This window comes from Lates calcarifer, linkage group LG20, assembly GCF_001640805.2.
Source record: "Lates calcarifer isolate ASB-BC8 linkage group LG20, TLL_Latcal_v3, whole genome shotgun sequence".
Lineage (NCBI taxonomy): Eukaryota > Metazoa > Chordata > Actinopteri > Centropomidae > Lates > Lates calcarifer.
In genome coordinates this window covers 6,980,276-7,556,991 of record NC_066852.1, presented here as the reverse complement: position 1 = coordinate 7,556,991, position 576,716 = coordinate 6,980,276, and the positions used below count along the sequence as shown (strand labels likewise).

Genomic DNA, 576,716 nt, shown 5'->3' with positions numbered 1-576,716 from the left:
AGCTTGACAAGGGATCTAGGCTGAAAGCCACATGAAGCCGTACTCATAAAAGGGCATGGCTCCCGATAGCAGGTGTCGAACAAGGACGATGCATGTAATGGCTCTTTGCTGATAAACAGACACAGGGCTGCCAGGAGAGAATGAGAAGAAATTGGTTACAACATACAGTACACTCCTAACCATCTATATCTTCTCACATGGGGGCAGTGTTGCACCACCCGTCACATTTCCTTCTTCCACTTCCATCATCTTGCTCTTCCTCTTCCTCCCTCTCCACTTGTTGATGTGATCTTTGTTTGCCTTTACTGCAGAGACATGCAGCAAGCATCCTTCGCTCTGGGCCCCCTCATTTCCTCTTCTCATGTTGCCACTGATAAAAGACAACCACAACTGAAACAACCAGAACCCACAGCTGTCAACACTCAGCATCAAGGGGAAAGTGGCACTGGGCCTTATTCTTTGTACACTGATAACCCACCTTTGAATGTTGATGGTTCTTCAAAACTGACTTCAGATTCATGTGGAACTGCGGTTAGAGCAACAAGCCTTTAAGTTCTTAAAAGACCACGCTCAGGACATATGGTATTTAATTTGACATTTGAACACTTAAATGTATTAACTCTAATGTAGAACTCACTTTGCTGTAATTAAAGTTGCTGTTTGACAGATTTAAGTTAGGTTCCAGTTTTAGTTAAGTTTCATTTTCTTTGCATTTCATTTCCTTTTTGCATGTCCAATGCCAAATTTCCAGGTAATATCCAGTTGTTTATCAGTGATGAAAGTTTGGAAACAGCAGAAAGATTATGGAGCACAATGCTGAACACTAGTAATAACAACACACAAACACACATAAATGACATTTATATCTCAGTCTGATGACCTACTGTGTACATTGAGGCATCAGCCAGTCTAAACATGGTTTTAGCTCTCTACTCATTTTGCCTTTATTTAAGATAACTTCATCCAGGATTAACAAACCATTCCTCAAATTGCATCTAAAGAACCACATTAGCTAGATAATAACGAACAGGATTATTTTGTAGCTTAATAACAACATGTTTTGATGCCTGAATTGGTTATGGCACATTTAAAGAACAGGGCCCTGGTGATATTTATTGACTGAAGCAGCTGATGGTCTTAAAAAAAATCTTTAGATGCCTCTTTTATTTCTAAACAAGTGTCCTCCAAAAATCATAAGTTCAAACTTCTGTTATGTGCAGAGTTTTGTTTTTATTAGGGCAATGAATTTCCAGACAATGCGGTATACTGATTGCTACTGGAATATATTCAAGCTGAGTTTATTTTAAGTACTATTACTAAATGTGGAAAGTACTGAATAACCATTACTCATTTTTTATAAACACCCCATTTTGGCGAGGTATTTCACCAAAGAAAAAGCAAACCACAGGAGAAATGAGCTTTTCTGTACTTCCTTTGACCTGTCTCCCTTTGTACCGTCTCCCCTGTCTTCTCTCCTCCCCTTCATCCTTCATTGTGAAGTTAGTTATGGCTGTGACCGAGGCCAGATTGTCTGTCTGAAATTCTCCCCACTTGAACCAGAAACACCCCATGCAGTCTCCCCTTACACGAGTCTGTTCCCCAGGTGGGAGAGAGTGAGTGCAGTGTGGTTCAGTGGGTGTCACAGCGGGCTACTTTTCTCCCTGGTTCACAATACCCATTGATTTGTGAGCTGGTACTGCGCTGCTCCCTAGGTAGTCTGAGGCATCTCTCCTCTTTCTGTGCTTACTCGCCCCAGCCTAGCAGCAGTCATCTGAGGACAACTGCCGGGTGAAAAGATGGCAACACATTGCCGGTGGGTGGGATGTTGATTGTTTCATTAAGGATGACCCCAGTGCACCATGGAAGAGGCAGCTCATACAGACAGCACATACATTTATTTTGCTAGTGCTGGAGGGAAAGAGACACAAACAAATTGATTTTGAAAAAGCTTTAATAGCTGTGCATCTGGATCCTAATGAGAAATGGGATGTTTGCTAAATGAGCTCAGCAGGAAATATTTCTTATTAAATATCCCTTGTAAGTCCTATCTGGCCTGTGATGAATTTCCTTTGCATCACATAGTCATAATTTACATTTAACTCATGAAACATGTCTACAACAGAACACCAAGTTCCAAGATTTTCTGTGATTCATGACTACTGTATGTCATACTCACATGAGACAGCATGGGTTTGTATATAAATTGGTTTGTGCCAAGCACTAACTTATGTGACCTTTAACTTCTCTCAGAAATATACCTGAAAAGAGTCATTACAGAGCAGGATAATGGAACAGACCACTTCCAGTCGTGTCTAATTACACCTAAATCACATGATATATATTCTCACTTGACAAACTTTTGCTGAGCTGTGTATTTTACACCTGTGAAAGCGTTTTCCCCTCCTTTTATTCATTCTCTCTCTCAGTCTCTCTATCTGTACAGGCCAGCTCTGGCAGTGGGATCTTCAGAATGGAGGGAAGGATTTAAAGAAAAGACCAACTCTAGGAAGGCCAAGATCAGGGAACCGGGGCAAATGCAGGCTTGGTGTAAAGGCTGTATATCTGACAGATTTATATCTGACAGAAAAGAAGTGAGAAGCTGATAAGCATAGCCTCTTGCCTTTTCCTCCTCTCATCTCTGTCTTTCTGCCACCAGTTCTTAATTCTTCTGCTCAGGAACCCCAACATTCCTGTGGTGAAAAGTCACTGCTGGATCCCATTTCCTACCATTCTCTCTTCAGAGCACATAGAGACAAACACACATGGAGATTGTTACCCATTCAAAAGGCCGTGTAATCCAACCAGTTTCCTCTAGGACCTTGCATTTTTTCCTCCCTGACCATAAATATGGTTTATTTCAGTCAAGGTACATTGGTAACTGCTGCAGTGATTTCAGTTAACTAGAATTAGCATAAGTGTATTTAGAGCCAGCTAAGTGACTTCAACCTTTTCCTATCCTGAAAACCCATGACATGTCCAGTATGGAGGCTTCAGTCATTTAAGAACCAGAGTGGAAGCCAGAGAGTTTTCCTTGTAGGATGTACTGGGTGTTAATGAGGGATAGATGTTTGAAGTTTTCCAGCTCAGGATCACATTCCATCAGAGGCCAGAGCACAGCATAGACTGGACAAGAAGGTGAGCTCTTAGCTCTCCACTGGTTTGTAACAAATTTATTTTAGCATTATCAGATGAAATCAAATCAAAATCATGATTTCAAGACGCTGTTGCTTTGTTTAATCCATGGTAGATTTTCTCACAGTGCTATATGTATTTCTTGCTTTTGTGCATAATTCTTTTGTTTATGCACAGATATCTTCAGTTGACTTCAGTGAGTAAGTCCAAACTGGGTTTCATATTGCTTACATGTTCATCAGTTTGTGTACTGTGAAAGAGCAGAGTTATGCTAGTAAACCAGTCCGAACAGTTAGAAGACAATAGTGTTAATAGCTGTTCTGAACTGTCACACTTGAAGGTGTGGTGAAAAGCCAGCTGTCAGAGAGGGGAGAAGATGCAATATCACTGGCTTTTTGTCGGGCAACTATTTTGAGAAATTATCCTAATCCTCAATTAAAACTAATATGGAAGTGCATTACGATGACATTACAATTATTCTTTCATTAATAATATGTTACAGCTTGTAGAAGAATATTTTTTAGTTTCTGGCTCTAGCAACTGAGTTGAAGGGCAGCAAATGAAAACCTGTCCATGCTTCAGTGTGTACACATATGACATGTATAATAATTTCATTACATTCATATGGAGACATATTTTGTGAAGCATGCAATATTATCTGGAACTCCAGTGAAAAACCTGCACATTTAGAGCCTCTGTCTGACTAGCACAACCATTATTACCCTGTTCAGTGTTTGATCACCCGCACGGGTCACTTGCTGCCCACTTAATCCTCTCTAATTAAAGTATTAGAGGGTGGAATGAAAACTAACAGGCCTCTCACTCCTTCGGACAAGAGAAGTCCATCTGTTCCATAAAACTCACCACATATAAAACACAAAAAGTCCTTAGTGCCTCTGCAGCGCCGCAGCTCAGAGCCCATTATTATCCCTCTCTTTTCTCCCTGTAATATAAAACAGCTGTTGTTTTGAAATCTCATATTTGGTGTTGGGTTCTGTAATTAGACAAATAACATTGTCGTATTATACTCAGTTGTGCTTTAATCCACTTAGTCAGCTGGCTGTGCTTGTAGAGTATGCACAGGTGTGAAATGTTGACTGCAGGTGTATGTGCATGTGAAGACTGCATGATATGATGTAGCTGGAGGTTGGGAGACTTCTTTAAGTGTAAACTAGGCAGTTGATTGCACTGCATGTACCTCCAATATAACCACACATAGCACTCTTCTCGTTTTCTGTTAAAAGGCAGGCATCACAAGATGTTTACACTGCCTGAAATAGTCATCTTAACTAGTCATTTATTCTCACATTAGCTCTATTAAATTCATTTTTTTTAAATGAGGGAACCAAAATCTACCAATGGAGTGTGATAATTGCACTTATTCCCACTGTAGTTTAAATTGCTCTTGAATCAAGGCTGTTTTCAGATTAATATCACTTGACCCAAGAACAGTCTTGAAAAGAGTCGATTTGCTTTGGAATGAAGTGGAATTATCTTGCCCTGCTGACAGTGTTTCATGAAAAATAAGATTTTAATACCCGATACTACAGAAAATAAGTTGTTAAGATGGACATTTTCTGCAGTGTAAACACACAGAACTGACTGTTTGTTTGCCTCAATTTCTCTGCCTTCCTCTCAGGATGTTTTTTTTCCCTCGCTTAATGCTTCCTATCTCTCTCTGCCCAGTGTTTTGTCCAGAAAGCCAATTTTCTCAGGATATAGTAGCTTCAGGAGACCAAAGGAAACCTTTCCCAAACCTAATCCCTCACACCTCTGGGGACCCTGAGTTTACATGTTGAAGCACCTCGATCTGATAAACTCCCTGCAGGCTCTTGTTGCATCTCTAAGCCAGCACAACACACTCAAGGCACCCACACATTCACACCTGCATAACCTCCTCTATGCATCATTTCAAAGTGTCAAGGATTGAGTAATATTAACTTTCCTTGTGATGTGAGGAGAGAAGATGATTTGATGATGAAGTTTTTCTGAAAAATAAATGAATACTTTGTAATTGAACTGTGTTCATATATCACTCCCTATGAGGACTTCTGTACAAAAAATCTGAGAGGTAATAAGATAATAAGGGATATGGAGAGTTCCACTTACCAGCATAGTCAGTGTCCTGTGTGGATTTGACATGTGAGGAGTTCATCTGTGTTTTAGTCTTTGCCTCCTCTGTCAGTGAACCACCCCTCGTGAATAAGCTCTTGTAAATGTTTTTGAGATAGCTATCAGTGTTTCAAAGCACACTTTGTCCTTCCCAACAGTTCCCATGGTCCTTTGACTCTAGGGCATTGGTGCCTCATTGCCTCAATGCACCTAAAGGATGCAGGATCCCAAGACAACATCAGAGTTTTGGTGTCATTGTAGAAACCTAACAGAAAAATGCCCGCAGTACAAGATTTAGCCTGAAACAACTGTTTTGTTATTGAGACTCCACAGTATTTGCTATGTCTAGATTATCTAGTGCATGAGGATTTAATAATAATAACACATATGTTGTTAATAAACTGTTAACATAAGGAGAATGTTAGATTTGATTTTGTCAAAGTAAAGCAAAGCTTTGCAGCATAAATTGAGTGTTTTTATTTTTGTTTTTATCTTCTCATTTTCACTGTAGAATCACCACTTTAGACAAATTTAGTGTTGCAAGTTACTTAACAAACCCAATCTGGCAGCACTTCAATTATGGATTTAGAGCTGGCTGAAGTTCAATTTTGCTACCCTAACATCTTGGAGGAATATCCCAGCTTTGCTAGAGCGCACACTTGATGTGTTCTTTTACAGAATATAAACATACAATATACAGACTCTGCAAGATAGATAGAAGATACATTTGATAAAGTGATATTAGGAAGATAACAAGAAGTATGTTATTTTGAAGGCAATACTAGTAAAATAAAGCTTGTCAGTAATTACAGGATCTTTATGTGCTTAGAGAGACTCATATTGGATTGTTAAAATATTTTCTCTGTCTGTAACATGGACTGAACATGTGAACTTATTGATTTTCCCTTTTTAATCCCTCTTCAGTCAGCCTGAGTTTAAGTTTAGGAGGTAGCTTAAAGAAGGATTCTTACTTAAGCCTTGAGCCATGGAAACATGTGAAGGTTAGTGCCCTCAGTTTTAGAGAAGTGGTTTTAATGCAGCAATACTCTAGACACAACATGCATTTTCTTTACAAATATAGTTGGCAGTCAGTGTAGCACAACTGGCCTTCCATTTGAACAGTGGGTAGTAAATTTTCCATGGCAACCATGCTGGGTAATGGTTGTGCTTCAGTTTAATGACATGCCTGTTGAGAGAAAGTGAGAGGGAGAGAAATGATAATAGGAAGTCTTATGAATAATCATTAGATTAATGTCATCCACATCAACTGCATGTCAATATGTGTGAAATTAAACTTGACGTTTCTTTAAGCAGCCATTAACAGTCAATCCAATTAGCCAATTGGACAGGGAAATGTCTGATTCTTTAATTTGTTCAATTCTAAATCAATCTAATTATAAATCAGAGGATGAAAAATGTGTGTATCAGACAATACCTGCTGTTGTGTTGTCATCACAGCAGTAATAATGTGGTATTTATGTCTCTGTGGCCTGAAATATATGAGCCTGGCTGTTATGTGTATGCAGTGGGGACAGCATCCCCAGGTTTAGACTGCAGTCAAATTTGACTGTGCATTCTGATGCAGAGATCTCTTCACATCACAAACCTGTTGCTGTCAAAGTAATGATCTCCCACTCTTCATCAATCTCTCTTTATATCCACTTTTTCTGTCATACACACACTTTTTTTCATCTCTTCTTTCTTGCCTCACCTCTGCTTCACTGACATGTAGCAGAACACCCAGCTCTCAACAAGCCAGTTTGAGGAACGTCATATCTAATTAGTGTCATTGCTCAAATAAATGTCATAAATTAAACTTCCTTACTTCATTACACAGTTATTTGTGAATTCATTACATCTTTGTGTCACAGAATGATTCAGTGTTTACGTGGTGATATATGTGGTGATAGAAAGATTTAGTGAATTATTATTGGTATTACATTATATAAAAGATATGATGCTTTCTGGAATTTTTACTATTCATCTGCTTTCTGTTTATGAACCCTACATATTCAAGTAGTTCTTCAATAGTCATTTGAGTTACACATTTTTGTAAATAGCACCACAAAATTACAGAAAGTTGCCAGACATGGTAGCAACTTGTACGAACTATGTGTACTCTGTAAATTCAAGTGAGATTCATGCACTGAACTTCTGTCTAAATGAATATGAATTTTAGTCTGAGATCAGTTTAGTCTGTTTAATATTTGATGACACTGCTCAGAGTTGTTATGTTTTTGCAGCTTTTACTAAGTGTTGAAAAGTGTTGTGATACACAGCATTTATATGTACTCTCCTAATGTCATCTCACATGTCACAAACTCACACACACCTTGCTGCTGCAAATGACTCTGTATTAAGTTGGCAGTCCGGGTGAAAGCACTGACAGGTGTGGACAGACCATGCTGACGCATGCCTCTCCACATTGTGGCCTTTGTATTTGGCAGTAAATGTATTTTCTTTGGAATCCACTCACATGGAGTGAGTACTTTAAAGACATCATCTTGGGCCTCTGGAAACTATTTTATGATATTCTGCATACCAAACAACTAAGAAATTGATAAAGAAACCAAGCACCAGATTTATCAGTAATGAAGATAAGTTCAATATCAAACAGGATAAAAGTATTTACTATTACCATACACCTCCCCTGAGGTGAAAAACATTATTTTCATCCTCCTCTTCCCTTTGTCTTAGTGCAGTCACCTCACCAGTTTCCTTTTTTGCAGATCGATGATACATAACACATTGATCACCTGAGCCCACAGGCACATGTCCTCTTTATTTTTTATGTACACAAAATACATGTACTGTACTCTTACTGGAAGCAGAATATATTGTGTACATGTTGAGTTTATCATTTATGTCACTCTCTCCGTAAACAGTGACTCTCGTCCACTTCAGTGTATCACAGGGAGCCAGTGACCTTCATTTGCAATCCCTCTATCATTTGCTGAGTGGGGTCAGAGATCAAACAACTTATATTCTAAGTCAACAAGTGCTGCCATCTGCCTGTTCATTAGCACTGACCTTTCGCTAGTTAAGTGGGGTCACCGAGGAGCAGAGTAAGAGCAGTGTCCGTTCACAGTAAATAGACACATAATGGCCTGCCCTCAGTAGTGTGAGCTAGATGAGCTTATAACAAAGACTTACTCACTTAAGTCATAACATTTTATATTTTTATGTGATTAATTCAAATTATTCTGATGGAATACATTTTTGTAGAAAACAAGATAATCCCATTCAAACTGTAAATGAATCAATAAACATTTGTTGACTGTCCATCTAACTATGCATCTCATTCAGACGTTTTTTACTAAATGAAATTTTATGAAATATGCACACAGAAAAACCAGACCTCTCTCAGCAATAGTCCATAGTTGTACCTGCCAAGTGTCAATCCTCTAATACCCACAAGTCAGACCACATACACACACAGTAACAACACCACCACACAGGAAAACTGTAACAAGGGGAAAGATGAGGATTTACTGCTGATACAGAGGAATGAGGGAGGAGGGCAGTTTGAGGAGTCGGCCCAGTGTAATGGCCTTCACCCGACCACCTGGCCTGATTTTACAGAGTCATGTGGAGGTGAAAGAGAAAGCGAGAGAGCAAGAGAAAGAGCAAGTGATATTACCCAGCCTGGTCAGACATGAGTGATAGGAGATGAAGATAGCACTGATAGGGGGTAATGATTGTGATCTCTCTTTCTCTCTGTCTCGCTGAGCCTGTGTCTGGGTTAATGGGAGTCAGGTCAGGGGGGTCTGGGCCTTCAGTGTGATGGTCATCTGGTTATCTGGGCTGACTCATTGTGGAGCGAATGGATGCTGATAGTCTAGTCACCTACATCACTCCCTGAGGTGCAGGTGTCTGGTTAGGTGGATGGTGGAAATGCAGCAAAAACAACGGGGGTAAGGGGAGAGAAGGTGGTTGCTTTAAAATCTATACATTTCACAGTCAGTCGTACATGTCCAATTGATAACTGGCTATGCACAAATAATGTACCTTAAAAAACAGAGATAATGGAAATTAACAGGTAATGTTTCATATGGTCACCATCTTAGTTTAGTGTGTTAGCATGCTAACATTTGCCATTTAGCACTAAATACAAAGTACAGCTGAAGCTTATGAGAATGTCATTAGATTAGTATTGGACAAACTGAAGTTTTAATCTGATGATGGTGCTTGAGGAAATGCCGTGAGATTACCAAAGTTATTACAATGCATCCTCTAGGCACGATTAATATCTATCAATTTTCACAGAACTCCATCCTATAGTTTTCACGATATTTCAGTGAAAATGAAAAATGTCAACTTCATGGTGGCACTAGAGGAAAAGTCAGGGGATCAGCAAAGTAGCATTCAATATCTGTAGATAATTTAACAGCTATTCATCCAGTGATTGTTGAGATATTTCAGTGTGGACCAAAGACTGACTGACAGACTAACAAGGTCAGTTTAAGATAGGAAAACCCTTAAGTAAACACAGTGAACCCTTAGTATTATAGTCTCAAAGAGCACCTAAAAATGGCAGGTATCCTGTCAAATAACCACAGCTTAGAGTGATCTGTTCCTTTTGAGTCTTATGGGTAGTGTCAGATAAGTCTTGCTTCACCCTTTAAAAGATGATATTAACCTATGAGCTAGAGATCAGGTGAAGGATGACATTTGATAGGTGGTCATGTGGGAAATGACTTGATAAGCCTTGGCACCATGAGACTATTGAGATTTGTAGAGAACAATGTTTTAAAAAATGTAATAAATATGGTGAGGAAATGAAGTAATTAACCTGTCATCCACTGTGTATAGATTTAGTAATAGAGCAGATAATATTATAGAGTAACAGAAGTCACACATCTATGGCAGTAAATTGTCATATATTTCCCTGTAATAGTATAGTCAGGAAATAAAATGTCTTTATAGGCTGACGGAGCATAGGTGTAAATGCAGTTAACTCTTGGTTACACTGGTACCCAACCAGAAAATCAGCTCTCATTCTCACTGTACGACACCTAAGCTCAGAGGCCGTTGTACTCCTACATTTTCTCCACGCCAGCATGTTGAGCATTCCTCTTCTGTCTTATGTCATTAAGAAAACAATTACTCTGCCCTCCATGCCTCATCTGGACCCACCAGCAGCAGTCACAGCCACCATATGGTGTCACTGAATACTGTATATCACCAACACATTGATGTTAGCCTGCAGGCCTGTTATTGTCCACATCACACCATTCATATACTCTCATCAGAGAACAAGATTGGCAACTATATATGTATTACAGCTGACTGCAGAGAGTAGACAATGCTTTGTAAGTTTCTTATTACGTGTTGTGCCATTTGAGGGGCTCATACACTGAGCTACATGAAGAATGGCACAGAGAATGGCACAGAGATTAAACAAAAACTGAGGCAGTTGACATGTAAAAGCATTAACACTCAGCATGACAGTTGCCCACTGAGAAAAAAACATCTAATAAAGTAGAGAGAACTGTCCTCAATGTTCTGCTGAAGGCTTACCCACTGACAGTGTTCTAGCCACTTAATTTCCCTTGTTTCAAGCCACAGATAGTGTATGAGAGCTATGAGCACTGTAGTGTTGTCAAAGCACAAAATTTCACTTTCAATATCATAACATAAAGTACTACTGTAATGAATTTATGTTATAACATTTCTTAGCCTATAGGAGTTAATTAATGCCAAGCAGATGTTTTGCTTGATTTCCTGTTGTGCTGCCATTTTCATGCTGCAAAAACTAAACTATATCCCATCCATCAGTTCACACAGTTTCTTTTCATAGTAACAGTTTTGACACATAAGTGACATATAACTAGGAGATCCAAGATTCCTAGTGCTTTTTGTCATTGCCTGTATTAATGCAGTGTGTGCAGTGCTTTGAGAAAACCTAAAACTTGGATACTTTAACTTTTCACAATCTAAAAATTTGGTTCATCCTGTAAGCCCCAGTTCAAAAATTAGTATTCGAGAGTCAGTACAGTAATTACGACTTTATGAACTCTGCAGATGAATAAAAACATCATGGACTGTGCTCTTGCAATTCTATAAATTTGTATGTTTTGTTGATGTTTTAAAATGTTCAGGTCTTGCTTGGCATTTAGCATTACCTTCAAGATTTCAGCACTTGTCCTCCAGGAATGCCAGAACCTTATTCACAAAGGTGTGCAGTACCAAATCTATTCAGAACACCCACAGAGGAGGTGGATAACTCTGCCTACTGCCAGTGGGATCCCCAGAAATGTGTGAGTGTGCAGGTGTCGAAAAGCATCTCGCTGACATTACTAGCATGAAATATCGCCTAAGCCGCCATCTGAGGCAGAGTGAGTCCTGAATCAGTGCCTAGCAAAACTCTGAATGGAGATTCAGACCACTGAAGATTACTGTGATGGTCAGGAAAATCATGCTATTCTCTTTTATAACAGTCATGTATTCAACAGTGCCTTTCCTCCTGTGCTCACTATGGGGGAAGGTCTTCTTTTTAATGGCTGGGAGAAAAGTATGCTGAAAATGTAGTTTTGATTTATACAAGCAAGTATGAATCCATTATTGTGACACACTTGACCTGGAAAAGTGTAGTGTATTGAGAAGTGTGCTAGCCAATCTAATAGGCTGGCTAGTCTTTCTCACCACAGTACCTCCTGGAAGAGGGTCACAAGGTCACTGTCCTTGTTGTCAAGAAGCGCACTAACCTCCTCTTTCAGCTCACATAGTTAAGATCTTTCTTCGTGACACCACTTAACCTCACAGTAAAAATATAGATACCAGTCACCTCATCCTTACTTGAAAAGATCCCCCCTTAATAAAATCCAGTGCTCTCACCGCCTTATTCTCTACTGTTTGCTTGCAGGTGCTCGTGTCTGCAGAATAAGATGTGCCAGTTAGTGCATACAAACAACAAAGTTTATCAAATCGGCATCTGTCCCAGAAAAAGAAGGCCTTCTTTCTTTTTGTTTTCAGATCACAGAATCTCTCTTCACTGTCATTCTGTCAAGCTTTAGAATCCCATTCATTTGTTTTACTTTTTTTTTAGGTGTGTTATGAACAATGTCTTTAGAAAGATGGACTGCATGTGTTTTGCTTGCTGCCTCTTTCCCAAGCCTTTTTAAATTGTAATCAGCTGCTACTCATTGTAGTGAGGCTTCTTTGCCTAGGCAATGCTGCAGGCACACTCAGCAGAATGCCTTCAGGGAGCTCTACTTCCTTTTGAATACAAGGGGAACATGACAGAGTTTTAAACCAGTTGAGTCCAGAGACTATTTGAATGACTGTAATTTTGCACAGAATACACACACTGTGTGTAGCAGTGGCTCATAATATTTTTTCACTTTATGAACATTCAATCTTACACAGGTCAAATTTATTTACTAATGGTCCTTTCCAGCTACATAATATCACAGTAACCACTAGTTGTCTCTTTCAAGATGTGAGTATTCTGTCATGCTTAAGTTAATAATCATCTACTGATATCAGACTTCTTGTAGCTGCTGCTTCGGGTTGGGATTCAAAAGCATGTTATCACATTTGAGTCTAGTATCAAATCCACTTATCTATTCTGAATCTTTTTGAATTCCTACTTGAATCTTATTAAGTTCAAATTTCATCATCATTAAGTAAATAAAGTTGTTGTTGGGCAAGAACCCAGAAATGCTACAGTTTTTTGTGGTAGCTACTAAATTAGTCAGTATTATCTTTAATGAAGCTGGTCTAATTAAGAATAGTAACCTGCAGCTCCAACCTGAAAATGCATCAAGCCAGAAGATATAAATTGTTGATTATTGATTGACATTGATTGTTGTGTCATACTGAACTAATACATAATTACTTTTACACCTGATTTTTCACAAACTACTTCATCCAAGTAATTGATCACGTAAATAACAGAACTATGAGGTTAATGTGTTCAAAACATTGATTGGATGCAAAAAAGTTGAGCTGGGTGGCCTGTATTTAACATGTGATCAACTGATCAGATTTGCCACTCTGTTGAACTATAAAAACACTTGTGTCAGTAGAGTGATAGTATAGAGTGATGTGTCTTCTCACTCACTATCAATCTATGGCAGCAGTGGCTGGGAGGGAGCACATTAACCAACATACTAAGGTTTCAGTGGAGTTGTTACACAGTTATCATCAATTAGCTACGGCTTATATAGTCTACTGCAGGTGACCATTGTTTTAACTAACAAAAGCAACAGTGAGAAGCTGCTTACATCCTCACATCCTTGAGAGATAAAAGATTTGATAAAAGACTTGTTAGCATTGGAGTTGAAGTGAAATATAGGGAGGTGCTTTGTTTGGATGGCTGGTCAGCATACATAGATCTGCATTAGGAACTTAGAGTAGGTTTATGTGGAATGATGAGGCCAGACACCAAATATCCACTGTGTTCATACTCTGTATTCACATAGAAAATCTGCCCCACATTGTTGGCTGACTGAAATCAGGCCTCAGACCACAGCAGGAACAGTTATTTAGGTCACTATGATCTTCACCCCCTACTTCTTCATAAAGAGGGACTATGTAGGCTGTTGGATGACCTCCATATCCTTGAAATCATACCAAAGAGGGTGAAGGTTTTGGCCATCAGATTGATTATCAGATTTGTTTGTGAATCAGTTGTACATCATTCACATTGCACTCTAAGTAGTATGCTACTAATAGCACAATGTAATCTCTTTGAATATGATGTAGATTGTGACTGAAGTAAATGAGAGAAACATTGTTTTTGAATGATACAACACAGTGTGATCCTGCTTAGACATATTTTTAGAGATTATTTGATGTCAGATCTTTTAATTATTTTGAGCTTTTTTCATTTTGGTAATCAGACCAAATCTGTTTGTATTGAATCTTTAAATACCATTAAGAAGTCACAGGAGTGCTTTAATCCTTGTCTTTTTCCTGCATAATTAGTAAGCTTGAAGATATGAATCCAAAATAATGTAGACTCAGCATGAAAAAGAATTATATTAATCACCAAATTAGAGTGTTTTAATTAATACTGTTAGCTCACTACAATAGGCATATACACAGGATTCCCACAGACAGTTAAAAGCGTTTAAGTTTTGAAAAATTCAGTTTGCCCATTGAAGTGCTTCATGTTTGAAAAATCATGTCCTTGAAAATAAGTAATAAGGTTAATAAGTTTTTAATTGGAACTTTTCACTTTGGATGACATCAAGCCACAGGTCTTTATTCAGTGTGACTCTCTGTGTCTGAGGATCAGCAGTTCCTATATTAGCCAAATATTAGATAAACAAATTCAAAGTAAATAATTTTGCCAGGATTTCCTGACATAGACCTAACTGATGTCTCATTTTGACCACTTACAAACCTTACCTCAAATGCTCAAATTCTGTGTCCGGCAAAGAAAATATTCTATTAAAACTTTTTAATGATGGTTTAATATTTTTGTTATGTATCACAAAATGGGTGCAGTTTTAATCAAGGGTGGTAAGGTGGTACAATGGTTAGCACTGTTGCCTCACAGCAAGAAGGTTCCGGGTTCGAACCCTGTTTCACCTGGGGCTTTTCTATGTGGAGCTTGCATGTTCTCCCCGTGCCTGTGTGGGTTCTCTCCAGGTACTCCAACTTCCTCCCACCATCCAGAGACATGCAGGTTAGGTTTCTTGGTGACTTTAAGTGAATATGACTCTGAATGTGAGTGTGAATGGTTGTGTGTGACCCTCAAGGATAAGTAGTATGGATAATGGATGGATGGATAGTTTCAATTAATTGCCATTCCCATCCAACTACTGCCCACAACTTGAATGATAACCTTCACCAGCAACCTACATCTTACTAGAAACATTTGAATATGCACTGTACTACCTTTAGTTTAATTTTACCTGCCAAGTGAGTGACTGCAACTCTGGTGGTAAACTGTAAAAAAAAAAAACACACACACACTCTGCCTCTGACTGCAGATTTGTGTGCTTGCACAATTAAAATAGGGCTCTTTGTCATTTGAGATTCTCAAGCAGACTACTTTCTGTTGTCCCAATGCATTTTATCAATGTGTAGCATTGTATAGATCAACATCTGCTGTCTGTAAAATACAGATGGAGGGACTGATGGAGCTGGAAGAAAATGAGATACTTCTATGGCAGACTGACAAATTTACACATCAGCATTAATTAGATCAGTCCTCCAATATAGCTCTGGAATCAGTTGGTTTTGTTACTGTTATAGTAGTCATGGTAACTGGTCAGAATGTGTTGCTTTCCTTGTTTTATAATGTGTTTATAATAATATGATAACAATATTGTCAAGAGTGTTAAAAATCAAAATGTGTGCTAAAACAATTATTCTTGTTTACTTTCACTATTACTATTACTATTACTATCACTATTACTCACGGTCCATTTTTCGTAGAAATGGGCTTATTGTTGTGTAACAAGCTTAATTAATATACAAGTATAATTATATCATTAAAACTGCAAATAATGTGAATAACATAAATTGATAACCTGCATCATCATACTGTTGATAGGCTCCTTAACGGATAAGCAGTATAGGTAATGAATGAATGAATGAATGAATCTTACTGTGAAGCATCAGTGCAGCTCCAAATTTTCACCACAGAAACAACAAGCTAATGGGATGCTGCTAAACATAGTAAGTTTGATGAGCTAGTTAGTTATAAGCTAGCTGATGCTGTATGTAGCTTTGTGCCATTTGTACTAAAGATTTTTTTTTCATCTGATATTTATGCTGGATGTGGTGTTGTCAGGTCATATGACCTGCCCATAAATGTGGATGTGTGTTCCCAACTTTGAGAAATAGTAGGCAGTGTGAAGTGAATAGTGAAGGAAGAAATTGAGCAAATGAAATAAATGGGTTGGCCATATGAGGTCAATAAAAGCATTCATTCAAACATTTATTCACAACTTAAAACACCCTCTGTTTGTTTCCTCATCCTTATAGGTTTTTGGTTTGGATTTTCTGATTGGGACTCCTTGTGTCAGTCTTCATTTCCTCTCTCTCTGATGCATGACTTCGTCCTTGTGATTGTCACTGAATTCCACCTTTAGTGTTGATCTTCCTTTTATTAATGGCAAAATGGCGTTTATGATGCAGCACTGTAAGACTGGGAGACATCATCACTGAGTTTTCCTCTTTGACAGTAGCCCTCAGGGACCATTGGTAGGGTTCCATCTATTGAGAGCCAAGGGATCAGAGAGCTCCAGTTGGGCTAAGCAGCCCAACAGCTCCCCTGTGACAAGGGGTGTAATAACGGAGCCAGTTAGCTCTCTTTTCTGGCTGGATCCTCTGGTCCCTTCGGGTTTCTTCCAGAGGGAGAGGATGGGAGGGAGAGTGAATGAGAGCAAGGGAATGAGGAATAAGTAGAAGAGTTTTCTGAGTCACTGTAGACCAGACCTCCTCTCATTTTGGGGTCTGGAGAAATGTTTCTGATTAGCAGGGAGTAGATCTTATTCTCTCTGGGTTGCTGTGTGTGTATGCAGGGGAGGTTGTCAGCCCACTGAACTTGTGCTTGCAGATGGCTGGTCCTGAGCTCGCTGTGGTAGTTAATGAGCTGTCCTGCTGCCCCTGGTAATGCTCTGACCCAACAGCAAAGCTGATTCTGAAGTGCTTGCATGCAAAATAGGACTTGATTCATAAATTTGCCTTTTGAAATCTACTCAACATGAAGTTTGTTTACAGAATTGCACAAATTAAGCCTAATGAGTGTTTTCTTGGTTTTGAAACTAACTTTATTTGGGAAATAGGTCTAGATGAGGTGTAGGCATGAGGCAAGTATCATTAGCTGTAATAAAAATGTACCAATCCCACTTAGCTTTTGCTGAGTTCTCAAGAATCCAATTCCCACAGCACAAATGAAATATTCAGTAATGCTTTCAACTCAATTATGGGGAGCGTGCAACTGTATCCCATAAGATTTTGGTAGCGTGATTCCTTACAGACTTTAAGCTCTGCCATCAGTTCCGCTGAAGAGAGCCATCCCAACTTGTTCTTGCTTCATTTTGACAGTAATGCCTGTCAGCGCTAGTGTCTGCCTGTCTGCCTGTCATACAGGGTTGACTCTGACCACCAAGCTGAGAGGATCTCAGCAGCACTGTTGAGAGAGAGCCTCACTCCTATCCTCCAAAGGTGCATCAGATAAGAAGTGGGTAAAGCCACCAGAGAGACTCTCCCCAGAGGAAAGGGATTTCAGTTTCTTTGTACACTTTGTCTTCTGCCTTCTCTCCCTCTCTTTCCCTTTCTCATTTTTGCTCTCTTTTTCCTCTGTTTGTCTTTCGCCAGCCGGCTGAGGGAGAATCCTATCCTCCCAGGGGCCTATGATGGAAGGAAATCTCAGAAGTTCAAAATATAAACAGTCGCTGTTAACATTTGAGACTGCGGTGGTTTGGAGCAGTTCATTGTGTACTTTATGTAAGGGAAATAGTTCGTAGTTAAACACTGTGTTCTCAGTGTCAACTGATCAGGGCTCAGTGATATTAGTGTTATCAAAAAATGTTGCAAAGCACCTCACTGAAGGAGCAGTTTCTGTGCTTCATACTGGTACAGCTAAGACAGTCCCAACTGTGAGGTACTACTTTAGTGCTGAATGCCTTGGGGACCTGCTGAGCATGTGTTAGAGTGTTTGTTGGTGAAGCAGAAATGACAGACTAGCACTGATACATTCTGCATAAGCTTTTATAAAAGTGTTGGCTCCAGCATTTGGAGCTTTGACAGTCCTGTTGATTTCACATCAACACCATGCTAGCATACTATGGTCCATATTTCCAGTGTTTTTATGTTTCCCCACCTTATGCAATAGCTCAAACGTGCCTCAAATTTGTCTGCTGAATTTATTTAATAATTTATTCTTTTTTTTTCAGCAAACATGGTGAAATTAACCTCACTGGGACATCATGAGTTGACAACCAGGCAATATAAAAAGCATATTTGCTACACCCTTGTACACAGATACAAATACACAAGGAGGTAGAAGAGGCCTTCGAGGCTACAACAGGAGTGGTGAAAGATGTCTCACAGTGAGAACATGTTGGACTAGACAACAGCATGGTCATGATAACAAGTGGGGTGAGCACAAGCTAGAAGATAGTGGAGGGAAGAGATATCAAAAAGTAAGTAAGTATCAACTCTAAAAATGCACCTGATAAGAGATGCTTGCCAAGCCAAAGACATTATGGGTTTGCCTGCATTTACTGTGTCTTGATCCACATAATGTTAGGTGTCTTGTATTAAACTGTTTTATAGAGAACAGATATAAAACTAGACAAGAGAAGGTTAATAGCAGTGAAAGAAGAAGACAGTAAATTGTAGAAATTAAAGCAGACATTATCAGCATTTTACTCCTGTCTATTGAGGATAAACATAACAAAAGTTGGACATATCATGTTTATATGGGGATATGCGGGAAAGGTTAGGTAGGACTCAGGGCCGAAGTGTGAAAGGAAGTAAAGCAATAAGGTCAAGTACAGAAGAGGTGATAACACAAAGAGGAGAGTCTTCAGACAGCAGAAAGAGGGAAAGGATTAAAGGTATCTAGAACATCACAAAGAGCTGGAAGGATTATGATTCAGTAATAGAAAAACTGTTAAACTGTTATGTGGAAGCTAGAGGAAAAAGAAATTGCCTCATGTTGCAGACAGGACAATAAACAACTAAAAAGAAGTGAATACTGTAGCTGTCTGGTCTTTCTGTGGCTGCTTAGAATACATAAATATGATTTCACAATCAGATGCACTTTGTCACTCCTCAGAAAAGACATTTTTATTTTTGGGCCATTGCAGTGTTTTGGACATTTTTATTGTTAAACTTTTTTTTTTAAATGTGTCTAGACAGCTAGATTTAATCAACCTTACCCTCTTCCAGAAAAGGCTATTTGACCACAGTTTACACCAATTTTTTTTGGCAGAGTGTAGACATTCTCAGTGATCATTAGTTTTGTTTGAAAGTAATTATTAAGAGATTAAAAAATGTGAAAGTGTTGTGGGTGGGGAAATGCTGCAGGGTGAGCTTCACTTTTTGTCACTTAGGTTGTAAATGGACAAAGTAGTAATTAAAGCATTGAATGAAAACTGCTTAAGCCGACACCATAAAACAACTGCTTTCCAAGGAGAATAAATAAAAAACTGGGATGAAGGCAAAGTTTTGCACTTAAGGAAAATCTATGGAGATTAAAAAAATATATATTCATGATTAAGCAATCTCAGCAGTAACTGAAATGTGTGTGAAAGGTTCAGGGACATGGACACGGCAAACTCAAAGACAAGGTGATCTCTAAACCAAAGTTTAGGACTGTAACCATATCAGTGATTGCAGAAAAAAATTAGAAGATAAGATACTCTAGAAATAGTATAGTATTGTACTGTGAGTAAAGGAAAACAAAATTCCCTGTAATTACAGGTCACAAGAGTCTTGACAGCAGTCGTGCCGTCCTTGTCCACAGAAACGCAAAATGTACATAAAGTTTCATTTTGGAGACCCAAGCTGGAGAGAGTCTAAAGAGATGAGTAGCCAACTAAAGCAGGCTGGGAGACTTGGTGTCAGAGCAACCTGGGAGTCTCTCCTCCATCTGTTCAGATCAGTCTCATTAAGTTGAACAAGCGGCCCACTGCTCCTCCACTCAGTGCACTCTCTTTATCTCTCATAGCCTACTGCTGTCCTGGGGCAATGATTACATGAAGCCTAACCTTGTAGAAAATGACATTAGAGAATGCAAAACTATGGTAATGGCTCAGCCGCACGGTCCACTGGCTGTCAGTTAACCCTGGCCTGTATGAAAGCAAATGCTGACATGTACATTTAATGGTTTATTTTGTCATTGGTTGATTATGCATAAATTGTCAGACTGTATGCATGTGTATCTTTGCCTGGTTCAAAAATAAATGGGCAAACATATAACCTCTTATGTATTGTGTCATACTGCACAGAAGTTGCACATGGTAGCCAGGGTTCATAGGTGGTGCACAAAGAACTGGATCTTGATACCAGAGTTCAGGCTTGGCATCCTCTGTCTATTTATTTATTGTAAGAACTGATATTGTAGGAAGAACAAATGTAATACAGAGCCAGTCAGCATTTTCCAGTTTCTTCTGTATGAACATTGTGAGACTTGACATATATATTAATGGAAATCATATTCTCATCATATTGGAAAAAGTAATTCAGGTACCATTATGTTTTATTTGTTTGTTTTTTTTTTTATTAATAAAATGTATTTTGTCTTTTGGAAAAGAGTATAATATAAACATAATTCCTTGGAGAGAGAGTTGGATGTGGTTGCAGAGCAAAAATAATTTGTGTGAAAGATGGAGTTTTTTACAAACTAGGAAGGCAGGACAACTGAGAGTAGGAACAGATGTTTGATTAAAGACAAAGTCAGGCATCAGATCAGGCTGTCTGTAAGGAGAATGTTTGAAGAGGTCAACGGGTGGCAGTGATGTGGGTGATGTAACTCCTCTGGGAATCCTTTAGTGAACTCTGACTAACAGTCGTGGAGATGTGGAGAACAGGGAATGAGCACACGTGATTTTGTTTTTTGCTTGCCCTCCTCCTCAAGGACATCCCAGCAGGGTGGAAGCTTGCTGTCATACAGGAGAGAATCCTTCTTCTTAACATGTCTCCACCCTGCTGCACTTTTTGGAGAGCTTGGTGTTTGGAGATCATTGAAACTGAATGCAGTGTGTTGCAGGAATGTCAATGAGAAACGCTACCTTTTTTCACAGCAGAGTCAGAGGAACTATTCTGAGCTCAGGTGTCTTCTTTAGTCAGTGTCTCAGTGGGGGTTGAGAGTAAAGGGTGGACTGTTTCAGAATACTCAAACATAAAGAGTAGTCAAAAGTTGGTCACTTATGGATCAAGTATAAGTTTCAAAACAAGCACAGTTGGTGATTTTTATTGCACTTTATTTAGTCTGTTAATATAAAACTGTGTTGGACTTTTATTGTTTTTAATGGGAAAAGTTTTCTTTGTGTCACACCTAATATGTTGCAGAGTACATTTTTGGGCTTTGGTTTCATTGTTAAACCCAGAGAGTGACAGATAACCACCACATGGAATTAACTATTTTTGGATTGATGAGATAAGTGAATGTACAGTTTATGTGTAGAGGTTCTTTCAGTGTCCATACGTCATTTTATCATGCAGACTTTGAATTGAACATTGTCTCTCAACTTTAGAGTCAATCAATCAAGTCAGTGACTCTCTTTATATATGTTTTTTTCCTAACACTGCTCAAAACCTTTAAGTTTACTTTGTGAAGCTTTTAGTTACAGTGAGGGGATTGAGCTGTTGTGGTCACACACTGACATGCACTCAAACGCAGATATGTTTGGCGAGCTGTGTGCAAATCTCTTTGATCAGTGAAGCTTTTGATATCATCCCAACTGTGAGCCTGTGTTTGCACATGAGAATGCACATCTGGAATTTTAAGTCACTGCAAAATGTCATAGTAATGACATGCTATTTTCTCACAGTGTATAAAAATATTATTGAGGCTGCAGTTTTGAAAGTTTGTGAATTTGCAGAGGTTTGTACTGTATGAAGTGCCTCTTATTCACTCTGTGTGCTGTGGAAGAGCCAATGTTGATTTTAGATATGAGATGTTGGCCTTTGTTTATTTATTGTGGAGTGCTAATGCCTTAATTAAGAAGACATGGATCTTTGTATTTTTGGGTGACAGTAGAGTAGTTCAGTGCAGCTGTGTTGGTGTGTTTCTGTGGCCAATGCATATTATGGAAACACCACCTGCACACTCCAGGGCAACTGCAGCCTGCCCTTCTGTCCCCTGCCTGACACTTTCTTCTCATGTCGTGTCTGCGGTAGAGCAATTTTCTAATCAAGGTTTAATTAGAGAAGGAAAGCTTGGCATCTCCCCTCTTAATGATCGACAAAACAGCTAAATTGTCAAGCCTGTGGAGTCTCTAATAGGAAAAGTTAGGGGGGCCTTGGGTGGCAATGCAGCCAGTGAACCGACAGCACTGAAAGAAGGATCATGAATCTTCTCTCTGAAGCAATTACAAAAGCTGCCGAATGGACTTTCACTAACCATTCGTCCTCATAAAAGCAACGCAAGCCACCTAATTGTTATTTAATTTGACTTTGTGTTTCATAGCCGATCAAACCTCATTGAAATGTGAAGTGGCAAATTCAGAGAAGACAGGTTATAGATAGAAGGACAGGACTCAACGATCATTTGCTTTTTGCTTGAGGAGCCACATGAAACAATGTGACAGATGTGGCTGGAGTGGGGCTAATACTCGCTGAATGCCATTGCACTTTGGGTAATGCAAAGTAGCTTGACATTTAAGGAGCAGGGGCTGTGTGTAATTGGAGCTGTGGCCTTTCGGTGGCTCCACTCCTCCCACTCCGTCAAGACAAAGCCTACAGGGCACCTCTCTGTGAAAAATACTGGGCCAACTAAATGAACAACAGAGAGCCAAGTCAGGGTAGATTGGTCAAATCCACTACCTGTTTTTAATGAAAGGAGAAGCATGAGATTCTGTTGCTCAACAGTGGGGAACAATTTACATTGAGAGTTCAATTTTAAATAAGATGCACGATTTAAACATCTTCTTTGAGGTGATGGGGAATCTGTGAAGTCATGGAGGTTTAATGAATTAGAGCCAGGGCAGACATGGAGCAACAGCTCATTCCTGACAGTTAACCCCGCTAAAGACCTCAGTCTTAATACTTGACTTAGCTCTGTCCTGTTTAATTTGTCATCCCAAAAAGACAAAAAAAAAATGTCATTTCAATGGCATCATAAAAGTGCAATAAACTGATATTAAATGGCATATTCACATGTGATCCTGCTCGTAAAATGATGTAGATTAATTGCCCCTCGCTGAGATAAAAGGGCTTGAGGCAAGAGAGGATTTACAGCCTTAATGACCAAAGTGACATAACGCTGTCTGTCTGTAGGCTACCACTACCCATATGTCATCCCTGAAAAATTTGCACACTTGGCAACAGCTAAGTGGGCAAATCAAGGGCAGCGATTACGATGATAGTGAAAGTAATCATTTAACTCTTCCTGCTTATTGTGGAACACTGCTAAGCCATATTCAGAGTGCCTGCATAAGCTTTTTTCTTTAATTTCAGAGGGTATCTGTAGAAAGCACTTTTAATTTGATGATAGGGCAATGTCTAATGTCGACTGACTTTAAGAACATTCTTGTCAACGTGTAGATACCAGCCAGCCTTTATTCCAGCTTATAAAACATACCATGACAAAAAATCCTTTATTTTACTCTGCAAAAGGAGTTTTGGGCAGAAAGTTTGTAAATTTCGTTCAGTATGCTTACTTGACCTCCTAGAATTGAAACCCTCAGATAAAGATTTATATTGTGTGTTTATGTTTTCTGAGCAATGTTGTTTTTATAGCTCAACATCTACAGAGACACAGTAGAAGCCTTGTACCATATAAATAATTTATGTGTAAATCCATGGCCTGCATGCTCTTCATCAGAAAGCCTCAGTTCCCGTGAATGCACAGGAGCAGCTCCGCTCACTGATGCTTTACGAAACCGCTGTGTAAAATACACAGTCATTTCCTCTGACTGTTTAGGCTGAGGGCTGTTAGAGTCCATGACCCTGTAATTCCCCCCTCCTGCTCTTGGAGCAGCCCACCCAATTACACTTTTACAGACTGCTCCAGACTCCCGTTGCTTGGCTCAATTCTTCTCAATTTCCCCTGTCTGTCAATATGAATTGAGATCTTGTGCAGATGGCCCCATTGTGGCAGTCAAAATGATATATTATATTCAACGAGTGTCATATCAAATTACCTGCAAGGAAGCAGCTCATATAGCATGCCAATAAAGCGTAGACTGTGCCCAAAGGCTGTCACTGCAGTGAGTCCAAAGAGAAACTTGTAGGAGGACCGAGGACCATAATAAGATGTTCTTTGTATAGACTGTGGTGATCGCTGCTCTGTGTAGCCTTCACATTGCTACACCTCCTCACTATAAAATCAAATTGCTGCTGGCTAATAAATTAAAACAACAGGGGTTGTAGCCCCCCTCAACCCCATGACCAAATCAATAGTGTCCCCCCTTGGCTGACGGCTTAATCGCCTGTACTGCTTGAACCAACAAAATAAAAGCCCATTGTGCTGGCCTAGCACTTTTTCTCCTTACTCTCCCACTCTGACCTTGCTAAAGCCAATAAACTCCTCTCCTCTTCCTCATTCTCCCTCAGTGGTGTCTCATTCAGAGGATGGACACCTGATAACACATGTAATAAGTGCGTCCATCCTCGCTATCAATGGGAGTGCTGATCCAAAGTAGGTATTAATAAAGAATAGGTGCTTGACTGTGGCAGGACAATGATTTTGCTTGATACAGATATCGATAAGAAATTCAATAGAGGCTGCTGTCAGTGAAATCAAGCCCAGTATTGGTCCATCGTCTGCCTAAGATTCTCTGGTGCACTTTGGCTGATAGCAAGATAGAAGTGACCCCAGTGTAAAATCGATGCAGCCACTGCATTCTGAGAGTGATGCTGTTTTTTCACTTGACTGCCTTTTTGGAAAACACAATCCAAACTGTCTTCTTTGGCTTCACAGTAAGTGTTAAGGAGATTGATCTGATCTTTTGGTTAATGGAGCACAAACCTTAGAGTTAAAGCTAAAATCTATAACTGTAACACTATAACCAAATCTGTACCTTTTTTCATGTTCCAACTACTGTACAAATACAGTAGAGAGTATACAGTATAGTGCTGAATTCTTGTTGTTATTCCTCTTCATTGTTGTTGGTATACCATGAAAAAGACATTGACTGATCAGGTAAAATAAACAGAATATGAAGTTGTGGTGCATGCCACACCACAAAGTGCTTTAACACATTCACACACCGATGATACATCAGGGGAAACGTGGGGTTCAGTATCCTGACCAAGGATACTTCAGCACGGACTGGAGAAGCCAGGGATCAAACCGCTGACCTTCCAATTAGTGGGCGACTCGCTCTACCTCCTGAGCCATGGCTGCCCTCAAACATCTAGTTCCGGACAGCATGCTACAAAACTTCAGCTTATTTAATATTAGATGTCATTTAAAAAAAACATTTCATAACAGGAGAAAATTCTTGCAAAGAGCCTTGCTTTCATTCTTTATTCTTCTCTACCCAAGGCGTTAACACATGCACAGAAAGCCACCATGCTGTGTCCGATTTCAGAGGCCACCTTCTTCAAAGGACAAGGCTGAAGTTAAAGCTCAGGGACCGTGTACTGTACAAAGGATTCAGTGTCACTGCAAGTTTCCTTCTCCAGCTAACAACTTCTTTTGAAATACTGAAGCCGACAAAGGATAGACCTGTCTCTCTTGTTTGGGCAAGAATAGGCTGCATCATTTGTCCACATTTGAAGGAGGTTTTGGATTATGTAGAAGGAGATGTCCCCTGGAAATGAGACCCTGCTACTGGTTCCCATCTTGCTGTATTTGTTTAGACATCAGACGAGGGACTTTGACGTGTGATGGATTAACATGCATTGTGAATGCAGTTGGCCCTCCTGAGTTCACAGATAAAAAAGCAGTCTGATAAAAGATCCTCTCCCACACCTGTCTGCCCGCCTCATATTCTTTTGACTTGTTCCACTCCAATTAATACCCCCCCATTTCTATAAATATAACAACAGCTTTAATTAGGCCTGCTTGTAATCTTAGCTCCGTGAAACAGATTGCCACAGGTAAAGAAACACTCCATAGAAATAACACTACATTCTACCAGGGGAGGGAGTGAAGGTGGGAAATGAAATAGAGCGATAAAATTGAAATGTTATCCCAGTGGAAATTAGCATGCTAAAATGTGTCTGAAAATATTTATGATTCCATTACAGCTGTTTGTTTGCTCATCTTTTTTTTAGCTTTTTAATTACTGCCACTGTCTACAATTCTTCATTCAGAATACTTTGTTTCAGACACACTCACTCAGATTGACAAATACACAGCAGGTTGCACAGTACCTTTTTAGCAGGGGCGTGACTAGGGATTTGCTTTTTATTTACATTTATTATTACATTTAATATTGTTAATCGTTAAAATTTAAGGAGCCGGCATACTGAAGCAATTTATCATCTAGTGTAGTTTACTGTTAAGCATTGAATTAGATTCAGTTTGTTCAAAGCAGCAGACATTTTAACTTGTACATAATAGGAAAAGCCACTGGCTTTTCCTATTATGACAATTCCTATTATGATTCCTATTATTACTCAAGTGCATGATAGTGGGACAGAAGGCACAATACCAGAACTCTTGAAACCAAAAGAGCTAAATGGTATTTAGCCATCATTAATTTTATTATTTACACCCAGGTTCTCCTGAGGCAAAAATGAACAATTTTGACATTCTGTATTTTGCTGTGTATTGAGTGGTATTTATTGTCATTTTGGGTGTGCATGCTTGCAGTTTTGGATGTTGTAGAAATGTTGCCATATTCCCAGATCAGATTAAACATTTACCAGAGAAATGATGGCAAAGACATGTTTACCACATGCAGCTTGTATGGAGTAAATTACTAGCAATATTTGCTGTAATGCATAACAATGTGCACTGGTGCCTGCTGTATCGCACAATGGATCCTAATCTATAAGAAAGCAAATTGTTTCTCTTTGCCTAGAAAAAAACAAAAAAAACCAAACAATAGATATCACTCTCACATTTTGAGTATATCAGTCACAATCATGTATCACAGCCACACAAGACAGTGAGAAAAAAATCACACTTTTAGACTAAATGGTTTCATTCGACAGAACTAATGTAAATGTAATACAGTACATCAGCAAAGAGGAAGGAATTGCCAATTCCCATCAGTCCATCAGTCAGACCAGCCATAGCATTAAATTGTTCTTTACTTTTTGACATCACTAATTTAACATCACTGTTTCAACCAATGATGAAAGAACACGGACTCAACTTTTGCAAAGTTTCAAAAGGTTTATTGCTGACTGTTTAAGTGGGTGGCGATGATGAAGGTGGTTGCAGGCTGAGGCAACAGATGACTGGAAAGACTAGAGTGAAAACTGACTGGTATGTAGAGCGTGGCTGGAGAGGCAGGCAGGCAGGTGAGAAGGGTCAAGCACCAGGAGAGCAGGAGATACAGGATTAAATCAGGAGTGACAGAACGATCTGGTTATGACTAGAATGAGGACCGAGGCTTAAATACTGCAGGGTTGATGATGTAATGAGGAGCAAGTGAGTTGATGAAGCCATCTGGAGAAGTTGCAGTGCACCACACACACATAGTGAGAGAGAGAGAGAGAGAGAGAGAGAGAGAGACAAGACACAAGACACATAAGGGAAAGTAAAACAGAGGCTACTAAAAATTTAGACAAAACATTTTTGTTTGAATCAGGATTTCTAATCCACTAGTATGAGTTTAATTGAACTGGTGAGTCTATGTGTTTTCCATTTTCTGCTTTCCTTTTGAAAATAGTGTGTGAGGGCAAATACAACTTAGTGTAATACATTTATACCATAAAACAAGTGGTGTAAAAATTAACCACCAGTAATTAATCTCAGGGTTCACTCATGTCTTTCCTTGTCTTGTTGACATTAGACAACCTACACATAGTTTTGCCTACCTTTAAAATCAAAGAGAGCAAGGAAATTTATCTCACAAATGCTCATGTATAGCAATTCCTCCATGAGCAGTCTGTAGACTGGACCATTCAGGTCCTGGGTATCAGAATTTAAATGTGCATTTCTGCACATTTACATTCTGACGTCTTTTAAAGCTTAACGATTTTTCATTAATACATTTTTAAGCCCTCTGTGAAGTAGTTTTTTAAAGTCATTTTAGAATTAGCATGGACAGATATAATAAATCTATGCCTAATGTCTCTTGCCACGTTTTTCACAGTGATTTATACAACAGAAAAAGTCTGAGTACATAGTGTCATGGCAGTTGTCTTGTTGGCTACTTAAACATGCATATTCATAACAGAATGTGTTGTTGGAGCCAAGAGTTTAGAGACTTTGGTTCCAGGTTCTCAGCAGAGAGTAGGTGTTGTCCTTTCAGCTGTAGTTATTGCACATGGTCCTTGCAGATGGCCTATAATGAACTATACAGTAAAATTAGTTCATTTTCTCTTAATACTGAAAAATGAAAAGTGATCTGGAATCAAAACAAAAGGCTGAAGCAATAAGAAGTGTGTGATTACAAATTATTTGATTAATGATTTAAAAAAAATTACAAATTACAAGATGACAAGATGAATACAAAAATATATGATTGTAGATGCAGATTGAAAGCCTTGCAGCAAAGCCTTCCTTTAACAGTGCTGTAAAGAGGATATGTGGTCAATGACATGGAACATGCTGGAGGTGGTAAATAAGGTGAGCCGTTAGCCTGGGAGCAACTGTGGCTGGCAAGTTGTTTTTTTTTTTTTTTTTTTTTTAACCATTTCTATTATATTGCGAGATCTAAAATTCCCCCATGACTCTGGCTTCTTGCCTTTCAGAGTCAACTTAATTGACTCCTGTTTCATAACAATTCATCTGTCAGACATACAGAATGGATGCCTCGTAGTCTCTCACAGATTCTCCCATGTGTTGCCGCCCAAAGATCTTCCCATAAACTACACATTGAATATTCATCAGTTAGAATTTGCCTTCATCTCCCAGGAATATTTTCTGAATAAAATGTGCTCTCTCCCTCTCTCCATCCAGCTGGGCTGTTCAGTCCTGCACTGGCTGAAAACACAAGGATTTTCATGAGCATAATGCAGTGCCCCCTGCTCCTTCCATGTTAATTTGCCAAGGTCACAGAGAGTCCGTAGCTTGTGCTATTTTGATCCCACAGTCCTCCAACATGAATGGCCATCCTTATTAGGGAAAGCACAGCTCTGATGATCATGTGGTGATTAATATTCATAAGAAGGGGGGCAAGGAAAAACCTCTGACTGCCTACCGGCTATTTTACCTGATCCTACATGGGTTTTATGTAAATACATCTGCAGCTATGTATACATTATTGAGATCAACTGGGAAAGTTAGAGGACATATGCTCACCCACAGATGTTAGTAAGGCTTAATGGAGATGGTGCTTAAGGTCTTTGCTGTCACATTAGTTTTTCCTGCATGTAACAAGCTCTTTACACCGTGTAGTCCTCGCACAATAATCTTTAAGTGATATTTCACTTAAGGAGAATATTTTTTATAGCATGTGTGCTGCTATTAGGTATTTGTTCCCCACCAGTCCTTTCATCTCTTTGAGTCAGTGCCTCTGTTAGAGCATGTACTAAATGAACAGCAGTGATGCCAAACTATTATTATTATGGCATCACTGCTGTATGACTCAGTCCAAAATAATTTTGGTTATCAGCTTCAAACGTTAGGAAAAGACTATTATATAATATATACTATTATATATTAAGAATATTAATGGTGATGACAAACTGCCAGTGGAGCTGTTGTCAGAGGTGAAACTGTTCACAAAATTGAGGTTTGCTTGTGATAAAAGAAAAAAAAAAAAAGATATCATCTCAAAGTTAGTGGAGGATTACAGTGTGAGTATGTAGTGGAGTATGTATGGGCACAAGTGTATTCAATTATAAACACACCATCTCAATAGCTGTATTAATTGCATGAAATATCTCATGCTGGCTCTAAATAAGATATTCATGTCTGAAATGGATCTCCATAGCCTCAGGGCACAGTGCTAAGAACCTGAACCTGTCAACTTTTCATTTGTACTGAACATCTACATTCTCTTCCATGATTCGTAGCCTTTTTCATCTCTGTAGCTTTTTGAAATGAACGTATATTGCTTTGTAGTTGACATGTGTTTAATGTGTATGTATCTATTTAAGTTTGAACCATATTACTAACTTATGTAACTCTGAAATCATTCACTGTCTGTGCAGTATGTTGACTGTAAACATTCCCCAGATGGTGATCAGAGCCTGAAGCAACACTGCTGTATTTCCAGTCTGTCTCTCTACACACTGACAAAAAGCTAATTGACATAAGCATAGATGTCCTGGTAGTCCAAACTATGCAACACCCATGGATTGAATTCAGTAGGGGACTTTGTTGATGGGGACGTCTGTTGATGGCTTGACATTTGTTGCATGTCATCCCATTCTCCACCCACTCACTGTCTACTGTCTGTTTTACTGACCCCTTTAAAACTGTCTACTGACTGTTTTACTGACGGATGTCTCCTAAAGATTTAGGTGCTAAACAGTCAAATTGTGTTTTTCCTCATTTACTTAAAGATGCACATGCACCATGTATTCCTGTTGAGTGCTGTAAAATATGGGAGGATGGAACTGAATGTCTGCAGCAGATTTATCGGCAAGAACTCACCACTGTGGCAATTTCAGGGAAAAGCAGAAAAAAATCTGCAACAGTTTTATCAGACACGTCAAGGTTGAATGACCAGTGAAGTTGAAAACATACATTACAGGAGTCATTACAAAGTTATTTTGAGGTTTGAGGTTTGACCAGGCACTGTATACAGCACATATTCATGCATCTCTGCTAAGATAAGAGTCACCCAGACCATTTCACCACCTCACCTCTTCTCATTCCCTCCACCATATCCCATTGTCTTACTAAAATGTTGAAAGGGCCACAGGAACATACTTCCACTCGGAACATGCTCTCTGTTGCAGATGCAGGCTTTGAATTCTATATGCACCTCTCTTTTGCCCCATTCCTTTGGGCAATGAGAAATAAAATACAAAGAGATAGTATTTGGTCTCCTCTCTTCATAACAGCCTTTGCTTTTGATGGCAAAGCCTTTTATTTTCTCAGGGATTTGAGTCATTGTTAGTGCATTGTTGTCTTTTGCACACTGGGAATGCCTTTATAGTGATTTGCACTTGCAGAATCATTTTCATGCTGAATTCTGTTTGTGTGAGTGTTGAGGCTCTGGGCAAGAGCTTATTGGTTTTTGAGTTTCTACTGAAAACTCTCTTGTAAGTGGTGGGAAGCATTCCTTTATAGACTGTGTGATCTAGGTTCAGCAGTACACAAAGAGGATTTAACGCTAGTTGGAAACAATTAGGTAGATCCCTAGACTTAGCTTGATTGTCATACATCTTTTCCACTGTATTCCATTGAATTTGCTTCTATAATGTGTTAAGGTGACTTAGATACAGAGTCTGTTCCTGCTGTTCCTGTATGAGAATACTTTACCATTCAAGATGATTTTTCTTACAAATAGTGTTTTTACTCAGCGGGGCGGCCTGTTTGAAAAAGAGATTATATGAATTACAAATGACTGCATTTATCTCTCTCTTTTCTCTCTTCACACATCCATCTTGTGTATTAACTAATCTCCTCAATCATAATAAGGCATCTTTTAAGTCAAATGTCCTGCTGACATTCACATCCGGTAGCAGCAGTGAGAGGCAGCTGGTCAGATGAGCAGTCAGCCTGACATGTTTGGTCCATATCAGGAATTCTCTAGCAAGGCCTTTTCACTGTGCATCAGTGGTGCCAAAGTCACAGCTCATTAGTTTGGATTATGGAGCTCTGCCAGGGAACAAGTCCCTTTCTCTGATATAATATGACTGCAAATACAATACTAGAGAAATGCCAAGGCTAGTTATGGAGACTCCATAGCCAAGATGTCTTTTTTGTCATTCATGTATCCATAGCATGAATTTTTGAATGTGTTTATCCAAAGCAAATCTTCAAGTGAATTATTGTGTATTACATGTATTATTAACATGTACACAGAGTGAATGCGAAAAAACAGAAGAAAGGCCAGAGAAACATTGAAAAAACTTTTTTTTAAAAAGCATATTGGTTACTAATGTTAGAATTGCAATCACTAAATGCTTTATGGGCACTATAAGCAAGATTAAGCAGAACAAATGGCTTTCACAAAAACTGTATATACTGGTTTTTAATTTCAGAGTTGAGTGAACAGTTGTGGAACACAAAGAAAATCTGTATGCCAAGAAAATCACCCTGTGCAGTGATTGTTAAAAGTCTTCACTGTGGTGGTTCAGTCTTAGAGAAAAATGGTGCAGTGATAGAAAAGCATAATGTAGGGCTAACACTGAACGCTTGTACAAAGGTGTAGACTAGGGTCATTGAAAGCTATGGAAGTCAAAAATAAATTGGAAAAACAGGCCCTTCTCCAGTATGTTTATTATGTTTATGAGGAAAACACTGTGTGTTGGATAAGGGTTGTACAGCCTGATTTTTTGTTTTTTTGGTGAGAAAGAAATAAAAAACAAGCTGTTTTTTGTTGTTTAATGTTCCACTGCACCTCTACACTCAAGGTCTCATTAAAATCCTCTAACTTCTTTCTCTGAGCTGCTTTAACATGTTTTGGGTGCTTTCCTTTAATGCTGAGCCCTGGGTTAAAAATAATTATCAGTCTAGTCGTACTCCTCTCTTTATACTCTAACAAAGAATCACACATCCCCCTAGGAAGTACAGTGCATCACCTCATTAAACTTTTGAGTATTATGCTGTTTAAAGTGTTAAAATTTAGCTTATTTTCTGTGGGCCCTGTTTTTTGCAACAAACCGACATGCGGTAAAAACAGCACATAAAGTCTTTATGATGACAGTTATTATGATTGAAGAGCTTTTGGGCAAGCAGTGTGTTTTTATGACCCATCCCCTGACATCAAGTGTGTCAACAGGTGATGGGTGCGAGCACACTGCTGTAAGATGCAGATTGGCGAGGCAGCTGGCGTAGCCCCTTGGGTGCTGCTGCTCCACCTGGAATCTCTTTGGGGCTTCATCTGCTGTTCCCGTGGAGAAAACTGTGTGTTTTCACATATTGGCTCCCAGTCAACTTGGTGTGAAAGATCAAATTGCAGCTACAATCTCAGAGAGGCAGACACTTAATCAGGTTCATTAGTTGTGAGACACCTGAGTCCGACTGACATGGGAGGTTTCTGTTTTTCAGGTCACTGTTTGAATGTAGGCTAAACTTGAGAGAGAGTAGAGTAGAGCAGAGTGAGAAATAAAAAAAAAAAACATTTGTGATGTTTTTTTTAACAGACAGTCTCAGAGAGTCCCATCAACTCGTTCAACGTGAGCAGTTGTTGTGGTTTCAGAGGGGTAAGTTTGTTATTAATGTGATGTATCAAAATGATGGTCTCCAAAATAGACCTCCTGTTTGGCAATGTGTATTGTGTTGGCACTCTGAGAATGGGCTTAAGAAACGCTTTAGCCAGTTTGCTTGTGTTCATTTATTGCCCAAACAGCCACAGCAGTGAATTTCAATATTGTTGCTGAGTGGTTCATTCTGTCACTTGTGCAGGCTGCAAAGCTCTGTGCACAAGATACCTGCAGACAGGCACGGCAAAACCCGAGACAGGGGGAACAAAATTGGTCCAATTCAGATTTTATAGAGCAGCTTTTGTTTTGTATTGTATTCCATTATCGGGGGGCTTGCTCTAGTGGCTCAGTGACCACTGATTTTCTGCCAGAGCCCATCACATTCAATAGGCTCCTGCTCCCCCCTCCTCCCAGATAACGACAGAAAGCATTTCTCAGGGCTTTTAAACACTTCTTGGAGACTTATCTATAGCCCTGATGGCCTGTCCACACTAATCCATTTCAGCTCTGCACCTCCCTTACCTTCTTATTGATAAAGTGGTACTATTTTATTAGACTTGAAGCTGACAGAACAGCTCTTAGGGGAAATATCTTGGATTTTTTTTTTTTATTTGAAATGGGTTTAGAGGGCACCGAAAAGCCATCTGAATTATATGAGCCTTTATTTCATAAACTCAACATCCTCCTCTCTAGTTTCCAAATATCAGTCAAGGCATATAACATTTTAATAGAGCCTAATAAAATTCTTGTTTAAGTTAATGTATCATTAAATTGAAATAGAATGGTTTATACAGTGTAATTTTCTGTGTTGTGGTAAAGGAGGTTGAGCTGCTATCAGATCCTGTGTGTGTGTGTGTGTGTGTGTGTGTGTGTGTGTGTGTGTTGGGTGGGTTTATTGACACTTAGCCAGAGAAGAATAATTGAAGCTCTGAAGTGAAATGAGAGAGAGACAGAGAGATAGATGGTGAAGGCAGGAAAGAGAGGGGGAGATAGAGGGTCTAATCTGTGGGGTGTCAGCCCAATGCCAGATGAAATCCACCACTCCTTTGATGAGGAAAGGCCTTGAGGTGCAGATCTAATAGGAGGGATTGGGAGAGGGATGGCTCCAATCTACAGGTCAATCCTGTTCAGATTTCTCCACCACAGAAAGGACAGAAGGATTATCAGAGCTGGAGGCGCAGGAGAACCTTTTTTGGCTCAGACTATCATGAACACTGCTAGCTGGAAAAAAGGTAAACCACACTTACTGTATCTGAGTGGCTATGAAGGTGATTTTGAAAATTCTTAACACTGAGGCAACATTTCATTAAAAACTTGTCATCTATTTGTCACATGAGTGAGGTCATGGCAAGGGGAAAGATGGAGGATGGATGAGGATGGAGAGCATGTCCAGGGCCAGCAGTTGGCTACGTCTTTAAGAAGCTAATGCTGTTATCTCAAGGAGTGTACCTGTCACTAATCTGATTGTGGTCCTTTCATTCTCTTCATGGCAGATTGATGGTGAATAATGAAAGGCGGTGGTGCCCAGACAAAGCACAAGGCCACAGGGATTAGTTCCCGTCCAGGAGACATTGATTTGGTTTTAATGCCCACAAATATTGATGGACTGCAGAGTGGAGGGGCCCAAATACAAGGCTGGATTTCTCTCACAATCACAGCTCTCCATTTCCCACCCCCCTTGTTGAATCTATGGTGTTGTTCAACCACAAAAGATGAAAACTCACCAGAGCTGTGAATCAAAAAGTGTGTTAATACTGTTCCACTCAGACATACATCTACCAGGTGTCTTGCTGTTTGTAATGCCTCCTGATTGTGGGTGGCCCTGCCTGGCTCCAGAGGAGTTGGTTTGCTGCCATGTTTGCATACTAACTGGCAGCAGACAAGGCACAGAGGAGCCAAAGATCTTTGATGATCAGTTGAGCAAAAACGAGAGAAAGCCCTCTGGAGGAATGGCTTTCATCCCTTCTCTCTATCTCTATCAGTCTCTCTCGTTATGATGATGCGTAGCAACCAGTAACACAGAATAGACTGAATCATAGAAGAGAGCTCTTAACTCAATTGCACACTGTACAAAAGAGGTTTTGTATTCACTGCGTATGAGCAAGCTGCACATCAAAAGTACTCATTCAGATCATTCATTCACACAATCTACCCACAGGCCATGCTTCGTTGTGCTTGTTTATGCGCTACCTGTCTGTGTGGCTGCGTGCGTGAGCATGTGTTTGTGTGTGGTTCTGTATCTCAGCCCCTGTGTAGGAAAAATTGCATGTCTGCCTGGGGAAACTGGTGAGACATCAAATATGGGAGCAATGCCGGTCACTCCCTGGAAAAATGTGAAGCTTCGTGAAGTCAGGCTGTCATGTCCTCGAATCCCAGCATTCTTCTCTCGTCCTCCCACTCATCCCCAGAGTAAGCTCAAACCAGTTATCACACAATACATCCGGGCAAAGCCTGGAAATGACATGCCAAGTAGCAAAAGGCCGTTAAGCCTGGGAGGAAATTGTTCATTACCATGGACTTGCCTTTCCCTTCTCCATGCAGGTATAATGTTATTACACTGCAAGTCTGAGCTTCAGTCGCCTTTTGGTCTGTACTCAGAGCTGGCGTCATCACTCAGCTCCAGTGATGAGCTGATTGAGTTGCAGCTGTAATGGCAGTTGCCTGTCAGTCTCTCTGAGTCTGACGGATGGGGATTAGCTCCTCAGTCGACATGTGAGGAATTGTAATAGTCCCCCTTTTTTATATACCCACAAAACAAAGGGGTCAGAACAGCTGAAAGTGATAGCTGAGAAATAAGTCACTACCTTTCAAAGAAGATTGACACTCAGTGTAACAGAGAAAGGATTCTTCCATTTGCAGTTTTATATCTTCCAGCAGCTGGCACTTTTTTTCCCATTTAATAAAGTGTGGATTGGCACGAGCTGAAGAGAATGGTGTGCAAATAAATTACACTGACTCAGTTTACACAGTTTATATGTGAAATAAGTAGCTTCAAACACTTGGCCTAAAACTCAGGGATATATCATCTAGTTTTTGGATTCTGATTTTGTATGATTGCCTGGTTAGTAATGAATGACTATGGAAATGACAGTATAATGGAGTATAACACTATTTATACTTTACTTTTGCAGTCAAAACAATTAATGTTGGGATGATATCCAGAATCATGGCACAAACTTAGTCTTAATTGCAAAGGTTGATAAGATTGTCATTAATTTTGTTGGTATTCGGCCATGAACCAAAGTAAAATCTCACATATCTCAACTTCAAAGTCAAACTCTCAGTATTTGTGTTTGTGTATTTTGTGTCTGTATCTGGGCATGTCAGAGCTTCAAAACACCAAGTTCAATTTTCACATTTACATTTCACATTCTGTTGTTGTAGTCTATGAAATTATAAATGTGCAACACCACAGTATTGTATCCAAAAATATGTCCTGGAAGTATTAAAGTACTCTTTTTGCTAAGACTGTGTTGACTTTGGGCCACAATGTGCAGCACCAGCAGCAACAGTGCTGCAGTAACACTTTTTATTACCAGAGAGAGCCTCTAAGTGAACCCTGTGGTTCAATGTGACAGTAAACCTTGACTTTAATAGTGGGTGTCTTGTCATCTCTCTGCTGAAGATGCCCTGAAATAATGAAAGCTTTATCTGACATCAAGAAGAAGAAAGGGCTCTAGCTGTACTGAGACCAAATTTGTTTGAAGATAAAGCTTCCCTGAGGACCTCCCAACAGTAGAAACAGAAACATTGTTTCATTCAGGTTCAGAATGCTTTATGTCCCCTATATCTCCCCCTTCTTTGGCACCCTTGTCCATTTTGTTACTAACAGATAAGAGGGCATTCATCTTTTGTCTTTGTAGAGTAATAAAATGATTAAGTCAATTAAAAGCCAGCCAATTTTTTCTGTGTGGAAAAGCTTCTGTGGCATTAAATTATCAAGCCTTGGTGCTCTCTCTGACACACACACACACACACACACACACACATACACACAAACACAGACTTTGTTCATTCAGCTCATTTGTCAAGGTACAAGAAGACACTGTGTCTAACATCGACAGATAAAGTGATATACATGACACAGTTGTACATTAATCAGCAGTCCATTGCAGTCTCTCTATACCTGTTTCATTTAAGACAAAAAAGAAAAATAGATGGATATTATTGATGCAGTTATGACAGCAAACTGGGGAAAAGCAGCATGACTACTTCACTAACACAACACCAGGGAAACAAATTGGTACATACCCAAAAAGAATGCGTCATTTTGCAAAGGTCATCATCAGCCTACAACTGTGTAAAGGTCTGCCATGTTGTTTGTGGGTCGGTCTGTCTGTCAGCTTTGGTTCAATGACAGAGACTAGGCTGGAAGCCATCACTCCAGATGACAACAAAAACCATCTGTCCCACTGCTCATCATTAACCCTGCTGGCTGTGTCCCGGCCGCTGTGCTGACACAGATAGAGGAAAGATATGGATGATGCTGAAATAACTGGCAAAAACCTGACATATCCAGGCACAGACGAGTGATTCCATCATAGCCTGGCACATTTTATTGTAAGCAGCAACAGAATGATTCTTGACATTTGCTTTTTTTCCCCCAAAGTGCTTCAGTGTTGCTGCCTGTAGAGAATGTCTTCAGGCTGGAGCTGATATGGATATTTCTGTCAGGGAGGATGAGGATTTTTCTCTTCTCTAGCATGTGCTGTGATGCCAGCTGTACACAATGAAGTCATTCTAATAGGTTTCAGTACTATGTGCTGTGATTACATGTGTGCACACTCACACATTGCACAGCTGCACAGCTATTTTCTTTCATTATCCATAATCTACTGTAAATCAAAATCTGATCTAAATCCTATTGCTTCCTATTTATTTGTATGTTCACATTAATCTAGCAACTATGAGGCATGATGAAAATAAAAATGAAAATATGATAATTGCAAATTGGACCACTTTAAAGACTAGGATGTTTGATGAACACTACCCAGCCATTGATTTCAGCATTTAAATAACTGTTTTTATCTCATTTTGTGTATTCAGTTCCATGGTGTTCCTGTTTTATAAAACGATACACAGTAAGAAAATGGGACACATCACAAAACCCAAATTCAAACATCAAAAATGTGATGTATTAAAAGGATCATACTTGTCCCATGAGTTGAAAACCCTCCAGTGTGTTTTCAGCTATATTTGGTTAAGGTGCATAGAGCATGTTAATGGTGCTAATGTACAAACAAACAAAAAAGTAAAATGGTTATTTCTTAATAAAACAAAGGAATTTGATGCCTGAGAAGTGCAACGCTAGATGTACAAACTCAAGAAAAGTCATGAAAGAAATTAGATGAGCTGCAGACATGAATTATTTAGGTGTGTATTGATATTTACTCAGCCGACAGAGCAGAACACATTGGCCAGTTTAGAGATGCAACTACACCTCTTTTATCTCCCTGGAAAATGCTGATGTATAAATATTTATAACTTTTTCTTTTATCTGAGGCAGTAATGTGATATTAATGATGAAAATGTTCCGCCAGAAATATGGCTTCATCCATCATCAGAGTATATAGTGCATGAGACTAGTAAAAAGCTTTTAACTGACCATTTCAACTCTCTGAATCTATGCACTGATTATTCCCATTACAAATTCAGCATTAAAAGGGAACCTCAGCACAGAGTTGGTTTTTCCAGTGGGGTCCTTAACAAGTGAGACTTGTGTTTTTGTAACTGGTGTCTCTGTAACACTAACTGATATACACACAACAGTATTTTGCTCATTTACAGTGTGTCAATGTCACATGCAAAATTTCAAATTAAATAACTAACAAACCTCAAAGCTAGTTCTAGTGTATCACACTGTGCACTACATTCAAGTGAACAGTGAGGAGTTAATAGCCCGTTTAGTCAGCTGTAAGAGGAAATGCCCTTGAAAAGAACAGCACATCTTACATGAGAGAGAGTGGTTTCAAACAAATGGTGAAAGTACTTGATAAGAGATATGATCTGCTAGTGACAACATATTTCTCTCAAAAAGCTCTGCTGAAACTGTACAATAAATGTCATGGCAGCATAGCAGCTGTGATTAAAGACATCCAACATGTTGCCACAGCCTCAGATATATGTTCAAACTGTGCCATAGAACCCCATATGAACTGACCCTGGTCTTCATGATACAGAAAACCCTCTGCCAGTGCCTTGCAGCTTGCAATTGTCAACTGAATGAATGGGTCATGATGGATATAGTCAGGGGTTTAAATCTCTCTGTAGCCTGTGAGAAACAGAGTCTGGTGTTTCAGGTCAAGGAAATATTGAATGCACTAATCTACTGACACAGTTTATTTATTAGTAATTTTTTTTCATGAAATTAGCAAAGCCTTTTACACATCCAGCGTAGAGGAAAATATCTGTGTTTCTCATATGTATATTTATACTGCTCATATGTTTCTGCCTTGAACCTCCCTCAATGTTTTTCCACTCTCTCGCCCACACACACATTTCTTTACTGATGTGGCATGCTGAATCTGATCTTTTATTTGAGCTGGTATAGAGAAAAGCAGTAAAAGGATCAACTGGCCCTGCCTGTCATGAGGAGTGGCTTTGATTGGCCATCAGTGTAGTGAACAACCACTGAAGTGTTCTCATCATGTTTGCCTCTTGAACATATTGGCAGTACTTGGCTGAAGGGCATGAGAAATTGACTTGGCAGTAAGTCGAGTGAGGTGAAGTGTGATTGTTTATGTTCGTGAGAAATAGGTTTACGCATAAATTAGACTAAATGTAAAAGTCACAAAAGTTGAATAATTTGTTATTGTAATAAACATTAAAGCATTCTTTCTAAAAGAAAGCCAGAAGCTTGTGTTGGTTAGAGAGCACATTCCTCTGAGACTGTACCAACACATTCTAATTGGCTCAATATAAATAGGAATACAAAATGTCACTTTTAATTAATGCACTGATAATTACCATCTTGTTCAGAAAGAGGTGGGCTCTTGCAGTACAGCAACAAAGTAATCTAGTGTATAATTCCTCCATCTGTTTATCATATTTAAAATATTGTCTTTAATTAGATGTTGTTTATTGCCTGTGCTCCAACAACCTGGCAAAGAAAATAGTAACTGTTTACACCATGAAGATATGTAATAACACCCAAATCTGGTTGCTAATAAATTAAGCTTATAATGGAAGCAGAGTGCATAAGTTACATGTTCTAGTTTCTGTTTTTATTCTGCTCAGCTATTGTTAGCCCAAAATGAATGAACAAATCTTTTCTCCTAGTTTTTTTGCATGTAGGCTTTTACTCAGTTTTACACTGGTACATACTGCCCTCAGGAAAAAGCTGACAAAAGTTTTCACCTTCTCCTGATTTTTTTGGCTTTTACATACTACCTAACAGCCAACCATATAAATGAAATAAATAGTGTTAAACAAAGTTTAGTTTGCTCTGTATGAGGGGTAATTTCAGTGAACACCTAAGCTGCAGTAGCAGTTGCTTAAAGCAGTTAATTGAACTGAGCGTGAAAGTCTTAGAAACAGACCAGATATATTTTGACCAATAGAAGTATTCTCATGGCCCGCTTAGCAGCCCTTTATTTTCTATATATATATTTTATATATCAGTGGAGAGAGAAAGGAAACAGGGAGAGTGAATAGGGGAATGACATGCAGCAAGGATTCGGCTGGATCGGGAGTCGAGTCGGGGTCCGCCTGCTCAGGGCACTAGGGCCTATGGGGTACGCGCCCTAACCATTCGGATATGCACCACAGCCCTTTCTATTTGAAAGCCTTAGAAATAGCTAATTAATAGGCCCTGAGTTACAGTCATGAGTAAGCTGGTGGAAAGAGTTGTATATTGTCCTCTGTGGCAAGGGATGAACTTTTTTTAGTTTAACCCTGATGACATCATCAGGTTATTTTGCATCATGGGAAACATAAGATCCAGTGTTTTGGGAGCTTGAGTCACACTAGAGACTAAAGGTCAGGAGTCTCCTGAAGCACCAAGTAATTGGATGTACAATGCTATTTTAATGTTTGAAATTACTGATTTAAGAGTTGTTATTTATGTATATTGACAACAATCCTCTCTTGATGTTTTTTAAAGCTATTTTTCTGGCCCTGTCACAGTCTTCTAAGCTCTGATTGGCTTTGTCAATCTTACAACAAAGGAAACAGCTGTCAAGGACACAACAATGTATCTATGTGAAATCTGAGATGTGGGCAACAGTTCAGGGGTTTGGAACCAGACTAGTCCCTACCACACAACATTATTTTTACAATGCTTTTTGTAACAGTTTGACTGTGTATTAAATCTGGGTGGGTACCCTTTGATATAAGTCATAAAAGTAGTTCATCCAAAGGAATTCATCTATCATCATACCACCACCATACCATCAGTATACAATCAGTAGTATTGTGTGACATCTCTTAGTGATGAGGAGTTGAATTAATGTCCTGTGAATGAGCAGAAATGAACCCCCATGCACAGCATAGGATGTCAGAGCCATAGAGACAACAACTTAGCCCTTTGCGTGTTTCTCTGTTCGGCTGAGTTGTAATGACCTAGGTGAGAAAGTGGAGCAGAAATCAATATGAAGGCCCCATGTGTTTATAACTTGTGGATGCACTGTCTGACCCCTGCGTTAGGGAAGAAAATATAGAGAGCAAAAACTTGTGTTGTTGACTTTTACGATTGTATCTCTCCTATTCTCAGAACACTTAAATCTCCATGAACAGCTTCAATATCAACATCAAAGAAGTGGTTAAAATTGGATAGAGGTCAGTTATACTACAATAAAAATATCTCTACTGTCTACGCAGACTGAACTCTTGACCAGCTTGTTTCCACAGTGCCTGACATTTTGTGCTGCTCTCTCAATGACAAAACAATAAAGTGAGAGTGGTGGAGTTGAGGCAAGGAGCTCAGCCAGACTTCAACCACAAAGACAAACCATAAGTTGGCAATGGTTCCTCACAAACACAAACAGAGTGAAGAAGTCAGCGGACTTTGGGTAGGAGGGACAATACAGTAACACTGTTTAATTCAGCCTCACAATGCTATTGTATAAAGTGGTCATCTGTCTTCAGCTTCCTGTCCTGGAGAGCTGCTGACTCGTCTGCTGTCTTTGGCCCTTAGCTGCCAGGCAGCCATCAGGTCCTGCCCTCTGGTGGAGGATAAACTATATTGGTATACAGATGGGGAAATACATCTTAAAATGCCATATGTTATTTTTATGACATTGTACAGTTTCAATCAGTGAATTTGACCCAACTCCTGCTTAAGCTGAACAGCAGACGGACAGTAGTGATGATGTCATCGACAGACAAATCCCGCAGCTGCTCCATAGACACTAAATAATGAAAATCTCCCAAGTCACTATGACAGCACCATGGAGAATTCACTGGAATAAGGCCACATCTTCTAATTCACAGCTGTAAGCCTTGCAATAAAATAAGACTCATTTGGATGCAACAGAAACTCCCACAGAGCCCACAGAGTTATTCACCAATATGTTACAAATGGACCCTCTCCACAGTGTCATTAAATGGCATCATTAAATCAAGTCTTGACAAATTTAGAGAGACAGTTGTTTGTGTTTGCAGGTATTGATGTTATTGTCCAAAATCATGAAAATAGAATAATATGAATTATGTTTCATGGTGAACGTTCCCCTTAAACTGCACTGCATGGCAGCTACCGAGAGAGAAGAGTGATTAATGGAAGCAAGAGCTGGAACACCACCATATTACATCCTGGAGTGCTTGGGGAATGTGAAGTGAGTATGTGTGTGTGTGTGAGTGTGTGTGTGTGTGATTTGGTGCTTTGGCTCTCAGAGATTTCATTCTCCATCAGTCCCATCTCAAAGTTCATGTCTACCTTGGTTGGTTCTGTGATCACTCAAGTAGAAATAAAAGCACAGTAAATTCAGTGCAGTGGTTTCAGTATGCTGCTACATGCATGCACTGTCTTATCATACAGTACATTAATAATAATCCATATGATCTTTATTTTCTCATCTGTGCCAACATATGTGGTGTTAGACTGCACTGTTGATCAGTTCAATCAGTTAGATTTTCTACAGGTGAATGTTTATTGTGGTTGTTTTCACCTGGTATTAGTTGTTATCGCTAATTATAACTTTAATGGTGTTTTTTTTTTATATAACTCTACCATCCAAATGAATGATTCCAAGGAAATTTAATAAAGGAATCATTTTGTTTTACACATGTAACAGGGGAACACAGTTAATTATTTTGACTTTTGTAAGTCATTTTGCAGATATTTGCCATATTACGTTACTGATATTTGAAAAAATATTCTCATTCATACTGGAATACTAATTTCAGCCATTTCATCCAGGCCCACTGGAAACACGACACACTTCACATCTGTGCACCAGGGGGATCATCAGGCAGACACTGGATCATTCAAACAGCATACCTAAAGCTTTGATATTAACACAGAGAAAGATAACAAAACTCAGTTTAAATCATGTTCCAGATTCTTAGTTTAATTAGTTGAATTATTAATTTAATTTGTGTCAAAGAAAATTCAAAGAGTAGCCATTTATTGTCTGTAAGCCTGTGTTAACTTTGTAGAACTATAAGGCAGCCTTGTTTTTCGTAAAAGATGCATTTTGATTTGTGTGATAGTGTGTCATTATTGTTGCAGAGACAAACTCCATTCCGCTACTTGTTCCCCTGGTAATGTAATGACTGATGCAAACAATGCCTGTCCTCTGTCTGAACTTTCCCATGTGCTCGCTGGAGAATGTCAATCATCCACAGAGTCTACAAAATATGAAATACTGCAAGTGAGACAGAATAAAAACTCTGACATTTCCCAGAGAAAAAAGACAAAATGCATGACTGGAAAGCCTCCTTAAAAGGATTGCATTATAAACACAGCCGTTTCCCTCAGCAAGAAAAATCTTATACTGAGCCAGAGTTGCATAATAAGGCAAACAGACCGCAGGCTACATATTTACACAAACAGGGGTCATAAAACCAGCCCTCCTGAGTCATTTGTGCTCAGGGCAAAGTGCTCTCAAGGAAAGAGATTTATTTGGCTTCATTATGTTTGCATGGCGAGGCTGGTGCAGCCATCATTTCTATTAGACACTTTTCTGGCCCATTAAACCTCATTACATATTGATCCTGTTCCTCAGGATGATAATGTACCATTTATTTCCATTGGTTCCACTTCCACCTCTTTATGCTTTCATTATTCATAAAATGTCATTGAGTGCCAGTGGAGATACATACACACAGCTGTTTGTTAGATTACGTGACACTTCCTCCTGTCAGGTGTAGTTCTAACTGCACAACAAAAAACACAGTTTGGATCATTTTTGATGTGCAAGTAAACATCTGCAGAGTGTTTATGACGCATTCCAATGTGTGCTTTGTTAACTTTATCTAACTATAAAATTGAATTAATACCTACACAGCGCTTCTGCCCATAAAGTCATGGTAATGATGATGGTGATGCTCACAGTTAGAGTGTGTTAGAGTTTAGAGAAGGCTTGTTTTCTACCTTCTTTCCCTAAGATGGAAGGTGTTTTTCTGACACACTCTGAAGAGGCTATTCAGAGTCTGAGTGTTGCTTGTGTGTTATATTGTCATGTTCTCTTACTCAGGTCTTGAGTGCTTATATAGATCATTTGGTCTAATGCAAGAACACTTCTCTCTGTGAAGTTTGCTTGTACTAGTGTTCCAAGTCAGATTCAGTAAACTCTCTCTCAACTCTTGTTGAATACAGCCTGATGAATGCTACCTGTTCATGAAGAGGTGTGCTTTTGTATGATTTCATCCTTAGCATATCTGATGGCCACAAATATAGATGGTTTAGGTGGTTTAGAGGACGTGACAGTCATAAATATACAGTACAAGACGAAAATGAGAAAATACTAGACTTAATGATGTTACACTGAGCAATACAGCGGAGGATGTTCCTCCTGACAGTGACTTGCATAAAGACCACGAGGCAGCTGTCAGAGTTAGAAACACCTAACACCTAACTGTGGCCTATACGTTACCATGCCAACATATAGGAATGAGGCTCTAAGAGAAAAAGAAACAAACAAAAAAAAAGAAAAATTGTCAGTGGTGATGATGGCACAGTGAACAGAATCTAAATTTTGCATTTAATTTTTCAGTTAGGCCCATTTATTTTTATTTTGCTTGCCACATGCACATATGATGTGTTTGTAGACACACATCTGCTGAACGGTTATAATTACTCTAATTGCACCAGCTTATTTCTGTGTAAACACCTGACCTGTTCATGCAGTGATGTTTCTTATCTTTACCTTCAGTGGACATTTCCTTACTTATCATCACATTTTGATCACATGTATTGGAAATGTAGCTCAGTCTTGATCCACATTTGCATATTTACATTTGCATACCCTGCAGATTGAACAATAAACATTCCTCCACCTGCAAAATTCTCCCTACATGCATAAATGGTTTTATTTATTGTGTTGCTATCTGCATCCCACTCTCTGTCTCTTGCCATCACTATCTATACCCAGTCTTTGATTTATTTGATGTTCTGTTTTCTGCACTTCTGCTGCTGCAACGATGCAATTTCCCTGTGGGGATCATTAAAGTTTCATCTCATCTCTTCTTACATAAACCTGTTTTACTCCCCCCGCCCTTTTTAAATCACCCTCTGGTTGTCCCTCACAAGGCACTGCATCATCAACGTCTTGTGGAAACCTTCCAGAGGTGCAACTTTTTAGGAAATCAGAACACCTGAATGAATTGACACCAGTTTTCTGCTTGGTAACTCCAAGCGAAAAGGGAAGTATGACTGTCAAAACCATGCTAAGTTGTACAATATGTTGAAGAACTATACACTCAATATTCAGCCATTAGTATCTGTGTAGTTTCACCCCTAACTTCCCTGCTATTTTCACAGATTATCTTGAAACCTCTGGTTTGCTAAAATAGAGTTCTACAGTTCAAAGTTTTGACATTAAAAAAGTCTTTAAGACTGTTTTTAGCTTTCTGTTGCCTGTGCTCTGCCCCAGTTGTACCAGCTGACTAGTTTCCTTCTAGGCTGTCAACTCACTTCACCCTCAGCCTCTGTTGTTTGTCTGCTGCCTGATCAGCTGCCTACGAAACAGCATGCACTGATGTTTGTGTGCATGGCAGGGACATGAACACAGTGACAACCCCTCAGTGGTCGTTCTCGCTGTCACAGGGGTGAGGTCTCTGTCTGAGGCCACCTGGCTTCCCTCAGGGGACATAATTTATGATGCTAATGAAATGTGAGAATGCCTAGGCCATTGGAAAGCAAGTGATGAATCTCCTGCGCTGAGCTCGTCATCCATCACAGAGGTCCCCGTTGCCTGTAGAAGCCTACAGGAAGCCCGAGCCTGTTCTTCTCTGATTAATGTTCAGACTGATGCACCTCTAAGATTATCTCTTTTGATTGTGTCATTTCTTTGTTATTGCTGCTGCAGGCTTTCTCCGATTAGATCATGGACTCAGGGCTCTATTTTAATACAAAGTCATTCTGAGAAATATTTGACTTTGCCTAAAGAGGAACTAAATCATCAAGCAGAATAACACATCCACTGCTGCACTGCATGGCTGTTCTGTAGAGTTGACACTGCAGCAGATTTTCCTTTTGCTATTCCCTTATTTAACCTTGCTTATTTTCCAGTAGAGAAAAGTTTAGTTACATGCCAGTTGTGCCAGATAAGTTCTTTTGTTTAAATGCAGATTGGATCCATTTATTTTCACTCAAAGACAGAACATTTGAACAGACAGTGGGGATTTTTGCAATTACATTTATCTGAGAATGTTCATTGCTTTGTACACTGAAAAGTAATTTTGGTCAGCAGAGATTTGCAATCACTGCTACAGCTGCTGAATTTAAACAGTCTTTTAGGCGTGTTTATTAAAGTCCAACAGTGTTTATCTGTGGGAAAGAAGTTTTACCCTCCAGAATGGCTGCCTTAATAAAGGTGCATCAAATATATGCAAATTTATACACTTCCCTCTCTCTCTGTCCTTGTCTATCTGTCTGTGGACAAATTTCATTTTTCATGCAAGAAAGGATGGAAGCAGAGATTTCAGATAGCTGAGAGGGGCAGGGTTGCTTTAATATTTGCATTGCAACCATTTTTAGTGGGGCTGCAATGAAACATAAATTATTATTATTATGTAATCAGAGCCTTATTTTGATAATGTACTGTGTATCTGTATATGATACTGTATATCTTCAAATTGCTTATTTTTAGCCATGCTATAGGCAACAATGCTGTCAGTTAGTTGATCCACTACTGGGGACCAGACTGAATATCTCAACTACTGTTCCATATTGTCATGAAATTTAGTACGAGCATTCATGTCATTGTAGGGTTGCCCTGGCGACCATTGTTCTGTCAATCCAGTACTTTAGTATATGAACAAATACCAGCAAAACTAATGACATTCCAGTCAGCCTCAGCTGTATTTTGCATTTGATGCTAATTCGTAAATGTTAGCATATTGACTAGCAACCACAGTAAACATTATATGTGATAAACATCAGCATGTTAGCATAGTCCTTTTGAGCATGTTGCATATTGACTAGGCTATGTAATGCTGTGTGCAAGTACAGGTTCACATACCATTACCATGCCACTACCATTATTGAGGACTCTCTTGTTTTTGTTTTTTACAGACATACAAACACTGTCAAAAAGAGAGACTGGAACCAGTAATATTTATACTCATGATTGAATAAGCAGAAAATAGTTTTTACAAAACAAAACAAAACATACTTAGGCTAAGGTACAGGATCGCTTCCTATTTCTGATCTTCATGGACAGGATTTCAAGGTACAGTCGGGGAGAGGAGAATGTCTGGTTTTGGAGCCTTAGAATTATTTCTCTTTTTTAGAAGATGATGTGGTTCTGTTGGCTTCATCAGACCATGACCTTCAGCGTGATCTGGGATGGTTTGCAGCCAAGTGTGAAGCAGCTGGGATGAGAGTCAGCACCTCCAAGTCTGAGGCCATGGTTCTCTGCTTGAGAACGATGGATTGCTCCGTTTGGGTTGGGACAGAGTTTCTGTCCTAAGTGAGGGAGTGTAAGTGTCTCGGGCAGAGCTTTTCATTTAACAGTTGATCTATGTTCCAACCCTCACCTATGGTCAAGACTTTTGGGTAGCGACCGAAAGAATGAGATCACAGATACAAGTGGATGAAATGAGTTTCCTCAGCAGGATGTCTGGGCTTAGCCTAAGAGAGGGAGAGGAGCTCTGACATCTGGAGAGAGCTTGGAGTATAGCTGCTGCTCCTTAATGTCTAAAGGAGTCCGTTGAGGTGGTTCAGGTATCTGATTAGGATGGCTCCTAGGTGCCTTCCTTTGGAGGTTGTCTGGGCATGTCCAACTGGTAGGAGAACCTGGGGCAGACCCAGAACATCCTGGAGAGACTGTATATCTCATTTGGCCCGGCAATGGCCTGTGATCCCAAAGGGGGAGCTGGAAAATGTTGCTGGGGAGAAGGACATCTTGGCTGCCTCTTAACCTGCTGCCTCCATGACCTGAACTCAGATAAGAAAATGGTTGGATGGAAGGATGGACTGTGACCTGGCAACAAAAACCCATAACTATCAAAAAAGGCATTTAATTCTTAACTTCAGACTAGTGAGAAAAGCAACACAGTCACTGATACCTTTGTTTCACATTTGCTTTTATAGATGAAAGGCTAATGAACTGATAAAAATAACCACATTGTGACAAGCAGATAGTGTGGCCACAGCATGACTTAATTAACACTGTCAGCCTTTGCATGTGTGTCTGCATCTAGGATGTATTAGGATCAGTGTTTGCATAATTAGACTGGAATGGTGAACTAGTTAAGACTAGTGTTGGAACATCTTTCTCCTCACGTCAGTGGTTACGGTTTTCTGAGCAGTTCTGTTCCAGTTCCCCCAGCACACAGTGGTCTCTGTAGTGAGTCTGCATGAAACAACCCTGCCAAGACGCCCTCTTCCACCCCCTCCCTCCCTGCTGCTGTCATCTCCAATAGCTTTCCACCTTGCCATGATGAAGTGTTGGGTTCTGCCCCCGCTGCCCTCCCCTCATGCATGCAGACTGGTGAGCCAGCAGAGTAGAGAAAACAGGCACAGCTGGTGAGAGACATGAGGCAACACTTTCTGCACCTAGTATGGATGATATGTTACTGGGCTTCACAACATAAAAAAGTAAACCACTTCTAAATTAATTAGCTGCAGTCAGAATGGTAATTAGTTTGAAAGTGCCAGGGATTTAGTTTGTGTGAGATAAATGGGGGTGGGGATGGGGGGATTTCACTCGGTGAAGGAACATAGAGTTAAAAGAGAAAGAGGAATAGCTGACAAGTACCCCTGCTCACCTCTCTCACAGACAGTGATATTATATTTGTCTTAAAAAACTCAGCCTGTCTTGCTGCAACATTTACCCAACTTGCAGCTTTCCTATTTCACAAACCCCTGAATTATTTGTACTGCTTACCTATGCTAATATTGTTTCTGAAGATACAACGACCTTGAAGCTGACACCAATTAAAGAGAGAAGAAAGTTAAACTCTCTCTCCTGTAAACAAATTTTAATGAATTCCTGTGGAAATGAGACGTGAAGGGGAAAAAAACCCTCATCATTAATTACTCTCGGTTCTCTTGTTCTCTGAGTATCTTGTTTGTCGATAATGTGTGTAGCATGTGTAGTATTAAAGAACACCACTGATGCAGAGAAAGAAATAATTGAACATGGGGTGTTTTTCAGTTATGATGCTATTGTTGGAATCAAAGAAAAAAATCTACACAAGAATCAGCTACATTTTATAACTTTTTTGGTTTAAACCCTGGGCTCTGCAGAATGTGTACATCTGAATAACTGAGTTGTTGAGATTTGCTTGACATAAGAACTACATGTACATAATATGTGAACTAACAAGTCATTTTGACTGGTAGATTCTTTTAAGATGTGTTATTTTGCCTCTGTTGTACCAGCTCTGCATTTGTCAGACAGGACTGTTTATTCCCCCACCACTCCCCTGGTGGAGGGGCTCGTGCTGTCTGTCAGGCAAATGCATGTTTCTGCTGCGTGGGTGCTTACATAGAGATTTTACACACAATGACTTGTGGCATAACTCCATTTTACAGCAGTCAACGCCAGTCCATCACCTCATACAGAGGGAAATTGTAAATGTGAAAAGTATGCTCCTTGCTGACACATTCATAACCACTCCAGATTTGAATAGCTGTTCAGAAAAACATGATTTAACAGTTACTATGCAGCTTACACAACCCGTTTTACTCATATTCCCACCATCCCATGTCTGTATTTCTTACAGCGGGCAAGGTTGTACAGTAATTGTTGTACTTATTTCAAATATGTGCACATGTAAGGATTTTTAATAAAAAGAGAAGTATTTGAAAGTCTTTTTTGCAAGTGTGTGTGTGAAAATGCATAGATTCATACCTGTCGGTGTTTTTCTCTGTCCACATGCAGAAATGTGTCAATATTCATTCATGTTTATTCAGTCATGTTTAATTTTATTTGCACCAACAGTAGGGGTGTAAAAAAATATGAATAATTTGGATATACAAGGAATTTTTGCTGTGATATTTCCCTGCTCTCTTCTTCCCAATTGACCATAAATTGGTTCAGGTGGTTGTTGTCTGTACACGTTTTTAAGTTTGATACTCAGACATTCATGGAGGTTCATCCTTTAACTTTTCATCAGTTTCATAGTATAATCTACATATTTGTTTTGTCATACAACTGGGCCACGTATCCCTGCATCAGTCTTGCTATCTTATTGCTGCTTGCTGTGATGGCTTTTTTTTACAAGCTTCTGGCAAAAGGCCCAAGGATAAGTGGGGCAAAAAGTATAGGCAGGCTAGGTTGTACAGTTGATGTTGCTCCACTTGTTCCTGGTGCTTCTGCTAGCAGGTTATTGTTCAGATTTGTTATCATTGTAGAGTAGGACTTTGTCTAAACTACATTTACTCGCAAAATGTTATGTCAGCCTTAAACTATATCTGCAAATAGCATCTATAAACTGTACAATATTAAACCTCCACCTCCCATGTTGCCAGGATGAAACCAGACAGTTGCTATGTGACAGAGGCCAACACAGACCTAACAGTGCTCTGCAAACAAGCCATCACATCAATTGACAACATTATCATAGCACACAGCTAACAAACATGTCATAATATTATTTTTCACAGCTCATTTGCACCATCTGTTTTCCGTCATGATCTGCGTCCTGTGGTATAAAGATTTGATGGGTCGTGGGGTCAGAGGGACTCTGTAATGGAGACAGATCTTTGTTCAGGCTCAACCTACAAGGCTTTGGGGCTGTAATGCCACATTGTAGAGCACCTGTGTCCAGAAATCCACTCAAAGCTAAGCAGCTAGCCCTCATGTGGTCATCGTGATTACACTAATACGATTAGCCCTTGCTTTTTTTATCCTGTCTGGATTAGAATATCGGATAGCTGAGTAGAGAGAAGCATATTTCAGACTTTAGTGATTTAAGAGATTACCAGCTCTAGTCTGACTACACCTTCCTCCACACAAACACTGACATGCATGATTGCAGACTGCATGCAGGCCGGTATAATACACTTAGTCTGTAATCCTGATGGAGAGCATAGGGGCATCATATCATTCATATCGTTCCATCAGTACTTCATGCTGTTTGGTGAAGACGCTTTGGAGCTTCTCTATGCTTGCTTACTTAGAGATAATGTACAGTATGGGTTTTGGCAATGGCTTCAATGATTTCTTAATTTAGTAGTGTTTTGCAATAACAAAGGCACCCTCTGCCGATTGTTTTTATACTACAGATTTTTAAATGTATTTTTAACATGCTGCTGTTGTTTTTCAGTTTTTAACACATCCTGTGCACCTCATAGGTGTTTAAATCAACAAATATTACTGATTAGGGCTGAAACGAATGGTTGTTCTCCCTATTGATCAATCATTTAATCAACATCAAGCTGGAACCATCAAATGTTTGCCATTAAAAATAGTAATAAATTGATTTTCAATTTACATATCTACTATATCTTATTTATTCATTTTAGCTCTGTAAATGATTTCATAAATGGGGTTCAGAATCTCAATTGTACAGTAAAAAACACTTATTTCTATGAAAGAAGAGCTTAGCTTGAGGATTTTTGAGGAACCCTTTTGTGCTCTAGATTATCTCAGTTTGTATGCTGCCTCTGCAATAGTTACCAGACACAGGCTCCACCAATGTGACTTATTCCCTGCTCCTGCTTGGTGGTGGTGTGTTATTCTGCTGCCTTGAACCAGCTGAGTACAAACTTGCTGATTATTGACTTGACTTGTGGTTAAGAGAAAGTGACAGTGCGATGTGTTCTAAACAACATGCAGCATTCTAGGGTAATGCCTATATTTGTTGCCCAGTGGGCCGACCCATAACACTTACCATTTAATAAGCAACAGCCTGCAGGGAGCTCTGGGCTTATTCATCCTCCAGTAGCTTTCTGCTGAACACACAGCACTCTGCTGGAAGCAGGAGCTGACCAGTCAGCTGTGAACCTCTCCTGGCCAGAGACACAGTAACAGCGCTAGACTGGACTGGACTGGCTGGAGTGTCAGTGTTGTAGCTCATAGTGTGTCTGTGTGTGCAGTCACGTGTGCCACATGTGTCTGGATTTGACACCTAAGACTGACTCATGTTTATTTTAGTCATAAATGCACCAGTGAATATATTTACATGTGCACACTGACCTGTCTGTTGAGTTACATTGGTTAAGCTGTTTACATAGATGTCTGACCTCTGACTCCTTGTTTGCATGAATAAACCATTGTGCCTTGCCTTCTGTGCAGTATTGGACTTACCCCAAAACACAATGTTTGGTCTGATGGAGGGAAAGGCTGATGTTGGTCTCATCAGATCATCCAGTCTCCCATGCAAACTATAGCCAAGATGCCTAAAATTCTTTAAAGAACTGCTTGATCTTGCTGCTCTCTTGTAAGACTGCAACTAGTCAAGCACCTGGTCGACCACTGTATGAACTCTTCAGTCTCTGTCTCTGAAGCTTGTAACTCCTCTAGAGTTGTCTCCGGTCTTGTTGTTGAATCATTCACTGGTCTCCTTGCAAGCTTCCTCTTGATAGATTTCTGTAGCATACTCCTTTCTTAACGACTGATTTAGCTGTACTCCTGACTGGTGCTTTTCAGCCATGTTTTTCATTGGCTTACTTGGAGCATTCCTTTGCCTTCTAGGAAATTGACTCACTGACCTTTAAAACCAATTAACTGCACCAGTGTTGACTTGTGTGTCCCATTAAAGCAGGTGAATACTTACTGTATGCAAAAATGTATTTTGTACTTAATCACTGTCTTGTGAAAACCATGTATTAATAACTTCTGATGAGCCAGGAAAAACAGCTTTGTGACAATGCATTTTTTAGGATTCATTTGGTTGACATGGTGTGGTCTATATTTAGCTTAAGAAGTCAGATAATTCTTTCAGCTCATAAAGTAACACTCCCACTGTTTATTTGACAAAATGCCCCCAAATATGGAGATACCAGAGAGATCTTTTTCACTTTGACATTACAGGATCTTTATCTAAACTGTCAAAAAAGACACATTAAATGATTCAGTGTTTTAAAGGCAATAAAACCTGAAAATTCAGAGGGGAAGTGAATACTTTTTATTGGTGTCTTTTCACATCACATCACTTTTTGGCATGCTTTATGTTGATACCAAAATTTTTGTATTTTGAGTCTTTTTTAGTATTTTGCCCATCACAGTTTCACAAAGTCAAGGTGACATCTTTTTGTACAATCAATGGTGCAGAATCCAAAGATATTAACATTGCAATGACATAAACCAAAGAAATCCTCACATTTGAAAATGCTGCAGAAGTCTGAGTTTGCCATTAGAACCAAATGTCAAAGCAATGAGGTGTCTCTGTGGCACAGTAACCTGTTTATTATGTTCACTTAAGTGGCTGTTCTGAATTCCTCCTCTGACATTTACATACTTTGACTCAAACTATGTTAGTCAGGTAACAATTAGGAATGTGCATGAAAACATGATCAGTTTTGTTCCCACTTGTTCTTGCTGAAGAAGTGATGGAATAGTAGGCTATTTCTGGAAACTGTATGGGTTTTTTTTTTTTTCATGAGGACCCCAACATGTTTTGTTGGTTAAGCTGCCAGATGAGGTTCAATTTTTGTATTCATAGCTGAGAGTCACCCTGGGATTCTCTTTTAGTCAACACCCATTTTTGCTGCATTGATGTCTCATCTCTCCTGCTGTCGTTGCTTGATGCTCCCGTCTCTTTCCTTCCATCCTCTGTTCCTTTGCCCCGGGCAACATCTCTCTCCTAAGACAGAGATGTGATGGGTAGTTCTAGTGTGGAGAGGAGTGATGGAGCTTTCGCAACACAGCAGATGTAGAGTAAAAGCAGCTTGTCACACCAGGTACTTTTCCTGTCTTGAACAGATGGCAGATTTGCTATCACAAGCCTTTGTCTTCATATCTGAGAGAGAGGTGCCACTTGTCAAACACCCGGGAAAGGTTACAGGATGCTATTGTCTCTTTTCTCATCGATGATAAGACAAGAAATCAAATTTCACAGCATAATTGTAATCATCTGCTACAGAACTACATGAGTTTTATGGCATGCTGACAGAGCATAGGTTGTCATCCATTTATCCTGTCATTTATCCTCCTCTCTATTTTCTTTATTAAACTACACGGGTAGATAAATGCTTTCTACTTCCATCTAGGCTAAAACTTGTTATATAAAGGCTGTTCTTTTTCACTCTCCCTAGGGCCCATTTCCTCTTCTTTTCTAAGGCTATTAGCAAGGATAAAGCACTAGGAAAAATCCCGCACCACCATGACTTCAGGGCCATAATCCTCCACTTATGCACTGACGAGGCATCCCAAATACACAAAGTGTATTCCTCTCTCTACAAACACAATCTACAAGGATGAAGAAAATGGAACTGAATTTCCTAATGCATTTTATCCTCAGTTCCATATCAAGTTCTTTTTTCACCGACTCTGACTCTGGCATGCCATCCTATTACATTTGTTGCTAGAATTAGATTAACTTCTTATCAGGTGAGGCAAAAGTCTTGGTGAGTCTCCCCCTCCATATAGGTGATGTCAGGGTTGGGGCAACAAATCTCACAGCTGCTAAAACATGCCAGAGAAAGGTTTGACTGGGCCTATCACTGGAGGTGTAGGTCAAGCCAGGGGAGCATTGGCTATCGGCTTTCACTGACCTCTTTTACCTACAAGCCTGGTATTTCTTGATAAGTATGGCTGAGCCCCACACTAAAGGAAACAATGTCATATAAACACTTGAGCCAGGTTAGAGTAACTCAGGCTGAAATTCCATTTTGATGTGCCCTTACTCTGGAGGATAAGAGAGATTTTTGGTTCTTAAAGGTCTCACTGCAGTCTTTTTTCATGTACCCATGGATAACTGCCAAAATCTGCCTGAGCTGAAAGAGAATGGAGCTGAAAAGAGGTATTGTCTGGACAGACCTCTGATGGAGAGATATAGTACATTCAGAGCCACACTGAAAAGACTAGAAAGGTGAAACATGCAGCTCTGATTACCCTGTGTAGCCCCTTTTTGATTTTGATAAATGAATTCTTTTTAAACATCAATGACACTTTCCACTTCACAGTACTATCCTTCTGACACGAGTTACTGCGACTGTCACTACACTTCAAAGGTCTGTGCTGGTGCTGTGCAACAGGGTGAAATCCTATCAGAGTGAGCCTGGATGACATACATAGGAGGCTTTGCTTGGATTAGACAACCACAGAGCATCTCAGCCTTGGTGACATCACAGGGTTTGTTTACACCAACATGCTTTAGTAAACCTCTGTTGCCTTAAGGGTCCTAATCCTGTTGTCAGTATCCAATGGCAACATGATGACCAAGCCAAATAAGATAATTAAAATTGACTATTCATTTATCAATTCAACATATTCACACAAAAAGCACTGAATGAGGGAGATTTTGAGTGATTTATAAGTGAATTTAGTATTCCACTTTCATAAGAGACAGATCAAAGCTCAAGGAACCAGTGGCCAACTTTTGGGCCCAAGTGAGGGCCAAACTCCAAAACAAACAAACAAACAATCAGTTCTACATTTCCCATAATGCATCTTCGGTAATGTCTTTCATTTCATCCTCCACACCCTCTAAGTGCCCACTTTTTTCCAACCCCACCCCTCATTTAAAAGTTTGAAGTCCAAGTCGAAACCAAGATTACCTTGATGACATCGCTACAGTCATGTATTAAAATTTTTAGAAATCTCCTTCAGACCCACAACTGAATACAGGTTGTGTAGTGCTCCATGTGACGATTAAACCAAACTCCATGTGTAAAATTGGTGAAGTCCCCCGTTAAAACTTAGAGACTTATTTTAACACATTCATCACTCATCTTATCAACATTAAAACAAACATTTCCAGAGGACCCTTGGTAATGGTAAATAGATAGAACCATTAACTAATCACTGCAACTGAATGAAGCTATCATTTCCCAATGTTCCATATTAACTTAGATTTCAGGTGTCTTCAGCTACTGCTCAGCACAGAGTCTGTCAGTAGAGACACTTTTTACTTATGAATCAGTCATGAGAACCTATTTATGTGGAAAATAAAAGCCAGCTCCTGCCACCTGCTACTTGTTTAAATGATCTTTTATAGATGAGATGAGACTATACAAGAATAGAAAAGTGTTAGCAGCTGATTTGCATTCATAAATGTTTATAGTATAAGTAACTGGTGGTATCATGCTCTCATATGACTATTTAATACTTGTGTAACATTGATACAACAAATTACAGCCCTATAAAGAGCCTTGTGGTTGCAAGTGTTGCTCATAACAGCGACATTATCAGCACTACACACAGCCTAGACTTACTACTGTACATGTGAATCAATAAGAGCATGCTACATATAGCTAAGGAGGAGCAAGGGGCTTTAAAAAAACAAAGCTAAGCTTCTCTCTGACCCAGTTAGTGTAGTAAAATATTTTTTTGTATTTTTGTTATCCTGAATCTGATGCCTTGAAATGACTTGAACTAGTAATAAGAAAAGAAGCTTGCTGCCTTGTTCTGAGGTGAAATTGGATGGGTTTAAAGACCAGCTAATGACACACACTCCAAGGATATGAATGTCTGGCTCACAAACAATGGAGCAGCAGACGATTGACACCACCTCTGATCACGTCAAGAAGTAATGGAGGCAGGATAGGCAAGTTTGAGGGGAAGCAAAGCAGGTGAATGGTTAGCTGAGATGGAATCTGAATGTCAGCCTGGACTTAAAGTAGCTGTAAGGAATAGAAGTGTGTCTGAAAGGCAGACAGAAACTGAAATATGTACACTTTGAAGCAAAAATGTTGTAGAAATGTGAAACAACAGATCTATCCAGATTTATGCATCATGTTGAAATCACACACCAATATGCAACATCAGGCCTATAACTTCTCATGTTCATTTTCATGTTCTTACTTGATGACTTGCAAATGGAAATCCTAATTAATCTTAGAAAATATTCCCTTTTAGCAGTTTGTAATATGAAATCCATGAAAAGCTGCAGGTGGGCATCACTTCCACCTGTGACTAAGTGATTCTGCAAATGGAAGGAACATGATCTAAGTTTAAAGTTGAAAAGACACAGTGAAATAAAAAACACATTTGATTTGGGGTGACTAACCCTTCACATAAAACTGCACTTGACCTTAACTAGTGAAGCAAGGAGATGTCTCAGTAGGAGGTGTGTGTTTGGATATCAGCTGGCAGAAGCTTTGTTTACATTCCCAAAGAATGTGAGTGAGGTTTAATTAATCTAACCCTTATTCTCCATCTTGTGATGTAACATTGTGGGTGAGGTGTGTGTGCATGCAACAATCGTCTATAGCTCAGTATCTCTATAAATCCATATTGTGCTGCATTAGCACTGCATGCATCACTTTTTAGCAACCTACATCTGTAGGATTTGATTTCAATGACACTTATGAATAAACCCTGTCTCCACACACTGTATTATAGATGATCCATTTCACTGTGACTTAAACTGTATTGCTGCGATAACATTAATAACATTGATAGTGATAACATTAATACATCACTCCAAAACGCAGTTTCCTTGACAACTTACTATGCATGCAAAATGTGTTCTGTCACTAAAGGACAAAGTTTTTTTGTTTTTTTTTCAGCAGTTGGATCATCCACTCTTTACTTCTTATAGTGCTCAAAGGTTAAAGCCCAGCCAAATTCTTCTATTAAGAATAATGACATGCAAAGTAAACTGCAAGGGCCTCTTTAAAACAATATACTACAGAAATAAATTACTGCTATAAAGTAAAAAGCTCCAGGAAATGTATTGCTTCACTTGGCAAATAACTGTGAGAAAAAACAAGAAATACACAAACATTTGGCCTCTCAAGTGGAAAGAAAATGACTGAAATGCAAATGGAGAAAAAACACTGATAAAGCAAGGCTTTGATTTCAAAAGAACTTTGGTTTTGCTCTATGAATGGCATTTGGTGAGTGCAACACTACATTTGTAACTATTGTGGTGTAATAATGTGACTGAAATGATTCTTCAAAAAGATTTTTTTCAGTAGTCAATCAGACAACACATACAGAAAGTAGACATTATAGGCACTGTGCTGTACACATTCACTGGTGCCTTTCTAACAGTCAGTAGTTATAGCATGCAGGCGGAGCTACACACATATGAGCGCATGCATGCAGACACACACAAACACACGTTCGTGCCCTCAGTAGCTGATTAATAAGAGCACAGCCCAAGGCATTTACCACCACTCCATTATTCAGTTTGATTATCTGGAGGAAATGATAGAGTATTAGAGCTTTTAATGACTTTGGCATCCCCTCGTGTATTACTTGCTGATGAGGACGGTTTTAATCATTGTGCTGCGCTAACTCGGTCCAGAATCACAGCAGCATATTAATGCACTGTGCTGCAAACTGTACACAAACACAGGTTAACAGGCCTCATAAGCAGAAAAAGAGCAACATGGGGATGCTAGCAAATTAAAATACATGATTAATATGCCGATTCTTTGGAGCAGCTGGGAATTTGTTCTATTGGACCTCTGACACTGCTGGCTGGGAAAATTATCCTGCCTGCAAAGGTAAATAAGATAACAAATGCTGACAGTGGATGCACACATCATTTCCAATTCCCAAGGTCTGACAATTTATATTTTACACAAGAGTGTAAAAAAACACTGCATTCTGGAAGATGAGTCAGTGGAACAAGCTGAAACTTTGCTTTTCTGTCTTTGCAGTAGATTAGATTAAAAAAACCAAAACAAAAAATGTGTTTTTTTTCTCACAGTGCGTATACAGTATCTCAAAGATCTATCAGTGGTGAAAATTCAATATTCTCTCTCCCTGGTATGATATTAAAGCACCCTGGTGGCTCTGAGTCATATGATGAGACTGGGAAGAAGGCTGTGTGTGAATTCATGGGTGTTAATGTGTTTTTCAATCCTGAGCTGAATAAGTCTCTTTGTCTGAATCAACCGTGAGCTGGAGAGAGTAGATCTCTTCTGCAAGAGCGATTATACTGCGATTATATTGATATATTAGAGTCACATTGACTGCACCACCCAGAATAATGCATTACTTCTTGCTAGAATAAATATCAGCAGTACTGTCAAATGTACAACTTTAGTGATATTGATACATTTATATGTTTTTTTTAAAATGCCAAACAATCTGACTGCATTTGGATAATTTTTTACAATAGTTGGACATTGAAATAACAATAGTTTAATGTTAGTTATTACTTGTAATGGTGTTATAAAAGCTATTATGAGCTCTTGTATTTGCTGGACCAATAAAAAAAGCAGCTTGCTGTAAAATCCTGGTCAGGGGCCAGATCTGTAGAAAAAGACTTGTCGCCAGAAGAATCGCCACTAATGGATTCAGAGTCATAAGGCCAAGTGTAAAATGAGTTGGAGGAGATGTATGCTAAAACTTAAAATCTCCATTTAGCTCACTTACATCCAAAATGTTCATCACCTCTTGTCTTAGTGGGAATCAAATGTTATGCTCTAACTAGTGTGCAAAAGACTCTTAGTGTATGTGTAGTTTACATAAGCACTGACGTGTTCTATACACATATTTTACCCCTAATTTTTAAAAGGTTGTGACACTTAAGAAAACATGCAAAAATAGACAAAACACAAGTAGAGGAAAAATGTGTAACTTTTAGACATATGCGGCATAAAGAACAGAACCAACCAACACAAAGTTAAAATGTATGTCTATTCTATGGCTTTTTCTTAACTGACAGAATTTGTTGCATTGTTTTTACCATACAGCTTTGTAACTGTTTTTAAAAGATGCTATATGTACAAGAACTAGTACTTATAATTATTTGTTTCCTGTCACTTCTTGTGACTCCGGAATAACCAGTTGGCCTCCAACACCTGAGAGTTGATACCCACCAGAGGATACATCTTACTTTGTGTTTTATTTTACTCTAGATACAATTCATAAATGCAATCAAACTTAACTCACTATGTTTTACACACTTGAACATGAAATAACTGCTCACTGGCTCTACCCTTCACTAGGAGGATAGCTTTCTTGTCAGGCTCAAACACATAAAACATACTCACCACTGAGGTGGCGTCACCTCAGGCATGTCTACCATCATCATAAACATACCTGAGCCTTAGCAGAATGATAATGAAGCTTCATACTGTAACGATATACTGCATATCCTCCACTCTGCCTCAGGCTGTAAAGATCAGTGTGATCTCTGACTATAATAATGATGGAGACCTTATGTAATTGACTGAAGGATCATTTGATTGCATGAATGTGACATTCATTTACACAGCCAAAGTGATATAGAAGGTTATTTTCACCGTTCAGTCAGGTGGATGTGCGCACTGATGGCAGAACCAAGCGAGGTTAATCCCAGTGTCACTCACTGGGACAGTGGGGCAGGAATTAATGTGACATGTAAATGACAGTGGTTTCCTAAAAAGGGTTGAGAATCAATTTTCAGTATGCAGCAACCTGCTCTGAATCACACTGGTAGGCACCAGCAACAGCCCCCCCCCCACTCCCAGCAGAGTGTGTTAAATCCAGTCCAAGCGCGGGGCTTGAATAAATCTGCATTCAATTAACGGATTAACCACTGTTTAAACATGGCTTCCTCTTTTTACCACTAATCCGCCAAGTGGGTGTCTGTGAATGACACAACGCAGCATTTCAATATGTTTGTATTTGAAATGGTTGGAAGATGATTTCAGAGAAATATCCCATGTGTCGGGGGGGGGGGGGGTTTACCAGTAACACAATCAGGAAAAAAAGGTGTAATGTTTTAGACATTCTGACAGGGAAGGAAGGAAACCAAAATGTGAAGAATGTAGTATTTTCAGGTAATAAATCATTTTGGACAGCTTGGATGTTGTAACGTGAAAGAGCTGACTGAGACGCAGCAGCAATTAGTGTGAATGTCAGGTCACATACAGGTTATAAATAAGGATGTCAGAGTAATTTTAGATTGTTTTATAGTTGTTCCCTCATTATTTCTTCACACTGACACATTTTCTCCACAGCCTGCTGTATTTCCACTCTCTCTCACATACACTCAAACCATTTTGGGCTGTGCATAAACTGATCCTATTTCAACTTCCTGGTGTGGTGACATTTCCTTTAGGACATTAGTGCACTATCATTATTCCCTGTTCAGAGCTCATCTGTTCAGTCTCCACATACTTACCCCTGGCCTCATCTGGGGGCCTGACAAGGACTACCGCTGCATGAGCTCACCCTCCCTCTGCCCCACATTCATCCATCATCCAATTTTGATTGGATATTACTGTGAGCCATGACATCATTGATCCTGTTTTTCAAGGGAGACATTGCAAAAGACATTGACACATACCTTTTTTTCTCATTCCAAGTAAATGAAGATGATAGGTGATGTTGTTAGTTTGTTATTGGTGTTTGGACCAAGTAAAGTCTAACTTGCCCATCTGACTAAATGTCCACGGTCAGTAGTGGAAGTCTGAGATTCCAGTCAAAAATGGTCTTTTTTAGTTACACTACTGCTGTGAATGACAGTGTTTGTGATAAGTCAGTTCACCACTTTTGTCCTGAGTGAAATATCTTTCAGCATTCATTTCAACCTCTATTTGCAAAATATTTGTAATACATTTTGTGATACCATTTCATCTAGTGCTATCATTAGGTTAAAATTCTCAGTTGTTTGGAGCTTTGTTTTATGATCAAATACCTGCAAAACTAGTGACATTTATTGACATCAGCCTCACCTATACTTTTTTCTCAGTGCTAATTATCTAATGTTAGCATGCTAACATTCTAAACTAAGATGATGAGCGTGGTAAACATACCTGTTAAACATCAGAATGTTAGCATTAGGCTGGTGGCTCATAACGCTTAACCTCAATTTTGATTCTCAGCTTGGGAAGGAAAAATTTCAAAAAAAATGAAAAAAAAAAAAAAAACTTGTTAACATGAGTCCCACTGTAGATTACCTACCTACAACAATGGTTTTGATTTATAGCTCAGCTATACTTTATTTACATTAAGGTCTCCAGCCAGAAATAGAATAGGATCATATCTAAACCACAAGGCCACCACACCACCCCACTACCCAGTTTTTCTTGTGTTTGTTCTTTTATTCTTTGTTGTTCTGTAGCTGCTGTAACAGTGTAATAGTGCATTGTTTCCACTGTGTCAGAGGGTTATCCACAGGAAGAACCTTGCGGTGTTTAGAGGAGTAAATATAAAATCTTTTTTTAACTGGCTACAGATTGTATCCGTGTTGTGTAACATCAGATTGTGATAAGAGGGCAAAGAGCAGCATTTATTTTAATGCAAATGTGATGGTTTTTATAGCTTAGATAAAACAATTGTGATGTGTGAGTGTGTGTAAGGGTGTAATGGGAGAGATTGGAATGTTGGAATCCTTTAATCACCATGCCAATATTAATGGAGCCTGCTGCCTTAGCCCCCCCACTACAACAGCACTTCAGCTTTCCAATAACAGCTAATTAATAGAGCACCTATCTGCATCCCAGGATGGAGTTAAAAGTGTGTCACACTCAATTTATTTCTTCAGCACTACAGTCTATAGTGTGAGAATGGAGCCAGCACACACACATTCACATGTACAAAGCATATTCACACATCCTAACATAGCTACACGCTTGCACAGTGGCACACTCTCATGCGTGCCATTTTGACAGCCTGTTTCAAACAACCAGTGAAACATACAGTACATGGACACATACACACACTCTGCCTGTCCTCATTGAGAAGACAGATCTCTTGAGCTGTAGCTGACATCATGTACTTAGCGTGTCATACAGATGTCACAGCGATGCTGCTCAGACTGCCAGAGAGCGCAGTCAAGTATGAATGGCAGAGCTTGCAATGAATTCCTCCGTCTGCCACAGTCAGTGGACCGTCTCACACTCCCACAACCCCCCAATGAATTACTGAGATAAGTGGTTTTTACAGGCCTTGTATGCCACTTTGTGTGTATGTGTGTGTGTGCGGGGCTCCTTGGCTGCTATAAGGCTATATTGCATGTATGGCAATAAACGATGTTACATCCTCCATTGTATACAAAGATTAAAAACAAGATGAACACTGTGCAACATCCTGTTAGCTAACCTAACCTAACTATATGTACTTAATTTGCTAATGTGTGAGGGAGACAGAATAACAGAGAGACAGAAAATTAGTAAAGTTAAGTAGTGGCTTAAAGATCTCCTGAGCTCTTAAATTCAGCACAGAAATTCATCTGTATTCAGATGAACTTCTTCAACCTATTAACTTATTCATGCTGTAGAGCTGCCATGTGGCTCGCTCTTGTTTTCCTGGTATTTGCAGGCCTCGTTCTTTTAAAAAAAACCTCTAATAAATGATTGCCCTAACAGTACCAGACAAATTACTCTCTTATGACTTAGAAACAGAAACAAAATAATAACACAAATAATCCCTGAAGTCAGTGAAGGAGTAAAAATAATGTTTCTTGGTGTAAGTGGCAGGTTGAAGGCGGGAAAAACACTTCCTTCCCTGCCATAGTTCTTGGCATGCAGACAAGTGGGGTGCAATGACACTGTAATAGGAGCTAATGAACCATTCATCAAGGGAGATGATTTGCTGCCTAGATGTGGTGGTAATATTGATGACAGAGGCGAAAGTAGCCACAACAACGAATCAGACCACCCATCACATCTCCCTGCCCCCAGAGGGAGGAAGCGACCAATTAATTAGTGACTGTTAGTTCAATGGCAATTAGACCGCTTGTAAGCCAGTATCCACTCCACACCACTGGTCTCTACCTCTCTATGCCTCTAACAGAGCCTCCTACAAGGAAAATGATCCAAGCTGGACTTGAATGAACCTCTCGGAAAAAATAATGTAAGCATGAGCTGAAATTCAAGAACAGAAAGCAGGGAGAGAGTGCGAGAGAGAAACTACATGCACTGAGACATATACAATCCCAAAGGAAATGAGACTGGATCCGTATTAAGGTGGAAAAAAGCAAAGAAAGCTTTTTAGTCATTCCTTGGCAGAGTGACAGTGGAAATGATGCCGTGGAAGTTTGCTGTAACATTTAGATTCATCACAGAGAAATGTCTGTGGCATAACATAATTAGATCCTACTGTTGTTGTCTTTTGTTGTGGCTTATAAAATCTATCCTGTGTTTATGTGTGAGATAATAGACTAGTGCAGTATTTGTTTCCAAAAGCAGAGACAAAGAGGCAGCTTTTTGCCCTTTTGTCAGGAACAGGAACCCAGACTTGTCCCACCTTAAGAGTGGTTTCTTTGAGTGTAGTTAGTTTGCTATAGAACAAAAAGATAAAAACATATGACATACTGTTGGATACCAAAATCTGCTGGCCAAGTCCCCATGCTATATCAGAATTGATTTATGTAGTAATATGTAATGTACTAATGAATCCCAGACAGAAAGCTAGGTCATGCAAGTAAAGAGAAGAACAGCAGTGGAGACTATTGCTGATTTTCCATCAGTTAAAAGTTTCAGTTTTGACTCTGTGACCATGCTAGCTGCTCTGTGAGGCTGCACAGTGCTATTTTAACTCAAATGCTCCTGTCATCCTGTCAAGAAAATTGCAATTAAACCATGTTCACCTTCAGCATGCTTACATTTGCTAATTAGTAATAAAAGCAAACTACAGTTGACCATAAAGGGTCTGTGCCAAATTTCATGGCAATTTCAGTGAAATTTCAATTTCAGTGTAGTTCAATGGCACAATCTCAAGGATAAATATTTTGTCATCCACTAATTGGCAACCTTAAACTGGAAATAGATTCTATCATCCCACTTTCATTAAAGATTGGGTTTTCAAATTGTTCCTGTTTCATTAAATCAGTGCAAAGCCAGTGTGTTGGACAGTTCTTGGACAGGTCCAAGTGTCAAAGACCAAGCGAGACATAGGGTTTGAGCAGTGGTCACTGAATATATTTTATCCCTTTATTAGACAGTCAGCGTGACAACTTTCCAGGGTTTTAAAATTTTGAAGTTTTGTACATACTATAAGTTGAAGTAATGTTAAGTGAAATGCGGTCCCCTGCAAACAAATCTATTGATCTTTTGTCTAAATCCAGGCAAGGATGCAGCCCTGTCAGACTAAATACACTTTCTGGACATGCTCAGACAGAAGCCTGGGAGAATAAATATGTTGCACATGTACTAACTGTTTGCCCCTTTATCTAGCTGACATATAAAGGGACAAACAATATTTCTGTCTACCTACTGCACCTGCCTCTTCTCCTGAGAGCAGAGTGGCTACATTGTAAGTTTCATTTGAACATGTTGAAGGTTATGTAGATGCTGTATATTGTCTGGAATATGTACTCTCATCTCTAATATGAATCACGCCTTTGTGTCTGTGCCTGCACCAGTAGCCAGCAGTGCTGAAGATGGCCTGTAATCTGCGGCCGTTGTGTCTGTTGATTGTTGTGACCTGTTTGATTGTTCTCTCCTGTGGATGGAGTTTTCTCTTTGAGGCTTTATTAGCCCAGCCTCTTATCATCTGGTTGAGTCAGAACAAGCAGGGCTTCATTAATCCTCCACAGAGTTCTCCCAGGTGTTGGTTTCAGGTGCTGTTTCAACAGCCAGGTGAAACACAGCCTGTTCCTGGCACAGAGGGGAGATCTGTCACAGGTGTCCAGAGAGCAAAGTGCTGGAAATGCAGAATAATGACTCAGGGGTTAAAGAAGACCTCCTGCTGCAGTACAATAACTTAGATCACAGTGAGAAAAGGTTTTAAATGGTCTCAGATAAGTCACATTGATTATGAATCTTAGCTCAAAATGCCTTAGCTGAAAGGAACATGTCTCTACCTCCTTATAAGAGAAGGAAGAATGCCCTCCAGATACAGTAATACAGACTGCATTTTGTCAGCTTGACTATTAAATAGTAAGAGAACTTTACATAATGCAGCTGACCCTTTTGAAGGTCATCTAAATCCTTTAAAGTGTCTAGCAGCTCGGTGTGTGTGTGTGTGTGTGTTTGTTTGTTTGTTGAGGTGCTGGAAACACAATAGATAATGGACAGGGATCTTTGCTTAGTTAGATATAAATGTGTGTTTTGTGGTGATTTAAAGGAGATTTCTTACATTTGTCAGAGAAGCAGGGGGCATTTCTTTTCCTTGTGGAATTGCTCATTTAACTCATTGTCACTAAAAATCAATTGCAAAAAAGCTCTGTAGTCAGTAAGTGGGTATCACAGTATCTCACTTTAGTTATAGTGACAGATAGACAGATACATTTTAATCTACTTGGAGACTCACTTACAAGGTGTGTGACTGAGAGGAATCTTCAGAGATAAAGTGAAAGCACTGTTTTCATTTGGTCAGCTCAGACCTTCTATTTTACTGCCACCCATTGAATTCTGTGGGAGCATTTTTTAATTAATTCAGAAAGCTTTGATAGTGAAAAGGATGTAGAAAGACTGTTAGAGAAATGGAGAAAAAGATATTGATTGCTTGTATATTATCTCAGCTTGGGTTCTGCAATTTCAAACTGAATACATTTACGAGTGCTCAAAAAGAAAAGTAGCTAAAGAAAATTGATCTCATCTCTACACCACATGTACACTTGGTTTATTAGATCTATAATGATCTGCTTCCAAATTAAAAGCAGTAAGCAGTTTATTGCCATAGAAATGGTCCTATGTATGAATGTGTAATGTATTCATGCTTAGTGTTGTGGCCAAGTTTACATGTAACAACAGCATACACTTTATCCTGCTTCCTATGAAGCTGCTTTTATGTCTCTGTTTGAAACTGTGGGTGTGTGTATGGACAGTATATACCATTGCTGAGCTGAGTGCCATCATGGTGTATCTGGGCTGGCCACCTGTCTGAGCAGCTGACAGGGGCGTTTTCTAATCTGACAGGTAATCTGCCCAGTAGACACAGTGACAAACAACTCCCAGTGACACCCCCCACCCCTCCTCCTCTGCTTTCAGTCCAAGGCTAAATCAGTCACACAGCCAAATCAGCCCTCAGGTACACAAAAACTAATAGACATTTGATGTTGTAACTAGGAAGCACATGTGCACTGTGCAGCCTCTGAAGGCCTGTTTACTGTGTAGATAAATACCCCTCTTGATAATAGCCTTATTAATAGAAGCAGGTAGATCCAATACAATTATATACGTTTTATTTATATTGCTCAGGTCTGTAAAAGAGAGAGAGAAAAGAGAAGGAAGGAAAATATTCTCGTGGGACATTTGATGTAATCTCTAATTGGATATTTACAGGCAATACAGTTGTCATATCAAATGAGCAGCTCAACAGGAGCCTGTTACTCTTGGGAGTTTATCTCAGTGTTCTTTTTTCAGTCCATCTTAATGAGGTCACTTCAGCTAGCTGTATAAGCTTTCATAGTTTATTGAGAAACAATGATCTACCTCAGCTGTGTGACTGATGACCGAGACCTAAGAGAACAAACAACATATCCTTGCAGTGTATGACTGAGCACTTGAGAATAGCCTTAGTGCGACTCCTTGGGGAGAAGGGGAGCTATCTCATGTAAAGCAAATTGAACAAGGAAACAGCCTTTCTAAATTTGCTCTGCAAAGGTAAATTACCCAAGGGGCAAGCACTAGTACAAGTTCATTCTCCCAATTATAAGGTGGCTCACCAACAAACACTTCCTGCAATTTTTAGTTAAAAAGTGCTCGAGGTGGCTTTGGAGTGTCTTAAAGAACCTGCTAAATATCGTGGTTTTCCTGCAACTCCTGGGGTTAAGCCAAGACTTTGATTAATAACTAATATCTGGGATGGCTGTTGGAAGTATTTTCTATAATGTGGACCACTACATTCATATGATGAACAATATATGGACACTATGGAACACTGGTTGTTGTTTTCTAATGCTGCAGCAGCTATGAACAGCTGGAAAATCTTATTGTCACCAGTGTTGTCTGTGATTAGATATTACAAAACAAGGTGTGCATGCTCACGCCAAGTCTCACTGTGTTAAATACTCTACTCAGAAAACATTGTCCAATAAGCATGAGAGGGAAACTGCATGCTGCTGAATTGAGTATTGGATTATGTGATTGCTTCAATGCAAAGCAGAATGTTAAAATAAAATACTATGAAATGGGCATGAACTTGAAGCACAGATTACATATTGTGTACATGATTAATACTGTGGACATTATGTTCCTCTTCCACAAAAGTATAAATAACCCCGGACACACCATTTTCATGGTTTCTGCACACCATTTTAAAAAGTCAGGTACAACAAGTCCTCCAACCTGAACATACAGATTTGTATGTCCCTTACCTCTGATATGACCCATAGGAATGTCTCCTTGCCCCTATTGCAGCAAATGTACCAGGCCCTCAGCAAATACTGGACCTGCGTTGTCACGGAAACAATAATAGACATGATGTTAAGTACAATAACATGTGTCTTGGTCAGTTGGTTGTGTTACAGATACAGTTGTCTTGGTGACTGGTCAGACTGTATGGGCATTTGTGCTTATATTGTGTATATTATGTGTTTATATGCAGTCCATACTGTAAAAAAAAAAAAAATAAGATTACACATTGTTTGCTCTTCAGGCTCTGCACTTCAGCACATTCATAAAATAATGGATGCTATATTCAAGTGCTTCAGGATAAATCAAAGTTGTACGTATAACAGCACTGTTTTGCAGCAGGCAGAATAGCAGTTTACAGTCTCACAGTCACTGTTGTCATGCTTCCATCTCCTGCTGCTGGTATATGTGTCATGTAAAGCAGCTGCCCAGACAGACAGGTTTAATCCATCAAGTCATTTATGAAGAAACCATTACCAAATGTGAGCCTGCTGCAGCGTCTTGGCCTCTTTCTTCCCTCAGAATCTTTAGCTTTGCTCTGTAAAGGCTTTTCATTTGAAGGTGCATTGCTCTGTCATGGCAGAGCAATGCACCTTCGGCATTGGCACAACCAAATTGGAACTGGTGACTATCTGATCTACTGCTACTCCAGCAATGCGGCTGGTCTGAATCAGTGACCATTATTATAACAAATGTTACAAGAGTTTAGGTGGGATCAGCCCAGCCTTCTGAAGAGGAAGCCTTAAATATTCTATCCTCCTCTATTGGCTGTGTAAGATTGGTTATTTTCATTTACATATATGGTGAGAGTATGCACGCAAATGAGGCAGGGAAATTAGAAGAAAGGGGAGCCAAAGTGGTTCCAGGTGGTGCACTGTGATTTTAACAGGGGTGGAATAATTGGATGTATTATGAAATCATAAAAGATTCATTATAGCTGCTATGCAGGAAATGGGATGAGAGGCAGGCTGTTTGTTCTGTGTGGTGTGGATGTGCAAATCAGGTGGCACAGACAGGAGGATGTGTATCTCAGATGGAGGATTGCTAAGTGGTTATGTGACTGTTTGTTTTGTGGGTAGCTGGTAAATAAAGTTTTCATCTGACTTCATCATAACTCATTTGTGTCATTGTTTTATGCTGTTTATTATGTTTATCTAAAGCTTATGTGAGCAGGATTATAGAATTGATTCCATCTTAATGGGGAAAGTAAGTCACCAGCAGTAAGACAAAAGGTTCAGGAGAGCAGGCATGCAAGGTCTTTTTCTGCAAGATGGAAATCTGCACCTGTCATAGCTGTACAAGGCTGCAGTACTTGTCTGTGTGGGGTCAATGCTAGGGTCATCTGTATTGGGCATTTGCCTGATTCACTTGTCAGAATCACTTAGATGGATATACATTGGCTGCCAGGTTCCTGTCATCATTGAAAGATTTTTACAGGAGGTAGAGAATGAAATTGGGAAAACAGAAGTTCCTCCTCAACACAGGCAAGAAGAGACTTTTCTGTTTAAATGTAAAGAGAAAAAACGAATAAAGCAAAAACAAATTCCTACTTCTATGTCCAGAATGATGTGTTTGGCAGCTCTTGCGCTTCGATTTGTTAGATTCACCAAACCTTCCTTTATGTGATAATCACCAGTTGCTGAACACACAGACACTGAACAAGATTAGGCTAATATATAAATACCCAGCATCTGTGGATTGTGAAGAATTTATGAAACCTAATTAAATCTTTTCAGTTTAATAGGCATGGGGTATGTTCATCATTAGGAGACTCATCACATATTAATTTTCGACCTAATTGTGTGTCTTCCTTCCAGCTTAAGTCCAAAAAAAGCTTTTGTATAAAAAAAAAAAACTGCACTGCTTTCGTCCATACTGTGGCTTATAAGATGTCTTTAAGTTGCATATTGAAATGACATTATAATATTGTACTGTGCCTTCAGGCATTGTACATTGAGTTCTGCTTTGTTCCTACTGACTGCAGCACTGGATCCTTGAATGAACGGAGGGATTTAGTTACATACTATCAAGTTAAGTGTCTTCAGCTTTTAATAACACTACAATATGTACTGCATTGTGTGTTTTTATATATATCATAGTACTGATGTCACTGAATGTGAACTATTATTTTAAGCCTTTCATCCAAAGTTGTTTGTTTTTACAGTCATTTAATTTCTAAACCTGTACATTATAACACCTTCTGTACAAACACAATGCAACACTCATCACTGTTATGTTCACACTATTAAAACTGACAACAGGCCAATAGCTGTGCTCTTTCCGTGGGCTGAAACAAACAAATGGTTATGAATAAAACTGCTGGTCCCTGAAGAAGTGGGGGGTTGATGTGGGATATTGCTCATGTGAAACAACCTTTAGTTCTTGCCTCTAAGGCTAGTTAAAGCTATACACATACAGGGCCCCACTCTCCCCTGTGGCTCATTGATTTCCCAAGTTCCCTTGAGCTAGGCCTCATTCAAAGTACCTTTTAAACATGTTGCTGAATTATAAAACTAGAAGCTAAGATAAGAAGCTACATCACTATGTGCTGTCTGCGACTCAGACCTATTTTGTAGTTTTGGTATTCTGGCTGTAAAAAGGGCAATCGTAGAAAGTCAAAATGTTATTTTAGAATGATTACATCTTTTTTTTTCTATAAGAATAAATGTGCTTGTCAAGTACCATTTTTATATTAATATTACACAAGGTACTCAAGGTGCCTAGCCTTGATTTCTGTAAGAAAGATACATTCACTTTTCAGCTAGACCTAACCAGAAATAAGTCTGAACACAGATTGTATGGCTGTCTCACTCAAATCTAAAGCATCTATTCAGAAGAAACTAAATGGCTTTGCTCATTTCAAGAACCAGACCAGTAGGCAAGAGTAGGCAAGGCAAAGACAAGAAAGGAAGTAGATAAGGAAATAAATAGAACAAATAAAGAGGTAAATGAACATGTTGCAAATTGACTTTATTTGCTTCCATATTCCCTATGCCTTTAATGGAATACAGTTGAACAACTGAATAATCTACAGTAATAGAGGATTTGTTTTACTCAAGGTATACTGGCAGCAGTGGGTCCTTCCAAACAGGATCATTCTCCTGGCAAGGAGAGAGCAGAAGACTATCACACTGGGCTGGAGGCCCATACAAATGAGCATCTCCACCCACGCCAGCTGAGGTCATATTGTCGTAATTGACATAATTGTCAGTCTCATGTTTGATCTAGATTTTTGTACTGTGCATGATAATAAGTCAAATAGTGTTTACTGTTGAGTCATAGTACATAGAGCATGTTGAGCCCTCCTTACAGCTTTTATATTACTGATTACCTGCATCATGAATGCACAACATTAGTGTGGCTGAAAAATCTGTGATTACAGTCTGAAGATCTAATTTAATTACTACCCCTATTATCCAGCCGGATTGTGGCTGTCAAGCTTAAGCACCAGGAATTAAGCGGGTGAAGATTTCCACGTATTGCGAGTGCGTCTCTCTCCCACAAAACTTCACCAGATCACTACATATTCATGACACCTTTTAGTATTTACAGATTGCTTACTGCACACAGACAAGCATTTAACATATGAAAGAAACAGCTGTTGTTTTCACAGAGATGTGTACAAATCCTGTTCATTTAGTGGATGTTGATGTTGTCACGCTGCTATGTATCAAAGCATGAGGTTGAATCCCTCCAGCACTGGGACCGTGTAAGTGTACTGTTGTTGTATCTGAATGATATTCACACAACATTTGTTTTCTTCCCCTCCATATGCTATTATTGTATGAGTTGTAGGACAATACATAGACCTTTAGCTTCAGCTGGATGGCATGCTGCATGATTTTATAGCCTAATGTAAACAATAACTTTGATGTGGCGGTGGAAGTATAAATAATGCATTTCATGAATGAATGCGCAGGAGATTGCAAAAGGTCAGGGAGAGTTTACACAGTAATATGAGGCAGATGGAGGGCAAAAACCAAGAGTGAATAATTTAAAAGGGGAACTGACAGTGTAGTGACAGAAGGACAATTCAGAATTAATCCAGTTTACCAACCCTGTCTGCCAACGCATCTCACACGTCAAGGACCCAAGAGCAAAACTCTTTCGATTCGATTTAACCTTCTGTCAAGTTTGTTAAATTCAATGTAGCTCCATATATCAGACACACAGCTGCTGATGTAGTGAATGGTTTGCATAATAGCTGCTTAGCAAGCCACAGAGTGACGAAAGAAAATGCGACATCAATAGCTGAAAATTTAATAATTGAGTCAGGCTGCCATTGATCTGGCAAACAGTTATCAGACACAGAACAATCACCACTTGATTGCAGAATTGTGACACCAAATTCCCTATTGGTTTCCATTGACATACTGTACATGGTGTGGCACTGACAAGAAACAAAGCTGTCTGTTACACCATTAGATCTATAGCAGCTCGTCAATTCTCTTTGCAGCAGAGAGGCTACACAAGAATAGCTGGCTGTGCTTTCTTTCTCCTTTCATATAAAGCAGTTTAACAAAACCTCAGCAATACATTCAATATGCCAATCTGCTAATGTGAGCGCCTAGTGTGCCGTTTCTTCAGGCATGTGCCTTATAACCTGTTGGGAAAGCTTGTTGGTGCGTGTGTTACATGTCAGCATGAGGTTGTACCTGCGTGTGTCCTCGTCTGCTTAAGGCTGTGACTGTGCGCCCATAACTCTGTTGAAGAATTTTGGACACATGTCAAGTCCTTTCATGTTTTATGAGGGTGCTGGCCGAGGGCTTGTTCACAGTGTGAGCTAAAGGCACAACAAGGGCACCTGTCACTTGATAGCACACCTATTGTGCTTTCCTTTCTCCCAGCCATGTTTCAAAGAGAAGCCCTTAAGAGATGGAGGGGGAAAGGAGCAGGAGAGGAGGAGGAGGAGGCTGGGGGATGAGGTAAGGGAAGAAAGGAGGAATAGCCTTTTATCTCTTCCCTCTGCTCACTTCTACTTCAGTAATGGCCAGAGCTAATAATTGACAGTAAAAGCTCAACAAAGTAAATGGTGGTATAATTCAGATCCACAGTGTCTCAGACAGCTGGGAGGAGTTTTGATGTTAAATGTTAAGATCCCCCAATGAATGCCTCCTGGCATGTCATTGTTAAGGTGGATAAAGACATTTGTACTGTAACTGCTCCATTCTTAACAGTAAGCTATGATTTTAAACTACTAAATGTAAAATTGTATTTAAGAACAGCATTCTCTTTGCCCTGAGAAAGGCTCTCTTTTTGTAATATTCATCTAATTCCTGCTGTTGATGCATCTAGGTTTTAGATTTTATTTTCAGCAGTAAATGTTAGTAGAGAAGTGAAAATGTCGGAAATGATCATGTTTTGATATTTTTCCAACATGTGAACGTGTGAACCTCACCTTTAATTTGACAGTGATAATGAGAGAAGCACATTCCCATTCTAACAGACTATAGACATGGAAGAAGGTTTAACAGCCTGCATGCTACAAGCAATTTGTTTCATTTCTGAGGTGTTTACGTATTTTCAGTTCATTTAAAGGGTGAGAATGGTGCAGTGTCGAGTGAGTGCCTATTAACTTCACTCAGATGGAATGACAGGTTACCAACACTAATGAACAAGCAGCATTTAAGCTTGTAAAAGATGCTGTTTTGATGTAAGTGAGCACTGTAGACGCTTACTAAACTGAATCTTCCACTGTGATTCTGGGGAAACAAGACTGAGTCTACAACTATGATGAATGAGGCTGTAAATAAAGCATGACTATGTAACTGTTGTTGAGCCATATCCAGTGTTGCCACAATGGGATAATGGTACAGTACAGTGGCATAAGTGGAGAAGAGTTATTATGTCAGCAAACTGGCTTAGTAACATAGTGTATGGAGCAATATCTAGCCTATGTGTGCTAACATGACCTAACATGTAGATGTACCTGTGTAACAAGATCATACCAGAGCAAGTTATAGCAGCAAAACCTCAGGGTGTGTTGAATTGAGCAGCAGTGCATTTTATTTCTCTCTGTTACAGTATATTAAGTATGTAGCATAACATAGCATATGTTGAGGTATCAGGTATAATGTTTATCATGTTAGCAATTTGTCCAAGGTATTGGACAAATGAAAACTTTGACTTAATGATGGAGCTGGATGAAAATACGTCCTGTAGTTGTTGAGACATCTCACTAAAAACCACAAATAGAGGAAAAGTCAGAGGATCACCATCACTAGGATTGATGGATGAACCAAATGTCATGACACACTATCCAATAGTTATTGAGATATTTCGGTCTGGACTGACAAACTGACATTACCATTCCTTCAGCCATGTCACTACCACAACACACCCCACAAAATAATTTTTACCATAGGAGTCACCAAGGTCATTTAATACCTTTTTCATGTTAGCTTGAGAAAGTCTGTCTGTGTTTCACTCACATAGTACATTCTTTAAATTGTCCCAGTTTTTTAGAGATCATCCTAGAGAGACTCCAAACGTCCAAAGTTAGTATCTAATCAATAACACTGTCACAAAACACTCTGTTTGTTTCATGACAGTACACAAAAACCTGGTATAGGTGGGGCATGGATACACCAACTACAACACCCAGAAGCTCTGAGTCTGACCTGAGAGCAGGGACACAACATGCTGTACATGCTTGCAGTGCCTGTGCAAATGAACTCATCAACTGTTATCCTCCATTTCTGTGGGAGAGTGAAAGCTCCTTAGGCAAAGACTGAACACTTATTAGGAAAAGAAGTAGATGACATTGATAAGACTTTTTAAAAGAAGCACTCTAGGGGACTTTTAAAATCCCTTGACATGTGTTCTTGTTAGTGCATTAAACACTAACAGCTCTGTGTTATCTCATAGCCAGAGAGCGACTGTGATGGTGGAAGCTCATTTGCACCCTTTTCCAACAGTACATTACAGGCCCTGAAATATAATATGCAGGCAACGCAGCCGGCTCTTGTTTCTGCTGTGAATGCAACTCCCTCCCAATTGTAATTTAATCCAGAGTGCTTTAAAGCCTTTATTGCAAATCATCTGCTTAGCTATTAGGCTAGGTTGTAACTGTGGCATTTATGGTTCATAAACAGTGCTTTGCTTTCATACACTAATGATCATTATACACTGTTTAAACAAAGTGTCAGAGCATGTCTTGGCACTGCATAGCTGCAACAATAAATAGTTTTTCAGACTGCTCAGTGTAGAAGTTAAATGAGGGATTTTCCAGGTTGACATAATGAATGGATTTAGTATATTGAAAGTCTACCACTGTGGTCATTTTTCAAAAGTGTTATTTCTTTCTCATGAAAAAAAGAGAAAAAAACTTTCCAGAAACATGCTTTTAATGATAAGCAGCTATTTTTTTTCCCTCTAAGCCTTTGTGGGTGCAGAATGATAACAGCAGCACTTGAGTATGCTCAGTTGTTTTGATCTGTTTGGATGTGTGCTTCAGCTTAGACAGATAATAGATGCCTTCATGTAAAGTTAAAGAAATCAGTTAAACACACTTCACTGTTATAAATACCATCATTCATCTACTTCAAACTGTGAAGTTCAAAACATTCTTGACCCAGATGTCTATCAGTCTGGCAGACCGAGTGTGGTTCTTCTCTAGATCCACGACAACTGTGACAATGACACATGGCTTAATGCCCAACAAAATGGATGAAATATAGCAGGAAGCACTGTGAATGCATTACCGCTCATGACTTTCTACATGACTTTCACCTTTTAGATTTAAGTTAGAGAAGGCAAATGGGCTATTTGCTTTCTCTTTCTACCAGCAAAAAACAATTACTTACATTGACAGCAGCATGTTTCTCTTTCTCTCCATCTTAGTCTCTCAATTTCTCTCAGCTGTTTCTCAGTTTTGATGCACTGTCAGCTCACTGCTGTATTGTGGGGAAAGCCTGGCGGCACTGGGATCTCTGTGAGGCTTCACAGGCATCGACAGAGCGCTCCAAGTGATCTCCTGGAAGAGGATTTAAACTCTGAGCTCTTTAATGTGTTTCTGGGGAGGCAGGCAGGCAGGTGGGTACACAGGCCCCATCATCTCCCTCCGGAGATGGTGTGGATGGTGCCTGAAATGTGAATAAATTAGGAGAGAGGCGCTGTGTTGATGCTCCAGGAGATAACCTGGGAAAGTGGTGAGAGATTCCTCTGCAAATAGTTCCCTAAGGTGGGAGCCATGTGAGCAACAACAAGCAAACTATTCATCTTTGCACGTTTAAGCAAGGCATGGTTGTGGTCTGAGCCTAGGTGATTTATTTTCATCTTCTTTGCGTTGGGTTATTTCTCCCTTGCCTTTTCGCTCTTTTCTACCAAGTAAATTACAGTTCTGTAATGGGAGCCCAAAATGTCCTGTGTCAATTACAGGGGCTATAAAGTTAATAAAATTAAACTAAATTGCCTAGATGCTGAAAGAAAAAAGATTGACACATCATCCATCTACCAGAATAAAAGCCCAAATGTCTCATTAAACGACAACCAAGATGCAAATAACCACGGGGCATGAGACCTTATCAATAATTCATGAATTGTTCCCATAAGCAACACTGAATCAATAATATTCCCCATCCACATTCTGATCGTAGAGAGCTCTGTGTTTCTACAGCATGGTTAAACAACAAACAAACACTTCATTTTGTAGTTAGAATAAGTGAAGGAACATGAATAAACCACCAAATCTTCCTTTTCTAATGAGACCTTAAGAAGATCCCACAAAAATCTTCCAAACAAAGTCCAGAATATGTTATGTTTTGAAGAGATTTGAATTGAAAATTCAGCAAGTTCAGGACACCAACAACATGAACATCCAGATGTATGACTCCCTAAGTCAAATATCTTTCAGACTGTTCATCCTGGACAATTCATCTTCCTCTGCACTGTCACTCTACTGTACTTCCAGGTATCATCGCCCACTGCCGGCGTCCTCTTCTCAAAGTCAGTACCGTTTTGATTGAGATCATTTCGCCCAGCAGTAACACTGCAGCCTGATATTAACAGGGTGATGCTGTCAGACCCATATGCTTCAGATGCCTCACCTAGAGCCGTGCAGATGTTTAGTATGCATGAGCTCACAATGGAAGACTGATAGCCGTCTGCCTCAGGCCTTTTAGCTTTTACTGCCTCCTCCTCTTCTGTGTGTCCCTATCATCCCTAATGATTCACTCAGGACCTGATCTGAAAATCAAATCCCAATGCAAGGTTCGGAATACGCCATTAAACAAGCAACAACACATTATGCCCAGGGTCAGTCAAAGCCATTAGTGGAATTGGATCAGTTTTTAGGTTCATTACCTCTGTGTGAATTGGATGGCCTCATTGGAACATTTTGCTCTCAAAGACTGTTTAGACCAGACAGCACAGGTGCTTTGACCTATTAAATATACGCTACACTACACAAATTATTTACTCAAAGCCAAATAATTAATTGGATATTGGTCTTTATTTCTCCTTAGAGCGAGAAGCCTTCTTACAACTACTGTACATGACTGCTTGGCAATAAAAGCTAATTACACCATAGTATTACAACTCTGTATATCAAGTCAAAAGAACTGAAAAGCCAAAAAGCCAAAAGAAACAGTAATGTCAAAGTGATCTGAGGCTGAAGTTTCTCTGCCTGTATATATATATGCTTTCTTTTCACAATGAATAATAATCAAGTATAATGACAACTAACAGACATGATGAACATGCATTATTATATACACCACCTTTCAGAGATACACTGTATGACTAGGTCATGTAAAATAAAAGTATAAAAATCAATGTACCAGCAGACAGATTGTGTTTTGTAGCCATTTATTCTTCTGCCTTGATGAATCTTGGTGCCTACATTACTCACAATGCAGCTTGACTGCCAACGGTTTGATGATTTGAGCATGTAATGCTAGCATATAATATAGCCGTAAGCTACTGGCCACAAGCCTCAAGCATAGATGAAGAGTGGGCTACAGAGATCTGGTAAGCACTTCTTTTAAACTCTAAATGCACAAATTGTTTTCCTTTTCAAGCTTGTAGTCTTTGGGCCATACCAAAATTTTGAGACAGTTTATCAGATTTTGTGCAGCTACTTGTGGATCCACAAAGGTTTTCTAATACTTTTCCACATATGGAGTAGTACTCTCCAAGACCTGTAAACATGTTGATGTGTAAAATGACTGACTTCCCATTCCGTGTATTGTCCTGACTGAGGGGAAGCTATGAGTGAAAAAAGTCTTGAATCCCAGTTTAATCATCTATCAGATGATTAGCATCAAACCACCTATCAATAAATTACCTTTTGTGTTTTTTTATATTTCCTGAAATTAAACATGGATGGCTACCTACTGTTGAACACGATGGAAGTGACTCTTGCCTTTAAGGAGCAGTTTGGCATCTTGGGGAATATTCACTACCACCAACAGCCAGTAAGCTTAGCTTACTGGCTGTTGGTAGCTTTATATTTACTGTATAGTCTCTTCTAAACCTTGATTATAAACCAATGCTCTTTTTTCCCAAAATGTTAATCTATTACTACCTTTAACTATTTTACCCACTGCCACCTAATCTATTACAGTACGCTCTGTGAATCTCACCAACAAAAGGTTTTAACTGTCAGACGCTGTGATATCAATGGTTTGGAGCTTTCAAGTTGATGAAGGCAATTTGACATTCTTCACATTGGTTCATGAGGTACCTCTGTGACTCACACAGATGAAAACTGAAAATGGTATTGGTCACAGACTAGTAATGTTATGAGAGTCTTGAGTATTTCTTCTTTCATAAAAAGAACAGAAGAATAGACAAGGGATTTATCCTTCCTTTTCTGTCAAGTTATTGTGCAACCATGACATTCACAGCAGTGCTTGCATGTCTGGTTATTCCCCTGGTCCAGACATGGATACATCTTCACTGTCTCAGTTACTAAAATCTCTGCGTATCCCATATAAACTGAAATTTATAGTCCCATAAACAAAACGCATCATACTGAGAATCCCTGCTTAAGTCAGCATACCTTTTCTCATTGTTTCATCCAGTACTCTGCAAAACGCATTTAATGACGATAAGATAAAATGGTTATATGTACCAACAAAGCTATATCCATGTAACTGCAGAAAATATTAAAAAAACACTGACACTGCAAAGCTTATGGGGCCAAATTCATGCACACTTTTGCACCACTAGGTTGCTCAGTCTGCTTGTTTCAGGCACATTGCATCATATATACTATATATCACACAGATAGTGTTTCCTTTGTATATGTTTGCCTGTGCTTTGCACACTTCTGCTAGGAGAGGAAACTAGTGAGAAAGTTGTCAAAGCAGCCAACAGCAAAACAGTACAGTGCTGAGAAAGAACAATTGGTTCCCAACTTGAAAACAAGATTAAGATGTTACTCTGCAGCATTTTGCACTCAACAAAAACTCTGATATGATCCTGTTAGATTGTATCTTGATGCAGGCTCCATTGTATTTTGGAAATCCCAAAGGACCCTTTTTTTGAATCTGACAAGTGAAAGCAATGAGTAGGAGTGGGATAAAAGAGTATGATATGTGAATGCAGGCCCCGCTACACAGGATTACTATCTCATCACAACAAATGTATGCAAAGCTATTCATGCAGTGCTGCTCCACTGATGCACACAGATGCACAGGCACTTACAGACGCATCAGTCTGGAAATACCAAATCGACATGCTTACATCACATGAGATGTGTATTGATTGCGCTTGAGGGTAGGATGATTACTTTCCAAAGTGTTAATACTGTTAGATGCGCCATCAAAAGGATACCAATGCATTCTGGGTTTATTTAGCGCTTTGGGCATGTCCAGGGATTTTTCTGCATTCAAGCAGAAAAAATATTGATTTAGATGTGTGAAAAATGACATAAAAGAAGGTGTCATAGATTGTGAGATTTTCCAGACAGTGGGAGATTTTCCAGACAGATTAGCAACATGTGTACTGTTACGGTTTAGCTCAACATGGATAACAATTGACTCTGAGTCAAATAATGAGATTTGTGTTGTCGTTCTCTGTTCTGTAAAGATTAATTTCTCCTACTCAGGAAACAAATTACATTTGGCACTGCTTTGTTTGATGAATCATTTTAAAGTAGAATAAACATGATGACAATTTTAAACAACAGCGAGTGTGAACTTAATCAGGAGGGAGGTTCCTGATGGGATTATCTTTTTACTTCTATCTGTTCTTCCAATAGTGAAATGATTCTACAATCAGTTCTCTATGAGTTTTTGCTGTGATGTTGGTCACTGCCTTTGTTCCTCTTTGTACACTTGTAATGTAAGTATTCTGAGGGTATAATAGTGTATACTAATAAATATTGTTAGTGGTGGTTTCATTTTTAGCTACCGGTCCAGAGATGAAATTATTTTATGAATTGGCATGGAATTAAGGACAGAATCCCTAGATGATGTTTGTCTTGACTTTTCCTCTAGTTCCACCACAAGGTTGATATTTTGGATGTGAGTGTAATATCAACATTAATTCTCATCACTATGTTATCCTCTGAACTTTTCTCTCAACCAATATCATCACCATCAGCATTTTAGCATGCTAACACACTAAGCTATAGCTTAGTGCAACCCTTTATAAATCCTGTTCAAGGCAGGAAAGTTGTGCTGTTATTCCGCCTTAAAGTTCTGTATAAAAGGTACGATAGAATGGATGGGCATTGTTGTCCGAACTTAAAGCTGACAGTGGAGATAGTCACAGAGCTAAATCAATGTCTGTGTAAAAGGGAAAGCTAGCATGGTGGGATAGATCCCAACCGATACAGACACTATTATGTTTCAAGTCATGCCTGATTCCAGAATTGCGTTGTGCTATTTAAAATCACACACTGGGGTGGCATAATGTTGGTTTTATTTGGTTCAGTGTAAACAAACAAAGGCAACATAATCACTTGTATCCTCAGTGTAAAAGGGGCTTAAGACGATGAGCATGGCAAACATCATACCTACTAAATGTCAACGTTAGCATCGTCATTGTGAGCATGCAAGCATGCAGGTTTTAGCATTTAGCTCAAAGCACCAGGTTGTGCAGCCTCACAGAGTGGCTGTAGACTGTATGTAGATTTTTTCTGTCTTTGTGTAGAGAGTGTCAACCATACATTCACTGTCTTACAATCCATTCTTTTGTCATGAGTGTATAGGAGAAAGTCTTTTTGGGGCCCAGCACACAAAAGCACTTATCGACAAGAGACCAACAAAAGATGTCAACACATTCTCTTCACGCTTCATTAAGTCAGTAATCACTTTGAATAACATTACCAAAATAAATTACTTAAGTTCGTGTAAAATAAATAGCAGCATGAACACTGACACTTTTTGAGTAGAAAGTAAATACAGTGTCAGACTATTAAAATCTCCAGTACGCTGTAGCTATTTAAAATGTGTTAGAACTCCCTAGATGATACAGTTTCTCTGCTGCACTTCCCATGTCCTTTAACCACTCTGTGTTAAAGAGTGCTGTTACAGACTAACATTTTCCTGTGGTTTCCCACTCTGCAGGAAGCTAGATTGAACACTGTGATAAAACAATGTAATGAGTTATTATTGGTGTGTGTGAGTGTTGCTGTATGCTATCTTATCATTAATCTAGCTTACAGCTTCTTTCATCACTGACATTTATCTCCAGTTTGTCTTTCATTCTCGCAGCGCTTGCAGTGTCCAGGGTCAATGCCTTTTTCATTTTTTTTCCTGCGATGACGGGCAAAAAGTGTTGTCAGTTTCACCAAAGCAGTCGGTTTCATCAAAGCAGAGGTCACTATGCAGAATAGACAAGGGCAACAGCTACCTTTTCATTCAGCTCCCAGCAGGTTGTTGACATGAATCAGAACATGAGCCCAGTAAAAAAAAGGACAATATTACTTGACACATGGTTAGCTTGGCAGGGATGTACCCAGTGGTGGTCCTCTTCTATTACTGCTCAAACATGATGTCAGAGGTGTTTATGAAACTTTCTCCAGGCGTCAGTGTTTGAGTGCCAAAACAACATGCTTTGCAACACCGAATTGTCAAATAAACGGTTCCCTGTGAAGTGTCTTAAAGTGATGTTAAAAGAAACAGTTTCTTGTTGTGCGTTGTGTTGAAATTCCTTTATTGTGCTTTGCAGAACAGATTTTTAGAAGCCTTCACTTCCAAAACAAAGCCTTGGTTTTGACAGCTGTAAAGATGCTATTACTCTTCTTCTGTTTCCAAAGTGATGCAGCATCCACCAATAATATACATGAGCTCTGTTACGCTGAGAAACCTGGCCTCCTTCCTGCTGCTTTGTTTCCTCCTCTGTCACTCCTCCCACCTTTTTCTCTCTGCCGCTATCTTTCTCTGACATAGCTCATTACATTAGCAGGGTTGTGTAGTTAACATACACACAGTACACGCATACGCACACAGACCTGGCTCATTGGACTATAGCTGCGGCGCTGTCACGCACGAGGGGGGTGGGCAAAGGTTTGACAGGAGACAGCAGGCTGTTGCTTAACAGACAAGTGGTGAAATGCATGGCAGTGTAATTGCAATGAAGGGATAATTTGACAGCCGCTTGGTTATAATAGCTTGCAATTCTCTCATTCCCCCTGAATCCTTGCACTGACACATGTGCACACACACCCACACACACACACACACACACTGCAAACAAACACGATGCAGAAGCCAAACTCTTGACAGTGTTACCCCTGCTCTTACAGACTTACTTTCTGGTAAAGGCCTGTCATATTTCTCTGTTTGTCCTCTTCTATTAAAAGCCCCTGTGTTTAGATGTACTGTATATAATCAGCATAAAGACATTTCAGCACAGGAGGACTTCATGCTTCTGTGCCATATTGTTTTTCAGAGAAGGGTTTTGCAACTGACAATGCAATTCATCACTTGCAGGTCTATGTGAATGCCTTCTTTAAACAATGCCAGTGCATCATTGCTCAAAGACTAAAAGAATGAGCACTGCATAGCAGCCAAAACTACCTACATTTCATCTTGTCCTCTCTTTCTTGAGCAAAATGAAGCTGTCTTGCTTGTGTTTCTGTCTGCTCATGCCCCTGCTCTGCTCAAGGACATGGATGAAACTGAATAAAACATGAATGACATCTTGTCGTCTCAGAGAAGATGCGCTGAGAATGGGAAGGGAAATAGAAAGTCTCACCTCTGCTTATATGTCAGTATGGATATAAAGGAGGAGAAAAATGTACAGTATATGTGCACACTGTGGAAGTCTGAACCTATATTTCAGCTATGTGAAAGGATTTGGAAGCTACAGTAAGCACTCAGTGTGACAGCAACTGAAAAGTCTTCATTACACTTGTCTGCCAGCTACCACTCTTCTTTTATCACACCAATCAGTGGTTACTTAAGCTTATACATTAAAACTGTAGATCCTTTGATTGCTCAGCCAATTGCCCTGCCTTGTTGGGGCTCTGTTAATGGTAATGCTTGATGTCTTGGTAATCACATGGTAATCTTCTGATCTTAATCCAACACTGATCTTTTCCCTTGTTGATCACTCTCTTCCTTCCATCCCCGACCCTTCTATCACTAATTTCTTCAGGCTCCTTGCTCTTATTTCTCACTCGCTCGATTATTTTATTTTTTTTTTCCAGATACATCAGACAGAAAGGTGTTCATACACTCCATCCCGACAGCCTCCCTCTCATCTGAAGTGGGATGATGTATGGCTTTACACCAGGCCTTGTGGCCCCATCGCCATCACCGCAGTCTCATGGAGCTAAAGTCATAACCTAGGAGGGAGAAATACACTGCCAGCAGGCTGTGTGCACATGTGCCGGGGTAAGTAGATACAAATTGTACACACAGGTAGCTGCATGTCAGACCTATTCAGACTGTTCATTGACACTGACAGTATCATTAAACCTATAATAAAGGACATGCAAGTGACCATTTTGAAACTATCATGATCATGATCAACTATGTCAACTACAGCAACAAGCAGGGCTGTAACATCTGGAATGTGAAATTCACATACACAGAAAGAATTGAACCAGTTTTTCTGCAGCCATTATCTAGTACTCTCTAAATCACTTTGAGAAAGACTTGTTTAAGTCCTCTTTCTACATGTATGAGTATCAAAATAAAAACATGTCTTAGCCAATTTCATAGGGATGGATGTTCCTAATATCTTAATATGAAAGATTATACGATAATTAAATGAAAATCTTGAAAGCTGCTTTAACTTTTCAAGTGATTTCTTTAATCTAAAATGTTGAGTTGGATCAATTACAATACAGTTATTTGAGCTGTTATTTTGACTATCATGATGATAACCTATTACTGATGGCTCAAACTGAAATCCAAAATTGTGTCAACTGCATGTTTGGAATGGCTAAATATAAGTGTGATGTGATGTGCTGACTGCATAGCCTCCTAGGGCTGTGATTCCCACATTGTGCACCAATTATAGATGTGAACACCACCAGATATCCTCAGTTAAAACCCTTACTTACAAATCAAATAATTATTAGAGTCCACATTCTCAGAACATTAAATGTTATTTACCAAGACCACAGCATCAGTTGTCTTCGCCAGTGCTTAGCCAGAATGACATGTGTCTTTGTCCCTCGGTGACAAGGTCTGCAGATTGATTAGGTGTGGGTTGATTGATGGGTTGCCAAAATATCAGACTTTGACACAGGAGACTGCTGATGAGCCATGAGTCAGTGTTGGTTTTCTTTTCAAGCATCACAATAATAGTTCCCCTACCTTCACCAACCATATTGATGGCATCATCAAACAGGCAGCTTCTAAGCAAAACTCACCCTTGTCAGTATTGTTCATTTCACATCAGGATATAGTGGCTGCTGTGCAAACTTCTTCCTCTGCATCGAGCCAGATGTTGTACAAACGTTCGTAGCTCATATTTATTTATTTCTATTTCTGTGACACTTAGTAGCATGTTATTTTTAAATTACATGCATCTTGAAGTAAATGATAAAATTATCCACTTTCCTGACTGCTTGGCTCTGAAATGTGATTTGCTCAAGTCACTTAAACTCTCCCCAGCAGCTGTGCCACTGACCTTACAAGTGAGTTGGAAGGGTCTCTATGACTAGAGCAATTAAAAGGACAGCGGGACATAGATTTCCATAGGCTCCGATAAATGTGGTTGGGAGAATTATAATCTGTGTGACTAATGGTATGCTCACGGTATTTAAGCATGGTTCTCATTAATATGCTAAGCAACCCAGCACTAGCTTTGTCTTCAACCCTCCTCCTGAGATCCATTGTTCAATGCTGAGCGCAAATGATTCGCCCTCCCTTTTGTACGTATGGGTGGACATACCCATTGAGATTTCACACAGTCCAAATGACTTTTACATGGTGTTACAGGATATCTAATGGATACAGAACAGCCTCTCGGGCTGCAGAGTATTATACATTTTCCTGGGTGATATTCACTCCAGTCACAAAGGTAAGAGAGCTGGATTTGGAACTGTGGGCTGTAAGAGATTTGACAGAATCTAATGATCCTCGACATCATTCCTCAAAAAGTATGTAACAGCTATAGTTAATGATAGATGGTTTATTGATAATGTTACATGGGGTTATTCATCCTCATCAGGGCTGCGCTCTGCACTACTTAAAGATCTGAACTGCACCTTGAGTCTGGCAGGCAAAAGACAACCTGCAGTATATCTAGTCTATTTGCCAGATTGGACCACTTTGCTATCCATCTGTCACAAGCAGTCTATCAATTTGTTTTGTAGGCTGCCATTCAGAGCGCTGTGCTGTTTCCAGCACTCCTGTCAAATAGTGTTCTAATGTAAGTGTCAAGATATAGTGGGCCCACAATCAATGCTCTCGCCCTCCTCTGTGTATTCATTATGCTGTACAGGCCCATCAAAGCCTTCAGAAGTATCCCATTACCTCTGGGCCTGTGAGATGCCTGCATGTCATTACAAGCTGTGTGTGATCACTCCCTGCAACCTCAAAGATAAAGAGCAAAAAGACATGCACTGTATATTTTACATAAGATCTGAGGCAGATTGCCATGGCAACCCTTGGTATGTGTTTAAGGAGTCAAAACTGCTTAATAGAGCTTAATTTGCCCTGGCAACATAATATTCAGATTTACCCTGTTCAAATCCAGAAAGCCGGAGCTTCTGCTAAATGGTAATGGAATTCATTAGAATCACTATTACACATGGTTTCGGTGCAGGTTTTCATGTGGAACTCCTTGCTGCGTAGAGTTTGAAGATATTTTAACTATTGCTTAGAGAGAAGCTTCACATAGACACATAGGAGAAAATACCTTCTACCATAATACACCACTTAAATGTTCAGATTTGTACCAAATGTGTACATTTGTTTTGCTTGAGTGGATGTCACTGACCTGCCTTGTTTTGTCAGGCTAAGGCCATTATTATTAGTGAACCACTTACTGTAACAATAAAAAAACAACTCTTGAGCTGGAGAGTGCAGCTGCATCGTCAGCCGTTTTACCTCGGGTGGTGCATTTGAGCAGATGACGTCCACGGTTATGTGAGTAATTTTTCATCTGATTTGAGAATTCCACGCTTGGTTCAGTGCAGATATGCTTTTGAAGCGTTGCAATGTCCACCTAGCCAGCAGAAACAAAACCTGTGAACCGTGTACCAGTTCACTCAGACAGACAGCAAGGTCAAAGAAACCAGACTCCCTTACAGCATAACTCTAAGGTGCCTCACCTTCAGAATAAACAACTCCTTTCTGCCTTGATGGATGAGAACAGGTGTTTCCTTTCCAGTTTTTGCTGTGTGTTCACATGAATTGATTTGATTGATTTGTCATGAATATTACCAGTGAATTACAGCTCTGCTGACACATTTAAAATTTTAAAGTTTGGACAACATGATTGTTAATCAGACTGAAAACCATCTGATGATTAAGACAGGCTCCAGCAATTTATCCCTAATGATTTATATTTGTCACTTCTTGAGCCTGAACTATTCATGACTACTTTTTGCCTTTCTCACACAGCATGCTTTGGATGTAACCATTTTTCTCTGCTCTACTACTGCGCTTCTCGTGAAGGATTTAACAGGATTTAGGTTTCATGATGTCTTTAGCAATTTTTCAGTAATCACTTGCCAATGCATCTGCCTTAAACAGTTTGAACAAATGTTCAGGAAGTTAGGGTGAGAGAGTGGATCTGTGTGTGCGTATGTTTGATTTCTTATAAATATCCTCCATGTACTGTGTATATTGTGTAAGCTATGCAGTCATGCAATCAGTTCTTGTTTTGCCTTCTTCCCATACTATTTTTTCTTTCCGGTGGTGATTAATGATCCTGTATCTTAATAAGATCATGAGCCTACAGTATGTCTGGAGAATGACAGCTTCCAATCAAAACGTACTCTTACCGCTGGCTTGTACCATTTAATTCCATGTGACCTCTATCCTACACAATTCAAATGCAATTTGTGTTGAAAAGAGGTCAGTTGCATTTTAGTGACATTCCAAAATTTAGATTCAAATGAATTTGTTATGCAGATGACCACAAATTCCAAGATCTCCCCCGGTTAACAACCATTGAGATCTTGTAGCATTGGGAGGGAGCTGAAGTTAGAGTAGCTCAGCTAAACTGCAGCACACTGCAAACCAGCTCTGTTGAGACAGAGATTTTTTCAGCAGCTGGCATATGGACAAGATCAGGCTGTGACAGGCTGAGCCAGTATACATAGGGCTTCTTGTTGTTCACCAACAGTACATGCAATCTGCACAGTCTCAGGGGAATCTGAGTGGAGAGGGACAGCTTGGCATGTAATAAAAGTTTCAGTACAACCAAACAAATGTCACCCTCAATAATCCACTTTTAATTGTGGAGGATTTAGTTACAGTGCATAAGTATGATTGTGAAGATTAATTATTTGTCTTTATTTTATTAATATTGATGACTCAGTTTTGACAAAGAGTTGTGAAAACCACCTTCAGTATTTAAACGAATAATGAGAGATGTAGATGTTGTTTGTTGTCCATTTGGATTTGAAATAATCCTGCTCATATAGTCAGGTTGCCATTAAGGACAGAGAGACACAGTAGGAGTATAGTTTCCACTTTAATGTGCTCTGCTTTTGCTCCTGTGAAAGGTATACACTGAGTACACTATACAGCAGTGGTCCCGACCTTATTGGTCACAGTCCGATCAGATATGCTATAATACCCTTCAAGTACAACTCAAACATGCACCTGTGAATTGACTACAAACTGGTTGTTAACACTATTAATTATACAAAGGTGGATATTGTTACTATTTATATATTTTTTATAACCATCATTCCATTCATCCATTATATTGACAATTTCATCCATATTTCCTGTGCCTCTCCTGTGCCTCTCTCATCTCCTCACTCAGGTTGATGGGCATCTCACTGGTTACTGTAAATTTAGTTGAGACTGTTAGTTTTCCTCTTTAAGGGAGAGACAGGAAACGGTTATGTGCTATGGACCATAACCATTTGGCTATCGGGACACCTCTGTTTTCTCCCATGAGACAGATATGCAGACGTATTTTTAAAAATCAAATCAGATTTTGTTTTTTGGTTGAGTTTGTTCAGTTTAGTTAAGTAGCTGAGTCCATCTACTCCCAGAGCAACTGCAGGGACTACAGGACTGAGGAACTCATTGTTATATTATAGAGAACATCATACTCACAGCGTAGTGTTTTTCAGCTCACATTATACATTTATAATTCACTATGTACAGCTATATATGTTGCTCAAGCATCTGTCTGGTTTGATTTCAGTGGTAAGTCTTGGGAAATGCACACACATCCTCAACTTTAGTATTTCAAGACTGTTGAGAAATGTAAGTTTATGGTGTTCCTTGCTCTCGGTTTTTCATGAAGGGAATTGCTAGTTTGTTCTTACTGTGTTCAATAGCATGCTGGACTAGCATCGTTTCATATTTTTTCTATTAACATGATTTGTTGTTTTGACATTCGGTGTCCTTTTCACGATATACTGTATTATTGTGGCACCAAATAAAATAAAATAAAATCCTCCGAAGAAGAGTATAGTGCAAACAGATCATCCGTCTGATCCTCATAATCTGTCCAAATCCTCAGGAACAATGCCTCTCCATTATGGAAAACAGAAAACACGAGCATTACAAGTTTTATCCTCAGGGGCTCCCTGCTAGTTGGCATTATTCGTGGGACTACAGTTGTTGCACAGACTGTTTTCTTTCTTTTTTTTATTAATGTTAACAGTTTCCAAATTTGTATTACATAGTGTGTTTATGGGCACCTAATGAAACACATGTAAAAGCACAGTCACCCCTGAGGTTCCATTCTGATGACGCCTGGCTCCCTTCATAATGGACTGCTCCAGTAGGTGGGCCTGTAAATTAATGACTGTAAAACGACTCATCTCCAATAATGCAAGCTAGCAACTCACTGCCGTGGGAGAGAAATGAGAATCAAATGGAGTCATAGTATATCCACCTCCCTCCTACTCTTTCCTTTTGCCATCACTTTACCACCTCTGCTCATCAATTGCTCCCCACAGGAACCCCCACTACAAAAAACATCTCTCATGTCATTTTGTCTTTTACAATCCACTTCATTTGGAGGCTTACAAATTCTATTAGGGTGATCTTGTGTGCATTGAACGGTTGCTGCAGGGGAGAGAGGGGAGGGCTGCCCAGGAGGGGGGAACAAGCCCCTAATACTAATAAATGAGCTCGACTTTGCCTCCTCTGCCCTGCGAGATGGGAGGGAGAGGGGACAGAGTAATTGGAAAATATCCCTGCTTCCCATTTCAGAAAGACCCCCCACACACACACACACCACTAACACACCACTATCCCCTCTCTTCACAGCTTAACCAACCGCTCTGGTTCCTACACCATGAAATATACCATCCCTGTTTTTCATTTAAAACTTGAAAAAAGAGAAAACAACAAAAGTTGTCTGATTTCCAAATCTGCCTGTGTGTGTGGAGGAAGGGGGAAGGGACTCCAGGGTTAACAAAAGGACAAGAGATATTATGTGAGGCACTCTGTGTCATGTAATCTGCAAAGTGGGTTTGTGAAGAGGGTGGAAAGGTTTAGCGGACTTTGGTTGCAGCCCAGGTCTGTATGCCCAGGGGTAATGCAGCTAATGTTGGCTAATGTCGGTGAGAGCCCAATACAAATCCAAATACATATGGAAATGAAGAAACAAGGGAATTATCACCTTCTTGCTATTGGTGATGTTAATGAAAAAAATGAGCATGTAGTTCATATTTACGGTGCAAGGTCAAGAAATAAGAACAGGCCACAGAACAAGTGATGCATGTCCAAGGAATAATTTACACACTGGGAGGGATGTACCAGAGTGAGACTTTAGCTTTAATTTGAAACCTTCATTATTCATGAATTTGACATTGTAATATCAGAAATACTGCAACACATCCACCAACCTCACAGTCCCTCTGAAGACCCTCCATGACTTCATTATGTTGGAATTGAAACCACATGTTTCTATCAGGCCTCAGTTATACTTAACACGGGTGAAGCAGGCTGAAATCATTCTCTTTTATCTCAAGTGGATGAACTTGATGTCGAACACGACATCTTGTGAATTAGTTAAAGCTGAATGTTTCTGTAATTGAGCTGTGGATGTGCTGTTGAGATGAAGAGATTAGAAGAGTGTTTTGTTTGCAGTGTGTACATACAGTATCTGACAATATTGTTAATTAATGATATGTTGTGATTTTAGTAGGTCAACTGTCATTTTCAATATTCTTTGTTGTCATTCAAGGAACCTATCAGCAGCAATTTATTTTGATTCTGCTATGCTCAAGGTAAACATATCAGCGTGTTGGCTTTGTGTTATTTTCTGTTTCCATCTCCTGTTCATATCTTTTCTATGAGGTTATATTTGGAAATGATTTTGGTTTATTTGCACAGATGACAGGTATGGAAAATTACAGTACTTGTCTGAGCTGGGAAAAAAAAAAACTCCCAACAAAAACAGCTTAAGTGCTTCAAGTCATCTACTGAAATAAAGAATACACGAGTAAATGATCTTCTCTTAGAGCTGAAACATGCAGCAAAAGGTCATCCTTGGCATTTCAAATGAGGGGGAGTTCATAGAGAGACTCTCAGAACAACTGACATCAAACCCTAGCATGTATTTAAAACTGAACAATTCAGCTGTTGGACAGAATGTGTTAAACATTCTTGTGCTCCTTTTCATCCTAAAACTCAAAAGACCTTGATAGAGCTGACTAGGAGATGTTTATTTGTTCACTTCTTCAATAGACCTTTTTCACAGCAGATATTCTGACTTCTCCTGCATGTGACTAATGGCTCTGTTGTATTCATGTGTCCCACTAAGCTCTGACACTGAGGCAGTATGAACAATACCAGGACCCTGAAACTGAAGCAGCTAAATGGAATCCAGTCATCATTCATTTGATTCGTTACACCTGTGCTTTTTTCCCCAGTGGTAAAGGAAATACTCAGATCCATTCTTACAGTTAGAGTTACTTTTAAGTATTGAATATACAGTAAGGTAGTTTGGTTAATTGGTGCCCAGGCTGGGGTTAGGCCCCCTATAGTGGGTCAGAAGATAAATCAATACTTTCAAGGTGTGGTAGGGTGCAATGTGGTGATGACAAATTATACAAATATTGTATTAATAATACAATATTGTATTTTACTTCCTCTGGTCTCAAACAGTTATTCAAATGGAAACATCTGAGAGGTTTAGAGGTGAATTTACTGTTAGTACCACACAGACATCTCAACATAAAAATATGTAACACATTTATTAATTTGTTTGCACAGTAAAACTATATATAATAAAATACTATATATAAAATACTACATATAATAAACTATAATAAAAATATGTGACCTGTACACAAACACAACTACATATAGACAAACACACGTCTACCTACTCAGACATACATAAATCCAAATTAAACAGGAGCCTGTGCAGGAGAGGTGGGAAGCTAAAAGCTTATACAAAGACCTCTCCTAAAAACCCAAAAGCAAAACAAACTGAATTATATCTAATCATCAAACATTATCAGTAAATTTCTTGATGTTAATGTCCTTTCCCCATTTCTCTGATGGTAAATGTGGGTCTTATCCAATGCCCAAGCAGTCAACAGTGATTGATCGTGTGAGCCAGCTGAAGAACCATGAGCTAAGAAGATTTTGACAGGCGCCATATATTAAGACCAGAGAGGCTTTTCAGCCCATGCTGTCATTATTACAGGTACAAGCCTCAGTCATATTGATATATGTATAATCAATCATTCTAATTCACATTTCTGCTCTAAGGACAGTTTCATCTTTCCAGTTAAATGAATTCCCATGTTATTCAGTGGACTGTTTTTACTGCTGTTTTCTTAAACCTGACAATGGAGGCACATTGACAGTATTCATAATTTAGGTCAGCTTTTGAACAGGGGTCATGTGCTGCAATTTAGCAGTGAATATGCCATGCACTTGTCATGTATTAACATACACTTTAAGGGCATTAACCACCTGTTAGGCTTCAGAGAGAAGTCAATGATGATGAATATTAAACCTCCCACATGTGTGTTAGAGCCACTGGAGTACCATATATACCTTTGATGAATAGCGTCAACAAATCATATTTGCCAAGAGAATGTAACAGGAAAGAACAAAGTGGGAAGACTAGATAGCGCTCTATCTTAACTCTGCACAGATACAGAGGGGACTATCCAAGTAAGGACTATTGTTCTGCGCTCACAGTACAAGTAATAAGGGCTATTATAGGGCTTGTAGGCAGACTTGTAGGGGGAGGAAAATGAGCTCATTCTTGTATTGGGAATCTCTTTGTTGCTATAAGTACCCAGCAATTCAGCTTGCCTTACGCTCATAGTGACATTACATCCCACTTGAGTCTCCTTCCTGACAAGTAGAGATAATAATGATGAAGATGAACACAAATAAGATAAATGTTAAAGATAGTAACAGGCAGGTGTTAGATAATATGGGGATGTGTACATTTCTATTATGTGAATCTGATTCTCTAATTACTACCATCTGCTGTGTGAGTTACGCTGAAGAGGAAAAGAGGGAGTGAAGTGTTGTAGTGACATGGCAATTAAAGATAAATAAGTACTGTAACAGGAGACACACATTTTATTTCTTTCCAAAGATGGCCTTTATTTTGTTATCACAGCTGGTTGGAAAAGTTACATTTGGAAGGGACTGGCTTTGCCCCCTTTTGTTGTGTTAAAAGTTGTGGAAGCTGAAAGCCATGACATAGATGACCTGCTTAATGCAAGACTGCTGTTTCCTGAAATATGTGAGTACTCATGTATTTCTGTTGGTGCCAAAAAAAAAACAAAAAAAAAAACACTTACTCCAATTTTCGCAGAAATCCCCAGATCCAGGGTGTTGTGTGACAGTGAATGAGGGTGTAGAGGCAGAGAAAGTTAGGGCGAAGGTGTAATTAAAGCTGATTATGGCGAGGCAGAGGGGAAGATAGTGCAGCACATTTGTCTTCCCCATCTAATGGGTGGAGGCTGGGAGAGCTGAATTAGCTGCCTTGCTGTTGTCTCTCCCCTGCCGTGCCACTTTGTCACAAGGACACATGTCCTGGAAGATGAGACAGGGTCAAGTGCATGTGCATCCCCTGGCATTATTCTTACAGGCCACTGGGGTCCCCGTTCCACTGGGCACTGGGAATTGAGGCACTTTAGCAAGCTTTGAGCCACACCACTCAGCCTCTGCATCATTAAACCAGGCTAAAAATACACAGCCCACCCATGGACCCTTGTTCGCAGAGGACCAGTTCATTGCCACACTGAAACAATCACTGACTCCTATTCATGAGAGATGTGACACCGTCATTAGTCACTTCCTATTTAAATTTGATCAGTGTTGTGAGGCTATGGCGATACAGTAACAGCATGCTCAATGAGCTATTATTAAATGCCCCTCTCCTTCACCTACTAATTTGTTTGATCATTATTGATTTCACTACTACCATACAAATTAACAGTATTGCGTTCACACTGTTATAAATGCTCATCCCATGGGACCAAAGCCTATGTATATACTGTGAACTATGTATTTATGACTGCAAATAATTATTACTTCTATTAATTAATCTCAATTATTTTTTGATTAATTGTTTTGTCTATAAAATATCAGGAAATAGTGGGGAAAAAAACCATCACAATTTCCAGGAGCCCAGTGGGTTATCTTCATTTTTTTGAGCCTACAGCTAACTGTATTGATCAAGTAATTGATTAGTCTGATAACAGCTCATAAATGCAAGTGAGTTGCTCAAGCAAATTATTCACTAAATCTACATTTCATCATTTGTTTTCACATAACAAAACACATGGGACTGACTCTCTCCAGTCATGGTAGTTTGAATCTCTGACTTTCATTTAGCTCCACAGCAAGGTGTGAATTAATTCCTGGCAAATGATGCATTCTATGGATTTGGAATAACTGCACTCTTACATAATCGTGTTTCCCTCTCAAGGGCAGTACAATATCAATACAATAAATCATGCAGCAGTAATGAATCAGATACAGAACCCTTACTTTACAGTTACTGGCAGGCTAAAATGCGAAGCCTTTTCAAATCAATCACTGTATCTAGCCAGAACAGCATGTATTTCCTTGACTTACTCTGTTGTTGCAAAATGAGCACAGCTAAAGCATGGCATGTTAAACCCCGTGGCCCACAGGTGCACGTAATTGTCTGATTATCGGGGACTGAACGGCTAAAAACCCATGACGCAGAAAACTAGCTATCTAAGGTAAATATTTTCTTCAAATGTCAAAAGGATACGCTGAAAATGCTATGGTTATTTAGAGTTGTATTATTCATTGGTACAGTAGTCTAAGGTCAAACTTTTCTGTGAGTGTCTGTTGGATGGGGAGACATTTGGCCCCGGGAGTCCCTGAAGCAAGAGTTACTTTCATGAGCTAGTGATAGTCTGACACCTCAGTTATCACCTGTAACCTATGAGGGAGGAAATGTTCAGTCACACGTACATTGTAGATGATTTGGATAATACCAGGCTATAATTGTGACCTGTAGCACTGAGGTAATATTGTAGGTTACATGAGTAGCATGGTTTTGGCTAAATTATCGCCTTCTGTGAAAAAAAAATCACCAGTTAAAAGCGTAAAATAGTCTGTTCCGAAGCTTCCTGTTATTAGCATACTTTTACCATTAGTTGCAGTACTTCTGTTAATAAATGCATATTGTGTCATAGCGTCTGAACAGTTTTTCTGATACAGCTGACGTTCTTTAAGTAATGACCAGCCACTACTTCAGAGTACACTTACTTAACAGAGATTTTTTGTCCATAAAAAGACCGCGAATAGAAAAGAGGGGTGGATTTTTTTTTCCCGAAGACAAAAGAGTATGTAAACTGGCTTTCGCTTGGCTTGAGATTCAGATCCGTTCGTGGTTAAACTGTCTCCTTGTTGTAACTCGGACCTTACTACATGTCAAGAGACAGCACTATTTGCGCCGAGGAGGAAGCGTGCAGCCTGTAAAGCGGCACTGCGGCATCGCCGTATCACTGCGCCCCGGTCCCCCTTCTCCGGGATCCTGAAGCTCGGATCTGGGGAGAGAGGAGGAGATACCCTATGGTTTTCCTTTGCGGGATTTATTTTGTCAGCTCCAAACCTTCTTGTGCTTTATCTTTTTAACAGTGACCGAAGGCCTGCAACTTGTCCGGACGGTCCCTCCCACTCGCAAGGGTTTGCATTTCTTGGTTTTGCATGACGTGTCTTGGAGCAAAAAAAGACAGAGAGGCTTGCTTTTGTTGTGTGTCTTATAGTGGAAAATGAAGCTTGGAGAGCCGGAGCAGGAGGCAGTGCCAGTTCGCTGCTGCTGTTGTGGGCTGGACTGGATTACAGAGCCTGAGATCTCTACTGACAGCACAGGCAGACAAAAAGGGACTGTGAGCGAAGACAAGGGAAAGAGTCTCTGACTGAGCTAGAGAAGCCAGGGCGAGTGCTAGAACACAGTTTTTTTTTTTTTTTTTTTCAAATAAGCGATATTTTGGGAGCTATTTGTGCAGTGTATGTGTGTCATTAGATGAGTGCTGGCACGGGGCATCAGGTTAAAGGCATAGGTACTGGGAAAAAACCGTTTAGGACCATTACAGTAGAGGTGGATTTGCCTTTTTGGGTTGTTAGAAGGCAGAACATCTGCATGAAGGGAATATTTGTGAATGGTTACTGCATACTTAAATGTTGAAATTCTGGCTTGTTGGATGTCCCTTTGTTATGTATCCTTTTGATTATAATCCATTTTCTTTAGCAAATGTACATGTTTAAGACATTTGTCACTTTGCATGGTGTAGCAGAGCATTTGACTACATATATGCTTCAGAATCCAGATGAGCTACATTACATGACAACCTGTGTCCAAGGAGACAATGCAAAGTTGAAGATGGTGGTTGACTGTGACAGATTGGTTTTGGTTTGTGTGGTGATGCAGAAAAGGTGTGATTCATCAGTGTTTGAAATGTCCACCAGCATTTTAGGTGTGATTACTCAGAGAAAGGCTTTATAAAAGCCTGCAGTTTGTTGATTCAGTTTTCTTCCACATAGAATGCCATTTATGTGATGTAATGGATGAGATTTGATATTCTGGACACATAGAGAAGCCATATGTGTTTTAGACTACAATGCCAGAGTGACTTTCAGTGGCTTTAGGCCTAGACTGTAGGCTGTGCCTTGAGAATGATCCAGAATAAGACTGCAAGCTGTTGAATGTTGCATCCTAATATCATAAAGCAGACACATGCCTTCAGTGTCAGACAGTGAAGGTATGGCCCCCTAAGCGCCATAGTTAAGTGCAGGATATTAATACCAAAGGGTCTTCATGTTTATCTTCATTTCTTAACAGCATGTGTAAAACCTCAAGGACATCTCCCTGTTTAATTAGTCCTGCTTTCATTTTTGAAAGAGAGAGAAATATTATCATTTCGCGTGCATAGAATATGTGAGTGAGATGTTAGGTGCAAGGTGATTTTTATTTTTCATTTTTTGGAAAGAGATGAATGGTGAATTGAGCGAGACTTTCAGGATCAATTTGTTAATTTGGATTGGAATGAATGATTAACAGTGGATGTCTATAAGTCAGTATTGTTTGATTCAACATGAGCTTTGAAATCACTACTCTTATCATTAACAGATGACCTGCTGTCTGTGGGCAGTTTTATAGTGAGGATGAAGATTTTACACAATGTATAATGAGTGAAACTTCTTATCTGTGTTGATTGTGGATGCATATGTCACTGAAATGTCTCTTAATAGAAGTTTGCTGTATAAATTAACATCATTAGCAAACAAATAAGATTAGCCAAAGTGGGAGGATAGATTGTATGACAGCTTACTGTTCTTATTACAACATTTTATTTAGTTATAGCTTTATTTGTACTTGAGAGCAGTCAGTCTAATTATTGTTGTATGACCCGTGTACACACTTTTCACAATGATTCTGACACACTTTTACAAGTCACATATATATATATATATATATGTGTGTGTGTGTGTGTGTGTGTGTGTGTGTGTGTGTGTGTATATATATTCTTTGTGAGTTACTTTTACTTAAAATTAGCAGTGACCATGCCAAAAACAACAGCAAGTTCATGTTGAAGCCCTCAAGACACCAAGTAGCAAAGTTCTGCTGCATAATTAATTAAAGGCATTTAATCATTAAAAACACAGTTTAGGTTACAAGCTTGGCAAAAGCTTCAGAGACACTAGTAAAAGCGCACTTACAACACATAATCATCTCATCTCAAGGCTTAATGGCCTGGCAGTGTAAGAAAACACAGAATACTCAGCAGATGAGACTGTAGCCGCCCTAATAAAACACTCATCTTGCATTATGTAGAATGGCAAGAACCTTCTGTGTAGTTTGCAGCACCTTTTGGAAAATGGCTCGTTGACTAAATGCACAACTGAACTTGCTGAGTGAACATGTTGCAAATGCGTGCTCTCTCTCTCTCTCTCTGTGTCTTTATCTTGCAGGAGGGAGAGTTTGCTGACCTTGGGTAAGAGGAGCAGGTTCCTGGAGAAGAAAGATGTGGCGTCACCTGCTCAACTCACCATGGCGTGACATGTTCACTGAGCAGACATTTGCTTTAACTTGAGAAGCTTTTCCTCTGGCGGAATTGACAGCTTGGTGATAACGTGTTTAATAGATCATTTTACACCTCTGTCATAGGATTTGATGGACTGCCTTTGGGGATCTTTGCTTGGAACCTAACTCGGTTCAGTGACTCCATGCAGTTTTGCATTACCTGTAAAAGGCTTCATCTGTTGGATATTACACAGTTACCCTGGATCTAATACATTGATAACATTCACTTGGATATTGCGGAGATTCTCCTCAAGGGGCTTTTCACACAAGTGGAGGTCGAGCAGTGCAGTGTTTGGCACTTGAAGAATTTGATTCTCTGTAAGAGGAGTGTTTATTTGGAGGTTTCCTATGAAGGACATGGATGGCCCTCGATCTAGTGGCCTACGCAAGAAGAGGAAGTCAAGGTCAGAGAGGGATCGGGAGAGGAGATCAAATGGGATAAGGAACAACCATGTTAAGGGCTCTGTCTTTCGCTTCACCTCCGACTCAGAGCAGGAGGGTGACCGGGAGCCCTCCTCATCCCGCCCTCGACCCCCACGAAGAAAACGAAAGGAGTCTACTTCTGCTGAAGAGGACATCATCGATGGCTTCTCTATCACTGGGTTTGTGACCCTGGAGGCTCTGGAGGTAAGTGCTGATCCAGAGGTGGTAGCCCCTTCAACTTTCTCCAGCCTTGTGTGTGTGTTTGTGTGTGTGTGTGTGTTTGTGTGTTGAGCTTTTGCATGAAAATCCTGTTGAAAATCCCTTAACGCTATGCAAAGATGTGTTTATTATTGTGTGCAGCTCAGTGCCTTTCTGACTGGGCCGGCCCAGTGTTTTGGCTCCTGCCTGCATTTTTGGCTGTTGTGTGAGCTGGAGTTCAACAGATGTAGCTTTAAATGTAGCGCTGCAGCCAGAGATTACTATCTGTGTCACTGAGAGGCTGTTGTTGTTGTGTGTACTGCGCTGGATTTGTTTTCACAAGAGTTTTCCAGCAAAGCCTTACACCAGATGAGGGATGTTCAGCTACGGTTGTAGTGGCTGTTGAGCCTTTTGTACGCTTCGGAGTGAAAAAGCAATTTGATCCATGTTACAAGAGTTTCATTCAGAGTGGGAGTAATTTATTGTGCACTGGCTATCCATTTTCCTTGGAATGCAAACCGGGCACAGGCTGCCTTCCAATGATATAGTTCTGAATTATGACTTAACACAAGCAGGCATTTTTTATATATGGAACAGCTGCTACATTTCTCTATAATGATAACTTACATAGGGAGATGACAAATTAAAGGAAAAGTATCTCAGTAAAGTGGTAGGCCATCATGAGCCTCCAAAACAGCTTCAGTGCTCCTTGGTGTAGATTCTACAAGTTTTTGGAACCATTCTTTCCTCACTGGGTGTTTAACAATGATGCTGGAGAACGCTGTCCAACACACCACTCCAAAATCTCCTATAGGTGTTCATTTGTTGACTACTTAGGGCATAGCATATGATTCACATCATTTGTATACTCATCTGACCATGCAGTAACCCCTGGACCCTGTATGGAATCATTCATTATTTTTGCCACTCATTTGTTCAGGTGTTTCTTCGTCTTCTATTTCTGCTGTCTGTATGTGTCAGTTTTAGCTATTGTTAATTTTGCAGGAAAAATTATTTGTCTGCTATTTTACATAACATCTTCCAGTATAAATATTAGCATATAGCTTGCTCTAATCTTGTTTAAGTGGGATGTGAAAATCGTTTCCCAAGGTCAAATTGTCTGCTCTATTCCCACATATTGCATTATTGAGATATTGTGGTCAAAATTTCTGGGCTCATATACATAAGAAGTTTCAGTAATTATCATGAAAAATGTCCCACATTAACGATGGTATTCTGCATTTGAGTCAGCCCTCATCTGCACAATTACATTATTAGACTATAGTAATAGGTTTACATAGCTGACATGTAGATCCAAAAAAGGAAAAAACAAAAATGAGTGACTGTGAGAAGAGTCAGACATTTACAGGCAACCTGTGCTGACAAGGATGGGAAACACAGTAAATCTTCTCCACCATTTGAAAAGGTACCATCCCGCTGAGTATACAGAATGCCAAAAGTCTATGGTCCCAAACTGCTGCACTAGCAGCCAAGCTTGCAAACAAGCCTCCTGTGGTAGTTAGACAGTCAAACCCCAGCAGCAGTCACTGGTGTCTGCCTGTTTAGTCGTTACCCCATATGATAAGAGCTCAAAAGGAAGCAGGGACACAGCGAGTGCAATTTCATATTTTATAAGGAAAGACACAATGCCATTTAAAATGGTGGAGAAAAACAGGTTTCAACAGGCTTATGAAAGTGGTTGACTCCAGGTATAAAGTCCCTGGACAGAAACATTTTTCAAACACAGTGCTGCCTCAGCTTTATGCAAAATGCAGGGAAACGTAGAAGAGCAGCTTTTACACACTTTGCCACCACTACTGACATGTGGTCTAGCTGCATGGCAAAGCCTTATATGAGCCTAATAAGCATAAATGTGATGTCAGTTGTGGAGAGAATCAACTGAACTGTAACAAACCTTGTGATTTGTTTAGGATTAAATTGTGAATATACCTCGCAAACTTTAAATTAAAAGACATCCTGTGGGGTTTACTCGTAAACAAACAAATTATGTTTACATTCAGTGTTACTGCTTTAGGTCTAACAAACATGTAGAATGTGCTTCCTTAATGGTGTTAAATATAAATTGTGGTAATTTAATCAATCTAAATATTGATCAGTATGGAAAAATTCACAAACATTGAATGAATTTAACAGAAAATGGAAAACTGTAGGTTTATAGAGCCTGATTATAACAGATTTACAGCTTTATGTATATTAGTGGACATTATTTTGACATTTTATCACCCTACATGACATTGTTTCAGCCTTTTACTGCAGTCAACTGAATGAAAAACAGACAAATAAATCAAAATATATTGCAGCATCAAATTAGATTAATATGAAATCACAGTGATTTAGAAGGCAAAACAGTCTTGTCACAGAGTGGTTTACTGAGTAATAAAAATGCACAGAGTTGAAGTAAAGCAAGAAAAAAACAAATTATATTTGTGTTTGTGTGAGAGTGCAAATATGCGCACACTAGCTTTTGTTTTTGTGGGAATGTGCCAGAGCTTATTAATATAGTATCATCTCACAGGGAAGTGATAGGAGATGGAAAAATTGAACTGCAATACATCTTACAGTTGTTGGAGAACTTTAAATAACAAAAATGTTTTTTCACTGTGTCCCACATGTAATGACAGTGTTAATAACACAAGCTGTGTAATTATTAATATTTCTGTGCACACAGTCACTGAGATCTAGACCATGACCAAGTCTCAGATTCACAAGGCTTTTTCCATCATGAGGGGCACTGCTATAGTCCAGTAACCCCCAATCTGTCCTCAGCTTGCTTTTAGGGATGGAATTCCATAGTATTTTATCCAGTCTGAATCCTTTCGAAACCCTTTATCAGTCTTCATAAATAGTATAATAATCATAATAGACATTAATAATTAAAAATTAATAATAGACATCTACTAGCTAAAAAATGTGAATTCTCAACTATTTCACTCAGCACAGGAATAAAACAACTTTATAATTTTAATTGTGATTTGTGACACTGACTCTAAATTAATTGTCAAACCTAAACCATGGCGATTCTGCTGTGCTGTAGGGTTGAAGGGCTTTCACCACATATTTTTCACTGTTCTGACATTCATTAACCTGTCCTCGCTCATTTTTCATTTTGCTGCAAGAGGTAAAACAGTGTTTACTCTTCACTAAGGGGCTGAGCTGCAGCTCTAGAAGCTGTAGAAGCTAAAGTAAAAACAACACAGTGAAAATAATATTATTTAAACGATGAGTCATCCTCCCTCGTCTTGAGTACCTTCCTACAAATATTCCATTTAGCATTTGTTTAGTTAATTTTGCAATGTTTAAGGCTGCGGCATTTGTGTATGTCATCAGTCTATTTTTTTCTTTATTAGTTCCTGTAGTGTCAGAGAGAGAGGCCAAAGAGACTAAACAGAGAAGTTGAATAAGAGCCTGAACTTAGTATCGTAGTGTTGTCAAGTCTCAGGCTCTTGGCTAGAAACATCACCTTCCAGACATTGTCTCATACTGACCAAACAAGCATAGACTGTAGGCTCCTTTTCTTTGACTTACACAGCAGCAGAATCGATACACGTGTCTCCAAATTGAGAGAGAGGCAGTACACAATTTATGCCCGTGGCATAGCAGAGGTAACTTCATTATTTATTTAAATCTTCTGATGTGGATTGTTATCTTAGGGTAGCCTTATTAACCCTAAATGCCCTCCTGCACAATAAACAGGTTAGCTGATACACACAGATTCACAGTTTTTACAGCTTTTTACAAACCGACTATAATCATGATGAGCCCAGCACCATCAAAGCTGTCGGCTATATTTTTTATTTTCAACAAAAGTCCAAATATGATTTCCTCTGGATAATCACACTGTTCCAACTGTAACTCCTTTCCAGGTGCCCATGAAATTTCTATCAATAGACTAATTGACTAATTGACCAATATTTTCAACTCTAAAGAGTACAGCATAGGTCAACTTTTTTATTTTTATTTTCTTTTTTGAGAAAACAAGGTGACAGTGCAGGCAAACCACACTAGACACTGTCATGGACTCTTAAGTGCTGAAGAATCAGGCTTGTGACTGAAAAGATCAGTGCTTCAGATGTCTTGGAAATGTAGACCTGCAGTGAATGAGAGCCTACCTGAGTGACTACCTCTGTAGTGACCCCCACTTACTTTCAAAACTGTTCACAGACAAATGATTATTTAACAGGTCTGTTGTATGACTGTGTTAAGATTATGACTGAGTCTGAATCAGGAAGTCTCTTAAACAGATACAATCTGTAAGATGTGCTGGGTGAAATTAAGGTTAAGGTTAAATTGAAAGATCTTGTTGTTTGTTCCCCTCTAATGGTTCAGAATACTGAAGTTATTGACTAGCATTTTAAACTGATAAATAATGTATCAGAAAGACTTCTCAAAATTACATCCACTCAGTCAGATTTTCTATGATAGCTGGAGAGATGCTTTTCTTCTCTTTAATCTTTAGTTATGAATGGGACTTGTTTAAGTTTTTCTGTCTAATTCACAGTCTCCATACCTTTAAAATTTGCATTTTTGTTTATTCAACACATTTTCATGACTGTTAACATTTCTGTTTCCTAACTCTTCTGTATAATATCTGGGTAATATTCCAATGATCTCTTGCTTCCCTTATTCTAATCTGCTGTGTGTGTTCGATGTGGCGGTCTTTTCCTTTTCAGTTTCACAACCCTGTCTTTGCAGTTCTGAGCTGTTTACATCTTTGTTTCGACCACACCATGTTAAAAGACTTTATGTTATGTATACATGGAACTGTGCACAAGCATATCACAGCACTAGTGGCTCTTTTTCTGTCTGAGCAAAGTTAAATTCTGATGAGGTCAGACCCCTGGAGGTATATGCTAGTGCTCTCCATCTGTCACCACAGTGCTGGAGCAACACCGCTCCCAGGCCTGCTTTTCATGTGCATGCTGATATCTTAGCTTTGCATTTCTCTTTTGCAGTCTCAGGGCTGAAGCATCCATGAAGAGGGTCTTGAGATATTCAAGTTGCTTTTGGTAAATGTTGAGCAACATATTGTTGACTTGATTACTGGGCTGTTTGTTTGGTGTTGCAGTTTGGAGTAGATGTGCTTGTGTTAGTCTATTGTTAAGAGCTACTGAAGAGGAAGTTGCTCCAGGAATAAAACTTAGCCTGCTGATGATTGATGGATGTAGCCAGTGAGAAAACATATAGCTGCTGGTCAGTGTCTCCAGTTTGTTCTTTTGCTGATCTGCATGACCTCAGACAGTCTTCACCTGCAGCCAAGTCTTAATATAACAATGATTTGCTTTCCACTTATGCAGGATACAGGATGTGCTAAAATACACACCGTGCAATGTGATGATTGTATAGTTTCAGAAAGCCTGTCTTTAATTCCCAGGAAAAGCTTTCTACCTTCTGCCTTCTCTACCTTAATGTCTTATTGAGTCAAATACGGCTCTTTAAACATAGATAAAACTGAAGTAAAGAGTGAACATGAAGCAAGGCTTCAGCATAAGTGTTTGGCAGTTAAAAATAGACTAGGCTCTTTAAGAGCATGAGGTTGGTCTTTTTGTGTTGTTAAACATACTGCAGTATCAAGAGCAAGAAGGCGAGGTCTAGCTCTCAGACATTTCAATATTATTTTATTGAGTGGAGAAATACTATAGTTTCATGCCCTTAAGTCTCTTCTGAGTGCATTGTAGTTCAGGGATAGTAGATTTAATGTGTTGATACAGAGCAGATATTCATTAATTATGAAATTATTGGAGTAATAATGTAATACCGAGAAGTATGCTATAGCACCCAATAGATCACTGACCATGTGTTCGCTCTTCCCTTTAATGTTTTCTGTGTTTTAGAATTTGAGCTCAGTGTACTCAATTTCCCAAACCTAAACTCTTTCACTTTAAATTGAGCAAGAAATTACAAAGATGTATTTAGAGTGTTCAGTCATTGCACCAACATCAAAGTACACAGCAGCAGCTGTCCTTTTGAAGTAGTTGGTTTGGAGGTAGATTTTTATCGAGAGAGGCCTGAGAAGCAACCTATTCAGCACTTGAAGAAATTACTAAATTATTGAGTGCCTTTTCCTCTAAAACCCTCACTGTGTTTCACCCATTTCACTTGAAAGGGGTCCCTAACCTCAGCATGCCCCTACTGACCAGAATTGATTTAAAAATGTTGCCTTAGTTAACCTACTGCTCCATTCTTTCCTCATAATTACTAGTCTCTGATGACTATATCTTTGTACCACACATGCACGCATGCACAGATAACATACAGACTTGATCAGGCTCCTGTCCAATCACACCCTTTACTTTCCCAACCTTCCTTTCACTGAGGTTTAACATTACGCCCTAAAGGCTAAACTGACTCCTGTTTTTAACTCCAATAACAACATCTCATCTTCTTGCTCAGCAGGTTAACAGCAGTCTATTACATGATTGACTGCCCGTGATAATACGATGAACAGCACAAAAGCAATACTGTGTAAATTAGTACATTTGCAGTGTCTGCTCTACTCTGTTTTCACATTTAAAGGTCTGGAAAGACTTCTTAATTCACAATGCCCCACAGAGCTCCTGCAGGTTTTGTTGTTCCTCTAAATAATTTCCCTCTCTAACTTAATTTGTTACACACCATAAAAACAGAAGACAACAGAATCACCTAATGCACAGTGTACAGAATGGAACTGGGCACATAATGGCATAACACCACATATGGGTGGTACTGGGAGAGCAGCCTAGTATTGGGATGGACGAGCTGACACAAGCACTTTGGAGACTGCAGTGTAGAATGGTTCCTTTCATTACTCAGTAAAACATGAAAACAAATCAAAGACATTTTTAATAATTAATATCTGCAAATTCTGAAGCGTATTTGTGATAGCAGGGTTGTACATTTCTTGTAGTTTTTCTTGTTGACAAATTACATATTTGCAATACAGTTTGGAAACTACTCTCAGTATTATTTTTCATCAGGTATGATATGATTGCCTTTTGCTCAGTTAGTTGTGAAGCTTAAGGACAGCCATTGTGTGACTTGGTTGTTCAGCTGCTTGTTTACTTGGTTGCCATGTTTCATAACAAATTGCTAGATTATATTGGGTATGGTAATTAATGGTCCCCCAGAGGATGATCCCTAATGATTTTTGGTCGCCCTGGTCTTTAGGATCTGTACCAAGACTGTCAAAAAGACTGTCAGTCCTTTGTGATTGAGTGCTACAATTACTAAGACAGCAGTCAGTTTCTTCTGGAGTACAGTTTCTTGACAGATTCCCTTCTTCTGTAGCTTAGAGCAGCTACTGAAAAGGAGACCAAATATATGTGTTAAAGCAGTTGTTTGGCTTGTGTAATACATATTGCATCAGCTTGTGCACTAGAACTGGATTTGTCATGACATGCCTAACTGCACCAGACAACAGACTACTAGCTGCTGACCACCAGAGAGTGAGGAGATAGTCAATCGATTACAAAGAGATCACACTGACAAAAAGTCCATGAGAGGGCTATGTATAAACCATGTGTTTGCTGGAGGAGAAATGTTTTTCATAAGAGCTGTGGAAATCCTGCCTGTGCTTTTCCTGCCGTTTACATTTCATTTCAGCACCATTGGTGCACCACCAGGACCTTGTTGGTTTCAATTAAGTGCCAGTTTCTATTTATGATTTCTGCTGTACCCATCAGTTATTTAATTTTAGGCACCAGCTTCACACCCATCTGTCACACCCACACTGGCCGTGGAGATGTGACACATTAAAACTGGGGCATGGTAGAGCATCATAGCTCATGGATTAAGCTGAGTCATCAGTGCATGTGGGTGGAAGGTGGAGGTGGTATGGAGCGAGGTTCAACAAAACAATAATAAGTTCATTGATGAGTTGTCAGACCTTTAAATAACATAATAATGGCTAGCTAATTAATGACTATTGACATTTAAAGTAGAGCTTGAGTTAGAGGACAGGTCTCTGACCTTAGCTGACAGGATCAACTGCAGTAATTAAGTCAACAACGTGTGCTCCTCTCATATGGCCAAATGAAGATGATGAATTGCAGTTTAACAGTCTGGCATTTTTCTCTTCTTGTATGCTGTTCGTGGGATGATGCTGTCGGCTTTCCAGCATTTCAAAAACAATTGATTTTCTTTGGCACAGCCCTCAGAAGTCTGCCTGGAGGAGGACTTGTAAGTGCAGGCAGAGAAGAACGCATTGATTGGTCCTTCATTGTAAGAAAGAGGCTAATGTGAAATCAAATGTATTGACAGCTTGTTTCCAAAAGAATGTAAAAAAAGGTATTTCAAACAATTAAGACACATAAGTATCACGCCAGGTTTTCTTATGCTTTGTTCCTGAGAGAATGCAGGCTGATGAACAAGGGCACCTTCAGTGCGCATTTGTTTTGTCATCATGGCTTCCCTTGTGTCAAGCTGCTTTGACAGATATTTCTGTCTGGTGAACAATACCACTTTTTCAGCCTTTTAATTAATTTTCCACCTTCCACACATGTATTTATTCCGGTCTCTTGGCAGTAATGGCAGATTTTCATTTAGCTGCATTTTGAAAGTGTCAGAGAGTGATGTATGTTATGTTTTAATGTGCTGTGACAGCCCAGTCACTGACACATTAATGAAGTAAGCTGTTAACTCTGGATATTAAAAAAAACAAAAAACAAAAAAAAGCACAAAACAAACAAACAAAAAAAAACAGATTAAAGAGATTATCTGTTATTTTGGGATTTCTGGATGATGGATTCTAACAACTCTCACATGTGTGCACTAATGTTTAGATACTCATCAAATTGTGTTATCTTTCCTCTGTGGGTTTGCAGTTATTTTAGCAGATGAGAGGGTCTTTCATTAGGGCATGAGCTGAGCCAGGACCCTGTTTAAAGCCTCATTGATCTCCTATCAGTGGACATTCAGTATCTTGGTTGTCTAATCAAGCACTCAAGTGGCTATCTATTGTGGTGCTCTGTGGCCTACGCTGATGGGAGACATTTTTGCTACAGATGCAGATTAATTTGTTTAACTTACTTTGTCTGCATTGCAGGGCCATGTGACATGCTTTACAACTCAGCTGTTATCTCTCCCTGCAGATTTGTTACTTTCCTTCCTCAGCTGGTACTTAAACAGCCTTTCCATCTGCCACACAACATGCATCCTGGATGATTTCACTGTAACTACATAGAAGATCAGGCCACAAAATCCAGGTAGAAATCCACCCACGATGCATTTAATATCTGATGACCCAAAGCAGGAGGTGTTAACATGTGCAATTAGGCACATATGGTTATAGCAGAAGGATAACAGAAATTAACATTTGCATTAAATGTTTGATCTGACAAAGAAAAGTTAAGGAAGGAAGCAAGTTTGGGGAAGAAGAAGTCTGATTTCATTATGTAGTTAACAGAGGTGTTTTTTTAATTTAACTCAGCTACGTCACATCTAGACACAACTAACATATGAAATGCAAAGTACAAGGGCTGTGATTGTTGTCATGATGCACGATTCAATTCAAAAGCACTTGAGTCACGTGCCCAACGCCGACACCCTCATCTCACTCATTGGGGAAGAAACTGACATTAGCGCATTCATATGAACTCAGGCAAAACAAATAACTCAGCAGCAAGGGAAATGTGCAACAAGCAGCATCAATGTTTGGAGTTGACATACAGGCAGAAGGAATGGGACCGTGGGATGTTGGAGCAAGGTGGGAGGATGATCACTTTTTACACACTCATCCAAACGCTATACAGACATTTTGCAATGATACTCTCAGTTAGTTTATCCACACTTTTGTAGCTACAGTGAGCTGTGCTTGAGCTGTGGGACGTGTGGAGAATCTAGAGAGTGTGTGTTTGTACAATATTGAATTTAAGGATTGTTTGAACTGAGGCTGATGCCAGAAAAGGATGCTATTTTTTTGAATGTTTATAATCTCAAGAATGCTTCACCAATGCTTGACCAGTTCATCTTAAAACATAGTTTCAGTATTTGTGTTGTCCAATGGTTCTTTTTACAACGTGAACAGCTTGAATAAGCAGTTGAAATGGGAATTAGCATATTGTTATGCAACAGACAATTTGTCTGTTCAGAAAGGTCAGAAAGGAGGGATATATTTGTTTACAGGCAGTGTCTGCAAAGACTGAGTTGTTGTTGAGATTTATGAATGACGACCAATACCAATTTACACACAAGACTTCCATCAGCTTATGTCTACATTTAGGGCTAATCTGTGGCTAATGGCACACCGGGAGTGGCTGAAGAACATTGGATTAATGGTTCCACCTCTTTAAAACCTAAGTCTCCCTGACACTTGTTAATGTGGCACACAGCTCTGAGACGACATCACTGTGTATCTTTATCCAAGTATTAGCACAGAGGCAAATCACATCCCCACCCTAATATAATTGACTTGCCTCAGTTGAGAAAAATACATTTCCCTGGTCTGTGTGCCACCAGCTTGCTGAGCCCAGGCCATTTTCTTTTCCATTTCATCTTTGTCTTTATTCTGGCAGGTTCCAGTGACAGATGTGAGGGGGAAAAAAGATAAATGTTTGTGGAGGCTGATTGTAAAATACCATCTCTGAAGTAGAGCCATGGCCGTAGTCGTACTCTGCCTTTTGTGTGTAATGGCCCCCATGATGATGCATTTGGACAGTTTTTTTTTTTTTTTTACTTGAGAGGAGACCCTTTTCATGCTTAACTGCACAGTGCATACTAAAAGGCTGTGGTTAGGAATGCGTTAGCGTGTGTACTGTTGCACCACGGGGCCTGTGGACCTGCGGACAGAACCCTGTTGAGATCTCTACCTGCAGCTTTGAACCTTTGATCCCACCTCTCTTCTCTGATCCTTCTTTCAAATGGAGCCAACCCACCACTGTTTCCATTTCCATCTGCTTCCATTCCTGCACTCTCAGATAAGCTTTGCTCAATAACTGCACTGCTTCAGTTCTTTTTGTTTACGCTAGTCTGAATGCCAAACTATAATCCATAATCACATGCTTTTTGCAAAATTTAGAAAATTGGCATAAATCACAGCAGCTAATACCAAACAATTTGCTTTCCTCACAGCACCTTGGTTATTCCAAGGCTTGGCTCTGAAGCACAGGATGCAGTTACATCTTTTTCAGGTCAAATGATATTGAAATACTAATTAAAGGCTTCATGGCTGTGTCTCAGTATGATGTCACCCCCCTGCCTTTGCCTGTGGAAATAACTAGATGCTCAGTAGGAGGGTTTATGTGGACTAAAATGGCTTTAGATGAGAGTCAGATCCATTAGATGCAGATTTTCAGTTAGCTATGTCATGTACTCATTCAGCATCCACTGTGAAAATGGTTTTAGGCCATCCATTTTGTTTGATCACTTTTGAAGCAGATGGAAACATTGGCTTTTGGAAGTGGCATTTGATAGTTTACTCAGTGGGAGTCTAGGCATATAGTACAACTAGAAACTGATTAATATGGCCTTGCTATTTTAGTTCTCACATCTTCTAAATCAGTGGTTCCCAACCTGTTTGTTGCAGTGTACCCCTACACTACCATGTTCCTTTGAATTGATTTTAAACTGGATTTATTATATAAAGCAACTATTACAATCATACAATTTTTGACAACAACTTGAAGCTGGATACAACCATTTATTCATGACTTTTTGCTTGCTTATCCTTTATTTCTAATGATAACTAGCCCTAATGGTTCAATACCTTGATCTATGTCCATCATTTATCTGATTCATTTAGGTGCTTATTTAAACGATTCATACATTACTTTTAGTTGACTGTTTAGACCTTTCTGTTGGCTTGCTACTGCATTTTTCACTCACTTTCAGTCACAACAAGTAGTGTGTGTGATTGAATAATGGATAATGTAGTTTCTATTTTTTTAGGATCTTCTGACTGATGCATCAAATCGTTGACAATTACGGAGCAGCCCTAAAATTGACCTTATGGTACCTTCACATTTCACTTGGGAGTAAAAGGGAATCTTCAAGTTTGACAGAAGTAATGATTTGATTTGTATCACGATATATCTCTATCAACCAATATGAGAAATCATATCGCATTTTTTCCCATATCGCCCTATGTATTATATTCTGTAAAGAATTGATCTAGGATTTATTTTAGAAATAAAAACATAGAAAGAGAGGAATATTCAGAATATTTAGATGTCTGCTACAGGTCTATAGAGCCCTGTAAGGGGAGTGTTATGTAGGTGATTTGATCAGCAGTGATATTCAATGCATTCATGTAGACATACATGTTCAGCACAAGTCCTACAACAGCTGTGGTTACTGCCTGTTAAAGGCATTTTCTGTGAAAGAGCATGAAAGTGCAGGCTATACCTAGTTTTAAGGTTTACATGGCTGAAATATGAAGCATGAAAATCTGGGCTTAGGAAAGAGAAGTGAGGATGACAGTAATACTGTATTTGAAAGGCATGAATCCTGTGACAAATTCTTTTCCTGGGAATTCCTGACAAGGTTTGGTGGAATAGTGAAGGGAGAGACTACATGTTTGTCTGGAGCTGTGTGTTTATGCTGTGTATGTGAGAGTGTGAAAATTGTTGTAGCTAATGGTTTAGGCCTGTCATTCATCAGCTTGTTATTCTGCATATGGGATTGTTGCTATTTATGTCATCAGTAAGGCTGAATCCATCAATTCTGCCAGAGTGAATAATACATAAACATTTTTGTGTTATTGCCCTGGCTATTCCTTTAATGCCCAGAGAACTTAAAAAAAAGCATTTGTGTGCTTTGTATACATTTGAGAATAGTGAGATTTAACCTCCAGCAGTATTAAAGCAGGGCATTTTTTGCATTTACTTAAGTTTTGAATGGAAAGATTGTTAGCTCATGATAATACATGGCTCCCAATCTCATTAATATAAAGCTGTATGTAAAGCATTTGGACAATGAACTGTGCAAATTTTCCTTCTCCTTTTACACACTTGAATATGTCAGTAGTGGATTAACAGACTAAGTGTAGACTTTTCCCTGTGATCTTTGATCCACCTACCTGACTAGAGTTTGAGTACATCTGTCTGCAGCAGAGTTTGCCAAGGTTTACTTATTAATGCTGAATAGGTGCTGATTCTTAGCACAATCATCAAAATCAAGTACAAACTGGACTTAAGATGTGATAGATTTCACATGGGGATGTCCGTTATCAGTTAATTGACTGAAAACTGTCAAAAACAGGGTGAGGGACATGCAGTGTCTCGGAAGATGTTGGATTCATAGGTGTGTGTGTGTGTGTGTGTGTGTGTGTGTGTGTGTGTGTGTGTGTGTGTGTGTGTATGTATGTGTGTGTGTTTACATGCTGACCACCTGTAATGGCCACACACATAGAAAATGTTAAAAAAAAAAAAAAAAAAGTTCCAGTATCGTCCTGTAGCAACCAACCCTAGCGCATGAAAAGGCTCATGCAAATGTCAAACTACCAGCCTTAGCAGGTCAAGAAAAGTCAGAAACGTTCTAAACATCATTCCTTCTTCTCTGGGCATAGATCCCTTTCACTGGAGGAAATGAAATATTTAAGAATTCCTTTGGCTGGTAAAGTTGACTCATCTGTCTTTGTGAAGCATCTGTTCCACCTGAACAGCTGTTTTCAGCAGCTGGACTAGTTAATGTTACACTAAACAAACAGTGGTCGACTCATGACAATCATGCAGCTAAGGTATGTTTATTATCCTAAATAAAACCAGTAATACTAAAGTCTGTTGTCAAGAGATTGCAACCTCTTTGCTATTAATGGCTAGAGAACTTTATGTGGATACAATATACAATAATTTACTGTATCTATAATGAGGCCTAGAAGTTGTGCTGCATTCATTGCAATTTTTGTCTGGCCAAGAGAGCACTGCAGTTTTAAGTGAAGGCACTTTTTTGGTTAGAATAATTTGAATTATGTTTATTAGAGACAGACCTATATGTTTTTTTCAGGGCCGATACCGATTATTACTAGTCAAGGAGGCCGATAACCGATATTTGGAGCCGATATTCATTTGCAGTAAAAGTGAAAATATTGATGTCAAAATTTTGAATAATACAAACTCTTGAACACTTAACTTTGTTTAAATGCCTTTAAGCATATGTTTATTAAACAGCTTTTCAGATTTGCAACATGTTTTTTTTATCTTAGACAATAGACATTTTTGTTTTAAAATTCTAACAGAAAGTGCAGGGAGCTCTCAGGCTCAGCAGCATGTCTTATAAAGTTAAATTAAAACTTAAACAAATAAATAGCTCCCTAAAGTTTTCTACAGTAAATAAAGTTTTCCAAAAATTTAACATAACTGAAATGTAATTTTATCTTTCACTTATCTTTGTTTTAAGTTCAAACAAAAACAAAAAGTGCAGCAAGTTCCCAGGGTCAGCAGCATCTCTTAGCTCGGAGCTTCTCCACCCGGCAAAACTTTTTCTCCTCTCCGCTGTGTGTGAGAGCACTGTGCATGCACAGCTTTCACTGCTGATTGGCTGTTACCTGTGCCATGGCTCTGCGTGTAACCAATCAGATGGTGCTGTGGGTGGGACAATGCTGGAGACAGAGTAGTGTCTGCAGACAGGGAGGCGCGGCTGCATCAGAGCCAAAATAACCCAGTTTTAAATCGATCTCTTATCGACTGTCGGATTACAATAAAAGGCAGATGCCGATATGCATCAAAATGCCGAATATCGGCACCGATAATCAGCCTGGCCAATAAACGGTCTATCCCTAATGTTTATGTAATTTATTGCTGAAATATCTAATTTACTGGGATTTTGTGGCAGTTCTGGACCATGCCAGTAGCTTAAAAATGTGCACTTTGTCTCTATTTAACATCTAACTGATAACTGACATTTCCAACAATAAATTAAGGGAGTTCCTTGAAGTTTACATCCCTAATTTGACTGGCAAGTTTGGTTTGGTAATAATGGATAACTGAGGTCCGTCTGTCCATGTCTAAAATGTGACCCCAGGCTACATGCCTATGTATGTACAAATGTGTGACTGTGTGAGACTAGGGGGAAAGAGAGACTATGTTAGAAAAATGGAAAATATACATCATTGTGTGTGAGAGCGTGCGTGTGTGTGTGTATGTGTATGTGTGTATGTGTGTAAGTATGAGGAGCAGAGACAGCTACGCCCCAGAAAGCCGGATGGATCTGGAGCTCTCCCCAAATGAAAACATTGGCTTGTTTTGTTTTCAGTTAGTGCTATTCAGCTCATGTGCCTTCTGCTGTGGGGAAAAGAGAAAAGAAAGTCAGATTCCACAACATCACATCCACAAACCGCAAACAGCACATCTTAAGGAGGAAAGCCACCATGGATATGTGGCCCTTCTCAGGATGACTTTGCTTATGATTTTATCATAACAACCACAGACAGTGGCATAATCTCTCACAAAATACATTAACTAATTTGCATTGTGCACATTAGTTATTTTACAAGTTAGCGTTCATTAGATTCTCCTCTCTCAGCTCTGTGCACATCTGTGTTTGTGTGGATAGTACATGGTATTTTCTTATTTTACTGACAGCGTCTTTTAGTGCTCTGTTTATTCCAGGCCTGTTTATATGTCATGTTTGTCCAACAGTGAATTACTATTATTATTGTTCTTATTACTGTTGTTGTTATTATTATCATTAGATCACCAGAGGTTTATTTTTTAGAGTCATCATAATGAGCTTGTTGTGCTGACATCATGACAATTTATCATGATTAGTTTATTTTGTTTTTTTAACATTGGTCCCAAAACAATTTCATAAACTAAAATAACAATGTTTTCTCATGATTGTGGATACATTGCTTTGTGCTCATCAGATATTATACAACATCATGTTTTACTTATTAAAACTGAAAAATCCTGTGATCCAGTTCGAAAACAGAACGACAGAAGAATCAAGGATAAATGATAATTCAGCATTGCTATGAATTAGCATGATTGTTATGAACAATATGCTGCTGGCAAAAATGGAATGCTCAAACAAATAAACTTGGGCTAATTAGTAAAAATGAAAAAGCAGCCAGCAAATTCAGTGATATTTCACCGACCGTGAGAGTATTTGATGAATGCTGATTTTTAGGTGTGTTTAGCAGGGAGCTCCTCTGGTCTCCTCTGGTACTGCTTTGGAAACACTGTTGAGCTCTGTCTGAGCCTCCTGACACTTCTCATTACAGCTGAGGCAGGTCAGGGTAGCAGGGCTATTGATGGACTGTCTGTATGACCCCTCAGGGCTGCGGTGTATCGCTCACCTGAACCAGCACACACTTCCTTCTTTATGGCTTGAATCCCTTGGCAGAGTGTTTTCATTAAATGTGTGCTGGAGTTTTGTAAAAGGGAGGTTTACACTGAAACAAAAGGTGCTCTTATGTAAATGCCAGCATGGTCTTTGTTGGTTTAGCACATCCCATGTGCGTGAAGCGTATACACACACACACATGCTGGCGCACATTAGCAAACACACACACAGGCCCTCTAGCAAGGCAGGGTTTTAGGTTGGATTTAGTTTTGCCAGCTAATAGCAGGGTATCAGCTGTACTGTACAAGCAGTGAGTGGAAGCAGCCCGTAGGCTATCCACACAGGCCTTATCACTCAGCAAGCAGACCCCCATGATAAGGTATTATGTTTTTCACAATAGTCTGCTGTGTTTTCTCCTGTTTGTGTAGTTTCCCTGCAGTGCATGCTGTAATAACCTAAGGCTGCCAATTACACAGACTGAGTGTGTTAGTGCTGCTTAAGCCTCTTTTGTCATATCCATTGGGTTTGAAATGCTGGTGGTGATTCTGTAGTCTGAGTGACAGTGAATGATTTTCAGAAGTCTGGATGTCTAGGCCTACGCTGTTTCATTTACAAGGTTTCCACCCTCTGTGAATTTAAGAGCAGTTATCCTGCACCCTCTCATTTATCTGCTCTGCAGGATCATTTCTGGTTGTGCTCTCTGATCCTCTCTGTGTATCAGGAGGTAAATGTCTTCTCCGTCATATTGATTTCTTTCATCCAGAAGTGTGAGAAAGACTTCCTCGAGAAATTTCTGATGATGGAAAAAATACTATTGTAATGAAATAGTAATGGTAAATAAAATGAATATTGTAATTGCTTTGTCCTGCATTTGCTTGTGCACTGGTACCACTAGATTCCCTTCAATTATTTTTTTAACAGTATTATAAGATGTGTAGACACAGGACAGTCAAAATATTCCAGACTGACTGAAAGTGATTTTTATCCATACCAACCCAAGGACTTGTACACATTTATTTGAAGAACAATTTAACAATAACCAAAACAGGCTTGATTTTCTGTATGTTTTACATTTCAGACCACAGTATTGTCAAAAACACATTTTTGGCTTGTTTCTTGGTCAGTTTGGAGTTGCATAGTGTTACCCTGCTTAGCTTCCATTTCAGCTCTGAGATGAAACAATCAGCTTTCTGTATGGCAGCTACTGCTGCTGAAGATTGGCTTCCAGAAATATGTTGTCACTGATGTTGTGTGAGGCAGCAAAGCAATCAGGAATCGACTTTCACAGATCAGTCTGTTTGTGATGTTGTTTACATACTGTAGCATATTGTCTGTTTGGGTGATGAAAAGATATTCATCTTTTCACAACAGAAAAAACACACAGCATTTGTTTCCTTTAATTGGTCATCATAGATTATTCTTATAGAAAAATGTTGATGCAATAATTCTAAGGGTACATTAATACATAAGTATGGCAACTCACAAACTGATAATTTAAGATAAACTGCTTCTCTTCAGGCATGTAATAGTTACTTGATTGTAAAGTGAAGTAGCCTAATGTGACTGTATTTTACATAGGATGGTAAAGATTGCTTATCAGGCTTAAATGGGGAACCAGAGAACTGAAATCATATTTTAATATATGACAGTTACTGAATATAATGAGACATTTTGATTGTGCCTTTGTGTAATAGAAATGTTTCCGTTCCATAAAAAGGTTTTTTCTGTCAGTAAAAAGACAGATGGTTGATTTGATGTTCCTCCACCACCAAACACACAGACACTGGTGATTTGTTGGCTGTGAGTCCCACTTTCAACGAGAGACAAGGCATCAGTTAAATGGATCAATCCACTTGGTTGTTCCAACTTCTGTGTTGTTTTAAGCTTTTAATCCAGGACTGTCTTTATGCTTGAGCCTTGTTGGAGTTACCAGCCAGGCAACTTGACTGCAGCCGCAAGTACAACATTAGTTAAGTTGTTGTTTACTTGTCCTCACAATCTCTTGTCAAGTGGACACAAGTAATGTCAGGTTTGCTGCTGTTTTCAAACACTGACTCATGTCTGTACAAAGTTCACATCAGTATGTCAGTATTTATTATTTATTTAGGAATATTCTACCATACAATTTCCTGCAGACTTCACATTTATGGCAGGCTTGCTTTATGTTTAACATTGGACATCTTTAAAAAAAAAAAGTGCTTAATCTGTGTCCACGAAATCTCATGTTCCCTACCGAGTGGAAAGTGGTTCCGTGCCCTCAAGGCACTTGACATTAGATAAGGCAGCTGGCACAGCTCCACATGCAGTGAAAGTGATTTACTGCTGGCTCTGTAGCCTGTAAAAAAAAGAAAAAAATATTTGCACACAGTAGTGCACATATAGCGTACAGTGTTGACATAAATGCACCATTGCTCACCACATCTCCCTTGGTCTATACATTAGAATACAGTGTCACAGTGGAGTGCTTCTCTCTGCAGTGGCCCTGTTCTCAGTGCTGCTGAAATGGTGTTGTTGCTGCAGTGCTGGGAACAGGGTTAAAGTGGATGGTGGTAGTGGTGGTGGGAGCTCCAGCTTGTCAGCAGCTCCTCAGTGTCTGCAGGGCAGTCGTCATCCAGACTCTCCCACAGGGCTCAGGCTTCAGCTTGACACTAGAGACTTGTGCTGTCTATCTTTGCGGCTGTCGATCTCACTGCCACTCAGCCATCCCTCTTCCTCCTCCTCTGAGCCACCTCTTCCCCAGAAGGACTCCTGTGAAATGAAGCATTGATTGCCCCTGTGCAGATGGAGCATAATACATAATGATATTGCTCTGCACACACCTCCTCACTCTTTCAAAGGTTAGACAAACCAATATAGGCTATTTGGCCGATATTAGGCTCTTAGATTACTTTTGAAAATAACATTTGGATTCCTTGATTGTATACAATCTTTGGTCTGTTCTCAAACTTTTCACAGCTGGTTACCAGGTGCTCTGCCTGATCATGAGCAAGTCAAAAGAAAACAGTGGCTCTGGATCAAGAATGCTTGTGATTGGGCAGCAGCTCTTTACACTGGCCTCAGTAAACTGTTGCACGCGTTGGTTGCACATGTGGCAAGTCGCGGGCCAAACTATGTGATTGTATACTGGCTTTTGGCAGATAAACAAAAATGTACGTTTCTTTCCTTGTTTAGTGATAATCTGGAGTAAAGACAGAATCCAAACACACATTCAGTCCTGGCTGACTATCTCCATTCAGCTCTGCTCTACTAGTTCCATAGCTGATTAGAAAACTCTTGCCACTGCTAATAAATTATTGACAGTCTCTGTTTGCTGGTGTAGTTTTAACCTGAGGCCAGCACTGTCAGATACTGAACCTGTTTGAGGTTTGTGAAATGGAAACGGGGTAATTTTTGTCATTACACTGAACTGCTGCCTATTGACCATTATTATTGTTATTATTGCCTGGATTTTTTTTTCTTAATTTATTCCCCAAAATTTGGAAATAGCTCAGCTTTAAGTCTGATGTTAGAAGCATCAAAGGGGAGAAATAATGAAATGTATGGAATTTAAAAAAAATTGTTGCACCAATAGTATTCGTTATCAGGATTTAATTAATTAATTAATTAATAATTTTAATTAATTGGTGGTTCCATTTTTATAATAGCTGTCATTTTTTAGCCTGTAATGAACTGTGAACAGTTGTGTCATTCATGTGGTTGCCATGAATCAGATTAAGACTGGTGGATAGTACCATCCAAGAAGATAATGAACTTAATTATTGTATTTGCATCAAATTGTTATTACAGTTCCATTTGCTTCTCTGTTCATTAGAAGTGATAAACAGTTTGCTGTGGCGTGCTGCTGAATGCCAGCCAACAGTTTGGTTACAAAGCTTGCTCAAGAGTGGTCCAGTGAGAGGGAATATAGCTCCCCAGGATGTGTCTAGAAATTTGTTAATGATATGCACAGTGGAAAGAAACACACATACACTTACACATACACAGCCTGCAAATACTTGCATAGAGTTTATTGCAAGCCAAGTAAACACTTAGATATGAAAATGTAATTACAACAGTACAAATGTGCTTCATTTTAAGCTCCTTTTCATACTTACTAACCACAGCGCTGCAAGATATAAAAAAAAAATCAAACAGTAACTCATGCCTTTGTTGTCTAATTGTCTGTCTGTCTAACTGTCCCTGTTTTGTAATTTTGTAGAACATGAGCTCCTTTATACATCATACTTGCATTTGTTGACCTGAAGTCAAGTTGTGCATGCTATGGGGAAAACCACAGAGGGGTGCTTCAGTTTAGTTGTTGTAAGAAAGTTTACACTTAAATTCACTATAATGTATATACTGTATGTATGTGTACATCTACACTTCCTTACACCCCCATGTGTGTAAACATGTACATGTATGTAAAAAGACAATTTTGAAAAAAAAAAGCAGAAGACAGAAAAAACCAAAGAAAACCATAAACTTTTTATTCTAGTTTTAGTTGATGAAAACACCTGACAACTGCTTTCATATTAGATTTCACACAGCTGATTTTAGGCCAAAATAAATAAATAAAAGATAAAATAAAAGACACAAAATGACAGGTAAGACAATTATGAATGTATCATTGCAGAGAGGGTGTCTGGACTGATGTTATTCATTTAAGCATCCCTACATGAGACAGAATAAAAAAGTCTGGGAAGATGCAGTAACATCAGCAAACCGATCCAATGAAAACTCTTGTTTGATTGCAGTAGGTCTGCTTAATAACACAAACCCTGGATATCCAGACAAGAGGAATCTCTACACAGCAAAACAGGCCAGCAATACACATGCCAGAAAGGTGCAGTTTTGTAGGCCTTAGTGGTAGAGTTGTACTAGACTGTGTGTACTCATACAAGTGTTTATTATACATTTTACACTATCATTTAAGTGCATTTGTAAAGAAAAATATTTGGAACCTTTGCATACAACACAAGCTAAGTGCTAGACAGCTGGCTACTGCTCAACTTTATTTAAACCCAAATCCAACCTTTTACATAGTATGCTTAATGACCAGTAGATACAAACTGTAAATATACATTTATCTATATGAACCCATTGAAAATCAACAGGACCTGAATGCCAGTGCATACTTTATCATGGATAGCATGTTTAACACTCCACAATGAATAAGATTGTCCTAAAAAGCCAACTTAGCTGGCTGGACTTCTGACTTTTCAGCAGACTTTAAATCCCCATCTTCAAGCAGTTTGTCGTCTTATATTTTTTATCAGCAATATTCTAGGGAATTTAGTTACAGTTATGGTTTATTGATGTCAGTTTCTTCTCATCAGTGTCTTAGTCAGGGGAAAAAGGTTATTACAGGTTCTAAAACCAGTGCGTGAAACATGACATTTTGTAAACTTACTAAAAGTCAAGAATTTTGGTGTCCTTCAAGCTCAGTATCAAACTAGAGGCAGTAGCAGAAGCTTCAAATTAATTTGAAAAATATTGTGGCCAGCACATGCACTGATGCCATGATTCATAAAAATAGAGCTCAATAAAGCAACATATTACTTGGAACAGATTTTTTTCACACTTTACAGAGGTGATGACTCAGAGACCCAAAAAAGGGGCTAATGACTCAACTTAAGGTCTGTAATAATCATTTCTGTCACTAGACTTAATAAGCCATATATCTGCTATGAGCATTTCACAGCTTTATGAGTGTACTTATTTAGGTCAGGAGTACACTTGGCTCCAGCTTACTCTGAAGCAATATGAAGTACATCGTTGGACAAATAACTTGATGTAAGCATAAGGCTTAGTTACCACATTAAGCTCATTCTGCAGCTTCAAATCCTTGAATAAGTCTGTGTGATGGTGGGAAGAGCAGGTTTAGAGCTATGGCTACAGTAGTAGGGGGATAACAGCAATGAAAGTCAACTGTGCTTGTCCACAGGCTGTGTAGCAGGAGCGTGATGATTTGAAGCATTATATTGAAGTTTTATAACTCTGACCCACAGAAGTCAGGACTTGACTTGAGTAGTTGTCGAGCAAGGTTTTCTTTTCCTCTTGAGCATTTTGCTGCAACCACATTATGCTTGTGGTTTGTGAGTGCATGAAAGTGCTGGTGGTTCAGAGATGTGTTAAGGAAACAATCTGGCAATGCCTGGAATTGGTATAGCTATGACTACTGTGTCATTATTTTCTTCCCCTGTCAAAAGCAGTGATATGTAATGATTGTTTTGGAGCCATTAGGACTGGCATCAACCAGGGAAAGGACTCAGCAGGGTTCTTTTTATTAGAGGCAAAACCCAGTCTAGAAAGGTATCAAGAAGCACAAATATTTTGCCTCATAGAGATTTAAAAAGTGTTGACTAGCCCTCCAAAACAGAGCTGTTTATTATTATCTTGATTTAGGTTTTGGGATGGGATTTTGTATGGAGCCTTAAATTGCAAAAACATATAGTACTGTTTCCACAAAGACCACTGGTTTCAGACCAGTATTGCTTTTGGATCATCCTAGTGGCTTGGTAGGATTAGGTGCGCAGTGAGCAGCCATAATATTGTGAGTTCAAATCTGGCCAATGTAATATTATCTGCTCGCTCCTGTCTTTACTCTGTCCATTGCATTCTGTGGGTAAAACACAAATACCTTTAAACCACAATTTATCATAAGTACTTTTTGACACAAACTGTCCTCTCTAAGTTTATCACAGAAGAACATACCTATGGAGTGAAAAAGCAGACATGGTTTCAAACTGAATTCCCTTTGTCCACTTGGCAAGCTCAATAACTATCACACTCCATGAACTAGCAAGCATTAACTCACCCTCACCCCACTCTTTGTCTGAAACTTAAGCCTCTCGTCCCGCTGTCAGCTGAGACTAAGGTTTATACATTTGCATGCTGATTAGGACTGGGAGTGACTGAGACTGAGGTTGGTGCATGAATATGTGTGTGTGTGTGTGTGTGTGTGTGTGTGTGCGTGTGTGTGTGTGTGTGTGTGTGTGCGCGCGCCCGAGTGTGTGTGCAGGAGGATTGTAACTGGGTGGAAGTTTTGGCCAGATTAAAAGCCCCACTGAGCAATTAGTTCAGCAATGAGTGGTACTGCTGGACAATTTTTATTACTTGTCAGGGAATTCATTGAGTGAGTACAATCAAAAAACTTGTTTTTATTTAATGTGACAGTCAGTTATGAACTGTTTATTCAAAGTTGAAATCAACTGTGCTATCAGCTTGAAAGCAATTTGCAAGCACACCAACAGGAAACAGGAAATGTAAGTGTAAGATTGTGTTGATCCAGTACAAGAGCATATAAATGGCAATGTCAAGGATAGAAAATGAGCTGTTGTGAAGTCAGCAATGAGGCCTAGTGTCTACAGTGGCATAGATATTTATTCACTCCATCTCAGAATTGTCCCAAACATGAATCTATATATGAAACCTAAAAACTGGACTACAAAAAGACTACAAAGATCAGTTAATCTTTTAAAGCAATCACCTCATCCCAGATAAAAAAAACTGATAACCAAACTATGACACACATGCACATGATAAATTTGGTGTGGTGAATTAAAGGTTATTTTAAAAAAGTGATGAAAGTAATGGAAATGACCATAGAACGTTTTATCATTTTAATGCAGCTACAATTAAAGACTCACTATAGGTGTCCGTAACTAGAGTTATTGTTGACTGGTAACTTCAAGTCACCACCAATGCTAGTTTCTACCTATATCCTTTCAAAGCCCCTTTATGTTTTATGTTATATAAACTATTCTGCAAAAGGTCTTGTTAATGGACTTGGTATGTATTACAAGATATTAAGAAAATCAGTATGACCAAAACAAGACAAGGACTAAACTTTAGAAATGCTTGGGATTGTAGTTCTTCAAATCACTTCAGAGTAATTTGATTGTTTCCTCTGATGGATTCATTGGAGGAAAATATATACTCTCTCTACTTTTCTGAAATGTGATTTTAAGACTTTGTCCTTCCCTCAGGCACTCAGGGAGATGACATTTATGTATATGTTATATACATATGTTTTCAGTGATAGTTTTTCACAGAAAGTGACATTATTGAATATTACAGTATCAAAAATTCTTAGTCTTCTTCAGCATAGTTCACTAACAGCACAACACCTGCAAGACTTGAACTTGAATGACATTGATGATTAGATCCAGATTCAGTTTTGGGGTTTCTTTTTGCCATAATTGTTTGCTTTAACTTTAATGTATGTGTAATATAAATAGTATGTAATGTACATTTGAGCAGTTATTCTAAGGTTCAAGCTTTGTCATTTCTATATTGTATTCAGTTTATTAACTATTAACACCAAAGATTAAGATTATGTATGGCTGTTAAGGGGTGAAAAGTGCATGTGTGAATATCATCTGTAGAAGACCAATGAAGTCTGAAATGGTGCTACAAACTTCAGTCTTGTCTTATCATGTTACAGTCATCCATGTGCATCAGTGCTCCTTTCGCTCAATTTATACTGACATCAGCAACACTTTGTTCCTATATTCAGCTATCACTGCAGCATTAAGCACAGAGAAAAGTGGTGGTGGTGGTGGTGGGTGACATGAGAAGAGTATTTCATATTTGAAGAGTCTTATTGAGTGATAACTCTTGAATGATTATGCTCAGTAAAGCTTTGCATGAGAGGGTGAGCTGTACAGACTTGTCAAGCAAGCTGAGAGGATCAATTCATTGCAGAGGCTTTTTTCAAACCATATATTCATGTACAGGACACATTGTGAGCCATCTCCAGACACTGACGTTGGCTTAAAAAACCTTTTCTTTTTGTAGGTTGTTTGTATGTGTTGGTGTCTCCGTGGCTGCTTGCAAATCTGTCTGCATATTGTACAACTCTATATGTATACACTTTTAGTTAATGTTGTGTGAATGTCAAATCCACCAAAGCTGCAGCCTGAAAGCCTGAGTTGTTGAATGTGCTTCTTGTCATCGCCTGGTCTTTCATCTCTGGGTGTCAAGAAAGAGCTGCTTTGCAAGGGAAATTGGGTTTTGGCAGACAGATCTGTAAAATATAATCAGAGATGCCAGAGTTGGAACTAGTTAGCTTGCCTACAGTCTGCCAGCTCACATTCTGTATGCTGTCACTATCATAAATATTTTGTATGCCTCTCTCAATATTGAAGAAAGCAGGAGAAATACAGTGCTACTGCCTGTTGTCATTTGCAGTGGTGGAGTGAATTATTACAGTAAAGCACAAATTACAGCATGTGGTTTCTCCAGCATTATGTTATAGCTAACGAATATTTAAGAAGAATGTGCCAAGGTTTATGGAAGTGCTAGTTTGACAAGTGTAATGGTTTTATATATAATGAATATGAATCAGTATAACGCTGTAAGCTGTGAACTGAATACTCAGACGGTGCCCAAAAATTGATTTCAAGGTTATTATATCTGTTAGAAACGCTGTTTAAAGGGGCTCGGGTCTAGTTTCCTGGATTCACTATATCTTTAAACAATCTGCTGTAGAGAGCTTGGATCATGATTTAGCCTCTATTTCTGCTTCTTAGGAAGGCTAATGTTAGTTCATACCAGTTAATGCCTTCATTCACCAAACCTCATGAGACTCTACTGGTGTAATGATGTACTACAGGACTGTGGAGCCTCTGTATTAAATTAGTCTGATGGTCTCTGGGAAAGTGAAAAATCCTGCCATGTCTGGCTTAGATTAGTACATCCAGTATATAGGGTGTGTACACCAATGTGATGTAGCTTTGATGTTATCAGCCTCTCATTGTTTCGGTATTTGCCATAATGTTAATTGCATCTAAACACTGGGCTGCCCGTAATTCTTGCTGATCATACTGAGAGATGTCGGGCCCTCATCCCTGATCTGAGGCTTGGAGTCTGACCACAAAGTGGATGGTCCACTCATTGTTTTGATGGCTGATCAAATGAGGTGTGTAAGGGAGATACAGAGCAGCAGGAATATGACCAGCAGTGGTAGCAAGTGTGACAGTGGAGTGAACAAGTATATTTTAGAATTGGAGGGAGGAAATGCATTGGAAATAAGAACCAATAACAACTAAAGAAGATGTCCAGAGGATGTTTTTCTTGTTCCTACCATACGGTAGCTCTATTGGTGTAGAAGAATTGCTCTTTTTGCACACATAGAGGAATATTTTAGAGGCACCATTCAGAATAACTTTACTAGATATCCTGCATTTACATAGTTTCTCAAAAAGGGATTCAACACAATTCTTGACTTCTTTACAGTAGTTTAAAAGTAATGCTTCTTCCACATTATTGGCATCATCTGTGCTACAGAAGTTTAATAAATGGAGTTTGAGAGATGAAATTCCTTTATGGAAATAGGGCCCTGCGAATCACCTGTTGTGGAACTCAACTTATGCAAACTATTATTATACCTGTGATATTGTGGAGAGATGAGTCAAAACCCATGTAATGGAAAGCCATAATGTTATTTGTTTGACAAATACTTGATAGAACCGGCTTCATGTTGGCACATTTGGCACTGGCACTTGTTCCATTGTTGGAGACAGACTCCATACTCCAGACTGATTCTGAGTCTGACATGACTGACATTGCCTAACTGGTGAAAGGAGAGGCAGTGGACTGGAGACCATGCATTTCACACAATGTTTGTGTTTTTTAAAGCTGAGTGCGGAATTATAAAAACCTTCATATATCGCTAAGAAATAAAGCAGATTTCACATTTCCCCAGTCATTGTTGAATGATTGTCCTTGAAAAGTGCAAGTTAACCATTAACAATCAAAATAACACTGGACCTTTGTTCAGTCCTTGACTCACATCATTGCTTTTTCCTAGAACTGTATTATGGTATAATGTTGAATAATGGCCTTAATGTGAAAAAATAAATGACTTAATACATGTGAGCTGTTTGGTTTTGTGTAAAAACATTTCAAGAAAATATGGATGTCATTCCTCTTGTTGCCCCTCTGTTCTGTCCAATGAGGAATTAATAATTTCTTTGTTGTCAGTAACCATGTTCTGTTTTTATTTATTCATCTTGTATCATTACCTTAAATTTTACAGTTGTAGCATGAGAGGCATCTTTCTCTTAAAATGTGAGGGCCTCAGAAGCAGATGAGTAATCCTGTCATGTACAAGTCATCAAATCAGCTTCAAGTTGTCTTTAACTTCAATGGAACATTCATATATTATCAGATTTGAGTAAAAATTGAGATATTGCCTGGTCTAGGTATCCACGTGTCTTTTTGTCTTTCTTTTTTCCCGATTATTTCTGCATTATTTTTCTGATATTTTCCCCCGATATTATTTTACCTTTATATTAAAAATATCTAAGAAGTGGTTTTGCTCTCACCTGTTTGCAGTAGATGATCATGATACCTGAATAAAATCCTGAATTCTATATTACAAAACAGCTGATGGTACAGAGATTTACAAAACTAATCTGATGGCATGCATGCAAAAAAAATGCAAAATGTTTAGCGAGACTGGAATATTGCTTGTAGCTGACAGACTAGTTTATTTAAATTTGTATTACATCCAAGCCAGATAGACTGAGCTTTTGAAATTTTAGTCTTGTCCAGTTTTCCATCCATTTATCTAACCAAGTCCCCTCCCTGATTTATTCCTATGCTTTTATCAGTCACATAAGGCTGGACTGCATGTTGTCACCTGCCCGACTCCCATTTTGACTGGAGGCAGCTATTCATGACTGTTAGTGTAATTAGATTGCTTGGAGACCAAGGTTGTAAACTAAATGAATGTCTGGCAGATCTTTTCTTCCCTTCCCTAAATACATCTTTTAGCAACGGTAATTGATATTGATGCCTGCTGCAGGAAGTGCTTCTAAATCACAACCAGACTTAGGGGACGGCTGTGGGTTTAGCAGTTCCAAATAGTGTGAGTTATGTGTGAATAAGTACCCGCCGTCTTTAATGATGTGTTGTTGCCTCGTGCTCCTACTGGGTAGCTCTGACAGGCCTGATGGATGAAGTGGTCTTGATGTGCCCTCTTGCAATCAGCTACGTGTGGTTTCAATCTATAGTTCATTAGAAATTCTGATCACTCTCCAGCAGTGGAGGGATTTCATTTTATTTATTTGAGTAAGCTCTGTGTAACTTGCTGCACATATTTGTTTAATATTGAAAACATAATCAATCAGGCCCACATTCATCTATATTTAAAAATGTTTTCTATTTAATTTCACTTTTAACATTGGTTCAGGGGGCATAGATGTTTTTCTGTCCAGGAATGTATTGGTGTTATAAATCTGTCTGTTTCAGTCACTCCAAACCAGTGCTTAAGTTGAGAGGGTTCTCTATATTACACACTGTGAAGCAAGCACTTACTGTTGAGCTGTTTTGCACAAACGGGTTGCAAGTATGTGTTAATCAGTCTGCTCAGAGCCTATACTACACAATACCTCCCCTCTTGATTTGCCCTCCAAATGAGTGGAAAGGCAAATTAATCTGTGCACTCTTTTGCTTACAGTATCGACATGTTTCCGGTTTGGCCCTGTCATTGGTAGGCGATGATTTGAGCACGGGGGAGTGGGAGGAAGGTGTCAGGGACCAGGGCTCAGGCAACTCCAACAGATCTATCTCATCTTGCAAGTTGATCAACTGGAAGATGAGGGAAGATCATTCATTGTGGTTTTAAGGGTAGATGGTTAAAGGGTAAATGGTTCCACTTCAGTTCCACATGCTAGTGGCATGTCTCTAGGGATTGCAATTTCAGTTGTCCTTCAGCTTGCTTCTTTGGTCCAGTTTGAAATCTTGCTGAAAATACTGGTTACATTGCCATTAAGTTCATTAAGTTATTCATGGCTACCAGATCATGAATTTTGATGACTTCTGAGATCCTATGATTTTGCTCTCCAGCCCCACCATGAGGTTAAAATTTGTGGCTTTGAGTTCATCCATGTTCCTCACAGGATGAATAATCACTTTTTAGCCCATTCATTTTAGATTGCATTGACTACATAAAACAAAAATATCAAAAATCCCAATGGAATTTTGACTCAGGTAATTGATGAATAGAGTCAAGTAGACCACACCATTATGTACTGTTCAATATTTCATATGAAAAATAAAAGAAATCCCATGTGATAAAATTACAGCAATGTAGCGTGAGCTCCACTCATCTACAATAACAGCATCATCAATCATGGGAAACACTTGAGATGTAAGTTTACTGTGGCTTGTTGAGTTACTCAGAAACAAAAGCAATGTTCTCACATTAATAGGCTGAGGTTAATTAAATCACCTCTTTGTCAGCCCTCAGGTGCTAATCTGCTCTTAACTGAACGGATTGTGGTAAATCAGGGGAAACGTGCCCCTTGAGCTCTAAATTACACAATCCTTCCTAATTGTAATTGGGCTTAGCAAAGTAATTTAACTCTCTGCTTGCTCAGCATCAGTGTATGGAGAAGAAACAAGCTTGATGAGACATTAGCTTAATATACAGTGTATTATATATATGAAAGCAGCATTTCTTATTCAGGACTTCTTGTCCTGTGTGAGTCCTCCTTGGGTTTACAGTTTCCTAGTTGTTATGCTTGTTTGAGTGTGTTGTGGTTAGAGGAGATTGTAGTGGGTTGTTTGACATGATACAGAGGAGAAGAGGAAGGTAGGAATGGAGAGGGGGGGGGGATTTGCTGTGGTAGCACATGACATTATTTGCTTTCTGGAAGGAGGCTCCCAGGGACACTCAGAGAGGAGAGGAGAGGAGAAAAAGAGTAATGTTTGTTTTCCTAAGAGGCTCTGCTCTGTGTGTGGCAGAGAAGGCCCAGTCAGCAGAGTGGTGGAGATGGCAGTGTGGCTGACAGACAGACAGACTAAAAGGCCGCTGAATGGACAAGGGGAGATAGGAAGGAAGGTAGAAGCTGACTGACAAGCAAACATACAGAGAGAGAAAGGCAGACAAACTAACCGACACTCCTGACAGTCAGTTGAGCTGTGGGCTCATCTCAGCATGCTCAGGCACTGTTGGTGAAGATGGACAGCTCATTCCCAGTGCTATCCACACTGTGACAACCACCAAAATAGCAGGGTGGAGAGAAACGTGGTAGCTGCTTTTTCATCTCATCTGCGGACAAATCAAAGATGGATGTCAGCACACAATAAACAATCTTCATGAAGTGTAATTACACAGTTTCATGGTAAATTTCTTCAATTTAGAGCCACTGGAGCCCTGCTGCTTTATCAAGCAACAAACCTAAATTAGAGCAACTAATTGAGCAAGCATATGGTATACAGAGCTGATGTAGAAATTGTGCTTAACTACAATAAGGATAAAAGAAATCAATCACATGAATTTGTGTTGGCTAGAAGTTCAGATGCTCAGATAATTTCTGATTGTGGCCCATTTGGCTCACAGCAGCCACAGGCTGAGTCATGTCCTTTGGTTTTGCATTTAGGTGTTTCTATTTTCCATTTCAGGAGTTTATATTTCAATCACTTTTATTTGTCAGTTTGCATTTCACAATATCATGAATGTCCAATTTTCTTTTTGAGTTTCCTTTTTCTTTTTAACATTTAAATATGAGCTGATTATCCTGCATACTGAAATATTGCCATTATTCTTAATTTTCACCATTCTCCCTTTTCATTTTAAATCTGGGCAGAATACCTTCATTCCTCATAGTCTTCCAAAGGTTGCAAAATGCACAAAATGTTTATCAACCTGGCTGAGTTCTTTATTCCTTAAACTGCTTACACTGGTATGTCTATGGCCTAAATCATGAAGTGTTAGGGAAGTCTCAGTCGCCATTGTTGAGGCATACATGCATGACTGCATACACACACGCACACACACACACACACACACACACACACACACACACACAGGAGGAGAGGAAAGCACTCCCTGTAATGGAGTCTTCCGTGCCTTCTGGGTAATTGCAGTATCTGTTTCAACTGAAGGGTAGTGATTTCTGAGAGGTGTGAATTGTGTGTGTGTGTGTGTGTGTGTGTGTGTGAGTGCAGTTTAGCTTGTAAGGTTGACAGAAACCCAAGCGGCACGGCGAGTGTTACTGCTTCTGTCCTGCCGAGCGTTCTGATTAGAATTTCAGATGTGTGATCTGTTGCTTTCATCACCCAGTGTCCCAGGATCCATCAGAGAGGGGTCCCTTCTGTCCCACCTCCTGCCCCCATGAGACAGCTCCCATCATATGGCTTCTGTCATCACCTGGGGAGGAGAGGGGAGAAGGAGGGAGGGAGGGGACAGCAGAGGGAAAACATTGGCTTACAAGTTGTTGGTGATAAAGATGTATAATAAGCTGCACATTTTGTTGTGATTACAGGAATTAGGGCACATATGGTTTTACTGTGATGATGTCTCATACAGTAACAGATGGTTTATAACATTCTTAATGCCAGCATATGTGTGTAGTCAGTTTAGACCCTCCCATTTTAAATGGACAGGTTTTTTTTATTCTCTCCATAGGGAATAGGGTAAGAATTAGCCCGACATATTTCCCTGTTTAATTCTTTTTATTGAAATTGGGTCAGAGAAGTTTTAAAGTTAGGAGATAGGTTTGATTCATACTATGTATGTACAAGTGTCCGCTATTAGTCCGTTTTGATGAGAAGGGCTTAACCTCAGTCATATATGATAATGATGCACTGCTTTGCTGTACTGACTTATTTCACCTGTTTAGAATGCTGAACCTCACTTAGACCAGTAAATTAAGTGTAAAACTGAGGAATGGGATATATATATATATATATATATCTAAGAGTAGTCATTGCAGTGCTTTCATGTGGTCCAGGTTGAGGTCAGTTGTCAGTTGGGACACTTAGGTCTTTGTGGAGTCCTGCTGAGTTGTAGCAGCATAAGTCTTGCTGGAACACGCATCGATGATCTCATTTGTTTCTCTTGTTGTTTACCCTAAATGGAAATTTTCACTCATTTGTGAGACGATAAATGATGCCCTGACAAAACTAATAAGAGTCACCCAATTTAGAGGGACTTGGCAGCAATGGCTTTACATGATTTACATAATCTGGGGTTTTGCTGGAAAAAAGCCACTGCACAGCAAACAACACATCACTGTCAGTAAAACATGAGCACAAGTGGCTGGAAAAGAGGCAGCCTAACTGCTCTACACTGGCATGTTTTACCTTTCTCATTAGTAATGAAGTAAAATAAAATGAAACAGTTACAGTATACAACTGCTGTGGTGGTTTTTCCATGGGGTGCTGGTACAGTCAGCTTTTTACAGGAGTCCTACATGTTATAAGACTAAAAGAAATCATCAAAATATTCCATTCTGTATGTCTCTTTGAGACTTACCATCTGATGTCTTTGCACAGGAGTCAAGTAAGATTTATGAAGTTAGAGAACTTCATATGACTGTTTGCTCCAGATGTATTATCTCATGGTTCATCCTTTTCATGCTTCCATTACATACAGTTGGGGTTATTTTCTGTGAAGGAAGTTGGTCATAAATATAGGATTTAGATTTTTGTATTAGTTTTTTGGTGTTCTTTTAGATCTGATCACCATAGAACCTTGTCAGATTTACAGGCTTTACCCAAGCCTAAAGTAAAAAAATTACTTTGAGATGTCTTTACCATATTTTACTGATAAAAAGTTTCCCTTATCATCAAATTATTATTGTTATTATTATTTAATTTTTATCCCTGTAAGTAAACAGGTCTGTCAGCTGTTATTATTGAGGGTTAAATAAGTGGCTCTGCCTACTGTAATTCAGCTGGAGGCTGATTTAAGGTAGACTCTCATAAAGTATATGGCGGAGCAAAGCTTAGACCAATAGGCTAAGACCAGATAAACTAGAAGAAGCATTGAGTTCATAAAGTTTATGGAGGGTGGGATGTTCATTTTTATTGCTGATAATGTGGACCGGGAACATTGCTGACAGTGTCCTCCAATTTCTAATATAATCTTTGAGCTTTTTAAGAACTTGTTAGGAATTTACCCTGGCTATTACTGAGATAGAATAGTCGTATCTATCTAGTGAGCCATCAAATTGTCTGCCTGTTTACATCTTTATCTGTCTAATTAGTGATTGATAGAAAAATATGCATAATAAAATGCTAACCACCCTGAACTGTCAGAACCAATCTCTACTTTTGTTTCTAGTATACTAAAGCAATTTTGCATACTGAAAGTATCTTCAGTGAATGTTGTGTGTTAATACTGTTTCTAAACTTAAATTCTATGAGAGTCTGATTGTCTAAGATGAAGAAGTGAACATAATTCCCAGGGACCAAAGGCTGTGCACACTAAGCTTTATGTCTGTTTGAAAGGGAGACATTCCCAGCACTGCTGTCCTCAAGTGCTTTCCTGTCGAAATGTGGACTCCTGCCCTCCGGGGGGACACACACGCCATCTCACTTGTGGCGTGAATTACACAGTTGGAGACAGAGCAATTCCCGTAAGGACTGTAATTTTTATTCCATAAACTGTGGGAATCCAGCACAGTCCCAGTCACAATAATAAGTTCACCCATGGGTTGAACACAGACAGGGCCTTTGCAGAGCCAATATGCACACACTACCATAAGTATATAGGCTAATTGATTGGATTTGATCTCTACTGTTATGTAACCTCAGTGTGAAGCTGTAGTTCTGTTAACACAATGCTTTATACTGATATATCTCCTGCTTTATCTGTCACCTAATTCATCTAGGAGGCAGACAGATTCACTCAAACACTAATGGCCACTAGCTTCCTACTTGAGAATGTGATTAATGACTTTGGTGTGTCTGATAGAAATACAAATAAGAAAATGCTAACATTTGTGTTTGCTCTATTGTAATTTCCAACCATCTGTAGTGGTTAGAAATTCAATTGTATGCTCTTTTTTAGGAGCAAGCCTATGGAACTTGTACTGAACAAAAGCCACTGGCAAGCCATTGGTGGCAATTACTGACTAATGACATATTGAACGGCTCTATAGTTCTCAAAATCCTTTTATGTTTCTGTCCTTAGGCGACTGATAGTGAGAACGAGACCAAAGCAGGGATAAAAAATAAAAAATGCATCTCCTAGTCAGATGCTCTGTATTTATTTCTTGTTTTACCCTTGTTCATCATTGAGATGTTCATCTGTGACAACCAACAACAGTTCAAGAAGAGAACACCTCTAATATTAGTACTTAGACACAGTAACATCATTTTCATAGCAACATGTCACTGTTGATGTATCCAAGTAAGAATGTAGCCTGAAAATCCCTGAAAGTATTGAACTGGGCATGGGTGTTGTACAATTAAGAATGTGTAAATTCTCCATGCAAAAGTTACATAGTCCCACTTTAAAACAGAGAGGGCTCTTTCCTAAACATATTTCCAGCCATTGTGGGATAATTGAGCCTGATGATATATACTAGTGATATAAACCTGCAGTTTATCACATAAATAAGCTGTTATTATTACTGCTGTTTTATATTGTTTGAGTATTTATGAGTAAGTGATGCACCATGATTGTTATTCTTAATAACATTTACATGTATTCAGTTGGCTGTTGTCCAAAGTGAAATGCAAATGAGATTAACCCATTGTGTATTTTAACTTGTCAGTAGGAACATATTATATATTATATAGACATATTCATGAAGTGACTGGTTAAATGCCCTTTCTTATATCATATATTCCTTATATGCCCTCTAAACTACATTGATATATTTATGTTGGATCAAGATGAGTGAACTTATCAGAGTTAACATCCAGCAGCAGTGGCAGGTCTAATGTTACACTGCCTCTTAACACTAATTATCTCTTGCTTCTCCAAGCTGTGTTCCTACCAGAAATGGTACACAGCGATTCAAGTCAGTGCTGCAGACATGAAACTGTCTTGTATAATCACAGCAGCCTGAAGCGTAAACGCATCTATAATTGCAGTGTGACTATAAATGATTTACGGCTGGATTAAGAGGTCATTTACTTAATTTTGACACTTGTAATTACATATGTTATGATTATGCATTTGTCAAGGCAACTTGCTTGAATTTTTCATCACTCGTAACAGGTGTTTTAAATAAATTGGAATATTTATGTCAGAATAAAACAGTTTTGCTGTAGTTGGGAAAAAAAATTGGCTTTTAATTTAATTCAAATTCAGTTGCCATGCACATATGGCAACACATAGACACACTCACAGACACTCTACAGTCATTTTGGAAAAACTTGTCTGTTCCAGGCACATTCAGATGCAGAAAGGCTTTCACTTCTCCGTTTGCGGCTGCTGTGCTCAGCCAGAGGGGCAGTGTTAGTGCCAACCAGCCAGCAGTTTACCACACTGTCCTTCCTCTGCATTCAGTTCACATGATCTCAAGGACAGTGTTGCCTTGCCACCAGTACTAAGCTGTCTTCCTCTCTTTTTCTACTTTTCTCCCTCTCTCTCCCCCCTCTCTGCCTCTCTTACTGTTTCATTCAGGTAGTGCACTGCCAGCATCAGGTAGTGCTGGCAGTGCAAACAAGCCACTAAGATTATATTGCATTAATTGACGGCAGTGTGATCATTAAAAGCTCATAATCCCTGAGCAATGATTGCTTTTTATGATAAGCATTTGGTTTGCCTCGTTACATTGCCGCTGTGTTTTCTTGGCATACTGCACAGCTATGAAGATGTATGCATCTGTCTCTGTGCGGTCGTCCAGTGGTGGTTAGTTTAATTATGTCTGCAAAGAGCAGAGCGCTTCATGGGGCCATCCTAACTCTCTTGCCATTGCTCATTTTAGCCTCCAAAGTTGTAAAGATGACTGCATTTACACTGTGGCAGCATACATTTGACATCAGCTGTTTTTTAGAAGAACCACTGTGAAGGTCTCAGATGCTGTCCCACAGTGCTGCGACCAGAGATGGAAGCTGTTTACTGAACTCTACTCTGCAGATGGCTAGAAATCTTGCCGAATGTACACGGTACAATTGTTTAATTGCTCTTCTTATCTCTGCCTTCAATAGAAAAGATAAGGAGGAGAGTAAGCATCTGCTTTCATTTATTAATGGCTCTTTTGTTTTTAACCATCTACTTGAGTGAGTGGAATTGGATGTTTTATGCCACACCCAACCCATAGATGAGGGCATCTTTTTTTAACCCTCTTTAAATGATGTTATCTAGTGTGAAAAAGAAACATTATATTTCTATTTTACTACTGTAATTTCTCCTACACTACATTTATTTGACAGCTACAGTCACAGAATACTTTTCAGATATGATATTAAAAAAACATATGATAAGATTATTAATTAAATAAACAGCTTGTTAAAGATTAAACCTGTGATTGTGCATCTAAGCTTCTCACATGGTTTCATTCCAATAACCATTCATATTATTTAATATTGCACCAAAAGCTAGAAGGTTAGAGTGAGGTCTAAATGACAACAGATTACTGTTGCAGAACTCCTCTCCCATTAATCATCTCACAGTATGTCACTCACAGGTGCTAATTTTACTGCAGAGCCAGTTCTTTACCTGAACTTAACAGTAACACTACAGCACAAACTGCACGTTATGTTAAGTATTTGGTCAGTGCGATGGTTTGTCTGAGCTCAGGTTATCAAGTTATGGTAAAAATTTCCATTATTCTGTGATCTTATAAACTGGCCAACTGAAATGTAATTATAGGCTATTCAAGACAAAAAAAGAGTGTCTTGAATATGTATGAGTGCCTCTGTGTGTAGTAAAGAAATTAAGTGTTAGCGTTAGAGTGTAATGTCAACTTACATAAGAATGGTCCCACTGAGGTAACAGATAAAGTAACATAGACTGAAAATTTGCTACATAGAGAGCTCTGTCTATTAGATCAGCATTCTTAACCTCATCAGTTATGTTGAAATGACCTGAATTAAAGTTAAAGCTTGGTTCTGCTATTTCCCAATTCCTGTCCTGATAAATGTTAGGGACAGTATTTAATAAAACTTGATCTTGTAGTCCACAGCAAATGCTAGAAAACCAAATTCATTTCTCAGACTGACTCAGCCTATGTGCTCTTAATGACTTTTTTTGGATGAGAGCCTGCCAGCTGAAGTAGCCATCAAGCTGCCGTACCGTTCCTTTTCCTTCATGTGCTGAATGTATCTCATATGGCAGCTGTGTTCCCTCTCAGCGGTGACAAAGGGTCATCCTGTTATGATGAAAACAGCTCAGCGGCGTGAGTCTCCTGTTTCTGTCTCACCCCGGGCTCTGTAACTCTTCTAAAGACACAAACAGCTCTTTCGCCTCATGGGGACATTTTAATGGCTGCAAACCACACATCCATCTCCTCCTACATGTCACCTTCAAATAGGCTCAGAGATGGCAAGGGATGGAAGAAACATGAAGGGGGGGAGCTTGCCTGCATTTGCGCACGTGCGTGTTTCTATGTGTGTGTGTCTGTGCTTGTGAGGGAAAACGGGGCAGCCTTGGTAGATTTTTCATTTCTGAGCCCTTCACCCCTGGCAGTCACAACAGAGTGTTTCATCTTCCTCTTCATTCATCTTGGATACGCAGAGCCACAAAGACCAGGAAAGCATAAATAATGCACTTTATACCACTGGGCCTCCAGATGCTGTAACAATGCACATAGGCTATACAACACATTCAGTTGATGATGCATTGGTGCTATTTATGGCTGACCAGTATACACTGCTGTTTCATATAAGGATACAAGATAAAGGCCCACAAAGTGCAGTGATGAGAGGTGATAGAGGCGTCCTATTGTGTAAGTAATGTAATGTAATAGTACACCATGGCACTTTGTAAGCAAAGCAAATAGCTCTTTATCATAACATGAGGTTATACTGACTGACCTGAGATCAAATTTCATCACATTATTTAAGTGCATTTAAGCTAACATGTTTGTATTTGTGTCTTTAAATAGCACTCAGAGTCCATACACTGTGTGTTAAAATGTTAAAGTCAAATGAAAGCCTCTCTGTATCAGATATGAAATTTTGGGCGTACGCACTGCTGGAATGACTCCAACGATGTGGGAGGGATCACTACATGACAACTTTTGCAGAGCGAGAATCAATCAAGCTGCCAGTTGCTCAGCTGACAGCTTTATTGTGGGGGGAGAACAGTGTTTGAGATCCACTCAGATAACAATGATAAAGACAGACAAAGATAAGTCATAGAAAATATGGGGTGATAATGATAGTGGGTTAGTGGGAGGGGGTGGAAGAGACAAAGGCACTATATTTTTGTTAACTCATTTTATTTCCCCATTTTTTCACAGCTGATACTTGAATGGCTATATTGTATTGTGCTGCAGTGCTGTAATGCTGTGTTTTGGTGGTATCATTTTGATCAGCTCTGCATACAGTTGAGTAACATACATACTCTCTAATCTCATATATTTCAACTTATGCTCCAATACAGTACATTGCATCCACCTAGATATACCACAGACAGACAGAATGCACAATTAATGTAGATTCAGTCACTGTGTCTGGAGCCACTACCAAATAAGGCTGTGAAATGTTGAGTATATCCAGAGGTAATTTCAGCATTTTCTAAGAAGTTTTGACCTTTTGATCTTTTGACACTGAAAAATAATCATAGTTGATACATCAGCCTTCAGCTATGTTGAACAACTTAATAAATAAAGTGCCAGCATGAAAACTACTGTGGTATCTGTAGTCATCCATCACTGCATCATTTTGTCCATCACTGCATCTGATATTAATTAAAAACTCTTTTCAAAGTTAGTTTGAAAGTTTTCTAATGTTTTGTGGGAAGTATTAACATCTGCACATCATGAAAGCCTCACCATGTGTTTATACTGTAAACTGTGATCAACTTGTTAGCAAGAATTTGTTCCTGCGCAGCTTGTCAACAGAAGAGTTGTCACAGCTGACAGTCTGATTCTGCTGCTTGCTTGTGTTTCTTTGATAGTAACTCTGCCTTTCAAACGAAATTGAATGAGAAATTGAGGTTCAGCCTGAGGTGTAAATGTATGGTGATGATGTAGAATGTTTGATGTACATAATCGTGTAACTGACACCTTTTTACTTATAGCTACATTGTGTTAACATTTCTAAACAAGCTTTCTATGAATAATGCCTCCTATTAGATAAACCAACATCCTTGCCCATGCTTTGTCAGTGTTTCTTGTGTTTGTGTGTTTTCTCAAATGTAGCAAGCTAGTTCAGCTCTACTGGCTGGCAGACATTGTTCTGTGGTGGTGAGTGTGTTTACCTTGGCAGACAGCTCTCTGCTGCAGGCTGATGGGACCTGACTTTCTAGATTTGCAGGAGGGCCTTCCATTTGTCTTCATCAGGGACTGAGCTCAGATAATGAGAAGGGATTGCTGCAGCAGAAGTGATTAGTTGAATTAAAAGGGCAATATCGCTTAATTAGAGAATTCACATCTGGCAATCTTGTGGCCTTGGACAGTCCAATATATTTTTGAACACAACATGCAACTGTGTAAAGCTAGAACATCCAAATCCAGACATTTAATGTATTGTACCAAGATACCATTTATATGATTAGTATTGACAGAAACTATGTCCACTGATGCCCAGGGAGTTCTATATTTCAGGGGCACATGTGGGAACATCAGAAATGTAAGTGAACTAGGGTACAACTAGCAATTTATTCACCATGAAAAATATTATAATTTCCCAATTCTGAATGTTATGCCATCAAATTACTTGTTATTCACTTGGCTCTTGTATAAAACAGATTTAAAAAAACAGAAAATCCTCACTTTGGAGAGGCTGCAGTCAGTGAATTTTGGAAAATTTTGGCTTGATAACTTACTTAAACAGTCACTCAGTTATCAAAGTTGTTGGCAAATATTTTTCTGCAGATTAATTTTCTGGTGTTCCATTAATTGATTAATCAATTAATCAATGTTTCAAAATGAAAACTGGCCACTATAGTCACTTTATTTAGGAAAGCAAATGATAAAATCACCTTGAGATTTAGCTGGGAAGTTATTGTGTGATGTTAGGCTTCTCAAATTAAGTTCAGTTTGTCTGTTTGTATGTTTCTCTGTATCATGTACTTCTATATATCATGATGGCTGTGCATATTCTTGCAGTAGTGTGATGTTTCTTTGTGTATGCATTTGCACATATGCTTGAGAGCCCATCAGCATACTAAGTATCATCATCCCGCTGCTAAGGTCAAGACCCGCAGACTACATGGAGACTAAAAAGAAATACCAGGCTGCTCAAAGTGTACGTTTGTTCTGCTGCTTTATCCCTCTGAGAGCCGCTGCCGATGTGAATCCTTCCCATTAAAATGACCTCCTTTGTGTTTGTTTCTCTCGGCTCTGGCGGGTGAACCCTCCACTGTTCAGGTTCAAGTGATTTTACAGGCCTGGCTGGATGTAAATTGCACTCCGTTCCAAGACAAACACAGGTAATGAGCTCGATCCAGCTGAAAGCAGAGACATGGTCTGTGTCGCCGTTCCCTCCCACTCCCCTATGTGAGTGCTTTCAGTGGCTGCCATAGTGTTTGAATGGGTTCAGCTGATGGGGGATTCTCCAGTTAATCCACCCTTAAGACATCGATGAGTCCATCACAGGGCAGAGGGGAAATTATTACAGATGGAAATGGCTGCTAGCTACATCTCTCCCCTCTCCATCTTCTCTATCGGCCTCTTTTTGCTCTCTGGTTCATTTTTTCCTCTTGTCTGCCCTTAGTAAAATCAGTGATGCATTGTTGAGCCTGCACATTCACTGATTGATTTCTCCCTCTGTTTTCAATCTGTCTGTCAGCCAAGCTTAGCGTTCCTGCTCCCCAATCCATATACTTGTTAAATTCCCACTCTCTGCCAGCTTATAAGGCCATTTTCTCTTTGTGCAGGAAATACGCTTGTGGCAGTGGAGTATTATTCAAATGCATCGATACTTTGTATCAACATTAGCTCCTCAAAAAGAACAAGAGACGTTGAAAGACTGAACAGCCTTCAGTTTCTGGTAACTGGCTTGCTGTCTCACTGAATAATTAAAGCTTATTATTTTTGCTTATTTGTAAAAAAAAAAAAAAAAAAAAAAAAAGTGAGTAGAAAACAGTTAAAAATCAGTAATGTAAACATTGGTGAAAATTGGAACATAAAAGCACCACTGCAAACCTTTTGTAATTTCAGTCTTGGTTGTTGTTGTTTTAATCACTTCAAGTGATGATCTGCAGCATAATCAGCAGCTCTTTGGAGTTTTCTCTGACAAATATATTCTGAGCTGTGCTCGCCACAGAAGGACCATGTTTACTGTCAGTGGCTGTGAACAGCATCCTCCTCCCTCCTTTGTGGAGTTTGTACGTTCTCCGTTTCTGTTCTGATTTCCTCTGTGTGCTTTGTTTTTTTCTCATAGTCCAAACACACACTGGCTAGATGAATAGCATACTCTGGATTTGCCATAGGTTTAATGTGTTTGTGTATAAAGGCCCAGTGAAAAATCATTAAAGAAAACCAAAGTGAAGAGTGAAGAGTGTTAGTGGTGTGGATATTATCACCACATTATTACTGGATAAGCTTGTACTGCAGAAGAGCAATTTTAAAGCAATGTTAAAAAACACACGGCACATTGTGCTCTTGTCTCCAGTACAGCTCCCAGGCTAATTAGACAGGTTTAGCTCTTGAACCAGAACTGTTGAAATGGTAATGACCCTGCAGAGGGCTTGTGCTTGACCAGAGGGACCCCTCAGAGAAGCTGGGAGGCAGGTGAGCATCTGTACATGAATGTAGTAACAAAGACCTGATAATAGGAGTTGAGACCTACTTTCTCATATCCAAATGTAACCTGTAAAATAGCATTTTTCCATAATTAATCAAAGTGTTCAAAGTGCTTTGTTAAATGCATCAGTTAGTCTTTATTATTGGAGTAATTATTCACATTCATACTACAGTGAGAAGTATTACAGTGAAATGAATCAGATGTAGAAATGTTGAGTCATAGAATGAGATGTTATCATGACATTAAATGTATCATTCTTAAAATCAAAATCAAAAGCCATTTTTCTAGAAGTAATTGTGGAGTCCACCATTCCCACATCAGATTCAGATCCTCAATCTAGGAACAATGAGATTCACAGGAAAATGATGCAGCACGTAATCCACTCTAATTTTATTAATATCAGCCGTACTGTCGACTGTTCACTCTTCCAAAGCTGCATCAGAACTGTACTAGGTTAATGCTGATGTAAACCAAACATTTTGTTAGGTGATTAAAGACACAGTTTCTGTTATTGTGAAGCAACTACAGGAAATGTTGTATATTCGTCACTGCAATTAGTTTTAATCATGACTGGTAATAAAAAACGTATCTACGAAACAGGAGAAGTCATTGTAATTAATTTTTTTCATCAGCAGATCATTTTGAATATTTGCTAGGGAACAATGGAACAAGACAAGGTACTGCAAGGTAACCAACTGTGCACTGCTATTGTGTGGAAAACTTCTAACACTGTGTGTGGCATGAAATCACATTGAAGTTACAGGTATTATTGACCAACTACTTTACTACTTATTTATGTATTTCTAACAAAGTAGCTGCTCAAAGATTGCTTGTTGTAATATTAAATTGCACATGTTATGTTGTGTTGTTTTATCTTCATTATAAAATGGACATTACATTCTTTTTATTGTAGAAACAAAACAAAACCAACTAAATGTTTTTGTAACCCATTAATGTGAGCAAAAGAGTTCATTTTGTCAGCACATGTTCTGGTAGGACACCCACACTAAAATATTATTAATCATTTTTATTGATTGTAAAGAATCAGCGAAGAAAGTGATGTGCAAATACTGTGTCAGTGCCAACTGGAGTTATATTATATATGAGTAAAAGTTGTTTTTTGATCTGCTGCATTCATTGCCACAAATTCCCACATTCTATTTTATTTAAGTCAGAACTGGTGAGAAAAGTTCATTGTTGAGGCCTTGACTGTCTTCATCTACTTGCTGAGACACAGGTGACTCGGCAGTCCTTCAGGGCAGTCAAGGACACGTTTGTCCAATGACTATCCTGCAGTATAACTGGTCATGTGTCCTTGACCACCTCTCAGTGTGATTTGAGCAGTTGGATTGGACGTTTTCTCTGTCTGTCTGTCTCTCCTCTGTATCCTTGGATTGCTCCCAGGCCTCTGTGGTGCTTTGGAGGAACTCACAGAGAACTGTTTTAGTGTGTGTGTGTGTGTGTGTGTGTGTATGTGTATGTGTGTGTTTTGTGAGATCCATTGTTCCACTCATCATTACTGTGCAGTACAGCTGTGTGCACTCACACACACACAAGTGGGGGTACTCAGTGTGCCAGGCACTGCAAAACTGCAAAGCTTAGCCTAGGACGGAGATGACAGGGAGTATGTATGTGTGCTTCCACCTACCAGTATGCATCCTGTTATGTCTGACATGCAGGGACAATGTTTCGTCTTCCTTTTTCCTCCATGAAATACTTTGAGCGACTTGGCTTTCAAGTGTTTTATGTTCCAAGAACGTCCTTCATCACATTTGTCTCCTTTCCAGTGTTCTCTGCCTTCATAGTCCTTTCACTCGCTTTGATCTTCACAGGACAGCCTAGTAGTGTGTGGGTGTGCTGCTTGAAAGGCTCCATCATTCATCTGTCTACAGTACCACAGCAGCGAACGCCTGGCTGTGTACCAAACCATTATTGGATATTGCAAATTCTCTAGTCTGCTTACTTACAAATGAATTTTGTGTTCTGTCATTGAAGTGACGGTGTTGAAATACTCAGTCTCAAGTTTCTAGTTTTCTCTTTGAATTAGCAGGTGGGCAATGCAAATAATGTTCAGTGTTGTGTTTTGTCTGTCCTCACCATGGTTAGCCACTGTGTCTTTGGGTTTTAACAGGGTGGGGATCTACTGCTCTCATGGAGAGACATAACACATACAGCAGTACAAATCAAAGGTCCGAGAAGGTGATAGGAGTATGAGTCTGCAAGTTTTGTGAGGCTGTACTACTGCTACCTTAATACTAACATCAGTAACATGCTCATATTGACTTTATATGCTGATGTTAAGTACATTTTACCATACTAACATTTGTTATGATGATGGCACTAAATGAAAATCAGTGGTGATAATTAGAGGATCATCAAAGTGATTTTTCCTGTGGGGGACATAATTGTGTTTAGTATGGTAATTCATCTGATATTAAGATTAAGAAAACAAAAAACAAAAATGTGTACTGGACGTACTGGGTAATCTAGTTAAAAAGTCGGGTCATCACCAAAACTAGAGGGTCGTGAATCATGAATGTCTGATTTCATGGAAATCTTTCATCTACTTGTTTTTAAGTTTGGACTAATGTGTTGGATTAACAAACTGATTGACTCTCAGGTGTATAACATTGCCACTCCTACAGTCACACCACTAGCATGGCTAAAGTTAGCCAGTAATATAGCTGTTTTTTGGTCTTGATATTGAGGTGTTAGTCTGTTTAGGGTTTTATGCTTCATTCATTGCTACATTGCAGTGGCTTGTAGTTGACTTTGAGCCATTTGGCAGCTGGCTAGCTGAGCTGTTGGTAAGTCTCATGTAAAAGATGTAGCCATGACTCAAAAGGATCAGTCAGACTTTATATCTAAGACATGGTTGCTTCAAATTAGATAACTTGTGTTGGGTTGTATTGGTAAATACCAATATGTCAGCTGTATCTTGTTTTTATCTGTGCTTGTAAAGATGTCATTCACTGTGTGTGTAATTTTCTTGTCCACAAGCATGTCTCTGTCAGTGCTGTAAACAGTGAAGGTTCATGTCATGTTTCTCTCCACCATTTTCTTGAAGAAAACCTTTTCCTTCAACCTTTTCTGCTCCCCTGACCATTGTTTTGTTGACAATATTGACACGGCAGTTTACCATGTCATATTTTCACCAGTCACTAGTGTAATAATAATAATAATAAAAATGAACAAGCTGGCTCTTGTGGTGACCCCGACAAGCTATGCACTTTTATCAGTTACTGATCTCATTAGTTTGTTTGCCCATGAAATGTCAAGTGTCTGCGGAAGCACTGTGCACTTCTCAGACACATTGTCTGTCCATATTTGGTTCATCCTACTTACTCACACTTGGTTTTTCTTACATAAATTGTTTTACCTCTGTTTCTTTGTCTTTTTCTTGCTGCAAACAACATTCTCTTTCTAAACCTGTGGACCTGAAGTGCAAAGTAACTCTTGGTATACAGCATTTTCTACTTATCTCCTTCACTCTCACTCTTATCTATCCCTGTTAAAGTGCTGCTTTCTGAAGCAAAAGGAAGCCGCCCTTGCTTGGTTCCACACTGTGGACCTTTTGTGTAATTGCAATAGTGCAGTGATAATCACTTACTTCTGCTGCTTCTCTTCTCCATCTTCCTCTCACACAGCCTCCTAGGCCCGTTGTTAAGCAGACACTTATCTCTCACCTCTCCTCCACTGTTTCCTTCTCTCAGTGTATCCTTCCCTCTCACGCACTCTCAGACTTACTCAGCACACAAACTACCTGTGACTTCTCTGTGCACTGGGCATCTGACAGGTGACAGGTGGCACAGATTTCATCATGACAGGGTGTCACCGCTGTGAAGTGCTGTCTCTTCTGGCTGATGTATGGGGGAAATCAGTGCCCTGACAAGCCATTAGTTATGCTTGGGTACAAAGCACTGACATCATCAGCTGCATGCAATTGCTTTGATAATTTAACAACCTCTAACTGTAGTGGAGGCAAGTTTATCCCAGGCTGACACATTGTCGCTTTTATTGCCTCTCATTGGTGGTGAAAGCTGTCATCTCTGTTTAGCAGTCACCTGGGGGAAGCTTGACAGATAGGTGGAGGGGCAGAATGGACTGTCATTGAGGTCACAGAGCCCTGCTGTGCTTTGGTTGCACAGCCTATCCTCCCAAGGGACATGCCCGCCACAGAGAGATAGTACTGCTGCAGGGCAGTCTAGGATGTGCAAATGCCACAGAGTGACAGCTCCTTAAAACGTCTCAGATTCCACTTCCCTGCAGACGCAGAGGCATAACCCACAGGATATTGGTCGTAAAAAGCGGCAAAACCCATATTTCCTGCCAGTGTACTGTATGTCAGGCCTGTAGTGCATTTTCCAGCAGTTTCTTGCAAGCTGTAAAAGCTGTCATTTCCTTGGCCCTGCTCAGCTTGCTTTATCCTGTGAGCGCACTCCCATGAACATTAGTGTTTTGAGCTAAATCAAGCAGCCAGGCATGCATGGTAGAGCCAGAGGGAAGACTATGGTTAGTGCACGCAGCACTTTGAGTGGTTTGTGAGTAGTGCCCCCCCACACACACACACACACACCCACACACACACTCCCCACCCCACAATAATTCTCTGTGGTCTGCTCAAGTTAAAGATAAAGCCAATATGAGACTACTGAAGATAAAAGCAATTGTGCTACATTTTTCTTTAATTTCTGCTGTTTGCTATTGCCGTTCAGTAATTGGATGTTTCATGTTTCCTCTGAGAATGTTTTATAGTGTGCTAGATGATGTTGTACTAAAGCATTTGAAATGTCAGCACAGTTAAGAAATGTGATTTCCTCCACAGGATGGCCATGAGGGTATGAGGACTCGACACTAAGGCAATTACCACTAGGCTCCATCAAGCTATCTGTCTGTGCAGGTCTGTGGAAGATGAGCTGAAGTGCATCTTTTATCCAGCAGAGATCTATACAGTCACTTCATGTCCAAATCAAGTTGAAGACTTGTTTTTATGGTGGTGATACAATATGGTATGTTAAACTTCATACCAAATAGCCTTGAGAGAAAAAGGGATAGCATTCCTCTGAGTCTACCATAACCGGGCCATCTCTGTCTTTGTTCTTTTTGTCGTCTTTTCATCTCTCTCACACACTTGGCCTTTCTCACTGTATTTCTGGATCTTCTCCCAGACTGTGGCTGCCGTTAGTGTAGATATAAATATTATACACTTTCCTGACTCTGCAAAACCTGTCAAAATAATTGATTTGGCTGATTAATGGCAGGGACAGTGTAAAGTGTGCCATCTAATAAAGAACCAGGGCAGGAGTATAAAGATATTTTCCTCATCTGCAGTATTTCATTACCTAGGCTAATTAAAAAGTAACTTTTTTTGTACCTGTTGTCTGGGAATATTAATCCCCATGCTTAACACAGACGCTTCAGTCTGTCGAGATTTTTCAGCAGTTGCTCAGCTTTGCTCCTTATTAAAGCAGCGCTGAGTGTTTTGATTTAGATTTAATGAAAGCTAAGTGGTGTGGAATGGATTAAGCACTTAATTGTGGCATATTTCTATCTGTCAGTCTATTTGTCAATGTTCAGCAGGATACATCTTGTGCTCTGGTTGTTGCATTCTGTTGGATTGTGATGATGAAGGAAAGAAGGCTTAGCCTGAATGCACTCCCCAGGGCCTGGAACACAGTGGCTAACTGAGATAACATACTGTAATTATACAGACTGTTTACTAATATTCACATCTGTTAACCTTAGCAGTGCTTAAGTGAGAGTGAGTGAGCAGACTGAGCCTCAAGGCACACCTGAAAGCAGCCTTATGTGAACCTTAAAGGCACAAAGTGTGTTTAATATGACTTAAAGAGCTAAATGATGCTTCTGTTAATGTTGTGCAAAGTCCTGTAGTATTTAAGTTAACACGACAATATATTCAGGATGTGTAGTCACATTTATAGTATTACCAGCAGGATTCTTGTGTATTTGTCTAAACCAACCATGTACTTAAGCCCCCATGGCCCCCATCATGCTGGTATCATATGGAGGATAAGCTTCTTATCTTACTTTTAGGGTTAGGGTGTTGTCACATGTCACAGGCTTTCCTAATGAGCCAGAAAGAGGACAGTGAGAAAACAAACTGTTAAGCTCTGCCTCCAAAAGAGGAACTCCATGCCCCATCCATGCTCCCATCAGGGATATTAATTTTGCTGTTTTCACATCATATTGTTTATGTTCACGTCAGCCTCCAAGTTGTAATTCCAAGTCGGAGAGATCAGGAATACTGACTGACAGTATCTCTCACTTGGTGAAAAGAACTACAGACATTTCAAACTGTCTCCAGAATATCTGAAAATTAATCTGCTGCAAGTGCGTAAAACAACAAAAATGGCAATTTGGACTATTTATCTGGTGTTACTACAAGGTTAACAGTAGGACTAACCACTTTGGAGTAATATACACTCCCAACATATTACCTGTTCACTGCATTCTGCTGCCATTACATAAAGTCAACACAGTAGAGGGGGTTTCATGGTGTACAAAAAAGAACAGTATTGGCAGAAAGCTTAAATAGATTAGCCTGTTACTGAATTTGAATAGCTTTACAATGAGCTGAATCTGACTGGCTATTTTGAAACAAGAGCCTTTTGAACAACTGCTAGTTTAACAGGAAATGTGGCCCTTGGTTCATCTCCGACAAAGATGAAGAAGAAAATATCAAGGTGCTGTCTTACAGTGAAATAGGTTAATATTTTCTAATCAACATTTGTCAATTCAAATATACTAATGTCAGCTAGTTACAGTTTTGAATCACTGAATGGGCACTTAAGCATTACTCTTCCATTACGTTGGGATTCACAAGGGATACATCCTCCATTAAACCACAACTCTTGTGTCACACTCATCACACACCTGTTTTTTCATCTTTGGACATGGCCAGTTGTTGACTATTTCTCCCTGTCTTCAGTCTTTATGCTAAGCCCAGTTTACCTCTGGCTGTGGTATTTTATTTACCATGAAGAGATGAGAGTGGTTTAATGCTTATTTGCAAAAAAGCAAGCATGCTCCAAAAACATTGGATCCTTAATTTTCTGCTATTTTGTCCCTGCTTGGCAACAAAATAGTTTGCTTGCTGAATGCCCATGCCTTAACATGCCCCATTCCTTTCTATCTCCATGTCCCAAATTCATAACACAGGAGGAAACTGATCCCTGCATGTGAAATCAGTGGAGTTCCCTTTTAACAAATATAGTTAAGTGATCACAGTACACAATAACAGCCTGCTGTCAAGTCAGTTCAAAGACAGAACCAGGAAGGAGAGTAATATGTTTCAGCAGAAATAGATACAAGCAAAGCACTTTTGGTTGCATATTTTGTCAGAGGCACACCAAGGTCGAGACATCCTGATGTTACCTTCCTTTGATACATAACTTATTTTCACCTGCTCACACTTTGAATGAAAAAAACTTTAATAATGTAGCCTTACATGAACAACCTCAAATTGATCTCGATGTCCTCTTTATAATCCTTTTTGCCACATTGGGACGCAACAGTTATTAGGATTAATTTGGAAGGAGTCAGAGGAGTGGACAGAAAAGTGTAGGTGGTGAATACCAAGCAGTTAAGGTGGATCATCATAGTAATTTGCAAGCATAGTGTTAATCCATTGTATAATCATTTTGCACTTGTAAGCCTTGGTTAACAGCTGCTGTGCAGTGATTCTGTTGGAATCTTGCAGACACCTGATGGTAATTAGGTGTTTGAAAAAAATGTACTTTATTAAGGAAATAAAATGCTGGTAATTGTGTTGGGTCATTGTTTTTTTCACATCACATCACTTTGTAGGGAAAGAATTGTGCTCCAGATTCCCTGATCCAAATGCCTTTCACAAAATTCAGGTTTTTCTGTCACGTAAGGGGGGAAAAAGCCATTCCATCTTTGCCTAAGTTTCCATTGTTCAATCATGAGAGAAAAAAATCTACATAAACTTGTCAAAATATCTGGAGAAACAAAATGTGCTGTTTCCAACGCAAAATTATCATTTCAAGGGCTTTAGGCCCCCCTCACCCATTGGGTCCATAGGCCTGAGCCTAGTAGGCCCTGCAGAGATCCATGAGTGATGATCCATGGTGATGTGGCTTACTTAGATCTATACATATTTTCTGGTTCTTTTAGGGTTCATTTTTGCTCTCCTGTGATGGATAACTGGATGAATTTAGATGGTGTGGCATCACACTGACACACCGCTAAAGCTAAAATTTTGTTTAACAGAAGAAAAAAGATTTCAGCATTTGAATACATCCATGAGCAGTTTGCCAGAGCAACAGCCTGTCAGGCTATTAATTTCACAGTGACATTCAGCACTGACACAGAGAAATGCACTGACATAGAATATCTGTATTGCTGTTATTGCTTTGTCCACCTACAGCTAAAAATGCTTGGATATTTTTAAGACATGCTCTCTACTGGAGGCTGAAAGGCATTCAGGGAGCTCACCAAAAGAGGTGGAAAGTGGGCACAACAAAAGCTAAATTACACCATTTTCATCGTTCTGGTTTTTGTGATGGCAAAAGTCAGAAAAAATAGGTACAAAACACTAACATGCACTGTCTGCACCCCCAGGAGCAACCAAAGTTACTAAGATAATCCAGAACCAGACCTTAGCACAGAAAACTGACCAGGGTTTCCTCATGTTCATTAAAAAAGAAATGTAGTTTTGTCTTTCTCCATCTCTTGTTTACCTGTGCTTTGGGAGCAGAAGATCAGTGACTAGGCTTCTTCACATTTTAGAAGTGTTGAAGTCTGTGAAGAAGGTGTGAAAGCAGACAGATGGTCTGTGGAAGGGCTGTAAATTTCAGACCAACTTATCATATGGAGAAGGAGAAAGTTGAAGGTTGTCAGATTATGGCCTTCAGCCATCATTGAGAAATAACAAAGCAGACAGTAAATGCTACCCTTTCAGATCTAGACTTCAGGAAGAGACTGGTAGAAGAGATGGGAGTTGTTTCACCAGTATATGTGTGTGGGCTAGAGTGGATCAAAGAAATTATGTTTGAGATGGCTGCATTGATGTTGAAATTACTTGTTGCTGTTTTGTTTAAAGGCGTAACACACTCCACTATATATATATATATATATATATATATATATAGTGTAGGAAGTGTAGAAAATACCATCAGTGGCCAACACACAAACACTGCAATGATAAATCAAGGAGCTTGTCACTTAATGTGGAAATGAAGGCACTTCAGTTGAGCTGTGTACAAACTGAATGATACACACTCCTAATTGCTTTGGCACCTTCTCAACGCAAAAGATGAAGCATATTATTATCAGTCTTAGATCACCAGATGCTTCCAATAAATGTTCTTATTGCTTGTTTGTATATCCCTGAGTACCTTCCCGTTACATCTGGCTCACAGTCAGACAGGTGCTTTTTTCAGAAGCCTCCCACTCTGTACTGCTGTTATAAAACAGATTTTTTACTACACCTTTGGTGTAAGAAACCCATCAGTGACAATGTTGCCATATTCTATTTTCACAGCTAGTTTAATTGTTAGTAATAAAATTGTTTGAGCCTCATTCTTTTCTTAACTGAGTTCATGTTTACACAGATGGTTAGTGAGAGACAGTCAGTGTAGGAATTTTCACATGGTCTGTTTCATGATTTGCTGCTCGATTATATTTAATATAGTTGATAAAGGAAAAATGAAGTATGGCATCAGGAGTACAGCAGGATGATAATTTAAAAGGCTTTAATGCAGCCAGTCCAGAATAGAATTTAATTAAAGTAACCATGTGAGGTTAATTGAGAAAATCAATTAAAAAAAACTGTACCTCTGGCAAATTTCTCTCTGCGTGTGCGTTCAAGTGCACTTGATGTCTGAGTTTTACAGTCAGACATGAGTCACGTACAGTCAGGTGCCAAGCAGCTGATTGCTACAGACTTCTCCAGCAGTGGTGACAAGTATTGTACATGCTAGTTTCATTTATAACCAGTTTGACCTTGGATCTCTTTACCAGATCATAAACAAGATTGTCACATTCAGTCTGTCCACATAATCCTAACACATAAATGCACAATATGTGTGTGTGGGGCAGTGTATTCTAAAGACAAGCACAGTCTTCTTGACAAGTGAAGACTAAAAAACAGGTAGCAGGTACATGACAGAATTTGTCTCTAATCCTTGAATCAGCATCCTGATGTCCTTTTGGAGGGAGAGCTCTGTAGAATCAGTGGACCTCCTGCACATAGCAACATGGAACATGGAATATACTGTGGCTGTATGTGTATTTCGGCATGGTAAAGTAGGTAAGGTGGCACAGTGTCTGAAATCCTACTGCTACAACACATCCGCAAAACTAAAGCTCTTTTTAGTCAACTCTAACTTAATTGGCTGTTTTTTGTCTCTTTTAGATAAGATAATAACCCAAATGATAGAAAGGCATAAACCTTTTTTTCATATTTGTCTAATTCAAAATTCAACATCTTAAAAGAGGAACTTGACGCCTATGTTTTTTCCTGAACACACACCCTTCACAAATTCAAAAAATGCATCCAAACTCAAATTTAGCCCCTCCACCTGGCCCCTGCCATTACCCCATGACCACCAACACTCTGATCCCTCTTATAGCTCTGTCAGACTGTTGGTCCAGCTTTCCACATTGCTTTCTCCACCAACACATTTCAACCATTTTCAGCCATTTTAATACCTAGATACTTCATCTGGCAGTCATTTAGAATTCTTATAAATAAGTGTAGTTATACATTTAACTATGTTTTAACATTCAGACTGTTTGGCAACAGCTTGTTTTTCACTTGCATGACCCTAAACGTCTTGTTTTTTTACTGGCTGATATTGAGACCAGTGACCTCAGTTCCCACACTCACAGCCAAGGTGATCATTTGAACTGCTAGCTTAGCTTAGCGTTACATTGCCTTGTAGTACTTTGACTTAGTAAACCAGGAGGTCATACTTTTTTTTTTCTTTTTTTTTTTTTTTAGGATGGTAAAGTGGATAGAATTGATGGATTTTCTCTGGAAAAGAAAAATAACTCCTGTTGTAATGTAAAGGACAATATAGAATGGGCTCAGTTCCTAGTGTAAAGAAAGTGACTGTACACATTATTTACCAATTCAAAAATGTGCATTTAGTGTTCAGGTCCAAAACCCTCACTTTGCTGACTGTCCATTCAACAGTAATGCTGATCTTGAAAATCTGTCAGTGCCCAAACTGCAGCTGTAATCAGCAGTGTACTGCGTCGACTACCTCAACATGGTCTTAATTAGTTTTTCTTTTTATTGCATAGTAAGCTGTAGAAAATAGTAGAGCTTATTGTTAGAAATGCCTTGCCAAGTATTCTTCACACATGGCTTACAGTAAGTGCAACAATGGGCTGCATTAGTCAGTTGAGAACTTAAATGTATTTTCGCATGGAAACAGTAATCATTACACAAGCTTAGCTACAGCATAGCAACAACTCTAAATTCAAAGAAGTGTGTGGATTTCACTTGACTCATAAAAGATCTGCAACGTGAAACTAGCTGAGGAGGTCTGGAAGTGTTTTCTGGCTCATCCCCAGTGTCTTTTCTGGCACTGTCTTTCTGTTCCATTGTGGAGATGGTGAGCTTTCACTGGGTTTCTAATTACCAGTGGAGGGGCAAGTCTGTGGTCTCTTGTTACACTGTTAGCTTTAATGTCCATTGGCTATAAATAGTGCAGGTGTTGACTCTCTGGTGAGCAGCAGCCTCTGCTCACAGTCTTTATAGGGGTAAGAAATAGAGCTCTGCATGCACAAACAGAGTGTGCTCCATCGATTTAACTTAATGTTAACTGAGATGAGGTCAGCTGTGTTTGTGCAATGCACTTCCTTAATGGAAAGAACTATACACATGTAGCTCCATTTTCATCCTGGGAGGAAGTGAGGTGTGGCATGGTAAAGTGAAATTTTCACCTCAGATAACCTCAAGACTGTAAATGTAGCATGAAATGTGCAGTACAGAAGTTGAATAGAGATTAAAATGTTTTGAGTGATGAATAAATTAAGTTCTATTTGACTTTCACAAGAGTTGGCAAGTGGGATTTTGCAGCGCTCTCATTGCCTCAAATCCCTTCAGTCACTCATTCGACATTTTCATTCATTATTGTTGTTGCATGAATTTTTTGAATGACCTGATATACCATCACTACCTTTTTGATGCTGAGCTGCACTTTTGGGACACCCAAGTTCATCTGAGGAAAGATTCCTATTCACTGCAGGTTGGAGCAACAAGTTCTCCGATACATAACGAAGGACTGAATGAGCATCAGAGCAATTTAATCATCTTCTTTCTGTACCCAGTTGCTAAGCAACCTGCACCACTCTGTCTGAAGCCACAGCGTCCCAAAAGAAACATCACGTCATTGGTCTGGAGAGTGGAGGAATGATAGCAGGGAATACAAAGCCATGGGGGTTTAGCCATAGTCTTTGTCTGCATGTTGACTCTCTCAAAGTGGCCATGTGCTCAATTTTCAGTATCACCTCTGTATGGATTAAAGCAAATATTTCAATGTAACCAAAGGTGTGATCATATTAAGAGAATTAATTGCCTCCTGCTTGGTTGTCTAAGCATGAAGACGTGACTGTTACAGTAGTTGAGGCAGGAGCCTATTGTGCAAGCCTGCTGGGCTAATCTAACAACCATTTCTTGGCTTGAGAGCCCATGGAGGGGGCCTCTTTTGTTCAGGCGCCATTAAATGAACACCAATGTAGTATGGCGAGAAAAAAGGAGCAAATTAAGCCAACTCCTGTAAGTTTCTCTTTCTAAAAACCACTGCTTCACTGCCCGGCAGCAGTCTGGTTTTGGCAGCGAGCAGGAGCATCACCCACTATTCACTCCATCCCTGAGTCAATTTTCTGCTGTGAATCATAGAGGTGGAGGGGAAAAGAGAGAAATAAGAGGGAGTGAGAGCTGTTGCTACCAAGCCACAGTCTGAGCGAAATCAAGCATTTCTGTTTCCCTTCTCCTCAAATCCCAGGAGAGGGCCGTTTTTCCTTCTGCGGTGGTTGTTTTGGCTCCAGTGCACACAGAAAACACAGAAAACAACGTTTTTTTACGCAGCAATGAACAGAAATTGGGCTTGGTAAACTTGAGAGAGGACAGAAGTCAGAATCTGCCTTTTTACCCACTCTATATGAGGAAGTTGATGTTTTCTATTAATACACTGTTTATGACTTGGGTATTATGTCTTATTTATTGAACTTTTCTGGTCATTTCTGAGCTATATTTAATGTACACTTAGTTGGCAGTTTATTAGGTACACCCTCCTTCACGAGGAGGATTTACTGTTGTATTAGTTTTACAACAATAAAATCATCTCGATATGCTTCAACAGGGCTTTCACTTGGGTCTAAATCCATGGGAATGAATAAAGCTTGTGCCTCTTCTGGTTTTAGTCATGCTACCCCAGCACACACAAGCACACAAATCTTTCTGACAATTTTCTATTGATTGATCAGACAGCTCCAGGGGCTCAGAAATTAAAATGGAACAGTTCAATGGACAAGTTAGATCACTATTTTAAATAGCAATTCACTCTCTGTGTAATTATTTCATTATCTTGCATGTCTTGTATGTCTCTGTCTTGCATATGGAAAAAATAGCAAGTAACATCTGAACAACCTCCATCCACTGACATAAACCCTGAGATGCTGTTAAAATCGATCAAGCACATTGGGAGCTCCAATTCAGAAGGACCTTGAGTTCATATTTTCTTGTCAAATCTCTGGGTCATATGTATATGTAGAGTTCATGTTATAAAGCGTTTTCAATGTGTCATTTACATTTCATATTTGAAATTCAAGTTATTTAAAGCACAGTTAATCATATTAATTGTATAATTATTGACCCCCGGTTAAAGCAGGGCGCAGTCAAGGTAATAGCAGCGCCCATTCTGCTACTGCTCTCTGCATACCACCACTACAGCTTTCATTATGTGCTACCCTCACTTGATTGTGAATGCCACTTGTTTCTTGCTTGCAGCTCTTCATCATCCTCCTTCCAGCTCTTAAGACCCTTGGCTTCCCTCTCAGAAGCTTCTACTCAAGTTTTGAAGTGAATCAGTCTCCGCTGTTTCACTTCTACCAAATTCAGTTTTTGCGCTGAGCAGATTTTCTGTCACTGTGTGGAAAGCTTGTCAATTTGTAGTTGGTTGAAAACAAGCAGTATTGTGAGTAGTATTTCTTCTATGTTCTGTGCTTTTTGGCATGCACATGAGGGTGCCAGTGCTGCTGTCTGTCTCCTAAATCTGGTCGCAAACATGGCCACAGCATGCTTATTTCTTGAACATGTTTGACTGGACACAGCACATTGCAGGATGTAAATTGCCGTGTGGAATTTATTGTACACTTGTACTCTTCCGTATGTTTTTGTTGGTGATGCATCAGATATGGTACTCCCCATTTTTTTTCATAATGTTGCCAGTTAATCTATGTATGGCTGAAAGTGTTAGTAAGAAATATAAATCACTAGAGGTGGCTGCTTAAATTTCATTTTAAGTTATTTATGTTAAATTGATGTGTGTTGACTGTAACAGTCTCTTAAGTTATCAGCTATCACCTCAGGGACAAGAGCAATTTATCAACTTGTAGATAGAAATATTTAAAGCAGCTCAACATAACACTGTGATATACTTGCCCAGAATACTTTATATCCCCTGTTATCTGTCACTTCTCAAACAGAAATGGCTTTGCAAGCATACAAAGAGAATTGCACCATGCTTATCACTCAACATAGCTTTGGCCTCATTAATAGTGCGCAATATTTTCATTGTATATTGATAATCCTACGGTATGTGACCACTGCTCTTTCTGCCCTCAGCTTCTATGCACTATTGAATGTATTCTATAGGATAAGGAATATGAAAGATTAAAAGACTGGAATAAAGTGAAATACAAGACACATTGTTATATTTATTTCCTTTTATATATTTGTTTACAGTCATAATTAATTGAAAATATATTTTAAAAGTAATATTTGTTGATTAATTGTTCTGTTATTATAACACTCTCCAGGCCACATAGTCATCGGTCAAATTGCAAAAATCAGTGCTGTTCAGAGCTATATCACCAAACAGACATTTTATGGTGTAATAGAAACTGAAAAAAGTGGTTGTGGTTGGGGCTGGAGTTAGATGAGTCTATATTGTAACTGTTAATGGTCTGTAATAGAAATAGGTTGTAGTATCTTTAGTGGAGCTGTGAATGGGATGTTTCTGACAGCTCGTATAGCTTCACATATTGAACACTGATCAATTAAAAATGCCTTGATTATACACAGTAATAGTCTTAGAGATTAGCCTGGGTCTTAGCCAGTAATGACATATTTGAAAATAGCCAGTAGTATAAGAAATACTGTAGATATTAACTCAGATAATATAAAATCAGACATATTGAAGTGTAATATTCAGTGAAATAATGGACTTCTGGTTGTATGAATGCCTTCTTTTGTTGATGATGAATAATTCCTAGTATACCCAGTCATGAGAGGGTTTTTTTTTTTTTTTTTTTTTTTTTGAGTTGTCAGTTGTAATTGGTCCATTCTGCAGAAAGTGAATTTTCTTTAGTAATACTGAATGGCAGAATCCAATAAAAGCTCTGACCCAGTGCAGTCACCGTAAGCAATCCCTCTGCCTGTTTAAGCAAATGGTTCATTTGCCTTTACATCTGTCAGCAATTAGGTATAATTATTTAAGCCAACAAGGGCAGCTTCAAAGGGTGAAATCAATCCCACAATGCTGCTTGGGCTGGGATCATTTTCAGCGCAGCATTATTTTCCTCCTTGTTGTTTGTACTCATTTGATCAGGACCGTCTGCATTTCATCTTGTTTCACAGTATGCTTTGCTTATTCAGGTTGTCACCACATGGCTTGTGTGCATGTTATCTTGCTTTTGTTTGCTTTACACTGAAATCCTTTTATTCATATTCTTCTGAACACACAACAGACGACCTGCCAGCTGATGTGTGTGTCTGGAATATTCTTCTATAGGGTTTCACAAAAAAATTGAGCACTCTGATTAAGTAACGCAGCAACACTAACACTGTTGGTTTACTTCTTTCTGCACCCATTAAAGGGCCACTCTGCCGGCTCTGCTTACTCAGTGATTAACATGAAAAAAGCCAGGCTGACAGGCTATATCTCTGCTCCTCATGTTTATTTAATCAGGGTAAATGTTGTGGGTTCTTGTGGCTCATGCTGAATATGTTTGTTTTTCATTAAGTCCTGTGCTCTGCTGGCGTCTCTGCAGAAGGCCTGATTTCCCTCCTGTTAGGATGCATGCTGGAAACACATGTATGTACACAAGCACATTCACTTATGCAGAGTCACAAATACAAACATACATGGATACAGTCCGGTTCTGCTCGAGGTTTCTGCCTCTTAAAAGGAAGTTTTTCCTTGCCACAGTCGCCTAGTGCTTGGTCATGGTGGGATCTGTTGGGGGTCTCTCTGTAAATTTTATAAGATAAAGAGTACGGTCTAGACCTGCTCTATATGTACAGTGCCTCGAGATAACTTCTGTTGTGAATTGGCGCTATATAGATAAAAATTGTCTTGACTTGACTTGATACAGATCAGCTGAGTTTTGGGCTTAGTTAGATGTAGTAAGATAGGCTTGGTGCTACATTGTCACTCTGGACATATGTCATTTTCCAAGCCTGATTATTGTGACCACAGTGCAGCCATTTGATCACTTTTTTGATATGATATGTGTGGCCCACACAGCTTTGTTTTATTTGAGAAAATGAGTTGTGTTTCTCTCAGGATTCCCAGTAAGACTGAAAGATACAAAAGCCTGGTTGCTGAGATCTCCCATTACCCCAACTCCCTTCAGCCCTATCTGCGCTCCCCAGAAAGAAAATCTGTATTTGTTGAACAGCCAGACACAACCAGGAAATCAGATTGTCATACACAGGATATCCCCTTGTCTTTTTTTCATGCACCCCTCTGACTCAAATGGAAAAGAAAAATCTCTGCTATCGTGAGATTAGCACCAGGAAATTGGTTAGGTGTCTGTAGTGAGTAGTGTGTATAGGTATGTGTGTGTGTGTGTGTGTGTGTGTGTGTGCGTGCGTGCTTGCACGCACATTTTTAAGTGGACATTTTGTCAGGCCCACTATTGTTGTGAGAGCACTATCATGAGAAAGAAGGAAACTAATGCAGGTGAACAAACATCTTGTAGATGGTTATTTCTGTCAGGGGAATAATTTACTGCCTACCTGAAAAGCCACACTCCTGTGTGTGATGCAGACACCAACTCGTCCGCACCTGAACATGCTCAGCAGCTGTGTGTGTGTGTGTGTGTGTGTGTATTTTTGTGTGAGCACCTGCATCTATTCTGAGACACTGCAGAAGGTGGACAGACTGTTGGGCTATGTTGTGGGAAGGAAGAACTGAGCTGGAATGAGTCCTGGGTTTGATGTCCTGCTTTAGGTTTCCTGGTATATGTTTACAGACTGTCTCCTATTGTATGGTGTAATACTGTATGTAGACATTATGTGACAAATCTTTTCCACATGATGCTGCAGTGCTCTCACTTTCTCCTCCATCAGTTTGGTGGCTTTATTGTTGAGGGGATTTAGGGAATTTCTAGTGGCTTGGCCAAGCAAGACACCATCATCCCTGACTAAGATTACATAAATGCACTCACCATATTCATCAAATCCAGCACTATATCACCAGATCACAGACTTTTTCCCTTTTTTAGGGAACCTGTCTCATTAGTAGTTGGTGGTAACTGGTGTGGGGTGGGGTTTATGGAGTGCTACATACACTGATTGACTGAAATGTGCTGATCTGGATCACAGACACTGGTGTACAGTAAAGACACAAAGAACATCCCCGTCACCTTTGGAAGCAAGAAGTCTGGCATGTTTTTGGATAACAGGGCAGAGCTTTGATGTGTCAAAACATTTGCTGTAATCTGAGGATGATGTCAGTCATGATTTGGATGATTATAGTGAAAAAGAGCTAAGACTCTACAGTCAGTCTTGCAGCTCTGTCAGGTTGTGCTTACGCACAGCAGTGGTTTGATCTAAATGGGAATTTTAGCACACTACTGTGATGACGACGACAGTGATGATGTTAACATGCTGATATTTTAGCATGTATAATGTTTACCATGGTGACATTCTTTTAGTGTGTTTGTGTGCTAACATTTGCTGACTAGCACTAATAAGCAGTACAGGTGAAGCTGATGGGAATGTAAATATTTTATTTGTACAAAAATAGGCCTGCAACTTATTTTTCTCCTTATCCAAACCATCAACACTGTCATCCCAGCAGAGACCTGGTGTTGTGTGGTTGATGTTAAAATCTAGTATTTTTTTATTACTGTACATAGGAAAATAATGGAATATTGTACTGTTTGTGGGAAAGTGATGATGGTTTTCAGGATACTCACAGCTGCACTATGACACAGTTATGTGTAGATTTGAGTGCTTGAACTATATTCTATTTGTGCAGGTCAGGCAGCTTGTCTTGGTTTAATATTAAATCACAAAATAAGAACCCAACCAAGTTCCACTGAAGCTCTGTGTTTAGAAATTGTTCTTGTGAGCTTTGACGGCAGCCTTGAGCCAAATACTGTAGAATAAATATAGTTAACCTCCCTAAACTCACAGTTTAACATTTCCACATTTACAATAGCTGCAAACAAGCTGGAAGTAATTTATTCAAATTCACAACCATAGAAATTCTGCCTCAAGGATTTTCTCAAAGGCTTGTTCACCTACTTGGACAATTTAGCTATAAGTGTAGCTGTGAGTGTTTTGTTACTTCTCTGCAGATGTTGTATTGTGTGTTCACCTCTAATTCTTCATGTGCTGCCCTGTTTTTATTCACCACTATTAAATCATCTCACATCAACATTTCTGTTGATCAGAAGTCAACAGAAATGCTTAGTTTGATCACATAACCAAAATTAATAAAATTGTTATTTTTAGCATGGGATTCTGTCTTCTAACTTTCTGACAGGAGCTGCTGTCATCTCAAGCAGCTCTCTGGTCTTTCTGTCTTGTCTGGTTTTTCTGAGATGCAGGTCAACTTACTGGATGGACTGCTGAGTGATTTTTTTGTAGGACCTTGCTCTTTCCCTGCAACTCTTTCCTCTCACTGCTCAGTCTTGCAGGAAAATAGTTCTCAAACTGCTTGGTATTTCTCAGTCCCTCTCTCTTGGTTGCTTGAGGAAGAAACACTCAAGTTGCATAAACTAAACAGTCGGTGAAAAGACTAGTGTTGAAGTATAGATGGATATCCCTGTGGTTGTCAAGAGTGGTTGCATTCCTCGCGTTTTGCATTGGAGCATGTGTTTTCAATATTTTTTTTCTATGGACATTGTGTCCAGGTTGGTCAGTAGCATTGTGGATGTCAGCATTGGCCAGTGCTCAGAATCTTCAGTCATTGGTACACATCTCTGTGGACAGATATATGTTGCTCTTGCTGTGGTATTGTCCTCAAGAAAGAAGGTTTTGTGTTTGTGCTCTGTTTTTACACAAAGAATTGAATTTAGCATTATTCTACTGGTTGATAAAATCCACAGAGCAGTGCTACATTTTAAGAAATAATTTTTCATGATTATTTACTTCTAAGGCTAGTCAGACAGTACTTTTCTATGTCTGACCTCAGTGCTGAATTGTTATTCCAGCTGTCTTTAATCTTAGAAAATATTTAGTAGAGAGCCATCTGGAACACTAAGCTGATAGTGATACAGTAGTTTGTTCATCATAACACAAGAATTGAATTAATCTTTGTAATACAAGCTCCATTCTTCATGCATTACTAGATCATAACTGTGAAACTCACATGTGCTTTTACTTCTTGTATTTTGGCCATGTGGGGTTGGTCTGTCATATTAAATCACATACAAAGGGTATATAAATTTAAGCAAAACCACTCACTTTTCAAACAAACTACCAAGTTTGAATATTGTGTTTAAATCTTGTCACTGTGTGTAATGATATTCTTCCCTGACTGGACTCAGTAAATTGGAGCAATGACTTCCTCAACAGAAAGTATACTAAACAGTGAAATGCATATTTTTATTTTATTTTTTGACCTAGTTGAAACTTGAATAATGTTTTCGACTCCTCAGTTTGAATGCAAAGAGTTGGTTATTATCGGGCTTTGTGAAATACAAACTTTGATATATTTATTTTAGGACTGCAGCTAATGATTATTTTCATCACTGCTGATTTACATTCGTGATTTTTTATTTAGTTAACAAAATGTCAAAAACTAGTGAAAGAAAACAATTCGTTTTGTCGGAGTAGCAGTCCAAAACCGAGAGTTATCCAGTTTTCCATGGTTTAGAACAGGGAAGCAGTTAATCATCACAATGGAGGAACAGGAAATGATGATCTATCAAAACAATGCATTTTCTGTTGATAGACTAATGATCTCACCTTTGTCTTTCAGTTGTTTTACCAACAATCCAGTAGTAAATTTGGAGTGCATTGCATAGTATATTTCTATATTAAAATAATGCTTTTTGGCTGGTTTTCCACCCTGTCAGTGAACTATACTGGGAGCTAATGGCAGTAGTTGTCGAATAGTCATCTGAGACAGTGATGGGAAACAACTGAAATGACAACAAGCTTCAGTCCAAATTATTTAGTTAATTAATTGATTTAAATATCATTTAAAATTTTGATAAATTGCAGCAAAAACCAGTGTATTTTTCACAGGCATTGTTTAGATGTTTGTTAGAAGTTTGATCAGTGCTCTGAGGACAGAGACATATTGTTTCTGATGTTCTGAGTTCAGGCATCTAAAGCAAACATTAAAGACAAGAATTAAATTACAGACCAAACATAAAACCTAACATGAATATGTTTATCTAATGTAAATATGCAGTAGATTTTATTATTAGTATTATGTAAACACCCTAATATTACCTCTATAACAAGAGCCAGTGACCCTCATATGTTTGCACTATTGTCACCTCGGTTTGAAATAGTTCAGTTGCTCTAATCACACCTGTAATTGGTTACATCACCAGAAACAGCAGCAGTGAATTACCCAGCAATTTGTTACACCTGACACTTAGAGCTTACTTAATGCTATTTCACACCGAATGAAAATGTGATAATCAGGTCAAGGACTCCCTAAAGCATGACAATTCACTGCTCAACTTAACTAGGTAGGTGAAGCTAATATGGGCTGTTGTTCTAGAGTACCCCACAAGGAGAGATTGTACTTATCAGTCTTTATTAGCATTCATTAGATCTCCAATTATTGTTTACTTTGTAATTTGTTGTGTTGAGATTTGAGATGTGTGATTGTGTGTGTGTGTGTGTGTGAGAGAGAGAGAGAGAGAGAGAGAGTGTCTGTGAGTAGATGTACTTTGAGCTAGTTGGTATTGCATGCAGTAGTATCGTCAGCCAGATTCATTAAGCCTCTGGTGCATTCGAGTGCTCTCTCTGCTTCTCTTTCTCTCACCATCTCCGGTCTGTTCCTGTTTTCTGCCACCATCCATCCCTCTCTCTTTTCCTCTCTGCTGGGAGCTCTGTTTTTGTAAACTAATTAAATTGTCTCAGTAAGATAAGTTGATCAGACTCTTTGATCAGCCTCTCACTGGCCTGACTGTTTGGTGGCTCAAATGTCAACAGGCTGTAAGAGACCAGAGAAGGTCCAGCTTGTTAAATCTACTGCTGTAGACAATAGGTTCAGTGTGCTCGGGCACATGGAGAAGGGACAGGGGAAACTATCAAGGGTGGTGTTCAAACAGAAGACAAAGCAGAGTGAAGTGAGAGAGGTACCAACAGAACCAGAATAAAATGTGACAAATAAAATAAAACTTTCTCTCTTTCAGAAAAAAAAGCCTTGAGGTGATGGTGTCTGAAGTACTCATCCAAACGCATTATCCCATAAATCCATAAATCCCAAGAGAGAACTATGTGAAAATATTGTACACTGTTACTATTCACTGAAGTTAACAGGTATTTTTACTACTTGAACAGAAAAACCAAACACAGGTTATGTTTCGAAGAGTTAAAAGCAAGAACACAACTGAAATTTTCTGATTGGTTAAGATGTATCCCATTACCTCAGCTGCGGCAGTGCTTATTGAGCCCTGCTGGAATCATCCATTGGCTGCACTCTGTCTCTCAATTCATCATCTTTATGCACTGACTCATTTCAGATTATTATTTTAAAACTGCATTAAATTTTTTGGCAAGCAGAGCTTTCCATTGTTTCATTCACCCTCTGCCTCATTGTTGAAGTAGTAGCACAGACTTTGTGTTCCACATTTTCTGCGAGCTCCAGACAAAGCACGGTGGATGTTGAGGACGAGCCTCTTCACAACTTCGCTGTAAATTAATTGTTAATGAGCAGCTTTTGAATATTCAATAGGAAATTGCACAGTGCACTACTTATATTAATCTACTGCAGACAGCCGCTGGCATTAGATAGTTTACATCATTGAAAAGTGTCCAGATCCAGTCTGCAAGCATATCTGCATGTCTGCTATCTGACAAATTAACAGTCAAAGGTATGGATACTCTCCAGACATATAAAAATAGACAGTTTTGAATAATCATTTGTCTCGTGTTTTTTTTAAACAAAACATTCAAATACTCTTTCTTAAAATGACATTTACTCCTTTCTCATTAGAAAATCCTGACTCTATGAATATGCAAATATTTTTCATGTGATAGATTAAAGGTGAGCACAGAGAAACCTGAAACCTTTCACAGATGAATGTGAAAACAGCTTCCTGGTGTCAACTGTGAACACATACCATTCTGCCTGAACATCCAAGTGAGGAAACAAGTAACTAAAACACAGTGAATTAGAATAGCTATCTTCCAGATAGTAACCTGTCATAAGGATACCTATATGCATTGCTGCTAAATGCCACAGTGTAATCATTTTGTACATTGCCAGACATTAACAGTAATGAAAGCTAGTAATGAAAGCTAGTAGAGAGTGAGCCATATTGAGCAATTACTTGCCTTTCAGTGTCATAAGGTGCTGAAATAAGGAATTTGTCTTGCCATTGTTCTGTGAGCAGGCAAAACATATTGTGCATAATTTATTCCAGGCAATCAGTTGGTTTGGAGGCTTAGAAGCATGCAGAAGGCTGGCACAATGGAACCTCTCTCAGCCCCATCATAACTTTGTCACTTATTCTGTGCACTGACAATGCATGTCATGTTGCATTATTTGCCTTGGATGAGAGTGGGCGGAAAAGGCAAACAAGATTAGTTGATGCATGCACTTGTTTTTCTATGTGTGAATGGAGGCCTTTAGAAATGGTTTAGTGAGTCAGTTCCAGTAGCACACTCATCAAACTCATCCCTCCGACAGCACTGCATATCTCTAACACTGGTGAAGTAATTCTCTGCAGGCACGCTAAGGTTGCTTCTAGGTGGTCTATTAATGAGTAACTGCTAGAGCCTGAGATGTGGTGGATTTTGTTCTCACCAGTGTTTTGTGGAAAATCTGTCTTTCTTTCATTCCTCCTATGTACTGTACACCAACTCTGAGGCACCCAGTGGTTTCTGTGGGCTGTGATAAATCCTGAACTGAAGCACAGTTTTTTGGACTAGTGCTTAGTCTAGCTCAAGAACTGCAAAACACATATAAACCACTCCCAAAGAAGTTACTGGACCAAGTCTGTTTTTTTTTTCTTCAAACTGAAGTGAAACAGGGTAGAGAGAAATGTCTTGTGCACTGGAGGCATGGGAAATGGTCATTGGTAGAAGACATCTTTAGGTATTTTACTTAAGTAAAAGTAGCAATACTACTACAAGAAGAGGTCCTGTATTCAAAAGTATTAGCAGCAAAATGTTTGGCGTCAGAGTGTGGTTGAAGCTTGACGTAAAGTTACTTTCAGTTACTTTATATTGTGTAATGTGCAGTAGTTTTAGCTTTTGCAATGCAACATATTTAATAACTGGATATATATTTTGTATATAAATCCTTGATCATCAAAGTTCTATAATAGTAATTATAGCTAGTATCTCAAAATTGTACTTATACTTGAGTAAATGTGTTTAGCTACTTTCCCCCAGTCAGGGTATTAACACCAAGGACTGTTTTATCTACAATGGAGCAAATAGGTCACCCCTTCAAATAACAAAGCCAATTTGTTCTGTAAGTTTTACTGTGGATGGCTGTGATACATTACACAGTCTCTCAGCAACAGACAAGTGGTTCTATTGATCAGCCCTGTCAAACTGTATAACCCCATCTGTTTGGAAATACCCTGTAAAACTGGAGTTGTAGCTTATTGTATTGGTTTATTCTCAGAATCCAGTTTTCTCCATGAGGAGAAATTCTCCCTGATGTAGTTTTTATCTGTTGACAGACAAACTGAACTTAAATATTTTGATGTTTCTTGCTATGCTTCAGCTAACCTGTTTCATATTCCTAAACACAAGCTCAGTCAAAGTTTCTACTCATCATTATCTTTGACTTCAGACTAAGCTTGAATGTTGACCTGCAGTGTGATAGGAGTCACCAAAATAAGCACATTGCTCCATTATCATATACACAGGAAATGCATGTACTTTTGACCTGAGCTGAAGACTAATCTGCTGTCTTACCCAGATATACACCCTTGTTATTGCCTATTTTATTTCTTTTGACCTGTTTACATTTACTTTCACCCACCCAACTGTGTTTTTTGGTTTGGTTTGTTGCCCACCCAAAACAAACAGTGACTCCCTGGCTGAATTTGCACATTTTGATAACCAGACACCCTCAATCTGTTAATAACCCATGGCTGTAAACCTGTAAATCTCCTCATGTCTTAGATCATTCTGCTGTTATTTTTAATATTCCATGTCAGAATTCAGCATAATTTTTGAGAAGGTCACAATGCTTCCATCCCATCACCTCACGGATAGCTCAGAAATTCTGTAACCTGTATCTGTTCTTAGTTGCTTGACCTTCTAGACCTCATATCCACTACTGATGAACCCGCCTCTAGATTTATGCAGCAATGTGCTGCAACACTTGACACTGAAGCTCCTCTCTAAATTGCTCGAGGTTACTCTGTTAAACCTTTGCCCTGGATTACTGACCATGTACATACAGTAAGAAGAAAGTGTAGGCGTGTGGAACATAAATGGTAAATCTCTGAGTTGAGAGTTCATTTTGAACATTTGAAAGATTTTTAAAAACCGCTTAATAACAGACAAGGAAGAAAGGATAAAATATTGTTTACCCACTGCTTACCCCCAGACTACTTTCTTGAACTGTTTCTTTTATCCACCATCCTCCTATTTCAAGGGAGGCATTTTTTCCAGACAAATGTGAGGAATTTTTGGTCCTTTTTTGTTAACAACCAGCACCAGAGCTCACATTTAGCTTCATCTCAGGGTTTTAATTCTTTTAACTTAGTTTCTCCTATCAAAGACAGATGGTGGCATGAAATCTTCTGCTTCTCCCAGAAAGAGGTCTCTACTTTTTTAGCATGTCAGCAGCTATTCAAAAATTGTCATTGTTTTTATCATCATGTTGGCCCAATGGTCTAAGAAACACCACCTAACTGCATTGTCACTTGTTTAAATCTAGTTGGGGTCCCATTTCATTCTCTTTTTCTTCTTTATTCCTGTTGGCCTCTCTGCTGTGACCTTTCAAATAAAAGCAAAATGGTTTTAAAAAATGTAACAAAGGACCACTTTTCCTTTTCCTGCTGTATTTTTGTGGAAGAAAATCTTTTGATACTACACTGGATCTAAGGCCTTTTTGCACAATTGTCCCTCAAATTGGAGCAAATTCACTGCACTGCTTACTGTAGAGTGGAGGGAAATGGGCTTTCATTTTTTTCAAGCTCTCAAACATGATCATGATCAGCTTTTCTTTTATTGAAACATTGATTTAACTGTTTTTTGACTGCCCAATACTCAAAAGCTAGCTGCATAGCTGATACATGCTGTAAAATACATTACCAGTGTCTTACCAAAGGTTCTAATATGAGCATTCTCTTCTCCTGTTTCCTCTGTAGAAGAACATGACACTGAAGCCCCAGGAGTGCAGAGACAACCAGGCAGGACCCCTGCACAAGAAAAAGCCTGCCAGGATGCCCAACGGCCTGAGCCTGGAGCCCTGCAAGAATAATCACCACTACCACCAGCCTTCAGACCAGGAGAACAACCCGCGCCTGGCACACACACAAGGCAAGAGGAAGAAGAAACACCTGAATAAGAAACACTCAATGGTGAGTTTAACATATTCTATCTTACTTTTGCACAGTAGTGATATAGTGAACTTATCATATGTGCAATAATTTGTATGTGGTAAATATAGCCGATTACTGTATTTGTTATAAGCTGTGAGATAAATGGATACAGCCTTTAGACTGCATGTGTTTTCTAAAGATAGAGGGACAATGCGATGCCAATGCCAAATATATGAGAGGTTTTCTCTGAAATTCAGTCTGATTTCAGTAACAAGGCGGCTATTACCTTGCACTTTTTCATGATGCTGAGAAAAGTCAGCTGTCGATAGGATGAAAGTATTTTTGAAATGATGCTGCATGTTTCTCTTTGCTTCAGTGGTCACTTTGTGCCAAGTGTGTGTATTGTTGTATCATACCTGTAGTCAGGACAAAAACGCCTACATTATTTAACAGAAGCTACTGCAGGGGCATTTGTAGACTTCATTTCTCAGTCCACAGGCACTGGATGTGGGGTGACTGGAGATATTTGATCATAAAAATGTAGCAGCTAGTTTTTATTTGCTCAGTAAAATGTTCATGCAGGAATTTTGAGGCTTGTCATTGCCCCATGTGCTGCTGTTGCTTGCTTGGCTACTTTGTCTCTCTCAGTTTCTGTCTGGCTTTGATTTTATTTCTATGTTGTTGTGAAAGTACAATCAATGCCAGTCTATCAGTCAAATTAACAGTCAGTGCAATCATTGCAACAATACTGAATGATTTCTATAGTTGTAGTTTGTACTACTGTGGGGTTGTCATGCTATAGTAGTTCAATATGTGCACTGGCAGTATTTTCCAAGATAACAGTGACACTGTAACAGTCTGTTTGTATAGCAGCAAGTTTACACCTTATTGGTGTTTATAGCTACAGTGTTGGTTTAATTAGAGTCATTGGTTCCACTGTTGGCTTTTGGGAGTGAGTCAGTCTAACAGTCTTTTTAGTATTCTCACAAGGTTTGGTACATAGACACACTGCAGAAGTTCTTTTGTTATAATTATAAACAAGTAAAACTCATTTGTGAAAAAGAAAAAAGGGAAATCAGAATACAGAAACAAACAATCATCTGAATCAAATTTCTGTATTTCATGAATGTAAGAGTTTTAAGGATATGCAAAGATGAGATCAGCATGTCTTCTCTGAGGACATGCTTTATGTCAAGCTTTTAATAAGGTGTATCAGCTAACTATAACTGTGTTCTCCAGATCTCCAGACCTTTTCACATCCTGCCTCAGTTGTCGTGGCTATTCAGGCACTGGTTTGAGCTTACAGTTGTATGGAAATTCCTTCACCTTAGAGTTTTAGGGTTTTACAAACTTTATCATACATTGGGGCTAGCAGTGGAATAAAGTCAAAATGCTCTGTCAGTGTGGAATATAGCTTCAAGGGTATGTGAGTGTATGTCTGTGTATGCCTGAACATATTTTTGTGTGTAGGGAGGTGACAAGGTCACTAATGAATATTTATGGTACACTGATGCAGTGTTGTATCTCCACCAGCAAGGACTATCTGTTACAGCACTACCTACTGTTTATACAAATACACACACAGCAGAGACTCTGAGGTTATGCCTTGCCATTTCTCTGGTAGAGGGTCAGTCTTCTTGAGCTGCGTATTCAAGGACATGTTTGTGTGGGTTCCTGCAGGACAAGCACACAGTAGGGAAACATAAAGACACAGGCACACCTTTTGATTAAATATTCACTGTTTACTCCACACTGTTTTTATTGGAACACTTTTTTTTTGAGAGAGAGAGAAATTTTGCTTTAAATCTGCTGCATTCTAAGGTTCACACTCTAAGGTTGCTCTAACAAATTTCAGAAAATTCTCTAACATTTTAAAAGAGGTATGTCACTACCTACAGTACACTAAGGCAACCTCATACCCATATGACCCTGCAGATGTTTATGCTAGATGTTTTGTATCATGCAGTTTAGCTGTGGTCTTGTTGTGGCTGTTCGCTGCTGCAGAATTGATGATCCCTCAGCTTGTAGTCATTAGTTATGTGGATCGGTGTCCCAACTGCTTTGAAAGGCTCCTATTTTTAACAAGTCACGTGACAGAATTGTGCAGCAGTTGTGTGAATGCAGCATACAGTAGCTGTAGCCTCTAGCCTTTGCAGCAGACCTCTGTCGTGAGGGTCACCTCTGCTTCCTGTGTGTCATGTCTGTCCCTGTACTGGCTAATGGACAGATGGTGCTACCTGCCAGTTTCAAGGTTGTGTTATACTGCTGTACATACAGCACAGATATTACTGCATGGAGGCATGTATGTATGTGAGATGGAGATTGTGCATTAATTAAGTGTGTTCATCTGCACCTTTTATTCATATGTGTGGCGTTGTTGGCCTGACTGCATGCGTGTTGGATACTTTGGCAGGAGGTTGTGGTTGGCTGTGGTTGCATGTTGGTCATGAGAGGTGTTTAGGCTGTTGGCAAAGGGAGTACATCCCTGATTTCCTGAGCACACACACTGTCACACAAATACTTACAGATGCATTTATGCACACGTAAACACATCCACCACATTCTCACCCACTCTCTTTCTCACCTTCCCTATCTACTCACCCACATATGTGGTGACACACAAACAAACATTAACTCAGCATGCGTTGCCATAACCCTCCAAGCACATCACAGGTGGCTGTGACATAATGGCAACAGCACCCATGGGTTAACTGCAAAGCGTTCTGCCTTAGTCACCAGTGAGCTCTCTAAATTACAATGGCTGCCTTTAATCTTTGTAATTATCAAAAATGGTTTTAATGATTATATTTCAGATGATCATGATAACCTAATGTTTTTGGCTTTGAGTGCAGCTGAAGCCCAGACCATTACACAGTTACCTTTCTCAAAAATGAAAAATAGCTTTTTGTTCCCTGCAAGATGCAGATAGACCTCTCAACCTTGGTGTTCAATAACACCCTAATCTGTCATGCTTTATGGCATATGCATAATTGAAAAGATCATCATCTGTGCCCTACACCACCTCTTTTTGTCCTCTCTGAAGAGAAACAAGCTGCACAGTTATCTAGCAGAACGATCGTCGTTTGCTTCACTATAAATAAATGTTAAGGCATTGTCCTCCCACAAGGTTACGGTTTAAATGTCAGAGGTCTGTCTCAAGGTTTAATTCTCCATTTAGAAATGCTACAGTCTGGAGAGAGAGAGAGTGCCTGTTATCAGCACTTTTTGTTAGCTCTGACTTTAAGCAGAATGAGGGAGGAAGAGAGAAACAGAAGGAGAGGATTTGGTGTTGAATAAAGCAAGAGGTGTTTTTTTTTCCCTCCTTTTCTTCCTCTTCCAGCCAAGCTAGCAGATCCCAGCAAATGTTTTCGATCTCTGGCACTGACCCAATGTACTGAACTATGAGATATTGTAAGCTCAAGGGGGGGAAATAGAGAAATGTTTATGAGCTTCTCTGACATATTGCCTCACAGTGAAAAAAGAACCCAGATAGAGGAAGCTGGATAGAGAGATGAATGAGAGTACAGTAGCAAACCTCAAATTCTATCACCCTCTAACTCTTCTTTTATTATATTAGAAAATTGTTTCCCACTGGTATTTTTTTAATTGTCACTTGTGTGATATTGAATTACTGATCCAGATTTTAAGAATGTGATTTAATGCAACATTTATTGTAGCTTAAAAAAACTATTGAACTAACCATTGCTTTTTGTGGTCAGTCTGTTCAAGGAAGTGTATCTTGTGTGGCTGAAATCATTTTGAGCATGCAAGCACAGGCAAACATATTCATTGACATACAGTAGGCATGGGCAAAATAATGTGGGAGCTATTTCTTTGTGTATGAGATTTTTGATTTTCAGTATTGTACTTGTGTGAAACATACATAAAACAGGGAATATGAAAGAATAATGAGTCACATTAGGTTAGGTAGAATTATAGCAGAGGGTATTAGTACTCACACAGTCATTGCATCAGCCTGTAGTTTTAAGTTGATTTTCAGCAGCTCAACTGGAATTCAAAGACTTACACCCACTCCACAAGTTAAGAAAACATTAACAAACCCGCCAGGGAAAACATTTTGTGTCTGTTTGCCAGTGTGAATATTCATGCATCGCAAGTGATATCTCAGAACAGATTTTGACAAATCATTAGGAAATGTTACACAGCACCATTTAGACATTCCACTTACCAGTCCAGTGATAGTGCTGTGCTGTAGATAGGCTAGATGTTTCTAGCACTGATGTATGTGTGTGTATGGTGGTAGGTGTGATGGGTGGGGTTTTTCTGTTCTGGTAAGGTTCTGTTCTGCTCACTGATGTTGGAGTGGTGGCCTGTAGTGTGTGCTGCTTTGTACAGTAGCTCTGATGAACAGAGGGGCATGCTGTGAGGCCCATCTGCTCTCCGGCACGGGGGGAGTAGGGAGACGAGGAGCAGGTGGGGGCAAGAAAGGAGGGCTCAGGTCGGCCCCACCCCACCCCCAAATCTCAGTCCAACCACCTGCCTGTCTGTCTGCTGGTCCGTCCGTCCGTCTGCCTATCTCTCTTTCTGACTGTGTCTGTTTCTCAGACATTTGAATGCAGTGATTTATTGGACTGGATTCACTCTTGGAGAAATAGTAGTTTGTCTGTATATGAACATTTGATTAGATTTCAGGGAACATAAAATAACATTTTATGACCCTGTTTGCATCAGTGGGGAGATCCTTTACCTCAAACCAAATGATGCCCAGTTACTCCAGCTGACAAGCAGTGCACAGGAAGCGGGAAGCAGGACATTGATGCAAATAAATCTAATGTGTGTAAGAGACCAACGATTAAAATTTGTTCAAGTCATGGAAGAGCGATGGTGAGAGTGAAATACAATTAAGGCCTTTTTGTTCTTCAGGCTCTGAGCTTCAACAAATTCCATTTGAAATGAAATAATGGATGCTACATTTAAATGCCATATCTCAGCTTTTTGCTGACATGTGGCTCAGAGATGAGTGAGAGTTGAGAATCCCTATTTAGATTGAGGTGGAGTTGTCTGTTAATATGAGGAGTAAAGATATGAAAATACTAAGGCTCAATCAAAAGGATATCAAAATCAGCAGTTGGGTGCAGTATAAAAAAGCAGATGCACACAGGAAAATTAGAAAATGGCAAATAATGGTAGACTGAGGAACACATGACTTGTCAGTTTTCAGAAAATCATTTGCATGGTAAAGAAAAAAAAAAGCCTTTATGACTGTACAGCAAGTCAAGAAGTCTCCAGGATGTAGGCGTACATGTTTCCTTGTCAACAATCAAGAGAAAACTTCCTGACAATAATCTCAGAGGATTCACCACAAGATGCAAACTCCTGGTAAAACTCAAAAACAGAGAGGCCAGGCTGCAGTTCACAGAAACATTCAAAAAGAAACCAGTAGAGTTCTGGAACAAAAATGTATGGATTGATGAAATTAAAAAAGAACCTCTATCAAAATGATGGAAAGAGGAAAGTGTGAAACAGGAACAGCTCATGACCCAAAGCCACTACCTCATCTGTCAAACATGGTGATGGTTCTGTTGTGGCTTGAGCATGTATGGCTCCAGTGGAACAGGTATTTATTGATGATTTTACTTAGATACAAAGTGTCTGCTGATGGGTGGGTAAGACATTTCAGTCAGTCATTGACTGCAGATGATTTTCCACAAAATATAAAAAATTATGATTTTGTTTGATATCATGTGTATCTGTCCCATTACTTCTGAATTGTGCACCATGAGGTATTCTTTCTATACTGATGTAAACTTACTTAAATTAAATCTGAGACATGGCACTTTAATGTAGCATCTACTTTATTTCAAACTGAATGTGCGCAGAGCCTAAAATACAAAAACTGTAAACTGTACAGATTTACAAGGAGCAAATGAAGACTGCAAACAAATTGCTTTTACAGATTGCTTTCAGGAAACAAGAGATTTGTGAGTAAAGTTTAGAAGTTAAATATTAGTTCAAAGGTTTGGTGTCACAGAACTTGGCTTTTGCTGTTAATAATTAGTAGTTTTATTATAATATTATTATTTAATTGTTCGCACAAATGTACACAGCAATACAAAAATGTGTAATTAGTTCAATCTTAGTACTCAGCATGGGGATATCTTTGTGTGAACCTCTCCAGCACATTATATGAACCATCTTGGCATCAGACACTGTCATCTGGTTGTGGTGTTATATTGGCTCATTATAAGGCAGTGTGGTGTGCTGGGGCTAACAGGCACTTTCTGTCATTGAGTAGACCATCCTTGCATTACTGGTAGTGGTTCTTGAAACCGAGAGTGTCTTTTATGAACCATGTCTGAGTAATTCTTTGGAATTAAGAGGTATTACCTTTTGCACTCGCACACTAGTAGTGCTGAGTCTCACAGTTTGTGTTGTTTGTAGTTTCAACAGTTTTGCATGAATAATACACAAGGCCCATGTGAAGACATACTTAATGGTTTCATTGTCAGTAATGGTGTTGTATATCTGCTGTGCAGAACTGACGTTACAGTATTTTTACTGGTCATCCACCTGAGCTCTATTATCAAGAAAGGTAAAAGTCTGCCACCACTTCACAGCTGTCCCTATTCATCAGTCACACACCAAAACAGGTGAAAAAAGAGCTGTGGTCTTTGGTCTTTGTCCCATGGTGAGGAGTAATTGCCGTGGAGACTACTAAGCAGTGTCTAGCTCCAGGGTTTAAAGATGCTTCATTGAGAGGCTGTAACCAGGCAAGCCAGTCAACCGGAATGCTCTAGTCTCTGTCCTCTGGCTCCTTGAATCATCTCACTGGGTAGATCCTCACTCCACCTGCCCTGCTGAAAAAGCCCTGCCTTAGGCCTGCCAGAGGCTGTGTTATCATTCAGCATCAGTCTGTTACCTAGACTGAACTCTTCTTTTTACCCGCTGATGGCCACATGTAATGAGATCAAGCTAAAAGCACTAATGCCAGATCTCCCAGGCTGGTTACAGAGTGTTTGTGTGTGTGTGTGTGTGTGTGTGTGTGTGTGTGTGTGTGTGTGTGTGTGTGTGTGTGTGCATGTACATATTTGGACTGAAGCCCTGATTTTGTTAGAACGGGAGCAACCTTGCATGCATTTCAATCTGCAGTGAAAATGCAATATAATGTACAGCTCTTCCAGCTTCGCGGGTCACCCTTAATAAGCTTATCCACTAAGCCAATAAGAGATTTGAAGAAAAGCAATGTCCTGATTGTCAGATAAGATGTTAAATCCATTCTGGTGGGGGCCTCGGTTGTGGGGATGATAATTGTCGCTGTCACACTGGCGGTTTATAGCACTGGATCAAATCAAATCCAATCGTGATGGCTTGTTTTGCGGTCTTTGTTTCGGTAAATATTTTAATGTATCTGGGGACTTGACAAGGCTGCATGTAATTAGTGTTTGGATGTGTTTTTACCGCACTGTATAGTATATTCATGTTAAAACAGTAAATGTGTGTGGAATATAATGGCCAGTGATGTTACTACGGCAACATGCGTGGGTCAGCTTCATTGAAGACTCTTACATCCCTGCACAGCTTCACCGTGCTCTTTGTGTGTAACTGAGACGTTGTGTGTGTGATGAAAGTGCAGTGCTTCTGTGGAAATCCAGGATCTTCTGACAAGATGTGATGCTGAGGTCCCTCCTAACTTATTACACTGTCATTTTCTCTCTGTACCAGCGGGTCCCCACCTGCTTAAGGCCTTCTGACAACACATTCACACCCCCGCAATTCTTACTACATGCATCCACCTGCCCCTGTCTGCATCTACTACTGACAACTTGTGTTTTTGCCATGTCCCCCCTGCTTGTCTTTAGCACAAGCCCCTGATACTGTTTGACAAGTCTAAGCCAGCATGTCTTTGAAAATGGTTTAATGTTTTTTTCACTCTCTGCCTGCTTTTCCTGCAATGGAAAACCTTTTCTTTTGAAGTGCCACTTTTCTCTAAGGGAGAACGAGGGGAGGGCGGGGGTTGGACTACCCACTTGCATGACTGTTAAACTGAGTCATTTCATTGCACTTGCACAGTGAAGACTCTGCAGCTGCTGTAGGGAGGCAGAGCAATAAAATGAAAGACAGACAGACAGCATCTGCTCTCACTAGTCACTGTCCAGCCTGATGCTGGCTATCACTCTTGACAACCCTCACAGTCAATTTGTGAAAAATTAAGTGGCTACACTTTAAACCAAAGTGTCGCCTACTTAAAGCCCAGGCCCATCTCAGCTGTCAGTCAGCACTGGGCAGTGGGCCGAAGGTGTTGGAAGGAGCTTTTATCATGGTTGTCCATCCCCTGTCACAGGCAGACCACTCCAGTGCAGCAGTCAGACTTACGCCTAATCCAATCTGCTACTGTTTACAACACACAGACCCACAGATGAACGCTCAAGATAGTTCAAGTCCATCTGGATTTGGAAATACTTTTTTCCCCCCTCCTTTCCACCAGAAGTAACATAACACTGTGTGGCTGTGTGTAAGTTGGGGAGTACTGTGGCCTTCTCTGCCTCCTTCTAAATTGCTCCTTTAAAAAAAAAAAAAAAATCATCAGTGGCTTAGTCTAATGGCCTTAAACTTGAGCATCCTCTTTAGGTCTAAAATATGAAGGGCACTGAACACTTTTGTGTTCACCTGTGGATAAAACCATTTTGATTTCCAGAGCAACATGACCATTTCCCTAGCACCACTATCCAGACCTTTGCGAATTTTTTCCTAGTGGTTAGAATGGAAGAATTGCAAGGCTTGGTCTTGGTCTTTTTTCTAGCACTGCAACTAGCAAACTATTTTCATTATTGGTTAATTGTTTAATCTGTAAGATGTCAAATAATTGTGAAATAAGTCTCTCTCAGTTTCCCAAACACCAAAATGACCAAAAGTGTTTGGCTTTTTTGCTTAAAAAACAGAAACTATTATTATTTTAAGCAAGACTATGCAAGTTTTGCTGAGCAGCAGGAAAAGTAGCCTCTGTTGTCAAAATTGGTAATTACAGGGATGGCAGGGGTGACAACTCAAGCCATGGCAACAGGCAGTTAGTGAGTTACCCAACAATATGTTACATCAATGTTATGATCCACATCCTCCTCACACACCGTGGAAATACAGTCAGGTGGCTGCTAGTGTGTAGCCTAGCTCTGTTGATAACACACCAAGTTACTAATTCTAACTGGTAGTAGACCTAATGTATGTAACATAGCTCTGTTGATGAGCAGCCATAATACAAATACAGTGTGAAGGCTGGTACTCTGGAATTTAGTTATACTGACTATGAGCCAGGTTACATACCAAACAAATAAGAAGCTAATCAGCAGCTGCACCAGTGAATTATTGAATTCATCAAAGGGGCTGATAAATGAAAGAAAGAGTTACTGAGCTAGCTTCTTCTTAAAGCTAACTTAAGACCCATAGTTGGTGGTGTGTGACATGCTGTAAAGCATTACACACTTCTTGGAGCAGATCATACCCAGTCAACCCAAAAGCTGAACCTGAGCAGAAATTCAGAAGCGTGGGATTTAAAGAGGTGCCATTGTCCCTGTTACAAGTTAGTGCACCATCAAAATTATGTATGTATTGAATTTTTTTTTTCCTGCTGCTTTTTGGTCTTATTGGCTGATAAGTCCTAATGTGAACATTTCAGCCATGTGTAAATTAACAACATAATGGGCCACCTGGGATGGAGCCACACAAAAAAATGCATATACATACTAACTCATTCACACAAACTCTGCCCTCCTCTACATTGCAGCGGCCTAATAGGCTTTAATAAGGTGTATAATTGCCAAAACCTGCTTCTCCTGCTGCTCTTCGATGGAGCCTGCACACTGCAGAGGCAATTGCTGTGTAAATATCAATTAGGCATATCCTGGATTTTGCCTAAGCCCAGATATGTAGAAAATGAGTCTATGTGTAGTTACCATACGTATGTGTGAGGTTTATGGGTGCTTGGAAAGAGCTGTGCAGATATGTATGTTAGACTCCTCCTCCCTGTCTTGCCTTTGCTACACTTTGTTGCCCCCTGTAAAAGAGGAGGTCAGGGAGCAGGTGCTGGCTGGGAAAGTGGAGTATTTATGGGAGCACAGAGCAAAATATTCCCATGTGGGGGGCAACCCTGACTGTTAAAGTATATCCAGTTGAGGAAAAGGACATAGTGGGGGCTGGTATACAGCCAGCATGAGCTCTGCATAACCACTTTGTTGTAGTGGTGACTGAGATGTGACTCAAGCTAACAAACTTAGATTTTTGTGTTGAGTGTTGAAATAAATCTAAAGGGAGTCCCTTGAGCTGACCTCTTTTCCTATTGTCATTCTTTCTCTTAAATGCTCTCTTCGAAGGGATTCCGTCTAAGTGGGGTGAGGTTTTGTCCTCTGCAGGTATCTCAATCAGCCAACATGTGCTTTTAATTTGAATGTGTTGCTTTAACAGTTTTACAAAATTTACTCATGTTTTCTTGGCTTCTGACAAATAAAGGTGTCTAGTAAAATAAACATCAGAAGTAAAGGTAAACTTGTGCTCCCGCTGCTTCAAAAAACACAGACTCCCACTCACTCAACACTGAATCACTGTGAAATTTGTAACCACAGTGTAAGAGCTACTACAAGCAGTTTAATCATCCTAAAATAGTTAATGTTAGGAGTAATTAAAGCCAGCAGAGGGTTCAAAAATATTATTATCCTACTTGGATCATATCCAGATATTATTAGTGGAAATTTAATGAGCACTCTTTGGGTAAGATACAGTATAAAGGAAACATAAAAGCAATCCAGTCTGCTATTATTTTCCCACCATTTTGCTGGAGCCTTTTTAAAATTCAGTCTACTGTATTCTGTCCCAGTTTTGCGCACTGCTGATGCTTGTACCTTTTAATGAACAAATTTCATTGATTTGAACCTAGCTTTTGTTTTTCTCTACAGTAACAAAACCACAGTTATCATGTACTAATTGCCCTATCTACCTGGGTTAGACCATAATAGGCTTTTTGATAATAATGTAAAATCTATTTTAACTGTTTATCCTTTTTTTAATTAACTAATCCTAATCTCTACATCATCATTACTTGTATCATTCAAGACAAGGACAAGGATAGTTGTTTGGCTGATATGTAGGATGACAAGATAATATCACTGCTGTGTGATTTAAAAATAAAATCTGTTTTGACTTTTTTGTCTCTGCGTTGAATTGACAAGATCATGTATATATGATAAACTTTAAAAAATGACCTTATAAGTGGTGTATGTATCATAAGTATGAAGACACGCCAGTCGAGAATAGATGAATTCTAGCTTACATTTTGGTTTTTAACCTGCTACTAAATGACTAAATGTAATGAAGTCATAAAATTATCAGTAATTAACTTTGTCTAACCTGTCCCTTTTTGTTTAAATCCTTCATTTTCACCTTCAGTGGAATAATTCAGAAAACATCTTATACTAATCTGATGCCCATGTTCCTTTCTTCACTCTGCTGCTGCTCTACAGATTAACATTATACAAACACAATTTTGTCCATTTCTTAATAACTGTTGATTAACATGACTTAAATGTGTGAGAAGTCCTATTTTTTGATTCCCAGAAGTTGGAAAAAAGAGCTCATGATGAGCACTAGTAGTCACTAGTCAGCATAAGTCATTCTTCATCATTGCAGGAAATGAGAGCAAGGCTTTAATGATTATGGCTAGCAATGACTGCAGGGTGGGGAGGAAGAATATCTGAAAGCTCATATTTGCATGTGTTGAGTCATTGCTGGAAAGTCCTTATCTCCTTTTGCTTTTCATCAGATCTTCATTCCCTGATGGGGTAAAGAGAAAATCAATTTCACTCCATTCCCTTCCGCCTCATTTCCCTGACTTTGATAATATGGTAGACCATATTCTCTTAGTAATTTGTCCGTACTGGAGTTTCGTTATTCCCAGTGAATTGTCTCTGATTTTTGATTACTCTCAGTCCAATGGTGATGTAACTTAACATAGTGCCATGAAATTGAGTGTAATAACGCAGGATAATGTTCACAGGATATCTGCCATTCTGTGCCAGATAAGGCCACTCTCATTATTATTGTATAATTACTATATGCCATCTCCCAGCTAATTGTCTGTAATTTTATCCTTAGTTACTCTATTCTCTCTACTATCATCTGACAACAAATCATGTACTGGTGCAAAACCATATGGCAGAGACTGTACAGAGTTACAGAAAGAAGGCTGGCACAGGCTACCATCATATCAGTCTTTGTTGGTTTTTAATAAGTGAAGGATTTATATCATTGGTTTCTAACATAAACTGAAGATCTGCATAGCCGTGGGTCATACAGCTGCTTTGATTTAGGAACCAGTATTTATCATTGCACACTGTGTCCAAATTAGGGTAGGATCTTTTAGTAAAGATTTTTGGAATGTTTTCAGATTTCAGGTTCAGGTTCTTTTCTATCATGTAGCCTGAGTTGAGTTAACTCCCTCTCTCAGACACACATGAACCTTTTACTGGATAAATAGAAATGGAGAGAAAGCAAACATCTGTGCAAGAGAGCTGCCTGGTTCCACTTACAGCCTCTACTTTAAACTGAGCTATAAACTGTTTTGCATAAAGATTGCAGGGGAAAACAGAGTGCTTGTAGTAGATATGCACACATCATCTACTCAGTATTAGTACTGGTCCAATACTAGGCAAAACACAGGATAAAATAAATAAAACTTATAGTGCACTGTGATCTGAAACCCCAGTGACTCTGAAACACCATATAAATACAAGTCTAGCCACTCTTTGTGTGACCTGATGTAAAGAGCAGTAACATGTCTTGGATAATAATTCTGCATCATGAGTGATTAGACAGACAGAATCAGCATTGCAAGTTTTAGCACCACAAACTTGATTAAACACTTTCAGAACCGTCGTGTGAAGCTGTGCAAATAATACAAGAAGTAGAAGAAGCACACAAGAAGAAAAGTATGCTAGAGCAACATTGTTTGATGAAACAAAGAAGCCTAATTTACTCCAGACAGCAACAAAGCAAGGCTGATAAAGCAGAACATTGTGGATTATTGGGATAATCAAAACATTTCTCTGGTTGAAAATGTTGGATTTTCATCTCAAACCTGTCCATATGCTGCCAAACCAACATTTTATCTTGGGAACAGTTCTTTGATGTCTGTACAGCCAAGCTTGTTAATGGTGAGTGTGGTCAGTTTCGTAGGTGACAAATGAAGCAGTGCTGCAAAACTGAGGCATGTAGTGAATTAGGTATTAATTAATTTATGGGGCTTATGGGGACAGTTATTTTAAGCATAAATATTAAAGAGCAGTGAGCTTTATTAGCTTAACATGGCATCTGTGATGGCAAATAGTCTTAGTAGCATTGTGGCAATAGTAGTGAACCTATTCAGTCAAGACATCTCTAGCTGCTACATTGGATTTTAAAAGAACTTGTCCAGAATAATATCACGTCTCCTGTCTCCTCACTGCAGATCAGGTGGATAATTCTAACCCAAGCACTAAATATGATTATCTTGTTTCTTGGATAAAAAGCAAGAGCCTGAGCCTATTTTTAACTTAGTCAGTCACTCTGATATGTAATCAGAGGCTGGGTACATTTTAATAAAATCTTTAGTTGTCAGTTTGGTTTTATTACTTAAATGCTGCTCTTAAGAGAATGGACATGAATTTGTGAAATGAGTTTACAGATCTGCAGCGGAATGTAGTTGTATCCTAACAACTTGACTGACTGTCCTGTATTTCCTTCTTGAATGATCACCATGGCACCATGGCAACAGCAGCTTGGTAAAAAGCAAAGATGGGCAAAAGGACCAGAGCTTGTTGTTTTCTCTCTCTGCTGTTCTATTTTCTTGGTGGGGCTAAACAAGCTGTTAAGATGCTGAGAGGTGAGCCAGATATGAGAGCCTGACATCTGCCAGATAACATCAGAATGCATTCTGTCAATTTTGTTACATTACGTGCAGTCAAAATGCAAACACCCAGCAGCAAGTTACGATTATCATGTTTTTTTCACAGCTCATCACACTTTCACCACCGTCTCTGTGTACTCAGCTCTACTCCACTTAAACTCAGACAGATCTCAAGTGGGAAGGGAATAAGAGTTAGTGTCCCTTGACCTTGAGCTCAGCCTCCACTGCCTCTGCTGCTCTTTCATCAGACGAAGCCTTCGTCTTAACCAGATCTGTTTGGAATCTCCTCTTAACCTGGCACATGGGCATGGATCCAGGGCAAAAAAGCAGTATTGATCCCCCAACCTTACAGGCCACTGGATACAAAGGAGTAGAGCTACAGAAGAAAGTTTCAATGTACTGTCAGAAAAACTGGATGCACTTCAGAAAAGAAAAAAAAACACTTCTAGGTTGCACAGTGCCAAACACAATCAATTTCTGATGTTCAGTGAATTGAATGAGTTAGTGGTGAAGTGTTGTGCACACACTGAATGTAAATGTGAAGATATTCTCTGTTCTGAAAGAAACACAGGCTATATCCCTGGTGTATACTCAAATTCACATGTAGTGAAGTACAAAAGGAAATAGTGAAATCTGTTTATTGTCAGATTTGGCCCAGATGAGCAGATGGAGATGGTTTCTTCGAGGAACCCGCAGGGAAGGCCAGACTCCATCCTCTTCTTTCCTCTCCCTGTCGTCATGACAGTGCCAGCTCTTTGCCACCGCGGGCTGAGGAGGTGGCAGTCTCAGCCTGGTTTTCCCGCCACCCCAGGGCAGGGAGAGAGAAATAGCCATCTGTGATTTACCCAGCCTCTGGGCCTCATCTTCCACCGGCAAGGGGAAGGAAGAGAAACGTTAAATCTTCCTGAAAAAAATCCATATATCCACACACAAGTGCACTCCACATATCTGCCAGAACAAAGCTCTGACAAATGTATCTATTAGATTCTGTCTGTACTCTCTCTCATACTTCTGCAGTTTATAGTAAGTGCTACTGATAAATCTTAGACTCAGAGCACAGAAAAATCTTTAGCAATGTTTATTTTTGTTTAGAAGACACCTCAACTATCTTAACATAAAGTTCCAGCTAAACTAGAAACCCTTGATAGTAGGTTTCTGATATCAAGTCACTGCATGAAACATCATTATATGTTTTCTTGGAATAAACTCAGTATGTCTAGACCGTGCTCCCTCCCAGACACAGCCTTCAGCAGCTGCCAGGAAAGATGGAATAATTGAAACCTGAGCAGACATGAAAAAGCACAGTGACGGCACACCAACAATAGGTCCAGTTTCTGTTCCTCCTTCTTTGTCTGGTATTTTTAGATGAGTAAACTGGACTTGGAGTTGTGTGGAATGTGTGGCATGCCGAGGTATTTTTGTGATGTGCTGGCACCCTCTGCTGCTAGCAAAAGAGAATGCCTGGGACTCTCATTTAGGATGCGCTGGTTTAACCACTAGAGCTCTCCTGTTACTGTCTACTGCTTACACTTTATTTTGAATCTTGTGTTGAACATTGTTCTCTCCCTTAATTGGCTGCAGTGTAGCTTTGCAAGGATGATCTTTGCCATTCTCTAGTTCCACAGGGCAAAGGCAGTGACTGATTTGTTGTTGAATTGCTGTTATGTAGAAAGTGGCAATTGTCATGCACAGCAATTTCCAAAAATGTCGCGATATTACCTACAAACATTCAGTTTTTAAAGGCCATGCTCAGAGGAGAGTAGCATTTTCATTAAAGTACACACCTCTGGGTTTTACTCCACAAGCCAATATGAGTTTTCTGTATGCTTCACTTAATGTAGGCACAGTGGCACACACAAGCTGACACACACATACACATATTCTCCATCTCTCATACTCTTTTATTGCAGTCTATCTCAGAGCCAATTTGCTGTGATGTTCTGTGATGCAGGGGAACTGGTTGGCGATAATGAAGCTAAAATAAGTAGAGCTTATTATACAGTGGCACAGTGGAACTATGCAGGGCTCTCTCCACACAACCACATGCATAGCAGTCATTCCTCCAGTAAAAATATGCCACTCTACAGGGATTGACTCGTGGGGACACAGCCTTGTTAGTGCAGAAGGCATTGTGTGTATGAGTGTGTTACCAAGGCTGTCTCTTCTGTGTAGAGCACATATCTCATGTGTCTGAATGTCATACTTCAGAGCTAACTGGGTATAATGAGCAAAAAATGTTGCATTGGAAAACTAAATTCTTTTGATTATTGTCAGTTGCTGAAATCTTCTTGTTGTCACTCAGTGTGGTATCAACAGGTATGAGTCTGAACAGATGCTTTACATTTTAAAAACAAATAGTTATTGATCTTAATGATAAATGTTAAACATTTGAGTATGACTATGTGCTTGTAAGGGTTGTATTTAAATCCACTTTGCGAGGTATGCAGTTGGCAGGTGAAATATGCAGATTTTTCCCTGCTTTTACCTGCTTTCAGTTCATTATATCAGAGCACAGTGTCATGGCCACAAAGATGTCACTGTTGGTGTGTTTGTGTTTTTTACTGACTGATTCCTGGAGGAATTAATGACACAATACATCTTCAACCACTGACGATGTTACAAGCTTAGGTATGATTTTTGGCTTAGTAGAGAGTACTTATTCAACAAGGAGTATGTATACTTATAGCTGTACAGTAATGTATGACCGAAATCAGTGTCACTACATTAATCAACCAACCAAAATAGACAATCAATAATAATCAGTGGCCTCAAGGGCAGTTGGTTACACAGCAGTAGAACACAAAACACAAGATTAAAACACAAAACATATTTATACATTATATAAAGGCAACATTATAAAGCAGTTTAAACTTTTTAAAAGATTAGTATAAGTAAAAGATATGAATAAATATGATTAAATACAAAGTAAAGATATGAATAGAATGAGAGTCCTGAAAGGGTATTATACAGTTTTTTTTTCTTTTCAGTACCTGTTAATTTTAATAATATAATATAATATAATAACATAAGTTTGTTGTTAGAAAAAATATTTCAAGTGACTCCCATTAAAATTCTGTTGCTCGTAGTATTACATCTGATATTTTAGTCCGAGGCATTTGCCAGTCCATGTTTGAATACAGTATTAGGCTTCCAGAATAGTCTTCAGCTCCACTTTGTGCTAGAACCGTTATACAATGTGATGCAATAAGATTGCACACTATCCTCATTTCTTGAAGGGTTAAGAGCAACCATCATTAATTTTTGAAATACAGATTCCCCTTTGCACAAAAGGTGAGGTTCACACCGATCAATATGGCAGTTCTATTAAGATCTACCTTTATTCCTTTTAACTGTGCTTTAGATCACTTTGATAGCCCTCCCCTCCAAGCTGCCGTTAACCTTGATTCAAGTGTCTTTGGCTCACTGCTATCTCTTTGAGTTGACCCGCTAAGAGCTGGGGTGGAGATGGCTGCTTTGATGCCTTTATGCTGCATCTGCTGCTTCACCGACTTGCCTCCAGCTATACAATGTACTTACACACAAGACTGTCAGAAGAAATGGTGGAGAGAAACAAGCCAAGCAGCAGGGAGGGTGTAATGTGTGTCAGGCATTATGCGGAGAACACATGGATGTGTTTGTGTGCATGTTGTGATATTTTGTTTTGAGTGTTGTAAGAATGATCAGAGGCCATGTATGGCATCACTCTCTCCTCCTCTCCCTGTACACCCCCCCTCCTCCCGATGCATTTCTCCCATCAATGCTACACATGTAGTTCACAGGTTACGATCAATAATTTGTACTCTCCACCCATCTCAAAGAGTTGTGGCCCAACATCCACCAATCCACAGTAATGGCTGTTGCCAAGGAGCATGGGTAATGGGATGCAGTCTGTTTTTCAGGCATGTTTCAAAGTTTTTAATGGGGCCGCTCCCACATAAGAGCCCCTGTGTGGATTGTGGTAATGGGCAGTGGAATGAGCAGGCATCCTCTCCATACTCTAGAATCATGAGTGTTATAGCTTGGAGGTCATTATCCTCTGGTCCCATGCTAACTTATCCTCTGCCAGGATAAAAAAAGACAGAGAGCAAGGTCCACAAAATAGATTTTATTGCCTCTACTTATACAGCAACTCATCCAGAATTGGTGAAGAGTGAATGGACATGCACTGGCATTTATTAGTTTTTCAGTGACCTGGCTGCATCTGGTCTGCCACAACTAGATAGGTCTTTGTGGCCTTTAAAGGTTACCCATGTACATATTTATTAATTACACCGCTGCCAATTTGGTTTATTGGTTATAATACCAGCAAATAAGGGCCATGGTTACACAGGTTAGAGATAATTGTATGGTTTTATCTCACACCTATTGTAATGTTAATTGTTATGTGGCAAAATGAATAATTCTACCTTCCCGCTACTCCTTGCTTGGTATCACCATTCATGTATTTCCTCTGTCATAGCTTATAGCTGCTCTAAATCTTTGGTGATCCTCCTCATCTAGTGCTACCATGAAGCTGTCATATGTGGTTTTGAGTGAAATGTCTCCAAAACTACTGAATGAATGGCCATGAAATTTGTCAGGATTAATTATAAAAACTTTAATGGTTATATTATATATATATATATATATATATATATATATATATATATATATATATATATACACATATATATACATATATATATATATATATATATATATATTAAAATGTTAGCATTGTCGCTGTGATCATGTTAGCATTTAGTCTTACAGCTGAACAATAATTATGGGTACAGTTTGGTTTCCATCATTTTTTCACCTATTGTATGTGCCAGTGTAAATTATTTAATGATCTATCCTTACTTGAAATGGATGAATTCATCCTCTAGTTTTTAGCTCCAAAGAAACATGTGTTTGTGTTGTAGAGAAGTCCAGTAGATTTCTTGCATAAACCGAAGGCAATGTCAGTTTTCATAGAGTGTATATTGCTTTTAGACAACAACAAAATTCAGTGATATATGATGTGGAGCTGTCATATGACATAACCATTTAGTGCCGTGTTGCTCATTACAGTTAAAAATGCTCTGCTGTCCCTTTGATAAAGTAAGGACAGTGAGCATGCCTTGATTCCAAAGAAGTCAATGTGTCATTGTGTACCCTTTGGTGAATATTAATTTTACAACATGAAATACAAGACATTTGCAGCAGATCATTAATTCAATGTTGGATTGCTAAAAAAAAAAGTCTGATTGTTGTGGATAGTGACTCAGATGTAATAACAGTTTTCATTGTATCCAGTTTATCATTGTCTTTATTAGTAGATCAAGTAAGTGAAAAAAGCCCAGTGTACAAAGTGCAGTAGGTCGCTCAGTACAGAGACCTCTCTCTCTGGAATTGTTCACTTGTTCATTACTTATCCCACCCACTCAAGCTTCTAATTATGAAATTGCATTTTTATTTTCTGTTCTTTGCTCCAGTAGATGTGTAATTCCCCCCGTATTTATGCCAAGCTTTAAGAGACACACTTGCTCGCAAGGACCCTCTGAATACACATACATAGAGTGAAATGCACAGCAGTCACATGAGGATTTACAGAGGTGGGTCATATTGCAGTTTAGCATTATGCTGATAGTCTGATGAGTTAATAAAGGTTAATGTGATATTGCTGAGATGAAAATCTGGTACTATTTTTCAGCCTTCATCAAACACACACACAGTATTTCCTTTTTACATTTTTTATTTAATTTATTGTATTTTGCCTGATACAGAATACTTTTTTTTTTTAGCAATCTGAAAAAAAGCCCATTGGCTTTGTTATCCTCACTGATGATGATGAGTATTTCATGTGGACATGTCAAGTGGTTGAGCTGTAGCTGACCCAAGTCCACGCTCTCCATGTCTCAGCTTGTCACAGCTGGCTATACACACCAGCACACATGTGGCTTAGCTTACATTGTCCTCCCACCAGAAATAATTATGGAAGACTTTAGCTGGAAATCGTACCTGTCCATGTGTCATGTGTGTATACAGACACCCACAATGTACGCACTCTGGAATGCATATTACTAAAGCAATACCTCATGGGCATTTGAACATCATATCAGGGTTCTACAGTGCCAGCAATTCACTTGCATATGAGAGTGTAAATTAAATTGTGTGAATATGGCAAAATAATTTGGGTGCATTCGGTGGAAGTAAATCTGATTACCTGGAATAGCAAAATACACAGACTGGCATCCTATGTTGTCCTTGTCATTCTGTTTGTTATATTCGGTGGACCGCAACAGAAATAAACCTTTAGGCTTTTTTGTGTTTTTAACCTTCAATTGCTGGATTCAGTACTGATTTTTTTTGATTGCACAAAATACTAACGTATGCACTTGTGAAGCATGTCAAATGTAAAGAGATGCATTAATGTTAATTCTTTAAAAAAGTGACTAACTGAAAATAAATACAAACTTAGAGCCCTGTATATGTCAGTTCCATCATATCAAAGATCCTCTTTATGTAACAAAACCATTGAAAAGTCTGCTCGTTATTGTAACAAGGACTCAAAGTATGCTTTAGCTTATTTTCTCCCACAAACTGATTTATTGTCTTTTTTATGGCTTTCAGGACTTTATAAAAGTGCTGGGTAGAGCTATTTTCTTATCTTGTGTGGGCCCTGAGATGAACAATGGAAGGATCCTATTAACGTGAAATCCATGTTGTGATTAAACAACTTTGTGCTCTCTTTTTCTGGCTGCCAGTAGGTTCCTTTACTCACTTTCTCATGACTCACTCTGTGATTTTCATCTGTGTTTTTTCCTCCTTTCAATCTCCTCCTTAAATCATCTTTTTTCTGGTAATGATTCGGAAGTGTTGTCGTCCAGGGTGCACATGCAAAAGATTTCAGGGCCCTGGCTAGAATCAGCCCAACAGCAGACTAGCTCCAATTCTACTTCCAGCCATCCTGTTTCTGAACCTTTGCCTTACAACTAACACCCCCCACCTCCACTCACCCCATCCCAGTCTCTCCTGTCTGTGAGCAATTAGTTTGTGTTTATCTCTGTTTCCTGCTTTCATCTGATCCGTCTACCGACTGATGCTGGGACAGCTGGGTTTGTGGGCTGCTTCCTTCGTAGAAGGGAGGAGAGGGCGAATGCGTGCGAAGGCATTCAGACAGGGAGGAGGTGAACTCAGACATCATGGAGTTGGCATTGGCTCATGCATCTGAAAGTCATTGGAACATGGAATCATTTCCCCTCCTTTTTCTCTTGCCTATTTCTCTCTGGAGCTTATTTTTCCCCTCCTCAACCAGATCTCTGTCCAAATCGCCTGCTGACTTATGTTTGGAAATGACTTCCAAATGAAGTCCTGGCTTAAGACTCAGACAGACGGGGTGTGTGTGTGTGTGTGTGTGTGTGTGTCCATCCGTCTAGTGGTCTGTGTATTTGCAATTTTTTATGTGCCAGCTTCCACCTGTAATTATCTCTGCTAGTCTTTACAAGGTCATGGTTACATGTAAACACACTGCATCATAACACTTAGCTCTCTTAGGTATTCAGTTTCTCATCTGTTAGGTGAGTGCTGTGATACAAGACAGTGAGAGAAAAAAATGGAAAATGTAATTTTCAAAAGGTTTTTTGGTTTTAATTTAACTTCTTTCGTTTTACGGGAATGTGTCTCCTCATATAAACCTACTTTTTTAGGTTTATTGACACAATTGGAGACATGTGTCAAAGATTGTGTAACTTCTACACCTGAATTTCATCTGACCATTTTTTTTTCCTGACCAGTACATTCATGCTGGATTAAGTTAGTTAGATTGAGCATCTTCCCCTGCTTGTGATGGCGTTTCCATCGCATCTAAAGCAGATAGTAAGAGATATTATCACTGCACCAATGGGATAAGGAGTGTTCCTTTGGAGCACTGATTTGTGCTGAATATTTTGAATCACTCGACATAATGTTGTTGCCCCTCTTTGAAAGACATCCAAAAATACACCAGTCAATGATGATGTCAGCTACATGCTCATTGGTTTGCAGTGTGACTGTGCACCAGCAGTGTTCTCTTGTGACCTTGATGTTATCTGTGGCTGGTTGTAAAGAGCCTTAAATGAACACCTCTAAATCAAACAAGTTAAAACTCTTGAACTTCTCTGAGAGCATTTCTTTACCCACTCTGTAATCTCCCTCTGTATGCCACCTTTTGTGATGCTGTTTCTGCTGCCTTTGTTGCAGAATAGTAGGCACTTGTAGGTTGGCATCTGTGATTAACAGTGAAATATGTCAACAGCTATTGGAAGGATTGCCATGAAATTTGTTACTGACATTCATTCTCAGAGTATGATTTGTAAGAACTTTTATCCTCAGACTCTCTCCATCAAGCACCATCTTCAGGTGCCTGAGAAACACTTCTGACATTTCTGCCAGCTCCAGTTGTACTTTGTGTGTATTACTAATCAGCAATGACTTTAATAACATGCTATACTAAGATGTTAAACCTATATGTCCTTAACAGTAACATGCAAGCATTATCGGTGTCGAGCATGTTTACATTTGCATTTAGCTCAGAGCACCAGAGTTTAAGATGCTAATATGGCTTTCCTACAGTTAGCATGCTAACCAGCTAGCCCTAGCCCGTCCTGTCACTTTTGGATTGTGAGTCACTGGAGCCTCCAGCACTGCTTAGGGTGCAAATTATAACCTCTTTTATTGTAATCGCAATAATGGCTGAAGCTCCTGGGAAATGACCATTACCACCACCTGTTCCCAGCAAGAAACCACATTCAGCAGCAGAGAAAACTTACATATAGCCCCTTTTAAAATAGTTTATATGAATCATTGACATTATGTCAATGATGATAATTTAAGTCCTGTGAATGTTCTTCCATGCATTCAAAATATTGAGAACTATACAAAAGTATATGAAAACTGTACCACTGAACCACTGTAAACAAAAAAATGTGTTAAATGCATCCAATAAAACAGATCCATTATTTTACATACTAAACCATGAATTTCTATTTCATCAGGCTCTTATTAAATCACACTATACACATGAATAATAAATGATAAACATATACTGTACATTTAATCTCCTGCCGGTCAGTGCACAACCCTCCCAAAAGAGGGAATTCAGGTTATTACTGTACCTCAAGGACCTTAATACAAGTTGCCTCACTGCATACCAGCTAAAGTCATTTGTGCCAAAGCAGCCTGGTGCCATAATCTCCAGTATTAGCAGGGGGAGGGAGCAGGCTAACGTGATTTCCTGGCTGTGGCCTAGATGGGATTGGGGCCTGTATTATCTGGCCATCAGAGAGACTCAGCTTCAACTCTAATATCTGTGTGTGGAGAGCAGGAAATGGCCTTTGTGTTGCTGGCCAATGCAGCCTGCGGAGAGGAAGAGAGGAAACATGCACTCTGTCATGCCATGTTGGGCCACTGCCTCTTGGTGTGTGCAGCAGTATAACAGAGAGAGGAGGAGAAGGAGGTCTTGGACTATCAGCCAGTTAGTTTTTGTAACTCCCTCCTTCGCTAACCATTCTTAGAGGCAAACTGGAGTGAGACAAATTCAGAAATGTTGCTTTCCCATCCTTCCCCCGGCCTTTCCCTTTGTCTCTTCTCTTACCTTACATTTGATTATGTAAGGAGCCCGTGTTGCATTTAACAGTACTGAGCTTTGTTAGCCCCCAAGAGCTTAAAAGATTAAAGCACCCTCTAAGAGCATTTAAGGAAGTGGAGAGAGGAGAGAGTTTTTTGCAGGAGGGTTTGGTGTTTCCTTCTTCTTACACACTCTTTTTTTGGTCCCAGCAGGTTTAATGGAAAATTGGAGTAGAGCTGAGGTGTTGTAGCTTAGAGGGGTTGAACATCTGTGTAGCCAAAGCTGGAAGAGAGAGGGCTGGGGGAGAGGAGTCTGCGGTTTGCTAGCACATAGACAAACAAATACAGAAATTTACTGGGTTTCACATGCCCTCATGTGTCACGCACAAGGACACACCTGGATGAGCATGTACAGCCACGGCTGTCAAGTACACAGACACAGTCATGTCCATACTAAACACACACACACACACTCATAACCAGGTCTGTGTTAACCCCCAGGAGAAGCAGTGCCTCCAGCATGAAAACGCCTGTGCAGGCACTCAGCTCCAGGGTCTCTGTAGGCTTTTAAAGCTGCTTCTCCGTTCGGCCCTGTGGGAGAAAGGAATTCAACAAGGGAGAAATCAAAAGGAAACATATCAAACCACATGCACCTATGAGACACTAACACTGTGTTAGATAGTTGTCCAAAAACTGGAGCATGAAAACCAATTTCTTCCTCCTCTGCCCCTCCTGCCTGCTGATAAAGCCATGCGGAAACAATGCTCCTTAACCTTGCATTATTCCACTCTGCTGCCGCTGAAGTTAATTGTTTTGATATGATCTCTTTGCACACTATGTTTAATTGTTTAACTAGAGATCCAGAAGAATTTCAAGCTAACCTTATAATCTCCAGCAATTGTGCATTATAGTTCATAACAGATTATCACCAGAGTACTTGACTTCAATTTTTCAGCCTTGTTTGAGTCTCTGTGTTGTGTCTAAATACACACCAAGTTGAGAAATGATACCCTGAGCTACTTTTTTCTGTTTTGTTGGATCTCGGCCCTTCGAGCTCTTGCAGCTCCGTTATCCAGGCACAGCGTTGGCCATGGGGGACATGGCCAAGCGTAGGCATGTGCGTGGGAAGTGAGCAGGCAGGCATGCTGTCACTTAGCATTACAGCACTACAGGCTCCCCGTGGGTGACATGAGGAAAGCGGAAAGTGAGAAGACGAGAGAAAGGGAAGAGTTAGGAGGAGAAAACGGGAGTGGAGCAAACGATATACAACAGCCCACACACCAAAACACACACCCGGCCCCAAGCAACCCCCAACTAGGAAACCTGCTGTTTGTTTTTCTTTTTATTAGACCAACTGCTGAAGATAAGCCCACCTGACAAGACTTCACTGCTGGCCTCTGAAAAGAGAATCCAAAGTGAAGGGATGCTAAAAGATAGAGGGATGGGTTAAAGACTTCTGGGGAGAGAAGACAAAAATAGTCAGTACATAATGTTTATCTAGTGGGCTGTAGATGAGTAAATATGGATATTCTGTCTGTTCTTTATAACAGTTTCTGTGTCTAATCCAAAGAATCTTTAGGGGCTTTGTTGTGCTTTTTTTTCTCTTCATAAAAGACCAACAGAGTGGTGACTCTTTTTCTATATTATTGATCCAGGTGATGGCCTCGTCAATATAAGTAGTTAGCAGGTAGCTCAGTAGTTGTCAAGCCTAAATGACAGGCAGTTGGTGAACAGCGTTGTTTCAGTCTCCCATTTACACTTTTAAGAACATCACATCATCATTTGAGTCTCATCATCTTAAAAACTCTGAATTGAGGCCTTCAGGATTCAGAGCTGTCCGGCAGTCCGCCCTGTGGAGCTCAAGTTAGCTAGCCAGATGTGATTTAGTCTCAGTTTGTAATTATTGCCATGACTGGCCAACTTTAGGCAAGTTTAGTTAGAAATAGATTTTTCTGTAAGAGATTAGTTAACATTAACAACAAGCAGCTGCATTATTTAATCTATCTAATACAGAAAGAAGATGAGCTTGTGATTGTGCTTAAAAAATGATACCAGATAAACAATTTTGAGTTCAATAGACAAAAAAAAATTAACTTAAGAAATCTTTGGAACATTGGTCAAGTGAGAATTTCTTACATCATGGACAGTCTTATGTTCCAAAGAAAGTTTCTTAACACAAACTGCCTCTCATGTACGTACTGCTTATCTTACCAGCTCTGAGCATGACTCATGTAGGAGATACAGGCAAAGTAGAATATAAGACTTTCATAATGATGGATTTTTCCAGACTTTTCTTCCTGTACTGGCACAAAACTATCCCAGGACAAAGGTCTGGTCATGGGAGATTTTGTTTCCATGGATGCTAATACAGTTATTGGCACTGCTGAGTCTGATTGCTTTTGTTTATAACCCTCTGCTGTCCTATGATAGAGAGGTTGCCTCAGTTTAACTCAGGAGCTGCCAAATTTGGCTAAATCCTGTGGGATACAGGAGTCTATTCTAGCTGGCAGACATCTCAAGCCATTGTCAAAGGTGACATGATTATATACACAGTGGCGTTGTGTGTATGGGATCTGGGCCCTGTGTGCTGAGGGGAGTGGCAGAATGTAAACATTGGCTGGGTGGCCCAGTCTCTGCTCTGGCTGTGGCCTTTTTAGTCCTTAAGCCTTCACAGTAGGCAAGTTGCTTTTAAAAGGTCCAGTTCATAATGTCAGTTTGCTGCCCCCTATTGAAATCCTGTGTCCTCACTGCTGGCTTTGTTTACATTGTGATTTAATTGATCAAACATGTTAGAGTAGAACTAACCTGAAATTCTCTGTTATACTGTATATGTTCATGCCACAGAAGGAAGGCAATGCTAAAATGTGTGGTGACATGAGAAAAAACGAAGTTTGTAAATGCACAAGGAATTGGAATGGGGACATTTTTAACTACAGTGAAAGTCCCCACAGTCTGGACATATAAAATTCACAAATTTCACAGAACCAGCTTAAGTAATTGCTTTAATGTGAGAAAACAGCATAACTGTACTGATGGAATATGCTACAAAACATGATCTTTGTGGAACTTTGGCCACGTTTTATTTTAATGTGAAGGTAGGTCTGTCTATCTTCTTTGATAATTCCCAGTTGCTGATGTAGCTCTAATCTAGGAATCTTTACATGGTGACAGGATAACATCACCTACTTGAATTATTCATGGCAAACATTTTTAGGAAGCTTATATGAAGCATCGATTTGAGACTCAGTTTTAATGTCAGCATCTGCCTCAAGCAGCAAAAGAATCAAAGTACACAAGTTCAAAAGTTAACAAGTTTAGTTTTCTTAAACATAGTTTTATTCAGTGAGTAGTACTTTCTGTTTTGCAAAGTACAGCAAGCTGGAAGCTCTGACTGTACTTGACTGACCCTACATTTTCATTATGATCTAATTTTGTGTGTTTTGTGGTAAATGTTTTGTTTATTTTTACAGTACAGCACTGGCTTTTTTTAACCTAGAAATATGTTTTTCACTACCTGTAGCATTGGACAGCCATTGTTAAGAAGCTCTTACCAGCCATGGTCAATCATCTGTTTTATCAGTCAGCTCTAAATGATGTGATCTTATGTGAGCACAGTTTTGCCCAATTTTGAAATGTTTTTGTTGTTTCACTTGAGAGATTGCTGTATTTGTGCTTTTGTCTAAGGTGACTCAACTGGACTTAGGACTTTTTTTTTTTTTTTTTTCAAAACTTTAACTTTATTTGTTTCTTATTTAGTCTTGCTAGTAAAAAAAAAAACATGTTTTTAAGTACCATCAGAGAATTATTACCTGGTCTCCTCAGCTCTACAGAGCATCTCTGAATGCATTGTTTAGGTTCTCAGTTCTGCAACTGGACCATTTTGGTTATGTCTCATTGCTCTTATCAGCATTGCTTTGTAATCCACTGTATCAGGATGATACAATACAAAGTTAGCAGCCAGCTGGTGAACATGGTGGAGCATGTAGCAGCTAAAGAGACAGATATTTTCCTCAGGAGTGGGTGGAGACCAAAACTGAGCTAAAAGAGAGTGAACATTGGACCATAGTCACAGTTTGCTTACATTTTTGCTGCATCAACTTTGTGTGATAATATGACAATGTTGTTAACAGCTTATTGCACTGCCTGAAAGGAGCAAAGGGGTTTAAGTTCTGTTTTAGGAAAAATGTGAAAAAATGTCTTTATAAGAAATGGTCTTAAAAAACACAAATAACTAAAATTTAGATCAAGTCCATTTTTTATTGGGAAACAGAACCATGTAGTTTGAAATTTAAAAAAAAGATAAATATTGAGAATTATTTAAATTTAAAGTTATAGTTCGAGCACCAAGAATGCACAAAATGGATTCAAATTTAGGATCAGATCTTTAAAACATAGTTACAGGAAAGTGAGTCAGTGGTTGGCATTTTATGAAAATAAAATATGAAATTCAAGCTATCATGCTATCATGCAGAGTTGAGCTGAATCCAATCTGATCTTGACATAACTGCATTTGACAGAGCATTTTGGAGGCACATTTGTTCAGTCAGAGGCAGCCGTCAGCGTTTATTTGGCTCATGGGAACGCTGCGCCTTCGGGGTCAGACCAACATCAGGGGCCGTTGTCTGCTGAAATAATAACGCAGACAGTGTTACTTTACAGAGGGCAGAGAAACGCAAGACTGAAATAGATACAGAAGGGGGTTAAACGAGGTCAGACTGAAAGGGCTAAACTGTGCACAAAAGAGAGCAATAGGAAGCACTGGGGGGAGACATTGAGTGAGTAAAGGGCTAGAAAAGGGAAAATAAAAAGAGGAGCAAGCAAGCAGGGAAAAGAAAGTAGAGGGAGAGAGGGAGAGGGCAGAGAGGGAGGCTGGTACCTCAGTCTTTAGAGTTTGCCCACTCAGAAGGGAAACATTCTCCTCTGCTGGCATCTGCCACCACCGCTGAACACAGCTGAAGCCCATCTGAGGAGCTCTTCTGTCAGCCTTCCAAAACCGCCAAGCCACACACACACACACACACACACACACACACACACACACCGCAGACCACACTACACCACGAAGACGAGGGAGTGAAAGAAACGGTAGCAGGCTTGGAGGCTTGAAGTCAGAGGCAGAGCGAGAAAGAACAAGCACAAAGACCGGCAGGATAAAGTAGCAGAAGCATTTCAGTGTCACCGTGCTGCACATTCTACATCAGTCTTCAGAGGAGATTTAGACTTTCCCTCGGCACACTGAATCAGTCAGGAACAGAGGAGAGAAGGATGATCAAGTCCAGTTGGTTCTATGTCAAGTTCAAGTACAATGAGAAGGTAAGTCCATATGTTGATTCCCCCCTGGCCTGATACATCTACTTGTGTCTTGGCAAATATGTAACCATATGATATTGATTGGCCATGAAAATGTTGAATTATTTAGCTGTGCATGGATACTCTTTCCAGACATTCTTTATCTTCTCTCAGCAGTTGTTTTAAATTCATAGTTGAACTTGATGTCTGTAGGCCTGTGGTAAAGTGGAGGTTAAATATGTGTGTTCTCTTTGTAAATTTGCCCATGGGAATATTGACTCCTGGCTGCTGACAGTGCTTTTTCTCTAAATACAGAATTTCATTGAAAGGCAGACTAATACACTGCAAACAGCCTATGCCTAATGCCATTTGTCTGATAGTTTTGTGTGTTTTATAAGTGCTGTGCTTGCTTAAAAGCAAACACTTGATTATTCTTGCTTATTATTCTGCTGCTTTCTACAGTGAAAACATATCCTTACAAATGTAGTTTAAGCCATTAAACTGCAAAGACATGTACAGTATACTGTTTGGTTGTTTTTCGTGTTAAATCTGTATTTTGTGTTAGGTGCCCTTATTGCCTGTGTGTGAATGTGTGTGAATGAGATTCAGTAATCAAGCCTGGGACACAGATTTGGTAGCTATTACTAAAAGGTCATTTTTGCTCTGTAGACCTAACACTAAATATAAGCAAATGTAGTGTAAAGATAATGTGAAAGAAGATAGATTCACTTAAGATCATTTTTGCGTTGATGGTGTAATCATTTGTACACTGTGTGTGTGGAAAAGCTCCAGTTTTATTGTTAGATGAGGGCCTGACCTTGTCTTGTGATGTAGAATAGTGATAAAGTTTTAATACAGTTAGTGATGTCATCGTCTGGACATTAGATCCTATAGCTTGTGTAATGGCATTGAGTCTGATGAGACACAAGTCCTCAGTGTTCTCACTCTTCTGTGTATGGATGGCATTACACTGTGAAAGCCAAGCTCTGGGCCAGCCATTGGCACTTTGTCCAAATGTTTGTTGCTGTTTTAATAAAAATGTCTCCAGTTGCAATTACCTTCAGTCAGTTAACCATTCATTCAGCCAGTGAGGCAGTCAATCAACCAGACGTCAGCCACCAGCAACCATCTAGTCAGTCAGCTGGCCGGCCATTAAACTGTGCCCCTCTTCATGCCTTGTCTCTCTTTGTGTCATGACTAACGGTTTTGGTGGTGACCCCTTACACTGATCAAGTTCTCCCTGTAGCATCAGGTGTCGCCCCTGCAGGATCAATAAAGCTATCTCATTACATAAAACACAGCAAAGCCGAGCTCTGTTTACTGTGGTGTATGCTTTACTTCTCACTTAAATTTAAACATTTGTCACTTTAAAAATATGGAATAACCGTGTGCATGTGTTGGACAGGCTTTGCCATCATCAGGCTTATTATGGTGGGTAAATGAGTGTGCGCCAAGTGGCCTCATGGGAGCATCTGTTGGTGCCCGAGGTGCTCCGTTTCCATCTGGTCTTCCATTTTGTACTTGAGCAGTCTTGAGGTGGAAAAGTGAGAAGATGGCCGCTCTTTTTATGTTTTAGAACTAGAGATTTCTCTTTTATTTTCTCATTCCAGCCTATCAAATAAAAATTCACTACCATGTGTCTTCAAAAACTTAATAAGTAATTATGCAGACAAACATACAGTATATTAAAAATATCATCATCACGTTCTGAACTAGCACATTTGCTCTAAAAAATGACATGTAAGCATGGATAACTCAACTTTGCATTTTTGGAATTATGTATTATTTTGTACAAAACCTGCTAAGTGACATTATTAGAAACAACCAGAACCATTACTATAGTGTTGGTCAACAAAAGAGCCTGCCAGAAAATGCCAACAAAAGTTGTAAGATTCAGGACAATTATTGTAAGTGGAGCAGTGGAGACAAGTTAAAGCAACCATGACAACAGCATGGGTGTTCCTAGCAGTGTGTGGTATTAAAGTGGAAGAAAGAGTTCAGTGCCATGCTCCCTTCCCATCCATTCACTACTCATCCCATTACATTGGTCAGAGTTAAGTGAGAACATTTCTGCCTCACATTTGATCCAAAAGAGAAAGTAGGAGGAAAATGGAGGAAGAGGAGTGAAGAAATAAAGATAGAACGGTCAAGCTGATTTGTTACAAGCCCTGGTGAATCAGAAATATCTCTTATTTTCACTTGGAACAATTGCAGAAGCTCCAGAAAGTATTTCTCCTACAGAAATATGAAAAATGTAACAGTTTGATCAGCTGGTGCTGTAAGTCTGGCCACACTGATCCTCACTGCTAGGTGGCTTGGCTTTCCTACACTTTTCTATTTTCCTCTATGTCTGTGTTGTCAGTTCAAAGAAAGTATACACAAGAGCAGGATGTGTGTGTATGTGTCAGTTCTTATTGGGGTCTGTGGTGAAAGCTGAGTTTGTGTTGGAGGAAAAGAGGGGCTTATACAGCCGTCTGCCTTTTCTGCTCCCAGCTGTCTCGCGTCAGGAGCAGACAGCCTCCGTGTGATTACGTGTGATTGACAGGCACGCTTTCAGCAGCATGCGAATAGGAAGTGACCTTAAACAAGCACTGCCATTTTTGACTGAGTGGCTGTCTTTCCTTTCTCCCCAACCTCCCTCAATCTCTGAGGAGTAAGGGTGAGAAGGGCATGAAGCAGGGTGGCTTCTGGGTCAACAGCCCATGGTCATTCAAGTCTTGAGAAGGGGTAATTGCTACCCCTGTGTGTGGGCTCATGTCCTCAAGTGAGAGGGAGGGAGGTAGAGACTAGAGGGGGAGACTGGAGGTGGTTACATTCCTGTGAGTGGAAAGAGAACACAACACTGAAGTCCTGCTCTGTGTGTCTGCTCGCAGCTCTTTGTTCTCTGAGCCAGTGCCAGGACCCCCCAGTGGGCCAACTCTGGGGCCACAGACCAACAGAGGGCAAACAGCGACCTGACTCGCACTGGACTAATTCAATTTCACACACACTGAGTGCCCTGTGATTGGACTGTTAACTCTGACCAGACATTTTAGGCCATTGTGCTGTCGCCTTTTACAGCGAGGAAACATCAATGCAAAGTAACTGATTTTCATTGTACAAAAGGAAGATTGGGATTGTATCTGTATTCTTTCACTGTTATTTCATAATCTCACACAGATTGGTTGTTACAGTTTGTTCCCTTTGTCCTATTTTTAAGATGTGAGTAACATTTTACTGTTCACTGCTCCATGCGGTATATATTGACAGTGAAAGAGGTACCTGGATCCTTTACTTAAGTACTTGCACAACATTGTAGAAATACTGTAAAATGAGATTATTAATGAGGCAGTAAAGAAGAAAAAAACAAGTTCTGTTATATAAATCTGTGTTGCTATTTTTTATGAGGTATTGGGTAATTTTACCTCTCTGGGCCTGAAACAGTTATGTAAATGAAATCTAAAAAAATTAATCTAAAAAGTAACCAGTAAGTACTTGAGCAAATGTACAAAGCTACTTTCTACCATTTGATCACAACCATCAGTTAATTATATTTAAGCAGGTAGGCCTCTCAGCCACAACTTATAAGTCTTAATACACACCAAGCTTCAGTAAGCTTTAGGAAAGAGTTATCACTGAGCATACATTTGGCAATGCTGATGCTGGCTGACCAGTTTTCTGATTGACCTCTCTTTGTTTACTGTGTTGAGAATGTGTACAGTACATTGATGAAAAGCTTTTTATGGTGCGGACAGACAGTATATTCATGTGTTTAGGAGATTATTGGGTGTTCTTCACACACTGTCCTGCACAGAGCACAATATTTATCTACAAGTTATGTTTATTTTGGATCAAATTTCATCTTTCAGACCATGTTTTCTACAAAATAACACACTTGAGGCTTTCAAGACCTTCAAACAAATGTTGGCGTGTACTTAGCCTATTCTTTAAATCCCTGCTTGTTCACTTAACACCAGCCTGTCACTGTTTCTCCACTGGATCCCTCTGTGCTGCTCATTTCACTAAACCACAGCCAGTTAGCATTTTTTTCCTTTTTTCACTCACTGTTGTAGTCGTCATTTTTAAGGAAAGTACTTCTTACTTCGTACTTCGTACTTCTTAAGAACTTACAATTCATCAAATTTACATTGGAAGGCTAAAATACTAACATTCTAAAATTGATTTGGTTGGGATAACTTTGATTTTCATGGCATTGTAATTGATTGTAATATCTGTGTTTTCTATCTTGTCATATGATAATTAATTTACTAATAATTGGCTCAATCACAGGGCCACTGTTGAGACCTGTCCAAACTAAGATGTTGCCCCTCTCTCGATGCCCCCACTTAGAGGGATGGGCTGCAGATTGTAGACTGACTCTGTATTTACTGTGCCTGTGTGTCAGGCTTGGTGTGTTGAATAGTAGGAGGTAACGATAATGACTATAATGACTGTGAAAACCAGAGAGTGGGGTGTGGGTTATCATTAAGGGATGCTTATTGCAGTCTCTGATGATGCTACAATATGTTATATGAGAGACACATGGTGTGGAAACCTCTCTTGGGTGGCATTGCTTATTTCAAACATAAACTCAGGGAAAACATTGAAACCAATGCTATACATTCTTGTGGACTGTTCTGCTAAGGGAATTTCTTGGACAATATAACCCTCCATTAAAAGTCTATTGGGAGACTATTGCTGGCTGGTTTGCTTCTAGGTTTGTTGCTTGCATCTAATTGTGTTCCCTGCTTCAGAAGATTCCTCTAGTGTAACCGTCCCAATGGCAAAAGCGGTTCCCTTCTCGTCAAATAATGAATGAGTTGATCTACATGAAAGTTTTATCCCTCTGCCCATCCGTCCATGCCTGGAGGACTTTAATGAGAGTTTATTGGAGCCATTTTAGCCAATCCAGTTTAATTTATTTATGCTTAAAAGCTGGAGCAGTAAGAGGCTTACAGAACTTTTGACCCCAGCAATGCTTGTTGCAAAGCAGGCCCTGTCAGTTTTTTTCTCTTTTTCCAGAAAAGCTTGCTTACTTTACAGACACATTGAAATTCTAAGAGAGTGCTCCACAGCATGCCGAAGGGATTACTTGTAAATCCCTGCAAACTCCAGATGTTTTCCCAGGCAGCACGCAGTGAGGAAACATCGCCCATCCCCTGTAAACATCTGTCAGACAAAAGCCTCCGCCACAGAGGAGACAACAGAAGCTTAGAGAGAGTAAAGTAGCTTGACTAGTCAGATTTTCACTCTGTTAGATCTGTTTGTTCATGAAGAGCTAAGTGGCTTTGCGGGGCGGCTTGTGTGCCTGCTTATGTTAAGCTTCAAAGTGGACGAGTGTACACTGTAACTGAAATATCTGGTGGTTAAACAGATGAGATGGCTGTCAGGACATGATGATAATTTGCTCATTTTATATCCCAAGTAACCCTAAACCCAGAGCTTTTCTTGGAGGTCCATCAAGAGACATTCACAGACTTTTTGAAATGACTGGTTTTTATGTTGCCTCTTAATGTACAGCATCTTTAAGGCCACTTTCAAAATGAACACTAAATCATCATAGCTACTGTGTATAATTATGTGTAGTATAAGTATGTGACAGGCGCTGCTGCATTCTTCACTTCTTTGAGAGGAAGAGCCATGATAGTGCAAATGAGCTCTGAAGATACAGGAGGAGTGTTCCTCTCCATCTTTGTGTGTGTGTGTGTGTGTGTGTGTGAGATGTAAGTGACAGTTGCTGCTGGGTTCAGGCCCTGGGCAGGATCTCATATCCCCCTGCCATGTTTGTGTTAATTTGCTGGATGTAAACACGGTGAGTGGGCTGTAACACGGCAGTGCCTGCCTCTGTGTCTCTGGTCTCCCTCTCTCCATTCTGGAAGACAGAATGGAGAGAGGGAGCGGCTGACCAGTGACTGGATCACTGAACAATTGCAGGCTGGAGAGAGAGTGGGAGAGAGAGTGAGCCCTCAGTGTAGCCACTAGGGACAGGCCTGACAGATGGATGGAGCGAATGACTGAATGCCTAGCCAACTGGAAAGACAACTTTCACCCACACAGGCTGTATGCTTTTGCCTGTCGCCTCTTATCTCCATCTCTTATACACAATCTAAAGGAAAGAAAACAGGATCTGTGTGTATCCATAAATCTAAAATGATATTATATATATTGTATCCGTATACTCTGGGTGGTACAGCCTTGTATTTCAATTTCTGCATTTAGGTTCTTAAACTTGAGATTGACAGGGGATTAGTAGTAGTATTAATATAAAGCATTTGCTGTTACCACCACTATCCACAGGAGTCACCAGTTCAGGTAGGACTAAAATAAAATGAGGATAATAATTTAAAAGAATAGTCTGACAATTTTGGAAATACACTAATTTGCTTTCTGGCAGAGAGTTATATAAGGGGATTGTTAGCAATCTTAATCTTTTTTTTTTTTTTTTTTTCCCAATTTGCTGTAGTGGTTATGTACCAGAAAGTCTAGAACTACTTGGGTACATAGCCCCCTCATACAGTGGCAAAATGCTGTTTTTACATAACGGTTTTTGGATTTAACAACAACAACCTACCTGTGTCCCTTCATTTCCTGTCTTTGTGCTGAGCTAACTGACTGGCAGCTTTAGCTTCCTATTTAATGGACAGATATGACAGTGGTATCAGTGTTCTCGTTTGACTCTCTGCTGGAAAGTCAGAAATTGTCAAACTATTTCTTTAAGGTTCCCAAAATCATATTCTTGGGCTTTGAGCCTAATTCATGCCATGAAAATGTTTGAAAACTTCTGCTGTGTTTCATAGCAGAGATGTGTCTGGCCCCAAGTAAAGGTGTGTGTAGAGCTGCACAGTGAATGTGTACTTCGTTTTCTCCTCAGAGGAGTCCTCCCAGAACTCATTAGCCTCAGTTAAATTCCCACTGGAATGCCAGGTCCTGCCTGCCGTCTGCTGCCCGCTTCTGAGCAGCTCTGGTTTCAGCCTGCTGGATGACTGGGCACGAGGATGGTTCCCATAGTTGAGCTGCCTAAGCCGCATGGGCAGACCCTGGTACCCTGGCTCAAAGAGCCCTCTGTTGTCCCGTGCACGCGCTCACATGCAGGGAAGGGTCGCTTCACACAGATGCAGGCATACACAGACAGGCAGCCTGGCAATGTGAGCTATGTGAATGTCACAGATTTATGGAAGGATGGATCACATGTTCACAGACAGCTAGAGAGCAAAGCCCAACAATTGCTTTTTGTCTGAATGTAAACTTGTGTAACTGTCTGGCAGTACCCGTAAACACTGGTGTGGGCCAAAGAAACAATCCTATGCTTTTTTCAGCAGCCTCCCCCTGAGTGAGGCTTGGCTCAAAATCTGTCTATCTTGGCCAGCACTGCGAAACAGATCTACATACACACACGTGGACCCGCTCCCACATTCAAATGCATAATGTCTAGAGCATTATTTTCCGTCAGGACATTGGGGAAAAATCAGTTTATTATACACCACTGTGTTCCACAAATGGCCCACACTTTCTAAGTGAGACCAATCAGCTTTCTCTGCATTCAGCAAAATCCACTGTAGTTCGTACACCAGGTTTGCTTTTCCCCTAAAACTTTTACCTAGTGAGGGGGGTGTGTGTGAGGGAGAGTAGGCCAGAGGAGAGTGCATATCAAAGAGAAGCAGCCATCTGTCAGCACAGGCAGCAAACAGCTGGTGGAGGAGATGCAAGATGTCTGAACAAAGACTGACAAGATGGAAGATGACAGGAAACAGATTTCCGTCCCTTTTTACCCCTCCTGCAAGAGAAGAGGTTGACCATCAGAGTGCTGTGATGTCTCGCAGTCTCCAGATGCTGGCTCTCCTCTCCTCCTTACTTCTCTCATCTCCTCTCCTCTAATCTTCTTGCCTTCTTATCCCTTCACTCTTCTCTTCTCTTCTCTTCTCTTCTCTTCTCTTCTCTTCACTTCTCTCCTCTCCTCTCCTCTCCTCTCCTCTCCTCTCCTCTCCTCTCCTCTCCTCTCATCACAGTGATGGTTTGTCACCTTAGCATTTGACTTGCTCTTCTTTATTTTTGCATGACTTGTTACTGGACAGATTCATCTGTCTGCTCCCACACTGTTTAATTTGGACATTTGCATTTCTCTTGCACGCAACAAGAACGGGAATGTCTCTATCTCTCACAAGTAGGCAAATGCAGAATTAAACCATTTCTACTGGAATTATCATGTAATAATTAATACATGATGTGCTTTAATTATACTAATTATGATAGCATTTACTCACTGCAGAAGTTATTTTTTAGAATAGGATTTTTGCGGGACCTAAATATTACATTGTGTGAATTATTTAGCTTTAGTAATTGACCTGCTGCAGCTTAAGTAGATACACATCTCGCTGCTCGTTTGCTTAGATAAATGAAGCGGTGTGAGTCGTGTTAAGTAAATTTTTAGGAAATGAGCACAGGGCCTTGTGTTAATTAGTTTTGCAGCATAAGCCTCGTTACATCAGGTCTTCTTCTCTCTCTACTTAGCACAGTCTATTCCCCTTTGTGCCTTTTCCCCCCACACTGTTAATTTGAACCGAAAATGCACTCTATTTCTAAATAGGGCAGCGGTGCACACTAGCTGCAATCATTAAGCCCATTTTCTGCCAGCTTAGAGCTGTTGAAATGCCTGCAATTGAGGAAAAGCGAGAGAGTTTTTGTCTTCTCTCACTATCCACAGTGTAATGCGTGACGTGTGACATTGGCCAGTGTAATACTGTAATGGCTCTAATTGTCTAATCACTCTAATATGTGGCTGCTGCTCTTGGACATGACAAGGGCAAAGTGAGCTAATAAACAGTGATTACTGTCACTTGAAATCTGCACATGGAAGAGGGGGGAATTGTTAGCTGCAGGGGGAAGAGTTTTTTTCCCTCTCCTTTTCCCTCCTCTTGCCTGTTTTGTGCTTGACAGACAGGGGAAGCATGGTGGCAGTGAAAGGTCAGCTTGTGGTTGCATGCAAGTGATGGAATGACAGAAAGAGAGAGAGAGAAGAGAGATGAGGAGAAAAAGCTGTCATCTCTAGATCTTGTCCCTTCGGTCGGTTAGATTGACAAGCTGTCAGCCTGGCCAGCTCATACTCTGCGGAACAAAGAAGAGACAAGGCAGAGCTTTCACTTTCCCCAACCATCTGCCTCTCTCCCTGCCTCTCTCTGGTTCTTCAGTATACGCTGTTAGAATCTGACATATAAGCAGAGGCTGTTGAAAACTGTGTTAATGGCGGCGCAAATGTCAGCACTGTAGACTCACTGCATCTGGAGGTACATCCTCCCATGCCATGAGGGTGGAGGTTAATCACAGTGACAGAGATGAGGTGAGACGAAAGGCAAAGACATTCGAGATGTGGCTGCTTTCTAAGTTTGCAGGAGGGAGTAGGTGATTTAGATGCAGTCCTGGCGTAATTTTTTTTACCAAATTAAAAAGAGAAAAAACTGATTGTTTTGTCCATAACAAAAAGGCAACTATTTTCTACCAACAGAAAAGGAGTATAACTTCATCAGCTCGTTTGATGATCTTCCAAAAGGAGAGGCCACTTTCACATTTTCACCACCCATCTGCCATGTTCAGTGTCATTAGTCCCAAAACAACTGCTTCATTTTGGTGTAGTCATGGGTCGTAATTTAGGCTTAAGCACAAGATAGTTGCTGAATTCCACTTGATACTGTGTTTGATTACCTTTGCTCTATCACTAATTTACCTAAAAGGTCCTTAGAGCAGGTACAGATATGCTGCTCTCTGCTGTTGTTCTTAAATGAGTCAGTGCATGTAGAGGTCTAGCCATGATAAACCAGACCAGTACATGTGATTATAATCTCTCAAAGCTTAAGATGCATGCCTTCGGGTACTTTAGAAGATTATGATCTGTGCTTCATGTTTATTGGTCACTGTGAATGAATCTAAAGCTGCACAGTGTAGAAGCAACACTTGGCTTGTTAGGTTCATGTGCATTCCAGGAGTTGATTCAGAGGGTGGATATCTTTTCAAGTTGCCTGGAATGTGTTCATCTTGATGTCTCAATTATGCCACCTAATGACAGTGCATGTGGAAGGAGTGAAAGAGCAAAATTGTGACCACTTTTAAAGAGACCTGCAGAAAAACAGTGAGAAGATACTGTTTCAGTTTTTGATTCTGCTAGCTTCTTTCTTTCTTTTCACTGTAGCCGGACATAAGGACTAAGGCAGGAGTCAGACAGCAATATTCACTAAAAAGTCTAAAAAGTCTGCACTGTTTGTACTTTATGAGATGAATGTGTTTGTGTCTGTGTGTTTGGAACTGATGTCTTATGCACTGTCTCCAGGCTATGAGCCCTGATTTCACAGCTCCTCAGAGACCAGTTAACCCCTCATTTCCTCCCCAGAGCATCCAATAAGGACCACAGCAGTTGTGTGCATGTGTGCGTGCACACGTGTGAATCCCCACTGTATCTTCCGTGGAGCAGACTTTCTCTGCCATAGTTGGGCACTCTGATAGCCTCCATTCATTATTCAGCTCTACTCCAGCTGCACCACACCCCCAAGCAGCACAGAAATAAAACAAGGTTAAGAATTGGCATGAAATGTGTCTCAGTGGATCAAGTGGTGGGGGAGGGTGGGGTGGAGGTTTTGGAGACGGGGGAGGTATGGGCCTTTATCTGTGCGCCATCTTTTATTAATTGCCTTGGTGCTTAGACTGCGAGTTTCTCCATGATCATTAATGCATGCACGGAATAACGTATTTACATGTTCTCATGCATTATGCATGGACAGGGAGGAGGCTACAGTGTTGTGGAGATCCCTCTGCCCACAGGTCCTGTATTTTCTTTTTGTGTGTGCACGCCCGTCTGACTGTATGTCTGTGTATGAGCTGATTTTGCATTCAGCCACACAGTAAAATCCACCCACTACCAGCCCCATTTGCGCTCACAGGAAAGCAATGGAGCATTGGACAACAAACAGCATTTCCAGTGCTTTCACACAGACCGCTGAGGGCTTTGACTGTCTAACAGAAGCTGACAGGTCTCAGTGTCACCAAGAAGCTGTAACCAGATAGGTTTGCTGAGGAGGCATGGGTTGTGCAGTGAAACATATAGTTGCTCTCCTTATTTATTTTCTCACCCATAATGCTGCCATAGTCACATGAGCTCTATAGATGCTATCTGCTTTGATGATGGACAGCCACTTGAAAGATCAAAAACCACCCAGTGGTGTGCAAAAGCTAAAGAGCTAAAAGAGATCAGTGATAGAACGGGGGCAGAGAGGTGGTGTAAAGACACTCTGAAAGTCTGAGTAAAGCTTCTCTGTTTGTCTGTTTGTTGTTTAAAGTGCAGGCGTTTTCCCATCCTCTCTCCTGCAGGTTGCTGATTGATCAAGTCAAAGCACAGCTCCCCATTGGCCTATTCACCTCCATGATCGATCGATGACTGATTCAGTCACACCCCTAGTTCTTGTATTTCCACACAACCGCAGCTCATGAAGTCAGCTCTCTGCACCAGAGCTTATTTATTGTGTTTATGTATTTCCTTGTTCTTCCACTCTTGCCTCTATTATCATAAGTCCAAACTCAGCAGATAGCTCAGATATCGATCGGCTGGCCCTGGCTGCTCTAGTTCAGCTTCTTGTAAGTGAGCACCATGTGTGTCTTTTTCTTTTTTTTTTTTTTTTTGATTGCCGTGTTGTAATTTGTGTGTTGTAATTGTATCAGATGAGTGCTGGTGTGGTTGGTCATTGTGCTGCCTGCTGCCATGCATCAGAACCAACCCTGCTGGATAATTAGAATTGATTTAGTTGCAATTTAATTAGTCACACTGTTAAATCTGTGGTACTTACTGCAGACTCACACAGTTAGCTTTTTTTGTGCACCAGTTTGTGTGTGTAGGTGTGTGCGTGTATGTGTGTGTGCATGTCTTCAGGGTTATTAGTGGGCAGAAAAAAATAAACCATTTACCAATATGAACAGAGCTGCATAAAACAAAGCCATTCAATTAATCTCTAAATAAACTCTTATCACACTGGACTTGAAATATCAGTAATATAACTTATAATTTAACCAATAAAATAACTATATTAGCAATTAACTATATGCTGAACAATATCTGATTTTTCAGAACAATATCTGATTTCCACTAGGGTTTGCTTTAAGGAGCAGATTTTGACTGTGAGGAACAAATGAAGATTGAGTTTGTAAGATTTACAAAGATTATGTTTCCAAATTTGACAAAGTAACTTAAAATTGAAATATTTAGCATCATGGATCTTAATATTTCCATTTTGAAAATGTTCAGATGTATGTATAATATAGTTTTTGCATTCAGTACATTTCTGTACTATCAGGGCACTGTGAGTGTGACCTTTGCACTATTTGACATTTTACATTGTGTTTCTACCAGTGTCAACAGTACAGAAATTTTAAAATATCTGTTTGTGTTTAATGAAGCCTCTTGACATATATGCCTCACATGTACATAAAACATGGTGTATTTATGTATGTGAGGTGCAGCAGTTGTTTCTGCGCTGTGTGTTATGACTGTGCGGGTGCCTCGTTGAATAGCCGCTCAGCCGTGTGTACACTGCAGTGGGAAGCTCTGACAAGGCGAAAGCCGTCGCTGTTGTTGTTCCCTTCAGGTTTATTCATCCTGAAGAGTGTTGGAGTGTGTTGTTGCGTGTGCGCATCTCTTCTCCTCCTTTACAGCGCTGGTGAAAACAAAGGCGTCCTCGCTCTTGCAAGCCCTGATTGCAGTCATTAGGATGCACAGGCGCTCCCGGTGTGACGGGGCCTCTCCTCGAGGGGATTCAGCTTGCAAAGTGCCGCCGCTCGCCTGTTTTTAATAACAATCATCTAAAATCGCTGCAATTAGCCTGCAGCTACAAGGAGATGGAGAGCAGGAAGATGTGGGGAGGGAGGGGGGAGCAAGGAAGGGCTACAAGCTCAGATTCAGTGAACCTTTCGAATGTCAGCTCCTCTTTCACATGGAAAATTCAAGAGGGCCTTTGTGCTCATCAATTATTAGCCATGAAAGTTAAAAAGATCCATTGTGTATTTTTAATCAGAGTTATATGGGGAATCTTTGAACTGATTCCCAGTCTGGCCTGGGGCTACAAGCAGAGGTAGTCTCCGCCACCCCACACATCCCCTCCAACCACTCCTCCTCAGCTCTCTGTGTGCAGCTCAATACTGTATTATTGCTGCTAAGCCCAGGCAAGCTATTTCAGCCAGAGGAGCCACTGGTACAGTTTATACAGTCCGTTTTAAGAAGAGAGGGTGAGTGAGAGCTGACTCCCTCAAAAACGTAGGTGTCATTTCAGAAAAGTACAAAAACAGGTAGGAGAACACAGACTGAGTTTCTGCAATCCAAAGATATGATATACTGAGCTTAGCTGGATGTTTCACTCTAAAAAACAGGATGTGGAGTGTAAACATCTAATTTGGAGTGTGTGCATCCAGTGATGTCCTTGATGTGTTATGTCTTTGCCAGAAGCTAAACTGGATGCACACCATGTGGCAGAGGTTAATCTACTGCATCAACCAAAGTCAACTCTAGTCAGATCTTACATTAAGTGCATAAATGCATCATTTGGTATTTCTCTTGAATTTTTATTTTTCTTGATTCTTTTTTAAATCTCTATGGGGTGAAAAGAAAACACTAATTCATGTGTTTGTGTGTGTGTGTCCATCCATCCATCTATTGTTGTAAATAAGATATCTCAGGAACACCTGAACTAATATTATACATATGGTTTAAGGTCAAAGGTTAAAGTCAGTCACTGTGAACCCACAAACACATTTTTGGCCATAACTCAAGAATTCATATGCTAATCATGACAAAATTTCACACAATTGTCTAATAGAATAAAATGAGAAGTGATGATATTTAATATCCAAATGTGACATCATGCTGTTCTGAAAAAAAACTGTTCTGTACTTTTCTTGCCATTATTTAATTCAGGAACAGAAGGGGAGATGGTGATTGGCAGAAGCATACATCCATGAGGTTTTAGTTCTAGTTTCACATATGTAGTAGTGCTCCAAAAGACCTGTAAACAGACTTTGATGTGGGAATACCCTTTTAACAAGTCATGTGTTATTTACTTTTTTAAAGTCTGCCAGTGGGGTGAATAAAATATCTGTTATTTCAGATATTTTTCTTGACACTTTTCTTGACAGATCCTGTAATATTCTGCCTTCATTCAAGATAAAATAGCATTTTCCATGAAGTGTCCAGCATTGAAAACAAGCGTGGATCTGCCCTGAATCCTTGGCTCAGTTAATCACTGAGTCTGAATCAGACCTTTAACAGTTAGAAAGATTTGCTGCTTTAAAGATGTCCGTTATTAAATGTACACAGTGACAAACAAGAATAACCCTAAGGCTGGTAAATTGAGTTAAATGGCCTCCTCTGGACTCCCCCTCCAAAGACTGCAAACCAGAAGAAAGAGGGCAGTAGAAGTTGAAAAGGACGTCCAGAATAGAAGATAATAATGATAATAACCCCCTAGACTAAGTGCATGTGTGTGTATGTGAAATTTTGAAAGTGTAATGTGATCCAAATTTTTTTTTGTTTTTCTTTCAAAGCGACATCCTCCAATCACAGACTACATATACTCTTATTATCTAATATTTCAGCTACTATATGTATGTCTGCTGTCCTCGTTATTCCGCTCCTCTTCCTGATGTGTTGTCATGTAGCACCACCCACAGGTCAACAGGAGGGTGACATGCTGGTGTGCTGCAGCTCTCTGTCAGGGACGAAAGACACAAGTCTGACTAAAGCAGCAGTGAGCCTGGTTGTGGTTTGAAAATCAACTCTGAAAGCTCAAAATAAAGCAGAAACATTCTCAGTCACGAACAGAGAGAGAAGTGCCCGACTCATTGTTCCTTCTTGTGGGACGGGGAAAGAAAGTGCAGCATACACAAGAGAACCCAGCGCTCTCTCTCTCAGACTCAGTCTTTGTTCAGGCTGTGCTAAATTATTTACCCGTGTGTTTAAAAGACAGCTCGGGGGAATTTCGACATTAGCTCTTTGGAGCTTGCGCTCAAGTTTTTCTGCCCTACAAAAGCTTGGTATCCTTTCATGACGTGCAGTGTACAGTATACAGACAATTGTAAATGAAAAGTTATAAGGAAAAAATAAGAGAAAAAAGTTTTGATAAAAAGCATTGATGAAATTGTGCTTTTAACTGCAGTGGATGCTTGTTTTAGCCTTGTTCTTTTGCTCACATTGTGCTCTCCTGTGAGACTGTAGGGAAGTAAAAGCACTTCTCACCCAAACCTCCAACGGTTCCTTTTACTTTTAAGATTGCACCCCAGCTTTACATGTTTTCTCTGCTTCACTTCCTTGCTTTGTCTTTTTGACTGAAAATAACCCATGTATAATTCTCATATGCATTCGCTGAGCTTCTCCATCATTTATAATACAAGTACCTTTACACTGTTTGAAACTGTGATGCTGTCTGCATATGTTTTTGTTGTTGTTGTTGTTTGTTTGTTTTAAGGTACAGCTGTTGTTCATCAACACAAGCTAAGGTGGTGATTTTGTTGACTTAATTGATTCTGTTGAAATTATACTTATACTCTCTGAGAGCTGTTTTGGGAATGAGATGTCTGGCAGTGCACAAGGCCGTCAGGAATAATTTATTATGGCACAATACTTCATAGCCTTGCCCAAGTTTTATTATGTGCTCAGCAGAAAATACCATTGTGATTATGTGGGGAACTCACTGATGTGCTGACTCTTACAGATTTCACAAGTTTTTGTTTAGGGTCATGGTTCATTCTGTTGTCTTTCTCAGAGTGTGATATATTGTTTATGGGAGAAAACACAGATTACCTTAAGAGGTTACATCACTGTTATCTTGGAGGCAGGTCAGCTGACAGCCAAGCAGAGCAGGTCATAAGTCACCTTGAAGAATATTAGTTGACCTAAACTAAGTTCCACGCTCTTATCAGTTAAACAGTGAAACGCTCCTGCTCACATCTCTTTCCAAACAGCAAGTAACTTTGCTCTGAAGTCATACTTAATCTTATCAACTGGCCTGATGGACAAGGTCTTGTGATGCAGGTTATCCCCCTTTTTATTGCTCATTAGCCACAATTATGTGAGAGCTGCCTTTTTGGCCTGTTTTTTGGCAGGATAATTGATTGTGGCTGAGGAATATGTGTGCTACAGCCAGCACTAGCAAATCTCCACTGATGAGTCTGTGATCCCTTGTTCCTGGGTTGTTTGTGCAGCTCTCATGCCATCGACAGCCTATGTAGTTCAAAGCCATTTGACACAAAAGCTGTCACAGTGGAAAGCCACAGAAATGCAAAGTATAACTCCCACATTAGTTCCTTCAGTATTTCTTTGATTAGACCTCAGTGGATTCTTGCACTGCTTATATAAAGTCTTCATCTCATACTGGCCTATTTGAAATGATTACACCAGTTTTGTTCCAGAAAATGCCTGAAGTTTCAAGTGATAAACCTCAGGCTGAGAACCCAATTTTCCCCAGAAAACTCAGAAAGCCACAGGCAGACTCCCACTCCTGCAGAGCCTGCCTTTTAAATTGTGTTTTATTCACTTTTTTGTGTGCTTTCCACCAAAATTGCCACACTGAGGGTTACAGAAATAATTTTCAGCATTTCCTCAGGGGGCGGGGAGAAAGCTGCACTCTGTTTTTTTTCTTGTTTTTTGCTGCAGCGTGACCAGGGGTGAGCACAAAAGGGAGACAAACGGCTCAGTATCAGCCGTGATTTCTTGAATAGCCCAGTGGGAGCGCGGGAAGTGGGGTGCATGCAGCAGATCGGCATTGCCCTGAAACAGCAGCCATGCTGTGAGGGAGATGGCTTTTCTCTGCAACAGTCCGACTGTAAGCCACGGGTCTGCAAATGAAACAGGGGGAGGAGGGATGCAGCCTTTACAGATTCAGGGCCCCTGTTGCCTTACTGGGCATGTCTGCTGCTGTGGTGAGGCAGAGGGAAAAAAGCAGCAATGGATAAACAGACAAAGAGCTACAGATAATTCTGTGGAAAATACAGGGGCACTATTTCCTGCTGTTTGTGAATTCATCAGGCCCCATGCTGTGCCACTAGTGATTTCTAAATATATGCAGCTCATCTGATGTGGATGTATAAACTCAGTGTAGGGTTATGGATGGCTGTGCAGACAGATTGTTTGCTCTGGGTTCTCTATGGTCCTGGTGGGTGGGATCTACTAGTACCATCTTAACATTGTTTTCCACATGTCCTTTATTGAGTTCCCAATTACAATGCTGGTCCTCCTCTTGTGGTCTCACTGCTGCTGCTGAATTGACCTTGCATTTTTGCAAGGGAGTGCTGTTGTGTATTCAGGCCAGCAGGCCTGTTAGGCAGGCAGACAGTGAGGCAGACTGACTCCTTCTCTCAGGCCCTGCTCCTGCAAGACCCTGCTTAACAGGCATCAGGCTTACACACTTAATACTTAGGAGGGGAAAGGGGGCTTAGCTCTTAGCTCTCATCGCGGCTGACATTGTATCAGGCTGCCAGACAAGGCCAGGCTGCTGCAGCCTTATTAGCCCTGTCTGGATTGGCCTTCCCCCAGTCTTACACTAATGTTCAGTGAGACAGGTTACTTTGGAATTTAATGGAATGGATAGAAATGAGCTGCACACTGTTCGTGGACAGCCGTCTCCTGCTGTTGTTTTCCCAGAGCTCATCTGGCTGTCTGAGCAACAGAGAAAGGGGCACAGAGGAGGCTTTTGCAGCAGGTGGAGCTCTTGTGTTGGATTTTGATGTTGGAGCTTGATTCACCTGCTCATGAAGGACACGACAGCTGCCTCTCTGTTTGTGTGTGTGTGTGTCTGTGTCTCTTTCACACTCTTGCACACATCCCTTTCAGATGGCATTTATGCAAAATGCAAAGATATCATATAACTGAAGATTTACAAGCCCTCTGTATACACACACAGGCCCAGACACATAACGCATAAAACACATTTTCACTGTAGAGCTAATTGACAGCTTTTGATGGGTGGTACAACACTGCCAACTGTTCGTGTTTACATTAGAGCTTATTAGAAATTGTAAAGGGACTCGTGTTTTCAGCTGGTAATAGTTTGTGTATGTGAGGATCAACACACATTATTTACTGCCTGCATCCACACACTACTTACCCTCTCTGCTCCCTGACACCTCTGAGCACTGGAACAAACGTAAATGTCTCCCCCACAATTCTTCCCTGCTCTGTCTGTTTTCCCTCCATCTCCGCCTCCTGCTCTCCCTCCTCCCTTCCTCTCTCTCTCCCTCTCTCCCCCTTGCGCCACCTCCTCCCCACAATCTACCGCAGGCCCTCCATCTCTCCGGCCTGTCAGCGTGCTTTTTCATTTGACTTGTTGCTACAGGGGGCTCGATGCTGGCAGATTACAACTCGGCAGCCAGTCATTTTCGATTTATCAGAGCCCCCCTCCCTCTGTGCCCCCCCTGCCTGCCACACTCACTACCCTCGCCAGCATCAATCCAGACACATAGCAATTCCTCATGGCCCCATCGCCGAATACACCTCCACCCTCCCCTGTTCCCTCCCACCTTCCATATCTTCCTCTTTCGATCAGCGCAGAAAATTTAGCTCACAAGCCCCGAGACAAAAAAAAGAAATATTGTGGCAGTGGAAGCATTTCAGTTAGAGAGGCAGCTAGAGCTGTATTATTACTTAGGCCTCTGTCACTGGTGATGACCCGGGAGAGTGGAGAATATTGATCGTGTGTCACTCAAGGCATTCAGCGGATTGCATTGACAAAGCTTGTCGGGGCCTTTAATAGCAAGGTTAGCAGCCTTGGCTGGGACCCAGGAGAAAACTCTAACTGTGCCCTATTTCATGGTGGCTTTTAACCATTCCCTGGGTCCAGAGAGTGGATTGATAACAGTAAGGAAGTAATTTTACTCTCATAATTGCCTTCCTGTGGTTGACATTTGTGGCCCTCAGTGCCTGTAAAAGTGCCTTTCCAAGAACTGGAGAAAGAGGCCAGCATTGTCTGGCTGCTTTTTGTGACAGAAAATAGCCTCACTCGAACAAAGATGTGGTAAACTAAACAAAACATGGTAGAGGAAAAAGAAAAAAAAAATAGGGAGGAAAAAAATCAAAAGGAGTGTGCAAGTGTGATTTATGAGTTGAAGGAAGTCCATTACTCGCTAGAGGAAGCCCAGACCAAAACACAAACAGAGTAAGGGCATGGCTTGCAAAGAGGGTCACGGAGTAATTCTTTTGCCCTGCCAAGATCGCTGATAGCTGCTGAAAACTCTACTTGTCAGAGGAGGAAAAAACTGACAGGATTTCGATCTCACTGTAATTCTCAACATAAATAAGAGCACTAAACCACCTAAATAGTCTCTCTTTAAGCCAAGTGATGTGGAACTAGGCTGAAATGTAACAGGTCCCCTGTGTGTTGTAATTTGCCTTACACACATGTGGGGAAGCTGTTTCTACAAGCAGCGTAGTCACTGCTGTATGCTGTCAGGTCTAGCGTGGCAGTTAGATATTCTCAGTGCTGTGTTGGTCTAACTCATAATGCTGGAACAGATTTTACTTCTTTTATTTCCACAGTAAAGCTGTGACATTGGATAAAGAAAATCTGTGTTTATTTTCTATGGCTGGAATTATGACAAGTTTTATGACAATGTTCAGTCTTGTGTAAAACCCTCATTCATTGAACTCCTACCAGTACATGCCCTAGTTACTGCTGCACTTTTCAAGGAACAACCTAAGTTTCCAAAGTAGCTCAAACTTTTTAACTGACATTGCTGAAATGGTTTTTCAGCTGAAAACTCATAATAGATAGTTGTCTTATTTGTGGAAAGTCCTCCACAATTTTTGAGGGTATGTATTTAGAGAGGTTGTATTTTGTGAGCAGTCACATCGGCCATTAATATTTCTCCATGCCTCTCAAACCAATTCATAGTCTGAATTTAAATAAAGATAAAGATAGCATATAGTTTATTCCAAATTCTCTCAACCAGAAGTTGATTTGTGAAGTTTGTTTATGTTGCTAACCTCTTCTGTAGAAAACCTGTAATGGATGATGACAGACATTTAAAAAAAATTTTTTTCATTACCTTTGCCAGCAGTGATTGTCCCATCTAAGTGCATGTGCCTCCATTACAGATGTGACATCTAGCCAGCTTGGTTGTTTTGAAGGGGAGGAAATCCACCACCACCACCAGTGGTAGTAAAGTTAATGCTCATCACAGTAATGACTGTGTGGTAAAGTAGAAAGGAAGAACAAACAACATGATTTTAACAGGGTGGTGGTCCACATAGTTGGATTTGTTCATGTAGATGAGTTAGAATTTCATGCACAAACAATCCCAAAAATTAATTTCCCATCTGGTATTTAGCTTTTTGTTATTCTATATAGCACACACCACTTTGTACATTGCACTTCAGGGTCAGTAATATCTGTCTGAGGGGAAAGTCAATGTATATGGGATGCATGCTACCTTAAAATTTACCTTAAAAAGCTTCTTTTTCTGAAGATGGATTTATAAATAGAACTTATAGTGCCTGCAAACCACCAAACCGTGACCAAGACACACCCTGTCATGACAAGAGGTTTCAGGAAACTAAGAGTTTTGAGTAATTTATTAGCAACACAATGTATTTGAAAAACACTATATTCTGGATTATTCATAGACAGTAGAAATCTGAGTTATTATCAGATAATACTGACTAGTATTATCTGTTATGTAATGTAGTACATCACTTTTACAATTAGTCATTGTCATATGTTGTTTCATCCCTGCAGCTTTAATGTAAAATATTCCCTCTTTCCCAGTATTTGGATCTTTTACATGTGCTTGACTCATAATGATGTTTCCAACAGCACATGAAGGCAGCACTGAAACAATACAGAGATTGCTTTCTATGAGATCCCCAGCCTGTCTGCTGCCTACCAGCCCATTATGGGCACATTCCAGCTGCATTTTTATGACCAGTCAGATGAAAGGGAATCAGGTACACTGTCAATGTGGTTCCACTATAACGTTAATGGACAATGTTCTGTCCATTAACATGGCTTTATGTACCATCTTGTGTCAGAAAAGTACAGTATGTTGTGCATTACACTTGAGTTATTTCCTGTCTCTGAAGTCCTGATTATTTCAATCACAATCATGTTGTTTGGCTGTATTTTTGTTGCCCTTGGCTTTTTGTTGTCTCCCATTACCAGTCTGTTAAAGCAGCCAGAGCAGATGTTTGCTGACATACTCCTCACGAAGCAGGCAAACTCGGGCTGCTATTAATACAGTGGGACTGTAGCACTGTCTTGTTTTATGACTTGATAACGACAGATATGAATTTCACAAGGGTGGCTAAATGAGGACGTTTATAGCAGGGATTAGCGATAACAGAGCTGGCCTCAGGCAGACACCTGGGTCAGCCAAATAGGAAATGTATATCCTACCATCAGATTTTATAGCCCCCTCTAATCCCCCAAATAGCAGCGCAGATGGAGCCAAATGCAGGTAAGGTGAGACGCTATCATTCTTGTTGGTTTACACTAGCATGCAAGACACAGTATGGGGCTTGATTGGCAGGGCTGCCTGTTTGGTGAGTGGCGATATCCACCTGCTGACCAGAGATCAGCTCATGACCCCATGACCTTCACTTTAACATCCACTGGGTTATTAGATACTTTAATTGGATGAGAACTTACTGTAGATATGCAAACAGTTGATCGCAGAGGTCTTGCAGTTATGAACATTTGTATTCAGTGGTAAGGTAATTAATAGGAGTGAATGATGTAATGTTTTCCAAAATAAAATGAAAGAATTGTAGCTGATGTAACCTTTAAATGTTAATGAATGTATATTATTCAGTTATTAGTGCAGTCTGTGTCTTATTTGCTAAAATTGTCTCTAATGCATGTAAAACTCACAGTCATGCTTGTGTGTTGTTCCAGTGTACTTTTACTTCATGGCCTTTTCTCTTAAGGATTTGAATGGGATATGTTTTTAATTAATGTCAATTGGCTCATACATTTTCTAGCTTTATTCACTACATTACATTCCAGCCAGGAAGTCCTCCGCACTTCAAGGTTTAGCATTATGACCTGGGTCTGACCTATTTAGGTTGTCTCTCATAAATAGCGACAGCCAGGATACAGTGCTCTGCCATTTAAAGTGCTTGTATCTTTTCTATTCTTCTAACAGGCTCTGGTTATACATTTTCCATTTATTTTTGCAACAACGGGTGTCACAGCGAGCACTCTGCTGCTATTCCTGTAACATAAAAAAACCCCTCTTTCCCTAAACTAGAAGCGTTTGTCTATCATATTACCACCACACATGAGCCGCACACAAGGCTTGACCCAGTGTTAAGTGTCTGCACTAAATTTCATTGCCTCCATCTACTGGAAGGCCTGCCAATATACTGGCAGTGAATTCCTGGAGGAAAATAAATGGCAATAAAAAAGAGAAATGATAGCCTCTGCAAGCCGATAGGAGAGAGCTTTTTCTCTGCTGTCTTTTTTCCATACCGCTCTTTATTGAGGCTGCCCAGCTTGGGGAGCTGTGATTTGGCACACTGACGGGGGGCTTTAGTTGGATTGGTCTCTGAAAGCCAATACTGAAATAACGACTCAGTAGCACAGATTGAAGAGTTGGGGAATCATGTAATTAATTGCACGCAAATGTCTTTGATGACTAGGTATGTGGTGATGAGTGCTCAACTGGGCAGTTAAAAGTCTGACAATTCCCAAGTTTCTCAATGCATTCTGGGAATGAGTCTGGTATCATTCTCTTGGTCTGCTCTCTGTCCGATGTACATTGGGAATCTGAGAGCTGAGGGAATTGGAGGTGCGTAAAGTGGGCAGGAAGGTTATTTTACTGCCACACTGGGCTACTACAACAAGATGTTCAGATATGATCTGAGAGAGTAGAGGTCTCCCACTGCTCTTAAACCACCACCACCCTGCCCACCCCCCCACACACACACATATACACACACACGCACGTGCACACTCTTTCTCCACCTGCTCAGTTCATTATTAAATCTGGGAATTGTCCCCATAACTCAATCCTCCAGACTACAGCATTATATGACCATTTGTGAGAAGGGAGAAGGGTGATTGCAACGCAGGGCAGTGGATGGATGTTAAAAGCATATTGATTTGTCTGTAATGTCGTCATAGATCAGAGATTTATGGCAATATATAAATGCAGCCACAAGCTCTAGTAGCCTCCAGCCTGCGGTGGAGGAAATGGAGTCCTTAGTATGACTGATGAGATCAAGACAGTGCTCTCAACCACGTTTACCCCCCACCCCCACCTCCATTTCCCACTCCTCCTCCTCTCAGGATGCTCTCACCCTGCGGCTGCTATGACTAGTCCTCAGTGGCTCCATATCTTTGCTTTGGCTGCACATTCCAGCACAGAGGCTAGAAAAGCCCTCCTCTGTGGCCTGAGATTGGTCAGAGTGGGTGCATTTGGCCTCACTGATCTCTCCCCTTCAAGAAAAATAATGTCTGACAAGTTCGCCAGAGATCACTGCCACACAACGATACCAGCAGATTGAAAGGAAATAGAGCTCCTCCATGGTTACGTACCTAGGTACTAATAAAAACTACTGCACTGGCTGACAGTGACATCTTAACCACAGGCAAACAGTAGGCTTTGGGATAAACATGTCAAGAATTTTCAATATTTCACTTAGACACAGTGATGAAAGAGGACACGACATCCATGCTTCAACTACAGAGATAAAAAGAGGTATTAAGGGTTATTTTCTCACTGTATGTCTGTGACCTCTTTGCCACACATAGTGCTAACAATAAACAAATCTGGGGCAAAGGAAGCCAAGTGCTGATGCTCAGTGACAGGCTGTGTGCAAGGGTGGCAGAGGGGGTTATGGGTGACGAGAGGGCCAGGCGGGGCTCCTGTCTATGGCAGTTAAAGCAGCTGGCCCTCAGAGCCAAGCACAGGGTCAGAGCCAGGCCACACTGGTGGGCTCGCCCACATAGCCACTGTCAGAAAGATGACGTAGAGCCTGCTGTCAGCCCCCTCTTACAGGCCCCGAGGATCCCCCAGCCCCTCTTTTCACATAACAGTCTCTTCAGATAAAGGCGGCTGCAAGTTAAACAGGCCTAGCAGTTTCCAACTGCTGTTGTCGACCAGCCCAAGGTGGTTTTACTAGATGGGCTCGCTGTGAGGCTGATGTGATGTAGAGGTTGGTAGGGACATAATTAGCGATGCTTAATGTGGTCTAATGTTTGGCAATGGCGTCCCCTAAGGCTATACGAGAGCGCCTGTATAAAGTCGACAGAAATTCTTCAAGTTGTTCATTTTAACTGCTGAGTCGTGAAGCTCCCCAGCGCTTTAATAGCCCTGGTATATAGACCTCTGAAGGTAGCATAAAGGAGATATTCAAAGTGTAGTCAGTGGAAACCGAGGGGATTTGACAGTGCCGCAGGAAATAGACAATTTATTATCAGCAACACAGCCTAGGTAGTGGATTATCTATAAAACTTTCATGGTTCTCCCTCAGTGGCAAGCAGCCATAAAACTTCCCAAATGAGGGACTTGTTAATTTACTTGTTAAAGCAAATTAAAAAATTTATAAGCGCTTTTAGGTAAATGAGATCCTCTTTCATTGCTGCCCTAGTGGGATTCCCTCTGCCAGATCCTGAGAGGACAGGTTAGCTGTTCTGAAAGCCACAGAAGAACAATAAAAGCTGTTAAATTGTTCCAAGTTTTATTACCGCCGAGCTCCGCAGCTGCTGTTGTGCGTAACTAAGGGAAACCAGGAGCTGATGGCTACAGAATCCCACTGAGGCTAGTACAGAAAACTGAGCCCAGTTTTCTCTCTGTCTTTTTTTTTTCTTTTTGCAGGATGAGGGATGGGGGTTGGGGGTGGAGCTGCTGATGCAGGCCGGTTGTGTATGGCTCTGTTTAAAAAGGCCTTTGTGGTTAGAAATGTTAGCAAGCCTACTTTTGTGCTTGATTGCATTGAGTCTGTAGAGCAGCCCTTGAGAATAGGTCAATACACTTGTAAAATTCCACCATGGCAGTGGTGAGCGCTTTTCAATAAGTGAGAAAATAATTGACTCCACATGTTCAAGACAGTGTTGTAATAGCTGTTGTAGTGTACTTTTAAAGGGAACAGTGTTAAATAAGATGTTATCATTTTCTCTCTGATCTGGGAATGTACTGTATTGCATATGTTCTAAGTCATCATGTCTAACACTACTCCTCCACTAAAACCAACAATGCTGAAATAACAACATTCCATGTTGCTTTTGTCTTCTTTGATGAAATCTTTTGTATTGTAAAGACAGGCATCTTGTGCTAGACATGCCAAGATAAGTAATTGTGAAGCATACGAGACATTCAATAGCACCTTTGGTATTGAATATGGCAGCTCCAATAATGCTGCTCTGAAGCTATCTGTAAAGACACTACTTCAGTCTGACCTTGAACAGAGATGTTGAAAAGCTGTGTTCTATACCTATTCCTCAGTTAGGACTAACTTAAATTCAAGAGTGTGCAGAGTCTATAAGTGAATATACAGTAGGTTCCATGAGTAGATCTTCACTTCGATCATGGTTAGTCAAGAAATGGCAATTTTCTGACATATTATTGCAAATCTATACCGTGGTGGAGCTTTGAAGAGGAAGTCAATGACAGTTTATTTGCTTCTATATTATCTATTTAGATAGGGTTAGCTATTTTATCTGTCTGTTGGCCTCTCCATTATTATTATTATTGTTATTATTATCATTAATATAATAATAATACAGATATGTTTTTAGAGATATTATGATTGCTTTAATTCAGACCTTTGAGAGAATACTGGACTTTTATTGGTCTGTTTTGTATTTGAATTGTTAACTAGGGCTGTCCTGAGCTAAAGCACATTTTAATTATTGTTTTTATTTTTTTGACTGATTGATGAAATGACTTGAAAATCTGATTGTCTGGTGGTTTTGTGTCTTCACCAATTTATGTTTCCATGCAAAATGAGCAATGTCTCAAAATCTCATGCTGAGTAGACCAAAGCATATTTCAAAATTCTGAGACCAAACAAAGAAAGCCTTGTTTTAAATTCCCTCCAGTTGTTCCTTTATAAATGGTCTTTAGATGAAGGTGGATGTCCAAGTGATAATATTACTGCAGTTATGATTTGCAGTTACAGTAGTTACAGTGGTTACATATGTGTCAAGTGAAAACAGGGGTTGAACAAAGCGTGTTTGCTGTATCTCATCAGATAAACTGACTCTGTATTAAACTTGAATCTAAGTGCCTAGACATTACTCACATAGTATGATCATTTTATGGGCATGAGCAGTTACGGCTGGATTGTCCAAATAAAGCGTGGCAGTAACAGTTTGAATAGATGCTAGTAACTTAAGCTTAAGTGTTTTTGTGTTTTTGAACGATTTATAACAAATGTTAAATGATTTCTCAAACTTGCAGGCTGAACCGTTTCATACTGAGGTTTCAGCTGTGCTCTTCCAAAGCTTCACACTGACTGCTGATTGAAAACAGTTGTTGATTCTCTACTTCAGTAAATTCAGACTGGTAAGAGAGACAAGGAAGAAAAAACTTTATCCCCTAACACAGAACAGATTGCAGGAAAACAAGACCTCACTGTGTGGAAATTAATGGCAGATGCACTTACTAGTAGTTTAAATGTTTCATTAGATGCTAATGTCTCGCTGTGTCTTTAATTGTTGTGAAATTAGCCTCTGGAATATTAAAACCATCTGTTTGTTATCTTCCTGCAGGGCCAGTTTTACCCAGGCTGACTAGATACAGTAAGGTCATTAAATAAATGTATCCGTATGCCTCAACCTGCATCTTAATTAATGTCTTTATATTATTGCATCAGTACACCACACCAGTCTGGGGCATCTGCACACACGTCTCATCTCTCCGCCTTAGATTCCTGTTGAATGCAGTGAGCTGGTGTTGATTACAGGAGGTAAAACTGAAGCTAAGTTTAAGAGACTATAAAAATATAGAGAATGGCTCGCACGCTGTAACAAGTGGGAGTGATCAGATCAGCACCATTATAGAAGAGGTCACAGAGACGGCCCCAGCACCCACACACATGGGCCTCTCATTTAGATTTATCATCAGACAGCAGGTCATTAAATTTCAGCTTCACTTTTTGATGGCTCTGACCACCAGCATTGCCTCCATTTGCTTAAGAAATCCATTAATCATATCATAAAAAGAAATGAATCCATCATCTGAACCTCAGAAAGGGGAGAGCGGATGAAGAAGAAAAAAAACACAATTCTCTGAAGTAATTTAAGGGAGCTCAGGGGGAAATTAAAGGGAACAAGCTGAGGGATACGTTTTGAAATAGCTGTGTAATCAGGTCCCAAGCTATGTAATAGCCCTGAAAGATGAGCTGCTCTTTATTGGAATGTCTTTATTAGACATGTTCTTCAGACATTACACACAGTTAAATTTGTGCAAGATTTCTGATTTCATGGAGTACTTTCCCTCTGATAAGCCAGAATACAGACAGTGTGATTATGTGGTTTCACTACTGCAGAGTCAGTTTGATACCACATTGATTAATAACAGGCAAATCTCTGTATCTCTCCCACACTTGTTCGATGATATTCTCCGTAAGCTTACCATATATTAGTTTGGTTCTGGGATGCAAATATTTGGTGCAGGAGACCTGCAGCAGCTTTCAGTGTATTTCGTGTGTGCACATTCATAAATGCATGAGTATGCTGGCATGCACTGCCCAGTGTTGTCAGCAGGGACACTGGCTGGTTAATAATTATTATAGGTCAACATGTTTTTATGAAGGAGCCGCAGACCAGGGTATAAACAGCATTCCTTGCCCTTTCTTCAAGGATCAGTTCACAGGCCACTGTGGATGAGATATTATTCCCCTTTTCTATCTAAAAAATATGTAAACTCCCCTCAGACAAACTGGCATTTACAAGAAAAGGAGAGAAAATATGCCCTGCTTTTTGTGGGAATAAAATGTGTTGCGGGTAATTAGTGCTATCACAGCACAGGGCGTGCATGTGTCTGTGCACATGCCACATTTGGTTCTTGTGTGTTCCCCCCTCCTTTGTCTCTGCACTATCTGTTCACATAGACATACTCTCACGAACGCATGTATGTGCACACATTCAGACACGTGCACACACAGTCAAAAGGGTCCATCAGGCATTCCCCATGCTCAGACTCTCTTATCACGTTCAGCACTCTGGCGAATCTACCCGCCTTCCACCCATCATGCAATTCTCCCTAGGAATAGGATTCCTTTCACATCGCTAATGGCTACAGAAAAGGGAACATTTTCATTTTAATTATCTACTCAACTCAAGGGTTCTTTTGGTATTCCCCCACCTTGTGCCCTTTCATCACACTAAATGATAGCCGATACCTGAAAGGAGAATACTGAAGGATAGGTAAAAAAAAGAAAAAAAAAACATATGCTGTCACTGTGTCCCTTCCCTCCAGAGCAGGGGAGAGAGGGATAAGGAGAGTACCATCATCTACTAGTCCAAGTTCTTTGTATGTGCAGCGCCACGCTCTGCTTTTCCTATTATGTGGCAGAGCAGCCATTTACTGCACTGTCCCATAAAGCCAGCTTTTTATGTGCTTTGAAATGAAACCTGCAGCGTTTGTCTGGTCTGGAAGGAGCAGCATGGGAGCTTCAGGGGACATCAATTATAGACTTGGACAGGGAGTACAGACCCCACCTCCTTCCACTCAGCTCCGCACTCCCAAGAACCTTTTATTGTTCTCCAGATTTTGAAGGGCCTCAGATGCTCACATATTGGCATGTCCTACTCTTTATTCTTGTCATTTTGCTGCATCTCGAACAGAGTGTCTAGAGGATGACACTTGCTGAGCTCCTGCTGCCTCAGCATGTGGTGTCTGCTTGGAGAGGATAGTGGCTCCATTTGAAGGTTCTGGAGGGGTCTTTGTCCCGTTTCTCTATTTCGTGGGCTGAGAGGAGTTTCATACTGCGAGATCAGATGGCGTCTACCATTGGCAAGCGGAGTGATGGGCGCTGAATAGGCTCAGAAACATGACAGATTTACAGAGACAGCGCTGTAGCTCCTGCCAGTTCTCACACATTCATGAACCGATTTCTGTGGGATGCCTTTCCTAGCCAGCATTATCCATGCAGAGCGCTAAACTGCTGTGTTAACAGTTTTGCTTCACATTATTAACCCTTGGTCTCCTTGTGTGTCGTGTTTTGCAGCTGAAGCCAGGACAGAACAACTGTAAGGACAGCGACAGTGAGAGTGTAAGTGGAGAGTCCAAGCCTTCCTTCAGGAGCAGCTCCAGAGACAGACTGACAGATGTGAGTACATTAACAAACAAGCTCACTGCTTAACAGCTCACTGTTTCAGTAGTAGTTATTTCAGCATCTGTTCATAGTCTGTCATCTTCTAAAAATGATTTCTAATCAAAGACTAGAGGTCATAAGTTTTTAAGTCATAGGTTCATAGTTTTGTATTTAGTGTAGAGTTAGCATGTAAGTCCATCATTTCAAATACAGACCCCCCCCCCAAAAAAAAAAAAAAAAAAAAAACTTCCCCTGATGATATTCTATTTACTTGCATTATTCAAAGTACTGATAGTTTGGAAAAATATATCAGCAGTACTTAAGAACCAGTATTAAAAGAAGATCTCAGAAAGGCAGAGCAGCTTGTAAACAATTAAGAATTCACAGCTAAGTAACTTATGGAGTTAGTGATATGTAAAGGTCAGGAGGAAGTGGTGGTCAAAGGTCTACACTGGTTTGAGAATGATCACCATGTTTCTATTCAGAATTTAAAAAAATAAATTGATTAAAAATGATCATGATATGTTTTACATAAGGAAATAAAGGTTGACTAATTTATAAGCAAATTTATTTGCTAGAATTATTAATTTGTCGCATTGCTTCTCAGCACAGATGATTTAAATTGTAGTGCTGTTTCATGTCAAGTCAAGTCATTTCATGTGCACAGCCTTGCACCTACAATATGTTACACTAGACTAAAGGTAAGTCATTATGTGACCAAAGTAATTATTTCAAGGTATCTTTTGATCTTAAACCTATAAAACTCAGCCTCACCTGAGAACTTAATAGTAAATGTTAAACATCCTAAGTGCACTCTTGGAGTTCTTCAGGTGAAGAGCACTATTTGCATCCTGCGCACACACACACACACACACACACACACACCCGCACCCGCGCGCACACACTCTCTCTCTCTCCCTCAGAGGTTTTTTATGACTGATACAAAAAAAGACACTACTTACCCGGGTCCTCGTTCCTTGTGGAGGAGCTGAAGGCACGCATTAACTGACAGAAGAAAGAGTGGCTATGTGTCTCTGTGCCCTGTGACAATATTCCAAGATGTAAAGCGAGCAGGCTCAAGGGACCATGCTGCCAGACACCCACCCCAGTTCTTTGATTTGTGTGGAGAATCTACAGCGAAGCGATCAGATATCTGGCCATAATTAAAGCTGTCAGTTGGGAGGCGAGCTAGTCTTTGAGAAAGACATGGCCGAACAACTGAAGCAAAACTGATTCTGCATGTAGCTTTACGACGCTTGACCGGGCATGAAATGAAATAAGTAATTTGATGTTGACAACAGAAATTGAAATGATACTTGCTGATTTCTGTCAGACTGCACTGTGGTGACTGTGCAGCAGTACACCAAGACAAGTTATGCTTAAACAATGAAGGCTTGAAAACGCTTAACCTATGGATGACTAATATACTCAACTGTGACTGGTATAGAGAACCATATAAGCAGTCATCTGCTGTGTCACGATCTTGAATTACTATTTAACTACTGTACCATAGGTATTAAGCAACAACTTTTATTATATAATGTATCCAAAATGTATACAATCTTAATAACTGCCAGGTTTTGATTTTATCTAATTTTGATTCTCATAGCCAAATCTAACACAAAGCTGGATAGGTTTTCCCTCTGTTATTCTGTTAATGTTTTTATTATCAATAATTTCCCTGATTCCCATGAGGAGATTGGCACAGCTATTTTTGATGGTGCTCACGAGCTTTTGATTTGAGCTACATTTGGTTGCTACGTGATATTAGTCATTGCTATCTTAAAGGGAAAAGCATGACTCCATTAAAAATACTGCATGTAACTATTCTAGTATGTGTTGGAGAAGCCTGTGCTCTATGTAATTACTTTAATCACTGTTTGAAATTTCATTGGCAACAGTATAATCTGACCCAGCCTCACTGGCCCACCACTTACCTCCATGTAGACCACATCATTGTGATAATGTGTTCTTTGACTCATTACACACTAATGAAACATGTTTCAACAGTTACATCATCTAATAGTCTGCCCTCATTACTGAGTCACTTCCATGTTCCTACAAGGACACTGTCACAGTTGCTTCAAATTCAGCTGATTTGGTTTGAATATTGTTTATGAAATCAACCTTTGAAATGAATATAATTTACAGCACCAACCCATGTGTTTACTTTATTGGAACAATATCCTGATTTCCAAATTATATCCATAATTCATTTGGAGAATGTCAGATTTCTCAAGCAGAATCTACTTTCCCCACTCCCGACTTGTTCTCAGGAAGCATCTATCACCCTCTCTATAATCACTTCCACCTGAGCTGGCATTTCAGCCACTCAGTACACTCTGGAGGATAGAAGGAGCATCAGCCTTGGTTCCCCCCTGCTTCGTCTGGTCAAGGCACCCCACAGGAGACTGAGCATGTCTTCACAAGAGCTGCTGAAAGCTGGCTGGCATGAAGACAGACTTTTAGACCCCCATGTCACTTTAGATGGTCACATTGTGTGAGGCTTCATCTCTGGTCCCTACTGGTTTCTCAACATGTCCCCTCTAGCCATGCTGTAAAAACCCACTTCACAAGTTGCAAGAGGTGCAAGTCAAAGCTTTTGTAGCAGAGCTCTGCTCCCCAGACTGAAAGATAGAGGAAAAGAAAATGGAGAGAAAATAAAAAGAAAAGAGTGTTTTGTTTGGTACTTTGGGTTTTGTTCACTTTTATGATTATAAAGTACAGTTAATTTCCTGTGAAATAGTATCTTTACAGTTGAAGGCAGATGTATGTCCAGGTGCCTGTAGTGTTTTTTTCTTTGCTATGGCAGCCCATGTGCTTGTTCTTCTGAAATGTTAAAACTATTTTGGTTGTAACATTGCACGGCGCAGCTAGACTGCTAATGTGGTTCAACTGCACAGAGATGCTCCCTCACAGTGCGAAAACAAAGAGAAAGCATCAGAGTCACTCGTTAGTTCCAGGGAGCAGTGTGGGACAGGAGCTAGCTTTGACCCGAACTGTTCATTAGACCAACAGTTCGCTAATGGTATTTGCTGTAGAACTCCCTTCCCCTCATGGAGCGACTATGGTCTGATGAAGCAGATGAACTGAGTTTGCCGACCTGGCACTGGCTGGAAGGGAGATAGAGGCCAGAGGAGGTCAGGCCTGGCAGCCTCCTTTCTCCCGCTCTCCTTCCCTCTTCACTCCATCCTGCCAGCTCATTAAGGCCTACAAATGGCACATCAGCTCGGCTGTGTTTGCCTCAACCCCAAACCCTAGCTAAATTGGCAGGCTTAGCTGCATTTGCTCTGAAGCGCCGGGTTCCCTTTTGGGTTTGTTTGAAGCTGACATGGCAGCCACCCCCCACACCCCCCACCACACCCCACCCCTTCAGTCTGGGTGGCAGGCATTCAGGCAGGCAGCAGTCCTGAGCAGAGGGAGTCTGCTGGATCAGGGAGGGCAGGGAGCTTGGGATGATTCACTCCCGTTTAGTCTCTGCGGCAAGGGGTGAAATGCCATCATTACCCAGCTGCCTATCAAATAAATTGGCAATTACGGGCCTGGGATTGCGAGTAAACAGCATGTTACTCCTTTTTTTTCCACCCAAGGCTCTTGATGAGAGGCGGGTGCAATGGAGAGCAGCTCCGAAGTAGTGGGTCAGAGCCCGCCAGTCAGTGTTAGCCAGCCTGATGAGAAGCACAAGGGGCAGACTATAATGAATGCACCCCTATATTTCAGTGGCCATTTTACAGTCAGCCAAAGCTTCCTGTTGTGTCCTGCTTCTACTGACTACATTCTGCTCATCAAATCAAAATGGATATAATGCTATCTCATATTTTTTGGATAATACTTTCATGTAGTATGTGGTGTGGTGTAACATAGGGTAATGATTTGTGTGTTGGCCTGGGGTGGGTTGTAACACTATTATTTATACAAGCACTTTATTGGTGTTACTCCAGACAGTTTTGCATGCTGTTTTTTCCAACTGAAATGAAAATGTGAAAATTGTGGGTTCCTGAAATCCATACTCGTGTGTCCTGGCTCCTCACACGAGAAGGTTTTCTTGCGGTGAAGTCTTTGAAAGTTGTTTTGTAATGAAACATCTGGAAGTGATATTGTTAAAAGTCAAGCACATCGTCTACCCGTGCTTTTGAAGCGGTTTCAGCCCAAACACAGCTACAGTCTCTCTAATGGCTAGTAAGACTGAAGTCAGTTATTACTGGCTTTCTGACGAAAACATGACAGCCTGTTCAGAATCCTGTGTGCATGTGGTGAAACCATTTCAAATACTCAAATTACAACTTTTGGAAACTGATTAATGTCATAAAGAATATTTGCTGTGGTAAAGATCTCTATTATGATTAAATGTGCTGGAGCATACTAAGACTGCACATAATGTTTTGTCCTTGACCTTGGAGTACAGCCTTTTCCGTAAGCTTCTTGTCTGAACTGAATCACACTGTCCAAGTGAACTGCTTATGTAATGTGCCCAGAGCTGGTCTGCATTACACTATGCCCATCCCACCTCCTCAGTACATTCTCCAATTATTTCCTGACACTCTGATGTAAATGAGGTCGCAGTCCCTCTACATGTCCAGATATGCTGGCCAATTTGCTCCGACACAGAACTTGTAATTGCTTGCATCAATTATTCGTCTCTTTCTCTCTCTGCTTCTCAATAATTTGAAATGTTTCCTATTAGAGACAAGCATTTAGATATGGAAGTAGGAATGTTGTACCTATAATTAGCTCATTATCATGGGATCGTACTCTCTGCTGAGGCCTTAGTGTGTGCTTAGTGACAGTGTGAAATGAGCAGCAGATGCAGTGCAGGGATTACTTGTCTGTCTTTTTGACTGTTTAATAGCTTTTCAGCAGTGATGTAAATAAGTCACTTGTCAGGGCAGATTGAAAGACTAAAGACAATAGAAATACACATAGTATTTTGTATTCTATCCTGTTATCCAGATGTAAATAGGGGGTAGAATGGCACATGGCAGTCAGCTGGTTACCCCAACAAAAACACACAGAACGGGATGATGGTACATCACACTGGGCAATATCTAGTATGAGAAGCTATAGAACATGTTTTACTGATGAAATCTCGAGCATCCACTTCTGTGATTAAATATGAAATTATTTAAAGCACAAGGTTTGACAAGATGACTCACTCTTTGATTCATGCCATCTGGGGTTTCTATTAATTCATAAGAGACACCCGGAACAGATTGTAGAAAAAAAAATTCTCACTGGCTTCCTTTCTCAAAACCTCTGTGTTGTGAAAAGATCATGTCCACAATGAGAGCTTTCCACCTTATTTTCCTCATTCATTATGCCAGGTTCTGTCGTTGACTGCACAGCCAGATGATCAAGACACAAGATCACTTGAATTGCCTACACCTTTGACTCTAAATCAACCTGATGAATAGGCTGTCTCCTAGGAAGTGGCCAGACATGCTTATTACCACCTCTGGCACTCCAAATCAAGCTCCCTTTTCTCTCCTCTCCCTCTCTTTTATTTCTCTTTCCTATTTTCTCTTAACGCCTGCAGTCAGGTTGTCAGGAACAGATTGTGACACTTTGTGACATGGTAGTCAGGCAAAATTATGCTGCACCTCCATCACCGTGCCAGTGCCCCAACAGCCGAATGTCCGTCAGGGGCCTGTAAGAGGTCCCGCTGGATGGCTTGTCTCTATAAGTGCTGAGGGCTCGCCTGTGTCCCTGCCTATGTTCACAAGTGTTTAACTCAGACTCGCCTGCATCTACTCTCCAGATATATAATTAGAATGAGAGAAGCACAGTGTGATTGTCTGTGGTGACCCTTGAACAGCCCTCAGGTTGATAATACATGGCACTAATCTATCTCTGATAATTATTTACCACACCTTGACACCTTGAACACAACACAAAATATGCAGAATCAGAGGAACATTGTGACCTTTACTGTTGTGATGTTACTGTATACCCAGCAAAATAAGGCTTTTTAATTGTTGAAACTGATACAGAGTGAGGTTGGTGTGATAAATACTGTTCAGGCTGATACTGACTGAATGCAGTCCCTCAGTGCTGTGGATGATAAATCTATTCTCATGGAAGATTAATGGACTGGAGAAGTGGTGTTGAATGTCATTGTTGAAGGTTGAAAGTATTGAGCGCCTGAATCCTATCCATATGTTTTCAGGAATGACATAAATAGGCTCAGCCGGAATCCATTTTGACTTATCAAGCTTAAACCAGTGCCAGAGCCACACAGCACTTGCCAAGTATTCAGGCTCTGAGGCTTCCAATAACAAATCCTATTCCACATAATTTCCACTGAAATTGGCCATGGCCGTGCACTGCCACCCTATTTTTGCTTTTGCCATGCATCCTGCAGCTCTTGGCTACATATTACTTCCGCATTCCCTGTAACCCGACCCTGCAGCCCCAATTTTTGATGTCATACCAGGCCCTGGCGAGGGAGTCTCTCCTCTCTTTGTTCCAGCCTTTTCAGTGTGGAGGCTGTTCCGGTGGGGTAAGTTGAATAAGTGGAGCCCGGAGGAATCTCTACAAAGGTCTCACTCTGATTGGATGCATGCAGAGCCCAAGGAGAGAACGCCGGTTGCCATAGCAATGAGAGCAATGTGGGAACTGGCTGCATGAAGGAGAAAGGGGAAGTGGTGCTTTCTTTTGCAATGGGAGGTCTTCATCGACTGACATTCCTCTTTATGAGTACACACTGGCCAACACGCACGTAAACACGAGTACGCAAAGGCACACAAACAGTATTACATGCACCTTTTTACCCCCCAAGCAGAAGCAGAGCTAGAGTGCATACTTCAATCACAATGGCCTGGTAGGGGTGTACTCGGGCCCAAGCTGGGAGCCAGAGAAAACACAATCAGACACACCAGGAGTCCAGAACCATCTCCCTCTCATAAACATGATTACTGGCCATTCACTGCTACATATCGCTTACCTCTCCTGAGCCAACAAATCATCCTTACCCTCTCTCCTGGCTCATCACAGCCACTATAAACAAAGAAATGATGGAAATATCTCTTTATCCTCCTCCATGTGTCTTGCATCCTTGTCTGACTTGGAGCTGATTTTTAAATTCTTTAACCCTTAATATTCAGGCCACATGAATATCCAAGGGGTGATGCAAACCTCTCCAAGGAACATGTGTTTGTGTTCATGTGTATGTTTTATATATGTGAGTCCCTGGTGTGTGCATGTTTGTTTCGGAGACTTTAGCTGCGAGGTATAGAAACTGTGCGGGAGGGTTCAGTTTTATGTGTGTGTGTGTTGTGTCAAGTCTTGTTGTTTGTTTGAGAGGCACAAGGGGCTGAGAATCCTGTATGGGGATTACACAGGAAGGCCTGCTGGTTCAGGAACCCAGTCCAATATGTCATGTCTATAGGCCAAACACAGCAGTTGAGCAGACATCTTCTCTCATGCAAGTGATCCTGCTGCTCTTGAGGGCTGAATTGAAATCAAATGGAATCGTTAGGTACCCAGAGAATCCTACCCCTGCTGCTCTCCTCAAGCAATGTTTTTGTAAATCTGGAAATGTGTGATGAAGCCACATGATTCACTTTTCATCATTAGCTTTAGCACAGTAGCTTTGTTGATGTGACAGCTCAGATGAGTCATGTGTAGACAAGTTCCAAAATTGCCACAAAAAAATTGATGTCTCCAATTTGCAATTTGTATTAATAAACAAACTATTTGATATATAGTAAGATGATGTGAAATGATATACGATACCACAGAAAGACGTCCATTATTGCGAACCACAGTTTAAAATCTGGTTTCCAGGTGAAAATGTTCCATAATATTTGTGCTCTAAAATAACTTGTACTCCTTGGTGATGTACTTACTCTGGAATGTTACCAAACTGGACAGTAAGTGTGCTTTAGTATCCACGACTTCCCATGTAAGCATATATATTGCATATGCTGTGTTCTTCGTTCTCAGCTGAAGTTGTTATTGAACTACAGCTTGGTTTGGGTATATACTGTCTCTGACAGCAAAACTAATACTACTGAGACAACATCTGGCCAAAGGGAAGATATCTGTGCATCCTAAAAATCTTTGTTGCAGGGTAAAAAACATGTAAGCTTCAAGAGCAAACACACACCTAGAAAATGCTGTTAAGTGAAACCACATACGATATATATCATATATATCATATATACTGTATATATGTGTGTGTGTGTGCGTGTGTGTGTGTGTGTGTATATATATATCAATTACTTCATCATCATCAATTACTTATGTGATTCCCTGGTTTTTAACCCTTGACTGTCCCGCACTTCACTCAACCCACCCTGGATTTTGGTGACAGAGATAAATACAAGTTGGTAATAGGAATATAGCCAATGCCAAAGTTAATTTGATAGTCAAAACTTCTGTTACGTGCACACTATGATATTTTAATTTAAAAGTGAACTAGCTTACAAGCTAAAATTCCTTAATCACTGCTTTCACTTTTGTGTTGTGCTTTGTGAAAAATGGAAAAGGAAAGAAAACATGATGACAAGCATGGAAAATGTGTTCAAGAATAGTGGTGTTGTACTTACAATCTGAGAACATTTTTGCTAATATTATGTTTTGCATGTGCTTTGAATTCATGTTTTCCACAAAAAAACTACACTTTAAGACACAGTGTGCATAAAAGACATTCTTTTTCCCTTGTGCTGGAGATGGACATGTACTGTCTTATTCAAGGCCAGTGTAGGATTACTGTGAGGCACTGGACGTCACATCACTTCTGTTGCAGAAGCCAGTGCAATTTCCCTTAAACCGCAAAGCAACAGTGCCATAAATAAATAGATACTGTAGATAGATGGTCAGACAGACACATAGATACACCAAAAAAGACACAGAGAGAGCGCTCCTGGAATTACAGTTGCAGAAGATTATTCCAGAGACATTATTTCCCTCAAGTCATAGGCTTAAGTCAAATTTGGAAGAGAAATGAAATTGCCAGCAGTGAAAAACCAGACTAGGTAGGAGTAGAGAAATAACATTTTCATTTGTTTCTGCCCCAGCGGGAGGCGAGCTGCCTTTCAGTAAATAGAGACGGCTATGAGAAATGATTTTTTTGTTCGGCGGGATATTGTTTTAACGTGCACTTATCCATCTGCAATCTAGATGTCAGGCCCCAGGAATCCACAGGATGGCCATTCTACTGTTGTCTTTATGACACACAAGTGTTGGCCCCGTCTCGCCTCAAATTGTCTCTGTTAGTGTCCCATTTCCACCAGATTTCCAGTCTTATATGTTGTCTTTTTTTTTTAGACTCCCTTTGTTAAGAGCAACCAGCTGATGCTAGTCTTTGGAATTCAGGTTTTTTATATTGAGCTGTGAACTGAAATGAAAAATTCAATCCTGGCTTCTGAGATTGTCATCTACCCGTGCGCAACCTAGAAACTGTGAGTAGAGGTGCACCGTACAGTGTTGTTATTTGTTCCACTGCAATAATAATAAATCAAGTATGGTGCATTTTAGCAGACATTGGCACAAGGTATCAGTTTTAGTGGATTTCTTTTTTCCCTCTACTGTTCCATTGTGTTTTCCTTCGTTTGTGTCTTGTGTTTCGGTGTTTTGGAGCCCAGTTTGCCCGAGGTAACAACGTGTCACAATCCCATCTTCCTTTGTTTGTGTGTGTGCATGCATGTGACAAGTATTTCTTAACTTGTCACATGCATTGCACTGTCTTTATCTCGGCTATCATTTGATATACTGCACTGTACATCTGTGCATTTCCAACATTGTACTTGTGCTTGGATAAATGGTCATGCTATATCATCTTAGTTAAGTGATCTGGTTTCAAAGAGATACTCAAGGGATTATTAGTGGATTACTTACACTTCCATAAACTGCAGCTGTCGACTTATGTGAGAGATCTGTTCAATGAATGTGTTTATATATACACTGACTCTCTATTGAAGTTATTTATATTGTGCATTAGAATTCATGATTAATCTGCAGGGGCAAAGCTTTAAGTCAGGAGCTGTCAGTAGTGATGTACTCCCAGGTGATTACGTCTACTTCCTGTCATCCACTATCAGCCTACACATAAAGCACTTGTCACATGGCCCATTCTGATTACGGCTGATATTGACACTGGAACTGAATAAATGTACACAATAAGAAGATTAGTGTTTTCCAAGAGGCGTGCATCCCTCTGCTGCATTCATTCCTGATGAGTCGCACTGAGCCTTTTGAAAGACTCATTTCATAGTCAAATCCCATCTTTGACTACAAAATGTGTAAATAGAAAAGACAGATGAAGATTAATCTGCTGACCATCTTTAATAGAACAGGAGTAAGTGAATTCACAGTTAAACAGGAATGAAACTGAACATGGGCTTTTTGTTGAAAGAAATTCTGTATAATCTCAAATTCACACCACTTTGCATTGCATATGCGTATCAGTTGACCCTGCTGTGGCATCTTGCAGATCTGTGCCCTCAAAAGCAGGATTTCTGCTCTAATAAAGTAACATGTCAAGTATTGTCTCCATCTTCTCTCTCACATCACCTGTCATGATTATTCCTCATGATAAAATTGACAAAATAATTTGCTGTAAGTGGTGGAGAGATGACATCTTTTATAGTATAAGTAAGTAGTAAGTATAAGTAAGCTTGTAGTGCTACAAAGGTTTATGTTTAATATCCATTATTAGTGTTTTGTGTGTAAAATTTCTTAAAATTTAAATTAATTAATGTTAAATTTAATTTTTTTTTTTTCAGTCAAACTTTCTATAGAAACCTACAACTATGCATAGAATAGTTTAGTCTCTTTTCACCCAAATGAGCTGTGGCTCTTCAACTGGTTCCATTTCGGATTCTTGGAACCCCGGTGCTATCTAGTGAACCAGTCTGCGTTTCCACCAGTTTTGAGCGGAACAATCAAGGATGCATCATCAACAGAGCATACTGCACAATGCACAACAGCACTCTTTCCAACATGTAGACTATGACATGCCCACTGATGTCGTCATGGTTTGCTCTTGAAAACCTGGTATTTTTTGGTTCCAGCTGGGTACCAACTTTGCAGGTTCCAAACCAATTTATTTGGTTATTTACTTGGAGAAGTGGTATGTGTACGAGGTATGGCTATTAAATAACAAGACTGTGTTTATGAGGATAAAACCACATGGTTCACAGTCACACTGCGTGTTATAAAGGTTGGGTATTCACGCACAACTGCTCTAAGTTTCCAGTAAGGGATGTCTTTAGTTCACTGCTAGCTACTTTTTTGTTGCACATGTTTTTGCTAAGGCGTCAAAAAATGATTAGTTTAAAAGTTGAGCAGCGCATTAACTTATTATTACAATTTTGGTGAAATTGAACAAAACAGCAGCTGAATCTTTTTGTACATTGTATGGGGAACACTGCGTGTCACGTGCACGTGCAGAGGATGTCCACGACAATGAACGTTCTGGGCGCCCATGCACATCAAAAACTTCTGAAAACATTCAACAAATTGAACAAGTCGTTCAAAATGATTGACGACTCGGTATAAGAATGATACCAGAAATGGTCTCCATTGATAAAGAGACAGTTCGGCAAATTTTGCATGAAAATTTGAACATGACAAAAGTGTGCGGCAAAGTTGTCCCAAAACTTCTGTGCACTAGTTAACACTGCACTCTTGGTAAAGCAGTCTCTGGCCCAAAAACAAATCCCAGTGCTTGATCACCCTCCCTATTCACCTGATCTAGTACCATGTGACTTTTTCCTAAGATCAAATCTGTGCTCAAAGGAACACGTTTTGAGTCTTTGTCAGAAGTTAAGAAAAGAACGAAAGAGGTTCTGAGACAACTGTCCGAAGAAGACCTACTGCACTGCTTTGATCAGTGGAAGACCTGAAAGCAGCGGTGTGTTGATACAGAAGGGGAGTATGTTGAATGAGAAAGACACTGACAAATGTCTTTCATGTTCAATAAAATTGTATTGTGTTTAATAAAATTGTATTACAGCATTAGTTTTGTTATTTAATAGCCATACTTCGTATGCATGTTTTTTCATGCACATAGGCATCTATCTTTGCTTTCAAAAGTGCACCTTTATTTTTGACAGTATACTTGATTTTAGTGCATGGATGTAAAATCACTGGTAAACTAATTAGACAGTTGGTTCTGACCTGTTTAAAGGGAGTCACATCAGCTGTGTTTGGGAAGCAGTGAGAGGTCAGAGGGCAGCACAGGGCCACATAGTACAGGGGATTGGATGGGATTAACCTTGGCCTGCCCCCTTGGCCCCAAGCCCAGGCGGCCCAGGAAGAGTGGAATTAGCCAAGCAAGGCAGGGCCATCTGATTCCAAACCCTCATCCAATTACTGCCTTATCTCCTGGCAGAATGAGATCAATGCATGGAGGGCAGGGAGACCTGGCAGGCTGAAGAAGGTGCGATAATCAGCAGTAGGGAGCACGGCACTTAACTCCCCTGTGTCCCCTGAAAGAGCCAGAGCATGTGTTAGGAGCACCACTCACTGCCATTAGCTCTCTGTGCCTGCTGGAGCCTGACCTGCACTTTGCATGAGGACAAGCTGGTGTAGTGCATTTAGGCATCTTAGCGTTTTGTGTTCAAGTGCTGCACTTAGGAAGGTGAATAATGTGCATAATTACAGTTTTACCTCTTATCCTTGGTGAATCTGCCCAGCAGATTACACTGGCTAAAAGGTAGTAAAGAGGAAAAAAAACTTAGTAATTGCTTTTTATATGTATTGCATATGAAAGGCACTTTTAAGCATTTTACAGTGGTTAAGAACAACCCTGCACAGCTAATATAGTCCACTGTTAATTCTCTTGTCAATTAGGGGGAAAAACAAATGTTTGACGTTTGGAGGTGTAATTATGAAAATAATTAACCTCTGTGTGAGCCATTAAAGCAGACAATTTTGCTCTCTACCTGCACTTCTTGAAATGGAGTTGCATTTGCCTGAATGAGATTTGGATGTTAAAAGGACCTCCATTAAATGGAATATATATTTTTTTCTTTATGTAAAATTATGTTTTATCTTTTTCTTATTCATGCTCTCCCATTTAATAACTCTTTCCTGTTCGTAACATCTTTAATAAAATACTGTAGACTTTCTATACTTCAGACATCACAGAAATAATTTTTCAGACTAGTAATGAATTGATGACAGACAGCTGTCATTAAATTGTACAATTAGAAGCAGTTATACCAGGAAAGATCTTTTTTGTGTCATCAAAATGGATGTTTTGATAGAAAAAGTCTTTGCTGGCGGCGACCTTATATGATATAAAGCTCTTCATATTTATTCCTGATACTTCTGCCATGCCAGTGATTGTATTGCACCACTGGTGTGTCCCTTAGCCATCTGGAGGACCGTTCTGTGCCCACAATATAGCTAGAGAGGGACCCATTCTGGTGAATTTATGTTCGGCTATTTCTTCTCATGCTTGTGTTCTGGGCACGAGTATCCATTGGAGAGCAATAGGTAGGCCTGAAAGAGTGTCTGTCCTCAGCTGTGGCCGTGCAATTGTACATCCACTACTACCCTGCAGTCCTTCTCCTTCCACCTGTCCCTGGCTGCTATTCCTCTCCTCAGCCCAGTTAGATTAAAGTCCTCTTAAATTCACCACAGCAGGCCAGCCGCACAGGGAGAGCTGGCATCACAGGGGCCTTCTGACAATCAGCACCCGGCTAGAAAGTACTAATGAGCAGTGGGAGGGGAGGAGAGGGCGTTGGTGGCTTGCACGCAGACAGCAGCAGCAGTGGGTAGGATTGGAGGGGGCTGTTAGGAAGGGATGCAGTGGGCTGGCATGTTGCTGGGCTGGGTCCGGCGCAGCACTGACTAGATTAGCTTCCAGGGGGCAGAGCTGCAGTCAGTTTGGGAAAATATCACAGCCCATTAGTTAGGAGCAATGAAATGGAGTCAACTTCTGGGACTCCATTAGGCACGCTGCGCTTAGGCAGACAGCGTCCCTCGGTGTGATGTTGCTATTCTGGAAGGATTGAGCACAGAGATATAATTGGACTGGGGAAATCAAGCAAGTTTCAGTGGTCCTGGTGGGGCTCTCAGACAGAAAATGAGAACACAGGCCTTTGTATTTTCTCTCCCTCTCCCTGTTAGCTTTACAGCTTTTTGAAAAACAGGAGTGAAAAGGCATCTAGTGTGCTTGGATTTTTCTTTTCATTTTCATTCCCCCATTCTCTCTCTCTCCTTTATTCTGTAGCTCTGTCGCTCTGTCTGGCCCCCTCCCTCTGTTTTTTCTTATTGGATTTTACCATCTGCTTTAAATTCTTTTTTTTTCATTTGTGGCTCCAGCTCTGGCTAACCCTAAGCTAAACAATATGCATTTATTCATTCATGCCTTTCTCTAAGCATTGATGAGACTGAGGATTGTGCTTGATAATAAACATGGCTTAGTCTAACACAGGCTGCTTGCTAAGCCTCGCAAGGCTGTTTGCTGTCTTACTGCTAGTGCCAGCTAACTCCACTAGTTTGGAATATACAACTACATCCATGAAAGCAATGCCCAAGTAAAGTATACCATATTTTTTGCCTCCACTGGAATGCCCTTTGTCCAACTAGGATGTCTGAATAGCTGGCTGACATTTTGGTTCCTTATAGGCAGAACTCAGATGTAGATAGGGCGGACAGGCCTCAGTGCTTCAGGTAATTGATGTGCAGTTTTTAGCACCATCATGGGACATCTCTATCCTTCCAATTTCTAGCAGCCATGCCTCACTTGGTTTGCCCAAAACGCTTCATGTACTCTGTCCTAAATAAAGGACATTTTGCTAGTTCTGAGTTAATATACCTCACAGTAGGATTCCATCATATACTTGTCATGCCTTTAATTCAGTGGCTGGTGAGTAATTAGATTGAGATTTTATGGTTTATTGTCCTTCATCACTGACCTATCAAGCACATGCTGTTTATCCAGTGAGTCAGTGACATGTTAGCCAGCATATTATTGTAAGGGAAAGAAACCTGGTGTTGCACAAATATAGAATACCACTATACTACCAGGTACTTACTTACCATAGCTTTTTAAAGGATTGGTAAGAGATCAATCAGGACCTGTCCATCTAGTCTAATTGGTTTTGTGAGGGGTTGATGAGTCTAATTAGATTAGAAGGTCAGAGGGGGATATGCTCATTGAGACAAGTCAGTCTGTTCGGTCCTGTGTTTTTCTGCTTAATAGTTTGAAGAGAAAACATTGTTTGGAGTGTTGGAGGGCTGAGACGTGCTAATATATGATTCACAGAGATACTGCTTTACAGGAGAGGAGTGCTGCATTTCTCTCGCTCTGGCTCTTTGTCCTTTCTATTCGTAGAATTATATGCCCATAGCAAAAGAGTGTTGACATTTGTGCACCTCTTGGGAACACGTCACCATGAATGTTATCAGCACCTTAAAGACAGCCCTCAGCCCCCATACATCCCTGGTAGGTGCTCTCAGCCCTTGCCTCAAAGGGCACACCCCACCTCAACCTTCCACCCCTGACCTGTCTGCCAGCCTGAAGAAAGAGCCTCTGACAGCTCCTTTGATGGTGAGAGGAGGGGGCTTGTAAAGAATAGGTGCAATGGAGGGTAAAAAGGGGGCCAGCCATTTGAAATGTCTGCACTGAGATCTAATCAGGTTGCAGTGGCTGTGCCCCTTTTTAAAGTAGCACTACGGCATTACAGCCAGCAGCCTCTCCCGGGTCCAGGCCTCACAGGGCGTTTCATGTCAGTCCCCCTCCTCCCTGAGTAACCCTCTGGAAGACATCATCCACCTCAGTCCCAGCTCTGGATTTATTCCCCCCCTAAAGCCGCCTTGACAGGTTTGTTATCTGTTCACCCGGTCAGCGAGCCCTGGAGAGTCGCAGCACTGGCAGTTAGGAAGGAGAACGCTACAGGAGAAGCGGGGCAAGTAAATGTCAAGTGAACCGCCAAGGATGGATATTATAGCTTCTGGGGACCATAGACAGGGAGAAAGAGGGAGGGCGCGAGAGAGAGGGAGATATGGTCTGTCTTTCCTGTCTGTTTTACAGCCCACCGCTCAAGATGGCAGTCTTTACTGAATTCTCGATTTCCAGACTATCTAGACTTCTTTTATGTGCAGGTTATGATTATATGGCTTCCAAAAAGAACTTATACTCACTCTCTGTAACTACAGATAAACTGGTAACAAGTAATGATAATCATAATATTTGAAAGAGTAGAGGGCTGTTGATTGTTATCAAAACACTTATCTTAATCCTATTCTTGACCGTAAATATTTTTAAGGTTTCTTGAGTAAACTTTAAGTAGTAAAATAATATCAGTTTTGTTGCTTAACTCATGCATCCTTATAGACTGATTACCTTTGGGATGTAGCTAACTTGTTAACAGCTATCTGTCTAAACTCATACCTGTCAAAAAAATAAAGAAAAAGGAACAATTTCCATTTGCTGTCTTTTGGCAAAGTAGACAATTATGTAAAGGGAAACATGGGTTTTATTATAACAAGGCAGCAAAAGAAAATATAGATGTTTACTTTAGCTTCACTGACAGCTAATTTAATTTGGAATCTGTGAGTAATTGTGTATACCACATGTGAGGTTTTCTGCTTGGCCCCTTAACTTTCAATATTCAGTTTATATCCCTACTTTAATATAAAACATACCTGTAAAGTAACACAGCATGCATAAACATTAATACAAGCACAGATGATGTTACTCTGCAAGATTTTTCATATGCTGTTACTATTAAAACAAAAAATGCTGCTCATATGACTCACATCCCCTTCAAATGCCCAAATTTGATTTCATAATAAAAAACAGAACTCATTCTCTAACATGGATCCTCTGAAAAATAGTCTCATATAGTGCCAAACTACATTTATAATCAGCTCGACTCCAAACATCTGATGCACAGACAGCAGTCTTATTTCATGAGCTTGGAATCATAAGGTTTTGTGTGGGTGGAGTGCAGATCTGAGATTCTGAGCATCAAAGATTTGATATACAGTATCAACTATGAAACTGTCATGTACTTTCTATCTTTTCTGAACAGTCTACCTTCCAAAAACAGCTCTAAGCCCAAAGTAACATTCAACAGTTCATATGAGGAAAAACTATTTTAATGAGAAGAAATCTGATGGACCCTTAGAAGGGAAACTAGGAATTTTAGAATTTCTCATCATTTTACTTTTAATCAGAATCTCAGAATGTTCAAAATTGATTTGTACGTATTAAACTTGATAGATTGCATTTCTAGATTTTCACACATTTTAATAAGCTGCATGTATGCTTTCAAATAATGATTATTAAGTAGTGATAAGTAAGTAAAGCGTGTAAAGAAATTGGCTACGTTAGTTAACAAACCTATGCATAATGCTTTTCAAGAATATGACATATGTTTTTGCTATTTAATCTTGAATGACCTCAATTACAAAAGATTACTGAGGCATTTAATGACATTTTGTTGTGAGTAGATGTTGTAAATAGATTACATTTACATACCAGACAATTTAGAAGATATTTTCCGCCAGAGGATCAATATACAGGCATACAGCCCAAATAGTATTTGGACACTTGCATCAGCTTATTCAATTTGAAATAAAATAATGGATTCTACATTAAAGTGACAAGTCTCAACTTTAAGTAATGGGACAGATACACATGAAGTCAAACAAAATCTAATCAAAATATATATTGCGAAAAGTCCTCTGCAGTTAATGACTGCCTGAAATCTCTTACCCACAAACCTTCACTGCAGCCTCCTTCAGCTCTTAATTGTTGTGGGGTCTCTGCCTTTAGTCCCGTCTTCAGCAAATAGAAAGCAGTTTAGATGGATTGAGATCAGGTGACTGACTCAGCCATTCAAGGATATTCTACCTTTTCACTCTGAAAAGCTCTTTGGTTGCTTTGGCTGTGTGTTTAGAATCATAGTCCTGCTGAATGATGAAATGTCATCCAATGAGTTTAGATACATTTTCCTGAATCTGAGCACAGCATACTCCTGTATACCTCTGCATTCATCCTGTTACATCTGTCAGCAGTAAAATCATCAATAAATACCAGTGTGCCATTTCCATTGCCCAAACCACAACAGAACCACGGCCATGTTTGACAAATGAGGTGGTGGCTGGTCATGAGTTGTTCTTTTTTTTTCTACACACTCGCCTCTTTCTGTCATTTTGATAGAGAATGATTTTTGTTTCATCAGATCATACAGCTTTGCTCGAGAACTCTATCTTTTACAAGGGAACATGTACAACTACATCTAGGGCTGTCATTATGAATCTGAGGTGGCACATGATTCGCCAGAACTGTTTCAAATGCAATTCATATTCCATAAGGCAGCACTTTTTACAAAGTCGGCAAACAAACTAATCTTAATTGGTAATTTTGCCATTCAAGAACCAAAAATACATAACTCTGCTTCTCAGGTGCTTCTGTGTCTTGATTATCTTATCAGTACAACTTTGCTCACTAATATGCTCTGTTGGTTCACTGATAAAGCAGTAAGACATGCAATAGATGTGCCCTCAGCTAAGCCATAAAGCAAACACTCTTAACACATTTATGGACTGTAAAATTAGATTTCAAATAGATCATTGCAATTTGAATATGCAATTCTTTTCCATGTTTGAATAAATGTTCAAGTTTCCAATAAAAGTGACAGCCATACCTACATCCAAGAGAGCATTCTTAACTTGTTGTACAGTCATAAACGGCTCGTTATCATGCAAATGATTTTCTGGTCATACAGTCTACTTTTCAGTCTACTGGGTTGTTTGGCATTTTCTAGTTTTCCTGTGTGCACCATTTGATACCACTCTGATAGATTTTTGCTTTGTTTTTTCACCTCGTGATCATCTTCTTCACTTGGATGGTCACTTCTTTACTCCTCATATTAACAGACTACTCCACCTCAATCTAAATGGAATCAGTCAGCTTGGAACCTCAATTGAGCTCCTTTGTGCATGAACTAATGTTGAAATGACACAAAGCTGCCTAAGAAACATTTCGTATCCAAGTGTCCTATTACATGTGAACCCCTAAACTTTGAGCACTATGTGTTAAAAGGGCTATATCTTCTTCACAGTTCTTTCAGTATTGATGTAAACCTACTCAAAATGAAGCTGAGTCTTGGCACTTTAATGCAGTACCCATTATTTTATTTCAAAGTGAGTGTGCTGAAGTTCAGAGCCTGAAGAACAAAAGCTGTGTTACTGTCCAAATACTTCCAGTCTGGATTGTAATTGTAAAAATTACTATGCTATGCTGCATCAATCCTTTCTTCCCAGTTCTGTTATGTAGCATATCATTGCAGTGCCTATTCCTCTTTTTTATATTCTCTTTTTTCCACCACATTTATCATGTTTGAGTGTGCTGAATACTTTATCTGTAATATAGCACTTGGCTGTAATTTTATTCCTCCCAAATGCTATGCCATTCAGTAAGTTTAAGTGAATATTGCAATTCAGTAAAGTTTTAAAGTATTGCTATATTACAGCACTTACAGCAGTGTTATTAAACCTGTCTGCCTCATTCCCTCACATCCTAATTTTGACCATGTAATCTTGTAGAGAGGAATCCTCAGTTGTATTTTGGGAATGAGTTTTCTGTTCAACAGGGGCTAGATTTTTACTCTTGATGAACTGACTTGCTAATAAGGCTTGTCACAGCAATTTTCACCCTCTGGACTTTCTGTTCTAGTATTCTGGTGCCATATCACCTGAGCTGATTTAAAGCCTCAACCCTTGTACATTTGCTGCTTGTATGTTTATGATAAGTTTGTTTGGTTTCACGTATTTCCACATTAAATCTTTCACCTGTTAGTCCTCTGATCCTCCTCCCATGCTCTCAGCAGAGAATAGGATCTAAATTGTGCGATAATTTCTTTGGCCTTAATTGCATGGCTCCAGTGAAAGCTTTGCTGCTCTCTCTCTCTCAATCCTTTTAGAACTACTTAAACGTTCCGCTTGGGTGTGGATTAGCGGATAATGGGCCCAGCAGCAGGCCAGGTACAAGCTATTGAAGTGTTCCTGAGATAGCCTTGGCGGGCCCTAGGGGTAGAGGGGGAGGGTTCATTGTTGGTGTGACAGTTTGGCTGAGTGGATTACATGCAGTTTAGGGGACTGTATTGGATTGGGGCTGTGCCCAATTATCCTGTTGGATTGGAGTGCAAGAGAGTAACCTCCTATCCCAATTTTCAGTGCACCAGGTGAAGCCTAAAGGATCCTGGTGCTAGATGTTCCCAGAACAGAACTATAAACGTTCTGAGCCCAAAGACAAATAGTCAAAAATTCAAATTCTACTACTCTCTTGTCACTATAATGTTCTGTAAAGTATGTGTCAACAGGCTGTCATGTCTAAAACCCTACACAGACCACACAGCATGTTTAATTGTTTAAAGAGGAACTCTAATAAACTTGCATATTAAAATTAGATTCCAGATTATGGGGAGTACCACTCAGCCTGTGAAGACCGTTGTATGATGTCTTCTCCTCCTAACTATCTGTAGAGTTAGATTTCTAAAGTCTGGGAAGGCAACTGGATAATCCTGTGTTGGGAGTGACACATCAGTTTTTTAATAGAAAGACTGTGTAAAAAAAACTGTGGGGTGTGGAATTTACCCAGCAGGGAGATTCTAATGAAGAGTTCATGTCATTCTTGAGTTATTGTAATTATGAGTTTCCTACTTGTAAAAAGCATTCATGTCAACTTCAGTCATAATTACAAGTGGGAAACTTGGATTTTTGCTCTGATATGTCTGAATTGGCACTTGCTAATGTTGATGTTATTACATCGTCAGTGCACAGCATTTTAATCCTCTCACAAACAACTTTGTTATCATACAACCATCCTGATGATGTGAATGCTCATAAGCATTAACCTTTAAATCATTCCCATTTCTTCACTATGCCCCATGTGGTATGAACACAGCATAGTGTAAAGATGTGAGTTGTGGCTCTACTCAGGACATCATTATCTGCTTGGTTGATCTTGACTGGATGATGTTGTTGCTAAAGGGTAGGTTCACAATTTCTCTAGTCTGTCTTAAAACAGTGCTCACATATTGGTCCATATTGGTCATTGAGAGATACCTTCCTAATGCACTTTCACTGTAAGTAATGGGGGCTAAAAGCCTCAGTCCTTGTTTAAAAAAAAAAAAAAAAAGAAAGAAAGAAAAAAAGAAAAAGGGTAAATATCTATTCAAAAGTGTATTTGAAGATGACTTGAGGTTTCAACAGTTCAAGTTTGTCAAAGCAAATGATATCTTCCAAAGTTACAGTCTCTTTGGTATAAAATTCTCTCTGTGTGTTTCCATGGACCGTGTTTCTTTACTCAGCAGAGGTGCTTGATTTATATTTGATGAGTCTAACAGACTGCTGAAGCCTCATATTATCACTATGTTAACTTTTTAATACATTTTGAAATCATGTTAGGATCTTAATGTGCAGTGTGAACAGGAGGAAATAATGCAAGTGAAACCAGTTTCAGTGTTCAAATGGACACCTGACTATTGTTTTAAGACACTTGAAAAAATGTGAGCCTGTCTTTAAGAGTAGGACAGTACATATTTCACAACTGATAATAGGAGGGAAGTGGCCATTATTAAGATGATGTGAGGTAGTATGGGAAGGTACTTATGGAAATGTTTACTTGAAATGTTTGTATTTAGTGGAAGAACAGTGTGGTTTTCCTAGATCCTATTTAAAGCTGCTAGACAGCTGTCACAGTTGGTGTATATTTAATTCAGTTATAAGGTCACCGGGTAGACTAAATCCAACCTCTGCCTACATATTTCTTCAAAAGATTCTAAATGTTTTGATACATATGCATATTCAGTTTCGTAATAAAATTGCATTGGCCTCCGGTGCTTATTTCTTTGCTTATTTATTATTTCTTTCTTTCTTTGCTTATTTCTTTGCCATTATTTAGCATCATAAAGTTAGAAAAACATTATCCAAATGAAATTCAATTCCTTTCTCCCCAGTCTCCCTGTTTGTGGAGCATTGCTAGAATTTCATTCTGTTATCATGTATGAGAATCCAAAATGCTGTTCTTGAAAAGTACATTCCCTCCACCCTCTCCAGAAATGTCTGCTTGGGTAATGGATGTCTCATTTTTTACAATCAAATCATGAGTTATGCAGTAATTTGAACCACTCCATGTGTCGCCGCTGTGGTGTATGAATGCATTAAAGAAGATTTGCCATCCATTCATTATGAGATGGAAAATTCAGTCTTGCCCATCCCTCTCTGCAATATAGAGTCACAGGGACTCTTCAATGTTCCTATCTCTACGGATTTGGTCTGAAATCTGTGAAATAGCTGCTTGACACTGCTGAGCCAAAAGAAGGGTTTATATGAGTGTGATAAAGGGGTCTGTCTTTTTTCCTTGCGTATCATCATATTCTTGGACATTAAACTGCTCTCTGCCTAGAATGAATATAAAAAAGTCAGTAGAAATTTTCTTTGTGGATTGTGCATGTCATGCAAAGCAATATTTTACTACCAGTGCAGTTTTAATTAATATAACCAATTCTTTTTTCAAGTAAAGTAAAACTGTCCAAGTTTAGCCCCCCTCTCTGCCCCTACCTGACGTTGATTCTCATATGGGGAGCTGTCAGAGCCTGCTGTCACATTTTTTCGCCGTTTCTTTTTTACTTTTTTTGCTGGAGACTTGCAAGTGGATAACAATGAGTCCCCTGGCTGTGCTCATCTGATTCCATCAGGAAGAGGAGAAAAGCACCACAGTGCCTTGGGAATATTGTGCCTGAAAATGGTAATTTGCCAGCTCGAGCAAATCCTAGGAGAGCAGGCAAGATGAAGAGTAGACAGATTTCACTTGCTTTATTTATTAAATTTGATAACCGGTACAGGCCTCTAGAGGGGCAAAAACATTCTGCTGTGTGTCATTTGGAAGGAGGTAGAAAATATGGTGGAGATCCGTCAAACACATCCTCCCAATCATTCAGTCACTCTGATGTTAGAGATCCCTGGGTCTACAGCCACCTTCATGTATGTGATGCTACTCTCATATCTTTTTTTTTGAATGAAAACACACAAAAGGTTTTGCATTTGGTTTTCTGTTATACTTTATATTGTATTTTTCAGCCCCCCTGTACATAGCACAAGGATGTTACTTCTTGACTATCAGCTAGATCTCCCATAGCAGGATCTGATTTGAATCTAGTTCAAGCAGATTTGTCTTTCTAAGTGGCTGAAATATGTAGAAGCAAGTCAATAATCTGAATTGATTTGTGTAGATCAAATCATATTTCCCATACCTGATGTCTATGAGGGACAGTACATGGCTACTAAGTGTCCCCTGGGCTGGCCTTATGGTAAAGAGGAAGTAAGCTAATTGATTAGCTGACAGGCACTGTTTGGTGTCAGGCAAGCAAAGAGGCTACCTCAAGTCTCAGCTCCCCCAGGCTATTATTTAATACAACTGTGTTGTTCTCAGTTTCCTCCCTTTGTCCAGGAAAAGCTCCCTGCCCTCTCAGTCCTCAGAGGGCTCCTTAGGGACACTTCACACAACTCAGAAAGGAGGGGGAAGAGAGAAACATAGCCACAAAGCCATACTTGAGAGGTATCACTTTGCAATCTGCCCGTCTCCCAGCTCTGGCGTCTCATTTGTTCTGTGTGCTGATGTGCATCAGGGCTTCAGGGCAAGGTGATAGTCTCCAGGGACAAGTTGCAAAGGAAAGTTACCTGAGGAGATAAGACGGTAAAGGGGGGATCCTTTTCTGCGCCGTGGATCTTTGTGTTTCTGTAAAAACCAGTAGCAGCAGTTCAGCAGTACCCCTGCAGAAACTTGACTGCAGAGCCAGAGGTCCTTGAATGGGTTGTCTTTGAATGGCTGGGGTCTTTTGAATGTGCTCTGCTTGAATAAGAGGTCTTTGACAAGCGAGGGCTTTGTGATTCTCCTGTGCGCCTCTGCTGTTATCAGTGCGGCTGGTTCTATATGCCGGAGGAGTAACAGCTCCCATTGCCAGTATTCTCTGACGGCACTTACTTATCATCATGGAAGGATACCCTTCATGTATGAAATACTCATTAGGGAGTGTTGCACCTAAAGAGCTTTTAGTACCCCAGTCACAATTACCTCATGGAATATGAAAAAATAAAATTGCTTACAAAATGGTGTCAATATCTGCGGCAGCATTAAAAAAAACAACTTAATATTAAAATTGTGCATTGTACATAAAGGACAAGAATGTCATATTTGCAGAGTAAGTGATTTGTTAGCAGAGTAGGTGATTGGCATACCACACCTACAGACAGTTGTAATATTTAATCCCTCACGCTGAATTCCTGAGCCTCTTAATTCTTCAAAATATAGAAGCTCATATAGTTTTTGTAATTAACAAATCACAATTTAATCCGCAGTGCATGACAATTCAATTTGTTGATCCCCCACCCCACCCCCCTCCACCCTCCTCTCTTCATCTATTTAGGAGCCAAAAAGGAAAGAAAAATAATCTCGTTGAATGTATTAATTCAACATGATGAATCCTGTATTCAAGTCAGTGGAGTGAATAATTAAAATTAGCTGATAAAACTTTCAGCAGAATTACTTTGCCGAAATTGCTGAACAGATGTGTCATTTTAATGAAAATCCACAGCCAAGCTCCTTTCCCCTTCCCCTCTGTCGGATAAAAATATTATTCCCACGGCACATTCTTAATTTGGTGGTAAATACACTCGCAGCCATCTCTGGAAGGGTGGGTGGGAGCGGGTGGAGAGAGAGGAAGAGCAACTTGTCACACTTAGTAACTTGATTTCTCCCCCTGCATGCAGTAACAGCTATCTACAGTAATTCACAGCACTCCATTGTTGCAGCAAGTCCCAAGGATGACTTATTAAAATGCAATAATCTCCCTATTTAAACAGAAACAATAACCATTAGAATTCCCGCAGATCTAAAACAGAGCGTAAGCCCCCATCTGCTGTGAATGATTAGAGTCTTGACGAGGGAATTTAATTTGCAACATTCAAAGATGGGAATCTGAGCAGATCTCTCCTCCGAGGCTCTCACCCTCATACTCATTTGCCTCTCGCTTTATTTGTCTTTTTAATTATTTATTTAGCTGCCACTAACATCGCTCTAGAGAGAGGCCATTGGATGCATTCAGGCTAAGCAACAACATGCGTTCAGAGCTGCAGCCCTTTGTTAAGCCTCCATTCAGTGTTTTAATATAACATGCTGTGAATATGACGATGCATTATCATACACCCTGATGTGACATGCTGCAGTCACAAACATGTGACATGATGCAGTCACTGGACCAGAAAACTCACTGAGGTGTAAGCTGGTAGTTTATTATTCGATTTGCAAATTTCTCATCCGTACATCCTCCATTGCACAGTTACTCCAACGAAGTGCATAATCAACAGGCTACCCTCTCTGTCTGGCTGCCTGTGTTGCTGCTTACGTCACTGTTATGATAACTAGCTACGTAGAAATTTACGTCCTTCCCTTTGTCTGTCCTTTTGTCTAGCACATTGGTCAAAAGTAACACACATTGACAACTACTGGCCAGATTGACACTGGGAGGAATATTTTGGTCCCCAGAGGAGTCCACAATTGCGTGTCAAACACTTGTTTACTTTTGTACGTAACTTTTGTTGGTTTTTATGAGCACTGCAGTGGACTTTGGACTTTTAAGTATTGCTATTCCAAACAACCAGCTCAGTTCAGTGAAAGCGTTGTGAAACATTGTGTTATTCTACCATGAAGCTTTGTTTCTGTACAGTTCCTTGAATGACATTAATAAGGGAGCAAGACTATAGTTTGTAGTCTATAGAACAAGTCTATAGTCATACTAGCTCTGTGAGGCTGTAGATACAGCAGTGCTTTAAGCTACATGCTAACACTTGCACTAGCACTAAACACAAAGAACAACTGACATTTAGTTTACCATGTTTTTGGTCATAAGCAAGGTTTTGGAGAAACTGAAATGTTAACCTGATGATGGTACTATATGAAAAGGAATCATCAAAGTGATTAGGATTCATCCTCGGGTAACTGTGAAATTTTGTATGATTTTTTTTGCGATCAAGTAGGTGTTGAGATATTTGACCAGAATAATGAAAACTTTGATCTGCAGATTGCAGTGGAAAGTCAGAGGATCACTACTGTCGACAGGATTTATCCTCTGGGCACTATAAATGTCTGTACAAAATGTAATATGAAGTTATTCAGTAGTGATAGAGATACTTTGGTCTGGACCAAACTGGTGGGCCAATGGTCTGGCTAACAGACTAACATGGCAAATACCAATATGAGCTTTACCTTGCCACAGAAAACACAAGTCTTTTGCCAAGTTAGTAGAGCAAAGCTATTCACAGTTGTGTCCTTTAGAAATCATATTGAATGGCAGTTTTGAGAAAGAATGTTCAGGCTAAGCAAGGTGAAGTTCTTCACACAGGATTTGCTTTAATTTTTGTTCATTTTTCTTCTGTAATGTTCAGATCTATCAAGACTTAAAAAACTGAAAAGAAGAAATTAATTTTCATTCAATGCAAGATTAATAAAATATCTAATGTTTGGCTGATGGCAAAACTTCATAATGTTAATTTAGTAGTCAGACTGTGGCTATAGGAGATAATTCATCATTTCACTCAGTGATCCCACCTCCTCACCATCATCATCCCATTTTTGTCAATAAAGCTAATTCTTGCTTTGGTTGCATTCTACATAGAAGGAGAAACTAAGAGAGGAGAAGCTCCTTTGTGACATTTGACAAGTTATGAGTGAAAGATAAGATGTACAATGTAAGACTACTGCATCTGAACCCCCAGGAGGATAGCAGTCACTACACCTTGCTTGACTCAGAAATTTGAAGATGTTCTGTACTGCACTACATGAATTATTTTCAGGCTCATGTTCAGCTCATATAATGATCTTTACTCGTAAAAGGCAGGTGTATTGAGTTAATACCACAGGAGCCAACTAGTCAGCTAGTCTGCAACTACAACATAATGATAATGGATCACTTTGTTGTAAAGTCCAGATATTTTTCTGTAACCTGCAGTTGAGCAGTCTCCGAGCTCCCATTCTGATTGTGCAACTTCAAACCCTGCTCTCAAATCTCGATGATTCTTGCACAGGTGCACAGCATCCTGGAGGTACTGGGGCCCACCAGTTCATTTTTCGATGGCGATAGCATCAATCCATACAGGCACAGCAGTGCTTCATTATTTCAAATGACTGCCAAAAAGCAGAGCTGCACCCTCTATACAGCACCTCAGCAGGCTAAAACGTAGCAGGTGCAATGCTAAATATATATTAAAAAGTGCCTTACTCTGCAAGTTGCTGGATTCCCGTGGGCTCCTCGCGCTACTGATCTCTCTGCCTGGTATCATCCATTTCTGGTTGTGAGTGTTCTGTGCGAATCCTAATTCCTGTCTCTGGTTAGCAGTATGCCCTAGAGACTTCCGGTAATGAGCTCGGAGGTTAAAAAAAGTGGAGTGCCAGTCCCAGAAGGTGTTGTTGAGTTATGGATAGAGGTGGGGGTTGGTGTTTCCATGGAACCTCTGGAGGCCCAGTTAGGGCCAAACCTTTGGCGGAAGGCATATTATTCCCCAATTTGAAAGGAAAGCTGTGCCATTTTGAATTGTAGCTAATTGGCACTCAATAGAGGAAAGCTTTATGTTTATATATTAGTTCCAGCAAAAAGGTCTTGTAATTGTGATATAAGCACCATAGAAGTCAATGAAAAGATATCTTTGAATTGGTTTATATCATTACAACTCACATTAGTAGTAGACATCTTTATGTATGTGTTATTGATGATATTAAACAGGTGCTGACCTAAAGGTTAACTCCTAACATCGTCATCATTAAATCTACATACAGTCAATTTTAAATAATCTGCTATGTTAAATCTATTTCAAACATATCAACCAGGTACCCTTTGAATGCTGGAGTTGAACTGCACTGTGATAGCATCACACATAGCTTTAAAAGAATGTCTTCTGTTCACTTGAAGGTACAGACAGTGCAATTTAAGAATACATCTCATAGGTATCAGCAGGGACTGCAGGTTAGTGCGCACATTTAGCTCTGTCTGGGGCAATATACTGCACAACATATTGTCTCTGTCAGTTAAAATTAAGAAGTATATGACACAATACTAAAAGTATGTTTATGGGATATACTCCTGTATGCTGCAGAAAATATTCCAGCATCAGCTACAAACTTTAAAAAAAAAGTTTGGTAAAATGTCCGTTCACATTCAGTAAAGCTGTAGTAAAAAAAAGGATTTAATGCAGCAGTGCGGACTAGGAAATGATGACCAATTATTTCTCTGTTTGTAGCAGACAATATTACCATACTTTATCAGGTAATGGATTTCAGCAACTATTTCCTTTAATCGATTAGTTCTCAAGGGTTAGTTCAGCTTAATACAAAGAACTGAATGACTATAATCAAATGTATTGGAGTTGTTAAAATATATGCTACTGTGGCATAAGTAGCACCCTAGCATCTTGTTATCTTGTCTACCAATTTAGTCTTTAGTTGAGCTGCAGACAGTGATTTGATTTGGCAGAGCTGAGCGGCTGCTTTGTCAACATTCGTTTTCTCACTGTATGTTGGTCTGTGGCTTGACATAACAGTAAATCCAATGTGTCACAGTCAAACAGTCAGATTCGGATTGACGCCCAGTATGTGTCAAAATCGTGGAAATTAGCGGGGCAGTCGGCCTGGATCACTAAAAACCACATATGACATATAGTCAAGAATATAAATCAGGTTTCTGATACACAGTAACTCTTTGTGTGATGGCCAGGGAAGTTAATCTGTAATGCCTCATAGGTAGTGAGTTATTGTGCATCAGCCAAGCAATCTGGTGAAAACTTTTGCTTCAGTATGAACAGTTTGGATTGGGTGTAGCCTTGCAGCAACTGTGGATGAAGTCTGTAAGCATTTTCTGGCCTCTATCTGGTTGCTTTGTACTCTTGTCTAATCTTATACAAAACAATATAATTGATATTTCAGTTGTAAGTATACAGTAATGTGACCACCCAATACTGCTTAAGTAAAATACAAAGAATGTTTTTGCATCAATAGCTGGGGTATCTTGTAAATTAAATTAAATGTTTAGAACCAAGCTTAGCTAGATCAACTCATTGGACTCGTAACATACCATTAAATATGATACGCTGTCATATAGGTTTATGGCAATAGTTGGACTGTCAGGTATCACTTTAAGAGGAGCTAAATGTTTTAGATTTGGATGTGTTCCTTTACTCTGCTGCATCTTTCAGAGCTCTGTCCATGTGAATTCTTTAGAAAACGTGGTTTCCTAAATATTACAAAGATTCCTTTGATGAATAATTCTTCTTGAATACCATCTTCTCCTTTAATGTTGCCTTTTCGTATTCTACTCATCCTTTCCCTTTCAAGATGAGCAAGAACAACAGCCTCCAAATCAAACAGTTGCCATAATGGATAAATTGACTGACTGCAGCTAGTGTACCTCTGACATTTTACTCCTCAGCTACAAAACAGTCTCACTTTGTTGACTTACCTCGGTTTTTGATGCAGTTAATTAATGAAGGAAGAAAATTGGAAGTGCCTTCTGTAAAGGTAATGTAGTGAAGCCCCGTGGTGGCTCTGCTTAATGAGGCTAATTATCCATTGTGGATGTCCAATCCAGACAGGCCTTTTTTGATTGCTTTGATTAATTACAACACACTGAGTGCTGCTCTTACAGCCTATTAGAATGGCAGGAAATGAAAAGCACTGCAGCTAACTGGTGAAGTGGCAAAGGACTTGCAGCCAGGAGAATACAGAAGGAGGACAGCAGAATCCTCTGCATCAGCTCTTTGGTTTCAGGTAAAGTACCATTTAGTAGGGCTATCACATCACGTTATCCCATTAATAAATCAAGCCCTTAGTGAAACCTCATTATTTAATATTTTTCTACAAAGATGATGTTTGCCTGTTGAGGTTGTGCATTTGCCTATGATTGGTTAAAAAATGGTGTACCACCCTTCGAAGAAGAAAAAACTGATTAATTAGACATTCAGTTCATTTGGAAAGATATCTGCATAATCAGGTGGCAGTGACATAGTTTTACATTAATACCCCTGACTTGATTTTTGCCTTGATGAGCTGCCTTGCATGTTCGTGTTGTGTGTATGCTTGAGTGGCACAGTAAGATGAAATGTGCCTTAGCATTTCAGGTTTAGGTTGAGGTTTTTCCACCTCACCAAGAAGGTAGCATTAGATGCCTGGGTCATTAGCTGCGCTGGTGTTGGCATAGGCTCTCATCACTTCCTTGGCTGAGCCCAGCAATAGGCAGCACATTACAGCTGGCATGTCACTCTCAGCTGCATAAATCTGTGCTTTCTTACACTTCCATGCCCTTAACTTGGAGACCCGTGTGTAATGTGATTGTTATAGTGCCTGGCCACCTTTCTGATTTTTAGGAAAGCTATTTTGAGCTCCACAGGCTGAATACCTTAATATGATTAATAAGGATGGTTTTCTATATGCCATTTTGGTCATTTTTTTAATGATTACACCCGCTTTTATTGTGATAGTGTATGCAATTCAATATGTGACAGTGTTTCACCAGTAAATATGGCTGTATTGTAAATGTGTAAAGGTCAAGACCCCATTAAAAATCTGCTCCTTTAATATGTGACTGGTATTAAAAGAAATAACAGGACAGTATTATTGTAAATCATAGAACAGATTATCAGTCTATATCATATTCCCTATGTGGACAGCTAGTTGAATGGCTTTACTGTGACTCATGCATGCATTTAACATCAATGTAGCAGAACATAGCGGAAAATCTGTCAAGATTTATGCTCATAAGCAAAAGGCTCCACAGTCATTTGGTTCAAGCATAGTGTGGAAAATCATAATGAAGAGAGGCAAGTGAGGGGAAAAAAATTCTTGACCTGAATTTTGTTGGTTTGGTGACAATGAGAAAGATAAGTGGTTGTGACAGTTGTGAATGATGTTCTGCCACGGGCCTATGAGCTGTGCTGTGGCTAAATTGACACCGTTGTCAAACACACTTTCCCCGATGCCCAAACCTCCCATGAACCATCTAATGCGGCAAATGGGAACCCTAATTCTTCATTAATTCGGAGGAAAAAGGAGATTTGGTCATGTAATTTTCTCTTCACTGGCTGTTTTAAGATTCCAATAACCAAGCATTTACAGTTGACTGAGCGAAAATTGCTCCTCCCCTCCCGCACCAACCCCCTGTCCTCTACACCCTCTTCTCCTCCACTTTTTACAACATCGACACGCCGGCTGTGAAACCTAGTGATGCTTATAGCCAGACTTATTGCCATGGTTATCTTTAATGACTTTGAAATGTATTGGCCTCGTTAATAAGCGGCGAGGTTATCAATTCCTCTAATTAGGCTGCATACTCCCTGAAGAAATTCCACATTAAAGAGCCAAAAGATGAGTCGGAGGCGAGGGACGCACTTCGGCAAGAGGTGGGGGGGTTACAGAGTGGGGTGGGAGGTGGCATTGTTTGGAGCTAAAATTCAAAGTCCTACTCCGTCTGGGAGGATTAGCATTAAATCAGTGTACCCCCACCACCACCCAGCTCCCATTCTAATACAACACTCCCACCCCGACCCTCACCACCATCACCACAGCTTCTTCCTCTCCCCTTGAAAATGACTGTTTCACTTACACATTATAGCTATCAGTGGGTGTGTGTGTGTGTGTGTGTGTGTGTGTGTGTGTGTGTGTGTGTGTGTGTGTTTGCACGCGCATGTGTGTGTGTGTGTACGTGCACACAGGGGGGTAATCACAGCCGGGCAGGGCTGGGTGGTGGTAATGGGACATGAGCACTGCTGAGGTGTGTAATACGATCAGGAGTTACTGTCACAGAGCACTGATGTGCATATCTCAGGCTGACATGTTGAGGCCGCAGCGAGGCCATTTGGGTAAGCTTTATGTGGCGTTCCAGGGGAGCTTCATTCAGCTGCCAGCAAGGAATATTGGCTTTTTAGATGAAATGGATGCCTGCCTTCTGTCTTTGTCACTTTTCTGAGTCTGTGTGCTTGGCAGCTCTGAAATAGTCAGATGCACAGCATACATATGCATGGCTTAGATTCTCTGAGCCTGTTATTTATGTAGGAAAGAAAGCTAAACAAAGGATAATGTGTCATTAGCAACCATCTTAAAGCAAAGATAATTGAAAACCAAATGTTCATAATTATCAATGCAAATATGTGCAGTTCCAAAATACATTTGAGTTGCACCCTTACTGGTAACACTAAGCAGTAGCAGGTTCATAATTATTGCATCACTAGTACATCTAACAACTACTTTTTACATTTAAAGGTATGTCTGAATTCTACATCCTGATACTACACTGAAGTCATGTAATGTATTTCTGAATTACAGGCTGCAGCAATTTTCAGAAGACGTTAACATTTTCATTCAGACCTACATATTATCTATTCATGTGTATGTATGTGTGTTTACAATATGTGCATGCTGTTGCACTTGTGTGTCACGGTCCATACACACGTGAAAATAGAGATTAGCTATAAATGGCTCTGATTTATTTGTACCTCGGCCCCTGCAGCCAGACAGAGCCAACCGCAAATTTATAGCCAAATGTCACTTTTACATGATGGGTTTGTAACAAATATCTGCTGCATATTGTTAAATTAATCTTCCATTTAAAATTGATGGAGTTAGACTCCCCAGGTTCAATGTAATTTGGTGTTCACGGGCAGCAAGTAACGCAGTGTGAATACAGAATGAGTTGAGGCCAAACGGCCTAATCTTCCATCACCTTGAACCTGAGAGGAGAGGACGCCTCATCCAGCAGTGGCTAATGAGATTGTGCTCACCTCCCAGGAGAAAGAGAGACAGGGAGGGAGGAAGGGTTTGGTGGGAGGGAGGGAGAGTGAGTTAGAAAGATGGAGGAAAAGGGGATGGATGCGTTGAAGCACGCGGTGGCGGAAAAAGGCGAACAGGATATGAGGTGAGAGAATGATTGTCCGACTACTGGAAAAGGGATGTAAAAAAGGAAGATGGGAGATATATAGAGCGGGTGCCTGATAGCAGCTTGTAGTTTCTACCATGTCTCACGACTTGTCTTTTTTTCTTCAACTCTAAATCTTGCTGTATGACGTGGCTGATGTATGTACGACAGCCAGGGCATGTTGAGATGAAATGAATTCTATATCATTATTTCACAATCCTCACCCGGCCATGACAAAGACAGAGGACATATTTCACGGTTAAAGATGCACCACTCAGCAGGGGTGTCTGTCTCTCCATAATTCATAAAATGAGAAAAGGTTCCCCTGTGCAAGACAGGCCATATTATTGTCAAAGAAACCACAGGGAATAGCTCTTTCCTACCACACACAGTGTTCTCTACATATATGCTATTACTTATAGGTTCATATTCCAGTTACAGTAGGATAGGGCAGTTTTTATGTCTTCACTGGTGATGTTTAAGGAAATATGAATTTGAAATACTTTATTCTGCAGTATAAAATCAAACGCACACGCATGCAGTGAAGCTCTTGAATTCCTATTTGAGCTGTGGATTCGGCGTTATATTGGCTATCTTTGCTACGCATTGCCCTCCAGCAGATGGTGGCAGCAGTGTAAGCCAGCCCTGGACTGAGCTCTGCCAGCATTTAGGGCTCATATGGTTGGTTTTGGATGGGGATATAGCTATTCTGGCCAACTAGGTGGATTAGCAGCTCTGCCCTGTACAACGCTGTGCTCCATCCACAATTGTCCCGCTGTAAACACCATGACATTCATAACAGAGACGTCAGTTCCATTTGCACTACTTAGGGAGGAGAGTGAAATTCCTTTTCTGGATAATGTGTGAATTCTGTATACTATACTATAGTAGTTGAATCACTGCATGGATCAAACAAATTAGATTTAGGGCTTCTAGAAATGATGATACTGACTTGCTTATTTAGTTTTGAAATCTTCCAAATATAGGTGATAAATACTGAAATGTACTGTATGCATTATACCATTAATATGGTAATATTGATAATAATATTGTAATAATAAATGAGAAATTAATATTTTGTTTCCTTCCTTTTTATGTCCAATTCATGTCTAACATGACTAACTGGACTCAAATTGCATCCATAAACAAACCTCCTACTCCGCTCTGTAACAGAGTAGTTTGATGCCAGTAAAATCTCAGCATACATTTCCAGAATACATAGAAAATCTAATCCAGTAATTGGTTATCAAACAAAAAATAGTAATATACAACAAAACCAAGTGCATACAGTGCTTAGTGGTATTACAGCTGGTGTAAGAACATGTGTGTTCTTATTCATTTTACCATGGCCATTTGAAAATTATGTATTTGAGTCATGGTGAAACTGACTCAGTGTATTTTAATGATAGCAATTGTTTATAATATCCACAAGCTTCTATACAATGATAGGCATGAGATACTGTAAATTGAATTTGTTCTGGACCAATGCTAATGCTGTTTACCTGCTTCTACACCTGTTTTGAATCACTTGACTAATGATATACTAATAACATTATTAATCTCAGTTCTACGTGCCTTGCCTCACTTATCATTCATACATTTTCATGAGATCATTGATTAACTCTTTCTCTTAATCACCTACTCATTTCATCACACCCTCAGCACTTTGTCCTATCACTCCCTATGCGTGTTTCTAATTTTTCTTGGCTGCTACGCACTAATTTACACCTTACACACTCCTTTGTTTGTCCATTCATTCATTGATTCCATTGATCTACTCCATTGACCCCGTGTTCTCATTCTCCTCATGCCCACATATAATCAATGCACCACTGTGTTTGCTAGTGTTGTTTAGAAGCTAAGCAGCATGTTAAAGGTCTAAAGATGCTTAACTTTATCCAAAAACAACTGATGCTCTCAGGCCTCCTCCATTATGTAAGGTTACACTCTAACATAATAGATTTCCTACACAGTTCTTTTTGTAATGTCACGGCAGCTAATGAAACCTGAGATGGCTGTCACTGTTTGCCATCTCTCTCGTTAGTGTGTTGTGATGATCTCCCCTGCCTCTGAGGAGCCACTTGGCTTGAATTCATACCTGTTCTTTTTCTCACCGTCTCTCTCCTCTCTATCGATGGCTCAGGCACCCAGCGATCAGCCAGCAAGGATTGATCAACAAATAAGTTGCTGTCGACCAGCTTTAAAAAAGATTAAAGATTTTGCACTTGTCTGTAAAAATGGATCCACCCGCCTCACTCTGATAATCACAGCCCCCCTGCCTGCTTTTGCTTTTCCTTTCCTGGGCCAAAATGTATTGAGTGGGCTGTAGGGTTATAAAGTTCCAGCTGGCAACATTTGTTTAATTACTTAAATCCATTCGATTAAAGCTTTTCAAGCAATTATGTCAGTGCTTTCAAGGCCCTAACATGGCGTTAAATGGATTAATTCAGCTGGACTCACACACAGCAAACATTCCCCTTTGCAGGGTCAAATGGGGGTCAGTAACAAGTGAGCTCAGTGCGGGGGTGTTGTATTGAATTTACAAGTAAACATACATTGTTAACATAGACTGTGCAACAGTCCCAGGTATTAGCAGAGGGATAGAACCCCTGAGGTTACTCAGGTTGCAGTGGGGTCAACTCTGAGAATGGAGATAAGTAACATCTACCCTAAAAGCTTTTAAAGTATATCCTTCTGTCTCATAGCCAATGGGAGATCAGGAGGCAAACACTAAGAGGAAGCTGCAGAGTGGTGCAGGAAGTAGTCTCTAACAGAAAACAAAGGCTCCGCTCCAAGTCAGAGAGCTCCATTGGGGGGTTTTTGTATGTGTTGCTGCTATTGTGTGTGTGTGTGTGTGTGTGTGTGTGTGTGTGTGTGTGTGTGTGTGTGAGTGTGTGAGTGAGAGAGAGAGAGAGAGCAAGAGAATATGTAAAGGTGGATGGACAACATGGACTGGCAGGGCCTGCTTTGTGTTTTAAAGCAGTGTTTGTTCTTCAGTGGGAAGTTCTTGAAGGCTGCTAGGAATACTCCTTGGTAGTTGTGTCATGGGTTACACAGCAACACATTATACAGCAATGTTTCCACATTTCCCCATCTTTCTCACTGTATTACCTAGCAAAACTGTCCACCTTCAACTGCTTTACAATAAAACTTCAGTGCCATTGTTTTTATTTGAAGAGTAAAATTTTATTGCGAAGCATCATGAGGCAGCTGTACAGCCTTGCAATAAACATAAACAATAGTATGGGGGGAGGGGGTGTTGTAGAACAGAGAATTAATTTTCAGCTGTTTTTCTACTGACAGATGTTTGCTCTAACTTTTACAGTTGAGAACATCTGACTTGAGGGGAAAACAAAACAAGTTATGGTATGATTTGTTTTAACAGCTATCTGGTCCCCACTGTAACTGCTTAAAACCATTCAATAAATACAGTAGGTGAGGCTTGATCCTGTGTACCAATGTACAGTAAAATAAAGTGTAGGTGTAGTGTACAGTACAGCATTGCATCAACCTACTCAACTTCTTACATTGTATGATACAGAGAGTTCAACTATTTGAAGCGATTGATTTTAATGAAGAGGTTAAATGAATCATTCATTCTTAAGATGTGTACCTTTATTTATCTAGTTATAATTCAGTAGTAATGAGACTTATGAACTTGTAGGTGCAGTATCTCATGATGATTGATGGAGAATCTTCATACAGTAGATGTACATATGTCAGCCGTATGACTGTTCTAAATGTCTGCAGTTATGCTCCATACAAAATAAAGAAATAGTGTTTAGCAGTAATTCAGTAATTGTGACAAGATAATGTGGTGAGTTCAAAGGGCATGAATTTGTCATCAAAACATTTCAGTAAGTGTTAAGACCAAACCAGCCCTTTGTTAAACAATATGAGCTGCAGTGCTGCTTTGGTGAGAATATAGTGCTTACCCGGTGGACTATGAAATACTGAGTCCATTTAGAGTAATTGATCTTTGATGGCTCACCTGATACCAAAACTCTGGATGGTATTACAGATCTAGAAAGCTGTCACAGCCAGATTTATTTGATCTTTCAGTGCAATAGAAATACAGCACTCAGAGTAACATACCAAGAATTTGAGCTTACACACATTTGATCAGCACTTCATCCGGGTGACAATGCATTATTGTCCAGCAAATGTTGAGCATGGTTACATGGTTACATACATAAACATTTTTGCTTCTTATGTTGGCAACCTTTCTACGTCAGTGGACCACTTTGTTGTCCTGTTCAAGTGAAGGACAGGGTTGTGTCCGTCTGAGCACGGCTTCAATCCCTAACCCTGTGGCGGACCTGAGTTTTGTTTATAAAAATGTCATCTTGGGTGAAATGTATGGTGTAGTGCTGTATAGTTTGGTAGTAGGTGTTGTTCCTTGTTTGACTGACAATGCTTTGAAATATAAGTATGCCAGGTTTTCCTTTTTTTTCCCGTTTTTGAAGTGCCTTCTGAAATATTCAGAGATAGCCTCAGAGTTCAAGCTCAAAGCTGCTAACTAGCTTAGAGAAGCTTAGTTCTCACAGCACCCTTGATTCTGCTGAGTATAAAGTCAACATTAGGTATTGTTTTCAAGTTTCTCATGAATACGGTGGGCAGGGAATAGGCCGTGTATTTTAGAGGATTCTTGCTAGAGGCTTATACAGTTTAAAAGCCATACAAGGAACTGTTGCCTTGTTGTCTCACCTCTTCCTTGAAGATATAACTTTTTGTCAACTCTTTAACAATTTTGGAAACCTTTCTATTGACATGATCAGATTCAACCGTTTTTTATTTACAAGCCTTCAGCCTTTCTCTTTGACCTCTTTTTCTAGAACATCGCCTTTGACTTCTCGTCTGTCTTACATCTCTACAGCCCTAGGCTCTACCCAAGGCTGTTTTCAGACGCCATGTGAGGAGCACAGAGCCCACTTTAAGACTGTTCACTAAAACATTGCCAGCACTGTCCTGGACAGTGAAGGAAGATAACTTCTTCTTTTGTCTCACAATGGGTGCCACATCTTGTAGGTTCTACATAATCTTCATTCTTTAATATTATGCTGCTTTATAAATTGTGTACAGATTTCATTTGTATGATGTTATTTAAGTCAAATTAATGCTGTAGAGCATTAATTTAGGCTGATTTGTATAATGGAAATGTCTCTTTCCTGCAGCTTTACCATGCATTGACAAACACCATACATAATGATATTAGGAACCCTTTATTAGATTCAGCTCTTGTTTACTGTTCAATCAACAATCAAGAATATGTATTCATTAAATAAATGCCTTCCTCGTGTACATGAGTACTTTGCCAAGTGCATATACACTAACCTAATCTCCTATCAAATTTTACCTCATTCATTTTTCTCATTTACTCACTTCATCTCTTTTTCTTCCTTTTGCAAGCCTCACAACTTTTGATTTAATGACGTGCTTAATGATCGGCTCTTGGGGGAGTTTTCCAAAGACTAAGTGCAGATTCACTTTTTAAAATGCAGGCTTAGCAGTGGCAATCTCTGCTGCCAAGAATGGATTTTCCCTGGTGCCCTGATGGTGAAGTAGTTAAGCTCCTCGTTGTAGCCCATCCAAGTCTTTATGCTCTGTTCTGTATTTCTCTTTCTCATTCTGTCTTTCACTCTGTAATAAAAATGCCAAGAAAGGAATCACCACACTTTGTGTCCAGTCCTGTCATAGATTAAGTCATGACTACTAAGATTATCGTAATATGTGTCCTTTCTTTTAGTTAATGGGGTTGGGGAAGACTTGAAATTCTGTTGATTATAAGAATACATGCTATTGGATGTCTCTTGCATTATTAAAATTGGCAGAGCTCCTGTAGAAGTGGTGAGAAAATATAAATGAGCAGGGTCTGGCACACTTGCTGGATGTAAACTCCCCATAGAGGAACCGAGTGTTGCATTGCATAGTGTGAAGAATTCTCAGCTTACACTGGGATCAAAAGAAAAAGGAGGAAGGGGCCTTGAAACATTTATGAGTTGTGACAGATCTGACCTCAGGGAGAACATCCTTGATCTGATTGTAGAACGTGGAGTGGATCTGCTTGGTACCAAGACGTTTAGACGGGCTACGATTAGACTAGGAGCCTCAGTGGTTTTCTTAATTTATATCCCTTGTTGCTGACGCATACTCCTGTCCAGTGGAAAATACTGCAGCCTCCCCCAGTGAATAGCTTGTGGGTGACAAATAGCTCCTGCTTTACACTCCATTTGGTCTGAGGCAGCTCACACCCTCCTCCCTGTCTTCCCTGCTTCCATCCTTGAGCCTCCGTCATACTCTGCCCCTCCTGTTTCCTCTCCAGGCGCTGACCTTTCAGATGATGCCTTTCCCGGCCTCCCTGGCCAGTAGCTCCCCTGGGAGCTATAATGGACTCAGTGTTAATTGCCTGTTGAAGGACAGAGGCAGTTCTGCACAGCCTGATTGCAGACTCCCTTGAGAGTACAGCTGTCTGTTTGTGTGATTGTAGCTCTAATGCAGCACGGCTGGAAAATTTGCCCAGCATGTGCCTACACATATATTAACAGTCACAGTGCACATAAAACACAAAGATTACTTGCAATTTCATGTCACTGAAGAGAGAAATTTTCTAAAGGTTTCTGTCAATGAAAAGAGATATTAAATTAGTGTGGTGGTGCAACAAAGTTTGATGTCACACCCACAAGACCTCTTTGGTTTTTCTCATTTCTGTACATTTAGTGGATATTGAGACGCTGGTTTCTGCTTCATCCTTTTGCCAGTGCTTGCCCCCACAAAGTGACACTGGACGTGGCTCCCATCAATATGGCCTCCCCCTTGTGGCCTGGGTGTCAGCCTAATTCATGGCCACAGACAAGAGCCAAAGAAAAGAGATTTATCACCCGCTCCCTGCATTATTTATTTTTTTTATCTTTTATACAGGGGAACTGAGCTGGATTTAAGGTTACCTCCATCAGCCCTCTGATTCCTGAGGGTCACTGAATAATATGTGTCTACTATGCAGCCATTTCCATGGATACAGCCTCTTGTGTACCACAGCCCTCACACACAGTTGAAAGGATAAGACTATGATAGAGAAAGGAGTGGAAGCTATAATATAGCAGGCCAGTGAAGGGTCTTGCATACATCATCTTATGTATATTAACATACCTGTAAATAGCCTAAACATGCCACCTGACCTTTGACCGTAGGTCTCAGGCTGCAGAAGGAGATTGCAGGCTCTGTGATGAGCCTGTCATGAGGAAAATGTCAGGAGGAGCAACCAGGTAAAAACTCACCACTCCTCACCCCTACACCTACACAACACCCTCTGTGTGCATGGCCCATGGCTGGACCTTGATCTCCATGGTTTGAAGTTGAAAGTAGGTCCCATGGCCCTGGCGGCCAGAGAGTGATTCCTGCTAGATAAGGACACTCTTTCATCCCCGTTCATCTCTGAGCTGTGCTGTCACGGTGAAGCTGATTCGCATGAACAGCCTGCCTCCTGGGCAGAGTGGGCCAGGAGACGGCCATGCAGGGGATTTATTTTGACATGCTGCCCAATTCCTGTTAGCCATCAAGGTGGAATTTCTCAAGAATTCTGAAAACTGAATATTGACCATGGCAGCCATAAATGTTTTGCCATGAAGCCAGTGATAGTGTACGCTTTGGCTTTGATACATTACATAGCTCTTTTTTTTTTTTTTTGACTGATATGTTCAAAGCTGTTCCGTGTCATCCCAAACATTTGGCCCATCCTACAATATATGTACATATATTCAAATAAATTGTATAAAATAAGAAAAACATAATGCTGTATTTAATAAATAATAATAAAAAAACTTAATTCTAAGATTTATTCTGAGGAGGGACTTTTTTTTCCTTCATTTTGCAGACTTTCTCAGAGTAAGTGGCTAAGTTATGTTTGTGCCCCTCAATTGACCATATTTCTCTCTTCACCAGTTGTATTTTTTCAGTTTTTCTCCATCCATACAGTTTTCATTATGGACTCAACCCACCATCATCATTTTCAATATATGTATCTTTTTGGGGGAGAGCTGTAATAAGTGCCTAAAAACAAGCTTGAGTCAACTGGAGATGCTTAATGTTTTCAGAATTTGTTTTGGTTAAGTGGACATGATAAATCATTTCCATTACACACATGACTAATTTTTTTTAATTTAGCCAGGGATTCAATTAGTTGGTGTCTGATGGGAGGATTGGGGGAGGAAGAAAGGTCTAACATGCTATGTACAGCAGCATAATCACATTAAAAAGCCATGAAGGGGCCCTTGTTAAGACCAAGAAATCACCTCAAGTTAGGAAAAGAATAATTTGAAACATCATAGACCTCATGGGTAAACTCAGCCGCAAGGTCGAAGCCCACTTTAGACTCAAAGCTGTGATTGTTCATAATATTTTAATTTTTGGAAATTATTTGCAAAGACGTGGAGAATCCTCTATTGTGATTGGCCAGAGGGTGTGGCTTCAGATATGGTACAGCAGTCCCATCAGTCTTTGCATAAATACTCATGGCTGGAGGTAACTCCTTACAGCTGTTGCTGGCAATAGTTCCTCTTACATGTTGGAAAAGGAATCTAAAATGTATACTGATGAAAGGTCAGAGAAGCAGCTTGACTGAAACAAACACTTTAAAAAGCCAATAGTTAGTGATATTAAAATAATATAATAATTATGTTTTGAGGTATCGTTTGCTCTTTTTTGTTTTTGTTTTGTAGTGACATGTCCTACCGTAACTATATAATTTAGAGAGAAATGTTTTGATCGTATGGGCTTTTTTACAGGTGGTGAGTGCAAAATGTTCGTGTACTAGACCATTAATTGTTTGGATGCTATATTAGATGCATCTTTCACTCGCTTTTGAAGAACTGTTTTACTGCTTTTTAAATACTTACCCAGTATATACTTTTACTCTATATATGATTACAAGTCACAATGACAATCCCTCATCCTTTGTGTGAGATGACTATCATCAGCATTGTGGTGCTAGTAAAAGATGGATTTGAAAGGAAAATTTGATTTGTTCCCCAGTGACTGCATGCTGCGGGCTCTTGCATTTCTCTCCCTCCTGCTCACAAGGCAAATTGCAGTAACGGTTGTCGATCAGGAGAAAGCAGAGCAGAGGTTGTGGAGGGTGACGGGTTTTTGTCTTCAATCAGCATTACCACGCCTGTTTAGTTTTTTGTTAAAGCAATGGAATCCATCAGCAGCCTCCCATAAGAACTGTAAGAAAGCTAATAGCAGGTGGCGGTAGGTGTGAAATGGGCCTTTGGACGGGGCAGCCACGGAGAGGATAATGCAGCCATTCAGGCTTTCTCTAGCAGGGGCCCCCTTTGTGCCCAGAACTGACATGCTACTTCACTGGGGCTCCTGAAAGGGTCCATTTTGTTCAATTTGTCTAAAAGCTGCTGACTTATGTGACAATTCAAAGACTTTGGATGTTAAAGTTTCCTTAACCCACCAACTACTGAATGGCTTTTTTGTCCTGCCCTGTGATCTGTCCGTCATTCTCACATGATCATACGAGAAAGAAGAGGACGAAGAAAGAGAGTTGAAAGCTGCAGAGAGGGCACCCTGGTGGGAGCTCCTCGCTGATGACCAGGGCACTCTGAAGAGGCCCAGATAACTTTAATTCTGTAGAAAGCGTGAGAACTAGAGGGGGACAGAAGGTTGGATTAGGTTCCCAGTTAGTGCCGGCAAATGTGTCCATTTCCACATAAGGTATGCATTATTCAGCAGCACTGATCGACCGGACTGACTCCACAAGCGAGCTAAATGTGACTCTTGGCTTCTCTGGAGTTTTTATAGTTTCCAGGAAAGCATGGTCAGTTCCCTGACAAGGCTGACAACTGTCTCAGGGCCCTAGGTTACATATGTGTCCTAATGGGTGTGCATACCAGATGCGTATGGTAAGTCTTTGCTGTGGAAGATGATCACATTGTGACTTCATGATAATTTAACTCAAATACTGGAACAGTTACCCTCATAACACCCTGATATTACCAACTAAAATATATTGTTTTTTTGTGAGAAAGTTTTTATTCATTTCAAAGTGATAAATGTAAACAATTCCTGTGGTCCCACCGGTGTCACTGCTCTATAATTCTGTGCCAAAGCATTAGAATTGATATTAGTCTTCCTTCCCTCCTTCTCCAGAGTCAACAATGAGACAGTCAACAACAGTTATTGAGGAGGGTCCCTGTGCATTCAAGCACCTTGACACCGATGCAGCAGCCACACAGATGAAATGTAGATCATCTCCACAGAGCTGTGCCCCTCTCTCTGGCTTTTGATTAATTATTACTGGCTAACCATAGAAATGTCCCTGATGCACATGCAGAACAAGAGCCGCACAATGGAGGTGCAGTGAACTGTTAAGAGCTATTATGTCTTTGAAATGAAATGGACATGGAGTCAAGGTAAGGGACTATACTGTGAAACAGTGTAGGAGTTCAAGGTTTAATTTTGGCCATCACTCAGGGGCAAGGAAAGGGCAACTAAAGAACAAACTGCTCACAATCATGCCAATGTGGTAAAGGACTAAAGAGGCATCTTTACAGGGCACAGTTCCTCTTTAATGAGTGATGATACTTCTTCGTCACCCAATACTGTTTTAGTGTCTTAATGGGAAGTTGCACTTTGAACGAGTATCATCATGTTGCTTATTTAAACCCAACACTAGTACAGTTTAACTGTTATGATGCACAAAGGGACTATATTTTTTACAGATGTGATTTTGCCACAGTCGCTGCTGTTTAAAATACTGTAGTTCCATTCTTCAGTCAAGAGATCACTTCACATCTGTTTTGCTGCCATTTGGGGAACATACAGTGCAGCCAAATGGAAAAAGTAAAAATGTCCCCATTAGAAATGTAATAATTAGCACTGTGTCTCATTTAAAATGATGAATTACATTCGTCAGTGCAACAGCACGTCTCTGTGAGCTGTTTCTAATGGATTTCTGGAAAATGTGTGAGCACATGAATTCCAGCAGGTCAGACAAACTTGCAGAGTTGATGTCAGTGAACTTACACTCTTCATAAGCACTAAAATGCACTAAAATAGTATAGGTATCTAACAGATTCAGGTTGCCAAGGAAAGCATGCAAGGTGTTACTAATTAATTTTCTGCTCTCATCACATTTTCTATGTAAAATTAAGTGAAACAACAATATGCTTCGAGCATAAATCGCAAGTAGTGTAAAAGGAACATGGATGCACACATTATCTTTGCAATGGAATCCATGACCTTCACTTAGTACTTGAGAATCCACTGTATTGGCTTTTCAGAGGTTTTCAGTGTTGCATTACAGAATATTATAATTGTCATGCAAACAAACATTCTCTATCTTTAAAGAGGAGTCACTCAGTAATACAAATCTGGCCAAACCTCCAGTTTTTATGAATGGATGATAACCACAACACAAACAGTTCACTCCTCTTTTCCATTTTTGCCTCATGTGAAGAGAGAGCTTGCATAACTGAATGCAACAACTCAGCTTCTGTCTTGTTGTGCACAAGACATAAGATGCTGATCATCACCCAGAAAAGATGCACAATACCCCAACTTTTACTCAACTGTGTCATGTTTAAAAGCTGGTGAATAACGTGTTTTAATGCAAGAGCAACAATTAATAGTCAGAATTTCCACCAAAGTTCAATTTGGCCAAAGATGGTATATGATGTGTTGTACTGGTGAGTGTCACTTACATTATTATAGATTATTGCACATGATACATTATATTTATACATCCATGTGGATACTATTGGAGGACCCTATACTGTCTGTATGTACATCTTCATGTTTGGGTGGAGTTAGCCCATAAAGGGTTAATTGGTAGAGATGGACCTTGCTCGCTTTCTGGATATCGCGATTCATCTCAGAGGCTGAATATTTCATGTGGTAATTAAAATTTGTAGGTCAAGTCTCCTATGACACCTATTTATACTGATATAGGGAAAAGCAGTGGTGACTCTCTTTAATGCACCTCCTCCACCCAGCCAAGATTTAAAGGATGAAGGGTGACATTTTCCCCCGTTTTGTAAATTAATGCAATTGATCTGTCTAACAAGAACAAAGTTAGGTTTCCAAATACTGCATGATAAAGAGATTAAGCCTTTAAATGGCTTTCCAAAGGCAATCTTTATTGCAAGCCCTAAAGTAAGGGCATTGAACTTTCAATTAGAATTTCTAATGGGCTATTGACTGGAATGTATTAAATGTTGCTACACAGCTATATAGATCCTGAGAGAGGATTTTTCTCGATCCAGGGTACATGGCCCCAGCTTCCCTTAGAGTGAGGTTCACAAACATTCACCACAGTCACCTGATGTGTGTGGTGATTAAGTCAAACGTGTGTTTTATCTACAGCCTACCTTTGTAATCCAGTCATTTCAGCAAAGCCTTTTGATCTTCGTATCCCTTTATTTGTGGTCAGGATTTTTTCTTTTTTACTTCATGTCAGTTTAGTTCATTCTTTTTCTTGGCTAAGCTTTGATGTTGATCCAAGACCTTTTGTTAGTCTTAATTTCTGAAGTTCTTCGTATCCAAGCACATGAGCTGTTTCTAATTTTCTGTGATTGATCTCAGAGTCTAAATCTGATTTAATTGCCTTTAATGCCATATTAAGTGTTGTCAAAATATTTTCACATGTCATCCTAATTCAGCTTGCTACTCCTAGAACAGCATGGTCAAGGAACGTTAAATCTGTTTTTCATTGTCTCTGTATCCTGCTCTTCTGTGCCTCTCACTTTTTCCATCTCCCAGCCATAATTTTATCTGTCTTTGTTATTCCTAGCCTCTCTTTTTTTCTGTTATGCACACATTGTAGCTGCAGGTGATTATAAGCTTTGAGAAAGCTGCATCAGGATACAATTTGTCAGGGCCTAACAGCCCATTCTGTTCTGAGGGGTTAACATTCTGTTTGTGTTACAGTGCATTCAAACTCTAATTAAAACAACATTACATTCCCCATCTGCCAATCTCCCATAATCTTCTTTAATTGCTGTAATTAAACTATATTTACATGTGCAAAATACTTGTAATTTAGCAAATTGCACTCTACACTCTGCACATTTAATCAGTGGCACTGCAGTGGAATGGAGTGATTTCAGTGTTTTGATTTCAGCAGTGGGCTGGTTCTGACGGGCTAAGTGGACCTTTGCCTGAGGTCTTGCTGAGGTTAGGAAAACAAGCCATTGGAGAAGTATTGTCATTGGGCTCTGATTGCAGCTCGTGTGGCTAATTATAAGCCTGGGCTCCCTTGTGAAGCCAAGCAGAGCTTAGGTACATGTGTGTTTGTGTGAGTGTGTATTTACACGATGTGTGTTCAAACAAGCCTCCGTGGTCTAGTGTACTGGATTCTTAGCTCACTGTTGCCTCATGATTGACATCAACCATCCCCTTTCATTTATTCAAAATGCTAAGTGAATTTGCTGAGGTGTGTTTGCCACCCAAACAGAGGCAACTGAGATGAGGCGGTAAATACCTGGGAATTAAACCTGCAGCTGGCTAAGCAACTGCTGTTGTAATGAAAACGTCAAGGACTGGCTCTGGCTGAAGAGGAACAGCATGTTTGCTTTCAGATTAATGGCATTAGATAGGGATTAATCTAGAAGAGGGAATTTGTCAAGCTCAAGCTTTATATTAGCATCACTAATAAGCTAGCTTTATGATGACAACATATTTCAAAGACTTCCTTAGCACCTGTGGTTTATTTAGTCATTACCACTAAACACTGAGGGCACAAGCTGTCACTTGGACAAGCCAATGTTCATCCTCAGCATTTCTAGTTGGTCCTACATTAAGTACAGCCATTAGAAAAGTCTCATATTGTTTACAGACTTGTCAGACAGGTCAGTTGGACAGTAATTTCTGGAAGAGGTCCCTGGCTTTCCTTCTTGACTGATGCTGAGTAGCTAGCATTAGCTGCTGTATGTCCTCTTGGCCTAATTATATTCCTGTCTGCCTGCATGAGAAAATCCCCACTCTGGCCAGATGGAATCAGATGTAACAGCTCAGCAGTTTAGAGTCAGGGGTCCTGCCCTGGACGACCTCCCCCTCCCATCTTCAGACCTTGTCAGGTGGAAGCAAACCTGGCAGGAAGAACCACCACTGTTGCTGCTGCTGAGGTAATTGGCGTGGTTTTGCAAGAGTTTCCTTATCCTGCTAGTGCTGCTTATTAGCTTTATGCCAGCAGTATGCACATCATTAAGGCATACCACAGAGAAAAGCAGGAGAACTAAAGGGAGATTTTGCAGAAGGGAACTATCTGTACCCAAACACCGTGCTTAGAATCAATGCTCTCTTGATTTCAGTGAAAACTCTTCTCTGGGCAGTTATCATAAAAGACGTTTCCCTGTTCTTCTAACTGAGGTTTTAATTGCTCATCCCATTATTGCTGGTTTGTGACTGACACACAAATGCTGGTTTCATCTGCTTGGTTTGAATATAAAAGCTATCTGTAGCTCTCTCTCTCTCTCTCTCTGGTGGGTAAGAGAAGACGTTTTAAAGGAAAGTAGAAGTTGCTGGTGGGTAGTGGTGCAAATGATGTTATAAGATGGACACAGCCCCAAATCCTCATTAGCTGACACATAGTTCCTCTTAATTAGTTTCCATTCACTGTAATTAGCATGGATGAGGCTAATCATCTGATGTGAAAGCAATCTAACGCTTGGGATACAATGTCCTTGGCCTCACTTTCATGTCAGGTTCACAGACTTTTTTCTTCATCAGGTACTGTTGCTATTTTATAAGCTTTTTGTGAATAAAAGGCAGCATTTGTCTACTTTTATTATCTAAAGTTGATGTTCTACATCTCTGCCAATATAAAACTGTATATTTAGCAGCAAGTACATATTCCGGGCAGTGATTTTCTTCCTTATATTAAAGGCTAATTAAAACAAGAGGCAGACTGCAGTTTCCCGTTATCCTGAATCCATTCAATAACAAATATATTACCTTGAAAACAAAGTGTATCTTTCTAACAGGATCTCATAGAATGCCAATCTATTTTTGATAGAGCTCATATTTTGGCAGTGACATTGTCAAGGCCTTACATGAATAAGAGAAGAAAAAGGGGATATTGCGTTGACAGTGCTGTGATGTTTGATGCTGTTGTCCCAGATCAAAACAAATGTATGTTGTGTAACACAATGGTGCAGGACCACAAGTCGAACAAAAGGAAGTGATTGAGGCCTGCATTGTTGCAAGCACCTTCTGTAGCAGAATGATTGATAATCTCTCTCTGCCTGTCAAGCCCTTGAGAGAGAGATTCCTCCCACTAATGTTGCGTCTGCTGCCAATCATCCTTTGTCTTCCAGTGGTTACTGAGCTCCAAGCTCTCAGTTCTTCCATTTTTCCTTGATGTGTCTTTGTTTTAAAAGCTCACATGACTTTCTTATTGATACAAACTCTAAGACAACTGAATCGAGGATCATACAGTTGATGCCTGACTGTTATACTGGGTGGGGTTACACAGGATATGAGCTTTTTATTTGATTTTCTTCCTTGTGGATTTTAGTCTTCTGCTATCTGTGTCTTTATTGATACCAAATCCCGCTAGTGATCTCCTCAGATCTTAAATGTGTATCCTCACCACCAAATGTCCTCACTCCTAATCTTTTGGCTGCAGACAATAGGATGTGAGCACTGGCCAATCCAGGATAGTCTGATTTTCCCAGAGTGCTGAGGGTATCTTCTCCTTTACTCGGCCCCTCAGAACTGTAGATTCAATCCTGATCTAAAGCAGAACCCTGTTTATCCCCTCCACTCAGTGTTATTATGACAGTGATTATTTAAGACTGAGAGGAGCTGGATGGGCCCACAGTAAATTAGATCTGTATAGACCAAACAGTATCATATTTCTGGCATTTTAACATCTTTCTGTCATTCTATCATTTCTCTGTCTCTTATTATTTCTTTCCTAATATGCTTTTGCTTTCCTGCAGGCTGGATCGTTTTTGTGAAATGGAGTGTTTGGCATGAACTTTTGCCATATGCCTGTAGATTTGCCAAAAAATATTCAGAGCAGCTCTTTTCTTGTGCCAAGTATTTGGCCATCTGCTTAAGTCTTTAACCAGCAGCATCCAGGGACTTCATCAAGCTTGAACTGTGAAGTCAAATGGTTTTCTTCAGCTCCCAAATCAAGCTAGGCACTGCTGTGCAGATTTACTGCACTGGCAATTCCAAGCAATCACACATATATTTTATTATGCAGTACATAGTCGCATTTATGGGATTTGCACTTAATGACAGCCAGGTTTTCCCAGAGCTGTTTTTATGTCATTAAAATTACAATATAGTTGAATTAGACAAAGTAGTCTCTTTTCGATCCTTGTAAATCACTTTCAGACATAACTTTTTGCAGACAGGAAATCTATTTTTGTTAGTTTGATGTTAAGTGTTAAGTATCCGCAAATGAGGGTGCATACAAATAGCTGAAACAGCTGCAGTAGTCATTTCCCAAAGACATCTTTACTAGTCATGACTCTACCTCTCGAGTTATACGGGCCACACTGCCACTCGCAGACTGAGGGTTTTAAAGCAGGACACTCTGCTGAAGAATGTGCTGCTCGTCAAGTTGGCAGAGAAGAGGAGATAGCATTTCTGTGGGGGTGGGGTTCATTATGTGGCGCACAGGACACCATTATTAGCCCCATTACACACACTGACAGCCGCACATTCATTCTCCTATACCTGCTTTTTAAAGCCACCCATAAATAATGAGGGCTGCAGCTAGCCTCGTCTTGGAGGAAGAGAAAAAGGTCATTACAGACCAGGCCTCCATTTGTCAAAATTATTTCATAATCTCAGGTCACAAGGAGGGTTTTTGCTTTAGTTAATTGAAGATCAGACCACTGAACATAAATTTCCATTAGCAATCAATTTGTTACTCTCTGCAGATTTTGACCCTATCTGCTCTTTGCGACTATTAATGACAGATGCAAACACCTAGAGACACACTGTAACAGTAATTGTATTATTTGTATTGTTTGTATTAATGTATAGACACACTTCCTATGGTATTTGTTGAAAAATATTAATTTAAGTAAAATGATGACAATGGTCATGAAACAAAGAAACCCACTTAATGAAGAATTTTACATTTTGCCTAAATAACACAGACAGTTCCATATATGTATAGATTTTTACATTGATGTTCTTCACACTGACGCTGTATTAGTGTGGATTTGCTGCCACTCCACTGTGATGTAGAGGTCACAGTGCCGTCCTGGTTAAATGTGCTCTGACTGGTAATCGGTGGTGCTGTGCAGTATAATTACCCCAGCTTTTATCAGAATGACCTCTCTGACAAACTTCCCTGGTGGAAGGAGACACCTGAGAGCTTCCACACTTCCTATCTGCCCTTGTTTTATCGAAAAGGCCCCGCCTGAATGGATAATAGAGCCCCTGTTCTCCCAGCAGACGGATAATGGAGGGTGGAGTGGTCCTCTCTGGCAGACTACTGAGCTTCCCTGCACTAGAGAAACCAATACCAGGCCTATCGGCTGATATATGACACTAATACACAGGCTGACTGGGGCCCTAAACAGAAAAGAGGGATTGTTCCGACTTTCGACTGGCTGTAGGATCCATGACTCACAGGTACCGCACTGTCTGGCCCCTGAGACCACTCTAATTGCTTTACATCTGTACAAAGGTTTCTTGTAATCGGGCCTTCTGCCTCCATTTGTCTTCCTTTCAGTCTCCTAGTGAAGGCCTTAATTGGTCTTAGTGGGGCTTTTTTTCCAGTTAGCTCCTGGGCCTGAGCTAGTAGAAGACTTTACCTCGGGGGGCAGTGGGGTTTGCTGGCTGCTAGTGGTTGGGGAGGTTGCAGAAGAGAGGAAGTCAATACTTCTTGTACCTTTAACACTTTAATTAATGTTCTCCTGACAAGCAGTTTTTCCCATAGCTTCACATGGGGATGTGAACTCGTGGGACCTACACAACAATCAAGACTTATACAGCTTTGTGAGAAAACCTCCCATGCAGTCTCTGGTGGCCAATCGACATTTGCTGAGCATCCATCTCTTTTTTGTTGATTGTTACTGCACATTTTTTGCCTGTGTCTCTAAATGAGAGCTTGTGCCTGCAAATCTCTCTAAATGCTGTCAGGCACATTTCAAGTACTGACCACAATAGCCACAAGTGTTTGTATTCCAAAAATGATCTCTTCTCCAACTATTACGTGTGCTTTTTTCCAGAGCATCGGATTATGTTAATACAAACATGTTATGGGTTAGCATTTTCTCAGTCACATTCTGTGTTAATATTGCAAGACACAGTATGTAACTGTCTCACAATATGTGTCATAGACTTGCTGCAAATTTATCATCAGTATATTTACGTGCCTGCACGAGTGTGAGTTTTCAGATTAGGGTCATGGCTTGAGATGATTTGCCCAGTTAAGTTACTACATTTATTACTCAAAGTGTGGTAACTGCAGAAAAAAATATTACAGGTGTCCCAAAATAAGATAAAAACAAAATGTGCCATTAGCTAATGGAAATTCTGAAGGAATGAAAATTCTGAAAGAAATCTGTATGAGCTGTGAGCATACCACAAGGATCAGAATGACTGCAATCCATGACTTTTTAATAAAAGCATGCTTACTCTGATTTCAGCCTTACGGGCACTGAAATAACATGGTTACAGTGCTTGTAGTTGCAGCAAATAAAAGCATTACCTTACGCTGAGTGTAAGTGAATTATTAGAGAACATTTAAACATACAGAATATGTTTGGAGGACGTCTGTCAGTCATCAGGCTCCACCAGCCTCTATTTGCTTTCCTTAAACTACTTGAGAGTGTTTACTTTTAGTAAAGTGCTGCTGTAAGCTGAGGCAGATTCCCAGAGTGTAATGTGACCTACCTCACTTTATCTGACTAGGCCCTGTTCACACTTGTCTTTGCCCAGAGATAACATCTCATGAACACTGCTCCACAAACCACATTTCACATCTTTAATTTAAGATAACATGGCATGTTCCTGGCTCTATACTTGCATTCTCCTCTTCACACGAGTTTATATACAATGCATATCTCTTCATACATGTAATCTTCAGTGTTATGTACTATATATTATGCGCACTTAAACCTGTCTACTTTCATTACCAGGTTCTGTAAATGCTCACTGTCCTTCCATAAGCACATTTTTAAATATGTTTTTCTAACTTTAATTGCAAGTACTTCTAGATATTTCTGCTGCTGATTGTGCCAGTGTACTGGACAGAAACTGTACTTTTCAATCTGCTACAGTATTTGTATCTGAGATTTTTTTGCAGCTTTTTTCTACATTTCACAACTCTGTGGCATGTAGTGAGTAAAGGACAACACTAGCTCATGTCTGAAATGTGAAGCAGGAGCTTTGTGTTGTGGCCTCTGCTAGGTTCTGCACCGCTGTGCTCCCTGCATTTCCTGCTGACTGACTGATATGGAGCTCTGCTGCCAGGGCTTAAATAGCAGCTGTAAGCGTCCAGCTGCTCCCTGCCACGCTCCACTTCTCCCCAGATGGCTCCGAGACGTTCCAGCAGCCCTCCGGAGGAGCGCTCATGAGGAAAGTGTTATGGAGTGGCTCTCTGAAACACCAGGGAGCATCCCTCACCGCACCACAGCCACCCTCCTCCTCCTCCAGCCCCCGGGCCGAACGCCCAAATCAGGGGAGGGCTGCTTGTGCAGCCTCGTTTGCCAACTTACCAATGGGAGGCAGCACAGATGGTCGTGTCCGCAGCGTAGGCCAGCATGCAGCAGAGCCTGGGGGGGTCCTGGAGAGAGCACATGCCATGCCTGGCCTGGGATGCCACTGATATCCCCCAGGAGAAGCTCTCACTGGCCCTCAGCAGATGACCAGCAGAAGTCTGGCACGCTCTGCTCAGCTCAGACATGGTGTACTGAAATGTTTTCCTTTACCCACATGGGTGTCTTTGATAAGTGGGTTGTTTCAGAGCATTGCTAACCCAAGAGAGAATGTGTTGGGTGAAAACGAGCGCATTCAAAGTCATTGTAATTTTCCTTGAACAGTCTGTGTTAATATATTATGCCTACTATAATGCTCCAGGGCAACAGTCTATGACCTTGGCTATGTGTTAAAGTGATGAATGGACCATCAACTTTACACCGCTGAAGCTAACCACAGACCTCACTTCAACCATGACGTTTCCCACAGAGATAATATCATGTTGAACATATCCTGCACACTCATTGTTCTGAAAATGTACTTTGTTACTTAGGAGAATTTGACCACTAGTGGCACTGTGGAGCTGTGATTTAATGAGTGCAATCTTGCATTTTCTGCTGATTACAGAAGGTGATAACAATCGGTAAAAGAGTAACAGAGGAGAAGAAGACAGTGTAAATACTTTCAAAATATCAAAAAAGCCAATTTGGAAATGCTTTTAACATATTTTACAGCATTGAGAGTACACAATGCTAGATGTATGTCAACACTGTTTGTTTACAATAAAAATGCCAGTGGGTACCACGAGTCAGTGAGAACAGCTACAATATGAGTGGAACAAATTTTACTTTTTTCAGTTAAGCTGAATCCATGACTCCCGTGTTACACAGTGAATTTGCCTTGAAAAAGCAAAATGTCTCGCACTTGCTTGTAATACAACAGGTGGCTGATAGTTATGACCTATCATAAAAAGAGTTTACGCTTCTTGTAAGTTCTCTCTAGCTCTCTATTTTTATCACCACTACTAAAGATCCAGTTTTGACCATTTGTGTGAGTCACCCACCTCTCTTCACAGCATTTTCTTGCTCTTCCCGTATTCGACTTTGTTTCTTCCTTCCTCACTATCCTTTTACCCCCTGTGAGAGAGAGGGGAAGTATGCTCCAGGGATGCTTGCAGGACTGCTATTGCTCCCGGGGGGTGGGGAGGGGGCTTGCTCTGGTGACCTCACTGTTATCCTTGTCGTGACAGGAAACATAGATCATAGTGGGGCCTCTAATGCGAAACACATTCTGCCACAACTTGATCAAAGCCAGGCTGCCTGGACAACAAAGTGCCCTGTAATGCCATATTTTGACCATATAATTGGAGAGTAATTACAGCTGACAAAACACTCCAGTGATTTTCTCTCTTTCTCTCCCTCCCACCTCTCCTTCCCAGTGTCTTTGGACTGTAAGAAAGCCTAGAGAAGGGTTGTCATAAACTATGTGGGATATTGTGTGCTGAGTTGGCTTGAAAGCTCTTGAGTGGAGCAGAGGGTAGATCAGTTTTTATTGGAGCATGATTGCTTATTCAGAGACACTGTAACAACACACAAGAGTAGCAGTAACCAGGGGCCTACAAAAACACCAGTGCACCACATGACAGCTGACCCTAACTCACAGACAAGACACCAGTCTCTGACCTAACTCTCGATTTTGTATGGATTAAGTCTGTTCTCTTGTGTCCATAACGTGGTCTGCATTATGGCAGTTACCTGAGTTTCTCTTTTGTCAGGTTCCACTGCATCATAACCAGTAATTCATTAAGCATAGCTTGAGGAACCGACCCTGAAATCTTTGCAACAGCATTACATTTTTTGAAGAAGAAGCTTGGCAAAGACTACTGTATAGTCATATATTTTTTGCAAGTGTTGGCAGTGTAGTACACAAGTTAGAAATCATCTCAGCTAAAGAACAGAAGAAGAACCTTTGACAAAGTCAAAGATGTGAATTTGATGCAGATGTTGGCATTTTGTTGTGTTCACATTGCAGTGGTTGTCCCAGATTGCTGGGCAAACATTTTTATCCATGGGTAGCCTTTCATTCTGAAGTCTACCCTCCTGCTGGGGCAGTCAACATGAACATAGAGCCTTGGGGCCTGAGCTCTGTGGTATTCTGCTGTACAGCAATCAAAAAGAAAACACATGAAACACTGCAAAACATTACAGTTTGACAAAACTTTGGAAGCTTTGTCAGAGCACAGCTCCAAAATCAAAGTCCCACATCACCACTCACGGACTGACCTAATGTTTGCATACTGTTAATAGTTTCAAGGAGCAAAACAAGCCATCACAAGTTAAAACCCTCAACCCTAAGCATGAGTTGAGCCACAAATCTAGCTGTTATCCTGTGATAATGTGGTATGACCTAGTATATTGACAAGCTGTTTACAGCTGAAAAATGATAGTCAAAACCTGGAATTATTTCCAAGAAGTAGAATTTAGGAGCCTGACAAAAACATCAACAAGACATTTCAGGGTTGAGACATTAGATTTGTAATTTTCTCACCAAAAGATGAACATGTTATGAACTGCTCTACCACAGACAGCCTTAGTCTCTCCCGCTCTGGTTTCCATCCACACCTTTATGCCTTTGTCAGGAGGTTAAATCAGGCTTTGAGGGACAGAAGGGGGCTGGATCAGTTAGAACCATAACTGTACTGCTGGTATTGTGGGAGGTGGCGGATGTCAGATGGCTGGTCCGTGGCTTTCAGCCTGCTATCATGCTCTACCACTTAGCATGCTAATTAATCCCAACCAAAGGGCCGTGTCAGTCACCCCACGCTCCGCCAGGGATGCTCCCACTGGGCTCATCCTGCTTTAATTGAGCACGTTTTTCAGGAGCCTGCTGTCCCTGGGATTACATTAGATCCCTTTAATTCACCCAGCCTGCCACCAGCGTGGGCAAAGTGAACACGAGAGGGAGGGAGCAAGATGAGACCGTAGAACTGGGAAATGTATAAATAAACCAAACAAACAAACAAAAAACCAGACTGAGTGTTTATTAACACCCCTGGGATGAAAAAGGAGGTGAGTGCAGGAAATCATTAGCGCAGGAGAGTCAAACTAGGCTCGTTTGATCTCGCTGATGGAGGAGCAAATGTAATTTAGCGCACTGCAAGTAATTTGTTTTAGCAGTTAGCATGGGTTCCTTTTAATTTCATTTTGCCTTGCATCAGTCTTTCAAATTAAATATTTTTATTTTGTACAAAGCGGATCTTTGTGAGCCTCGCGGCTCAAAGACCAGCCCTCAACGGTAACTAATGTTTATTCATCTTTGCTTGTTTGCATGTGCGGTAGACAGCATCTTGACAGGAGTGTGCAGTGTCGGCTTTTATTTGACTACTTTCTGTATAATGAGGCAACTCAGATGTACACTGTGACAGCTAGCAAATCATAGTAGGAGAATAACAAAGTGTTTTTGTCACTGCAGCTCTAATTATTTGGAAGACGATGCTGAAGCGGCTGCATCTGTTTTGGTGTCTCACCTTATGTCCTCATTCTACTGAAAGTTGTTGACTATGCAGTCTGTTTTTGAAATCAAGACACCACTTTCAAACCCAGGTAACTAGACAGTTCCCATCTAATATCACCCAGCTTTCACTCACAGTATTATATGTAAAGTAACTTGTTAGAGTAAATTGTGTCAGTAATTTACAAATGACTGTAGGGTGTAGCCTTGCACATATAAGCTCACATAACTGATTTACAGATCATTTCCATGTATAATTTTCATGTTTCCTCTAGTGGGGTGCTCTGAGGAGGTTGACAATGCATCTGTGGGACGTGGCATGGTGTAAGAGCTACAGGGGAAATTTATCTTGGCCTGTCAGAGTGTTGCCGCTTAATTTTTGCTACTGCCCATGACACAGGGGAGGCCTCCTCCTGCATTGGGACCAGTTAGTCTCAGGTGGGGTGCAAGGGGAGGAGAGAGCAGTCTTATCTGTGGAGATGCCTGGGACGTTGTTGCTCTGAAGCAGGTCTGTATTCACACCGCGTGGAGCCTCAGCTTGAGATTTGGGATGCCCTCCTCTGGTAACAGAGAAGCAGAGACATGAACAGTGTGGATCATTTTGAGGATGAGCAGTAATATGTGGAAACATGGTGCAGCCATTTTTGGTACAGGGAGAGCATTTACTCTGACTCCTGATGTTCTGATATCATATGCAGAGTTAAATGCCTCTTATTTTGAAGAGATATGAGTGTCTCCTGGAAAATACCTTCAAAATATTGCATTTCTTTCAGGATATATTACTGTCTGCTATATACTGTGCTTTGGCAAATCATAATCTTACTTAGTATTTATTGGAAAATAACACTGTGTCTGAATGAAATCTTCCCCAATGATCTTTAGACATGTCAGCATCTTGCTCAAGATTTCAGACCCTTCCAAAGTGTTGCATTCCTAGCTGCCATTACAGACTGATAAACAACGTGTGCTCTAATATGAGAACACAGAGGGAACTCTGTGTATCTCAGCTGTGTCCCTGGCAGAGCCTGCAGGGGTTGTTAGCATTGACAGTGCCGGTCTTCATGCATGAGACTTCCAGGCAGATTGTTGGCAGAGCTGGGCAGTCTCTCTCAGATGGGTGTCAGCTGGCTGCAAGCCTCACAGCCTTCTCCACCTCCTCCTCCTCTTCTATGTCTTCCCATCATGGCAGACCCAGAAAAAGAGCTTTATGGAGCCCTATAATGATACATGGCGAATGTGCGGCACTGGGGTGATTGTTAACAGTGGCAGCTGCGCAGATAGCCTGGATGATGGAAAATCAGTGGGACCTCATTTTGGTTTGCCAGTATGAATATTAATGGCTCGTTTCCAGGCCATGGCTAATGATGAGGAAAATTCCCTAATAAAAACTTGATGTGATGGGCAACGACCCGCGGGGTCACTGGAGACAGTCAAAGTTAATAGTGTGCCATCAGGTGTGAGGAGTTAAGTGATTAGAGGCACAGAACCTAATCCTGATGTTTTTCTCCCCCCTCAGCTATGAGTCAGTGTGAAGGGAGGGAGGGATGGCTGGAAGTGGGAGGTAAGGGGAGCAGATGGGATTTATATCTCTTGACAACAGAGGGTTGCAGCATACATCCAACCACATGTAATCCATGAATGTTTCAAGCATTACTATAGGTGGCTAAAATTATTTTCTATACAACTGTCCCATTATGTATAATATTATCACATTTCACAAGGGATTTATGACATCTGAAATATTTTGATGCCAAGACTAATAGGATACAATATAGAATATTAATATGTACTGTAAATGGTTTGATTTAATTCAGAAACTGTTCAAATAAGCAAACAGGAGTATGAATCTGCGCAAGCGTTCAGTGCCAGTTTTTGGAACAGTTTTTGATGCTCATTTCTACTGACACATTTCAGGTTTTACCAAAAAGCATTGAAGCTCGATACCCAACCATAAATTTCACTGGTTGCAACAGAGTAGCATCTCAGTGACTGTTCCATTCCATCTGCTTATCCACACAAAACTCCCCCATCATTGCACTTGCCCACTTCCTCTTTACAGAAATTCTGCTTCTTTGGGAGCATTCCACAAATAGTCTAAAATTGATTGTTTGTGTGTAGCCAGATTGCCGTAATGAAGATGCCAAATCACATCATTGTTAATGTCTAGCATGTGGGGTAATTAAAATACACACCAAGTGGACTCATCTCAAGGGAGTCACCATAACCGCGCAAACAATGCAATTTGATGTATGTAATTATCTCCAAATCCTTCTATTAATCTTTGATTAATCCAGCATCTGCTTTGTGCCCCAGTCCCCTGTTGGCTTATGGAAACAGAGTGCAGAGTTGGGGTGAGGCAAGGTGAGTGTTTGTAGGTGTTTGTGTATGCACCCACATTTGTGTGCTGCAGTTATGTCTTATGTCTTTTCATTTCCGTCAGATAACCGGTAAATGGTTCCCACCTCCAGGCGCCCCGGAGCCTCGCCTGTAGCTGGGAGAACCGCGTTAAGTTGACTGAGAGATACTGAACTTGGTGCTTGTGTAACAAATGGATATTTAAGAAATCAAAGCGCTGCACCTCTCTGTTCCTCCCCTCTTACGCTGGTCCTTGTCAGGCGTGCAGTTCTGCTTCTATCTTTGTGCGAACCAGTTTGAGTTATAGACATTACAGAGTGAGGACATTTTGGCCAGCCCTCACTTTCTGACACACCGTCAAAGGGCTGTTTAAGGTTTAGGTTAGGGTTACAGTAAGGGTTGTAAGGGTTGGGGTTAGGAATTTAGTTGTCATGATTGAAGTTACAGTAAAGGGCGTGGAAATGCATTATTGCAATGATGTCCTCTCAAAGACAGATGTGTGTGTGTGTGTGTGTGTGTGTGTGTGTATACATGTCTTTCTAGTCTTTCTGTGGTTGGTGGGTGGATTGCACTGATCAACAGAGAGGTTTACCCTGCGGCAACATCTGTTTCTGCCAAGCATCACTTTAGTGTACTGCCACATCTCCAGTTGAGTCAAATGTCCTACCATCCTTCACACTCAAACATAAAGCAACATGCACATACATTGCTTTTACAAAGTGCTCCTTTTCACTTCCCTGGTCACAGCTAAACATGGAGTCCTTTTGGAGACACTGCAGAGCCAACTCTCTGGTTTGACATTATTGGTGCTATTGTAATGTAAATCATTAGAGATTTAACAATATAGAATTAATCATAAAATGAACTTAATATAGAAGAGTCAAGTTTGGAATATTGTTTCAAATGTTCTCTCAGTACATTTGGGCACAGTCCAGTGAAATAAAACATAAAAAGAATGTACTCCAGAGTATTGAAACCAGAGGTCACAGACTATAAAGTTCTTATTATTTTATGGAAGGCTTCATTTTCTTCCCCCCTCTCCCATCGTCCCTCCTTGAGCTCCACTGTCCCAGTGTTTGCGGTCCAATTGGATATCTTCTGGATAAAGTTTTACATTTGAAGGGAAATTGCATTCAGATGTTGGCCTGCTGCATTTGGCCGGTGCTGCACATGTGGATCAGACCTGGTTATATTAGTCCAGACAGAAGTCTACTCCTCCCTGACGAAACATTCTTGGCTGCTGAAAGAGGTGTTTGCCTTATGTGACTATATAGACTGTCTCAAACACTCAAGTTGCACTGTTTTCTTTTCCTCATGATTTTTTCTGAGGTCTTCTCTTTCCTACCATATTTTTATATGACAGTTCGACATCAAGCAGATGCTGTGAAAATTAGATGTTCAATGTCATCACCACAGAACCTTGCTTATTTTAATGACCCATCCCAGCCAGGCATGTCATGTTGAATTTCCTTCCACTCACTGAACTTTTAGGTGTATTTACAAAACTGTCTTTTATGGATACCTATTCATGAAATGTGTGTCTGCTGGACTTATTTTTAAAGTAAAGTAATCCCAGAGTTTAAGGTTCACTCCAGTGTAAAGTCACTTAAGTACAGTCTACATTTGGGTGGTTGTGTTTGCCGCTGTTTTCGGTTTGTTATGAGTGTGAATCAGTCTTTAGCATAGCATTGGTTAACACTGAAAGGGGGCTTTTAAACAGAAGGTCTGTCCAGGGCAGATCATCATTAAAATCATTAGTCACAGCAGGTGATAGTGCTGCATGAAGCTAGCGATCGAGTGTAGAGGTTATGTTGGTGTTTCTTGTAGAGTTTATCGAACTTGGACCACATCTCCATCCCCAGTTACCAAGCTATATTGACCATGCTCATGTTGCCAACCTTAAGATTACTTACTTAAGTTTAAATTTGGTGTAGCCAAGTCAGTCTCCCTCTCTTTTTTTGTATTTCTGTGTTATAAGAATCTAATTTGTGAGCGTATTGTGACGGGGCCTGCTGCTCCAGCTTCGTGTGCCAAAGCAGGTGCTGTGTAGCAAACCCTGAGCTCATCAGTCTCCTCCTGCCCGGCTCTATTTGTTGTTTCTCAATTCACAGTGGCAGGACTGGCAGACTGTGTAATGTGTGGGTGAGAAAGAGAGAGGGAGTTAGAGAAAGAGAGACGGATATGGGAGGTGTGAGTGGGGGATTTGAGACTAAGCATGGCACAGATCCCCATTTCACCATCCTGGTCTTCCTCTATTCCCCATGAATAATGTGGCACAGCCACTACCCAGTGGTAGGCCAGGCATGCCGCCATATCAAGCCGTTGTGGAGGGTGCGGTGTCCAGCTTGGCAAGTCTAGGCTTATCCACATTCTAGCCCCACAACCCTCCACCCCCATTCCCAAACCTGCAGAGAGGAGCACTGGGCTCCAAGATGGCAATCAAGGCTTGATTTGCCAACACATTTCCAATGATTAAAATGTAATTAGCACAAGCGAGCACCTCCTCCCCAGCTAATTTCCACACACGCTGTGACAGGCAGGCGGTCGGCGGCACCCAGGCCCCAGCAGCAGATGGAGGAGGATGCAGCGGGAGGGGAGAAAACCATTTTGCCATGTGACTGTTTGCATCAGAAAACCATCAGGACGCTCAGCTATTTCAGGAAGGAGCTGTTAGGAAGAGGGAATGAGGAGCCCTTGACGACAGCACATCAAATTGGCACTGTCAGAGCTGACCCTGGCAATGGCTGCCATCCTTCATGCTGTCTTTCCAGTTCCCAGGCATGGAGGCAAGTTGGCTTCTTCCCTGGGCTTTAACCCCTTCAGCCAACCTCCAGGACAACCTGGCTCAGACTGATAAACAGACACCATCCTCTGTGTAACAGGGCACTTTAATGAAGCCGATATCAACCATAATTAATTTTAAGGTCATGTATAGCAACCAGCATAACCTGAGGCTAATGTCACTCATGGGAACAACAATACACATCCATCACAGATACAGACTTAAGAAGGTGCCAGTTAAGAAAATACTAAATTAGAGATAACTTGTAACACTGGAGACAGTGGATGAGAAATTCTAATAAACCTACTCTATTTGCCTTCAGAATTATCATTTATGCATGTCATTTTTTTCTTGATTGACTTAACATCTGTTACTGTTTGTGGACCAGTGGATTTCCAGAAGGTTATGTTGGAAAAGGGAACATGGCATACTTGCCTTGCACGCATCCTTGTGTGATGTGGTTACCTCCTTAGTACAGACATTTTTCTGTGGGTAGCTCTGGCAGGAGACTATGGTGAGCCCTGCTGCTACAGACGATAGCATAGCTGCATCATTTAGCATTCGGCCCATGGCTCCTTATGTTCCCCTTCTATTGGACCAGTATTACTCTCAGCTGGAGAGGATTTAGGACAAGAATAATTTACTCCTACTTTCAGACCAATATAAACAAAAGGCTTGTTGCTTGGACAGAGCGTAGGGAAATTTGTAAGAGCACTCAGCCAAAAGAGAGGCCCGGGTGAGAGCAGGGGGGCAATCAGAAGTGCTCCGGATACAGGCCAACATCAACAGCTCTTAGAGCTGAAGCTAATGTTTGACATTCCTGTGTTACTTAAACTAAACACTAGGGTCTAGCTGTACAGTATAATGCTGGCCCTGTGTAAATAGCAGTGGGCCTGAGTAGAGTATCACTTTCTTTGTCAGTCCCCTCCCAGGACTAATGGTTTCCTTACTGTACATGTCTGTTGCTTTAAATAAGACCAATTTTCTACCTCAACCTGTCAGACTTCACTGATCTCAATAGCACTATTGTTGTTGTTGTGCTTTTTTCTCTCTACACTGTAATATATTCCTTTTTGTCAGTCATTGTAAAACTGGCATATGTCTTTTCATTAGACATGGCCGCCCAGGGTTGGTATAAAGTGTATTTGACATTACAGTTAACCATAGCTCTGCAGGTTCATTCATACTTACCCTTCAGTACGTATCCATTTTATTCAGAATCACAGCAATAACTGAATTTTTGAGCTCATGATTATGTCCTTAAACAATATTGTGCCTCAGTTATTAATGATGAGGTATAGCAATCATTCATGACAATTTCCAACTGCCAAGTGCAAAGCCAAGACTTTCTAGCTGTATGTCTGTTTCTAATGTAAGAGCCAGTAAGTGGAAATGCATGGAGCAAAAAAAAATTCAGATATGCAGGGATTCTTCTCCCCCGCCTTAAGTTGCTTTATGCATGAGGCAACGCATTAGTTCACTATGATCACTTATCAGTGAGTGACAGCTCTGACTTGTTTGTATGCCTGAGATGTGTTTTTATCTCTTTGGAGATATTATTATTTGTTACTTTTTGCTCTATACTTGAGCAGCGACTTCGAGGGAGCTTTGGTGTCTGCGCTGTAAGGACGATCAAATTGCCTGCCCTTGCCTGTCAGGCCTGATCTCAGGATTTTTTACTTTGCTCATTATAAAGGTATTTCCATTTTATTAAGTTTTCCCTTTTTTCCATCCTTTGTCGCTCTGGGAAATTTGCATACCTCTATTCCTGGGGTAAAAAAAAGTAATGACAGCAATTTCTTTTCTTTTCTCTCCCCCACTAGCCGTGTGAGTGCTTCGTTTAGTAGCACCTGTGAAAGCGACAGGCGCAGGGATGAGAAGTGAAAGAGAGCAGTTGATTAAATCATCATCAAGTCGTAGCACAGAAAGTCAATTCTGCTTGCCGTCTACAATGATATCCTTTTATCTTAAAGTAATGAGCTATGGCACTTTTGCATCGGGTAATACGATGAGTTCCATTAGCATGTTCCATTTGCTTCACAAGCAAGGGCAAGTCATTCCAGCCAGCTTCTATCTTGGCAATCAAAGCAATTGGCTGCACAGTCAGGGAACAGGGGAAAGGAGAGAGAGCGAAACAAGGGAACACGAGAAAGAAAGGCTGGTAGTGTTTTTTATGGATCACAACACAGTGGAAAAACTAAAATGATGTCCATTATTTGAACCCCTTGCATGCCTGTGTTCCTGGGTATGTGCACACAAGCAGAGAGGCAGCTAATGAGTGCTTGGTTGCTTTACTGTTGTCTCATTCTAAGAGGCCTGAATGCATGGAAGCACTTGAGACAGCTAATCCTGCTCAGCAGATCTTGTCTGCTGCTGCATTAGTCAGTCCTGTGTAGGAGGCCACAAGAGAGAGTGATACATGGTTGACACGCCCATTTATTCACAAGCAAAAATAGATGTCCATAAACACACACAGTGTACAGCTTTTTGTATTACACAGATATTCACATGTTATCAGAATCTGCACTTATCTGTCATTACCTATATTTATTCTTCCAGCTGACAGTCTGTAGGGCTTCCGACTCTCACTGTATTAAAATGGGGGGGTAGAATGTTGTGGGTGGTGGAGAAAGAGAGTGAGAGAGAAATGGAGAGCAGGAGAACGTCTGAGGAGTGTTTGCCCAGTGCGTTTATTGCCTCTGCATAATTTATGAGCTGCTGGAGCTGACCATCATGGCAGTGTGCCGCAGGCAGCCCCTGGGGCCATGTGGGACAGGCCTGTAAATTGGATGCTATGCTCCTGCTGAGCTCGCAAGGCCCCTTTTTACCATCCAACTTGAGAAACAGAGCAGCCACGAGCCCAGCCAGCTACCTTTGAGCTCTGCAGGGCCCCAGATCAGCAAAAAAACAAGAGATGGAAGCGAAATAAAAGGGGGAGTAAGAAAAAATGGCAGGGCCTTCTGTCGCTCACTCCCTGTGCTGTCAGTCATTTCACCACCTTCTCTCACTCCCTCCCCACTTTAATCGACACCCACCAACCCCTCCCTGCAAGCCCAGTCCCCCCACCTACACACACACACACACACACACACACACACACACACCATGCCAACCTCTGCCCATATTCCCCCCCAGTGCCTTCTTCATTACCGACTCCAGTGCTTCTCTGCACCTCAGCCATATGCACAACGTTGAGGGCCGCCAGTCACCCAGCATCACACTAATTAGTTGATAAAGAATTAAGTGGACCTTGAAATTGAAATTGGAAAGAAAAAATGAAATCTAACCGCTTTTTCCTCCCTCTATTACAAAGTTCCCTTCCTCGTCGTGTCATTTCTCCATCCCCAGCCTCAAGCAGGAACACACATCATGGAATTCTAATTCTAATGGCGGTTAGTGTTTTGAGATTCCGCTGCCGTCTGAATTTCACATAGTTTTCAGTGTTAACAAGGGCATGGCTGCTCATGAGAAATTTGCTTTGTTTCACATTCCACAGCTTGCGTAGTGAGCTAATGAAGTGATCTGATGATATTCAGACACTGAATATGAGTATGTGATAAGTTTGTCATTAAAGACCTGATAAGATATGCCATTTGCAAAAGTAAATTGGATTATGGCACTCACATGTGTTGGAATTGAGTACAGTCCAAGCAGGAACAGTCATAAAACAAGGATGTAGACATATAATGTTGTCTTTCTTCTTTTTGCAGTGTGACACCGAGAGTGACCAAGACGACAAGGTAAGCCTGCCATTCACTGTGATTTTTCATATACTATTAAATGTACATCATTTCAGGCATTCTTTATCAGGTTTCACTGAGATTCAAACATTAGACTTTCTTTAAGGCTGAGAATTTAATGTAATTAGAATTAAACATCCTGTTAATAACTATGAGAAAGCCTTAATTAGCTGCGCATTAATTATAAATGACTTAATGATGTGCAAAATCTAAATCGAACTGTTCTGGGTTTTTAGGATTTAGATGACATTTAAATGAGATTGCTGTGACAGCCAGGGCTGAGGGTGCAGGATTTCTTTTGCTTAAAGCCTAGCACATCTGCAGTATGAAGGCTTGTATTTGTTTGTATCTTGTGCCACATACCTGTATGAGTGACACACTCTTCTGCTAATTAGAAGCAACACAGTCCCTATATTATTTCTGTTCCTATAATCCCAATCAACACCTCCCCCTGTCAAGATTTATGACATCTTCCTCTGGTATAGTACCATGCTTTATTTGCTGAGAGGTTCATGGTTGTCTATTCACTCTGGGACTGTAAAAGCGTTCACCAGATTACATGAATATTACAGATACTTAGTCATAACCAAAACAAACACAGATACAAATACTAAAATCAGTGCAAAAGGATTAAAAAGAGCTAAAGAGAGCTGGGAAATAAACAGATTTTGTTGGTAAAAATCTGCTACAAAGTGGAAGATCTGTGAAATTGTTTTTTTTTTTTTAAAAAACAGTGCAGTACAGTTATAATGTTATTAGTAATGGCTGTAAAAATCTGGTTAAAGCCAATCTTATCGATTACAATGTCCAAATGCTTCTAAGTATCTACAGGTTTGTTAGAAGTCATCTTTAATACTCACTACAGCTTTATTTATAATATCCAGGTATTCACAGTTTGAGTATAACTTATAGATCCTAAGAGCAACCATATTATCCAGTGACTTCTAACTAGAGATCTAGATCCACTCTAATGATTTAGTAATGCCATTTGCTTGTGGTGTTTAGACTGTGCAGCAAATTGAGTCATTACTCAGTGTTGTCGATTTAAATTGCTCCTGTCTCGGTGGCAATTCCTTTTTGTTTCAGGAAGAGAGAGAGAGCATGGTGAGCTGTAATCCCCCCAGTGACTGTATTAATTCACCCTGGCTCACGTTACGTTCCTGATGAACAGCACCGACTACACCTTCCTGTCATTGATTAATTGTGTGTTAAAGTAACAGAGGAGTGAATTAGTAAATAGGGGACCCCTATGACGGGGTGACTCATGTGTTCTTCCTTGATGTGAGGGACTAATTGAAGCTCCCTCTCAACACTGTTACCCCCCCTTCCTCCCCCAGTCCAGATCACCTCTGCCACTATCTGCTCCTGCCAGGCGCCGGGCACACTACGCCCACTGTCACTGTTGTCATTTGCATTCTGTGGGCGACGCGGTCTACTTTACAACACCGCAGCAGAGAAGGACGCGGGAGAGCAGAGCCGTTTTAATGGGTCAAATGTATTCAGATGAGGACAAACGTGACTTATTTAGTTTCCCTTCAAAAGCAGGAAATGGAAAAAGTGTTCCCAGGAGAAATCATGTTCTGCCTGGTGTAGAAGGCCTCTGCCGTGTCGGCGGGAGCTGCCAGGCTCTGATAAGAGACAGCTATTCGCATCTCAGAGTATGTGCGCACACAGTCCTGCTCATGTGTTTGTGTGTGTGTGTGTGTGTGTGTGTGTGTGTGTGTGTGTGTGTGTGTATGTCTGCATGTGTTGGAAACTGTCAGAGCATTTGCTCATTACAAACTGACCTGTAGGATGGGCCATTTCTAACATGACATGTTAATGGCATGCTGGGAGACAGGTAGGAGGCAGGCTCACTGCAGTCATTCGCCACACAACACTGGTATTACTAGTGGTATATGTGTTATCTTTAGCATCTGTGCTAAGGTCCCTTTTACCACCAGTCTTCATTTCTCTCTGCCATTAGGCCTATCTATAATGAGAAAGGCAAGGTTTATGTTATATATGAGAAATGTGTTGGTCTGCATATTGCTACATGTTCCTTATCTACACACAGACCAGAAATAAGTAATGCAGTGCAGTAATGCTTTTGTATTTGACTTTTTTTTTTTTTTAGCATATTTCATTCATATAATGTTGCATGTCTAAAAGGGGATGGTTTATTTACTTTCAGCCTACACTATACAGTGGGCCATTTGAGTCCTGGCCCTTGGGATCATGTGGTCTCTAAATTTGCATTGGGATTCAAATAGAAATACACACTTTGGTTGTCACCATCATGTAGTTTTGTCCATTTTTCACTCCTGAAACCCAGCAAAAAGGGCTCTTGCACTCATCCTCTCCACAGTCCTCCCTTTCAGAGGATCAGGTGGTCATTTTATTAGGTCTAGGAAGGACTGGCCTGTTCATTTGGAGCTGCTTGTTCCCAGTTAACGATGCTCCGCTTTACTGGCAGGAAAGCACACCGAAAAGAGCTCCATAGCCTCAGGTGTCTTTCATGTGCATCCAACAAAGCCCCAATAACATGACCTCGTTTCATGGTGTAGTTAACACAAACAGGTTGTCCACCATCTGAGACCTTTTAGGGGGACAGTGAAACCTCCCCTTAGTCTGAATGTGTATGATCCAGAGCTCCAGAAAACCTCTATATATCATTTTGGGAAATTATAACATGTAATTTAAATTTAAAATATATACTTTTTATGAATGTAAACACATCCAGCCTCTTTTATTTTACTTCTTTTCAAAAATGTATGCACCAAAACATTCACTCAACATGAATCTTTTTTGATTAGACTCTAACAGCATTAAATTTCTGCACCTTGTCTTAGCAGTCTTTGTAATATTGTCAAGTGCGCTCAGGCACTTACTCTGTCTGGACTTGCTAATGCTTAAGTGATTTTCGCTAGTAAATGGCAGCTTGAAACTGCCAGTCAAATGTTTTAGTGTGAATATCAGCTAGTGCTCAAGTGCTTTTTCCGGCTCAACTGTTCACCAGTCGTGTTACGTAGGCCTTTTGTGGGGTAATCTGCGAGACTTTATCACTCTGCAGCTTTTTTATTCTCTTTTTCCCTTGCCTCCAGGCCTTTTTTTATGGAGACCACACCTTTCCTAAGTGTTATTTACTTGCTTTATCAACAGCCACAAGCTGTAAATGCCATTTTAAAATAATGCTTTGCGTTTTATTAATGGCCGTGCAACAGAGTGCTGCAATTTGCTGTGCTTTGCTCTTATTGGAAGCAAGGGATCTAAGTGGATGCTTTAGAGCAGCCGAGAGAACCTGTTTGTCCTTGACATAAAATAAAGATCAGAACTGGTAATATATTTGCTGTTTCTGTTCCTTTATTGTTTTGCTGTGTTTGCCCTCAGGCAATTACAGCAGAAGAGTCATGTTTCTCAATCACTCGGCAGCACTGTACATAAAACCATTTTATACCCCCTCACCTCCCCCAACCCTCCTTCTTTCCACTGCAGTGGGAAGGATGAGTAATAAAAAGGAGAGAGCAACTTGTCAGCGTTAAAAGATTATGTGTTTTGCCCCCTCCAAAGGAAGAGAGTAGTGTTTACAGGCTTGAGTGGGTGCTCGCTAGGCCGAGGCTGAGGCTGATTGCACTAGAGTACCCTGTCAGCCAGTGATTTGTCATGTACTTTATCATCCTTGTCACTCTGCAGAGCGTTGTCATAGGTAACGTTCCCGCCTGCCCCCTCCCCCCTCTGCGCTTTGTACCCAGTCAGTGTAGGAAATTTGTATTTACTTTGGGGGAGTGTAATTTGTTCCTCATGGATAATATGACCCTTAGCGGAGCCGGATCACGGGTTAGTTGAAGTGATATTTTCCGGTAATGGTAGTCGTACATCATGGCTGTCAGGCCGGGTTAGGAGGCGAGCACATTACAGCTCCATTTTAGCACTGCAGGCATCTGGGATTATTTTCCATAACCAAGTATGACATGACCGCTCTGCGGAGTGCATTAAATTTTTACTAGCTTTTTTCCCTCCCCTGGCAACTTCTGTGGCTTTTCCCCCAGTCTGGGTCTCGGGGCTGCCACGGTGATGGATACCCCCGGAGTCCCAGCAGCCCTGGCTAAGGTTAGCGGGTGTCACAGACCTACACTGCTCCCCTCCATCCAATAACCGACAAATCCCTGCTCCCTCTGAGGCGCGTGCACACAAGACCACAGCTCACCAGCAAGCAGCGTGGCACTCCAGAGCTGTTGATTGCTTTCTTTTCCTTTTCTGTTCTTTCCTACTCTTCTCTTTCCTCCCCCTTTTTGATTCTTCTCTCCTTGGCAGCAAGGTCAGCAGTGTAAATGCCACCTCTTGCCATTGACAAATGGTCGCCCCCTGTCTGATAATCAGTAGGGTCTCTGAGGTGGACGAGCAGGCGGAGCTCATTAGGGCGCCACAGATGAGAAATTAATGTGGAGATTCCAGGCCTGGCAGAGAGCTGCACTGATGGGCCCTTGGTGGGGGGAGGTGGGCAGAGGAAGGGATTTATGTGTGTGTTGTGTATGTGTGTGTATGTGTATGTTTGGGTGTGGATGTGTGTGGTGGGCGGTGGGGGTGGGGTTTTGGGGGCTGGCTGATGGATGACCAGGTCAGCAGGCAGCAACACTCCCCAGACAGGCCCACACATACACAAACATACACACACCCACCTTCCTGTCCTCCCACGTAACCTCCCCTTCTCCTTCGCATCTCCCAACCTCCCTTGTAGTGAAGCCCATCCTGCCTCTCTGCCCAGCAGTACAGTAATGACACTGCAGAGCATAAGGCCACAGGAGAGAAGGTCAGAGTAGAGACATTTCACCCCTCAGCTGTCACACTGGTAATTAAATGGAAGCAGGCTAATTGACATAAATTTTCACATCCCTCTTTTTCCTCTGAAATAAGATCGTGACACGAGGTGAAAATGTCAACCTGCCAATGCACTTTACAGGTTATTTATATTTCCTATCTGTGATATTCCCATGCCAAGAGATTGCATCTTTTTTTCTCAATTTACAGTTTTTACACCGTTGCTGCTAATGTGCCCTTGCATGTTGATATGTTACACCATGGGTGTGATTTGTATTTAGGTGTTTGGGCGACAAATGCTTAAAATTTGGTGAGATCATTTTGCACATAAACAAAAAACATTATATATGCTTGTGTTGTTTATGCAGCATAGCTAGCTTTACATTAGAGGAGACTTGAGGAGCTGTGGTGGTGAACATAGCGTCAGCATGCTGGCTTGCCTCTGGGGCTCTGACCCTCTGCCATTCTCCAACATTCACTGTGACCCATATAGCTAGCTCCACAGCTTTCACTCCCTCATTGTCCCAGCAGGTAAATCCCCATTCTGTCACAGAACATCTCTATTTGCTAACACTCACAGCCTCAGATGTGGACAATGATCAACATTTCATTAATGTTGCGTTCGTACCATCCATCTCCGTTCAAGGCTTTTCAGTTTACATTTAAATTAGAATGGCAAAATGAAGAAGAGAACCCTCCACATCAGCTATGCTGGCTATAGACTGATAAGCCAACATCTAATGAAAGGTTTTCAAGGCATAGGCATTCAAAATACAGCCTTGAAAGTGTTTTTCAAAATTGTTGAATAGCCTTTGAAATTTAAAATCCCATCATGAAAGCTTCCCAGCTTTCAGGACTTCTTTATATCCTAGTATAATGTCTCATTCAGAAGAAGAATGATCAGATCACTGTTTGTACTGATGGTCAGTATTAGGTTTTTAGGAATGAATGACAAAATTATGAATAGTGTGTGAGGTTTATTGTTATTTTTACTAGTGCCATGTCTTTTCCCAAAATATGTCAGTTTTAAGTTGACAAACAAGATGCTTTTGCCTACGTGAACGTTGGAGCCCTTAACATTACATTTTTGATTGATTAACAGTGAAGTAGTGAGAATTTCACAACTGTCCACCAACATGTTAGATTGCCAGCAGCATGTTATCAAGATAGTACTTTTACACCATCAGCACAGCCAATCATGTCTTTTTAACATTAAAACCAAGTTGCTGTATGCAGAGGTCTCATCTCTGTCAACTGTGTAACAAAAAGATTGCGCACTTGCATCTGATGAAACTAAGAGATGAAGGGTAATGATTTGTTTTCCATTAAATTATAGTTTAACAGTTTCCATAAAACGCTAAATTCACTATCTACATAATTGCTCACACTTGGCTGTCAGTATGCATGCAGAAACTGTTTAAGTCTGAAAAGGTGTCTACAGTTTGAAAAGGCATTCTGTTGCTCTATTTTATCAGATGTGTCTGGATTTCTATGAAACTTCTCCCAGGTACTGCAGGAATATGTAACCTCTAACTCTGGTGTGTGACTGTTAAATATTTGTTGAATGGTCAAAAGAAGACAGGTTGTTAAAGTCGTGGTTGAGGTATTTGGACCCATGCAGATTACACTGACACAGCAATACAGGAATCATTATTTTATTTTCTTTGTGAAGGTGCAGACCCTGTATCTGTACTCAAAAGAAAGTGGAATGCAATCTAAAGGGTTTTTTGCATTTTTAACTGATTTGCTATTGCTTTTTAGATTACCTCCTGATTCTATATGATAGCTTCTAGCACGGCAGTTCTGGTGTTAAAACGCATAATTGTAGAAGGTTTGACTTTTACCTTGAGACGTGATATTATACAAGCCCTAATGTATTACACTTGCCTCTAGAGTACTCAACCTCACCATTCATTTATGGCCAACAATAAAAGGTAATAATGCACACGTTTGAATAGAACAAGGTTGCCAAGTCCTTGAAATAAAATGGGTGGGGAACAGTTGCAGCAGTGAATCATGTTTCAAAGGCAGTGATTCAATTCCCAGCACAAGCTGAGAACACAGGGAATGGAAAATAATTCAATCAGCAACAAAAATCATAAATATTTGTTTGACTGAGATGTTCAGTCCTGTGGAAAGAAAAAACCATCTCCATCTTTCTTGACCTGAAAAAGAAAAATGTCTCAGGCATTGTGTACATATATCAATGGCTTTATGAGGATGGCCACATACAGAGAGGCTTTGGAGTGGAAAAAACACAGTTAAAGAAATATTAAGTTCAGTACATATCAGAGAAGAGTAAGAATGTAATATGGCAGATATTTTCCACTATTTAAGTCGTGTTCACATTATATATCAGTTTTCTTGGGGCAAGTCTCCTTTATCAATAGGATATAGAAGGCATGGCATATTATTCTTGGTAACTGAACTATTTCCATAGCCATCTGTTAAGCACATCATTAGATCTCCCAATATTTTTAACAATGTCACTAATGTTGTTTTAGCAGCACAGCTAAAATTGGCCTAAGCTCTAAGCCAAAAATAACATATATGCTGCCCAACATGTTGAGTCAGACTAAATTTTTAACTTCATTGACCTGTGCAATAATGAACTTACCTCCATATGCTGCCATTTGTCAGGTGCAATGACAGTAACAAAACAGAGGGCTGCTGGGTAAAAGAGAGTGCTGTGGTGTACTGTGTATGTAGAACCTTCTGGGTCGTGTTAGGCCGATGGATTTGTGGCCGATCAAGAGTGAGCAGCGCCCTGGCTCCTCAGGTGTCTGTCCTCATCTCTATTTATGAGGCAGTGTTGCCAGTTACCGGTCTTTAATAATGCATGGAGTAAGACCTTGGGTTCAAACCAGTGTCTCTGGAAACAGGCCGCTTATGAAAAAAAAAAATTAGTTGTTGTTATGCAGGAAGCCCTTCACAGCGCCTATCTCTTTCTCTCACACACTCTCTCTTCATCCCTCACTGTCTCTCTATCTGCCCTCTCTCCCTGCTGAGAGTGAGTTCTCTGACACGCCAAGGTTAAACTTTCTCGCTGCGCTTGGCGGATGTCAGTCAAGGCCTGGCTCACCTGCACATAAGCCCCCCCCAGCAACTGGGCCAGCGACTCTCACACAAACCCTCTGCCCCCTCATTGCCCTTTTGTCAAGCCAATGATTTCTGCAGGCATCTTGCTTCAGAATTGACTGGCTCCTGGCTCTCTGTCTTTCCACTCTCCACAGCAACCTCAGCTCACCCACAGAAAATGGCTTTATCCCTGCAGCCAAGGCATGATTTCTCTATCTGCTATTTGTCAGAGGACAAAAGCAAACCCAGCACACTCAACACGAAGAGTGTGAATTATACCAAATTAACAGGGTTTTTGCAGACTGTAATGCAGCCTATGGCAGAGGTGATGTAAAACAAATGTATTACTGACTACAAATTTAGAACAAATCTCTCCCTCAAAAAATCTGTGTACATATTTTTCTGTATAGGCTACATTATTTGTTTGTAGTTTTGCTTTTATATATAAAATATATATATATATATATATATATATATATATATTATATACATTAGATTAGTGTCCTATTTGGCTAACAGGTTTAGTCTTACGTGTTGTATATCCAGGGAATTATATTGTACATGCAACAACTCCAACAAAACAATGTGTGAAAATAATGTGAAAACTGGCTCAGTGACTGAATATCAGCTTTTGCATCGGTGAGAATAGTCCAGTAAGGATAATTTGGCTAGCAATGTTTGTAACTATGGACATATGATATATAATAGACTGCAGAACTCTACTGCATAAGTCTCAGAAGCAAATAACTGCTATAGAACCACAACCCTAAACTCCTCCTGTGCAAGCCACCAGTGGCAGTGAGTAACTACAGAAGAGGATCCTAAATGAGGCAAATGGAGAGCAGGCCTGTCAGAATGACAACACTGTCCCAGCATGCATGGCAGCAGCCACAAACAGTCCTAATGACATCAGGGGCTCTGAGGAGGAGCTGTACACCGTCGGTTCTGGGGCTCAGACCGGTCCCCTTCCCCCCCACACGCTTCCCTTGCAACCGTCACCGCCACCACACTGCTTGTTAGAGGCAGTGTAATTAGGTGGCTGAGCTTGTTGCAAGTAGCCCAGGTCACAGAGGCATGTCCAACCCTTGTCCTGATTGCTCCTTGGGGAATTATTGACAAAACACAAGGATCATTGCATGTTGGGCTCTAATTATGTGTACAAGACATAGATGGCCCTGGGGAAATTAAATGAAATTCCCCAGCTTGATGGGTCCTCTACACTCATGGGATCCATTCTGTTTCTTATTAAGCTCAGCCATTGTCTGCCTTTATGAGGCTGCTGTGTGGAGCTAGGCACCAGCTAAATGCTTTTAAGTGTCTCTCTTTTCACAGTGGCAATACATCAGTGACTCATGGTGGAAAACTGCCTGTCGATTGTGATCTATACTGAAAAGAGTGTATGCAATAAAGCAGCAAGTATATTTAACTAATGCTTGCTAATATTGTAAATATAGGGTGTGAAATGGAACACCTGCGTGGTGTTTCAGTGTGTAATCAGTTTCTTGTCACTGCAGTTTGGTCTGGACACATCCAAACACCTCTGCTCTAATTCCCCTGGCCCAGATACAAGACAGGAATTGATAGTCTCCTGCTTGTGCAAATGAAGTGATAAGGGGTCTCACCCAGATTACACAAGGACTAAGTGGCACTGAGAAAGCTTATGGAGATGAATGAATTCATGAGGCTGCCTGACCGATTCTTAAGAAGCAATGTAATAGGGGATAAATCAAACAGCTACCATTTTGTCTCTGAGCGATTTCAAATTAAAGCTGAGGGAGATGGCAGACCTCCCGGGAGCGAGTGAACTTCAGTATAGAACTGTGGGTGACCCTTATGTATATTTCTCTATCATTAGAGTACCCTAATGGCTAAAAAAAAAAAAAAAAAGCTGCATAAGGAGTAAATACTGCATTCCTTTTGATTCAGCACAGTGGGATGTTAGCTGACTTTGAGTTGCCAGACTGTGGGGGCAGGCCCAATCCCAGAGGTCTGCCCACTGATCATTCTTACTGCCATTAATAATTGAACATATTATGTTGTAAGATGGTGGATCATACAAGACTGTTTTGGTGAAACTTATTATCTTTGGGTCTAATAACTGTAGCTGTGCTTCACTTCTTATGTAGTAAATTATTGAGTCATGGCTGCTACAGTATAGAAGCCACTTACAAAATAACATTGACAAGAATATAGTGGATACCATATAGGCGACCAATAACATTCACTGAGCATCATTATATGACTCTATACATGGCTCCAGCAGACAGCACACAATTGGGTCAGATCTTTTTCTACAGTACTCTAGAGACCAATGTTGCCCATAGTGATTATCCTCCATTGATTGCTTGCATAAAAGTTTGTGCAAGCAGACACCAAAGCCTCAGACAAACACAGGCCCTTATGAAAATTGGAATCATACATGAAAATGTCAGGTCACTGTATCAGCCCGTTCCTTCCCAGTCCCACATGCCTCATGGCTATGCACACATCCAGCTCACTAGTACAGTGAACACACACACACACACACTGAAAATGTTACCAAGACCAGCATTCGGAGAATAATTGGCAAAAGATGCAGATGTGCTGGCTGCTGCGCTTCGAGGCCAGAGAAAAGAATGTGATGTGTTTCGAATGGCAAGTGGAGGTGAGTCATACTGACACTGCTGGTCGTAATGATATTTCTGCTTGGCAAAGCTACACAACCAGGGGAGGGAGATGGAAAGAATGTCAGCATGCAAACTAATGCGAGGATGGCATTTGCTGTTAGCTGTCGTGTGTTGGCCTGAGTTATGTGATTTAGTGTCTACAGTCGCAGCCCAGACACCAATTTCATGACGTTAATCAGTGCCAAGCATCATCTTGCCCATCTCTGTCCTCACTTTCCTGAATTCGCCTCCTCATCTTCATACATAGAAACATGTCACGAGAGTGCGCGCAAGCACACGATCACAAGCAAGCGTGTGTCAGCTCATGAAGGCGTAGGCATATAGTTCTAAATAACAAACCAAAAGACATGTGCCCTTTGGGTGGTGAGATAGCTCATTACCTATGAGCGACCTTCCATCTGCACTCATGGCTGCTCTGGGAGCCATTATGATTATGATGGAAATCTCACAAGCCATTACTGGGAGACAGCACAGAGCTCATTGCAGACACACTAATGGACTCATTTGTAATTGGGAGTGAGGGAAATGACTCTGTGAGCTAGCAGTGGCTTTGTTTGATGGAGTATGGAGGAGCGCATACTAGATTTGACAAATGAAACAGAGTTAGTTGTCTATGTGAACTAAACTCCTGTGCTTCTTTGATCACTGCATACACACACACACACACACACACACACACACACACAAAATACCAATCTCCCTTTCTTGTGTCCAGCAGTGACTTAATTCCCAGGAGCCTGTTCGTATTCTCTTTTGATGGGGGTGTTGAGCTGAAGGGCTTGACGATGTATCTTTGGGACCCACAGGACGTGTAGGAAGAGTTATTAAAGAATACATTTCTCAGAGGTGATAATAGTGTGGAAATTGACTGGTTGGGGTTGGGTGGGGGAGGTGTCACCTCCTAAATCTTGGGATTAATGGTAAAACCCATGCTGATCCCTCAGCAGGTTATTCAGTCATGAGCACAAGTGGAAGCCTTAGAAAGATTTAAGTGTAAGGCTTCGTTGGCGTCTTGTTGGTTTTGCTTGTTTCGGTAATTCATCCTCGACTATACATGAAATCCATATTGATCCACTCTCACTGTTTACAGAGACAGAGCATCCCTCACTCCATAACTTATCTTCTTTCCTCTGAGTTTATTTTAGCAACATCTGGGAAGTAAGCTGCTGAGGTTTATTTCCTATTTCTCATTATTTTTAATTAGCTGAGTTTTCTTGTTTTCTATTTGCATTGTCCCCACAGTGTTGCTCCACACATTGGTTATGATTTGCTTGTTATGCCCCAATTCCAGGAGGATTAGAATAACCATAAGTGCCATTGTGGTAAAACATCAGCTTAGCATGTGTTTACAACAGTAATAATAAATGTTTTAAAAACTGTGTCTTTGTTTTAAGATTATGCCAAGAAAAAAATTTAGCAAAACATTTTGAGACCATAACAATCATAAAACATTAACTTGCATCTGATTGCATATATAAGGACTTGACATTTTGCATGTCAGTTTCTCTGTGTTGTTAGTCCACAACCTATTAAACTAACAGGACATTTAACTGCATGTTTATATAAGGAAGCTCCCTCAGCATGAACCTGACAGGGACGAATCAGACAAAGAGATGGGAAGGAGGCTGTTGGGGTGGGGTGGGGGGCTAATAAGACTCCCCTGACCTGGGTGATTTATGGATTCATTTGTGTGCTTGTTTAGGAACCCGATCTGCATTATTCATGTCCACAGAGGAGCAGTACCGAGGACATTAGCTGGTTAACCCCTGCTCAGGTTAGGCCACATTATTTTAATGGCCATTGCCAGGGCAGGCCTCTCAGCCCCATTGTCAGTGAGAGAGGGAGAGGAGGAGGGAGGAAGAGGGAGACAACAGCTCATTTATTCCAACCAAAGAGCTATCTTCCCTACACAGAGAACAGGTGGGACCAGGGCATTATTATTCAATTATGTCTGTTAACAGTAAACAATGCACAGCGCTTTAATGCTCACAAGAGGAGGATAATTGGTAACCGAATGCCTGGCGACTTTTGACTGCCACACGTTCCCTTATTTATATGTGGCACACCACCTGTCATGCATGTGATGCGACCGTAGCGTGTTTTCTGTGCCCTGTAATTACTATTCATCTCTGTAATGATCATGTCTTGTAGCCATAAAATAGACTGCACCAGCTTTGACACAAGGCCTCATTTGTCATCATCTTTGTAGATTGATGTGACAGTTACTAGTGGCACACCAGTCTCCACACACAAAGCTGCCATAGGAAGGAAAAGCCTCGACTACGACGTCACAGCATCAGTTTAATTTTGATGTTGTGTGCCTCTCAGCTTCATGTCTTTCTACATGAAATGTTTTTATTTTGATCATTCTAAACAATCTTTATTTAAAAAATCATGGAACACTTAGTTTGTGGCATTAAGATAATTGCAATTATCAATAGTTTATCTCTAGTAAGTTTATGCTTCCCTTATTGTACTTAATGATATTTTTGTGCTATTTCATTACTATTCATTTCAGCGATACAGCCATAAGAGACATATTGGTGCCTATGCTGTGATATTTGTGAAACATCCTTCCACCATGTATCATAGTATCACTTAACTGTGATAAATGACACACACAACACACCCCAGTTTAAGGAAGCAGGCGATGTGATAGTTTTCCTTCCATCTTCCTAGTGAGGATGATCCACCTCTTTTTGGTCTTTCTTCTCCCCTCTCTCTGGGGAGAATGCCATCATGCATTAAGAAAGACACGGAGAGCAGCAGCAGCATATGTCTGCGGTGGTGGATGCGGCACTGACAGGCTGGGCTTATCGTCTCTGCGGCTCTTCAGTACAAGCGTGATTACCGCTGACAGCTCCGACTGCTGATAAAAGTGGGAACATTAAAGAAAACAGAAGAGCCGTGCAGTCAACGCACCACTGTTTCTTCTCATCAAGCCCCCGCCCGCCCCTTCCCCTACCCAACCTTCACCAGCGCTCCAGCAGCTCCTTCAATCCCTTGTCTTCCCAGTACCCCACGCCAAGGTGTCAGAGCTGTCGAGAGCGGGAAGTGACATCACAAGAATTTGCCAGCAGTCTTGAGGCTCATCATGTCAGCGGCAGCCTGTCTTGTGTCAGGCTTCCCCCAGGCAAGCTGTGATCCAGCCCTCGTCTCTGCACATCAAGACTCCTTGCCGAGGAGTGGAGGGAAGGAGGGAGAGAAAAAAATTAACAGAATGTTTTTCCATCTTGTTAACTGACAGCATCGTTTGTTAGAGCGCTGTCTCAGCAAGCGGAGTGTGTGGAAGGGTTTCAGATTGGCAGAGAGAAGAATTGGCAAGTGAAAGCATGGTGAATTATTGAGTTTGGATGAGGTGTCAGAGCTACCGCGTTGCTCTGCGTGGGTTTCCAGAAAGCATCTGAGGTGTGATAGGAGAACAAGCATGGAGGAGTGCTTGATTAAAAAGCTGTGAAGATTATGGCGCATCGTTTTCTTGGGCTGGTCAGAATATTTGTGTTTGTATGTTTGTATATGTGTGCATACTGTATATAATTACTTAGAACATCCAAGTTCAAGAAAATGGTACAAAAGCTGTCCCTTGTTTCTTCCAGAACCAGTTTGTAGTCTGCCAGAGTGAGACACTGCTTCACGAGTCATGGAAAATCTGCTCTATCTCCTGGGTAAATCTTCATCTCGCAGATCTGGCCCTCTGTCAGCTCATTTGGACAGAGAGAGAGGCTGCCTCTGCAAAGAATGCTTTTGATTCTCTTTTCATTTATTTGAACTGATCTGCTGTGATTAAGAGCTCCGTGTCTCATTATTCTCTTTTGGAGAGGAGCGGGGCATTGCCTTTTGCCAAAATATTTGAATGATTAGGGCCCAGGCACGGGCCATGCCAAAGCGACGGGAAGCATTCACTCTGCTTATTAGATTCACTTAAATGCTGTTGTAAATCATCGCTGCCAGTGCATGCTGCCAGGCCTAGGCTCTAGTTCGAGAAGCTTCCACTGCCAATGCCAGAGCACACTGTAGAGCCATTAGAGGCAGCTGAGGCTGTTGGTTTGTGCTGCTGTTTGTTTAAGTTCAGCCTTTTAATACAGCAAAACAGTTGTTTGACCAGTTTTGGATTCATCTCCCAGATGTAAATGCAATTAATCAAGCAGCTGTGAGACATGGGTGAGTTTGAGAAAGCTGATCCTGTTGAGTAGAGGTTGAATCCACCAGACAACAGCTGGAGATGATTTCTGTCTTCAAGCTGTAATTTCTTAAGACATGAGTAACGATGACTTCAACTTCAAGGCACAGAAACATTTATTAATACCAGGACACTGTTGTTTTGCCAATCCAGATCTGTCATTTAAGAAACAGTTGAAGTTTTCAGTGTGAATGTGGCAGATCATCGCCTGCATGATTGTGGCTCTGAGACTGATCAAGTGCGATTAGCACTAGAGAACTAGATAAGTGTTATTCTATTGTTCTGTCAATTTTAAGATTGCAAAGTGAAAGAAAAGAGGAAAAATGGCAGCTTGCTGAGCACTCAAGGAAAAATACTGGCTTTCGTCTTTGAAAATAACCCTGGAAGCTCAATCAGGCCTTCAATTTTGGCACATTGTCAAGAAGCACATGCAACAAATCAGAACATATTGTTCCTCAGGAGGCGTAATAAGAGCCTTTGAACCAGGAGCTCCACTGCTCTGCTCATACCCTCTTGATGATGGACTGACTCCATCACTTTCTTATTCACATTACCCCAGTCAGCATTTTGTCATGAGGAGCCATCTGTGGTGATATGGCATCCCTGTGTGTCATTTAGTGACTTCCTTCACAAATAACATGAGGGATGTGTTATCCATCTGTCTGTCTGTGTATCTGTCTACTGAGGTAAAGGTCATTGTGTCAGGATGGGAGAAACATGTGAGGGGGATTTTCTCAGGCCTCAGACATGTATAAACATTCGCCACTGGCTTTGGCTCCAGCACAGCTTGCTTTTCAATAAATGCTGCGGTGCAAAAGAGGACAGATGAGGATCATGAGGTGTGACTGGTACTGGGGAGGTGGGGGTAGAAGAGAAGGCAGAGGAGGAAAGAGGACAGGCAATTTAACAGCGGCTGTGACTCGGGAGGAGTGGGGAGATGTATGGCACCCAGCCAGCAGAGCAGTGGAAAACAGTGGTCCGAACTAATGATCCACAGCCTGATCGTTATGGCCCCCACAGAAAGGATGGGCACAAGGCACAGTTCCCTGGAAATCAATTCCCAGGAAGCGCATGAGTACTAGTTGTAAATCATGGCGGTATGGAAGGATGGATGGAAGGCACTGGGGATGAAAAGAGAAGGTGGTTGTGGAAGAGGAGAATGGGTAGAGGGGGAGCTTTCTGGGGTTTAATAGATAGAGCATGAAGGGGGAACTCTTTCGATCATAAACCCTGAAGGCAAAATTACTTGTGCCCCAGCCCCCCAGTAAAAGCAAACCAATGATGTGGCTGTTCCAGCCTCTTGCCCCTCAGTCACCCCTCTGCTTGATGGCTCCATTGCAGGTTGAGGCTGAGGTTAAGAAAAGTCTTCTCAAATTGATTTATGTCCCTCAGAAGAGCCCCATTAATCCTAATATCAAACTAATGAAATCATTGGGTGTTGAGGGGAGAAGTGTAGGCGTGTGTGCAGACATTTGGGTGTATGTGTTTGTGGGTGTTGTGTGTGTGGGTGTGTTTGGGAGGGGGGGGGCATATCATGATAAAGAAGCCACTGATCAAGGAGAGTCCAATGATGACAAATGCCACAGTACTTGAGAAAAGTCTAAGGCAGTATTAATATAATTCAGTGCTATCAGCCAGTGTGTCCTCAAGGCTGCCTTGAATAAGAGAGGCTGTCTCATGTGGCTGCTTTTACATGGTCGATAGGTATTATTTTAATTGATATTAATTGTTTCATGAATTGTTTCATTTTACACTGTATTTAAATATTTTCTAGGACCTATGCTAATGCTTTGCTGTATGCTATAAATCATGCAAATTCACAGCAGGTATAGTTGTTACATTTCAAGAACTTCATAAAGTGAACATTTTTTTGGTCAATTATCATGTTGTCCAACGTTGTTAGATTCAGTCTTAGTTAAAGGGAAGTTCTGGTTTCACACAACCTGGGCATTATTTTCATCATTTTTGCCATTTTTTGTATCAGCTTTATGAACTTACAGTGTACATGACCAGGTTAGACAATCCAGCTGACTTTAAACACACATCATGGTTAGTCAGACTAATTTGGAAGTATAAACAAAGTGGACTGGTAAAAATATTACCTAGACTGTGTCCGTTGTAAGCATCTGTCACAATTTGCAGACAAGCGAGCCCACAAACAAAAATACACATAGACAGTTCATTTACATGCATAAAAAACAATCTAGAAGCCGGTCAACAATATCTAACACCACAAGGACACCATGGTTAATGTGGCTGTGAATAGGTACCATAAATATGAGTGTTAGTGATGTGCTTGTAGAACAGATCCAGTGAAGACCAGTTCTAAGAGTCTCTGTTTAATCAAATAGAGACCATAACCCATATACACACATCACAGGCAGAAAAACAAATTGTATGTGTTGCACTGACAATTAATCAGGCCACAACTTAATGTTTCATCTCCTCCTGCCTATAAGCTGAGGCTCCTGCTGCTTTTCAGACTGTGGTGGAGCCGTATCAGTTTCAGCAGCAACAAATGAAACCATCCCCCTTTTCCTAGTTTTTCCTCTCCCACCGTCATTCTCTTCACTTCATTATGCAGGCAGCCTGACGCTATTTGACAGAATGTGCTATCTGCAACCCCCAGCTGCAGTCCCCCTCTCACTATCGTCGCATCGCTGGCAGCTTAACCCCACTGCTGCCTGCCACAGTGAGGCAGGGAGGAAATGATGATTCTGCTGTCTGAAGAGAGAGTGAGAGGAAAAGAACAGACCCTGAAGCACCTATGTGGATGTCAATGTTTTGGCATCACAAGTGTTTTGCTGTATGGCAGGGTTTTGGCACAGCTGTCTTTCAGGTGCCTTATAGTCTATAGAATTAACTCCTACCACTTTACATTTACAAGAGGAGCAGCAGCAAAACCCAGTTTATGGCATCAAAACCAAACACTTGTCCTTCACCCCGATCTTCATGCCCTTACTTTTCACCACTCTGCCACTCAACTTCATACTACTACTGGACTGGCACTAAACATGGACTTAGATGTAAATCAGGTACCACAGAACCCTTCTAATATAAATATAATACAATGTGAGATTTGGCTGTGGTTTACTTACTGGACTCTATACAGTAGGCATAGCTGAGTATATGTAGGCTAAATTCATCAGCATTTTGTCTCCTGCACAAATAAATATTTGCAACAAGACAGCGTTCACATCAGCCTCCAGAGAGCTGTAAATGAGCTTAATGAAGAAACAAACAAACGGCTTTAAGGGTGAGCCTCAGAAAGCTGCAGGTCTGGAAAGCGCAGCATATCTAATTTGTAGGTTAATGTCGGTGCAGGCTTATTTATCTGGGTTATCCTCCGCTCCAGATAATTAGATGTGCACATGTAGCATTAGGGACAACGTCAACAAAGGCCTTGCTTGTGTCTGGCATCTGTAGCTTTTATTGTTTCTGTCCTTTAATGTCATGGGCACATACTGCATGCTGTCAGTATTTTAACATAAGATTTATGTTGGATGGACATTGCTGTGGTTTGCTTTCATTATCATTTCATGCTGTTGAAGTAATACTTGAGAAGATGCAAATCTAATAAAGGATATGTTATTGTGCTGTTAAATCTAAACAAATAGCCACTATAAAAATGTATTGTCATTTATCTTATCACTTGGTTATTGCTAGCACTAATGATGCATGATGTGGTATCATAGGCATTAGGCTGGCTAGTGGCATAATGAGTATGGCGTGAGATTTGCCAGTGACAGGTCTTCATTCCCTGGACTTGGTTCTGGTCTGTCTCTCCCAATGTGTGTTAACTGTCAGGTGTTGAGAGCCAGATTGCCGTTGAAGCTTTTTTTCCATGCTGTCTGCTTTTGATTTCTTTTCCCAGAGGTGTTTAAAAAAGCAGCTCGATTGTTAGTGACAATCAGCCGCTCTGGCCCTTTTGAGCAGAAGGTTTGATTTAATCGTGAGGCTGTCATTTATTATTCTGGAGCAGCAGCCGCCCCTGTGAGGCCTGGGCCTGATCAAGCGCCTCAGAGCTGTCCCCAAGATCTCACTCTTTTCCCTTTTCCCCCGTTATGTCTAAATCCTCAATACAAATCGCAGTGTTTCAGCTCTCCCAGTGGGGCCTATTACTGCCTGTGGGGCATTAAAGATCATTAATAGTGCTGTCAGAGAAAGAGAGGGAGAAAGGGAGCAACGAGGGGGGAGAACGGGGAGCGGCAGTGAGTTGCTTAGCTGCTCATAAATGGGAAATTAATACATCTGCTTCATTAATGCTGCCTCGTGTTTGATGTTTGTTAGCTGGCAACTTTAATGATGTAGGTTTGAGCCGACGGGGCGCTTGACTAAATTTGATTCCTCCAATTAAGTAGTCAGGCTTCTTTTCTTTTGGGAAAATGGTTAGAAAGGAAAAACTGCTGCCTAATTATGGACTCCAGACCTTCAGTTTTGTGGCTCCTGCTCTTTTTTTCCTCCCTCCTTCTGTTTTTTTCTCCATTTCTCTCACTTCTCGTCTGTCAGCAACTGATTGCAGCGACACGTTCATCAGCAATGGCACGCACTAAGTTGTTTACCGTTCACTAATCAAGGGGAAATATTTTAATCAGCGCCTGCAACTTTCTTAATCATTAACATTAGCAAATGGTGTATGTTAATTGATATATAGTGCAAGGTGATGATAGTCAGTCTTAAGTGCAATGATGAAATTACCACTATCAAGGTTCTAGACAAGAGCAACTGCATCATAATCGCACCCTTGGAAATCGAACACACAGGAAACATAAAAGCCTCAGAAAGCTTTTTCTTATGCATGAATTCCACCTCACCATACATAAAACAAAAAACACTTACAGCCCATGAAAAGAAGGCAGTTTAAAGCAAAAAATAAAAGATATTGTAGAGAACCACATTCATCCTGCTGACTGAGGCACAAGATGAGATCATTCTTTCATGTATTTGTTCAGAGAAAAAAAGCAACCCCATTATATAAAAACGACAAATACAGATTATATCTGTGCATTCTTTCAAGTTGTCATTTGCAACATACTCTATAGAGAGGAGTTACCAAACCATTAAACTGCATTAAAAAGGCTATGATTCAGATGATGAGAAAATGAACTGTCCAGTTTGTCAGTCACAGACAAAACAACACACTACCCTTTATCATAGCTGATTACATACTTTATTTCCATGTGATTTATACATAGAATGTATCTGCTCAGTCAGGAGGAGGTAACATTGTATTTTACTCATTAGCTTCCCATTAATCCCATCAGTCCCATCTGTTTTATTTGTGGTCAATACTAAAAAAAATAGTGTTGCAATGAATTGGTCAATCTTCACTTTAGCCACTAAGCACAGATGATACTGTACACTGTACAATAAAAATGCATTGTATTCATCAGCATGACTTTAGCTGATTTAGAAATCACCCCAGTTTGCCTCAAAAAATTATCCTCAAAAGAACCTTATTTCATGCATGCTTGAGCCCAAAATTGAAGTTGTGGGGAGGCAAAAGATGTGGAGTTCTGTGGTTGGTCCCACTTTCATCTGCCTTAGATGATATTTTAGCCCTAAAGATGATAGAGGTATTATTCCAAACATTTATTATGAGTGAAAATCTGCTTTGCATTTCTCAACTTTTAATAGATACTCTCAATGGTATTAACAAGATTTCTTTATTGATTTTTTAGAGTATATTAGTATATAAGTAGATGTCTAACAGTTTACTTGAATATACCATATACATATATATTTAAAAACTGTATTACATCATACTGTAAATAGAGCTGTAGATCATTTCTCCTACCATCTCTCTCCATCCCAGTCTCCAAAATCCTCCTGTTTACCCCATCACTCCCACCAATAGCCAAGAAATTATATTAATAAACCTAATGTACATGTTTAACTTCCCAACATCTACTGATATATCCACACACAGAACTATCTAAATGCATATATTCATTTAGACATGCATTCACTCAAAGTAATCTACACAAATGTAAGTATAATGCGATAGATAATGAAATCATCTGAATGAAAAGTTGCAAATGCTGTCACAAAGGTGGGTTGCACCGTGCTTAGTGTCTAGTAGCAATATTTGTCAGCTGTGAAAAGGGTTTGACATTCAGCAATTTGATATGTACATTTTCAAAGCAACATGAGCCAACGGAGCTCCAGAGTCCAAATTGCTGCAGCACTGGTAAACAGACAAAATATTTTAATGTCCAATAGCAGTCACATCATCATCATTATGAAAGCACATGCCAAAATACACAAGAGAAACAGTGGGCACAAGTTGGCAGTAGTTTAACCCCATTGTCATAGTGTTGTTGCTGAAGTAGTGCCAACTGGCATTCAGCATGTGTCCTACAAATGTTAGTAGTAATCAACCAACAGGAGTTTGTCATCTTTACCAAAAGGTTCCTACATTACTAGCAGTTATCTTCTGCCCTATTGGCCACTTTGACTACTTAATGTATGGTAGTACCTTCAGCCCACTCATATCAAGACTAGTGCATTTGACCATCTCCATTCTTTGAATAATTTAAACACAATAGTACTCGCAGCTTGTGCTCTATAGGGGCGTGTTGGCTTGGGGCAAGGTATATGCAGGTTGGCAAGCAGGGGAGAACATTAGAGGACTGGGCCTCAGGCTCTGCAGACCAGGGACTAATGACAATAGTCACTCTTAAACAACCAACCAACTAAGCACTTTATTCTCTTTGCCCTCTGATCCTTTCATATACCTGGCCCAGCCTCTGCTTTGGATAACAAAGGTGAAATGTAGTTGAATCAAAATGTATGCAAATTTACTCAAGCTTTGAGCTTTGAATCTTACCATAGAAATTTAATGTGCGGTTCTGTAGTAGGTTTGATGAAACTGTGCGACGACTGTACAATATGTGATATTTTTATAGATCCTGGCTTGGTTCTGAAAGATTCTTCCGTAAGGAAACCTAGAGTGAAGTGGAGAACACTATCTCTGATGCTGTGGTCACTGATCATGTGGCCATCATAAATGAGTGGCCATCATAAATGATAGCACTCAGTGACACTGTAACATGACGTAAAAGTGTTTACTCAGAGTAGATTTCTGGTCTGAGTTTCTTCCTTGCCAGCTTAATGGCTGAGTGGATGTAACCTGATGGCAAATTCACCTTACCTTCATTTTAATATAGTCTGTCCCTTGCATGATTATTACTTTTACTTAGAATTCTTGAATTCCTGTGTAATGTTTGTAGTTTTGGTAGTTCCCTGGCTGATACATATGGTATTAAAGAGAAAAGGTACAAGACCGTTTAAACTGTGATTTCTTGCTAGTGTATAACCAACATTTATTATCAATGTAAATGAGCTGCCAACTTTCCTATTTAAATGGGAACAAAGTGGAAAGTGCGCTCGCAGGCATGCTGAGGGAAGAGGAAGGGAGCAAAGAGGGAAATGAGAGCTGCACACAAACAAGCCATTATTAAACACATTTCTTCTTTAAGCTGCTTTCCGAAGAGCATCAAGCCTAGAGCACTTTAACTTGCCAAAAACAAGCTCTTTTTTGTGCTTTGAAATCAGGAGGTAAGATCAATGCAGGATAAAAAGCTCAATACACAAGAAAGCAGAAGGATGCTTTATTTGTTTATCGTGCGGCAGGCCGAGGGCGATAGTCAGTCTTCTCTTCATCCACAGGAGAGCTCCTGCTTGGCGGCAGCATCCGATGCAGCACATTGCCTCCCACCAGCATCGCGCACAGCGCCATCTGCTAGGACCTGTTGGCTTGTTTGTTTTCCAGAGCAAACAGCAAATCACTTCTTTCCTGTTCCTGGTTTTTACCATATGCCACTGCCTGTGTATCAGAGCGAGGCATGTATATTAATGAAGTTAATCAAAGACATGCACACAACCACATCTGCCAAGGGAATTTTCAAATGATTGCACCCGCCGGTTGATTCATCACGTCGCTTCCCCTGCCTGTCATTGTGGCTACCTTTCGATGTAGGTGAGACAGTAATAAATAGAAATTCTATCATCTGTATAAAATTTTTTGGACTGAGATAGAAATGACTGTGTTTTTAATGATTCTTCATGTACAAATAGTGTTATGTGTTCTCTATGATGTCCTCAGAATCAGTATTGCCACACTATATACAGTACTTAGAGACCCAATCAATTAGCATGCTATATTTATACTGTAAATGCAACGGCATACCTGAACACATGCTCACAGGGATCTGTGTCCCGACACCAGGCACTGCATAACAATCTTTCTTTCCACTAATGTGGATAACATGAAAGAATTTCTACCTGGTGTACAACAGTACTTGAAGAGACCCTTAGATCCCAGTGTCATTCCAATTAGTGGCTATGTTAAACAGCAGGAGAAACACAGCTAAACAACACATCCCTGTACAGATGGCAAATTATCCCGCTGACTAGCTGTGGAAACCCTCTGAGTCTGTCAGGTACACACTGTGGGCAGTTGTTTCTAAAGTAATGACCTAAACGTTGTGTATAGTGACAGATTACCTTCACCTCTGTTTTATGAGGTAGGTATTTATTGACATGGAATGTTGATATGGTGGTCTCCTCTGAGTCTTGCCGTTTTTAATATAAACTGTTATAGATTTGATTCCTGCTAATGAAATTTGACATTATTAATTAAACATTTACTAATATTACAAATTATGCAATTAAAAAGAATCAAACTGTCCAACACCAAAGATTAACCCTCTTGTGCAATATATTCAAAACACTCATCAATCTGATTATCACAACACTGATTATCACAGCCCTGAAAAGTGGCTGTGTGAAGTTTTGCCATTGAGCATAGTGGCTCCAGCGTACATTCATGGTTGCAATGGATTTCAAGGAAGTATTTCTCATGGTGGAAAATGGCAGAGCGGGTAGGAATTTACTGTCATCTGTGAGTTTCAGAAAATTGATGTTAGAGCAGGAAACATGGAAACTTATTAGTCTATCAGCATCTGATTTATCTTCACCGAATTAAAACATCTAAACCCATACCAAAGATCCCAGTTTCATTGTAGACATCTCTAAAAACACATTTGTGTACAGTATATGCCCCACTAGCTTCTCACAATATGGACACTAGTACATGCATCCACATTGTGAGAAGCTGGTGGCTGTAGAGGTGTGGTGATGGATTACTTTCATGTTTTTTTATTCCAGTCCACAGGTGGATCAGGGCACAAACGACCCCCACAGTTGCCTCAGGCACTTGGCTGACAGTGAATAACGCTGACTGGAGCTTTATGTATGGGCAGTTACTCTCTGTCCATTGTACATTATAGTTTCTTTGCTGTTCTTAAAATATTGTCTCTAAATTCAAACATAATCACATTATCATCTTGCTCCATCAAACTGTGTTCACCTTAGGTTGGGGCTAGACAATGTGAATGTCATAAAGACCCACCCAGTTCTCACCCATCACTGTAGAGACCCTGAGTTTTGTTTGTTTTGTTTTTTCAGGGTTAGGCTTTCAAGCATTAACGTCAAAGATCTGAGCTGCTGCCATTACCACCATGTTCAGGTTTCTGAACTTTTTTACAATTTTTCATGTTCATCAGTAGCACCACAGTTTAAACCACAAATACAAACCTGAAACATAAGAATTCAAATGGGATATGACAAAAGAAGGGTTAGAATCAAAGGGCCCTTAAAATGGAAATGTCACTTTCTAGTCACAATAGAAACCAAAGCTGTGTTCTTTTCATATTATAGAATTTATTTGAACCATCTTTAATAATAATTCTAATTTATCAAAAGATGCTTATAAATTACTAATTGAAACTGACAGTGGAAAAGACAACTGCTCCTTTCAGAGTCTATTAAGCTCTATTCACTTTGACTTGAGAAACTACTGTGTGTCAATATTACTATACGACTGCACTGCATGTGTTGATTTGTTCCTACTTCTCTGCATAATTACACATGTGGGTTTGTTGAGAGGAACTAAATTTGATTGTTCTGCCTGTCACTCAGTAAGAAAAAAGACAAATGTGAAATGACGTGTTTGAGGTTTTTGATTACTGGCTTGGTTGGTCGTAAGAGTGGACATATTTTCTGAAACTCAGCGTTGTGGCTTTCAGTTCTTACTTTGCCAACTTTTCAGCAGCACTATTGCTGTAATACATTTTCAATACATCTCTGTGAAAGTGGTTAGCTTTGTTTTGGACTGTGTTTTGTTTTCATGTGGAATGTGTTTTTTCCTGAGGTATCTGACAAGGCTCTCCTATCCTGTCTTGTCCAATAAAGTCTTCTTAAATACAAAGGTGGATTGCATAGGTTTATGGGCCAGTGCTGGATCCACGTGTCTGCACCTCAGGCTGTGTCATGCACGATTGCCTACATGATACCTACAGGAGTTTTGGAAAGAGGAGGCATCACAGACACAGTAAACCAATCTGGCAAGGCTTAACCCCTCAACGATGTAGATCTGAGGCAGGAGAGGAAGAATGCTCTGTCTATCTCAAGGTCTCCTCCTGGGTCCTGGCTGATGAGTCAGTCGAAGGCTTGGCAGGTTTCCAGGAGCCAATTTTACCACCCCTCAAGCCCCCAACAAAACATAAACTGATCTCCTCCCACCACCAAGGCTCTGGGCAGCAGTATAGCTGAAGGCAATAACCTGTGATCAAGCATGGTAGTGGGCTAACATCCCCCGTTCAGACAGAGATATACTGCGGACTGTACGCTGCAGTCTCAAAGCCACTGACCTTTTGTTAACTTGACTGATGGGTTTAGATTTTCTCGACACAATATGCTTACTGACAACTCCATTGGATATACTCAGAAACATGACACACATATGTTTTTCTTACTTGTCAAACTTACTGTTTGACAACTGCAGTAGCATGTAGGTGTGCAGACATCGATCAGTCACCCAAGATTTTTGTCCCAGTGGGTTAAACTGAAGATTTATTTAAAACCTGTCTTGCTGTCTGATTGCTCATCCTAACATCATCCACACACAGAACAGCCATATTATGCAGGCTCAGACAACTTTTTTAACGACAAGCTGATTCACAACATACATACACAGTTATACCCACAATTTGCAGTGTAGCCTTGGTTAAATGAAATTCCCCTACCCACTTGATAGAAAGCCTGTAGGCTGTCAGAGGGAGATAGATAACATCACCCTCTCACCCTTGACCTTTTGCCATCACCCCAGTGCTGACCTCCGCCTCCATGGCCAGCATCTCAGCCTGGCTGTCTGCTGCTGCTGCACACTGCTGCAGGCAAGGCCACTCTGTGAATTGGCCAGCATGGTGAAACCTGAGGCAAAGGGTCACTATGGGCCAGTGCAGTAGACATTTATGACACCCCCACTGTCAAGGTCTTGTAGCATTCATTTTGCACATTAGCAGCTCTGGCCACTGGCTAAGGAGTCATACTGCAGCAGATGAAGGGCATGTGTAGCTAGGTTTGGGAGTATTTAAGATGACATTGCTGGCTGCAAGTAATGTTTGATTATATAATTTGTATTTCCTTTTCTTCTTTCTGTTGCTGTGACATGATTGGAAAACAGAAGCATGCATACATTATATCATAGCATTCCAGTCATAATCATGGTGATGTAGCAGTGTAGCCATTTTAAAATTACAAAAATACCACAAAGCAGATGATACAACAAAATGTCTTTGTCATTAAAGGTAACTGAAGGCTTCTTAATTTCCTCGTTACATTCAGCCAGACTAGCCAACATACAAGGCGTATTTGTCATATTTGCTTTTGGGAAATTGCAACGTGTTCAGCACCAAAACAATGTGTTTGTAACAACATGTGTTGAGTGGTTTCAGCAGCTGCTATCCTTTCATAAAGTGAGAAACAGAAGTCAAACTGACTCACAAAAGTTCTCGACAGTTAAAATGAAGTTTTCACCAGTCCTGCTTTGTGATGTAGATGAAAGCCATGTATTGCTACAATGTGAATTTTAGAAATGGTCTTTGTGCCTTTTGTGTTTTTATTAATGCTCAATGCTTTTGGTTTACAACCTGCTCTAGTCTTTTATAAGCATATTGTTTCAGGAAATTAACTTGAGGCTCTTTTTAGCACCGTGGTAAAGGCTCATTAAACAACCCAGATGGTGCTTTCTAGTGTCACTCTAATAATAGCGCAGTGTTTTAGTTATGATCACCCTGAAGGCCTCTGCGCCTCCTCTCCACATCTTCCCTCTGTCACACACACTCATGCTCACACCCTCTGCCCCTGCTTTGACAGCCTGAGTGGAACAATAACCACGCGCCAGCTGATGCATGATCCATGGGTTTGACCTGCTGACCCCAAGACACATTGTTGCAGCCTGTTTACATTGTGTAAATTGACAAATGTTTTCATGAGGCCTTTTAACTGGCTCCCAACATGTTTCTAACATGCCAGCTTCATCATCTTCCTCACCCCTTTCTCACTTCCCCTGTGTCTAGTTCATCCTTTCTTAAGATAAGTTGTTAGCTGAAGATTGTATGGAAGGGCTGCAGATGAAGACAAGGAGGAAATGTAGGCAGTAGAAAGAGCACATTTGTATTCTGCCCATGTTCTTAGACATTAGGAGGGCATCAAGGTGCAAATATGAGTCAGACAGCTCTCATAATGAATGAATCGAGGCGCATTATGAAATAAGTGGAAGTGACCAATGAAGAGAGACGCGGCACTAGCTGCTTTGAATTCCAATTACAGAGACCGATAGAGAGCAAGGTGCCTTTTAATGTCTCCTGAGGTGTTATGGGGCTCCAATATGGAGACAGAACCTCACATAAAGGTCAGTGTGGCAGAGGTTGGCAGGTCACAGAAAATAGACTCAAGCCTCTCCATTACATCAGAATGGGAAGATGAACCTTCCACTCTTCAAATAGATGAATACATACCATATATTCAGCTATTCCGTTTTTTTCTCAGCCCTCAGATATCCACAGTATCTCCACAGAGGGGTGGCAGGGGTGAAAGGGAGTGGCAAGGACCACTATTGAGAAGAGTGGATTATCTCATGAAGGGAAATCAATTAGAACGTTACGGTGGACTGTGAACATTTATCCATTTAGCTTGACCACTATTGAATTTCCATGATGGGCTTTGACTGTTCAGAGGGAGAGATCAGAGTTAATGGCGATTGTTCTGCACTCCTCCAAATGTATTATCTGCCTTATTCAATGAGAGACACTTCATCAAACCAGAGAGAGCCCTGCGGCCTATTGATAGATGGGCTTTGTGTGGGGTTTGAAGAAAAAAGATGAGGCATGGGGGTTGAAGGCTGAGGGGAGAAATGGGAGGGAGCGTGGGGGTAGGGGGTGCGGTGGTCGGGGGTTGTCACAGATGTCCAGCCCTTTGAAAGAAAATTAAACAAGTACCTCATTAGCCAATGCTCCAGTGCTCCCTGGAGGTGGCCACTGAGCCAGGCTTTTTAATGAGCTGGGAACTTAAACGCTGCCAAAGTTTACCCCGGCCTTGCCTTTCTCTGTTAGGCCACAGGGAAGAGCCATGCCCTCCCCCTTCGCCCCTGGTCTCCTCCACCCCCCACCTCACCCCGGCCCTCCTCTTCCATTGAGGGCCGCTCATGCAGAGGAGAGAGAGGCACCACGCTGATTCCCTGCCTTTCAGCTCCGGAGAGGGGGATAATGCTGTTTTTGTACCACGCATCCAGAGGAATTATGTGCGCTAATTTGATTAGGGGAAGATTTGATTAACTGGAAAATGAGGGCTTTGCTTAGACTTTCACACGCTTAATTTATCCCCTGCAAAGCAGACGCAACATTGTGTCATGAAACTCAGAAGGCATATGAGAAGCCCATTCACCAGCTAGATGGCCCTTTCAGACTCAACAATATCTAGGACTGCCACGGTTCAAATTGGGATAATCAGTTTAGAGCTTTTTGCCTGGACTCAGAATACAAATTGCATTTGGCATTAACAGTGAAAAGGTTCAAAGGATAATGAGATTAATGTAGCAGGGAATTGAGCTAAGGCAGAAAAAATTCAGAAGAAAATGCAAAACTAGAGGCATTGTTGCATAAGGTGGATGTGAGGATTTTTTCACTTCTATGATTTATGTTTGTGTGATTCCTACTGTGGTTGCTAGGAGATTATGATAATGCTTTGGCAGCAAATGTCAATCAGAGATACAGTATGTCAAACACAGTGTAAAAATACCAGAAATTGTGGCAGTATTTAACATACAGTATATGCTGCATGTGCATGTACATTTCTGTTCAAAGTGAAATTGTCATTATTCTACCGTGCTTTGAATTCATTTAGTGGTTTTCACTTGTCTCTCTGATCCCTTTGTATACTCTGGAATGGCCACAGGGACTGAAGGAGCTGAATGCTTTGCTTTTGCTCCTTTTAACATGCAGCCATGAAGGTCATATTACTGCATGGTGATGATTACATTTGAATGAAAAGCGACTTCTTCTGGGAGAGCGGAGAAAAAAGAGCCACAGGCAGGCTTGATCTTTTTTCTGATCTAAAACCCTACACTGAGTGACCTTCCCCTCTGTGTGGCTAGATCGGCAGTTGGCGGTTCTCTATTTTAAACAAATAGCTTTTTATTTTACACAGGGATTGCTTAGATTACCTTTTAATAAGGGCTTAGCCACTCTTCAGCACAACATCCCAGGCCCAGTGCTGGGCTGGTCGGCACTAGCCCAACCCATAATTATCCACAGCAAGCTAAAGGCCCACGTTTCTTCAAGAGCCCATGTGAGCTGTGTGTCTGATTTTTTTCTTTCCTTGTTTTTGTCATCTGTCACACCGCCAGTGTGGAAGCTTTGAATTGGGACGCACTTGTAGCCAAGAATTTATCTAAAAAAAAAAGAGAGAGGGAGGGAGGTGGATGGGGGAGAAATAGAGGGATGGAAAGAGAAATGTGGAAACCCAGACAGATGAGCTGTCTCCTGTTGGACTTCGCTCCATCTTCCCCATCTGTTCACCCCAGTTTTAATTAAATCTACTGAGATGAGGATTTTTCCCTCTCGTGCCACCTATCTCAGGCTCTTTCCCTCCTCATTCCCTTCTCCCTGTCTTGCTCCCATGCTGTACTTGAGTGCAGGTGGGTTGATGCCAACGTCCACTCATCTCCCCACCTCGCTGCCAGCTGCTAATGAGAGTGAGCCAGGGTGGCGCGAGGACGTTGCCAGCCATTATGAGCTGTTAATGAGGAGCATTTGAGAAAGGCCCTGGCCTAGGCCTGCTGCCATCAGCTACTGCAGCCTTTATCTCCTGCACACAGGCACACATACTGTACATATACAAACATGTAGACAAATTTTGTTACATATGCATACAATCATACATCTACTAACAATGAAATTGCATTTGTTGCAAATGAAATCTGGCTGGTTTTTGACACCTCTAGAGAGCATATTTCCACACCTCACAGCATAACACAAAGCAGCAAATTTTAATGAGGTATTTCCCAGGTGATGTGCTCATGTTTGGTTGGCTAACCTCACACAACCTCATGCAGGAGTCTTCTGTTCTTTGCTATTGACACATCCCTGGCAGACTACTCCCCTATTACCATAATGGCCTTCACATCTAGTTCATTTCTCTGGGCCAACCTCCTGTCAGCCATTGCTGTGCGCTTCACCTGCTCTTGGCCAGGAAAGAGGTGTCTGCTGAACCTGTTGTTGGCCATGTGATGGAGAGGGCAGGTTTCAGTAGTGCTGTGAGCACATTCTCTTTTTCAAGGTTGGCACAGATGCCTGAAACCTTACCCTGCCCTGGTGGCCAACTGTAATAGTAAACCATAACTTCCAGTGGTTTCTTCTTATCGAAAAGCAATGTTGTAAAGGTGCCAAGGGACACAGTGAGGGTGCCTTTCTTCTTATCTGGCATAGTTATTTCTGAACACTGTAATCTTACCAATGCAAACCCAAAAGTAATTCTTGACATTACTGTGTGTGTAAACACAAATGTTCACATCAGTCAGACTGGACATTAAGTGAACTTTATCCTGCCATCTCCCTAGCAAGCTGCTATCCAGTACGCTCTACCTGCAGGCACCACCCCTCATCCTAAACCAAAGGGAACATTTCCAGTTGGTGAGAACATGTTTTATATGGACATTCACCAACTGTGTGCCACATGTGAGAAAGGGCAACACCAGAGAATGTCCAGACCTGATTCTCGGGACATCATCCAGAGTTCATGTGTGAAAAAGACTTCAGTTTAAGAATGCAGATTTCTATCTAATTTTAGCCTACAGTTGCTTTTGCACTACATTTTTGTTTCTGATAATCAAATAACATTGCTTTCTTCTGATGAGTTCATTTCCTTCACCCATTCAAACAAACATCACTTGGCCCCGTATGTCCCAATTCACTTCACTGCCTCATTTTCCTCTTGATATTATTTTCTCTTTTTGTCTGCTGCCTCACCTTTTACTGTATACTTCTGAAATGCAATCTTCTGCCCTTTCCTTTGTCTCACCAGCCTACGCCAAATAGCCCTTGTGCTGTGGAGAGGCTGACGCTCACTTAGCGCTGGAGTTCCTATCACTTCATTTGCGTGGTGGCAAAGTGTGGCAGCACTTAAAGCTGTGTAAACGCTTTAACAGCTTGACGTTTGCAGTGCAGATAAGAGAAGGGCTAGAGTTGTAGCAGCACCTCAGGTTAAGAGTAATCACGTCACACATCTTGAGCTGAGGCCACACTTTTTTCTTTATTTTAACAATGGTTGAGAAAGCTAACACTGTTACATTATGTTGTTTTTAGAGACCAAATTCACTGCCTTCTATGCATCGTCCTCTGTTGAAATGCTTTTGCTTCATGATTGACTTTGTTTACATAGTGATGCATTAAATCTCACATGTAGTATGAAAAAAGGCTGTTCAGAAGATTTGAAACCATTTGTAACATTTTAAAGTTGTTACAAAATGTTTCTAAAATTGGGGCACACTGGTAGCCTAGGGGTTAGGACACGGAGTCCTGTCCAGCTGTAGACCTTTGTTTTATGTCGTTGCTTATTTCTCTCTCCCCTTATTTCCTGTCATCTCTCTATAGTCTGCTACCTAACAAAGGCAAAAAAAATGTCCCCAGAAATAATACAAAGAATATTTTCTGACACCAGATCAACCTCTTAACTTCTGAACATTCTCTATGTGAATGTACCATATATTTAAATTGGTAGAATGAATTGTAGGTGATACAGTTTGTGCCTTTTTTTGGCTGCACACACTTCATTATATTCTAGATATCTTGACAACCGACTTTGTTATCTTTAGAAAGTTTGGATAATTCAAACATTGTACCTAGTTTTGAAGAATAGTAGGTTGCACCAGTTGAGTTTTTCTGAACCTGCTAAAGGCTCTGAAGGTTATTAAAGTTCATGTGGTAGTTATGTTCTTTTCTTTTCCAAAAAAAAATATGGATGTGCACTTTTAAAAATGGGTGGATTTTTCATGTCTTGGTAACAGCACATGTATGCTTTAGAACAGGTGATAAAGTAATTAAAGGCCGTGTGTGCCTATCTCATACAGGCTGGATGCAACATTCTGTCACAACTGTTACATCAGTTGGTGGCAAAGCTGATTTTTTCCATGGTGTGGTGATTAATATCAAGTCTGGGACGACAGGGGGAGAGATACTTCACTACAGTGACAATAAAACAAGTGTTTTCATCACTCGACAGACAGGCGCCCAGGGCCAAACAGCTTGCTCATCACATGATCACAACAGTCAGATTATTGGCTATGGGTGCCATAGTTCTCTCAGTAAACTCCACACTTGAGCAAAGTGTTGGGCTTGTAGCATGTAATTAAGATGTTAACTGAAATAAGTACTTGTCTCGTTAGTTTCAGACATGAACCGACGGGAATGCAACTATTTACTCTTCACATTTCAGCTCACTTTTTCGCAGGGTCCTGGAGGTGGAGGAATGTTAAGAAAATGAAAATGGCAATAATACAGTGTTATGAAATAAAAGACAATTGGACTAGCATGGTAATTTTACCAAAGCGCACTTATTACTCACTCTTTGATCTATCTGGAGGGCAGGATCTGCTGTGTTAAAACTGAGGATGTGTCAGACTCTGAGCTGCACTTTGCTTTGGCTGAAAAGAAAGTTAAGGCCAGCACTGTTTTTGTATCCACAGAAACACTCCATGTTTACAGGCACTGGACTGTCAAGGCCTTTCTGCTTTTCTTTCTCAATGTCACTGTTAAGAGCTTTTTTCTGGAAATAAAGGCAACAGCACTCTTGAATATAAATATCAGTCTGCTTTTGCTAAATGATTTTTTTCCTCAGGAGGATTTCTTATTTACCTCAGGGGTATGCGTACATCTGTTGCAGAGAAAGTGTAGGAGAGGAAGGAATATGCAAATACTGCAGCTGTAATACTTTGCAATTAATCAGCAAGAGTGAAAATTAAAATAATGTAAACAGTCTGAAAACACCAGACTGTCCAAACATGGTTAGATGCTTTACATTTTTTTGCCTGGGGACTTTCATTCTCTAAAAATCCAGCACATATTGTTTGATGTGTTTGGTTTGAGTAGGGTCATTTAAATTCTGACATTATATAACTCTACTGTCCCTGCTCCGTAAGTCTTCTTTCACTCACTTGCTTTCTACTGTCTGGTAGTTTCTTTTTTTCTCTAGTATCCTTTTCAAAGTGGATAATTGACAACAACAGCAGCATGAAGTTCAAACCAAGGCCCATTCCAGCTTCAAAGCTTCCTCACGTCCAAAGGAGCTCAGACTGAAGCCCTTGTGCTGCGTTTAGGCAGCTTCAATTCCTTTCACACACATTGGGAATCATTGATACTTTAGTCAATTGTTCTAGTCTAGTCATTGGGAAAAGCCTGGCCTGTTCCATCAGTGGTGTGTGCAGCTGTGAGTGTATGTGTGTATGTGTGTGTTCCTCTGTGTAAATGAGTTCCAGCTAGATTTAGTGGAGGGTTTTAGTTCTAGGCAAGGCTGAGCCCATGGCACAGCCAGAACAGGTTGAGTTTCAAAGGGGCTTATCAGGGGAATTAGGCAAGCCTTTGGAGTTTGAGCAGAGCCTAATTCCTGGTGACCTTTCCCTGGCTCTGGTTTGACTTTTTGTGGTGATCAGCAAGTGCTCTAACAAGCTTTTCCGTCTGTGTGGCTGGGGATTACTGTGGAACAGCCATGCCCTCCCCTGCACTCACAAGAAGCCATCTGTGGTGTAGAGAGAGAGAGAGAGAGAGAGAGAGAGAGAGAATGAGCAGAAGTGCGCAATAGCCTGAAGGGGCATTGTCATGCCTGTCTGTGTGTTGGTGAGGATTCTGCGCTTGTCAGAGTCTCCTTTTGTGACAAATTGGTATGTTTTGTTCTGCCATTTTAAACTGCCAGGCACTGGCAACCCTTTCAGCCCATTAGTCAAGCATTCATGGACATTTGAATTATTTTTTCTTTTTTCAAAGGGGAGTCTCTTACTTTGTTTTTTGTTGTTTTTTTTTTCCTGGAATATCGCCTTAATATTCATTTCACCTTCTCTTCGGCACAGAGGCTAGGATTATCATTCTTACTGAAAGGGCTTAGTGGTGTCTGAGGTAAGTGTACACTTTCTTTCATCATTGTTTTGAATCATGTGTCACTGGACCTGATGGAAATACTGAGCATCAGGTGCAGAAACTTTTCCCTGATGGATTTCTGAATCCAGTGTTTATTAGCACACAGCTCCTCATGCAACATCATTGTCAAGTAACATTTTATTGCCTATTTTCCCCAGGCAGATCACTATACATACATACATACAAACATATGGCTTAATCATTTTTATTTCCTTTTTGTGTTTCAATACAACAGTATGTAAATGAGATGTTATGTCATCTGATTGCATTCATTATACTTCCACAGATGATCTTTGTTCAGAAACCCCTGCTGTGTTAACAATTGAATTGATTGCATTTAATCAGAGCACTTCTGAATTAATTATGGAAACAGAGAATGTCACATCACTTGTAATTAAACTGTAGATAGCTTGTTGACTAAATGAAAAAGATAGCAATGCTTATTTTAATTATTATACTAGTATGTGAAATAATCAAGTACATCAGCGCTTGTCTGTAGACCATGAGGTATTGTGAGTACAGAGAAAGTTGATTGGAAGTCTGCTTTTTTCTGCTCCCACACAGGGAACTGTCAGCTGTTGCACAACTGTTCCGTCTTTTTTAAAAGAACAATAGTCTTGCATTTAATCATTCACTATAACCACTCTTCACTCTTTATGACATGCTTGGTGTGTTTGGTGAAAACCCAAAAACTTGGACTTCCACCAGTTTTTTTTTTGAAGTGAAAGACTCAAGTCAAGTCATTATTTTAGTTCATTATTTCAACATTTAATTCACTGGATGTCTTTATTTTATTGTTGGCTAAAGTATTATACTCCCCAACATGGAAATAACATACACATATATTGCCACTGAAAAAAACAAACAAAATAGTTTTCTTCTCAAGTAAATTACTTACTTAATAACTCTGCTGGAAATAAAAGCCATACACTGTAAATTCTAATTATTAGTCAAGAGTCTTTCAATATGAGTTTATCTGTTTTGGAATTTAAGGTTTGCGCCACATTGCACAGAAACAGTGAGATTTAGATTACATTACATTAGACAAAAGATTGTATCCAGCCATTCTTTTAAAATTACATTTTACTTAAGTCCAGATAAATATGTCCCCAACACAATACAAATACTGAGAATCAATAGTAACCCAAAACAAAACATGCTAATATTACAACATTTTATGTTTTTTTCTTTAAAGTTACTATCTGTAGAACTTCACATATTTCTGAATTGTGTGCCTCACAGTGGTAATATCCAAGCCAGAGCTGTCATGGACAGCAATGTACTGAACAATAACTGATACTTTTTAGTGGGCTCTAAAACTAATTATACCCTATACCGATGAAAATGTTCACCAAAAAATGATACTGAAATGAACATAATCTTCTGTGTAGTGCGCTTTTGAAGTTCCAACTTACTCTTTTGAAACATTTACACTTTAGACATGGCTGTTTTGTTTTGCTCTAAGTAATGAGCATCTATAATCCAGACCATAAGCATTTAGACAGTTACCCTATTTACCCTATCTATCCATCTATTATCTATACTATGGGAGGAAGCCAGATTATCAGCATGCAAACTCTACAGAGAAAAGCCATGGGTGAACCCAATGTTCGAACCCAGAAACTTGCTAACCACTGCACCACTGTGCCAGCCCAAGAGCTATCTATCAAAGAGATATCACATTTAGTTGCTCTGCCCAAATCAAAGTTGGGTACATTCTTAAAGGCAAGCCAAGAATACTCTCCAGGATTTATGCGTACATGTTTCCTTGTCAAATGATTTGAGAGAGGACTTCATGACCATAACCTCAGAGGATTCATCACATGATGCAAACCCCTGGTAAGACTCAAAAACAGAAAGACCAGGCCACAGTTCATAAAAAACGTGCAAAAAGAAACCAGTAGAGTTTTGGAAGTTCTATGGACTGATGAAACAAAAATCAACCTCTATCAAAATGATGTAGGAGAAAAGCGTGGAGGAAAAAAGGAACAGCTCATGACCCAAAGCCACTACCTCATCTGTCAAACATGGTGATGGCTCTGTTGTGGCTTGGGCATGTATGGCTCCAGTGGAACAGGTATTTATTGATGATTTCACTGCTGACAGAAGCAACAGGATGAATGCAGAGGTATACAGGAGTATGCTGTGCTCAGACTCAGCAAAGTGCATCCACTACAACTGACTTTTCATCATTCAGCAGCACAACAACCCTAAATGTATGGCCAAAGCAATCAAAGAGCTGAAGATGTGGAATATCCTCAAATTATGGAGTCAATCATCTGATCTCAATCTAAATGTGCTGCATTCCACCTGCTGAAGATGAGACTAAGGGCAGAGAGACCCCATAACAAGTAAGAGCTGAAGGAGGCTGCAGTGAAGGTTTGGGAGAGGATCACCGGAGGAGATACAAAGTGTCTACTGATGTCTGTGGGTCTAAGACTTTAGGCAGTCATTGACTGCAGATGATTTTGTACAAAATATTAAATATAACGATTTAGTTTGACTTCATGAGAGCATACAACGTTACTTTTGCCTTTTAGGCTGTCCAACAGAGTTTTAAACCCTAAAGCAACCATTAAAAATTTCATCTCCCTTATTTATCACTGTGTACAGTTTTAGCAGATTAGCATAGCAAGTATTTTGGATAATCTGGCTTGTACAGCTCAAAGAGACACTCCTAAGCTGATCTAAACCTCTCAAACAGTTTTCTTGCCTACAGCAAGGTTACAGCCTAAAGCCTTGATCATACACCAGGACAAATGCGGACACTGGCAGCTGCAGACTCGCACATGGACAGTGGACACTCGTGTCTCATTACATACTACAGTCAGGGTATGCATACGCAGGCATTTTCCACACAAGCACTAGAGAAGATGATGGCAACCTCCTGATAGAAAGAAGAGCTCCTATGTTAAAAGTGTGTTAAACCACTTGATGATGATGGGACCAAGGATGTAGAATACAGTACATAGATACAATGCACAAAACAATCATCCGTTGTTGTCATATCCCTTTAAGAAACCTCCATGAGTACACGGGTGGGGAGAGAAGGGTCCCATCATCATCATGCAGGAGTCATCTGGGTAGCCTCTCCTCCCTCTCTACTGCATTATCATAAAAAGTGATTTAGGGCTGATTGATGCAAATGGCCCTCTGTTCTTTTCTATCATTAACGGGCCCTTCGCTGTGGCCACAGGCGGTGATTAAAGCTGTCATTTCCAGCTACTCATTAAAGGAGAGCGCCGGGCCATGGGAGGGATTCAGAGAGAGCTGGAGAGAAAGAGAGGGAGGGAGGGAAAGAGGGAGACAGACAAGAAACACAGAGGAGGAATGCAGCCATTTTCTTCCTGAAGAATTGATGTCTGGTGAAACTACCTCCCTGAAAAAAAAGAACAGGCCCATGCAATGTTTTCATAATTGTTCTATTCCCCCCAGTCTGGCTTAGACAGAGGAAAAAATCTGTGGTCAAAATCCATTATAATAGCATCTTTTATGATTCCCCAAATGCTTTTTTAGTTTAGGCTGCCAGTGGGGTTGCTTATGAAAAAAAAGCAAGCAATAACAAGCGACAGTAGGGTTCAAATCGAAGTCACTTTACAGTTTGTATTAATTTTCACATTTAGTGTGGAACTAGGAAAAAGTTATGACGCACATAGACAGTAAAAAAAATCAATACAACTCTGTTTTATATTTCTGTTTTGCTGCTGGCTATAAATCACAAACAATCCTCTCAAAGAAAGTGAAACTGTTCACAAAACAACCACAACAACCCCAGATACTGAAGTGTGTCTACAGCCGCCCCATGACTCCTGGCATTACTCTGTGTGGCTCGCACATACACTTAAACATGAATGTAAGTGTGTGTGTGTGTGTGTGTGTGTGTGTGTGTGTGTGTGTGTGTGTGTGTGTGTGTGTGCTACTTGCCAATAGGAACCTTATCTACTCTAATGGGGTTGGGGGGTTTCTTGGCTGTGAGTCAGTGAGATGTGAAGCTCCAGCTGAGCTCTCCTCTGCAGGGGCCTACAATACCACAGTGCCCAGCAGGCCTACCCCCCATGCACATACACAACCCAAGGCCCTGCTCCCCTCCTCAACCTACATCTCCTTAATCTTTTAGTATGACTCAGTCTCCCTCACATAACATGTTGGGATTCTGGTCAGGGGTGCGCATGGCTAATACCAAGGTGGGGCGGGGGTGATTGGGGATTGGGAGGACTAGGGAAGACAATAGAAGGAGTAAGATAAGTTTTCTTTGTGGCAAGGCACCAGGGTACTGAGCTCCAATCAGAGAGGTCCATCAATCAACATCATTCTGTAGCAAAGGTTTCCTGGCCCCTGATGCAATACCCTCTTCAGAGCCCACCCTGTGATTGTACAGGGAAATACTACTGAAGGTTAGCCCCTACTTCTAGCTGCTGGCTGATCTCAGAGTAATTGCCCTGCTCTCCCACTGCAGTCCCCACATATGCCAGTGTTCTCACTGCACTGCATCTAACATTACTCTATGCACATGAGAAAAGAAAAGAAAAAAACGATTGCTGCTACATCCTCTTTAAAAAGCACAAGCTACCAAGGGTGTTTCACATTGTGGGTTTCCTTACCTTTGACCTTTCCCATGAGTGCCAAGTGAAGACTGCTTACTTTTCTTTCCGTCAGACCAGAGTAGGTTTAGTATTGTGCAGGAAGCCATACAGACCTACAGTGCGGCTCTCGTGTAGATCTCTTGTGAGATACATTAGTAGCAATTAGTCATCAGATGAAAGCCATTAATTACTTGCCAAAGGCAAACAAGTACAATTATTTGAGGGGAAATTACAGTCAAAGTAAAGGCTTTGGCAAGCCAATCTGCTGACTTAGTTGTTGGGCACATGTTTGGCTTCTTTTTAGATGACATCTTGCTCATTAACAATTGGTTACAAAGCACATAATACAGCTCTGTTCATTTTCTTCCCCTGTAGAGTGTTTTTGAAAATAATCATGTTTCATATCGAGGTTATATTGATGTGCTGTACCTGTAATGAGCCAAGTTCTACCCTCTGAGAAAATTAGCCATGTTCAAAGACACAAAAGCCCATACAATGCTAGATCGTGAAAAAAAAATCTGGTCCTTTAGAGTAATGTGTTTATTGCCCATTAAATCAAACTTTATTTTTATGGAAAATGCTGCCATAATTGCCTTTTTAAGAGCAATGTGTGGGCACACATGTATCTGTGAAGGAAAACCACACCAGCATTGTCTATTGGGGACCTAATGGCGCAATTAATTTTGTTCCGTCTGTTCTGGAGACTTTAAAGGAAAATGGATTTTTTTTCCTCCCCACTTCCTCTCTAAACTGGTTTTAATGAAGAAGATAAAGTGGTTCCTTGGGTGTCTCATAGGCTCCCAGCAGTCAGTTTATTTGACATTATTCTAGTGCAACTGAATGGAGATAGCAGCCTGCCTCCTCCTTGGCTCCATGTTGACAGGCCAGCAGCTCCCTTCTAGGGCTGCTGTAATGAGGAACTATCTCCCTCCCAGGATTAGGACCTAGGACCATACATGGGCCATTTCACAGTCAGCATTGGTAAAGGAGGAAACAGAGAGGCAGCACCGGGCATCCATCCTCCATTTGCAGCTTTAACCCCACCTTAACATGGATTATGTCATATGTCAAGTCATGCCACACTGCTGTTCCTACCCTATCTACAGCGGGCTTAAGCCCTCAAGGTGCCCAGACAGCTGACACTGGCATTATTACTCTCTAGAATATGCCTGCAGGGCCCACCTCTCCAGGGAGGCTCTGCCTGCAGACTGCAGTGCCCACTGAGGGGAGGGGCTGACAGGGTCTTTATGACTAGACGCTCTCCCTAAGGACCACTCAGGAATAAATTAGCATGGCCACAACCCTTCTGGCATAATGTGATTGGACATGAGGGAGGTGGCCCCACCCCTCATGCCTCCCAGAGGACAAGTATACTCAGTGCTCAACCTTATCTTTGCTGAGCATTAAAATACATGATTGTACCTCCGGGGCATTCACAAAATCTGTCCTTTGTGTGCATTCATCTTGGTATCCACCCAGTAATCATAGATCATAAACTCTGCAGCTGAACCATTCCAAAGCAAGATATTGTTTGTAAGTTAATAAACAGACTAGTTGATTTTGTAAAAGTTTTTTTTATTGTTTCCAGAGCCATTTTCCTCCTGTTTGTTTGGTGGCTGAATGTGATCCAAGGGAGAAAGGGAGGAATGGAGCATGAGAGCAAGAAGGAGAGTGGCTTAGTGTAAGACGTTAAATCCCCAGCTAAAATACATTGCCCTCAGGTGGTGCAGCTTCTTAACCTCAGCCTGCTTGGTCTGATAAGAATGTTTCTTTGTTGTTGGCTGGAGAGTAATGCAGACTAGCTAAAGGCTATTAAACTGAGCTTTGCCTGAGTGTTGTTAATCAGGAGATTTCATCACTCTGTTGTGTATTAAGAACAGAAGTCTCACATAAGTCTCTTACAGATATGCAGGTTGAATAGTGTTCAGCAATAAAACAAACCAAGAAATACATATCATCTACAACATCCTTTTGTAGCTTCCTAAAGGTATGTCATACTACATCAATACAAATCCCCTCCCAGGATGACACTGTCTGTGACCTCCACCCAATATTAAAGAAACTGTTTCACAGGAATTTACCATGGCCTGTTCCAGCTGTTTTTATGTAAGTCATACTCCCAGCTGCCAGTGATTACTGCTGTGGACCGTGCCTGGAGCTTCGCCGACAGTCCCCTTTTGATTAGCAATTATCATGAAAAAAGGCGAGGGGAAACTCAGATGCTTAGGAGAACATGGTTCCAACCTGTTTTTCCATTGAGTAAAGTTCTGTGAGGGCAGGCAAAGGTTGCTGTGGTTCACCGGGGTCCACAGCACCACTTGGCTTTGATTCTCCCATGCTGCCCAGATGTTGGGATCTGGCTCCACACTGCCCCATATGGTTCCACTTACTCTCCAGGGGAGGAAAATAAATGGTTTGTTTTTCTATTGTGGTCTCACTCATTATACACTTATAAAACTGGCTTTTGAAGATTAGAAACTTGTGCCTGTGTTGAGCCAGATATAAGCTGGCATGTTAGCATGGAATGTGTGGTTTTTCCTTTTAAGCTCATAGTATTTTCCTGAGTTCACTTTTATACTAACAGGAACACGGATTAGTACTGGTGTAGTACATCATCCATTCATTTTGGTTGTAGTTTTAGCTGTGTCTGGTTTGCTTTGTGTGCACCCAACAGTTGGGCATGGATTCACTAAAGCTAAGAATATTTCATAGCTCGCAGCCTATATCCTGAGGTGAGATGATAGCAGCAATGAATCATGGCTGACCAGATACTGTTGAGGGATGTGATCATCTAACCTAGCTGTAAGAGCTAATATAGGTCAACATGCTATCAGTTTATAAGAAATGCATGTGTTATCTAAATGCCGTTATGAATTTCCTTTTCGTTATAATATAAATAAGACCAGACCAGATCTAAAACTACTAGAAGGGCACCAGACCTTGGCATGTTCAGCTAGCCCCCATGACCCAACCCAGGCTTACTTCCTGCTGGCTCAGTGAAGGAATTTCTATCTCTGTGTTTTCCTTCCAGACTGCTGCTTTCAACTTTTTTTGATTGACAACAACTTTGTTTTGCTCACCGGTGCTCCTGCTCATCCACAATAACTTGATCCATGCTCCCACTGTTCTTCTGAGCACTTCGGGAAGTGTTAGCACTGTTGGGTAGCAGGTGTTCCCTGTCTCGCCCATCCTGACCTTTCAAGGGTTAGTCGTCCGTCAGTGGGTGTCAGGTCCATAAGTAAGACTCAGGTCACTCTTCTTACTGAGAGGTCACACACCATACACACTATGAAAGGAAGAGAGGAGCTAAAGAAGAGAGGGAGGACAGCTGAGTAGAAAAGCCTTCCCCTTAGACAGAGACCCTCTTCAGATTTCTTACCTTGGACTTTTTTCAGTTTTTGAACAATGAGAGCACATCTGGCCCTTCTCTTCGGTTTTGTCACAGTTGTCCTTCACTCTTGAAAGACATCGCCTGGGAGAAAAATAGGGGAAAGGCAACCAGTGTTATTCTTCACTTACTTTGGCTGCTCTCAAAAGAGAAATCTTTGGAATGTGGATATTTCCTGAAGTACAGCTGGAGGCAATGTTGTGTAGATCAATATAACATGAGCACAAGCACTGGGATATTTAATGTGACATTTAATGGAATCTGTAAAACGTGATCGATAAGCTTCTCTCGACTGTGGCATTAGATACAAATGACAAGACAAAAGCAGGGTGTCAAGGACATGATAACATCTTTTTAACTGAATAAAATATAATATTTTTAGTCACCAGTTCTTTTTGTTAGACTCCTTTCAGCCAAATTGACAACTCCCTTTTCAAATTAGAGCACCTTGTCAAAAGCACACAGAGGCGGATAGATGTAGCCTATCTTCATTAAACGTTATTTAATTGGCTTTGTAAGGAGTAATCTCCCCATCTCTCTGAGCTCCTTGGTTGGTAGACAGGCTCTATAACAGCACTGCTCATCTGTCAAAACGTCAGCTGGATCTCAAAAATGAAAGCGACACATGCCAGCAAGTTGTTCAACACTGTGTACAAACACTCCAGATCACACTCCAGTAGAAAGGCCTGTCATAATCCTGTTTCAAGGAAATTAGAGTTTAGGTAAACACAACTGTCATGTGCAGTGTTCCTTTGAAAAGGTTTTTTCTTTGGCTCGTAATCTTTAATGGACCCTGAGCTCTGAATATAGGCATGTTTCCATTCATCACATGGCTTATCTGCCTTTGTTGGTGAAATACTGACAGTATCTGCAAATTTTTGAAGGCCCTGGCGCACTTGTGTTGTCAAATTGAAACGTGGGAAGCAAAATTGCTGCCCACCTGCGTAGCTCAAACAGTGCTCCAGGGTCTTGCCTTGATGTGTGATAGAAGTGAGGTACCATAGAACTAAACAAAACATACAGTGTACCCTCTTCTGATGAGCAGACAGCAGTGTGATCTTCCCTGTCCTTCACCAAGGCTTTTTACAGTGACAAGCACACACTGAGGCCCCAGTAAAATAACAATGAGCGACTTGCCAGCTTGTCAGTCTATTTGCTCCATTTCCTGTCTCACGGCATTCTCTTTCTCTCTAGGCCACACGGTATCCTGGAGCTTAATAGACTGTAGAGGTCTCAATTGAAAATGCGAATGTGCCCATCAGAATGTATAACCTTGCTCGCCCTAGGTATTTAACACAGGACATCTGAAGGCGAAGGCTTGACCGAAGCATGTCAGGGACAAATGAAAAGCTATTACTGGAGACATGTCTTTGTGTGTACGTGTGCATATGTGTGTGTTTGTGCCTCCCAGCCATCCCTCCAACTCCCTCAATTTCCAGCCAGTCCAAGCAGGAGTGACATGCGATGGCATTCTTTGTTTATCTACTCCAGGGCCATGCTCTTCATGTCTCTTTGTGTCGCTGTCACCAGAGCAGTAAGCACTGGAGGAGGGATGGAAACACAGTAATAACAGTGGAGACGTGTTTGTTTGTCAAGACAGCTCTGGCTCTCCAGGCGAGGGCATTGCTGGATTCATGAAACATGACAGCTGTTTAGATAGAGAGAAGGAGAGAATCAGGCTTCAACAACATCACTAAGAAACGTGACACTTAATAGTCTATACACTCTGAAATGCCATTTCGATGTAAAACTTATACTGAACAAAGTAAACTCTTGACTGTTGCAATACATTTGTAGTTTTACAGATACAATAAAGCTGCACAAGTGGAGGTCAAGATATTTTTTTTGTTTGTTTTTCAAGTAAAAGTCTTCTAGGACTGCTGTCGGATTATGATTCTTACATAGCGTCAGCTCTGACCTATTTAAATGTGCACAAAAATAAAGACTTAAAATTAAGACTTAAAAGATGCATTTTTATTTGTTTATTTTTTAAAAGATATTATATTGCCTAGTATTGTTTACCTATGTGGTCCAACAGCATAATTTTGCTCCACTTAATAAACTTTAAGGTCTATTAAGTAAAAATGAACTGAACAGGTCAGTAGGCAGTTGTTAACAGCACCACAAGCATTTTGTGTAATATTCTTAGGACTATAATTTCCATATTTTAGTGTCAATTAATACAGGGGAATGAGTCAGGATGAAGTTGTGTCTAAATGTTAAGACTGCTGTTGCTATTCATCTACATGTCGTCTGTTGCAGATGTCATTATCTGTTTATAGGTGTGTCAACTAATGTGATGATTTGTGTTAATGCACAGACATAAGAATGATCCATCAAGCACTTAGATTCATGAGGCCCCTGTATGAATTATCATTAATCACTATGAATATGGCCTGGCTTTCATAATGACATTACACAGGGGAGCGTGCATGTTGGTGCTGTTTCCGGTGGCGGATGTCCTCAAAGCTCTCTACGTGCACAGTCACACAGGAAGAGAGAGGCCACACACCAGGCACTTTGCTTTTAATGAGGATAGCACTGAACACATGCGTTCCCTTGTCATTGCACTAAAGAGCTTGATTGCAGATGCTGACGCTTCCGATGACAAAAACGACATCTGTGAACATCTGCTTTGGAAATTGAAGCTGGCCTTGGAACGGAACATTGACTTTGTTTTCCGTCTTCGTGGACCAATTAGGGCTAACAGATTTACACAGCCGGATCAATCTGAAAACAATAACGGCATCGCTGTTATTTCTCTCGCTTGATAGCAGTGTGGCTCCATTGTGCCCATTAGCATTACAGAACAGCAAGCACCCTGACCTCTGCAACATCTTCGCTCCATCTCATATACATCCCTAGAGATGCTTTTTCCTTTAATCTAGAGAACACACAAGGCCATGTATGTGTGTGTGAGTGAATATGTGTGTTGTCCCTCCCCTGCTTCCTCCTCTCCAGCATCCTTGCTACAGTTAATTAACAGTTATTAGTGTTAGTGCAGAGCACCGGATAAGATGTCACAAATCATCAAGTCTCTAGGTGCAGTTCCAGCAATTAAGAGCTCTGTCGCACCTTCCCTCTCCACAGTCATTTGGTACGCATCCAGGTTCCTTTTTAGACCTGAAAGCACTAATCAAATCATTTCTGCTCAGATTTTGTTGTCATTATTTCAAGCCCTAACGATGTGAGACTCCCAGCTCAGCACCTCCCACAGCCCTAACTTCTGTCTGCAAAACAATGCAAAGCTACTCTTTCCTCAGTGCTGTTAATGGCGAAATAATGACTTGAAATTTTGTGCTTTTTTCTCCCTGAAAGCAAAGGCTCTTCTACACCCAGACATACTGCAGATGTGCACCGTATAGTGTCCAGTGTGTAAGTGTAAGGAGAGGATGTGTAAAAGTTGGCGAGAGATGGAGTGTCAGATTAACAGTCTTTAGTTGCTGATTTTAATGCAGGCTTTGACTTCTCTGCTCCAATCAATTTGTCATCCCTCTAAATGGAAACTTAATTGCATCCGTTAGTAAGTAAAAGGACCTTGAGCTGTGTTTCTTGTTGTTTTCAACACCCAATCCTTGGCTTTTATTTATTTGCTGTTTCCTTTGTGGCTGATATCAGTTCTGGCCTCTAATACTTTTGGCCAAGACATGTAGTGCAGTAAAGTGGTACTCAACAGTGGCAAAGGGGAACCCTGTTGAATAAACATTAGTTGTTTGATAACTTAGATGTATTAGAATTAACACCACTGCTCCTCAGGACTTCTGTGGAGACTGATGCTATTAAAGCAGTTACAAAGCAACCCTTCTTTCAGTGATGGAGCTGCACAGATTGACAGCCTTGATTAAGCCCTACTAACCTTTACTGCTGGTTTTAGTTGTAATTAAGAGGATTTTGGCACAGACTGTCCAAGGTCTTCATAGCCTGTTGTGTTGACTTCTCCTTACTCAGCACCTGAGACAGGGTGTGCCTGTACTAATTGTTAACATAGAACAAAGCAAAGCATTTAAAGGCTGTATTGTAACTACAGTATGTAGCGTTAAGTGCTATTATAATTGCGTGTACAGTATCCAACTGGCTGTGTATGACATGATGATGATACATGTGACACCTCTTTGCTTACTCTGTGTGTATTAAAAAATTAGACACTAGTCTTGAAACACTGCGAAAAAGAATAATTATATCAGAACAGTTTTCATAATCATACTGGTTTATTAATTCCCTTTAAAGTATCTAATCTGTACACAGTTTCTGGTTGCAGCACATGTATAATTCATTTTTCTTTAATTGCAAAGTGATAAAACATAGAATCAAAGTGATAAAAAAAGGTGTAATAAAAAATTATGAGGAAAAAAATCCACAGAGGCTGTGCAACTTGTTAATTTATGCAGCTGGGTTAAACCTACAGGGAATATCAAAACATTTCATCCCAAAACAAAACAAAATGACGCAAAAAACAAACAAAGAAACAGTAAAACCAAGATGGCAAACTAAGAAAACTGATTTGCATAACTGAATCGAAAAGACAACAGACATTGTGGAAAACTATACAGAGGTGTGAGGCTATAATGACAGCAACTCTATGCTATTCAGGTTACATATTACACAGCACACTTATGTATTTCCCACTCATCTCCCCCATCACAGGTTGCAAGATCCTCATTTCCTATTAACTTGTTCAACTGTAATGAGTATACAGCCTTTAGCTCTGTATTCAGTAGGAGTTTTAGATCAAACATTTGATTTTGTTTGGGGCATACTGCCAGCTTTGTTCTTGGCTTTTCATGCTGGAGGCAGCAAGCATCCTTCATGCTCTTCCATGTCCAAATTCCTCCTCCACGGGGTGCCTCCTGTCAGGTGTCAGCAAAATAATCACAAGTTAACGGTTGTTAGAAATGGCACAGGGGCTGCCATCGATCAACAATCATGAATCATCAGCTGAACAGAGAAAGACGGACAGACAGTGTGTTTCTGAAAGAGAGAGAAGAGCAGAGAGTCGCAGCTCAGAGCAGACAGGATGCTGATGCGAGTGGACTGGGCTGTTATATCTACCTGGTTTTCATTAAAGCAGAGGATGAGATGAGGGGAGTGCAGGAAGCATCTATCTTCAAGCTGTGTATAAGTGTGTTTGTAAGTCTGTGTGCACGTGGTATCGCACTGTGTGACCGTATTAGCTACAATGATAGCTATCACTGCTGAGAAGGGTGATATCAGGCCTCACAGCTCCTGAGAGGCATTATTATCCTGGAGTGATCTGGACTGAGGGGTCAGGCACTGACACACACACACACACACACACACAAAAATAAGCTTTTGACATCCTAGCAATGGAAAAAGAGACAATACTGGCTGTGTCCATACAAAATAAGGCTTTATACAATCAATGGTGTTGCCATTATATACACTATATACAGGGATGTACACAATAGCAGGAACACTTTACAACATAATGCAGTTCAGTCTGAGGCTGGATGTGTCTGTGATGGCTGGTTCCATGCTGAAAGAAATGTGTTTTAAAGGATCATTGTTCAGTGTTATCACATCACAGAGCAGCCATTTCTTTGTCAAAAAATGGTTGAATTACTCCTTTGCTTTCTGCTTCACTTCCATCTGTGTAGCAGTGTAGAGTGTGGCAGCTAAAGTTAAGTATTTTTACTCAAAGTTTGTCAAAGTTTGTATACTCCTCTATCAGAGGCTGATAATAGCATATTAGGATAAGCCATAATGTATATTGCTATATACAGTATAACTTTTACTTAGTTAGTCTTATTGAAATCAAGATCTCTTTTGCAGAGGTGGGTACAGCAAGGAGAAATAGAACAGGGATTAGACTCACAACACAGCCCCACAAGGCATTCACACACAAATAGAATCAGAAACAGTCACACACACGTCTTCAAAATTAAAAGTATAAAAGAAGCCAGCGGGATGAGTCTTTGATGTTTTCTTGTCCTTTGAAATTCATTCCATTTATATAGTGCAAAGCACTGGAAAGCAGTCAAACCATGTTCAGTATTTACTCATGAGGTATCACAGCTGTACTGTAGCATACTGTATATTATATTATACAGTATGATTACTCAGTATGACAAATTAGGCTGACTAAATCAATAACAAAAGTTTTAAAAGTAATTTAGTAATTATACAAAGCATACAATAAACAAATTCTTTGTTGAGTTGAATGTTGAGATTTTGGAATATTCACACTGAAATAAATACTAAAATAAAATCTACATGAACATTGAAATTGCTTGATATGAATGTGGTGTTGATAGACATAATTGCCTGCCTCCTTTGCTCTGTTAGTATAGCATAGTATCATGCTTCTGCTGAAGTGAGGCACCTTGATGAGGAGCCACCCTGAAGGCATCACTCGCCCTAAATGGCTAATACCTAACTTTAACCAGTTTAATGCAGCCCTGTTTCTGATCCCCAGCTATGGCTACTATCACCTACTGATACAGCCATATATACAGAAGCTCTTTGACATTAGCCTCCACATGCTGCATATTCCAGTTTATTGTGCATTTCTTTCATTTTGTTAAACTTTAAAAATTGTTATTGCATTATATTTCTTCAGTTGGAATCATAATTTCTGAAACACAGATTTTGGGATTAATATGGTCTTACTTGTAATATCTCCTGTGCCAGTTTCTGCTCATGATATGTAGATACGTGTATCCAGAGTGGTGCAAATAAAAGACAAGGTCAAGTGCAGAGTGAATTATCTTTTTCATTTTGGCTCATGTAACAAAGTGAGCATCCCTGTAGAAGGACAGAGCATTGTAGCATTGAGCATGTTGAATTAAGGACATGGAGGGCATCAGTGGCGTGTCTGTGTAGTGATCAGTGGTAAAGACTGTCGCAGGATATTTGAACCACATTCAGAAGGGAGCAGTCACCTCCATCTCTCTCTAAGAGCAGCACATAAAGACACAGGAGCGTGGGAGCTTTACACATGTGGCTCAGCAGCGGCCTTCAAATGGGCACACACTGTGAGCACGGAAAGATTTAACTATATTTATCAGTAAAATCACTTAATCACTGCACTTCATGCAAACTCTCCAGGTCGGTAATGAGGAAAATCACAAATTTGCACATCTTACCTGCGTCTATACAGTACTCCTAATGTGTTTGATAACACTTGTGCACAAACACCCATAGGTGGTGCCATGAGTCCAAAAAAGCTGTTCTGCCCCACTTGGTCTGTTTGGGCTCATGGCTGAAGATGGATGAGTTCATTTTAAATGCTCTTTCTCTGTGTGTCTGTCTGTCCGTCCCCCCCTCTGTGATGAAGGTCTCATCAGAGGGTTAGTCAGACACTGAGGGAGCGGTTTCATTTTCCCCTCATTACAGCAGACACTGGAGAATCACCGAGCTTCAAAGCTGCTTGATTGCATTATCAGGCATTTGGTGTAACACAGGCGTAATCTATGCCATGTGACAGGGGAGCCAGGCCAACATTACAGCACTGGGCTGGATGGAGGGAGAGTGGACCTGGATATTCAGATCAGGGTCAATTCATTTTCTTTTTAGGCTCTAATGAAATTTACTAAATATACCACTCTGGAGATAGTTCTAACTTAATCATTTGTATATGTTGATAGTTTCTTTATTGGAATACAGAATTGGAATAGTTATTTACCAAAACTCAAATGATGATACTCAAAATAATTAAAGCTGCTATAATCACTACTTTCATGTTAAAAATTTAATGTGAAAAGTCTCACCTCTCGTGTCAACCCACAGAGAATTATCACTCGACTCGGCAGTTCCCCTCAGGTATATGGAGCGTTTTAGCATCTTCAGCTCATTGTTTTGGTTTTCTGTCCCACAGCTTTACTGTTTTGATTCAGTCTCACTGCTGTCATAGCATTAGGGTTAGGGTTAAAGACAGACACAGACAACAACTAGCTGGTGAACATATAGGAGCATTTAGCAGCTGAAGAGCCAAAAAACAACTCCTCGTCATTGTTGCTTCATATCTGCTGGATTCGTAAATAAGCCACTGTTTGCTAACAAGTTGCTAATGAGTTGTCAGTGTTGTTTATAACTAGTTTATTCTGCTCCCAATTGGGCAAAAAGTTGTTAATGCAGGTTTAAGTATGTCTAATGTATATGCTCTGTAATTTGCATTGCTTTACACAATGAGGTTATGGACAAATATCCATAAATAACTTTTCTCACCATTTAGAATAATGGTTACAAGTAATCTAAAGTAAGATGCTTGTCTCATCCTGGAGTGCTTTATTTGTTATGTTGGTGCTCTCAAAGGTCAAACACTGACAATCACTGTTTATCACTCCAACGATCATTATCAAGATCGGCTGTGGATAAAGAGCTATAAAAGAATTGTAATTATCACCATTTTAGAAACGGTAATTATGGGCATCATTAGCATCCATCATTATGTTTAAGTGGGGCCACGGTCCACTAAATGAGTGTTCATCCTGCTCTTTTTATCTGCTCTCTTCCATCGCTTTCTCAGTGTAGTGAGAGGAAACATTAGAGGACATTTTGGAATCAGAGCCAACTGAAACAGGGGTGTCTAGTCTGCATTTTCCCACAGACCCACAGCTCCCTCATTCATTTTTAACCAGGTCTCACAAAAGGTTTCATCCTGCTGTGGTTCACATCAGTTTGGAAAGAGATCACTGATGTCCATATTAGAGTGTGAGTGGTTTTCCTCTTCTGTCAGCTAAGCATAAAAGTATGGACAGTATGTGAATTTGTAAAATGAGGGTTGAAGGACAGTTCACAGCTTGTCTAAGAGAATAGAAGAAGCCTGGCTTAACTGAAATGAGAGGGAACTGACGAAAGTAGGTTACATTTAACAATCCCTGCTGATAGACATCCACCTGGTATTCACGCTTTTCATAAGACAAAGCACAGCTTCAGCTGCAAGCCAGCCAAAGTTTATATTCAGCTGTGTAACAGTGGAGTGGTGCACAACCACAGCTTTCCCCTGGATGAATTAGTAATGCTAAAAGATTCCATTTCGTCTATCTAAATGCTGTGTGCAGCGTTCAGCCTGGTTAATATAAGGAGCCACTCAATTTTTCATGCCCACACCAAGTGTAGCCTTCAATTTAACATGCGCTTTTAATCCTGGGAGTGCTAAATTGCTTTTTAATGTCGAGGAACATGGTGTTTTCGGAGTAACTGGTGAAAAATGCATCAGCAATATGCAGAGCAAATCAGATCCAATGTTTTGTTGTTGTTGTTTTGTTAGAGTAAAGGAACAAAGCAACACCACAGCAAAGAGGAGCGAAACCAATATGTTGTTTTGACACATCTGTCACCTCAGGGGTCTCAGGAGGACACCCCCTGCAGGCAGTGATGATGTGTGTGTTTATGTGCGGGCGATGGTGTGATTAATTGCATGTCTTTTTTCACACACATCTGTTGTGTATATTTTCAGTACTACATACATGCAGAACACTGTGTAATGGTTCTACATAAGAAAACATGCTGTACATCATATAGAGGATACAGGAAAACCAAGTACACCCCCGGTTAGTATCATTAAATTAAAATGTTAAATGAATACAAATCCTTTCCATTTAATAAAATGTTAGCAGAATTAACAGAAATGCTTGACCAAACTATATAAAAGATCCATATTTAAGAACCAACTGTAACAATGAGTCCATACATTCTTTATCAGTGAGATTCCACTATTTTTTTTTTCTTTCAAATTTTGTATTTTTGATGACAGATTCAGTCCTCAGCCATGGATGATAATAGACTTGCACAGTTCTGTGGAGAGATGTTCTAAAGTTCTTCACAGATGATTTTTTCCAGCTGCTGCTTGCTGGAGGGGTTTTGTTGTGCTACTCTCTGCTTTAAAATACTATTAGATTTTATTGGATTCAAGTCAGGGAACATACTTGACCAGGTCAAAGTTTTTTTTTTCTTCTTTAAAGTCTCTTGTGTGATTTCTGTAATGTGTTTGGGATACATACATGTTATGAAATTGTTTTGTCTGATCAGTGACTGAAACATAGAAACATAGACACAGATAGTCCCAAGTCAGAAGCATTTACCCATCTGCTTTTAAAGGCTAGGTTGTGTAAATAGTGAATTGTGCCTGGTGTCATTTTCTGAGGACAGCCACTGTCCTTCTGCTATTGGTAGTATGGCTCTTCCCATACCTCTTAGCTACTGCTGCAACTGTGTTTTGGCTTATATTCAGAAGTTTACTGATGCTCTTGTACCCTCTCCCATCTTTCTGAAGTTTCACAATCTGATTTTATACTTGTTGCACTTCCTCACCATGTGGAACCGTGCTATATTAGATCAACCCAGGCCAAAACTGAGGAAGCTGTAGTGTTCACAGGTTCTTTTATAACCTTGTTCATGCAGTTAATTAGAAATCACAGGTGCAGTCTCTTTTGTTACAGTGAGTGCAGATTAACTGAGTTTTTCTGCAGTTATACTTTTGAGCCTGTACTTTCAATGTAATCTACCTAACCTGTTGGTTAATCATACATAAGCTCAAATACCCTGCACTTCAACATAAAAATGACACTATTCACAATACTGTAAGATGACATAGTTTAAAACAATTTAACATTTTAGTGATATTGCACAGCAGTGTAGTCAGTTTTGTTGTATACTGTATGTACTGTATGTGTGCCCTCCCATGTGTGAATTCATGGCCACTGTCAGGTGTTGTTGTGCCTGGAGCGTTAGTGGATGACAGGTGTTTGCAGGCCTCCCTGGCCCTGTTAGAATTCCCCTGCACACCACAGGCTTTAGTGAAGTCAGAGCAAGGACTCCATCGAGCATGACTAAAAGATGCTCCTCTAATATCCCTGGTCAGAGAATCAGTGAACTCACTCTGAATGACTTCCTCAGGGCCAGCCAACCAACTGCCCTCTGTTATCACGTTACAATGTGTCCATTGGAGCAGACTAATCAGTAGACAGCAGAGGAAAACATAGCCAGTGCTGCCTCTACTAACGATTCCATTTTAAGCCTTATTGTCTCAGCTTGCTAACAGGCTTTAAAATGAAGACACAATTAAAACACATTGCAAAGAATATAATACAAAGGCATTTCAAATCTTTGTTTCTTATGTCATTCAGACTGTAATGACTTGAGAGGACCTGATAGCAAGTTAGTAGCTGGATATTCTCTATAAGTCACTCATTGATATAAAATGTTCAATTTGTGTACATATACAATAACGTGCAGCATTATTTCACATGCACACTGAACAGTCTAATCACAGTGGGAATAAAGGTCCCTTGTTTTACTGTTGAGTTTAGAGTTTGTCTGTTAAATTCTGTGTTAAACTCATTACCACAGAGCCTAAAGTGTATTTTGCTAAAACTGTGTGATCATTGTGGACCACAGTATTGTTCATTCAGCCTTTCATCAAAACTTTATCATACAACAGTGTTTACCCCTGTGTCAGTGGACCCAGAAAACCTAGGCCAAATAAGAGCTTCCCTCAGGGAATCCTCTGTGTGTGTGTGTGTGTGTGTGTGTGTGTGTGTGTGTGTGTGTGTGTGTGTGTGTATTTATTTACCTGTGCATCCAGGCATGTGAGGTGAGGTCAAGCTGTGTGTGGTGCTGCAGCTTTCCCTGTGGATAAACGACGCAGCCTGTCCCTGTTGCCAGTGCAAATCCTCTTACAGGCTGTGTGTGTGTGTGTGTGTGTGTGTGTGTGTGTGTGTGTGTGTGTGTGTGTCAGCGAGAGAGAGTGAGACAGAAAGCAAGCTGTCCCAGATCATCTTGTTGAAGCTTGGTGTTGGTAAACACAGTACATGGTAAGCCCAGCTGAAACAGGCACTGATGATTGGGCTTAGCGCTGGCAGTTGCCTGGGTGGCTCTTAGCACTGATGGTCCCTTGTGGGCCCCACTGACGCCAGGCTGCAAACACTGAAAGAAAACTGCAGAAAGAAAACTGCATATTAAACGTCCTGTCAGTCTTTCGTCACAAACACAGGCACATACTTTGCCTTTCCTGGTATCACTTTAATAGCAAAAGCAAACTCTTAAGGTGGATCATTTAACACAATTACATAAACACAAACAACATACTTGTTTATAACAAATCACACACACTTTCAGAGAGAGAACACACTCTTTTTACACCCTGGGAGTCTGGGTCCACTCAAATAACCCCTTGGTGAATGTGCTGCTGTCAGGCCGCCAGCAGGGCAGCCTCACAATGTGCACATTTAGGATCCAGAGCCTGACGGCGGCGCGCAGTTTGTGGAGGAAAGCGTGGAATGTGTCCCGCAGGCAGATGCAGGCCGCTCTCAAAGGCATCTCTATTACAAGCAGACAAGTGGGGCCTTATGTCGTGGTCACCAGCCTCGGAGACATTTCCAGACTGGTGCTCTGCGCCATGACAGCACGCGCCCTCGTGGAAATCTACTAGCCCACATTGTGCTCGACTTCACTGTTGGAAACACACATAATTCATATGTGCAGATCTGATAACCAGGATTCTGTTTACCGCAAGAGAGGAGTAATAAGTGCGTTAGCGAGATGCTAAAAGTGTCTCTTTGTGATGCCTTTGACGATAATCAACAGAAATGGCGAGTGTGGCGAGTTGTGATGTTCTTTCATTTGATATCATTGTAGTGTTCGTGTGACATCTTGTAAAGTCTACTGTCAAACCTGGCTTGCTTTAACTGCAGCTAAGTACCAGCAGCAGGAGCTAGTGCCAAACATGACAGCTCCGCTCAGGTCTGTCTTCAGCCGGTGGCCTTTTATCGATAATGACAGATAAAGAGCCCTGTGATCTTGTGAAGCACCACGCACTAGCGTTGATTACCATCCCTGCTGATAATGCTGCATGCTAATCATTGTAAACATCATGTTGTGGCTTTGACACACTTAGGCTTATCTGTAATTGGTGTAATTGTTACCAGCATTTAACGAGATCCTCTTCCAGATATGCTGAGTACCAAAAGGACCCGGGTATGGGAGAGGCCCCCACACATCTGCCTCGCTGATGGGGGCATTAGATCGACACTAACTCCTCTCGCTTTGCTATTAATGAATGGCAGCCACAAGCCAGAGCGTAAATCCGATAAAAGGGGCTGTAGATGAGAGGGTCATGAAATATTTAAATAAACAGGGCTTCAAAGCGGAAGAGGCCTCCCGTTCCTATCAACAGACAGACCCCCCGCGGCCCAGTCATGGCCCTAGTCTGTGGCCCGCAACCAGCTCCACATGTAGGTCACAAACCACCAGCTCACTTGTGCACAGTAGGGACACCACCAGGGAAAAGGAGAGGATTCACAGATGAAATTGCTCTTGTCTCCAAATACACACACTCACTCACTCACACACACACACACGCTCTGACTTCCTCTTGTTCAACCAGTCTCCCATGTTCTAGTGTTACACAGAGCAGGAGATGACGATGAGGTCAGGGAGGATATCCAAGCACCGTCTCAGTGGACTCTGACATGTTAAAACACCCTGTCACATGACAGAGGCTCAGATCCACCACAGCACACACACACACACACAAATACACAAATTTCTTCAACCACAGAAAAAAGGCCCCTTTCACACAGAGGAAGTCAAAGTATGGGAGGATGCAGCTCCTGGCATTCAGGTTTTTTTAGAGCATGATGTGAAAAATGTGTCTTTTGAGGAACTCTTCTGGGGACACAACATGGATCACCTGTCAACTGCCAAGTGACAAGGACTCTGAAAAAACCAACAATCAGCATTCTGGCTACATTTTCATTGAGACAGGTCACAGCTCATCTCCATCTCTTGTGACATGTCAAGTATCTTGTGTTCTCTTTGCGTTTTTTGTTGTTGTTGTTTTGTCAAAAGGGCCTGAACTTCCCATGTCTCTCCCTCCCATCATTCAGCCCCCCAGCTGAGAAGCTACTGTAGGCAGAACAACGACCTTATTTTGCAAAATGCAATTAGAAAGCCCTCAATGGCCAGTGGGGGCCTGGGATAAGATGGAGGGAGAGAGAGACAGTGACAGTTAGAGAAAAGAGTTAAGGATGGGGGAGGGCGGGCAGAGACCTCCCTGCTGTCTGTCACTCTGCTGGCTTTTGATGTCTGTGGCCCATCTTGTGTCCCCCTAGAGAGCCTATCATCAGGCCCCCACTCTGGAGCTGTTGAGCATAGAGAGAACCTTGGAGAGGCTTGTTGGAGTGGAGCATCGGGTGGGGTGGGGGGGTTTGACTGGGGCTGTCTCTGTTGGTGCCTGACAGAATGGTCTTGACGGAGCGTGTCAGAGGTTTAATCCCTCAGACCATACTCCTCCAGCCGGGTGAATCGCTCGGGGGGTCTGCTGAGGGTCAGACAGGTTTTAATACAATGCCTTAGTGGTGATTTCCTTAGTGCTTTCCTCTAGTCATTCCCTTTTAAGACACAGCAGGCTGTTTCTCTCCCCTCCTTTTCTTCCCAACTACCTCCCTGTTTGGCTCTGTCTTTCTCTCTGTCTTCTCTGTCTCTCCCCATCTCACCCTGTTTCGTTTTCTTCCCTGCTCTCTTCCTCTCTAGTTCCTCCTCCTTTATCTCTCTGCCTCCCCTTGTTTCCTCGCTCCCATCGTGCCGCTGAGAAGAAAGAAACAAAAAGGGAAAATAATATCCCTGCCAGCGCAGTTGCTCTTGGCTAGTATTAAGTTGAGGCCACATGGGGGGTTCCAGCGCCACGGTTCTTTGGTTGTAGATGTCTGCTGGGTCTCTGCAAATATAAAGACATGCAGATTAGGGAGAAAAATTAAAGCTGGGGGTTCATCATGCAGCGGGTTATCTGTTAGGAATGTGGCTCCACTGTAAAGCTTCAGAGAGAAAAGGGGTCAAATTAAAAGAGGCTTATAATTCTCCTTTTATTGTCATTGAGATGAAAAGACACTGTAGTTTCTTGAGGTTATACTGAATAAGCTTATCAATGAACTTGTTTGACAAGCAGCACTGAATGTTGTTTACAGTGTTGTTTCAAGTCAACCATTGCTGCAAGCTGAGAGTATTACTGCAGAAATACATTCAAGGACGTTGACATATTGTAGAGATGAAAGTAAACATCACAAACAAATCTTCTCTTAAAATACAGCACATTAAAATTCTGATTTCCCTGTCACATGCCTAGTCTTTGTTTTAAAAGCCGAGACGATTCATTTTTCTCAGTCCATTAAATCTCCATGTAAACAGTGACTGACAGCGCTATAAATATGGATGCAGATTTGGCCTTTAAAATAATTTAGCTTGGATTTGAGAATTAGTAATTATACTGACATTAAATGAAAATGTTAAAGGTAAATCATGCCTAATATGCATGATGGTGTGTTTCTGTGTGTGTGTGTGTTGGTGTATGTGTGTGTTTTGAGGCGGGCAGCACATATGCTCCTTTCTGTTAGAAGGGGAGGGAGTGATTGACTGGTCTGAAATTATCCACGGCATCGCAGCCCACAGCCCACATTCCATGGCAATGTCTGTAATTTAGGCAAAAGGGTCTCCCATTTCTCTTGTGACTGAGCAAAGTAGTGGTGAGGGGGTGTGGGTGTGAGGGAAGGAGGGGCGGGGGGTTGCATTAGGGATGTAACCAAAGCTTTTTTTTGAAGCAGGGAAGGTTAAACCAATTTTCTTTTCTGCATTGTTTTCCAAAGTGAGTCCCATGGCGGTGACATTAGACTGATGGCCAGTGAAGTAGGTTGTTCCCGCTGACAGGCCAGTTCTTTCTGCGCCCGCAATGTCAACTGGATCTGATTATTGCCTACCAGATCCAGATAATGTCTGCCATTGATCAGGCCATTTATCTTGAACTCCTACGGCCCCGGCCTGCTTAGAGAGACCACGGGGAGATGAGCAGATACAGATAAGCAGATAACATAGTCTCTACAGGCTTTTAACAACCAGAAGAAATACTTTTCAGCTGCTTCCCCAACTGACTGATATGATAGTTTCATATCTCTTGGCTCAGGAAGTTTTATTATATCACAAAGGATCTACAAAGGTATCGTCATTGGACCAGACAGATGCTTTCATCCCTGCAACCAGCAATCTTCCTAAATGGTCCTAGAATGCCAGTTATACTGTATGTATATACTGTGATAAGCGCTGGTTGAAATAAGTGGGGAAAAAAGTAATGCAAAGTAGCGATTCATTTTTGGCGTTGTTATTTACAGGCTTCCTACTGAAAAGTTTGTCTGTAGCAGTACGGATGGAAATTCTCAAGTCGTAAAATCTTCCATTCTCTATGTCAGGATACTTGATTGATGCAGTTTAACAGAAAAGACTGTCAGCTTTTCCAAAGGCTTTTTCCACTTTTAGCGTGCTATGGTGTCCCAGTTTGTGTAACGCTTTTTAATGCTTGGTGCATTTGTCTTTGTCTGTGAGTGTGTGTTTGCATGCATAGCTGTGTGTCATCCCCACATTAATACTAGCAATGAGTGACAGATTAATTTATGTCTGGCTACGTGTCTGAGGAATTTGGAAGAAAGGGCCTGTCAGTGTTTCTTGTTGAGGGGGGGTAGAGATTAGACCCAGTTGTCATTGACAGCCCAGTACAGGCACTTCGAGATAAGGTCGGATGTAATGACTGTAAAAATAATAGTAATAAAACTAATTCCTCACCTTGCCCTTGAAAGGCTGGGAGAAGAGATGTAGGAAAATCCATGCGCATGGATTTATGTGTGTACAAATAGAAATATTTTCCAGTTTTTAGATGTGCACCGCAACATTGGGTTATTTAATCCCACCCTTTCCTCTGAGAATTATTTCTAAAATTTTTGGTAAAATAGGTAATTTACTTTGAAATGTGTACAGTATGTTTTAATCAGCATGATTTTGTGTGTAAACAGACACTGAAACATAATGATACTGTTTGCCTGTCTGTGATTCCCTTCCAGTCATTATGTTTACAGTGTATTCACATGTTCAAATCCCCACATGAAACTTAGATGGTGTTTAAATATTTATTGCCATGATAAGTGGCCATGATATAACCAGGTTATAAGCAGTCAATTAAGGTGTTTTCCCCTTAGTTTACTTTTTCTTTATACTTGTAATGTATTCAAGAATATTGTGACTCAGTATTAATGATGAATAATTAGGAAATATGATACAATATGAATGATCCAATACATACCTACCCAATGTGTATAGCTTATATACTATACTGTTTTTTAGCCATGCTATTTGTGCAACAGTATCAGTTGGTCCACCAGTTTTGTCCATATCTGAACTACTTGATGAATTGCCATGAAACATGGTACATGCATTCATATCCCCCTCAGGATGGCTTGTAATAACTGTTGTGGTGTTAATGCCTTAACACCCACATCTAGTACCACTAAGTCAAAATTTGAATTTGTTCAGTACCTCTGTTTATGACCAAATACTTACAAAAATACTTTGTTTAGTATTAACTCCACATATTAGCATGCTGACACACTGAGCTGGTTAAAAAAGGGAGCAGAAAAATGCTAAACATCAGCATGTTAACATTGTTATTATGAGCATGTTAGGATGCTGACTTTAGCATTTAACTCAAATCATCACTAGACCTGAGGTCAAGGGTCTGGTGATGCTAACTAGTTCATACAAGGTGATGTCTGACCACACTGGAAGGCAGAAGTGCTATAGCTGGTCCATATATCACACTCAATGGGCGAGTGAAAAGTCAGTTGTCATAAAGAGAGAGGAGATGCAATGATCATTTAAATATGGGAGTACTTTATTTACCCTGTACTCCTTTGTCTGGCTCAGGAGTTACTGTATCTCACTCTGACAGAGATGACTGAGGTGCTATTCACAGCTGATAACAACTGCATTCAAAGTCATTAAGAAAATTCTTTCTATTTCCTGACCTCTGCATCTGATCCTAGTTTGAATACATGAGAATTTTTTTGGCCCTCAAAGGCAAAGACCGAGCTTGGAGTCAGCAGACAAATGTAATAAGAGCTTTTAACATATTACATTGCCAGCACTCATGTTACACTTATCAGTAATATTTCAAATGAGGGTAGATTTGGCATAATGGCAGGAAGGCTCATAAAGGCGAGCCGGTCCCCTGTGATTGTAATCTAGGAGAGAGTTCCTGTAAAATTAAACCATGGTTGTGGGGAGGGGAGACAAACATGCTTCTGGTTTCTTTGAAGTGGAGAATCAGTGTCCAAAAAAAAGAATAAAAGATGACAAAATGTCAGTATGAAGCTGATGGTCTATAGACAGAACTTACGTGCCCAGACAGCAATTACTGAGATACATAGCATACATCCAGACATTGTGTTTGATCTCAGTCCTTCATTCTCTTGCACTGACGATGTTTTTCCACTGTGAGACTGTGCATGGTTCTCATTTTTATGTGCGTGTTCATCTCTGTCAGCGTTTCATTTGAATTAAAAATAATGTGCAGTGAGAGATCCGGACGCTGATTGTTTGGCAGTGTGGCTGTAATCACAGACTTGTGGTCGCTCTCAAATCTGATAATGACCATTTAAAATGGAGAACAGCGACTCGTTCATTGCAGCCGCTGCTGCTGCTGCTGCTGCTGCTGCACAGGCCTGTGAGAATGACTGGTAGCCATTTTCTGTTGGTGGCAGTCGTATAAATACATATCTTGGAGCCAGCCATGTCAAGCGTTTGAAGCCAAACCACGGTACGCTCTTGATGTTTCATCACAATCACCGCTTCAAACATAAGAATCCCTGTGATCTAATTACATGTAACCACAGTTAGTACATTTGCAGCTAATTTTAGGCATGATTTACTGCATTTCTGTTATGCTCAAAATGAACTGTGGCATTGTACAGCTAAATAATTTCGCTGTAGTTATCAAAGATGTTTTCCCACGGCCTGTGAGCAACAGTAAGCCAGAGGCTAATTATTTCATTAGTTGTAGTGGTTCAGTGCACAATGCATACATCTGTGAAACACACAAGGATGTATAGCAGGAGCCTCTAACTTGATGAACACATGGTCATGTAGGCTGCTCTGTCTCCCAGGCCCTTTCTGACCACAGCCTTTATCCTCTGTAGCTGATCCAAGTGGCTGGACTTTAACCGGCCACCTGAGGCCAGTCTTTCCCACCCCCTGATGGTACTTCACATTCCTAGTTCTGTGTGCCATCAGTGTGTCAATGAACATCCTTGTCAAGTATACGGATAGATAATGTTCTGTGAAACGTCTCTTCTCTCTTTAACCTGACTGCAGTTTGGAAAAAAAGTGCTGTTGTGTCAACTCTAATGTGTGAGGATTTGTTTTGCCACTCTGAATCTCAGGCAACTGTATATCCCATTTCCCATGACTTCATGTTTGTATGGCCGGACCCAGCCTGCCAACAGACCCTCGGTCTCTCTGTTACCGAGGGAGGGATTAGCATCTCAGCTATGAGCTAAGTCTGTTTTCTGCTCTGTGGTTGCTTGGGCTGAGCTGGCAAGGAAAGACTTTGCAATGTGACTCTATTGTACATCCATTGACCTCCCAGCCAGTGGGTTAATGCTCATTAGACAAACTATGGAATGCAAGGGTTTGCACTATTAAGAGGATTCTCCTGGAATGTCCAGCAGTAGATCAGGATTTGCCAAATGTGAGGGATGGAGGCAGGATGAGCGCTGTTGCCTCTCAGGTAAATATTACTTTCAGGCCTGTGGTGTGAATCTTAACAGGATAGTGTCCAACCTTAAATCTGTGCGATCCCTTTTAAACACACGCTCTGTGGCATCAGTGCCGGGAAATGACTAGAAGGTGGCCCCTTGGAGCAAGAGGCTGAACTCTGCCAGCTCCAGCAGGGCTGTTTTGTTGTGACCCTGAGCAGGCAAGCTAAGAAAAAATCCCTCTGGGGCTTGGTAAACCTATCACATAATTATAAACTTGGTAGTCATGATTTATGTCTTCAGTGTCAGGGTGGAAGCTCGTTAGGTTTTAGGTCTGTCAGGGTGGGCCATGGAGAGCTCAAAGCTCAAATTGAAGGCTGAATGACCCTAAGTGCTTTTTATATTACCAGCTGACCTCCCTTCAGGCCAGTGGAGTAGGAGTTGATCCAACAGGAAGACAGCGCCTGTGGGCTGCGAGGAGGTGCATGCTGTTCATAAAGGAGCGTTTTGTTTTTCCTCCCCTCACGGTAGCAGCACCCTACTGGGGAATTCATTAGCGGCTGACATCACCTCACTCAGTACAGAGTGAAAGAAAGAATATCTTTCTGCCTCAGCTCTCCCCTCCCTCCTTCCTTTCTCTTCTTCCCTCTTGTTCTCTCACTCTCTCTCTCCTTGCCTCCTTATCTAGCTGTGGTGCGCTGCTGTCTCCCCTTTTGCGCGCCATTTACGCAAAAGGTAAACGCGCTGATGTGCGCCTCTGTGACCTCAAAGCTTTTCGGAAGCCCGAAAACACGAGTGTTTGTCTTCTGAAGGAGCACGACTGAGGTTGAATCCAAGTCCGCCTGGAAATCAGGAAGTGGGAGGACCCGACCATGAAGGCAGCAGCACTCAGGCAGTCAGTTGCTGGATGAATGGGAGTTTGTCTGCTGCTCGGGAGCGGATGGGGAGAGGCTCTTGTGTGTCCACGACCGGGATCCGTCGCAGAGAGAACGGCAGACTGGCTCTGCAGCTGAACACACAGCCACAGCGGGCTTAAACCTTGTGAATTTTTGCTCACGGCTTGTGTGATCTGCCTCCGTCTCTGTCTCTACAGAAGAAACTGGCCGTGCGCTTTGTTGGATTGGTCGCTCCGTCGGACGCAGCCCCTCTCTGCGCACCGACACACGAACCCTCCCGGATCCTGTTTGTTTCCTCTCACGGATATTTCCGACAGGAGAATATACGTGAAAAAAACACATTGTGTCCCGAGCAAGGAAAGAAAGGTGGATCAAGGGATTTTTTTCCCCTCTCGTCGCCTCAGCGCGGTTGCAGAAGCTCTCCGTGGCGAGACACATGGTTCCCTTTGTCCAAAAGGCGCAGTAGCTTTGTGAACGGCTTTGGATTTTTTTTTTTTCTTGGAAAGGCTTCTTCTCTCTCCGCATGGCTGTCCTCAATTTAAAGGGAGTAGACTTCGCCGCCTCTTGTGTGGATTATATTATTTGAAAAGCAGAATGTGAAACGCGGCCATATTTACCAGACCGAGAAAGTAATATCCTGACTTATTTGCCTTCTCACTAACCTTGCCACATCAAAGGTATGCGCGTTGGCTCTGAGCCTCTTATAATCCAAGATTTATTTATCAGTGTGTGTGATAGTCTGAGTGGGGTTATATTATAGTAACTGTTGTCATGCCACCTCTTCTGCTGTCATTTATTCTGCCGCTTTCATTGTTTACATTTTGTCAGTGTTGTACTGGACAATTAATACCCGATCAATGACACTGTGTTTATATCTAGAACAGTAAATTAGCACTAATGTAGTTGTTTATTTGCGCTGCTCTGGTTTCATTTTGTGATTACAACACTTCGCTTCTCCTGCAGCTCCAACAACAGACATACATCGGGATAAAAGACATGTGTGCGTTTAACTAAGCTGTCACTGCACGCAGATTTTGAATATTACTGTCATTAAGGTTATACAATCACAAGAAAATGTAACCCCGCTGTTAAAGTGTAATGCCATAACATCATATGCAGAATTTAGCATTATATAAATCCGAGGCGAGTGACTCCACAAAGCCGCTTAACAGAGATTCATTTAATTCAGAGAAACCTGTCTGTCTTTCTCCCATGTGCAGCTCTACGGGTGTTGTCCTGTTTCTTTCCGGTCCTAGCAACCTGTAGTTGTTGTTTTTATTACGATAATCTTTCTCCAAATTGTCGTGGTTGAAATATAATTCATCTTAGACTTTTTACATTTTGATTTATTTTTCACCTATGTAAGCGTTTTATTATCTGTCTAATTCAGGTTTTAACTCAATCCCTCCACATTTTATTCTAACGCGGTGATGCTGTTGGTGCTCTGCTTGGTGAGGGGATGGATTTCTGTTTTGTCACGGAGCAACAGTGCCATCAAGTGGCCTGAATAAGAAGAGTCGCTTGTTTTGTTTGCGTCCTGATATCCAGTGTTGGTTTTGATCATGATGCTCAGGTCACCCAAATAATTCATTTGGACATGGAAGGATGCAGAAACTGGAGATATGTTAAGTGAGATTAAATTTGATGATCTCAGTAAAATTGAAAACATCTGTCAAGTACATCCTGTTAGTGATACATATCAATATCGCATCTAATGAACTACACTGCAGCGAATTCACGAGTAAGATGAGAGTTTGGTGACTTAAGCAAAATAATTATTTGCCATAACCCAGTAATGTCCTCCCAGTCAGCAGTTACTGCTCTGAAATGTTCTCTAGGTGGGTTTGGATATTTTGGAGGGAAATGATATCACATTCAGGTTTAGTAATTTATGTGATATTTTTCTCAATCCATTTTCTTCTTTTCCAGGTCTCCGATGCTGGCTCTGAGAAATTTTTCAGCACAGCTGCAGTTAAAGGTACGGACATTATTTCCATATTTTTTTCCATGCTGAAGTGATGTCATTATGATGGTGCAGGTGTATTTCCATCCTCCTGTGTTCACCACGTTGAAATTGCTATGCATTGTTCCAGTGCAGTGACATTTAGGTATGGTAATTTAAAATAGTGTATCAATAACAATGCATCATGTCCATGTACTTGATTCAGTTTACCCCAGGTACACAGGTATGAAGTACCACTGAGTTGTTTTTCGACACCTACACATGAAATACAAATTTCACTCTAACAGCAGTCATCAGATTAAATCCTAAAATATTGTCTGTCATGTTATTATGCTGGCTTTTTTTTTCTACATGTAACGTGTCATGAAATGGTGTGGAACCGATGTGACGTTTGTTGTAAATGTGCTGAAATGTGCTTGGATTTGTACGGCAGCCAGAGGAGGAGGATGTAGTAATGCAGCAGGGAATGAAGTGAGGGTAGAAAAGGCATCTGCTTATGGCCTCAGTGTGCCAACACCACATGTGACCTCATTATTAAGTCACTAATTTGCTGTTAAAAGCAGCCCCATTTTCTCTGGCTCAGGGATAATGGAGGTACCCCGCGTGAATGGACATTCCTCTGTAATGGGGGGAGTTACCATGCACAGTCGGGGGGGTTCAGAGATGAGGGTTATGACCCCTTCAGGGCTATGGCAGAAACAGGGCCGATTGCTGATGATAGGTCCTTGTACACCCCCACCGCTTGTTTCTCTGCACTTTCCTCTGCGCAGACCTCCAAACACATTTCCCACATTCTGGCCTTTGATTCCCTCCAGGGCTTGATTTGTGGCGTCCATTGGGCTCAATGGCCATGCTTGACAGGGAGGTTTCCTTTTGAACGTGCTTCTCTGTGGACTTATTTGGTTCCCTTGAAAGGATTAAGGCCCCCTTTGTGTGGCCTAAATCAACAGAGGGCCGCCCTCTCTCCCCCTCTATGAAAAGACCTGACTGGGGAAACAGTACACAAAATACGCTTTCTCTCTGCTGCATGATAGTCCACTCTCTTGGCCCCTATTTCCATTTAAATATCCCCTCTTTTCTTCCCTTTTACCATCTCTGTCCCCTCCTCTTCTCCTGCCATATGCTAATGTTAATGCCTACCGCTATTGCAAAATGTGAGTAAAAGAATCCAGGTGCAGGGAGAGCAAGGACCACTGGTATTTTTATGGAGGGTGGTGTTGAGATTAGAGGAGTCGGGTGGGTTTTTGTTGGAGGGGATTACCAGCACTCTAATGCAACCCAACCTCAGGACAGGCAACTGCTCCAACAAAAACAGCGAGAGAGGCTTGTTTGTGGGACGATGAGTGTCAATATTTGCCCAGAGGCAGGTGCAAAAAAATCTCCATTTGTTTGACAGTTTGTGCACTTTCTTGTTGGTACACATGAAATGCTTATTGGGCTTAAGGGTTCAGTATAGACCTGAGAAAGTCATGACAGGTCATGACTGCAAAAACAAAAGCTCCCAAATAAAGCAATGGTTAGTTTATTGCATTGACGCCTGCGATGAAGGAATAGCTGTAGCTGAAACTATAATCTCGATGCTGCAGAGCAAGTTGTATCCAGATCCAGGAATCAGCTCTTTTTTTTTATTTTTTATTTTTTTACAAACATCAAATAATGGAAAATTTGTTTTTGGTGAATGTATCAGGCTTTAAATAATTCATAGTACCAGGAAAAATACACCAAATATCTTGACATTTCTATGACAGAATGTGTATTATTCATACAGAATGAGCCAAAAGCACATTCAGCATGGCTCAGTACCATTATTATTATTAATAATATTGTGGCTGACAGGAACAAAGGTAAGATGCACTGAATATACATTAAAACAACAGAGCATTGCGAAGGCCATTGTAATTCCGCTGCTGATGTGCAGCTTTGTTAATGACTGACTGTTGGCTTTTTTCTCTGCAGCATGACTGGAAATCAGCCCAGGGCAAGCTCAGATCCCTTTGAAGACTTAGCACTGGTCCCTCATCTTTTAATCTCACAGCTTTCTCACCTACTCAATAATTACTGTATTACTGTGTATTTTTCATGCTCCCTCAAAAGCCATAGTGTTTATTTTTTTCGCCCAAAGCCTACGCTGCATTTTAAAAAGAAAATCCAGCTGATGTGAATGCAGCTTTTGTGTTTCCTGACGTTGATTTGTTTTCCTCCCCTCTTGTGTCAGCGTCACCTCGGGGCCACTGGTGTCAACTGTGCATAGTTATCTAATGTGGAGCTTAAAATCCCTATCACTCTTCTGCTTTCCCCTTTGTTTTTCTCCCTCAGCCCTGCTCACTCTGGGTTCAGTTTGCCCAGGAATGGATTTCATTAACTAAGAGTCATTAAATGTTAGCTCTAATTACGGTGGTTGTCAGTGCGCCTGCAGGTGTCAGCTAGCTACCCTGATTCATTTGCTCTGCAGGAGAGTAGGCACCAGTCAGAGAGCTGTGGTGTAATCTATTGGCCACCAGTGAAATAAACAACTTTACCGATGTCTGAGCTGCTTTCAAGGTACTGTAGGTGGAAATCGGCAACCAAGCCTTATTACAACTGTGACTGCTGTCCGGGGAGTGCATTGAAGTGCTGGGTTGATACAGATACTTACAGATAATGACAAACCGGCATAGTGTGTCACCCCAAAGCCCTGCAGACAGATCTATCAAATGATTAAAGCTGTGTCCCAGGGGAAGTCATATCTTGTCAACCAGTTACATTCCCATCCTTCATGATGTTGTCAATCCACAAGCCATCCTGAAGACTCGGCTTAGTCGTCAGGGATCAGAGACTAAGCTCACTGTGCATTGTTTGTCAAGCTTAGCCCCAGCAGCAAGCTTAAGATAATGCTGGATGACATTTAAAAAGCACCGCAGTGCCATTTATCAAGACTAGACATGATAATGTTCTCATCAGTGAACTGATGAGTCTGGTGTGTGCCTCTATAGATGGAATCTATGTAGAATAGAATGGGTGCTTTCGATGAAAACCGAAAAATTAGACAATGGCAACTACAAGAATAAGTAATGATACAATAAGTGATATCACAGTCTTCTTGGCTTCTACCTGTGTATACATTATCAAAGTCACATTTAAACTGTGGTCACAATCAGAAATAATCGTTTCGTTTTCTGTTTAAGGGTACAGAGAAAATGCAGTTTTGTCAAAGAATTCATCTGGTAGATATATTGGAGAAGCAAGTCCCTGGTGAGACATCTCCTGCAGCTGTGTCTGCGATGTGAGAGCGAGTTCAGTGCGGGGGTGAATTGAAGTGCACAGTGTAGTGATTCTCAGTTTCCCCCCTCAGCACAACGCTGATTTCACCATGCTTTACTGGAGTTAATGTGAAAATGAAGCGGTGCTACAGCGAGACCCGGGGCTGACGCCAGCGTGAAGAGCGCCACTGGTGAAGTGTGTCGGGCTTGAGTGCGTCTGTCACCAAGGGAGAGAATACTGTGCGATGTGGAAGGTGTAATTTGCAGCGCTGATGACATTGTTTAAAAAAATAGTGGAAAGAGAAAAGCGGAGGTGAACTTTTGTGGCAGATATCAGAGCTGAAGAGCTCCCTGGATTGTCATAGAGAGCTCTGCTGGCAGCAAAATTGCCTGTGAGCGTATTACTGCTGTGTGGGAGGGAGCTGAGGGCTTGTTTTTCTCTCTCTGTCTCATTCTCTCTCGGTTTCCTGAGAGGAGGACTGGTGTTAGAGCTGTGTGTACTTGCAGGCTGTGGGCCGCCACCTGCTGTAATCTCAAGTGATATAGAGAGCAACAATCACGCCACAAATCACCCAGGCAGCTCCCTAACTCATTCAGTGGACTGGAAAGAGAAGGTTGGCCTTTCACTGCACCAGTGTTGGTTTACTGCCCCAGGCTCCCTGCACTGCCCTCGTGCTAACCTCTGCCGTCTGTGTGGGTTTGTGTGTCAAGAAATCAGGGCTGCCTGTGGAACTTGACCTGATGCGCAGTGGAAAGATGACCTGACTACCATTGGCCTTTTGTGCGTTCTGAGGAACGGCCGCAGTCAAGGACAGTCTCTTTTTCCCTGCCTGGGGCTGGGAGGTCGCAGAGAGGTCGCTGCCCCCTCCCTCCAGACATAACTGCTGGAATAAAGAATTGTTGTTGTTTTGGCTCAACCACAAGCTTAATACAAATCAAAATGCTCTTTTGATATTTAATAAGTGTACATGTTTTGAGAAATAAGACAGGGATCTGAAGGATTTCACTCTGAATGATACATCACTGAAGTAGATTCCAGGCGTTTCCCCAGTGGTCTTTGCTTTTGTTGGTTATTCATCCCCTGCTAGGAGCATTTAATGTATCTCTAAGGGGTAAAGGAAGCTCAATATCCTGTGTTGCACAGGGGGAAGCCCCCCCCCCCCGCTCTCCATGGCTGCAACTACAGAGAGAGAGAGAGGCTGTATTTCATGACCATGAAAGGGGCCGCCCCAGCCATGCCTCTTCTGCTGACACAGCCAAACAAAGGTTAACAAATCAAGGGTAGCACCGGCTGATTTACTGCCTCACTGCTGGAAACAATGGCCCAGCCCCCATGTCTATAGCTCACATTTACTTTGTTTGTCAGCAGGCAGAAAATTATGGCAACATTTCCAACTGTACATTTTTCAAAATCACATTTAAATGTTTATATTGATCACAGCTCATTAGTCCTGATCCCCGCTGCAAGGGATTGCTCGTCCAGACTTCTTCGTTTGGTTTTAACATGTGCACAACAACTGACAACTGTCAAGGAAAATGTTTTGTTTACTGAATACAATCAGTGAACTTCTAATAACATGAATAATACAATATCCATTCAAACCTGATATGTATATATATATATATATATATATATATATATATATATATATATATATATATATGTGTGTGTGTGTGTGTGTAATTGTAATCGGGTCTAATTATTGAATTTCTGGTGGGTTAATACTGAGACCGTGTATCTCATCAGTGCCTACTCTGTAGAAGCTTTTTGATTGAGGATCACTTTTAAGGAGATGTTGTGAATGGGTCTGTTGCCACTGAAGAATCACACACACACACACACACACACACACAGCAGCGGTGCTGGCCAGTCTCCTTCCACCCCCTCCAGCAACACAAAGAGGTCATTCAGAGTTTGTTCCCCAAATCCTGAGGTTAGAGACTAAGTAAATCCATCCATCTTAATGCACTTATTTCAGCACCGGGAGAGCTGGAGGGAGACTGTGTAAACACTCCTATATCCGACATACCACGCTAAACCCAAAGAGCCTGGAACCCATCAGGCCAAAATTAAAGGTCTACATCTCAAACACAAACATTTAAATGGGCTGCACTCCAGAGATCAAAGTGAAAGGTCTTAGTTTTCCTGCCCCCCCCCCAGTCCTGCCACACTCAGATATGTGGTTTAGCAGCCAGTCCGGGTTGAATGGTGAGCAACTGTATACTGTACATGTCTGTTAACGCCCTGTGGCATGTTTTGTGTTGGGCTGGATAAAGCAAATGGACTTGCATAAGCAAACTCTTTGTCTGATAAATGCATCTCTGATAACAGTTATGGTTTTTCACTTTTTAGCTCCTCCTAATTTTATTTTCACATGAAGGGTTGTGGGAAAGCTGCACTTCCAGTGCGTGAACTGTCACAAAGATACATTTCTTTTTTTTAGAAAACATCTTCCTTCTTGAGGTGTTATATTGTCATTGTCTTTGACGTATGTTGACGGTGGAGATGTCACAGGCTAGTGGTGGTGGATGGGCGGGTGGAGGTGTTGAAAGCACCTCCTGTTCCCAGGAGAGGTCCTCCTCCCATCACCATCACCAGCATCCACTGATCCAATGTGACATCAGCCACTCTCCTGCCAACTGTGCAGCATTAACAGGGTCAGAGTACCACATACACACATACGCACACACACTCACAGACACACATTGACACACCACTTATCAAGACCCAGCCATTCCCAGTGCACTGTTGGTGTGTTCAGGCCAATTATGCCTGTGTCAGTCTTTGGTCCCTGCAGCAGAGGTGACATTGCCAAAGAGGGACAGAAAGCAGACCGCCTTAATGAGGCCTCATGGTGGCTTAGAAGTGTATGTGCATATGAGTGTGAGTTCCTGTGTGCACACATAAAAGCAGGAGTGCTGGTCCGGAATGATCTCCCCTTCTATCATCATCTACCATGTGTGTCTGACAGTCTTTTCCCTTCTCAAGGTCTTTCCCCTCCAGTCATTTCCATCAAGCTTGCCTGTCCAAATCTCTGTTTTTTAAGCAAGCGCTGCTGCCTCATGATGTCACTCTAGCAAACAGATTTTGGTTCTGGTGAATGACTTGAGGGTTCTGTCCCAGAAAAGCAGCATAGCAGCTTTGCAGACACATGTACTAAAAAGGAGATGGGATTAACACAGCAGGATAAGATGTTACTGTTCACTGTGAAATGATTCACTCCGACAATGTTCGTGTTGCTTTGAGCAGCATGAAGGAGGATTTGGTCTCACTTAGGAAAAAAAACATACCACTGATGAGGAGGGTGAATGACGACTAAAAACTAATAGAACCACCCATTTTGAATTATACAGTCTCATCAAGTTTATAAAACAATTCCAGAAGGCCTTAGATTCCTCAGACACCGCAGGGCGTTGCCATCATGTTCAAATTCTCTCCCCGCATCAAATAAATAACGGCGGCTATAATCTCAGTCATCCTCAGCTGTTATTCTAGGATCCTGGAAATGGAAGCCTAGACTCTGACCTTATGGTTCAAAACTGTCTACTGCCATCTTATAGCCGTTTTCTTTTTTTTTTTTTTTTTTTTTTTACAAAGGAAAGATATTGGGTAAAGGATGCTTTCTGTTTCCCCATTGGCTTATCCAGTACCAGCAGAGGGTCAGCACTGTGGAAGTGAAAGTGTACACACAGCCTTTTAACAGACACAAAAAGCTGAGAGAGAGCGAGAGCATGAGGACTCTGATCAGGATTGATGAAAGCAAGGCTTTAATTGCTCCCACAAGAGAAGAGGTTATCTTTTTTTCCCTTCTCGCCCTCTCTGATTCTCATAAATATGCAGAACAGAAATAAAGCCCTGATGAGCCGCAGGGCAGATTAGAGAGGACTATAGAGCAGGATCCTAGTTTGTTAGCAGCAGTCCACAGATCCCTTGCATGTGTTTCTGCTCTGCACACACATTGCCTGGCTTTCATTTGTCTCCAACCACATTTCATTATATTTCCATAGGCCACTGACTGCATAAGGTAAGGTACAGGGAGTGCTAGGAGGTTGTGATGGGGCTGTTGTGGGACTGTCAGGGTAATATTGCCCCCTGGTGTTGGGTGTAACCTCAAGATATACTAGGGCTTCTGATCAGAGTGGGTGGAGAGGCCATGGCTAATTTGTGCTGGTGATTTGCACGTGTCCTTAAAGGTCTATATGTATTCTGGAAAAATTTAAAGCATGTGCATTTGATACAAACAAAGTGTAGCAAACTGCGCAGTGTTCCATTTTATCACCATCTTTTGGTTTATCGTCTCTGGCTTTTGGCCACTGTTCTTAGAGGCCTGCCCAAACCCATCAACGTCCATCGGCCTGACACCATCTGTTACAGATTAAGCTGCTCCTGGAGGGAGCTATTTGATTTCGGGGTTTCACGAGCCCCTCTTTATTCCACGTGTCAGATTTTACTGTAAATACTGTCGTACAAAAACCAAAATCCCACAAGGGATTGCGTTTTCAGGGCCTTCAAGCCAAGAGCAAACGGGCCATACAGGCCGGTACAGGCAGCACGTCTGGTTTAGCTCTTAAAGCGCTGAGACAGGGGCTCTGCTGGGCCATTTAGAGGCAAAGCTGGGAAGCTGTGTTTGGAAGCTTTTTCCCTAAACCCTGCGCTCAGTCAGTGTGCAGTGTGGTGTTGTGATGTATGAATCCCCTGGCCATGCCTGACACTAGCGAGCCTGTCTGAGCCCATGTCTTCGCAGAGTAGGAGGCCGTGGACAGAGGCTGCATTGTTCCCCTAAAGTAACCCAAGCTCAGGGCAGCCGCTGCCCAAAGGGGGATATCAAGTTGTTCTCTCCACACTAACACCACAATCCTAGCTTAAGCTCTGAGGCTTGACGAGGGAGCAGAGGGGCAGCTGACTGTTTGGACGAGAGTGCAGTTCAAATAAACAGCTTAAATCCCAACCAGCCTCCCCTACACTAACCCGCCCTTGCCAAGTATCACAGTCCCACAACCATAGCTCATCACTGTGAAGCTTGCCAAAAGCCCTCAGCTAATTTGTGGTGTTATTTTGAAAAGCATGTTGATGTGAGAAAGAAGGCTGCGAGAAGAGAGTGAGAACTAAGGCCTGGTTACAACTCCCTGCTTCCCCTTCTGTGAGCGATGGGTAGGTTTACCACCACATCAGCAGACCACACAGTATTTCCAGGCTAGAGGGAAGGAGGGATGAAAGTGCGAGTGGATAGGAGAGGAGCCATTAACAGCTTTGTTTCTGCCCTGGGTGTCCCGCTAATCCAACTGCAGTGAAACCTGAGCAAGGAGGTAATGAGACAGCACTTGACACGCTCACACACACATGCACATAGACACATCGGCAGCTTCTGTACTGCCAGCGAAGACTTAGAAAGAGAAAAGGCTACATGCAAATTGATACTTCACCAGATTCTCAGACATTTGATCCATTCATTCAAGCTATTACCCCTCTGGAATGAGTTTTAACACTCGGCACAGGCTGTATTGAATCTGATCCTTGCAAGCAGCCGGAATGTGCGGTGTGGATATGTGTAAAACCAGTTGGCCCCATTTGAAAAAGACTGAAAGAGGCCCAGACTGATGACTCTCTGGGGACAGATTTCTCTTTCCAGCCCTCCATGCCTCTCTCCCTGGTGAAATCATGGTGGTGTCAGTGTGTCAGTTCGAGCTGTCACTCTCCTTATTGCTGGAAGCCAGTTACTCTCATACTCTGCCTCCTGGCTGAAGAGAGAGAGAGGGAGAGGAAAGAGCAGGAGCAATAGAGAAAGAAAGAGGGTCTTTTTCCACTTGACACAATGGATGAGCAGAGTGTCAACACCCCTTGATGCAATTGGAGAGTCTCAAAAGAAAGAAGGAGAGAGCTAAGGCTGTCTTTCACCTCAGAGGAGCCAACTGTACAATTAACAAGACACCCCCTGTGGGTGGATTTGGTACAGTCCACTTGGCTTAGCTGACAGGCTGACAGGGCTTCATGGAGGACAGGCCAACACTGAACAGATCCAGGCAGTGGACATAAAGCTGCAGTACATGCACCTCAGCCAGGGTGGCATTGGACCTGTTGACTGGTAGAGTCTTCTGTGTGTGTGTGTGTCTTAGTGAGTGAGAGAGAGAGAAAAAAAAAGAGTGAGAAAGTTGAAGGTGTTTATGAGCGGGTGTGGGTTTTTTATGAGCATGTGACTGTAATTGAGATTTAAGCATGTGTGCGTTTGAAGTTTGTTGGTTCATGAGGCGATTGTCTATTGTTTCCCTAAGCTGCCACTGTGACTGACAAGAAACACATGTTGCAGTGCCAGTCAGTGTGTTGTGAAATTTTTCAGTTGTGCTGACACACAGCCTGAATCTTCTCTATTCTGAGATCCTGTTTTTGTTTTAGACTTTCTTTGCTCTAACTGAAATAATTTAACCTCTTGAATGGATTCAAGTTAGTGATTTATCACATTAGTGTAATTTACAGTCTTTAGACAGTGTTCTGAAACAATGCCTAGACATTGTTTATATCTGTTTTTCAGCAGATGTACTCACATCCCCCCGGGACATGATAGTGTGTGTTCTACTGTTGTGCAGTGGGGACATTAAGCTGTGTTCATGTTGAGAAACACATGAGCCAATGTTTTGCGGCAGATCCTATCAGGACCTCTTATAATTCCCATCGCACACCTCAAGTCAAAGCATTTACTCACTATTGCATGGATTTCAAAAACATGTCGTCTTTAAGGATAGGCCCAGATTGGCTCGTCACACTGGTGCAACACAGCACAGAAGAAATAAAATGAGGTTCTGTTTTTCAGCCTCAAGCACCAGTGTCAGTCAAAGCAGCTGAGCTTTACAATGGCAAAGTTGCATGACAAGCATTTTTATTTTCAAATGGGAGTCTGTGACAGTTTACACTTTTGACTTGTGGTCTGCAGTGCCTCTGAGCTGTAAATGTTTGAACATAGAATGATGCAAGGTTGTTTTGTTGTTGTTGTTCTGGACAAGTAGAAATTTTTTACGAGTACCAGTAGAAGTTTTCCCTTCTAGTAGTGTTGGAGCAGTGCTTTAATGAGTGGGCCTCCATCTTGTACATATTGTCCTCCTGCTGGTTGCATGCTGTTCTGTTGATTGACATACTGTACTGTGGCAACAAGCCAAGAAATATGCCCATAAAGGCAGCGCAGAAGAAGAATGCATGCTATCAAACATAGATGTAAGCAATGAACAATTTAAAGTCAACTGAAAAAATGGGTGTTGCAAATGTTTTATGAGTTTATATACGCATGCCACTTTTTGAGAAATACTGAATGTAAACATAAAGTTTGTTTACAAGAGAACTTGACACACCTTTATATTTTACGTGTATGTAATATGGTCTGATGACATGTACTGCTGACATTTCATAGGCCAGAGTGAAACAGTGTAGCTATAGTACTCACACCATAGGGACAAAAACTCTAATGAATTTGTTGAATATCAGCTAAGTAAATGATTTGGAATGATCACTGAGGGTGAGTGTACCCTGTCACACTTTGCATAACACTCGTAATGCCACTGGCAATGTGATGCCTTCCCCCTATCCTCAACAGTGACAGACATTTCATGGCTGGCTTCGGAGGAGACACACTGACACATACACTGCTGTGAGCCTCTCAGCAGCCCTGCCACTGCGTGTGTTTCTCAAGGGAATAACATGCACACAAAAAAATTCTTCACTGGCCACCAACCATCTCTTACTCCTCACTAGTAGAGATATCATGGTTTGTGAGAAGTCCCATCAGCTGGCTTATGTACATGTGACATGTTTGAGGTCAAACGGTCTAGTCCATTCTACAGCTGCCGTGTCTTTCAGTGTAGTTTTACACTGCTGTGACAGTGTGTTCTGACCAATTGCTGTGGACTGGTTGGGTCCTCATTACACACTGCTATTATTTCAAAGGCTCAGTGAGCCTGGGCATGACAGCCAAACCTGCAGAGGATCTGTCAGCCGCGGGCAACAAGTGTCCCCCTGAGGGCTGCCCTGCACAGGCCCCTGGCAGGAAAAGTCTCGCTCCTTGGCTGGCTTTCCACCCACCCCTTCTCGCGGTCACCTGTGCCAGAATGCCCGTCATCGAGTCCCTGACCCAGCTCATCTCCCATTACGGTCTCTCCAGCCTGACCTCACACCCTCAGGGATATATAAAGATTTGTTCTCTAAAGGGGAGCTGGAAATGAGACACTCTACTGCCACTGATCCCACGTTACATCCTCATGTGCACGTAAAGATGGTGATGGTGTTTTCAGCGGTGCAGCGAGGGGGAAGGTGTCCAAACATTTAGGCCTCAGGAGCTGTCTAAGCAGCAGATTTTCCACATGCTGTTGGGGTGAGAAGGGAGCAGTGAGAGTGAGACGCAGGAGCAGTTAAGAGCTATTACAGGAGCATCTGTAATCAGAGCTACTGTGGGTGGAAGAGTGTTGTCGCTGCAGCTCTCTGTTAGTAAATGGCTTCATTATAACCTGAGAGAGAGGAGACAGAACACTTTGCCCCAACCAGACAGAATATGAATGGTGCACGGATGGATACTAGAAAAGGTAGGAGACAGAGCAAAGCAAGTTTCTCTCCCTTTTTGCTCTTTCCTTGTATTTCTCTCCTGCGTTTTTCTCTTGCACTCTGTCAGACTGTAAACATGTGTAAGTGCTTGTTCTCTGTGGTCTGGCAGCCGCTTTTCTATGGCCTTGCATCTGTCAAAAGAGCTCAGAACATTCAGTGGCTTACTAAGCCCAATTACCACTGATTGCTACCATTTCACAGAGGATCACAGTCACAGACAGTCTATCTTAGCAGAGGAGTCAGGGGTTGGTGTGTGGTTAGCCACACACACACCATGCACCATGACATCACTGCATACGCACACACTATTTATATTTACATACGCACTTGCTTTGGCTTCACAAGTTGTAATACAAAATTCATAAACCAAATGAGACAGGCATGAAATATAGATGTTAAGAGTGGCGGCTTAACAGCTCTCCCCCGCCACCCGCCTGCCTGGCCTTTTGCTCAATCACCGCTTGTTAAAGCAGCGGTTTGTGTTACTGTGAGGTGATATCAGCACAGTGTGGTATTCTCACTGAAAGACTACACATGTCATGCTCTCACAGCCAGAATAGTTGGCCTGCTCACCTAACACACCCCCCACCCCCCACCTTTAATTCTGTTTAGCTTCCCACTCCCCTTCCCCAGCCGCCCCTGGGAGTCTAGCACTAATAAAAAAGCTCCAGTCCAAGACCCTCCACACGGCGGGACGTCCAGGCTGTGTAACCCAACACCCCTCCCGCCTCTAGCTTTAGAGAGTTGCTGACATGACGGAGAGTCTGGGAGGGCCAGCAGGGGAGCGTCCATCATTGTCAGGCCCCAGCACCCTGAGCTCCCATCTGGGGCATGTCCAACATGCATGCCTGAGTGCTGTGAACTCATTGCTGTGAGGTGCTCCGACACTCTGGAGATGTAAGGGGGTATCACAGAGTGCAGTGTTACTGCTCTCAGAGCAGCTAATGCTGTTAAAGTCTTCAGAGCTGGAGAAGGGAGGGATAAGGAGCTAATAGACTGGAGATTCTCTGGAGGCTTTTGCTATGAGATCAGGAAGAAAGTTCCCCCAAGGTTACTGACACAGGGAGTCAGCTTCTGAACTGATAGCACAAGACCAAAGAGCAAGTCTTAGCTCTCCTACTCAACACTACAGTTGTAAACATTTGGTTAGTCTATAGCTTTTAGCATAGCAGGAGATAAAAGGAATTGATCATTTCCACTGCAAAAGTCGCTTAGAGTCAGACACATAAAGCTTCTGTAGATGCAGTGTGGGGTGGTGTCTCTGCGGATGAGGAAATGAATCCCATGGTTAATGTGCAGACTTAGGCTTCACGGACTGTCGCCACTTAGGGCACCAGAGAGGGGTATTAGAACATCAGGGATTTCAAAACGCCTTCCAGTCCCACAGACATGGGAGTTGAGCTCAGATGTCATCCACTAATATGAACCCTGGGGTATTCCACTGTGAAAGACAGACTCTCCTGACTGTGAGAACATTGCAAGTTTCACACGTGTAGTATTCATTAGAGGGCTGTTGTACTAGACTGCATATAGCTGTACCTAATAAACTGGCTCTCTGTGCTGTGACACTGACACTTTAACATTCACAGGCAAGGATGTCAGTGACAGCAAGCTCTGACAGAAAGCAGTCTGCTGTTTATTGTTCTCTTTTTGTGGGAAGGAGATCTGTTAAAGATGTCTGCTATTAATGAGACTGCAGTCTTCATTAAGAACAAATAAACAGAGCCCGATCCTTCACCAAGGAGCTTATTGGAGAACATATGGTGTCTAAACCACTCCTGAGGTCAGACTACTGTCAACACTTGCTGCTCAATTACAACTTTCATTTTGTTGTCAAACAAAATATGTCAACAGAAGAGGAGCGATTTGCTGTGTTTTTTCTTTTTTTTCTTTGCTGAGACTAAATGGTTTCCAGACTAAGGCCTGGGGAAAAATTGTCTCTTAAAACATTCTGCATAACTAGGGGCTGTGAATATTTTTGAGGGAGATTTTATTGTGCCAGCTCCTGAACGCCCAGCCCAGAACAGAGCGAGATCCTGATTGTAATTAATGTTTACTGAGACATACCAGTGCAAGATGGAATTTTCAATAAGGGCCTTGAATTCTTGTTCAGCACAGTGTGCATTTTAATTGATTCAACTTGAGCAAACAGTCTGACTCCCTCTGTTTGTTTTTCTGTTTTCTGAGGAGAAGCAGGATGATGATGTGAGTGAAGAAAAGAAGACAAAGTGAAGGGCAGAAAAATGTAGCCTCCTCTCAACGAGGCAGCCATTGTTTACCTGCTGTGAGTCCAGGCTCAATAGCCCAGGGAGTTTTAAAAAATGTCTCTAGACCAAATTAATGTGTTTCTTATGATTCACCTGCATCATGGAACCATTTTCAGTAAATGCATTATGTCAGCTGGAGTGTGGTAAAACTGTTGCCTCTGGAAGAGCAATGTGATCTGTGAAAGGTTTTGGGCATGACTTTGCTTACTGTCACACAGCAGGGAACAGGATGGAGAATGCCAGGCAGAAACAGAAAAACAGAGTTGCAGGGGGAACAGTGAAGAGTGGAACTTTAAAGGTTTCTGTCAGCTGTGACAGACAGCTCTGTGTTTTGGAGTTGTCAGCGCTTGTCCTTAGAAACTTTTTTTATTTTGATTTTTTCAAGTTTATTTTTTATTCCAGGCCGTAAATAGAGTGCTAAGTGCCTGCAGGCTACGTTTTCCATTCCCATTCACACCAAGCTAATTGCTGCCACATCTGGATTGACAGTCAAATAGAAAAAATACTTGTAAAATTCACCATCCACATGTTTAATATGATAATGCATTCTTAGAGAATTTATTGTTGTTTAGCTGTCACTGGGTCCAGACTAGTGGATGAGTTGAATCTTAATGACTTTGTCTTTTCTTCCAGCACTGCCATGAGGTTGACATTTGTGGACTATTTAACAGATTGTCATGAAATCCTGTACAGATGTTCACGAATGCCACAGGATGAATTGTAATAATTGTGTTTTTTATCATCAGGTCAAATTTTTATTTTGCCTGATACTTGGGTAATGACCATCAACCTCAGCTCTACTTTGTGCTTAGTGCCAAATAACAAATCCTTCTCCCCCGAATCATAGTAGTCATAGCTGGTGCTGCAGCATGACACTGGCACAGGACAGACCTGCAATGAGCACCCAGAGATTACCTGTCATTGCATCATCAGGTGCTCCCGAGTCCATAATGCAGAACAGACGGCCCTCTAGACCTGGTCCTCCCTCCCTGTTAGCACCTGTTTCCTAGATGCTCTCAACAGTTGCTCTATTGTCACAGCCTCACAGCCTCCAGTACAGTGACTGAACCTTCTCTGTATGGACGTGTGGTTGCTGTAAATAGAGATATGCAAATGAGAATGGCTAATGGGAATTATCTCTTACTATCTTTGAAACTGGTGTGGCTTCGGTTTACTAAAGCTAAGGTCACAGGTGTTTGTACATAAAAGATAGGTGGTTAGCACTGTCACCTCACAGAAGGAAGGTTCCAGGTCCAAACCTTTGTTCGTCCAGGCTTTTCTGTGTGGAGCATGTTCTCCCTGTACCTGTGTGGGTTTCCTCCAGGTACTCCAGCTTTGTCCCACAGTATAAAGACATGCAGGTTAGGGTAATTGGTGACTCTAAATTGCCCACAGTTGTTAATGTGTGAGTGAATGGTCATTTGTCTCTATATGTCAGCCCTGTTCAGTGGGTTAATCAATTATTTTTATTTCCTTCAAAGCTTCCTTTGTTTTTTTCTGAGAAAGAAATTACTTCTCTGCTGATTGTGGGATGTTTATTTGTAATAGTATTTTCTAACATCTGTGTCAGGCTCAATCTTCACTGCATTTCACCTCTGCTCTGTGCATAACTGTGATGTACACATAGTGGTCATGGCTCAGCTGTCAGTCTCGTGGCCTCTGCTATGTGTTAGGTTGTTGTTTTTATGTGATTGGAGCTATGTGACCCCTGCCTGGATGAAATCCCATAAATGAGTTTGAGGGTTTAGAATGTATTGAGGTGCTATTTCGAGAAGGATCGGATGGAAGGGGTGACAGCAAGGGACAGAAGCTTGGGATGTCGTAGCGGCCCTTGTAGCCATACATTTGTCAGGATGTCTCCGGGCCCAGGTGTAGGCTGTCACATCCACCCACACTCACAGGAGAGGGAGAGAGAGAGAGAGGGAGAGAGAGAGAGAAAGAGAGATTAGCAGAGTAGTTCTGGCTCAAATTGGGCACTAATGTATTTTTCAAAAGGACAGGTGCTGAGCTGCCAGTTGAGCTTTTAAAAGATGACGTTGTTGGTGCTTGTTTGTTAGTCATTTATATTGGTCAGGCTGTATCTAGTGATCACATTGAAATATAATATGCTAAATTAATCCTCTTATGCACTACCTAATGTAGTAATGACCTAACACTATATTAAACAACCTAATGTCATGCATCTCACTGTGCCAGGCCTCCTGTCACTCCCTCTGTGGATCGCAACATAGTGTAAAGACTGGTTCAAAGATCTGAGCCATGGCTGCAGCAAGCCAAATATCTTGCTGATGAAAGACCATTAACCAACCAATACACAGGCCTATTAACCATGAAGGCACAATGTGATATTAGCGGCACATTAAAAAATGCTAGCAGTAAATACAACTGTGTGGTGCTAATGAGTTGTGGTCCACTGCAGGACAGTAACAACAAAGATGGAAAACAGCAGGAAAGAGGTCTGCATAGCAATTAACTGTTCTGTTATCTGATGTCTTATTGCAGATTTTGATGACATTTTAAGGGGTAGAGTTTTTCATCTGCATTCGTCATACTGTGTTACATTTTTATGTTATCATGTTAGATTCAGTTCAGCCAGATCAGAGCTGGAGCCCATCTAATGATTACATGCTGCAGCGTAGCTCTAACCATGTGGGGAGATACGAATCAGAAGTTGGTGGTGTGGTGCATCTAATACACTGTGAACAGTAGGAGAAGGCTCACCCGGGATAATGAGTTATCCCCTTAAGCCCCTCACTGTGTCCCCTGACATCTAGCCTTAATAATTGGCTTTCCTGTACACAAACAACAGCTGACCCTCACAAAACCCTCCAATACCCTGTTTACCTCTAAAATGTGGCCTCCAGCTTTCGCCTCCCCAGCCCTAACCCACACACCCACAGGCCTCATTCTCTGCTCTAATGCTCCACCAAGCAGCGTGTGCTAGTTAGAAACCACAATACTACTGAAACGCTGAGAAACAGCAGGGCTCCACATTTTGAGTAACCCAAGTGGGAATTGCGCTTATTTGTTTCCAGGGATGAAGAAGACTGACAAATGAACCCTCACGGGAGGGAAACTGGTGTATACTCCTCGTCTCTTCTTCCCCGCTCCGCCTGGCCCTGGAGTCTTCATTATGACCAGAATAGACACCTTCTTTTTAGCGTGTTAGCACATTCTCAAAACAAGCCGTGGACCTCAGGGACTCAGAGGTGCATCGGGAGACTTGAGAATTGGGAATTTCTCTTCTGCTGTCTGCTGCGGTGAAGTTGTTTGCCAGCAGCAGTCTCTCTTGACCGGTAATAGCATTTGTAAGTGGAGAAGGACTGACATGGATGAGGGAGATGAATTTAAGGGCTGGGGCTTTCTTGTTCACTGATGCACATGAGGGTTGAACAGGGATGTGTTGTGCGTTGCAGTCTGCTAAAAGAAGAGATACAGTTTCTTTGTATGGGTTAGTTAGCTTTGAGGACTGACGCCTCTCTGCATGATGTGGGGACTTTTCTTCATTGTGTCTGTCTAAAGACAGCTAACAGAGACCATAACGCAAACACTTCTACCTGGCAGAGCGTGCCTTTTGTCTCCTGACAGGCTGGCAGATGTCCCAGTAAGCTCACCCACACAGAGCAGGCTGTTATTGTTGATATTGATTGTGATCTTGCACAAGAAATTAGCTCCCCTGACCCTTAAGTACAATATCACTTGCACCTGGGGCTGCTAATACCTCGCTTAGCATTTTAATGCTAATGGATGGAGGTTCTCATAGAGCCCTGTTAGCTCAGCCTGCTCCCACTGGAGTTGGTCTAGAGGGAGTGGTGTGTCAGGGAGATGGAAGCCCACTGTGACAGACTGCAGCTCTGCAGAGCAGGCTGCTGTCTCAGCCCAGGGGAACTGGGTCCCATCTACACCTCTCTGGCAAGTAAAGGATTTAGCTGGCTTCGCTAAGGGTGAGGAGGAGTCCTCGCTCCTGCCCCTAACCCCCCTTGAGGCCTGGGGAGAGTTAATTACAGTTTATGTATGCGCTGTCATCCCCCATGAGCCTCTCTGTCTCTGGAGCAGCCAAGCTGATGGCAGGTTTCTGAGCACTTTGTTCTGTAGGAGGAGCTCCCTGGAGAGAAATACCCTGGATGGAGCTTATTAGCTGTTGTTCTGTGTGACTTAAACACTGTACAGCAGTCATTTTTCATTCTTCGAATTAATTCACACTTTGGACATAATGGAGTCTACCCACAGCTTCTAATGGCAAGTAATTGCTGGTTTTTGGCAATTACTGAAAATCCATAAAACTAATCCTCACCTTATCAGACAGTAAGCTAAATGTGTGGCCGTCCTTCACGCTACATGCAAATGTGAAATAATGAATGTGTTGTTATCTTGTACTGACCTATAATATGCAGTCATCACTCTCAAGCTAGTTAGCATGTGGTCAAGAACAAACACCAATGTTTCCAAGCATAAATATCATTTATGCATAACTGTGCAGTTTTCTGTTTGTTTGTTTGTTTGTTTGTTTGTTTGTTTTTGGATAAAGTAAGATATTTTCTTTATGAGCAGTGAAAGAGAACAAATGTGACAGCAATATAATATTTGTTAACTATGCAAATTTGTACACTACACAATTCAGCTACGTGCAGTCAAGTGGAAGTTCTGTCACCCCCCCCCCAAAAAAATTAACCTTGAAAATGTACCTTGTGTATGATTTAGCCTGAACAAGAAAAACACATTTCAGCTGTGTAGTTTCTCCCCAGGGATGGTGCTAAAGGCTGCGTGAAAGGGCTTGGGAAGGAATTGGTGTTTGTGCAAGCAACACTGCAAACCCCAGCAGGGCGTGTCAGAATGAGAAAAAAAGAGGAGGAAAAAATGTGTCTGTCAGCTTAAAGCGCACACACTAACCACAGCGGAGGAGAAGGCAGTTAGACAGACAAGAGCTGACAAAAGGGCTCACACACATCATCTTTGTTAGAGCTGAAGATGTTCATCTGCAGTGTTTACCTGATCATTGTGGTCATTGTGCACATATGCAGCTTGATGTGTGTATGTTACAAAGCCATGATCTTTTAGGGTGTAGCAGGTTCAAATCCTTCAATTTCATGTCCATTGCATTCATCAATATGCCATGGTAAATTGATTTATATGTTTCTGTGATTTTTAACATTTTGTTCAAATGGACCACCAGCTTGAAAACTAATTGTTTTTGGTGATGCAGTTTTTATTCACACACATTTTTTCCTCTTTGTTTTACACAGTTCCAGATTTTGGCATCGATGTGCTCTCCACCAATGGCAGCCAGGAGCCTCACGGCCCAGGCCTCCTCAAGGTGTCAGGCCTAGAGCGCAGTCAAGAGAGGAGCCAGGAGAGCTGCAGGGATCCCCAACCCCCTGCATCCAGTACCCCCAGTCAGCCTTCGCCCCCCCAAGACCTCCCCCTTTCCCAGCCACAACCCCAGCCGTCCGTCCCCCAGCCCCTTTCCCCCCATTGGACCCAGGCGAACGGCCCTACAAAGGCTCCGGCCTCGACCCACCCGCCCCCACGTTCAGAGGCTCTCCCCAGGCCTCAGACGCCCGCAGCCCTGCCTCTCGCCCAGGGCCAAGAGCCCTCGCCACCCCCCCCTCCCCGGCCCCAGCACCAGCCTGAACTGCTGTCTCACCCCCGGCCGCCACCGACACCCAGCCTGCACCCACATCCACCATCGCCTGCCCTCCCGACTCAACACCCTCACCAACAGCATCCCAGTCACGCAGGGCCCCACCGGCCCCCGTCGCGCTGCCACCCCAGACCCCTTTCTGCCTACAACAGCCTCAACCTCAACGGTCACAGGTAAGGCTAATATCAGACAACCTCATAGACGGACAGATCAGTTTGTTACAAAAAAACACTCATGTCTCTCATGTCCTCATGTTTTCAGATGCAGAAAACTGAATGCAGTGCAGACAAAACCTCCACATCCATATACACTATTCACACATACTTGAAAATACTAGAATACCTCTTGAGCTGAAAGTAGGCATGATGCCCTATCAGTATGTAAATTGCTATCAGGCGGAGCTTTAAGTCCCCGAGCCAAACAGTAGCACTGATCATTAACAGCGAAATGTAAGGGCCACACTGCTCCCTGAGTGCCTGTGATTTATTAGCCACCCACATTGTCATCAGGGCTCTGTAGAAATTCTAGCCCCCATCAGTTATACAGGCATTATGTGCAATAGTTTGGTATAACCTTGAATCAGTACCATGCTGTTTTCATTTTGTTGATGAGAGGTTATTTGTATATGAGGAACAGGAGGAAAATTGGCTCAAAGTTGTAATATTCTTTCTAGATAAAATTAAATTCTTCGGAGTACTGTTAATTTTCTCAAGTTATTAAGAATCCTCAGAGGAACTCCACTCTACACACTCAAATACACCATCATCACGGTAATTTTTCATATGATTAAAAATAACAACAATAGAGCTAGTGCAAGGCGTGCTTTAGTCTGTTGTGTCCTATATCTGTTGAGAAGCACTGAGGCCTATGAGACTCTTCATTAATCTAAGACTCCAGGACTCCAGCATAGCTCCTTCAGAACCCACTCAGTCCCAACAACAGCTCTGCCTCGCAGGCTCTTAGGACTTGGCTTTGCCTCCCACTCTCTGTGCCAGCCCTGCCAGTCTGCCAGTGCGCCAACAGGGCCTGGCACCCGCTGTGAATAATCACGGCCGGGGCCCACAGCGAAGAGCGAGCGCTGCAAATGAGCTTTTAGGCTTAGTGCGTGGAGCTGTGGAGACGCAGGCTCTGTGGCTGCCCCCAGGGAAAACCCACACACACTACAAAAGACTGTTTGCTTACACATGCATACACACCCTCTCTCCCTCTCATCCCATTTCCGATGCACATGTTCACTACCTGGCTCTGGAGGAAGTGCCTTAACAGAAGCCGTTCAAAGACAGATGCTCGTTCTGTTATGCTTGCCAGTGGTGGTTTATTTGCATCTGAGGATGCTGCGAATGTGGTGTTTTCATGGATCATGTTTGCCCTGGATTCTGTGAAGCACAAGCGAGAAGTAGGGAGGCGTTTGTAAATGGAGGACAGTTGAGGTGTGAAAACACTGTGTTGGGAATTGAACGTTGGAGCAGATGGAGATTAGGGGATGTGGAGGAACAAGTGTTAATTTTGACTGATCACGCCTGGCTTAACCTCCATTTTTTTCTCCTTTTTTCTCTCTCTGTCTCTTTACAGCAGCAGCAGCAGGAGCAGCACCCCAGGCACCAAGCCCCACGGGCCCCCCCCTGGTCCCTCCTTTCACCTCCCACACCACCCGCCACCTCCTGCAGCGGCTGCAACAGCAGCAGCCTCCACCTTCCCCCTGCCCTTGGCGGCTAACCAGAGCACCCCCCACAGCTTCCCCCCTGCCTTGCAGTCCTCGCCACACCCACATCACCCCAATATGTTCGCTCCTCCAGCAGCCTTGCCTCCACCACCACCACTGACATCTAGCACCCTGCCAGTACCTGGACATCCTGCTGCTGGGAGTGCCTACTCAGGTAAGTGTCACAGGCTGCCAGCAAATGTCCCCACACCGCCCCCAGTTGGTGTGGCAGAGGACTGCACATCAGGCCGACCAAAAAAACAAAAGCGGTCTCTTATTTTAGCCAGTTGTTGCATCAGGACTGTTGCTAGGAAGGTCGAGACATATGAGAGTAAACAAGGAATCATTTCAGAGCAGCATTTTATTTTAAAGATGTGGAGACAGATGGACAAACAGAATGTTGCTCTGGAAATTATTTAAAGAAACAAGCAACTGAGTCCAAGATTATCCACATGTACTCCATGCCCGGGGTCTGTGTGTTTATAGTCCTGTGGACAGTTCAAGTTCACGCTGTCTGTCATGCTCTGATTGATCGATTCTCACACACCAGTAATACCCACCAGCAAGTCAGGCCACATGGCGAAAGCGATTACAGACCCCGTGCACATTTCCGAGCCGTGCTGTCAAACTAAATGTCAGGGTCAGTGTGGGAGGAGGAGGGACGCTCGCCTTGAGCAGTGTTCCAAGAACTGCCATTTTCACCTGGAATGGTGTTCATGTGCAAGAAATCAATTTGGTCAATACAGAGCGGAGTGGGCTGGATTTTGTTCAAAAGATACTAATGAAATTTTTATGAAGAGAAAATTCCACTCCCACTCCCAGCCCAATAAAGCTTGAAATGAATGCGGAAAATATTGTAGTGAGTCACTGTGGAATAGGAAGGATAAGGTTACTCTGGAGGAGACATAATCTCTCAAGGCAGGTTTTGTTGAATTTAGAGGAAAAGCCAGTGATTACTTGAAATCCATTCTTTCTCCACAGGCTGCGCAGAGGTTATTAGAACAACAGATGTTGTTCTCTCAGAGGGGCTGTAGTGTATCAAATCACAGCATTTGACAGTTCCAGCAGTCAGACGGTTCTAATCATCTCGGGTCTCGCTTAAATTTAAAATGACATGCTGATAATCACAGTCATTTCCTGCTTGTTTCTTCTTTTTTATATGTAACTTTGACATGGCTTTCTATTTGATGACATATGTAGCTCTGACACTGGAGTCTGGGGCCCTCCAGGGGTCTTCTGAGGGGCTTCCAGCAGAGCCTGAAAAAATGAGGAATTCTTTAATTTCACTGTAATTAAATTAACTAGAATATGTCTTACTTAGACACACATAAATACCAAGTCTAATTACAGTTTTTCTTTCAGAACTTTTTTTTTAACCTTTTCATGTACAGCCTAGCGAAAGCTTCACTGGAAAAACAATCTACCACAACAAAATTCTTACCATATGCAGGTCCCTGGGAGAAAACCTTACATAATGGGATCTGAGGCCATTAAGGGTGTATTCAGAGTCTGTTGTGTAAAAGGGCCTGAGAACTCTCGACAGTCACCCTCTCCTTATTAACAAACACAGTCCTAATCTTGCACTCTTGCCTCTTCTTCTCCAGAACAAGACCTTCTGCGTCAGGAGCTGAACACCCGTTTCCTGGCCTCCCAAAGCGCCGACCGCGGCGCCTCGCTGGGCCCTCCGCCCTACCTGCGCACCGAGTTCCACCAGCACCAGCATCAGCACCAGCATCAGCACCAACACACCCACCAGCACACCCACCAGCACACCTTCACGCCCTTCCCCCACGCCATCATGCCCACCCCAGCACCGCCTATGGTGCGTACCCCTGCCAGAAATGTGAGGATAAGTAGAACGCAACTGTGTTGGGTTGGGGAGGGTGGAGGGGGTCAGTGTGACATAACCAAATAGTTTTTATATGTCTTCTAATAATGACTTTTGAGTGTGTAGAAGAGTTGGCAGACATGGCACTGAAAGTGTTTTCACTTTGTGGGTGTGAGAGTGAAGATTTTACACAGTTTGACATGTGTGTGAGCGGCACACTGTAGGGACCTGTGAGTTTCTGTGGCGGCCTTTCAATGATGACCATGTGTGTCCGTCCACACCACAATGATGCCTTTATTCTCCCAGAAAGCCTTTCTAGTGTTTTCTCTGGCACACACTGAGATCCAGACTTGAACGCCTTTATTTTCTAAATTGGCAATAACTTGCCCAAAGCATGTTAACTTCAGAGCCAGTTTTCAGAACATAATACACTTACTTCATTCTGAATTTAATGACATCATTTGGTCCCGTTTCGGGGTTTTCATTACTGGCAAATGCCTTGTGTTAAGAACCCCGCTGTTTGTTGGGGGAGACCACAGGCAATGGGCGGCTGGACCTAAAACTCACACAAACACACACACACACATTCGTAACTGCCTGGCCCACAGAGGGTTTGCTTGACTCTGATGATACCTCAAAGGCAGCATGGCGAGGCCTCTGACAGCTAATGAGGCCATAAAAAGGCTCTTTATGGCTGCAGTGTTTAGTCTTGACTGGGGAAATATTCGCCCTGAGCCTGCGCTGCACCACTAAAAGCAGACCAAATGAGACACAGAGTCCATGCTAGTTTACAAGGTCTTCAAATGATCACGAAAAGAGGAGGATGAAAACAGTCTGGCTTGGGAAGTGGTTGAACTTTGATCCTCAGTTGACTTCTTAGACCTTTAATCATAATCTCAATCTGTAAGCATGTTCTCAGCTGTAAAATACAGTTTGTGATGTATTTTGTGTTGGCCTGAAATGACCCTGACAGAAACCAGTTTCAAGCCTGTGACAGTGTACATGTATAAGTCATCATGTCTTCTCTACATATCTGTACTTAGCTCTGTTTCATTTCTCCTACAGTTTGACAAATACCCAACAAAAGTTGACCCCTTCTACAGACACAGTGTGAGTTTCCCTACTGCGTACTATCTGCCTGCAGAGCAGTTTGTTGCTTGTCCATTATACCATTCCAGCCCACGCATTAGTGTTAGTGTTATAGCTCTGTATGTGTGTGTGTGTTTGTGTGTTTGTGTAGTGGATTCCATGAAATAGCTCATCTGCTTCTTAATGGATACTGTAAGCATCCTAGCTGTACCATTTCACCCTTCAGCCTCAGCAAATGTTGTGATTAATGAAACAATGTTGGATCCTTAGACCTTAGAGCACAGGATTTATTGTGCGTGCATGTAACAATGAAATTACTGTGCATAGAAATTAATACAGAAAGAGACAGTGGCTGCATTACAGAGGACACTGTGTTCTTGCCAGAGGAATACTATATCTTTGTCTTGCTTACTACTCTTCATTTGTATTTGTCTCCTAACAGCAGTGGCTTGCTCATTATTACTCACTAAAGGGGACTTATTTTAAACATTGGTCCCCACTCGCCATGTTTGGTGAAGCTTCCACACACCTGCTGTGTGTGCCTGCATAAGAATGCTTTTTCCTCAAACTGTCTCTCAGAGCTGAAATGAAGATTTTAATATCAGAAAAATAATGTATTTGTATTCAGAACATCTCTGGTTCAAACAGATGCAGAGTGTTTTTTATGCACTTAATTTCTGATTCTCTGTATTTTCTCAGTCTTATTAGGGCAGCAGCAAATACCCTGAAGCCATTTCCTCTCTATAAACATGGTGACGTCTTACAACACGATGCACAGGGAAAAATAAGTTGCATTTAAAACCTTCCAGCATAGCCTCAAGAGCTTCTCATCCTGAAGAACTCATCCTGGCTTTAAATAATTTTGTTGCACCGTGCATGATTAAAGCAGTGCAAGCATGGAAGTTGAAAACGAAAAAAACATTTTTCTCTATTTCAACCAAGGCTAATATGACTGACAAGAACAATTATACTGAGTATCTGATTACATAGCTGTTTCTCTTCTGGATAATTTTATGGAAGCTTTGAGCGCTTGTTTGGTTTACATGCATTTTGCTTGTATTACAGCATACTAGTTTTCATATCAAAGGAGTGTTTTCCCTTATTTAAATCCAATGGGAATGAGCAGGGAATATTTTACAAACTCGCCGTTTGTGAAACATGTAGGCAATCATTGGTAACTTTCTAAACAGTCTTGGAAAATCATTATGACCTGTTTGTTCCATCTCCTCCTCATGAAGCTGTTGTCCTCCATCTCACTGACAGACTGAACCATCCTCAAACCTCCTCTCCTTCTTTTCTACCTCAGCTCTTCCACTCCTACCCACCAGCCATGTCTGGCCTTCCCCCCGTCATTCCTCCGACAGGGCCCTTCGGCTCACTGCAGGGCGCCTTTCAGCCCAAGGTAATGCGCACACCAACACCATCACACACCCACATTTGCACACCTACAGGTAGTCAAAAAGAAAACAGGAGTTATTTACAGAGAATCTTGTTTCGATCTGTGTCTGCTGCTCTCTAGACCTCTAATCCACTGGATGTGTCCACAAGACCTGGAGCCGTCCCACACACATTCTTACAGAAGGACCCCAGGGTAAGAGCACATACACACTGACACATAACACTCACAGTGTAGAGGTAACCTTTAGACTCTCTGTACATGTTGCATAAGCCTTCGAGTCATCAGATGAAGGTTTTCAACACCAAATTATGTCACAGTGAAGAATTCATATGCAGTTAGTTTGTAGGCAACAGAGATGGTCTGCTTATGTGTTCCTGCCCTCCTCTCAGCTGCTCTATGAGTCTGTTATTTGTATGCAGAGGGAACCCATGTGGTAATTACTCCTGAAATGCTTAATTTTAAAGGGAAATTTTAACATTTCTGTGTGGTTCATAATGAATGCTACAAACAGAGACTAATTAGAAGCAGCTTGATGAAAGCAAAATAACTCAATCTGTTTTTCTCTTTCTCCCTCCTTTAGTTAACAGATCCATTTCGGCCCATTCTCAGGGTGAGTGCTCTCTCCCTACAGTGTCTCAGTCTCCTGCACCCTCACACACAATAAAAGCCATGATGCCTTACAGGGTTTTTGCTAATGGAGTAAATAGTGTCTTTAATTAAATGAGTGCTGCACTTGGAGTCTGAGTGTAATAGTTTACACTGCAACACAGCTCATTTTGGAGATTAGTGAATCCTCTGCATGCAGTAATGAAATAGTTAGACTTTGTCTAATAGTCTCTACACTTCTAAACAAGACCAATCAAATCACAGCTATAATTACTGTACCTCTGACACATGCCATAACTCCATCAGAGACTAGATTAGTTTCAGATGAATTAGCTATAAATGCATGAGAATGGTACTCTGTGTTCATGTCATCTGACCATTCGAGATGATATGATGGCAAAGGTGGTTGTGTGAGGGTTAATAAGTAATGTGCATCAATAATATCGTAACATATCTATTAATTGTGGGTCTAAAATACCTTAAACAACAGTCTTAAATATACAAATTGAATTAACCATAGCTTTCAGAACATTTTCTAAATGAATGATTAACAGATGTAAATTGTAAACACACTTCACCACACAGTTACCTTTGAATGTGTAAAGTGGAAACTAATATCCTAACTTTGTATCTGAGTCACATGATAGTTAATTTGTGACAGAATATGTTTTGCTTTTTCTGTGTTTACAGAAACCAGGGAAGTGGTGCGCCATGCATGTCCATACTGCCTGGCAGATATACCACCACCAGCAAAAAGTGAAGGTGAGGACTCATCTGACTCCTCTCTCTCTGCATTGTAGCACATCTAGTATTGATACAGTGTAAAGTTAGCTATGTTCCAGTCTTCATTCTACATCCCAGTTGTACACAGAATATCTTCAAGGTATGCTGTTTTTACAGTTATTATACAAGAAATCAACACACTTGAATTGATAATTGATTTTTTAATTGTTTGGCTGTACAAAGACAGATCAGTGCATCTCTTCTTCTTAATCAGTACTTATATGGCCAGAAATAGATTGTAAAGACAGAAGCTGACCTTTGTTCTTGTTTGATAGTGATTTGAGATTTATGAAAGTAATTCTACTGTTGTACAAGTCATTTAACAAAATTAAGAAAAGTCTATTTAGAAAAGGACACTGTTTTGTAAATGAGTGTAACCTGGCTGTCAGAGGGACTCAGGTTTGATTCCTGTAACTGTCCCTGAGCCCAGTGCCTACAGTAGTTACTTACTGTAATGTACATAAAAGAAATATTTCTTTGCCCTACTATAAGCCTTTAAAATACACAGTGATACCTTTATGGCCATGTGTAAAGGGGTTTTACATGTGTTTCTCTCTGTCGCTCTGGCGTCTTCCAGCAGCAGATGCAGGTCGATCCTCACAAGCTAGACTTTGGCCTCAAGCCTGAGTTCTTGAGTCGACCTCCGGGCCCCGGCCTCTTTGGCGCCATCCATCACCCCAGTGACTTGGCACGGCCGGCCACACTCTTCTCCGCTGCAGGTGAGTGTGTCAGATCTCTGGCTAGAAAGACTGATTGATGGTTAACAACAGTAGTTTCTGACACACAGCAGCAGTCGATCAGTTCCTGCTGTTCAGACTGAGCTGTTGTCTGTTCACATTATTGTTTCTGACTTCAGCTGTGAACTATCCAGGACAGCACAACCAACAGAATTTATCCTCTACATGGAAATAATAATGACAATCCGAGTGGACGTCAGCATAGTGCATCTCCCTTTAGTCAGCCAGTAAATGAATACTTACTGCATGGAAAATTATGAACTCACTTTGACAAATCTCAATTTAAGGTTCTTCCTGGAGCTTTCAACCGCATGTTGTGGTTTTCCCCAAAGGAGGTTATATCTCTGTCTGTGAGATGTGACTGAAAGATACAGATACCAGTACTTGAGAGTTGAGCAAGCATCTTAATTTAGCATGTTAGCATGCTAACATTTGCTTACTGCTAAACTCAAACTATAGCTGAAGCTGATGAGAATTTCATACATTTTGCAAGTATTTGATCATAAACCAGAGTATTGGACAAATTAAAACTTTGACCTGATGATGGCGCTACAGGATGACTTGAATGTTTGAACCAAATTTTGTTTCAATCCATCAAGTAGATGTTGAAATAATTAAAAGATAACTGAACATTTTGACCTGCTGTTCGGGCTCCATTAAAAGTCAACGGATCACAAAAGTAGTTCAGATGTGTCAGTCTGGACCAGAGTAGATGTGGAACGACCAACCAGCGCTGTCATCCCAAGAGCCACACCACTGGCACAGCCAAAAACTGATAACAGTATATAACAATATATGAACAGATATTCTTTTTTTGTATGAACACACAATACAGACGATGACGACTTTGATCGGGGTATGAACTTCTTTTGTCAAACCATAGTTTCCACAGTCAAGAATAAACTTCCATGCCAAATCAACTCATTTGGTTACACAATAGTGAGTGGTTGATCGATGCCTTCCATCTCTCCCTCCTCAGGACCTACACACCCATCAGCAGGTCCCTTCAGCCATCCGCCCCACCATCCCGGAAACTTCCTCACCCCAGCATCTCACTTAGGTAAGAGGATTCTTCGGTTCAGTTCTTCTCAGTCTCATTCTGAAAAAGGAAAATACACTTGTCGATAGCATGCATGGTAACATGTTGTGTCTCCCACCAGAACCTTTCACTCGGCCTTCATCATTTGGAGGACTGGGATCTCTCAGTTCATCAGCCTTTGGAGGACTGGGAAATCCAGCACTAAGTGAGTTTCAGCTTCATGAATGATACAGCTGGTTATCAGACAATCACTTACTGTAAGAACATCAGCAGAATAGAATTAAAACACACACCACACACACACAGAGCACGATGTCGAGATACGCATTTAACTTGCGTCCTGCCGTGTTTTTCCACGTGTTGAATCCCTAACAGCGGCCAACTCAGTATTCGGCCATAAAGATGGCCCCAACGCACAGCAGCACTTCAACAACAGCAGTAACAGCAGCCACCAGGAGCCCTGGAACCGTCTGCACCGTACACCGCCCTCCTTCCCCACACCACCGCCCTGGCTGAAACCCGGAGACTCTGAAAGGAGCACCTCGGTCAGCTCGCATGACAGGGACAGAGACTCTGACAAGCGGGAGCCGTTGGTCAGTAAAGACGACAAGGACAGGTGGGTGCAGTCCAGCAGAGGGTAGCTGCCATGACTCCTGTTTGTTTCATTCCAAGAACAGAAAGATAAACGGGACTTCTTAGCTCTTTATTTTTGTCTGTTATGATGTAATGCAGTACTTATTTGTATTCTGCATGTTTTAGCTCAGCTTAGCTTAGCTTAGCTTAGCTATTCAATATTTTCCCACTTAATCTTTTGTACAAGTTAATGGTACTGACAGAGGGACTCTTTGTATTTCTAGGGACTCTGTAGAGAAGCGTCACCTGAGCCATCCATCACCAGTCCCTGTCAACCCCATTAGCCTCCTTGGCCACAGCCGGCCTCCTGAGCACCACAGGAACCACTTGCCCCCCACCTCTGGAGAACCTCAGAGGGACAAGGAGAACAAGGCAAAAGACAGGGAGAGGGACCACTCAGAGTCCTGGAAAGACAATGGAACGGATGACCACAAGCTCAAAGACAACCAGCACAGTGACAAGGACACACCTATCATCCACGACGGCCGAGTGTCAGACGACAAAGTGTCCAATAGGGGGACAGCGTCGCCCTACGTCCGGCAGACCAGCCTAGAACGTCCAAACAGCGGCTTGAGCAGGGAGGTCCTGGAGAAGAAGGTAGAGCTGCAGTACGAGCACCAGAAGAAGAACAGTGAAGTGAAAGTGAAGGAGGAGAGGAAGGAGGAACAGGATGGAGCTACAGAGAGGCCAAGTGAGCACCCTGCACAGGCACCCACCACGCCAAACCTCCACCCTCCCTCCTCGATGCCTGTGCCCATGGGCATGGCTGGTGTCCATCCGATCAACAGCATCAGCAGTCTGGAGAGAACTCGAGTGGTGGCGCCCTTCATGGGTATCAGCCCCATCCCGGGAGCTGACAGGTTCCCCTACCCTGCCTTCCACTGGGACCCAATGAGGGACCCCTACAGGGGCCTGGACATTCACAGACGGGACCCTTTGGCCAGGGACCTGCTGCTAAGGAATGACCCTCTGCACCGGCTGGCAGCGCCGCGCCTTTACGAGGCCGAGCGCTCCTACAGGGACCGTGAGCCTCATGACTTTAACCGCGACCATGCCCACCCTCTGGCCTTGGAGCAGAGGAGGGAACAGGAGCGCGCCCAGCTGGAGGAGCGTGACCGCCTCAACATGCTCAGAGAGGACTATGAGCATGGACGCCTCCACCCCACAATGCACCATCCTGCCCTTGACGGACATCTCCCCCACCCCGCCCAGGGCCTCATGGCCCCTGGACTCCCGGGCATGCACTTCTCCAGGGTAAGCCCCTCAGCTGCAGCAGCTGCGGCCACCGCCCATCAGAATGGTATCCTGAACAAAACACCACCCACCGCCTCTCTGAGTGCCCCTCCCCCACTCATCCCTACATTGGGTGCCCGGCCCGGCTCGCCCAGACGGACTACTCCCCTGGCCACAGATATCAGAGACAGGCCGGCTCACAAAGACATCGAGGCACGGTGAGCTGAGCTTCAGCAGACTCAGTGCCCCTTCAGCCCTGTGCCTCACTAACACTGAACTCACACCAAGCACTTAGCTTTGGGCAAAGCAAGACTGTAATATAGCTGTGAATAACTTATGTGGGCAGAGAAATGCTCACACAATGAATTGTTTTTGTATAAAACTACAAAGAGACAATAATCACAGAACAAAAAAATTTTTAAGATTTTTTTTCCAGTTTGCTCCAGCTTTTTGTGATCATTCTTTCTCTTGTACAGCAAAGTGATGTGGAGTAAGAATGAACCGTTTTGGAATGTACAGGTACTTTAGCACTGACAGCAAAGTGTGTAGATAATGTGTACAGTCGCTGTGCTCACTCTGTATGGATTAAAAATCATGGTACAAATATGCAAAAGGGTGTTTTGAAAGCTTTACTTTGAACAAATGTAAACAGAGGAGTATTATGGAGGTGATTCAGAATGTGCTTTTTGACATTTCCTTTCTGTTTCTTTTTTTTTTCCTTTGGTTGACGCAGTTGATTAGCATTGTACCAGAGACCCCATACTCAACTATGCAACAAACGTCTGGGCTCCCTTTCTGAAAGCTGGCCTTCTCGCCACTACTGACTGTGTACCAATACAGGACAAAAAGCTGTATTCTCTCCACAACTCAGACTTGACAAACACTGGGTCCCTGCAGCCAGAGACGAGCTTTAACTGATCCATGCAGGGTTTATAGGCAGCAATTTGGATTCAACAAAAAGGTATTGTTTTGAGTATTACTTTCTCAAACACGATCAATTGTGGTGACAATCCTAGAAACAGCTGATGGATGTATTGCATTTCAAAGGATTTTAATGTAAAAAGCCAGCAGCACAATGTTAAGATGCTTTTTTCCCTCCATTCTACGTTCACTCAGTTACTACCAGTCTCGTTCTGGGGAGAATGCAGCACATTTAACACCATGACAGCACATTAGCCCTGTTGAAGGAGTGTAAAGTACATGTTTTGGAAATAGGTTCTGTTGGTCAAACAGTGTATTAAAGTGCTTTCCTAAGTTGTTGTACCTACAAAATCAAAAGACAAAAAAGCAAGTCTAAACTATGGACAGTTTGTTTCTAATGAGCAGAGATCTATTTTAGTAGTCCACTGAAGGTTTAGTTGTGCGCTTCAAACTCTGTGATATCATGTTGTGCAGTGTTTTTTAATCCAACATAAAAATGTCCACCGGAGCCATAGTGGTTAGTTGATGCGTATTTCAAAAAGATTGTTAAATGAGAAACTTTTTTTGCCGTTTACCATGTACAGGGAAAAAAATTAAGTCTTTCTAGATCATGTACAAAAATGAGAAAAAATGAAGCGACTGAATCTTCAGCATGCTCCTCATTTAAACTTGTGTTATGTAAATTGTGCCATGTTATTAAAAAATGTGTACTAACCCCCGTCTTTGAGCTTTTATCCCTCCACCTGAACTGAGTAAACAGGCTATATTTCTCTCTGACACTCCACGTTTACACACTTAATGACTTTCAACATTAGACTGCCATGGATGATAAATTACCTTGGGTACCACCCACACCTGCTTAATAAGTATTTTAAAAGCTATTTATTGTGTAGTTATAAAGTGGCTATTAAGATTTTGCCACTTAATACAGTCACCTCAGTTCTCAGATCTCTGCTGACTTACATGAAAATTTCTTGGTAACATCATGCGTCACATCAGTTACTTGCACAAGTGAGGGCTTGTGCTCGATTCAGTAACAGTGCTTCAAAAATCAGTAGCCCTCACTGGTGAATCATAGCACGGTACTTGTGTATTCATCAGAGAATGCAAGGGTTATTGACATTCCCATTACACTGAATAACCACAGCATACACGCACCCTTCTCTGATTGATGTTTAGCACTGAAGCGCCCAGGTCATGCATCAATCAAATGTTGGCTCGATCTGTAACTGGTGGGAAATGTGGGTTGCCTGTGTTTCCTCCTGCCAAGTAAATGCCTCCTGCTCCTGGGACAAACACTAATTTTCCTTTCAAACCACAGACCTGTGCTCCAAATACAGTGTGTGGTAGTTCAGGCTTTGCACCAGGAGAGGGCGCCAAACTGCTAGAAACAAATACATGACACAAATGCCCCAATAACTACTGCAAGTCAAGTGAAGGTGATACCAAAACCATACCTTGCCCTAACTAACAATTGTTTTTATTAGAACTACAACAAGCCAAATAATCAATTAGTCAATCACTAAAAAAATATTCAGCAACAATTCTGATGATCAGTCCTTTAAAAACATATGCCAAAGATTTTCTGGTTCTAGCCTCTCAAATATGAATATTTTCTCTCCCTTACTCATTTTCAAGCAAAAATTCAAATTGTCCAGTTCAAATTTTTGTTTTATATTACTGTAAACAGAATCTTACTGGATTTTGGACTGCATGTTAGACAAAAGACACTTGGCACATCACAACAGCTCTGGGAACCTGTAATGGACATTTCTGTCACAATTTTCTGACAGTTTTATCATAATTTACAGACCAACACTTAGTCCAGTCCATTAATTGAGAAATTAATTAGTACATTAAATCAACAGGGAACAATAGTTGCAACGCTTGTCATTTTCATTAATGACTGATCTGCTGATATTTTATTCAATTAATCAGTAAGTCTATCAAAAAAATCAGGAATAGTGAAAATGCCAATCACTATTTCCCCAGGGTAAAGCTGACATATTCACTTTGCTTATATCCAACCAACAGTTTAAAAGTCAAACATCTTCAGTTTACTATCATAGAAAACAAAGAGGCAAATCTTAACATTTAAGAAGATGGAACCAGTTTGACATTTTTCCTTAACAAAATGACAAGACAATTAACTTACAGTTGATTTACTACATATTAGTAAAGTGTCATTTCAGCTCTAATCTCATGTGTCTGACCAGGGCAAAACTAACTCCTTCCAGACGGGTCAGCAGTTCAGAGAGCATCTTGAATACATGGAGGTGTGTCGTCTCCCTGACTCATGAAATCCACTCCCAAACCCTGCATCACACCTATTGTACCCTCTCTTCAGCCAGAGCCCATGACCGCTTCTATCAGCTATTTCTGGAATAGCCTATTCTAAGAACTGACCATCAAAATCCTAAACTCCATGAGTAAACTGCTTTTGGATGTTGCTACAAATCCCTCCTCCACTGTACAGAACTGGGCTTTTCAGCCTCCACTGCAGGTTTTATGTATCTAAGCTTCTTCCCTCGATTTTGCCTCGCCTGCCACATCCTGCTGGGGCACAGAGACGGTGTGGGGCAGGGGCAATGATTACATGGACAAACAAGGAAATGACTGAATGTGAGAAGCCTCACAAGAACAATACAGTCAGTATTGTTGGATGCACAACTGATTATATGTGGACATACAATTTACTTAATTTCTAAAAAAAAAAGTCTAAAAATATACTACAAACATTAAAAGATGATCAATTAATAAAAATCCTACAATTCTCATTAAATTTTGGTCAGAGTCCGTCAGAGTTGTTATAATTAACTGAGAGTGCAGCCAGATTTAGTTATCAATAATTAGATTATTAGATGAGATGAAGTCACTGCCTGAAAGGAACAGAGAAGCTATTAGTCTGCAAAGAGACACACTATCCACTGTGGTGATCGACAGGAGCTTCTGATTAATGAGGTCTGACAGTTGAGTGTCTGATGGGGCCTCAGTGAAAATGGGATTCTGTGAATGCCGCTTCTTCATCAAACAACACACTGACAACTGACAACAGAGAGGAATGATGAGATAAGACAAAACAAAACCAGTCAGCAACTCTGGTGTTTTACAGATCAGTAAGGATGATGAAGTCAGATGTTTTCTCTCATGTATTATTGAGGCTTTAAGTCATCAAATCCTGGCACTGACCCAATGAAAAACTCTGAATTAACTTGTGTAACTTAATTATATTCATTATTGATATTAACCTGTCAGTCACTTGCTCAATCAATCAATTACTCTCTCCTGGGACCCCAATGCTATTAGATGCAAATTACAAAATTTGGGCTGTGATTTCAAGTCACTGCTGTGTGCTCTCTCCTCTGACTGCTGGATTTATTTGTATGGTTCTCGACAGCTCTTTGTTTTGAAAGAAGCAATTTAGGTTGTTTTAAGTCTTCTCTATCACTGTATTATTCAGTCAGGATTACTACCTAACTTTGATTTTGAGCTATTTCTTGTTATGTAATAAAGGTTATTTCTGTCAAATTATTTGTTTTAGTCAACTAACAGTACAAAACCCAAAATGTATTTGCAATTATAGAAGAATTATAGAAGATAGACTACCGAAACCAGCAAATAGCCACAGCTGAAAAGCTGTAACCAATTCATTTTAGCAATTCATGTTTAGTATTTTTATTTTACTAAATTGCCTAAATCTTATCAAAATGGTTTCTGATTAATTTTCTGTCAATGTCAGCACTGCTCTTTTTTCAGCAGTTCATCAAGTTTAATTGCCTGTGTGTGTTTTGTGCTAAATAAGATGTGCCGTGCTAAAAAATAATCAAATTCACCATTTTTAATGAAAACACTTCCTAAATGGCTTGAGGGGGATCCCCTCAGTCAACAAGATGAAATTTTGTTCCTGCTAATAATTTCCCTATCATCCTGTACAACATGAACCAAAACCTGCAAACCTTCACTGTAAGACTCCTCATTTATCACCTTTTTTTAATTTGATACCTGCACAGTCACTATGATTCCCCTCTAGTCATGTAATTTAGCTTTTTGTACACATGGTGGCATCAGTGCACACTCCAACAGTGTAAGGTGAGGCAACAGATGCAACAAAGAGTCAGGACGGATGCTGTACAGCAGGAACTACACAGTCTCACTGCCATCTCATCTGACCTGAGAGAGTACAACCAGTTTGGCAGGTTGACTTCCTCTGACCAGCAGTGTGTGCTTGGTATTTACCTGGACTGAAAAGAATAGCGTCATCACACATGCTGTAAAACTGGAAGAACGGCATGGCGTGCTAGACGCTCCCTGGGTGTCTTGTTCTTGTGTTTGAACTCAGCTGAGAAGCAAATAAAGCCACGGTCCTCGCTTGTCAGCTGTCTGAACCATGAAGCCTGGAATTAATGCCAATACTGAGAGTCATCTGTCTCGTAACTGATGGCACACCTCTTTCTGCCTCTGAGCTCACATGATATCGGCAAACAAGAACATCTGACGCCTCAGTGCTATTGTAAACAAAACCTGTCTGTGGGAAATGACTAATCTCTGGGTTATACAAAACACAGAGGATCATATTTGATAAGAGAAGTAAAACCACCTGGGACAAACCTACAGATATTCACTATCCTAATCATATGTACAGTACATGCCTTCCATCACCTCAGTCTTATGTAGCACAGCACACTGGCTCTGGCTAATACACCTCCTTTCTCTCCTCCAAAAAACAGCTATTACACAGGAATGCTCAGTCTTTTCTCCCTGCTGACAACAGTTCTAATCACAACCAAACAAACGCGCTTGGGCGCTCCTAAAAATACTTTCCTGTTTATTAATGGGAAGGCATCCCATTCTCAGTGGTAACATTCCCCTGTTGTTTCCATTCTCCTGAGAAAAAGCCTATAAACCTATAAACACAGGTCTACCAGTGCGGCCGTTAATTCTGCTGTATTAAGCTGATCCTCAGGCCTCTCAAACACTGTTCATTCATTCATCATTAGTTGAATCATTTAACACATCCAAGTGGTAGATGGAAGCTGATGTTACATTTGTGGAAAGGATGAGATCAAAAGAGTAAAAGCCAGCCTCAAATATGAGATGCTGCATTAGTGCACAATGGATCCAGCCCTACAGCGAACCCAGGAAATTAGCATGATGCTTTAGACGTATGTATTCAATAATCTTTCACACTGACTGCTCATGCTGGTCAGAATAAGACGAGCTGGTCTGGCTGCTCTGTCGGAGCCACATATACACATGTGTCTGAGGAGAAGATGAGGCTTTAGATATCCTATTTGCTTTAACTGCAATGTAAATATATTCTGACTCCAGGTTCAAGCCAACTGTAGCTATACGCCCTTACAAAAATAGGCAATTGTTTTCTTGACTTTAATAGATTCTTTTGATCCTCCCACATCACTGTTCATGCTGTACATATGGTGTTTGATGTTTGAGGTAATTGAGAGGATGACTGAGGCCTTAGGCCCTCTGAATGATAACTTGCTGCGATGATGGAATCTGGAGAATCTGAAGATTTCACGACATTTGCTATAAGAGGCTGGAAATACATTACAGAAGCTGTGTGTAAACATGGTTTCAGCCGATGGGAGAAAAACACTTGAGCTCTGCCTTTCTGTAGGCAGAGTGAAAATAAGAATGTTCTCACACAGTCATGACCTTCAAAAACAAATATGTGGCTACACTGTAACAAAGCACAAGATAACCACAGTTTATCACAACTGATTCAGCCAATAGTCTTTCTACATCACACTTCACTCTGGAGTCCTTCAGGCATGTTGCATTTCACTAGTCCTACTTGTTATGTATTCTTTATTCTCAAACAAGATACTGAAGATTCATCAGGCTGACCCAGATATTATCTGACCATGAAAACAATACAGCTTAATCCTACAAGTCTTTATATTTCATTTCCACCAGGATGCTTTTGTATGACCTTCACACACCTGATGCAGCACTGCCTCGTTAGCTGTGAGACTTAGCTCCACCAGTGCAGACTGATGAACTTTAATTATTCCAGGAGCTGCTTTTCCTGCACCAGAACAAGTCAGCCAGCTCACATGGAATGCATTACTATGTGAATGCAGAGTATGTACAGGCTTGATATTTGGTGTCTGGGGCCTGACCTTCTCAGTTCAGTGTCCTCTTAGAATAAAGTGCATACATGAGAGAAAGCACAAACACTGAGGGAAATGTGCTCCAAATCCCGAAATGCAAAATACACAGGAAGTGTATGCTCTGGTATTTACACTCATATTTAACCTAACCTAACCACTTAGATTTAGAATGTGGTCAGGTTATTCAGCTATTGTATGTTTGGAAAGTTGCTCTGATGTTTTCAGAGATGTGAGTACCTGCCTGGTGGTTGAGTGCGCAGATCATCTCAGCAGTTCACAGCCTGGCTCCTAAGATGATCAGCTGATCGGTGTGCGTCATCTTTGGTAATTTACCATTGGCTCTGATGTCCATGTTGTAATCCTTTTTGGAGGATATAATTTGGTTTCAGACATAAAATAGAATATTCATTGGTGACAGTTTGTCTGAATGTAAAGCTGAAAGTCTAAACACAGAAATCAGTGTATGCCTTTAGATCACCTGTGGTAAAGGGCATGCCAGATGTAGGGTTACTCATATGTATGATGAATAATAAACAATAAGAAACATGTATGCTTTGCTTCCCTTAAACATATGACGAAATGTATTATTATGTTGCACAAGTAAATTCTACATGCCAACTGTGTAACTACATATTTCTATTAATGTCAGATTTGTTGCAATGGCTAGGCTAACATGTTAGCTGAGGCTAGCTCTGGCTGTCGCTTCAACAAAGATATATGAAATTATTTTTAGAATCATTGTCACAAGACTATTGCACATAATCTAACAACAGATTGTGAAAAAAGAATAGCTTCACATCCATTTGTTTAAGGCACATTTGCTTTAACACTTTACATTATCACAAGATTTATGGCAGTATGGCAACACTACAATCACACTTTTTCTCACCAATTTTGCATATTCATCAGGGGGCGGTGTTGGTTTGACAGTCTCACGTTGATACTGTACTTGAGCTACAGGAGTGGCATAGACTGTATGGTGGCATACCGGTGTATTAGCAGCATCTGTCAGTAGGAAATAATATATGTCAGTGGAAAACGAATGGCAAACTATAGGAAATGTGCATATGCCTCTCAAACAGAAGTGGTTTACCATCAACCACTTTTCCATCTTTGAGCTGCTAACAGAAGCTGGCACAAACCCAGACACTGAGTGGAAAATATCTCTGACGCACAGGTAACCGCTTCTATGGCAACAGAGTGAATGTGGCTGTCTACCTAATAGGAGCCATACTGGATTCAACCTTAAGCGAGTTTTACAGAAAAATTAAAAATTTCCGCACTGGATATATAACATGTCTCAAAATGAGGTGCAGCTCCTGATTAGCATTAGGTGCTAAAACATGTTAGCAGGCCTGCCCTGTGTCTTGGTCAACATCTCCAAAGGCCTTCTGCTGCCGTAGCCATATACAAACGACACACCAAACAGGTCTGTAACTCCAATAACCTGTTCTGAATTCTTTACAACAAAGTCGTGACAACACGCCTGTTTCCCACATAATCCAATTTCAGATCCTCAAACTAAACAATACGAGTGCAAATCTCTCCTGTACACCACTTTCTCATGTGCATAAAACACACACAAGTGAAATCTCCCCAAGCACATTATGTATATGTAGGCGCCGGCATTGTCTCAACATAACATGTCAGATTTTTGACCTTACTTTAGCTCATAGACCAAACCATATTTGTATCATTCGGAGGAAAAGTTAATTTGTTTTCGACTACTATATCAAGGAAATTAAGAAAGATAAAACTAACGACCTTTTATATGTTCCCATGTCGGTGGCCCTGCGTGTTGGCTACAAGCTAGGGCTAGCACAGGTGTAGCTTATAACTTAAATGACTGCTCAGTGGTATTGGTGTACCAATTATGCCACTGAGCTAACATGCATAATACTGCAGTCCTCGACGTAGCACGGTGAGATAGATGAGATGCATCCATTTAAAATGTTAGTTTCACCTGTTATACGAATACGAAGCGTGCTCACAAGTCATGTTATATCCATAAACATAATAACCTGTGGCAGAGACCCAATTTTACACTCAGTCAACATGCACCTGTCGACACGACAACAGTTACACAGTAAGAAAGCTACAAAACCGGTTTCAGGAAAAAGTTGTCAACATGAGAGTATCGAGGCTGCAGCGCAAACACCGACATTTTCCCCTACAACACTTTCACGTGGCATAAGCTAACTGTTAGCACGGGGAAATGCTAACAATATCTGACATGGACAATGGCAGCAATAAAGCCAGTCATTATAAAACAGTGTAACGCCGGGAATATGGAGTGAGCTGATAATTTAGGCCCATACATACCGCCCCGTTACATACTTAAAGCCTGTAGCTTCAAACGGTGCGTTGGGTACTATTGACTATACCAATGACAGAACTGTGTCATGTGACTGTAGAAGCACACTGGAGAGGTGTGCTTGAATTAAAAAAGTCCGTCTTGCTAGCCTGTCTGCTAAGAATTGCGTCGAGAGTGCAGCGCAGAATTGAAAAGTAGAAAGTACACCGCAAATTCCTGCGAAAGCAAACACCCAAATCCCTGTATGCTGTCAGACAGTCCACATTAAAAAGCTTTCTGACTGTAAATCTGTTGTTCCCTTAGCGATGTAGTATTGAATTCACTTTCCTTCTGCCCCAGTGATGAAACAGTTGAGAAGACGACATGGACGAAACTAGGATTTGGATTTTTAGAATGACCACTAACCACAGAAGTGTCCTGAACCTGGTGGATCTCAGACCCAGCTTCATCATTAAAGTAGCCTACTCTGTTTGGACAAAATAACAGGAACAGCTTACATAGTACAGTATCTATATACTATAAAGAAATTGTGAAGTTTATGATAATATTTGAGATATGATCATGGTCATTTTTAGGGCCATAGTTTTTGGTGTAGTTGCATTAAATGATATGTTATAAGCTATTTGTGTTATCTTGTCTAACACTCTTGTCTATCCCTTTTACTTACATGCCAACAGTAAACGCCACACCATTTCTAAAACCTTAATGGCCTAGACAGAAAGGAAGTGGGAATCTACATCTGAGACTGCCAAATAACATAATAAAATCTATTCAATTAACACTATTACACTGATATTCTCTTCAGTAAGACTTCTGCTCTCCAAAGATATTACCCACAGAAATCTAGACTGATGATTTCTGTGGGAATTACACAGCAATTTACAATGCTGCTCCATCCATACCCGATCCAAAGCCTCAGTCTCATTTAACACCTGTGATGACTGGAGTGCTGTGTGGAGGGGAGGTTTCAGTCTGTGAAGGTGGCCTGAAGTACGTGTCCAGCATGGAGAAAAGACATTGTCTAATTGCTTGGCTGGAAATAGCCTGTGTCAGGGAGGGTTTGCTCTGCTGGTGCAGAGGGAGAAGGGATTGCCCCATCCTGTTAAATCACCACCCTGACCTTTGCCCTCACTGTGGCTGATGCCACTGCACATGGATTCACACACCCAGCACTAATACCTATGAACGTACACATGGACAGACACTGAGAGACACACATACGATATATCAGTGACATTGCTGTGGTAATAACAGAGATGACCCCAATCATCAGAGGGAGAAAAAAGGGAAACTGAGCCCCATTCCCTTGGCAAGGCTACATTTTATTGCTAGCCTCCACTGTGCCCTCCTGATGACATGGCACTGGGGGTTGATCACCTATAATAGAGTCCAGCCGAGGTGCAGATTAAAAGTACAAATCACATTGTAAACGACTACGCTGAACTGCACTGTGTAACCCCCATCTAGGTTTGAGGGGGTTTAACCACAGCACTCCCCTGGTTCCAATCTCTCAGCTTGACTCAAGAAAGATAAGAGATAACAGGGCACAATGTTGGGACAAAACATCAAAGGAACTGTGTGAGCATAAAGCTGCAGTACACCACTGAAAGAGGATATTAAACCAGGTGTCCTGCCTCTGAGCACATGTGGCTGCATCTGAAACTTTTTATATTCTCTCCCCTCTTCTCTCCTCCAGCGCCAGATGGAGGCAGGTCGAGGAGTGACTCAGATGACGTTAATTTCCCCACACGTGGGGTGTTTTCTGCCATAGGAAGCTAAGTGCTGCTCTCTTTTTTGCTCACGCCACACGCAATGTTCCCACCAGTGAACAAAATGTCATGTCTGCTGATGAGCGTCACCTTACTGATCCATGAAGCTCACCAGACAAAGTCCCCCCCGAGAGATGGGGATCTTGAAATAACATGATGTTGTTGGACTGAGCATAATCTCAGCATGCATCTACCGCTGCTTCCCACTTCTCCCTAGAGCGCAGAGGGGAAGGTCATTCATCAAAAGTCACATATTAGTCATCAAAATGTGAGCAGCACAGGGTCGAAATAGTGACCCAAGATGATGCTGAGATGCAGCGGGCATAGAGGTCGGCCCTTAACAGATGACACTACATCGACCAAATGGAAAGATGGAAGAGGTGACGGGCGGTGGATGAGCTGTGCTAGATAGTGCACCAGCACGCTCCTCCTCCCAGACTGGGAGCTGAGGAAGACTGACAAATGAGTGCACAGCAGCTGGGTAAGTCTCATGAGAAATCTGGGCTGTCTGCAGAAAGAGTGGGATGACTGGCTCAGATTTGGACTCAACTCCCTCTCCACAGAATATCTGCCGTCTCCAGCCACAACATGCAGGTTGTTCAAGGCGACACACGGTTGAGTGCCGTGAGTGTTTGCATGGTGACACACTAATGTTGTGGCTCCTTTTCCGATTCCTTTTCATTTGACATGGCACAATGACTGTGCATTTAAAGTTCAGACTGTCAGCTTTAATTTAAGGGTGGTCTCAGATGGACTGGTTGCCTTGAAGAACCAGTGATTTATTTACTTTCCCTCAACATCCCATGTTTGATATTAATATTAAAATCATTTTTGTGTGACTGTAGAATGCTGAATTGAAAACATGAAGTAGAAATGCTCCATAGAAAATGTAACATCTAAATGTGGACTTCAGGATAGGATATTATTTTAGACATCTGGGAGTTACTGTACACTTTAATATACTCTGTATCCATCTAAATACTACTGAGACCAAAAAACAAGAGGGACCATGTCCAAAAATGGCTGTGGCTTCTAAGTCATTCATCCGATGTGGCTGTAAAAGCTTACATTCACATCATAACTCTGTGTCATTTTACATCCAAAGTGCTAAGAGCACCAAGCCAAAATGTTAATGTACTGATGTGCCAATGGAGCTGATGGGGCTCCTCCTCATGCATATGCATATTCCACTATCCTACCCAGAATTCCCTCTGCATCCCTCTCCCAACCTGACTCAGATTTCTAAAAACGGCAGAAAGCTTAACGTCTGTGACAGCAGACGTCACAGTGGAAGAGAGCGACTTTGATGAGACCCATGCTTTTAGAGGCCTCTTTTGTTAGGAGGGAGCGAATCGCACTTTACAAGATAAATCATCCCGCTAGCAGCCAGCTTAGACTGTGTACAACCAGATAAGGTTGCCAAGGAAACCCTCCTGGAGAACCACTGAGCTTTTTTTTTTTTTGCCATACCAGCCTCCTTGATCTGTGCAAACAATTAATACCTTACCCAGGCAGAAGGGAGGGAGCTGGGGAAGTGGGAGGCAGGCACAAATCCCCAGGTGCTTAGCACACCACCACTCTCTCTCTTCAGTTATGAGAATGAGGACATGAGGTAAAAAAAAAAAAAATGTCACAAATGGATATTGGACTGGAGGACACTGAGGGATGATGTATGACTCATTGTACATTAATTCAATGACAGAACAGCATTTAGTCCATAAATCTAATCTGTACACGTGCAGCAGCACATATCGCTAATGTCCTTTTAATGAATATTTTGAATGCACAGCCATAAAAGTGCCATTATATCTCACCACATCCATTTGTGGGGTGGCTGCGATTGCATTGGTATCGCTGCACTTGAACAAACCCAGAGATCCCTGATGTGCAGAGCTGCTGGGGAGTCATTGGGATCCATGAGTGACTTCGACTAGCCACAGATCAATGCTCCAGGGCCCTATCTATTACTGACATCCAATTATAGCAATGGACGTCCGCTTAGCGCTGCTACTAAGTGCTTTAGTCTTTTTATTGACTACCTGTCAACAGCCTGCACACAGTGGAGCCATTGGCTAATAATCAGCTATCGATCTATCCACATCAAGATCACCAGCATGTTGTTAAGTGTATAAAGGCTATGAGGGGGTGACAGTGGTCACAATAGAAAGATGTAAAACTAACATGTGCATGATGTGTCTCTGGGCCATTAACTTGGCATTTCACATTATTCAGCATACCTCATTAGAAAGCTAGTTTTGTACAATTCCAATTAGTGCTGGCTTGCAATAAAAGTCATTACCCACCACATTAACTAAAGGAGGAAATTGGCTGTAATCGCAAATATGCTGAAAAAGTGGCCTTGATGCCAGTGACAATACAGAGCAGCAGGGAAATTACAATCAGCCATGCCTACAGGATGAGGGGGTAGCTTAATCATGCTGGTAGGCGAGCCAGGTCACAAACTTTTGCATGTTTATACTGGAGTTGAATGGTAAGCTTCGGAGATGGCAGGAGGTGATTGTGCTTGCCTGCTTCATTGATTAATTACAGTCATTAAGCAGTTAGAAAGTCACCTCACCTGGTGTAAGGGGTGGAATTCAATAGCTGATTAAAATTAATCACAGTCAAAAAGCTGCAGGAGGCCGAGTCCCCGGGGAGCATGCACCACTGGGGAGGAGAGAAATTAAGTTTTATTCAAGCTCAAGTCAACAGCTGCCACCACCTCTGTAAACAAACAAACATGGCTGACTATTTTTTATTTTATTTCATGGACTTTTATTATTCAAAAATACAGCACAAAAAATACACACAAAAAGAAAAAATTGGTTTTCACACAGTGTGCAAACCTCAAAGGAGATCTTCATACAATATTAGTATGCAAATTTAAAAGCTACAGTTAATATTGTTAGTAGTTTTCATTAATGTTCTGAGCACATAAAGGGACAGTAACAGGATTACCTCCCTAAGAGCTCTGTACAGCCTGTCAGCAGGTGAAAATCTAACTAGAATTCTACAGGGGCCCATCCTGACAGCAAAGTCCTGGCGTGTACAATATACTTGCTCCTACAAACATACATACATACACACACACACACACACACCACACACACACACCACACACACACACACACACCAAGAGCAGTGTTTAAATAGGGAAGTGACAGATAAAATTTTTTTTGTCTAGGCAGGCCCAGGTCTTACTCTCCTTAGTGATGGAAAATAGGTGCAACATTAAACCTGTCAAAATCTGTTTCTACAACTGTCACGTCCCCTTTGATGAATTCATACATAAAAACATCCGATACACACACATGCACACACTCACATGCACACAATGCCAGAACTCCCAATCCGACCAGGGAGCATTTACATTGTACTGACAAGCCCCTCGTCCTCTGTTTTAGATATAGATTTGCCAAGAACAGCACAGCAGAGCATCACATATACGTACAAACATCTTCATCTTTATATCATTCGACTGTTGTGATTAGATAGGGTTACTTTGACAGAATATTTATACATATAGCCAGAACCATTTATGTTATTTTTTAAAAAAGCACATCAATTACCGATGTTTAAATAAAGTTTAAAAAAACAAACAAAAAAAAACAAATATGAAGTCAATTTTGGAATGCAAAATAAAAGCTTTACGACACTGCTAAAGGTTTTGTTAAGCTATGGGTGAATTTGTATGGGGTGAGAAGGCGTTGGAAATCCTAGACGACCTGACTGAGGCAACAGGAAACAATCAATAGGTTCACTGATTATTATATTGTTCTAGTGGCTGTGGGCTATGGCGGCCATTTAGGATAATGCTACTGCACATAGCACAGTGCACGCTGGCAGATGTGCTATGGCACAACTCAACTAGGGCAACAAGGCACAATAAAAGTCATTAGAATCCATCTGTGAGGGCTGTGCAGAGGTGAAATGAGGTGCGTATGGCTAAAATAAGGAATAGAATAAGGCGTTGGAGCAAAAAGAAGCAGTCTGCCCACTCCAAGTATTCATACTGCTTCTTTCAAAGTCAAGTAGCAGACAAGATGACATGTTGAGGTTCCAAACATTTTCATGGTTTAAAAGTAGAGTAACCCACCAACTGCAAGGACTGGCCTACAGAAATTTACTGCTGGACTGCCTGAATGAAAATCTATATTATCCAGCACTGACTGACAGAACTGATCTGTAAAATGAACCCAAACCAAAGTGGTTTGTGGAAGTGGGACACAGAGAAACAGTATTCAGCGTTCTAAGGCTCACATTTGTTCCTCTATGTGGGCAGTTCCTTCATGCACACAGGCTTTACATCCCTCATTAACAAGTCCAATTAACACAGAAGCCATGAAAGGTTTCATATTGACCACAGACAGAGGGTTAATCAAGATATTGGCTCTTTGTAATGTGACTGCAAATAAGAAGTATTATATATGTAGTACCCCTGAGGGGGGTTTGCTACTACATATGATCATTTAAGCCCTGGTGCTCTTGCCCTGCTAATAAGATGTGTGTTGGGGAGTTCAGATGTTTTGGTGGTAATTGGGGTTAGGGGCCTGTTGACAGTCAAACACAATCAATGCGGATTGCTCAGTGAACCTTGTTGTCCAGCTGCCCCCTTTATTTCCCCATAAACTAACTCCTCTAAGATCTCTGGAGGAGGGTGGAGGTGGGGGTTGGACACTGGTCTTTTATTGTTTTTTAAGCTTGGTCAAGAAGCAATAATCCACCCAATCACAAGATGTGGGGGCTTGAACCTCCCCCCTCCTCTCCATCCAATCTGGTCCCTTTGATCCCCCCACCTAAGCCCTGACTGGACAATTCAAACAGCAAATGGTTCAACAGAAAACCGCTGACCTAAATAGATTGTTTTCAACTTGGTCCAAAAATTCAAATCTGTTAAATTTCCTATAATTAGTCTTTCACTTTTTCCATAAGGTCAGACCATCTCATTTTACAATAAATGTATGGAAAAAATGTCAGCAACTTGCAAGGACAGGATCACCTGACAAATGATCATACTGTTATGTAGGCATTTAAAGACAGTAAATGAACTATTTCCCAAATTTCCCATTCACATACATAAACCTATATTCACACACACATATTGCTGCAATTTTATACACACATGCATGCATACAGCTGTACAGCTGTCCAGTTAGGGGCCTGGATCTGTTGACACACAGTATCTGAACACACAGTATCTCTACAGCAAGGGCCATCTATATGAAAAAAGACATGCATTCACTTATGTACAATATAATTTGTATATTGACCATTCTGCTTTATATCCACACCAATTCATTTTTCTGTGAGAAAAAGGGAACAAAATTCATAAGGTTTTTTGTATTTGATAAAAAGTTGTTGTCTGTTGTGATTCCAGTAAAAGCACAGCAGAGCTTCTTCATAAGAGAAGTATACTCCCATTTGTAAATAATGAAGAGCTAAAAGTCAGGTGAGTTGGCCCATCCCAGCTCTTGCTCCATCTTCATTGGCTTGCGTCCTACTCCCTTCCTCTGTTCATTCCCCTCGTTTCATGGTCCCTTCTTGAGAACAGGACATGCTAGACAATTGAGCCGTCCCTGTTCTGGGCCGGGATCATGACAGGGATGCCCCCCATGCGGCTGAGGTTGGGGCCGGCCATCTTGGCACCGTTGGGCGGGGGCACAGGGGCGTGGCTCGGCGGCCTCTCGTACTCTTCTGATGAGGGAATCTTGTCATACTGGGGCTTCAGGGCGTACTCATGCAGGTTGGAAGGCGACATGGAGCCCAGGGAGGAGCGCTGGCTGCCCACGGTGAAGCTGCGTGCTGTCGAAACACGGCTCTTAGGAGGAGGCACGTCTTCTCTGAGAGGAAACAAGAGATAGCAGCACATTTAGACAATAACTCACTTTCATGAGCTTAGTTGAGTGTCAAGTCAAAGAAACTGAATATGGAGATGGGCAGTCTGAGGTGCTATGTACCATAATGAAGTTTGGTGGCATGCAGGTATAAAAGTGTGGAATGTCTGGCACTTGCTGCCCACAGTGAGGAAAACAATGAATACTTAAGGAGTCTGCATGAGTCATTTCAAGAGCGAAACATGATTTGACTCAATAAAGAGGGACAACTAATTGGAGCTGGCCTGTTTGATTGGTTGGGGCAGTGTCTGCACTGCTCAGCCACACTGACTCTGTAATAGCCTGTAGAGACTGAGCTGAGCAACCAAATTCAGCTATGCCCTCTACTCCCACTGCCAACCACATTAACAACTAATAAGCAGCAATAATCCAGTTAAATGCTCAATCAAACTGAGCCTGAGGGGCCAGTGCTTGTTTAGGCCATAGCTTCATGCTGTGGTGTTTGAGCAAATGTGTGTGTCTGTGTATACGAGACAGGACCAGTGGTCTAATCCTCTTTGTCCTACAGCATGAGCAGTGTCACATTGTGGTCTTAGACAGATTCAGTCCGCAGCAGAGTGATAGTAAGCCCAGGGGCTATATAGAGCCTGTGGGCCGGATGCAGAGTTGGATGGCAGAGGGGGGGGGTTTAGAATAGGTGGCTGTGGAGGGGGTGGGGGGCACAGCCACCAGACACGACACAGGATCCACAGAGCAAACAAAGCTTTCAAACTGATTACCACAGCTGTTTATTTGGGGGGGGGGGGTAAAAAAAAAAAAAAAAAAAAACAGAGGAGAAAAACGCTGATGGAGAAAAACCATTTTCATGGTTGTGGAGGCTGTTGGAGATGTGTGTGTGTGTGTGTACATCAGATATGACCACAGGTCAAATTATGTGGGGTGCTCAGGTTAATAATCACATGTACCCTATTGCATGCTTACCTTTAATCCAGTATTATACAAGCTGAGAAACATTTGTCATTGTACAGCGAAGACTACACAGAATTACAAAATATTCTTCTATCAAAAGGGAGCTTTGGGTATCTGTGAGCTGAATCTCATTGATGTTTTAGTGAGTGTACCTTATCTCATTGCAGATTTCCTTCTCGTACTTCTTCCTGTGACGAGCACGGCAACAGCAGAAGAGGATGATGGCAATAATGAGGAGGATAAGGAGCACAGCAATTATGGCTCCTGCAATGATGCCTGCAGTGTTGGGGGCTGGACAACACAAGGAGGAAAAGGGTTGGAGGGGTTAATAAATATAGCAATGGTTTGATTATAACTAAGGGTCTATGACAGACAAAGACCTCAAAATATAGTGCTGGATTATTTGATGCATTTTTTTTTTTTTCACAAAATCACATTGGAAAGAGCTAACCATTTCTGAAGTGCAACAATCACTGATGTCACTCAAGCAACTGTCCAGCCATTAAAAAGCAAATGATTTTTTTCTGGCCCTTAAGGATGAGGCTGAAACAGAGGTGGGATGCAGTACTGTAGCTTTATAGCACACCATGACAGGTGTAGCAAGTAAAACACTGAAGAATTCATGTTATTATAATAGCACCATGGCAGCATATTCATGTTCCAGCACTCAGCTACAGCTGCCCCATGCTGCAGCACTTGAGGTTGACAGTGCTGTCAGTGTGTGGTACCAGAGCTTCTTCTACCCAAACAGCTGAACAGTAGAAAAGCTTTCTGAATCCTCAAACCAAGTCTCTGGCACTCAATCAAATTTCTAAATGCAACAGAATCTTCAATAAGATTTTTACCTGCGTTATGACACTGCTACTCAGTGTGTCCATTCATTTTCTATGTTTCTATATTTAGCTTTGATAAACTAGATTTTTACTGCAATCACATGCCTTCCATCTTCTATTTTTTAATGCAGAAATATTGAAAAGAATTTGGACTGCATGTGTGCTAACACTGATAAATAACAGCATACTTTTGTACTGAAAAGTAAATTTACATGTAAGTGTAACATAACATTATGGATTCCAGATGCACACCATTTGATTCAATAAAGGCACAAAGAAATTTCTGATGCTACATGGTAAAAATATTTTACTTAAGTTACTGAAGTAGCACACTGATTTTTAGCCAAACTAGCTGCCTGGCTTAACAGATAGCAGATAGCGGTGATGATAGCAGTGATGGTCAGTCACTGCTATCTGTGACTTTAGTCCAGACTGAAATATCTCAACTAGAGCTGCAAATATTAGTTGATTAATAGAGTGCCAGATGTTCAAGTTATTGTTCAAGGAAAAATTCTAAAAATTTAATGGTTCAAGCTTGAATTTGAATATTTCCTGGCTGTCCATGTCTTAAAATTAAAGTAAATTAAATATGTTAAGGTTTTGGACTTTTGGTCAGATAAAATTCAACATTTATAACATAGCTTAGCTCTACAAAATGTACACTGCTTACTGATGTTCCACAGACCAAGCAATTAATTAATTAATCAAGAGAATAACTGGCAGATTAATCGATTATAGAAATAATCATCAGTTACAGCCCTCATCTCAACAACTGTTTGACAGATTGCCACATAATTTGATTACACATTCTTATCCCCTCATATGAATTAGAATCACTTTGGTGATCCTGACTCTTCTGTCAGTATCACATCAGGTCAAAAACTTAATTTGTCTGCTTTTTTGGTTTATAAAAAAATGCTTGCAAACTAAAGATATTTCCATCATTCTCAGCTGTATGTTATGTTTATGTTTTCTGTTATGTGGCAGCAAATGTTAGCATGCTCACATGTTAAACTAAGATGTTTAATGTGACAAATATTATATATGCTAAACATCAGCATGTTAGCATGCTGACTTTCGCGTTTAGCTCAAAGCAGCGCTGTGCCTAAGTATAGCCTCACGGAGCTGCTACCATGGCTGTAGACTTTCAGTATTACCACCTGATTATACCACTGTTTATATGTATATTAAAAGGTGATCAGACAGCAGAGCAACAAGTCTAAATGTGTAACAGACTGAACCCAACATGAAGTTAGTTGGGTACTCACGAGGTGTTACGTTGAGATATAGTATACAGTCCTCAGTGCCAACACGATTGCTGACAGAGCAGCGGTAGGTGCCAGATGCGCTGGCAGATGCATTTTTCACATTAATGGTGCCTCCCACAGGATCTATAGTGAGGACAAAGAACACATCATTGAAGAGATAACAGTGTTAAACAGAAAGCAGACCTGTGTGAAGGACATGATAACTGTTTGGTATTTGTTTGGGAGGGATTGTGAAAAGGTCCATTACCCAACACAGCAGTGGAGGGCAGCAGCTTGCTGTCACTGGTCTTCTCCCAGCTGTATTGCAGGGGGTTAGTGCCCTCACTAGATTTGCACCTCAGGACAATGTTTTTGCCCTCCTCTGTGGGGCCCTCGGCGTAGCACCTGGGCTTGGACGGCTTCACTGTGAAGTAGAGGAAAGTGATTGAGAAAGGTGAAAAAGAGCAGACACGTCCAGGTGGTCACATTAGCTCGAAGCAACGCAGTCCTCCTGCCGACAACCCTGTTATTTTTCAGTCTTGAATGTTGTGGGCATGTTGTGTCTCTGTGTGTATTGTGTATTCTGAAAGTTGATTTCCTCCCCTTGCTAAAAGCAGCAGTCATCAGCGTAATGAGAGCAGTAATCAGAGTAATTGATACAGCTGCTGTCATTACAGGAGCTGTCACTCAGGATAATCGCAAGGAAGAAGGGAGCGCTGTGCCATTGGACACACAAACACACATGCATGAAGGGTTAAGGATAGAGGCAAAGCTTTCAAACTCAAGGCAAAATGTGTGCAAACACTTCTCGGCCAGTTTCTGCAGCAGATGAGATGGGGGATTCAAAAACAAACAGAGCTCCAAATTAAAAGCAGACCGACTTTAGTGAAACCCAGACACACAGTCAGCCAGGCAAGGAGGAAAGGGGAGGGAAAGAAAAAGAGAAAGGAACTATGATGGATAATGTTTGGATAGAGCAAATCTGAGGCCACTATCCAAGTCTGTGCTCCATGCTGACTGACAGAAAGCTGACATCATGGTGTGGTAATGGGTTCTGTGACAACAAAACCCTGGAGTGGGGATCTCCAGATCTGAACCAGGTGTCAGGCGGAAGGGGGGGGTTTAGCAGGCATAACCGTAAGGATTAACAGTAGACTGACAGTACTGAGTGCTCCTACTAATCTAAAAAACACACATCAGGGTTAGGATGGAGGGGGCAAAACAGAGAGCAGGAGAGCAAAAAATTAAGCGAGCGGTGATGGACAGATGGTGGAGTGATGGGGGCCAAGGCTGCACAGCTCCTAACTCACTGGCCTGCTCTTTGCTGCTGTTGCGTTACACCTACACACACATTCATGCACCACACAGTAAATGTCAGAGAGCTATGACATTTTGAATGCATCTTTTAAAGGTGAAAGTCAACTCGACATGTCTGAGGGCTGTAACACACAGCTCCTCATATTAGGACGGCTGTCCAATGAGCAGATTTATTTGTTTGAGAGATGAGGTCAGAGAAGAAGGTGACAGAGGCAGGAGAAGCACAGACAGATAAAGGACAGTGTGATGCAGCCAACCAGGCTCTGTTAAATGAACAATGAAAAGAAATTTATGAGCTGCACAAGGCTATCTTGTAAACGAGATAAGGAGAAAGGGATAGTTACATTGTGGTATTCATTACAGTTGCAAGGCACACAACTTCAGAGTGACGACTGATTGTTGAATTATAAACTGAAACACAAGCGACTAGTGGTCACTAAAGCCAGGCAGACAGACTTAAAAGAGATTGGCTGTTGAGCTTTGCTGTAAGATCCGGGACGTGATGAGGACTGTCTGGACCTCAGGCAGACAGAGCTGAGTGACTGGTTGTTGAGAGTATAGGTGGAGTCCAGTCAGAAAGAGTTGTGAGAGTTGCTGACATGCAGTGCTGTACTGCAGGTGGGTACTCTCCTTCTGTTAACTTCAATGTCCTGCTGCAACTAGAGGAGAATACACAACAAGCAACGCTACCTCCTGTACAGTACCTGGACACCATGTACATTGCAGGTGTCAGCACGTGTGTGTACCTGCATATGGCAGTTGTTTGTGACAAGCCAGAGAAACACCCAGTGTATAAATTGAGGGATGTTTATGTTTGCGCATACACATGCCTGCATGTCTCCCCTGTTCTGAGGACCATCCACCTTGTGACAAGATCAACCTGAAGGTAAAATGCAGAGCAGGCAAGATGTCCTCGCCTCTCCTTGTCAGTGTTTCTTTGCTTAGAACACCCCTGCCTCTGGGGTCAATAGCTAGCAGCCTGTCAGCCTCAGTAGCCTCGAGCTATTTCTCTCGGTCTCTCTCTCATGCAGGCACGCACACATACACATTTACATTTTAGTCACTTAGCTGATGCTCTTATCCACAGCAGGATACAATCACCACAATTTGAAAAAATATCAAAACAACAAAAGAAATCCAAAGAAGGAGTTAGGACCACCACTGATTACATGTCAATAAATATCAATACTTGGACATAACATGAACATATAACTGGTATTTGAACGTGGGAATGACCAAAGTTTAAAAACAGCCATGAAAACAACTGACAAATCAGCAGATTTGCTAACCTCCTCCAGTGGTGAGGAATGTGGAACTGTAGCACGGAGGAGGAGCCATTACAGCAACTGCACAAGTATATGTATCAGCAATGGCCTCAGCAGTGATTCATCTTTTCACGTTGCTTCTGGTCAGATCAATTTTTATGTAAAACTGCCTTCCCAAGGGCTTAGTCAATGGTTCTTGGGTCAGCTGTAGTTACAGTTAATGGTCAGATTATCTGTGGTAATTCATCGTTTTTATTAGGTAGCTGCTGTGGTACCATGAGACGACATTAGAGAAACCTTTTTGTTTTCCAACCACATGAATTTCTGGTTGTACTAGTTGGTGCAGTGCAGTCACTTCTATACACATGATATCATGTCAACAAGAACAGCAGCCATTTTCTGAAGCCTGTCCTATCTTTAGAAAGGAGAAACTATTCTGATAACAGGGCTGTGATAACAGCACAATATGCAGCTTATCCCACAACACAGGCTAGTGCAGTGCATGTGGGTTGTTTTTCCCATATGCAAATACCAGCCGGGTTTCGAAAGGCGCTTTACTTTCGGCATCGTTTAGTCAGTTGACTGACCAGCGAGGCCAATGTGTATGAGTGTGTGTTTGCCTAGGGAGTGAATCATCTGACTTATACAACTCTGATGTGTCACCCATCTCACCCTGTGCAATAAAATGCCATCTGAGCACATAGACTCCATTTATACGGTTTGTCTATGTCTTAAAAAAGACAGGATAACAACCAGATAATTTTAATAATTACTTATGCCTGTACTAATGAGTTAATTAAGGTCAAAATAAATTATATGTAATCATCAGTCAGTAATTATTCAGTTCTAAATGGACATTTTATCTGATAAAATGTAAGGAGCAAAAAACTCTGTTCATCAAGACTATTACTTGGGATAAATAATAAAGCATGACCACAATGTTTAGTGGAAGAAAAAAAAATCTGGATTATGAATGGAGACATAATCACAGAGCATCTAGGGTTGTATCACAAAGGGGGCAATGCTCTACAGCCACTGGGAAGGTTATGCACTCAATTTTAGAAGGGATTACATCAAAACAGCCAAGGAGGGCAAAGGGCGTGTGATCTGGTGCATTTCCCCAGTTGTGGAGAGAGAGAATTTACCCTGTGAGAAAAAAAAAAGAGTTAGCCTAACACCAGTGGTTTATCCTGCTGTAAAGACTGTTCCACTCACCCATGACGATCAGTAGCATCTTCCTGCTGCGGATGCCAGGAGCCTTCTTCACCTTACACTGGTAGGTGCCCGAGTCTGACGATTTCAGCCCTGTCAGGTTGATGGAGGCGTCGCCATTTTTGGGGTCGGGTGAGTTGAAGTGGACTCGACCTGTCATGGGTGGATAGTAGTCCACGTAGGCTCTGTCACCTGAGTACAGGATCACCTGGTCATGGAAAGGGAGTGCAGGGAATGTATGAGCATGAGTTAGGAACATAAACCTACTTAGAATGAGGTCTGACCTATCTGTTTAAAATAAAAGTCCTTCAAGAAAACAAATAAAAAAAAAGGCCTTGAAATGAGAGTTGTGTGTTTTCGGGAAGCAAAGGACTTGCTCACTGAACCAACCTAAATATATGGAAGAGAGAAAGCACTCTCTCTTTTATCTCTGCAGTGCCCTTCAGTCTGTGCTGCTCTGCCCTTTCTGTGCTTAAGAAGAATGAAGGTGGAACAAACAAAGCCACCACTGTGGAGCCAAATCAACACCTGCTGTGTCAACAAAGAGCAGTAGCCCCCAGTTCTGTCCAACTGCCCCACTGGCGCGGCGCAGCACACACACACACAACACACACACACACACACACACACACACACACACACACACACACACAGACACACACACACACACACACAGACAGACAGTCTGGGTCTTGAAAGCAGCAAGGAAATGCCTAGAAATAAAGGCCAGGTGGAGCTAACAAGCCTCATAGCGAGTAGTGGGGGTGAGAGTGAAGGGAAAAAACAAAAACACACGGAAAAGAACAAGGAGGCAAAAAGAAAAGCAAACAATGAAAAGAGTTCTCATTCTCTTTTATAGACACTGGCATATTCTTCCACATTTCCATGGAGACAGTCATCAACAGGCTTTTCTCTGCCACGATCAACACCAGGCATACGCACAGTAATACCCCTGGGTGGAGAGGAGAAGAGAAGAAAAACTAAACATGGCAGGAGGAGAGGAAGAATAATGAACCCATCAGAGGAGGCAGAGTACTCCAAGGAAGCACGAGAGGAGCAAAACAAAGGGAAACAGAGTCAGCGAGGTTCTAGTGTGTCTACATCAAGTTGCCTTGGCCTCCATTTCCAACTGGAATACTAGTTTCTGGAGCTGCTAGGTAAGCATGCTCACACTGGATGCTGTGTTCATCTTGTGCATATTAGCCACATAAACAGGTTAAAATTCCACTGGGGTCTCAGGGGAGGGAAACCTATCTCTTGAACGACACTGGGGATCAGAGCATCAGCAGTAATACCAGTGATATGTGAGATGAGACCATGGAGGAGAGGAAATTAAATTGCCTCAAGCTAAGTCAGACAAGAACTCTCAGTTGGGCTCAACCACTTCACAGGCACACAAATGGCAGCTGGTTACACACATGCACACCTCTAGCAAAAAAAAAATTTGAACTGCACAGTAACCTTGAGAATCATGATCCAATGAAAAAAATCCCATAAAGAGCCTGGGGAATGAAAATGAAAAGGGCGAATGACTAGACAAGCTGGCAGGGGCTGGAAAGGACAGAAGAGCACCACTGTCTGTGTGCTGTGTTTCATAACAGATAGGTCACTCAATGATACAGTCGCCACCTGGCCCGGCCATTCTCAGTGGACGGATCATGCTGCAGAGGTAAAAGACCTCTACTGGCCAGGCTTAGTTTCATCAGACACATGTAAAGATGAGGTCATTGTCATGTGATGCTGTTGCTCAGGAAGGGAAGAGGAAGAGGTGCAGATCATTTGAGAGGCAAAGCAGAGGACTGCGATACCTGTATACTCTAAACAATCTGCAGACCTCCGAGTGTTGTGTCTTTGCGCTCCCACAGAGCCTTTTAATATGAATAATTCCAAGTACTACTGCCATGTGCTTTTACAGGAACAGCTCTGCTTCAAATTGTTTTGCAAGGTTAAAACAGAATCACTACTTGAAAATGGAATTGGCGTCCTTCATCATTGAGGCTACAGAGAATCTAACAAAACATGACCACAAGCATGTGTGATCCTCACCGACAATGCTATTGTTTAACAAATCATGTCATGGCTTTACATCCAAATCCTCCATACTTTGTCAACATACATAAATTCCTGTCACAATAACTTGAGTGAACAAAAGACTCTGCTGCTGTGCTCAAGGACAAAAGACGCATTTTGTATGACATGGGATAAAGCTGTGTTTTTTTTGTTTTGTTTTTGTATTTTTCTGAGCAAACTCCTCTCCCATTCACACCATTCATATTTGTTTTTTTTAATAATTGTTTTCCTCATTATTCTCACAGTAGTGGTAAAGACTCAGGGCACACCCTCCTTTAAGCTAATCTGTAGCCAGGGAATGAGGGCCAAATGCAAATGACTGTTACTGTAGGCATGCCTGGCATCTCTCATTCAAGCCCAACAAAGCAACATTCATTAGCTATGCTTCACCACCCTCAAAAAAATGATGATGATATGTGGGATATTCAGGATGAAAGGGAGCATCATTCCCCACCAGATACTGGACTGAATAGGTAATGTTGAAGCATTACTTCTGATTGCATCAATGCAAAGAAAAGGCAGCTGGGATATATGGTTCATTAATATGAACTTAAATTAATCCTAAATTAAGAGTTACTTGCACATGCCAGGCACACTACACAGCCAAGCTCCAGGCCTGCAAAAGCAGGGCTATGAGTACCTAGTTCAACAGGATAGATCCTGTTTACTATTTCTCTACTTTAAAGTATCTTATCTGATAGCAGCTGTTCCTTTAAGAGCACCCTGGATTTTCTCATCTCAAGCCATGTGAGCAAAGGTTCTCTTTGGTTTCTGGGTTTCTGAGCATCTGAGAGCCTCTGGCTATAAAGTTTAGCCTTTATTCACTTTGCCTTGCCTGACCTAGCAGCTTTGGTCCAAGCAGATCAGCCTAATTCCATTGAACACTGTCACATACATTAAAGCAGCCCCATGGAATTAATATGCCACTAATTACAGAGAACTTACTGTGTGCATGACTTCATACTGGTTAAAGGCTATATGAATGTGAGTGTGTGTATAGCAAGCAAAATTGGACAGGTCAAGGAGAACAAATACGTTCAGAGAGCAATGTCTGGGCTGTTTAAATTCTAGCAAAGGTTTAGCAGCATTAATGGTTACTCAGCAAAATGGCACATAATGAAGAAAATGAAGTGTGGAACCTGATGAAATTTAGGGACATTTCTGGGAACATATGGCACTACTATCCACCCACACTGAATTCTGGGCTCATATGTAGCATCACAAAACTCAAACGATATTTCATCATAGGATGAAATACTGATAAGCTAAGATCAAACATTATTGACAGACTTTTTGACTCTCCCTTTTCTCTACTATACCAGTTAATAATTCAAAGTAAAAACAAAATAGGTCAAAAAGAAATAGATGGGGGTAATTAGTCTCCAGACAGTGTAGAAAGCACTGATCAGAGGCTAGAATGCAGAGCTCTAACTGGGTGAGAGCTGGTTTGGTGACTGGTCAGAGAGGACGGTGAGTGGATGACAGAGATGCCTAATGATAAGACTGCAACCTAACATTCTAGAAAACAACAACAAAAAACCAAAGCCACAAGACACTGGTGGAAAAAAGAAAGAGGAGGAAAGGGATGGGAAAGCTTTGTGACAGGTGGGAGACAGGGGGAGCAGTGAGCCACAGGGGAGGACCGCACCACTGGAACGATCTGTAGCAGGAATCTGTCTCTATGCTGTGAAAGCCCACAGGGCATTTGGTGTTCCTGTAGAGTTGTGTAGTCTTCCCTTTTCATAACTGAGGGCCATGCTGGAAAGAAAAGACACTGCCTGGGATAAAGGGAGCTCCCATCTCTCCCACTATGTGTCTGTAAGAACTCTGCTGAGAACAAATGCTCAACAGAAACACAAGTGGCTCAAATTACATTTGTCTTGCATACTGTGTGCTTGCAACACCCCAAAAAAATACACATCCAACCTGGAACATGTATTGCATTTCACCACTTGCACAACACACCACACCACACATGAATCACCACAACAGAGCAGGTTTTAGCAAAACCACTCACACTGAACAAATGAAGGACTTTTAAAGTCTAAGAAATCCTGAAAAGAAGATAAAACAATTCTAAAGCTACATAATTAAGATAAGGTTCAGAGAACAAATAACTACCAAATGTTTCATATTCTTTTTTTAAAATGCATTTTCTCTGTTTGTGAGGAACATCTACACATACCACTTTGTCCTCTTTCTGGTTGTCAGATGCCAGCAAGCTCCATTCAATATCCAGCGGTCCAGAGTCTTCAGGGGCCAGAGTAAACTGGCAGTCCAGCTTCACACTCTGACCACTGGCCTTTTCTATGGATGTTGGCCCTGTAGATGTAATCTCTAGACCTGAGACCAAACCTGGGCAGAGACACACAAAGAGAGGAAATTGATGTCAACACTTCAGCATGCATAATAATAAAAACAACTTTTAAGACTTTTTTGATACCACATACAATTCAATTTAACATGTTTCATGGTCATACCAATCTAAGAATGAAGGAAGGACTTTTGAAAAATCAGAGTCAGCATCGCTGGCCAAGTATGTGTTCACATACTCACATACAAGGATTCTAACTCTGTTTTGTTGTTGCTCTCTCCATTCATACCCAAAGTTCCAAGAACATTTTTCATAGGATAGATAAAAAGAAACAGACATACAGCTGAACAAAGGTAAAGATAAACATTTAAATATTCAGACCCAGACCTAGAGGCTATAATACATGATGGAAAACACACACATTCGAGCATACTCATACTATCTCAGACAGTGCATGCTGCTCAGATCTGTACATATAACCTTTATTTAATCAGGTGATTTGATAAGACAATACAACAGACAGAAAGAGAAACAAACATTTAGCTTGACAAAACAAAAGACATAAAGTAAACATAACCAGACAAAGGCACATAACGTACAAACAACAACAAAAGCACAACGGACTACTTAACATACTGGCCTGAACACTGTTGAGTCGGCATGCACCAATACTTTTCTCAATAAATCAATTTCATCTCAGTCACAAGAGATGCACGTGTCAATGTAATTCAGGATAATATGAGGTGACATACTGATGAATATGAATATCAAATTACTTCAGGCTCTATAGGCTTTGTACTCTACTTGACATAATGATAATACAACGTTTCAGCCAGAGGTATCTAATCAGGCAGAATTTTCCATCTATTTTTCAAGTTTCTCTTTTATGTAATTTGACTATCTCCAGTTTTCCTCTCTAGCTCTGGCAACAGAAACAGCCTTTCCTTTAACTGTTTTGAAGTTCATTTCTTATTCATTCAACGGTGTGTTTATCCTGAAACCAAATGAGCTGAACCTCTGCAGTAATGGTTGACTGCAGTGAACTACAGAAAGCAGACACACCATCACAACGCTAACATTCTGTCTGAAAACATCTCTGCTTACATGGTTTTTACTCGTGTTTTTATGCATGATGATGTTCATTTCTAACAATTTTTTAGTGATGGTTCTTTTGCCAGCATCTAATTTGATCATTTGGAGGCAAAGTTGATGAAAATTGCTTGTGGTGACAAACTGATTCGGGGGAATGTGTCAGTGATTCAATCAACATTGGTGCAAATTGTCTGAGAAGGAAAGTGCCTTTTAAAATATGCATAATGTAAATCACACAGTGTAAAAAAGGGACTAATAGAGCAGAACACAGCGTAGCTGTAGGAATGGTGATGACAATAAAGAAAAACTGTGGTCCATCACCAAAACTGGAACAGACTCTTAAGCATTTATTCTTAGAACGAATAAACATAATTTTCTGGTGACATCAACTAGGTTAAGATTCTCCATTCAATAAGAGATTTAAGCCCCGGCAAGGAACACAGTCCATAGAGAATGGAGTTGTCACATGCTGCCTCGACACATTAAAATCCTTCTGACAGCCTGCCACCTTCCAGTCAGTGAGCGGGGGGGCAGCTTTAACGCACACATAAAAAAAGAAAAGAAATAACTACAATATGTTGCTGCTAAAAGGCACTGTAAATGTGTAGCAAACACTTATCACATTGCACAGATGACACCAAGAACATGTAACTGAAATTTTCTGCTGATAACTAAAGAGAATTTTTACTCCATTTAAAACATAAAAACCATAACATTTTCCTACATATGCAGCTAGCTGCTTTTACTGTGACAGGCAGAGCTGACTCTAATGTGCAAAGATAATTGGTGAAATGGGAGCGAAACCTGGCAACAGGAAAATTAACCTCTTTACTCTTCTCGGAAAGGTTTCCTTTTTTTGATTACAAGGTCTACATAAAAGAAAAAACAAATGAGAGCACATGCATCTACTCAAACACAAAAGGATCTAAACTAGTGTTCAAAGAGCATTACATAGTGTAGAAGGTTTGCAATGGGGCTATAGCCATCCTTTTAATGCTACATATACATGCAGCTCAGTCTTCAGACCCACCTGACCACTACCTTTGTTTTACTAATCTGACATGACATGCTACATCAGTTGCACTGCTTCTCATTCAAATCTATGTGCAGTCTGAGCAAAGTCAAGGTGATAACCAGGATATCAACTTCAATGATAAAAATGAATCCTTTTGTAATTATAATAATGTTGATACAGCTGATTATGTGGAGGAAGTTTCTAGATCCTGGCCCTCAGGTTATGCAGGGTGTGAGCTACAGGTTGAGGCCCCTGCCTCATCTCATGTCCATCAGCTCTCTTTCAGCCTCAATCCACACTCCCTCTCTGGGCTATAGCAGACAACTGAATGAAAATACACCACACAAGTTTATACACATATAGAGAGTGACAATCTCAGTCACACCCACTATTGTTGAAGCTCAGAGCCTGTAAGCATTTGAGATGGCTGCAAAGCGAAAGCATCGTTCTGTTCCCTGGCCCCCAGTGCTGCAGCTGGTTGTTTCGTCCCACAGATTTTGACAGATGCCCTTGATGAGAGCGATCCATCGCCTTCAGCAGGAGCAAGAGAAACGGGGAGCAATATAGAGAAAACTGAGATATGTGTCTATCACTGTCAAAATAGATACACAGCTTGGCATCTGCATGACGGAAAGCTCTGTTGATTCATCAGGCGCTTAAAGTAGCTGGGGTATTTCTTAAAGTTGCTTAGAAAGGGGAGAAAATTGTATTGTGAGAGAAAAAGAAAGTATTCAGCTGGAGCAGTTTATCAGAGTTACTATGTTCTCTGACAGGTAATAAAGGACACTGTCTGATGTACCTCTTAATCAATGACAGACCTGTGAGGCCTTAGGCAGCATTTGTTTAAATTACAGTTCAGCCAGAGGTCTTCTTCATTGAATACCACAGTATGTGGAAGAAGTGTCATTTCAGAATATCATCCCTTCCTCAGGCAAACAGATTTGTTTGCTTATAAACATGTCTGGCTAATGGCTCAGGTGACAGTGAGGAAGTACATAAAAACCACAGGTGTAATGTGAGGTTAAAAACACATTTAATCAACAGACTGGTATAAACCTGCTCAATCCAGCTACTGTAAGTATAAACTCAAGTAGAGGAACTGTGCTAAATGCAAATGAGATCATTTTAGTAGTTTCTTACAAGTCACAGTAAATCTCTGTCTGTAACAACGCAGGCAGACAATGTTAAAAGCCCCTCATCTTCTTACTATGAGTAACTGGATCCAACACAAACACAATTTTTTGGCTAAAGTTTCAACAGTTTTGTTGTTTCTCATAAGACCATTCAGCATTTGTGTTTGCGTCCTTAGTTTTTGCACTGGTTTCAGAGTTTCAACATTTAAATCAAAATGTTTTCGACTGTTAAATTGTTAATAAACACTAACCAAATTATTACTGACTACCAACCAGGCATGCTATTTTTCATTTAGTCATGAATATTTAACATTATCAAGACATGTATAAGAATTGCCCCAGGTTTTCAGGGGCTATATGAGTCAATACAATAATTCATAAATCATTCTACTAATACCACAAAGTCCCAGCCTTTGTCATCCTTTGCAATAAAGGCTTTCATGAAACCAAAAGTGTCATATTTTTACTCTTCGTGTACAAGCATCCAGATGGCCATCCTTTCAATGAAATGCAAATCACCATAATGGAGATCAGTAAAAAATAACTCTTCAATCATTTTAATAAAAAGTCAGTTGAATGGGGCCTGTAAACAATGCAGCAAAAAGGAAACAAGTCCTCAAAGATTATTTGGCCACATTGGCCCAGTCAAATCAATGGATGACAACAACAAAACTAAATAAATAAATAAATCCTTAAAATATTATAAATATAAATAAATATTTTGAACTCAGTAAATCAAGGAAAAATGTCAAGCATCCACAAGTTCCAGCATCTCAAATGTGAGGATTTACTTTTCTTTGTCATTTAGTAAATTGTAGTAAAATTGTAAATTGAATACCTTTGGGTTTGGATCTTTGATCAAATAAAGTAAGCAATTACAATGTACACATCTCCTACAGCAATTTAAACCTCCAGAAAACATCTGTTCAAATCTGCAGTATTTCTCTACAACACTGAATATTTGTTACTTCATGTACAACCACCAAAGTTAAAGATTTGAAAACATTCTTGGGTATTAATTATTTAGAGTTTCGTATTTCAACACTCAGCTGACCCAAAATTTCATTATGTTTTCAAATGTCTAAATCCTGACTGGTGAATGGAAGAAATTACAGGACCTTTTTCCAGCTGAGTTTGTCCACTTAAAATCAGTGAGAAGGGCACAGACTAAACTACAGGAAGTCTCATATAAAATAACTCTTACTGTTCAAACTTTGGCAGGAAACAGAGGGTGAGAAAATATTTTTTCAGGCTTTCAAAGATCACGAATGACCATGACTTAAAAAACAAGAGCTCTTCCCACTAACCAGAAAAAGGCTATTTGGATGACTGTTGTTTGAGCAAACCCTGTGATTGATGGAAGGATTTCAACATAACTATCTGGAAAAAACCCTCCCCTGCCACCGGCTGCCTGTAGTGGAATAACACAAACAAATGTATCAGCTTGCTCAAAAAGGCAGCTCACAGTGTTAATCACAACCTATCAGCTATCAGCACATACTGTACATAAAGTGTGTGAACGATGGAGCACATGACACTGAGCATAAATGATCTTGCTGAGCTCAAAGTCTCTGCCACAGTGAGAGAGCACTCCCTATAATCACTGGCTTATATTGGGCGAGCGTCAGGCTTTATTTAGAGTAATGGCACCAGAGCAAAAGTAAACTGGCTTTCTTCCTCAGAGGTAATATAATTGGCTCATAAGAGAGACCATCATTACAGTCCAAGGTAAACTATGAAAAATAGACTGCTGGTGAATGCAGCCATGCATGTACAGCAGACAGTGTTGACTGCTGTAGTATGAATGTGTGTTTTACGTTGTCCGCGTAGTAGAGGAGCTGAGCAATGGGGGAGGGCATGCTGGCTAATTAAAAAGTCTGTCTTAATAACTATTCATGGCTGCCTGTGTCTCTATGAGTGTCTCATTCCCTCCAGTCTCCACCACACTGTCTGACACAGCACATCCCAGCGGGGTTACTGGGAGACCAGGAATGAGCAATAGGAATTTAGGGTGTCAGCGCACTCCACCCTATACCCCACTGCCATTCACTCCCTCACCTCCCCCGCATCTCCACCCCCCGCCTGTCCTCCCCCTCTCTAACACACCCACGATTGTGGAGTGCCAGTCCCTTAGGCTTGCAATTCTCTCTGGTCCTGCTGATTGTAAACCCACCACCCACCCCCTCCACCTTTGTTGGAATACAATGGGGAGTGAATCCTGTCTCCTGGCAACCAATCCCTTCGGAGGTTGCCGTGGCGCTTAAGAGACGGCATGAGAGAGAGGGACAGAGGGAGAGGTTTGTGGAAGTGAACAAACTCAGGCTCAAATCTGTCATAGTGAGGCATCATTATAATCAACTCTGTGGTTTGTTTAAAAATTATAATTGTAAACACAGACACAGTTTGTCTAGAAATGATTTTACCTACTAAAATTAGTTGATTAATTGTTTAGTCAACCAAAACTGCACAAAACTCAAACATGAATTTTAAAAAAAAATTATTTTATATGTAAGATAGAGGAGTATTAATAATACGAATCCTGCACCACCTGCAAGGCTGAACTAATTATGCATAATCTAAAAACACAGGTTATCCCACACAGCTATGGCCTGCCAGTACCTCATAATTCAAGTAGAATCTGCACATTGAGTCAACTCTCATGGCTTCACCTCTCATAACCAGAACTGAATGTGTCCACAGTGTAACTTATCACAATTTACAAGACTGTCATTAATCAAGACAGCTAATATAGCCTGCTATCTACATTACTTATTTATTAGTTAGACATATTGTCCAGCCCTATTTAAAATTGAAAAATTTGCAGTCTGAAGATGTCACTGTAACTAATAAAACCAAAACATTTGAGAAATCCTGTCTGCAGTAACAATACAGGATGGACAATACTGGCATTGATATTTTAAGACCTATCAGTCAACAGAACATAAACACATATACAATCTTTTTTTTTTTTTTTAAAAAAAAAGAATATATCTCATACTGAATGGTTGGGGAAAAAAAATCATTCTGTCAGTGCTCTCTGGTGTATGTAATGCTAATAGGATTGTTAAATCACCTCAAACCTAGTTTGGTATTTCTGCACTGAAATTGATAGTTACTTATCAGCCAACATGTACAGTGACAGTGTTACATATTAGCTACATAAGCTAATATCAGCTTGGCCAGTTCATCGATCAGTCTAGTGTGGCTATATTGTGCAGCAAAGAAAGATTAGTTTCTTAATGGCATGTGCATAGATTTCTAAGCATGGATACTGTTTACATAGAAGTGATTTGTCAGAGATCCTCTAGACAGACATAAGGTTAAGCTGTGGGGTAAGGAGAAGCTTCAGCAGACAGCTGTAAACCCTGAAACCAGGAGACACTGACAAGCTAACCTCTCCCGACCCTTGTGCTAGCCAAGCTAAAGACCCTGACAGCGTTGGCGGTGGTAACAGTGGATCATAAGCCTCTTTCTATACTCTTTGACCTTAAAGAGCATCATTGGAAGTAAAGTCTGAAAAGCCAAGTCTTACCATGGGGAGATAAAGGCAGCAGCTATTTCAGGCTCACAAAGCAACAACAGCGACAAGAAAAAGCTCGGCTAGGTGAAAAAGGTGAGCAACATTGAACTGGGATTTACTTCTGTTTACCTGCTTGAAAGGTTTGCATATCTTTAACACAGTTACTCTTACATTTGGTCCGATGTACACCTCAGCTGCAGTACTTTCAGTAATTTCAGCCAAATAGATAATAACAAAGAAAAGTATGTGGTTATGTATTTACATGCTTTCCTATTAACAACGCTGCAAGCAGAAATATTTTCAGTTGAGTGCTCCTTGAAAAACACATACACAGACACTACAACAATCTTGGAAATAAAATATTATTTAAGGCAAATGAAAAGAAAGCATCTCTCTCATAAGGACAAAACACAGAGAAAAAAGAATGACAGAGCTTTTGAAGAGTGTGGCACATTTTCTTGGCCAATGATGGTGGGATGAACATTAGTGATTCATTATAGTGAAATTGCAGTCTGGGGGCTTTGGAATGAGCAAATTAAAAAGCACAGACACTCTCCCCATCATAAACAGGCATGCCAATCCCCTGTGACCATGCTGAAGAACATCAATTATTTCGGGCACAGCAGAGGATAACTTCATAACTTGGTTGCTGCTCAAAAAGAAGGCTCTGAATGCTCGCCCCAGTGCCCCTGCTGAAAGTATTCAATTTGATGCAATGTGGGTGCCCTGAATGAGAGCTTGGCGTGGTTTATTTAGTGTTGCAGAGGGCTGGGACTGTTGAACCATACTGATTGTGCTGTAATGCAGCCTGAAAGCTCCACTTGCCACACAGAGCTGCCATCAATTCCCAGTGTGGATGACCTAAAGGCTGTTTTGACATAATTGAACATTAAATGATGAAGGGGTGACGAATGACAGGCACTTTACTCTGCCGCCTGAGCATCTGACAGCTTTTAGACGAGCCTATGGGGGGTGCAGTTAATGCCATTGCTGTGAATGTCCACAGCAACCAATTACTGCACAAATCCATTAATATCAACAGATACAATAACTGTGATGTAATTACTTAATTTATGTAAGCCTGGCCTTAATAATAATCTTGGTATTTTTCAATGTAAAACAATTAGTGCCTCCCTGCTGCTGCCGCTACAATAAACTTTTTAATAAATCATCAAAGGGGGACTTTTTTATCATATTTTATATAGATTCAAATTAGATTACTAATCCCACTATCAATTAAAAAGCAGTAAAGACAGATGTCTGAACAATCAAGGGAACAAAGGGACAACAGAAAGGACAAAAGGCAAAGAGAAAGGACAAGATCAGGGACAGGAAGGATGTCTCATTGGCTTGTTCCTTAATGGTCAATCAAAAAAGTAGAGTCCTCACCACAATGACTCTCAAGTTATGGCCCTAGGATTTTGTACTTCATATTTATAGAATGCATTATCATTTTACAAGGTGTAGTACAGTGGATTTAAGCAGCTGCTGCTTGTCTAATCTCTCTGTCACCATAATTGTTCTAAAGCTAGACACAAACCACTAAAAATAACCCTGGCCAACCCTACTACATCCCTTCCTCCCTCTGTCCCCCCCATCCCTGTGAGAGGAGGCAAATTTATCTAGAGCACCCTGAAGAGTCAGATAAGAGTATCCAGTGTCTCTGAGACCTGTGGAAACACACACACACACGCACACAATATACATATAAAAGGCTTGTGTCCTTCAGGATTCATTATAGCCCAGGGATATAGTGAGATGGTGACTGGTTGTGCCATAAAGCTGATAGGCAAGATGCCAGTCCAAGAAGGAGCACACAGATACCCTGCTGATAACATCCACATGGGAAACAACAGCAAATGTGCCAGTATAGTCACGTGAGGAGGAAATTAAAACAGAGAGGGGAAAAGGAGAATGACAGTGCTGAATATGACGTATCAGAGATATTCAGTGTGCCTTGTTTGTAGATGTAGTTGTGACACAGAGGAGATACACACATGAAACAGCTGGAGCGTTTACCTCTGTCAGAGATGCCAGAGGAGTAATTACAAAATCATGTCCTCCTCACTATGCAGGGAAAACAAAAATTCTGCTATTCCTGCAAGCAATTACTGAACACGTGAAAGCAGTTTGCATGACTTAAGAAATGGTGCAATGTACGAATATGCTTCACACACAAAAAAAAAACATTTCACTTAATCCTCATTACAGGAGGAGGAGGAGTGAACAAGGTAGGGGTTTTAAATCAATCATCAGTCAGTGTGCGAGGGACAAGGTGTGAGACAGTCACTTCACTTTTTACTTCCACATTAGACTGCTTTCAGTCCTGCTGACCTGCCAGAATATTCTGTTTGACACTGTCCACGAAAAGTTTTTATTTGCCATAATCTGCAGAGGATTGGAGACAAACTGCAATCCCATGTTGTTGATGTGATGAAATGCATCTCTGACCCAGGTTGTTTGAGAAATGAAAGCCAAGAGGGTGCGTTTAGTACCATGGCATTTTCTTATTTTTTATTTTATGCAGTTACAACAGGATCACTCTGAGCACATGCAAAACCTGGAAAAAGTTATTTGATGAAATACAAAACAAATGAGAAATAGGTAAGGCTGTTGAAAGAAATGCTGTTTATAAAAGGCAGGTATTCATGTTCTAAGCTTCCAGCAGTTTACTATGAACCAAACAAATTAAAGCCAGATGTCTCAGTGGGGTGTAGTCATGGGGCGTCTCTCTCCTAACACAGTGGTTTCTATGCACTGAGGGGAGACAGCCATGCTGCTGCCTATCCTATCCCCCATCCCCCAAAACAAATAAAGTGTCTGATACAGACCAGGCCCCCGCCGGCGCCCCAGCCCAGCCTTTGTCCGGGCCCCAGGGCACAATGCCAACTGTGATCAAGAGGCAGTGTTGCTGATCAAACACTGAGACACAAGTGCAGCAGAGTGCAGCTACTTCATTCAGACTTGTTTGGGGGTTTTGGGAGAACATACATTGTCACATGCACATTTGTGATACAGAAGACGAGAAAAATATGTGAGTATACAGAAGAAGAAAAATATTCTCACAACTGTATTTAATCATGTCAGAGAGGTGAACACACAAGAAGTCAGCTTAAAGCAACAGAGCGTGAATATCATCCTGCAACATTTCCCTTGAAACACAGAGCTAAATTAGGGATTAGAAGTCCTTTCTGGAGCTCCTAACAAGCCTGGTTTTCAGCATCATTAGTGATGGAATTTTACAAAAACTCTGCATCTCTTCAGGAGAGAGACAATTATACATTTCTGGAATTTCTAGAGCTCGGACATTTCATCTGCTCAGTCTGAGGTGGGCTAGATGATTCACTGTAGCATATTCACTTTAATAACTGTGAGGCTGTAAAAATCAACAAGTTTAGTAAGGTTTGCCTTTCTCAGGAATAAGAAACTTCTTCCTCATACCATCTGAAACTAATCACTAACACAAACAACTCTGGCATGTTGTGCTCAATCAAATGGGGACTTGTTTTTACTTCTCTTAAAAAGGTGCTGGAGGTAAATCTGGTCACATATACACAAAATATATATTAAGTAAACACCTATGGAAAGGAAAATATTCTTATGGCTCACAGCCAAACCACTAAAAGGATTAAGGTGTGAGGCCTGACTGCAGACAGCTCACAGGCATGTGCAAAATATCAAGAATTCAAACACAAATGCCTCCCAGTGAATTCCTGGGTTACTCCCCTTGTTCCATCAGATGGAATACAGGACATTTTAAAACTTAAAGTCTGACCACTACTGAAAGTAACATACTCAACATAAAGAAAATCATCAATAAATTGAAAGATTAAAATTGCATTTATTTCAGATAACATTATTATTTTAACATTATTTCCCTTGAATCAGTTTCAGTTACCATGGTTACAGTTAATTTTCTAAGTTTTGTGTAGGAGAGGGCTAAGTCCTGCAGATTAAGATATTACAACTGCCTGTGTTAGATTTACACAGCAGCCTATTTTCCATGAAGTGGAGGGGCATGTATTGCTGCTGGCTGGATTGGCTGGGAGGTGGTCAATTAGTCTGCCTTGCTCATGCTGTTTCCTCTAGATTCTGGTCTAAAATTAGGTTACCCGCCTAAAGGATATTGCATGATGGTGGTCTTCTGGACATTGCTAGAAAATATACAGTCCTGTAAATGTTTGATGCCCAGAGTGTGCTGTCAGAGGCTACACGACCAACACAGTTCATTTCATTGAAAAGATTTCTGCTGAAAGCTGCCTGAGGCAGAAACGGTATATTGACAAATCACTTTGTAATAACTGCTAATACATCAATTCCTTTTCAGATGCATTTATAACATCCCTTCTCTCTAAACCCTCTTATCCTGTCCAAAGGACTCTCTACCAGCCAGAATAGAGTCTTTGTGAAAGTGTAACAACACAGACAGTCCCTTCCTGTCCTCTGTGTGGGGGAGACACTACAGCAGGACATCAAGATAAGGCTGCTGTTAAAAGATAACAAGATGGATAATCCTTTTTCTTTCCTCTCTTTTTTCTCTGTACAGGCAATGAAACAAGCCTGATGTTTCAAGGCTGGAGTCTTCTTCACTCAGAGGCTCTTTGAGGCAGGTGTAGTAAAAGCACCTGAGTGCTGAGCCCTGTAGGAAGCTGCAGGCAAAGACTGTCAGTTGTTGTTACAGCTTAACCGAGACTGTTGGGTTTATTCATGCCTCCAGCTCGCATTCTCAACCCAGACATGAGGAGAGAACTCGAAACGACCACTCTTGTCTACATACACCATTAAGTGACAAGACACGTTTGGGAATGTTAAAAATAACTCCACTGCACTAGTTTAGTTATCCTGCACAAGAGGCATTCCCACAAATCTGGTCATGACATAGTGTGACGGTTTTTATTCTCCATCTTGTGCTCTTTAACTGTGCATGAGATGAGGCTTGTCATACTCATAAAGAGGAGTGGAAAGTCTGGACAGTAGAGATAAATGCAGTAAGCCCATTAAAGACGCAGAGCGCAGAATCAAACAAGGATTCAAGATTCTTGCCGCTATGTGCGGCAGCAAGTGAACAGTTTATTTTGATAGTCTGCGTACAGGCTAATTAGATCCATCTCCACAACCTAAGCATCTGTAAAAAGAATCTTAGAGACCTGATCACTGCAAACTCCATGAGAAAACATTAAACACAGTGCACATCAACATATACGTTACCATATTAGATTGGACTCCAGAGCGTGAAATTGCTTCAGAATCAAAGAGCACCATTTTGTAACACATAGGCAGAGTAAAGCTGATACTGGCGATGCAATAAAGAGCCCAACCACTTAAGTTAAAAGCAGTTGCACAAAAAACATCTTTCATCATCTATTTCAGTTTCCAATGATGTCAACTTCAGAAACAAATAAGCATGAGCTTCTTTTCAACAGAGGTTGTATTATAATGTCTGAAACACCCTATATTATTCTCCACTTAAAGAACTTAAATAAGAGCACAGTCAAGTCATCAAAGCTGTAATGCTTAAAATTTTAGTCATGTTTAATTTGGCTGGACCGGAAGTTGTTACCATGGTAACAAGAAATATGGTTAACAATAATATCACAGCAGACACTCTGTGAGCAGCTATTTAGTCAGAAATACAACAGAAGAACAGCTGGTGTATCAGTCTCCAGTGCATGCTCGCTTAAGTTCAGCACCCTGAGTGAGAAGTTGGTTATCTTGAGGAGGAAGTGGAGGTGTGCAGCCACTTTCCTACATCTCTTTATCTAACAGCTCAACATGGCTGCTCCTGACTGTTCCATTACTCATCCACTGACAAGAAATGCAGAAAATGACTTTGTTTTGTGGATGCATTTTCAATAAACAATTGCTGTCAACACAAACTTCAGTGACAAATATACTGTGTTTCCTGTGGCTGCTTTCCAACTAAATATTTCGCAGGTTGAATGCTTTTTAAGTGAAGCAGTGGAAGTAGGATGTTCTGTTTACATAAGCAGTCATTTAAAACAGTTCTGAAAATCAATGAGATAAAATTGCATTGGATTACATGCTACACTGGCCTGTGAATCCTTCAGGCTTAGGTTTTACTACTGATTACTACTCAGACATTACCAATAAATATTACACAGATGATTACTGAATGTGAGTACACTGAATGGAAAATGCTGACTGTAAGAATGCGGTGTGATCTTGTGAAAATCTTATGGAGTATAACCCTAAGTTCTTTAATACTTCTTTGTAAATGTAAAATCACCACATTCCTCAGAGAGGAAACAAAAATTCTATCTTTCAGGACAAACAAGAAAATCAAGTTTTGCTGTCTTTTTGGCCAAATGGGAAGAGAGAAGGAATGTGCATAATACTGTACATCTACTGCTCCTTCTCCGTGTGAAGCTGACTTTATGCCATCCTAACTACATCTTGTTAAACATATGTGGCAAAAAGGAAAAAAAATGTCACTTACAAGCAGCCTGACACCTAAAGAAGATTCTGCAAGGTCGTGTGGCTGTTGAGTGTTTAGTGGATGTAGTAAAGTGCTTTTGCCTGAAACCTGCCATACAAGCCAACTCCCCGATGGCTCTAATGACATCTAAAAAGGTCTGACCCCTGAGTAGTCTAGACAGGCAGCCAAACTCTGCTTATAGGGCATCCTGGATCAGGCTGACAAGTACATAATCTCAGTGAAAGCAACTGAAGCACTGCACAATGACGACTGTTCACCTAATGTTGCAATATAAACAACAGATTTCATGTTGATGTGGGTTTAAAATGTTGAATCAAAGACAACCTGAGAGTAAATGTGCTGTGTTGATCTTGATGGGTTGTCTTGACTACAGTACAAGATTTTTCTGTCCTGGATAAATGCATCTTACTGGGTCCTATATGGGAACTGGTTCACTTAGATCCAGGTCAAGGGTATCCAGCAAATATTTCCCACACTTGATCTTATAGCCGAGAGATTATCAGGGACTTTTCATGTTCAAACAAAAGCCACATATCTTTCTAACAAAGTCTTTAAAGCTCTTGGGATGTTACAGTCCTACCCGACAAATGGCTGATTAAAAGAATTGCAGGTACTTTTCAGTTGATGAAATGCCAGGTGACATTGTAGGCAGCAACACACTCTTTTTATGTATCCACGGGTCATTAATCTACAACTCTGGCTGCTGAGTTGTGTTACAGCCCTAACTGTCACTGATAAATCATCTCCTTACTCACATCAGATAGATGTCCTGTCCCAGAGGGATTAAATGTAGAGCTGATGTGCCTCTACACCTTTTGAAATGAGTTGGGTGCTCTGAGTGCCAGTATGACTGAGGTGGGGGTTTACTCTTCTCCTTCCAATTATTGGCCACTCAGAGAAAGCCAGCCAGCCACACTGCTCTGTGTGTGCCCATGAATTATACATGGCCTCCATTAAGACACTTAACAGCTGGTTCTTCAGGAACTTACCAGCAACAACTGCAGCCTGGTGGCCCCTGTGTGCTGCTTATTAAAACAGCAGCACTAGTGATTAAGGTTGTGCAGTAATGTGCATTCTGACCATCATAAACCAGCCAGTCACAGAGATATTTTCAGTTCAATCTCATCTCTCTGGAGGGCGACTGGGCCAGCTGCCGATTTCCTCACATGGCGGCGAGATGCACTACAGTAATTAAATGTCGGTTGTGGCTTGCTGACCTTGCTGTGGTTCAGGCAGTGAGCCTTTTCTATACCCAACTGTAGCAGATGTCCTGGTCCTTACACCTATACATCCGACAAGGCCCAGGAGTAATAACTTTAGAGGCAGGAGGAAGAAGAAAAGAACTATGTGATGAAAGTTAATGGAAGGTGGTAAACTCGTCACACTTAGTTTGGACACCTGGTTGTAAAACAATAGTAAGCTAATGAAAGTAATCTGAGTCTGTTAAAATGGACATTACAATATACATTTGCACTCCAAACTTGTAAAAAATGCATTGTCTGACTTTTTGAATAATCTGGCTGACTAGTTTGAAAATGAGAACACTGCATGTACAGTATGAATCAGAGAGCATTCAGCTATGAGAACATAAAGAAATATTATCATCCAAATGTTCATTTTTATCATTTTTACACATTCATGGTACTCCAACAACAGAGTGGTGTATTTTTCTATTCTCTTACTGCAATGACCCATACCCCCGTGGGGAAAGGTCTCATCTAATCTAATCTCATGTAATGCTCTTTCATGAAACAACATGTTTACTTGCATTCATATTTCCAAAAGAGATTAGGGCCGGTTTGCAAAAATGCTACAGCCTGCATATATAATAGCTTTTGTTTCTGTCATATCTTCCAACATCTGCAAACACACCAACAGCATTGTATATATTTCAACACTATAAAATTAATCTAGGGAAATTATGAGATTCACTTGATGATGCATAAACAACGCACAGACATTATAACAAGTATAGATTTGCATAGCCTGTCAAATCAACATTTAATATCTGTACTCTTCAGAGTCCAAACTGTGAGCATTGCAGGCTTTGGCTTCACTTTAGCTCCAGCTTGATTATGTGACAAGAAATGGGATTTTCTGGTTCTAATTCTGTGTCGTTTTGTGTCAATACTCCTTAACACTCCTAACAAGATTCAGCCTGCATCATAAAATTTCACTGCACAACCACTTTAATATAAGTCTTAAATCTACAATACAAGCAATCATACCCCTGTAAAAAAAACCATAGAGCAGGATTTTGTGCAGAGCAACAGGCATTTTCATAACAAATCCTGTTTTTCTATGGACAGGAGTTATTAGCATAACTACATAATTTGACACGATGATTAAACATCAGACTAAGACAGACAAAGACCGACTTGAATATCAGCACCACAGGGAGCAAAATCGAGTGGGACTGAATCAAGAAAGAATAACTCTACAGACAACACTTATTTGCCTTTCCCATCACACGCTGTCGACAATGTGTAGTGTTTTTCAATGAGCTGGAGGTGCTAAAAATGGCTCCTGCAACAGCTGCTTTACCCCCTCCTCCTCCTCCAAAAATTCACCCCACCTTCTGCTTATGTCGCTTATTTTCTGAGCCATAATATTTTTCAAGATTAGACACACAATTAACTCTAATGTTCTTAGCGGAGCGAGTGGGGGCTTACTGCTGGAAGACAAAATACAATCATCTTCCCACAACTCAGCTCTGTGTAAGACAATGCCTGGACATTAGCTTATAATAATGTGACATGCACAATACAATATACAGTGGTTATCTCAAAAATGACACATCCATCACAACTAGCAACAAAGGATTTGTTGTTAGCATAAATTGTCAGGTCTTTTCTACATGATACAGTGATTATTCTCCTCATTTATAGCCTACTAGTAAGCATAATTCTTTAACACTGCACAATAGATAATCTAACAGTGGTTCAAACATGTGTAGAGCTGAGCTGACACCTAGCTAGCAGGTAAGCAGAAACAAACTGTGCACCAGCACCTGCAGATGCAGCACCCTGGGGACATGCCTGCCACACTGTGTATCATCACACAGACATGGCTAGCTCAGATGCCGTGAGAATATTATGCAAAATAACCAGAATACATAAAGTGTGGAAAAAACATCCTAAGTTCAAGCACAGGGGAAGGAGAGTAATGATTTAGAGAGCTGGATGCTGGCTGTGGAATATTTTGTAATTCCACACATTAGTTTTAACAGGCAATTCCTCCCTTTCAACAGACAATACACACAGTGTGCTATAATGTGTGCTAAAGCACACAAACAAATAAAGACTGAAGATGTTAAATCCACCATGAGACATCCAACATTTGAAAAACAGAATTACCATGAAAAAATGAATGCCACATTAGAAATTCACTTCTTTTTTTTATCATAGCTCTGAGTCGTCATTAAACTGTGACTGCATTTTGAACACTGAATGGTTTCCAGGTACCATTTCTGTTAAATAATTATACAGCATTTTATGACAAAATCCTTCACATCTCCTTCACTGCATGGTGTGTTGCTTCTTCTCTGCTTCTATTCCATTTATCTACAGAAAAATGGAATTCTGGTGATGTTCATTTGAGATATGAGGATCGTGAAAATCCTTATCATCATTGCCGTGAACAGCTTATTTCTCATAGAGCCCATTATTCCTCATTAGGAGCAGAGGGCGTTGTGGGTGCTGCAGAGCTGGGCGTCAAATGGCTAAGTGATGAATGTGCTTTGGAGGTGTTTATCGCCCTAACAGTGCGACATAGTGATGATGACCGATGGACTCAAGAGAGCAGGGAAAATCAGCACCGCAGTGACCTTGTTTTATCTGATAGGTTACATGGATAGCAGAAGAAACATCTCTCCTTCACCACAATACCCGTTCAACTTGTATTTCAAGCATTTCAGCAGTCATGATTACAATGTCAGAGGTGAGCTGTCTACTTTGTGTCTCCAAAGGACGTGTAAAAATTATGAACAAACAAAATTATTCAATTATTGTTTAAATTCTTAAAAACAGTGCATTAATCAGACAACACTAAAAAGTCTATGGCTCCTAAAGGCTACAATTTTTATTACATCCCACAACACTGAGATGCTGAAAGGAGCAAACAGTCATATAACATCAAGCAAAAACTTAATGTCTTCACACACATTCTTAGCCTCTAATTTAAATAAGCAATGCTTATATCCCAGCTGGATCCTAAGAAACCTGTGAGAAAAACTTTTTAACAAATTTTCAAGTGAGAGTACAAATGCTAAGTCTCTCCCGAGGAACCAACAATGTCATGTTGCCTTTAACAGGGCAACAAAACAGTGTCACTGTTATCCAGGTCACTCGTGTTTTTCAGCTGTGCTGCTAATACATGCAACTGGCATAAAATTCATGGAGTGATAGGAAAAAACACTGGTACTTCTACCTGAGGGGCTGCACTGCTGGATAATCAGAAAACCCCAAAAGAAGAGTCCTGAATTTTAACACTGGCCTCCAAAATGATGGCCTTAAAAATTATATGAATTTTGCAAAGCACAGTTTTGACAATTGTCTGTATTTTCATAGCATGATATTGTAATTAAGATCAAGTTATTTTGTCATTGCTGATTTTAAATGTCACTACAGTTGATCTCACACAGCTTGTGTCATTAACCTGTATTTTTGTTTAGTTTTGCCAGATAATGACTTTACCTGCAGCACAACAGTTTGACTGCTGGTTAAAGTAGTATTTATGAAGAACTTTGACACTACCAATGTCTGACAATGGAAACAGAAAAATCTGTAAATGAGCACAACTATGTCATGAATTCAGCTGCATTAAAACACAGTATATGTGATGAAAGACAGGAGGGGATTGGACTGAATTTACCATAAAAAAACTTATTTCACTGTTTGTGTGTTTAGCCAATGTCAGTACCAAATGAAAAGCATAAAAATTCAAGAGTCAACACTTACAGACATTTATATACATTCACAAGTAAATTTCACACTTAAGAGACTTAAGCCGATTGTGCAAAAATAGACCTGGCACATAAAGATAGAGAAGTGGGAAAAAGGGCTGGGGTAATGTGTGGCTCACAGACACAAGACACACACACACTGGCTGGAGTGGCAGCAGATAGACTCCGGCAGCCATGTCGGAGCTGGAATACAACACAGCCGGATGCTATGGACACCGGTGCGCAGAGCAAAGCTTTGGTGAGCAGGCATATGGAGAATGGAGGTGCTGGGTTTTATCTGCAATCGGCTTGCTTTAAATTAAAGTGCAGAGTCGCTTGTGCTTATAGACGGTGATCATCATCACTGTTCTTTCACATCAGCAGGGAAAAAGACAATCAGTGACTGTCCATTCAATCAACAGTCCTGGTGATCACAAACCAGCACAAGCCAAAACTAATGTGAGTTTATTCTCCAACAGATTATATGTTCATCAGGAGCCAAATTTCAGTTGATTCAATTGCTCTTCTTTGCTAAGTCCTGTCCCAATTTGGTTACTATTGTTTCATGTTTCCAGCTTTCCATCATCTCACGGCACATATGCACTTTGCAGTGATAACAGTGAAAGCTTTACCACTGAAAATTGTAAGTCATTTTTTGAAACATCTTGTGCTTTTTAAAAAAGTTGGCTTTTCATTTCTAGCTGGCAACTGTAAGTTTCCACTTGAGTTAGCTGACTAGCTAATTATGCTAATGTTACCTCATAACAAGCCGTCTCTGTCTCATTTTTAAAATGTTTCCCACGGACTTGTTTTAAAATGAGAGCCTCGTAAAAGGGTTTTAAACACACACTTTATGGCTACATGCATGATAATGTGCTAAAACTGAAGTTAAAGCTGCACGTCCCAGGCAAAAGGTCAGCATCCTCAGTGACGGAAAGTATGATAATGAAAAATGTAAGATCAAAGTCTAACTGTAATCATTGCTCAGAGGAGGGGGTTTAGCAAATGGTCAATTTGGTCAGTTGCTCTCTGACCACATATTGATGCTTGCTGAACTACCATCACAGAATTTGCTGCTTTTCTTTGTTTTCACATCATCAGATATTTAATACTTTTGAGTTTTAGATGGTTGGTAGGACAACACAAGCAAAGTGGCCAAGCATCCAAGCTGATGCTTACAGTACATTGTGCTCTCCTAGGTCCAATTTACTCACTCATGACCTTTATGAACTGATCAGTACTTGTGTCATGTAGGCAAAACTGCTCAAGAGCTAAGCTTATTGGAAAATACAGCACATAATTTGCATGCCTCTGGGGAGTCTGGTTCCCTCAGTTGGTCAATATTGTTGCCAGAGAGTTACAGAAGTTAAAAGACACACAAACTTGAAATATCTGTCAATATAACATTGACTTTATGACTCAGGGTTTCAAGCAAATTCTTGCCAATAAATCTACCCACAAGAATCCTTGGCAGCAGACCAGAGGGCAGTTTTACTCCCTACCTGTGAAAAAGGAATGAGCTCTGAATACAGAGAGGCTGCACAGCCATTAACAGGACTCAGAAACAAGCACCACTATTAATCATTTTCACTGATTCTCTAGCAGGCAGCAATTTGTTCATTCAGTAATTCAGACATGAAATGGACGGAGGAAAGACGGGAGAGCTAGGGTAATGTGGTGTGGTAAAGGTGGCATCAGCGTTTCACACTCCTATAAAGGTGAACAGGAGTTGGCACATGGCTTGTACAGGGCTGGCATGCTAAAATATTAACGTCCAGGGCTGTGAATATTCATGCAGAGTTGTCCCCATCATCAGATTGTGGAGGACAAAGCAGTGTCCCTGGAGTGTAATCCGATTCTACATGTTCCTGCTTCATTTCCAAGGACAGGGGGCTCCAGGCAGAGTGGGTAGATGTTTGGTTAGAGGTGAAGCTGCGGCTGCAACATGTTTCAGCCAACAGGAGGCAAGAAGTGGCATTGGACTGCTGGGTCATGACAAGTGAATGTGACCCCAAGTCATTACTGTCTCCGTGGGGGCAATGACAATGGCTCAGGTTGAGCTGTTCATGCCTCCAACCATCTCTGTGGTTGTAACTCTTCCTTCACGGGCCCTATCACCTTACAATACACACATGGCTGTAAGAGTGAGAATTGTTCCTCCCAAAACAGTTAGTCATGAAACCTCTGTTATATCAAGATATTCACTACATCTGCAACAGCTACTGTGCAAAACAACAGGGTTTTTTTTTTTCAGCAGGAAAATAGCACCTAATACATACGTGCAAGCAAGGGTGAGGGTAGCTTTCTAGAACAACCAGAAACACACACACACACACAGTACACTCCCTAGATGTGCGTGTCTGTTTTCAAAAGGTAACCAAGCAACCAGGTCCTGGCCGGGACCTTTGGTTGTCGGCTTATCAGGTAACTGCTTTCTGCGCCTGCTCAGTTTCACCAGTTTTCTGTTTGTCCTAGGATAGTGGCTTCACTCTTGACCCAAACAGCCAAGAGTGGAGGGGGGTGGAGAGAGCACCAGGACAGGGAAAATGACTCCAACATGCATAAAGCACTGACTGCCGAATGGGATATCCAGAAATGAAAGGAAGAAGTGGGCAGACATGCCAGAAAGCGCTAGCCACAGCGTCTTACGACTGACAAACACATAATGTTTCCTGGACAAGGTCTTTAAAGATAGATTAGAGATTAGTTGGGACTAGACTAGGGACTAGGCTGGAGCAGGGATCATGTTACCTTCTTTAAAAACTGTAGTGGCTTTTTCATCCAAATAAATGTATTGAAAATACTGGAAGCAGAACTACTGTCACGTGTCAGCCTTTGGATGAAACAGTCTGGAGTATGTGTGTATGCATCTAATGTCATTACAAACAGTTCCAGTGTCATATTAAAAACACAGATAAATAGAAGAAAGGGGGAACTGTCAAAGAAGCATTTTCACAGCTACACTGCTTGTTATTTGCATTTAACACTGTGTGTACTGAGATGCCCACAACCAGTCAACATAAAGTCTTCAAGAATACTGCAACAGACCAAATATTTGATATTTATCTAATGTTGAGAGACAGCTCACATGAGGTCACGATAACCTGGAAAAACAATCTATCTATCCTATCCAATGACAGCTTGACACAAATTGATGAAATTTAATTCCATTTTATAATGTTATGGTTAGATTAACATCATCTGCACTTACATAAATTCTAAACCCTCAACAGTGGTTATAATTTCAAGGATTTTACATCTATTACAATTTTGATTCTTTTGTCAATATGTTATATTGAATTTGATGCCTTGTGGACAAATAGAACAAAGAAAATGGAGCAGAAAGACCCTACGTGTTATTTTGCCATTTAACAGAGGTTAGTGCATTACTGTGTATTTCTAAGCCATGTTAAAAGAATGCTATGAGTCTGGCTGATACTGTTCTTGTCTGCTGAAGTGGAACAGCGTCCAAATGATGAGGCCATGATGCCATTAGGATGGTAATGAGCCCAAACCAGTGTACACAACAATGTGAGTCAAGAGACAAAAGAAGACTAACAACACACTATTTAAACCTTATACTACAATCAGTGCCCCAGCGTTTACATGGAGAGATTGCTGGAAGATCCTAAACAAAGCGCTTCTTCATTACATGCAGTTCTTCACTAATCAGCGGACTGGAATGTCATTGGCCTGACCATGGCTCTGTGGCTTCCCATGAAAATCTCAGAAAATATTTCAGTAACTACCACAGGACGTCACTGATTGATGCCAAAAGACAGTCCTGTAGCAAAAGTTTCACAGTATTGTTTAGAGTGGGAGGAGTGATCTACTAGTTTCAGTCTAAATTCCAGGGCACTACACAGCCACACCCATACCAATGAAATTAACTCGTACATTTACCACAATTAACAAACAGCAATAATAAATTAAGACTAATGTATTTTAATAATGAAGTATCACTAACATTACTATCATATAGTTTTGATCAACAATGTTTGTGCATTTGTTTCTCTGATGACACCTGCACACCAACAAAACAAACCACAACAGAAACCTTTTGGAAATCAAAATAACAACTGAACTATTCTTACAAATAATAACTGCATCATTTACTCCACGATGCTTCTGATGAAAAAGCTAAAGAAAAAGAAAGTAAGTGGTTCCCAAAAAGATATTCCCTTAGCTCTCTGTCCTTTACAGTGTTTCTCAGCCAAATGACGAATAGTTCAATTTCACTTAATACAGTTAATACAAACAAGGAAGGTTTAAAAATAACCCATTCTGATCAAAGGTTACACAGCACATACTCTTCTCTGCCCACCCACAGTATCAACCAACAACAAAAACCCTCTTACATGAGGGTCACTGGGACTAAACTTTCATCAAATGAGGGTCTTAACGTTGATAGGTTTAAATTAGTAAATGACTCCAACATAAACAAAGCTGTCAACACAAGCAAACATGTGGTTAAGTTGGATGTGATACCCTCGAATCTCGATCAGGGGAAGCAGGGCGGGGGTCAGCGCTGCTGGCAGATGGCAGACAAAAAGCCCGTACTTTGAAGTCCTGTCGCCTGAGGTTTAAATGCGGATCAAACTATTGTGTTAACCACCAGACGATAAACCAAAAGACATCACGCGGAAATACACAGATTTCTAGCACAGGGAAATGATCCCAAAAAATCTTATATCTCTGTCTAAATTCTGTGGGCTTTTAAATTACAATTCTGCACATCTTTAAAACCATTCATCCTGTTTATAATATTAGCCTCATGACCCCCTCCTGGCATGGTTTGCCTGATGAGAGATGCAAATTAAACCAATGTCACTTTATTGCGATTAATACGCCAAAAACGCATGAGATAACGTTAGCAAACTTTGATTTGTTATCTGCTCGGTCTTCTTTTCTTTCTTCTTTGCGTTTCTCTCCCTTTCTGATGATACAGAAACCAAGGCTGAAACCCCAACATTTATAAATAACCTTTTGTTTAACCTATAGCTTACCTTAGCGGCAGTTTTACTAAACTAATTTAAATTTAGCCGGTTAGGTTTAGCCGGACCCTTGTTCTGGTGTGCTAGCTCACTAAACTGACCTTGGGTCAGAGTTACTCCCTGTTGGCCATTTTTTAAAAAGTATATACAGATCTCGTTTGATTAACCACTGAGGAACTTCTATTTTTAACCATACTAACATGAGATAATGGAACTTAAAGTTATCCGTATTTCTAACTTAAAGAAAATGGCAAGTTTCGGCCGCGTTCACATTACTGACCACGGCTAACCGCCCTGTAGGACTGTGTTCGCTCCCGTTTTAGTGGGAAAATTCATTACAATCAAAGTAGCTCAGCGGCTGTAGGTGTCAGTAAACTTACCTGCGAAGAGGCTCAACAGTACACAGCAGAACCGGCCTATCGAAAGCTCCATCATTGTTCCAGCTATTCCACGACTTCCTCAGTGAAACTTGGTCGGAGAACTTGTGCTCAGTTCGAGTGAAACGCAGCTACACAGCTCGACCGAAGCATCCAAACTCCACTCCACCTCCTCCTCCGCCGCTCTCTGCAGGTGCACAGTGGAGCGCGCCCCAGGGTGTCACGTGACACACGGTTCGCCCAAATAGTATCCCGGGGTGCCCTCTGCTGGTATGAACACGGAGTTTTCCCTGTGTTTATTTATGGGGGCGTCCGTGTACCGTACTCTATGTGCGGTCGCGCCCAAGTGCTTCCAACTTGGGTGACTTTCTGGGTGGCATTCCCAACCACCGAAGACAGGAAACAGCTCCAAGTTTTGAGATTCTTGCTATTTTCCCAGTCATAGTGTACTGTATATCCCAACATATCACCACCTGACTAATGTAGCTGCATCGGACGAGGCATCTAACCACGGCCCACTTTGATAGATAGATAGATAGATAGATAGATAGATAGATAGATAGATAGATAGATAGATAGATAAGAAGTTTATTGATCATTTGGGGAGGTTCCCTTCAGGAGATTCAGGTCCAGATTACAATTTACAACACTGTAGAGAGAGAAGAAAAAAAGGAGAAGGACACGCGTTACAGAGAGGGTGGTTGTAACAGGTTATAAATACAATATGTATATATGTATATATAATAAAGAAGATTGTGATCTATTTTCAAAAGCATGATGATTATGTTTTAAAATGTATTTTCATGTATGTACTTTTAAATTGTGAATATATATCTTGGAAACTAATGGCAAATCAATACATCAAGCTACAACAAAATTGTGGGCACAACATTCTGCAAACGTTTAAGGCACTTGATGTTTATCTTATCCATCACACAATACCATCAGGGAGACAACTGATCAGTCCCAGATTCATTCTACAGCAGGACAATGAGCCCAAACATACAGCCAGAGTCATGAGGAACCATCTTCAGAGACAAAAAGCACATGGAGTCCTGCAACAGATGGTCTGGTCACCGCACAATGATCTCAACATCATGGAGTCAGTCTGGGATTATATGAAGAGACAGAAGACACTGAGACAGCCTCAATCCACAGAACTGTGGCAAATTCTCCAGCATGCTTAGAACAACCTATCTACCAAGTACCTGTGTGCAAGTGTACCACAGAGAACTGTTTTAAAGGCAAAGGGTGGTCACAGCAAATACTGATTGGATTTAGTATTTTCCTCTTTACTTTGTATGAAGTTAACTGATCACTAAAAATTAGAAATAGCATTATTTTTGAAAGCATCCTCTCTTGTAGTGCTTAAAGTTTGTGCACAGTGCTGCACATTCAGCTCACATATCCAGTAATACTTGCTGTGGAGTGGTACGACATTTCAATTAATCCTGGGCAACACTGTTAACTTGCTGCCCAGTAAAGAGACCTGTGAAGACACCCTGGAGGGCTATAACTCACATAAACACCATGCCTTTAGTATGGGTGTACAAATGTTAGCTCCCTTCTAATCAGTTAAAACACTGGATCGCCAGTGAACCTGTCTATAGATAAAACTATTATAGCTCTGATTTGTCTGGAGGGGTGCCAGCCACAGATGCTAAGTATTATGGTGTTTTTATGAGGAATACATTTAAGAGTCTGTACACCAAAATCACAGAAGCACTCTCAACATAGCCCTAGTAGTATGTAATCACTTAGGTAGCTGAAGACCTCATGGCCATAACCTAAGAGGATTCAGCACAAGATGCAAATGCCTGAGTCTGAGTCTGTGGGTCTAAGACTTGAGTAACCAACTACAAAAGATTTCCTACAAAATATTAAATATTATGATTTTGTTTGACTTTGTGTGTTTGTATCTGTCTATAAAAGCATACTACAACCCTCTTAAAGTGTGTATCTTCCCACACAAAACTTTCAATATTGATGTAGATCTACTTTAACTGAAGATGAGAACCGGCACTTAAATGTAGTATCTATTATGTCAAATTCAATGTGCTGAAGCACAGAACCTGAGCAGCACAAGATGTGTAACTGTCAAAATAATTTTAAAGAAATATAAAGCATCCTGGTAACTAGTGTTTTAGACACACCACGTTTCAATCTGTAACAATGTGCCAGATACTTGTCTCCGCTCTCTACAGCCAGCTAGCACATAAAGGAAACTGCCCAAAAAAAAAAAAAAAAACCAGCAAAAAAACATACAAATTACATATAACCCCCAAAGGAATATACAAATCATCATGCTTGGAAATCGTGTTTAATAAAACTTCATAAATTCAAGCCTATATATCGGACAATTCTACACTATGAATAAATAAAACATTTTATCACAAAGGACAGTAGGTGTATACATGAACGTCTCCCATTGTAAAAATACAGTACTTCATGACTACATGTGTAGTATTCCAATTTCAATATCTAATTTAATACAAGTGATTTATTCAAACTATAACAAATGGTCTAAAGTGCAAAAAAGACTTTGTCAAAAAACAATCAATATTTAAGCTATAAAAAAATGTATGTTTTAAAAAAACATTGGTCAGTCATCTTAATGTTTTCTTCAGCTTTAATGTCCAGTGTGCACCATGATTCCTATCTGTAACAATGTGCCAGATTTTGGTTTGTGTCCCAGTACCCAGGCCCTCCTCTATGGCCAGGAGGGACCCAAAGATTATGCCTTGAAGTGTGAGGGGCTCTGCTGTGATGCCTGTAACCATAGTGGGGTCGTGGAATGTGGCTTTTCCCTGGTACCATTTTTTTCGGATGCCACGTAGGAGCAGCTGGATTCATCACCTTGAAAAGGAAACACATATGATTAAGCTGCCATCAACTACAACAAAAACAATCCTTGTTGTTGATGCAAAAAAGAAACAGAAACAAAGCATGGCTACTTCATAATTCACTGGACCTGGTTAGTAGAGAAATCTTCTACTTTTTCCAGACCAGCAAGTGATACTTAAATTCTATGGTATTAAATAACTTAAAAATATAAAATGCAATTTACAATACCTGGTAAGCACAGCGGTTGTTGGGGATAGTAAGGGGGGAAGTGCGTGTGCTCTCCTCATCGGAGGAAGAACCTGAGTGGTAGTCTGACGTCACCCTCTCCAAAGCACTGGTCACCTTCCTTGCAACCTCTTTGTCCTCCTCCTTGTCACTAGAGAAAGTGGCCACTGAGAAGCAAGGATTTTGTTCTCCGTACCTAATGATGGGGAAAGAGGAGGGAAAATCTCTTACAAACATGCTCAACAGGAAATCAATAATCAGTTTAGAACTGAACAAATTCTGAATAGTTCGGTTAGAGAAAAAAGATTAAAAGTAAGAAATGAAAAGTTTTTCATTTTTATTATGACAGGGTACCTAAAATTACCTTAGGTAAATGACAATGCTCTGTTAAAAACAAGTAAATTAGAAGGGTAGAGTGTATTCTTTTTATACTTTAAGCTGAATGCATATCAATGGTTGCCGATACTCGTACAATTTCAACAAAATTATCCTACCAACAATATACCTATATTTTAGCAGGTCTGACTGCTAAAATTGCAAATATCTTTGAACTACAGAAGTATATATGCCACATTCATTCTCAGACAAAAAAGCTCTCACCTGCAGCAGACCTCCCCAGGGTCCACCCACAATGTGAGTTCACGGGGCAGTCCCAGGTCACTGTACTGAACCCCGCTCTCCCAGCAGGCACGAAGGAGCTCCGGATCCTGCCTGTGGAACCTGTTCACTCGGATGCACCTGCAAAGCACACAAAACGTTTAACAATCATAACACTGCATGTGAATATCAATAGAAAGACATTCATAAGAAGACATACCCAACTGTGTTGGGTATAATGCTGTGGAAAGTTGCAGCTTCACCATGAACATCTGACAATTCACAGTAATAGCAGTTAGTAAAAAAATGTCAGACAGAGAGAGCAGCACCTGTATGCCTGTCCTTTGCTGGGGTTTTCAGGGTACCAGTGCCCCTTGAACTTCTCCTGCAGTGCAACAGCCAACCTCTCAACAAACAGCTCAACCTTGTGTGATTCCAGCTTCTCCGCTTTTTTCACAAGCCTCTTCAGGAAGAACACCACAGCTGCAATTTCTTTCCTCATATTTCACATGTGTTTCATTACGTGTGGACAGCTTCTGTAAGGAAATTAACTTTAGTCAGATGGGCAGTAGTTTAATCACAGCAGTAACCAAGTGTTTACCATAAGTATGCTAAAATGTCAAAGCCTTGCCTATGAATTGTTTTGAGACCAAAATTGGTGATGTACTTATAGCTTAACTGAAACTGACCTCTACATGGCAGTATTTTCCTTTCCCTGTTTTCAAAAAGCCCTTTCCTTGTTTCTGATAAGTTCCACAGCCATTACCTACTTTTGACAACAATGAAAGCCTGGATTTAAAATGTTAAACTGTGTCGAGGGGTTCTATAGTGGCTTGCTCATCCACTACTACCAGACGTTTGAAAACCTGAAAATTGTCAGTCTACAAGAACCTACCAATGCTCTTTTGTTATCGTGAAAACGCCCATTTGCAAATCCCTTTCCTTAACGTAAAAACGCCCCGTGTGCGCGTGGTAACAACTTCTGGTTGAGAGAATATTTTTGTTTAAAATTCTGAGCAATTACAAAGAAACGCCATTAGTTTTTGTTTTTGGTCGGGTCTGTTGACTTAGGTTAACGGCACATGTCCCATAAAGGCGGGCTGTGACGCACAAGTTCCGGTAATCCACGCAGTACCTCAATCCATAACATGGATCACTTTATCCTCACTAGCTTGCGAGCTGGCTAGTTCAGCTAACAATGCGAACAGGGTGTTACCAAAATCGCACCGAAATGCACTTGAGGCTTACTTTAATTATTATAATGATAGTTACAGATTTAACACTAATGCCCTACCTCGTGGGTTGAGTATTCCCCTAAGAGAATATTGGGCTATTAGCATTAGCTTCACAGCTAATGCGCTAAGATAACTCTAAAAGCCTCATGTTGCTAACTAACACAGCAACTGTCCTGTAAATATCACAGCAAAAGTTAGAAATTCCCATACTAATTTGCGATGTGATTAGATAACGATCATGTTAAGGGACACTTACATAACACAGTGAGACGTGAGACATAAATATATAAACAGCTTGGCTTACCTTCTTTCGCAGTCTCCTCCAGCATGTGGGCAAAAAATGAATGGCAACGGAATACTGGCCAACAGAAGAACCCTTGGAGTTCGGTTAGTAACCCCGCCCTTTACAACACAATTCCCACCCACCTATCATTCATTGGCTCCAAACAGACCACCGTAGAACATTCATTGGTGGAGTACATTCTCGTCAATGAGTGAGTAATACTTATTACTGTTATGACTCATACCCTTAGATATGTATGTTTTGTTTATTGCGGTGGTTGCATCCAATGATGTCATTTATCATAAAAGATGAAAAGAGTAAACACATGTTTGAACTGTAACACAATACATTCATTATTACATTACACATTTTAACATTTAGTACTAAGTTTGTAAGATGGCTCAGTTTTAGTGTATGCTTCTAATGTTATAAACTAATCTGTGGTTTAACTTGGCTATCGTGGGAAATCATTAAAGCCAACTCTGTGCCAATATGGCACTTATTACAATTCATGTCAGACAATCTAATAATGCCTTAATGCAGTCTTATAGTTAAGATAGCATTTTAGACAGAGATATTAATGGTATTGTTGACTAGAATAATGATTTGGGTTAGTTATTTAACGACTTTACCGTAAAACACAGTGTGCACATCTTCCGGGAAATTTCTAGTTCAACTTATAAATGCTTTTTGTCCACAAGGGGGCATCCAACCTCTATTTACCACCAACTGCAACCAGCACCATCTCCTAGTTAAGGTACAGTACATCTAAAACCCCAAGAAATCAGCAGTGGGTCATTATCACTTTCCTTATGTCTGCAGTTATTTTGTGTCATTTCGATGTCTTTCGGGTTTTTAATAATTAAGAATTTTTGAACAGAAGTTGTAGCAGGTGACTGTGAGGAGCTGCTGCTTTATCCTGTTAATTTCATTTTTCTGTATTTCCTTTTTTTGCCAAGTGCCCATGTGGTGAAAGAGGTAGGTCATTCTCTTCTACGCATCAGAGAATGTAGTAAAAATAATCTTATTTTATTGGAGTATTTTACAAAAAATACAAAGTCACTTAAGCACTAATCACACAGCCTGTGTAATGTCCATGAACACACACAATAAATAGAATGTAAAATATCACACAACACAAATGCAGCCTTGTTCAACATTGGAAAACAAAAGAACAAAGAGTCAAGTCCAAAAGGAAGGAGGTGGAAGTCTAACAGGTATGCTTACATCTTCGGTAAAAGATAAAGAGACAACCAAAAACAGGCAGCCTGAGCAGAGGCACAGGCCCAGGCATGTTTCCACAGTATACAAAAACACACAGCATTCATATTTAAAACACAAAAATAAAACATACAACTGAAGACTGAATGACTGGAAATTTCCATTAAGGACCAGTAATCTTAATACTCCCAAACACTCAAGCACACTAAATACAGTTATCCAAATAAAACTGAGATAGAGGATTAAAATGGAGCTAAAACTTTTAACTTTAAACCCTAAAGGGGTCAAATGTATTTAATCTCTTACAAAGAGAGAGCAATGAGATACACTGACAATGCTGAGTTTTTCTACACATCAATCTGATTATAACCTTGTCTTTCCCCAGCTTATTATACACTAGTAGCTCTGACCTGAGAAAACTCAGATGACCAATATTCTTTCAGATAATTTCTACTTAATAAGGCTTTTGTTTTATTTGTCTCTTTCTTGCATAGGGTTTCTGAATAATACAGCACAACTACAGACCACTCCCTACATCGTTCATTGTTTCCTGTTAAAAAATCATGGACCTCTAGAGGCACAGTAGACCAAACTGTCCTGTTTGTATTGCTGTGACATCAACTTGGGCTGTCACACCTCAATGCAGGAGAGAGGGCAACAAATGTTAACACTGAACGAGAGCGAAATGAAAATGATAAATAAAACAATTCATGAAACACACTGTGTATTTAAGAACAAATAATTTCCACACCAATACCTTTAGAGTAAAAATCTATGGTTCATTATTAAACACAGTGAACCAAACACAGAAGTAAATCACTAAGCCATATTTTAAAGCGGTTTGGTATTGCATCTTCTTCTATTAATGAAATCTAAGTCAAATGCTTGCAATTCACATGTGAAACACAGAACAAGTACAGACTTTGGTTTGGCAGCTAGGTTTCTTTTTCAATAGTTTCTTCTTCCAATGTACTCATTCAATGTATAGCCATACATATAACTTGTGCTTAACAGCTATACCACAGACAACAAGCAGCTCTGTACTAAATATCAAGTAAATCTCACTAGCAATAATAGTTATTATAAAGCCAAAACTTCAAACAAAACACTTCTCGTCTTTAAACTGGGTTCCCCCAGAACGTATATTAACTGATATTTCCACTTGCTGCTTGCCAACCAGCTGTTACAAAGGATTAGTTCATGGACACCCCCAAAATAGCCAGAGCCCCCAAAAAGAAAAACCTGCACAGCTGGTATAGCCCTGTTAATTTTACACTCTGATTTGTCTTTGTTGTAATGTTGTCTCACACTTGCTCACAAACTAGCATGTGAACTTTGGCAGTTGGAAGGCAACTCAAAAACTCATGTTTCCAGCCATGTTATTACCAGTGTGCAGCTGCATGAAAAAGCTTAAACCTTGTTAGCACTTTACATAAGAACTGTAATCAAACACTACTGCTAGCAGTACCTGATGATATGAATATGATGGAAATGATCCAACTAGTCTGCATCAAGTATACGCCTGTGCCATGTTATAAAATACTGTAACTCACTTCTGACTGGCTAACCACTTTCTACAGAAAACCACAAGGTAGCATACGGAAGAGTATTATGCAGTGCTAAAACTCATATCTGAATATTCATGTCTGACATAATCAGAAGAAAAACTTTGAAATGTATCTACAGAAAATGAAACAGAACAATAAAAACTCAAATGGTTGACAGCAACTTAGAAAAAGAAAGTAAAACCAACAGCAATTGTCTCTGTAAAATTAATGTAGACAAACGGTTTTTCAGTCTGTAATAAGATAAATATTAAAAGATATTCTAGTCATATCTTGACACTCTGAGCCCCACCTGGTATTAACATGCATCCTAGGTACTTGGGTTGGGTGACGTTCAGGTCACATGTCAGACCAGAAGCTTGTTTTAAAGAGCACAGCACCATCAATCCTTGTATCATCACTGCAACCCACGAGAGCGGAGCGGACCCAGCCCTGCTCTAATGCAGATCTAACAGCTCAGTGTAATCATAGCATTACAGAAGTCTCTCAGTATACATGAAGGCATTTTCAGCCTCACTGCAGCCAGCATGCTTAAGTGTTCGTCAGCTTCCTCCCAGCAGCAGAGAAGGAAGCCCCACCCTTGCACCTCACTCCACAGGGCCACTGCTGCTGCTGGCCTTGACCCCGGCCCTGCTGATGTGCAGCCAGGGCAGCTTGGCACAGTTCTTAAAGAGCTGCTCAATAGCAATGTGACGCACGTGCAGCTCTGACGCCAATGAGTCCTTCTCCTGCACGGCCACAGTCAGCTCCTCGAACACCTCTGTGGATAGTCGAAAGGCAAAAAATGAGAGTCAGTGGTTTGATTCACACACAAGGTCAACTTATGTACAGCCAAACAAATGGGAGAAACAAACAAGACAAAGAAAATCAATAACAGTGATTACTGAAGGAGCAGAGGGCAAAGACAACACGACAGAAATGGAATTAGCTTAAGACACCCCCACAAAGAGAAGATGATCAAGACTAGGTCGAAACCCAGCATAAGGCTGGACCCTATATGGTGAAAAATTGAAGATGCAGACATAGCAGAAAACCAATCCACTGTAAACAACTGCTGTAAACTGCTAAAAACCACATTTTATAACTGTGTTGCCACCTGACAAAAATCACCATCACAAGTTAAAGATGAAACTATGTGAAACTGTCAGCTCCTGAAGGCTGAATATGAATCTGTAGACCAGGCACCCACTACACGTTGCTCTGGTGGAGGACATCTCACGTCTGTCTCTCTCTCATGTTATTTCCCTCTTGACAGTGGCCAGAGTGATAATCTGACTTGTCTGATCACTCACACTGGTAGACTCAAAGACTCAAATGACTGGTGTGACATCAGTTGTGCTATGGTGCAGTGGGTACTAGACCTTACTGAGGCAAAAGTAAAACTTCTGCTGCTTAAGATAACATGCTTGTAGCTTAGCTGTTACTGCGTGTAGAAAACAATAGGCCTAACTGATGAAGAATGGAGTGAACAGACAGGCAGGGTATGCATGAGCAAGCACTACACAGTGTCTAATTCAATGCAATTGGTCACATGGAAGGAGATGATGTGTTGACTAGAGAAACCCTCCAGTCTGCTTTTCCCTGCTTTAATGAGTCTTATGTTCAGCGTGCTCAGACTGGCTATGCTGTCAGCTAAATCTATCTTTACTAACATAGACACAGAATTTCATGTGGGGAGAGAGATGAGAATTACAGACTGAACATGACGAAAAAATGTTACATTTAAAAAATTGATGATTGAAACTGTTGAACTCGTTAAGAAAGTCTGTTGAACACCAGTAAATGTCACTTACTTTGAATTTGCATCAGCAGCTGGGCATTCAGCTGATGGAGCTCATCCACACTCATTTTTGTCACTAGAAGGAGTAAAAAAAATGTATATTAGAGAGTATCAGAGGAATAGACTGTATCATGTCAGTATGTAGTTAAGCCACTTTCATTTTTTAAATAACTGTACACAGTGATACTTTGAGCAGTATCAATAGGAAATGTGTTATTTCACTAAAGGTGCTGCATGAAAGCTCTGAGCTGAAAAAAAAGTGCCATTATTGATATTACTAACCAGGTATTAACAAAGTAGTAGAAATCCTGTGATTACATAAACATGAAACACCTAAAATGATAGTTTCCTGTACATCTGCAGGTTTAAGATATTTAGAGCAGTGAGGGCTGGAGGCTGATGATGAGCTGAAGTAAACATATACACCTGTGGACCTGTGAAATGTCTGTCATCTTTCATTTAAAAGCACAGAATTTGAATTAGGGCCAGTTAGAGGCTCTCTCACATTCCTGCAGTCAGGAATCTTCTGGTCTTGTATTACTGTTTCGTGTGTTGACTTTTAACAAATAAGTGCTCTGAGATTTTAGAAGTCTCTGGATAACAGAGATAACACTGAACAGGGTGAGACAGAGATGAGAGACAGGGAAGTGCAGCTATCCAATTCGGTTGACATATTGTCTACACTATTCTTCATTCAAATACAAAAGATTAAAAACCTTCCACTAGTATTTTAATTGCACCTTGTTAAAAGTTATGTTAGTTGTAGTTAGAAAACGTAATTTCACTTGAATGTGCTCACATTCATCTCTGCTGCGGCTCTGGTGCCTGTGCTCTGTCTGTCCTGCTGTTGACTGATTCCGGCCATGTAGTCCTGTCCTGCCATCACTGGACCAAACGTCCGATTGTGACTCCCGCAGTAGCCCAAGCTCCTCCGCTGTGTGGCACTCCAACATCCCCATGGTGTAATCAGGCAGCCCTGTCGCTTTGCCCGTGTCCCAGCGGGGCGCGTAGCGGGGCACCTGGGCATCTGACTGGGGCAGCAGCTTGCGGTCACTCTGCTGGCCATAACAGAGAAGCTTGGTCCCCCGTCTGCTGAGGCCGCTGGAGGAGACAGAGTCTTTGTTCTGGGCATACTGGATGATGCGGTTCAGTTTCTGGCTGAGGGCCAGCTTCATGCCCTCGTAGGCACTTCGGGAGACCTTGGAATGTGACAGCTTCTGGTTGGCAATGAGATGACATTTCTCAAAGCAGTCTCTGTGACCACGCAGGGACTTTGAATGTAACAAGGTAGCGGAGGAGACACCTGTATTGACACAGATAAGAAGCAGTGAGTCAAAAGGTCAAAGTTCAGAGGTCAGAGTTCTAACATACAGTGAACTCAAAGATCCAGGATTCCTAATCCATTAAAAACTGCATCAAATGGTTGACAGGAAATAAAGCAGTGATTTTAACAGTGAGAAGGAGAGTACTGACCTACTGAACTTGCCACAGCAAATAAAAGTAAACTAGTATGAAAGCTAGCTAAAACTGTCAGACTGACGTATCACATCTCTCTTTGAAAGCAGCTTAGTGTGCGGTGGATTAGCCAGTAAAGTGTTGGGAAAGTAGGGATAATAGATCAACCCAGTCTCCATGCAAACACATAAAGCATATCTGTAAAACATTTACTGAGCATCAGAGGGAAGAAGGTGCATAAAGTGGTGTCGGTTAACATGAAGCAACATTTCATTCACATGAATGATCATTTCTTAATGTTCCTGTACTTGTGTGTCAAACAACATATAACAAAATTAATACAATTTTTTGTCTCCACTTAGTCTTGTTTATCTTGTGTCAACATATGTACACACATAAGTATCCTGTCTCAACAGAGGATGCACCGGAGTCTGAAAAACAAAACAATCGAAGCCTTCTCATTGAAAAGGAAACCGAGAAAAACAACTACATTACGTGGGCTGATGTTCTGTACTGTAATTATGACTACATTCCTGGGAAGTACCTCTATGAAGAAGAGAAGTAATGCTTCCTGGATCCAGTCAAAACAGGTCACACTGTAACCAATTTAACTTTCACAGAAAAAACTAACACAGGGAAAGTAGACCAAAATGAAAATAACCTCTGTGTAAAATGGGCTGGAGCTTGATAAACAAAGGCAAGCTGAAGGTGAAAGAGAATGAGTGAAAACTGTGTGCGAGCGACAGCACATGAGGTTAAAGTGAGAGTGTGCTGCACAGGTGTTTGTGTGATGGCCTTCTTCTTACGGCCTACATTTTTTCAGCATACATACGAACGTGTTGGAACCTGAGGTGAGGAGATTAGTTCATGTAGATTTAAGAGCTCTCTTAAGGTAGGTTAATCTCACATGCTTCTTTCAGCGCTTTACCGGCAGACAACAAGATCTGGTCCACACATCATCCCTAACACCACATGACCTCAGTACAATAAACACACACATACACAGAACCCTCATAATTGGTGTGGCCTGCAGGGTATTCTTAAGGTTACACACACATAAAAGAGGTTTTGGTTTCCTTTGACACAGGGCTGTAAGAGTTGATTCCAGTAGAGTCAGTAGCTGACAGTTTGTGGCTAACTTCTTTCTTCTTTCTTAGTTGCATTTTCAACTCTTAGTTCCTTGATCAAACAGATAAATGTTTTGACAATAATTTACCGAGGTCAGGAAAGAATCTGTTAGACTGAATTTATGGCAATGTATTAATAAAGTCAAAATATATAATCCTATATGTAGATGTATGAAGTGAAAAAAGTTTTTAAAATCCACATTACATGTGGCAATTCTGACAAGAAGAAAGGAAAATGTAATTATTATTTGGTAAGGAAGAAGAAAAGAACAGCACTGCAGGACACTATTCCCTTTATCTAACTGGGGGTGTACAAATAGAGGGTGTTGTATGTTGTACAAATTAATAAGGCTAATTTGTTACCTTGAGCTGCATAAATAAAACTGACTTGGCTTGATATGAGAAAGAATGAGGAGTCAACACAGTTTTTAGAACAAACTTGCTGTAAGACAGTTTCTTTGTAATATTTCTGTGTGCACACTGCCTAATGAATGGCCAATGAAAAGCTTCATTCATAGCTGCAGAAGCTTTCTGCCTATCAAACAGCCACGTTATAATCCGATCAGTCTCAGTCTTTAGATACCACAAAAACACACTGGCTACCACTTGCCTAGCAGAAAAATCATTGGCCCACAACCAGGGCAGTGCACCACCAGCCAAAGACCTCACTCTAGCTAAGCAGCTTAGCACTACTGCCTTTCATGGATGAACACACTATTGCAAACACACACACACTATTCACTGGAGGTGAATCAACATTGTTCAGCTGCGACAGTTAGTGACATTAAGCACAACAACACTGATGACCAGTGAGCTTGTTTTTTCCTGCTCTTTTGTGAGGTGGGTGTCAAGGTTCGTCTGTCATTCAATGAAACATCTGACAAAGATAAAGCAGACAAAGCTTAGGTCTGATGGAGAAATGTAAAATATAAACACATGGTGTTATTCATAGCTTTCAGCTGTGAATTGCTATCCCTGAGAGTAAATAGAAATAATAATACACCAACGGAAACACGAAAGCCAGATCCTCAATCAACCAGGAATCAAGTACCCAGCTTAACTGAAACAATGTGAAATCTATGCTTACAAAAATCTGAAATCTATCAGGATCATCTTTGACTGTTTCCAAACAAATTAAGTGACAATTTGTACTTCAGACCCTTTATCCTTTACAAGGTGTGTAATAGCAAACAAAATCACACGTTTTTAGTCACAAGTGACATCTAAGAATTTTGGCACAAAAAAGTCCATTAAACAATAAAGTCATCAATTGCAAAGTAACCCTGGGAATCTCCCAAAACAATGCTATAATAATCCTCAGACTGTAGAGAGAAGACATCCCTCTGCTCGATCTAGTCCTGCTCTCTATTTAGCGGTCACAGTTTCACCAAATTTAACTCCAACTCTGCAGACTTTTTTTTTTTTTTGTTTTGTGGTTGCCATCATGGAAAGAGCTCTGCCTAATGTTTTGATACTTACAACTGTGTTTGTGGCCTTTGTTTATGTCTCCACAACATAATACACACACTGTTGTCTTTAACATTCGTGTGTCATGAACAAACACATTTTGTCTTGTCTGGAGCAGCTATCTGCAGGCTTCTTGTTTTGCTCTGAACAGTATGTGTGTGTGCTTAGCAAGGACACTCCATTCTTGGCATGCTAGAGACGAATTGAAGGCTGAGAGATGGTACTAGGGACAAGTGGGACAGAGGTCATCTGTGGTAAGGTGTCAAACAGAGCTATATGTAAACGCTTTGGAGAATGTGTTGTCAGCAGCTGCACAGGCACCAACACAGAGCTCACATGAACAACAGTGAACTCAGTGACACGTAAATTCAAACCACCTGTTAACCACTGCCGTTACAGAGTGGCAAAGGACAACACTTGATAAACACCTGACGATTACACCTGAGGATTACTGAAATCCACAGAGACTAGACACTGCACACACATATCAACTTATTTCCACCAACATGATGATTTTAGAAGCATGTGTTGGCATACAACAGCAGGCAACACACTGAAAACTACTAATTTTAGTAATGTAAACAGAAACTGATATCAATCTATCAATAATTTGCCATGATCATTTATTATGCAATTTGCATAGAAAAAGAAACTAATTGCAAAAGTCAAATTTGTGGCACAGAAGCGACACAGGCAACATAGACTATAAACTCCTGAGTTTTGTAAATTCTCACAATCTCTGTTGGTCCCAGTTGCACTCAAACTGAATCATGTTTAAAATAACTGCAGTAGGAATGAGCAACTGGATCAAGAGGTGAAAAGTGAGAATTTTGTAATCCTGTCCATCTTTCATGGATTTTAAGTAAAACATCCCAGTCACATATGAATAACTCTGTTTGGAACAAAAACTATTTATTCAGTGATTAAATACTAGCAATGACTAGCCTAGCAATGTATTTGCTTGTTTTAGTGCTTTTAACCTTGAAAAAAGTAACATTCTGTACAGCATTTTATGAACTTGTGTTTTTGGGGAAAAGGTTAACTAATTAATATATATTATATTATTGTATATTTATATATATCATATATTTCAGAAATTAAGGAATAAACCTTCCCCATAGAAATGACTGTAACTCCTGACTAACCAGGGCTAATCAACCAAGCAATGCAAGAACGACAAAAAAGCAGTGTGACAACTACTGATGTATTATACTGCGTTGATAATGATTGTTAATTATGCCTCCTATCCTGCCCCTTTTCCTGCCTGGTGTATCCATGAAACCTATGGTAACTGATACTGTAACAGAGATACACTGCTTTCCTCTGCTGTGGCTGCTGTCTGACATTACCATCCTGCATGGTAGAAAAAGTCGTTGCTGACATTGGCCAGGTGTCACATTCAGTGGATTAGACTATGTAAATTAGTTAGTTTAAAATGTAACAAACCTACACTGAAAAAGCTGCAGGTTTTTCAGGTCTGTAGACAATAAAGAATAAACCCCATGAGACAATTTATTCATATTTTCCAGGCTAATGAAGACTATAAACTTTGAAAAAGAGGCTATTTATTAAAGCCAGATTCAGATAGAAAGCAGCATAAACTATTATAGTACTAAATTAGAGGGGTTCAGCAAGGTGGACCATACATTAGGTTCAGAAAATCTCTGGACCCTAACTGTGTGCCATCATACAGTTGCAGCAACATAATTAGGCCTCCCTATACACCCCAGGGTGGAGAGTTCACCAACAATGAATGAGCTGTTTATAGGAGCAGGCAACAATAGTCCCTGTAGAGCAACAACCAGAATCAGCACCGACTGCATCATTCCAGCCTCTTGCTGTAGGAATTTTCCTTTTTCACCACAAACTCAGATGGTAATATTACCAAGCCTCAGCAAAAACTCTCTCTGCACTATGTAAGCAGATAAAGGAGTGGTAGAGAGGTTTTACAGAACCTGGCTGCTCAGCAGACATCCTGTCTGACAAGGAGCCAGAGACGACCAGGAGACCAAAGGAAAGCCATCTGTGTGATAGGCTGGAGGTTATAACACTTACTCACTAGTTTCATATATATGTTTACAAAGCTCACTGTGTCCCACCAGGCCAGTTCATTAACAGTGTTATTGAGTTTGGCCATTTTTTGCTTTGACTACTTAAAAGAAAGATAACTAAAACCTAACCATACCAGCTAACTTGTTTACTTGCAGTCAAGTATTCCTTCAACATGACTTTACACATCAGGCATAGTATGTGTGATTACAAATGAACCGACACACATTTGAATCACATATCTGACAAAAACTAAAATATCTAATGTATATATGCTGTGTATATTCTGATAAAAGGAGTTTTTCAGTTAAGTAATTTCTAGACAGCAACTGTACCTGCAAACTTTAGTTAGATGGGAGGTCAAGCTCTCTTAGCTACCTTAAAGCATTCTCTCATAATCTTTGGTATCACAGGCATTATATGGGTTGGGTCTGGTGTCAGGTTTCCTCTGAAATACACTGATTCCTTTGGCTAAAAGCTGCTACATCCCTTCTCAAGAAAATAAACAATAACTTGCTGAACTAGCTCTTGGTATTTTAGTGTGGGACTGCAGTAGTTCCCTTGTTCTTTGCTGTTGACGCTCAAGGCTGTGTAACCATGGGTAGTACACAGCTCAGATGGTGCAGTGAAAAAAAAGAAAAAGAAAGAAAGAAAGGGATGTCTGAAAGTAAGAAATGCCCAGTTAGGCAGAGCTTGAGCAATATCTGAACAGACACAATTTATATTTGGTGTTTTCTGATGGAACCAGTGCATGCAGGCCAAAGCAGTTTCCTCAGGAAACAGTCACTTGGAGGTACAACAAAGGCTGCATTTCCTGAACATTCATCTTGCTTCAAACTGTGCTCAATGCTTTCACCAACAGCCTTCACAGCTACTTCTGTATCTGGTCTAGGGTGGGCTGAAACCTTAGTAATACACAAATCTGCACCCTCAAACATATATAATCTATTAGAATCTGAAGATGGCAAATCTTTTTTATTAGTGGATTTTGTTGGTGCTTCAGGCGATGTATGTGACTAACTAACTTAAGCTGTGAGGACTGTGTGTGTCAGCTGCTGACACTGAAACGGGCAAGTTTGAACATCTCCATTTCATGCAAATCTCCAAGTAGAGCTTGGGAGGTTGAGGGACAAAATGAATCCTAACGTATAAGCAGTTAACTCATAAAGGGCCTGCATCCTGTTGTGGCAAAGTTACACTGTCACAGTCACCAGTTAGAGCTGAGCATAACTGCACCAATAATGTGTTCAACATAATTTTAAAACATAAAATATTTTAAAGGGGCACACTGTTGATTTTGCATATAAACTTTACTTGTCATGAGGAGCATTACTCAGTCTGTGTTACTTAGTCTGTCTACTCGGGTTAGGCTAAGAGACTACAGACATTTCATTGTGTCATTTGTTGTAAAAGAGGTAATAACATGAAAATAGTTAGTTTGGTAAGTATTTCCACTGGGGCATCTAGAAGACACTGCAGTTTGTACAGCCAGCAATCAAAAACAGGGCATAGTAGATATTCTCTGGGGTGATGACATTTTCTCAAAACATACATTTATTTGATCATTTTGCTCAAACTCAGTTCATGCAGACAGCAGTAAATATAGGGAGCCTTACATATGATACATCAGTGATTCGTGCATTGCAATATACCCTCCTGCTTAAAAAAAAAACAAAAAACAATTCTGCTTCAATTGCTTCCAATAAATATGCAAAACCAGCACAGAGCAAGAAGGCAATGAATATTCAGCAGCAGCAATTCACCCTTGAGATAGCATGATACAGTTTAGGACATAAAGAGACTGGGGGGTTGGGGGTTGGGGGGGTGCTTGTGTGTGCAATGGGAGACAAGGACCATTCCAGTATTTTGTGGTAACTGGGCTTTTGCTCTCTTCTCCTTTACTGAAGGAGGGCACAGGATGAATGGGCATTGCAGCTATTAAGTCTACATGAGCAGTCAGCAGACACATGGCTTGGCCTTAGTTTCACCATGCCTAACGTAGCCACATGCAGCTTGGCAAGCTCCCCTCCCACAAATGAGACACTCAGCTGCATCAGTAACACGTGCTTGTCTGCAAGCCCCCTCCCAGACCCAACAGTTACATAATAGTCACTTTACTGACACACACAGACTACATCAAAACCTATACACTGAAGAACACGCAACGTTACCGATGCAGTTTGAGAGGCTTGTCTTGTCTGACACAACCAGTGCTTACGGTACCTCAGTTCTGTCTAAACAATGACAAGCTTTCAGAACACACTTACATAAATGTCCCACCAGCTGACTTTTTCCTACCTGAACGTAGCATCCTGGCTGAAACATTAGATAGAGCAAAGAACGACACCCCAACTGAGCCAGATAAGCAAACCCTGGTTGGTTTAGCCCTTTAGTGACCCTTACATCTGAATAGGATAGGAAAACGTAGAAATAGGGAAAATATGACCCTGAAATTTGTATTTAGATTTCAAATATGAGATAGCAGTGTGTAAACAAGTGAAGCTAAGGCACACACCGTGCTACATTATTATACAGATCAAACATGAATTGAGGCTGTTTGTTTTTAATAAGCAAAAAGTCTTATATTATCAGTTATATTTAGGTTTCAGATATTACTGTATGTACCAGCCAGCAAACCCTGGCTGTATCCTTATTAATTCTTTGCTGAATGAGGATTAATGAGCTTGCAAGCTCTTACTAATAGCAACTTAAAGTGAAGTACTATTCTGTATATAGTGCTTGACTGAGACTGTGGCTGAAGACTCTTTTCTAGCCCACAAAGAACAGAGCAATTAATCAGTGCCCACACACTCAGTTTCCTTAAACCATAACAGAAGAGACCTATACATCTTTCATGCAATTGCATTTTTCCTGCTGTAAACAAAATGATGTATCCTTCTGGGAGCTCTTAGTCAGCTTATATGATGCTGTTTTACAGCAGAAAAGAGCCTTTGTGGATCTATGAGTGGATCTATGAGTACCGAATGAGAGGCATATCTAACTCCTTCTGATTTCCCATTCTTCTTCAAATAGGCCACTCATTAATTGAGAGATGAAAAAACTTCAAACACACGCTCTTGAGTTGGAGTGGAACATCATACAGAAGAATCACAGTGGCCTGCCTTTAGTGAGGGCTTTGGTCCTACAGGCCCATTACCCTGCACATATATCTTTAACGTTGTTCCTGGAGAGGATAAAAGAAGTGTTTGTGGACAGCAATTGAATGAGACATCAAGCCATCTGAAAGGTTCCCAGGCTCTATTACGGCTCCTGGTGTGAGTGCATATTTGCTATGATGGGAACTAATGATCAAAAGGAATCTGAATGTTTCTGCAAAAGTGATTTACTATGTGATCCAAATACTGCAGACTCTTGGCAGACAGGACCAGGACTGATCTATCCACATAAGACTGCCTCCATATAAAGCTATCCAGTAAAACTGCTGGAGATTAAGATATATTTGAATTTTGAATCCCATCAGTAGAAATTGAGTATGTGTGTGTGTGTATGTTCAGAAAAAGGCACAGAGGTCACACGTTGTTTGCTCTTCACTCTAGTGAGCAAAGCAACATTTGCCCCAAATCTTGTGTCTTACCTTCAATGCTGAGTTCAAAGCAGACATGGCAGAAAGATAAGGTCCCTGTTTCCGTCTCAAGCTTGCAGACGCTGCAGATATTGTCATCGTTCAGATCAATGTTCACAAACTGCTCCTCTTCATCCATAGTGCTTCTGGGGTAAAACAACCAGTGAAAGAGAGCACATGGCTAAATATCAAGAGCACACACAACCTCCAAGCTCAGTTTTACTAATTAGGTCACACTTTCAAATACACTTATTAAAAATGCAATTTGGTAGTGTCAGTGGGGGCAATATTTTCTGGTTCATACTATTTTTGGTCCAGAATAAAGTAAAAGAGGCAAGAAGACAGTGCCCCTATTTTTGGGGTGGTGGGGGTGGGTGGGCAGGAAACAAGGGGAGAGAAGGCTGTGACAGGTAACACAGGTTCCTGGTCCGCACTGAAACATGGATGTTTCATGTGGCATGCGCAGCATTCTACCATGTTTTTAGTCTGTGATGTTGGTGACACATTACGACACAAGCTGATAAAATGGCACAGCTAACTGCAGACTGAACAGAACAGCCTGTCTCTAATCACTGTACCAACAAGCTATTGGGTCCCAAAAAATTAAACACAATCTGATGTCAGTCATATCTTAAAACAGTCATCTCAGTGGGAAAAGAGCATATATTACAAGGCTGGACTCACATTTACAACTGTTACATATGCTGACTTTAGTTTATGTAAGGTGATGTGTATAGCCAGGAAGTATTAACTTCAAAACATTCAAAAGGAGTCTTAAGAATCATAACAGCTGTGTGCATCTCTGTTCTGAGATTACAGTATGTAAATAGTATTTACAGTATGTCCAAGTCTTGCTTGTAAGAACCTCTTTGTGGTAATTATTCCATGTACAATTGTTTAGAGTGACATTTCTCACAGCATGTTCAAAACCAGCAGTTGGAAACACATTTGGTAAAAAGCCTCACTTGTCAGAAAGCAGAACAGTTTCAGAGACTAGAGGAAAGATAAACACTTGCTCTGATGGAAGTTTCCTCCGCAAAACATTCAGTTATGTTCGTGTCAAAGTGTTAAACTATAGTATTGCAAGAGACCATATCGTGGTGTCCGTATTATTCGTTTTTCTAACTAGAATATGCAACACAGCACAAATTACTACATCTACAAAGCTTTTAGTGGCATTTAAGAAGCTAAATTCAAGTTTTCCTACGCCACCAATTACATTAACAACGGTCTGAACGTCCTCTGGAAACTGTAAACCACGAGAGCATAAAACTTTGCTCCAAAACAGAAAAATAAAAGTAAGAAGCAAACCAATGTAGTTAGAACAAAAAGTTGTTTAAGTGCAACTAGTTTCAGTTTTCAGAAAACAAAAAAACATCTCTTTTATGACATAGCACAAATGATGAAATGGTTCGTACAGTTTTGAGTCATACTGAGAGGTCAAGTCAAAGGCAGCGCCAACAAACCACAACATCTGACAGAGTTGTTAAGTGTACTTAACTAGGTTATATTATCCGTATTCACGAGCTTTCAGAGCACCAAAACTAAAGGAAGAAGAAGTTAAGACACTGCACTACTGCCCAGACTTTGGTATATTGATAGACACTCAACGGAAGCTCAAGAGAATAGCCAGTCATTGCAATAACGGGATCGGGTGGCCGAATTCCATTTAAACTTTTCACTCCATAGCAATCACATAAATAGCTAACCTTCGCCAGTGTGTGTATTTCTTCTCGTCTGCAATTGAAATGTCTTAAGGCCGGTTGAATGCTACTTCGGCTCTAGACAGTTTGCAGTAACCAAAATGTCAACAAATACTTGCTAACAAGAAGTTAAGCTAGCAGTACACTGGCATCCTCCGCCGAGTATTCTGGTCTGACTGATTCGTGACCGTTATTCAGCACTGTGAAACAGCGAGGCATCTAACAAAATACGAGCGCCATCAGTGTTTTAGGACACCACATTTCATGGAACTCACCTTTGTCGTAAAAAGTATATTCGGACAGCTATTCCTTTTGTGTGGACACCACGGTTCTCCTTCGCTTCAGTGGGCACACAAACATCAGACAGCACTGCGCGTCACGGCAAATCCAGAGAAGCTACAGGAGCCTCTCTCGGCTCTCAGTGGAATAACCCACTAGTTTATTCGTGGGGTGATAAGAATTGTCAGTAATTTAATTATTGACACTCTGCTCCCAATAAATCATAAACAAACAACAGATATTACATATATTTGTAGAAATACATACATTTTATGATAGAATTTATTTTTCTCATTATATACGCCACTTCTGCCATCAGTGGACGTATAAACACCCCTACGGTTAAATGAAGGTAAGTCTTCATTGCGTCATCAAAACATTTCCATATCAGAGGGGAAGGGAAGGTAATTGGGTTTAACTAAACAAAATAACTAAAAATAAATAACTATACAATGGCGATAGTGAAGAAGTTTCTCTTTGTTAGATACATCATATGGGGGTGCAGGGTTTTATTTTAAACAACTCTTCCTCCGTCAGCATATATAGTTTTAATTTCACTTCACGTGAAGTCACACGTGGGGAATTCCCGCGAAGGATCGAGAGGAACGGCCATTATTAGCTGTAGGAGTAAATATGCCATATGGAACGAACTGACATGGCAGAAATCCTTTTAAGTTGTCTGGCAAGTGTATGTCCGACTTTCTTTACCAGTGGTGGGTGATATTTGTAGAGGTGGGGCCGCAGTTCCCCTTCCCCACTCATACCTAAACAACAAACTAAAAAAAAAACTAAGATTCATAAAAACAGTAAGACCAGCCCTGATTATGAGCAGCCTCTTAGCTCTGTGACTGAAAGGAAGGCAAGGAATATCTCAACGAATTTTCTGTATTAAACAACAGCCAGGTGGAACAACAATCTCACCACTTGTTGCGGTACAGACCTGCCCGTAGCCCAGTACCCTCCTGGAAATTGGTAAAATAATCAAATTCAACATTACCAGTTTTATTTACCAATTTTAATTTTTGTAAATACTAACACTATAATACAAAAACTATGCTAGGACTAAATGTCAGTAAGACTGCAGTTCATCAATCCTGCAAATGGGACCTCATCAGTGGTCATCCATTCACTGAAAATTTATTCCGACTCTCCTTCTAGGACCACATTGCACCAAGTGGGGAACAAGGCTATAAGGTTTTTTTAAAATGTAATTTTATTTTTTTTACTTGGCTGTCTCCTGTATCATTAACAACAAAATTACCCTTCCTAATAAGAAGTGAAAGGACAGTTTTAGGTTGTAATTTTATTTAGGCTGTAAATATAATTTAAAAGGAAATGCTTCTGAATAACCATAGACTGCACTGATGTCACATATAGTCCATTCAGGCTATCAGTCAGGTAACTGAGAGGCCATATATTTCTTTCAAGCACTGTACAATTTCTGCCATAGCCCTGGGCAACTGTCATTTAAATTGAATAGCCATAGCCTCTGTAATGGCAGACTAGTGTTGGCTACATTATGCATGTGACAGTGCTATTTAATTCAGTTTGCAGTTTATTCATTTTATCCCCTGTGTGTCATATTCTGTTGTATATTAGGACACTCTAACAGCTGTCACAGAAGGCAACTTAACGTTTGCAAGAGTGGCAACATTATGCAATCAACACACCACATCTCTTTTTTGGCATATGAGCAATGGATCCTCTAAATGATTTCCCCTCATTTAATAAATATTTTCTCTGTGACAGCTGCCCATGATAAACTGTTGTTGTTATTTCATGAATAATAATAACAATAACAATAATAATAATAAGCTAACTGTCATTGGAAACATGAGAATTGGTTTTGAAAAGTTAATTGAAGGCTGTCATCATAATGCCCTGGACTACAAGCCTTTATTCAGGTCTTACAATGACTTTGTACCATCTCCTGGCTAGAAAGCGGTACTACAACTGCCACCAAAACTTTGCTCCTCTTAGTGTTTTCAATGCATGAGAATAAAGATCCATAACAGTGATCAAATCAATCAAATACGCTCACCAGCCACTTTATTAGGTACACATTGCTAGTACTGGGTTGGGCCCTGCTTTTGCTTTTGGAACTGCCTTAATTCTTCTCAGCATAGGTTCAGCAAGGTTGTGGAACCAAGTCACTTAAATCACCTTTCCTCCCCATTCTAATGCTTGGTTTGAAATTCAGCAGGTCGTCTTGATCATGTCTACATGCCTAAATGCGCTGTGTTGCTGTCATGTGATTGGCTGATCAGATATTTGCGTTATCAAGCAGTTGAACAGGTGTATCTAATAAAGCGGACGGTGAGTGTAAATGTGGCCTATAAAAAGTTTGTTCAAAAGGTAATGACATATCTCTCACTGCATTGCCCCCCCTCAACATGCTACCAACAATACCACCTCCTCTGAAGATAAGTTGTTTCACAATACAGCTATACCCTACATGTTACACAGTATAAATATTGAACACTTTATCTGCCCCTACATGTCCTGGACCAGTGAGTAGAAACCAAACCACTCGACAGGCTACATGTTCACAATGTAAGCTTAAAAAAAACCTCTGGCCTTTATGGCAGCCTTAGCACAGTCAGCTGTGGAGCCACCTTCATTGTGTGTCTAAATCACACAATAACACAGCAGCCTGGTATATGTAGGCTGCCAGAAATAAGCAGTTATCAAATTGATTTGCAGCTATATCCGAATAAATATCGCCATGCTAACACATGGCTACAAACCCTACCATTGTCCAAACAAGCAGACAACATCATATAATATAATACCACTAACCAACCTTCATTTGTAATCATGAATACGTCAATGTATTGCAAAGGTGAAATCAACGGTGCCAAGACTGATGTCATCAAGAGACAAATCCTGACATGTCTCTGAGCTGCTCCATTAACAAACAGGAGGGACACACATTGACACAGTGGCAGCACACAGGTTACAATGTGGGCACGTTTTCTGCTTCACAGATGCTCTCCCCCTCACCGTGGACTTTAACCTTATCACATTCACTGTTCACGCTCTCAGACTTAGACCTTCCAAGGAACTAGTTTTCCCTCCCAATGTACTTTGAATAGACAAACAATTCAGGCCACTTAGTAAAAAGCCAAATTTAACTTTAATTAATTTTAGTTTGAAAAATGTCAAAAGTAATAGGCTATAGGATGGGTAAACTGAAATAGTTTAAGTCTACATAACATGTATAATATATTATATATTATATATAATACATAAAACCGTTTTCCTCTACTTAATGAACATCTGCTCCTCGTGTCTATCATGAGTTATTTTCCGTGACATGTCAATGGTGTATTCACCCTTAGTTAACCATAAATCTTACAATTCATCCATGTTGAGTGCACCCACATCCATGTTTTCACCCTGAAGCTACATCCACATGTTTCAGCTTGCCTCACACCTTAAGAGACGCAGTCTCAGATCTTGTTCAGCAAGTTCTGTGAGGTTAACATAAGGGGAGAGGAAAAAAGGAATGAGAAGAAAAACGGCACTGTGTATGAGCTCTACTCTCCCAGCAACCAGTCACTGAGCGTAAAACAGATGTTACCATTTGGCTGTTGGTTTAATTTGAGTCAATACTTTTTTGAAAGATATACTTTGATTTTAGTTCCCTTTACAGAGATTACAGCCAGCTCATTTATTCACCACTATATCTTGATAAGGACCTTGCATCACTTCAGTAAGTGTTCTGTGGTTCATGAAGGCTCTGTGGTTGGTTTGACGGAGCAGTGAGGTATGACTCAGCCAAACTGAAAAGTCCCTATCACAGTCAAACAAAGGAGGAACCAGACACTTTGTCTGACAATAAGGAAGTCTTGCTATCTGAGACACTCACTGATCATAAACACTAGCCTGTCCAGATAACTGGCCACAGCAGTCATTAAGAAACTCTGATGGCAAGAATTCTTTTTATCTGCACTATAGTACAGTAGCTGAGTCTAGCATTGTACTACACTGTATGGTAATGTGTAAAAACTATTTTAAAAAAATAAATAATTTAATTTCAAATATTGAATTTTTTATGACACAACTAACTAAAGGTCATTCAGTTAGTTAAGTTGCCATTGCTGAAGCATTTTAGATTTAGAACATGATTTTACCTCTGTATGTAGATGTTAGTGAAATACAGAAGCCAGCGATCAGGAAGTTCTGGTTTGAGTTTAATGAATTACTCTCATTGTCTTTGTGTGAGTTAAAACTAACAAAACTTAAGGTCACAGTGTTCATAGTTTATCACAGGTAAATGGAGTTTCAGCCCCTGCCACATCATCCCCTATCACATGTGATGTTATCTTATTGGATTCCTTGAATGTTGAGTCTGACCCCAGGAGACTGCTGGACATTAGACTCATGTTCATTTCATACATCACCATTTTACCACAAGTTATCCAAACTACTGTGGATAATGCCTGTTGGACTGCTCCTCATCATGGTGGAGTCTGGGCCCCAGGCTGGTTTCCTTCAAGGCCCTGTGACTAATGTGGTGTTAGGGACTGATTTCATCCATCATTTATCAGGGTGTGAGGTACCAAAGGACGCTGTCCTCTGAACTGAAGTGAACTGAAAAAAGGAGTAAAGGAAATGACTCATACATGTATGAAATAGTATTAAACTCCAAAGATACATTTACCCCATAAGTTTAGACTGGGTTAAAAATATAATTAATAAGCCAAATAACTCATGGAGTACAGTACAGTGCACACACAATACAGTTTTAGAACTGGTAGAACTACTTCACTAGCACTGGAGGAATTTTTAACTGCAAAAGAAGATAATGAATATATAATTGGAATATTTACTTATCTCTAAATCTGATACCATGGGCCAATGCATGGGTCACAACCTAAAAAAATAGAAGGATATGAAATTAGAGAGTTTACACTCCTGGTTTGGTACATTAGCTTCCTAGAAAATGTATCAATATTTTCAGATAAATAAGTCAAAGTTATTGAACGTTACTAATTAATGTTATTAATTTTTAATGTATTTTATTCCAGCGAGGATTTGAAACAATTTTTGGATACTGTAAAAACATTTGAAATTTCTAAAGAGATGGCTTTGTTTCTGAAGCTAAATGAAACTCATCATCTTTGACAGCCCTGTAACAAATTTACACAAACTTATAATAAGCGATGTGGAAGTTCAAAGAGGGTCTGATCCAAGTTTTTGGAGGCAATTATAGATAAGATGTTATGCTGGAAACCACATATAGAATATGCCAAAACAGAAATGTCAGAAATTATTGCAATACTGTATAAAATTACTGACTTATTGAATCAAGCTTCAAAACTCCTTGAAAATATCCAAAAGTTGTTTAAAATGAGGGAGATGCAGCATGATATGAAAGGAAATATACATGTTTTTTTAAAGGGAAGGACGAATGTAAATAAAAAATGTATTTATGTTAATGGGTGAATTTATGGAACAGCTGTGGTAACATATTTTGGACAAATGTAAAAAGGGTAGGTGTCCACTGTAGCTTCAGCAAGTTTTTGGTCTGTAGAAATATTTTTTCTTTATTTCTTGTTAGGTTATCTTCTGTTTGTGTACCGTAATTATTCACAGAGCAAAATAGATTTCAGTTTCAATTTCAACATTTTGAAAGTATACAAATCTTTGTCAAATATGGATTAATCTCTGGAATAAGCCTATTTGTACTGTCAAGACAGGTTGCAGAGATTTTATTTGATCTATAAATCTATATATTTTTTTGTTGATTGACAACAGGCGCTTCAAATTACTGATTAGAGAGGCTACGTGGCATGTTGCAGTCAATGGCAGAGAGAACTGTAGAGAAGAGAGAAAAAAACCTGCGATTTACTGTACAACACCAACCTAACCTATCAGTCTATTAAACATAATGGCAGGCTTGACAAGATATAGGCTGAGACTGGGAAACAAGAGCTCATTATCTTCCCCATAAGTGGAGCTGAGACAGATCACCAGGCAACAGGCAGGACAGAGCACTGTGTACACAAAAACAGGCCTCAGATTACACACATTTCACCAGTCATTTTCTGGGTCTCTGCAAACACTAGCTATAAAAACAGGACAATTACAAGCACCAGCCACCTGCATTCAGTTTCTCGGGTTACGAAAAGCCGAGCCCTTGAGGCGTCAGAGATGGCATGTTGGTTTTAGTGAGTGATGAAAAGTTAAAGTGGTCGGAGGAAATTAGCCAACAGGCTGGAATTGCAGGTAGAACATCAGCACCCCTTCTCACTCATCCATCATCTTACAGCCTGTGATCCCCCTCGGGTGCTGTTCCCATGGTCTGTGCCAACCTGAGCATGCTCTGTGGGGTCTGTAGTGGAGACATAAAGGTAATAACACTACAGGTAAAGCTGCAGATGCAGACATGCCAAGTCTGCCCAACATCAAGGCAGGTAATTCCTGCACATGTGCAGGTGGAGTAGTGGCAAGAAACATTTTTGCCAACAAGCCTGTTGTAACACAAGGTTTTGAAACAAAGTTTTCAAAACATACTTCTGCTTACATTGGACAACCAGTACTTCTTATCAGTAAAAAATATGATAAGAAGAAAAGAGTACACAAATTCAGGATTTTTATGATTTGGCTCTCAGTTTTCAGGATTGAACTGACATTTTAAAATGTCTTGAATGTCTCCAAGGGTTTGTTTCCATTCAGAGACCAAATTGGATTGAAAAAAACAAAACAAAACAGAATTTGAAACTGGTATACTTTAAGTAAGAATGGAGTAAAATTGTAAAACCATATTTGCATCAAAAAAGTTTCATATCTGACTAAATAAGCCTTTAAACAAATAAGCATTGTGATAAAATGATCTTCTCTGAACATTAACCTGTAAATTATGTACATTGTGAATTAACTTCATGAAGTTTTATGCCATTTTTAAAATGGCTGTAAACTGAGGGTGGGTAGTTTTATCAAGTCTTTAAGCTCTAAATGTGAAAAAAAGAAAGAGGTCAAAATAAAAGGTTTTAATGTTTTAATGGATGATGAAGCACTGATATGTAACAGGCAAAGAACACTGAGGATCAACGTTTTTTTTTTGTTTTTTTGTTTTTTTTTTTTAAATACAGTGGCTGTGATGATCTACACCATTCACTTAATGAGGCTTGTGACAAGTTGTGTTCTATTAGACATAACTCACAGGGACACTGCTGCAGTGCAGTATATTAAAAGCCGCCCTAAGGTCACGGGTTTCCTAATCATAATTCTGATACACAAAATGTGCTTGTTACATAAAAAAGTTGAATAAAAAAGTAAACAAAATTCTAAATTCAAACACAGTATTTATACTTTCTATTTACAGTTTACATATTTACATTAAAGCTTCTCTAACCATTATAAAATACCATCAGTGCTGAAAGGGCTTCTAAGTCTGAACAACTCTCAAGATTGGAATGACAATCCCCTCCTCAACTCTGAGGCACCAGTGGAGTATAAAAAATGACATGGAAGACAGTTCTGTACAGTTTTGAGAGTGTCTTTGCTCTTGTTAGCAGGGTGCTGAGGCACACTGTGAGCTGGTAGATTGTGGGCAGTCTTTGTCATTGCACTCAGTCAGTTTGAGAATGACGACCTTCCTCTGGAGCTGCTTGACCTCTGGTGGAGCGGGCTGTCCAGTGGGCTGTTCAGCTACTGGTTGCACTGAGCTCTCAGTAACTAAGTCCTGGCAGTCCTGTGGCACAAGCATAGTGATGATGTTTGAGTATCCACCCTGCACTGCCAGGTGTAATGGGCTAAGCCCTTGCTCATCTGACAGAGCGCCACCATCTGGACAGTGAAGGAGCAAGCTCTTTCAGGACTTCACAGTGTCCGCTCTCTGCTGCCAGGTGGCAGGGGGTGCGAAGGGTGTGGGTGGCTCTGTAGGGGTCAGCCCCCTCTTCTATCAACATCTTGACAGTAGCCAGGTGGCCTCGTTGGGAGGCTAAGTGAAGGGGAGTGAGTCCATGGGCGTTCTGGGCGTGGATATCCGCCTTGTGTTTGATCAAGAGGCGAGAGGTGCTGGTGTGACCCGTCTCTGCTGCCACGTGTAATGGTGTGTTTAACCCAGCAGTCGTTGTGTGAATGTCTGCTCCTAGTTCAATCAGGATCCGGGCCACTCGGTACTGCCCCCTCTGGGATGCCAGATGTAGTGGTGTGCGTCCATCTGTTGTCTGCCCATTCACATCAGCAACGGCCTGCTTGACCAGCAGCTTGACGATGCCCAGATGCCCTTGCCAGGCAGCAAAGTGGAGCGCCGTCCAGTTGTCCTTGCCCTTGATTCGAACATCAGCACCGCGGCTCAGCAGCACTCGGATAACATTCTCCTGACCGTGCTGGCAGGCAACATGAGCCGGTGTCCGTCCCTGGCCGTCAGTTTCATTGATGGCCGCCCCCCGGTCCAGCAGAAGGCGAGTGATTGCCTCGTCCCCATTCTGGGCAGCCCAGTGCAAAGCTGTGTATTGGTCCTCATCTTTGGCGTTGATGCTGGTGCTGCGCCGACCGAGAAGAAGTTCTGCCAGGGGCTTAAGGTGCTTCTCTGTGGCCAGGTGGAGGGGTGTGGAGCCACGGGCATTGGCAAGGTTGGGATTGGCATTGTTCATGAGGAGGAACTTGACGGCCTCTTCGTTGTTCAAGGTGATGGCGTGGTGGAGCAGACTGCCTCCCCCGTCGAGGAGAAGGTCGACATCCTGAGGTTGGAGGATCTTCATCAGCTTGGCAGTGTCTTTTGTCCTGATGGCGTCACATAGCTTCCTCTTCTGGACCTCAGCAGAATCTGAACAATCAGGAAGAAAAAATTACTGCTATACTCATCATTAGCTGAGATTCTTTCTTGCCTAAATTCAAGAAATCATATTTGTACAGTATTTTTATGTTTGCATTGATAATAATACTAGTTAAAGGTCTTTAATCAGCTCTTACCACATGTGCTTTCTCTCTCAAAAGACAGTGTGATGGAGTCTTGGGAGGAGAAGGCTGAATCTGCAGAGGAGATGCCAGACAGTCGCTTGCAAGTGTTGTCTTTGCTGTGGCAGCTATCTTCCTTCACTCGATCAAAGCTCCTAGAGATCCCAGAATCCACCTGGCTCAGTAGCTCTGATAGGCTGTAATCTTTTTCTGGCAACATAGCAGACTTTGGACGCACTGGCTTGTTGTCTTTAACCTGTAGAGTAAAAAGCCTGCTGAGCATATTTGAAAAAGCTGTTCTTTGGCACTTTACATTCCATTACATTTACCCTCAGGTATGTAGCTGGCATTCTTATCCAAAGCCACTTATGGTACAATGGAGACTGAATGACACTGTGATAATTTGCTGAACTTAAATTTGATCCAGTCAAAACCATGTATACTCATACAGAAGTTCAAAACACTTTAACTCCTGTCCCTACAGACAGATATCATTGAGTAACTGCTGTCACTTCTCATGGGCAAGTTATTTGTTTCTAGTCACGTACACAACAGCAAACGCTACGGAAATGACAAAGTAGAACACAGGTCAAACAATCCCATCAGTCAACATTCCTCCTTTGTGATGTAATTGTTGCTCAGGGTCAAACATTTACACAATATATGACTTATAAAACCATAACCATGTCTAGAGATAAACCTCTCATTGTCTGGGTGCGTAGTTATACAGTAATCAGAAATGTTGTCATTTTCTACCTGGTCACTAGTGAGTGCGTTAGGGGACGTTGGCTCTGGCTCTGACATAGATAAGGTTGGGGTCCTGGGTTCCTCCTGAGGTTTAGAGCAGAGCTCCTCAGCTTCAGATGTGATTTCTGTAAGGACAACAGCTCTGGGTCAGGTTTCAGTAATGGCAGGGCCAGGATTAAGGAATACAGAAGGGAAGAAAAGCAGCACCAAAAGTAGAGACAAAAACCTCAATATAACAGACAGCTGCACTTAGGTTCACACAAGTGTGTGTTATCCATAGAGTGTGTACTTAAAAGAACAGGATCGTTAAGTTTAATCTTATTTAGATAACATACATGCAGTCAATGTACTTTACAGAGTAAGTTCAAGACCTGACAATATCACAGAGAGAGACATTTTCTCTCTTGACACTTGTTTGATTTGTTTGTTGTGAGTAGAGGACAGCTTACCTTGGAAGCTGGGTCTGGCTTCAGGGTTTGTGGCCCAGCAACGCTGCATGAGGCTCAGTAAACCTGTACAGGCTGAAGGTCGACAGCGTGGCACTGCACCCAAGTCTGGACGCACCCCCTTAACCACTTTCACCATGATCTGTAGGATATTATTCTCTCCTAATGGGAAACACATACAAGTCCATCACTAACAAACCAGGTTTTCTATATGTTAATCTGATCTGAAGCCGAATGTTCTGATAATAACATATGGCTTAAAAACAAATAACTTGAATCACAACCTAACATACTGCAGGATATAACAACATAACCTATGGTGCGGTAGGCACTGATGCTTATATAGATAGTCAGTTATACATGGCTTTATCACCCACTTCCTGTGCGTTTAGATAAGGAGTGTGTGCTGTTTCTTCCCATGGGAGCAAAAAGGGAAAAAGCTCTCAGAGTTCCTGGTCTGACCTCTTTATACTGGCTGTGGAATCAGCCAAATCAATGATTCAGAACAAACAAGTAGAGGCTTTAATCACAAGTACTTCACCTCCTATTGTAGGCATAATACCTTTCACAGGTGGAGGAGGAAAACGGGAAGGGATGGTAACCAAGCCATTTCTCACTTTTTAATTATGTCTGGATCAACATAGGCAGTGCCAGTGCCAACCTGGCAAACCTCATCTAGACGCTGGTTTTTAAAAGGAGCCAAATTCCTTGAATTGAACTGCTACCTGATATGCCTGGGAACAAAAACACTCTAGTTGCCAGTCTGGCCCTGTCCAAATGCCCGCTCTGGAATTTACTGAGTAAACACATACAGTATAGCTCCTGCACACACACAAACACACACACATACACACCTTGAAAGGTGTAACCTCAAGTGTTCACCTTAGGTTACGTGAAATGACAAAAGCCAGTTCCTGCCAGCATAATGTTAAAAATAGATGAAACTTTAGGAGGGATAGATAAAACATTCATGTTAAGTCAAAAATAGTCATATGTTTGACTTACTGAATAGAAAGTTTAAGATACTATCTCAGTCCTCAGTAACTTCTGTGGACTGGGATTTGTGGTTTAGGATATTTTTGTTGATATTTTTGATATCAACACATATGCAGAATAAAGTAGAATAAATCACATATTATTGGATTACATTGAAATCCTCTTCAAACATGTAAAACAACACTCTATAACTTATTTTGTTGGTTTTTAGTAAAGCTAGTAGTGTAGTGAGTTTGGCTCTGAGCCAGACTGAAATGTTTCAACAACTATTAGATGCACTGCTATGATATTCTGTGCAGACATTCATGGTCACAAGAGGATGAATCAAGTAGTCAAACCACTAGAAATTGCTAACTGATAATACTAAGTTAAAGGTCAGACCTATTGTCATAATTATTATGTGTTGTAATTTAGACTGAGCATCAGTATTTTTATATTTGGCTTTCCAAACTTTTCATAATTTTATATTCTTGGCAGGAATGACTTTCATAAAAAAATAGTTTCCAATCAGTCTTGAAGGAACATTTTTTGGTTTCATGCACTAATCCTACTACTATACAAGTCTTACCTTGGTAAGGTTTCTTCTGGGTGAGAATCCCCCAGATGACAATGGAAAAACTGGAATAGAAGCAAAATGAAAATGAAAGCGTCAGTAAAAGGGAAATATCAAACATAATATTTCTGCTACAAAATGGACAACTGTTTTTCATTACATGTCCAAACTTGTTACAGTATAAACCAGTCCTGTTAGATTGCCAAAACCATTCAATGTGAGTGAGTGAGTAAATGTGTTCACCCACATTTATTCAAATGATCTTTCTAATGTTAAGCTGCCCCATGTTTTCAATACACAATACAACACATCAAATCCATCTCCTACATTTGATGGATTACAGTGGCTGGTATGAGTCAGAGCTTAACTGATCATACAAAAGGAGGAAAAAGCCAGCCAGACAGCAAACACCTATCCCAAACTAAAACCTACATTCACACGGAAAGGTCACACGCAAAGTGTTAAAAATCCAACCTGTATACATCATGCTTGGTGTCCGACACTCTGTCCTTCTCTATGATACTCTCAGGCGGCAGGTAGGCAATAGTGCCGCAGAAGCCATCTCTACTGATGTCATCAGCCCGTGACAGGCCGTTCCACCGGGCCAAGCCAAAATCAGATATCTGAGACAGAAAGAGATCAGATAAGACCCTCAAACAGTATGCTGCCTTTCTCATGAAGCAGTGTGACTTTGATGACTAACTTTGCCTGCTGAATGTGACAGGCTGCTAAGCTCTTATTATGCGCATTCAGTGGTATGATGAGGGCAAAGCAGCCATGTCCCAGCCTGCAGGAGAGGAGAGGCCCGTCACGTTTGTGTTGAAGAGCACACACCCACACACACACGCAGACAGACTCATTCGTGGAGGAGGATTTAATGGGAGCTGAATTAATCCTGTAGAGACAGGCCCAGGTGAGGTGTTTACATCCAGGTATTAAACTCAGAAATGACAGTTCCCACCCATTGCTCTGAGTACTGCTGAACTGTTTAGAGGTTGGACAGTGGCTGAGAGGCACCTGTCTGCCCAGAGCGAGTGCAGGGTTGTTAATTTAAAGTAGATGTAAGGGAATAGCAAAGCACCTCACGGCTGAAATACCTTTCAAAACACCAAAACTGAGACTTTCAACAAGCCTTGAAGCAAAGGCAGCTGTGATTTGACTTGATTTGAAATGAAATCATTTCACTTCATGCGAGATGAGTTCAGTGAGATGACTGATGATGATTTTTCTCAGTCATTACTTTAGTTTTGTTGCTACCATAGAAAAACCTCAGGTTGCAGTTGTTTTGTGAGGTGTTTTTTGGCGATAAATAATTTTCAGGGTATTTTTGTCAACAGCCAAAAATGTATTACATTAACAAAAAAATATTTAGACCATATCCTATAAAAGATATGTCCACAGTATGAGCTGAAAATGATTATCACCTTTTTTGTCACTAATTTTAATGAATTCACACAACAAATGCTGTGAAGATGCCCTCATGTTTACTCTTTACCTTGACATGATAGTGAGCATCCAGCAGGATGTTGGCGGGCTTCAGGTCCAGATGGAGCAACGGCGGGTTCATGCAGTGGAGGAAGTTCATTCCCACCGCAGTCTCGTGGATGATGCGGAAGCGGAGCTCCCAGGGCAGCAGCTCATTGGCCAGCAGGGTCTCCAGGGATCCGGTCTCCATGTACTCCATGACGAGGCCCTGGGGGTCCTCACAGATCCCGTACACAGGAAGGATATATCGGAACTTGGCTGCCTCCATCTTCTTAGCCTCTTCCAGCAGCTCTGAACGCTCCCTTTGTGGAAGAGAGCATTAATTACATTCCTTTTACATTACATTATGTTTATGTTACATTTTATTAGCCTCTGTGAGTCGGGCTCTTCTGCTGGACTATCTAAGCAGTTCTAAGAAGTGTGAACAGCTTGAGCTGAAATGAAACATGTGATAATTTGAAGGTATTTAGGTCATTGTGTTTTTATCCAACCATTCCACATTTCACAACAACTCAAGCCTGTCCTCTCATAAAACATTTACCTGATGACTCTGAGGTCAGGCTTTGCTCACTGGGCTGAAATGTTTCGCATAACTTTTGTGCTGCCCAAATTCCAGAGCACTACATGTTATCCTTACTGAGCTTCCAGCTATTCAGAGTATTTTACTATCATTAACCTTCGAGGTTGTGAAATTGTGACCTGTGCAGACATCAATAAATAATTTGCAAATCTAAGTGTGTGGCTCATGCTCTGCCACTGCCCACTGGCTGTTTCAGGGCCTTGAGGACATTCTAGCTCAGCCTGGAATGCATATGGAGAGCACAGTAGGCTTAAACAAAGCTCTTGTTCTCTGTTGCTCAACCTTTGCACAGCTTCCTTTATCAGTCCACTGGCCATGCTGACTTCAAACACAACTGAGTAGGTTACTTGTGACCTTAGCGCACATATCTCCAGCAAAGCTTGCTTAAAAAAAATGCAAACTCTTAATGAGGACATATAAGACAAAGATAAATCACTGAGGATTGTATTTATGAGAAGGTGCCTCAAAGGCAGAATTGGGTGAGCTGGAATGGGAATTTAGTTTTTCACCATCAATACAATGAAATTAGATGCACACAAGATTTTTTGACTCCTAGGAATCTATTATGTGCACAGTATATCAAGTTACCAGGAGAGTCGTGTTCTATAGGAAGGAACCTGGCTGTAATTGTTCTTTATAGTCTTTACAAGTAAAGGAGGCACAAGCCTCTAAATCTGCCAGGCAAGAATAATCAAGCATGTTATGAAAGAATGGGCAAGCACTTGTTTGCTAAATCCATCATCTAATCCAAAGTGCTCCTCAGCAGCTCTTCCGAACCAAACAATGTCTTTGCTTTAACAGCAAGGCCCGGTAAGACTGGTTTTACGGCTTCTTTTATTGTCTGTGCCACAACACAGCGGCAGCCTGCAGCCCAGGCAGACAAAGGTGGCTTTGAGTCCTTGCTGCTGGATGCTGTGTGCGGGTCAATGCAGACAGCAGACAAATGACTGTTTATGTACTTTGCAGATGTTTGACAGTGATAACATCTTTGGTTTAGGTTCAGCGGACATGTTTTAAGTTGCAGCACAAGTTTGGGGGTGGATGTCAGTCATTTTTTTTTTTTTTTAGCAAAGCTACAAACAAGTTCCTGTTTGTTAGTTATCTGGTTGAAATGTTTTGGTGACGGTAACCGGATGAGATATCAAAATCTGATGACAGATAATCTACAGACAAACAAACCATAATAATCATTTTTAAAAAGCCAGTTGCGTGATCAACTGAGGAAATACAAATTCAGATAGCCATGTCATATAGGAAGGACAGGTGCAACTCTGCCAGTTTGTTTAATCAAAGAATATATATATAATTTCTCTAAAGCCCACTGATGAACTGCAGTGTGTGTATACAGACATTAGAGGAAAGGAAATTTCCTCAGGTCAGGTCGCTGTCCTGCTGGTGTCGAAGGCTTCCACAGAAGTTGGCACCAGTCACACACAAAACGGCACAGCTAACACACACACATACACTCGGCTGCATACGCATTCACAAAATAGATAAATAAATAAGTTTGTATGTGAAAATGTGAAATTAACACAGAGCAAAACTCGGATTCATTGTTATGCAAAATGTTGCAGAGCTGTAGAGGGTTGTGTAATCTCCAGAGGTGCTCTAGAAAAGACCATTGAAGACCATCCTCATTGAAACGGACATTTGTTCAGATCAGCCCCTCCCTGAGGCCGCTGCATAATAATGTCACTGTTGATTGGGGAAATCAGCAGTGAACCTTTCATGTTTGGTCTGGTTGGAATAAGTCAACAGCTATGTCCCTGAGCAATGTGGACTTAGTTTTGCCCCAGGGATGAATCAGCATGTCAGTGCTCCCTGCAGCACAGCTCAACACTGTCTAAAAATCTAAACCTAGCCTGTTGTTTGCTGCTGAGGAAACTTTACAGCTGCTCTGTGTGCCCAGACTGGCAGTCAGTGAGTCACACATTCCCTTGTGTTCACCTTTCAAGGGCTCTGAAGCTCTGAGTGATTTCTAATCAGCACAGCTGTAATCTAACCTCTGTCTGTATGTGCTCTGTTTGGTCATAAAATAGTCTTCCAATGATAAGAGACAAGGACTCAGAAGAACCTAGAAAGACCAAAACAGAGGTAAAGGAGTGTGAACTATGCTAGAGTTTTACAGAAACATTATCAGCTAAATTCTTTTACACTACTTGAAGTCATTCTCAGTCAACATCAGCACTCAGATGATCCATGTGGCTCAACAGCTGTAACTTACTTGTCATCCACATGAAGGCAGGGAGGGCACTTGATAGCCAGCCATGTTTTCCACTGAACATGCCGGACTTTGTATACTTGTCCAAATCCACCTGAGCCAATTTTCTCCCAGCTGCCAAATTCAGAAGAATCAAAGGTCCTTAACAGCCCCATATTCCAGTTTGGAGAATCTGGGACATCCATATCCGCGTTGAGAAACCCACCACCTGGGTAAACTCCTCTTTTTTTGTCGTCTCCAAGGCACACTCTGGGGAAGTGAACATACACACCGACCTGCCTGCTTGTGAGCTCTTCCTTGTTTTTCCCCTTGTCTAGCTCGGTGTGGCTCCTCCTTCTCTTCAGGTGAAAGGAGAGGGCTGGGCCTGGTGCTGTGTCATCACTTCCTGGTTTTGAAACACAAGGAAGAGATGGAAAAATCCCATCAAGGCAGGCCACAAGGCACCATGCTACCACTATACCTGTATTAGATGCCCTAAAGTCCCAAGCTTTCTCATATTTCTGCCACAAAACAGAGAAAATAATCTTTGTAATGTGCTGGAGCCCATGAACCCAGGAATGTGTCATCTCATCCTTTGTCCCACTGTCGACCATTGTCCAACTGTTCCCCCTCAGGTAAGAGGAAGGAATATGTCTTAACAATAGGTGGGTTATGTGATATTGACAAGATGGTCTGAAAATGTGTGGACTCATCTTTTCAGGACAGATCCATTCAGCAGAGGAGGACATCGTGTTCTTTCATAGCTGTGGAATGTCATAATCTCAAACAGACCAGTGACAGAAATAGTAGAACATTTCACAAGATGTGGAAATTTTTGGGAACCTCCTTAACTGTGCCTCTGTGAATGGTCCTACACCTCCCGAATATTGTTATTGTTACTTAAATGTTTAATTTATTCTTTCCTTTTTATGACTTTTTGGGTAGTTACATTAGGTGTTCTTTACTTTCCTTATGTGTTGTTGTATAAAGTGTAAATGTTCTACTTGAAAAAAAAAAGAAAAAGAAAACACAGTTTCTCCATCTGAATACTGTGCAGTATTCAGAGCCTATGCTGTTTTCACACTTCATGTTGCAGCCTTATGCTAAAGTTGTTTAAATGTGTTTCTTCTCTCATCAATCTGCGCTCAGTACAACATAATAACATAGAGAAAACAGAATTCTTGAAGTGATGTGATGTCTCTGTGATGAAATCAGTGTATGTGTATGTAGGAGATTTCATACTCATGGCCTCTTTATTACCACTCAGAGAAACCTGACACCAAACCCAGCCCATAAAATGCCTGTGATACCAAAGATTATGAGAGAATGCTTTAAGGTAGCTAAGAGAGCTTGACCTCCCATTTAGCCAGAGCTTGCAGGTACATGTGCTGTAAGTAAAATGGGACACAAGTAAAATATGATTTGTAAGTCAGATGCAATTTCCTTTGGTTTTCTTCTGCAATTTCTTCTTTATGTCAGAACACTTTCCTTCCAATACATTTTATAAAGTATTACAAATTCAGAAGAGTCCAGAGTCCTAAACAGATATGCAGCCCTGACTCTGATAAAGATTTGTTCAAGGACACTTACTGCACATAAGAACTCTTGAACCTGTGTCCTCTGGGAAAATGTGAATGATTCATTTTTCACTGATCATAAAGCAGCAATGCTATGGAGGTTAAATCAGCCTTATCTACGCTGACATAAACACAATGCGGCAACTTCCTAGAATACATCATACACATATAATAGTGTACTACAAACTGATGTGAGGTATATGAAATGATGTAAGACTGCATTAGCCATTTAACTTGCATATAATACATTTTCTTTGGGCCCTCCCCTTGTCTTATAAAATAGATTATTTTAAGATAATTCCCTCCTGTATCTTAAAATAATATATTTATGGCACATAAAGTAGATTACTGAATATTCCAGCAACCCCCACCAAACATGACCTAGATCAGATGATATCAGCTGATATGTCTGAGATCAGATGCCTGACTATCTGTCAAATTAATTACATGATGCCAGAGTGACACAGCTAGTGCCTCCAGACAGCCTCTAAAGATGATGCAACTATTTTATCTTTATCTTCAATCTTCTGGAATGAGAAGCAGTTCCCCTCACTCACTAATAAGTGAAAAGAGAAAATACACAATCCTGCCCCTTCTCTGACCCCATTTTCTCCTAACAACTTTTGTACAGCTCCTTAGGGATCTCTTTTTAATTACCAGTTTGTGTAATGTGCCTTTTATATTTTTTACATTGCTTATTGCTGGGTCTGGATTCCTAATCTAAGTTTGATTTTAGCTTAATGTCCACCTGTTCTGATTCAGAACTATATTGAATGTAAGCACCCTGATGCTCTGGTGTAAAGGCACAAGTGCAATGCAACTTCATGCGCTTCTACAAACACAATTATTTCTTTTCTTTTGTTTATTTGCATTCCTGTGATAAGCACCTGACAACTCTACCTCTCTATTTACCTCTACTTTAACGGCACAACACATGATCTCATGCTATCACCCTACTCCACCCTGCTCTCCAGATTTAATTAGAAAACTGGAAGGACGAGGTTTAAGTAGAAGTATAAATATGTCATCGGGGACGCTGTTAAGACAACAAGCAGATCTTATTGGTCTGCAAGGAACCAGGCTTCATGTCAGCCTGCTGGCTCATGTCACTGCAGCAGAGATCAGTGTTTGTCCCCCGAGGCTGCTGCTCTGCACTCACACTGCGAGGAATTAACATGAGCAGCAGTTAAAAGGTGAAAGTTGGTAGGCAGTGTGAACGGCAGCTCTTTGAGGTGAGAGTCCTCCCCTCATTTAAAGTGTAAATGTGTTCTCTGGGGCGGCATCACACCTATTGATCATTAGAATGAAAGAGAAGCTTTTATTGGTGTGTTAATGAAATCAGCTCTTTTCATCTGCTTCACCGCTCTGATTAAAAACAAGAAAATAAATCAGGACAGTCCACTTTCCTCCCCTGTGTGAAAAATGGCTTTTTTGTTTGAAATTCAAATGAGTAAATCAGCATCAGTAAGCACAAGGTATTGAATCAGCTCTGAGTGGTTAGTTAACACTAATAAATCATCATAGAAACTGTCAGCACGTCTATCACAAGACGCTCAACACAAATTAATAATCAGGTCATATCTTGGATTTCATAAAGTCATACAAAAGCTTGTGCCAGCATGTTGGCTGATCTTTTTACATACAGGGCAAACCCTTTCCAGTGTATTTTGTTCCTCCCATTATTTGTCTGTTTCCTCTGAGGCTCTTTGAAACATTTTTATGGGCACACTAATTCTTCTAAGAAATAAGTTCATTAAATGTGTTGTGATGGTTTATCTATGAATGTACAAATGAAGGTGCTGATACTGTGCTTCAGAATGGGTGTCAGGAATTCTGGATGAAGAGTCTTAATCCAAAATCTTGAAAATCTTGTTTTGGGGAACTGGTTTTATTCTCCACTATTTGAGTTAATATGTCTTAGTAAGAAAACAAATATCAAGTGATTAACTGAATTAATTGTGAACATTACTGTGTGGAAGATGATGTCAGACTTTAACGCCATCTGCTGGAAGTTTCAAATTAAAGCATTCAGCAGTGATAAAGAACATGCTGAAAACATGCATAACACTAAAGCTAATTTGGCACTCGAAATATTAATAAATCTGTTGATGGTAAAAATATAATAAATCTTTTTTTCTGTAGAGGTCAGTGCTGGGTTACATCTCTCCCTGTTGTCAAACATTAACTGGTGTGTTTGAACTATCCAACATTAAACAATAGTTCTAGATAGACAGAGTATGAAAGCCATGATTAAGCCATGTGTGTTCAAGCTCCTGGATTATGATTAAGTGGAATGTTCTGTTACAGGTTTGCTACTGATGGAAAATTCTTGTTGTAAAAATACCCAAATGTTTTAACAGCTGGGTGTTGGTATGAAATAGTCACTCCCCAAATTCAGTATTCAGACCTTGAATACTTGACTTTTTGCACTTTGTGTAGATTTAATCGTAAATGGATCGTTATTTTTTTCATTTTTGCCCATCAATCTACACTCAATAACTCATAATGACAGTGAAAACATTTATTCCTGGCAGATCCTCTCAAACTCCCATCAGACTGGATGGGAAACATGAACTGCCATCTTCAGGTCTCCTCACAGATGTTCAATGGGGATTAAGTCTGGGCCTTAGCTGAGACTTGTCCTGAAGCCACTCCAGCATTGTCCCCTGTGAGACGTACTCCCATAGCATGACACTTCCACCACAATGCTTCACCATAGGGACGGTATTAGCCAGGTGATGGTTCAAAGGGTTCAGTTTTTGTCTCATCAGACCAGAGGATCTTTTTCCTCATGCCCTAAATGCTGTTTGGCAAACTCTAAGCTGGCTCTCATATTCCTTTTTAGTCCATGTAACCTCTCTAACATAAAGGCCTGATTGTTGGAGTGCTGCTGAGATTGTTGTCTTTCTGACAAGTTCTTCTATCTCTGCAGAGGACTTCTGGGCCTCTATTATAGTGATTGTAGTGTTCTAGGCCACCTCGCTGACCAAGGCCCTTTTCAGAGCAACTCAAAGCTTTGGAAATAGTTTTATTCCCTTTATCTATACCTCACTACATCTTTGTCCTCTGGACTTCATGGTTTGGTTTGTGCCGTGACATGCGATGTGAATTGTGGGACCTTATAGTATATACCTAAATGTAACATTTCTAAATAATGTTTTCACTTTGATATTATGGGGTTATTATGTTTATACATGTCTGTACAACATTCACCCTGCACTTAGAATTAATATAATTACAATACCATAACCATACCACAGGGAAGCAACAGAAAAAGATTAGAAATTCATATTATATTATTCATATTATTAGAAATTATATTTTTATTTTGGATTCCTCAGTTATTATCTTATAACTGAGGAATATTTTTAATGATCTTATCTATAATTAATATAGATATTAATCAGCGATTGATCAGCGTAGGGTTCACAGGAACTAAACTCTCACTAATGTAAGGAAGGGCAAACCACACACACACACATACACACACCTGCCCTTAGACTGACTGTGTTACACTCACATTGTGCTGTTTGCAGAAAAGCCGTCTGCTTCTGACTAACTGGAGGACAAACAGGCCTGCTGGCCTGAGATCTGAGGAGCTCAAAAGCAGATGGTCATTTTGCTATAAACAGACAGAGACAACAGAAGCAGGACTGCTCATGATTCAGATCTGCACTGTGAAACCTGCTGCTGAGGAAATGTACTTGTGGGCAGTTAACACTGCTGGCCACAGCCACCTGAATTTATATGAGGACAAATGAAAACAAGAGCTGTTGTAAAGAGGTATTTTCTTAAAAAATAACAGTACAAAAAGGCTTCCAGTATTTTTTCCTGACAGTTCAACAATAATTACAGTTTACAGCATTCAAAAATAACATTTCATGAGTGAGCCACTTTTAGGAATATGCCAACCATCACACAACCTGCTAGAAGTGTTTTCATTTAACTTGTCAACTGCACAATGTACATCTTCTTTCTTAAGGTTGGTATGTCTTCTTATTTCATTTTTTTGAGCAGCAGATTCACCTTGAAAACATGCATGTTTTTTAAAGGCTGGTAAGGCATTTGAATGTTCAACATGTTGCTTTGGTTTGAAATGTAAATCTTCCAGAGGAGTGTGGGTGATTTTGGCTAACGGTACCATTTGACTCTCTTTTTTTAAAATATCATGTTAATTATTAACAGCCACTTTATGTCGTCAGTATAAAAAGGAAGAAAAAAAAATCATCTCAATTTCATTAACTCCTTCACTCACCATGGGGCTGGAGAGGCATCTGGGTGACAGTGATCAAAGCTTGCACAGTTCAGTCATAAAATCTATTCTACTATGTAACAATGTCGGTGAGTGTGAGGCGACCAGCACCTCCAGTCTCTGCTCAGTAGCTGAACATCTGCTGTGCGGAGCTGCTCTGCTGCTGTGGGGTGGGTGGCTGGCTCTGGATGGGCCGGCCCGGCTCTGGGCCCTGGTTCTGGGCCTCTTGACTCTCCACCTGAGCGCCCTCCACCACAGGGTTGACCTGGCCGCCTTCAGCCGCCGGTACTGGCCTCCAGGCCAGAGTCGGGGCCTCCAGCTGGTGGCTCATGGGATTGACCAGAGTGGTCAGGTTGATGAAGTGGGCGACTGACTGAGGTGCTGAGCCTCCACCAGGACCCACTGTCTCCGGGACAAGCTCAGCGGGACGGTTGTGAAGCATGGCGGAGCCGCTGACGGTGTCGAAAGTGACGGTGAGGATGGAGTTGTCCAGTGTGAGGGGCCGGTCGCTGGCTGTCAGGTGGCCCACAGCTACAGGCTGCAGGCTGGTGAACTGGGCAGGGGCATGGCTGGTGATGGGCGTCACGGTGATGTTGGTCAGCCCGACCGAGCTGCTGGGGGAGGAGGCTGATGGAGCGTTGGGGTCGGCAAGGACCACCACCTGAAACAGGAGCAGCAGGGCAATTAGAGAAATGCAACTCATCTGCCGAGTGAATAAATGATTCATTTTAATTCAGCTTTTCATTTAGTTAAGTTAGTATGTCCTTAAATTCAGTCAGTGTTGTATTAATATAAATGTCACATCTGAGCTTTTCAACATTTGATGACCCTTCTCTTTTTTTAAATCTCAAAACTCCCAAACTTCTACATAGACCTGTGTGTTTACAGTAATAGACGTGTGTTCTGTTGGATACTGTGATACTGTTTTAAGTGAATAATTTAATAATATATTTTATTATTAAATGTATTAAGTCTGATGCAATGCATTTGATTATTTATGATTGACTGATGACAATAACTGATACATTTAAACAATTATATATAAATGATGATTGTTTAAATTATTTTACTATAATTTTTTTACCTTTTCTTTCTGCAGTTTTACTGGATTTATTAGCGTCTTGTTTGCTTTGTTTAGCTGCTGCAAACATTCTACATTGTTTATTATTTATCATAAAAACCTCAGCCCCTATTATGATTTTAATCAGGCCTTCATTTCTTCTGGACTTTGAGGAAAAAAAGAGATTGGACGTGTTATTGTTAAAATCAAGCAGCAACTTCAGTGTAAATCTTCATATGTACCTGCTGGATACTCTGCACAGCAGAGCTCGTCTCAGTTTCATCACCGACGATGACGGCGTTGAATTCAGCCATGGGCTCGTGCCTCGGCTCGGCGAAATCAACGTATTCGTCGGACTCAGAGAGCTCCGGCTCAGCTGGAACTCTCTGCTTCTTCTTGGGGGGTCTGAACGGTCGGCTGGGCCTCTCTTGAGATATGCCATCTTTTTCCAGGGTCAGAGTGGGCTGAGGAAGGTGCCATAGTAATACTGTGAGAGACAGCTGAGGCAGTAACACTGTGCAGTAACTTTATTCCTAATGTCAACTGATCTGAAAAGCCATTTGCCACATCAAACATAAACTGGTTTCTTGATGGTCAAGATGATGAGGTCTCTTGTTTTGTGTTTGATTTTTGTGTGCTAAAACATGTGTGCTGCATCATTAAAGAAGCCCAGAGTTTTAATCAAACCTGCACAATGCTGATAGATGAATCATTGATTGTCGAAGTTTCCTGAAGATCATCAAACTCATCGATTCTCACAGACACCACCTAGAGGCATAAAGCAGAACAATGACAGCTGGACAGGTCTACTCTTAGGATCAGCTGTCCTGGGAGGAAAAACACATGGATTGTTTCCTGACAGGACTCACCTCAGGATGTTTGCGTCGCAGGTGTCGGTTCATGGAGGCGCGGGTGGACACCTTGGTCCCACAGAGGTGACATGACTGGGCCTCCACCTTCTCGTGGGTCAGGTGGACGTGTTTCTGCAGCATGTACTCCGTCAGGTACTTTTTGTCACAGGTTGCACATGTCCACGTCTTACCCACTACAGTGAAAAAGAGAGGCAGGGTCAGTCCAGCACACTAAATTCACCGATGTAAACAACCTGCCAGTTTGTTACATTTACAGTTACGACCTTATAATGTATTTTCCTCTTATATAGACTCTTTATATGGAGCGTAGCAGGTTACGACTTGGGTCAAAAATATAACAGAATATTTGAATAATACTGTGTATTCTGTATTAAAATTAATGCAAAACTACTATGGGGAGCCTTCATGTAACCAAAAATACCAATAAATATACATTTCTCCCTTTTGGTCTGTTATTTTTTTCCTCAGAGGACACAGTTACAAACCAGAGATATATGCAGTGACAGACAAAAAAGGCAATTCAGTTTTAGTTGGACTTGTGTATAATTAAAATAAAATAAAATAAATCAAAATAAATAATAAGAAGAAGATTGATACCACTCTCATTGTTGTGTGGTAAATAAGAAACAACAAACACCCAGGACATGATTTGGCTTAGTCAAACACGGCCTGGAAAGAGGGAAATGAGTAGCCTATCCTAAGTGTAAAAATTAGAAGTTACAACACAGGTACCAATCAATAATTACAATATGTCTTGTGTTTCTGCTGACTGAAACTGTCAGTTACTATAAACATATTCACTTCAATTAAGTAACTAATGCCACAGGTGATGGAAAACAGTGTTATAGAGATAGATCTATGGTGTGTCTGTCAACTTTATCGACTCATTAGTGTTAGCTAGCTAACTTTAACCTAGGTTTACCAGCTAAATAAAGTACTGTTTAATTATTTAACCAACAGTAGGAATTATTTATATATTCAGTTATATTTTTAACTTAACTGACTTTTTACTTTCGTCAGTTTCCAGCCTCCATACTTCACAAGCGTAGGAATTTACCTATTTGGGGAGAAATTATTAAATGCATTTGCTTTGTGTATTGATGTAATTCTTTCCTCTCCGTTCCCAGCCAATCCATCTTCCACTCTTCGACTTTTAGGAGTTTCATAGTAAACATATGCTTTAATTTGAGTTGCGGTTAGGTATATTTATGTACCGCTTCATAAATCATGCTGCAGATTCACTTCCAACTCCACTTTTCTGGCCCCAAACATACCAGGAAAAAAAGCCAAATTACAGGCTCCCATGTTCAGCTTGTAACTGACTTATAATTGTGAGTTGTGTGTACCAGGTTTTCACATGGAAAAACTTGCCTGTATGGATGAGCTTGTGTGTCTCAAGAGTGGTCCTCTCACTGAATGTCTTTCCACACAGCTCACACATGAAGTCCTTTACACCTGCAGGCATGAGGACAAACATACAGTGGGACAAACAGTAACAAGATGTACTTTCTGTGAAGTTTGTGTCAGTTAGGGTGAACATGCATGTGCAGTAAACAAAGAAATAGTCACGTCTACTCACGAGACCAAAGATATTGAACACTACTTATTTTACTTTACCTTTTATAAATCTGTAACACACACACTGTGACTCACCTGTATGTCTCTTGTAGTGTTTCAGCATGTTGACCTTTTGGGCAAACTTGCGGTTACAGGCCTTACACTCATACTCTTTGATGCCCTTGTGAAGCTTCATGTGGTGCCTCAGAGCGTGTTTGGTCTTCATGCCTGCACAGGAAAACATTCTGTCAACAAAACAATGGTATGGCAATGACCTAAACATCAGCTACTCAATGCTGATTCTGTCGTTTACACAGTGGGCGAAAAAAAAAAAGTCACAAGGTGTTCGATGAACTGACCTTTCCCGCACTCTGCGCACAGGAAGTCTCGGATGTCGTCGTGAACCCTGAGGTGCTCCTTCAGCATGTCTTTCCTTGCGAATGATTTGCCACACTTGTCACAGCTGTGGCTCTTCACCCCTGAATGATCACACACACACACACACACCACACACACACACACACACACACCACACACACACACACACACACATTCAATGATCATTGAATTGTTGCATTGTGTCTCTCTGTGTAAATTTCTTGTTAAATGTAATGTAGAAAATAGTTTTTAAAGTAAAATTGTCCTTCATTTGTGTTTCTGATAAATGTCACTTCAGCATCTCGCTCTTGTAGTGCACATTAGAAGCATACACAATCTTGAGACATATATGAAATTTCCATCCATACAATGTGTCCATAGATGTTGAGGGCAACCTGGCTAACCCTTTGCACCCGACTGATGCAAACTGTATCAAAAATCACCTTTTCCTTCTCAGTTATACCTTAAATCTAAACACACAGACAGGAAAAACAGACATTAATGTGCTTGTAATAATAAAACAGGCACTACTTATAGCCTCAGATCCTGCCTTGTTTGGAAGTTTTCTTCAGCACTGACAATAATCCAGTACTAGTTGTCCATTTCCATGCTTACAGTACAAGTAGGGAAGGCTAATTGCTAATTTGGCTGGAATTTCAGCTACAGTCTAAACACTGCTCAGAGTATGTGTCATTTGGGTGTTTAATATTTCTACTTCAGGAAACTTTAAACCCAGTAGTTCAGGATCACACATGGGAAAAGTGTCAACATTTCATGCAGAGATCTCAGACTGCTGCTCACCAGTGTGGATGATCTTGTGTCTCTCCAGGTTACCAATACTATTGAAGATTCGGCCACAGATTTCACACGGATGGATATACCTGTAAGATAGAATAGATGCAATAAGTTTGTGCTACAGCTAGTTAATTTCTTTTTTCAGTTTAACTTTGACTAGACCTTTTTATTTTCAAAATAGATCTACTTGGTCTAATCTACTAGCTACAGTACTAAAATAACATGCATCCTGATCAGAACCATCATAATTATTACTTATTGCACAAATGATAAAATTAATACTCTAACACATCTGTTTTTCCATCTCCTCTTCTCTGATTGATATATATTTAATGTAATCAAAAAGTGTAATATATTGTACAATCAGGAGAGTATCTCAGCTCTGATTGGATGAGGCTGAATAAACACAAAAACCACAAACAAAAATATGAGCTGGAACATGTTTTTGTGCTGTTTCCTGCAGCCTTACTTCTGTACCGCGGGGTCGGGCAGCTGCTCTCTGTGGATGACCAGGTGAGCGTTGTATGTGGCTTTCAGTGCGAAGCGTCGGTTGCAGATCCCGCAGCCGTAGCCTCTCTCCTTGTGCTGCTCCATGATGTGCTTCAGATACTCTTTCCCCTTTGCAAATGACAGCTAGAGACACAGAAGCGAGAAGCTCATGTATCTGTGTGTGATGGTTTGTGACAAAGATATGTGTGGCTCCTTCTTGCATGTTACTCTAACTTTATATTACTCTATCTGCTTTTAGCTCTATCTGTCACGGGGCCTTATATGTCTGTTGCCATAGTTTTGATTCTTGAACAGCCTTGAACATGTTTGTCAACTTGCTCAAGATAACCGGAGAAAGACAAAACATATTCAAAGATACATTTCAACCAGACCAACCCTCTGGATATTATCACATATTATCACACGAGTGAATTCAGATTAAGCACATAAAGTGTGTGTTGCCTTCTCAGTGCCAGTCAGGATGAAGCTTACTTGACACTTCTTGCAGTTGTACTTGTGGTGCTCAGGATCATCATCCTCTTCATCGTCGTCTGTTTCGTCGCTGTTGCCCGCTGAGATGCCGATTTTCTTGATGAAGCCTTCTCTCTCCTGCTCGTCCATTAAGGCTATGTCCTGGAACAAACACCGCTCTTTGAAATGATTTCAGTCGATGACAGCTACGATCTAGTGTGTGTGTCAAATCCTAATTTAATGAAACGTGTATGATCCAGAGTGCTATTTGATACAGAGACATATACAACTCTTTCATATTACAGTGAGAGTGTGAACAGCCAGCACCTGAATTACCTCTGACTGTGTGACAGGTAGCTATGCTGGTTAGGAATATTTCAGTTACATGGGTAGTGGAGCCGCTAGAAAGGAGCAAATATAATTGGTAACAATTGTTAAATCACCTTAAATTGTCCAGAAATAAACAAAATATCCACAGGATATAGGGACACAGTAGTGTCTCTGGCTGTTTGATTTTCTCCAGCACATCCTGGGCACGTCGGTGTCCACGTGAGAAAACAGAACAGAAAGCTGCATGTGGAACTAGTGGGTTCATGCAGCAAAAGCACTGATAGGAGCTAATCCTGAGACAGGGGCATCAGACAGTATTTGAAATTGGATGCATTAATAATAACATGCTGAATATAACAGCAAGGTAAGTAGCAGTATGTGTAGTTAAAGATTTCCTGTGTTGCCTGATGTTTTCTCACAGTTTTGATCCTGTCAACAGCTGAGTCTGTTGCAGGAGTCAGTATCAGAGTGGAGGCGGCTTCCCTCCTCACCATCTCACCTTGAAGTGAACGTGAATGTGATCTCGAAGGACGTCCACGCGGAAGAACTTGCGGCCGCAGATCTCGCAGGTGTACTTCTTATCACCGTGGGTCAACAGATGCTTGTTCATGTTGCTCCTGCAGGAGAACACCTGTGTACACAAACACACGCAGTAACGCACGTCACTGTGCTTCCTATGTGCAGATATTTGACCTGCTGTGCAGAGTGCTCACCTTGCCACAGATGGGACAGGGTGACGGCTCCTTCCTGTACTTGGTCCCTTCTTCGCCATTGGCCTCCAGCTCCTCTCGCTTCATGTGCTTTGGTCCTGTCCAGATGCATTATGGGTTTAGTGCAGCAAAGAGCTTAATATAGAAGAAATATGGAGACATGCAACTAACGGTATAGTTTGATACAAGCTGAAGCTCTGTGCAGATCTGTGTTAGTTTTTATGAATAAGTGGGAGATGTTTGGTTTTTATATTAATTAGTCTTCTGTCGTGTGCACACTAAGCTTCCTGTTCATACATCTGACTGTGATAAACAAAACACAATCAAATGAACTTAAGTGATTTTTTTAGATTCATCTTTTTCATTTTTTTGTGGTGGTGCAAATTCCAGAGCACTGACTCTTTGGTATTTTCCTGACCATGAAAGTTGCTTTACCTGTCTGTGTGGAACAGTGGTTCCCAGCACAGAGCACATAGCGCACAGGTCAGACAAGAAAAACAAACTGGTTGGTATTTTGGTGGAAATCAAATCTTAGACTCCAAGAACAGATGCCCCAGAGCAGAGTCTGTTTCTGACACATCTTCACTCCTCTGGAAACAGGAAATCTAATGTGCAGCAATGATGAAACAATTACTAAAATGTTAAGAAAGTATTTAATTAAACAACTTCCAACCAGTGTTTAATTTGGCATCAAGTTAAACATTGATTCACTGATTCGTCACTGAGTCATAAATGAATGAGTGATGTGATTCTGACACTAACTGTGGTCCACAGCTGCTTTAAACTGTATGAAAAGCTTCCCCTTCAGTTCATTAAATTCCTGCAGCACCTGAAGGCAGCTGTCTACTGGCTTTGTCTTCATTAAATCATGTGCAAATGACTCCAGGCTGATACAGAATAAACACACACACGTCTACACACATCAGACTGGTCAGTTAGGACTCAGCCATTTATGGTGGAGATGTTTGATTACTGGGTTTTATCAATTCTGTACACCACTGCAATGTGAGACCCAGTGACATTATGACTGAAATTGTGCAGGATTGATGTGATCATATCAGCTGCTATTTTTTTGTTATTTATTTCTATCATCATCGTACAAATTTACTGGAAGAAAACCCTCACAGCCGGCTGCAGACCTGCACTGCTGTGTGTTTATGTAGCTCTGCATCATCCACAAAACACTGTCATTTCCTGGAGAAGTGTCTCTCTGTTTGTTTAGCTGTTGTTTTCCTGCTTCTTTGTGATTGGTTCAGAGGAGACCAGTGATCTGATCGACCGAGAGTGTTTCCAAGACCTGCAGCTCCGCACTTAAAGTCCTATGTCATCTAAAACAAGAGTGAAGCTACTAAACATGAAGTAAATATTTGACAAACATTTTTCTCCTATTGCCCTGACTGATAACAATGGCATATGTGAAAAAAAAAAAAGATAAAACCTTACTCTTTGCTCTCATACGACTCACCGACACCGTGCCTCCTGTGGTGCTCCTGCATCACGTCTTTGCGATAGAACATCTTGTTGCAGATTTCGCAGGAGTAGAGCTTCTCACCATGCTTCTTCTTGTGCTTGGAGAGGTTGCTGTTGGTTGAGAAGAACCGCGAGCAGATATCACACTGGAACGTCTTATCATCTGGAGAGAGAGGGAGAAATGAAAGGATAAGTCCTGCTGGGAATGTTATTAGAGACATTTTCAACAAGGGACAAAAGAAGCAGGGAAATAATTTCATACTAAACAAAATGAACAGACTTGTAGATGATCTAAAGATGCCAGCTCTGTGCTTTTACGCTACCTGTCCGGCAGTTGTGGAACTTTAAGGCATTTTCCAGACGGAAAGATTTCTCACACGTGTTGCATTTGTATTTGTACTCCTGGTCAGGCTGTTGGGGACAGATGAAAAGAAGACATTAACCAGCAGTGTAAGTAAAAACCCCTGAACAGGTTGGAGTGTCACCCACCATGTTCTTGCTGTGCTTGTAAGAGATGTGCTGCTTCAGACTCTCCTTGCGGCTGAACAACTTGTCACATTCATCACACTTAAACAGCTTATCACCTGGGAGGACATACACATGATGGACACTTTAATACTATCCATATATTTATTCTGACATGAACGTTTATTTGAACTGAGTGGTTTTGCAGAGAGAGAGAGAGACAAGATGATGAAATCAACATTAGATTTTCAAGTCTCTGTGTACCATGCGATCGGATGTGTCTGTTGAGGTTGCTGCTGTTCTGGAAGACCTTGTTGCAGAGAGAGCAGCGGTACACCCTCTTGTGCTCTCTGGCTTTGTGTCTCTTCAGGACAGGGACACTTTCTGGAGCACTCTCTGCTGCTGCAGCTGCAGCTGCTGCTGCTGCCGCCTCTGAGGCCACCGGCTCTGGGGTCTCTACTGGGGGCTTGACATCTGCACACATCAGGAATCCAATGTCAGAGAGAAATCTACAGTAGTTGTGTTAATAAGGCTCAAACTGATGGATGGGGGATTTCTGAGACCATGTGTAATATTTACAACGTTCACAATCTTAGTTTCATTTGTCAGCATGCCAATATTTTCTAATTAGCACTAAACACAGGGAACAGCTGAGGCTGCTCAGAATGCCATTCCTTTTGCAGGTATTTGGTCATAAATCTGGTCCATCTGCGCTCACGTCAGGTAGAGATTTGTAACGTTTACCCACAGTGCCGTTCGGCAGCCCCCGCAGAATGTGCCTGAACCTGTACCAACTTGTTCAGTTCAAAATGATGTGATACACAACACCTATTCAAAGACAGAGGGACTCTTTTACAAGTAGAGGAAAAAAGTGAGAGCTGTGTCTGTTACACTTTCTGCTGCTTTGGGATAACCAGCACCTCTGCTTTCACTGTGATGAACTTGTGATCTGAGTGTATTCTTATTGTTGGTCAGCTCAGAACAGTGAGTCTCTAAAAAACTGTTTGCGCTTTCATGGGCCAACACAAATCCTGATGTTTATTGTTGACAGAACCTTTACAGCTGTCTCTAACCATGAAGTCAGGCAAGTTTTCCTGCTTATTTCTAAACTGTTTACTCTGACCTGTTCATTCTCACCTTTGTTCTTCGCTGCAGCCGTGGCTCCGGGCCTGCGTCCCTTAGCTCTCCTCCCTCGGCCTGGCCCTCTCTTGGGGCCCAGTTGAGCTGCAGGGGGGCTGCCCTCCTCCTCCTCCTCCTCCTCAGGTCTGACCAGGGTCTCCTCTTGTGGCAGGAGAGGGTCATCAGGAAGTGCACTTACTGTCTTCACCTCATCCAGATGACTCAGCATGTTGCCTGTAACTAACACGAGGAAATGGGGGATCCAGAATGAGCAACCATAACACAGCATTTCCTCAGTTTAGAGATGTATTGAAGGTCTGTTTGACTCTCACTCCTGTGGGACTCACAGTGAAGGATCCCTGTGGAGGATGCAGTGACTGGGGTGATGGATGTTTAGCTTACCTGTGTTGTTTTCTTCAGCCACAGAGGGTGTGTGGGCTCCTGATTTCTCTGCGGTGTCCGATTTACCAGATGAAGACGCCACATCTGCAAAGAGGAGAGAAAAACTATAAACTAAAATTCACACGGTTGCCATGGTAATCTAAAAAAGCACTGGGGCTGTAATGTCACCTACCCAGTGGAGGTGGTGGTGGCTGAAGTGGAGGCTTCAGCATGGGCTTCTCCATCTTCTTAGCATAGAAAGCTCCGTACCAGACCCTCAGCTCCATGCCTGGGAGCACATCCTGGGAAACAGATATAAACATGAAAACTACACCAGTCTCCTGATAGAAAATAAGTTGAGAGCTTAGGTTTAGGGTGGATGCAGGTACCTGGGAGGTGTTGAAGTACACGTCATCGTCCTGCTGGTAAGCCGTCAGATTCTGGTGTTTGTGGTCGGTCGCAGGTCGTACCAGCATCATCCAGTTGCAGTCTTCTTCACTGCTGGAGTCAAAACACACCACCAGACCATCCCTCTGGAAGATCTGCTCATCGAGGGAGAGGGGATTAACAAGGAAGGACGTTAACAAAACACACATCGCTCATATGATAAAACAAAGCACTGAACGTGTCTGCTCTACAAGTTAACTTGGCCAGGATTGATCAGGCTCCACCTTCAAGGGAAACGCGCCTTCCTTCTCCAGGTGGGGGACCCTCTTAGCCTCAAAAGGCCCAAACCGGGTCCTCTTGACCAGCCGTCGCAGGACAAACACCCCCTCCTCCCCGTCAGCCACCTCTCTGATCTCCAGGCTGCTTGGTAGAGACGAGCTGATCCAGGACAAGAACAACAAAGTATGCGTGTTACGAAACGTACTTTCACCTGGTGTCATGTGACTACACAGCCTCCATTAGATCTCCAGGACCATTTCAAAATAAAACTGAAGACACAAATTTAGCACGTATGGGTGTGAAAGTCAACCACCTACAGTGGGCTACTCACTCACACAGTCTCTCTGGAAGGTCTGTAATATAAAATACATGACACGTGTAACAGCTCCATAAGAAGGTCAGAGGTCAGGGTCAGTTTGGACCCTCTGCAACTAGGAACTCAGTGCCTTGCACGAGGACACCTCAGTAGGATTACTGACTGCCAGTGCCAGTGAGGTTTGAACCTGCACCCATTTTTCCTCCGACTGATTCTAATGGATGAAACCACTGGTTTGTTTACAGGCAGTCACTCACCGAGCTCGGCTGAGGACGAAGGAGTCCTGGACGGTCACCAGCGGTCCCAGCTCAGGACACTCAGAGTCATGGTACTGGCCACAGTCTTCGCACCCTGTCACACACACACACACACACACACACACACACACACACACACATATCACAGCCTGTTTCACCTGTTCACCTGTCTCACACGCAGCATGGTGACAGATGGAGTCATACTCACAGATGAACTCATCTGGCGTCTGCTCAGCCATTATTCCAACCTACAAAGAGGAAAAGCAGGTTTATAACACATCATTAACAGAAAACAAGGGTGAGGACAGGTCATGTCCTACAGTTTTCTTAGAAAAGGTGTAGTTATATAAAGGAACTAGTTTTCAGAGTGTGTGGAATGTAGCTAACTGAACTTCGAGCCTGCATACACATTTAATCTGTGACATCTGAATGCATCAGACCTCCCGTCTAAACAGTGGTATATTATAATAACATTATACGGCCACTGGTGTAAGCGATGCAGTTGGGGCATGCATGTTAACGTATGCAGTCCGGGTAGCAGATGGGATCCAGGATTTGAATCGTTCCCAAAGTCTAGCCGGGTTTTAACTCCGATCTGCGCGGCTCCTCTTCAGTAAACTGTAACAAAGAACAGTCGGCATGGCGGATGGACCGGAGACGCAAACCCCCAAACCGGAGTCGATGCTCTTCTACGGCAAGCAGTCAGCAGAGAATGCGGCTCAGGGAAACTCGGAGCGAACAGGACGAAGCGGCTGCACCTTTACTACTGAACTGCGTCGCCATTTTGTAGAAAATCGATGTACATTTATAGGAAAACACGTTACCTTTTCTGCAAAAGACCCTTCATTTATCGAATCCTGACTCCGGGTTCCAATCCGCTCCAGAAACGGCGCAGGACCGGAAATGAGCCGCGCCGAGTGCATTCTGGGTGCTGTAGGCGCGACAAATTATAAAACATTTTGATCAATCATTATTTAAGCACAGGTTGTACTTCAGCTCATTACTTAAAATGTCACGGAAAAGCACTTTACCCTCTGGATTTTTGAATTATTATTTACCATATAATTTATTTTTAATGGTAATTAATATTAGTAATGGTGTACATCACACCCAGGTTACACATGACACATGTCTGAGTAGAGGCTTTATGAATCACGACATAAATCTACACTACACTGGCTGATTTTACCAAATAGCACACAGGTGTGGTAACAATCCCCAGATCCCTTACTTACAAGTATTAAGACAACAGTGACTGAAAATACTCCACCTGCATTCAAAATCTGTACAGAAGTATCACCATCAAAATGTACTTTTAACTAACAAAAGTTTATCATCATGCCAAGTGGCCCCTTTCATACTGTTCTATATATTATTGTTATATATATTATAGAACTAAAATAAATGATATGTTAATGTGTAAGCATCTGTTGAGTTATTTGAGGTGGAACAAGTTTTAACCTGCAAAAACATCACTTATTAAACCTGTTATAAAGCTCTATGAAGTTCTGTCTGTAGATTAGTCCTACAGCCTTATTCTGCAATGCAGTGAGAATATTTCATCCCTTCATTTAAATTGTTTAAAGAAGTTCTGGGAATTAGTGTCTGTGTCTTTAAACAAGAACAAATAATGTAGCTGGAGGCACTGGAATTATAAAAATATTCACATTTGAAAATTCAGCAACTGATTACAAATATTCCTGCAACATTGACAGAATCTTTTTTTTTTTTTTTTTTTTTTTACTGATTATAAGAAAATAAAAACTTTAATAAAACTTTGATAAATAAAGACTCAGTTCAAGACTAAAACAACCTATTGGAGGTTTTCATTTTTTCATGTTTTAGAAGCTGATTATGTTTTATATGATTGATATGATTGCAAAATAATTGGTAACTACAACTGTCAGATAAATGTAGTGGAGTAGAAGCATACAGTACCACTGAATGGAAATACACAAGTAAAACTCAAGAACCTCAAAACCTTGATACATTCAACCATCTAAGTGGGATATAGTTGATCCTTCATGAACAAAAGCTTCTGTAATACAATAAAAGTAAAATGGCATATCAACATGTAGAGATTTTCAAGTCACATTAGCACTGGACATTCAAAGTGGCACCACAATCTCAGTTATTCAATTCATATTCATTGCTGAAAATGAAAGTAACTTGATATGTATATTCGTTACAATCCCTGCAGGGAACTGACTGACATCCTGCAACAACAGTGAAGTCAGTCAGTTTCTGTGCACCGATGCCAATAAAAAACATCAGGAAGCAGTTTATTAATCACATACAGCCCTACTGCTCCCTGAATGTACAACTGTAGCACTGCTCACAAGCTGCCTGAAGCAAGGGCTCTGAAGCTGAGCATGATTAAAACAACCCGTTTTATGGTTAGAGGATTTTATTCAGTCTGAATCTTTGCTTTTGACTATTTTTTAACAACAGACTGTAGTCAATGATGGTGGAAGAGAGCAGGTGATGAGGAGGGATCATAGCTCAACCATGTGAATACTCAGACACGAAGACAACCCACACTGTATCTGCAGAGCCCTGTCACCAACAGTAAGTAAGTGTTTTTAAATCTCAGGTAGTCTAATAATGAGAACACTCAGTTAACAGATATGTGCATAGGCTTCTTGATTATAGACACTGCCGATGTTGCAGGAACACGGTGGCACGCTCGTCACTCAGAGCCATTCCAACAGCGTGCTACAGTCCTTCAGTTCTCTGGTCTGATGGTGGATGCAGCCCCGGGGGGAAAAAAAAAAAAAAAAATCACATTGAGTCAAGGAACAAGCCTCGACCAGCTGACTGTGACAACATCCTCAGAATATCTGTAAGGCAGTCTGTTCTGTCACTGTGCTGCATCAATTCTCTGAGCAGTAACTTCCTGAAGAGACAGTAGTTAACATGATATACAGAAATGTCTTCAGCAAAAAGAAAAAAAATACAATCATGAGCTGGATTAAAAAAAAAAAAGCAGCCAAACAATTTGGTTGCTCCCAAACATATTCACATGTTCTCTTGTTCATGTGTTCAAAGCTACATCTTTAAAAAAACAAAACAATAAAACATTAAATGAAAGATTGAGGATTTCATTCAGATGAAATGCAGGATCGATATGAGCATAGAAGTTTCATTAGTGTGTGATGCGACAAGGATGGCTGAGTCTAACATCACAGTCCCTGGATAAAGGTTCATTCCGTTCCCTTTAGACACATTAACAGTCCTGCTGATAATAGTAGTGTACAGGAGGGATCTTTAGGGAAGACAAAGAAGAAAGTTGCATATAATTTAAAAAACACTGCACAGAGGAGTGAACATAAAATGCTCATACATAGCTAAAGTTTCATGTTAGCCTCAGTGTCACTGTTTCTTTTTTGAAGGGTGTTAATTTATTTTCATAGCTGGTGGTGCATGATAACATGACCTCTGTACAAGCCAATCACAACTAACTTGATATCTTTGCTAAACATAAGGCTTGCTTTTTTTCTGGATAGCTTTGTAGTACAGCTTTTATATGCATGTTACATGTAGCTGTTTATTATTTATCAGGAATAAAATTACAAGTATTTTAAGTGAATAAAAAAAATGTTGATGCTTGATTTAAATATCATATTTCATATTTTTAGTGTCAAAAAGTAGTCATATTACTATCTCCCATTTGCACTAGTTGTGCAGTGAAAAGATCTTCTCCCTTTGTGAATGTTTTCAACATGACTCAGAACTACAGAAGAGTCTCTATCACAAGAGTAGCTCCTGTCATTGCACTTTAAATAAAGGTACTAACATTGTGCAAATCATACAAATACCACTCTGCTCTTCTTCTTTGGTCCTGTTGGTCCACCGTAGGAAAGTATACGGTTTACAAGCAGGGAGAGTTTACCCTTTTACCCTCAGTGAGAGCGACGGCCTACACCAGTCCCTTCTGTCCATCACAAAGGCCATAAAAGCACTTAAAGATTTTTCAGAAATGTTGCATAAAATCAAATAAAAGAAACATGCAAAATAATATCCTCTGAAATGCCATCAATCCAGGACAGGATACCTTCATCCACACATGCACACACTTGCCTTTAGTGGAATGTCTGCTTCTTATAGGAAGCACTTAAGCAGGATATGGCAATAAAAGAGGATATTTTTTCCATTTGTGCAGCTCTCCCATTCACAATACAGGGGCCCCAGTATGCAAGTTGGGCATTAGGGGGAGTAGGTTAGCCAGGAGGTTTGCCAGTGCAAGTTTGAGGTGGAGGCAGAGATGGTAGTTGTTGTGGGAGGGACTGAGGTGAGAAAGGGGGGGCTGGGGGTCACGCAAGTGGCTCCCCCATGGAGGTAGAGCCGTTGGCTTTGCTCTTACTCTTACTCTTGCGGTTGAGCATTCGGCTAAGCGTGGCTGTTCGGCTGGCCCGCTCCACCGCGGCTGGAGACTCCAGGTAAACCAGGTCATTGTGGGACTGGCTCATCCCCGGGTCCTTGCGCTGGTGACGCCGCCGGAAGAAGAGCTTGGCACTCTTCTGTAGGAAGCTGCCTGTAGCAGACAAGCAAAGGACAGGAAACATTCTTTAAGATACAGTAAGACAAGGACTGGGTCAAGTTGACATCACTCAAGGCAAAAATAATGATAAAAAACTTCAGGCACATTCAGTATTTTTTTTTGAAGTATCTGAAGTGGCAGTAATTTGAAGACAGCTGAAGCAGCAGTGGCACAGAGCTTGTGTTAGATGGAAATTGTTATTGGTGGTGAAAAAACCTGGTATATATGTTACACTGTATGTTACAGAAAAACATACTATTTATTCCCCCTTTGACAAGAAGTCTTTCCTCTGTGAAAAGGCTCGGTCAGGCTTTAGACACTTACACTCTGACTTGTAAAATTGTGTTTAATTACCAGCTAACACATAACTGAACTGTACCAACAGAGAGCAGCCACATAGTCCAAACTGGCTGCAAGCATCATTCCTTCCTTTCAGCACATAAGGAGTTTTAGGGGTTTCCTCAGAATCTGTGGATTAGTTTAGGATGATATAAACCAGCACTACGAAAACTAATAAGTAACAGTGAAGACAGACACATCAGTATCCTCCTCACATAAGAGATTCCTACACCAAAAGGCTGAACAATATACTATACTTCAAATAACTGTTATTAGTATTGTCTATATTGTGCAGCCCCACAACAATTCTAAAATAAAGCATCTACACGATCTAATTTTACATTAAATACAGAATGAATCTGACATTGCAGAAAAACAATGTTATCTACTCTACTGCCAGTGGAAACTACACATACTAGAGTACTGAGGATACTACGAGTAACTCACAAAGTAACTTACTCATCTGGACATAATGTGTGCTTAGCACTGCTCTCCTCTAAGATGGCAGTGATGATAGATCAGAAAGGAAAGGTTGTCACAGTAGGAGAGAAAGAGAGAGAAGAACACAAAACAGACTACATCACTGAGGAGAAACACATGGCCATAAAAACAGCCACATAGAGACAAGTGGTTTTAGAGGATTTAAAGTAAGATTTGATTTACTGTGTAGAATAATAATCCTGTAAAGCACCAGCAGTGCCATCATGCCCATCCACAGTTGCACATGGCTTGGGATGGTCAGTGAGTTCCCTCTGTGACCTCTCACCTCTGCTCTTCTTGCAGTTCACCTCAGACACACACATGGATAGTGAGGTATGGTCTAGCTCCTCCCCCGTCTGGCTCTCCCAGTCCTCTGGAGGCCGGCCGATTCCGCTGGGGCCTTCCTGCGGCTCTGATGTGTCTGGAACGGTACTGGTCCCAGATGCAATTGCTGTGGTCACATCCTGAGTGGAGCTGCCCTCTGACATCGAGGCATCCATTGCTGCAGCATAGCCCACCATCAGAGCTAGCTCATCATCCTGAGACAAGGGTGTCTGGAGGAGTATTCACATATTTAAAATCAGTTTCTAGTAAAGTGGTGTTCTTTTCCTTTAGTTTAAAAAAATGCACTGGCAGCTCTCAGGACCCCCCCCCTGTAATTTGGGCCAGAGGATGGCAGTGGGATTTAGCAAACTGTTTTTCCACTGGAAGGTCCAGTTTTAATCACAAACACATGAAGTATACTTCAACAAAATAAACCTTGTTTCATTAAAGATGCATTTCTTTCCTCAGTCATGATAAACCACAGTTTAGGGAACACAACAATTCATGTGTTTGTGTTGGTGGAATCTGGCACTCCTTGGCTTCTATGCAATCCCACTTAATTAAAAGCCTGCATTTCAAATACAGAGTAAAACTGTTCAGCCTAAGTGAAAGAATAACAATATAATGCTGAGACAGTATAATGCACCACTGGGGAGATGAGATCTAATACATGAGCTCATCCTTACTTTGGCAATGCCAGAGATGATGATGGTACTCTTCTTCACTGGGGACTTGAGCTTCTGCTTGGCAGACTGGTGGAGCTGTCTGATGGCGGCCTCGGCCACCGGGTCTGTGCCATTGAGCATCAGCAGCTCGGTGTCAGAGGAGGACAGGGCCTTGCTGACCGTGGTGCCCAACATAGAGGCCTGCTCTGAAACACGCCGCTCAGACAGCTTGGGCTTGTTGGTCACAGCTTTCTGGGCAGGATCTGAGGGAGCACAAAGGTATTTAAATCGACTGAGTATAATGGAAATTCAATGCATAAATTGTTAAGATTTGACAGCTGGAAAAAATGACTGTAATTTCAGCTGTGGTCCAGTTACAGCTGTGGCCCTTTTCATTGCAGCTGACTTGTCATACTAGGAAAAGTGAAGCTAATAACATAACAGGCTCCATTTTATTCAACTGTCCCAGTGTGCCATTGCACTGTGAATTTCTGTAACAAATCTTCCATCACTACATCCAGCATGACAGGGTATTTTACTGAATGACTGAAAACCTTTGAGGAACAGAATACTAGAATAAAAAGAAACAGAAGTGCCTCTATATGTCTCTTTTATATATCAATAATGGGGCAAATGTCTTCACTGAGGAAAGTGCTGCCATCCTCGTCAATGTTGTACAGTACCTATATTGAGTCCTTGTGGGAGTGGTCGACCTGGCTTGCTCTTCACTGCCGTGATGGTGGTGACCACTGTGCCACAGGGCATGACTGTACGGTCCATCTCCACCCTCTTATTGGAGGCTGGGGTTGGAGGATGCCAGGACCTCACCTCGCTGGGCTCCAGGTAGGTAAACTGAGGAATCCAATCCCCCACAGTTAATATTCCAACATTGTGCAAATAAATACCTTAGGTACATAAAAAAATTAGGGTCTTACGTCAGTAGTAAGTGATCCGGTCACCATATCTTTGGTCATGAGTGCAAATGTTTGCTGTCCTTTGGGCTGCTTCTTTACAAGATCAAAAGGCACTGACAACTGACCGAGTAAGGACTCTAACAAAGAGAGAACACCTCATTTAGTCTGGCAGTACCAAAGCATGTGACAGTCACAGCTCATGAACAAAATAAAAAAAAATCTTTGTCATTAAAACTTTCTGGACTTTTTCTTACTCTCTTGAGGTTGTCCATCATTCATCAACTGAATACTGAGCTCTTTTGATCGTCCATTCAATTCACTGGTGAGATAGAGAAATAAACATTTTAGGAAAAAAGGGAAAAAATATGCATGGGCTGCAAATGAACAACAAATAAACAAAAAATAATATCAAAGACAGCAGTGGTTTGCGGTGCTCTGCAGTAAAACTTACAAGATAAACGGCTGGTCCCAGGCAAGATTAGTTGTGTTTTTCAAGACAGAGGTGTTAAACTTCTGTGGAGGATCATCCAATTGCAGCACACACAGAGGATTCATGCTGCCTGCAAACACAGCCGAAAAAACATCTCAGTTTGCATCACAGGAATAAAAAACACTGTGTATGGTCCAAGAGCTAAGTGTAAATTCATTCTAAAAGCTGCTGACAGGCTGATCAAATAAAATCTGCTGCTGCAAGATTAAATTTTGCTATGGTCACTTCTGCTGCTTCACTTTAATGGACAGAGGGGAATCCAGCCCATATTGTAAACTGTACATTATATATTATGCATATGTTAGAGGAGACTCACAAAGAACTGGTTTAGAGCTCTTCCACGACATGCAAGGGTGAGCAAAGGCAAATGAAGCCAATTTAAATCTGAACTCTATTGGCCACAAGAAAAGCTAAAATACTATGAGAACACTTTTTTAAAGCAACATTGGCAAGAACCTTAAGACAGAGTCTGAAGACAGGAAGTGTCACAAGTGAAGCTAACTGTTCTTCACTTAAAGGAAGGGAAACAGAGAGTGAAGTGTTGAATGCTGTGTCATGTCTCCGCTCTGCAGTGTTCCGTGACAAGCAAAATACTTAATAAGATGCCCTGACAACTGCTGACTCACAATTAGAGAATGACTCATCACAGGAAGTACCAAAACAAAGTTGTTCCTCCTGATCTAAGACTTCACCACTAGACAGTGGTTTTAACAGCTTCTTATCAGCTCAAAACATCTTGTCCTCTAGTGTTATGACTGACAACACACAGGTGATTTGTTTTCACTCTCATCATAAAAGAAACTCAATTTTGTGTAGGTCTGTGCCTACACACAGGGTGTGGTGATACTGATGTGGATGTATTATTAATATGATCAGTTTTGACCAGTAGATTACTACCTTTGAAGGGCATCTGAAACACAATGTGTTCCTGAAGAGCCTCTGAACAAGACGCACAGTCTATGTTGGCAAAATCAACAAAAGCCAGGCTGAAAACAGTCGCTAAAATGATAACGGAGTAATACTGAAATACTGATATGAGAAAAATATGATAAATAGCTACAGCAGACAGTATGTTACTGCAGGTTTTAAAAATTAAAGTTGAATAAAGTCATGGTTTACAACACTAAATGACAGAGACAAATTAGCTGCTATAGGAGTCTTAACTAAATATTGTGAACTTGACCTGATAAAACAGACAAAGCTAGGACCTGCTTTAACAGTCCAGTTACTGTTATGCTGATTTACCAAATGCAGCTTTTTTTGTCAACTTTGGTAAAACCTGTTCTTTACATCCTGGATTGGCAATGCAATTAGCTTTAGAAATAGCTTAACATGTTGGGCAATATGCTTATTAGCTTATTAGCTGAGAGTTTATGAGATCTACACCAAAGTGGACTGTGTGCCAGGCTATTCCTTGGCCAGGCTCAGTAACTCTCTAAAGTCTCTGCTGGCTGCCGGCACACACACCTCCATACTGCCAAAACTTGTCATTTTTACACTTGGGTATTTGTATGGATTAAACAAACAACATATAATGCATTAATTAGTGAGCTTTGGAGGTGGTTTTAGTTTTGGACAGAGCCCAGCTAGCTGGAAAAATATCAAAATAATCTTTTATAGCACTGTAAAATGTTTGCATATCTTTGAACTGATTACAATGACCTGGCTTTATGGCTCAGTGATGTAGCTGACCACTGTGCTTCTGAGAGACAGATGTGAATGGGTAATTCTAAATGACTAAGGAGATAAACATCCAACCTGCAGCATCCTCCTCCTGATTGAGCGTCACCCGGATGTTTTTCACCAGCAGCTTCCAGTCGTGGGCACGGGGGGGTTTTGGAGGTGAAACCGCTTTGTTTTGGGCTTCCTATTGAAGAGACCATAGTGAGTGAATAACTGTAACATAACAATGTTGATCTACTGAGACACTGCAGAGTACTCTATTCCTAGCTTTTTCATGTAGAAGTGGCAGAGTGCTGTAATCACATCACAGGGGTGGAAAACTAAATCTGAAAAACCTTTTCATTTGGTTGAATTGTACCATTAATTTCAGAGGGGTGTATTCATCATAATCACTGTGAAAAAGACAATAAATAATAGTTTGCATGGGAGGCAGGGGATCTATGGAAAACAACCCTACAGACAGAATGGGCTCCTGTCCGTGATTTGCATTAAATTTCCATTATGAACATGGATGATTTGCACTAGAAGTAGAAAGATCAGAAAATCAAGTTCTAAGATAAAGTAGGCAGAGATTGAGGATATCAGTCTGTATGCTGTTTTACAGATCAAGATAAATGGCTTGGCTGAACCTCTTGACTGACTGTGGTTACGTAGTACTATGAGGAGCTCACAGATTCTCAAAACTTTAAACCACATGAGGCGTTGGTAGGTATTACCTCAAATGGTGCTGTAATAATTAGGTGTTAGGTTAATTTACAACAATTTAATTCAACATGTCCTGGTTATGGATTCTCAGATGAGCAATTTGCCAGTTTTTGTCCATTTCACAGCAAAAAAGGAAATGTTAACTTTGGCCTCTTCTCTGTTTACGGCAGATAATTGAGTTGTAATCAGAAAATCATGCCAGAGTATGTTTATGTGAGAAATATGTTATATGAAGTGCTGTTACTCCAAAAATTCTTGCAGCTTGTGAACACATGATGTGTGATCAAATCAGAAACACATGACGCAACATCATGTGATGGCTGTGCAAGAGCAGTAAAAATGTTTTTATAAATGAATGTCAGCATTATAAACTATGGTGAATTTACTCTTTAGACTTAAGGGTTGGGGGTTTAATCAGGCATTCATGACCCTTTTACACTTTTGCAAAGACAGTGGCTCAGCAGGTTTAACATATTTGCAATAACCCATGAAAAGAATCATAGCTGCGATTCAAGTCAATCAAACGGTCATCTTCAGAGAAAGTATAGATTAAAGTGTGGTTTGTCAAAGTGCAGCATACTGCAATAACAATAACCTGGAAGAACAGACCTACACACACTTGCCTGCATGGCGTTCTTGTGTGGCAGCTATTAGGAAGTCATGCGTCAGACATGACTCCTCCACTCACCTTGACCTCTGAGGCCTGAGCAGGCCTGCAGCTCAGTAACACAGAGGGACGCGTCACACATAACAGCTGCCTCAGCTGCTCCTTTATGGCTGCTACACTGGTGTTGTCATTGTCCTGAGAGAGACATGAGGATATAAGAAAAATCATACATATAATAAAAACATATTAATTGTGTTAAATGACTTAACAAACATGAAAAATTACATAAATGAATTCCTATAGAGATAAATTATCACAGACCCACATTCAGTTTATTATAGGATAAATTCAACAGTAAATTTCTTTTGGTAGGTAGTGGTAACCTTCTTAGTGTATCAGCACTTATACAAACAGGTTTGTCACATTATCTGCAGATCTAGAGTTACCTGGGTGAAGGTGGGCGTCACCTGCAGCTCCCCTGTTTCCAGGTGAGACACTGTCCAGTTCACTTTGACCTCATCTTCAGCTTCTTGCATTTGTAGATCAAGCTGAGGAACAGAGAGGAGAAAATCATGATATCTTTTGTCATAGTCATAGGTAATACAGTTTCGTGTATAGTAAATCAATAGTCATATTTAAATGAACATGAAATAAAATGGATCCTCCACATATCAACAACAACATAATGAATTTCAAAATGTTTTTAAACAAAATATTTAAAGGGTGGTGGGTAGGAGACCTAAATCAAAGGCTCATTGTGGCTTCCAAATATTCCACAAATCATAAAGCGCTCTCACATTTTCCTGTGGGCTTCTTCACTTGAAAATGAATCAGTCTGTTGTTGTGGCTATGTTGTTTGATGACTCAATCTCCAAATACTAAACAAGCGCTAAACTGTCACCATTGCTCCAGTTCTCAGGCCATTAGAAATAATTCATCCCTGTGGATTAGTTATCGTTGATTTGTTGCTACGCTAACTCAAAACTGCAGACGCTTGTTTGACATCATGAATAATGCTGTCAATGTGTTTCTGACTTTGGATGGAATTAAAATTTGTATTGGGATGCATTCTGATATGAAGAAAACTGGAGGAATGATTTCTGCAAGTAGATTACTAGTTCACTGTCTTTGTTTGATGAAAATGTATTCTTTGAAACCATGTCCTGTATACTCACTCAGTATAATAAAATCTTGAAAGTGACTTATCTCCATTTTCAATGTCAAAAATAACACAATTGTTAACACCAAACCCTCTACAACAAATACATTCTGTCTACATGACAAACAGAGAGGAGGTTTCTTAGAGAATATGAGCAAGCTGATCTGAGAGAGAACAGACAGAAGAAGATAGAAGAGAGATATATATATATATAGAGAGAGAGAGGGAGAGAGAGAAAGCAGACTGGGCCATCCTGTCCCAGCATGCCTGGATTCCAGTGTAAGATAGAACAGCCGCCTATGTGATGCCAAACAAAGGCCTTGTCAGATAGTAATAAGAATGCCGAGATGGATCCAGAAGAAAATTTATCAGAGCTTACATTGATATGACCTGGATCAGTTTATACAAACATCTTAAACTAGAAGGCTATCAACCATCAAAATAGGTAAGAGACTATCTGTTGTATGACTACCTGGTATGTAGTCATACAACAGATATATAATGTATTTGCATGTCAAAAATGAATACTGCATTAGCATGACACACACATTAGCATGACACACGTCACATGTGCATCGCTCATCACCTGCAACAGGCCATGCAGTGCAGTAGTGTGTTAAAGGACAAAGTACACTCACATATCCCTGCACTCATACCAGGACGAGCCAGGACCATTCTAGTTTGGACCTCTGTCAAAAGCCAACTAATGTTCCAGCGGACGGAAGGAGACATTTTAAAAGGGCTTTCTGACTTTTCCAGACTAAGCTGAAACAGTGAGAGTAAAAAAAGGACAATGGGCCTCCTTTATGTTCCCGCAACAACAACGGACCCACAACCAAAACAAAAACACCACAAACTATAATCCTGACTTAAGCTTTGTAGCCTCTGACTCTGGTTGTATTTATGGCACAATGAGCTCAAGAGGGGTTACAAGCACCTTAAAGGTTTAAATATAGCCTTAATACAATTTGGTTAGCTTGTATAGCTGCTTGTATCCATACATTAGTGAAGATTTAACACTGAACATAAGAACATGCTAAAAGCTGACCACAGCCTAATGCACTCTCCCCATTACATATGCCAACACTTCCTTTCAACACTACATCCAAGTCTAAAGAGGGAATTCTGTGGGTGGGCTGATGGAATATTTTACTGCAGAGGTGAGATTTGAACATGACAAATCAAATACATGACTGTAACTTCCAGGTAAGAACAAATAATCATCTGTCATTTGTGCCATGACTTCAGTGTGTCATCAGTCCTGTAAAGGCCTCTGACAAAGTGGGCCTTCCTTACTGGAAAAGGGCCTGACAGTGGTTTTAATGAGGTCTTCTGGACATTTGCCAAGCACAGAAAGATACCCCAATCGTTTAATCTAATGCTGCTGCCAGCTGAGAGCCAATGCTGGGCAGCAAATCATGTTTAATAACATCTCCCATTAAACTAAACCACAATGACTGCCAAAGGATGTAACTCTTCTCCCGATGCCTTGGTGTTAAAGTGGTGTTTCACAAAAGAACAGATGAGTACTGTATTCTTTCATGAAACAGGACCAACCATAAAGCATTTACCTGCAGCTCCAGTGGAGATATACAGACTGTGTATTTACAAGGATCTGCTGTAGCCATGGCTGTCATTGTTGCACTGAGAGAGAACTGAAGCTTTTCCCCAACCACACTGCAGCAAGCGGCCTGTTGAGAAGACAAAGTGAGACATCAGTGTAATGTAAATCTACTAAGAATGTAAAAGCTTAAGCAGTGGCAGCATTCCCATGTAAGTCGGATGTAGTCAGACCACGTCAAATGAAAACTCAAACAGGAGGGGAAAGAATTTGTAACAGTCTGTAAGGTGCGGTGTGTCAATACATGTGTGAAAGGAACTATAAAGATTCATGTCACTGTGTGTGGAGATTCTTACACAAGAAACCTATGACACAAACAGACTGAAATAAATCCAGTGAGCGTAGAAGTCTGTGTTTACAACACAGTGTTTACAACATAGTGTTTACCAGACTGACTTTTGGTGAAACTAGTTTAATTTCAAACAAAGTATTTGCTTTAGAAGTTCACATTTAAATGTGAAAAAAGAGGAGAACATGTGTACTAGCTTCCCAGGGTATAATCAACAGATTCAATCATGTGTGAGTAGAGCTTATCACCTTCATTGAAAAGGAACATAGCTTTAACAGAGCAAATTACCACACAATGGTAAATTGTCACGTTACAGCAACATATATTCAGTGAATTCATTCTGATTTAGAGTGAATGGGTTTGTCCAGTTTGGTATTAGATTGCTGTAAGAGGAAACTGAAACATAAACATAGGTGCTGATGCATTCCTGTTTGCCTGCTCCTCCTTAGTGCTGAGCTTGACAGATAAATAAGCTTCTTAAAGCACACACACACGCGCACACACACACACATACAGCATGTGGGTAAAAATAAGCCTCTGTTCATTAAACTACACACATTCACCAACAGAACACCTGGTATTTTGGTCCATATCACGATGATGACAAAGAAAGAGCTGAGTTTGCATTGGGAGCTCAGCAAAGCCCACCAGGCCAGTAACATAGCCAGCAATTTGTCCCTATCTGACCTCTCTAAAAAATGAAAGCCTGTCGGTTGCAGTTTGCTTTACACACATTCTGCAGCACGTTGGCACATAATCTGTATGACTGATAAAAGAAGCATCCAAAGTGCAAGGGTTCTGCAGCCTTTTTCAAGCACAAACACTCATTCATCGTGTTATTTTGGTAATGAGAATGTGGACACCAGAAAAGAAATTCTAGCAGATTAATTTGCCAAATCAAAATTACTGGGGGAAATGTCTACATCAAAGATGAAGAGTTGATAAGTTAGTGCTTGTCTAATGCAGGGTGTGATGCAGCAGTGGTTTAAGAAAAGCTCTCTCTCAAATGAATTACGGAAGGGGAGATTGATTTGAGGGAGAGCCTTTGTCATTAAACTACATAAGCAAGGAAATTAGAAATCTATAAAGTGTCTGCTGATGTAATCCAGATGAATGCTGAAGCTGCCATGGAAAATAAATGATCATTTTCAGGTTAGTGGAGGAAGAGAACACAGCACAAGCACTCAACAAGAACACAAGTGATCTAGATATCTCCCAGAAAAATGTATTCATTGATTACTGGTAGGAGACAGCACAAAACAGCCATAAACATACAGCATAAAGGCATTCTGCTGTCAAGCAAAAGCCCTTTAACTTCATTCATAACAAACTAACTTCATGACTACACATACCTGGTTCCTGGCAGACTTTTGAAAGCTGGACACACGGCTGACCGTGAGCTCTGATGCCTCAAGACCATTCTCTTCAAATGTCAACAGGACAGCATCCTGATGAGGAAGAAGACAGAAACATTCAAACCACAGCAAATACCTATTACACTACTCACAGAATAGGAAAATTAATTTGTTGCCAATAAATGAGCAATGATCTGGGCTGTAATGTATCACAGAGGCTGTGTTCCAACTTGATTATTCTGAGGAACAGAACAAGAATGCACATAGCTCAGGGGTGATTCAAGAAGATGCAAATTTTACACTACTCAGTGTGCATTACATAGAAGCCACAATAGAGTGAAAGTGTTGATGTCAATCACCAAAAATGCGTCTTATGTCAAAGGATGGGGTGATATTTGAAGTAACTGAGTCCTCAAAAGTCTTCAGGGGCTAACTGTATGAGAGCATAGACTGATTGATTTTCTATGCCAAGCTGCACTTTCTTTATTGAAGTCACCTGCCACAGAGAGGGGTGGTGACTTGGTGGTCATGAGACTTACCCCACGCTTCCTTGATTCGTCGTTCAAAGCCCTGCACCAGGCTCCTCTCCACTGACTTTTCCAGCTTTTCAGTGACAGCGCCCATTCCAGCAGAGCGGCGGCTTCCTCCTTCGCCGCATTGTCCTCTGCCGTTCTCTGCTGATTTCCTACACCCCTTTGTTGGAAATACTGTATGAAATACAGTATCAGAGTAACCAGGGATGCGATGAATAGTGTGACCATGCATAGCCACTGCGGATCCTCTAAACCAAAATATGAACTTTCCAAGTCGGACATTCTTTGCGAATGAAAACGATGATCACAGCTTAACACACCTCCTCTGAGAAATTTCCTGGCAACCTCATAGTATTTATTTGGTCAGGGAGCGGCGAAATCAATGAAGGCAATATCTGGCAACTGATAGCAGCGCAGATCTCAATCCCCAAAACAAATTATGCTTATTACTATCCATGTTGCAACACTCTATAGCAGCCTTTAAACAATATATACAGGTCCAATACAACGCAAGGTGGCTGTGGAGACCTAAACCATTGTCAAACAGCTAAATGTAGTCTGTGGGTTCAAACAAACCCTGCAGAGTAACACTCTCTCCTCCTCTCATTGAAAATGGTTGTTAGCTTAGTTAGCTAATCTTCGCCACGGTTCGCTTAACTAGCTATTCTTCATTAGCTACGGAGCCGCTAAAGTTTCCCAAACAAAGGTTATTTCCAAAGTCAGCGGTTACGCTCCACCAGATGATATCCAGAAACTGAACAAGAGTTCCGGGAAAACATCCTGAACACAGAGAGTGCTGTCCCGGCCCCTGGACTCGGTCTGACTGGACTAAGTTACGGATATGTGGCACAAACTGTAATTCCCAGAATGCACTGCGACAAAAGCGAGAGTTTGTTGTTGCCGTATGATTATGCGAACCGAGATGCATTTCTCAAACGAGTCAGACATTTGACCGTTATATCATGTGTTTTAATCAGGAATGGGGATTTATATTATATTGAGTTAATTATGTGGTACTTTCGACACACAACTAAGAAAAAACGAACAAACACGAGAATTTTGTACCACGCGACTTGCCGTAGCTTGTCATTATTACCACATCCTCCTATTTTGTTTGTAGCAAACATTTGGCTAGCTGAGTACGGTATAGCTACTATGCTCCTACGCTCGTTGCTCTCAAATTACATTTGGAGGTAGGATATCTTCTACAAAAACTATTTTGTATTTTAATATAGTCTGACACGCTGTGTAGAATAGGGGCCATCCATCGACAGAGGTAAACAAAGTATTAGTGAGCTGCATATAGTAGCCATCTCTTACTCGTGTCGTCGCTTGTTAATGGAAACAACTCTTATTTCACAATGAACTGTCGCTCGGAAGTTCTTGAGGTAACGGTGGAGGCGAGGCAGGTGGAAGAAGCCATGCTGGCTTTGCTGCACACCATTTTACTGCACCGCAGCACCGGGAAATTCCACTACAAAAAGGAGGGCACCTACTCCATCGGTACAGTGGGCACACTAGATATCGACTGCGACTTCATCGATTTCACCTTTGTCAGGGTGTCCTCAGAGGAGCTGGACAGGGTGATCAGGAAAGCTGTGTCTGAATTCAAGGTAACTGGTGATTTTAACTTGTGGCTGTTGGCTACAGTGCATGGGCAGGCCTGTAATTTGACGATTTTGATTATATGCTTTGGCTGCAGGATGCTCTGAACAACTCTGGCAGTGATGGCATGGGGCAAATCTCCCTGGAGTTCTACCAGAAGAAGAAGTCTCGCTGGCCCTTTTCTGACGAGTGCATTCCCTGGGAGGTGTGGAGCATCAAGGTTAACGTTGTCAACCTCGCCAATGAGCAGGAGAGACAGATCTGCAGGGAGAAAGTGGGTGAGAAGCTGGGTGAGAAGGTGATCAACGTTGTTGAGGTCATAAATCGCCACGAATACTTGCCAAAGATGCCCACCCAGTCTGAAGTGGACAATGTTTTTGACACCAGTCTCAAAGATGTCCAGCCATACCTTTACAAAATCACATACCAGATCACTGACTCTCTGGGCACCTCTGTAAGCACCACTATGAGAAGGCTGATTAAAGACACCCTGGCCCTGTGAGGAAGCTCCAACACAGAGAGGAGAAAGATATGGATGATTTTATCCATAATTGTATCTATAGTCATGCCTGACTCTATGCTCATGAGTATGGTTTGTCAGCTCTACTCCTGCTACAATGAAGCAGAGGCAGTGTAATTCCTTTTCTTAAGTCTCTACTGTGGTTCTGGTATTGCTTGTACCTCAAGATTCTTGATTATGTAATGTCTACTTCAAAGATATTTTGTTTTTGCAAACATTTCTTTCCAGATTATCTTTATGTTCCATCATCTAGAAATGCAACTTTAACACAGTAGTGAATAACATTATATGCCAGTTAAATCTTTCAAAAATATGTTGTTCATAATGTAAAATCTCATAATTATTGTGAATAAATGTTTGACATCAAATGTTGTTCATTGTACCTGATTGTAATAACAGTCACCTGTTATAGCTCTTTCAAACTAAAGAATGCCTTTACAAACCTGTCCTAAACCTTGAGATGAGAACAACTGCTGGCAAAGATTAACTCACAAGACTCGATCATGTAATAAAATAAAATCTGTTTTTTTGTGTGTGTGCAAAAGATATGGATGAGTTTGGAAACAGATTTCCTCATCTGAGTGAAAACTTCCTCTCCACACGCAATTTCATGGAGATTGTGACCTTAACACATGGGTAGGACAGGATTTCCAGTTCCAGCCATTTTTCCAAATTAAAGCAAGCACTTCCTAAGTTCACTCCCGAGTTTCCAGCCAGAAATTGTCACAGCGGCCCAACACAGCCTGAAAAACATCCCTCTGGCTAAGGGTTGTCTGCCAACAGGATGATGCGTGTGTGTTTTCACATTCTTAGCTCCACACTTAGATTAATAAACAAACTTTTATTTGCCTCACAAGTGACATTGATGAAACAAACAACTAGGTGATAATTAGCTGTGCTTTACTGGTTTGTAAAGGAAAGATCATGCAATGATTTTATGTGCAACACAAACTAATAAATATTATTATATTTAATTGAAAACCTAATGTCTTATTGTGGATGAGGGCTTTGATTTGGAGAACTGAGAAGGTATGACAAAAATGTTTTTTCACCCTAAATGAATACCATGGGAGGTGAGAATCACTAAATCCAAGGCCAATCCAATCTTGTAAATGCTGCACACAGGTCCTGTGATATCTGTGTTGAAGTCCTGAGACTGGACACTAAAGCTGAAATTGTTTTTTGGTGACACTTTCTGAGGGTTTAAGAACAGAGGATGTCATGTGCTGTACAGACTGTAAAGGCCACTGAGGCTGATTGATTGGGCTAAATAAATAAAATCTGACAACAACATCTAGACAATGAATCTGTTGCTCCAGGATAAAGGGGCAATTCAGAGCTTCAGTGTGTAATACTAAATGCTCATCCAATTCACAGCTGCAAAGATAAGTGGATTAATCAATTAGTCCATTGACAGAAAATAAATCAGCAGCTTCTTTGATATTCAAATGAATGCCACACATTCACTGGTTCTTGCTTGTTAGATGTCAAGATTTGATCATTGTCATACACCATAGTAAACAAATGTGTTTGGGTTTTTAACAATTGTTTAGATAGGGGAAGATATTTGCAAATGTCACCTTGGACAGTGGGAAATCATAGTAAACAATTTTCACGATTCTCTGACATTTAGAGTCAAAACATTTAATGGACCAATGCTAGACTGATTGAAATGTGACAAAGTTTAAAGGAGATAAAGTTTAAGGGTTCCAGACAAAATCAGTGACTTATTGAACATGTTGTTAAATATTTAAATTAGCTGTGCTGCCCTGGTTACTCAGCCCCAATGTATAGTTAACGCTTCAAACTAAATAATTCAAATACCACAAATGAATGTATATGTATTCTCCAATGTTACTCTTTATTACAGAAATGAAGCACAAAAACTGTAGAAAAACCTAAACACAAAACAGCTGCAAGTCTCCAAAAGCAACAATAATACAACCAATGCTGATACAAATATTCATTATTGCAGTGAGAGCACAGGAATACTAAAAAGATAAAACTTTTGTTTACTAACAAAATTGGTACAAAATCGAGGATACAAACACTTCCATATACACAAGTCTAATCATTTCTGTGAAACTTTCAAAAAGTTTTTCTCACAAGAAATTAAGAGCACTATTATCAATACAGAATTTCTCCAATGAATTTAACAGCACAATGCAGCTTGAGTTGCTCATTTAGAGGGAAAAAATTCCCATAGTTTCTGTGGAGCAATCTTAGACTTTAACATCTCCCAAATAGAAGCAACTGTAATAATTTATGACAAACTTCTAATCAATCAAGCCAAAGCAGAAGTATATATACTTGTACAAGAATACAACTGTGAAACAACTGGAATACAATCAAAGCACTACCTTTAATAATAAATCTTTAGGAAGCAGGAACATTCCATCACCATTCAAATAAAAGATTTGCTCTCTTGTGCCTCCTCCTTCTTGACTTTACCACCTCAAAATGCCTGAGTCATATGTCATCTGAAACTCTATTGTGCTTTTATGTAAAATGATATTGACAAAATATTTCAAAAGTTGCATAAGGCCATCAAAGCACTGTAAAGCTTGGTTAATTACCACGTGTATAATTGCACAAATCTATCAGTGTATGAGTATTTACATAACACTGGTGCTGCACTGGGGTGGCGGACTTCAGTGAATTAGGAATAGTGAGTCTTACATACACAAATTAATATTTAAAAATTCATAATTTTTGTTTGCGTTTAACCATTAATTGTATTAAGATACTGCAGTGTGCTTTTGAAAAATCTTCTGAAAGTTAGCTTGCTGTGCACTCTCTTCTCCAATAAAAATGAAACATTGTTTGGAGTTCATCCCAACACTGTTGAAGAAGTGCTTACACCTGCTGTCCAGTTCATCCCAAACCAGCTTAATGGGGTTTAAGTCTGGAGACTGCTGTACTTTTTCTCACCATTCTGATGGCAATATACAGTACTACTGCAGTACAATATTGTCCTAATAATGCATCAGAGGGTGTAATAACACAGTTTGTTCTAACACAGCCTTTGTACAGACAGAGGGTTTGTAAGAATCAGGAAAAGTTGGGACACCTGCAGGGACTGTTTGCATTAACTTTTAAGGCTTCATTTACTTCCATTGCTGTAGGAAAGCTGTAAGTTTATGGCAAGCTGTTTTAACATTTAATCAGTGGCAGCAAATCCAGATATCAACTATTGCTTCTAGACTAATTAGAATTCCAAGCCAACATATCTATAATGTAATTTTGACTGGTTGCAATTCTAATTAAAGATATCTACAATTCATTTCTCACTAATCACAATGTTATTTCTTGATATCAACAATTCATTTCTTCATAATGGAAATGTCCATTGTAGATATCTGTAACTTAATTACAACTAGTCAACTTTTACCAATGACCTCTATTCAAACTCAATTACAGATATCTGTAATTCAATTCTGACATGTTATAATTCCAAGTCGAAATATTCATTATACATGATTTTCAGTTTTTGGAGGCCTTAACTTTTGCCACTGACCTCTGTACCATTAACTAATTACATTTCAATAAAAACTGGGTTGTTCTAAAGCTTTTGACCGGCAGTGATATTTCAGATTGATTTCTAGCAGCTTATGAGATGAGACAAATACTTGTATGATGTTATGTAGTATTTAGGATAGTATCAAATCGCCCCAGCCCATTATCTTTACTGGCAACATTCCCCATTTTTACTAGTAAGCTGGTCTGAGCACCTTTTCCACATGATTTTGTTCAGCAACATTTAGAAACATTCTATTCATTTACTTGTGAAAAAACACAACTTTATAACTCATGATTGCACCTCTCTCGTCTCATTCACTTGTATACTTGTAAAAATGATTTTACATTGAGAAATTATACTGAATAAAGAGTCTTTGCAATTAAACAAGGCTGCATACTGAGACGCAATGTTTAAAACAACAGGTGTGTGTTTGATGTACAGTATGTGTTAGAACTTGATTCATTATACTGCAGGTCTTATTCAATCAGCCTGACACTCAAATATTAGAGAACAAATTTAGAAGGAATGCTAAGTATGAAGAAAAAAAAACATACTATTGGCCCTAGTTATCATTTCTACCTCTGCAGCCTAAAACCACAGTTATGGAGACTAAAGGATCCAAGCAAACATATGGACTAAATTGCCCTGTAACAGAACCAAACTGTTAAACAAAGTGCATATTGAATACATTGTTGAGGCCACCAATAGTATCTTAAGGGATGTCACTCACATCAAGAGATAGATCTGATACAAAAGCAAAAGCACTAATCCATAATTGAAGCCTCCAAAAGGTTAAAGCACTTTTTCCACACTGTGAGAAAACAGTGTATATAGTTGGTGCAACTCTGTACCTTGTTTTCTCAAAACACCTAGATAGATAAATACAAGAAGACAACTAAAAGAGGTTTAAAATAGATAAATGCTTATAGATCATTTTGAAAGGAAAATAAACCATTTATAATCATCTCGTCTCACAGAAGAATCTAGCACTTGATTGCACATTCACGTTTACACCTCTAATGAACATGGCCACATTAATATATGACATTGGAGGCAAGCGAATAAGCTATACATTCAAAGTCTTCCTTTTGTAGGCTGAGGTGTGTTTATTCTAATATTAAGTATTGTCTCTCAAGAGAAATGCACTGCAGTAACTTGTTTGATGCTTACATGTGGCTGTGACTCTGCTCATGGCTCCAGAGACTAAAGGCAGTCTTGAAGGTCCTGTGACAGAGTTTACACATGTACTGCCTCTTAAACGTCAGGGCAGAGAGAGACGGTGCATGGTAAAACAGTGTGTCTGATTCCTGAGGGCCCCCTGGATTCTCCATGCTGTTTGACCTTGACAGAGGGCTGTGGCTGCTGGTTTGCCGTTCTAGTTCGGGCCTCTTTGTCTTGCTTACTGATGAGCTGCAGGGCTCTGGGCTACTAGACTCCTCTGCCATCGCTGCAGTGACCGGTGCCGTCTGTGTGGATTTGAGCACGGTGGCCTGCGGTGAGTGACGGTCAGAGTTTTGAGGAGTCATGGGAGGGGAGGGAGACAGAGGTGAGGGGTGTCTGTCGATCTCTTTGGCTCCAGGCTCGTTAGCAGTTGACATGTGGGACTGGAAGTGGCTCCAAAGGCGGAAGTTGGTCCTGAAGGCTTTGTTGCAGATGTGACAGATGAACGGTTTGATGTGGCATAGCAGCTCCTGGTGTCGTTCTAGGTCTTTGCGAGAGCTGAAAAGATTTCCGCATTTCTCACATGGCCACACACCAGGCTCCTCAGACCCAGATTTGGCAGTCTCTGTGTTTTCCCTCTCACTCACAGCCTCCTCTAAAGGCTCTTCCTTCACTACCAGCTTGCCGTGGTGACCCATGCTCAGGTCCTCAGGCACATAGGATGAGGAGTCTTCTGAATCATACATGGGTGGACCTGAGGAGTCACTGTAACTGACATTGTCTCTTGAGCTCCCAGTTGCTAAAGGCTCATCACTATAATGCTCCTCTCGCAGCATTTCAGACACCTCTTCATTGTTCTCTTGTTGCTTCAAGTGAATCTGCTCTTTAACAGTCATCATGTTGTGGTTGTGGACCTCCACCTGGTGGCGCCATATGCTGAAGGAGGATTTGAAGGTTCGCATACATTCCAGGCATGTCAGCTTCTTGTACTTACAATGTGCCTCATGGTCCCTCTTGACAGCTGGGCTTGAGAATCTGAGGCCACAGTAAGGACATACAGTTGCATGTCGACAGCCCCTCTCATGATCGCCCTGTTCAAAGAGTGATGACAGCTTCATATTACAGAGTCTACAGGAGTAAACACCAGTGTCCGTGTTCTTCTGTTGAATGATCTCATCCTGTTCCTGGTAGAGGATGCTCTCACTTGCTGTGTCCTGGTCAGCTTTTTCTGCAGGGTGTGTCCTTAAATGCTGTCTGTACTGAGACTGGAACACAAACACTTTCCCACAGTAAGGACATATGAAGCTGGGCCTTGATCTCTTCTTGGTAAGTACAGGAGATTGCAAGCCCTGCTTATTCCTCTTTAGCTTCCAGAGCAAAGCCTTTTTTATTTCTCTCTCTCGCACAATATCTATTAACTTCTTTTGAAATTTCTCATCCAGTACAGAGGAGCTGGAGGATGAGGCTGGGTTTTGTACTACACCATGCTGAGTTTGGCAGTGTGTCCACACTTTGAAGTTGGTATGGAAGCGCTTGTGGCAGATGTCGCAAGCATACGGCTTTTCTGGGTTGTGATACATATTTACATGACGATGTAGTCCAGCACTGGACCTGAAAACCTTTAAACAGTTCCAGCATTTGAAAATCTTGTTCTGAGACAGCTCCCCACTGTTCTCATTAGATTCACTGCTGGCACTCTGAGGTACTGTTTCTGACATGTTCTCATCATGTGAGAGGGTATGCTCTTTAAAAAATTTGCTCTTCTTGAATGGGTATCTTCTGTTGTCAGGCCTGTCCTTTCTTTTCCCCAGAGGACTGAAGTCTAGCCTGGAACCTTGGTCATAATTTGTCTGCAAGTCTTTAAGATTGACTGGCAAAGCGTCTCCCACTGTGATTCGAATAATGTCCATGGGGTCAGCGAGTGGACTGCTAGGCTCAGCTTTCACACTGACCTCTCTTTCTACCTGAGTTTCTTCATCATACCTGCTGGGGTACTTTGACCTGAGAACCAAAGATGTTTTTTTTGAATTGCCATTTTGAGTTTCTGGCCCAGATGCTTTTGATGCCATTTTTACAACTGACTGTTCTCGATTTTGCAGCTCCTTGAGTTCCAGCGTGGGTGAGAAGACTGGAACAGGGCTATCCATGGACAATGATCTTCGGAGAAGGCTTTTTATGAGCGGCCCGCTCCTGTCAATGGTCTGGCTTGGCTCACTGGCCTGACCCTGAAAGGGCACTTTGGTGTGATAGTGCTGCTCCTGCTCCTCATCTTCCTCTTTAGTGTCCTGGTCGGTGCCAGACTGCAGCCTGATGTGCTGCACCTCAGCATCACTGAAAGACACTGATGACGTCAGCTGAGGCCTAACAGAAGTGATGTGTGATGAATTCCCTTTTAATATGGAGGTGTATGGATAGGTGGACTTTCTTTCAGCAGCTTCACTGTATTCAGATGATTTCCTGCTGGTGGATTCAGAGTTCCTGACTGATTCGTGTGAATTGTGTTCAGATGGTGGCTGAGCTGACTCTCGAGTAGAGTGAGGAGATGATGGTCTCTCTGATGTTTTTCTCTGATAATTTGAGCGAGAGGGGTGGGCTGTGTCATTCCGGACCCGACACACAATGACACTCCTTGTCTGTACATCATTCTCATCCCCCTCGGAGAACGAAAGTCTTTTTCTAGACACACAGTAGGATGCATGTGGCCTTGCTGAAACAATGTTGGTGAGGAAAGGGATTCCAAGGCTGTAGCCCAACTCTTGAATGGCTGCCAGGCTGCTTTTGTCCACAAAGAGTGAGGAGGAGTAAATATAATTCAGAACTATCTCAAAGGCGTCAGGCTCACAGAAGTCCAGGTTTACAACTTTCAGTGACTCTGCGTCCATTCGTGTGAACAGGGACTGGAAATATTCACTGCTGGCGGCCAGAACACTCTTATGGGCCTGGTACCTCTGGTCTGCCACAACCAGGACTACATCACACATCTGGCCCCGCAGGCGCTGCTCATTGAGAACCCCTAACACTGAGAGGGCATGGGAGGGGTTACTGTAATGCACTAGGCTCTCCATGGCTGAAAGACAAGGGAAGAGGATTATATTTTAATGAAAGAATGTGAGTACAAAGATGATCATTAAATGAGCACAACAAAACAGACACATTCACACACACCATAATGGCTGACTGGAGCTCAGAGACACGACCTACTGCTCTACTATGGATGTATGTTTGTGTCTGTTATTCTTTATTACACCACAGCACTGACAGTGTCAGAGATACCAACCTCAGTGAATTTTCTTTAAATCATGCCAGCACTTGATGTAGCTTCTCATCATGATTTATCCAGTTAGGAGGAGTCCATGATTTGTTTAATATATAAACAAACATAAATATCAGCATCTCAAACAAAATCAGCATGCTGTTGGGAGTCTCTAAACAGCACAGCAATATCTATCACAAATTGATGAGTCTTGTTTCAAATTGACTGAATTGATTGATTGATTGATTGATTGATTGATTTTGCCGCAGTTTTGAATGTTTTGACAGTTTTTCAGAACTTGTCAATGTGAAGTTAACAGATCACTCCTCTAATAATACTGAGGAATATTGTCACTTTCCCCCTGTTTTATATGATTATAAGCAGAATATCTTGGACTGTTGTCAGATGTTACCTTGGAAATATTGCCTTTCTGAACTGTGATGTGATGCATTTTTCTGTATATTCTTACATTTTATAGAACAAATGACCAATCAAGAAAAAAAGGTAGATTCACTGATAATGAAAATAATAGTCATGGTAGTCACAGTACTACTCTGAACAAATGCTGACATTCATGTACCTCATTTTTGAATTATGATATTAGCTTGATATTAGCATGACAGTGTAGTGATATTAGCTTATCACTACATGTAACTGTAATACTGTCAATTCTAGAATGTTTCTCTGGCCATTTTTATTTGTACTGGTTGTTGTTTATGATCACTAGAGGTCAGTTGAACCTTTTTAGTACAGAAGGACATGCACAACAAGTTTATGGGCATTACATCATGTTGGTAGTGAGAGGGTATGAAAATGTAACTCTGTCAAGTCACCCTTAGTGACACAGGCTAATACAGGAAGTTAACAAAGTTTGCATTTAAAGTAAAGGCTTTTCATCACAGAATCTTTGTGTAGTCACCCATCAAACGCTCACCTCTCGTCACCACTGGCAGGGCTTCCCACCTTGCCTGAAAGGAAGACCCTCTCCAATAATATTATTTTAAAAATGTCATGGAGAGCAATTGCCATATCTACTAACTACTCTGATTTTTGGGTGATTCTGATATGGGCTTGTTTACTGCCTAGCCCAAATATTTTCCTGAGGGCAACCCTGTATTGGTGACCACTTTCACAGATTCTCCTGGTATACAGCAGTTCAGTAGATATTCAGGCTATTACTGTTACATTGCAACACACCTTGAGTTGCCAGTTTATGAGGTAACTAAAACTAATATAGACAAATCCAACAGCTATGCAATAAAGCCTGCCTTGATGATGATCATTATGTTCAGTTTATATTGACACTGATTAAATGAGTTGTTGATTCAATTTCATGGTCATTTTAGAGGCTGTAGTTTGTGGTGCTGTTACACAATTCATGAGGGTAGGGATGATGAAAGAACTGTATGTGACACCAATTTTATATATTTTTTAGCATTGTTCTTTCTATGACACAAGTCATTAGTTGCCTCGCCCTTTTCTAAAGTCAAAAACAATTACATCTTCACCAACTAAAATTACATCTTATTTTTAGGTCTTTGCTAGCTACGTTATGTATACAAACAACATACGTTGCTCCTTCAGGCGTTTATTTTGAAAATCGAGACCGGAAAGCATGTTACTTACGTTGGCTATTCTGACACTTGCTATAATAGGTTCATAGGCAGAAGCCTCATTCATTCAGCAAAAACTAACGACCAGCCAATGGCTTCTTCATCAAAACTTGTATTCCACGTTAAGCGAACAGCAGGGAATATTCAGTCGCAGTCGCGTTAGTTTTCTATGAGGAAGTCGTGTGAGGCTTTCAGCATTAGATCATCCATGAGACGTGGCTCAATTTCTCATGACAGATAACTTCTCCAACCGCAATGCTGCTTTCGGTTCAGAAATCAGTCTCTTTTTGTGTGGGTAAATGGCCAAAGAACCGTTCCGCTTTAACGATACAACGGCTCTATTAAACCAAGAGGGGAAAAGTTGAGCGCGTTTCAATGGACTCCACCACGGTAATCCCGGAATGAAAACACAGTCGGTGCGGGCGGACAGAGACGCTGTTGGAGTGTGTGGGGAGTGAATTACACCCGTTACCCCGGTGGAAGTGGTGATTATTTTTTGTTCTTTTTGTTTTTATTTTCCCCAAATAATGTTTCATGCCGGCCTCACACGGCGCAGTTGGTGGCTGCAAAACAGGTTGTAGCTGGTCAGGTTTTACAGCAGCACAATCCCCCTTTCGAGTTACGTCAGGGAGGAAAAGGAAAAAGCTTCTCCTTAACAGCACTCCACCAACTATGTTTCACCCTCCCTGCTCATTTTGTTTAACGTTAAGTTTGATAGTCTACCTACACTTACCCTGCACGTCGTGAATAGGATCTTTCCTCCACAGAGCCGGGACTTTATTCAGTGTTGTGTAGGTTTCTGCGCGCTGGTCGTGATTCCATCCATCTTGAATTTGACGTCATCCCACACCAGGGATGAGGTCATCGCGAAGAACGCTCGTCACGTGCACTGCGCTGTGATAGGCTGGTCAAAGAGCAGGAGGCGGGGCAAGCGGAAGACTTGACACTGAGGCTAATTTAAAGGGATAGGTCATGTTTTTCGTTCAAACTGTATGTTTTTAGGGAAGCTAACTGTTACAGATAGATAAACTTAGATAAAGTTACTGTAGTACTTGAGCATTGCTCAATATATATATATATATATATATATATATATATATATATATATATATATATATATATATATTTGGTAGGTCTTTGGTAGGTATGAGCTGTGAGATGCGTGTAACTACATACACCCCTAACCCCAATGAAACTAATTAGGCCCGTGACTGAATGGAAGTCACAATAGCATGGCAGTAGATTTGTGTCATTACTGGCATCCAGTGGGGAATTGTTGCTATGTTTATTTGGCCAACAGGTCTCTTCCTGGAAAGCCTTGTCAGCTACTGTACCTGGCAACAATCTCATAACTCAGTCAGGTGTGTAAAGACTGAATTCACCTGTCCTGATGATCTTTAGTTTTATAACACAATGTTCGATTGTGGTGATTTGTATTTTGTTGTTGTTGTTGTTTTGTTTTTTTGTGGTGTAACTATTTAATTTGTTGTGACCTTAGTTGACTTGTGCCTGCAGCCCTGCACCTCCCTACATCCACATGCTCCAGCACACCAGCATGTAAAGACATCATTATCACTTAATGAGAGAAGTTTAATCAGGCACAGTTTTCACACCTCATTACAATAAAAGGAGCACCATTATATTAATCAGTACATTTACAATAGATAAAAAATATGCATGAAATAATTTAAAAGAATGCTTAGGATCTGTATGAATTTTCTTTCATCAAATGTGGATATATATTCACATTCATGTCAAAGTCATGACAGACTCTCGATGAAGTCTTTTTTCAGAACATTTCTTTCGCAGCCAAAGCATCCCGCTGCTCCTTCGTATCTTCAGAATGAAGATGTGGGAAAATGGCAGGGAATTTCTCACTCCTCCTTACTTGATATTAATGGCTGACACAGGCTGTTAATGCCAGCAGCATAGCAAGCACTGCCATGGTTACCTGTGTGGAAACCAAGTCATTAGGGACTTTGACTCCTCCCATCCCTCATCTCTCTCTCCCTGGCATCATAAACATGTTTACTGACCCTAATACTGCTAAGGAATGAGTAAAATGACAACGTATTTATTCTACAAAAATGAAAACAAGGCCTGGGATTCCTTTGTGAAAATCATGTGAACCAAAGGTTTTTTTCTGTAATATACAGTCATGCCACAAACTTAGCACTAGCTTGTCATACCGCCATAAATTATTATGCAGGATATCAGATTGTTTGAATATTGTAATGTACTTGCACAAATTAATGTCATTTCAGTGCACTGACAGCGTAACTCCGAACATTCATATTCATCTAATAGTTACACACTGGCTGCCATGATTTTGTGGTCCATCAGGGACTGATGGTGCAACGAGGGGAGGAGGAAGACAGAGCCACAGAGGATTTGGTCTTTGAATACACCCTGAACAGTGAGTTAGCATCATCTCAAAGAGACACATGCACGTACAATGTGGCCGTTAAATATAGGGCTGAGATTCTGATCTGTGAAAAATGAATTGGATGCTCTCCATCTGGGTGGCCGTGGCTCTGCTGGCTCTCTGTAGGGGACAAAATACTGTGTATGAAGGTAGGCCTCTATGCAGATGACGGATTAACATGAAATTGATGTACTGCCACATCAGAATATAGTGTTTATAAGGATTTATATTTCTTGTTTTACCTATAGTTTCTTTTCAACATTTTTAATGTTACAAATGATAGGAGGATTGTTGATGTGCAGCCAGATACTAAACAGCAAAATTGACAAGATATATTTTGTTCCAGGAAATAGTCTGTCTCCATCTGGCTACCATCTCTGTATTCGTAATGAGACAAGGACTGTGAGTTCTCTGGTGGTGCATAAGGTCCCCTATACTGTGACAAAGCCTTGTGGTGGCTGGCTCCTCTGGAAGACATGTACCGTCACACTTTATAAGATGATCCACCAGACTGAGTACAAGACAGTGATGGAGCAGGTTACCAAGTGTTGCGATGGCTATGTACAAGTCGGTCGTTACTGTGCCCTGCGTGAGTATACTGAACATTATCTATGCATCTCTGGGTTTGGAGATCACAACTGTCTGTTTGCGCTTAGATTTCAATTGTCTTTGTGTTAGTAATATTCGATGATATAACACCAGCAAAATTTGTGTGGTAGACAGTCAAGCAACCAGGACGACCTTTCATTGTGTGGTGCTGTGTGCAGGACACCAGATGGAAGCACAGAAACTGCACTGCTACAAATATCTTGCTGCTAATATATGGCTGTAACATGTTATTTCCCTTGAATGAAGCTGTAAACAGGAGTGGGGAGTTCATTGCCAAGCCAGGATCCTGTCCAACTGCAGATGGATTGTATCCCAGATCTCAGGACTGTGAGTGGGACATGGACTGCCCAGGCTGGCAAAAATGTTGCCAGATATTGGGCCGCTCTCTCTGCAGTCATCCTGCAAGTTAGTATACATCCTGACTGGACTTTTATTTGTTATTAAAGTAAACTGCTAGGATGGTTTCTTCCATAAAGTCATGCTTTTGTGAAGGGGTCTTTTCACCCAAATCCTATAAAAGTAGGTGGTGAAGGCAATTATGTTTGTTGTAATGAAACACTGCATTTAAAGTGAGTATAACTTTTACCATGCAAATGTAGCTAAAGTGACAATTGCAGTATAATAGCTCACATTAAAATGTAGTGTAACAGTAGCATAAGTAGCCAGAAGACATAAAGTTAGTATAGCTGACTTAGTTATATCTGTTACACAACAAAATCTCTCTGAATTTTGCTAACATTAGCTATTAACCACCATACACTGCTGGTCATGCCAGACCAATTAAGGCTGTAGTGGCAAAATCCCTGAGTGTACTGATTTGACCAAGGGTGTGTTTTATTGCTCATGAATTCAAGTCTTCATTTCTAATATGAGGAATGTGTTGTTTTTTTCCCCCAATATAATGGTATATGTATAATGGTTAAAATAGCCCAAGTCTCTTTAAAAACACGTCCCAGTCACTTGGAATAATTACAGGCCAACTCTGTAGCCTACCATTTTCACTGGAACTAGTTTCTACTGAGGAAATAGTCCCAGTGAAATCTATGTAGAATACATTCTCTCTTTTTTTTTTTTTTTTTTTTTTTTTTTTTTTACCAAAAGGTAAATTCACTGGTGCTTTACAGATTTCCATACTTTTATTTCAATACCAGGGCAATTAAATCCAAACATTTCAACATGTTTTTAAAAAGTGAGGTTGAGGTTCAGCTGTCCTCCTCACTCTAAATCATTCACAGTACCCCGACTACACCATAAGGTGTGAGAGAGAAAATATGGCTTTTCTTTGTGATTTGGGTGAACTGACCCATTTAATTTAACTTTCAGGCTCAGCTAATTATTCTGAGAATGGAGGATACCGTTGGAATGCAACAGTGACAGTGAAGACAGATTACCAGCAGCTGATGTCTATGGATAAAGGTCTTCTGAATCACACACGATTACTACAAGCGATGGTAACAGCACTGTTAATGCTCATGTTATTACTACAACTGCCTCTGCTATCACAATTAAGACTTTTGCTGCATACTGTATATAAAATGACTACACTAAGACTATGCTGCTACAACCACTGGACAGTTATTGCAACTACTAATATCATAATACTTTCTCTGATGATGCTGTTTATTAGAAAATATCTTTTGTGTCTTTTTTGTGTCTACTAGGTGACTGGAGCTTTGGAATCTGATGATGTTTCAGTCTGTTACCTCAGCTCATGGCCTGTGCATCCATACAGAACTGCTACTTCTTTGCTGATCAACTTCAACTATACTCTTTCACTGTACAATGTCACATTTAAGCTGCATCTTCTTCTCAAACACATACAGGAAGTGTCATCTGTGACAGTTGAAGGTGAGGACACACAATTGTTTGTCTCTATGAAGGTACTTGTGACTTTCTTTTTTTCTTCAGAGAAATGACATTCTTGTAGAGCTTTGAGAATGATTCATGTTGCAGAGAACTCGGTGTTCAGGAAAAAATGACTCAGTCGCACCACAGTTTCTCTCTCCCACCACTTCTATTTGAGTGACAGTCATCTGTGGGATGTTTCCTGCAATAGCGGAAAATAACACCAGAGCGAGCGCATGCACACTCATACTCACACTCACACGTGCACAAACACACACACACACACACACACACACATACACACATGCACGCACAGATATTAATCATGAACTAGTCATACTTGCACAAAAGACACAATAACAACCTCACCATCATGCACACACACTCAATACACAGCAAGCTGCCTTCAAAATGTTTCTCACAGATAATTAATTTCCTTCTCTACACTGTGGGTGCAATCTAATGCCAAAACAATATGTACTTTCATTACAGTCAGGCACCTCTGAGTTACTTACTTTAAATTTAAGATACAATGAAGTGAATTGAATACAACTTGGGCAATGTAATTTTATTATTGTTACCTGAGATCCTTTTAATAGGTTTTGGATGGATGGACACTACCTTTAAGTGCCAAGTCTCAGTTTCAGTTTTAACACATACAGTAGTTCTCCAATCCCAACTCAAAAGTTTACAAGTAATTGTACACTCAGCTACTAAATGTTTCCTGCCAGCTGGGTGTTGTTTCAATATTAGTTCTTGCATAAAAGAGTTGACTCATGGGTCAGAGTTGACTGAGAGTTGAGAGTTGCCATTTAGAGTGACCATGTCAGTGAAGAAGAAAATAAAAGAAAGGGAGATTCAAAAAAAGAGATAAAGGTAGTTCAACGGATTAACATCAAAGGTAGTTGTTTTTGCCAAAATCAGCTGTTGGGTACATTATTTAAAAAAACAGGTTCATGCAGAAAAACTAGAAAATAGCAAATAATGGTAGACTGAGGAACACATGACTGTCAGTTTTCAGAAAATCATTTGCATGGTGAAGAAAAAAAAAAAGCCTTTATGACTGTACAGCAAGTCAAGAAGTCTCCAGGATGTAGGCGTACATGTTTGCTTGTCAACAATCAAGAGAAAACTTCCTGACAATAATCTCAGAGGATTCACCACAAGATGCAAACTCCTGGTAAAACTCAAAAACAGAGAGGCCAGGCTGCAGTTCACAGAAACATTCAAAAAGAAACCAGTAGAGTTCTGGAACAAAAATGTATGGATTGATGAAATTAAAAAAGAACCTCTATCAAAATGATGGAAAGAGGAAAGTGTGAAACAGGAACTGTTCATGACCCCAGCAAAAATATTAAATATGATGATTTTGTTTGGCTTCATATGTATCTACACAATTACTTTTGAGCACCTCAACTTTGTTGTGTTGTGTGTTAAAAGAACTACTTCTCCTGCATGGTTCTTCTCAGAGCCTAAAGAACAAAAAATGTATTGCTGTCCAAATACTTACAATTTGGACTGTACATGCAAATGTTATTCCAATCCAAACTTTTCACACATCTGTATCTCTAATTGCAGACATAAATGAATGTTCAGAGTCCTCTCTCCGCAAGTGCTCCCTTCAGGCACACTGTGACAACACAGAGGGCTCCTACCAGTGTACCTGCCACCAAGGATATATTGATGTTGATCCTAGCAACCCTGGAGCCCACTGTACAGGTAAAAGGGTAACAAATGTTAATCTACCCAATACCATGTTTATAGTAGTTCTGAAATGAAAGATTTAATTGTCTCCTCCAATATATATACATATATATGCACAGCACCGCTAATGTTTTGAAATAGAATCTGGAGATTTCCATCCAATCCCGTGCAACTTTTTTTTTGCATTAGATCCATACTTTTCTCTGAGACCTTCTTCATTTCATCATTTAATAACTTCATCATTTAATAATGTAACTTATGGGGGGTTTCAATTATCTAATCACTTTAGAAAACCCCTAAAAAACAGTATGTAACAGGCCTTCTCACATCACGTGCATCATGTGTGATATGTTACTCTGACAGTGATTACAGTTAGGAGACACTGTAAGCTTCATCAGGGAGCTTTTCCCCAGGACTGAATAAAACCAATGCGCAGCTGTGTGAAGTCAGTGTTATAAATCTTACATCTCTCAGTCTCAGTCTTTGCCAAGTTCTACTCACTCACTATTGTATGTAGTTTTGTCAAATATGCTAAAGGGTGCATAATGGGTTGAGTGTCATAGAGAATCCCAGCAGCTAACAAGATCAAAGCTGAAGATAGAAAATGAAAGAGGGAGCTGAAGTTTTTTTTTTGGGTTAAGCCTTCACTTTGTTATTAGGATCACATTGTATAGAAAGGTCTATGGTGGTAAGACAAACATGACCTGGAAGATGGGTACAAACTCTCATATTTGTACACACAGAGGAGCTAAAACTTAATTTGATTTCAACATTATTCTCTGTCCTTTCTTCCCAGCTGACGTCACGGTGTGGACCACTACTGAGACCCCGTCAACCTACCTGCCACCCATGAACACCACCTTCAACCCAGCTTCCTACCCCACCCAGGACCCTCCAGACAGCATCACCACTGGTATCGTCAACTCCTCTGAGACCAGCATGATTACAGCTCTGAGTAATACAAGCTCTGTCCCTTATAATTCATCACATGCTCAGCAGTGGACAAGTTCTGCACCTTATACCAGCATGAGCTCAACTGTGGAGTTTCCTCTGACAACTACATGCTGTAAGACATATTTTATTTCTACCTCAACGCTGCGTAGAATCCAATCAAATCATGATTTATTTGTTGTGTTCAAACAGAAAACTGTGACTTTCTGAGAGGAAATCCCTGATTTTGTCGAAAGCATTATATTTCAAAGATACTGATGAGTTAAATGTTGTGTAACTTTACACCTTTTGATGAAAATCATCCTCTAGTAAAAACATGTTTGGAAAAAAACTCTGATAAAGTATAAATCTCACCTTTGTGCCATTTATGTAAGTTTTGTCCTCTTCACCTCATTATGGTGCCACAAGCTGTACCAGGCCTCTGGAGGGCCCAGGGGGCAGTAATGAGGGCCGAAAAATTTCATTACTGCCCCCTGAGGCGGAAGGCTGATGGTTAGTGAGAACTGTAGTTGGAGTGGATGTTTTTTGTCCCTCAACAGCGGGTCAGATTTATGCTTTATTGTCTTCAAACAGTAGTTTTCAGTTTTACAAGACACAACCAACTTTGTGGATGAAAACTAATTGGCTGATTTTGGCAAGTATATCTGGTTAATTTCCCCACCTCCATTATAGAGCAGCACACAGATGCTCCCCCGAGCTTTTTTGTAGGACTGTCTCCCACGCACTGGATCAAACAGTCTCCCAAAGGACTAAATTAACGAGACATAACATGTTAATTAGTGAGCTCTAAAGGTACTGGTAGGTGGATTTTGTTATTTTCATACAGAGCCAGTCTTATCTGCTTCCCCCACTGCCAGTCATTGTGCTAAGCTAAGCAAACTAGCTGCTACCTATAGCCTTATATTTACCATACAGACATGGGAGTGGTATAAGTCTTTTCATGTAACTAACATGTAACTCTGTGAGGAAGCAAAAAAGTGTATTTCCCAATAAATGTCAAACTGTTCCTTTAACTGCAATGAATGAATGATAAATCTCCTCATTGCTCCTGTCTCTCCCCTCCTACCCACCACCACCCTCCAGCTCCTCCCAGCATCACTACCTTAGCCTCGTCTAACGTCACTGGAACCTCCTTCTGTGTGTACTGGTCAAGCCAGTCTCAGACAAACCAGATCTACCGGGTTGTTGTAAGCAATAGGTCGAGGGTCATTCATTCTTTGGAAACCAGTCAGACCATGATGGAGGTGAGGGACCTGATCCCTGGGGTGCTCTATAACGTTACTGTAACACCTTGTGCCTGCGGAAGCGAAGGATCCCCGCTTCGCATATCAGTGAAGACAGGTGAGAACTGATAGAAGCTTTGTATCATCTTTTTAATCATATACAGTTGTGTCAAGCTTCAATTTGTGCAGAGAGCAGCTCTGTGATGGGAATCCACAACTTATGGTAAATATAATTTTTAATAAAAATATTATAGTCAGTGATTAAAAAAGATAAGCTGTTCATTTGTTGCTGTTGCTCAGAATGGAAATTTTAGATCAGTATAAATTGACAAAATGGCAGATTGTTTTTCCTTTTTGTGGAATTTTTACAATATTTTTTCAGCAAAAGGATGATTTTTCCTCAGGCATGGGAAGGGAAGAATTACACTTTTCCTGATTTTTTAAAATAGGTTAAGATACAACCACTGATTACTACCCCCAGGAAGTGACAAGTAAACTGATAAAATTGCCCTTAATGACTAATGTGTGACGAAGAAAAGACTCTTTCTCTAACCAGTAGGCCCAAGGCTGGTAAGAAGGCTGATATTTTGTTGTGGAAAATGCATTTATTGTACCAAGTAAATCTTTTCTTCGTAGATGCTCAGACTCTTGGCGCCACAGCTCGAATCACCAACATCCAGTTCACTGCTGACCTGCACAACACCAGCAGCCAGGCCTACAGAAACCTCAGTGCGAATATTATCAAGGAGGTGAGCATATTACAAGGTTTATCCTGTTACAGAATTCAGTAGAATGACATACATCCATTTCACTGAGTTAACAGGGCAAGTTTAATTATTTCATCCACTCATGCATCATAACTCTGACTGTTCTTTCCTTCGCCACTGACAGATCTACCAGTCTCTGTCTCCAGAGATGAAGGCCATGGTGGATTTGGGCCAGGTGAGAATCGAGATCACAGGCTTTTCAGTGGGCAGTGTGGTGGTCAACTTTGTGATCATCTTCCCCCCTGGTCAAAGCCAAGACATCAGTAATATGTCCATGGCTCTTCTAAGCTCCCTGAAGAACAGCTCCTTGTACACTGTGGATGGAAACAGTACAAGCATAGATGGTATGTCTCTCTACTCTCTGTTCTAAACATGTGTTTATTAAAACCAGGTAGGTAGGAGTGTATCAATGATCTCATGATGTATCTTGTGAGTCAAAAGGATTCAAACAAAAAGAGGGGCTAAGGTGCTCTGTATAAAGGAGCTTAGTTTGATTTAGCACATCAAGATCAGTTTAGATTAGTTACAATAGTGTTACTCAGTTTATGAAAACAGCTATGCTTTCTGTGGCTCTGGAGGAAGCTTTCAAAAGTATGGAAAAAACCCTGATGAACTCAATTTGAAAAAATGTAGGCATTTACCAGGCACAGAGTGTATAACAAATTACACTATTGAGTTGCATTGTGGGATAAGGTGCTATATTTTGACCATCTTAAAAAAAATAAATAAATAAAAACTTGTGAAACCATTAACTTTATGGGAGTGCACACAGTTGCTGGAACATGCCTGTGAGTGCTGATCACAATGACCCATAAATGTTGTAAAATAATGACTACAAATTTTTTTTGTTGGTCTTTTCTCCTTTGACATTCTACAGTTTTTTTCCTGAAAGACAAAACTTTCTTTCTATTTTGTTCCTTAAAACAATAACCCTCTGTGTGTCCATACACAATCAAAAGCTCTGCAAAATTCAAACAAGAGTCAGACAAACAAAAATGTAGTGTGGAGGCTAGGTCATGTCTGTCTATTATGAACAAAAAAACTGACTCACCGAGTCCTTTTTTTTTTTTTTTTTTTTTCTTTTTGTAGATTTTAATGAATGTACATCAGGGGAAAATGACTGCTCCCCTTGGGCTATATGTACAAACACCTGGGGCTCTTACACATGTGCTTGCTTGGATGGATTTATAGACAACAACCCAGGAAAGCCTGGACGAGCCTGTCAAGGTAGGGTCTGACAGTATGGTAGTGTTTTTACTCAGATATAATAACAGGATGTTTTTGCATTTTGTAACCATCAAATCTTGTCTTGTGCAGCAGTTGCTACCTCTGAGACACCGTCACCAACACCCACAATATTTTCTACAATTAGCACCACCCCTTTCTCTCCAATGACAGCCACAACCAGTGATCCAGTTTTTACCACTGCAACCACCATTCCTGCAATGACAACTACCACTACTGCCCCAACAACAGCCACTGCTGCCCCAGCAATGACTACTGCCCCAATATCTGCCACTTCTCCGGCACCTACCACTTCTGCCCTGATAACTATCACTTCTACTACTACAACTACTGCTCCAACAACAACGACTACTGCCCCAACGACTACCACCACTACCCCAACAACCACCACCACTACCCCAACGACCACCACTACTACCCCAACAACCACCACCACTACCCCAACAACCACCACCACCATTACCCCAACAACCACCACCACCACAACAACCACCACCACCACAACCACCACTACTACCCCAACAGCCACCACTACTACCCCAACGACTGCCATTACTGACCCTGCAGTTAGCACTACAGACTCTACAACAGCAATGATTGCCCCAGCAACTAGCACCACCAGCCCTGCAACCACAACTGCAGTGACTTCTGTGACTTCCACCCCTACAACCACTATTACCAACCCCACTACAACCGTTCCAGCTCCTACAACCAATGCTACTGCCCACAGGTCTGTCCCCAGTGTCTCTATGTTAGGGGCCATCTCAGTCCAGTGCAGGCTTGCTGCCACCACTGTGACAGTTGCCAGGGATTTTCTTCTAAACAACAAAATCAATGAAAGCGCCCTATACTTGGGCTTGCGGGATTGTGGAGTCAATGGAGGCAATGCCACCCATACCCAGCTGACTGTGGGCTGGAATGAGTGTGACACTAGGCTTATGCAAGTGAGTTTTTATTTTATTTTCTAAAATATTAATGCATTCGGGAAACTTTTGCCTTTTCTAATACTCTTCCGAGCTAGGTAAATGCTATGCATGTCAGTACTTTGTCTCTACAGCTGAAATGCATTAACTCTGGTGAAGAACCCAAACTGATCCCAATTTGCTTCCAACGTCTCATATATTAGAATGACACCTACTACACGACATCTGTAACCCTGTTCAGCACCATGGAACCATACACCTCACCTAGTGGAACAGTGGAGGTGCCCAGAATACAGCTTGAGGTCCCCATCATGTGTACCTACATGAAGAGTATGCTTATCTCTGCTGACTTCAGCTCCATGGGGTATGCTTTATTTTCTGTCATGATAAGTCAGCACACTATAGCATTTTTCAAAATAGTCTTAGAACTGCTGAAGCAGTTGGCAAACATGCATATGAGGAAATCAGATAAACAGATATAGAACTTTGTCACTGTTAAATCATTAAGTGAACAAGTGGTTCTTAAAACAGCAGCTACACTGCAGATCGATACTGAACATAACACTTTTCTCAAAACAGTCTCAGGTCTTCATGGCATGGATTCCACAAGATGCTGGAAACACTCCTTTGGGATTCTTCTCCATGTTGGCATGATTGCATCACATCATTTTTGCAGATTTGTCTGCTGCACGTTCATGCTACCAATCTCTTGTTCTACCACATTTGGAATGGGAGATTGGCATAGGTGTTGCCATGTTAAATATCAGTAACATTTCACTAACCTAAATGAGCAAATAACATCAGTAAGGTTTGCATAATCCATCTATTATCTATACTGCTTATCCGTAGGTGTTGCAGGGTGGCTGGAGCCAATCCCAGCTGACACTGGGCGAGAGGCAGGCTACACCCCTGGACAAATGGCCAGTCCATCACAGAGCTAATCATCAGGCATATCCTACTAATTCTAAACTGTAAAACTTACCCATGTAGGCAGACATTAATAAAACATTATTTAAAGTTATGTTACCAAAATTCTTCACGAGCTAAGGCATTTCTTAATGGTGTATCCTGATTAAGGAAATTTACTAGTTTGTAGTAAGGACTTTACATTCAAACTAAATAATGGATTTATGAATGGCTGGTGCAACACAATTAAATCTTCATTGGTTGCCTGGCAACTGGTCCCAACCAAGAAATAGGCTGGCACCTTGTGAATAACAGTTTGTCATTTGTACTGTTTGGCTTTTTGGAGTGTGTTCCAGTTGAATTCATGGCTGAATGTATTTTGTTCTCACCCGTCTTCAGGTATAACATGATCAAAGATGTCATCATGGGCTTGGGGTCATTCCAGGTGACAGTGCAGCTGATGAACGGTACAGTGCCTTTACCCCACAACTACAGCTTGTCCTCTAATGAGGTCGTGGTGGTGGAGGTCAGCCTGAACCCTTCCTCTGAGCAGATTAATGTGGTCATCAACAAGTGCTGGGCTACTCCTACCCCAAACCCTGCAGATACCCCCACCTACACCTTCCTGGAGAACAGGTCTGCTTCTACATACAGCACTATGTTCAATATTTCTATTTCTGTTAGTATTTTTTACTATTATTATTAATACATTTATTCTTTCTCTTACTTTAATTATAATTATTTTACTAATAGTATTACTATCGCTGCTAATCTGATGATATCAGGAAATTGAACTTGAAAAAAAAGGTAACAAGATAATTACATCTATCACAAGAAAACAAACATTAACCTGTAATCTCAAGATTATGGGGTAAAAAACTGCTATAATTTTAGACTTCATTTTTCATTTAATCAATGTGGAGCTCCCTCCATGTGTTTCAAAATAAAATACTAATGCAACAGATTCTCAGATTTCCATGACAACACTCTAACTGCTGGGTGGTCTTTGGGACCTAAAAATAGGGTCACAAGCTAAAAAAGGTTGAGAACATGTGCTATCTCATGTGCTGAAATCTGCTGAATAAAAATTCTGTAATATTGTGACAAATATGTTGACTCCTCCGTAATTTATCATGATGAGTCAAACATAAAATTTAGTATTTAAGATGATACCAAACTGCCAAGATCAAATTATAAGAATACTATCTTGCTGTTCTCTTAAAGGAATAGAATGACATTTTGGAAAACTTGCTTTTAACTTTTTTCTGAGCGTTAGATGAGAAGATCAATACTGCTCTCTTATCTGTCGGTAAAATATAAAGCTACAGCTTCGCATAGAGAGTGGCAGCAGTGGACAGCTAGCCTGGTTCTAGTCTACACTTTTGTATGGACTATACAGACAAGGTATAACATATTAATTATACTATAAGTTTTAGAGGTGCTGGTAGGGGGATGTTGTTACTGGAAACAGCTGTTAGATCTTGTTTCCAGTTTTTATGCTAAGCCAAGCTAACCACATAGTGGCTGCAGCTTCAATAAAAAAAGATACACACACACACACACAAGAGTGGTATAAATCTTCTCACCTACCACTGAGCAAGAAAGTGAATCAGTGTATTTTCTAAAATGGCTAACTATAAGGCAAAATGTGCTTCATAGCTAAATTCATATGCCCCCTACAAAGTAACAACTCTGTGTGGAAACATTTTGTGATCCACAGGTAGAAGTCTATAAATTCAAATGAAATGCAAATCTAAAAAAACAACAACAATAAATCAACAATCTATTGTACTATATTGGGGTATATTGTGTTAACTTAAAAAACTGTGACAATGGCATCAACGTCAGACAATTTTCCATGTTTTTAGCAATGAGATGAAAATATTACAACAGTTTTATAGTCAGTTTATACACCATTTACAACCATAACCACAGATGCAGTCAAAAACTACAAAAAATATTGCTGTTTCAGTCTCCCAATTCCTTGTCTCCACAGCTGTTCCCTGAACCCGTACACCAAAGTGTTGATGAATGGCAACTCCAGCACGTCTCGAGTGTCTGTGCAGATATTTTCCTTTGTCAACCAGAATGTGGTTTACCTACACTGCCAGGTCCACATCTGTGTGAACATTGGATCAGATAGCTGTGTGCCTGTGAGTACATCCTATTTAGAAAATTAAATTCCAAGATTAGAATAAGATAAGAACATCTTTGTCATCTTCGCTCATGTTTTCTTGCAGGACTGTCTGCAAAGAACAGCTCGATCTTTAAACACAATTGGAACAGGTTTCGGTACTTCAGGACCTCTATTTAGATCAGATGAAGGTGAGTTTTTTTTTTCTTACAGAGAATAACAATGTCTACCATAAAACATTTCGCCCTTCTGTTATGATGTGTAGTTCTGCTAAAAATAGAAATGTTTTTAGCTGCAAAAATTGGATTTAATTCCACATGAAGTAACAATGACACTCCAGCTTCTACTCTGCCTCTGACAAAATGGTTAGTTTTAAGTAGCAGAGAAGCTGTTCAACTTTTCAGTGTCCATTATAAACTTGAGTGTCTCTTCATTTTAAAATCTGAATGGGCCATTTAGCTGTTGAATTATGGCAGTTGTGCTGCTGTTTTTATCAGTGTGGTGAGAGGTTTAGTAGGAGTAGCTTAATGGAAATGGAAGCAAATTCCAAAACATTCTCATGAACAACCTGATGAAATATAATTGAGGTATTTGAAGTGAATTATCTATTTTCATGAAAGAACATTTCAGCTTTTTGTAACTGTAGTCACAGTATTTATATAATCTTTCTTTATATAATCCTCTTTTGTTATTCAAAGTATTGACTTTTCCATGCCACTTTCAGATAAATCTACTTGTTTTCCTTTTTCCTGTATGCTCACTGACTTTTACTGCTTTAACCTGACTCATATTCTTTCAGAGTCCTTGGACGAAGAATTTAACACTCTTCATATAGTTGGCCTCTCCTGTCTTGGAATCGGACTGTCACTCTTCTTCATCATTGGTTTTGTCTGCCTTTTCTACTACCAAAGGAAACCGCATTGGACACTACAACTTCAGTGTCAAACCCAAACAGGAGAACTTCACCTACCTTGTCTTCAACACCTAGAGGTGCAGCAGCACCCACAACTAAAGTCACAGAATTGGGAAAGTGCAACAGGAAATAAATTTAGCAAGCAATTACAGTACAGTTGCCACTAGGTGTCACTGTTGCACTATTTACATTTACATTCGTTCTCACTAAATATTGCAAGTTTTTGCACATGAAACAATCAATGAAGTACAAATTATATTTACACCCCCCCCCTCCCCAAATGTATTTGAGATATTAAAATGATAGTAGTAGCTGCATACTGCAATATCAAATATAGAGACTACAAATATTTTAGGAATACATTGTAATTAAATAACATACCATTATATGTATGAGTTGTAACATATTTTGAGAGTCACATGTTTTCATTATGAATGTTTTAAATACATTTTGCCTGTAGATGTGAGTAAAACATTTCACAATAAGAGCAAGAGATGTGATAATGGAAGGGAAAATTACATTCACAAAATTGATAACAGGCACAGAGATCATTTCACTACATTTGTAATGAGTTTGCACTACAATAGTTTGTACTGTGTATTTATGTATAGATAATGATGTTCATGTAGGCCAGTATCCTTAAAATATGCCATTTACAGAAATGTTCGTACACAGTTCTCACATGTTCTTTTAGCTGCTATTTTTCTACAGTTATACTTGTAGTGTTCTATTTGTTATACATCTGAAATATTTATTCTGTTCTTACTTGTGCAAACTCTGAATTTGTGCTGTAAGTGGTGTGACAATAAACATGTTGTGTATGAATGCAGACACATGGGGGTGCTACTGGTATAGTTCTTCACCTCTAAAACAATGCAAAATGGCTTCCTGCATTCACGGAAACAAAATGTTTACAGTATTTACAGAGGACAGCTGAAGGTATTAGACTGATATTATAGCCAACATTATTTATTTAGTTTTTACATCTGTCCTTTTTGGTTGAGGTGGAGGTCTTTGAGGGGAACAGAGGTATCACATTCAACCTTTAATCAGATCAGTGGTTAAGAAAAAGATTTCCCATAAGCCTTTCTCAGTTCAGCGGAGCTGAAGAGGAGGGTCTGGTTTTTCCCCACACTTCCCATAATCCCACATTGTTGACTACAGGGTCATAAATGCAGCTCCTAGATCGACAGTGAGGGACTGAATACTAAATAAGAGAGGCTTTCTCTTTGAGAGGAGGTCCCTGGAGACCTGTGGCAAAGGAGGGTGTACTACCATCTGGAGGGCTGCAAATGCTCCGCCTCCTAATTAACCCATTCTGCTCCACTGTCTGAGACCTAGCAACCTGTCTCTATGGCAACAGCCCAAGTGAGGGGATGGAGGGAATGATGGATGCAAGGAGGGAGGGAGAACAACAGTGATCAAAGGGAGCGAAAGAGCGGGGAACCATTTCAGTTCAAAAGCGTGAAATCAGCTGAAATGTGTCTTTAATATTGATATGGGACAGTCACTGTGTTCTGATTTTCTGATGCAAATTTCTTTGCTTCAACCTCAAATTTCCTCCACCTCTTTTAATTTTGCACTTAATCTGCAGTTGATGGCCTTGCATTGATTTTTAAAAACAGCAGTGTGCAGGTGTTTGATAATTTATGACCTTCACACACACACACACACACACACACACACACACACACACACACACACACACACATAATGCTTAGCAGCCACTAGCAGCAATCCCTATTGTTAAATGCAGAAAACAAGTGTCTGGGGAGTAATTCCTGAATTCATAAGACAGCCCTTGGGGGATCAGAAGGTGTACTGAAGGAGAAATGAGTTTCCCACTTTGCACGTCTATACTCTGGGAAGAACCAGAGTCACATTCCTCATAATGGCTGTAACATGATCTATGTGTCTTTTTCTGTTCATCCAGGTCAGGTCGGCTCTGAGACACAGTCATTTATCATAGTTTGTGGTCCATGTGTGTATGTGTGTGTGCAGGATATGCTGGGATCTCCAAAGACTTTCACTCACATAGGTCATAACTAATTAAACATCCTTATTGTGTTTTTATAGACCAGCACAGCACCTGCCTCCAAGTGGATTATAATCTTCTTGTAATGTGAGCAGCGTAATTACGATGTCTAAAGACAATTACACAAGTGAAAGTCACCTGCTATTTGACTTTTGTTCATCAGTTTCATTAATTTAATTTAGTAGAAGAATAAGCAAATTTACACAAACACTGAACTTAACTACAAATATTAAATACTTTACTGGAGTATTTCCATTTGATGTCACTTCATATGTCTACTCCAGAACAGTTCAGAGAGAAACTTGTGCTTTTTGTCCACTACAGTTACTAGTGACTTTTTTTGTGAAGTTTTTTCACATAAAACATGATGAGAATATAATACTGTTGTAGATTAAGTTACCAATAGAATACAAAGTAGTTAACAGTAGCAGTTGTGCTTTATTTTATTTTTATCCCACTATTTCCTGATAACTTGAATGAGAATCTCCTGGAAAGATCTATGTAATTTAGCACAAATGCACATTGATTTTTGGTGAAATTTCCACAAAAAACATCAAAAATCATAATGACTGACTAAAATACCACATTGGTTATGCTAGCAATTCATTGGAATTACTTAAAGGAGCTATATGTAAGTTTTCTTTGCTGCTGAATGTGGTTTCTTGCTGGGACCAAGTGGTGGTGGTGGTTGCTTATTGCCAAGAGTTTCAGCCATTGTTTTGCTGACAATACAAGAGATTATAATGGGCCCTCTGAGCAGCGCTGTTTCTTCAGGACAGACTGGAGGCTACAATGACTCACTACTGGAAGGTGACAAGACAGGCAAGGGATAGGTGGTTAGTATGCTAACCTCAGTAGAATAAAAGAAGTGATAAAAAAAGAAGAAGCGAATGTTGGCGTTGCTTTCCACCGGTGGAGAAAGCTCTTGGCGGGTAAAGGGATGAAGTTTGATGCTGAATTTACACTATTTCTTCTAGACTGCTGAATAAACATCTGTCATTGGCTACATAGTGACAGCTAAACTTATATATAGCTCCTTTAATCGAAAGTGAAGGCTGTGTCCATTTTCCTTTTGACTGGTACCAAATTAGCTGTTTCCAGGAATCTTAACATACATTTACAGTGACATATCAGTTCCTTTCAAAGAGACCTGGGGCCTGGAAAATAAAGTTACAATCACTTATTAATTCCTTGATCAACTATAATTAGTAAAATACTTCTTACACATTGATTAATCAGCATAACAATCTAATAATCTTCACTCATATTGTGCTATTAGCAACACCTGTACACCTGCTGATTCACGCAATTATCCACTCAACCAATCATGTGCATAAAATCAAGCAGATACAGGTCAGGGGTTTCAGGTAATGTTTACATTAAATATCAGAATAGGGAAAAATGTGATCTCAGTGACTGTGACCATGACATGATTGTTGGTGCCAGACGGGCTGGTTTGAGTTTTTCCTGAAACTGCTGATCTCCTGGGATTTTCTCACACAACAGTCTCTGGAGTTAATGATGGCAAGCACAAAAAACATGCAGTGAGCAACAGTCCTACAAACAGAGATGCCCTGTTGAGGTCAGAGGAGAATAGCCAGAGTGGCTGGAGCTGACAGGAGGGCAATGGTAACTCAGATAACCACTGTATATGAGTATGGTGAGCAGAAAAACTTCCCAGAGTGTACAACATGTCCAACCTTTGAAGTGGATGGGCTACAACAGCAGAAGATCACATCGAGTTCCACTCCTGTCAGGCAAGAACAGGCATCTGAGGCTGGGCGTAGGGCATAGGCTGATCAAATCTGGACAGTTGAAGACTGGAAAAATGTAGCCTGGTCTGATGAATCTGGATTTCTGATGAGCACATAGGCAGTAGGGTCAGTTGTCAACAGCATGAATCCATGGACTCTTAATTAATCATTGTTGTGTTTTGCATCCTTTTATTGCCACAATTTACCCATGTTCCCATAGATACTTCCTACTTCATCGTGGACCTGAATCTCAAGGGACTGTTTTCAGCGTCTTATGGAATCCATGCCATGAAGAACTGAGGCTGCTTTGAGAGCAAAGGAAGGCTCTACCCATTATTAGTATGGTGTATAGCACTTATGCAGCCAACTTTTCTGTTTTAGGAATTTTACTTGGATACTTAAAGTTTATTTTGTTGATTTTACTTCCATAGTTTTACCTAAGTCACATTCTCAGTGCAGGATTTTCCTCATGCTAACACAATTTTGTAAAAACTGTTAACATTAAGTTAGTGTGTTAGTATTTTGTAACTGTATGGGACACTGTGGCATTTAACTTTTCTTCCAGTCCCTTCGTTCTTTTCCAGTCATACATCCGATGTTGATCAGATGTCCCTCTTGGATATGATGAATGCTAGATGTCTGGCATCTGCAGAGACGTCAGGGATGGATAGGCGCAGAGATTCTTCTCAGGTGTCTGCAGGAGACCAGATGTGTGTTTCTTTGTGTCATGCAAAACTAACAGAACTGCAATTCTGTAGTAACATGTACAACCAACACATATAAACAGTGTAACATAACAGAGTTGTTCGGTGGTGTGTTCTCATAGCACAGTCCTTTGAGTTTTGAATTATTTGTGAGTATTGCATTAAGATGGCTGACTTGCTGATTAAGACTGACAGCTTGAATGTTACTTCCCCTCCCCCGCTGCTTGTTAAAGACAACAGTCTCTCAGTGCATAGATCCCAGAAATCTTCACCACCAATACATGTTGTGGTGAGACACCATCACTGAAGCAGGGTGCTCAGCTATGTTGTATGTGAACCTTGTGTGTATCTCTGTGTGCATGTGAGGGATTGTGAGCATAGTCATATATGTATAGTGTCATTTACAGTTTGCTATAAAGCAAACAGCAGTAATGAGAAGCGGCCATCCTAATGATGAGAAAAATGAACTGTGGCAAGGAAACAGCTTCTCTGCACTAAAAAAAAGCTAACTGGTTGCTTTACTTTCCCTCCCTGCTGCCCTGTTTCTTAATCTCTCTCTTTCTTTACATACAGGATTGTAAGACATGGATGAAATCTGAATACCTGCCTTAATAAGGCTCCCAGAAAGGTTGCCAAAACGTTGCTTCTTCTCTCTTTCTTTTCTGTCTTTGATTAAGTCATCTGACAGATAGTGCAAGGTAACAGATTCTAGTTTAGATCCTAGTTTTTTTTTCCCCAACAGGGATGGTTGACCCAGCAGAGTTCTATGACAATGGACAACTCCTCCTGGCTTGTTTTGGTGTAACTTGTTGGGTTAAACCTGAGAGGGCTGGACATCAAACCACTCTTTGGTACTGACTGAAATGTGCTGAAAACTGTCAAGTACTTAAGGCTGGTATTGAATGTGTGGTTACAATCATAGTTTGTGTGCTTCTTCTTGGATCAGTGAGTCCCTGATTTAAATAAGAATGTTAATTCTAGGCCAATTTATTCAGGCAAAGTGCTTGTACAGCTGCTTGTGTTTAGACAACATTTCAAGACCCCCTCTAGACATGTTGTAAAAGAGTATTCCCCTAATTTAGCATTACACGCTGCAACCTCAAAGAAGCCATTTAATGGCAGCTGCACACCACACTTCCAGCAAAGCCAAGAAGCTGGGACCAAATGGCATCAGTGCGAAGCAGGGAGACAGGATTTCTGTCCAAATGTGGCTGGGAGCAAGCCTGAGAGAAAACAGGCATGTAATGGGTTGTGCAAACTGTGGATGATCAGCACATGACCCCAGAGGCCATCCCTCTCTCCACCAAACAGTACAAGGCAACAGATCCATTAATGGAACCATAATCCTGAGCTGTGCCTGTGTGATTTGGATACACACACATGCACACATAAACTTGCTCCCCTGGACAAGGGAACCCCCTTCCTTTCTCTGAACCAAAGACTTTTATTCAACTTCAAGAAAAATCATCTGTTCTCTACAGCACATCACAGTTTAATCTAATCAGTTCATGTCACATTCATGTCACATACACTCATGGGCCCTGGGCTCATTATAATCACTGCAACCTTTGTTTGCCCATTGTCCAGCAGGATAAATATACACTTTTCTAGGAATTTGCTTGTTGACCACTGCAAGGTTCTTCACTCTGTACGCCTGTGTCCTGACCCACGCCTGCCCCCAATAACCTCCTAGCCTTTAGTGCCACTACAGCGTCTCCATGCTGAGCAGACTGCCAGAACTCCACGGGCACTCAAGTAACAACTTTCCTGTACTCGCTAACCACAGTTTTTCCTAGCTGCTCTCAAGTGATGGTCAGTCCTGTCCCTTATTCTCATACCACTCCACACATCCTTCTCAGTATTAATATGGTTCTTCATTCATTACTCTCATTGTTGCTTGACCTTGTTTGATGTTGTGTAATTTGTCTGGAATTTGTAGTTGTTGTAATAAACATGTATACATATAAAGTTTTTGTTTTATTTTGCTACAGCTAACTAGCTACATAGCTTATTTGCAGTTAATTTTCTCCCGAGAGATAATAATTTTTGGAAAGATTCTGGTAAAATTCCAAGAAACTCTTCTTGGCAAGCCACCAAGACGAACTTTTCTTTTAGTGTTACTCTGTCAGCTCTGCAAAACAATCTTAGTGGATAAATGGTTGAATTGTGTGTGTGTGTGAAATAATAATTTGTTATGTCTGATAAATGTTCCCCAAGTTCATAAATAGGTAAATTTCCTAAAACATTGTCAGACTCATGATGAGCAGTTTAAAACAAGAGGATCACAATAGGTAGCAGCTATTAGTAGCAGCTAATGTATCCTCAAGCCGAGCAGCCGAGCAGAGATGAGGAGCAGAGGTGCAGAAAAGCTTATTTCTTTCTAACTCCAAATGTCCAGATCTTTTCAAACAAAAGTTTTCAGAGTTGAGTGACATCTCTCCAAGATATATATAAAAAAGCTATGCATACTAAATACTACCTAAATACTACTAAACAATTTGAGTCTGATATGAAACGTAAAACTTAAAATTATGTTATAAGTGTGCCGGAGTGCTCAAATTTCCAAAAACGCCATAACTCACATATTGGATTGGCTTCCAGACTAATTGTATTGTCACAAAATGCTGCTAGTATGTACATGTATTAAACTCAGATTGAAGGTAAACACAGAAACTTTCCTAGAGAAGGCATAATTAGCAAAACAATCCTTTTGAGTGTGAGAGACTATGAAGAGGCTATTTGTAAGTTTTGTCTGCTGCCAAATGTGGTTTCTTGCCAAGAGCTTTAGCCATTGTTTTGTTTACAGTACAAAAGGCTGGAAGCTACAATGAGATGCTAGTGGAAAGTGATGAGACAAAGGGCTAGCTGGTTAACATGCTAACTTCAGTAGAAGAGAAAAAGTGATGAGTAAAGGAATGAAGTTTGATGTTGAACTTAAGTGGCTATATAGCGATAGCAAAACTAGAATGTAGCTCATGTAAAACTTAAACAATGTGGCTTGTTTTATTAATGGAAAAAGGGGGTTATGCAGAAAAATCATGTTTGAATTTTAAGTAGGTCCTGTGCCTGTGCAACATGCTGAACTTTTCATAACTTCATGAACTACTTTAAACAACTATTTGAAGATGACTGACCATACAACACAAATTAAAATACAGTATGGCAATCTGCAAGTTATGCTCATTTATTTACACTAAAACCGATCAATTTACAGTACAGTTTTTTGTAGTTGTTGTATAAGCACTTTATGGTGTGGTATTTCTGACAATATTGACAACATCCTGTAAAATAAATTGCATGAAACCAGAAAATAATGTAGCACCTTTGCAATAATAATGCCATTTGGGTCAAACAGCTGTGACCTCTAAGCCAAAAGCTGTTTCAAACATGCGTGTTTCAAATATGTGGGCTTTCTCTTGTTTTTTTGTATAGGATTAATCTCTTCTCCTAATCCAACTTAAATACTAGATATTTACAGCACAGAGCAGCAGTCTCTGTATAAAGGTATAGTTGCCTCCATCCTCAGAGGCAGAACTATTCAGTCTGGTTCACATCTAGGGCAAAGCGTACGACTCCGCTGCTCCTCCGTGGTTCGGGTCTCTCCAGTGGTGGTTGTGGTTCTCCTCCAGCAGCACCCTGGGAATTATGATGACTGGGTCGGAGAACCTCGTCTTTAGCATCTCTAGGAGGCAGCACATGGTTAAGATACCAGAGAGGAAGAAGAAGGAGACAGAAAGAGACACACAATGAGACATATTGCTCAGATGAACAACAGTAAGTCATTGGGCTGAGTTGTGCTGAGCACCCTGTGACCACTCATTTTAGAGGAGAATGTCAGACTTATGTTTTAGGGATGAAAAGTCTTTTTGGAGGCAAAGATACAGCAACACCACAGGCTTCTCTTTTGTTTGCTTGCTACACATATTCATAAAAACGCCTCATAGTAACCTTGGTAGAATGTAGCAACTAACAAATCATGAAATACATAGTGTGACTTTAAACACTTGAGTAGACTAGATGGAACACATAAATTATAGCGTTTGATCTGTTTCTAACGATGGATTGGACAGCTTTGCATTTAGATCAGTACAGGTAATTGATTTTAATCTACACTTTGACACATTCAGTTAATCTCAAAGACATGAACCACAGGATGCCAATAGTGCAATGAGGGTCTCGGGGTGTTCTGTGAAAGAATGCTTCAAGATGCAGTACATTAGAGAAAAATCTAGTCAAAATCACATTTGAATGGAAATCAATTAGCAGTACAAAAAATGAAGATTGTTAACATGCACTTACAATTTCCTTTGAACTGCCTCTTTCCAAAGCAGAGCCGCTTTCCTCATTCCATTTATACTTACCCCAATTGAGTTCATCTCATATCCATGCTAAAACTCAGCAGATATTCTAAATACAAGTGCAAAATCTAGAGCAAACATAAAATCTGATTGCAGGTCCAAACAGAAAACATGCATGCTTTCCAAACAGGTTTAGAATGAAAGTATGATCATCATAGTCTAAACATAGTATGAAACTTTTAACCAGTGACGACAAGCTGAGATGCAAAGTGCTACAGTTTATAAGAGTATTACAAATGATAACATGTGTGAAGCTGTGGCCTCCATTCTCCTCCCTGGGTGGATAATTCAACAGTCATGCAGTTTGGTCTTAACCATGATGAGTGGGTGCATTACTGCAGCTGACAGAGGTTCATGATGTTGAAGATGGCTGGACTAAACCCGTGGCCTCCTTAAGAAAAGGCACCTTAAGGAGCCTTGCATGTAGGATGTGACAGCAGGCAGTCAGACAGCCCCATTCACCCCCCTACTCTCTAGTGTCCATATGGAAGAGAAATACAGAGGGGCTATGACCTGAGGAGTGGACCAGAAATAATGTGGTGGTTCATCAGAAAAACAAAATTGTGCCACTGTAATAGAAAACAAAAGTAAATCACAACTCCATGAGCACGTATGAATGGGTATGAGCGGCATTTGTGGCTTGTGGATTATTTTTTTTCTTGGCTGCTCTTGTGATTGGTTACCTGGGATTGGGTAGTGCACAGCCCCACAGGTGTTGCTTTAGAGTCTGCACCCAGCCAATATCTCGGATTGGCTGGCAGAGTTGTATGTAGTGGTACTGTTTTAGCACAACCCTTCAAATGAATCAGAATGTCACTCATTAGCACACAAAGAAATTGGACACAGCATCATCCAAATGTGACATCCACAAATATTCTACCCATGAAACCAGACTAAGCATGAGAAAGAAGAATGTAATCTCAGCAAATGTAATATCACACATTTGTGGTTGTTTTTCCAACATTAAAGAGCATCATTTATACATTAACTAGAGGTCTAAAAGCACATGACATCTTATTCTGGAATAAGTTTCTGGACATCCTTTGACATGCATGTTGCTCTATAAGTAGGATGAGTCCTTGGAATATATTGAGACAAGGCGCAAAAATAATATATTCTTCAGTTCTCACATGAGGTCAACATGCAGGGCCTGGAGAGGATGTCAGAGCTCATGCCAGAATGCGGCGCAATCTTGGATAAGCATAGAAAGAAGTTGTGAGAGCAAAATTCTCTTCCATGTGGATTTATTTAAGAAATGTTGTCTGTCTCACAAGGACATAGACTGGGACAAGAGAAACGCTGACAGACACCTGCAACCACTAATCTTTAACCACTCTTTAACAAAATGAAGCAAGAAGACACTGCTTTTTCTGCTTTTTGCATTTATTTGTAATGTTTCATTAAATATGAGCAAGCAGATAGAAACACAAGCACGTCACAGTCAATTTTCTTTTTTTTCCTTTTCTTTTTTTGCCCAGACATAACTTTCTTTACCATACTTTCTATCCTTATTTGGCTAATAAACACAAAGATAGCACCAGGTGTGTGGTGTGCTAAGCACTGTTTACATTTACTGCCCCTGCAAGCGCCCCCCGCCCCCCACCCACCCCCCGCCTTGTGTTACATGACAAAGCGTTCCCCAACCAAAGGCTGCAAAATGCTAATGAGTCGGGCCCTCATTCCTGACGGAGCGTGTGCTCAGCTTGGATAGACATGGCGGTGGTGGTGGTGATGGTTGCTGCCGTCTCAGACGTCACAGAAAACAGAAATGATACACTCATCCAATCAGAATGGAGAAGAGGATGCCAAATAGCAGAACTAATGAGAACTGTGGGGTGTATGTTGGGGGGTGGAGCACATTGGGTCAACCCATGACAAGACTGTACAGTGCTCTAAGCCCAAAATGGTGTTTCTATATGTATATGCTAAGATTTAGAGAAAGCAGCTGGATGCTTTGGACCAAGTGTTGAGTCAGACATGACTCTAAGTCTCAGCCTACATGTAGCCCTGCTATAATATATACACTAATATAAGCTTTATATACAAGGGAGGTTATAATTAGTCTAGTCTATAAACAGTTACAATACAACTTACTTCTCGTTCCCTTTCTGAATTAAACCAGAATTTAAAAACAGAGGCTTTACAGCTTGTTTTGATCTGCTTTGCTAGATACCTCTTACACACAAGCACGGCACCACCATGTTGAACCTGCCACACAAAGCAAAAATAAATCCAGTGTTGAATCATCATTTTTAAAACAAACTCAACCCAGTCAAACCAACATACTGTTCATACTTTCAGCCTGGAAACTGGGGTAAAACAGCATGGATTCAGATACAGAGAGTGATGGACACTGGAGTCAAAGTTAGACTTGGATCACATCACTGTGCTTATTGGTTTATATTAGAGTGAAATATTAGGGATCTTATTATCTATAAAGAAAATGAGACCAAACTATTCTAAACAGATCTTAACATGGCAGTGTATTGTCCTTGATTTATTTGAATGGTGAATCTGTGCTTCAGCCATGAAGCTCCCCCTTTAAAGGTGATGTGAAATGTGCCATTAAGCAGCAATATGAGCTGCCTGCAATCGTCCCTTGGCAGTCTAATCACATCGGTTACGGTCACCCTGGGCGGAGTGCTTGTGTTTGAGTGCATGCTACTGCAATTGCATAACTGTTCATAACTGTTCACAGAGGGCTCGGTCTTGTTAATAAAGACTGTTGGAGGTGATTACACTGAGCTATGGTCGCTGAGACAGTCAGCTCTGCACACTGTGCCTGACAGACAGGATACAAACTGAACATTTTCCAACTGGAATGAACTCATCCCACTCTGATTCTGAAAAATGTTGCTATTCTAATGTTAAATGTCATTACGACTGCATGCCAGTGTTATCCAATTCAGCAGGAATATTCATCTGCTATGCAAATGACTGGTGTTTAATGCATAATCAGTTTAGCGTGACCCACTTGGGTTGTTGGCAACAAATTGGGTGTTACAAAATAGCCTTGAGTGAACTAAAATACAACTGTATGAATGGGTTGCACACAAATGAGGGAAACAAACGAGGCGTTTTGCTTGAGATGAACTGAAATAATTTTGTGTAGCTTACAACAGAGTAAAATTATAAATGAGACACTGAATTGCAAAATCACATTTAACAAAGGTTGTCCAGCACACAGTTTGAGCCCTGCGAGCTCTACATGAACAGAGAACAGTAGCAAAGATGACAGAGCAGGTACAAAACAAGCCGTGGATCAGACACTCATGACTAACCAAGCGGGACATTTATCAAAGATTTTCAGATTTGCTGTTAATTTAGCAAGTGCAGAGACCATATCCAAAGTGCCAATCTGATCATCTTCATTTCATAAAACAAAACAAAAAAAAAAAGACTGAAAAAAATCCTTGATAAACTCAACAAAGCAATCTGCTCAGTTGATCAAAGCCAACCCTTCAGAATTGCTTGTTGGTGGGCCCATGCAACGAGAGCCATCCATTGGCTAGCCAGGCAGCCAGTAGCCATGGCAACCTGGAGATGGAGGCGAGCAGAGTGGGGGTGGTGGGAGGCATCAAATGGCGGAGGAGGAGGATGCTCCGACCCACTCATTACTATAGGAGCCTAATATAGCATGAGGCAGGAGGAGCAATGACATGTCATGTCGACATCTTATTCTAGTATTATTGTACAAATGTAGCCAAGAGGTAGAGAAAGAGGACAGAGAAGAATGAGAGGACAGTGAGAGAGTGAGCAAAGAGGAGAAGAAGAAGAGACTGGAGAGGGAAGCAGAGAGGAAAGAAGAGAAAGATGAGAACAAAGATGAAAACCTAAATTAATTTTGCAGCCTCTGTGTCTGATTTTTCCCCCAAAAAAAAGAAATAAAAGGAGAAGTAGTGCTAAATGGTTTTTACTCTTTTGCCTCAGCCAGTTTGTTGTTCATCTCTTTACTTTTCTCCTTGTCCCCCACCGCCGGCCGGTTCTCGGGCTGGTTCTCCGAGGTTGTCTTCTTGGAGCCCCTCAGTGCGGCGCTCTGCTTATCTTTGGCTTTCTTCACTGGCTTGCCCTGGCCTGCTGCTGTGGCTCCAGACTTTTTGGGTTTAGAGCGAGGGACACTACCTCTGTCAACCTAAGGATGTTGGATAGCGGAAATCAGATTGCTGGGATAGATGGTAACTTCTGTTGTGTGATTTTACAGCAACATGAAGATTTTATCAGCTCCCCTTTCTTTTCCCCTCTCTAAATTCATTTTAATAAACCATACTACAAAGTTAGAAAGGTGGGTTCTCACCTGTTTGATGGGGTCTACATAAGGCTCGCTGTACAGACTGCGTATCCTCCTCCTCTCCAGGGCCTTGTTGTCAGCGGACTGCAGCGGCGCTTGCCCCTTGAAGGTGGCACTGTAACTGGTCTCTAGGCTGGTCTTCTCATCTGGTGGCAGGTACTGGGACTTGGCCCGGATCATCTTGGCAGGCTTCACATCTCTGTAAGCCTTAAATTCAGTTCTGTGTGGAGAGAGGGAAGGAGGTTATCATAAGAAAATCTACCATGCTGCAGAACTTCAACACCTATTAACAGTGAGTCATTAACAGCTAATGAAGGGTCATGACAATGTACAGGTGAGGGTGACAAGTGACTTCCTGGGTAAATCATTTCTATAAATGCTCGTGCTGATGGAACATATTTAGGCTCTTTAACTAGGAAACTTGAAGTCTTAAAGGTTTTAAATTAAAGGAATTGTTTGACATATTCTGCTGAGAGTTAAATGAGAAGTCTCCACTCATGGTGACACAAGACTCCAGGAAGTCACTGCACTCAGCCAAGAAACAGTCTTGCATGTATCACCCCATAAAATGACACGTTGTTGTTTGGTTTTAACACATAAGTGTCCTGCTTACAGTCCTTACGCTACCTTAACTGCCTGCTGGCTCTAATTTCATTATTTGAGTAGCAAGAAAGCAACTAAGCAAATTCTCCAAAAATATCAAACTATTCTTTCAACACCAATAATCACTTTTCTGGCTACAATATTCCCTCATCACTTATGCTGGTTCATTACATGGGTCAATACACAGCATTGCTCTGCAAACCAGAAATAACTCTGGATCTTTGATGTGTGTATAATGCTGTATTTTCTTGTAGACTGCCAAGAACCTTCTCTGTTGGAACATAATTTAAAGAGAAACTCTAAAAATAGATATTACTTTTACTGTACACAGCATAACAGAGTTTCTAATCGCTGGCTGGAGAAAATATGTGAAGTGGTGCATTACTACTGTAGAGCAGAGAATGTCAGAGGTACTGTCAGTGGGCACCACACTGCACCACAGCCATGATGGGGTGATATTCTCTAGTCCTCACGCAGCATTTCTGAAGAAGGTCAGCAGTATTCACACAGAGCAGACTGGCCTGCAGCATGTGTTCTCAAGCAGCCTCCTCACATTAAAGACCTATAGATAACTGAACCACAGAGAGCAGCCACACCAGCTTGATAACCAGCTGCATTTTAAAGTCACACTGCATCACTCTCTCTGTCTCTCTCTCCTTTACACTTTATTTTTCTCTGCAGTGTACTGTATTTCATCATGAATACTCATCCAGTCATTTGTAGCAAACAACCATATCTTACAGATACATAAATTATAAGGTAACCACCAGAACTTCCACTGTGATAAGTGATGCTGCTATAATGATTATCTTCATTAATCTGCTGTATCTTTTAGTCCATAATATGTATGGAAATAGTGAAAAATGTCAGTCACAATATTGCTTCACAATAAAGATATGATCATATAAGACAAAGACAAGCAGAAGATCCTTACAACAGAGAAGCTGGACTCGTAAGGTCCTCAGGTAATACTTCAGAAAACATGAGACGACAGAAGACATGTACTATAAGACACAATATGTTAAACAAGTAACATATGAAGGGAAAGCTTATATTCTACTCGGCCGTCTGGTTATGACAGCCAGCTTCACTTTGTATGTGCCTTAGATTTGGACTGGTACTTATATAGCGCTTTTCTAGTCGTATTGACCACTCAAAGTGATTTACACTACACGTCATACACCCTTTGACACACACATTCATCCAGTGCTTGCACAACTCACAAACTGCTCTAGCACATCCACACACTGATGTTACAAACATCAGGGGCAACGTGGTATCTTGCCTAACGATACTTCGGCACGGACTAGTGGGCGACCCGCTCTACCTCCTGAGCCACAGCCGCCCCCCTCTTTCTCTTTGTTCACTCCTGTTTACTCCAGAAACAAGGCAGATCAATTAGCTGTTGTGAGGTGGCAGAGAAAATGGAAAGATGGAGAACATAAATAAAATAATAGCATGTAACAACAAATGAACAGTAATACAGTAAAAAATGTTGAAAGTGCCATTTATCATCACGAAAAGAGACTTCTATTCATATATATCCCAGAATTTGACATCTGTGTCCTCATCCAAAACATTCAAATAGTATCTTACAGTACATCTCCTGCAATGGTAACCTATTACAAAGGGAAACAGATAGCGTTCTGGTTTAGTCAGATGACACCTATCAGTCGTCCCCTGTGGCTCCAGTGGAGTCACAAACACAAACTCTCCAGCCCCCAACACAGCACAGTTCAGTGCAAACACTCAGAGCCACGGCTGCAGTCAAGGCTCAGTTCCCTACACAAGTACAGAGAAGCACTATATTATAGTAACACCAGTAAGTGTGGATGGAGGAGGAGACAGGCTGGGCTGCTGTACGAGAAACTCATTAGAACAATTTGTAAGGCCAAGTCTTACGGAAAGACATCAAATCAATAACTGCAGCTATGGAAAACAGCCTTGGAGACCATGTGATCCTGTTTAAAGTAATGTATGTGGCAGGGACAGGTGCATTGATTTTACATCTTGTAATGTATTATAGTGAACAGGGGGCTATGGGACTGTAGCTGAGTTGTTGACTTTCCATCACAGTGTGAAAGCTGGGTTCTGACCTCAGGAGTTCTTGCGGAGGGTTGTCATGGGACAGCATGTGGGAGTGAAACGATTAACAACAACTGATTGTGTGACAAGTCCTGGATTTAAAAGATTTATGGTTGATTCAAGGTCTATTCTCATATTTTTAAAGTGGTTTAGAATTTTGTGGTTGTTGTACCTATGCCGCTTTTGCCAATATTGCCATCTCTAGAAGCCATGCAGCTAGCATGGCTGAAACAGTGACTGTCACAATGAAAGTGTTATTTAAGCGGCTCATGCATTTCATCTAAACTTTGTAGATCTGTAACAGCAGATAAAGAAAAGTGTCATTTTACGATTCATTCAACAGATTTTCAGCTAAAAGTGGAAATGTGTAACTCTCATCTTCCTAACTATGATTAGTTCATTCATTTAAACCTAAATGAGCTGTCCGGTGCTCACATTTTAGCTTTTCAAGTATTTAACAAAGTGTAAAATGTCATTTTACCATAATGTGAAAAGCTAACTCTATATGATACAAAGGCTGGTGACAGTGATGTGGCGGCTGAATACAGAAATCCCTCCAGTGGTGTAGAGGAGAGTTGGAAAATCACACAGGGGGGCTATTACATAACAGGACTGAGGTCCACTTTCAATGCTCAACTCAGCCAAGAAGCTACAGTACAAAGACAGGTTATACAACAATGTTCAAGGCTAAGGGTATAAACCACTCACATGACACCACAGGGTGTGTGTGTGTCTGAGAAAGACAGAGAAAGAGAGAGATTGTGAGTGCACACAGTGTTCACAGTGTGAAACACCGGTCTGTACTCCAACATAGCTGCTATTCACCAACATATGACTGTGTAACAATAACGCCTGTGTCTCAGAGGTCAGCGTGTACTTGGTACTTGTTTAAAAAATAAGTGTTCAGAAAGTTTTCTTGCCGCTGTGGCTGTCATGTCACAGAACTGTATCTACTGTACATCACGGACATGGAAACAGTCTGAGGTTCACATGAGGCTGTCACTGTCAGCTCTGCAAATATTATGTCAGTGCTCAGTGCCTTGGGCTAGTTAGATGTAAGCATTTTACTCAGCAACAAAATGAACTAGCAGTTCATTGAGACTGTGAAGCACTTAGCGGACAATGAGGTACAGAACATACTTGGTAAACCTAGTCTTTCTTTGACTGTTTCATGTCACTGAATCAAGAACCTTCTAGAAAAATTGCACTCTTCTCTACTACACCATACTTTATTCACTGTAATTTTGACTTGTCTTTTCTTCATCATGGTGTTAACTCACACGCTTAGCTCATTCTTGATACTAAATATAAAACAGAACACAACAACAGAATCTTTTTTAAAAAAAAATGTTTGCTCCTACTGGAGACAGAAATGTAGCAGAGAATTACAAATGATCATAAATTCATACATACAATACTGAGACCATGTTTTCAAAATATTCTCTAAGAAAGACGATCTTTCATCGACATCTATCTCAATTTTTCAATACAAAGCTATTTCAGCCCTTTCTTCTGAACTCATATGGATAACTCTATATCTGACATTATAATGTCAAGGTCAAGTGTAGAACAACCATGACACATTAACCAGATTAAACTAGAAACACCCTCAGAAACCATCTTGATGTGGGCAAGATAGCTGAATACCTTTGGTGGATAATGCATGCTGTACTGGAGAAGAGTGGTGTGACGTTCTTTAATTTTGATGAATTAGACCGCTGCTCACACTCATCTGCACGTCCCTGTAAACGCGTTCTTAAAGAAAAAGTCTCAGTATGTGACCACAGAGGCACAGTGAGAACCCTAATTGCTTAAGTGTAGCTAAGGAATCCTTTTCAGAGCACAGATAATGTTTTGGCTGGTGTGCCATTTTCATACAGTGAGCTGCCAGTTCACTTTGCCTGTTTTTTATATTTCAGTAGTGTAATACAGTCCAGTAAATAACCTGACAAAAAAAGTCTGTGTCACACAAGTGACAGGAAATTATCATCTTTTAACACACATTTCGAACAAGCTCCCCTTCTATCTTCTCTTACTAGGACTGATTTTCTGTAATTCTGTATACTCTCCTGCTGTGTTATTTCAGAGGAAGTTCTGCTCTGTGAGTCACTGAGGCTCCTACTATGCTATCATACTGCCTGATATTTCTTGCTGTGTGGCTAAAGCTGCTTTGGACGGCTGACCCCTGCGACCCGCTGTGGTGGAGGGGATGTGCAGAGAAAGGCCTCGTCACTACAACCAAACACTGGCACTGACAGGGGTGGAACCACGCCAGGGTACAGCACTGCTGAGCTTTCAGACAACCCTGCTCCTACATGGCACAATCTGGACCATTCACCAAGGGAGAGTCCTGAGAGAGAAGAATCAAAACAAATGCCTGCAAATTTCCTGCAGTGTGTATGCAAACCGCGTCGAGCTGCACAAGCTGTCTTGACATCACAGTTAAAGGTGGGATGACAGGTTACTGGCAGGATACAGAAAACCACCTGGGAGCAGAGTAAAGGAGTCAAATCAAATCTGCTTCAGTCAGGGAGTCCAATTGAGAAAACTAATCAAACTGTATTTTAAAATTCCAAATCAATAATGTGAATCAGACTTTTAATTTACAGCTACAGCTACAGTAAGACCATGAATACCACATAACCTGCTCCACGGTATATAAAAATATTGAACAAGGAATCCTTACAGTATTCAGAATTTTAACAGGTATCTAACAAGTATGTACAATTTACTGTACTTGTCCCATATCAATACATCCATTACAGCTAAGACTGATGGAAATGTCATTGGTTTGGCAGCGGTATAAAATTAAACTATATACATAAAACTGTATAACAACAACAATCTGGACAATCCATTCAATAGGCATCAGTTAACGTGCTGGTGGTGTTAGAGGAAGACTGGAGATCACCTAAGTCATTAGGATTCCTCCTTTGGAGACCATGACAATTTGTACCTTTCTTGGCAATAAAGAGTCCTAACTTTGTCCAGAGTTGCTGTCTTGTTTGTTTTTCATCATATTCTTCATCTTTGTTGTTTCTTTTCAGTTACAGTGCAGATCAGTCAATAACTCTTTTGATAGAGAAACATTTACTAAGTGCAGCTTCTCAGATATCAGGATTCAGTATACTGAACACTGTCGGGCTTTGGGTTGTTTTCATCAGACAAAACAGGCTTTTGCTAACATCACTTGGGGCATTCGGAAAATAAAGTGAGTATTTTTCACAATGTTCTTTTACAGACTGTGAATAACTGATTGTTAAAAGATTAAAATCAGTAAGTAAATAATAGCTAGTTGTATCTGTAATGCCTATACTGTGCATGGATGCATGGATGAGTACAATGGGATTTTGCCTCTATATGTGACTCTGTGGTAGAATGCACTTTGAAATTCTGTTAACCACAAATTCATCTGAGCACCTCTGAGACAAATTCCTGTGCAGTTATGACCGCAGTGATTCTGGCTCTAATTCTACACCAGTGCTGGCTAGAGATAAAGGCCTGGCCAGCTTCTCTCACAATATTCCAGGGAGTCAGTCTGCCCACGCACAGTGCTGAAGCTTCACTTCCTAACAGTGTTTCTTGGTGTGGCAGTGGGTGTATAGAGCCTGGCTTCTGGTCAATACTCCCTCCTGGGATCCGTTGGCCTCATCTCCATCGCACAGCCTCTCTGTTGCTTCTTAGGCAGTGGCTCAGTGGACACAGTACATTGTAGTATTACAATGAGGTATTCTCATTGGGTCACATAGGATGGGTTCCATACAATTTTTTTTTACAAGCATTCTTATATCATCAGTTACTGTTCTTTTGGTGATGGTAACAATTTAAAGCTATGCTAATTTCCATACAAACAATAGACATACCATAGCCATATTTTATACCCTCTTGTGATGGACACCTTTCTTTGGGTGCCTTATAAAAACGATGCTGCCAGTGCAACTTTTAACAATGGTCAGAGTCTAGATACAGCTGCAGGTTTAACTGGGTTACAGCAACTTACATAACTCATTCATATCCAGAATCAAATCTGAGGATATTTTGTTATGAATTAACTGTAATCAGATATGATAAAATCAGATTAGACTGGTTATGTAAGACAGTTAGCTTTGGCTGGCAGAGCTCTGAATTGATGCAACAAATGAATACTGGATGTTAGCTGAGAACTTAGGATTACACTGTGGTAACAATATGTGGAAACATCATACAACTAAACCACACTGGTTTTGCTATCAGCAGAGAAAAAATCAAAGCAGTTTCTGAGAAAATGAGTTATCTTGGGACTTTTGAAGTAACAATGAACCATCTTTACAGTTTGGTCCTGTCTCTGTCTCAGAGCTGAAGCAGGATCTGTGATTCTGCATTCACTGCTTGTCAGGAAAACATGAAGCTTTGCAGCCTCTCTAAGCAGATCATTTTTAAATCCACTAGAATCCATTGGCCTCTTCAGTGTACTGTCTGCTACTGCAAATGCTACACACGTTCTGTAAGCGTGACAGAAAAGACAAGCTCGTGGTTCCTGATATTGTACTGCTGTGAAAAACTGTATATGTGATAAAAATTTAAATTAAAAATTCATGCCTCCTCAGTACCTCCCTCCCTCCCTGAACTCAGCAAACCTGCACTTTACCTCCCTTACTGTCAGTGATGAAACTGCACTCATTTGTCATTTTTGTTCATTTGCTTGATAATTCCTTATGCAACATGCTATTTCGGTGTCATTTATTAGACACCACGCTTCGCATAACACAACAAATAACGCTGACAAGATGAAGAATGGCCTTTGTCTTTTACAGCAGCACTGTTAGCAAAAAGAAAACGCTAACAAAGACTCAGCAGCTTCTGTCTCAGACTCATGACTTAATCTCATGCAGAAAGTGGAATTTTAAACACAATGCAGGATGGGGCTGGTGACTGGGAGGCTGCTGGTTGAAAATGCTGCACCAATTCAGACAAGAAAAGAAGCAGTTAACAGTGGCATAAAAGAACTGTAGCTGCCTTTAACATTTCCCAGGTGCATGGCAGAGAAAGAGCCTTTGTGTTCAGCAAGCTGGATAAATAAAAGTTTATGAAAACAGCAAGTGTCCTCGTCAAAAAAAAGGGTTGAGGGGCTTCATGTTTAATTGGCCTGGTGCGAAACCAGCACAATGATAGAGCATGGCTCACTTTGAATAGACACTTCACGTGGTTCCACAATGAAAGCTAGTTAAAGCTACAGAGTCTACATACTACATCTAAAATCACACTTTAGAGAAAGAGGAAGGTTTCACTGCAACTGACTGATGGTGAACTTTTGAGGCTGATAACAATGTCAGTATTTCATTTTATCAGCTGATCTAGGTATTGTTTTATACAAATACACAACATTACAACAAAAAACTGTGACTGTGACCGTGTGATATGCTTTGAGTAGTACTTTTCGCAACTAAGAGTTTACAAGCTGAGCAGCTCTGTGAGGCTGTGTTCAGGCCAAATGCTATCAGTATGCTAACTAGCAATGCTAAAATGCTGATGTGCAGCAGGTATAATGTTTGCTATGTCCATTATCTTAGTTTAGCATGTTAGCATACTAACATAATTATGCTATTCAACACTAAACAGAAAGCACAGCTGAGGCTGATGGGAAGGCAATTTTACAAGGGAATGTTAGTGGATCACCAAAGTTAAATTAATATCACGGTTCATTTTGAGGATGTTCCCCTCATCCAAAAATGTCAAACCCATGGTGGTGTGAGAGGACATGTAAGGTTATCACCATCATCCACAGAGGACAACATGCTAATGAAATTTCTGTACAAAATGACATGGCTTACAGACCCCAGGTGTTATGGAAATAAAAATAACACATTTAGTTGATTTAGTAACGTGCTCTTGATTCAATAGTGTGTGTGCACAAATAACTCATTTCTGTCCTCTTGTCAAGAAAACTCCCTTGGTGTGGCCCCATTCAGTCAGATGGAAGTCTGAAGAATATGACAAGGAAGATATTTTTGAAGCACTCCAGAACCCTGAAGCTGAGGTTTATGAACTGGATGACACCAGGCAGTATGAGCATAACCGTCTAATATCCTGTAAAATATATTTAAAGGATCTCAAAAATAACAACCTAAACCCTGTTCATACACATGTCATTCCGAGATTCAAACAGAATAGCGCTGAATCCAAGCCATCCACAGAGGGAGTGAAGGGTACATACAAGATTAATTGCATTAAAATAATAAATTCTGCTAAACTGAGAATAGAAATCAAAAAAATTGAAAATGCAAATTACTAAATTATGCACACAAATTATTAATTCAAAATTTTCTTCTCCATTACACCTCCCAGAGTCAGTACAGTCCAGCCAGTGGATGTTGAGATATTTCAGTGGGGAGCAAAGTGATGATCTAACTGGCCAACAGACCACCAGATGGACATTGCTGCTAGCGTGGACTAAAAATAAACTGGTTTGTGGTCTTTGGTGGCATTGTTTCTAAACTGCCTCGGAGATACTGACATTTCTGTATTACTAGTTTATTAAGTTTTATTTGATACAGATATATGTGCAGCTAATATCTGTCAATTTATCTGCCTGGCTGATTTATCAGTCAGACTCTTAGAAATTAAATATGCAGCAAAGGGAGGGTAATTCTCAGTGTATTTATGAAGCTAAATTTACTTCAAGGTCTGTTTATCAATTTCTTCCAAGACAGAAAAATGTATTCTATGGTTAAGAGTAGCTTTAGCATAAAAGATTCCTTATCACTGACTGATCTTACTCCTGCTATCAGCAGTTCTAATGTTTGATGACAAGCAAATCACTACAACATACAGCTGACCATCAGTATGTGTCTTGAAAATATACTCCAGTACGCAATGTTGTTTTTTTTCATTCTGATAATATTTTTGATGATAAATGGTTATTATTTTAAAGTACTCATACTGTTTACTGTTTCACACATTCTGTTGATGATGAATTATTACAACCAAACTGTAGTTAAAATCTAAAACTGTGTTAAAATTTGCTATCAAAGTTTTTGTTGTATGCATGTGATAAACTTTTACTGCTGTAAGTGGAACACAGTCCAGTGATATACATACATATTGGATAAATATTGTGCTTATTATTGTGATATTTATTTCAATACATCATATCACCAGAACTAACTGAGGTATAGACATCACTGCAGATGATCCTGTGTAATGATGCATTATCATTCAATAATGAAAAAGTGAAAGCCAAAGCAGATGTGTATGTAAGTGTGTGTGTGTGTGTGTGTGTGTGTGTGTGTGTGCGCTGTGTAACTGTGCACAGTATCCGTGGTGTTAAGCCACAGTTGACCTGCTTTGAGTCTTTGCTGGCAGAGGAAGACAGAGGGTTGACTGGGCTTCTGCTGTAACTGTACAGCCATTTCATGCCATGTGTGTGTGTGTGTGTGGGGGGGGTGCCTTGGGCTTCACCCTGAGGAGTGCTCAACAACACAGGCACAGCAGCAAGGCACCACACAGCTGTGAGACACACTCTCTGATCTCATACAGCACCATTCACCTCTGCCTGCTAAACCACACTCCTCAGCCCAATCCTGCATTCTGTCACAACAGTGTGCCTCAATATAAGAATTTGCACGCTGTGAAGTTTTCAAATTAAATCTTTTACTAATCATAATATTCAACACAAATGCTGAGATATGACTCATTATGCTAAGAACATTTAACACTCCAGAAAAAAGAGACAGAAACAGAAAAAATAAATATAGCAATAACAAAAACATAACATCATCAACAACTTGAGTGAAATTGATTGTATATATCACATCATCTCACACTCTCACCACCAGCCTTCACAGAACATAAATGCAGCATATAACAACAATGTACAGCTTACAAGGCAACAAGGCGAGTGTACAGTGCATGACTTGATGCTTATCCATCCACCAGTACCCAATCATCCCCGGGAATGTTGCATAATAGGACAGAGGTTAGCCTTATGGGCCTACTGTAAACATCAGCAGTGTTTGACAACAGCTCCACCTTGGCCTTTCCATTTAATTGAAAATAAACGTTGTTTGTTCTGTAATGTTTTCACATGCACTGTTTAACTCAGAGCTGCTTCATTCGAGAAAACAAGCCTCTGATTATCTTGTGAAAAAACTATTTTCCTAAAGATTAAGTGGTAAATTCGTCATCCCCAATTAAGTACGAACCCTAACCCTCAGAAAATAGGCAGGGTTAGGTTTTTGAGTTACAATAGCTGGAAGCAGTACTACAGTAAAGTGTGTCAAAAGAGTAAATATGTCATATAAAGTTACAGTACCAGCTCTATTAAGAATGACTTGGTGAACAGGATGCATCATTTTGTTGTGTTTGCCATAATTTTGACAATTCCACTTGTATTTCGTAATTTGGTGGCTATGTGAAAATTATTATTCCATTAACACCATTTTAAATTCTTTACTTCTAACATTTTTGGTTGTTAATGGCAAATACCAACCCCATTGTGTTAGTTCACTGTAAAATATTGTGGTGTACATGTTGCACATTTTCTCTTGGGGGAGAATCTGAATGGTATATCACTAAGGCTGAATGGCTATTTGCTTTTTAAAAAGCACAAGGTTCCCTCCTCCCCAATAAACGTTTTTACCTGACAATAGATTGCTTGTGTCTTCTGTAGATTTGCATTTTCACTGTAAAACATCTGAGTGTGATTTGTAGAATATAGATTTCGACCCCTATGACCTCCTCATGGACGCCTGAGGCCTAACACTCAGCCCACCAATGACAGGCAGTGTATGAACTCACTTGTACGAGCTGCCGGCTGTAATCTCCTCTTTGATCTGCCTGTTCACAGCATCTGCCACCGCCCTCCCTCTGCCCTCTCCCTCCACCGTCAGGACAACTTTCTTCTCCCCCTGCTGCTTACTGGACCGCTTTTTCCTCTCTTGCCCGTGGAGGAGGTCTTTCTCCTGCACCTTGTCGGCAATAGCGCTCTTCTCCACGCCGCTGTCCGCATCTGCCAACACCACGTGCTGTTTCGCGTGTTTGGACCTGTCCGGAGCCCGGTCGTCGCCGGAGGAGATGGTTGGAGGTTTGGGTATCCAGGGGTGGTCGTACCTTTTCGGGATGGGCCAGGGCTTGTAGTCCTTCTGGTACTGGGTCTCGCTGTTGAACGGCGTTTCCGGTCCGTGGTACTCGTTCTTGGGTTTACAGCTCGGTTCGGGTCGCACTTTCCAGTGCTTGAAGTCCTCGCGCATCACCGAGCTGCACACGCGCTCCTCAGAGACGCACCTTCGCGGCGCGCGTGCCGCTGTAGGAGCGCGGGTGTCTGCGCGAGACGGCTGCGTTTCTATGGCTACCCGGGCCTGGGGAGGGTGGAGCGGCGGCTGCAGCTGGATGTGCTGCATCTCAGAGACGTCCGTGTACTTGGTGAAGACCAAAGGCACCGCAATGTCAGCTTTGTCCAGCTGGTTCCAGAAGCGGGCCATGCAGCACGCCCTGCTGATACAGGGCCACGCCATGGTGAGGTTCGGACGGCTCCACTACAGTACAATTTCCACCAGGTCCGAAATGAAGGAAAAATATCTTCTTTATACTCCCTTATTCTGATATGAGAGAAACAAGATGTCCGTGTGTCAGGCTGCACGGATACCTCCAATGCTATTGACGTTAGATTAGGTTGTTAAGTAAATCCATTGTGCTTCTAAAATACAAATGCCATTGATTTTAGCGAGTTTGGTAAATAATAAAAGAACCGTAGCCTACTGATGTCAGCTCTGTTTCCCTCTGTGTCCGCTCTGCTCCGTACGTCCTGCTACATCACTCCACAGCAGGGCACTGCAAGGAAAAACAGCCCCGCCCGCCTGCTCAGCATCCCGGAGACACAAAACTGGAGCCGAGGAAATGAATGTCAAGGTAGACAGAATGTCAAAGCACTTCCGGCTTAACATCCAAACTAAAAGCCTAATTAAAGACACTCAAAGCAGAGGACATTAACAGTGATGTGTATCATAGTTTGGGAAATTCTCTTCACACAGCATGTATTTACTGTAAACACTCAGGTAGGCCTGGTGCTTAGATTTAGAAATTTGAATGACATCGATTTCCGTGATAAGGTTCATAAACACGACCAACTTGACGTTAATGGTTGTCTTTACGCACACAGCGTAGTGGTACAGGAGGAGGGAAGCTTGGTCCATCCATCACTTGGTTTCTTCTCTCACATTCAGATGTTTTTATGATTAGATAAAACAAAATGAGAAAATGAGCGGTCAAAAATGAGAAGTGTTCTTGTCTTATAACCCAAATAAAAAGAAAATTAAATTTCAGATTAATTTTCAATAAACTTAATTTTTTAGAGGATATGTGAACATAAATTTATAACCACAGATAAAGGAATGGTACAGTGATACCACATGAACCGGTTAAAAAAGGAAAATATTCAGTAGGATGATATTGCCATTCATCTATGGATTTATAATAAATATTATATTCATTTTTGATATAGAAATATAATAAAAATATTTTTCAAATTACCTAAATAGAACCTACCAAAGCCATTAAAAGGTCTACACTGTTAAATGTATGTTACTGATTCATGCAAAATTGCCTGTGTGACAATGACTATTCATAATTGGCAGACTGTGCCAAGAAACAGTAGAATACATGAATAATGCCAACTCATTCACTCACCCTGAGGGCCTGTTTCCCAATACAGTTTCTTAGACATCTGAAAGACAACATTACCTAAACACAAGAGTTTTTAATATGGATACTGGCAGCCCATTTTTAGAAACAATAATAGCTCTTAATTTCTAAAATATGATATTTCCCCTTTATTTAACAACATTCACTTCTCAGTGGCTGCAGGTAAAACATTAACAGACTGGGTGTTCAGGATCAAAGTGTTAATGAGGTAATTAGGGCAGAGAATCCCTAATATATGAATAATTTATGAAGATGTAATCAAAGGGTAAACTATAATGGAATTGTAATCAAACCCACTGAATCTGGCAAATGTCAATCTAACTGAAGGAGTGAAATATATTTTTAAAAAGAGAGAGAGAGGGAGAATAGCAGTGTCTATCTCAGTGTTGTGTGTTGACTTGTGATGCAATGCATCAATTATTCCCCCACTATCTCCTGTTATCGTTTTGGCTCTTCATTGACACCTTTGATAACCCTTCAAATCTCCTCAGTGTGTTGTCCACACACCTTGAATTTAAGCCTGGTTATAGAGCCATATAAAACAAATAATTTCAAAGTATTTCTTACAACACTGACAATGGCATCATGTGATAACAAATATGTCAGACTTCTACAGAGGACCCTTATCACTATCTGTATCACACTGAGATGCAGTTACGTGATTGCTCAACCAGATGGGGCTGCATTTACAGTTTTAAAGACCAACAGTCATACTAACCATGCAGGGAAGGCAGTTAAACAGCAGTAAAAGCAACATAAAAAGGCCTTTGACATCCCTCTCTCACTGACTTATAGTTGGTGTTGCGTTGCTTGTTGCTCATAGTTTGAATGCTTTACTGTGTGTTTCAGCAGCTCCTTCCTTGCAGGGTCAAAAGTCTGGTGTGGTAGATATGGAGTGACAAATCAAACCCTATTGAGTTTCTGAGATAAGACTGTCAGTCGGAGGTGATGGTGAAGAGGTGAGAGGCGTAGACTTTGGACCCACCTTACTTGCTCTTGTTCTTTGCCACCGGCTGCAGCACCTCGGTTTGTTTCTCTTCACCTGTGGAAAACATGAAGGTTAATTTCGCCCCCTTGGACGTACCTCTCCACAGGAGACTACAGACAGCCGTGGTGCTGCAGTGGGTCTTCTCCTTCCTTGGCCTGGGTGAGTGTGCACATTTATAGATGGAGCATTAATACGGTGGTAGTGAAGTACCGATCTGCTACAGTTAGTCTTCACTTCTTTACAGTAGGTGTTAAAATATGTTGGCCTAGCTCTTCTGTAGAATTTAAGTAAATATGAGAGCAGCAGGTGGTGCTCAGGTGTTACAACTGATTCACTTTGGTAGGAGGTGTGTCCTGTGCAGTCAACCTGTCATAGCTGGTAGTATATTGTAACAATAAATATACTAAAGATTAGCTTCACACAAATTTAAGAATGAGAACATCATCAACATAATTTACATTTACTAATTTGGCAGAGGCTTCTATCCAAGGCCACTTACAAGTGACTTGCAACAGTAAAGCGTCCGTGCAGTAGCGGATCTTGATAAGTGCTAAGCATATTAAGTACTAAATCTGCTCAATAAGGCAAAGTTCAAGATCAGTTTAAGAAATGCACCGAAAGTGCAGTGCTGGTTAGGCACGTTAGGGTGTTAGGAGAGGATGTACTCTCAGAGGAGATGAGCCTTTAAGAGATCATTGAAGATAGAAAGAGACGCCCCTGCTATGATAGCATTTGGGACAAGAACAGTGTGGACTGGGATTGCCATGTGTGCAGGGGTTGTCCAGGGTTGACAATGGCAGATGACGATACTTGGAGGAATGCATTTGCCAAGAAGAAGCATAAAACTATATGACTGAGTTCAATTAGATGAGTGCAGACCCAGAAGTCACTCTACAGGCACTTACTTAAATTTGATTAAATTTGATTTGATTTAAATTTGATTGGCCATGATGACATCCATGTGGATATGTCTGAGAGACTGTGCGGTCACCCAGGTATAACTGTGTGCCATCTGTGTGGCATTAATATGAGAAGCCACACGAGAGGAAAACTGGACCCAAAGAGCTGGTGTATATTACAAGGAGAAGGGATCCCAGTACTGAGCCTTGGGGCACCCCTGTGAGAAGTTGATGGGATAAGGATGTTTGTCTCTGCCATGAGGAGCAACCTATGAGACAGGATTCAAACCAAAAAAATGTTTCACCTGAGATGTCCATACGGGAGAGTGCAGTTCACTCCTGTATAGCACCCCCAGTGGTTTGGCTGTACTGTGTTTTTTAAACACTCTGAAGCCTTTTAGATAATAAGGAGTGAAACCACTCACATCATACTGGGCAGCAGGCAAGTCTCCTACAGGGATACTCAGTTCAACCTCAAAACTTTTTCAAAGATTTTTTTTTTTTTTTTTTTTTGCATTTTTCCTTTGTTTGACAGTTAACAGGAGAGAGTTATGATGTGCAACAAAAGTACCAGAGCCAGAAATCTAAAAGTAGATGTTGCACTTATGTGGTATGCACTTAGGCCACTGGAACCTCCCAACCTAACTTTATTTGGCTAAAAAAAAGAATTAATACATAAAGATAATGTCATGGCTGACGTCCAGGCCATTACATGATGGGAATGATCATTTAAAGTATAGATGAAGTACTGTTTTTGAAAGGAAATTTGGCAACTGAACACTGATGATTGTGTGTACCCAGAAAAACCAAAGATCCCTGAGCTAAAATGAAGTTACGTCAGAGTTAAATATTAAATAGTACAATCATGCAAGCACAATCTCCCATAGCATTGCTTTACCACCAAAACCACTTATGATATAATCTCCAGCAGAACTGAATGGTATTGATGCAGAGCAGATGCCTGTCATTCATTAAATTCATTACATGGCTAATTCCAGCAGAACATGTGATGTTCTATAGTAACCATGTCTATTGCATTTGTTAGGGCAGGTCAGAATGGATGGTTATATAATCCACTTGTCCACAGTAAAGTTGCTGCTCACTACACAGACTCTTTCTTTCCTCAGCACCCACCTGCATCTTCCTGTTCTTTTACCTGCTGTTCACTCGCTTCTGGCTGATCAGTGTGCTGTATGCCGTCTGGTGGTGCTTTGACTATGACACCCCAGCACGTGGAGGCCGCAGGGTGCCTTTTTTGTGTGGCCTCAAACTCTGGGATTACATGCGGGATTACTTCCCCATCAAGGTGAGAGACAGTTTCCAGACAGTGTTTGTTTGTGGGCTTATCACTATATATAATGCATGTGCACATCACTGCCATGAAGCGGCCTTAAAGTCCATATTAGGTGGTGTGGGATTTACCTCCACAGGTCAGAACAAAGGACATTAGAACATCTCGCTCTACCCATTCATTTTATCTAATCTTTGATCTCCAGCTACATTCTAGCAGTGGCCTTATCTCTGTCCTTGGCAGCAAATGGACCACTGATGGATGATGGCCCTCTTTTCCCTATAGACATGTGCTGCATATGTGCACACAGCCTCTCCAAACCCTACAGTAAACATGTTATTGTCTGATTAAACACAGTACTGCAGGCTGTGTCTTTGTGTGTTTACATTATGCTACTGAAAGAAATTTCATCAACTCTAAAATACCATACTAAATAAGCAACAAATGCAGAACAAAATGTGCAAATAATTATAGAAATTTAGGAACAGTCCCCAAAACAAACACTTTATTGCTGAAAGTTAAATGTATAGATTGATGCCACTCGCATGTCTGTCAATCAAATATGAAGCTGGAGCCAGGAGATGGTTACCTTAGCTTAGCATAAAGACTGAAAGCAAGGGGAAACAGCTGGCATGGCTCTTTTGTATTTGTTGTCACTTTACATTTTTGTTGGAGCAGCAACAGTTTCCTGACAATCTTAGAGTGAACTCCAGGAAGTCACTGCACCTGCAAAGAAAAAGTCCTACACATAACCACCAAAAATCACTAACTGTTGTATTTACAGTCAAGATATTCCATCTTAATTATTGAGCTTCACAGGTGCTGGTATGTGGGATTTTTTAAACCAGTCTTAGACAGAGCCAAGTTAATTGTTTCTGTGTCTCCAAGCTGTATCCTATGCTATGCTAACTGTCTCCTGGCTCCAGCTTTTTATTTAATGTATAGATATGAGACTGATATAAATCTTCTTGCCTAACGCTTGGCAAAGAGTGAGTAAGTTCATTTTCCAAAATGTCAAATCACTTTAATGACTTTAATCTTGTAGCAGATCAGTGGCCTTCTAATGATTTTTTTGCAGTTTTATTCTGGCTGCTCGCCCAGCCTTGGCTCATCAGTTGCTGCTGCAAACCAGAAATATTTTAGTATCTAGAGGAACTGACAGTAGAAATGACAGAGGGCTGTTATTCCATATAAAAATGGATAACCAGTTTGTTACAGCCACGTCTGTAAACTGTGAACTCACTGCTACACTGAAAAACACCCACTCCAGCTTTAAAGTGAAAAGAAATCAAGTGAACATGAATGTCTGCTAGAGGCTGCTCACTCTTGCTTACACACACATCATATAATGATCTAATGTGGGAATAGATAACTGATTATTAATGCTGCAGAGGTTTTTTCAAAACTTACTTGATTTGCTGTGTTGGTTTTGAAATTTGTTTGCAAGGAGAGATAAGTTAGCAGCTGTACTTCAGTTTCACATAAATTAACCGTGTTTGATGAGACATTACAAAGGTTTTAAACTGGCCCTGTACAATGCACACTTCCCTCCTGCGGCTCGTTGTGTCCCTCTTGTGGTTGTGCATTAGTAGTGCATATCCTTGACTTATCGGCTTTTGATCATAAAAATGCCTGATATTTTATGACTAAACAGAGCACCAGTGTTTAATGTTGGCTGAAAGAGTTTTTGATCATGAAAAGCACAGAACGTCAGAACAGAACCTCTGCTGCATACATCCACCACATTACATTACTACTTCTTGCCACTGGGGAAGACTTACTGTATACTTTGGACAGTGCTGATAAGACACTGACAAGTGCAACAACAACAGCATTTTAGAAAGAGCTCTGCATATATCATTGAAGAATTGCTGCAAACCATTTGGTGAATTTCTTGGATAACAATATTTTGATGTGTGAAAAATGAAACTGATGTCTGAAGAATATTTTAAAGAACTTATTTAAAGTACTTATTTATAAAGACAAATCTTAAAGACAGACAATCTTTTTTTAGACAGAGTAAGTTTCATGCGTGGGAACAGGGAAATTGAGTTTATAATGTGCTTTTTAAAAGAAAACGAGGTCAGAATTGTAAAAGCAACACACTCCACCAGCTCTTTAGACCTAGTTGTATCTCTGAGTATTAAGTAGGTCATGCCTCTGTTTACATGAATTAGCCTTTTAAGTCATAAATGATAACACAGTTTGTCATATAGGCTTATTATGTTGAACTATCTGAGGTAATCACTCCACTCTATGCAATTTTATATATAGAAATATTTTAAACAACAATATTAATGCTACTAGTACTATTTACATCACTATACTTTATTTATGCACAGTAAAATGTTGCTTTATGGCCAAGTAGGACGATTATAAAAATATAATAATAATAATAATAATGATAAAAACCAAGAAAAGGTGCGGCAGTTACAGCAGTAAGCATCATAAAAGCAGAACCATATAATAATAAAAGTCAGGAGAAGACTGGCACAGATGTAATGATACTATCATGACATAATAATATGGTTTGTAAAATGAATAATAATAATAGTCTTAACTGATAATGAAACAATAAAAAGTCACCACAGAGTCAGCAACTTTCTGACGGTTTCACACACAGAAATCTTGTTGTTTTTTGTCTTTGTGTGCTTTTAATGGCTGTTCAGAATATTCTAGCCTTCAAAATAAGAGGCTCACATAATCAGGGTCTGCATGTTATTGCAACTAAGGTGAGAATTGCAGGAGTTGGTTATTGTGTCATCTTTGGTGAAGATGTATCAGACAGAAGAGTAATGCTACATTTCAATCTCTGTAGAAATAAAGACAAGTTCAGTCATTTTCAAGAATAAAATCAAAAATTCTGATAAAATCAAAAATTCTGTGTATTGCATCCACCTCCAACGTCCAGTTCAAAGTGAGCCATTTCCAGCATCATCTGACTGTATGCCTCATTTCATATGTAACAACGAGTCATTGTAAGGTTTAAGAGAAGCAGTGTCTTTTAGAGAGTCTAATTAGTTTCACTGGTCTGCCTTTCCCCACCATTTCTAATTACACCATCATCAGCACAGACATCTTCACCAGCTGATGTCTGCTCACATGGTTTTTAAGAAAAGGACAAAAATGCATTTAGATGGGATGATGATGCAAAATTCATATGTAACTAAATCTCTCACAGAACCTCTCCTCTATGTGACTTAACTTAGATATTTTCAGCTGGCTCTGAAACAAAATTCACACTGCGATAGACAGTAATGGTTGCCATGATTCTGACAAACACCTACAACCTTTCACTGTACACTGTTAGAACATTCAAGTCGAGTCAAACCCATGAGCACTGCGGTCAGGCTGCCCACTGTAAATTTATCAGATTGCTGTGGCCATCAATAAAACGTCATCATGTGATGTAGGATGGTTCAAAGCAGATATGTGTATGACATCCAAAACAGGATTCAGTTGCGCAGTGGTATCAACCCTCTCATCTAACACTTGGCATAAAAGCAGATAAGCCTATTATCCAAAAACCTATTACCCAAAATAACTAGTTTTTCTGAAGCTGTGGCAGTTTTTGTCAAATAAACCCCACCATACAAGAATTTGGCAACCTATTAAAAAAAATGGTATCACGTGAAAAACCTAACTCTTGTATGTACCTGGCAGAGTACAGTGGTGTAGCAAAAACCAGTGAGAATCTTCACAATATTTCAGAAGGAAATTCTTGAAAATAAATTCGTAGATCTACATGTGCATCCACACCAAAAAGCACTTGCCCCTCAGTTCTTTGGTCCTCCATACTTTATTGACTAAAACCAAAGTCCTCGGCAGGGACAATACTAATACAGATTATTTCATGGTGACAGCCCTGTGGGAGGGCTCACTGATTGGCCACTAGTGAACATTTCTTTTGTTTATAAACAGCTCTGGCCTTAAAGAGAGGAACTCGAGCCAATGATTAACTCTGTGACCTGGGGGACACCATCACCGGGTACCCGCAATACAAACAGTATGGACACAAAACACCACACCAGCAATGTGAGGGTCCAATATTGTGGCTTTATTAAACAGTAAAAAGCTTATTTTTCTTATCTTACATTGATCAACTACAAGATGTGTCCAACTAAGGCATTCAGTTCTGTATCAGAGCTGGGTGAGTGTTGTCACTTTTATTAAACAGAAGAAAAAAGAATAAATGAAGAAAAAGAGCAGGAGAAAAAATTGAAGTGTGTGAAACACTCTGAAGCTGCCTGTTTGTCCCTGAGAAGATAATATGGCTCCCAGATAATGGGTGTGAATGTGGCCCTCAGAGCACTGTGGCCTTGAAATTCTAATCTCACACACAGATACAAACAGTGAGGGGAGCAGATTTATTTTTTCACCATTGCTATGCACTGCAAAACAAACTACAACGCAGGACAAGTGACTCTTGACAGTGACCTTTAGTGCCTCTCACTATCTCTTCCATAGCCACTCTAGGCTAGTGGAGACACGCAAACACCACTCTTATCAAGTCATACCTTATCAAGTCATTTACAGCTAGAGATCAAAAACCATTACTTCTGATACCACAGAGAAATATTACTTAATGCCCAAGATTTTCCAAGATGATTAAAACTGTGCAAGCATAAATAAATGAATTGGAGCTAGCCAGGTGTCACTGGTGTAGATGAGTGTTGCCAACATACAGAATTTCACTGTACGTAAACAAGGGGACACAGGAACAACAGAAACTCACTGACAGTTCAAAGGTACATTGAACATATCACTCTGCATTCACTGACCTCCACAGTGGTGTGTGTTTTTGTTGTGTGGTTTGTATATAGTTGCAGTACAGCTGCAGTGACCAATACTGCATTGATCTGTTGTTTCATGTGGAGGTTCTACTAATAAGAACTGTGAGACATGCATGAAACACTCACAAGTGGTGGCACGGACAAAAAGATGTCTGCAATATAACAGAAAATGTGGTGGAACTATAAGTTGTGGCATCTGTGTGAGCGAATAATAACAGGTGACAAGAGTTAATGCTGTTATCAGTGGTGGGAGAGGAACTCAGACACTTTGCTCATGTAAAAGTACCAACACAGCAATGTAAAAATACTCTATTCTGAGTAAAATCCCCATATTTAAAACTGTACATAAGTAAAAGTGCAGCAGTATTTTCAGCTAAATGTGTTCAATCAAAGGTAAAAGTACTTTCTGCAAGAAAATAACCCGTTTATTACTAAATTATTACAGATGTGTCAAAGTGTAAGCAGCATTTTTCTGTTGGAGCTGGTTGAGGTGGAGGTTACAGTAACTACTTTATCAAGTTAGCATGTGGTTCCCAACACAAATCTTCTCTTTCTCTTTTTTTGTGAAATATTGGAACTTCTTTCCTCTTTGCACTTCAAACAATTTCATCTCAGAGGTTTAAACTTACTTAATTTCCCTGAGGAAGTCATCCCAAGGGATCAACAAAGTCTAGTCTAAGTCTAAAGGAGAAATGTCACTTCAGTTAAAACACTAACAATTCATAGATAGTTCCAAACCAGAGCAGTGTTTTATGGGGCCACAAGTCAAAAGGATGGGAACCACTACTTCAGTCTTCAACCTTTTTATAAGCAGATCATGTCTGGTTTTTTTTTTTTTTTTGTTTTGTTTTGTTTTTTAAATTTGAGCAAAATCTTAATCTGAGAAGTAAGCAGTAATTCTAAATTAGTGGAGTAACAAGCACAGATTTACCCCTGAGATGGAGTAACATATGAACATAACATAAAATGGAAATAGTCAAGTACAAGTAAGAAATTGTACTTGCATTAATGTACTACTGTGGAGGTACAGGGGGAAATGTATCTTACAGTAGGCTGGTTCTAAATGTTTTTGGACAGTGTGCAGAGGCCAGTGACGGGGGGAGGAGAGAGGGATCAGAGGGTCAAAGACAATGGTGAAACTAAGATATCAAGGCACATGTTTGGGTTGCAGCCAGCTGGGCCAATACTGGAATCAGATGATCTGAAATAAAATATTCCACTCGATTAACCTGTTATGGAACCTATTAATCTCAAATCCAAAATATGTTTGTGCAACTGGATATGGACCCATATTCAGATTTAGGCACAGATCAACATTAATGCTTCCATTTTCACAAAGTTCTTCCCTTTTCTTCCTCCAGTTGGTGAAGATGGCTGACTTGGATCCCAGGCACAACTACATCTTAGGCTTCCATCCCCATGGTGTGCTGGTGGCAGGAGCCTTTACTAACTTCTGCACCTATGCCACAGGCTTCAGACAGCTGTTTCCTGGCCTCACCAGCTACCTGCTCATGTTGCCCCTTTGGTTCAGAGCCCCGTTCTTCAGAGACTACATCATGTGTGCAGGTTTGGGCCAGGGTTGCTTCAATCATGATGGATCGGATCCTTTATGATTGACCCATGATGCATGTCTCTTTCATTTCGCACACAGTGCAAAGACTCATGCTTACCTAAATATGTTCAGTGTATTTTATAGCAAACAAGTATTAAAAGCTATTATTAGACTTTGTATGATCATTGTGTATCATTTTAATCACTCCTTATTTTCTGTTTCAACACTTCAGGTCTGATTCCTTCAGACAAAGAGAGTGCCAGCTATCCACTGAGGCGAAGGGGTGGTGGTAGTGCTGTTGTAATAGCAGTTGGTGGAGCCCCAGAGGCTCTTGACGCCCACCCTGGGACCTACAACGTGATGTTGGCCAAGAAGAAAGGTTTCATCAAAATGGCCATGGAGCATGGGTAAGAGCAGAGAGCCCTGGGGCAATGAGGAAAGTTTTCAGTTAAATACAGCTAATTCTCTAAGGTCTTATGGCTTATTGAAAGGATTTTGTCAATCTATTCATTTTAGGCTTCTTGAGGCTTGAGTGTGGCCTCTTGAAACAGAGACTCATTCAAATCCCTCGCATGGAATTTCCTGGGAAAGCACAAAGTCTGTTATGAGATCAATCAAGAATGAGAAACAGACGTAATGCGCAAGGATTTGAAAGAGTGGATGATGATGAATTAAACAACATTGTCATTAAAAATCTTTTTAGAGCTCATCTAGTGCCGGTCTTCTCCTTTGGAGAGAATGAGGTATTTGATCAAGTGGAAAACCCCCAAGGAACCTGGCTTCGATGGACACAGGAACGGCTACAAAGCATCATGGGTATCTCCCTGCCTCTCTTCCATGCACGTGGAATTTTCCAATACTCCTTTGGTCTCATGCCCTATAGAAAACCCATCACTACAATAGGTGAGTGAATGACTTTACTCATTTGTCTGTGTATCAGGGAGTGACAGTGCATGCAGCAGGTCACAGTCTGCAGTCATCATTTTCCTGCATTGATTGCTTTTAACTCTCATCAGTGTAAAGGTGTTAATCACCATAAACTTCAGCTACAGAATATAGTCTTTATCTGGCAGGCAAAAATCAGAGTCACTGTCACTGTACCTCTGCTCAGGTATTTCCCAACCACGTATTGATTTTGTTGGAAGCATCTAATGTCACTAAGTTGGCAAATAGAGTTTCAATGAACGTGAGTTGTATTAGTCAGATAAAGAACAAGGTTTGTCAGCCCAGCAGAGACAGGCAGTGATGTGGCTCAGTCTGCTGCAACCACACTTAGCAACAGTCACTGACCCACACCACAGCCCTCTATAACTGCTGGGCATGCACTCTTTTTGTATGACCCCCCACCCCCGTTTTTTTTAAAAAAAAACTGACCTCTGTTAGCATCAAACAGAAAATCTTGCAAATCATAAAGTACACTGACTCCGAGTGTGTTGTCCTGCACCTTTTCACCTCTCTGCAGTTGGACGGCCAATTAGGGTGGAGAGGAATGAGAAGCCAACAGCCGAGGAACTTGACGCCCTCCACCAGCTGTACATGGATGAACTCAGCGATCTGTTCGAGGAGCACAAAGGCAACTATGGAGTGGACAAGGACACACACCTGATCTTTGTCTAAACTCCACTGTGGATGGAAGAGATTTGAATGCATATTTATTTCTAAAGCTCTGGTGCCAATTGTACATTTAGATTGGCTCTGACCACCTGAATGTGCTGTCAACTGACCTGTTAATTAAATATAAATGCAATGAATGGAAATGCATGTGCATCCACTCACTGAGACCTGTGTGTTCATTTAGGCTGCTGTCTTTGTTCAGGCTGGTGTAGGAACTGTACAAAGGGGACATTAATGACACAAGTTTTCCTCACTTAATCTCCCAGTTGTTACATCTGTCTGGGGTTTTAGATTTTGTGCAAAGCCAAGCACTTTCTCAAACAGAGTCATAGGTTAAATTCTGGTTGCAACATCATATGGAGACTCTTTGAATAAAACAATGAGAATTTCAGTATTTGGTATCCTTACAAATGTTAAATGCAGGGCAAATAAAAATATATACACAACTCAGTGGAATTTTCTTTCTTTTGTGTCTGTATTACTATTATTGAGACGTTGAAGGGATCCGCATGTCAGTTTGTTAAACAGCCAGGACATGATTAGTTTAGTTAGCATAAGATAGCTTTGCTCTGTCCACAAGTAAAAAAAAAAAATCCAGACTATTTCTTGAAGAAGAAGTGACTTTCTGGAGTCTGTCACAGCTAAGCTAATGGTAATGGTGATGGTAATTGTCTCATTTCACTGTGTAAGAAAGTAAATAAGCATGATTTCTAAAATGTAGAGCTGTTCCTTTGATATATACTCTGCAATTCATTAAAATTTTTGAATATGTGACACGACATGGAAAAATACACCCAGATAATTTATTACTGATCTTTAAATTCTCAGATTTATTTTGATTTATTTATGTGAAATGTGTCTGCTGGACATGAACTGGGGTTAAAGGTGGTTTTGATCACACTCACATATGAATACGTGTCTAATTTATTGTTTTATTAGTTCTAAACTCCAAATTAAAGGCCCAGGGCCAGGTTTTGGATCAGCCTCCCAAATGATAAGACTGTCTGTGAACTTTGGCAAACAATTTCTGTATAATATGGCACGCTCTAATATTTCAAAATGAAATGACTGGCAGACTGGACAATGCCCTGATCCTTTCAACACAGTCTAGACAAGTTGTGCTTCAAAAAATGCTGACTAAGAGAACTTACAGCAGTACAGTGAAGAAAAAAAAAGATAAATAATTGAGAAAATATTATATTTAAGCATTAGAAACAGGCACCAAAAGGTGACAAACACGCACGACCTGTATGCACCTGAATACAGCTGAAACCAGTCACCTGTAAACCAGGGAAAAGTGTGTGGAGGTAGATACAGATAACTTGTAATGGGACTGAACAACATATTGTCAATACTGGCTTTTTGTCTGTATCAAAAGATATAGTTTCCCTTTCTGACTTACAATCTTTAAACCCAATCAGAACAGACTTATCGTTCATATCTTTATCTTTTTCATATGGTGCAAAAAGGCACTTGTAACATGAAAAATCTGATGGGATATAAATGGATCAGGCTTCTTGTTTTAGAGTTATTGATATCAGTGGCATTATTGTGATATGGAGTGTATTCATATATCACATTGGTATCTGCTGTTTGGACAAAGCTGTTCACAGCTGATAACTGTTTGGTCACAGATTCCTCTTAGGTGGGTGTGAGTGAGGTCACGGTAACAACATTATTGACTTATTTTTGAAGAAAGTGGTCAAAGTACAAAAGAATCAAGGCTCCGTGTTTGCTGAATCCTTTGGGTCATCATATCTTATCTTGGCTTTTTCTTAAAAGAAAACAAAACATAAATGCAGTTCTGTTCCCCCGAGTCATTACAAACATGTGGTTTACACTGTGTATCAACAGCAGCTTGAGCATTCATGATGAATTACAGAGTTTGAAAAATTTATATTAGGACAAAAATATGACTGATAGAAAAAGTAGAAAACTTACAGAGAGGAAGCTTGCATGATAACCAAGTCATATCTGTACAGTAGATGTTTGGGTATCTGCTCTACAGATACAACTGTCTGTGCACAGTATGAGTTATATAAGAACAGGAGATGCGTGTAAACAGCTTAGATTGATTGAGGTGCTGTGTACAGTAAGATATACAGGAAGAATGTAAGAAGTCTGTAAACTAGGTTTGATCTGAACACTTGAACTCATAACATCATGACAAAATAGCTCAATAAAGAACAATCAGTGGATCATAACTGCTTTTTAACTGCTTTTTTCAATGCCAAAATAGACATTTGAACCATAAATAACAGAAAGAATAAAGTATATTAGCAGTGGATTAATGAGACTGTTCTGTAAAGTAGCATGTGTATGTCACTAATGGTTATAATGATGTCCCAGACTGTCAGATGGAGACACTTTTCAACAGCAGCCTCATGTCAAGGACTGTATGACTGATTTCATCCAAAAGCAGTTATGATTCTGGGACCTGGTCCCACCAGATATGCCATATCAGTTCAACCTTTTGGGGTGAACTGCATCAGATACAAAGTGCAAAAGAATTTTCCATCAGAGGCTGATTATAATATTTAATTTGATAAACTAACAGGGATCAAGGTCAAAGAGCGAGATGGGATTGAATGTTCTGGGAATAATGACATCAGCAGAATCATGTCATCAAACTCTGAGTGTGTACTTACTGTATCAGTTTAATGGCTCAGTTTATATATTTCTCTGCAGTGTGGTGTAGAAAGAATACAATTGATAAGAAAATTAAGTGCAATGCATTTTGAAAGATTAAAGTTTTAACATTTAAGTTTTGACAAAAAAAAAAAAAAAAAGAAAAAAAAAAACATCTCAATCATCTGATCAGATTTATCTGGTGCCTCTTTGGCTGGGGCCAAACTCTCAGGTTGGCAGCCTGGACTAAACTATGTAACTGTATATGGAGTAGTTCAAATTTGCATCTCAACCAGCTAAAACAGTACAATTACTATTTATGCATTGATTACAGGGGAATATTTGTCTGCAGGATAAGCTCTTTTATTTTTGATACTTTAAGTGCATTTACCTGATTAATACGTCTGTACTTTTACTTTAACAGAGAGCAGGGCATATCTGGCAGCCTCAGCAGACTTATGCAATGAAACCCACAGCTGCCCATACTTTCAAGTCATGAGGGCATGACTGACACGTTCAGCCAGTGTGAGTAATATGCAAATAAAAAGCAGGGTTTGTCAGCCCTGCAGAGAGAGACGGAGATGTGGTTCAGTCTGCTGCAATCACACTGACCCACACCATAGCCTTCTGTATCATGCAGTCCTGATGTATACCACCTATTTATTCTCATTTATATCAAACAGACCATATTGCAAATCCCAAAGTAAACTCACTGTGAGTGTGCTGTCCTTCACATATTCAGTCAGTGTTGCTCAGTATACAGTAGCCAGCTGGACACAAGAAGAAAGTTTTGCATTTGTTGCAACAAACATGTGAAAAAAGGCTTTACATGTTCATGAGGTGGACAGCTGTGGGTTGTCATACTGTGTAAAGCTGCAAATACTGCCAATGCAAATTGAGCATGAAATAAATAATTCCATACTGTTACTTACTCTGGAACATGCTAAATCATACGCTAAATCAAAGCATGCACAAAGCACAGTACTGTACT

General features: G+C 40.7%; 12 protein-coding genes and 1 long non-coding RNA gene across 17 annotated transcripts; 4 read left to right on the top strand and 9 right to left on the bottom strand.

Annotated features, from left to right (window-relative positions):
• The first annotated feature begins 98,701 nt into the window (after positions 1-98,701).
• auts2a (activator of transcription and developmental regulator AUTS2 a) lies at positions 98,702-387,847 on the top strand. Of its 2 annotated transcripts, none has more exons than XM_018691398.2 (18): positions 98,702-99,898; positions 167,672-167,884; positions 225,757-225,858; positions 290,793-290,822; positions 355,401-355,449; positions 374,765-375,335; positions 376,735-377,039; positions 378,469-378,707; positions 379,758-379,802; positions 381,088-381,183; positions 381,301-381,372; positions 381,761-381,790; positions 382,477-382,548; positions 383,150-383,288; positions 384,286-384,366; positions 384,467-384,550; positions 384,721-384,961; positions 385,203-387,847. In XM_018691398.2, the coding sequence occupies exons 1-18, from the start codon at positions 99,620-99,622 to the stop codon at positions 386,431-386,433; spliced, it is 3,879 nt and encodes a 1,292-aa protein (XP_018546914.1). In that variant the 5' UTR covers positions 98,702-99,619; the 3' UTR covers positions 386,434-387,847. The 2 variants fall into 2 exon arrangements, with proteins under 2 accessions (XP_018546914.1, XP_018546909.1); XM_018691393.2 differs by having other exon boundaries at positions 383,147-383,288.
• On the bottom strand, positions 384,314-395,709 carry LOC108893400 (uncharacterized). 3 transcript variants are annotated; one of them, XR_007815279.1, is made up of 4 exons: positions 395,601-395,709; positions 394,153-394,268; positions 393,501-393,624; positions 384,314-384,405 (listed from the first exon to the last, which is right to left on the bottom strand). It is a non-coding gene; the product is annotated as an uncharacterized LOC108893400 (long non-coding RNA). The 3 variants fall into 3 exon arrangements; XR_001962656.2 differs by having other exon boundaries at positions 395,586-395,670; XR_001962657.2 differs by lacking the exon at positions 395,601-395,709 and adding an exon at positions 395,028-395,518.
• A 4,744-nt stretch (positions 395,710-400,453) lies between these two features.
• cxadr (CXADR Ig-like cell adhesion molecule) lies at positions 400,454-438,137 on the bottom strand. Its single transcript, XM_018691387.2, has 7 exons — positions 437,941-438,137; positions 414,279-414,448; positions 410,027-410,231; positions 406,498-406,653; positions 406,251-406,373; positions 404,302-404,440; positions 400,454-403,186 (listed from the first exon to the last, which is right to left on the bottom strand). The coding sequence occupies exons 1-7, from the start codon at positions 437,993-437,995 to the stop codon at positions 402,904-402,906; spliced, it is 1,131 nt and encodes a 376-aa protein (XP_018546903.1). The 5' UTR covers positions 437,996-438,137; the 3' UTR covers positions 400,454-402,903.
• Positions 438,138-440,238: 2,101 nt separating this feature from the next.
• On the bottom strand, positions 440,239-443,256 carry btg3 (B-cell translocation gene 3). Its single transcript, XM_018692229.2, has 5 exons — positions 443,143-443,256; positions 441,933-442,139; positions 441,607-441,744; positions 441,010-441,202; positions 440,239-440,793 (listed from the first exon to the last, which is right to left on the bottom strand). Exons 2-5 carry the CDS (start codon positions 442,103-442,105, stop codon positions 440,593-440,595), a joined length of 705 nt encoding a protein of 234 aa, XP_018547745.1. The 5' UTR covers positions 442,106-442,139; positions 443,143-443,256; the 3' UTR covers positions 440,239-440,592.
• An 878-nt stretch (positions 443,257-444,134) lies between these two features.
• lg20h21orf91 (linkage group 20 C21orf91 homolog) lies at positions 444,135-459,484 on the bottom strand. Its single transcript, XM_018692227.2, has 5 exons — positions 459,347-459,484; positions 457,381-457,514; positions 448,487-448,990; positions 447,701-447,763; positions 444,135-446,667 (listed from the first exon to the last, which is right to left on the bottom strand). Exons 2-5 carry the CDS (start codon positions 457,505-457,507, stop codon positions 446,495-446,497), a joined length of 867 nt encoding a protein of 288 aa, XP_018547743.1. The 5' UTR covers positions 457,508-457,514; positions 459,347-459,484; the 3' UTR covers positions 444,135-446,494.
• Positions 459,485-464,348: 4,864 nt separating this feature from the next.
• Positions 464,349-475,618, bottom strand: ripk4 (receptor-interacting serine-threonine kinase 4). The gene is given in 9 exon segments (XM_018692445.2): positions 464,349-467,154; positions 467,156-468,132; positions 468,279-468,519; positions 469,020-469,135; positions 469,460-469,618; positions 471,021-471,070; positions 471,480-471,628; positions 472,501-472,792; positions 475,295-475,618. Coding segments are annotated over 9 exon segments (2,451 nt in total). The 5' UTR covers positions 475,477-475,618; the 3' UTR covers positions 464,349-466,869.
• Positions 475,619-480,618: 5,000 nt separating this feature from the next.
• On the bottom strand, positions 480,619-493,360 carry prdm15 (PR domain containing 15). Its single transcript, XM_018692040.2, has 24 exons — positions 493,260-493,360; positions 492,644-492,683; positions 492,436-492,529; positions 491,868-492,021; positions 491,586-491,738; positions 491,390-491,498; positions 491,218-491,301; positions 490,834-491,055; positions 489,961-490,170; positions 489,721-489,815; positions 489,555-489,642; positions 489,227-489,394; positions 487,765-487,859; positions 487,551-487,682; positions 486,743-486,883; positions 486,231-486,394; positions 485,768-485,847; positions 484,948-485,067; positions 484,685-484,816; positions 484,403-484,486; positions 483,029-483,204; positions 482,847-482,927; positions 482,402-482,623; positions 480,619-481,760 (listed from the first exon to the last, which is right to left on the bottom strand). Exons 1-24 carry the CDS (start codon positions 493,356-493,358, stop codon positions 481,224-481,226), a joined length of 3,480 nt encoding a protein of 1,159 aa, XP_018547556.2. The 5' UTR covers positions 493,359-493,360; the 3' UTR covers positions 480,619-481,223.
• Positions 493,361-494,824: 1,464 nt separating this feature from the next.
• LOC127139022 (C2 domain-containing protein 2) lies at positions 494,825-508,967 on the bottom strand. The gene is made up of 13 exons (XM_051078461.1): positions 508,146-508,967; positions 507,604-507,699; positions 505,913-506,032; positions 503,629-503,730; positions 503,264-503,377; positions 501,946-502,054; positions 500,149-500,257; positions 499,952-500,016; positions 499,719-499,834; positions 499,467-499,635; positions 498,805-499,046; positions 498,081-498,348; positions 494,825-496,969 (listed from the first exon to the last, which is right to left on the bottom strand). Exons 1-13 carry the CDS (start codon positions 508,419-508,421, stop codon positions 496,749-496,751), a joined length of 2,007 nt encoding a protein of 668 aa, XP_050934418.1. The 5' UTR covers positions 508,422-508,967; the 3' UTR covers positions 494,825-496,748.
• Positions 508,968-509,078: 111 nt separating this feature from the next.
• On the top strand, positions 509,079-510,632 carry atg101 (autophagy related 101). The gene is made up of 2 exons (XM_018692043.2): positions 509,079-509,752; positions 509,842-510,632. The coding sequence occupies exons 1-2, from the start codon at positions 509,501-509,503 to the stop codon at positions 510,244-510,246; spliced, it is 657 nt and encodes a 218-aa protein (XP_018547559.1). The 5' UTR covers positions 509,079-509,500; the 3' UTR covers positions 510,247-510,632.
• Positions 510,633-512,106: 1,474 nt separating this feature from the next.
• Positions 512,107-520,869, bottom strand: zbtb21 (zinc finger and BTB domain containing 21). Its single transcript, XM_018692124.2, has 2 exons — positions 520,545-520,869; positions 512,107-518,012 (listed from the first exon to the last, which is right to left on the bottom strand). The coding sequence occupies exon 2, from the start codon at positions 518,008-518,010 to the stop codon at positions 514,951-514,953; it is 3,060 nt and encodes a 1,019-aa protein (XP_018547640.1). The 5' UTR covers positions 518,011-518,012; positions 520,545-520,869; the 3' UTR covers positions 512,107-514,950.
• Positions 520,870-520,918: 49 nt separating this feature from the next.
• On the top strand, positions 520,919-536,289 carry umodl1 (uromodulin-like 1). Its single transcript, XM_018692123.2, is given in 18 exon segments — positions 520,919-522,385; positions 522,583-522,825; positions 523,092-523,250; positions 524,169-524,296; positions 524,507-524,693; positions 526,269-526,409; positions 527,191-527,460; positions 528,429-528,686; positions 529,205-529,317; positions 529,460-529,679; positions 530,425-530,562; positions 530,653-531,524; positions 531,707-531,867; positions 532,809-533,045; positions 534,406-534,562; positions 534,650-534,734; positions 535,343-535,455; positions 535,457-536,289. Coding segments are annotated over 18 exon segments (3,633 nt in total). The 5' UTR covers positions 520,919-522,309; the 3' UTR covers positions 535,532-536,289.
• Positions 536,290-542,841: 6,552 nt separating this feature from the next.
• map6a (microtubule-associated protein 6a) lies at positions 542,842-561,331 on the bottom strand. 2 transcript variants are annotated; one of them, XM_018692440.2, is made up of 5 exons: positions 560,059-561,331; positions 548,602-548,815; positions 548,225-548,439; positions 544,991-545,101; positions 542,842-543,631 (listed from the first exon to the last, which is right to left on the bottom strand). In XM_018692440.2, the coding sequence occupies exons 1-5, from the start codon at positions 560,772-560,774 to the stop codon at positions 543,484-543,486; spliced, it is 1,404 nt and encodes a 467-aa protein (XP_018547956.1). In that variant the 5' UTR covers positions 560,775-561,331; the 3' UTR covers positions 542,842-543,483. The 2 variants fall into 2 exon arrangements, with proteins under 2 accessions (XP_018547956.1, XP_018547957.1); XM_018692441.2 differs by lacking the exon at positions 544,991-545,101 and having other exon boundaries at positions 542,843-543,631; positions 560,059-561,328.
• A 1,565-nt stretch (positions 561,332-562,896) lies between these two features.
• On the top strand, positions 562,897-573,547 carry mogat2 (monoacylglycerol O-acyltransferase 2). The gene is made up of 6 exons (XM_018692593.2): positions 562,897-563,107; positions 564,975-565,153; positions 571,293-571,497; positions 571,716-571,890; positions 572,187-572,386; positions 572,946-573,547. Exons 1-6 carry the CDS (start codon positions 563,014-563,016, stop codon positions 573,098-573,100), a joined length of 1,008 nt encoding a protein of 335 aa, XP_018548109.1. The 5' UTR covers positions 562,897-563,013; the 3' UTR covers positions 573,101-573,547.
• Positions 573,548-576,716: the final 3,169 nt, after the last annotated feature.

Coding starts and splice junctions, on each gene's coding strand:
- auts2a (XM_018691393.2), top strand. CDS start 99,620: ATGAAGGACATGGATGGCCCTCGATCTAGTGGCCTACGCAAGAAGAGG. Junction 375,336..376,734: donor CTCAACCTCAACGGTCACAG/GTAAGGCTAATA, acceptor GTCTCTTTACAG/CAGCAGCAGCAGGAGCAGCA. Junction 377,040..378,468: donor TGCTGGGAGTGCCTACTCAG/GTAAGTGTCACA, acceptor CTTCTTCTCCAG/AACAAGACCTTCTGCGTCAG.
- cxadr (XM_018691387.2), bottom strand. CDS start 437,995: ATGATGGAGCTTTCGATAGGCCGGTTCTGCTGTGTACTGTTGAGCCTC. Junction 406,654..410,026: donor GATGCTACTGATCGTCATGG/GTGAGTGGAACA, acceptor TCTACTTCACAG/TGAAGCCGTCCAAGCCCAGG. Junction 406,374..406,497: donor GCCCTCCACTGCTGTGTTGG/GTAATGGACCTT, acceptor TCCTCACTATAG/ATCCTGTGGGAGGCACCATT.
- btg3 (XM_018692229.2), bottom strand. CDS start 442,105: ATGAGGAAAGAAATTGCAGCTGTGGTGTTCTTCCTGAAGAGGCTTGTG. Junction 441,745..441,932: donor AGCAAAGGACAGGCATACAG/GTGCTGCTCTCT, acceptor TGTGCTTTGCAG/GTGCATCCGAGTGAACAGGT. Junction 441,203..441,606: donor CCTGGGGAGGTCTGCTGCAG/GTGAGAGCTTTT, acceptor CCCCATCATTAG/GTACGGAGAACAAAATCCTT.
- lg20h21orf91 (XM_018692227.2), bottom strand. CDS start 457,507: ATGGATGAAGAGGAGCAGTTTGTGAACATTGATCTGAACGATGACAAT. Junction 448,991..457,380: donor CTTTGAACTCAGCATTGAAG/GTAAGACACAAG, acceptor GTGTCAATACAG/GTGTCTCCTCCGCTACCTTG. Junction 447,764..448,486: donor GAGCCGCAGCAGAGATGAAT/GTGAGCACATTC, acceptor TACTCCTTCTAG/TGACAAAAATGAGTGTGGAT.
- prdm15 (XM_018692040.2), bottom strand. CDS start 493,358: ATGCACTCGGCGCGGCTCATTTCCGGTCCTGCGCCGTTTCTGGAGCGG. Junction 492,022..492,435: donor TTCGTCCTCAGCCGAGCTCG/GTGAGTGACTGC, acceptor GTCCTGGATCAG/CTCGTCTCTACCAAGCAGCC. Junction 491,056..491,217: donor GGCTGAAGAAAACAACACAG/GTAAGCTAAACA, acceptor TCCTCGTGTTAG/TTACAGGCAACATGCTGAGT.
- LOC127139022 (XM_051078461.1), bottom strand. CDS start 508,421: ATGTCCGACTTGGAAAGTTCATATTTTGGTTTAGAGGATCCGCAGTGG. Junction 500,258..501,945: donor TCAGGAGGAGGATGCTGCAG/GTTGGATGTTTA, acceptor CTGTGTTTGCAG/GCAGCATGAATCCTCTGTGT. Junction 500,017..500,148: donor TGGGACCAGCCGTTTATCTT/GTAAGTTTTACT, acceptor CTATCTCACCAG/TGAATTGAATGGACGATCAA.
- atg101 (XM_018692043.2), top strand. CDS start 509,501: ATGAACTGTCGCTCGGAAGTTCTTGAGGTAACGGTGGAGGCGAGGCAG. Junction 509,753..509,841: donor AAGCTGTGTCTGAATTCAAG/GTAACTGGTGAT, acceptor CTTTGGCTGCAG/GATGCTCTGAACAACTCTGG.
- zbtb21 (XM_018692124.2), bottom strand. CDS start 518,010: ATGGAGAGCCTAGTGCATTACAGTAACCCCTCCCATGCCCTCTCAGTG.
- map6a (XM_018692440.2), bottom strand. CDS start 560,774: ATGGCGTGGCCCTGTATCAGCAGGGCGTGCTGCATGGCCCGCTTCTGG. Junction 548,816..560,058: donor ACAGCCGGCAGCTCGTACAA/GTGAGTTCATAC, acceptor CTCTCCACACAG/AACTGAATTTAAGGCTTACA. Junction 548,440..548,601: donor ATGTAGACCCCATCAAACAG/GTGAGAACCCAC, acceptor CAACATCCTTAG/GTTGACAGAGGTAGTGTCCC.
- mogat2 (XM_018692593.2), top strand. CDS start 563,014: ATGAAGGTTAATTTCGCCCCCTTGGACGTACCTCTCCACAGGAGACTA. Junction 571,498..571,715: donor AGACTACATCATGTGTGCAG/GTTTGGGCCAGG, acceptor TCAACACTTCAG/GTCTGATTCCTTCAGACAAA. Junction 571,891..572,186: donor AAAATGGCCATGGAGCATGG/GTAAGAGCAGAG, acceptor AAATCTTTTTAG/AGCTCATCTAGTGCCGGTCT.